The sequence below is a fragment of the Amphichorda felina genome (genome assembly GCF_050947745.1).
Source record: "Amphichorda felina strain 45539 chromosome Unknown scaffold_9, whole genome shotgun sequence".
Lineage (NCBI taxonomy): Eukaryota > Fungi > Ascomycota > Sordariomycetes > Hypocreales > Bionectriaceae > Amphichorda > Amphichorda felina.
This window is the reverse complement of record NW_028145041.1, coordinates 2,282,048-2,728,586: the sequence shown is the minus strand read 5'-3', so window position 1 is coordinate 2,728,586 and position 446,539 is coordinate 2,282,048. Positions and strand designations below refer to the sequence as shown.

The 446,539-nt window shown below is 55.3% G+C and overlaps 144 protein-coding genes and 1 non-coding gene across 145 annotated transcripts; 67 read left to right on the top strand and 78 right to left on the bottom strand.

Annotated features, from left to right (window-relative positions):
- Window positions 1-14,225: 14,225 nt before the first annotated feature.
- ACO1O0_009427 (uncharacterized protein) lies at window positions 14,226-15,816 on the bottom strand (the record flags this gene model as incomplete). The annotated part of the gene is made up of 2 exons (XM_083198776.1): window positions 14,226-14,727; window positions 14,791-15,816. Coding segments are annotated over 2 exons (1,528 nt in total), but the record flags the coding sequence as incomplete, so codon positions are not given.
- Window positions 15,817-16,288: 472 nt separating this feature from the next.
- ACO1O0_009426 (uncharacterized protein) lies at window positions 16,289-19,000 on the top strand (the record flags this gene model as incomplete). The annotated part of the gene is made up of 2 exons (XM_083198775.1): window positions 16,289-16,318; window positions 16,460-19,000. The coding sequence occupies 2 exons, from the start codon at window positions 16,289-16,291 to the stop codon at window positions 18,998-19,000; spliced, it is 2,571 nt and encodes an 856-aa protein (XP_083046510.1).
- Window positions 19,001-19,902: 902 nt separating this feature from the next.
- On the bottom strand, window positions 19,903-24,314 carry ACO1O0_009425 (uncharacterized protein; the record flags this gene model as incomplete). The annotated part of the gene is made up of 5 exons (XM_083198774.1): window positions 19,903-19,921; window positions 19,942-20,205; window positions 20,398-20,484; window positions 20,554-24,044; window positions 24,117-24,314. The coding sequence occupies 5 exons, from the start codon at window positions 24,312-24,314 to the stop codon at window positions 19,903-19,905; spliced, it is 4,059 nt and encodes a 1,352-aa protein (XP_083046509.1).
- A 721-nt stretch (window positions 24,315-25,035) lies between these two features.
- Window positions 25,036-26,573, top strand: ACO1O0_009424 (uncharacterized protein; the record flags this gene model as incomplete). Its single annotated transcript, XM_083198773.1, has 3 exons — window positions 25,036-25,044; window positions 25,080-25,720; window positions 25,940-26,573. The coding sequence occupies 3 exons, from the start codon at window positions 25,036-25,038 to the stop codon at window positions 26,571-26,573; spliced, it is 1,284 nt and encodes a 427-aa protein (XP_083046508.1).
- A 1,992-nt stretch (window positions 26,574-28,565) lies between these two features.
- On the top strand, window positions 28,566-43,268 carry ACO1O0_009423 (NRPS; the record flags this gene model as incomplete). The annotated part of the gene is made up of 1 exon (XM_083198772.1): window positions 28,566-43,268. One exon carries the CDS (start codon window positions 28,566-28,568, stop codon window positions 43,266-43,268), a length of 14,703 nt encoding a protein of 4,900 aa, XP_083046507.1.
- Window positions 43,269-43,757: 489 nt separating this feature from the next.
- ACO1O0_009422 (tyrosinase family protein) lies at window positions 43,758-45,127 on the bottom strand (the record flags this gene model as incomplete). Its single annotated transcript, XM_083198771.1, has 3 exons — window positions 43,758-44,504; window positions 44,575-44,824; window positions 44,880-45,127. 3 exons carry the CDS (start codon window positions 45,125-45,127, stop codon window positions 43,758-43,760), a joined length of 1,245 nt encoding a protein of 414 aa, XP_083046506.1.
- A 2,288-nt stretch (window positions 45,128-47,415) lies between these two features.
- Window positions 47,416-48,752, top strand: ACO1O0_009421 (uncharacterized protein; the record flags this gene model as incomplete). Its single annotated transcript, XM_083198770.1, has 3 exons — window positions 47,416-47,550; window positions 47,643-47,930; window positions 48,003-48,752. 3 exons carry the CDS (start codon window positions 47,416-47,418, stop codon window positions 48,750-48,752), a joined length of 1,173 nt encoding a protein of 390 aa, XP_083046505.1.
- A 640-nt stretch (window positions 48,753-49,392) lies between these two features.
- On the top strand, window positions 49,393-50,467 carry ACO1O0_009420 (2OG-Fe(II) oxygenase; the record flags this gene model as incomplete). The annotated part of the gene is made up of 2 exons (XM_083198769.1): window positions 49,393-49,965; window positions 50,117-50,467. 2 exons carry the CDS (start codon window positions 49,393-49,395, stop codon window positions 50,465-50,467), a joined length of 924 nt encoding a protein of 307 aa, XP_083046504.1.
- Window positions 50,468-53,458: 2,991 nt separating this feature from the next.
- Window positions 53,459-57,802, bottom strand: ACO1O0_009419 (uncharacterized protein; the record flags this gene model as incomplete). The annotated part of the gene is given in 4 exon segments (XM_083198768.1): window positions 53,459-55,872; window positions 55,949-56,958; window positions 57,015-57,571; window positions 57,584-57,802. 4 exon segments carry the CDS (start codon window positions 57,800-57,802, stop codon window positions 53,459-53,461), a joined length of 4,200 nt encoding a protein of 1,399 aa, XP_083046503.1.
- A 2,201-nt stretch (window positions 57,803-60,003) lies between these two features.
- ACO1O0_009418 (fungal specific transcription factor domain-containing protein) lies at window positions 60,004-61,923 on the top strand (the record flags this gene model as incomplete). Its single annotated transcript, XM_083198767.1, has 3 exons — window positions 60,004-60,676; window positions 61,164-61,451; window positions 61,682-61,923. The coding sequence occupies 3 exons, from the start codon at window positions 60,004-60,006 to the stop codon at window positions 61,921-61,923; spliced, it is 1,203 nt and encodes a 400-aa protein (XP_083046502.1).
- Window positions 61,924-62,951: 1,028 nt separating this feature from the next.
- ACO1O0_009417 (uncharacterized protein) lies at window positions 62,952-63,722 on the bottom strand (the record flags this gene model as incomplete). Its single annotated transcript, XM_083198766.1, is given in 2 exon segments — window positions 62,952-63,636; window positions 63,649-63,722. The coding sequence occupies 2 exon segments, from the start codon at window positions 63,720-63,722 to the stop codon at window positions 62,952-62,954; spliced, it is 759 nt and encodes a 252-aa protein (XP_083046501.1).
- Window positions 63,723-64,182: 460 nt separating this feature from the next.
- Window positions 64,183-65,959, bottom strand: ACO1O0_009416 (uncharacterized protein; the record flags this gene model as incomplete). The annotated part of the gene is given in 4 exon segments (XM_083198765.1): window positions 64,183-65,172; window positions 65,223-65,486; window positions 65,539-65,917; window positions 65,934-65,959. The coding sequence occupies 4 exon segments, from the start codon at window positions 65,957-65,959 to the stop codon at window positions 64,183-64,185; spliced, it is 1,659 nt and encodes a 552-aa protein (XP_083046500.1).
- Window positions 65,960-69,378: 3,419 nt separating this feature from the next.
- On the top strand, window positions 69,379-70,531 carry ACO1O0_009415 (Intradiol ring-cleavage dioxygenase; the record flags this gene model as incomplete). Its single annotated transcript, XM_083198764.1, has 2 exons — window positions 69,379-69,763; window positions 69,831-70,531. 2 exons carry the CDS (start codon window positions 69,379-69,381, stop codon window positions 70,529-70,531), a joined length of 1,086 nt encoding a protein of 361 aa, XP_083046499.1.
- Window positions 70,532-70,707: 176 nt separating this feature from the next.
- Window positions 70,708-71,577, bottom strand: ACO1O0_009414 (class II fructose-bisphosphate aldolase; the record flags this gene model as incomplete). The annotated part of the gene is made up of 1 exon (XM_083198763.1): window positions 70,708-71,577. One exon carries the CDS (start codon window positions 71,575-71,577, stop codon window positions 70,708-70,710), a length of 870 nt encoding a protein of 289 aa, XP_083046498.1.
- A 651-nt stretch (window positions 71,578-72,228) lies between these two features.
- Window positions 72,229-73,566, top strand: ACO1O0_009413 (uncharacterized protein; the record flags this gene model as incomplete). The annotated part of the gene is made up of 1 exon (XM_083198762.1): window positions 72,229-73,566. The coding sequence occupies one exon, from the start codon at window positions 72,229-72,231 to the stop codon at window positions 73,564-73,566; it is 1,338 nt and encodes a 445-aa protein (XP_083046497.1).
- Window positions 73,567-74,007: 441 nt separating this feature from the next.
- On the top strand, window positions 74,008-74,964 carry ACO1O0_009412 (uncharacterized protein; the record flags this gene model as incomplete). Its single annotated transcript, XM_083198761.1, has 1 exon — window positions 74,008-74,964. One exon carries the CDS (start codon window positions 74,008-74,010, stop codon window positions 74,962-74,964), a length of 957 nt encoding a protein of 318 aa, XP_083046496.1.
- A 5-nt stretch (window positions 74,965-74,969) lies between these two features.
- On the bottom strand, window positions 74,970-77,213 carry ACO1O0_009411 (HET domain-containing protein; the record flags this gene model as incomplete). The annotated part of the gene is made up of 1 exon (XM_083198760.1): window positions 74,970-77,213. One exon carries the CDS (start codon window positions 77,211-77,213, stop codon window positions 74,970-74,972), a length of 2,244 nt encoding a protein of 747 aa, XP_083046495.1.
- A 1,183-nt stretch (window positions 77,214-78,396) lies between these two features.
- ACO1O0_009410 (transmembrane amino acid transporter protein-domain-containing protein) lies at window positions 78,397-79,985 on the bottom strand (the record flags this gene model as incomplete). The annotated part of the gene is made up of 4 exons (XM_083198759.1): window positions 78,397-79,046; window positions 79,111-79,257; window positions 79,316-79,749; window positions 79,807-79,985. The coding sequence occupies 4 exons, from the start codon at window positions 79,983-79,985 to the stop codon at window positions 78,397-78,399; spliced, it is 1,410 nt and encodes a 469-aa protein (XP_083046494.1).
- A 2,537-nt stretch (window positions 79,986-82,522) lies between these two features.
- ACO1O0_009409 (ACT domain-containing protein) lies at window positions 82,523-82,963 on the top strand (the record flags this gene model as incomplete). Its single annotated transcript, XM_083198758.1, has 1 exon — window positions 82,523-82,963. One exon carries the CDS (start codon window positions 82,523-82,525, stop codon window positions 82,961-82,963), a length of 441 nt encoding a protein of 146 aa, XP_083046493.1.
- Window positions 82,964-83,253: 290 nt separating this feature from the next.
- On the bottom strand, window positions 83,254-84,823 carry ACO1O0_009408 (uncharacterized protein; the record flags this gene model as incomplete). Its single annotated transcript, XM_083198757.1, has 2 exons — window positions 83,254-84,469; window positions 84,600-84,823. 2 exons carry the CDS (start codon window positions 84,821-84,823, stop codon window positions 83,254-83,256), a joined length of 1,440 nt encoding a protein of 479 aa, XP_083046492.1.
- A 6,728-nt stretch (window positions 84,824-91,551) lies between these two features.
- ACO1O0_009407 (uncharacterized protein) lies at window positions 91,552-92,100 on the bottom strand (the record flags this gene model as incomplete). The annotated part of the gene is made up of 2 exons (XM_083198756.1): window positions 91,552-91,974; window positions 91,999-92,100. The coding sequence occupies 2 exons, from the start codon at window positions 92,098-92,100 to the stop codon at window positions 91,552-91,554; spliced, it is 525 nt and encodes a 174-aa protein (XP_083046491.1).
- A 1,253-nt stretch (window positions 92,101-93,353) lies between these two features.
- On the bottom strand, window positions 93,354-94,488 carry ACO1O0_009406 (FAD-dependent oxidoreductase; the record flags this gene model as incomplete). Its single annotated transcript, XM_083198755.1, has 3 exons — window positions 93,354-93,620; window positions 93,682-94,399; window positions 94,460-94,488. 3 exons carry the CDS (start codon window positions 94,486-94,488, stop codon window positions 93,354-93,356), a joined length of 1,014 nt encoding a protein of 337 aa, XP_083046490.1.
- A 981-nt stretch (window positions 94,489-95,469) lies between these two features.
- ACO1O0_009405 (uncharacterized protein) lies at window positions 95,470-97,198 on the top strand (the record flags this gene model as incomplete). Its single annotated transcript, XM_083198754.1, has 4 exons — window positions 95,470-95,621; window positions 95,697-95,761; window positions 95,831-96,900; window positions 96,959-97,198. 4 exons carry the CDS (start codon window positions 95,470-95,472, stop codon window positions 97,196-97,198), a joined length of 1,527 nt encoding a protein of 508 aa, XP_083046489.1.
- A 432-nt stretch (window positions 97,199-97,630) lies between these two features.
- ACO1O0_009404 (uncharacterized protein) lies at window positions 97,631-99,517 on the bottom strand (the record flags this gene model as incomplete). Its single annotated transcript, XM_083198753.1, has 3 exons — window positions 97,631-99,374; window positions 99,397-99,427; window positions 99,511-99,517. The coding sequence occupies 3 exons, from the start codon at window positions 99,515-99,517 to the stop codon at window positions 97,631-97,633; spliced, it is 1,782 nt and encodes a 593-aa protein (XP_083046488.1).
- Window positions 99,518-100,256: 739 nt separating this feature from the next.
- Window positions 100,257-102,318, bottom strand: ACO1O0_009403 (uncharacterized protein; the record flags this gene model as incomplete). The annotated part of the gene is given in 2 exon segments (XM_083198752.1): window positions 100,257-102,297; window positions 102,311-102,318. The coding sequence occupies 2 exon segments, from the start codon at window positions 102,316-102,318 to the stop codon at window positions 100,257-100,259; spliced, it is 2,049 nt and encodes a 682-aa protein (XP_083046487.1).
- A 2,488-nt stretch (window positions 102,319-104,806) lies between these two features.
- ACO1O0_009402 (glycoside hydrolase family 1 protein) lies at window positions 104,807-106,394 on the bottom strand (the record flags this gene model as incomplete). Its single annotated transcript, XM_083198751.1, has 5 exons — window positions 104,807-104,928; window positions 104,979-105,475; window positions 105,528-105,814; window positions 105,867-106,167; window positions 106,189-106,394. 5 exons carry the CDS (start codon window positions 106,392-106,394, stop codon window positions 104,807-104,809), a joined length of 1,413 nt encoding a protein of 470 aa, XP_083046486.1.
- A 562-nt stretch (window positions 106,395-106,956) lies between these two features.
- ACO1O0_009401 (general substrate transporter) lies at window positions 106,957-108,620 on the top strand (the record flags this gene model as incomplete). Its single annotated transcript, XM_083198750.1, has 2 exons — window positions 106,957-107,112; window positions 107,277-108,620. The coding sequence occupies 2 exons, from the start codon at window positions 106,957-106,959 to the stop codon at window positions 108,618-108,620; spliced, it is 1,500 nt and encodes a 499-aa protein (XP_083046485.1).
- Window positions 108,621-109,979: 1,359 nt separating this feature from the next.
- ACO1O0_009400 (uncharacterized protein) lies at window positions 109,980-110,289 on the top strand (the record flags this gene model as incomplete). The annotated part of the gene is made up of 2 exons (XM_083198749.1): window positions 109,980-110,167; window positions 110,241-110,289. 2 exons carry the CDS (start codon window positions 109,980-109,982, stop codon window positions 110,287-110,289), a joined length of 237 nt encoding a protein of 78 aa, XP_083046484.1.
- A 489-nt stretch (window positions 110,290-110,778) lies between these two features.
- On the bottom strand, window positions 110,779-111,813 carry ACO1O0_009399 (fungal specific transcription factor domain-containing protein; the record flags this gene model as incomplete). Its single annotated transcript, XM_083198748.1, has 1 exon — window positions 110,779-111,813. The coding sequence occupies one exon, from the start codon at window positions 111,811-111,813 to the stop codon at window positions 110,779-110,781; it is 1,035 nt and encodes a 344-aa protein (XP_083046483.1).
- Window positions 111,814-113,443: 1,630 nt separating this feature from the next.
- On the top strand, window positions 113,444-115,371 carry ACO1O0_009398 (uncharacterized protein; the record flags this gene model as incomplete). Its single annotated transcript, XM_083198747.1, has 7 exons — window positions 113,444-113,740; window positions 113,803-114,053; window positions 114,118-114,509; window positions 114,575-114,644; window positions 114,705-114,976; window positions 115,030-115,202; window positions 115,255-115,371. 7 exons carry the CDS (start codon window positions 113,444-113,446, stop codon window positions 115,369-115,371), a joined length of 1,572 nt encoding a protein of 523 aa, XP_083046482.1.
- A 3,891-nt stretch (window positions 115,372-119,262) lies between these two features.
- Window positions 119,263-120,030, bottom strand: ACO1O0_009397 (lysozyme; the record flags this gene model as incomplete). Its single annotated transcript, XM_083198746.1, has 1 exon — window positions 119,263-120,030. One exon carries the CDS (start codon window positions 120,028-120,030, stop codon window positions 119,263-119,265), a length of 768 nt encoding a protein of 255 aa, XP_083046481.1.
- Window positions 120,031-122,720: 2,690 nt separating this feature from the next.
- ACO1O0_009396 (Six-hairpin glycosidase-like protein) lies at window positions 122,721-124,157 on the top strand (the record flags this gene model as incomplete). The annotated part of the gene is made up of 1 exon (XM_083198745.1): window positions 122,721-124,157. The coding sequence occupies one exon, from the start codon at window positions 122,721-122,723 to the stop codon at window positions 124,155-124,157; it is 1,437 nt and encodes a 478-aa protein (XP_083046480.1).
- A 49-nt stretch (window positions 124,158-124,206) lies between these two features.
- Window positions 124,207-126,734, bottom strand: ACO1O0_009395 (fungal specific transcription factor domain-containing protein; the record flags this gene model as incomplete). Its single annotated transcript, XM_083198744.1, has 6 exons — window positions 124,207-124,748; window positions 124,821-125,539; window positions 125,598-125,821; window positions 125,870-126,558; window positions 126,613-126,693; window positions 126,728-126,734. 6 exons carry the CDS (start codon window positions 126,732-126,734, stop codon window positions 124,207-124,209), a joined length of 2,262 nt encoding a protein of 753 aa, XP_083046479.1.
- A 650-nt stretch (window positions 126,735-127,384) lies between these two features.
- Window positions 127,385-129,637, top strand: ACO1O0_009394 (DUF2264 domain-containing protein; the record flags this gene model as incomplete). The annotated part of the gene is made up of 3 exons (XM_083198743.1): window positions 127,385-128,196; window positions 128,312-128,533; window positions 128,590-129,637. 3 exons carry the CDS (start codon window positions 127,385-127,387, stop codon window positions 129,635-129,637), a joined length of 2,082 nt encoding a protein of 693 aa, XP_083046478.1.
- A 607-nt stretch (window positions 129,638-130,244) lies between these two features.
- Window positions 130,245-131,037, top strand: ACO1O0_009393 (putative endo-1,3-1,4-beta-D-glucanase; the record flags this gene model as incomplete). Its single annotated transcript, XM_083198742.1, has 2 exons — window positions 130,245-130,459; window positions 130,521-131,037. The coding sequence occupies 2 exons, from the start codon at window positions 130,245-130,247 to the stop codon at window positions 131,035-131,037; spliced, it is 732 nt and encodes a 243-aa protein (XP_083046477.1).
- Window positions 131,038-131,236: 199 nt separating this feature from the next.
- Window positions 131,237-133,876, bottom strand: ACO1O0_009392 (uncharacterized protein; the record flags this gene model as incomplete). Its single annotated transcript, XM_083198741.1, has 5 exons — window positions 131,237-131,500; window positions 131,632-131,802; window positions 131,903-132,509; window positions 132,618-133,673; window positions 133,698-133,876. 5 exons carry the CDS (start codon window positions 133,874-133,876, stop codon window positions 131,237-131,239), a joined length of 2,277 nt encoding a protein of 758 aa, XP_083046476.1.
- Window positions 133,877-134,408: 532 nt separating this feature from the next.
- ACO1O0_009391 (VOC family protein) lies at window positions 134,409-135,716 on the bottom strand (the record flags this gene model as incomplete). The annotated part of the gene is made up of 1 exon (XM_083198740.1): window positions 134,409-135,716. The coding sequence occupies one exon, from the start codon at window positions 135,714-135,716 to the stop codon at window positions 134,409-134,411; it is 1,308 nt and encodes a 435-aa protein (XP_083046475.1).
- A 967-nt stretch (window positions 135,717-136,683) lies between these two features.
- Window positions 136,684-137,791, top strand: ZTA1 (quinone oxidoreductase family protein; the record flags this gene model as incomplete). The annotated part of the gene is made up of 3 exons (XM_083198739.1): window positions 136,684-137,459; window positions 137,513-137,687; window positions 137,744-137,791. 3 exons carry the CDS (start codon window positions 136,684-136,686, stop codon window positions 137,789-137,791), a joined length of 999 nt encoding a protein of 332 aa, XP_083046474.1.
- Window positions 137,792-138,139: 348 nt separating this feature from the next.
- ACO1O0_009389 (Alpha/Beta hydrolase protein) lies at window positions 138,140-139,163 on the bottom strand (the record flags this gene model as incomplete). The annotated part of the gene is made up of 2 exons (XM_083198738.1): window positions 138,140-138,790; window positions 138,855-139,163. The coding sequence occupies 2 exons, from the start codon at window positions 139,161-139,163 to the stop codon at window positions 138,140-138,142; spliced, it is 960 nt and encodes a 319-aa protein (XP_083046473.1).
- Window positions 139,164-139,492: 329 nt separating this feature from the next.
- ACO1O0_009388 (uncharacterized protein) lies at window positions 139,493-140,021 on the bottom strand (the record flags this gene model as incomplete). Its single annotated transcript, XM_083198737.1, has 2 exons — window positions 139,493-139,727; window positions 139,840-140,021. 2 exons carry the CDS (start codon window positions 140,019-140,021, stop codon window positions 139,493-139,495), a joined length of 417 nt encoding a protein of 138 aa, XP_083046472.1.
- A 461-nt stretch (window positions 140,022-140,482) lies between these two features.
- ACO1O0_009387 (Glyoxalase/Bleomycin resistance protein/Dihydroxybiphenyl dioxygenase) lies at window positions 140,483-141,076 on the top strand (the record flags this gene model as incomplete). Its single annotated transcript, XM_083198736.1, has 1 exon — window positions 140,483-141,076. One exon carries the CDS (start codon window positions 140,483-140,485, stop codon window positions 141,074-141,076), a length of 594 nt encoding a protein of 197 aa, XP_083046471.1.
- A 784-nt stretch (window positions 141,077-141,860) lies between these two features.
- Window positions 141,861-143,024, top strand: ACO1O0_009386 (FAD-dependent oxidoreductase; the record flags this gene model as incomplete). Its single annotated transcript, XM_083198735.1, has 1 exon — window positions 141,861-143,024. One exon carries the CDS (start codon window positions 141,861-141,863, stop codon window positions 143,022-143,024), a length of 1,164 nt encoding a protein of 387 aa, XP_083046470.1.
- A 987-nt stretch (window positions 143,025-144,011) lies between these two features.
- ACO1O0_009385 (uncharacterized protein) lies at window positions 144,012-145,579 on the bottom strand (the record flags this gene model as incomplete). Its single annotated transcript, XM_083198734.1, has 5 exons — window positions 144,012-144,621; window positions 144,698-145,071; window positions 145,129-145,196; window positions 145,252-145,308; window positions 145,348-145,579. The coding sequence occupies 5 exons, from the start codon at window positions 145,577-145,579 to the stop codon at window positions 144,012-144,014; spliced, it is 1,341 nt and encodes a 446-aa protein (XP_083046469.1).
- Window positions 145,580-146,836: 1,257 nt separating this feature from the next.
- Window positions 146,837-148,734, bottom strand: ACO1O0_009384 (uncharacterized protein; the record flags this gene model as incomplete). Its single annotated transcript, XM_083198733.1, has 2 exons — window positions 146,837-148,382; window positions 148,601-148,734. The coding sequence occupies 2 exons, from the start codon at window positions 148,732-148,734 to the stop codon at window positions 146,837-146,839; spliced, it is 1,680 nt and encodes a 559-aa protein (XP_083046468.1).
- A 1,334-nt stretch (window positions 148,735-150,068) lies between these two features.
- Window positions 150,069-151,919, bottom strand: ACO1O0_009383 (uncharacterized protein; the record flags this gene model as incomplete). The annotated part of the gene is made up of 3 exons (XM_083198732.1): window positions 150,069-150,779; window positions 150,853-151,194; window positions 151,263-151,919. 3 exons carry the CDS (start codon window positions 151,917-151,919, stop codon window positions 150,069-150,071), a joined length of 1,710 nt encoding a protein of 569 aa, XP_083046467.1.
- A 2,364-nt stretch (window positions 151,920-154,283) lies between these two features.
- On the bottom strand, window positions 154,284-155,620 carry ACO1O0_009382 (uncharacterized protein; the record flags this gene model as incomplete). Its single annotated transcript, XM_083198731.1, has 3 exons — window positions 154,284-155,166; window positions 155,223-155,450; window positions 155,607-155,620. The coding sequence occupies 3 exons, from the start codon at window positions 155,618-155,620 to the stop codon at window positions 154,284-154,286; spliced, it is 1,125 nt and encodes a 374-aa protein (XP_083046466.1).
- Window positions 155,621-156,087: 467 nt separating this feature from the next.
- Window positions 156,088-156,943, bottom strand: ACO1O0_009381 (uncharacterized protein; the record flags this gene model as incomplete). Its single annotated transcript, XM_083198730.1, has 3 exons — window positions 156,088-156,455; window positions 156,531-156,793; window positions 156,939-156,943. 3 exons carry the CDS (start codon window positions 156,941-156,943, stop codon window positions 156,088-156,090), a joined length of 636 nt encoding a protein of 211 aa, XP_083046465.1.
- A 2,033-nt stretch (window positions 156,944-158,976) lies between these two features.
- ACO1O0_009380 (uncharacterized protein) lies at window positions 158,977-159,984 on the top strand (the record flags this gene model as incomplete). The annotated part of the gene is made up of 1 exon (XM_083198729.1): window positions 158,977-159,984. One exon carries the CDS (start codon window positions 158,977-158,979, stop codon window positions 159,982-159,984), a length of 1,008 nt encoding a protein of 335 aa, XP_083046464.1.
- Window positions 159,985-163,555: 3,571 nt separating this feature from the next.
- On the top strand, window positions 163,556-165,936 carry ACO1O0_009379 (uncharacterized protein; the record flags this gene model as incomplete). The annotated part of the gene is made up of 4 exons (XM_083198728.1): window positions 163,556-163,591; window positions 163,619-163,843; window positions 163,906-164,309; window positions 164,367-165,936. 4 exons carry the CDS (start codon window positions 163,556-163,558, stop codon window positions 165,934-165,936), a joined length of 2,235 nt encoding a protein of 744 aa, XP_083046463.1.
- Window positions 165,937-168,570: 2,634 nt separating this feature from the next.
- ACO1O0_009378 (Zn(II)2Cys6 transcription factor domain-containing protein) lies at window positions 168,571-170,441 on the bottom strand (the record flags this gene model as incomplete). The annotated part of the gene is made up of 3 exons (XM_083198727.1): window positions 168,571-169,653; window positions 169,716-170,293; window positions 170,342-170,441. The coding sequence occupies 3 exons, from the start codon at window positions 170,439-170,441 to the stop codon at window positions 168,571-168,573; spliced, it is 1,761 nt and encodes a 586-aa protein (XP_083046462.1).
- Window positions 170,442-176,235: 5,794 nt separating this feature from the next.
- On the top strand, window positions 176,236-178,347 carry CLB4 (cyclin-like protein; the record flags this gene model as incomplete). Its single annotated transcript, XM_083198726.1, has 4 exons — window positions 176,236-176,247; window positions 176,344-177,462; window positions 177,519-178,058; window positions 178,108-178,347. 4 exons carry the CDS (start codon window positions 176,236-176,238, stop codon window positions 178,345-178,347), a joined length of 1,911 nt encoding a protein of 636 aa, XP_083046461.1.
- Window positions 178,348-180,238: 1,891 nt separating this feature from the next.
- On the top strand, window positions 180,239-182,551 carry AGC1 (citrin domain-containing protein; the record flags this gene model as incomplete). Its single annotated transcript, XM_083198725.1, has 3 exons — window positions 180,239-180,427; window positions 180,515-181,699; window positions 181,793-182,551. 3 exons carry the CDS (start codon window positions 180,239-180,241, stop codon window positions 182,549-182,551), a joined length of 2,133 nt encoding a protein of 710 aa, XP_083046460.1.
- A 1,223-nt stretch (window positions 182,552-183,774) lies between these two features.
- On the top strand, window positions 183,775-184,742 carry ACO1O0_009375 (cystinosin-like protein ERS1; the record flags this gene model as incomplete). Its single annotated transcript, XM_083198724.1, has 2 exons — window positions 183,775-183,922; window positions 184,003-184,742. 2 exons carry the CDS (start codon window positions 183,775-183,777, stop codon window positions 184,740-184,742), a joined length of 888 nt encoding a protein of 295 aa, XP_083046459.1.
- A 225-nt stretch (window positions 184,743-184,967) lies between these two features.
- Window positions 184,968-185,573, bottom strand: ACO1O0_009374 (uncharacterized protein; the record flags this gene model as incomplete). Its single annotated transcript, XM_083198723.1, has 1 exon — window positions 184,968-185,573. The coding sequence occupies one exon, from the start codon at window positions 185,571-185,573 to the stop codon at window positions 184,968-184,970; it is 606 nt and encodes a 201-aa protein (XP_083046458.1).
- Window positions 185,574-186,660: 1,087 nt separating this feature from the next.
- LEU5_2 (leucine--tRNA ligase NAM2) lies at window positions 186,661-189,652 on the bottom strand (the record flags this gene model as incomplete). The annotated part of the gene is made up of 2 exons (XM_083198722.1): window positions 186,661-189,072; window positions 189,140-189,652. The coding sequence occupies 2 exons, from the start codon at window positions 189,650-189,652 to the stop codon at window positions 186,661-186,663; spliced, it is 2,925 nt and encodes a 974-aa protein (XP_083046457.1).
- A 369-nt stretch (window positions 189,653-190,021) lies between these two features.
- On the bottom strand, window positions 190,022-192,120 carry ACO1O0_009372 (uncharacterized protein; the record flags this gene model as incomplete). The annotated part of the gene is made up of 4 exons (XM_083198721.1): window positions 190,022-190,199; window positions 190,250-190,644; window positions 190,702-191,334; window positions 191,401-192,120. The coding sequence occupies 4 exons, from the start codon at window positions 192,118-192,120 to the stop codon at window positions 190,022-190,024; spliced, it is 1,926 nt and encodes a 641-aa protein (XP_083046456.1).
- Window positions 192,121-194,295: 2,175 nt separating this feature from the next.
- MET12 (methylenetetrahydrofolate reductase (NAD(P)H) MET12) lies at window positions 194,296-196,308 on the top strand (the record flags this gene model as incomplete). Its single annotated transcript, XM_083198720.1, has 1 exon — window positions 194,296-196,308. One exon carries the CDS (start codon window positions 194,296-194,298, stop codon window positions 196,306-196,308), a length of 2,013 nt encoding a protein of 670 aa, XP_083046455.1.
- Window positions 196,309-196,958: 650 nt separating this feature from the next.
- ACO1O0_009370 (uncharacterized protein) lies at window positions 196,959-198,170 on the bottom strand (the record flags this gene model as incomplete). The annotated part of the gene is made up of 3 exons (XM_083198719.1): window positions 196,959-197,662; window positions 197,773-197,946; window positions 198,068-198,170. 3 exons carry the CDS (start codon window positions 198,168-198,170, stop codon window positions 196,959-196,961), a joined length of 981 nt encoding a protein of 326 aa, XP_083046454.1.
- A 1,605-nt stretch (window positions 198,171-199,775) lies between these two features.
- ACO1O0_009369 (PQ-loop repeat-containing protein) lies at window positions 199,776-200,894 on the bottom strand (the record flags this gene model as incomplete). The annotated part of the gene is made up of 3 exons (XM_083198718.1): window positions 199,776-200,373; window positions 200,433-200,654; window positions 200,731-200,894. The coding sequence occupies 3 exons, from the start codon at window positions 200,892-200,894 to the stop codon at window positions 199,776-199,778; spliced, it is 984 nt and encodes a 327-aa protein (XP_083046453.1).
- A 1,361-nt stretch (window positions 200,895-202,255) lies between these two features.
- On the top strand, window positions 202,256-206,443 carry ADE6 (phosphoribosylformylglycinamidine synthase; the record flags this gene model as incomplete). Its single annotated transcript, XM_083198717.1, has 2 exons — window positions 202,256-204,011; window positions 204,105-206,443. The coding sequence occupies 2 exons, from the start codon at window positions 202,256-202,258 to the stop codon at window positions 206,441-206,443; spliced, it is 4,095 nt and encodes a 1,364-aa protein (XP_083046452.1).
- A 10,682-nt stretch (window positions 206,444-217,125) lies between these two features.
- On the top strand, window positions 217,126-220,071 carry ACO1O0_009367 (uncharacterized protein; the record flags this gene model as incomplete). Its single annotated transcript, XM_083198716.1, has 2 exons — window positions 217,126-218,225; window positions 218,295-220,071. The coding sequence occupies 2 exons, from the start codon at window positions 217,126-217,128 to the stop codon at window positions 220,069-220,071; spliced, it is 2,877 nt and encodes a 958-aa protein (XP_083046451.1).
- Window positions 220,072-220,641: 570 nt separating this feature from the next.
- On the top strand, window positions 220,642-221,789 carry ACO1O0_009366 (WD40-repeat-containing domain protein; the record flags this gene model as incomplete). Its single annotated transcript, XM_083198715.1, has 2 exons — window positions 220,642-220,687; window positions 220,753-221,789. 2 exons carry the CDS (start codon window positions 220,642-220,644, stop codon window positions 221,787-221,789), a joined length of 1,083 nt encoding a protein of 360 aa, XP_083046450.1.
- A 276-nt stretch (window positions 221,790-222,065) lies between these two features.
- KTR4 (glycolipid 2-alpha-mannosyltransferase-domain-containing protein) lies at window positions 222,066-223,448 on the bottom strand (the record flags this gene model as incomplete). Its single annotated transcript, XM_083198714.1, has 4 exons — window positions 222,066-222,222; window positions 222,287-222,905; window positions 222,965-223,225; window positions 223,301-223,448. The coding sequence occupies 4 exons, from the start codon at window positions 223,446-223,448 to the stop codon at window positions 222,066-222,068; spliced, it is 1,185 nt and encodes a 394-aa protein (XP_083046449.1).
- A 617-nt stretch (window positions 223,449-224,065) lies between these two features.
- Window positions 224,066-226,649, top strand: ACO1O0_009364 (Spc98 family-domain-containing protein; the record flags this gene model as incomplete). The annotated part of the gene is made up of 2 exons (XM_083198713.1): window positions 224,066-224,137; window positions 224,199-226,649. The coding sequence occupies 2 exons, from the start codon at window positions 224,066-224,068 to the stop codon at window positions 226,647-226,649; spliced, it is 2,523 nt and encodes an 840-aa protein (XP_083046448.1).
- A 68-nt stretch (window positions 226,650-226,717) lies between these two features.
- ACO1O0_009363 (uncharacterized protein) lies at window positions 226,718-227,515 on the bottom strand (the record flags this gene model as incomplete). The annotated part of the gene is made up of 1 exon (XM_083198712.1): window positions 226,718-227,515. The coding sequence occupies one exon, from the start codon at window positions 227,513-227,515 to the stop codon at window positions 226,718-226,720; it is 798 nt and encodes a 265-aa protein (XP_083046447.1).
- A 518-nt stretch (window positions 227,516-228,033) lies between these two features.
- ACO1O0_009362 (uncharacterized protein) lies at window positions 228,034-230,223 on the bottom strand (the record flags this gene model as incomplete). The annotated part of the gene is made up of 1 exon (XM_083198711.1): window positions 228,034-230,223. One exon carries the CDS (start codon window positions 230,221-230,223, stop codon window positions 228,034-228,036), a length of 2,190 nt encoding a protein of 729 aa, XP_083046446.1.
- Window positions 230,224-231,086: 863 nt separating this feature from the next.
- On the top strand, window positions 231,087-232,344 carry ACO1O0_009361 (tRNA-guanine(15) transglycosylase-like protein; the record flags this gene model as incomplete). The annotated part of the gene is given in 2 exon segments (XM_083198710.1): window positions 231,087-231,136; window positions 231,156-232,344. 2 exon segments carry the CDS (start codon window positions 231,087-231,089, stop codon window positions 232,342-232,344), a joined length of 1,239 nt encoding a protein of 412 aa, XP_083046445.1.
- An 854-nt stretch (window positions 232,345-233,198) lies between these two features.
- Window positions 233,199-235,478, top strand: ACO1O0_009360 (alkaline-phosphatase-like protein; the record flags this gene model as incomplete). Its single annotated transcript, XM_083198709.1, is given in 6 exon segments — window positions 233,199-233,744; window positions 233,795-233,979; window positions 233,999-234,107; window positions 234,160-234,185; window positions 234,250-234,897; window positions 234,986-235,478. 6 exon segments carry the CDS (start codon window positions 233,199-233,201, stop codon window positions 235,476-235,478), a joined length of 2,007 nt encoding a protein of 668 aa, XP_083046444.1.
- A 529-nt stretch (window positions 235,479-236,007) lies between these two features.
- Window positions 236,008-236,835, bottom strand: ACO1O0_009359 (copper homeostasis CutC domain-containing protein; the record flags this gene model as incomplete). The annotated part of the gene is made up of 1 exon (XM_083198708.1): window positions 236,008-236,835. The coding sequence occupies one exon, from the start codon at window positions 236,833-236,835 to the stop codon at window positions 236,008-236,010; it is 828 nt and encodes a 275-aa protein (XP_083046443.1).
- A 1,084-nt stretch (window positions 236,836-237,919) lies between these two features.
- ACO1O0_009358 (nucleosome assembly protein) lies at window positions 237,920-238,952 on the top strand (the record flags this gene model as incomplete). Its single annotated transcript, XM_083198707.1, has 3 exons — window positions 237,920-238,004; window positions 238,067-238,786; window positions 238,843-238,952. The coding sequence occupies 3 exons, from the start codon at window positions 237,920-237,922 to the stop codon at window positions 238,950-238,952; spliced, it is 915 nt and encodes a 304-aa protein (XP_083046442.1).
- Window positions 238,953-239,530: 578 nt separating this feature from the next.
- ACO1O0_009357 (questin oxidase family protein) lies at window positions 239,531-241,029 on the top strand (the record flags this gene model as incomplete). Its single annotated transcript, XM_083198706.1, has 4 exons — window positions 239,531-239,647; window positions 239,696-239,737; window positions 239,797-240,533; window positions 240,588-241,029. 4 exons carry the CDS (start codon window positions 239,531-239,533, stop codon window positions 241,027-241,029), a joined length of 1,338 nt encoding a protein of 445 aa, XP_083046441.1.
- A 64-nt stretch (window positions 241,030-241,093) lies between these two features.
- PWP2 (snoRNA-binding rRNA-processing protein PWP2) lies at window positions 241,094-243,907 on the bottom strand (the record flags this gene model as incomplete). The annotated part of the gene is made up of 3 exons (XM_083198705.1): window positions 241,094-243,659; window positions 243,711-243,823; window positions 243,890-243,907. 3 exons carry the CDS (start codon window positions 243,905-243,907, stop codon window positions 241,094-241,096), a joined length of 2,697 nt encoding a protein of 898 aa, XP_083046440.1.
- A 633-nt stretch (window positions 243,908-244,540) lies between these two features.
- Window positions 244,541-245,896, top strand: spn4 (septin CDC12; the record flags this gene model as incomplete). The annotated part of the gene is made up of 4 exons (XM_083198704.1): window positions 244,541-244,645; window positions 244,714-244,876; window positions 244,945-245,255; window positions 245,318-245,896. 4 exons carry the CDS (start codon window positions 244,541-244,543, stop codon window positions 245,894-245,896), a joined length of 1,158 nt encoding a protein of 385 aa, XP_083046439.1.
- Window positions 245,897-246,625: 729 nt separating this feature from the next.
- On the bottom strand, window positions 246,626-247,746 carry PKP2 (protein kinase PKP2; the record flags this gene model as incomplete). The annotated part of the gene is made up of 2 exons (XM_083198703.1): window positions 246,626-247,423; window positions 247,486-247,746. The coding sequence occupies 2 exons, from the start codon at window positions 247,744-247,746 to the stop codon at window positions 246,626-246,628; spliced, it is 1,059 nt and encodes a 352-aa protein (XP_083046438.1).
- Window positions 247,747-250,427: 2,681 nt separating this feature from the next.
- Window positions 250,428-254,514, top strand: UBP15 (ubiquitin-specific protease UBP15; the record flags this gene model as incomplete). The annotated part of the gene is made up of 9 exons (XM_083198702.1): window positions 250,428-250,647; window positions 250,744-250,891; window positions 250,952-251,411; window positions 251,464-252,406; window positions 252,462-253,111; window positions 253,166-253,798; window positions 253,849-254,163; window positions 254,220-254,349; window positions 254,405-254,514. 9 exons carry the CDS (start codon window positions 250,428-250,430, stop codon window positions 254,512-254,514), a joined length of 3,609 nt encoding a protein of 1,202 aa, XP_083046437.1.
- A 678-nt stretch (window positions 254,515-255,192) lies between these two features.
- On the bottom strand, window positions 255,193-256,792 carry ACO1O0_009352 (asparaginase-domain-containing protein; the record flags this gene model as incomplete). The annotated part of the gene is made up of 2 exons (XM_083198701.1): window positions 255,193-256,562; window positions 256,624-256,792. 2 exons carry the CDS (start codon window positions 256,790-256,792, stop codon window positions 255,193-255,195), a joined length of 1,539 nt encoding a protein of 512 aa, XP_083046436.1.
- A 1,579-nt stretch (window positions 256,793-258,371) lies between these two features.
- On the top strand, window positions 258,372-260,233 carry BUR1 (kinase-like domain-containing protein; the record flags this gene model as incomplete). Its single annotated transcript, XM_083198700.1, has 6 exons — window positions 258,372-258,517; window positions 258,582-258,660; window positions 258,722-258,824; window positions 258,881-259,277; window positions 259,332-259,523; window positions 259,582-260,233. The coding sequence occupies 6 exons, from the start codon at window positions 258,372-258,374 to the stop codon at window positions 260,231-260,233; spliced, it is 1,569 nt and encodes a 522-aa protein (XP_083046435.1).
- A 414-nt stretch (window positions 260,234-260,647) lies between these two features.
- Window positions 260,648-261,363, bottom strand: ACO1O0_009350 (uncharacterized protein; the record flags this gene model as incomplete). The annotated part of the gene is made up of 2 exons (XM_083198699.1): window positions 260,648-260,938; window positions 261,088-261,363. 2 exons carry the CDS (start codon window positions 261,361-261,363, stop codon window positions 260,648-260,650), a joined length of 567 nt encoding a protein of 188 aa, XP_083046434.1.
- Window positions 261,364-262,018: 655 nt separating this feature from the next.
- Window positions 262,019-263,748, top strand: GAL83 (5'-AMP-activated protein kinase beta subunit, interation domain-containing protein; the record flags this gene model as incomplete). The annotated part of the gene is made up of 3 exons (XM_083198698.1): window positions 262,019-262,830; window positions 263,050-263,629; window positions 263,701-263,748. The coding sequence occupies 3 exons, from the start codon at window positions 262,019-262,021 to the stop codon at window positions 263,746-263,748; spliced, it is 1,440 nt and encodes a 479-aa protein (XP_083046433.1).
- Window positions 263,749-263,956: 208 nt separating this feature from the next.
- KAE1 (tRNA N6-adenosine threonylcarbamoyltransferase) lies at window positions 263,957-264,988 on the bottom strand (the record flags this gene model as incomplete). The annotated part of the gene is made up of 1 exon (XM_083198697.1): window positions 263,957-264,988. The coding sequence occupies one exon, from the start codon at window positions 264,986-264,988 to the stop codon at window positions 263,957-263,959; it is 1,032 nt and encodes a 343-aa protein (XP_083046432.1).
- A 1,408-nt stretch (window positions 264,989-266,396) lies between these two features.
- EPL1 (enhancer of polycomb-like-domain-containing protein) lies at window positions 266,397-268,340 on the bottom strand (the record flags this gene model as incomplete). Its single annotated transcript, XM_083198696.1, has 3 exons — window positions 266,397-267,227; window positions 267,291-268,061; window positions 268,194-268,340. The coding sequence occupies 3 exons, from the start codon at window positions 268,338-268,340 to the stop codon at window positions 266,397-266,399; spliced, it is 1,749 nt and encodes a 582-aa protein (XP_083046431.1).
- A 2,326-nt stretch (window positions 268,341-270,666) lies between these two features.
- On the top strand, window positions 270,667-271,438 carry CNB1 (calcineurin regulatory subunit B; the record flags this gene model as incomplete). Its single annotated transcript, XM_083198695.1, has 5 exons — window positions 270,667-270,718; window positions 270,772-270,824; window positions 270,887-270,960; window positions 271,023-271,335; window positions 271,358-271,438. The coding sequence occupies 5 exons, from the start codon at window positions 270,667-270,669 to the stop codon at window positions 271,436-271,438; spliced, it is 573 nt and encodes a 190-aa protein (XP_083046430.1).
- A 6,078-nt stretch (window positions 271,439-277,516) lies between these two features.
- Window positions 277,517-278,572, bottom strand: ACO1O0_009345 (uncharacterized protein; the record flags this gene model as incomplete). Its single annotated transcript, XM_083198694.1, has 3 exons — window positions 277,517-277,575; window positions 277,646-277,903; window positions 278,029-278,572. The coding sequence occupies 3 exons, from the start codon at window positions 278,570-278,572 to the stop codon at window positions 277,517-277,519; spliced, it is 861 nt and encodes a 286-aa protein (XP_083046429.1).
- Window positions 278,573-284,967: 6,395 nt separating this feature from the next.
- MRPS9 (mitochondrial 37S ribosomal protein uS9m) lies at window positions 284,968-285,964 on the bottom strand (the record flags this gene model as incomplete). The annotated part of the gene is made up of 2 exons (XM_083198693.1): window positions 284,968-285,059; window positions 285,121-285,964. 2 exons carry the CDS (start codon window positions 285,962-285,964, stop codon window positions 284,968-284,970), a joined length of 936 nt encoding a protein of 311 aa, XP_083046428.1.
- A 408-nt stretch (window positions 285,965-286,372) lies between these two features.
- TEF4 (uncharacterized protein) lies at window positions 286,373-287,963 on the top strand (the record flags this gene model as incomplete). Its single annotated transcript, XM_083198692.1, has 4 exons — window positions 286,373-286,405; window positions 286,472-286,658; window positions 286,884-286,932; window positions 286,988-287,963. 4 exons carry the CDS (start codon window positions 286,373-286,375, stop codon window positions 287,961-287,963), a joined length of 1,245 nt encoding a protein of 414 aa, XP_083046427.1.
- Window positions 287,964-288,356: 393 nt separating this feature from the next.
- On the bottom strand, window positions 288,357-289,324 carry ACO1O0_009342 (HAD-like domain-containing protein; the record flags this gene model as incomplete). Its single annotated transcript, XM_083198691.1, has 3 exons — window positions 288,357-289,053; window positions 289,120-289,227; window positions 289,281-289,324. 3 exons carry the CDS (start codon window positions 289,322-289,324, stop codon window positions 288,357-288,359), a joined length of 849 nt encoding a protein of 282 aa, XP_083046426.1.
- A 552-nt stretch (window positions 289,325-289,876) lies between these two features.
- Window positions 289,877-290,836, top strand: RRP36 (uncharacterized protein; the record flags this gene model as incomplete). The annotated part of the gene is made up of 1 exon (XM_083198690.1): window positions 289,877-290,836. One exon carries the CDS (start codon window positions 289,877-289,879, stop codon window positions 290,834-290,836), a length of 960 nt encoding a protein of 319 aa, XP_083046425.1.
- Window positions 290,837-291,015: 179 nt separating this feature from the next.
- On the bottom strand, window positions 291,016-293,121 carry ACO1O0_009340 (ABC1 kinase family protein; the record flags this gene model as incomplete). The annotated part of the gene is made up of 1 exon (XM_083198689.1): window positions 291,016-293,121. One exon carries the CDS (start codon window positions 293,119-293,121, stop codon window positions 291,016-291,018), a length of 2,106 nt encoding a protein of 701 aa, XP_083046424.1.
- Window positions 293,122-293,736: 615 nt separating this feature from the next.
- ACO1O0_009339 (splicing factor ESS-2 family protein) lies at window positions 293,737-295,086 on the bottom strand (the record flags this gene model as incomplete). The annotated part of the gene is made up of 1 exon (XM_083198688.1): window positions 293,737-295,086. The coding sequence occupies one exon, from the start codon at window positions 295,084-295,086 to the stop codon at window positions 293,737-293,739; it is 1,350 nt and encodes a 449-aa protein (XP_083046423.1).
- Window positions 295,087-295,773: 687 nt separating this feature from the next.
- Window positions 295,774-297,484, top strand: PPT1 (protein serine/threonine phosphatase; the record flags this gene model as incomplete). Its single annotated transcript, XM_083198687.1, has 6 exons — window positions 295,774-295,914; window positions 295,986-296,502; window positions 296,556-296,799; window positions 296,852-297,213; window positions 297,271-297,395; window positions 297,446-297,484. The coding sequence occupies 6 exons, from the start codon at window positions 295,774-295,776 to the stop codon at window positions 297,482-297,484; spliced, it is 1,428 nt and encodes a 475-aa protein (XP_083046422.1).
- Window positions 297,485-297,667: 183 nt separating this feature from the next.
- ACO1O0_009337 (uncharacterized protein) lies at window positions 297,668-298,105 on the bottom strand (the record flags this gene model as incomplete). Its single annotated transcript, XM_083198686.1, has 1 exon — window positions 297,668-298,105. One exon carries the CDS (start codon window positions 298,103-298,105, stop codon window positions 297,668-297,670), a length of 438 nt encoding a protein of 145 aa, XP_083046421.1.
- Window positions 298,106-298,393: 288 nt separating this feature from the next.
- On the top strand, window positions 298,394-298,922 carry SPT4 (transcription elongation factor SPT4; the record flags this gene model as incomplete). The annotated part of the gene is made up of 3 exons (XM_083198685.1): window positions 298,394-298,471; window positions 298,553-298,806; window positions 298,889-298,922. The coding sequence occupies 3 exons, from the start codon at window positions 298,394-298,396 to the stop codon at window positions 298,920-298,922; spliced, it is 366 nt and encodes a 121-aa protein (XP_083046420.1).
- Window positions 298,923-299,165: 243 nt separating this feature from the next.
- ACO1O0_009335 (domain of Kin17 curved DNA-binding protein-domain-containing protein) lies at window positions 299,166-300,173 on the bottom strand (the record flags this gene model as incomplete). Its single annotated transcript, XM_083198684.1, has 1 exon — window positions 299,166-300,173. One exon carries the CDS (start codon window positions 300,171-300,173, stop codon window positions 299,166-299,168), a length of 1,008 nt encoding a protein of 335 aa, XP_083046419.1.
- A 449-nt stretch (window positions 300,174-300,622) lies between these two features.
- On the top strand, window positions 300,623-301,661 carry cwf16 (mRNA splicing protein YJU2; the record flags this gene model as incomplete). Its single annotated transcript, XM_083198683.1, has 3 exons — window positions 300,623-300,646; window positions 300,709-300,864; window positions 300,924-301,661. 3 exons carry the CDS (start codon window positions 300,623-300,625, stop codon window positions 301,659-301,661), a joined length of 918 nt encoding a protein of 305 aa, XP_083046418.1.
- A 726-nt stretch (window positions 301,662-302,387) lies between these two features.
- On the bottom strand, window positions 302,388-302,612 carry ACO1O0_009333 (uncharacterized protein; the record flags this gene model as incomplete). The annotated part of the gene is made up of 1 exon (XM_083198682.1): window positions 302,388-302,612. One exon carries the CDS (start codon window positions 302,610-302,612, stop codon window positions 302,388-302,390), a length of 225 nt encoding a protein of 74 aa, XP_083046417.1.
- Window positions 302,613-307,300: 4,688 nt separating this feature from the next.
- Window positions 307,301-308,470, top strand: ACO1O0_009332 (NAD(P)/FAD-dependent oxidoreductase; the record flags this gene model as incomplete). Its single annotated transcript, XM_083198681.1, has 1 exon — window positions 307,301-308,470. The coding sequence occupies one exon, from the start codon at window positions 307,301-307,303 to the stop codon at window positions 308,468-308,470; it is 1,170 nt and encodes a 389-aa protein (XP_083046416.1).
- Window positions 308,471-309,021: 551 nt separating this feature from the next.
- Window positions 309,022-312,431, bottom strand: NUT1 (mediator complex, subunit Med5; the record flags this gene model as incomplete). Its single annotated transcript, XM_083198680.1, has 4 exons — window positions 309,022-310,121; window positions 310,180-310,717; window positions 310,768-311,274; window positions 311,445-312,431. The coding sequence occupies 4 exons, from the start codon at window positions 312,429-312,431 to the stop codon at window positions 309,022-309,024; spliced, it is 3,132 nt and encodes a 1,043-aa protein (XP_083046415.1).
- A 750-nt stretch (window positions 312,432-313,181) lies between these two features.
- Window positions 313,182-314,586, top strand: ACO1O0_009330 (uncharacterized protein; the record flags this gene model as incomplete). Its single annotated transcript, XM_083198679.1, has 2 exons — window positions 313,182-313,351; window positions 313,425-314,586. 2 exons carry the CDS (start codon window positions 313,182-313,184, stop codon window positions 314,584-314,586), a joined length of 1,332 nt encoding a protein of 443 aa, XP_083046414.1.
- Window positions 314,587-315,271: 685 nt separating this feature from the next.
- On the top strand, window positions 315,272-316,241 carry IRC22 (uncharacterized protein; the record flags this gene model as incomplete). Its single annotated transcript, XM_083198678.1, has 3 exons — window positions 315,272-315,331; window positions 315,412-315,860; window positions 315,947-316,241. The coding sequence occupies 3 exons, from the start codon at window positions 315,272-315,274 to the stop codon at window positions 316,239-316,241; spliced, it is 804 nt and encodes a 267-aa protein (XP_083046413.1).
- A 448-nt stretch (window positions 316,242-316,689) lies between these two features.
- Window positions 316,690-319,578, bottom strand: RCY1 (exocyst complex component Sec10-like protein; the record flags this gene model as incomplete). The annotated part of the gene is made up of 2 exons (XM_083198677.1): window positions 316,690-319,421; window positions 319,485-319,578. 2 exons carry the CDS (start codon window positions 319,576-319,578, stop codon window positions 316,690-316,692), a joined length of 2,826 nt encoding a protein of 941 aa, XP_083046412.1.
- Window positions 319,579-320,331: 753 nt separating this feature from the next.
- Window positions 320,332-322,178, bottom strand: ACO1O0_009327 (aspartate kinase; the record flags this gene model as incomplete). The annotated part of the gene is made up of 3 exons (XM_083198676.1): window positions 320,332-320,429; window positions 320,500-321,757; window positions 322,089-322,178. 3 exons carry the CDS (start codon window positions 322,176-322,178, stop codon window positions 320,332-320,334), a joined length of 1,446 nt encoding a protein of 481 aa, XP_083046411.1.
- A 1,020-nt stretch (window positions 322,179-323,198) lies between these two features.
- On the bottom strand, window positions 323,199-325,560 carry ACO1O0_009326 (RFX DNA-binding domain-containing protein; the record flags this gene model as incomplete). Its single annotated transcript, XM_083198675.1, has 3 exons — window positions 323,199-324,645; window positions 324,704-324,916; window positions 325,055-325,560. 3 exons carry the CDS (start codon window positions 325,558-325,560, stop codon window positions 323,199-323,201), a joined length of 2,166 nt encoding a protein of 721 aa, XP_083046410.1.
- A 2,463-nt stretch (window positions 325,561-328,023) lies between these two features.
- YOP1 (TB2/DP1, HVA22 family-domain-containing protein) lies at window positions 328,024-328,727 on the top strand (the record flags this gene model as incomplete). The annotated part of the gene is made up of 4 exons (XM_083198674.1): window positions 328,024-328,077; window positions 328,140-328,355; window positions 328,431-328,552; window positions 328,607-328,727. 4 exons carry the CDS (start codon window positions 328,024-328,026, stop codon window positions 328,725-328,727), a joined length of 513 nt encoding a protein of 170 aa, XP_083046409.1.
- Window positions 328,728-329,785: 1,058 nt separating this feature from the next.
- On the top strand, window positions 329,786-331,748 carry ACO1O0_009324 (stretch-activated Ca2+-permeable channel component-domain-containing protein; the record flags this gene model as incomplete). Its single annotated transcript, XM_083198673.1, has 2 exons — window positions 329,786-331,007; window positions 331,063-331,748. 2 exons carry the CDS (start codon window positions 329,786-329,788, stop codon window positions 331,746-331,748), a joined length of 1,908 nt encoding a protein of 635 aa, XP_083046408.1.
- Window positions 331,749-332,076: 328 nt separating this feature from the next.
- ACO1O0_009323 (uncharacterized protein) lies at window positions 332,077-332,530 on the bottom strand (the record flags this gene model as incomplete). The annotated part of the gene is made up of 3 exons (XM_083198672.1): window positions 332,077-332,156; window positions 332,222-332,368; window positions 332,464-332,530. The coding sequence occupies 3 exons, from the start codon at window positions 332,528-332,530 to the stop codon at window positions 332,077-332,079; spliced, it is 294 nt and encodes a 97-aa protein (XP_083046407.1).
- A 519-nt stretch (window positions 332,531-333,049) lies between these two features.
- Window positions 333,050-333,392, top strand: ACO1O0_009322 (RAMP4 family protein; the record flags this gene model as incomplete). The annotated part of the gene is made up of 3 exons (XM_083198671.1): window positions 333,050-333,052; window positions 333,109-333,244; window positions 333,328-333,392. 3 exons carry the CDS (start codon window positions 333,050-333,052, stop codon window positions 333,390-333,392), a joined length of 204 nt encoding a protein of 67 aa, XP_083046406.1.
- Window positions 333,393-333,777: 385 nt separating this feature from the next.
- On the bottom strand, window positions 333,778-335,636 carry ACO1O0_009321 (small acidic protein family-domain-containing protein; the record flags this gene model as incomplete). Its single annotated transcript, XM_083198670.1, has 4 exons — window positions 333,778-334,740; window positions 334,798-335,079; window positions 335,159-335,463; window positions 335,576-335,636. The coding sequence occupies 4 exons, from the start codon at window positions 335,634-335,636 to the stop codon at window positions 333,778-333,780; spliced, it is 1,611 nt and encodes a 536-aa protein (XP_083046405.1).
- A 2,101-nt stretch (window positions 335,637-337,737) lies between these two features.
- On the bottom strand, window positions 337,738-338,385 carry ACO1O0_009320 (bZIP transcription factor; the record flags this gene model as incomplete). Its single annotated transcript, XM_083198669.1, has 2 exons — window positions 337,738-338,144; window positions 338,205-338,385. 2 exons carry the CDS (start codon window positions 338,383-338,385, stop codon window positions 337,738-337,740), a joined length of 588 nt encoding a protein of 195 aa, XP_083046404.1.
- Window positions 338,386-344,631: 6,246 nt separating this feature from the next.
- On the bottom strand, window positions 344,632-345,321 carry FYV4 (mitochondrial 37S ribosomal protein mS41; the record flags this gene model as incomplete). Its single annotated transcript, XM_083198668.1, has 1 exon — window positions 344,632-345,321. One exon carries the CDS (start codon window positions 345,319-345,321, stop codon window positions 344,632-344,634), a length of 690 nt encoding a protein of 229 aa, XP_083046403.1.
- A 447-nt stretch (window positions 345,322-345,768) lies between these two features.
- On the top strand, window positions 345,769-350,200 carry ACO1O0_009318 (E3 ubiquitin-protein ligase IRC20; the record flags this gene model as incomplete). The annotated part of the gene is made up of 4 exons (XM_083198667.1): window positions 345,769-345,844; window positions 345,900-349,100; window positions 349,153-349,606; window positions 349,663-350,200. The coding sequence occupies 4 exons, from the start codon at window positions 345,769-345,771 to the stop codon at window positions 350,198-350,200; spliced, it is 4,269 nt and encodes a 1,422-aa protein (XP_083046402.1).
- Window positions 350,201-350,562: 362 nt separating this feature from the next.
- KIN28 (kinase-like domain-containing protein) lies at window positions 350,563-351,849 on the bottom strand (the record flags this gene model as incomplete). The annotated part of the gene is made up of 2 exons (XM_083198666.1): window positions 350,563-351,572; window positions 351,630-351,849. 2 exons carry the CDS (start codon window positions 351,847-351,849, stop codon window positions 350,563-350,565), a joined length of 1,230 nt encoding a protein of 409 aa, XP_083046401.1.
- Window positions 351,850-352,822: 973 nt separating this feature from the next.
- Window positions 352,823-353,868, top strand: ACO1O0_009316 (uncharacterized protein; the record flags this gene model as incomplete). Its single annotated transcript, XM_083198665.1, has 3 exons — window positions 352,823-353,224; window positions 353,311-353,427; window positions 353,500-353,868. The coding sequence occupies 3 exons, from the start codon at window positions 352,823-352,825 to the stop codon at window positions 353,866-353,868; spliced, it is 888 nt and encodes a 295-aa protein (XP_083046400.1).
- Window positions 353,869-355,180: 1,312 nt separating this feature from the next.
- On the top strand, window positions 355,181-356,212 carry ACO1O0_009315 (Frag1/DRAM/Sfk1 family-domain-containing protein; the record flags this gene model as incomplete). Its single annotated transcript, XM_083198664.1, has 3 exons — window positions 355,181-355,210; window positions 355,304-355,751; window positions 355,848-356,212. The coding sequence occupies 3 exons, from the start codon at window positions 355,181-355,183 to the stop codon at window positions 356,210-356,212; spliced, it is 843 nt and encodes a 280-aa protein (XP_083046399.1).
- A 583-nt stretch (window positions 356,213-356,795) lies between these two features.
- On the bottom strand, window positions 356,796-359,532 carry EIS1 (uncharacterized protein; the record flags this gene model as incomplete). Its single annotated transcript, XM_083198663.1, has 2 exons — window positions 356,796-357,844; window positions 357,900-359,532. The coding sequence occupies 2 exons, from the start codon at window positions 359,530-359,532 to the stop codon at window positions 356,796-356,798; spliced, it is 2,682 nt and encodes an 893-aa protein (XP_083046398.1).
- Window positions 359,533-361,152: 1,620 nt separating this feature from the next.
- On the bottom strand, window positions 361,153-362,423 carry ACO1O0_009313 (tRNA(Thr) (cytosine(32)-N(3))-methyltransferase; the record flags this gene model as incomplete). The annotated part of the gene is made up of 2 exons (XM_083198662.1): window positions 361,153-361,913; window positions 362,117-362,423. 2 exons carry the CDS (start codon window positions 362,421-362,423, stop codon window positions 361,153-361,155), a joined length of 1,068 nt encoding a protein of 355 aa, XP_083046397.1.
- Window positions 362,424-362,835: 412 nt separating this feature from the next.
- oca3 (uncharacterized protein) lies at window positions 362,836-363,970 on the top strand (the record flags this gene model as incomplete). Its single annotated transcript, XM_083198661.1, has 4 exons — window positions 362,836-363,213; window positions 363,269-363,475; window positions 363,532-363,681; window positions 363,734-363,970. The coding sequence occupies 4 exons, from the start codon at window positions 362,836-362,838 to the stop codon at window positions 363,968-363,970; spliced, it is 972 nt and encodes a 323-aa protein (XP_083046396.1).
- Window positions 363,971-368,134: 4,164 nt separating this feature from the next.
- ACO1O0_009311 (uncharacterized protein) lies at window positions 368,135-370,305 on the top strand (the record flags this gene model as incomplete). The annotated part of the gene is made up of 3 exons (XM_083198660.1): window positions 368,135-368,139; window positions 368,233-369,787; window positions 369,865-370,305. The coding sequence occupies 3 exons, from the start codon at window positions 368,135-368,137 to the stop codon at window positions 370,303-370,305; spliced, it is 2,001 nt and encodes a 666-aa protein (XP_083046395.1).
- Window positions 370,306-371,224: 919 nt separating this feature from the next.
- On the bottom strand, window positions 371,225-371,878 carry COQ10 (ubiquinone-binding protein COQ10; the record flags this gene model as incomplete). The annotated part of the gene is made up of 1 exon (XM_083198659.1): window positions 371,225-371,878. One exon carries the CDS (start codon window positions 371,876-371,878, stop codon window positions 371,225-371,227), a length of 654 nt encoding a protein of 217 aa, XP_083046394.1.
- Window positions 371,879-373,167: 1,289 nt separating this feature from the next.
- ACO1O0_009309 (uncharacterized protein) lies at window positions 373,168-374,011 on the bottom strand (the record flags this gene model as incomplete). Its single annotated transcript, XM_083198658.1, has 6 exons — window positions 373,168-373,202; window positions 373,280-373,492; window positions 373,555-373,680; window positions 373,784-373,799; window positions 373,863-373,903; window positions 374,005-374,011. 6 exons carry the CDS (start codon window positions 374,009-374,011, stop codon window positions 373,168-373,170), a joined length of 438 nt encoding a protein of 145 aa, XP_083046393.1.
- A 952-nt stretch (window positions 374,012-374,963) lies between these two features.
- On the top strand, window positions 374,964-378,340 carry APL5 (adaptin N terminal region-domain-containing protein; the record flags this gene model as incomplete). The annotated part of the gene is made up of 5 exons (XM_083198657.1): window positions 374,964-374,987; window positions 375,052-375,160; window positions 375,237-375,892; window positions 375,950-376,172; window positions 376,230-378,340. 5 exons carry the CDS (start codon window positions 374,964-374,966, stop codon window positions 378,338-378,340), a joined length of 3,123 nt encoding a protein of 1,040 aa, XP_083046392.1.
- Window positions 378,341-378,790: 450 nt separating this feature from the next.
- rga8 (GTPase-activating protein RGD2) lies at window positions 378,791-381,532 on the bottom strand (the record flags this gene model as incomplete). The annotated part of the gene is made up of 5 exons (XM_083198656.1): window positions 378,791-379,659; window positions 379,719-381,162; window positions 381,226-381,407; window positions 381,487-381,500; window positions 381,525-381,532. The coding sequence occupies 5 exons, from the start codon at window positions 381,530-381,532 to the stop codon at window positions 378,791-378,793; spliced, it is 2,517 nt and encodes an 838-aa protein (XP_083046391.1).
- A 1,559-nt stretch (window positions 381,533-383,091) lies between these two features.
- Window positions 383,092-384,688, top strand: ACO1O0_009306 (membrane dipeptidase-domain-containing protein; the record flags this gene model as incomplete). Its single annotated transcript, XM_083198655.1, has 4 exons — window positions 383,092-383,353; window positions 383,447-383,659; window positions 383,712-384,090; window positions 384,148-384,688. 4 exons carry the CDS (start codon window positions 383,092-383,094, stop codon window positions 384,686-384,688), a joined length of 1,395 nt encoding a protein of 464 aa, XP_083046390.1.
- A 264-nt stretch (window positions 384,689-384,952) lies between these two features.
- On the bottom strand, window positions 384,953-385,439 carry ACO1O0_009305 (mitochondrial 37S ribosomal protein uS13m; the record flags this gene model as incomplete). Its single annotated transcript, XM_083198654.1, has 3 exons — window positions 384,953-385,264; window positions 385,339-385,383; window positions 385,437-385,439. The coding sequence occupies 3 exons, from the start codon at window positions 385,437-385,439 to the stop codon at window positions 384,953-384,955; spliced, it is 360 nt and encodes a 119-aa protein (XP_083046389.1).
- Window positions 385,440-385,831: 392 nt separating this feature from the next.
- On the top strand, window positions 385,832-386,591 carry CPR2 (cyclophilin-like domain-containing protein; the record flags this gene model as incomplete). The annotated part of the gene is made up of 3 exons (XM_083198653.1): window positions 385,832-386,159; window positions 386,235-386,361; window positions 386,420-386,591. The coding sequence occupies 3 exons, from the start codon at window positions 385,832-385,834 to the stop codon at window positions 386,589-386,591; spliced, it is 627 nt and encodes a 208-aa protein (XP_083046388.1).
- A 593-nt stretch (window positions 386,592-387,184) lies between these two features.
- Window positions 387,185-387,720, top strand: RMT1 (RNA methylation protein TRM112; the record flags this gene model as incomplete). The annotated part of the gene is made up of 2 exons (XM_083198652.1): window positions 387,185-387,370; window positions 387,523-387,720. The coding sequence occupies 2 exons, from the start codon at window positions 387,185-387,187 to the stop codon at window positions 387,718-387,720; spliced, it is 384 nt and encodes a 127-aa protein (XP_083046387.1).
- Window positions 387,721-388,171: 451 nt separating this feature from the next.
- ACO1O0_009302 (uncharacterized protein) lies at window positions 388,172-389,152 on the bottom strand (the record flags this gene model as incomplete). The annotated part of the gene is made up of 4 exons (XM_083198651.1): window positions 388,172-388,311; window positions 388,366-388,590; window positions 388,646-389,001; window positions 389,058-389,152. 4 exons carry the CDS (start codon window positions 389,150-389,152, stop codon window positions 388,172-388,174), a joined length of 816 nt encoding a protein of 271 aa, XP_083046386.1.
- A 297-nt stretch (window positions 389,153-389,449) lies between these two features.
- ACO1O0_009301 (rRNA-processing protein RRP17) lies at window positions 389,450-390,161 on the top strand (the record flags this gene model as incomplete). The annotated part of the gene is made up of 2 exons (XM_083198650.1): window positions 389,450-389,662; window positions 389,724-390,161. The coding sequence occupies 2 exons, from the start codon at window positions 389,450-389,452 to the stop codon at window positions 390,159-390,161; spliced, it is 651 nt and encodes a 216-aa protein (XP_083046385.1).
- Window positions 390,162-390,384: 223 nt separating this feature from the next.
- TPM2 (tropomyosin) lies at window positions 390,385-391,048 on the bottom strand (the record flags this gene model as incomplete). The annotated part of the gene is made up of 3 exons (XM_083198649.1): window positions 390,385-390,547; window positions 390,641-390,945; window positions 391,031-391,048. The coding sequence occupies 3 exons, from the start codon at window positions 391,046-391,048 to the stop codon at window positions 390,385-390,387; spliced, it is 486 nt and encodes a 161-aa protein (XP_083046384.1).
- A 474-nt stretch (window positions 391,049-391,522) lies between these two features.
- On the top strand, window positions 391,523-392,893 carry ACO1O0_009299 (uncharacterized protein; the record flags this gene model as incomplete). Its single annotated transcript, XM_083198648.1, has 2 exons — window positions 391,523-391,754; window positions 391,812-392,893. The coding sequence occupies 2 exons, from the start codon at window positions 391,523-391,525 to the stop codon at window positions 392,891-392,893; spliced, it is 1,314 nt and encodes a 437-aa protein (XP_083046383.1).
- Window positions 392,894-393,778: 885 nt separating this feature from the next.
- On the top strand, window positions 393,779-397,745 carry SET1 (histone methyltransferase SET1; the record flags this gene model as incomplete). Its single annotated transcript, XM_083198647.1, has 3 exons — window positions 393,779-394,444; window positions 394,533-397,578; window positions 397,642-397,745. The coding sequence occupies 3 exons, from the start codon at window positions 393,779-393,781 to the stop codon at window positions 397,743-397,745; spliced, it is 3,816 nt and encodes a 1,271-aa protein (XP_083046382.1).
- A 956-nt stretch (window positions 397,746-398,701) lies between these two features.
- Window positions 398,702-399,365, bottom strand: ACO1O0_009297 (uncharacterized protein; the record flags this gene model as incomplete). Its single annotated transcript, XM_083198646.1, has 2 exons — window positions 398,702-399,247; window positions 399,360-399,365. The coding sequence occupies 2 exons, from the start codon at window positions 399,363-399,365 to the stop codon at window positions 398,702-398,704; spliced, it is 552 nt and encodes a 183-aa protein (XP_083046381.1).
- A 7,121-nt stretch (window positions 399,366-406,486) lies between these two features.
- On the bottom strand, window positions 406,487-407,798 carry ACO1O0_009296 (uncharacterized protein; the record flags this gene model as incomplete). Its single annotated transcript, XM_083198645.1, has 2 exons — window positions 406,487-406,644; window positions 406,730-407,798. The coding sequence occupies 2 exons, from the start codon at window positions 407,796-407,798 to the stop codon at window positions 406,487-406,489; spliced, it is 1,227 nt and encodes a 408-aa protein (XP_083046380.1).
- A 529-nt stretch (window positions 407,799-408,327) lies between these two features.
- On the bottom strand, window positions 408,328-409,046 carry ACO1O0_009295 (DUF4202 domain-containing protein; the record flags this gene model as incomplete). The annotated part of the gene is made up of 2 exons (XM_083198644.1): window positions 408,328-408,733; window positions 408,802-409,046. The coding sequence occupies 2 exons, from the start codon at window positions 409,044-409,046 to the stop codon at window positions 408,328-408,330; spliced, it is 651 nt and encodes a 216-aa protein (XP_083046379.1).
- Window positions 409,047-409,655: 609 nt separating this feature from the next.
- On the top strand, window positions 409,656-411,104 carry ACO1O0_009294 (uncharacterized protein; the record flags this gene model as incomplete). Its single annotated transcript, XM_083198643.1, has 1 exon — window positions 409,656-411,104. The coding sequence occupies one exon, from the start codon at window positions 409,656-409,658 to the stop codon at window positions 411,102-411,104; it is 1,449 nt and encodes a 482-aa protein (XP_083046378.1).
- A 794-nt stretch (window positions 411,105-411,898) lies between these two features.
- ACO1O0_009293 (uncharacterized protein) lies at window positions 411,899-412,825 on the bottom strand (the record flags this gene model as incomplete). Its single annotated transcript, XM_083198642.1, has 1 exon — window positions 411,899-412,825. The coding sequence occupies one exon, from the start codon at window positions 412,823-412,825 to the stop codon at window positions 411,899-411,901; it is 927 nt and encodes a 308-aa protein (XP_083046377.1).
- Window positions 412,826-416,038: 3,213 nt separating this feature from the next.
- Window positions 416,039-419,763, bottom strand: ACO1O0_009292 (sterol-sensing domain of SREBP cleavage-activation-domain-containing protein; the record flags this gene model as incomplete). Its single annotated transcript, XM_083198641.1, has 4 exons — window positions 416,039-416,079; window positions 416,277-416,765; window positions 417,230-419,634; window positions 419,732-419,763. 4 exons carry the CDS (start codon window positions 419,761-419,763, stop codon window positions 416,039-416,041), a joined length of 2,967 nt encoding a protein of 988 aa, XP_083046376.1.
- An 821-nt stretch (window positions 419,764-420,584) lies between these two features.
- ACO1O0_009291 (cupin-like domain-containing protein) lies at window positions 420,585-421,831 on the top strand (the record flags this gene model as incomplete). The annotated part of the gene is made up of 4 exons (XM_083198640.1): window positions 420,585-420,835; window positions 420,908-421,068; window positions 421,131-421,383; window positions 421,738-421,831. The coding sequence occupies 4 exons, from the start codon at window positions 420,585-420,587 to the stop codon at window positions 421,829-421,831; spliced, it is 759 nt and encodes a 252-aa protein (XP_083046375.1).
- Window positions 421,832-421,872: 41 nt separating this feature from the next.
- On the bottom strand, window positions 421,873-424,480 carry SPB1 (27S pre-rRNA (guanosine2922-2'-O)-methyltransferase; the record flags this gene model as incomplete). The annotated part of the gene is made up of 3 exons (XM_083198639.1): window positions 421,873-422,429; window positions 422,484-424,257; window positions 424,313-424,480. 3 exons carry the CDS (start codon window positions 424,478-424,480, stop codon window positions 421,873-421,875), a joined length of 2,499 nt encoding a protein of 832 aa, XP_083046374.1.
- Window positions 424,481-424,845: 365 nt separating this feature from the next.
- Window positions 424,846-427,716, top strand: msp1 (dynamin-related GTPase MGM1; the record flags this gene model as incomplete). Its single annotated transcript, XM_083198638.1, has 3 exons — window positions 424,846-425,143; window positions 425,194-427,215; window positions 427,271-427,716. The coding sequence occupies 3 exons, from the start codon at window positions 424,846-424,848 to the stop codon at window positions 427,714-427,716; spliced, it is 2,766 nt and encodes a 921-aa protein (XP_083046373.1).
- A 364-nt stretch (window positions 427,717-428,080) lies between these two features.
- zrg17 (Zn(2+) transporter ZRG17) lies at window positions 428,081-429,342 on the bottom strand (the record flags this gene model as incomplete). Its single annotated transcript, XM_083198637.1, has 2 exons — window positions 428,081-429,184; window positions 429,238-429,342. The coding sequence occupies 2 exons, from the start codon at window positions 429,340-429,342 to the stop codon at window positions 428,081-428,083; spliced, it is 1,209 nt and encodes a 402-aa protein (XP_083046372.1).
- A 2,117-nt stretch (window positions 429,343-431,459) lies between these two features.
- On the bottom strand, window positions 431,460-431,543 carry ACO1O0_009287. Its single transcript has one exon. It is a non-coding gene; the product is annotated as a tRNA-Asn (tRNA).
- Window positions 431,544-433,157: 1,614 nt separating this feature from the next.
- Window positions 433,158-435,032, top strand: ACO1O0_009286 (zinc finger MYND domain-containing protein; the record flags this gene model as incomplete). Its single annotated transcript, XM_083198636.1, has 1 exon — window positions 433,158-435,032. The coding sequence occupies one exon, from the start codon at window positions 433,158-433,160 to the stop codon at window positions 435,030-435,032; it is 1,875 nt and encodes a 624-aa protein (XP_083046371.1).
- An 826-nt stretch (window positions 435,033-435,858) lies between these two features.
- Window positions 435,859-437,217, bottom strand: ebp2 (eukaryotic rRNA processing protein EBP2-domain-containing protein; the record flags this gene model as incomplete). Its single annotated transcript, XM_083198635.1, has 3 exons — window positions 435,859-436,184; window positions 436,244-436,916; window positions 436,987-437,217. The coding sequence occupies 3 exons, from the start codon at window positions 437,215-437,217 to the stop codon at window positions 435,859-435,861; spliced, it is 1,230 nt and encodes a 409-aa protein (XP_083046370.1).
- Window positions 437,218-438,813: 1,596 nt separating this feature from the next.
- On the bottom strand, window positions 438,814-439,506 carry cyn1 (cyanate lyase C-terminal domain-containing protein; the record flags this gene model as incomplete). The annotated part of the gene is made up of 3 exons (XM_083198634.1): window positions 438,814-438,906; window positions 438,946-439,401; window positions 439,474-439,506. 3 exons carry the CDS (start codon window positions 439,504-439,506, stop codon window positions 438,814-438,816), a joined length of 582 nt encoding a protein of 193 aa, XP_083046369.1.
- Window positions 439,507-441,818: 2,312 nt separating this feature from the next.
- ACO1O0_009283 (uncharacterized protein) lies at window positions 441,819-442,752 on the top strand (the record flags this gene model as incomplete). Its single annotated transcript, XM_083198633.1, has 2 exons — window positions 441,819-441,859; window positions 441,915-442,752. The coding sequence occupies 2 exons, from the start codon at window positions 441,819-441,821 to the stop codon at window positions 442,750-442,752; spliced, it is 879 nt and encodes a 292-aa protein (XP_083046368.1).
- Window positions 442,753-446,539: the final 3,787 nt, after the last annotated feature.

The window sequence follows — 446,539 nt, the reverse complement described above, 5'->3', positions numbered from 1 at the left end:
CCTAACCCTAACCCTAACCCTAACCCTAACCCTAACCCTAACCCTAACCCTAACCCTAACCCTAACCCTAACCCTAACCCTAACCCTAACCCTAACCCTAACCCTAACCCTAACCCTAACCCTTATATAATAACGGGTTACGGGGCTATTTAACCTTATATAAAAACGGGTTCCGGGGTTATCTAACCTTATATAAAAACGGGTTCCGGGGTTATCTAACCCTTATATAATAACGCGATACGGAGCTATCTAACCTTATATAAAAACGGGTTCCGGGGTTATCTAACCTTTATATAGAAACGGTTTCTAGCGTTATCTACCTTATATATAAACGGGTTACGGGGTTATCTACCCTATATAAAAACGGGTTACGGGGTTATCTACCCTATATATAAACGGGTTACGGGGTTATCTAACCCTTATCTACCTTATATATATAAAAATACCCTTAAGCTTTACCTACCCTATATAAAACTTAGTCTAATATATAACCCTTATATTATATAACCGCTTCTAACCTTATTTAACTATTATACTTAAAAAATACTCTATATATATCTTACCTTATATACCTTATATATTTTTTTACTTTATCTTCTAGTTATCTTATAAACTTATCTTATATATCTACCTTACTTAGTATATAATACCTATTACCTTATTATCTTCTATTATTCTAAATATAAGCTATTTATCTGCTTTACTTTATATAAAATCTAATCCCTATATAGTCTCCTCTTATATCTCTTACCTATATAACCTCCTGCTAATCTTTCTATTAAATTCTTCTTACCTATAAATCCCCTTCTAGCTAACCTCCTCTATTACCCTACCTAAACTAGCTAAACTAACACCTCCCCCCCTGATATGCCTCCTCGATAACCGCCTCCCATAGCGCTAGCGCGTTTGTCCCTGGTTTCCCGTGGAACCGCCGGTCCTGCCTAGCCCACCTATACAGCTCTACCTCATCCGAACCCTCCACCCCGAACTGCTCCCGCGCCAGCCTCCTCACCCACCTCGACCGCCTTGCCATCAATACTACCGGCAGCACCTTATCCGCGTACCGGCAAGCCCCTATCCCCTCCTCCTCCCCGCCCTCCCGCCTCTCCTCGCACCAGTCTAGCGGCAGTTTACACCGGAAGCAGCATAATAGCCATCCGAACCTCATCTCCCGTCGTACCTGCCTATACGCCTCGTCACTACCCACAACCCTACACCACCCGCCCTCCTCCTCGTGCCGCGGCTCTTCCCTGACCTCCCCTTACTCTAGCCCCCTGTGGTACCGCCGAACGTGGTATACCGCGTACTCATCCGCCACCTCGTCTAGCTACCGCCGTAGTATCCTAGCTCGCTGGCCCTCCTCCTGCCCGAACGCCTACTACGCTAACCCTCTCTCCTCCGAGTAGTGGTTATATAGCTCCGCCCCGGCTATATCCCCGTACCTCTCGTGCGTTATGCCGTCTATAAATGCCCCTATGACCCTCCGCTGGTACCCGGGTATCGTTATAAATGCCTTTATCTACGCCTCGTTGCTCTCGTCTACGAAGCTATGGTACCGGTCCTCCCTCGTAGCCCGCCTATCGTGTATGATGATCGATTCTATTACCTCGTCTGCCCGCCTCGCGCCCCGCCCCGTCTATTATATAAAGTCTACTATCCCGTATAGCTGCTCCGCGTGGATTACTGCTACGATCCCCTCTATATCTATGCCCGTCCCGAGCCCCGTCGTCGCTACGATCTACCGGTGCCCGCGCCCCCTAGCCTAGCCCTCCCGCGCCTCTCGCTGATCTGCCTCCGCTATCCTACTATGGTAGAATCTATACCCGATCTCCTCCGCTAGCGCCTCGCTCTACCCCTTGGTCCGGTAATATACTACCCCTTTCTAGCTACCTGTTATCCCCCGTGCTAGCCGTCGTACTATCTCTACCGTCCGCTCTGCTACGGCGTCTCCTAGCCCGGCCTTCCTTAGCTATACCTGCTTTACCCGGTACCGGTAGTTAAGCTTGGTCGTCCGGTCCCGTATTATCGTTGCCCCCGGTACTAGTATCTCCTGCCGGAACTAGTCCTCTAGTACTACCGGTAGCGTCGCTATTAGTAGTATTACTAGGTACCGGAATCGGTATAAGCTCTTTAGTGTCCCTAGCCGGGCCCGGTAGCTAGCGTCTATCATCGCCGTGTAGTACTCGTCGATAAAGATCCGCTATAGTAGCCCCGCGTATAGAAGCCCGTCTATATATAACGTGAACTCGTTGCTTGCCGCTATATCCGCGCTTACTACTATTAGCCGTGCTACCCGCGGTATATCCTCCTGCCCTACGCTTAGCGATAGCCGGAACCGGATATAGTCTACCCCTATACCTACTACGCGCTCGACGATATTATCTATTAGCGCTATAAACGGCGCTACTACGATATTTGTGCCCCCCCCCCTTATTACGGCTGGTACTATGAATAGTATGCTCTTCCCGCCCCCTATCGGTAGTACGCTAATGGCCGCCTCGTCTTACCTTAGCCCTATGATTACCTCTATGCTCGTTGCCTGCTTCTCCGTCCGCTATGTCGCCCCTGGCCCTAGTAGCTTCCGTAGCCCGGCAGCTATCTCCTCCTCTAATAGCCCTAACCCGGGCTATGCCCTCGTCCTCTTGGCTAGCCCCGGGTTCCGGGTCCTGGTGCCTGTATCCTCGGGGCCCCCCTCGCCCCGCGGCTTCTTCTGCCCTTTGCTGGGCCTAGTCCTTCGTGCGACTATGTTAGCCGCCCTATGTGGCCTCTGATAACTATAGTTATGCCGGCCCGGGTCCTGACTGTAGTTATTAGACCCTGCCTGGCCCCGATTATAGTTATTAGACCCTGCCTGGCCCCGATTGTAGTTATTAGACCCTGCCTGGCCTTAGCTGTAGTTATCTGCCTGGCCCTATCCCTGACGGCCGCCGGCGTCGGGTGCCCCTGCTTCGTGCTTAAGAAACTAGTGCTATAGCCGGCTGATCTCCCGGAACGTCGCGATTATCTCCGGCTATAGCTTCCCTAGGTACCCGATATATACGGCGTAGTGCTGCCGTGTAATCCGCGTCCCGTGTATCGCTTATAAGTCCTATACGATATTCTAGCTACCGCTATAGTCTACCGCCTTACCCGTAGCCGGGTCGATGTCGATAGGCCTATCATCGTCCTCGTTACCTATCCGCGACTCGGCCTACCTTATCGCTAGCCCCTAGATCCGCCGCCCTAGCTCGATCGCTACTATATGGTACCGCGCCGTACCGATCCGTACCCCCGTGCCGGATTACGTTACGTATACTAGCACGCCGCTAAGCCGGTCCGTGTCTTATACCCCCGAGCTACTATCCCGCTATAGGAAGTCGAGTATCTGCTCCTATGGCTACGGTAGCCCGCACTTACTACGTAGTATCCGCTCGAACGGCAGTAGCCACGCTACGTACGCGACTATTATCTTGCCGATCCGCCCGGGTAGGAACCGTGCTACCTTACGCCTGTTATCGCGGATCGCCTTAGACTTATCCCGGTCTATTACTAGTATCACCTACCTATCTACTACGAATATATTCCGGATTAGCTGCTACGAGTCGTAGTGCCGTATCATCGTTACCTCCGGCCCCCGCCCCGGCTGCCCGGCCTATATGTATACTAGTACTAGTATAGCCTCCCGGAACTACCGTAGCTACCGTAGCCGCTTCTTCGCTGGCCCTGCCTTCTACTAGCTCCGCTCGGTATCCTATAGTGCCGACCTAGCTAGACCTATCACCTTACCGGGTCCCGGCTAAAGCTACTCGTTCCTTGGGTTCGTCGTAAATGATTACCCGGTACCTAAGCGTACTAAGCTGTCCGCGATCCTCCCGAGCTTTAACCTACCGCCGACCTTATCCTACGACCCGGCTATGATCCGGTCTAGCGTAGCCTCGGCCTCCGTCACTAAGTCGCGTAGCGTACGCCTAAAATCCTTAACCCCGATCGCCTCGCCGTAGTGGAATAGCGTCTGCTTATCCTCGCTCTACTGTATCGTCGCCTGGCCCCCTATCTTATGGCGGTGGCCCTTGCCGTACGCTATCTAGCCGATGATAGTGCTGATCACGCTATGCGTATTAACGTATATCTACTTAGCGTGCTTATCGCGGAAGCCGAGTATAGCCTTGACGCTGATATCTTCTAGCTCCTCCCCCTAGCGCTTAAATACGGCGTCTAGGAATACTAGCCGCGCCTACTATATAATGCCCGTAAGTATCCCCGTGTATAGCTGCGGCTCCGTATAGCCTAGTGGCTGGCTCCTGATCCCGAGCGCTGCGTAGAAGCATAGTAGCGGGTTCGTATAGACGTCGCCGCCTACGTTCTACCTGATCGAGCGAGCTAGGAATATAAACACGGCCTAGTCTAGCGTGCCCCTGTCTAGGCTGCCGTCGCCGCCCGTGGCCCCCTTGTCCCCGTCCTCCTCCTCCTCCGTATCGACCTCCCGGTCGCTAAAGAAGCCGCCGTCTTAGCTACTGCTCTCGCTATCTAGCTCGTATACTACGTCGCCTAGTAAGCTCTACTGCTTATCGGTAAACCGTATGGCTAGCTACTCCTATGCCTCCTCTCGCCTTAGTCGGTAGGCCCGTAAGTAGAATCCTAGGTAGCGGTGGCCGATAGACTAGTACTTGCTTATCGACTACTCCGTGCTCTTATGCTTGAATGGTATCCCGGCGAGTACCGTGGTCGATATGCTACTAAGTAGCTATAGCGTCTCGACGGGTATGCTATCTAGCCGCTAGTAGCAGCGCTCTATCTCGTGGTCGAAGCTCTAGCCTAGCCGGATTAGTAGTACCGCCTCCTCGGCCGCCGCGTCGTCTAGCGGCTAGTCACGCGCTTACCGGTTCCTCTTAGCGCTTCTTACCTACTTGGCCGCCTCTATGATCCTTAGCTTATCGCGTGAGCCGAAATATCGTATCTACCGTATCCTCTTAACCTACGATGAGTCCCGGTCGATGCCCTCCTCTATATCCCCCTTCCGGAGCCGCTCGGTATCCTTAGTATCGATCTCGGTAGTATACTCGGCTAGTATAGTATCAAATATATCGTCGCCGGGCGTATGCTCGGTATCCTCGTCCCCCCTCGTACCGTGACCGTCGTCGACGATCTAATACCGCGTAAACTTGCTCCGGAGCTATGTCTAGAGATATACTTCGGCGTCGTTCTAGCCGGGGCTGGCTAACGTATGCTAGGCCTCTCGGCAGTGTCGCTATAAGCTCTTCCGGGATATCGTTAGAAAGCGGTAGCTTAGATACCTAAACCCACGTAGTACTAGTAGCTAGGCGATCGGCGATAACCTATCCTAAGGTAGCGGGCCGTCGGATAGGTCTTAGAGCTCTATTAAGCTGGTATAGTCCTTGATATCGGCTAGAAGCCGCCCTTTTACCCTATAGCCGCGGAAGTGATGCTCGATGCCGCTATCGGGCCTAATACTACTACTATATAGCTGATATACTAGCATCTAATGCTCCTCTACTAAGCATATATACTCTTCTACGGTTATTTCCTTGGTCGCTATTGCCTACGCCTTAGCTATTAGATTGATTGATAGGCGCGTTGATTGATTAATAGTAAGGTCGTTATTAGATATACGCGCTATAACCTACTACACCGCTCGTGGTCCTACCGTCTAGGGATAGGATTTTAGATTAAAGGCGCTGGAATTTTAATATATTTAATCTGGAATAGGCGCTCTCGTAACTGCTAACCGATGGGAGTTGGGTTAGGTTGGGTTTATTTTTTGGATTAATCAGTAGTGGAGGCTAACTAGAAAAGAATTTAACTGGAACGTATAGACCACGTACTAATTTCGTACTTTAGGGTTATGGGAATTCTAGTCGAAAACCCGCCGAATAGAGAGCTAGGCTAGGCTTCTATAATTAGCCTAGTTTATATATAATAACGTAAAAAGTTTAATTATAGGGCTCTCGCTAAATAAGGTATTAATAGGTTATTACCCGGAGTTTTATCTTAGCGTCGAGGATAACGCCCTCGAAGGGGGGGTCTTAGATATAAAGGTATAAATCGAGAAGCTAGGGTAGCTTTATTAACGCCTTAGAGAAAACTAGTAAGCTATAGTAGAATAGTAGGCGAAAGGGTATAACCTATACTATTAGGAAAAGACCCTTAAGAGAGGGGATCTTATAGGGTTAGCTATAAAATACCTATAGTTTAAGGCCGAATAGAGGAAGCTAATACCCCGATTTATTAGATTATTCTAGATCCTAGATTATATTAGCTCGTAGGTATACCGCCTTATACTCCCTAATAAATACTTATAGATCTATAATATCTTTTATATTAGTAGACTTAAACTATAGTATTAGAGACTAAGGCTATAAGAACCCGACTAGTAGCTATTAATACTAGATCTCGAGGATAATAAAGAAGAATAGGAAGTCGAGTTAGTTTAAGACTAAAAAATATAAAAGGGCTAATAGTAATACCTAGTTAAGTAGAAAGGATAGCCTATAGAATATAACTAATAGGTCTTAGCGGAAGATATAATATACGTAGCCGAAGTAATAGCTATATTTTATAAATCCGAGAAGAAGCGAGGATAAGGGACCTAGGTAATAAAGGCTAATTAGTTATAAGATAGTTAGAAGAGGAAAAGAGGTAGATTACCTAAATATTATTAAAATTACTTTATATCTAAGATAAAGGAAACGGTTACAAGTCGATAACGATACTAATAAGGCTAACCTATTAAGTAGGGTAAGCACCTATAATATCACGACGGAAACTTAATAGCTACTTAAATAGCGTATTATTAGCTATATTAAACTAGAGGAGCCGAGTATCCTTATCTAAGATACGAAATATAACTAAGCGGCACTCGGCTAAAGCGCGACCCTACGGCTAATACTTAGTATCTTAAGGCTATAAGCGTAGCCTTAGGAGCGAGTCCCGGGTAGCGTAGTCTTTAGGATTCTAGTTATATAAGTTAGTAATAAATCACCTCCCGGCTAAAAAAAGATACTTATAATAGAATAAGGGAGCAGCGTTAGGCTTTAGTTAATAGCTATCTACCGGTTAACGTAGATAATATTATAGCGCTCTAGGGGAGCCTAGACCTAGTTAGCTTCGTATCGCTAACGAGCTACGGGATACTTATACGTTAGGCGTCTTAACTACCGCTAAGCTAATACTTACGATAATACTAGGTCTCTACGTTAGAGAACGCTAAGCTTAACTCGAAGCCGGCTTAGGTAAAGCAGCGATAGGATTCTATAGATAATATAAAAGGCTAGCCGCTAGTAAGGTTATTAGGCTTATTAGGGCGGGCCTCGGCGGTATTATTATCGGTACGTCGGATAATATAAAGATCCTCTAGGATACTAAGGGCGTTCTAGAGATCGAGGCGATCTCCTATAAGGAGCAGCGTAGGCTAGGAGGCGTTAATAGAATTAGTTACTAACGACGCGGGTATAAGGCGCTTACCTAGATATAGGGGTAGTAGGTACGGCGATAATAGTTATACTTTATATTACCGGATTAGGATTAATGATATTTAATCGAGAAGAGTATAGCGGGGAAAGTAATCCGCCGCTTAGCGAAAGAGGAGCGCTACTCGTTAATAATAGTATAAAAGTACCGTATATACTACTATTTAGTAATAGCTCCCGTAATATCGGGGTTATCCTCGGTGCTACCCTCGATATTACTAAGGTTACTAGCCGAATCGGCTGGTTAGATATCGTCATCGAAGAGAGGCGTAACCTCTTCGGCGGTAGAAGGGGTACCTACCGCCCTAGCTACGCCTATAGTATTACCCGTAAGACCCGAGGGTATAATAGTCTTAGATCGCGGCGATAGCTATACTAAGGCCTTACCTTTTCTAGTTTACCGGGTAACGGGGCGAGGGCGTATAGAGGAAATACTCCGATAGGTAGAGCGATAAGTACCCTAAGACGGGGAACTAAGCGCCTAAGTCGAGGGTTATAGAGGCGGCGTAGGGGAAGGAAAGGATATACGTAGAGGAGGTATTAGGGATACGATCGGAGAAAGGGTAGCACCTAACGGATAAAGGAGGAGTTAGTATTAGGCTAAGTAGAGCGGGGAGCTTACGAACTATCTCTAGGTAAAATAAGTAACGTTAGTAGCGAGAGCTTAGAATAAGAGCCGTAGGCTAAAAACTTAATTAAGCGCGAAGCCTATATAGAACTCGTTATATTATAGCTACTACCCGCCTAAGGTACGCTAATAAAAGGATAAGTAAACCGATATAATCCTAGAGATCCGCTTACGCCGCTTAGGGTACCCCGTATCGGAGGGCGAATAGCACTATAACGAGACGTAGTAGATAAAATACCCGATCCGCTTACGCGGGTTAGGGTAGAGGCGGCTATACTATAGTTAATAAGCGTAGAAAGCGTAACCGGGGGATTAGGAGTTTTATCCTCTATAGTTAACGTAGGATACTCGGAATTAGGGTATCGATAAACGTTAATAGGGGAAAGCGCGATCGAATAACGTAGAAAGAAAGAGTATATAGGTTAATAAGCCTAAACTAAAGAAGAAGTAACTATAATAAAGGAGGGGTAATTAGAGGGGCTAATATTACCTTATCGCCTCGTTAATAAGGCGGCCCTATTACTAAGCAGAACCTATAACTTCTTAGTAGAACCCTGGTATCTAAGATAGATACCCTAGGGGGGGAGGATAGTTATAATAGCTAAGGGGTACCTAAGTTATAGATAATAGACCTAAACCCTAAGTCTAGTTATATACGAGGTAACTATACGCCTCGTCTATAAGGCGGGTATACGGCCTCGAAAAAGCTTACTCGGTAAGCTTTAGTCTTATAATATAACGGACCTATAGCTATTATCGTCTTACCTAGCTACCTAACCTTATTATATATTATTCGTTATATTAATACTCTTCTATTAAGTATATATACTCTTTTATAATTATTTCCTTAATTATTATTACTTATACTTTAGTTATTAGATTAATTAATAAGTATATTAATTAATTAATAATCGTTATTAGATATATATATTACGATCTATTATACCGCTTATAGTTATATTATCTAGGGATAAGATTCTAGATTAAAAGCGTTAGAATTTTAATATATTTATTTTAGAATTAGGTATTACCTTATTAATTTAACCGATAAGAGTTAGGTTAAGTTAGGTTTATTTTTTAGATTAATTAATAATAAAGGCTAATTAGAAAAGAATTTAACTAAAATATATAGATTATATACTAATTTTATACTTTAGGGTTATAGGAATTCTAATCGAAAACCCGCTAAATAGAAAGCTAGGGCTAGCTAACGTATACTAAGCCTCTTAGTAATATTATTATAAGCTTTTCCGGGATATTATTAGAAAGCGGTAGCTTAGATACCTAAACCTATATAATATTAGTAATTAAGCGATTAGCGATAACTTATCTTAAGGTAATAGGTTATCTAATAGGTCTTAGAGCTTTATTAAGCTAGTATAATCCTTAATATCTATTAAAAGCTACCCTTTTACCTTATAGCTATAGAAGTAATACTTAATATTATTATCGGGTCTAATATTATTACTATATAGCTAATATATTAGTATCTAATACTCCTCTACTAAGTATATATACTCTTCTATAATTATTTCCTTAATCGCTATTACTTATACCTTAGCTATTAGGCTAATTAATAGGTATATTAATTAATTAATAGTAAGGTTATTATTAGATATATACGCTATAATTTATTATACCGCTTATAGTTATATTATCTAAGGATAGGATTTTAGATTAAAGGTATTAGAATTTTAATATATTTAATCTAGAATAAGCGCTCTTATAACTATTAACTAATAGGAGTTAGGTTAGGTTAGGTTTATTTTTTAGATTAATTAGTAATAAAAGCTAACTAGAAAAGAACTTAACTAGAATATATAGATTATATACTAATTTCGTACTTTAGGGTTATAGGAATTCTAGTCGAAAACCCGCTAAATAAAGAGCTAGGGTATTATAAATAGATCTAGCTATATTAAGAAATAAGGGTACCGATACTATAATAAGTAAGGTTAATATATATAACTTAGATAGGATTCTAGATTAAATACTCTAAAAAAGTAATAATTAGCGGTAAAGTAATATAAGGCTAATAGGTAGCTATATAACGGCTATAGGATAGCTATAATAGTTAGAAATAGCTAGAAATAATTATAAAGATAATAGAATATAATAATTAATCTATTAAATTAATTAAATAAATATATTAATAACGAGGAAAAGTATAATTATAGATAAGGGCTTATAATAAAGGTATAAGGGTAAAAGAGAAAAAAAGGAAAAAGGAAGAGGAATTAAGGCGAGGGTATAGTTTTAATATATAATATATAGGCTAGTTTATAATCTATATACCCTATATATGATTTATTAACTAATAATACTCCTAATTAATACCTAGCCTTAGAGATATATAATAGGGGCTATTATAATTTTAAGGCTTTTAATCTAAACTATTAACTATAGCTAGACCTAATACTAATTAAGAAAAGATAATAATCTATAAAAGGCTAAGAGGGTATTATTATAATAGCTTAACTATTAGTATACGTATAGGGGGGATATATATAATAAGGTAAGTATAATAGATCTACCCGCTAATATAAGGTAGATAACTATAAGGTATCGGGTTTATTTAACTTAGTATAAGATTATCTATATTAAAGGTAGCGTTAAGTATAGCGTTAAGTATAATATTAAGTATAATATTAAGTATAGCGTTAAATATAGCGTTATAGTATATTAGGTATATAATTATAGCGTTATAACGTTAAGTATAATATTATATTATTACGTATTATAGAGGTTATAAGTAAAAGCTTTAGATTAAAGTATTAGAAAATAATAAATAATAGGCTCTCTAGCTAATTAATAAGGTTAACTCTAATAGTTTATATAATAGATATAATAACTAAGTATAGGTATAATATTTTATTATAAGGCTTAATTATTAAGGTAAGATCTAAGATTAAAATACTAGGTATACGGGAATAATATTATAAACTAACTTTAGATATAATATAATACTAATAATAGTAGCTAATTATACGATAATTATATTATAGCTAGCTTTATTTTTAATATAATACTAATAGTTAGTTATATAAGAATTATTATAGCTAGCTTTACTCTTAAATTATTATAATACTAATAATAGCTTATTATAGGATATATTTATCGTAGGTAGCTTTAAAGATTATCGTATCTATATTATACCTATATCTTTATCTTTATATTAAAGATATTATAGGTAGCTTTAAATATTATTATACCTAGTATTATACCTATCGTTATTATTATATTAAAGGTATCATAGTTAGCCTCGAAGATTATTATAATAATATAGTTATTATTATACTAAGAGGTATTATAAGTCGCCTTAAAGATTATTATATCTTTATACTAAAAGCATCGTAACTATATTATACCCGTATCGCGTCTTTATATTAAAGATATCGTAGGTAGCTTTAATACTATTATACCTATATCGCTATCTTTATTATATTATACGAGGTATTATAGGTAGCTTTAAATATTATCGTACTTATATCGTTATCTTTATATTAAAGATATCGTAGGTAGCTTTAAATACTATTATACCTATATTATTATCTTTATTATACTAAAAGAGGTATTATAGGTAGCTTTAAATATTATTATATCTATATTATTATTATACTAAGAGGTATTATAGGTAGCCTTAAATCGTATTATATTAGATTATTATCTTTATATTAAACGTATTAGAGGTATTATTATTATATTACTATAACTATCGTAAGTAACCTTATTAAGAATTATAATATTATAATATATTATTCTAGATAAAATACCTTAAAAAATAATATTATAGGTAGCCTTATCGCCGCCGCTAGTATAGGCTACCTAAACCGCTGCTATCGCCGCCCCTAGATATTATCGCGGGTAGCCTTACTTATATTATAATACCTACGATAGCCCCGAACCTACGGGATAGCGTAGGCGCGCCGGCTACCCTATAGCCCCGCTAACCTATAGCCGGCCTACGGGCGCCTTATAGTAAGCACGTGACGCGACCTACGGGGCCCCTATATACGTAAACCATAAGGGTAGGGCGGCCTAATCTATTTATAAGGTATAAGTAAAAATCCCTTAGGGATTAGTTATCCCTTTAATAAATACTTTTTAATTACCTTATAAAGATTAGCTTTTTTAAGGCTAAATCCTTAAAGAAGATTAAAGATTATTCCTTAAACTTAACCTAATTATTATAAAGGCTTTATTAATCTTCTTCTATAAGTTACCTATTAAGGTAATAATCTTAACGTAAATATATATTAGTATTAACCTAATTAAGGTTAAGTAAAATCTTCTTTAAATCTTATTAATACTTATAAGTATTACCCTTAAATAACTAATATAAGTTATTAAGCTAATTATCCCTTTATTAGAGGGTTACTTTAAGTTTAAGGGTAATAAAATTATAGATTTTTATTTCCCTTCTTTTACTATTATTAGATACTTTATAGAAGTATCGTTATTACTTTAAAGGTATCTTAGTTTTATTAAAGGTAAACGCTTATAGGAATACCTCTTCCTCCTCCTTAAGCCTTTTTAGCTCCTATAGCTAGAGGATCTAGGCTTATATAGCTACCTACTTTTTTAGGAGGGTATAGTTAAGGCCTAGATTAGCCTTAATTACTAGATTAAGGGATATCGAGCCCCCTATTAGTATTAAAGGTAGCCCTTAGCTATTACGCCTAAGAGTTAGGATTATCTTAGGTAAGGGGTCTCCCCTTATACCGGGAAGTAATAGTTAACTATAACTATATATACTAATTATTATAACTTAGGTAGCTATAATAAAAAGCTTTAGAATTATAATAAGTAACGTAGAATAAGGTTAGATAGCTAGGCGAGATAATAGTAGTAATAGGTCCGTTATATTATAAGACTAAAGCTTATTAAGTAAGCTTTTTCGAGGCTATACCCCCGCCTTATAGGCGAGGCGTATAGTTACCTCGTATATAACTAGACTTAGGGCTTAGGTCCGCCGCCTATAACTTAGATAACCCTTAGCTATTATAAAACTCTTTTATCTTCTTCCTCTTCTAAATATATACTTTTAAAAGATTACTTTTAATAATACTAAGGCGAAGAAAATTAAGTAATAATTAGCTTAGGTAGAAATAAAACCCTAATCTAATCCTAATAGATTATATTATAATAATAATTAAATCCTCTTATAAGCTACTCTTATTACTCTATTACCTAGCTAATTCTTATCTAACTATTATCGTCGTATAATAATCCCTGCTAAGTCTTAGAATCCTAAGATTTTACGCGTCTCTGCCTATCTATCCTAGGCCTTAAAGTTAATTTATTAGCCGAGAGTTCGCTATAAATTAAGTCATAGCTAACGATAAGTCGTTGTTTTTGCCTGACTCCCCATTTGCTAGCCCTCCTAATAACTTTCCCCTGCTAGAATCTCCGATTGCGAGGGGTAATACGTTGACGATGTCGGAGAAGGACATGTCAGCCTCGTCGCCTCGGGTCTTGGCAAGCAGTGTCGCAAGTCTCAGGACGTTCTTGATGGTTCTTCCGTCGACGGGTAACCTGCCCAGCTCTTGCGCTTGTGCCTCGGAGAGTGTGCAGGCGCACTTCTCGTGCGCCAGGTCTCTCCAAATAGACGTTCTTTGACCGTCGTCCAGGTCGGAGTATGGAATTGAGATATGAATGCGCGAATGAAAAGCCTGGTCGATATCGACGATGCGATTCGTAGTCAGAAATATGATCCCTGTTTGATATTCGAGGAGCCTTAGGAATACTTCATTATGGTATTAGCACGAGCAGATATAGTGAGACCGATAGCGCGTGGGAATACCGGTCGTAGTCTAGAAAGGGACGCTGGGGAATATGTAGTCGGGGACTCGCCTGAAATAGGGGCATTTCTTTCCACGTTATCGCCACGTCGTGCCAAAAAGGCATCGGCCTCGTCAAGGAGGAAGATGGCGTCCCAGCGGGCAACAAGCCCGAATGCCCTCTCCAACCCTCGCTGTATGGTGGCCGCCGAGGTGCCGAGCTCTCCGCCGTTCACGTTGTACAGCGGCTTTTGAAGCGACTCTGAAATGCTCTCTTCATGGTAAAAGTCAGCCGCCCCTTTCATCGGCAATTTGAATACATGACTAGTGTTGGGGGAAATGGCAACCAACCAGCTGTCATAGTCTTCCCAGAACCGGGGGGGCCATGAAGTAGGAACACTAAGCCGCGGCCCTTATTCTGGATAAAGTCGTCGAAGTCGGTTAAATGCGCGCAATGTCCCTTCACAATGTCATGGATGGTAGCCTTGATGCCGTTCTCGATTTGGAGCTTTTCGTATACGTCTGGTGTCCACTTGACATCTTCAAGTTTGTCGATCAGGACAAGGCCCCACTTGCGTGCTGAGAAGGAGAAGGCGGGAACAAGCGGGGGGCACGTCAGGAGCTCGTCTGCTGAGAGGGGCTTGCTCCGCAGTTGCAATGGTAGAAGAGCGTTTGAACCGGATGTATCTGACCGATATAGAGGATGTCGTGGATAGAACAACGATTTGAGGTTGAACGTGTGGCTCGTGTTGTCGCCGTCGGTACCCGCGCTTGTCTCGGGGATAAAGGTGTCCCTGAAGACAGGGTACTCGCTTAGGAAGCCCTCCACATCCAGAACAATTCTTCCGTTAATCTATTACACATCGATACAGCTGAGAAAGGAACAGACGTCGGAGGTTGGTTTCTGAGAACTTACAGTGCTCGAGGGACTGTCGTACAGCTGGCAGCCCCGTCGACTGTACTCATGCTCGTCCCTCATCGTCCAAAAAGGACCCCCATAGCTCATTGCCGTCCCAATGGGCGGCTTGGACGTCTTCGAGCTATCCACGCAGTAGGCCTCGTATTTTCGCCCACGCTCGGTTGCGGCCTCCGTCAGCCGGTTCTTGTGCCTGCAGTATTGTAGCGGGTAGACCGGCAGCTGAGTGATGTCAACCGTACCGGAGAAAGAAGGAAACTTGAAGGTTGCCTGGACTTTGCCGAACTTGTGGCCATTGAAGCCGGTGTGGGTGACAGTCACAATCCACACCAACACGCCGTTTTGGACCTGCGTCTCATATGACCTCAACACAGCAGGCCATTCGACCGTGGTGTCACTAGCCGAAGTATTCTGGAGGACAACGTCGCAACCTGGCGCGAAGAGACTCCAGAGCCACTCAAATTCGATGGTGCCATTGTCCTTAAAGGACTTCACGGTGGCGATAGTCTGGGACATGTACTGCGCCTCGAATCCGACGAGCAACTGGAGCTCTTGGCGTGTTTCTTCCGACGCCGCCTCGACCAATGCCGTGCGAATTCGCTCTCTATAGTAATACAGCTCCCGGTACGGCTCGGGAATGACGATGGGGTCGTGGTTGACGCTGATGCTTGTGAGCCCCTGCGCCAGGCGGCGAAATTCGCCCCGCAGCGTGTCAGACTGTAGTTCAAGCTGCAGCTTCGGCTTCTGCCTCTCATTCATATCTAGTACACGCCGCAGGAGTAAGGAGTATTCTCCAAATCGTTTTTTCGACTTCTGCGAGCGGTTGTATTGGTTCTGGCTCCGTGTCACGATGAGGATCTCTCCGTCCTGCCTGATTTCCTTGACGTCCTCGAACTTGGAGTTGAACACGGGACGGCCACCGTCACCTTTGGTGCTCCCTTTGACTGCATCATCGGTTTCTGCTCCAGACTTTTTATCTCTCGATAGAGCGGCTTGGTACTCTGTAAAACCTGCCGGCTGGGACATCTTGATGATTAGTCTGGGGGCAACGCTGCTGCCTTTTGGAGATGCTGCGTGTGACTGGGACTGTGGGCTCGCGGGCTGTGCTGGTTCGGCTCTGGGGTTTGGGACGGCGAGGGAGCGATGTTCTGGCTAATATTTACGACAATGAGGTGCAAAGTCTTCAAAGAACTGAGCAAAGCCTCGATCAAATTTCCACCTCCAATGGTCTAGGTCAGGCACAAGCATGTAGGCTGCTGATGCCTTCCTGGGCATCTAGTGCGCGGACACAGGTTACGTGGTATGGTGGCTCCAGGAGAGCCCCTCATGGGTTGTGGAAAGCCCAATGGACTGTCCCAGCCTGGCCAGCCCGACGGTTATCGGGGGGTAACCAGGGCGTAGGTGCGCGAAAGTGCAAGAATTATTGGGCAGCAATGCAGCACGTCTTGGAAATGTGAGGCTGGCGAGCGTCCAGTTGCATAAGCTGACCCTACATGAAATGAAGCCGACGTACTCGCAAGGAATCTCCGTGCCCCAAATCCTCGACCACTGGGATACACGCCAGCGCTATTCTCCTATCAATGCGGATCAACAAAATTTTCCAGTTGCAAAGGAGAATGGTTCAAAATAATTAACACTGGACTTTGGTTTATTACGGATCTCATACTAGCAGTTGCGCAGCACGGATGTCATGCACTCACCACTCTACGACGCTGCTGCCGGCCACGAGGCTGCTGCCCGTAACGCTGCTGGGTTCGAAGCTGCTGCCAGTCTCGAAGAATGCGCAAAGGCATCAGATTTCGAGCAGCCGGAATTTAAGCCACCGCGGCGGACAAAAACCATCCAACTAACTTCCCCGACTGCATCCCCATGGACTGGCGGCCAGGGCGAAGACGGAATTCATCACGTCGGATTTCGCCTTTCAGACCTCGACATCGATGAGGCCCGACTCTGCTCTGGCCTCGACTGCCACCGACGCTTCAGGGTCAAGGAAGGATACGAAATGAAGGACCTACCCAAGTTCAACGATTTGACAAGATACAACATCCAGGAAGAGCAAGAGATGAACCTCTGGAAGTTCGAGGTCCATCGCCTGGCAATGGCTGTGAAGTCGCCGACGCCTCCAACGCTGGAGGGCCATTCAGAGTGGTACGGGCCCGCCGATAGCGACGGCTACAATCGCCTCCACGTCATGGCAGTAGCCCTGAAGCACGCTCTCAGCGTCTGCGTACATGACAACGAGCTCGTCCTGCTCGAGCACCAGCCCCCGCTAGCAAATAAAGAATTGTTCCTGGGTTCTCACAGGAGCTTGCTCCGGAACTTTGACCCGGAGGAGGGGATCATACGATTCGACAAGAAAATCAAGCTGACGCAGCATAACGACGAGGTGTATCAGGATCTCGTAAACTACCTGACCGCCACTCTCGCCCGGCTCCTTGTCCGGACTGTGACGGGCAGGTTCTGGGTTGACAATTGCCTGATCACAATCGCCAAGTTCTCGGCTAAACTCAAGGTCCTCGGAAACGATTTGCCGCGAGCGGTTTCCCTGACCATCGAGGCGTACCGTGAAGTCCAGATACGGCTAGACGAACTCACCCGTGCCCATCCCGGCGGTAAGCTAGTACCCGCGCCGGAGAGCAAGACAAAAATGGAGGCTGGGGCTGGGGATGGGCCGTCGGCGGTGGCTGGCCTAGATATCGGGCAATTCGACAGGTCCGGAGCGCGGTACTTCATCGTCCTTGACGCCTTCGACCGCGGGATCGCAAGCCTGCTCATGAACTGCCTGGCTGACATCTCGTGGAATGAGGAGGTCGAGCAGACGGCCGACATGTTTGAGACCAGTGCCGTCATCTTTGACACGGGATTTCGCGGGATGCGGACGCAGATGTGCCACGAGCGAGACGGCTCCATAGGGGTCGCGGCAGAGCGGAACGTGATCCACTGTGCTGGGGTGGCGTTTGACGTCTGCAGAGAAACATGGACCGCGCAGCCGTCGGCCGAGGGGCATCTGAGCAAATGCACCAAGCTTGACTGGAACTGGACAGGGTTGACCGACTCGGAGGACCTCGAAACGTCGTTGCCAGGGTCGAGGAGCTGGACAGCCATGAAAGAAGTCATAACTGCCTTGGTCCCGTACTTGATGTTCTGCGGCATATTCCCTACCACCCTGTCACAGTTTGCGAGGCAGGTAATCCACATCTCCGACACCACGAACCCAGCCAAGTTCTACGCCCAGCAGAGTTGCCTCGCTGCCGCCAGGTTCCGCACATCGCAGTACGAAGGCAGCCCCCAGAACAGGGCCATCTCGTACAGAGCCCAGGTCCAGAATGTCTACGACACCCCCATGGCGCGCGAGGGGGCCCTCGCGGGAGTGGAGGGCGACCCCGGGAGCCCGTCGTCGCTGGAACTGCGGCGGCGGCACCAGGCGACAAAGGAGAGATTCCGTCAAGCCGTGGACGAGGTGGAGCAGTGGGTCGTGGACGAGCGATCCATTGTCATCACCAGCCTCTGGTACTCGTGGATTGTGCTGGCGGCTGTCGGCGTGCTGGTCTGCGGCGGCGTCGCGCTTGTGGCAGTAGAGGACCGTATCGCTGGCGTGGATCCGTCCAATCTCTCGGTCCTCGTCTGGACTGCCGCGGGGTTCCTTATGGTCTACTTCAAGTCGATGCGCGTCGAGAACTGGCCGTGGCGCGACTTCCTGCGCGGCCGCGTTGTCTGCCGGTCCATCTCGGAGGTGCACGCTGTCACAAAGATGGACCCCCAGGTGCTGCTGGCGATCCTGATGCGCTTCGAGTCGCGCGTGATGCTCGGCAAGTGCGGGCCATTTCGGGGCATCTTCCGCCGCAAGGTCGAGGACGGCTTCGCCATCGATGTGCCTCCAACCACCATAACCGCTGCTGCTGGTGGCTACATCTTCGTGCGCATCCTCGGCATAGAAGGCCCAGCGTTGGCTGGCCTTCAATGCATCAAGCGTGGGTTGTATAACAGCATAAACCACCAGGGCATGATCGAGGCTGGCAAGGGGCTAATTTGCCGTGATTTCATTGACCCAGTTAAGTACCAGATCGCCCTCACGGCGGAGAATGGGGAGGAGGGAAAGGTAGCCGGGCGGACTATGACCGAGTCTCTGCCATTGTATCCCCTCTGCACCAACGCGCTGGGCTGGTACCAAGTTCAGGGAGTGTTTATCGAGAAAGCGCTGTTCCAATGAGCATATGCGAACACGGGCGGGCTACTTATAGACGACCTTAGCGCCTCAGAATCTCTAAGAACCTTACTTATTTTATCTCAGAGAACTTTACCCTTTATCTTTATTAGTACCCTCTAGCTTTATATATAGTTTTCCGCGAATTCTACTACTATACGTCGCTATATAATAGTGAGGTATAGCCTTCTAATTATAAACGCAACGAAGATAGGTATCCCTAATATATTATACATAACCTCTTATTACGACCTATAATAGTAATCCCCTAAAGTAACTACTATATAACCGATTAATTACTCGTACTAAGATTAATCGCCTAATCTTTTACTTTTTAGCGTAACGGTTCAGCAGACTATCACGAATAACGTAGAATAAGGTTAGATAGCTAGGCTAGACGATAGGAGTAATAGGTCCGTTATATTATAAGACTGAAGCTTACCGAGTAATCTGTGTAAGGGCTACGCGCCCGTCTCGTAGACGAGGCATACGGGTAGAGATCATATGACTATATGCAGGGTATTAGTGGGCGGGACTCCCCGAGTCCCGTGGCCCCTTGTCCGTTACATAGACCGTTACACCTCTTAGCCTCGTAGGTAGGTCAGCGCGATATTACTTTTTCTACCACTAATAGTCTTCTCCTCTACCCCCGGCACTGTTGCTTTATCCACATAGTCTTAAATTGGGACTCCCGTGCTAATAATCGCCCCGGGGAGTCATGCTCAATCACTTGCCCATCAGACAAGACGACAATTTGATCGTAGTTCGCAATAGTTTCCAGGCGATGCGCTACAGTGATGACGGTGCAGTTTGCGAACTCCCTCGAGATAATACCCTGCATAAGCTCATCTGTTTGATGATCGGTGCTAGAAACAGAGTATTAGTAAGAGGAACGCCTTAATGGCAACTTAATCGGCAAATAGACCCCTATGCGGAAGAAGACATACTTGCTTGAAATCTCGTCTAAGAGAACTATCTTAGACTTTCGAAGGATGGCAGACGCAAGCGAAAACAGCTGCAGCTGACCGCTACTGAAGTTATCGGCGTTCATATCTTGACCGAGGCCACCCAGGTCGAAGATAAACTTAGACAGTCCCACCTTAGCCAATGCCTCAAGTAAATCGCCGTCAGAGAGGGTATTCTGGGGGTCAAGGTTGAGCCTGATTGTCCCTGCAATGGCGAGCGGCTCTTGAGGCATCGTGTTAATAATACTGCGAAGATGGTGGCGTGGGACGGTGCGTAGGTCAACGCCGTCAATCTCAATTGTCCCGCTCTGATATTCGAGCATATGGAGTAGCGCAAGTGTCAAGGATGACTTCCCACTAGTTAGTTGGGCTAGTGATTAGCATGGCACTGAAAAGGCATGGGTATGGGCAATTCGTCTTGGGCGGGCTTTGACATACCTCCCGCTTCCACCGCAAACGCCAATTTTCTGTCCGGCTGGGAAGATAGCATTGACATTCTGCAGAGCTGGCTTGTCTGCCCTGGACCTATGGTGAAGTGAGCCAAATTTCTCCAAAACATAACCCTCAAAGGATGACTATACTCATGACACTTACGTATATATAGCAGTGAAGTCATGGAATTCAATCCGGCCAGCTTCCGGCCAGCTTGGCGGGAGTGGGCGGTTTTCATTCTCGTGGTGCTCTGACGGCGTATTTTCCGCGAAGCTCTTGATTCTGCTTACAGCTCCAAGACTAGTCTCGACACGAGTCCACGTGAGGATAATGGTACGCAGGATCAAGCTGGTAGACATGACTTGGGTGAGCGCGACCCCAGTAGAACCACTCTTAGTGCTCGTCATTACCGCGACTGTGACAATAATGATGGTGATGAGGGCGACAATGCTATCCAGAACAAATGTGAGCCACCGCTGAGCCATGTTGAGGAGATAGACTGGCCTCTGTGAGGACTCAAGAAGCTGCAGTGACTCGTTGAAGAAATGCCCTGTCCAGAGGAACGAGCGGATCGTGGAAGAGCCGTTCAGTATCTCAGTGAAGTGCTTGTACAGAGGGCTCTTGGCCTCCAAATCGAGAAACCTGAGCTGTCGCGAAGTGCGCAGGTAGAACCTCTGGACAACAAAGAGAACGGCGATGATGACTGGGAATGAAATGGCAACAAAGGGTGATGCAACAGTAATCAGGATGGCCTGGCCCAAGGCCAGTAGCGCGCTGAGAATCAAGTTTTGGAGGCCAAGGGGCAGCTCTCCATCGATCAGGATCAGGTCCTGTGACAGGCGATTCACGATTGTGCTTGTGTCAATGCGGGACAAAATTGACCAGGAGGCTTCCAAAGCCGTCTGCAAGATGCGATCGTGCAACTCGTTGCCGGCTTGGGTGGCGGCAATCATGAGCGAGATGTACTCAAAAACGCAGAGTGCGGCTAGAGCTGTGCAGAGGAAGCATGTGTATACCCCCCAGTAATAGTACTGCTTTGAATGAAGCTCATCGTGGTCAGTCCAGATCTTGAGCCAATATGGGGGCACCGAATAGAAGCCAGCAATGACGAGTGCCAGCCCTGTTAAAGCTACAAGCGTCCAGGCTCGCATTGTCTTGAAGTAGAATGAGTAGGTGGCGAGCTCACCATTGAGCTTGGGAACGGCATGCGGGTCGGCATCCTCCTCTCCGGAAGCAATGGTCTGAGATTCGCGTGCGCTTCCATCAGGTTCAGCAAGATCGGTATCGTCCGTATCACTAGCATCGTCCGACGCATAGGCTGACAGGCCTTTGACGTAGTCGGAGGAGACTTGCAGCTCGTCAAATGATCCTGTGCCACTGACCCTACCATCCGAGTCAAGGACAACAAGATGGTCCGCATAGGGTAGGAAACGAATGGTGTGCGTCGCAAAGATGACCGTAATTCCAATCTCGCTGGCTAGACCTTGCTTGCCAAAGACGCTTTGGAAGACATGCCAAGCACTCAAAGAATCAAGACCACTGAGAACATCATCGCAGACCATTATGTGGTTACGAGCAAAGAGTGCCCTCGCAACGGAAACCTTTTGCTTTTGTCCACCGCTGAGCCTGGCCCCGTCACTTCCTACTACAGTGCCGTCGCCATTTGGCAGGGCAGACAGGCGTCCAGTAAGAGCGCAAGCCTCAAGAACTCTGTCGTACCAAACTGGATCAGATCCTGAATACATTACGATGTTGTCCCTGACTGTCCCGTTCCTGATGAATGGGGCTTGGCTGCAGTAGGATATCGAGACATCCTGTGAGTGGGCCCTGTGGATGTTGACAGCTCCCACCCTAGGTTTAAGCTCGCCGATGATGGCTTTGCATAGTGTTGATTTTCCACTCGCCACTGGACCGATGACAAACGTCAGTTTCCCTTCTGGAATCTCGACATCGATGCCTGTTAGGGTATCCTTCTCTGAGCTGTAGCCGATAGATGCCTTCTTGATCTGTATGATGGCATCGCAATTCTGTTCACCGCGGTGGGAAGAGGGGGGTTGAGCTGGCTTTTCCTGGACCGTGGCAGGGAGTGCTTCTATGGACGAGCTTAAAGTATCGCTGCCTTTACCGCTGTAGATCCTCCCGTCGGCCCAGTCTTCGGATGCGAGAAAACCGTCAATTCTGTTCAGGCATCCAAACGTCGCTACCAGAAACGGTAAATTTTGGAGCGACATATTCAACGGCTGCGCCAGAACTTGTATCAGCGACAGAGAAGTGAAGGCCGTCGTGGCATCAAGTGGCTTTCCTCCATGTTCATCTGCATATACCATGACGACCAGAAATGTCAAGGCAGGTGAGATTAGCTCAGGAATGTAGCCAAACATGACGGTCCAGATGCCAAGGAAGCGGAATCGGTTAGCCTGGATAAGTTCTATACGTCGAAAGCGCCCGATGATGGAGCGAAGTGTACGGTCCAAGCCCCTCATCTTGACGCCCTTTGTGGAAAGTAAAGTACTTGAGCTCAGTCCAATGCGTGATTGTATCGCTTCCATCCAATGCTTCTGGCGCAGATTGGCCAAGTTACTGATCCAGAGAGACATGGCCGCCGATCCAAGTGCAAGCACAATGGGAACGACGCATGCAAATCCCACCTGCAACTTGAGCAGGTAGGTGGCCACACCGACCTGTATGAGGTTAGCCCATAGCTCATGGGCCGTCCTGAGGCCTTCCGAGATACGTTCCACGTCCGAGCTCATGAGCGTGAGCGAGGCTGAGGGGTCTGACAGTAACGAGATGTCCACCGTGCCTGCCTTGCGGCTAATTGCAGACACCAATGATGCCCGTACTATGGTGATGACTCGAAAATGACTGTACCAGTAGACACTCGTGGATACGGCAATCCCAAGGTACACCACGGCAAAGGCAAGAATTAGGCCATTCCCAAGGGCATCAGGTGAGGACCCTCGGAAATCGCTCTGCAAGTACGCTAGAAGCTTCTCGAGAAGAAGCGGAGAGGATATTGTGCAAAGAACGAGGACTAATCTGGGAGCCATGGTAGCCAAGATCCTCCACTTGAGGACCTTGAACAGCGCCCTTGCGCTGACCCTTGAGGTGTGGCGATGAGCGACATCTTTCCAGGCTAGGAGAAAAGCATCAGACGACGTCTCCGTGGAGAGAGAGGAATCCAGGTCAAACAGATCGTGGGGATGAAGTTGACGCCTCACACCGATCCAAAACAGCGGGCCAAGCCAGAAGAAGGTGACTCGATTGAAGACACTGCTAACCATCTCTGGGTTGTTTCGGCCCGTGTGCAGGGTCGGGGCGGCCGTCTCGACGCTCTCGACAATGATGAGGACAAACTTGGCGAGTGTGGAGATGGTAAAAGAAGTCTGGAGGCCAACAGGGATCTCTGAGAGCCAATAGGTGCGGGAACGCACAATGTCAAAAACGGTCGAGAAGAATAGGTACACCAGCAAGACCGTCGAGGGCCGCAGGCTTCTGGTGTGCTCGAGCCATGACAGCGCAAACAGCACTGAGCCAGACACTATGGCTAGGGAAGCGGACAAAATAAAGCTCCAGTTGTTCCTGTATAGGGGCCATGAGAGACCCAGCCCCAGGATGAAGGGTTGCAGTGCAGCATAAGCAGTGATGGTACCCTACAGAACGTGTCAGGCTCGTGGCATATTTCCAGAAGTGTGTAGTTTGATCTACGTGTACGAAGTACGTACCAATTTCAGATGCAGGAGTTTCCGTTTTTGGGGCAAAGCAGGTTTGCGACTCAGCTGCAGGATGCGCACCAGCGCAGTAACCAGAAAGATCAAGGACGGTGCCAGAGACAGCACCGTGTGCTGGAACAAGAGTGTGAAGTCAAAGTCATGACGACACCCCTTGACGAAGGGACCAAAGTCGAAGTCGCGACAGGACATTGTGCAGCCTGGCGACGAGAGCAACTGCAATGGCGCCAGTGTAACCCTAAGATGGGGTGAGTACGATTAGGGATGGGGTGAATAGGGATGGGAGAGTGGGAGAGTGTTTCTGGGGCGGCTTGAGAATACATGGAACTTGGAAGTGGGCTGAGGTCCAACCCCTGTACCCAACTCGCCATCAGAAACGCATCCAGGACCAGGATCCTCGTCGACCGGCAGTGGCCACTGGCGGCATAGGGCGGCCGATCTTAGGCCGAGGAGGCGACCGGCCCGGTAACCGGCATGACTTAGCGTTCCATCCGGGGAGTGGGAGACTGGAGTCGGGGCTCCCGAGTTCTAGTCCTCCACAGCGCCATTCCTACAAGGTCCGTGCATGAATGGCGCCCGTTATTCTTAGTTTCTTACGCATGTGGTGGCGGCAGCAGCCGCGCCAAAGCATGGTTGGCTCCGCCTGGTCCCCGGGCTCGACAAAAAGACCACTTGATCCTACGAGTATAAGTTCACTCCCATAGCGTTACATGGCGTTCTCTCCCAGGGCGTTAATTGCATAATATATGGAGGGATACGGCGTGCTGCCCCCATCAGTACAAGCCACGCAGGCTAGCCCTTCATTCACAGTCTACCGACATACCAAACGCTGGTTCGATGCACAATAACGTGGAGGCCAGCCCCGACGAGAGACGGCCGCTTCTGGCAACGCCGGGGCCCCCTACATCCGCCAATGACTCCGGTTCTGGTGCAGTGTCTCCCTGCGCGACCTGGCAGCGGTGGCGCATCACTGCCCTCATCATAGCCATCGTCTTCCTGCACACGTCCGGCGAGCAGCTCATGGATAGCCCACGAATGCGCATAATCGAGGCCATCATCTGCTACGGCCACTACGAGAGCCACGACCCCAGCAAGATTGTGCGCCGAAGAGATGTCGTGTCTCCAGGCGCTGTCGACGGGGTGGATGAATCTTGGTGCAAGATTGACGCAGTCCAGGCCCAGCTGGCTGATCTGGGCGCGTATCAGCAGGTCTTGGACGGACTGCCAGGCTTGCTGTTGGCGCTGCCCTTTGGTTGGGCGGCTGATAGATTCGGTAGGAGGCCGTTCATGCTTTCCGGATTCGCATCGTGCGTTGTCCGCTGGGCTTGGGTACAGTATGTGTGCTGGTCATGGCAACAATACAGCATCAACTGGACTCTCCTGTCTTCACTCAATGGCCTGTTTGCTGGGAGCACGTCAGTGCTATACACGCTCATCTTCGTCGTCATATCCGACATCACGCCTCAAGAGGAGCAGACAAACGTCTTCTTCCAGATTGGAGCAGCATCCCTTTTTCCGATCCTCATGATGCCGCCATTGTCGGCATTGCTGATGCGTACCAGCCCGTGGATTCCTGAATTTGGCGGCCTCTCTCTATTGTGCATTGCTTTTGGCTTTGTTCTGCTCATACCAGAGACTTTGCATAGTCAGAAGGTTTTGCCCGCTTCGTGTACGCAGGATTCGGACCGACAGCCAGTTTCAACAATGTCGACTGCGAGTCCCACCGCCACTGGCACTTTTAGCACTGCCTGCACAAGCGACCAAGGTTTAATAGTGGCGACCCCGTCACAAGCACCTCGGCATCGTCATGTATCCAGGTACCTGTACTGGGCCATGGTCGTCACCATCCTACCCTTTACCGAACACTTGCTCATAGCCGGCACTGCGCAGCTGCAGCTACAGTTCCTCACCCTTCGTTTTGGCTTGGCCATCTCACAGGCCACGCTCTTCATCTCCTTCCGAGCCGCCTGCAGCATTGTCCTGTTGCTCGTTCTCTTGCCGCGGCTCTCAGACGCCATGACTGGGCCTTGGGGATACAGCGGCCGAATCAAGGACCTGTATCTGGCGCGGTTGTCGCTGTTGATGCAGGCTGTCGGTTGGATCGGCACGGGGTTGTCGACCAACATCATCTGCGTCGCAGTCAGCATGGCCACAAGCACCATGGGCAGCGGCACAGCCCTGTTCCTGCGAAGTCTGGCCTCTACCTTCGTGCCTGCTGACCGTACTGGCACTATGTTTGGCTTTATTAGCACGATTGACATTCTTGGTTCCATGGCTGGAGCCCCGATCCTAGCCGCTTCCTTTGAGTGGGGGATGCGCATTGGCGGCTTCTGGCTTGGTTCGCCGTTCTACATCATTGGCATCTTGTCCACTGTCTTCGTAGGGCTGTTGTGGACCATCAACTCGAAGCGGCTGCCGGAGTATGGCTCCTTGGCAGTGCAAGGATCTTAGGAGAAAAAGATCCGAGGAAGCCCGAATGCCGCCGCAACGAGGTCGAGGACTATGATTGGCGGGTTCGTCCTCATTAAGTGGGAATAGTACTATGTATATCAGCCTTGAAACTCGCTAGGCAGACATGAAAGGAAGGTCAGCCATCCATCGTGATCCACAATAGCAAGCTCGTCCTCGAACATAGTCCCATAACCTACCCGTAGCTGTGATTATTTTAATTTTGTCGGCTCGTGGGGGGTTTTCCTACCCGGTAGGGGGTGGTTTCTCTGCCCGAGTGGGTACAGGAGTAGCTGCATATTCGTAACAGGTATGAATACTCGAAGCTGTACTCGATCGGGCTTGCAAGCCCAAACTTCAACAAAAAGTCCATCGGGATCTGTATGTTACGAATGAAGCAGCATCCCTGTGCAATGCGGGTAACAGCTACCCATTCAACACTCGCCACGCCGTGGCTTTCGCATTGACTCGCCTCTTGGCGCCAGCATCCAGCGTCCGTGCTCGGTTCTTGGCCTCTGACCTGCATCATGATAATCAATATCACTGCATATCCCATCCACGATGGATGAGCCCTGTCTGTCGCATACGTCAGAAGACCTCATATTTTTCAACTGTCCACAGAAATTCTGGTCCAAGAAGCGTCCCGTAGCCAATATTGGAATCCGAACTTGGTCTGGTCTGGACTTTCGAAGGTGGTCTGTAAGATTTCAATGTGACATTGCCAGCCCCTGTTGCATATGGCCAGGCCACCTGCATGAAAGCACGATGTGACGCCAGGGCAGAGATTTCTTCTTCGGATAACAGCGGCTGTTTACATCATCATATCCAGGTGAACTGCGTTACCTACAGTTATGAATGGGCGAACTATGGCATATGAGGTCGCTACGCTATTATCTGGCATGATATACGGATACGTGCTTCTTGCCTAAACGGCTAGTCCTATTGCTGGCGGTACGATTCCCGTCCGACTAAGGCGGCACTGTTAATTTGCGTTTCAGCCTGCCCTGTCACGTTTCCAAATCTGGCCATACCTAGTAATTTTGTCCATGGCGCGAAAATTCTAGTCAGTGACATGTATATCCACATAGAGTTGAATAGGTTTTATCTAAAAACATTAGGAAATAATCTTATGCACCGATGTGATGAAAATAACGCCCCGTTCCGTGCAATATAAGCCATATGTCCGGAGTCAGTGACCACATACACGAGCTGCACGGCTGCGCTAGTTGTGGCAACACCTATGCGCCATCCATGGGTCACGTAGTATTACTTCGTTGATGGCGCATGCCGTGCTTGTAGAAGAATCTGACGATAGCGTCGGTAACGGCCGGGGCCTAGTTCATCCCACCGTGCCTCCTAGCATTCTAGAGCCTAGCTAGGGCCTCGGAGGCCGATGAGAAGTGGTATAGCGGGTCTAAGTTGCCATAGTCCCCACAGACCAAGACATAGCAATCCAATGGTTATTCGTGATATCAGTACAGAGGTTCAAGGATACGAGTAAGGGGCCTGGACTAATCTTCTCTGGGAAGTTGGCGAAGATAATTATGCCATGGTCCATCAATAGGACTCCCATGCTATCCCATTGTGCATCCTGAATTATATAGTACGTGAACAGGCACTTCACTAGTCTTCCCAAGTGTATTATGTTACCGTACATATGATAAGGTCTTTGTCGACGGTCACTCGGCAAAATCCATCTCCCGAGTGCCCTGTCCACTGTTCCGAAGAAAACTCCCGGAATTCATTCCACCACTGCCGCAACGCCCTATCCCTTCAGGCGACACAATAAGACAACCCGCACAATTCACAATTCCCTGCTGCAGTCTTCAGCAAACGCAAGTCAAAGTATACGTCGCCCTGTTTCATCCTATTCGCTCAAGTCTAACCTTGAATGTTTATTTGGTTTAGGTTTGATGTTACACTCGGAGCTCAAGGCCACTGTATCATTGCATAATCTCGGCATTGGACGCAGATCCGATCTTGGTTGCCATCAAGATGTCAGAATCTGAATCAAAGCGGGAGCTTGCTGGCCTGATTGGCTGCGAGCAGATTATGGTCGAGGACTACTTCCCATGCACAGCTATGCAGGAAGGGTTCATGGCCGTCACCAACCGAGGATCAAATGCCCCAATCAGAAATCTCAGGCTTAAGCTTGAGCCCCATGTCAATCTCATCAGGCTTCGGCACGCGATCGAGCACATTGTGGGACTTTCGGATGTCCTACGCGCTCGAATTATCAACTCGGAGAGCCTCGGCCTCATTCAGGTGGTATTGAGAAGACACCCATTGGAGTGGACCGAGTACAGCGACCTTGAAAGCTGTATGGAAGCTGCCAACGGACGAACGTGGAAGCTTGGTGAGCCGCTAGCCCGGTACGCAATTGTCAACGGCCAGCAGGGACACGGTCAGCGATGGTTTGTCTGGACTGTGCATCACGCCATATACGATGGTTGGTCATTCTCCAACCTAGCAAAATACGCGGCCGCAGCATATGACAAAAACGGAGCAGACGGTATAAGCATCCCCACGTTCAAATCATTTGTCACTCATGTAGCCGACAAGAGCTTTGAGGCTGCAGGACGTTTCTGGGGTGATGAGTTGGCAGGGCTAGCCAGCGTCCAATATCCTGCCCTCCCTACCCTGAACCACACGCCAGTCGCCAGGGCGACAGTGGCGCACCATTGCCCTCCAATCCAAAAGGTCAAAGACATTTCACGAACTGTTCTTCTTCGTTCTGCTCTTTCCATTGTTCTGGCAAATCACACTGGCAGTGACGATGTCTGCTTCGGCACTGTGGTGTCTGGACGGAACGAGTCCGTTCCAGAAGTATCCAACATGCTCGGTTGTACAATCGCCACCGTCCCTGTTCGACTGGATCTAAAGCAATCACACAAGGTTTCTGATCTGCTCGCCTACGCAAGTAGAAAAGCCTACGGGATGGCCCCATTTGAGCAATTCGGACTGCACAACATCTCACGGGTCAGCGAGGAAGGGTCTCTGGCGACGCAGTTCCAGACCCTACTTGTTGTACAACCACCCAAAAAGACCATGTCGGTCGAGTCTTCCATAGGGACTTGGCGAAGAAAAGAGGCCGGTGATGGATCTACAAGCTACGCCCTTACAATCCAATGCTACCTAGAACACGATGGCATCGACATGGAAGCATGGTACGATGACCAAGTCATTCAGGGGTGGCAGGCTGAGAGACTTCTTGGCCAGGTGGCTCTCGTGGCCCAGCAGCTTGCGAGCAACCAGGACCAGCCCCTCTGGGATGTTCAAGTCGCCCTCGACCAGGACTTGGAGGATATATGGCGCCTCAACACCACCTGCCCTACCGCCGTCGAGGTGTGCTTGCATGATCTGATCGCGGAAACCATTCGTCGCCGCCCAGAAGCCCAGGCAGTTTCCGCCTGGGATGGAGACCTGACCTACACCGAGCTCGATGTGCTATCCGACCGACTAGCTGCCGAGCTTATCTGCCGGGGGGTTGGCCCAGAGGTTATCGTGCCGCTCGTCTTTGAGAAGTCAATGTGGACTCCTGTGGCTGTATTGGCCGTCATGAAGGCAGGTGGCGCCTCGGTGACGGTGGATATTACGCAGCCTCGGGAGAGACTTGAGACTATTGTCCAACAAGTGAGCCCGCACGTTGTTCTATGCTCGACATCGCAATTGCGACTGGGCCAGCAATTACACAGTGGCCGTGTTCTTGCAGTGGACCGTGATTCTATAGAGAAATTGGGCTCTCAAAATGTCGAATTCCCCAGGTCAAGTCCCTCAAACGCCGCTTATGTCGTCTTCACGTCTGGCACTACAGGCACACCCAAGGGGGCTGTGATCACGCACGCCAACATAAGTACCTTTGTTACAAAAGGCAGGGAGGGCCAACTGTTCACAGAAGATGACCGTGTTGTGGACTTTGCGTCCTATGCGTTCGATGTTGCGTGGTCCAACTTTGCGAGTACCCTCACGGTGGGGGCCTGTCTCTGCATTCCTTCTGAAGATGAGCGGAGACGCGATGTACATGAGACCATCACCAAGCTCCGTGGCACGTATATCCAACTCACGCCCACCGTGGCAAAGCTCATCGACCCAGCCACAACACCAACTTTGAAAAAGCTCAGCCTGGGCGGAGAAAATTTCGTTCTGGAAGATTTCCGGCATTGGATGCAACATGTGGAGATTATCGCAATTTACGCGCCAGCGGAATGCACTGTGGCAATAACCAAAGCCAACGTCTCGAGAGGAGACGACAGTCTTGGCTACACATTCGCCTCCAATGCCTGGGTTGTCAGCAACAATAAACTGTGTCCCATCGGGGCAATTGGTGAGCTGTGGGTGGAGGGGCCTACGGTCAGTCGCGGCTACCACAACCAGCCCGCTCGGACCCAAGAAGCATATATCCAAGACCCCATGTGGCTTCTTCAAGGGCTGCCAAACCGTCATCCGGGTAGACGAGGACGTCTGTATAAGACTGGCGACCTTGTTAGACAGGATTCTGACGGCAAGCTCACATTCATGACCCGCCGAGATGGACAGGTCAAGATCCGAGGACAACGAGTGGAAATGGGCGAGGTAGAGCAGCATGTCCGTCAGGTCCTCGCAGAGGTCACTCCAGGGCAGTCCCACGTCACAGCAGAGACGGTGACGCTAAAAGACAACGTGAGGCCTACACTCGTTGCCTTTGTTACTAGGCTCAGCGATGATAGCGGCAACCCATATCCTACCAGGGAAAGCCATGACGAAGGCGTGGTGCAGGTGACTCGCGAGGTTGGCCAGAGACTCTCCACACGAGTACCAGCTTACATGGTTCCCACTGCCTATGTGCCGGTGCACGATCCTCCGTTGGGGCCAACTGGCAAGTCCGACAGGCGAGTTCTGAAGGCAATGCTCCAACACATGACTATTCAGCAGCTCATTACCACATACAACCCCTCATCGGGCCAAGTCAAACAACCCACAACCCCCATGGAAGAGCAAGTCAGGTCTCTCTGGGCAAAGGTGTTGGGCATGGAAGCATCACAAATAAGCATCGACGATCACTTCGTCCGGCTTGGAGGTGACTCGATTGACGCTATGAGGCTGGTGAGCATGGCCAGGGTGCAAGGCCTGCTACTCAGCGCAGTCGATTTGCTTCGGTCTCCGCAGCTGTGCGAGTTTGCCAAGACGGCATCAGCCGTCAAGCTTGCCCCTGAGATGGAGACTCGGCAAGTTTTCACCTTCTACTCTGATGAGAGCCTTGTACAGGATGAAGCTGCCTCAATGTGCAGTGTTGCTCCTGATTTGATTGACCATGTGATCCCTTGCACACCGTTGCAGGAAGGGCTGTTTGCCCTCACCGCAAGACGAGACGGAGATTACATCACCAAGTTCTCTTACAATCTCCGCCAAGATGTCGATATTTCTCGTTTCAGCGCTGCATGGGAATACGCCGTGGCCCAGCTGCCGCTTCTTCGGACTCGCATAGTTAACCTGTCGAAATGGGGTCTAGCCCAAGTGGTTCTGAAGCATGACGCTACCTCAAACACACTCGAAGAGTTGCCAGTCGGAGCCACACAAGCTGGTTCTCTAAGCGCCTCCCTGGGTCAGCCTCTTTCCAAAGCCTTCCTTCGCAGGGATTCCTCCAGTGCCACGGCCAAGTTTGAGTTGCTCATGCACCACGCCGTATATGACGGTTGGTCCGTGTCTAGGATTCTGGATGCCCTCGCGCGTAAATATGAGGACAGTGCGGCGCCGGTCACACCTGTTCCATTCGCTCCTTTTGTCAAGTACGCTCGCGACGGAGCAGACTCTGACATAACGAGACAATACTGGGCAGATCAATTCCAGGGGCTTGACGCGCAACAGTACCCGAGCATGCCATCTCCGGATTATCACCCCCTGCCCTCACGCATCTACCGGCTAGACTCTAAATGTTCCCTCGCTCCTGGAGAGTTCACAATGTCCACAGCCATCCGTACAGCATGGGCGATTCTCGTCGGCAAACACAGTGGATCGCATGAAGCAGTATTTGGTGCCGTCGTAAATGGTCGCCAGGCCTCGGTGCCTGGAATCGAACTCATCGAAGACCTTGCAGGCCCAACTGCTGCCACTGTTCCTGTCCGCGTTGTATTCAACGCTAAGATGACAATAGAAGAATGCCTTCGGCAAGTCCAGGAGCAGGCGACCAGCATGATTGCCTTTGAACAGGCTGGCGTTCAGAACATCCGAAAAGTCAGCGACGCAGCTGAGCAAGCGTGCCAGTTCCAATCCCTCGTTATCATCCATCCTCCTCCCCGCAATGGCAGCAAGTTTCAGGACCTGCTCGAGCTAGCCGTAGTTGATGAATCTCGGAATGGAACCACAGAGGATGGCGGATTTGGCACTTTTGCGCTGGAGCTAGATTGCTTCCCGAAGAAGGATGGAATCCACATTCAGGTCACCTTTGATCCTGTGGTCATTAGTGAGGAGCAGATTCGACTACTGACACAGCGCTTTGACCTTTTGTTGGAACAGATCTGCTCCCAACGCCACCGAGCTTTGCCGCTGAGCAAAATCAAGACCATCGTCGACCAAGACCTCGACAAAATCTGGCAATGGAACGCTCATGTTCCAGCATACATTGATGGCCTTATGCATCATATGATTGAATCGACGGCAAAGCGGATCCCTGGTGCCACAGCGGTACACGCATGGAACGGCCTCCTGACATACAGCCAAGTCGACAACCTCGCGACGCGCCTAGCTATTGAGCTATTGCAGCTCGGCGTTGGGCCGGAGGTGATCGTCCCTGTCATCTTCGAAAAGTCAATGTGGACTCCTGTTGTCATGCTGGCTGTCATGAAAACCGGCGCCGCGTCCGTTCTTCTCGATATCACACAGCCACTGGAGAGACTTAGAGCCATTGTGCGCCAGGTTGATCCCATTGTCGCCATTTGCTCGCGCGAAAATGAGAAGCTGAGCCAACAGATCCACGCTGGCCCTGTATTCGTCATAGACCAGCAAGCCTTTGACGACATGCCAGAAACCATACTCGACTTTGTTCAGTGGCCCAAGGTTGATTCGACAAGCGCCTTATATATTGTTTTCACATCGGGAAGTACGGGTGTACCAAAGGGAGTCGTCATCACTCATGGTAACTTTGCAACGGCTATTCAAGAATGTGGTATCCTCCAGTTTGGAGAGGGACACCGTGTGTTTGACTTTGCGTCCTACGCCTTCGACGTTTCTTGGTCAAACATGCTCAATGCCTTCAGTGTCGGCGCAACCCTTTGCGTGCCGTCTGAGGACGATAGGCGTCACGATATTGATCTCGCAATCAACAAATTCAAAGCAACCTATGCCGACTTGACACCGACTGTAGCAAAGCTTCTCCACCCCTCCGCTGTACCCTCTATGAAGGTCCTCAACATTGGCGGGGAGTATGTTTGCTTCGAAGATTTTCGCCACTGGTTCGATCATGCCGATGTGCTCGTGACTTATGGGCCCACCGAGTGCACAGTATGTGTCACATGTGCCCCTATCGGCTGGGGAGTTGACGAAGCCATCGGTCTCGGGCACACTTTCGGTACAGTTGGCTGGATTGTTGACCCCGACTCCGGTGAGCTTTGCCCTGTCGGCTCTGTCGGCGAGCTCTGGCTGGAAGGCCCGCTTGTCGGGCGAGGTTATCTCAATGATCCGGTCAAGACGCAGGCTGTTTTCGTCGAGGATCCCGAATGGCTGCTCCGAGGCGGGCCAACGCAGCCCGGGAGACATGGGCGGCTGTACAAAACTGGTGATCTCGTGAGGTACAATGCGGATGGCGGCCTTACATTCATCGGGCGCAAAGACAGCCAGGTCAAAATCCGCGGTCAGCGTATTGAGCTTGGAGAGGTTGAGCACCACGTCCGGAGTGCTCTTATTGCCCAGGCGGCCGTGGAAACAACTAGTGCCGGAGATGCGTATCAGCTCCACGTCATGGCCGAGGCGGTAACGTTGAAGGGCAGCAAACAAGCATCTCTGATTGCCTTCATCAGCCTTCAGGTTGAAGACGAAAGCTCGTGGACAAAGAAAGAGCATGACCAAGCCGTTAGAAACCTCACTAAAAGCCTAGAGCGGCGATTATCGGGGCATATTCCCGTCTACATGATCCCGGCGGCTTGTATTCCCGTGCACGGAGTTGCGTTGACGACAACGGGCAAAACAGACAGGAGGAAGCTCCGGGAGCTTGCGGCGCAAATGACGCTGCAAGAGATCGCTACTGAGTCTTCATCCTCGCGACAGTTTCAATCGCCAGCCAACGCCATGGAGAGCCAGCTGGTGTCAGTTTGGGCACAAGTCCTGGGCAGAAATCCTTCCGATATCAGCACTAGTGACAATTTCTTCAGCATTGGTGGAAACTCCATCGATGCTATGCGCCTCGTTGCTATCGCTCGTCAACAGGGCCTCTCCATAAGTGTGGCAGACATCTTTCGCTCGCCACAGCTCTCCGACCTAGCCGCCTTAACCAACAGCAATGCCGCACAAGTGCTCATGCCTCCAGCACAAGTACAACCTCTTTCCTTGCTGCGCATCGCCGATTCCAGCAAAGAGGAAATTTTATTGACGGCTTCAACTCTCTGTGGAATCGGTCCGGAAGACATCGAGGATATACTCCCTTGCACGCCCCTGCAGGAAGGTCTTCTCGCCCTTACGGCCAGACGCGGTGGAGACTACATTGCTCATTTCACCTATGAACTGGCGGATGATATCGACTTGAGTCGCTTCAGACAAGCTTGGAAGACAATTGTGTCTGCTATCCCGGTGCTCAGAACCAGGGTGGTGAGCTTGTTGGAGGAGGGCCTTGTTCAGGTCATCTTGAGAGATGACATCTCTTCAACTCTACAAGATAGCCGAGCGGTCAAAGACAAGCACGACAACGACACAGCATCTACGCTGCTAGGTGAGTCACTGACCAGGGCCTATCTCGACGAAGAAGATTCTGGGGGGAGGCGATTGGTGTGGAGCATTCATCATGCTCTATACGACGGTTGGTCCCTTCCAAAGATGCTGGACGCACTCGCACAGGCCTATAAGAACCCCAACTCCCAGCTCACCCTTACCCCCTTTGTCGATTTTATCCAACACGTGAAAGGTGTCGCGGAAGAGGATGCTCGAAAATACTGGGAAGCTCAATTCGATGGATTGGATGCACAGCAGTATCCACGCCTGCCAACCCCGAGTCACCATCCTCAGACGACCGAAGTCCGCCATCAAATGATTACCCCCCTGGAGCTGGCAGCCAATGGCTTCTCAGCTTCAACTACTCTTCGCGCTGCCTGGGCTATTCTCTCAGCGAGAGACAGTGGGATGAGCGAGGTGGTATTCGGAGCCGTCGTTTCTGGCCGACAAGCCGCCGTGCCTGGCATAGAGAACGTCGTTGGGCCAACTCTAGCCACTGTTCCCGTCCGTGTGACTTTGGACCCCGATATGGTCCTAGAGAAATTCCTGCAGAATATGCAGAAGCAAGCCACGGATATGATACCATTTGAGCAGACTGGTCTACAGAACATCCGACAGGTCAGCGAGGAAGCGGAGGAGGCTTGCAAATTCCAGTCCCTCTTGACCGTCCAACCCGCCCCAAGTGGAAACCCTGACCAGATCATCTTCAAGGCCTGCCAGGATCTAGAAGATGAGCAAAAAGCTAGTGAGCTGAGTAGCTTTGGCAGCTATGGTCTGGCGATTGATTGCTTTTTGCAAGACGGACCAGGGGTACAATTGCAGGTCGCGTTCGACCCCTTGGTCGTACCGGCAACGAAGGTCGAGAGAATGTGTCAGCAGTTCGAATTTATCCTGCAACAGCTATGCTCTAAAGGGATTACTTCTACTCGGCTCGGCCAGATCCAAACCGTGACGGGTCAGGATCTGACCGATATTTGGCGCTGGAACACCAAGGTGCCGTCTGCCGCTCAAGTGTGTGTGCACGATATCATTGCTTCCACTGTCGACCATCGTCCTGATTCTACCGCTATTTGTGCTTGGGATGGGGCTCTGACCTATAGGGAACTTGATTCTCTTGCGACCCGCCTAGCTTCGAAGCTTGTGGGATATGGAGTCGGTCCCGAGGTTGTGGTGCCTCTAGCCTTCGAGAAGTCAATGTGGACGCCGGTTGCAATGATGGCAGTGATGAAGGCTGGTGGAGCGTCGGTCGCCTTGGATGTAACCCAGCCCATTGAGAGGCTGGCTGGAATCGTTGGTCAGGTCAAACCTCGGGTGGTTCTCGCGTCCACTGTCAATGAACCCTTAGCCCAGAAGCTATTCCAGAATGGGCCGACTTTGGTTGTTGACTTGGAAAACATCGAAAAGATTTCGGTAGATGTATCTCAAGATTGGCCAGCAGTACAGCCCAACAACGCTCTCTACGTTGTCTTTACATCCGGCAGTACCGGGACACCCAAGGGTGTTGTTATCACGCATAGCAACTTCAGCACTGCCATGCGGGAAGGCCAGAAGGTGCTCCGATTTTCCGAGGACGCTCGAATCTTTGACTTTGCCTCATACTCCTTCGATGTATCATGGTCAAATGTCCTGAACGCGCTGACTGTGGGCGCTTGCCTTTGTGTTCCATCCGACGACGAGCGTCGTCAAGACCTGGGCCTGGCAATCACCAAGTATGGTGCCACGTGGGTTGAGTTGACGCCAACCGTTGCCAAGCTACTCCAACCGTCTACCGTTCCGTCGCTGAAGGTGATTAACTTGAGCGGCGAGGCTGTGGATGTGGATGAGTTTCAAGAATGGCTCCACAGCGGCACAATGGAGCTACTCGTGACCTACGGCCCTTCCGAATGCACAATCACGACGAGCTGTGCAAACATTCACCCCGGGACGCAGGAAACAGCTGGAATTGGACACGCAATCGGAGCGTGCTCGTGGGTTGTCAATGATGACCGGCTCTGCCCAGTTGGGTCTGTTGGGGAGCTTTGGCTTGAAGGGCCCCTTGTCGGCCGTGGGTATCTCAACGACCCCGAGAAAACCAACAAGGCGTTTATTGAGGATCCTGAATGGCTACTTGCTGGAGCTACTACGCACCCCGGCAGGCATGGAAGGCTATACAAGACTGGTGACCTTGTCAAGTACAATGCCGACGGAGCGCTTATCTTCATGGGCCGCATCGGCAGCCAAGTCAAGGTCCGAGGACAGCGAGTGGAACTTGGAGAAGTAGAGCACCACGTTCGGCATGTACTTCAAGGAGCATCAATTTCACTGCAGAAGAGGGATCTCAAAAGCCACGGCAATGGTGTCAACGGGCATGCAAGCGGTGCCCAGTCTAATGGCACAAACGGGCACACAAACGGCACAAACGGACACACCAACGGCACGCACGCAGGCGACACGAACGGCTCTGGTCATTCCCAAGAGATAAAAGACATAATCGAATCTTCCCACCCATCAGAAGATCAAACGGGACCTTACCACATTCACGTCGTGGCAGAGGCGGCGGTCCTTGCGGGGAAGACTCGGCCAACACTAATTGCGTTCATCACTCTCACCAAGCAAGACGATAACAGCCCGTGGGACAAAAAGGATCATGACCAGGCTGTCAAGCGGCTTTCTCAAGGAATGGAACAAATGCTCCTGGAGCGAGTTCCCAGCTACATGGTTCCGGCAGTTTGTATCCCCGTGTATAGCACCGCCATCGCAGCCACGGGTAAAACAGATCGACGGAAGCTACGCGAGCTGGTTGCCGACAAGTCTCTTCAGGAGCTCGCCGCAGCCTATCAACCTCGTCAGTATATTGCGCCGCAGTCACAGCTCGAGCATCGCCTGTTGGAGCTCTGGTCAAAGGTTCTCGGCATGGATCCATCGGAGCTAAGCGCCAACGACCACTTCTTTCGGCTGGGAGGGGATTCAATCGACGCCATGCGCCTAGTTGGCATCGCGCGGAAACAGGGAATGGTTTTCACCGTCCCGGATATCTTCCAGATGCCCCGACTGTGCGATCTCGCCGGCATTGTTGAGACCGAACTCAACACTGCAGAGCAGATAGTGCCGCCCTTCTCTCTTTTACAAAATCCCGACGACGTTGCAAATCTTGTCTCAAAGGCTGCAGAGTCTTGCAATGTCCCAGTTGAACTAGTTGAGGATGTCCTTCCCTGCACGGCTCTCCAGCAGGGGCTCCTCGCCCTTACAGCTCGTCGGAATGGAGACTACATTGCAGTTTTCACCCGAAGCCTTCAGCGTGGCGTCGAGATTTCACGCTTAGAGGAGGCTTGGAAAGATGTTGTCGCAGCTATCCCTATTCTTCGGACTCGAATTGTCAATTTGCCAACGGAGGGACTTGTCCAGGTGGTGCTCAAGGAGGAGCGAGCAGTTTTCGACTCGCGGCAAATTCGATCGGATGAAGTTTACCATGGGTCTCCTCTTCTGACAACCTCGCTTATTCCAGATCCAGTGTCGGGAGGATCTGCTTTTTCGGTACAGATTCACCATGCACTCTACGACGGCTGGTCCCTCGACAAAATCTTCCAGACTCTCGAGGAGGCCTATGACGGCGTTCTCCTAGCACCCCAAACACCATTTGGTCCATTTGTCAAGTATCTCAAAGGAATTGACGAAGAACGAATGCGGAAGTACTGGCATTCGCAGTTCGAAGGCATTGATGCGCAGGTCTTCCCGCAGTTGCCAACGCTGGAGCATCACCCTGAGCCCAGACGGCTCTATCGCCTGGACACTGGGTATTTCCCCACGCCCCAGGGCGATACTACTCTTTCGACGGCTTTTCGAGCTGCCTGGGCCATTGTTGCTGCAGAAGGGTCCAGTGAAGCGGTGTTTGGAGCTGTAACCTCCGGCCGTCAAGCTCCTGTGGCCGGTATTGATGACATGGTCGGCCCAACAATTGCTACAGTACCTCTCCGTGTCACCCTGGACCCTGATATGACTATTGAAGACCATCTCCAAAAACTACAGCGGCAAACTGTTGGAATGGTGCCGTTCGAGCAGGCCGGGCTGCAGTTCATTCGCAGGGTTAGTGCCGAAGCCGAGCAAGGCTGCAACTTCCAATCGCTGCTTGTTGTTCAGCCGGGTAAAGACACAGGGGCGAACTCCAGTAGGCTTTTTGAGCCTGAACAGGACCACCAAGAGCCCAGCAACGGTAGCACCAAGGATATCCAGGGCTTTGGAAGCTACAGTCTTATGGTTGACCTCACTATGCTCGAGCAGGGGCTGCAGATCCAGGTGGCTTTCGACCCGGATGTGGTTAGAGAAAAACAAGTCCAACGTTTCTCACGGCGCTTTGAGCTTGTGCTGCGACAGATCTGCTCCAATAGCCACAGCACAACCAAGCTAGGCGAGATACAAACAGTTGTTGACGAGGATCTGGAAGACATCTGGAAATGGAATGCCGAAACACCTCCGGCTGTTGACAAGTGCTTGCACGACCTCATCGCCAAAACCATTGATCGCCGCTATGACTTTACAGCTATCGAAGCTTGGGACGGCGAGCTTACATATGGTCAACTGGACGTGTATTCACGGCGATTAGCAGCGGAGCTTTTAAACCAAGGGGTCGGCCCAGAGGTCATGGTCCCTCTACTTTTCGAAAAGTCAGTGTGGATGTCCGTGGCCATGGTTGCCGTCATGAGAGCTGGCGGTGCAGCTGTTGCCCTCGACACAACGCAGCCTCTCGAACGATTGAGGACGATCACGGGCCAGGTGGGCGCAAGGGTTGTCATCACGTCGAAGGCGAACAGAGAGCTGGGACAGCAGCTCCACAACGGGTATATGCTGACCATCGATCTCGAGGCCCTTGAGGCATTGGACAAGGCCAAAAACATGACCAAGGTCGACTGGCCTCTGGTAACACCGTCCAACACTCTGTGCGCAGTCTTCACCTCGGGGAGCACCGGTAAACCCAAGGGCGTGACTCTCACCCACAGGAACCTGGCCACCGCCATAACATGTCACTGCAGCAAGTACGGCGTGACAGAGTCATCCCGCCTATACGACTTTGCTTCGTACAGTTTTGACTTTGCGTGGAGCAACCTCCTTTTGACTCTCATCTCGGGAGGCTGTCTCTGCGTTCCATCAGAATCCGAGCGCCGCGACGATCTCGTACTCTCCATGGCACGCTTCAATGCCACGTTTGGCTTCTTCACTCCTGCATTGGTGCGGACTTTCAAACCAGAGCAGGTCCCAACCCTACGAACACTACTCGTCGGTGGAGAGAAATTCCGTGCAGGGGATATACCGGACTTTGGCAGCTCTTGCCAGAGCTGGAATATATACGGGCCAGCAGAGACAACAGTTATTGCGACAACCCTTCGGTTCGATCAGGCGGGAGACCAGCAGTACACTATTGGTCGCGGCCTGGCAATGAATACCTGGATCGTCGATGGCCATGGGGAACTCTGTCCCGTTGGCGCTGTTGGTGAGCTCTGGCTCGAGGGTCCTCTCGTAAGCAAGGGCTACCTCAACAATCCTGAAAAGACGGCAGAATCTTTCGTGAAAGACCCCCAATGGCTCGTACGTGGAGGCACATCGGGCCAGGTTGGCAGACGAGGGACGCTTTACAAGACTGGTGATCTGGTCAAGTACGACAGCGACGGCTCAATCATTTTTGTTGGACGCAGAGACAACCAGGTGAAAATCCGCGGGCAGCGAGTCGAGCTCCTAGAAGTCGACTACCACGTGCACAAAGTTCTCACCGAGACAAGCGCTGAGCTGGCAGAGTCCGAACAGGCACCAAATAACCAAGACCTTGTCAACAGTTCAAGCATCGGTAATGACGACATAAATGCAGATAACAAGAGCGCTCCGTTCAACATACCAGAGAAGCTCACCATCGTATCCGAGGTGGTCCAATTCAAAGATAGCAGAAACCACACGCTCGTGGTCTTCATCAGCTTGGAGAATGGAGACTCCACCTGGACCGAAACGGAACACGATGAAGCTTGCAGGCATCTCACGGCAGGACTCGAGGAACGGCTTGCAGGGTGTGTGCCAGCGTACATGGTCCCCTCTACATACATTCCCATACACGTCATACCCATGACTCCCACGGGGAAGTGGGATCGCAAGCGTCTGCGTGAGATTGCTTCAAAGATGACCCTAAGCCAGGTCCAGTCTTATGTGCGGCGGCCCTCAGAGAAGCTCAGATATCCGACGTCGACTACTGAGCGTGAGTTGGAAGCAATCTGGAGAAGTACCCTCAACATAACCGATGCCATTGACCTGGATTCGGACTTCTTTAGGGTTGGTGGCGATTCAATCACCGCTATGCAGATTGCCTCTGCAGCACGAGCCAGGGGGCTACTCGTCAGCGTCCGAACCATTATGAAGGAGCGAACAATCGGCAAGATCGCCTCGGTGTGTAAGGACATGGAGCCAACCGAATCCGAACATGCCACCATGGCCCAATCGCAGCCAAACCAAGAGGAGGCCCTAGAGGAGCCATTTCCACTCTCACCCATACAGCAGTGGTTTGTCGATCTTCATCCCGAGGCAAACATTTGCTTCGACATTTGCTTTCTACTCGAGCTGACGCGGGATATCCCGACTGAGGCTCTCCATGGAGCTCTGGCCAAGGTGATTTCACGCCATTCAATGCTGAGATCCAAGTTCCACAAAGCCCCATCGGGCGCGTGGATGCAGAGAGTGACAAACCAGATTGAGTCAGCGTTCCGTCTTACCTCGGTGTCGAATTGCAACGGGGATGCCTTGATCCAGGCTTTCATCGAGTGCCGAGACGCCCAAGACATCGAAACTGGACTCATGACGTCGGCTGTTCATGTCAAGAATGAAGACAAGCAGCTCTTATTCTTGACCGTCAATCACCTCGTGAGCGATCTGGTTTCTTTCCGCGTCATCTTCAAGGAGCTGGAAGACATACTTTCCGGTGCCGAGCCAGCCCCCATATACTCTCTCAATTTCCAGAAATGGTGCTCCATCCAAAGAGAGGCAGCCAAGTCACTTGACTATACGAAAGCCCTCAACTTCACGCTGGAAAAGGAGCAGTTCGACTACTGGGGTCTTACAGCGTCCGAAGTCGGTAACTCGTCGTACACCCACCGCAAGTTTGCTCTGGACGACTCTACCACCACGGCCATCTTGGGATGGGTCAATGACTTTTACAAATCAGAGCCCATGGAGCTCATGATGGCGGCCACAATGCACGCCTTTGCGACTACATTCCCCGACCGTGCTCTGCCTCCTGTCTACACCGAAGGCCATGGTCGTGAGCCACTGAATCCCTCCATAGATATATCGCAGACCGTGAGCTGGTTCACAACCATGTGCCCGGTGCAACTGCAGCGCCATGAAGCAAATAGTTTTTCCGACATGGTTCAGCATACGATGCAAATTCTTCGAGGCATCCCCCTCAAGGGATGGTCGTACTTTGCGTCCCGCTACCTCAACGAGGAAGGCAAGAAGTTCTTTGCCTATGAGGCTATGGAAATGAACTTTAATTATCTAGGAGTCTTCCAACAGCTTGAACGGTCGTCCGGCCTGCTGCGAAGAGTGCCCGTGCCTCTGGGGACAGAGCCAGAGAGTGCCAAGAAGGTCAAAGGCCTCGCTGTTCTCGAAGTCACTGCGGTTGTGCGCAAGAGCCAGCTCGAGGTTGACTTCCTCTATGATCAGCGTGTTCGGAACAGTGAGAGCGTTGAGAGGTGGATCATGGCTGTGAAAGAGACCATGATTGAGATTGTGAAGGAGGCTGAAAGGGGAAGCAAAATGTGGCGTGGAAGTGGATATTCGCTCTTGCCGTGAGTGGGAGGAGTCCTCACTAAGGAACAGCATGCGCATGATTAGGTCGTTTTAAAACAATGGAGACGAATGAAGTAAAAGAAGCTTGACACAAGTAACGTTCATATAAATAGAAGTTATTGCCAGAGCTTACAGAACGATATATTTTTACTTTTACTTGGTTTATGGCTTGATGGTTTCCCTATCGGTGAGCATTTGGCATGGGATGTTGTTAAATTTATCAGCTGCAGCATTGGAAGGGATATTTTTCCTCATCACAAGCCCCCTTATGATCCATCCGCCAGTATACTGAAACAACACACCCAATTTGTGTTCTAGGAAATTATGTGGGTTGATGATTTTATGTCGCCAAACCTGGCCAGGCGGTCCTTGTGGGCTACGGAGCGTACAATGCCATAAATAATCCACATCGACACACGACTCACGAGGATAGTAGAAGAGATAATGGGGCAGAGGTAGGTAGGCTTTATATATATCAAGCCCGAAACTGTTTTACAAGTAGACGTAGCAGAAAGGGCCGCCGAGAGTGCTCATCAGGTCCCGGATAGCTATGGGCTCGGCACCGGTATAGCCAATGTCAACAAGGTCATCCAGGGTAGCGTCGTCGGAAGGAGGCATATCCATGAAGGTCTTGGTGCCCGAGATGGCGCTGTCGCTGTACTGGCGCTTAATGGGGGAAAGCATCTGCCAGATCCACCAGACGCGGTCAATCATGGCGTGGTGCAGGTAGAAGGCAGGGTCACCGGGAGACACGTAGACGTCACGTCCAGGGTCGCCGCCCAGCGAGTAGTGGCCACCGCCGTGGACGCCAATGTTGCCCGAGCCCGGGATGCCCTGGAGCTGAAGCTGGAAGTCGGCGACGGTCTGGGGCTTGAGAATGTTGGACAGGATGGCGGTGGCGTTGGCGTAGTTGGCGTTGACGGCATTGCTCAGATCACGCTTGAGGCAGCGCGGGTTATACGCTAGCGGGCCGTCAGGGTTGGTGACAACGACGCCGCCGGGGGCATCGAGCGCGACGGGTCCCATGTTGACCTGCATGTCCTTGAAAGGACCCGACTCGACGCAGCCACCGCCGTTTCCAGTTGGCAGGTAGATGGGAGGGAGGCCGGTGGAGGCACCGAGGATGATGTCAGCCTGTTCGCCGACGGATGCACCGTCGCCAGACATGGACGTCTCAGAGCCGTCAAAGATGGGCGAGCTGTGAAGGCCGGTGACAGCCGTCTTGGCCCAGTCCCAGTACTAGCCGAGCTCAGTCAGACCAGCACTCCAACGCAGAATCAAGAAGGTCAAGAAGTCAATGTTCACTTACAGGCTGGGTGCCGGTGTAGCCGCACTCGTCCCTCAGGGCCTGCTCATACATCCAGGTAAAGTACCGGTGCCAGGAGAGGAAGTTTCCAGTGTAGTGGATCTGCATAGTCTGGTTGATGTGAACCGCGACCCAATCGTCGAACCGAGTCTTCGCTCCGGGGGCAAACGACTCGGGCGTCAGAGCAGGCTTGGACTGGAGGCACTTGACAGCATCAATGTACGCCTTGCGCTGAGCCGTGGACAGAGAGCCCCTGGCATCATGGTCAGCCGGATGAGCAAAGATGGTATCATGGTTTCAAAACCTACCATTCCCTGCGAATCTTGATATTGTTCCACGAGCAGGTGCTCGCTGCCGCACGCTTGGTGGCCGTACCGTCGCCAGCAGCCTCAGCCTGGGCAGCCTCAGCCTGGGCAGCCTCGTACGCCTGCTGGGCAAGTGCGGCAAGATCCTGCTGATCACTTTCGACAGACAGCGTGGACAGCTGAGGAGATGGTGCTGCGATGACCGCAGAAGCGGCCTGCAGCGCTAGCAGACCCAGATATCCAGCCCGCATGATTAATAGTAGGTAGTATCAGGGAGTATTATCGTGTGGAAAGGGGAGGGGGCGGGGCGAAACGTGTATGGCAGGGATTTAAGGGGGGGGGGTTAAGAATGGGAGTCAACAAGGAGCAAAGAAGGCACGTTTTTCGAAAGGCGACATAGTCTTATAATGATCTCTGTTGGCATGGTGTATCCTGCAGGCCCGTGGCAGACATGGGTATGCCATATGGGTACCGCGTGGAATCTTTGCAATCATAGTCCGGATACTTGGTTCCGCAACTAGGGTCATATTTCTCTCAGAGAACCAACAGTCGTCAGCATATCGGCAGTAGAACCCCGCAATTCTTACCTCAACTCGGTCAGACTATCATTCTCTACCTGAGAACTAAGATTGGACCGCGGGGAGGTTGCTGGTGTTTCTTCGATTATATGACATCCGTCATCCACTGCCGCCGGCAGGGATCTCGTCTCGTGGCAATGAAGCCGCCGCCACGACACACGTGGACTGAAGAAACGCCCAGGCTTGGCCATCAATAGTGCCTGACGGCGTTGAAGAGCTAGCCCAGTAGCCCATTTTCGGCCTTTCGTGTTATTAATGCGAAGTCGCCACTTTTTTTCGGCGTCCAGAACTGCACGAGACCGCCGACATGGTACGAGGAGGAGTTAGGGTTGTCGCCAAGAGAAATCCGTCTCCATTTCGGCTACGACGGGGTCAGATGGTGTTCTCTAATTGGTTCCCAGCATTTCGCTCGCGCAGGTAGTCCAGATGGTATGTATTATAGCATCCAAAAGTCTGCATCCGGGGTCCCGAGCTTCCGACCGGAGACCGCCACACGGCAGGGTCCCGACTCCCGAGTGTGTTCCGTATTTGGACCGAGTATGTAGTAATACTCATACTCGTACTATTACGAGTATTCATACGTACCTACAATACAAATCGCGCCACCCCGCCCTCTGGAAAACATTAGACCTCAATTGACCCTTGTCAATCGCCAGCCTCAAAGTGCTACAAGTCTCGTCTTGCAAGGTCACACGAGTTGGCGGACAAAACCCGCCACTGCTCCAGTAGCTGGGAGGCCCCCCCCCCCCTTTACATCGACAAGTCGAGGGGACGCTATTCCTCGTAGTAGTGCCAGGCTACCAGACCAACGCTAATCGGCACTCACCGTATTTGCCAAGTGACTGGCCGCCAATGCAAGCCATTCCCACAATCCCAAACGGAAGCCAGAATGTGGACCACCATGCCCTGCCCTTTATCGCGCTCCGACATCTGCTCATTATTAACGAGTACCTAGGTCCCCTGAAATCGCACGAACCATGCTGGCTCTGGTTGCGGCCTGGACCCTTCCAGTCTTTCCAGAGAGGAAGGCAGCCCAGCTCTACCCAGAATTCTTCCCTGGGCCGATCCCGGTTGTATCCACCCCCTGCTTGCCCCCGTATTTTGTGTTTCATGGCCAGCGGCCAGAGAGAAAATCAAGTCATTTTTAATATAATACTCATATTAGTACTAGTAGTTCCTTAGTCCACTGATTTTCCTCCTCGAGATCTTTTCGCTGATCTTGGTGGAGATGCCGTGGGTTGGTCCTGATCAACGCCAATCACCAAGTTGCATTTGCATCGACAGTGATCACTGATCATGTCACCTCGCCAAGGTCTCCCGATGAATTCTTTAGCTAATCTACTATGCACCCGTGCAAGCATTCAGCTTCCACGACCCATCTCCATGGTTCGAAAAGCCACCGCCAAGTCTGATGGGGAATGACACGCTACCCCCCAAATTGCACAAGTCTCCGTGTCTAGTGTTAGCCACGCTCCCTGTCATCTAAAACCTGATGCGATACAACTCACACCAAGGCCCGCCAGATCGCATTGGGGCCGTATACACCCAGGGGCTTCCTGGCGTCTGGGCTTCGTATCCTCCACTTTGGGTCTGCCCGGCAAAGGCTAGACTTACGCCGCGGGTTCCCCATCAGACCCGGTTTTGTTACCGTGATGGGTGTCAGGCAGCCCAGTCTCATATCTAGACTCCTAAAAATGCGGAACCGAACGGCCTTCTGGGGCAACGCAGTGACGCATTAGCGTTTTTTGATTTGTATGAGAGGACCTTTCGATGGCTTGGTTCGGGCCCCCGCTTCCAAGTTGTGTTGGCGTCTCGTCCAGAGGCGCCCTCCCGTATTTTGACGGGAAGAGGGCTGTCCGATAGACCTTATACGTGGGTGTCATCCCTCTCAGGGGGTCCCCTCCGTAGACAATGAATGTCGAACACCTGTGGCATTTGAAGGCATCGTGACGTTGCCAGCTATGGCGGATGCAGCAGCAGCAGCGGCCGTGCCGCCTGTTCCCTCGAATCCGGACCAAGATGAGGGTGGTGCAATTCTAGGAGCGGTCATCACTGTGACCTCGCTGGCGTTCATCACAGTCCTCACTCGTTTCTACGTACGGACATTTATGATTCGGAACTTGGGTTGGGATGTTAGTAACTACTCTCTGGGTTTCCCCCGATTAAAGTAACTAACTCTAGTTCATAGGACGCGATTATGGCTTTGACGATGGTAGTCTCTCTGGTTGGCATGGGCCTGGCGACGGCATCAGTTCCATACGGTGCAGGCCGGCACAAGGGCGACGTTGACCCAGAAGATTACGCAATGGGCATGAAGCTGAACTTTATCAGCCAGCCCGTCTATCTTTTTGCCATCTGCTTCGTGAAGCTGGCTGTCGGCTGTTCACTGCTGCGCATTGCGTCGACCAAGTTCTACCAGAGACTAATCTGGGGAATCATGGCCTTTATGCTCTTCTACACGACTGGCTGCTTCTTTGTAAGATCAACATCCTATCCCCTCAAGGTCGGCAGGAATTCTTGGACTAATCACGGGCCTCTCCATGTATAGACAATCATCTTCCAATGCAAAGATATCCGCGTCATGTGGGATTCTACGATCGAGTACGTCTGCTGGGACCAGAAAACCGTACAGGCCCTCTCCTATACAAATGTCGCCCTTAACATTACGACCGATCTCCTCCTCGCCGTATTCATCCCGGCGCCGATGCTATGGAAGCTCAACGTACACCGGCGCACACGCATATCCGTCATTGCTATCCTGGGGCTCGGGGTCTTCGCCTGCGCAGCTGCTTTCGTCAAGGTCGGCTATCTCGTCAACTACGGCCGCCTAGGTGACTTCCTATGGGACTCGCGGGATATCACCATCTGGACGGCAACGGAGCTCAATGTCGGCATCGTTGCGGGTAGTCTACCCACTCTGCGCCCTCTTTTCAAGAGTATCCTCGGCAGCACCTACGGACGTGGCTCGCGGAAGGCTACGGGCCCCTCGGGCGGCGTGTACGGGAACGGGACGACCAAGAGTGGCAACCACTGGCAGACCCTATCGAGCGGTCGCCGTGTCAAGGACGACCTTCTTGACGACGGGAGCAGCCAGGAGGCTATCGCCATTGCTCCCGGCCGCGGGGTTGAGACGTACGAGCTGCGGGACAAGCCGCACGTTAACACAACTATTATCGCCAACACTGTTGTACCAGGAAGTGACGAGAGCATCAACCAAGTTGGTGTAGCCCAGGGGTATCCAGGACACGGTATTCAAAAGACTACAGTTATGACGGTCGATTATACGAGCACGAAATAGCAGCAGGTGATAAGTATATAGACTACCAGGTGCGCTACTACCTAACACATACTCGATAATTTTTTTATGGATTAGATGGCTACATACAGCCGGTGAGGAATTAATAATATTATGTCACGCCTGATGGGTCAAACAAAACAGCCCTCTCGCTAGGAGAGTTAGAGCAATCCAGGATATCAGAATCAGGACTCGTAGTCAGCGACTAGTCTCGTAGTTGACAATGAGTACCTCTACTTGCCGAAGTCGTGTGAATTGCTGGCGTGAATCTCTCTCTACTCTCTACCACCCCTACTGTCATGCACGTCGCCAATTTACCATGTCTCAGGCCTTTATGAGCAGACAAGCAAAAATGCTAGCGATGGGTGAGTCAATGAGCCATTCACGGGCAGGCACCCCGGCATGTTAAGGAGGACATTGACCGTCTTGGTATCAATTACATGGATCCATGTGCACCGAGCCGCGCGACTGCCTGGCACCACCCACGGCTGCCTAGAATTTGATCCATATGCAATAGGGCAACAGAGACCAACAGCGCAGAGCCATCAAACAAGCAGCTTATATATATACATGTGCGCAGCGACGATGCGACTTCAAATGCGTTTGTTTACCACTCAATCCAGGCCGACCTCCGTTGCCCATCATGGCATCCGAAAGAGGGCTAGCAATTGCATCCGCGCATTCTGATTGTGCGAGTTCTAGTTACGAAGGTAACCCAGGAGACACCGAAAAGAATGACCCCCTCGATGGCCTCAGGCGCATCCTGGCGGACCAGAGTCATCTCTTCGCATGCGGAGGCGACATCCCCATTTGTGATCCCAAGGTACCGCCCAAACCTGGCAATCAAACTAAGCTGTCGTTGCTTCCCAGCGAACGAAGAGAATCGCATCCCATCACGATCCGTTGGGATTTAGATGGAACTGCGGACAACCAAGATGGCCTTTGCGCCAAACTCACCCTACCACTGGCCCAAGGAGCGGAGGCCGGGCTGGACCGACTTCTTCAACATTCTCGGCCAGCTACCTTTGGCCGCGGCGGCCAGGACATCTATGACGAGAGCTATCGCAAGGCCTTCCAGATGGACCCAGCTGCATTTTGCACCACATTCGACCCCTACTCGGTGGGGATTATTGACGCCGTGGCACAGGTCCTACTGCCGAGCGTCTTCGATTCAACTACCCACCGGAGCGTGCGAGCCGAGCTGTACAAGCTTAATGTAAGCTGGATCTATTTTCGGTGGGCCACTCAGAAATATCTCAGTGTCTCAGTACTGGCCGGGTTTGTCATTAACATCTTGAATAAAGGTATACTCCGGACCTTCTGGAATGTTTAAGCCGCACGTCGATACGCCACGTTCCTCATCACAGTTTGGGTCTCTCGTGGTTTGCCTCCCGGTAGAGCACGAGGGTGGCCAGCTCAAAGTCCGCCACAAGGGGCAGGAGATGACATTTGACTGGAGTTCTAATCGAGACAAGCCTGAACACGCTCGAATCCGCTGGGCGGCTTTCTACAGTGATTGCGAGCACGAGGTCCTCGAAGTCACAAGCGGTCATCGACTTACCTTGACATATAACCTATATGCCGCCCGCGGTGCTGGTCGCCTGACCGGTGTATCTCCAACTTTGAACCCGACCCATCTGCCCATGTTCCGGGAACTGAAAGGTATCCTGTCTCAAGATCCCTTTGGTGGCCATGGTAAGACCCAATTACACACCTAACAAGGGCGTTCTACGCTAACCTAACCATCCGAAGGCGGTACACTTGGCTTTTGGTGCTCGCATACCTACGCCTATAACCACACCGCAGAGACGCCCCTGCCAGCGACCTTGAAAGGTGTTGATGCGGTACTTTGGGAAAGCTTTCAAGCCCTGAATCACGATCCCAAAATCGCGCCGGTTATCATGATGAGCGAAGGCGAACAGGAAATGCTCTCCGAATTCTACGACGACCCCGACCCCCCTACGTATCCTTGGGCCATACGTCTCCGGGAGAAGCTACCGTCTACAATGCCATTTGAATGGATCATCGGATATAAGTTCGGCGTCCATATCGATAGCGGATACCAGGTAGACTCACTCATTGAGTATCACGAGCTCTACCAACGCTGGGGTTCCTACAGTCGCGAGCCTATTCACTGGCTTACAAAGCCGAGGGAGTCCGAACTACAACTATTATATACCGCTGTAGGCCATTGTATAAGCTCCTCCCTGAAATACTTAGCTAACATATATAATAGTACGGCAATGAAGCAACCACGCAAGCAATGTACTCACACTGTGCTATTCTGGTAAATATTCCTCCGAATAAATAGGAGGAGTACTACTGTCTTCGATTCCCTTATACGTATATCCAATTGCCCCATGGGCCTCAAATTCAGGTATGCCGGGAGGGTAACTGGGGGTGCCGGTGTAGAGGTAGTTTCTACCTTTTCTACGCTACTATGTCTAAGCTAGGGTCAAATCCAAGTTGCTGGCTTAATATATTTTGAGTTTCAGTGAAGTTAATCGGCGAGTTTGCGTTTTTTTACCCCGTTCTTCTTAAACTTCTAGTATCCTTCATCATCCACACCTATTATAATGAGACCTATCCCGTTCTAGGGGTGAAGGAGTATGGGTGAGCATACATCGTTTTGTAATTTAAGGACTCTACTAGGGCATGTTACAGTGACGCGATGGTCTAGATCATGGCAGCCCCCTTGGCCATCGCCTAAACCGGCGTAACGGTGCCCACCGTGATGATGGGTCTAACATTGAACTTAATAATAACGGAAACGACGACGTTGACGATGGACATTAGAACTAATGATATCCTAGATCCCAACAAGGGCACCAGTCCTGTGAAGCCCAGCTCCAAGGACGACGTAGGGAGGGCAGCAGACTCTGTGAGGAATGATAGGAAACCTGCAAAGAAAATTCTACTTCCTACCAAAACATACGAATAACAATTTGCAGCTCAGGAACGTGGGAATCTACTCTAAGCTGATCCCTCGAGCGCTGCTTTCAGTCTTGTCTCCAATGCCGTCTGTATCTTCGGACTACCTAATACTATTGCGCGGCCACGTCACAGGACTTGACTCTCACGTGCTAGAACTGGAGGCAATATGTAGGGAATTTAAGCAGAAGTCAAAAGGGCTGAAGCAGATTGGATAGTACAGGGTCCCACGCATAAAGTCGCCTCTAAACACGGAAAAGGCCAGTCGTTTTCAGTATCCATGGCTACGAGACTTTCCATCGCCCCAATTTGAAATTAAAGTCGCGTGGAATATATGGTGTTTCCCGCGCCATGTTTTATAGTCTACAAATCACCACTGAGAGCGTGCGGTGAGCTTATTTATAAGGGATGGGAATGAACAATATGCTTCCCACCATCGGGCAATTATTCACTCGAACCCTAAGACTGACGGCCACTTTTTGTCGTCTCTTATTTCATATCCATTGGCACATGTCTTTCTTCAACCAAAATCAAATAAGACAGGAGCATATTATGTACTTTCTTCGGCATCTGGATCCACCTACTCACCGTAAGCACTTGACTACCCTATACGTAGACTTGTTCATAAATGCTCCGTCAATCAAGTCCACATATCTAGTACCCTTCAGTTTTTTTCGGCAGGATCTTTGTTCCTAGCCTCATGCTCGTGATCTTCCTGATGGGTTCAGTGTCCCTGCGAATAATGGTGCTATTAGCTAATAGAACGCTGCACAGATCGCCCTTATGATGGTAGATCTATAGCCGTCCCTCATAGAGCCTTCCTTATCCAATACACGCTATAATTACAGCATCATTGGTACTGCCATCCCTATGATCACCGCTGAGTTCAATGGCATGGCTGATACGGGATGGTATGGAAGGTTGGCAGCGAACCCCCCGGCAACTTTCGACTCGGAGGCTGGTTCCCACACTAACTTCCCTGCCTCCTTTTCGGCGTCTTGTTCCCCTGCCAGGGAGTGTCTTCCCGTCCAATCCAAAGGGACGTATGTAGCCTGAGGGGTCATATAAGTAAACATACGGGTTTACGGGAACAATGGGCACACTCCAGCACATGGTTAGAGGCGGTTACCAATATACTAAATGACACTATATAACCTGCATTTGCCTCATGTGCTACTACATACGACCATACCCAGTGGAAAATACGGGATCCCGTCCGCTCTCCCAGAGTCAAGCCGCTGAGGGGCTGATTAGTAGTTGGGTCGGTGACGACCAGCGAATACCGGCTGTTGTATGTTTTTTTGTCTTTTATTATGGTGTGGCATGAATGTCATGATATAAGTCTTGTTTATCGCTCTACTTGACACATACGACCATACCTAGTGGAAAATACGGGATCCCGTCCGCTCTCCCAGAGTCAAGCCGCTAAGGGGCTGATTAGTAGTTGGGTCGGTGACGACCAGCGAATACCGGCTGTTGTATGTTTTTTCTTTTTTTTTGTGTAGCTATGAATTTTTGCCGTTGAAGATTTTGGATACTACAAGGCGGCACAAAAATCATCATGGCTGTGGGGGGTTACATGCAGTCATGAAAGCTCGATCGGGATAGAGAGATCGTATCGCTAGCGCCAAGGAGCGAGGAGCTCGAGAGTACACATTATACAAAGGTAATAAGAAATTCTATTGTGATCGGATTATATACCCGAGCGATCTATGTTTAGTGTAGTAACTTTGTCCCATCCCCCACATTACCCTTACTCCATCGATTGTTTGATCCTATCACTCCGCCTTCTTAGAAGCCTTGGTTCGCAGCTTCATGAGCGCATACACCAAGGCATAGGAGCTAAACACCATGAGAGCAACAATCCCTGCATCCCGCCAGCCATAGTAGTACTCGTTAAGATTTAAAGAGCGTAGGTAGTCGTTCCCCTTGGTGTAGGAGCACACCTGGCAGCCACTCGTCGCGTCGGGATTCATTAGGTTGCTCGCCTGTCCAAATCCCTGCTGGTACACGGACAGATAGTCCCCGCAGGTCGTACCGTTGGGGGGGTCAAAGACGGCAAACTCGCGCTTGGAGCACTTGACGTCCTGACCCCAGACGTCAAACACCAGCATGCTGCCCATGAGGTAGTTGAAGGGGTTGAGGTAGTACATCCAGTACCGCCAGAATGCCTGAATCTGCCCGTAGGGGACCAGGACACCACAGAAGGAAACCAGAGTACCAATGATGAGGGGGTTCACCAGCGCTGCAAAGACCTCGTTCGGTGCGTACGCCGCAATAAACTGACCGATGCCCGTATAGAGGAACTCGTACATGAGCATGACAAAAAAGGTCCCGCCCGCCCGCGTAGACTCGGCTGGGAAGCCCACCGTGTAGTACCAGCAGACAAAGTACAGCACAGCGCAGACGCAGAGATACGGGATCTCGGAGACAATGAGGGCGCTGACAAAGGCAACCCACGAGTACATCTTGGACTTCTTCTCGCGCGTCTCGAAAATGTCGCGGCGCCTGATGAAGAGCGGCTGCAGCTGTGCAAGCACACCTGGGGCCACAAATATGAACTGGAAAATGGTGAAGAGCTTGAGTTGCAGGTCCCGGATACTGTCGCCAATCATCCAGAAGGAGAAGCCGTTGAAGAGGGCTGAGAAGATGTGCAGGGCAAATTTGTTGTTGATGTAGTCGGTGTTGCGATACAGGCTGACGTTCATACGTTGTGTCACCAGCTTCGTCTGCTCCCAGAGTGTTGTGGCAAACTCGCGTCCGTCGTCGGTTGTGCCCGAGGGTTTCGACGCACACTCCTCGATGATGTGATCCAGTTCTTTGGTCACGGCATCGTGCTCGGGCGAAGACAGCCACACCTCGTTCCAGTCCTGGCTCTTAGAGTGGTTTCCGGAGACAACATCAATCATGTGCTCGGCGGGATTCACCTCGGCAGGGCAGGGCGCGCCGTAGCGGCCAAAGTAATCTTTGATTGTCTTAGCCTGCTCTCCAATGTCTCCAAAGTACACCGTCTTTCCGCCCTTGGCTAGAAGTAGCAGTGTGTCGAACTGGTAGAACAGTTGCGCGGATGGCTGGTGGATCGTCACCAGGACCGCCTGGCCCACGGACGCCAGTTTGCGAAGGAATCGGACCGTATTGTAGGCTGATTGGCCATCAAGACCCGAAGTTGGTTCGTCGAGGAAGATCAAGATGCTAGGCTTAGAGACCAGTTCGACACCGATAGATACGCGCTTGCGCTGTTCCACGCTGAGCCCAGCCCCCACTTCGCCAATAAGGGTGTCAGCCAGGTCATGCAGCTCTAGAAGGTCGATGATGGTGTCAACGTAGGCAAGCTTCTCCTCCCGAGGCGTCTCGCTACTCTGCCGAAGAAGAGCGGAGAATTCGAGGGCTTCGCGGACTGTGGCGTACGGCTCGTGAACATCAAGCTGCTCACAATACCCGGCAGATCGCTGGAAGGAAACAGGAAGAGGTCGGCCATCAACCATAATGGATCCATGGATGGTTCCCTCAGTCTTGCGCTGAGCCAGCACGTCAAGCAGAGTCGTCTTACCGGCACCAGAGGCGCCCATCAGGGCGCCCAGCATACCCGGTTTGACCCACCCCTGAACATTGTCCAGCAGGAGACGATCGCCAGAAGGAGTCTTGACGGTGTACGAGAGGTTCTTCCAGGTGAAGACGGACGTGTTCTGGATGAGTTTTCCCTGGTTGGAGTCGTCGCCGGGCGTGGCGGTTTGGCCGCCCGCCACTTCCTTGGTGCCGAGCCCCTCCTCGTCTGCCTGGTGACTGGCCTTGGCGTGTTTGCGAGCGTTTTCTCTGGGTATCAGCAAGCTGGGGCCCCTCTCTGACGACGACTTCCATCTCGAAGTGGACCAGATGGTGATTGCAACGAACAGTGCCCACCAAGCCCAAACAATGCCAAAGTTTCTCCAAACATGCGAATGGGAATAGGACATGGATGCAAGGTACGCATCGCCTTCGACGTAAGTTTGCCGAGGAACCACGCCTCCGACCCCAGCGCACGACTGGTGGTCCGGGTCGAGGTAGTCAGGGCCATTTGGGATCAGGTTGGTGGCGATGCAGGGGATAATTTGGTCGTGGAACTCGTTTGACAACAGTGCATCAAATCCATATGACAAGGGGTCCAGCCAGTGCAACCAGCCAAGCCAGGGTTTCATTTGAGGCTCGGTAATCACTAAAAGATGTAAGTAAGGATACAAAAGCAATGTGGATATTTTTGTGTTGAGAGTGAGGGGGGGAGGGTGACGAACTGAAGCCAGTATACATGATACAGGCAGTAATGAGTAATCCAGAAACCTTGGATGCCGCGTCAAAGGTGCGGAAGGCGGCTCCGACCGCCCTAAACATTGCTGTCATGCAAAATGTCACCGCTACCACCATGACCCAGAGGGTGAAGAAGGCCTCGGCAGTCTGTCTAAGGCCGACCATGAAATATAAGACCACTGTAAAAGTGGACACTTGGAAGAGCAGCACCGGGACGTCGGCGGCGACCTGCGCGATGCAAAAGGCGGCCGGGTGGAAAAAAGCGAAGGTCTTGCTCTGCTTGATGAGAACCGGGCGTCCCTTGAAAGATTCGGTAACCTCGGACATAGCCATCAAGCTGTTGAAGAGGAGGGCGAAGAACAGGGCGCCAGACTTCATGAAGAGACCACCCGAGTTGTCCGGGGCGTTGTAGAAGAGCGAACCGGCGATGATAGCCTGAACAATGGCCGAAACTTGCTTGATAATAAAGCTCGCCTTGTCACCAAAAACAATTTGATACTGGCGCTGGACGCAAACCTTGACCTGTGTGTTGAAGCCGACATTCATAGGGCTCGAGGAGGGCAGCCACTTGGACTTTTCATGCGCGACACCCTTGATGAATTCATCGGTGCGCTCCTTGGTCTCGGCCAATGTCGGGTAGCTGTACTCGGCCTTCATAGCGTCATGTACGGTTGATTTCAGATACTCCTCTAGGATGGCGTCGGCGTTCCGGGGGAATCGGTCTTGGAAGTCGGGTCGGACTTGTCGTTCCGTCGGGACGGTGACACCAGTCAGGAAATCACCCACGTTGGCACCGTCCGCACACACGAAGCCCAGGCCCTCCATAAAAGGCCTTGCCTCCTTCATCGGACCGTAGTAGATCTCCTTGCCCTCGTCAAGGACAAGGACCTTGTCGAAGAGATTGTAGATGCCGTTACCAGCCTGGTACAAGGTAACGATGGAGGCGAGTCCCAAGACATCGGTCATCGCCCGCATCGCCTTTGTGTACTCTAGTGCACTGTCGCCAATGTTAGCATTTCTCCTAAGCTGTGTCGGTGAGAGCCGGTTACGTACGTGCTAGCATCGAGGCCTCTGGTCGAGTTGTCCCAGCAAAAGACGCTGCCCCGAGAGGCAAGGCATTCGATGATGGAGACTCGCTTTCTCTCGCCGCCAGATACACCACGAACAAAGGCATCTCCCACCTTGGTGTCCTCGGTGTGCTGGATGCCCATCGACTCCAGCAGGAATTCCATCCGCTCTTTCTTATAGTCATCGTAGGTGTCAACCCCCTCAGGTAGGCGGAAGGGGACCTTTAACCGGGTGGCAAAGTCCATAGTCTGACGCACGGTCAAGGATGGGTAGAACAGCTCCTCCTCCGTGTTGATGACAATCTGTTCCCGGTATCGCTTGGCCTCCTCGGCAGTCAAAGATCCGTAGTGAACATCCCCCGACACTTTTGCGTACCCTGCCCTCTTGTTAGCCAGGAGGTTGAGTAAAGTGGTACATCCTGAACCGGGGCGGCCAAGGACCAGCAGCATTTCGCCCGGTTTGACACATCCGTGGCTGGACTCCAGGATCTTGCGCAAGGGGGGCTTGCTCCGAGATTCGCGGATCAGCTTGGGGATGTTATGCTGGGACAAGACATTCTCGTGGATAGCTGAATCAGCTGAGACGACCTCGACGGTGAGGTCCTTCCATGTCACTCCGAGCTCGCGATTCGGGACGCCTGATGCCTGGTCCCTTTCCTTGTAGGCGACGACTTTGTGCGCCAGGGCCCAGTCCTGCGCTTGAGGAGACTTCTCATAGTCGCTCTGGGGCTCGTCGACGACCGTGTTCTCACGGCTGTCGGAGGATTCCTCCATAATGGGACGAACAAAGGAGGATAACAGTGGAAAGAGAGTGTTAACGATCGAGAGGGTCACATTGGAAAGCGGACCAACAAAGGTGTAGTATTTATTTTGCTACATGCGAGGTACCACCCCTCGGGGACCCTGAAAATGCCGAGCGATTGAATAAGCGGTCCTTTGCGGCGAGAAATGGCCGAGGGAGATCGGGTACAGGCCAATCTCGGCGCCGATTGGGCCGCCCCTGATGGGTCTCCAACGGCGGATCATCATCCATCCCCATCATCCCATGGCTGATGTTGGTTAAGCTGACACTTCGCGTGGAGCGCGGGAACGCAAGAGGAAATTTTTGACCAGCATGGAGTCATGGCATGGACGGGACGGTGCCACGCTAAAACGCCTTATTTTATCGAGGACGGAGGTTTGAGGAAAACGCCGCTTAGTAAGCTATCAATCACCTCGGGCGGCGTCTGGCGTCCAAGTGTTAGGACCGTTGGGACAGAGCACTCGGTATCTGTAATAGTACTAATAAAGTCAACAAGGAAAAAGAGGATAAAAAAAAGACGAGATTCAATTCGTCTAGTCCTGTAGGGAGTTCTCCGTTAGTTGTATTTTGGGTGATTATTGTGAGCATGAAACTGCACGCCCCTATCGTAATCATACATACCCGCTAAACATAATCCGCAGGTCATCGCCCCACTAGATTTTGCCGTAACTTTGACGAAGGTCATGGAACATGTGAATGCAGCTGCTTTTACTGCATTTGGGTTTAGCGGGTGTTGTATGATTACGATATGGCGGTGCATCGTTTCATGCTGGATTATTGTAGGCAGCACAGCCTCGATCATGTACGTGGTCTCGTTAGTAGTTGGGGTTGAATCTTGTTCTGCATATTGGGCCATGTATCTGTAATATCGCAGACGACGACTGTGTGTCTGTACAGATATCTGCAGTCGATTGAGGGACCAGGAGACGAGGAAAGAAAACAAGTGAAGGGGCATTAGGGACTTGAACAAGCGTTTATGAAATTTGTTTTTGCCTTCCACCACGAAGGGTTTGCACAATCTGTTTCCCTGGGTAGGGCCCTATTCATAGGTCTCTGTATCAATTCAAGAGTGCCGAAGGTGACTAAGCGGAGGATCAAATGTGAGAGTGATGATGCCCCCACTCTAGGGATGGGTTTCATAATACTAACTACCATTTCAACGGTGGGGGAAACTGACGGGAGGTGGAGACAGTTGGAGACAGTCGGAGACGGAGACAACGCAGTGTGGAGACAAGGCGACGGCTGCGGGTCGTTTCGTGTCAGCGCTGAGCAGCTTAGTCAGTGGCCATGTCACAGTTCTCAGTGGTCGTGGTTCTCAGTGGTCGTGTCACAGTTCTTAGTGGTCGTGTCACAGTTCTTAGTGGCCGTATCAGCAGCTCGGTCCAGGCACCAGCACCACGAAAGCCGCTTATTAAGCGGCTTTCCACTCGTATTCCACCAAATTCGCGTGCGCCTCCGGCACGATTCGGAAGCTTGGCGATCGGCGAGACTTCAATGTCCACCACGGCGGAGGATCTATTAACATTTTGACGCGTAAAATCCAATGACCGATCAATGTTCGGCCTCGGTCTTCGGTCAACTTGGAGGCTCCGTCGGAATGTCGCACCAACACTGACCCATTGCAGTGGTTCCAAGCCTTCGATCGCTTCCGTCGAATCCGCCCTGGGCTGCTGGTGTTGCGCCGCCACTCCGCCCTCCCGCGCACCCCTGCCAGCCCTGTTCCTGGCCTGCGTGCTGCAACGGCACTTTGCAGTCTGCACTCTTCCACTCTTCTTGGCTGGCAGATCTGCTGTATTACTATTACTGCATTCTACCCAGCCTCCCGTGTAAACATGGTCAAACAAAGGCGGGCATGCGATGCATGCTATAAACGAAAGGCATGTCTCCTACTCTCCTCTCTCATTCCACGTCATGGAATGTCGCAATATTTTATTTCGCTCTTTATAGTTCATTCTAACACTCGAGCAACAGATACAATGTGACCTGTCCGGGCCGGGCCCCAGATGTAATTGGTGTTCACACCGTGATAGTCCTTGTACGTTCGACAGGGTACGAGGACGGAAGAAAGGGTGAGAATCCTCTTTGGGACAATTTTAATTCTTCTCCTGAAGAATTCACATTTACTCATACTGACTCTTCATCCAGATCTGGGCGCGATGCATTCCGAAAGGACATGGCACAGCGCATCGAGCGCATTGAGGAGGCCATCGCCAAGGCTAATGCGCTCAGGAAGAAGGAGTACTCGGGTAGTACTAGTAGCACGACGCCCATCTCAGTCAGCCCTCAGCAAGCTCCATCTCCCCCTCAAGCAGTTGGCGAGGAGCGGTATACTCCCGTACCCATTCTTCGGCATCGTCAATATCCAACACCACCCCCGTCGAGCACGAGTACCGTGACCACACTCGGCAAAGTCTACTTTGGCGGCTCCTATCTCGGCTTCATCAACTCCCACAACAGTATGCCTTCCCTCTCAGAAGAGGGCCAGCGCTGGATATTCTCTGCAACGGGGGAGTGGCCCACACTTCCGAATTTCCACGAGGTCGATAGCCTCGCCCGGCGTCGTCCCGCCGTGACCTACCTCAAAAATGCAGATCCTGCAGAACTACCCAAGATATGGGTCGTCCGGTCGTTGCTTGACCAATACCTACAATCGGACCTCAGTCATGTATTCCCCGTTATCGACCCGGTACTCTTCCAGGATACGATAGCCCAGGCGTACGGTCCACTGTGTGAGGAAAGGGCCTTGGAGATCGTTAGTGCCAAAGCCAGCGTCTTGGCCTTCCTAGCCTTCACTGGCCTTCACTTTACCGAGACGGTCGCGGGTTCGTACATGGACACGGATGCCTGTGCAGCGCAATCCCAAGTTTTGGCATCGTCTATTCTAGAAGATTCTGGTTTGACGGCCTTGCAAGCAACCGTGTTTCTGGTGAGCAGCGTCAAAGAGTGGGCAGAAAGATTCATGATTTCGCTAACATATTCCTGCTTGTGGCTATTAGATACTATATCATACCTCTTCAGGTCGCCTACAGGCTAGTTCCATGTGCCAGGGTATCGCGATTAGGACTGTCTTTTCACTTGGAGGCCACACCATTGTGCCGCCTTCGACGAGTCGCAAGGACCCGACTATCCAGGACAGGCGGGATATCCAGCTTCGAAACATGTTTTGGCTTATATACATCATCGACAAAGAAATAGCACTCCGGACTGGCCAACCCCCCATCATACACGACGAATATTGCAACCTCACTCTACCCCACGAGTATCTGGAGCAACAATCGGCCGCAATGGGTGCTGACACCCATTGCCATCAATCGCCAATGTCACTACTACCAGGGGATCTGAGACTGAGTATCCTCAAATCCAAGACTTGCCGTGTCCTGTACTCGGTTGAGGCATCACGCAAGTCCGACGTCGAGCTGCTCCGCTGTATTCGCGAGCTGGATGAAGAGCTCGAGAACTGGAGATCATCCATCCCCGCAGAGTTTGCGCCTGCGCTGTCAACAAAGTACAGACACAGCAACTGGTGTCCGGACAACGACCAGTGCATGGGGAGGAACGTACGGCGAATCATGCTCAACCTCGAGTATCACCATCTCATGACTATCATCCATTCCGCGAGCGGTAGGTGTATGAAGCCTATGGGCGGCCCTGACGAAACGAGAGTCTTGCAGTCCAGTCTGGAGCTCTCAGTCGAGGCGAGCCGGGCGACACTAGATCATCTCAGTGAAGCAACGCACAATTTCCCAGCAGAAGCATTCTGGTTAGTCAGAACTTTTCCTCGTGTTGATGAAGGATATTGATAAGCTGACATTTTCCCACCCTTAGGTTTCTCATCTTCTACCCCATGTCAGCCGTTGTGACACTCTTCTTCAACATTCTGCGGGATCCTCTCTCCCTGGAAGCGAGGAAGGACGTCGAGCTACTAAGCTCAGTTGGGGCTCTCACCAAAGCCGTGTCTGCTCGGCAAAGACTGGCGTTTAACGACATTGTGAGGGTTGAGAATCTAGATCAATTCATAAAAGAGCTGTGCAGGCTCGGCGAGCTCGCCATTGCCAGGGCACAGGGCGTTGAGACACCAATTGACGGCATATAGAATAGTCTAACCTCACCTGTCTTGTATCCTGGACTGATCTGCCCGTTATGGTTTTGGCGCAGACCTCTTGTGATTAGTTCTGTGTTAGGAAGTGACCAACAGGCAACCAGCCGAGATCGGTCTTGTCCACCACATGCCTACTACTATGTAGTATTGACCTCTGGCAACAAATTTGGAGTACAGTCGCCCTCCCAAGGCTCTGGGATCAAGTCAGCACCCGCTATCCTAGATCCAGATACAGAGCCAGGACGTGTGGAAATGGCGGCCACCGACCCTTGCGCGGCATGCAGCTGGACTGGCAAGCTACAGGAATCGTGTCGCTATGATAGCCATGCCAAGCTCTCCTCTAGCATCAGGAATCGTGGAGATTAGAGTGTAGGGTCGAATCCCATCATCAAAGAAAGGCCCGACAGCCTTCCCAATTTCGAAGCTAGAAACACCCGCTTCCTCCGATCCAACACTACTATACCTGTGCCCGAGATTGTTGAGGAATGGGCCGAGGAGGTTTGGGAGGAAATGGCCAAAGCGAGTTCCAGAGAAGGTTCACTGCCGATTTCGGCAGCGCATGCCTCCGGCGAGGCCGTACACCTTCACAGACGGGGATCTTTCCACTGGAAACATCATTGGCAGCGGTAGTAATTTAGCAAAAATTATTAACTGGGAAGCCAGTGGTTCTTTCCCGGTCTGGGGGGAGCACGTTTCTGCAGGGCTTGCTCATAATAGTGACGACCAAGAATGAGAAGTGCCCCTACAAAGGTATATAGAGGACTACACGCTATCAAAGTACCCAAATATGAGTGAACGCGGAGCAGAGTTGCTCCACGAGCTGGACAACGAGCAACCAAAACGTTGATAGTTTCTGTCGAGAATTCGGTGACCAACCATGCCTGATATTCTGGAGAGTAGAGAGGATACGTATATTCATGTTACATGGTCTCAATCTATACAAAAGTGTGGTGCAGAATGCCCGCACAATTCCCATCACCTGGACTAGAATACATATAGTCAAGGCTAAAAGCACCCAGATCCTAGCTTCTCATGACATGTCCCATTGCCTTGAGAACCAGCCAGCCAACAGTGAGGCGATGAAACCACGACGGCAAGGGAGCCTCAATCAAGGTCTTTCTCTCACCTGGCTTTCTCCACATCCACGTCTCATTGACAAAGACGACCTCGTCGCCCACCTTTTGAATCTCAGAGGCAATCAGCCCCCGAGGCACATGACCCTTGTAGGACGGAGGCGCCTCGATCGCCAGCTCAACACGTTCCGAGTCGGCGGTTTGCCCATGCCCATGATACACGACACGGTATGCGCCATTCACGAGGTCGCCGTTGCCGAAGGACAGGTCCCGAATCCAATCTACATCAAACGAGCGTTTTGCTTGAGCATCCCCGATGGCGGCGCGCATTGCGACGGCCTGGGGCGTTGATGAGAATGCTGCTTGAGCTGCAGACGTGTACGCCCTCATCAATGCGGAGGGTCTGTCAGTGTCGGTTTCTGTGGGACCTGTGATGGGGAACGCCAGGCTGGATGCTGGGATCGGATGGGAGACGACACGCTCATAAGCGACCTCCCATTGAGAAGCGTCCTTGACCTCGGCGGGGAGGCTGACTGGGTCCCGCGGCGAATCGCCCACCGATGTAGGTTTGCCAGCGTCTGCACTGCGACGTCCGGTTGTCGATGTCGTCTTGCTCGACACGTTGTGTGAGAATCTGTAGAGGTACACAGCCGGCACGACGACGGGGAGAAGCACCAAGGCCACCTTGACGGCGCGATCCTGTAAGAAAGCTGGCGCCATTGTTGGGCTTTATTCTCTGCAGAGAATGTTCTTGATGCTGTGTATGAACAAGAGTAAATTTTGATGAATCATGCACAAAGTGTGAACAGGTTCAGGTGATCTATCGCTGTATTAAGCCACGAAAACCTCGTATTCCGTATTCAGAGTCCGAAATCCGTCAACCATCCCGAAATGAACCAAAAATCTCCCAATTGGTATTTCTTGCATCAGGCATCCTAGACCTCAAAATTCGGGATAAATCGGAATGTATATTCTTATCCTCTCCCACCCCGTGTCCTCGTCATAGTAGGTATCTTATGAACGGACCGAGTAACACTTAAGGCATTTATAATCAAGTAGCTCAAACCTTGTAATAATATTATCATATGCATTAGGCAAGCGGAGCTCAAAACATAAAGTCGTAAGACACTGAGTGCATTTAATCATCTCGGCACATAAGCATTAACGTCGTGACAGCCTATTAGAAGCGAAGAGACTCAATATTCTTGCCCATCCACTCATAGGTATCCTGGCGGAAATCGTCAGCCAGCAAATCAGCCTTGTTGGCCATGAAATGCATCAGCTGCTCCCCGTCCGCCCACTTTGGCCATGCCGGATACTTTTCATCCAGGTTATCGTTGGGGTCCAGTGCGTACACAAAGTTGAGGTAGTAGGACCGGATGCTCTGGGCCGCATAATTATCAAAGATGCCATAGAAGACCTGGACGATATCGCTTCCGTGAAACGTGCCCAGGATAGGCGTCCCCGTATCGTAAGAGCTCAGGTAGGACCACGTCGGCGTGTCTGGGTAACGATCCTTGGCAATGGCCAGGAAGAGCCGTCTAGTCAGAGTAAAGACCAGATCTCCCATGAGGGCAGCGCGTCGCTTGAAGCCAGGGAAGATCTCGTTGAGGAGGCCTGTGCCGAAGGGGCTTCCCTCGATAACCGCCGAGATCTCATCGTCGCCATACGTGTGAACCAGTTCCTGGATCTGGGTCTCGGTGGCTTCGCTGAAGAAGTAGTCTTTAAGGTACTCAACCAGGCCACTCCTGGTCGTCATATTTGCCTGGGAGATGCTGAAGAGCGTACCCTCGTCTTCCTGGTCGCCGATAATCATTGGAACCTTGGCAATTTTTCCCGTCATCCCAAGGACCTCCGGTGAATCAGTCAAGACCTTACCGTCTGGGCGGGGAAGGTAACTGAGTGCGAGGCCGTGATAAGACATGATACCGGGCACTGAGGTGACTGCGTTGAGGAAGTCGGTGTAATCCAGCTCCCGCAAGCAATTTAGTGAGTCCTCGGCGTCTGAGCATCCCGCCGTTTGTACTACCTTGTCGTAGACAGCCTGCCCCTTGGGGCTATCCATAGGCATCGTGGGCACGGCGCTGCCGGAATTCATAATAGCTCCACGGAACAGCGGCTTGCCCTTGTAGGTGTGGTCGCCATCGTAAAGGACTGCCTGGTCATAAACCTATTTGCAATTAGCCTGCAGTTTGAGTCATGTTCTGTTTGGCACAGTACCGAAATTGCCCCAGCTGATTCACCCCAGATGGTCACCTTGTCCGGGTCTCCGCCAAAGGACGCGATATTGTCGGCTACCCACTGGAGGCCCATCCGCTGGTCAAGAAGACCTAGATTCCCGGCTCCACCTTCCATGGCCTCCTTTCCAGGCATAAATCCAAAGCCAGCAACACGGTAGTTCACGGCGACAAAGACGAAGGGCCTGTTGATTTCGACACCGTAGTTGACCAGACCGGTTCCGTCATACATGGACGACCATCCAAGCTTTTAAGGCTGTTAGTATCTTTATACGCTAATTGTGAGAGGGCAATGATACCTCAAAACCTCCCCCGTAGATCCAGAAGAGCACGGGGAGGTTATCGCCGGCCTTCACACCCACGGGCCGGGCAACAGTAATGCTGAGGCAGTCTTCGCTTTGACCAGTGGCCTCCTGCATGAAGGGTAGGTTGGCGAGGGAACCCAGTGTATCCAGCAGGAAGTTTTTGCTGTCCGTGGACACAACCATCTGCGGGCATGCTCCGGCCGGTCCAGTTCCGTCGAACGTGCCCAGAGATGTCTCCAGTCGCTTGGGTGGGCTCAGTCTCAGGGGTCCCACGGGAGGCTCGGCGTACGGAATTCCACCAAATGACTCTACATCGCTGTGGACATTTCCTAGGATGGTGGACTCGGGCGAGGAGAGAACAACGGTAGCGGTGCTGGTGGACCTCTCACGGATGCCGGTCGGGGAGGAGAGGCATAGCAACGGCCCAAGGGAAGCAATGAGCAAGGAAGCTAAAGGAGCCATGTTGATTAGATCAAAAGCAGGGCCTATGAGCTCGAGGATTGTTGAGCTGGACCCAGGAGTCTAGGACACGGGTGTGACTCGGTGTCTGGTCTAAAACCAGCGAAGCACCCTTTGTTCCGGGAGATGCAGAATTCACTACAGTCAAAGACGACAAGTGGTTCATCTTTATATCCTCAACAACGGCGGTGCATCTTGTAATGCCGAATAGAACGTCATCGCTCGATGTCATGCAGAACACGGTAGTGCCGGCACCCAGCTGCAGCCACAAATCAACCCAGAATCCTCGGCATATACAACCCCATGGGGTAATTTACTGTACGCGATGAGAGCTACATCAGTTTGGCAAAGGATTTAACTGCGATCCCTCGGCACCCGTAACTGCGGGGAACAGACGCTCGAGAGGGGTTGATTACTGATGACTATGGTCTCGAGTCTTGACGAGCCTCGCAAGCAGGGGCCGCGTCTGGCAGGCCAATGAGCAAACATTCTATTGGCGAGGGTTGGGTGATGGGAAATATTATTGGGTGGTGTGTAATGCGACGTGAGATGGACCACGATGTGGAGATGAGGGGGAACGACCAACGAACAAACATACCCAACAACACAAGATGAGGGGGGTATTTAGAGCACACGTTTAGAGAAATTTCCCATCACATACTATAGCTTTGGATATGTCGATGAGGACGTTGGGTATCTGCTTATTGCCTCGTCCTCCATGTGGTGTTGCTGCAAAAGGGTCGCCCACGCAAGCTCTAGTTAGTAACTGAAAAGGAATGGCATAGTGAAGAAATTCCATCATAATGATGGCTAACAAAAAATAAAACTAAAAGAAAGAGGGAACAACATCTATCAAGTGTAGCTGGGACGAAGGGGTAATATAGACCAGGCGTCTATTAATGCACGTGACTACCCCGGCCTCGAATGCGGGAGGCCCCGGTCTGCCCCGTCAGGCTCGTTATAGCACCGTGTACAAATATGCCAGGAGAATAATTTCATCACTAGTGAGGGATTGGATCACAGGTTAACATATACTATACATGCTACACCATTGGGTCTCTACTCTGAGCTGAACATACGGAGTGCCTACTTTACGTTTCTCTGATTCCATCGAGTCCGCCATGGCCACACCTTCCACGTTCTGTAAGTGCTAGGTACTATGCACGGATAATTGCTCCCAATATAAAATTTGAATCAGAATGGATTTTCCCGGGAAATAACTCTTGAACGCCAATGAGATCATGACAAGCCAGACACATTGCTATGGAGGTGGACGGCGGTCGTTGACACTCCCCGAATTCAACACGTCGTACGTCTCTGCCACAACCATGCCTGTTCTCGTCATTGAGTCTCTTTTGTATTGTCTATCATTAGACCTTGGAAAAGATCATGGCTGTGTTGCTGTAACCAAAATGTCCCCCCCCCCCCCAACAAAACAATGGGAACCGCGAGCGATGGCCTATCCCATGTCCGACCACTACCTTTCGAGATACGTATGAATGCACAGATGTATATGCACATTAACTCGCTGGCCCCCTTTCTACGTTCTAGACCGATCTATTGATGCCCCAATCCAAACACGCACCTTGGAGTATGTACGCGGCGCGATAGTGCAGCCAGGGGTATAGTTTGATAGGATTGATGGATTTATTAGACCAGTTTACTTTTTACCTAGCTCACGACGGGACTGAAAGCCGCGGAAGATAACCACTCTTTGATCCGGAATTGATATATGTATTGTTATTACTTTACCTACGACGAATGCCAGACGCCTGGAATTGGTACCCCGCACCGCCTGTTCATAGGTATTCTTCAACTTGGGTGTATCTGCTGGTTGATGCCAAACAGGAAGGTATTCCAAGTTTCCTTGGAAGAAAAAGAAACCTCGCTGGATGTATGCAGACTTGCTGTGCCGCTGATGAACGTTGCATCATCACATCATTCGCACGATTCATGAATGATGAGCCTGGATTGATGGTTGAGGGGGATACCTCAAAGCAGAAGGCATGATGCTGCCTGCCTGATATGCACCAGGGAGCTGTAGAGTACGGCAAAGGCCATTGTAGTGTAAGTGCACTTGGATTTCTTTGAGCTGTAGACACCTTATTCGAAACAAAGACAACAAGAACTAGCCGCAGTCGAGTGAGATGCGAGCGAATCGGCTGGGGGCAATGATGCCGGCAGACGGCAACTTCCGTCGACGTAGCATCTGTTCCGGAATATTCATGAAGCACGGTGTCGAGCTCTTGATTATTAGCCGGGGGCTCATCACTCAATGGGGAAGGCCGCTTTGGGCCGGCTTTCGCTGCTTGGCAATAGCCATCGCGTGATTGCTCCATTGGTGGGAAGGGACCCCATCATCCATGGCGATCATGCAGGGCCATGAATCTTGATTCTTAAATTCGTGATGTATGTTGGAGCTCGAGTCATTGAATAGAGAATCCCGCCAGTCTGGGGGATAGCAACGTTACGGATGTACGTAGGTACGAATACGCACTATGTAAATAATGTATACGGATAAAGTGTACGTACATAGTATTATTACTTATTATGGCACTCAACCAGGATCAGGGCTGGGGCCACCACGGTTCATGGGGGCTACAGCCTACGAGACTGAGACCTGGGGAGTAATTCGTCAATGCAATCATGTTTCTGCGTGGCAACATTAGAGTTTCAATGGCAAGCAAGTTTCCATGCAAGCTTCTTTCTGGCGATAACCAAGTGCCGACTTATCCGCTCCCGGGCATTGTCCCTCCTGTTTCGGATTCACAACGGCCGCGACACCTTCTGGATTTTATCCAATCCCCACTGCTGATCAGACCCTGGGATGCTGTCGACGGTCTCTGTGGTCCCTCCTTGGGTCTCCTTGGGTCTCCATGGCCTCGATGCCAATTGGGATGCGGAGATATCCGTCCCCAACACCTCCAACGGTCGATGCCCATTGGCGTCGCCTCTTTATCCCCCGCCCACCGAACCTCCACATCTCCGGCACTCGTGTGTCGCACTCGCATCGCCAACAAGGATGACTGACCCCTGGGGCCACCTGCCGGTGCTAACACCATCGAACTGACCGAAACACGCTGACCGCATTCAACATCCGGTGGTTGAGAGCTTACGACGAGCCGTGGATGAGCCATACGTATGTACCTTAACCTGGGAGAACCGTCAACATCCAATGCTATGCCGTGCCAGTTGCGACATCTGCTGTGTTTTGTGACTCGCCAGGTCCTCAGCAAGACACCCTGGCCCCAGCATGGCTACTTATATCTCCATTGATCCCCAGACGGGTCTTGAACTCGGCTTGATCGTCCATTACCATTGCCCTCTCCTCTCAACTCTCTCACTGAGTACCATCACCAGCTCACCACCTTAAACATGCATGCGCCCCAGCTCGCCGGCCTTGCCGCCGTCCTCTTTCACGGCGCGGCCGTAGCCCATCCCGGCCACGATGTCGCCCAGGAGGCTGCCGAGAGGCGTTCGTTCCTGGACGGCCTCGGTGTCAGGTCTCTGAGCCACTGTCTGCCCCGGTTTGCTGAGAACGGCCTCGAGATGCGCAACGTCGCCCGCCGTGCCGCCCAGGTTGAGGAGGCCCGCAAGAAGAGGGGCCTCGGCCGCTTCCAGAAACGTGACCTGGAAGATGTCTTGGACACTGACCACAACAAGACGGAGCTGGGGTACACCCCTGACACGTCTCCCGAGGAGCTCTTTGCCGGCATCAACTCGTGCATCCTGACCCCGGAGGTGACCCAGGGCCCGTACTGTACGCATCTATTGTTACCACGTATCCTTGATTTGGTCTCTGAAGACTTTTGCTAACCCGTTTGCAGACGTGGGAGGAGAATTTGTCCGCCGCAACGTCATTGAGGAGCAGCCGGGCGTCGACATCATCCTCGACTACCAGGTCATCGACGTCGACACCTGCGAGCCCGTCCCGGATCTGTACCTGGAGATCTGGCACTGCAACTCGACCGGCGTCTACTCGGGCGTCAACGCACGCGGCAACGGGAACTCGGCCGACACGTCCAACATTGATGCCACCTGGCTGCGAGGCATCCAGCCCACTGACGCCGACGGCGTTGCCCAGTTCGAGTCTCTGTTCCCCGGTCACTACACTGGCCGCACCGCGCACATCCACATCCTGGCCCATGCCAACGCCACCCTGTACGACAACCAGACTCTGGGCAACGACATCTACGCCAGCCACGTCGGCCAGGCCTTCTTCGACCAGACCCTCATCGATGCCGTCGAGCTCCTCGAGCCGTACGCCTCCAACACCCAGCCCCTCACCCTCAACGAGCAGGACGGCATCCTCGCACAGGAGGCCTCGACCGACGGCGTGGATCCCCTGATGCAGTACACCCTCCTGGGAGACAGCATCAGCGACGGTCTCTTTGCCTGGCTCGCCTTTGGCATCAGCACGGCCTCCTACGACAAGGTCGAGCCCGCTGTGTTCTACTACGAGGATGGAGGCGTCGAGAACCCCAACGGCGGTGGCGGCGGGCCTCCCCCTCCGGGTGGCAGCGCTTAGATCAGATACTCGGATAGGCAAGTATCAAATAGCTAGGCTATCTCTACTGTTGAGTTTGACCGACGTGGGGTTGTTTGTTCCGAGTTATATATCGGAGCAAAGTGCAGGGAATACAGCAGCAGGTGTTCACTTCAGACCTTCTTACAATATCTTTGATTGTTTCAAATGGGCTGCCATCAGCTGGCCTTGCCCGCGCTACCGAAGCTCTTCATGTACCCCTCAATCGCCTCCTGCATCTTCAGCGTGCCCGCCTCCATGACGGCCGTGATGGGCTTGCCCCTCGTCTGCTCCTGGGAGGCCGCGTAGTGGTTGTTCATGCCCTTGTTGATGTTGATCTTGGTGACGCCAGCCGCGATGCACCGGCTGTAGATGTCGTCGGTGAAGGGGTCGGCGCCGTGCAGCACCAGCCTCACCCTGTCGCCCACGGCCTTGTTGATCGTCTCCAGGCGGTCGTACTCGAGGATGATGCCCCGGGGCCCGTACTCGCCGTGGACGTTGCCAAACGCAGGCGCCAGCATCTCAATGCCCGTGGCCACAAACTCCTCGGCCTGCTCCGGCGTCGTGAGAACTCCCTCCAGATCAATCGTCTCAGCCACGCCATCCTCACCACCCTCGATGCGCCCAGGCTCGGCCTCGGTAGCAATGCCCCGAGCGTGGCAGTAGTCGACGAGCTCCTTGGTCAGGGCGAGGTTCTCCTCCTTCTCGTAGTGGCTCATGTCGCACATGATGCTGTCGAATCCATCGGGGATGTCGGCCGCCCTGCGCACCAGCTCGGGGGTCTGGGCATGGTCCAGGTGCAGCGAGATGGGCACGGAGGCGCTGTGGCAGGCCTCGGCGGCGGCGAGCACGAGGGCGTTGCCGGCGTACTCGATGGCCCAGGGGAACAGCTGGACGACGGCCGGCGACTTGGTCTTCTCGGCTGCGCGGACCGTGGCGATGACGGACTCGATGTTGTAGCAGCACATGCCCGCTACGGCGTAGCCTCCATCGCGGGCCTTGTCCAGGATGGACAGGGTGCGGTTCTGGGAGAGGGGAGGGCGAGGCATGGTGAACGTTGGATTAGGCGGTTGTGGGAGAGTGAGGGGATGGCAATGGAGGGGAACTTGACAAGACAGGGGATATGAGGAGGTGTGCTTCCGGGCTTTTTCAAGTGTCTGAAATCAACTGCTGGGAGTTATTACTCGGATCTTGATGCAGTCATTCAAGTCGAGGAACCCCTCCTAACATGCGACCGGGCCCCCCCCCACGGAGATGATGGAGACAATGGGGCCCAGCCGGCTAAGAGTCCGTCTCCACCGGAGCCGCCACCGTGGACGGCATTCGCTTTAGCCGTCGGGGGTAAAGTCGATGCATCGTTGCCTCTTGATTGGGCAGGCCTCAGAGGCGGAGAGAATGCCGGCCTGGAAGTCGTATATTAAACAGCGGCTTATCGGGACTATCGCCGCCTGATCTGCCTTTGCTCAGTCCGTGCTCGTGATACATCGTACATCATTTGCATGTACAGGTGTACTGTCCGCCAGGCGATACCGGCCGACCTATTTGGCTGCCCAGGACCAACTTCGACTAATAACTGAAGCCCCTCACTGCCAGCGGCTCAGCACATTGCTCATCGCCAACCATTGAACTAATAATATCCCCCCACTCCGACCAAGCCCAACGCTCTGTTACTTGGGCCATCTCACCACAGACATTTGAACATGGCTCAAGACAAGCCCCCCGTCGCCTTCATCGGCCTTGGAGCCATGGGCTTCGGCATGGCCACTCACCTCATCAAGCAAGGCTATCCCGTCACCGGCTTCGACGTCTGGGGCCCAACGCTGGACAAGTTCAAAGCCGCGGGAGGCAGCACATCGTCAACGCCGTCCGAAGCCGTCTCAGGGAAGGACTACTGCGTCTGCATGGTGGCAACCGCCCAGCAAGCACAAGCTGTCCTGCTGGACGGGGAGAACCCGGCCATCACATCCCTCCCACAAGGCGCCGTCGTCCTCCTGTGCTCGACAGTGCCCTGCGCGTACGTCCAAGGGCTCGAGAAGGAGCTGGTATCAAGGGGCCGGGGCGACATCCTGCTTGTGGACTGCCCCGTCTCAGGCGGAGCCATAAGAGCAGGCAATGGCACGCTGTCCATCATGGCTGGTGCGTCGGATCAGGCAATGGAAAAGGGTCTGGACCTGCTCAAGGCCATGTCTGACACGGAGAAGCTGTACATTGTCAAGGGCGGCGTGGGAGCAGGCAGCAACATGAAGATGTGCCATCAGGTGCTGGCAGCCAACCAGATCCTGTCTTCGGGTGAGGCCATGGGATTCGCGAGTCACCTGGGCCTCGACCTAGACCAGGTCTCGGCCGAGATTATCAAGTCTGAGGGGTGGAGCTGGATGCTGGAGAACCGCATGCCTCGAATCCTCGACTCGAATCATCAGCCCCTGGCCAGCGCAGTCACAATCATCATCAAGGACACGAGCATCATCACCTCCGAGGCCAGACGGTACAAATTCCCCACACCCATGACGAGTGTTGCAGAGCAGGTGTACTTCTCGGCTCTTGGGAGGGGGTTCGGCCCTGACGATGACGGCGGTCTCATCCGTCTCTATACAGAGGGCAAAGGCCGTGTAGGTCCCGTGACTGGGCTGGCCCAGACCAAGGAGGACAAGCTGTCTCTGGTCGTCAGCCTGCTCAAGGGCATCCATCTCGCCTCAGCCGCCGAGACACTGGCCTACGCACACCACGTCGGCCTGGATCTGGACCAAGTCTTTGAGCTGTGCATCAACGCCGCTGGCGGCTCCGCGATGCTCTCGGCCGTGGGACCAGAAATCATGAAGGTGCTCCGTGGTGAAGGGTCCCAGGAGTTGAGCCAGACGAATGCGACTCTGCAAACATTTGCCTCAGAGCTTGGTTCGGCGGTTGATGAGGCTCAGAGGCTCAAGGTTCCCCTGTTTCTCGGTAATGCGGCTCTCAACCTGATGCGGATGGCCCTGCGAGCCGCGCCCCAGGGAGTCTCGGAGACGCCCGCAAAGGCGATTGTCGGTGTATGGAGGTAGTCAAGCTGAAATAATGAAAGGAGCATGTTTTATGATTATTATCTTATCCATTCAAGCATTTTGTTCAACCCCAATGAGCTCGCTTCATTTCTATCGTTTTCTGTAGACTATAATCTGACAGTAGGAGTCTCGGAGAGTCGGAGTGGTGGATTCGGAGTCGCGGAGATCCGGACCATGTTTGTAAGCGACCGCATGATACCGTCATCAGATTCACTGGATGGCTTCAACAACATTTGGTCATGACCTCAAATTCCCCCAGTAGAAGGACAGCTTCATAATCTGTCGCGTAGTCGATTAAATTCTATAAATGCGTCCACCATCCACCTCTTCCACGCCATCAAGACATCGTCCACCATTGCTCTTTGTGACATCCCCAAGCGACTTCGCCACATCGCCACTCCATCAGCACACAAACACAACCATCACTCACATTCAACCACCATGAAATCTATTGGCATCTTCCCTGCCTCTGGTGGCCTCGGTGGCAGCACCAGCATCCACCTCCTCACCCAGGTCCCAGGCAACCAGGTCACCCTCATCAGCCGCCACCCCGACAAGGCCAAGTCCTTCCCCGGATCAGACAAGGCCACCTTGAAACAGGCATCGTACGAGTCGACCCCAGCCGAACTCGAGGCTGCCTTCAAGGGCATCGAAGTCCTGTTCCTCATCTCCTACCCCAGCCACGTCCGTGATTACCGCGTCCAAGTGCAGCTCCCCGCCATCGACGCCGCCCACCGAGCAGGCGTCAAGCACATCTTCTACTCCTCCCTGGGATTCGCGCTGCCTGACAAGACCAAGTCTCTCGCAGAGGTCATGCAGGCGCACCTGGAATGCGAGAAGCATCTTCAGAAAATAGCTGCCTCTGATCCCAGCTTCACGTGGACGAGCATCCGCGAGGGGCTGTACCACGAGTCCTTCCCGATTTACACCTCCTTCTGGACCTTGGAGAACCCCTTTGACGAGATCCTCATCACCCACAATGGCGGGGGTGCGGGTGTCAGCTGGGTCAAGCGCGACGAGCTCGGTGAGGCCAGCGCCAAGCTCATTGCGCAATACGCTGCGTTGTCTTCCCCTTCGGATTTCCCCTGGATCAACGATCTTGTCACACTCACCGGGCCGCGAGAGTGGACACTTTCCGAAACGGTCGATGTTCTTGGTAAGGCAGTCGGCAAGAAGGTTATCATCAAGCAGGTCACTGTGGACGAGTGGTTGAAGCAACCCCAGATCATCGAGTATTTCGGGACCGAGGAGAAGGCCAGGACGTGGGCCACCGCTTGGGATGCTATCAAGGCGGGCGAAACATCCTTTGTGGGCCCGACCCTGGAGGAAATTCTGGGGCGACGGCCCGAGGAGTTAGATGTGACTATTGAGCAGATGGTAAAGTCGCTGAATGCCTAGGATATTCAGTAGAGCTTCACATCACTCATCTCAGCGTCACCAGCCAGCTCTCCGTACATGACACCATGAATATAACTCTCTCCCACAATCTTCCATCCATCTTCAAACTCCCTCAATATCATCGGCGTGCTGCATCCCGAGAGAATGACCACTGCATCACCCGCAATGGCCGTCGCGGGAACGAGCCCCATCCGCCCACCCTCGGTGCCAACCAGCCTCCTCCAAGCCGTGGCATTCGTAGCCCAGCCAAGTGCCTCACACTCCTCCTTTGTTGGACTGTACAACTGGTCCTTTCTCATCGACTTCTTCCACCATGGATATTTTTCTGGTCCAAATACAAGCTCCTTCAGGGTATGCCCGCACAAGACCAACTCTTTATTCCGCTTCATCAGCTGGTTCAGACTAAAGCCGTTGCTAAACACTCCGGCAACTCCCTGGTCCCATATTCTAGGGTCTAGAAGCCATGAGTACATCTCGGGTGCCTTTTCACCTCCCTCTGCCGTGGTGTCAGCAACGATAGTTCTCCAGAGTGCTGTCCTGGTGGCCTCCAGGTCTCCGTACAGACTAGAACCACTTTGGGCAGCGTTCATCGGGTAGCTTTTGTCGACCTCGGCCTGGTTGAACGAGCTCAAACAGCTCAGTTTGTCAATGACGACACCTTTCACTGTCACAGAGGAATCCGCGGTGAAGCAAACATTCGCCGATGACGGCGGGCCGCCCGCCTCGTACAGACCAAAGAGCTGTGCTGTTGGGGCCGGCTCACACGCCCAGCAGATGGCCCAGCTTGGAAGGCCGTGCGTGCACTCCGTCCCGATAGAGGTTATCCCGTCGGAGGACTTGAACATTCCTGCCAAGACCCCAGCAATTGGGGTGATGTAACGGTGGTTGATAGCAGAGGGGACATAGACATCTTCAGGTCTGTACTCGTCGTGGATGATGCTGGTGCCAGACGAAGCAAGGCGAAGGACATTGAGATCTCCGCCTGCAATCAACTTGGCTGCAAAGTCTTGGTAGATTTCCCCAATCACCAGGTTATAATCGGGTACGATTGTCACCCTCTCGGCAATCTCCCTGATACCAAGAATGCCATAGACCTTGTCCTTCTCGTCAGTAATTGTAGCTTCTCGGCTCAGCAGCAGCGGCTTGAGGAGATCGGCCGCAAGTCCTCGACCACCAGGCTTCTTCTGCTTGAGCTGAACCTTGGCCATCTCGACGAGCAATTCCCACATCCTCTCGGGTGCCCACTGCCGCCCATACACGTCCCTGCCGCGCGCAAACTCAAACGTCCAGGCGGGCATCGCCGTCAGCCGTATGCTGTGAGCAATGTCTCGACCAAGTCTGGCTTCATCTTGCGTGATGTACTGGGCTGATTCGTACAAGTCGTGCCATACCAGGGACCTAGTGCCGCATAGCACGGGGGAGTCGGCGCGGGCCATGGCGACTTCCTGCAAGATCCACATTCGCCTCCAGTATCGCCGCGTGAACAGGTGGAAGAGAGCCTTGTTCACCTCTTTGCGCAGGGGGCTCTCGTAAGTCGCCCACTTGATGAAGAAAGGGCGAACATCGATCTGCTTCTTCTCGCGGTAAAAGGTTGTCATTGACGGGTTGGCTCTGACGAGTGACGCGATCCATCGCAGCGTTATCATGGCAAGGTCGCTGTCATCTGCCTCAGGGCCGAGCCAAACGACGACTTGCCATGCCAATGCGTAGATGTCGCGCATACGGCCCACCTGGTGACTTCGCTCGTCCACGTCGCCCTGGTTGATGCAGATGGCGTCGATCCAGAGCTTGAACCCTTGCTGGATTCTTTGGCATCGTCGGAGCTGGAACAGTGCGTCCCAGAGATTCGGCGTCACGGCAAACTCGTTTCCATTCAGGAGAATATGACGCCTGGGCTCTGGAGGGCCCCAAGAATATGAGAGAGCGGCATAATCCCCCCAGTCGAACCTCCAAGGTAGGTCTTCGTCATTCCCAGACTCCGATGTGCCGGTCGTAGTTGGCTCCACAGCATGATGGTCCTCAGGCTTCACGCCCTTCTTGAAAATGGTCTCAATTTCGAGAGGTTCCCGGGTCTCGGGCCAGAAGAAGCTGTCGCCTTTGAATCTTGACTCGGGAGCTGACTTGGCGGCGGTTCCTAGAGAGACATGCTCGAGGCGACAACAGATTATGGACGTTGGGTCATCTCCTGCAGGCTCGATGGTGACAAGGCGAATTTCGTCCCCTTGCAGAGCTTGGTACGGAAAAGACATTTCAATCAGCTTGGACCTCAAGAGAAGACAGAAACTTGAGGCAAATTTGCGTGATTCCAGACGAAACCATCAGCACTGGAAGACCCATGAAGGATTCAGCGGAGCTCTGGGCTGAGCTGAGTCCCCTTGAGCGAGGGGTCAATCAACGCGCCAAGCCAATGGTAGTAATACTAATACCTATTTACAGAAACATCTGCAGTCTGACTGGGATAGCTTTGCCTCTCCAAAGCGTCATCTATGCCCAGGGGTCCGAACTACCTAATTGGCCTCATGAAGCGCTCGGCTACGGAACGTCAACTGGCGTCACACACTCACCCGCAATTGGACGCGCCAGGAATGTTTTGAGTTCTCCGCGTACAACATGAGTAAGAACAGGTATAAAAAGAAAGAAAGAAAAATCTTTTACTGAATGTATGAAACCTAGCTAGAAATAGGGGGGCGTGTTGTTTGGGTCTGAAACTGCAGGAGATTGATTCTTGGTGGTTGATGTTGGAGGATAGCTGTGTTCAGTCCGCGCGTGTGAAGAGGTCTCCTGAACCCACACTAACGCGTTCTTCCACAAGCATAACAAACAGCTTAAATCAAACAGTGGAGACCTCCTGGGACGTACATTGTACCAATGTACCTAAGATGGAAGTCGATTGCATCACGTGATATTTGTGGCGCAAGCCCCAACAGCGCTGAAATCATTGGAATGAATCTGAATTCCTTAACAACGCTTACCTACCCTGCGGCACCTCATCATGAAAGCAAATATACGCCATTACTATCTACCGTAGTATGCTGGACTGCTCTGGTTAGAATAGATGGGGGTTTTTAGTTGAACGAAGCAGCTTGCGTCCAAGTTAATGCTCTCATATGTATTGAGATGATTTCTGTCGGTTGTGATACCTATCTATATGTATGCTGAAGTACGAAAAAACCTGCCATGTGCAACATCTTATCTAGCAATTGCTGTATAAGTTGAACATGTTCCCTCGATAAAATCAAGTTCATTGTCACAATATCGTTTCTAGGTTATATCTGATGAAGTCTTTGCTTCTGTCCTGTATTTCCGTTCCCGTCGGTACTTGGTATTTAATACAATAATCATATAGCCTGCACTGCAGGCATAGAACGTCGCAGTGCCAGCAAGTTCCAAATGCAAATAATCAGTCTAAATACAATATAATCCATTTCCCCATTATGCAGCATTACTCTTGCATGTCCATGGGTCTGTCATCTCCTCTGTGGCGATTGCCTCAATCGACGCCCACAGTCCCAGCACGCAGATGCACGATCCAATCACAACCAGAAAACTGTTGGCGATGAAGCGCGCTGTCTGCTTGCGGCCCTGGTTCAGCCACTTGCCCTTGTGCATCCACAGCCAGAAGATTCCGGGGAGCCCGTAGGAGAACCAGCTCACAAACAGGGCGCTGACCAGACCGAGAAGGCTGTTGAACACGGGGATCGACTCGGCAACGACCATGGCGATGACCCAGATTGCAAAGGTGATGGCAAACCAGGAAACCGTCGACACCTTGGTGCGCCTCACCGCATGCTTGGTGTTGCGGAATATGCGGGCAAAGATGTAGCTCGCAGCAACGTGGCCATAGATGACGCCGGCAATAACGATAGTGGGGATGGCAATACCCCAGGTCGCCTTGCGCAGGATGATGGAGCTCGACGCCGAGAGCGCTGGCGAGGGAACATCCGGGCCGACCGAGACGTAGATGACGATGGCTGCCACCAGGTAGAGGGCAGTGTCGGTAATCTGAAGGAGAGCGAGAGCCTTAGGCCAGTCATCTGGGTTCTTGAACTCGCCAATGACGGTGAAGAAGCACGAGTGGCTAGCTATTCGGGGGGTTAGCAACGTTTCTATTCATCCGCTAGATTCTTAGCCCGAGGCGGTACTCACAAAAGGCGACTGCAATGTTGGTGACGGCGAGGAAGGCGCCCGTGAAAGGAAGTGCACGGAAGACATCAATGCTTTCACTACCAATAGGGCGGTTTTGGCCAACATCTCCGACAGTCATCAGAGTAGCCACGACGATAGATGCGCAAGCTGCTTCGGTCAGCGATTTTGCACTCCCTTCTCTTCTTGATTCGGGGTCAATACTCACAGGCTAGAGACATCCAACTCGTGTACTTGAGCGTCCTTGGAAGGTTGAGGAGCCAAAAGATAGCCAGGCCAACGACGGCCCAGACAATGGTGCAGGTCGAGCTGTTGCTGAGGGTGTTGATGCAGATGGTCCATGTGAGAAGATGGCTGCCACAGACCAGAACTTGGAAGATGACCTGGGCCCAGCCAAAGACCTCTTGGAAGAGCGGACCCATTCCGATCGATTTCCCAATCACCTCGACGGCATCGCCAAAGTTTTCGACGTGCGGGTACTCCTTGCGGAACTCTCCGAGAACGACGCACGAATACGTAGACATGCCACCCATGACCAGGATGAGAATGATGCCGGGCACGAGGCCTACGGCGGCAAGAACGGACGGGAGAGACAGGATACCCAGGGAGACCGTCTCGGCGATGAGGACAATGCCACCTTGCCTGCATCAGGTTCAGCGTCAGATTCTTGGGAACCTAGGGTTAAGATCGGCAACGTACCACCAGGTGAGCGTTTTGTAGTCAATAAGCGAGGCTTCATTTGAGTCCGAGTCGCCAGCCGCTACCATATCATCTTCGTCCTGGACCTCGCCTAGAGGCTTTTTGGTCTCCTCGATATCTCTTGGATCGGTGATGGTGGGAGCAACATCGTCGCCTTGGATGCTGGCGCGGTTGCCCATGTTGGCGTTGTTGGGATTGCAGAAGCGACCTCTGACGTGGTGTACAGGGTCGGTCGGAGTCGAGTAAAAAGAAAGAGAGAGAGATTCTGGGACAGAAAGGCCTCGAGAACCTGTATTAGATCGAGCACCGTTGGTTCCGGGGGCAGTTCTGTTAAGAGCCGAGAAGAGAGACACGGCTTATGCGACGGAACAGGCAAGGGATTCCCCCACGGGGTATTAACGGTAAAGGGAGGATCGAGGAGCGGGTGGACAGGAAACAAATTGGCCAAACTTTACGAGAGAGAAAGATAATGTTGAACTATAAGAACATGCTTGCGAGTTTATGTGGTGGAGTAAAAGCCTTCTCTTGACGTAAAAGTTTGCTGAAGCCGTAGCATCAATGCCGTAACACGGAGCGAGCAGGGGGCGTACAACTCGTCGACTGACGTCCACCAACTCCACAAAGCCAGGTACCTTGCGGGTCAGAGCGCCATGGTGTATCTCTCTGGCGCGTTGTGTGGCCCGGAGTGGGCGATCTGGGGCGGCAAGTCACCAGACTTGTGGGCCGGGCTTCATAGAATGTTCGAATTTTCCATAGCCGACGTTCCGAAGGCGGGTGATAGACTCCTTTGTCGGCGCTGGCGCGAGTCGTGGTGCCTACATCGGAGCGACGGGCTGACTTCGATGGCCTATCGCCACCCTCCGTACGACGAGTCGAGCCGTCCGCGACAATAAGCTTTGGTGACCCGGGCAGTTTGTCGTGAGTCCTGTCAGCTTCTGGGAGTTTTACCAACCTCCTATTGGGTTAGGGCTCTGCATTTGGGTTGGGTGGCGAGGCGCTAGAAGGACCTTAAGTCAAGGCCGCATTCGTTGAAATGCCCGAGGGCATGTGGCAGGACAGGTGTCAGGACAGCCATCATCAATCATGTTAACGTAACGTCGACTCGTTATTGCAGAGGGTCTTTCCATGTCTGGTATCAGATCAAGCTTTAATCACTCCACGATGAGTCGTTCCGTAGTGTATGGGGAACCGCCCAACCTCGGTCTCACGACAGGCGCCTCGGCCGTCTCGCCCGCGGAGGATTTGCAGGGGAAATAAGAAGCTGGTACGGGGAGGGCTCGTAGTGTCTCACTTCGCAAGTCGTACCCGATATCGGGTATTAACTACTCGTAGGTACTCGTAGTCTCCAAGGCGATATTAGGCGAAGTCCCATCAGCGTCGGTCCGTGCTCATAAATGTCGCGTGGAGACAGTTTGAACAAGGGACCTGGAGATCAACGGTAGGGACAGTCTGGGGTTGGAGCAATTGGCTCAGACGAACTTCAAGCCTGTGGGCGGTGCTTAGCGATGTCTTTGACCGTTGCCTGAGCTCTGAAAGCGTGGTGGCCATGATGTCGATGATGCCGAGGGATCCGCGTTCCCGCCGCATTGCCCGCCAAGCCACTGGTATTGGGTGGTGACACTTGCTTGACAGTGTGGTGCCGCAATAGTGCCAAGTGGTGGAGCTGCGCGGCAGATGATGTGGATGAGACACTGTGGCGCACGGGTTGTTACCTGTGGTCGACTTGGCTGGCCCACCCTGTGGCGGATGTGTGTGGCGCGTGAATATACTCATATGTGGCTGAACATGCTTCTTCTGGTTGCCGGTATCGGGTTTGGGAGAAGTTGAGTGCAAAGGGCATTGGGACTACGCAAGTGCTCCAAGTGAAGAGCAAAATCGGACGTCCCTGTCGAGAAGATCATGCGGGTGGTGATGCGTGGTCTGTTGGCGCGATGCAGGAGGATTCTGACTTGTGTGCCCAATGCGCCCTCTCCTCTCGCCCCGTGGCCCCCAGATTGCCAGTATATACGAGGTTCGGCTCGAGCGTAAGCGACGGGGAATCCTTTATCGTCAGCGTCACATCGTGCGAAGGTCGATTCTTGAAATGGCCCAAAATACCCGGGTCGCTGGGGCCGAGTGGGTTCGATTACTCGTACGGTCGCTTCGACACGGGCGAGAATTTAAGGCTTTGTTGGGGGTGGTGGTCGCATCGGGGGCCAGGTTGTTGGACGGAGAGGGGGCGGGAGAGTTGCGTTTGAACGCACGGCGATAGATGGTCATGACGTCCAACGGCAGCTCCCACACCACCAGAGATGACTGGCAGATGCGTGAATACGCATGCTGGGGATGAGGGATTATGTAGATGTGATTTATTCAAGTCGTAGGACGTGGAAATGAGGGGGAGAGCTCGGGAGCTCTTGCCTGCCTGATGGCCGGTGTCGGCCATTGATCACGGAGGTGGAGCGCACGCCAAGTTTGCCAACCGCACGATCTCACCCATCCACGACCACCACTGCGCCAGTGACCACCCACTGCTTTCCAACCGGGCATTATTATTTGGTCCGATCGATCCTGGGTCCTCTTTATTCTCCGGCGCAGGGCCAAACCGGGGTGCGAACCTGGGGATAAGAATGCTGTTGTCTGACTACTACAGCTAGTGGCCACCGACTGACCCCATCGGACCTCCCGCCCTCTTCAGCACACCATCAGGATCCACGGACCACAGCCTAATGCGAATATGGCGTCGCTTATGGCCGACCCCGGCGAGACTTCGCTGAATACGTTACTCTCGACCCTGACTACCACGCTCCACCCGGCGACGTACGTCTTTACCACCGTCCGCGACGCCGCAAAGTTCCCGCCATTGTCCGAGGTCCAGCTCCTCTTCCGCGAGTCCGAAGGCATCACCGTCATCACCACGCTCGACTATGCGAAGGCTCACGGTCTGGAGTACTTCTTCCCGTCCAGAATGATCACCCTCAACGTGACCTCGAGCCTCGAGGCTGTAGGCTTCATGGCCGTGTTGGCCACAAAGTTGGCTGACAGGGCCATGGGTGTGAATCCCGTGAGTGGTTTCTACCACGACCACCTTTTTGTTCCTCTTGGCAGGGAGGACGAGGCTGTGGAAGTCCTGGACGAGGTGGCCAAACAAAAGAAGCAAGAACTTGACAATAATTAGGCAACTGGCCATCCAGGGCCAACAACCCCGTATATAGCATCTATATATCAGTTCTTGATGTATATACATGGGCTTTGGGGCAGCTGATCGGTTTAATAGGTCTCAGGTAAAACAATTAATCAAATGAATTTAGTATCGCAACTATTTGACGCTGATATTCAGTATCGACTCCGAGCTATTTACATCATTCGCGCCCTGGAGGGGTTTCCACGCTAACTCAGGGTAGTAACTCGATCACTCCCGCTGCTCGAGGTGCGGAGGAATTGGCAACTGTCGCCAAAATTAGAGCATCATACTTCTTCTTCCTCCTTTACCTCGTCCTGACTCTCAATCACCCTTTTCTTTCGCCCAATGCCAAACATCAGGCCAATCTCTTTCCAGAACCCCATGGGAGGATCCGTCTCCATCGCCCTGGCTTCGTATGTATCGATGGTCGGCCGGTCCCAGATGAGGTCCGCCTCATGGGGCCTGACAAGCTTGGTCCTCTTGAGAAGCTTCCATCCGATGAATAACAGCGGCGCAGCGACCTGCATGGTGTAGTTGGAGAAGAAGGATTTTGCGTCCCCTTCGACCAAAGCCCTGTACCCGTAGGTGTAGACGACCACGATCTGCACAATAAGGGCCACCCACGCCCCATAGGGCTGGAAGTAACCGTAGTAGGGCCGCGTCCGGCGATCGACTCCCTGAGCCTGGCAGGCTCGGTAGTAGAACAAGAAGGTGATGGACATGACGATGTAGTCGACAATGCCTCCACCGGTAATCAGCGACAGGAGAATGTTGAGCGCCTCCGCGGACCCCTTGCCGAGCTGGAGGAATGATAGAAGAGGGAAGAGCATGACGACGCAGAAGCACCACACAGGGACGCCATTGCTATTGCACTCGCGGAGGATGGCGGGCGCCCGCCCCTCGAGGGCCAGACTGTAGAGAGACCGTGTGGCGCAGTACGTATAGGTATTCCCGGCGGAGAAAATGGTTGTGAACAGCAGCGCATTCACAATGTGGGGGAGCACTTCGATGCTCATGTTCTCCATGGCTATGACATAGGGCGATGCAGCAGCACTCTTTCCACCTCCTTCACTTTCGATATAGATGGCATTCAGGGTCAAGTCATTCTGTGGCAGAACAATCGTACAAGCGATGGCACCCCCGATGAAGAATAGGCCAAAGCGGAAGTAGACTGTTTTGAAGGCCGACTTGATGTAGAGGCTCGGATGCTTGGCCTCGGCAGCGACCATAGAAATATAGTCGGGTCCGACGACGACGAATGCGGCCGTCGCGAGGGCACCCATGAAGCCTTCCAATCGGCCCTTATCACTGGATGAAATATATTGGACGAATGCGATTCCATCGTTCCAATGACTAAAGCCGTACGCGTCGCCCTCGGGGTTGCCGCCGACCATAGTCACAAAGGTGAAGCCGAAAAGAATAAAAATGAGGAGAACCTTGCCTCCAGAGAGCCAGAACTCGGCTTCTCCAAAGATGCCAACGGCGAGAACGTTTAGTATACTAGAAATTCGCACACACTTAGCACATTAACGGCACAGCAAGAGGGGGTTTGGAGAGAGACTGGGGACGACTTTCGTTGCGGATCCTCGTGAAACATTTCGAGGCCTAGATCATCGTATCAGCTTCTTACCCATATATGATGATGACTCCGGCACATATTCCGGCTGTTGGCCCTGCGGCGGCCACGCCTTGGTCCCAGAACGAGAGGACAAGGTTTAGAGCGACGATCTCGAACGGGATCAGGAGGGCCTGGTAGAAGAAGAAGTTCCACCCAACCATAAATCCCAGGGCATCGTCGACCCAGGCACCGGCGAGGCGGATGAAGCCGCCGGAGACGGGCATATAGGTGCTCATTTCAGCAATGGAGTTATTGACGAGAGCGACGATGCATGCGTAGACCACGTAGCACAGGAGCAGGTTCCCGGGCCCCGCCTTCGCGAGACCGGCGCCAATGGATATAAAAAGGCCCGTACCGATGCTGCCTCCGATGGCAATGAGCTGGATCTGTCGGTTGTTGAGGCGGCGATGAAGTCCGTCGACATTGTCACCAGCGTTGGCCCCTACTTCGTCACTTCCCCTCCTGGAGGGAAAGCATCTCCCGAGTATTCCGCAATCCATGTCGGCGGCCGGAGTATATTGGGGTCGATTTAGTTTTGCTCCAATGTTCGTGTGCTCCTTGAAATACAGAGCCCGTGTCGGAAATTGTCGAGTTAGTTGTAGGAGGGACGATGACGAGATGTTGGGCTCGGGAGACGAGAAGGATACTTAGTATACAGCAAAATTATCCCTCCAGAAGAAAAAGCCTCTAATGGAAGTGTTTGTGGGGTACTCCACGAGGCTGCCACGGCGTCTGATAGGCAATATTTGATTTAAAGATGGTGATGTATGCATACATGGCTTGGGGGATCTCGAGATCCACACCGTCGAGGATACAGGCAAGCACTGTAAAGCGTGTAAACCTTAGGTAACCTTCATCTTTGAGTGGCCAATAGCTGTTTGTCAAAACGTGGCTGGGGCTTTGTTCCGGAAAGTTTCCCAACAATTGCTGGCAGGTGGCAGTAGCCAGGCTTGATTAAGGCAGGAACGGGTACGAGTCTTTCAAATGGTAGGCTAGAACTGGTGGAAACCTAGAGGAGGGAATATTCCCACGCCTTCTCGGGAAATTTGCACCTTTTCAATCGATATCCCCTTCTTTGGACAGTCGTGGCTATCTTGCCCCCACCCCTTGTTCCTCGGCCACGACGCCGGAAACCTGCATCTATCGGTGGGCGGGATTCATTAGTGGAATGATAGTGTGGCGACTTAGTCCTATCTGCCCTCAAGCTCGACGTTGGGTCAAATGGAACTCAGGCAAAGGGCTACGTTGGGGAAGCGACTTTGAATCAGACAACGTCATGCCAGCCTACGCACTAGGGGAGATCAGCCACCGCATATACTACCACCAAGTATTTTGTAACATACTCTTCGGATACCGGCCGCACAGTCAAGACAGTGTGGCAAGTAGGCTAGTGGATGGCCGTGGGCCATTATGCGACGTCTGTCGAGGAATTCCTAAACTGGTAGATTCAAGAGACGCCATAACGTACTCTAAAATCATATCCCCGTGGGTACTTGCCACAGACAGGATAAGCAACGCAAGAAAACAGAGCATCATGGGAATTATTATCTGCGGAATAGCCAATGTGTAATACAGGCATCGAACACTATCCTAGCCACACCTCCCATCAAATGACTTTATTCCATGCAAGGTAGTAAAACAATGCATACAAGGGTTGACCCGTTACAAGTCCATAATATTTTAAACCCAGTGAGACATAATCACAAGTACGCTACGGGCAAGATGAAATTCAAGCTAGTGTCATTTGTAACGTTAAAATATACCCGTGGCCTGGAATTCCTGTGCCACTCGGATATACTAATGAAGCCGGGAATGAAATACCAAATCAGACCACCCAGTCATAACTTGGTCATCCTACATCTCGCTCTGGCCAGAGGTATGTCCCTCCGGGGTGCCCACTAGGCATGGCAAGGGTGAGTCTATGGATTCCGCGGACAATCTGTGCCCGACACTGTCCCTTTGCAATTTCTTCAGCGTACTATTCATGTTCTCAAGAATCGGCAAAATGACGGCCAGTAGCCTCTGCTCCACGTCGGCATCTGAACTGGCCGCGCCCCTTTCGACGCTGGCTTCCGCTGTCGGCGTCTTGTCGTCATCGCTCTCGATTCTCGGAGCCTCGGTTAAAATTTGGCGGGTACTGTTGCTGGTCGTAGCGTTGGCATTCAGTGCTTTTAGCGTTCTGCAACGGTGTTTCTCTCGAGGTTGTCTCCACCCGTCTTCCTCGCAACCCGCGCCAGCTTCCTCCCCGTCCTCCTCCATGTCTTTCCCTTCTAGAAGCTCCCGCCGCATCCGATCTCTGAGTGCTGCCAGCCGCCAATCCTCCGCTGTCTGGCGTTGATGTGCCGTAAGCCACTCGCACTCTTTGCTCCGGAGGCTGCGGGTTTGGCGAGTGTTCCACGGCGACGGGCCCAAGGGATGACGGTTGATGGACGGTGGAGCTGAGGTAGGCTTGGGTCTTGGGAGACCTAGACGGGATGACGAAAGATCAGGGGAACTAGGCGGTGTAGATATAGGGGGAGAGCTGTTGCATTTGGTTGGGGCATTCGTATTGACGGTCAGTTCAAGGGAGTTCTTCGCAACTCTGACGGGAAAAGGTCGTTGCCAGATATTGGGCTTGGTGTCTGATCGGAGAGATGATCGGTGAGGTAGATTAGGAGGCGATGAGCCGTTGGATAGAAGAGATAGAGGACGTAGTATCGATGACGGCGGGGAGAAGTCGATGCTGGCAACTGTCATTATGGGGGAGATGGATAATATCGGGCGTGGTGGATATTGTCCGGACTTCTTAGAGTTTGGATCGGGATCGGGCTTAGTCTCCTCTACCATAATGGGCGAGAAACTGCACACGGTCGAGGCGGGGGCTCTCGGCGTCACCGGTGTTGTCGCCTCCTGCACGGTCTCTGGAATCTTTTGGGTCATGCCCTGCGAAGATGGTTTCCGAGAGGCGTGACTGGTTGTGCCTTCACCGTCACTGTCTATTGTAGGTGTTCCTGGTGGTGATAAATGACGGGCAAGTGAAGATAGGTCCTGAGAGACCCTGTGGGCAGTAGGTGCTGGGCCTTGTCTAGTCTGCGGAAACCATCCTAAGACCGGCGAGTCAACCGAATCTGTGAGAGCAGGATCATCCCGACCAATGTGAACATCGGTCTTGAAGGCGACGGAATCTCGCTGTAGCCTCTCACGCACTCGAGCTCTTCGTGCCTTTCGTCGTTCAGCAAGGGTTATGGTAGTTTTGCCTGTGCCTGCTGAGGAAACAGATCTCGTAGAGCAAGCTGTCTCTGATCTCTTACTCTCATGGCCGAGTGTTGAAGATTGAACGGAATACCGATGAGATGGGTGCCGTTTTCCGTAGGTTTCCTCCGTAGCCGTCGCATCACTGGTGGCGGAAGTGTCACTTCTTAATGAATGACGAAATTGGTTGCTGATGGTTGCGGATTGCCGGGATGAATCAATTGTGCTGACAGTGGATTGCCGCTGAGACTCGAATTCCTCCAGACCGGAGGAATCCTGTGACGCCCTTTGCGTTAACGTGGCATTTGTACCAGGTAATGTTGTGCCCCGCTGGGATGGGGTGTCGCCGGTTATGGTTGGCGATGTTTCCTGGTCATGAAGGTGAACACCATCTCCGGTGGCAGACAGCTCTGCTGGCCCTGTGTTATGGCCCTTTGCGGATGTTGGGATTGGTTTCTGAGAAGCGACCAATGTGTCAAAAGCACCGTCAGATCTCCATTGCTTCGGTAGAGGGCGTGTTGGATGAACAACCCGCTCGTCCAGGTTGGATGGGGGCGGTGACATTGCCGTCGAGCGTTCTGCTAAAGGTGGTGTCGCGAGAGACCTTCCAGGAACGGAGGAAGTTATGCTATTGCTAGCTGAGTGAGAAGGAATGCTTTGAGGGGGCGAGGGAAATGTCATGCTTGCTAGCATCTGGGGGAAGCCAGGTGAGTCCGGGGGCATTGAGATATCGGGAACCTGCAATGACCCCTTAATGTTGCTGTTTTCCAGCTTCTTCCACGTCTGCGGAAGCTTTGGGGATTTCTGGGAACCCCTCTTTGCGCCCAAGGAGCTGCTCGGGAATGCCAGGGGCTGCGATTTATTGTCCGGTGATTTGAGTGAGACACCAGAAGACGACACCATTGCAGGCTCCACCGTGATCTCTGGTGTGGGGGTGGCATCGGGGTGTTTCTCGTCGCCAGTGGCCTCGGCAATCTTTGTCTCGAGAGCAGTGTCCATTACTGTTGCATTCTCAGCTGGTTCCAGATTCTCAGTTGCCGACTTTTGGTCTTCAAGCCATTCATCCACGAGCTTCATGAACGATCTCACGCTAGGCTCCGCTGTCGTCATACTAACCGACAGTCTCAATGAGTCCTTGCCTGCTCTCGATGACCTTCCCGACATAAGCACCTGGGAATTAGAACTTGATAGACTGTTCCGGCTCTCCACGCCACTAGATTGAAAAGCCGAAAATTGGGTCTCGAGAGGATGCCTCCTATCACCAATCTGACTGGCGGGCGGCAGAGATATTGCCATGTAGGTGTATCCAGCGGCAGTTGTTTTAAGCACAGTGCTGTCGCTGAATCGCAGAGACTTTGGTCGCGTCCTGCCTTTGTGTCCCCTTCTCAGCGACCGTATTGACCACCTTGTATTCTGGCCCGGAGTTTTCGTTCCAAAGCAGTCTTCCATAGGAGAGGGGTCGTGTGTTATAGGAGGCCGAGTCTCTCGGAAGAACCGGGCCAGTTCTCGCAAGGTCTCCCGGTCGACCTGCTCCCGGGCCATATCCCGGAAGATATCATCGTCCTTGTTGGGGTCCCTCATGATAGTGGCAGTGTTGCAAATATCCATTGTCGATGCTGCGCGAGGCAGGGCTGCTCGCCTGGAGGAGTCCCTTGGTGCGTCAAAGATGAACTTGGCACGCGCCGTGCTGTCGGAGAGCGACCGGGTCCGTGGGTGGGGCTGTATCGGCGTCATGGCGATGATGGAGCTGCTGACCATGTCTCAGGAGCATCGAGAGAGATAGCTCCGTATGGGCATTGTCATCGCTCTGCGCGTTCAAGTTAACCAACGGCCTCGAGCTGGCAGAATCGTGCTTACGTCTTGATCACCTCCGAGAGACTAGAGGCTTGATCGTGGAGCAGTCACGCGCGCAGGTCATGTCCTAAACATCGGAGGAGTGTGGAGGCATCAATGGATAGAAAGCAACGAACTCTCCATCAGGAAGACGCTGAGAAAGAATGAGCGGATGGACGAGGTTGGCGAATGTGCGAACAAAGGGGGGATCAAAGATCCTCTTTTCTCTCAACTCCGCCCTGGCTCCTGGCTCCTCCACATCTCCATCTTGTCAGAATCCCAACAACGCGTCATCCGGAATTGGCTCTCTGGCCGGGCGCTAACCGCCGGATCGGAGACGATCAAGGAACACAGCGAATCGGTCACTTGTGACAATCTCCAGCGGTGCAGTGACGACTGCAGTCGGATGTGGGGGTGTCACGTTGAAGTAAAAAAAAAAACCCCCCAAGTTAAAAATATAATATTAACTTACGCGGGACTCGGAACAGGTTGGGATCGGCAACGCTATATTCGCGATCATTTCCTGGCTGCTTGGCTTAGATGATGGTGGACCTCTGGTCCTAGACCTGATAAGGTCAGAGATGGCCACAGACGGTATTACCATCGTCACGGAGCGATGTACGAGTAGATGAACCGTTGCCTTTTGTCGCGGGCTCATCAAAGCATAGCCTATGGGGTTCCGGTGTACGAAATACATAATGATAAATGCAATACGGACCCGGATACCTAGCATCTAGTTCGGATGTCACCCCCGTCGCGTGCTTTCAACGGTTTAGCCTCGTGGGAAACGCCGGGATAAGCACAGAGGGCCTCTGCGGGACTTGGGCCAACTACATACGGATAGTACTAATAACAATGCCGACGCAGGCACAAGCACGGCCCACGGGAACAGTGTCTTCCGTACGGAGTCGCGGTTAAGGGGACCAACGAGAGGACCGCAGCACGTTGCTTCTTCAGCTAGCGCCGGCTTAGATTATGCGCACATGGTTGATGGTGGAGGTGAATTTCGATGCGAACCGGGGTCGCGCAAACGCATCCTCCTATGTATCTATACTCGAGTGTACGGACGGATACGTACTGAGCCTCCCCGACCTCCAAGTTAAGGGTCAATCCAGATGAGGACTACTCGTAAGATACGCGACAGTCAAATTGAGGCCAACCAATATCAATAATACCCACGGGCAGCAACATGGCCATGGTCAGTGTGCCAAAAATTAAGGTGATTGATGGGTGGGCTGAAAATATTGAAATTAGTGGCGCATCACCCCTGGAAGACAAGTGACAGCAGCCGAAGTCCGAATCAACCATTCGTTAACAGTACTAGTATGCATACAGTAATACGTATTGTTATAAGAGGAATGGCCCCGGTATCTGCACCATTGGGTCACCACTCACCACAAATTGGACTGGCAGCCTCCAGTGCGCACCTGAGAAGTGAACATGGATGATGCAAAGGCGCGAGATTGATCAATGCTGTCGTCCATGCGGCTGATGAACCGTATTAATCAGCCTCCCATTCCAGGTCGCAGGAGCTCAGCACTTCTACGAGTACGAAGTACGTGCCAGGGCCTTTGCTGAAAAATATCAAGGCGTTTTTCCAGTCCACACCATCCGGGCCATCCATCCTGGAATAACTCGAGCCATAAACCTCACCACCAGTAAAGGAGCAACGGAAGACGTGGGATCAGTTGAATTCAACAAGTATGAATTCCTCAAAAGATTCAATTACATCCACGCCGAGCAATATTAACGAACAGAAAATTTGTCTTGAGATTTTGTACAGAAAAAAAAAAAAGCCCCGTCGTGAGGAATCAGGAAGCGCTATGTTTTGCCATCCGTATAAAACAATCCTCCGCCAACTCTAACCCGAGCATGTATTATCCGCCCTGAGTACTCGCACTTAGAGGAAGAAGGCCGCAACGAGGCCACCGGCAGCCAGGAGGGCAGGGGCGCTGCGGGAGATGGCAGCGTCCTCCTCGTCATCCTTCTCCTCCGCGTCGTCCTCCTCGGAATCAGCAGTGGCGCTGGGCTCCTCGGAGTCGCCAGTAGCCGAAGGCTTGGCATCGTCGTCCTTGTCGTCCTTGTCGTCCTTATCGTCCTTGTCGTCCTTGTTATCCTTGCCGCCGCCGCTGCTCCCATCGAGGAGATCGTCGCACACGCCGGTCAGGGAGTCCTTGACGTACTGCTCCTGCTCGTCCTTGGGGCACCCGGTCATGCACTTGAAGAAGGGATCCGCCTTGATGCTAGCGCAGGTGCAGCCGTGGATGGCCTCAACGGTAGTCTCGGTGCCATCGCACTCGCCGCTGATCCAGTCATCGGTGGACTTGTCAACGAAGCATTGGGAAACGCAGGGCCAGTTGCCAAAGTTGTCATCAGTGGCGGGCTGGGGCATGCCGAGGGCAGGAGTGATGACGGCCAGAGCGGCCAGGGCAGAAATGGTGAAATGCATGGTGTGTCGAGCTTGGTGCGAAGTTCGCGTCGGTTGTGATTAAAAGTTATTATTAAGAGGTGGGAGAGACTGTTTTGTAGAGTTGCTTGACTGCTCCAAATGTCTAGGCCGCTCGACAGGACGCGACTCTTATATGATATATCTACGTACTCCATTTCTCCTGTCAATTCTGCCAACGGCACAATAAGTTTCGCCCTGCCAAGGATATAAGGCAATCTCGCATAACCATCGTATAGACGGCTGCCAGCATGGCGAGCCCCGATTCAGAAAGGTATGATGCTGATACGGGGTACGACTTGCAGGCCCTAGTGCTTTATGATTCCATTCAGCCCCTTAGGTCCCGCTGTATATTTTTAACTGCTGTGCTGGCGGCGCCCTCGGGGGGCTCGGTTGTCGTCGCTAAGTCCTTATAAGGCTGACTTGGCATTCAGCCGCTCCCGAAAGATGACCCGACCAGATCCGATGGAAATTACACCTCCGCCCATTCGGGCCATCAATTCACTGGCTTCAAAGTTCCAAACCATTCTGTTCCCCTTTTTGGTCATACTTTGCACGGTGGTTGAGGAACATAGCGCATCGCAACGCGCATTGATGGCCTGTCATATATCTATACAGCGTATAAATGAAGCTGAAAATTGAAGCCCCCCCAATCAAGAACATGGCAAGACAGTAGTCAACATGTTATGCACGAACGAGTTGCCCCTCTTTACTTCAGTACCGGTGAGTCCAGATTCTCGGGCTCTCCAACGTTTGGGTATCTACCTACGAGTATATACGAGTATGCATGCAGTCACACTGGGCCGATATGACCATTGGGGATGACGGCGGGCGACGGTGTTAATACGTGACAAAGCGAAATTACCGGAATTAGCAGCATCCAAAATTATTTGCAGCATGACTTTATTTGTCCCCTCACTCGACAAAAAAAGACATGGGAGACCCATGAGAATTCACCATCAGGCCATGTGGTCGGGGAGTCGGGCTTCGGGTGCTCGGGAACCTGGAGGCTTTCTAGACCGCTCAGGTCTGGATGTGGCACCAGGGCTCAATGGCAGACCATGGACCAGAGTCCAGCCCCGCAACAAGGCGTAATGCAGTATGTGCCTGCAGCGAAATCTCATCTCTGCTGACGGGTTGTAATCCACAGGGTGAATTGACCCTAGTTAAATGCTAGTATGCCTATCGCTGGCGAATACCGACTCAGACCATCCTGGACTTCATTCCGCCTCTTCATTATTACAAGCTTGCAGAAATCAGAGCTTGGCATTGGCGGGGAGCGTGAACAATTCCTCGCTAACAAGTCTAGCAGCCTCCCTGGCCAGCCCCCAGCTGAAGACGTAGCCACCGCCTCCTACGCCATACGCATGAATAACATTCTGACCGTCCATCTTCTCTGCCTCCAGTCTCACGCCACCCTCCCGGTACGGTCGAAGGCCGACAATATCCCGGACAACCTCAAAGTCCTTGGGGTCTTTGGAGGGGAAATGTTGGGGAATGTTCTCGTGGATCCGGCGCAGGATCTATCAAGCCTGGTGTTAGAAATGACCGTTTGTCTTCTCTGCCTACGGGTGTCAAACTCACGTCTCTCTTGGTGTCCTCGCTCACGGTCGTATCAGTCTCGCCAGGCTCCTTGATGCCACCGAGGACGGCAGTTCCATCGCCCCGCGCAAGGTGATAGGTGTAGTCGTCTCCTCTCCTGATCCATGCCACGGGATACTTGGTCTTTGCGAGCACAGTCTGTCCCCGCACGTAGACGACATTCTGGTCCTGGACATCGGTAAGGTGCTTCGGTCCATCACCACTGGCGTTGATGAGAACATCGTGGCCCATGCCCTTGAGGTCCGCCAACGACCGGACGACACCTCTCTGGAACTTGACTCCAGCCGCCTCGAGCCTGTTCCTCATCCACGGCAGGAAGGCTGTCGGGGTCAGGATGATGCTTCCATATGACACGCCAAACTCGGCGTCGTGCGGCAGCTCCTCCTTTGTCATGAGGCGGAACTGGGGCACCTTGTTTCTATACCAGACCTTCTCTAGGGGGATGTGGTCCATGATATCGTGCATCTCGACACGCTTGACGCTAGACTCTGGATGCTGGGCAGCAAGCTGCCACCACGAGGCCAGAGAGTCGAGCTGCATCTTTTGCTCGGCGGGAGACGAGTCGGCCATGCCCAGCCAGATGGCTCCGGCCCAGGGGCTGGCCCATCCCCGCGACTCAGGATCGCCGGGTAAGTCACGGGCGATGATGGTGATGTCGTAGTTCTTTGGGAGCGAGGCCGCAATGGCCATGCCGGTGATCCTAGTTATACGTGGTCAGTCGTCTATACGTGGGTGTTGTGTTGTGTGAGGGGTCGCCTACCCGGCACCAAGAATTGTGACCTTTGGCATGATGAATCAGCGATGAGAGATTGGCGTATGACTTGGCAAAATAACCTTGAGTTGGAAGAATGAGAATAATCACTGGATGGAGAGCAATGGGTGATTATTTATCAGCTAGATGCTCTGTCCGGTTCTCGGAGTACAAAGGTGCTTGAGGGCATCTTGGCCAGATCTTGCCCATTCCCCGCGCAGAAGCGGGCACCACAGTGACCCAGAACAGAGTCACGAGGCCCACGAAGGGTCTTGGAATGTGTCCAAGGCGGGGTTGGTGCTGCGGCGAATGTATAGAGTCCGCTTTTTGGTCCCGATGGTTTGGGTATCTAGCCTCGGGCTGCCCAATGTGTTGGAGTTGGACTGGATATCGCTGGCCGTTGCTGGCTATCTCGCCTCGCATTGCCAAACAGGGACGGGTTGGACGCTGAAGCGGAAATTGGCGGGGAATAAGGCACTAGACGTAATTTTGGTTCCCACACATGGCACGCACGTGGTGGTTCCCGTCAAGCTGGTTACCACCAAGCCAATAATTCCCGGAGCAAAGCAGCCATTGTCGGGACCAGAGTGGTGCAGCTTGGCCTCGATGAGTCTAGTTCTCGTCGATAGCAGGCGTTATCTCGCCTCCACTGGCCCATTCTGCTGGAACCGCGGGGAAGCATAGCGGTATTCGGAAAGGTTGCGGGGGTCCAAGATAGCGCCAAGGAGACCCTGCGCGTTGAAGGAGATGCCCTGTAATATCAGCGGTGCCAGCTACGAGTACCTGTGTGGAACTGATTGATGGTCAAGGCCCTGGATGTTGATGTGACTGTGACATGGGAGACGGTATCCAACCCTGTTCCCCTTGATACCGGATCAACAGCCCCTTGCCCAAGGATATTTAGTCATACGCTGACCCCGGGCATCACCATGGCCTCGAAGATTTTCCATTCTTACCACTGACATTTGATGCCATCGTCACCGTTGTCACCACCGTGCGCCAGCCTTGGATTTTGCAACATGAGTGCCTCTGACGACGTCGAGGGCAAGACACCATCCCTCACCCTCAAGGCCTGTGGGGAGGCGGCTGGCATCTCCGAGTATCAGGAATACCAGAGACTCAATGCCCTTTTCACCGATGATCGATTGAAGGTGCTGGTCCGTAAAATCGAGTACGTCGACTCTTGAGCGCGCCCCATAAGCCTGCTTTGCTTTTGGTCCAATGCTGATTGATCGCCATCCACCAGCGTGAGGATCCTTCCTCAGCTCATCATCCTCTACCTCCTGGCCTACATCGACCGCTCCAATGCTGGTCAGTACTCGCATCGTTGATCTTTCAACACCCACCCCTTTCCACCCAGCCCACTTACCATCGACACAGGCAATGTCAAGCTGTTCGGCGCCCTTGACGACATGAACCTCTCGTCCCAGGACTGGAACACGGCCATGTGCGTCTTCTTCGCCACCTACGCCCTGGGTGGAGTACCGTCCAACATCGCCCTGAAGCGCTGGGGCTCCAAGCTGTGGCTCCCTCTGCTCCTGGGCACCTGCGGCCTCATCAACATCGGCCAGGGCGTCCAGAGCAGCATGGCCGGCCTCACCAGCTTCCGACTGCTGCTCGGCCTCGCAGAAGCCGGCATCTACCCGGGCTGCAGCTACGTGCTCACCAGCTGGTATTCGCCCGATGAGCTGCACAACCGGATGACGCTGTTCTACTCTGGAGCATCCCTCGCCTCGGCGTTTTCGGGACTGCTGGCGTATGCTATCGGCCATCTCGACTATACCTGGGGGTACCGCGGGTGGCGGTTCATCTATGTCATTGAGGGTGTCTTCACCATCTTCATGGCTGCCGTGGGGTACTTCACCCTGGCTGCGCACCCTGACGAAGGTGCGAAATGGCTCACTCCCGAGGAGCATCGCTATCTCCTGCTCCGGAAGCGCTTTGGCCACGGCGGAGGCTCGGAGGTGAGTGAGAAGGAAGGCTTTTCGTGGAAGTATGCCAAGCAGTCGTTCCGGTCTATCCATGTCTACGCCGTTGCGCTCTCCGAGTTTACCCTCTGCGTCGTTGTGTACGGTATTTCCTTCGTCCTGCCCTCCATCATTGCCACGCTTGGATACAGCAACGTGCAGGCCCAGGCCATGACCGCACCACCCTACGTGTTCGCGTGCTTGGTGGTTGCCTTGTCGGGCTGGGCAGCCGATAGATGGAAGCAGCGCGCGCTGTCCATCATCCTCCCCAACGCCATGGCTGCCGTTGGGTTCGTCATCATCATGGCTTCCATCAGGTACACCAGTGTGCCGGGGGTGACCTACTTTGGCGTCTTCTTCATGGCTGCTGGCCTCTACTGCATATCCCCATCGGCTACTGCCTGGGTCGCGCTCAACACAGCCGGCGACATGAAGCGAGGTGTGAGCATCGGCTTTATGATCTCCATGTCGCAGCTTGGCGGGGTAAGCTGCCCTGCAATCTTGTTCTGCCTGGATCATGCTGACACTAATGATTATACAGATTATGGGCTCTAACATCTTCCTGGGCGGAGAGGCTCCGACCTACAACACCGGCTTTGGCATTTGCCTCGCTATGCTGGTACTCTTTGGCATGGTGTGGCCCGCAATTTATAGAATCATGCTGAAGCGCATCAACGATCGCCGAGATGCCATGTCTAGGGAGGAAATCATGAGGACTTATACGGAGGAGCAGCTGGCCGACATGGGCGATCTCAGCCCGCTGTTCCGCTATGCTCTCTAGAACAATTATACAAGGGTGGAAAATATCAAGTAAGATCTTGAGAGGTTTGCCTGTTATGATATAGCCTGTTGTGTTACGGCAGTATCTGTACCCGATCTCGCCGGGGGGTTTGGATTGGCCTGGTAAGTGGGACGAGCCGGGGGCACAATGAATTTCTTTATATGCGTAACGTAACATAAAAAGAGATCACGTTAATATGTAAAACATACGAGTTGTGCAATGCATAGCCGAATTAATTATAACGGTTTGTGTACTGATACTGAGTACACCGAGTTGCAGGGACAGGGACTGCGCGCGCGCACATACACTAAAGCCCTTTTATATACACAGGATGAGAAAGATATCCGGGCCGTCGAGGGCCCGTGTTTTCGTCGTGAACCTGACGTTGAGTCAGACGAGCTGCGTGGGCATCGACTCCCACCCATGACCCAACTAATGGGAACCCTCACTGCTCTCCATCTCTCCTTGCTTGTCATCCAGGCTTTTCCAAATGTGCTCTGGGTATATACGGAAGCATCTTTCGCATTTGCCGCAATTTCTGCACCCCGCGGGTTCCCAGCAACCGCTATAGACACTGAACTCCCAATTCCCGTCGTCCGTCCTTGCCCTGAGCCCACCGTATGGCCCTGTAGCAAGATCGTATTTATCTACGGCCGCCGGAAAGTCAATAGTGTGCTGCGGCTTGCTCCGGTTTGCCCATGTGTGCACGTCGACACCATGTCGTTTGCCTGCAGCAATGACTTTCAGGAAGCAGAGTTTCTCTCTCGGCGGAATTTGGCGGTAGAAGCGGGGGTAAGCAGGCTCTAGATGGTCGATGATAATAGCCTTGAGGTCTTTATACCTCCCACACTCGATCACCCGCACGAGACCATCTTCTAGGCATTCCATATCGTCATATTTGTTGAGAGTGAACTCGCCCACTTTCCCAGATATGGCGAGAGCTTGCATAGTTTCAGGGAAATTCTCAAAGGTGGCTAACGCTTCCTCAAGGTCAGTGTCCAGGCCAATTCCGAGTTCAACATCACCGCAGTTGAGGGTGATATGACGTAGGTTCTTGGCGGCTTCCCAATAGTCGACTTGAGACGGGATATAAACGTTGCACCGGTAACCGCCCAAGGTGTGGGGGTTGTAAAACATGACGCTTTGTAAGGATTCCGCGTGTGCTTTCGCCAATGTCTCGGCTACATCATCCATGTTGTCAACGGTAGGATAGTTGTCGTTGGGTTCGCCACGAATAGCCATTGATAGCAGATTTCGGGGAGCTCTGAGCAGTGCCTGTTGGAAGTCACTTTTCAGGCCATATATAATGTCAAGGTAAAGATTTTCCACCGAAGAACAACGGGGAGGGAGGCTGTACTTGATGGCAGCCGTAGAATATCCTGAGTCGTGGCCATACAAATCGTCCTGGTCGAAGACTTCATTACTGAAGATGTCGTTTTTGGGGAAGCCATTGTCTGGTATGTCGTCCAAATCAGAGTCGTCGGAGTCGTCGGACTGATCCATTATCAGTTCTCTAACATACAGGGACACAATGTTGGGGAGATGGAGGAAGCTGGCAAGTGATGAACGCTCTATATAAGCATCGTGGTCGTCTATCCAGGGAACACCGGAAAGCACCCCAATAGCGACGTCGCGAAGAGCCAGGAATCCCAGCGGCCACGAGCGGGGCGTCTGGACAAGGTTCCAAAGGGCCGACTCCATCCAGACGAGGCTAGAAGCAGATTCTGATTCGTGATCATTGCCCCGCCTGACAAACTTGAGGTCGCGTAGGCGCGGGCATAGAGAAAAGAGCAGCATCTTTATGAAGCCGTCTCTGCCTTCCTGGAGTTCGCCTCGTGCCAAATCGACTCGGGTTTCGGAAATGCACCCCTGTAGACACCCGAGATCAAGGAAAGTCTTCATCTCATCTTTGGAGAGGGGCGAGTCCAATGGCACGCTGTCCTGATCGAAACGCGTCTGCTTCTGCAGCTCAAAGGGCCTCCAATCCGCCCAAGAAGCCCTTGTTCCCCAGACCTCAAACGACCGTACGTGCCATGCTGCAATTGGGCTCGTAATTCCACAGGCACTGCGTAGTAATGTGGGGACAGTGGATGGCAGGAGGTCAGAGGATACTCTGTACTTGTTGTAGGCGTCCTGATGGTCCTGAAGAATGTCGTAGGAGCAGCTGGCGAATAACCTGCAAGTGGAAGCAAAGTCACAATGCGATGCGGGGTCGATAAAGTTGATAATCTGGATAATGATTTCGTTTGAAAGCTTGAAGAATGGGACCTCAGTGGTATTGTGCCCTGGTTGTTGTCGCTCGCCGATGTGACCCGACATCGTATCGTGGGATATATGTCTAGATGCCCATCCTAGGCCTGCAAAAGAGTGACGAATTGGAGAGAAATAAATGTAGATGAGGTAGATGGAGCCTAGAGGTCTTGTATCCAAGCGGAGTTGTCAATTGCCCAGTGTCGGCGCAGACAAGTGAGCACACAGACAATGATGATATCCCTGTCGGTTGATTGACTTGTGTTTTGGTTGCGCAAATGTAGACGAACACAATGGGAATACGGATACAAAATGTCTCTTATATACACAAGGGAATCTCTTGATGGGCCAGCTCATCATCCTCACGCAACTAACTAGGCAGCAGACTGTTGGTGGGTCAGTTGTCAATTGCCAAGGCCTAAAGACCGTCCCATTCAGCACAGTAGGCCCTGGCAGAACGGCTGTTGGTTGCAACATGTGGTAAATGTGGACTCGGTCTCTTCAACATTCTCCGTCCTCATGAGAGGCTGCAGATGCCAAGCCAATCTCGTCCGTTCTCTGGGGCATGTTGCCTGGTCTAGCCCAATGTTGTTCGAGGTCGCTGCCACGCCGCACAATATCCTGCTATGTAGTTGGCAGACCTGGGAACATGAAGCCATCTGATCCACCGTGGTCATAAAGTCTAGCATGGAGTATTGAGCAGCAGCTCCCACGCGAGTGAAGATTCCATGCTGTGTTCTAGGAAATTCAAGGCACAATCAACATATCTTATTCTATACTAGCAGCCTCCATGCGACATATTATCCGGTTAATAATAGGGAGTGTTCTCCTTCACCAACTCGCCATCCTTGTCCGTATCCTTGAACAGCAGCTCGATGTGGTTCTCAACAGCACGAACCTTGACAGGAACTTTGTATACTGCAGTGCCTGTAATGCCGGCAGTGGCAGTATCCAGCGCAGTGGTTCTCTCAGATTGGATAGCCAGCGTCGTAAGCTCCATAATGCTGTCCCACCACATGTAGCTAATACCGGAGGCGGCTATGATGATAACGTGTGGAATAGCAAAAAGGCAGTACAGGAGGAGAATCGCCACCGCCGCGTAAACGGTTTTGCTCTCCGGCCCGTATCCGTACCCTTTCAACTTGACTTTGACAGCAGAGTGAAACATGCCCGACGTGTCCACATTGTCCGTGTTCCAGATCTGCCCACCCGGTCCGAAGAAGCCCTTGGGCAGTATCTCCTCGTACCTCTCTGGATGCGATGGATCCGGAAGTGTCCCCTGCAATACTGCGTTGTACCCTATCCTGGCCAGTCCATTTGTCGTCATGGCGGAGAGTAGATGTTCGGTTGTATTTGGCCTGGTTGGATCCCCGGCCACATTACTGGCATAGACTAGCTCTTCAAAGACAGTTCTGTTCTCCGGAGTGGCCGTGGGATTGAGATATGTTGCCCAAGCGGGCTTTATCTTGATTGGCGTAGCAGGCCCCTTGTCGTCTTCTGGCCTCATATCTGGTCGAGACATATCATGAATTTCGTTCTGCACGGTCCATGTCCGTTCCCGGTCGCGTGTATTTTCTATAAAAGGGTAAGACCCGGTCCATCGTGCAGAGATGGAACAGCCCATGACAGTGGTATTCCTATGGCCATCCACCGGATCTCTTGATGGGGATAAGGCATCTCCAGGAAGGACAACAATCGCCGCCGCCGAAGCCCCCAACTGTTCCGGACTGTCGATAAAGTGTACAGATGGAGATGTTCGGTTGAGTAGGTCAGCCAGTATGGGGTACGTTTGGCTGACAGTTTTGTTCATGTCTGTGGGAGAGCGCAGGAGGATGGCGACCTCGGAGGCGTCGGAAGCGTTGGTGGCAATTTCCTGCGCTTCGCAGTGGACTCCGGTCCATGGCTGTAGAATTCTTGTTTGAAGGCTATTCTTCTCAATGAAGAAGGTAGATTTCTGCCGCCAATGGTACGGTCGACTAAATGACTCCAATTTATATTCGACGGTATCAGTCCACAGTCGGCCTGCTTGCAGGAGTGCATCGGAAATGCAGAGCTGCGCCGTGGTAGCCCGGCTGTCCACAGTCATCGCCGTCAAGGAGTATTTACCGGGGATGGGGAACGGTGTCAGGTCACTGAAGAAGGTACTCTTTCTCTCCGACTCGGGGACTTCTGTTTCGTTCCTCACCAGAGCTGCATATCCGCTCTTGAGGGCCTCCCACCCCCCGGCTGGGCATGAGCGATCTATTAGGTCACCATCAGGTCCTCCTGGGCCACCTTTGATGCAGTGCTCTGGGACATTTGATGCATCCAGAATGGCTGGCCAGATCTCGTCATGGGTGGAATTCAGATAAAACTCCGTGCCGCCGACATCCCAGTCTCCCATTCTGGGAATCATCAACACCGCCGAGGCAGGCCCAACCAGCGGGACCAGAACTGTTGCCAGAATCAAGGAGGCCACCAGATACCGTCCACAGCTGGCTTTTATCTGCTTTATCGATCCCCAGAGTTCACGGGACCAGAGGAAATGGACCTGGGTGAACTCAAAGCCGGCCACGAGGGTGGACAGGGGCACATCATGGCCGGACAAGACTTTTCTCCGCAGCATGGTGGAAATGATCACCGTCAGCGAGCTCACCATGGTCATCTCGTGGACCTTGGCGGCAAACTGTAGTGCGTTGACCTTGGCGCTGTCCTGGCCGGACAGGCCCGTCAACTCGCTGCCGATATAGTACCCTCCCAAGTTGAAGTAGAGCAGCACAATGCAGCCAAAGATGGGAAAAAGATGCGCCAACAAAGAAAGTGACGCAACCTTGTGGCTTTTGTAGACGACAACCTTGGAATTGCCGTTCCTAGTTCGTAGACGAGGCCATATCGTCCCAAGAATGGTGACCCCGAGGAATCGTTGGATAGCTTCCCATGTTGATACATGGTTCGAATCGCTCCCCCCCAGACTCTGGCCGCATATATTTGGTTCTTGTTTTGGCATCGAGTGGGGCGATAGTCGCGGTCTTGGTTGTGAAGGTGAAGTAGGGCGTGACGGTAGTTCTGGGTCCGGCACAGGGCCCAGATATCTCGGACATGGTGGCCTTGTTGTCTGCCTAATGCTCGAGTGGTTTGATTGTGAAGATGGCGGTTTCTCATTCCATGTGTCCCATTTAATGGTCTCCCCGTCAGCAACACTACCCTCAGGTAGGTGGAGCATAGATCCGGGAGACGTAGTGTAAGCAGGAGATGTCATTGTGGACGTGCCAGGATGTCTTTGTCAATGATAGATAGGCGATACAAGAAATCCTCCATGGAGCTGCACCATTGAGGTTGGGGGGCGGCAATGTCATTTATTTTTATCTTCGACCTTCGATCAGGCTCCCAGAAAGACTGGCCGCAAGGTTGAGTTATGTGTCAATCAAACGCCGCCATCGGGCAATCCCAAGCCGCCTGCGGATAGTCGACACGTAAATCTATTGGCTAGGTCTCTTCATGGGCTGCACGGTTATTTCCATTTTTATGGACGAACTGTTGCCCTGGGGTTTCTCGTCCAATAATAAATAGTACATTCCATTGGTATGGAGGCGATGCTGCTCTACTGCATACAGACTGCAGTGCCCCATTCGTAGTGCTGGGGTGCTTTGCTGACCAACACCAACATTGTCGCATTCCTGTCACGTGATAAGAACTGAACCGCGCCCAGATTTCGGGGAATACGAGCCTTTCCCGGCCTTGAATTTTCGTCTTCAAATGATTCTGCTCGTCCGGCATGGACTGACCCACGACCCAAAGTTGGGCCCTAAGCTAGCCAGGCCTTGCACCCCGATCTCTCTCTCTCAGCGCCACCAGTGACACCAGTGCCCGTGATGGCCAAGTCATCATCTCTATGGGGTACTGTTTGCGACACTGTAGGGAAACATCGCTGATGTGCTCGTCCTCGCGCTCCAGGGCCAAGAAGGCTGAGGAACCTGATGGGGGCGATCCGTTATCCTAAACGCCGATCAGCGCCTATCCGACTCGGCCGTAGCCGATTCTGCTACCCATACTCCGTAGTTCAGAGAGCACTCTTAGGCTATATATAAGGCCTCAAAATATGCGACCGCATGTCGAGCCATCCATCTTGGGGAGTTGGCGACAGCAACCGTTGCATGCAATAATGATGGGCTCTGGGTGCACTTGGTGACGTTAAGTATGTGGTGCCTGACGCCGAGTATTCATTGGGCAGGCAGCGGGAAACAGATCAGATGCAAATTATTTATATAGACGCAGATGCAAGGGGAACCACCATCTGTCTGACTGCAGTTCAGCTGCAGGCCCTTCCCTGTTCGTGCACATCGCGCTGCACTGGCACTGGTGGGGGGAAAAGCAGGGGATAATTTTGAAGGGAACAATAAACATATTAATAGTAATGAGTAAGGACTGGCTTGCGATCATGGCAACCCCTCACAAGATCCCAGACAGTGACCCTCGATGCACCGCTCAGACCTGGGAAGCCGTCTAATCCAACGTAGCCATATCTAACGTTCATGTAGGGTCTAGACGAGATATTCGGCGGTAGGGAGCCGCATCGCGCACGACGTCCCACAGTCTGTTCGAGCCCGCCGACTCGGATATCACGCCGCAAAACCCCAAGTTCACTGCCCTCGTCCTTTAACCGTATCGCATTATCATCAACGGCACCAGCTCAATCGTTCCCAGCGCATTCCATCACTTCGAGACGAGACCGCCGCCGCGAACAGAGGGATATAGGGGCCTGGACGGGCTCGGTGGTGCCAATCTTTGGATCGTAGCCGACGATGACTGGGCCCGACGCATGACGATCGAGTACAAATAAATGAAGATGCTCGGCCTGTGCGAGGAGGAGTTTGCAACTATCGCCAAGGGCCAACTGCTTCTCCGCGAATGGAGGTCAGACACCGTATTCCAGGACAGGTAGTGGCGGGGAGCACGCATGCTGCAGATCAACTGCACTCCGAAGACCTCAAGGCGAACCCCAACCTAGGTGGCGACACGAGTATCAGACATTACGGACTAACCTTTGTCGGCCCCAAATTTGTCTTCTGGGTTCTACACCCGGCACTGGGCGGTGATGGTGGTGCTTGGAACGGTCGTACCATGAGGCGGCTGACCGGAGCAGACTGCACGGACGAGTATAGATATACACCAATGTAAACCACAAGTCTTGATAGATTGGCGACTTTAGGCCAAGCCGGCACTGTTGTGTCGGCCAAAGTTGTAAACAAGAATGTTCTTCGTGTTCCTCGTGCCGTATCCAAGACGCATAGTATTCTTCAGTACCTTATTCAATGCATCATTTCCTTCGCATTCTTAGCATATCTTGTTCTTGCTGCACATGCAGTAGGCTGTATTATTCTATTGCTGTCTATCAGAGATGAAGCTCTGCAACAGGAGAGCCGACTTCTTCGGAGTCCTCTCCAGTGTCTCGTAGTCAGTGAAAGTCACGCCGAATCTTGGCCCGTAACCGTCCGACCATTCTGTAAAGTATCAGTTGTGTTCTGTAGTCATCCGTGCAGAGAGAACGTACCCAGATTATCCATGAGAGACCACGCAAAGTAGCCCGAAATCACAGACTCATCCTCTATAATGGACCTGCCAATGGAATTGAGGTGATCTTGAAAGTACCTCTGGCGGTACTCATCGTTGACTGATTCTTCGCAGGTCATCTTGTCCTCCCCAGGGCACGGACAGCCGTTCTCAGTGATGTAGATGGGCTTCCCGTAGAGACGGTATACCCTTGTCAGGTGTTTGCGAAACATTTGCGGACATGACCTCAGCCAGTGAAGCCCACTCTCCTCGCCGACGGGACGCCCCTCCTTGTTGGATTGCAGCTCGTCGACGTTGCCCAGGTAGTCCGAGTCAGAAGGGGGATCATCCCGGTGCCGCGCAAACTGAGAAGTGTAATAGTTCATGCCGTAAAAGTCAGTCTCGGCTTCTTGGAGAAGCGTAAAGTCTGACTCGGTAAATGTAGGTAGTCTTGTACCCAGCTGTGCCCTCATGCACTCTGGGTAATCCTTCTTCAGACTGCACATAGGCTATTAGCATAATATCACGGTGAGTCTTCAAGACAACTCACAAGATTGGGTTCGCGAACCACCCAATGTGGAATTCCATTCTTCTCTCCGCGGCCTCGGCATCTCGGGGATCCTGGCTGTCCCACGGCTCGAAAAAGTCACCGTTAAGGGAGATGCCAATTTTTCCCTTCTGGTGAGGCCGGAAATCCCGGTTGTACGCCGCCACAGCACGTGCATGGCTTAAGATCTGAGCGTGACCAGCAATCCAGGGCTCAGTCGTCGAGTCGCCTTCAGACGCCTGCGGATTTGTGCTGCTCCGACCCGGTGCATTGCCTCCTGTAGAGTATCCCTGAGACCGGTCAGACTGATGTGTCAGAACTCATGCTGCGAGGTATACCTACAAATATGGACTGAATCCAGGGCTCGTTGAATGTGATCCAGTTCTGGACGCGGTCGCCAAACCGTTCATAGCAGACCCTGGCATATCTCTCAAAGTCCTTCCCCGACTCCTCCACATTGAGCCACCCGGCGTAGCGATCGTGCAGCCCCTGGGGAAGATCCCAGTGGTACAAGGTCACCCAGGGAGTGATTCCCCGGGCGAGGAGACCGTCAATGAGCCTGTTGTAAAAGGCAATGCCTTTCTCGTTCAGGGGGTCCTCCCGGCCACCTAGGGGAATGATGCGAGACCACGAGATGGAGAATCTGTAAGCCTTTGCGCCGTACCTTTTCAAGAGGTCCAGGTCTTCCTCTAGGCGATGGTAGTGGTCACAGGCGACATCGCCATTCGCGCCCTTGGTGCGAGTGGGCTCCAGATGACAGAAAGTGTCCCAGATGGATTTACCACGGCCATCTTCTGCGACGGCGCCTTCAATCTGGTAGGAAGCTGTCGCGAATCCCCACTCAAAGTCGAGGGGGAGTGATGGTGCCATGGTGGTCGAGATGAATGATGCAAGTTGAGGTAAGAAGCCAGGGCTTTGAACTGATGTTGTTATAGAAGACCTGGCCCTCCTCCGCACGGCGATAAAAAGCTCACCTTGGCCTCTTTGAGGCGGTTGAACGATGGACACGGGCCAACGGGGTTGTACCGGTCGGACACGGGCATGACGGAGGAGACCCGGTGGTTCTGTGGACGGGCCTCCACATTTTCTCCGTATCCTCTCCGCATCTGCTAATTCTCCTGTATCGCAGGCGATCTGCCTTGGCCGACCCCTTGTCTGCAAGTCTCTGATTCTCCGATTCTCCGCCCCATATCCGTACGAACCGCACCAACCGTCCCCACGGGGAAGATTCCGCATTCCGCAGGGGTCTTGTCTTCTCCACGAGAACCACGATGGCGGTTTTCTACGGATCCTTCAGACTCGCATCAACTCCTGGCCTCGGTTGTGAGAACCATAAAAACGTCGGGGGAGCCCACCCTCGTTGACATCGTTGCAACTGACTAAACACTTGAAATAATACCTCCTCCCCTTTGTTTGGCCTCAATTGTCTGCCATGGCCCCTTCTACTGCCGCCAAGGCGACCGAGGGCGTCAAGCCGCCCATTGACATCAAGTCTGCGCCCCCCTTCTGGAAGCGAAAGAATGGAGTGCTGCTGTACTTTCTTCTCACATCATCTCTGCTGGCGAGCGCCACGCTTGGAATTGACGGGGTAAGCAACATTGTGGCCTGTCATTTTGAGAATCGATCATTGATGCTAACTTTGTCGATGCTAGTCAATGTAACAATTCCCCTCGGCTATGAATAACGTCAACTATACTGTGCTGACTTCGACTCCCCAGGACTAACAACATGCAAGTCCTACCTGACTGGCAGAGAAAATTCAACTACCCCAAGGGCTCAACTCTCGGCCTCTTTGGCGCATCGAACGCCATTGGCGGTGTTATTCCTTTCATATTTCTCAGCTGGCTTGGCGACAAGATTGGGCGCAGATGGCCGACCGCCATGGGATCCGTCATCATCATGGCTGGTGCTCTGATCCAGTTCTTTGCCACGTCCCTGGCAATGTTCATTGGCGGCAAGATTGTGCTCGGTTTTGGCTCGTCCCTGATTCAGATGGGAGCGCCCGTATTGGTCACCGAACTCAGTCACCCCAAGGAACGAGTCCAGGTCACGACATTCTACAACACGTCGATCCCCCTCGGCTATGTGATTGGCGCATGGGCGACATACGGAACCTTTCGAATCCAAGGCGAGTGGTCCTGGAAGCTTCCCGTGCTTGTCCAGATCATCCCTTCTGCGTACCAACTCTGCCTCATCTTCTTCTGCCCGGAGTCGCCCCGCTGGCTCGTGGCCAACGGACATACTGAAAAGGCACGACAGATTCTCATCAAGTACCACGGAGAGGGCGACCCCACATCCGAGCTGGTCAGCTTTGAGTTTACCGAGATCCAGCAGGTCATCACCAAGGAGCTCGAGCAGAATATGACATGGAAGGAGTTCTTCTCGTCCATCCCCAACATCAAGCGCATCTCCCTGTGCTTTGCCACGGCCGTCTTCAGCCAGAGCTCCGGCAACCTCCTCGTCTCCAACTACCTCACGCAGATCCTCAAGGACACGGGCATCGAGGCCGACAAGGACATCACCCTCATCAACTGCATGGTGACCCTCTGGCAGTACCTCATTGCTCTCACCGTCACCGTGTTCATCGACCGATTTAAGCGACGCACATTCTTCCTCACGGGCTCCGGTGGCGTCCTCGTCACGTTCATCGCCTGGACCATTGCAGCACAGCAGTACCTAGATCATGACTCGCTGCAGGGAGGCCGCGTCGTCCTAGCATGCATCTTCCTGTTCCAGGGCTTCTACACCTGCGCGTGGACCAACCTCATCGTCACATACCCGCTCGAGCTAGTGCCGTACCGCATGCGCGCCAAGACGTGGTCATTTGTTCTGCTCACTATCCAGGTGGCCTCCATCTTTGGCGGCTACGTTAACCCTGTCGGGCTGGAGAACATCGGCTGGAAGTTCTACATCTACTACTGCGTCTGGGTGGCGTTTGTCTTTGGGGTGGTGTACTTTTTCTTCGTGGAGACGAGCGGTCCTACTCTCGAGGAGCTTGCCTTTTTGTTCGAGGGCAAGTCCGAGATGGAGAGAAATATTCAGGAGGTCAAGGAGGCGAACGCGGAGCATGCTGAGCTAGAGGTTAAGGGTGTCTAATGCAAGGGTCTTCAGGCCTTATGACGAACGTGAGGCATTGATTTTATCAAAATAATATCGTCCCATGTAGAAAGAAAAAGAATCGACTCTCATAGAAAGACTTTTTCCTTCTCTATTCTATAAGTGCATTTTGGCAAATGCTAATATAATTGGTTTTTGGCATTTGGTGGTCCCCAGTGGTGAATCCTTGCGATCAAATGGTAGTGGCTGACTTCGAGTTGATACCCACATATCAAACTGCCAAAAAAAAGGATAGTCCATTATGTATTACGTATCGTATATTTTGGAAGTATATCTAACATATTACATTAAGCAACTCAGAATCTCGCGTCCAGGCTGTGTTTGACTGTTGCAGTTAATGTGAGTTGATGCTTCATGGTCGATGGTTAACGTGTGGTAATAACATAGGAACGTTTTGCCGCTTTTTTTTACATTTTTAGTTTATCTAGAAAGAATGAATAGAGAAGCTCATTTTAAGGAATCATTGTGCTGCTAGAACTTGGTGGCCGTGGGAAAGGAAGACGGGTTCTCCTGATTCGATCGGGCCTTCTGGTGCTCAGCCACGTTGGTATGACGTTCGCGCAGTTACAAAAGGATAAAGAACTGGCAGAAGATTGAAGATCTTATAGTCATCTTGCGTTCTATTAGTGGATTCTATCCCGTGGTCTCGCTTTTATTGTGATAAAATTGGGGTCTGAACGTACCAAGCCTCTTTGCTAACATCCATGGTGGCCCCCAAATCTATGTTGGCCCCCAAGGTCAAGTTACGTGGCGCAGTCAAGTTTGTAGATGAGGGCGTCTTGTAAATTGTAACGTGCAGACACAAGATCGTCAAAGGAGCCCGGGAGTTACTTGGCGTTGGACCTAAAATAGAGATATGCATATTCAAGATCAACCGATAGTGGAGATTGGATTCGATTACTGGTCACACAGAGCCAACTCTAAGAAATAGTTTAATATAGAGGTGCATTAGTATTGGTCCAAATTGGAAGGTATAGAAACGGATGACGTAGCAATCCCATGGCTTCAATGGACAGAATGAAGAGGATTGGATAGCATGATGGCCGTACATGGCCGTGCCGCGAATATGCAACTCGGCTTCCTTAAGGGTATCACTGAACTGATGGGGGCCGGATCATTGCTGTGCTCCAAATTCACTGAGTTAGAGGGAACAGGAGAGGCGAAATAATTATTGTCGAAAGTTCGCATAACCCTCCTCGAGGGAACTGAGCCACCACATAAGAGTATAAAAAGGCCTTTGATTCCAGCTTTGATCCAAGTACTTCAACCCATCCCCAAGACCTAATACAAGGAACATAACAAGGGCCAATCCAAAAAGCCTCTCAACCCATCTTCACAATGCAGCTCTCCACCCTTCTGTCCATAGCTATGGCTCTCACCTCGGCCACTGCGTTCCAGCTCTCACCCACCCACGAAGACGCAGCTGCCCTCCAGGAGGCCTGTGATACGGTCAGCTCTGCTACTTTTGAGAACCGCAAGGTCAAGAGAGCCTGCGAGTACGGTGGCTGTGATCCTTGCTATGAAGAGTAAGTTGGCTCCCTGCGAGACCAGTCACCTTTGGCACAACACTGACTCACTATCTAGATACGCGGCCTGCAGATGGTGCAGTGATGGCGACGGCTCGGGTCCCAGCTGCCTCCACTGGTAAGTAAACACTTTCGAGCAACATTCGAGGGCCCTTGTGGGAGTTTAGCTTACGATATTGTAGTCTAGCCTATTGCCAGAGCAACTGCTGCTAGATTATCATTCACCATGCAACCATCCTCAGCCGGCAAATTGGATGCATTCCGTGGAATCAAAGTTCATTAGTTGGCCCTCCGGGCCCTGTTATATATCCTGTCGCTACCTCTACATAAATAACACTCGAGTGCACGCCATGCCCCCGTTTCTTCTCTTCCACCGGTGCCTGACTTCAAGTTTGATGCATTACTCTTATGCCTTGGATCCATATCCAACCCACGTAGAGTCACTCCTCAGCGCGTCTGAAGCCTTGGAGTCAAGCCTGGTAAGTATATCAAGCAATACAGTAAAGTCAGAGCGCGCCCGCGCCGCAAGTGGAGATGCTGGGTTCCGGTGGATGATAGCGAGAAGACTCGCGCCTATAAGACGGATCTTTTCTACCTACATGGCTGTCAGTCTATGCTGCCAGGTAGTCACGGTTAACTGTAAAGCTTACATATGGCTCCCCATTGACCTGTAGAGACCAGAACGGAGCCTCGTGCATCACCCTGAGCATATCGCGCGCAATCTCCGTCCGCCGAAGCTCAGCCTGCTCGACGCTGGTCCCAAAATAGGACATGTCGTCAAACTTTTGCGTGATTACCATGCGCAGACAGTGGAGTGAGACCTGCAGGTTTGCGCACTGGATAATGAACTGCTTGCCCTGTGCCTCCTCACGGCTGTCGTTGCTCGCCGCGGCGGCAAAGTTGTATGACTGAAGGTACGGAGGGAGATCGTCGAGACAGGTGATGAATTGGACGTAGAGACTGTCAAGGCGTTGCCGTTGATCTCCAGGTATGGGTGAATTGGTGAGATTACTGGTTCCCAAAACACTTCCCTGGGCGTCTTGCAATAGGCGAACTTCGAGGAGGAGATCTGAGGCGGCTTGCCAGAGGCGCAGGTTTGCGTTGAACCCATCAATGAAGCATCTTCTTCCTCCCTCTGACGAGGAACCTGGGGATGGTCCGACTGGTGCCTCATCCTCGATCCCCGTGGGATATGCTGTTGTGATGCCAGACTCGAATGAGAAGCGGTGGATAGTTATGGGCCGGTTGTTGAGGATAGCGGCCGACTTGTCGCCCATGTACACGATCCAAAATGCCCGTCTCCTGAGCTCCGCTTCAATGGGAAGCAGTCCCTCAAGGGACGACTCGTCATGAAGCTGCATGACCTGAGCCAGGCGTGTGGCCTCACCAAAGATGTGCCACGAGTACTTTGGTTTCCCCGCTGCGTGGATGCAGTTGGAGTGGAAGTACCGGATGGCAATCGAGTTTGCGTTGGGGGCCTCAAGGTCAGCTTCGAGGTAGCTGTTGAGGCAGTTCCGCGATGCACTAAGAAGTATTTCGCCAACGGCTTCACCTTCCGGGAAGAGGTCCTTGGGGAGGAGAAAGGCTGCTTCCGCACATACGGCCGTAATCAAGGTGAAGGTTGACTCGAGCCATGGGTCTGGCATGCTTCGGGTGCCAGAATACCATGAATCTGCCCCAGGGCCTGATGTTGCACTGCTAACCTCCAGGTCCAGGTTGGACGAGGCTCGCGACATGAAATAGGCCAGGTCATTCCGGAGGCTGGGCTCGTGGACGAGGGGAGTAAGTGGGTAGAGATACTGGAAGAAGAGATCAAAGCAGCGAGAAACTATGTGGCTGATCTCCAAGTTTGCGAGAGCCAGTGATCTGGATAAGCTCTGCCACCTCTGCAAGGCACCCGTCGATGCAGGCGGATCTGATGTAGCACTCCGCACCGTCTGTGGGGACAAGCCGTGTTCCACGGTGAGATTCGTTGGATCCCAGGACGATGGGGAGTTGGCGGGACTTCCAAAGGCCAATCCAGGAGCTACATTTCCTCGGGGGCTTGTGAACGCCAGTGAGGACCCATGGTTGTTAGGTGATAAGGCAGACAGATCCCCAGATGCGACGGCCTCATTATGCTTCCTGGTCTTTGGGCCGCGTCGTGCTAGAGGGAGGTAGAAGGTACACGGCTCAGCTGCTTCTCGGCATGGAGAGCAACGATCTCGGGGACTGCTAGCATTGCACTACGACGCCTCTCGGTATTAGACATGATGTGATGGTACAATGGGTTACCGGTGGACTGGGACCATGTGCCAAAGGCGATCTGGGGGGCTGAGACATGATGACATGCTCACCTTGGCTTTTCTCCGACGGCATCGGTCGCAGGCTCTGCTGTTGAGAGCCCGTCGCCGTGTCTGGGTCTGTGGAGGAGACGGTGAACGAGTGTCGTGACTGTCGTCGGCCATTTCGAGTGGTGGATGTGTGTGGAGAAACCAGCACAGTAATAGTCAGGGCTCAACTGGGGATATGGTGATCGGGGGCTGGCGGGGATTTATCATCGGTGAATCGGAGAAGCTGAAGGATTTGTCCGTTTCTCCGGCCAGGTCAAGATGCCCTGCCGTGGACTCCTGTGCTCCTCCATTACGAATGTGAATCGTGAGACCCACCAACCCCAAGCCACCGTCCACATGGCGTGCGGGGGCAATCAAGGAACCTGGAACTTGGAGCTTGGGGGATGGTATTTCGGCATCTTCAAGTGCCGGGAGGAGGGGAAACACCAGATTGCGCTGTTGGGAGTTGGGACAGGATGTTGGGTGAAAGCGTAGTCACGATGTAGTTGTCATCGGTCAGGGCGAGGGAAATGCACAATGAGGCCACAGTTATAGTCAAGGATGCAAAACTAAAAGAGAATAATAATCATACACAAAGCGCACATTCACGCCTCCGTAGAGCCGATCTGGAGGCCGATCTGTCGCCGAGAGACCCTGGCAGTTGGTACGTGGTAGTACCCTGCCCTAAGCCTGGACGGAAGCGTCCCGCGACTCCAACAAAGCGCAATTTAGGGTTGGCCTCAGGACCCTTGGCGCCCCAGATTTGGGACTGGGCATATGATTCTGGGGTATGGATACGTACTCTGTCCTGGGGATTCTCAGTCCTACCTCCGTCTCATGTGGAGAGACGGCCATCCCCAAGGCTCCAACTATATAAAGTGGCCGTGTTAAGCCGGTCGACGATATCCCCAAGACTTCTGGGGACCAAAGACAATATTTTACCCAACTTTCTTATTCATTAGCCATGAGGTTCTCCCACGGTACCATCCTCGCCTTCTTGGGCGCTGCTCTGGCTGCCCCTCAGCCGGGCTCGCTGAGAAATGATACACCATCGTGTCGATTCGCCCTCGAGTGGTCCCAGGATGAGATATTGGCCAAGACAGATGAGTTCATCTGGGACATGCTCTACTGGGAGGGCAAGTTCCACCAGGACGGCATTGCCTACAATCAAGCCAACGGTATGACCTACGATGGATCCCAGATTGACTGGGTCACGGGCGAGAAGACCAAGAAGCACATTTTCAGCGCGGCGAGCAAGGAGGTAAATATTGTCTACAAACCCAATTGTTAAAGCGTGAAATTAACTATAGACGCCGATACTAGGCCTTGCAAATCATGCTCTATGCCCGTGCCATTGACGGCTCCGCCGAGGCCGCACGGTTCTTGAGCCCCGACAAGCCCGACGACGCTCCTGGGCTGGTGTTTGATCTTATGCAGAAGAAGCTCGACACCTATCTTCGGTTCAATGAGACGTATCCAGGGTTTGGCGGTGCTCTGCCCTGGTTCACAGCCGATACCAAGGACATTGCTCCGAATGAGGGTTGGGACAACCGGGTGCCAGCCTTGGACAACGGGTAAGCGCCTTATGAGTGGTGGCGTCACGTACTATATAGTCTAACTTATGATCCCCCATCGCAGAGAGCTTTGGTGGGCTGTGTATGCGTATATCCAGGCGTTGCAGCAGGGGGGCACCACCGAGTTCATCCAGCAGGCCGATGCCTGGCAGAGCTGGCTCGACTGGATCGTCCCCAACATGGTCAAGATCTTCTACCGGGGAGACGGCGCCGTGTGCGCAGTGACAGCGATTGCAGACCAGACTCTCCCCGTCGACCACCCGGATCAGACCTACAAGTGCGAGGATGAGGGCCGTATCAACGACCCTTACGAGGGAGAGCTGGTGGCTTACTTCCTCCACCTGCTCGGTGACCTCTCCGACGACGAAAAGAAGGCCATTTGGGAAGTAAAGCGACCCCAGCTAGTGAGGGATGAGTACAAGATGGGCGGAGTTGGCCCCATCACTGTTGAGAGAGGTAGGTATCAGAATCAGAAGTACCTGCGTGGCTACTGTCGAGTCCTGGTTAACATATGTGCACAGGCTACTGGTTCAGCAGCCACGAACCCTGGAAAGTCCTGGAAATGCCCTTCTACGATGTTGACATTATCCGGTATGTTCCACTATGAGCCATGTTTGGATAATCCCGTCCGCTAACAAGAAGCCTTAACAGTCGGGTCTACGAAAACGCCGAGAGAGTCCGCACCTGCAACTCGGTCGTCACCGAGGTCCCTGGCCTCTTCGCATCCGTCAACAACGTCACGGACCCCGAGACAGACACAATCATCTCGTACATCTCCCCAGCAGGCATCCCATCCATCGCCAATCAGACGGAGCAGTACCACGATGTCATCACCCCGTACGGTGCCTGGCCGACCATTATGTTCGACAAGGCCGTCGGACTGGCTTGGTGGCACAACATGGTCTCGGGAAAGAAGATGCAGAGTGAGAAGAATTAGAATTTAACAGATGAGCTGGGAAGCGCTAACTCGGAGCAGATCCTTATGGGAGCACTGAATCAACGAGAGTCGATGGAGAGGGCGTCTCGGCTCTGCTGACGTGGGACAGCAAGGTCCTCACTGTTGTTTCCATCCTGGGGGGTGTGCAAGATCTTGTCAGGGACAAAATGAAGAAGGATGGCATCTACGATGAGTTCATTGACATTGCCGAGGTATGTCCATCCCTACCACCCGTGTCTTGGGAGACATCTAACCTGTCTACAGAGAGAATATTCTTTAGTCTTTAACAAGAAGCTCAAGGGAGAGAAGACGAAAATGTGCCTTCCGAGTATCCAGGTGCCGGATGCTGGACTGGAGGATTTCACATCTTGTAAGGAATAGACGAGTGTGGACCATGACGGGATCATATTGCCCAGGTTGAGTCCTCTCTGTTTATGCAATTATATAGACTATTTATTCTTAACTCCTATAGCTACGTATCTTAGCCTCCCTAGCCTAATACCTAGTAACACAGATGCTAGGGATATTATACTAGGTTTACCCTATCGAAACAGCCTCCGACGGTATGTAGACTTGGGTGCGAGGTATCGGTAAGGCTGCTGATTTTTGGGATCACCTGCATGCCGTCCTCATTTCGGTCTAGGCTCCCTCCTGCCGCCAATATTATGCATCCAAAAGGGGCTGTGCCTATGGGCAATTTTTGGTCCCGTTAGTTTACGCTTATAAGCCTCTGCCACATCCTGAAAAATCAATTACTATGTGAGCCATTACTCCTCTGCCTCCCGCCAGCCTCTGGATCCAGTGCTCATGTTCAACAACATCCAAGATGAGCCACCAATCCCGTAAAACACGAACCTGGGCCATTTTGATTGGAGTCGACTTTTACGGAAACGCAGCTAAACCTCTTCTTGTTGCCGTCTCTGATGCAAATCAGATTGAAGAATATCTCCTGGGCAATGGACTCGAGGCTCAGAACATATCAAAGCTGACGTCCAGCCCGCCGACGCAGCTTGAATCGAACACCCCTCGAGAAGAACAACGGTCCTGGCCGACATACCAGAACGTCATCGCTAACCTACAAAAGATCGAAGAGAGTGCCACTTCGGGCGACCTCGTCTATTTCCATTTCTCAGGCCATGGCACCCAGCCTAAAAGGAGCCACCTTCGCGTGGTTCACCTATGTCGACTACGATCCCAAGATAGGCATAGCGTATCCACCAAAGAGCATCGATATAGTAACCACACCATCAGACCATACCATCACACGCAAAGCCAGTCAGAATACCCAATTACTGAAGATTATTGTGGCAAGTTCTGCGGGATCATTCTCGTCACTATGTCTCCCTAAGCTTGGACCGTGAAGCTCTGTGAAGAGCCCTAAAGATGCATCTTGTGCCGTCCCCCAAATGCATGGGCCGTTGCTTCAGTGCTGACTTGCATCTTGATTCAAGCATTTCTTGTAGTTGACTGTATGTGACTGGCTAATACAAGTATCGAAGCGAGCGGAAACATTCGGGCAAATGGAAGGTCAGGACCCCCTGGCGTTTCCCATTGTCAGCTGTCAATTCTATCGCCGCTTCGAATGGTTGGCAGGCAGCAATGAGATTATAACCACGGCCACGGTAAAACCAGTTGTCTTTGACGACAGCATTCCGCTATGCTGTTGTTAGTTCGGTCATACCGCCCCTAGTAGCTCGGTTCCCTCCACCAACCATCCTCGTTTCGGCAGCGAATTCTGAAATCAGAACTGAGGCGAGATGCACCGCCAGAGTGACAGCAGTCCAGGACCACGAACAGAGCGATGGACCTTTCAACAAGCCTGTCGAGAATAGAGCCGAATTCAACGCTTCTTATGTCTTCACCTAAGGTACATAGGACCTCGTCAAAAGCTGTTGCCGTTTTTAGGTTCTTATATATGGTAGGAACCCGGTCGCCGTGGCCCGAGAAGCGAGTACAGAGAAAATCACCAGGCTGGACACATGTCTCCACGTTGGTGAGAGCTTGAATGAACCTGGATTTTGTCGGCCAGTTTTCAGAGTTCTTAGGTCGACTCGCATTAGGTGTAGCCATAAGGGTAATGCTGTTATCGGACAGAACTGAGAGGTATGATTCGAGAAAGAGACGAGTCTCTTGGACGTCGTTAGCGCATCCTCGCAAGTTCTTTTTAGAACCAGATTCTGAGTACTGGTCGATCCCAACCAGCACCGCCTATCAATTATTCCGCAGCATAGTTAGAGAAATGATGAGGGAAATGGCGCCAAAAGAGTTAGAATGCCCAATATGGTGTGTTCTTGTATCAGCACATCATATAGCGGACGAAAACATGTGAGTGTATATGCTCTCTAGGTCTAAATCTCAAGATCATGCTAAATCTAACCATGGTCTTTTCATATAGGATGGGGTGCACAGCCTGTCGCAACAAGGCTGTTCGTGCTTCTCACAGCTGAGCTGAAATGGGGCTGTGCAACTTGGCGTGTGAATGATATGCGGGTGGGTGGAAAAGTGAGGCGACAAAGTGAGGCGGGGGCGGGAAGAACATGGTGAGGGATATGCAACTCGGTGTGTGTGATGTGCAGTTTTATGGAAAGTGAGCCGGAGGGAGACAGGGAGGGAGAAGGAGAATGTGAGAAAATGGGAGGGCGGAGATATGCTCTTGGGAGGATAAGGTGTGACTTGCGGCAAAGATGGTTAGACCTGGTGGAAAAGGGCTCGAAAAAATGGTGGCAGACGCTCAGCAACCTAGTCGCCCCCTTCGATACCATGACGGCACACAGTCCCGGCCGTCTTAATTTGGATAAAGGTATTGCGGTTCAGATGTTAGCGGATAACATGGAACATCCAACCGTGGAGACCAAGGCCAGATATTCACCACCTTGGGTGGGACTGTAGGCTTCCACTATGGGCAAGATGATTCCATCGATGACTTGAAAAAGGCGATAGAATACGGGTACCAGGCTTATGATGTCTTGGATACTCTTGATGAGTGGTATCTTGAGTGCACAATCTTGAGTTCATCCATCCCTCTTGAACTACTATCATGTCACAAACGCCCTAAGCACCCTCGAAGAGGCCATTGCAGTTGCCGACAAAGGCATCAACTCGAACAAAATGACCATTTTATCAGCGCAACAGAAGGCAGCGGCTCTCTGCAATCATGGCGCCATGTTACATGAACGCGCTCATCGCTATCAGGGAATAGATCCGACTCGGTCGTCTGGCCATGTTGACAACGCCATTCAATGTGGCCAGCGAGCACTCCAATTGATGGAAGATGGCGACGAGCTTGAGTTCCATTTGCTTAGCATGCTGGGCGTCTGGTACTGTACCCAGATGAAGCTGATACAAAATTTGGAATCCGGCCACGAGGGGAGAAAGCTCCTTGATCGAGCCCTTGAATTGATGCCGCCTAGCCATCCAGACCGACTGAGAGATATGATCTGTGCTGCTAGCCTTCCGGCACTGGAAAAGCTTTGAATCTCATCTGCGACTTCTGCCACTCTGCGAACCACGGCGACGACGCAATCAGCAGGACGGCCATCATCTCTGGGGGCGTTTTTGCGCAAGATGTATGGGCAGAGGCGCGTGGGGACTCTGATGGCAGAATAGGAAGAATAGTGAGGATTGCAGCGGCGTTGAGCATCCCTAAAGGCCTGTAAATGTGCAGTAGTAAATCTCCAGTGCTGATATAAACAGAAATGGCATCATCGTACTGCTCGGCCCCTGCCGATCGTGATGCGCTCCAAGGATCTAGAGTCCCACAGGGATCATCGTTGCTCCTGTGACGATCTGTCGGGCGAGATCTTCAACACGCCTACCGCGATGGGCATGTCCCTCCCGGGTGGGATACGATATCCCCAGTTTTTCAAACGCGATGCATGATTATCGCTCCGTATGGCGATCCATGTGCCGGCTCAGCCTCGTAGGGCTGGGAACTGTGATACGGATGGGGCATGAATTACGAATTTACGGCAGTGGACTGGACGTGTGGCACTTGTGTGGTCCATTCATGGTCATGCAGACCCCTCAGCATCCAACGTCCACACATATCATGGTCACCATCGCTTCATTTACGAGACAGAACACAACAGACACAACAGGCACAATACAATACAGCTCAATGTGATAACTTGATCATGTATTTATTCATCAACCAACGCCGCCATACCGTGCACGTCGACTCGGCACAGCAGCATCGGTCCATCATTGGCTCATCATCAACTAACTACCTAGTAAATAGCAAATGCCCCCGGCCCAAGCCATACGAGTCAAAACTTAGGCAGTGTTGGAGGCCAGGGCCTTGAGCCTGGACAGGTCGCCGTTGAAGGTGTTGGAGTCGCCGCCCTGGGAGTAGGCGTCGTTGAACTGCCAGATAGTGTAGAAGCCCCAGCCGGCAGGGAGGGTCCCCACGGAGCTGGCGTAGCGGGCGACCCAGAGGGGGCTGCGGTCGGCAAACTGAGCACTGTTGCCGGTGCAGGTGGTCCACCAGCCTGTTCGTATACTGTCAGTGGTCTGGCCTCGGGGCGGTCGCGTTGCAGATCTGGGAGGAGGGGGGAAAGAGGGGGTCTTACTGGTGCTGGTGTAGATGACGGGCCAGCGGCTGGTCTTGGAGTGGTAGGTGGTGACAAAGTCCTCGATCCAGTTCACCATGGCGCTGGCAGAGAGGCCGTAGCAGGTGGCGCCGCTGGGGTTGTACTCCATGTCGAGGGCACCGGGGAGGGTGATGCCATCAGCAGACCAGCCGCCACCGTTGGCGGCAAAGTAGGTGGCCTGGGCGGCACCGGAGCTGGAGGCGGGCTGGGCAAAGTGGTAGGCGCCGCGGATGAAGCCGGCGTTGGTGGCACCGGTGTACTGGGAGCTGAACATGGGGCTCTTGTAGGTGGTGCCCTCGGTGGCCTTGATGTAGACGAAGCGGTCGCCGGCGGCGTAGGCCTTGGCGAAGTCAGTCGACGACTGCCATCCGGAGATGTCGAAGCCGGAGACAGCGGCCTGGGCCACGGAGGCGAGGCCGGCGAGGGCAGCAGCAAAGGAGAGGGTCTTCATGGTCAAGGATGGATGGGATGATGGGGGTTGGGTGGGATGATGGGTGAAGATTATGATTTGATTCGAGGGGACGGGACTTTGCTTAAATACACGTCCACGAGTAGTATATGACGAAGACGCTGCTGAAGCAATCGCGACAGCCGTGTCTGTCGGCCAGGAGATCCAGGGCGGCACCGGCACCGGCCGATGACAAGGGACATGGATGCATCATGATGCATGGAGGTGGTATGCTCTGTGGCGCTCCGCACCACGCCCAGATAGGCATGTTTGGAGTAGATCTGGCTGGGCGAAACGCCTCCACACGCAGCCAGACGGGGGCCAAACGGGGCCAGATGGGGGGCACAACCGAGATCCACGCCAAACCTGCGTCGGCGGCAGTGCGGGCAGGGCGGCCACGCGCCGAGACAGTTGAGCAGTTGCCGGTTTCAATGCACCAGTTCGAGGGCGCGCCTGAAGACATGCTCTGGGAGATACCGCCAGCCTAGGCATATCGAGCAGTTTGCCAAGATGCTGGAGAGCAGTCTAGACTCGTTCACCCCAGCTGCGTCGCGCATCTCCGTGTGAGCTGTAGCAATGCAGCTTCTCTGGTGCCGTTGTCCACATAGTACTGGTATATATGCTATGTCCTGTGCGAGCACTATCATGTAGGTCTAGGAGTCGCCCGGCACTCAAACATTCCGCCGCGGTAATAACACTCTGGAATATAAGCTCGCTTTGGGAGGATGGAAGGATGGCCAACGACTAGGCGCTACGGCATGACACAAGTAGCCATCCGGGAGAGATGGCCACGAGAGATGGCCAACACGGCCATGGGCCCCCCTGCCCAGGGAATATGCCGGCAGCCGCGCTTGGTAAACAGACGCGTATTATCAGATGTCCTGCATCCTACCTAGTATCTACAGATACTACTAGTACTACTACCTACCAGTACTATGTAGATTTGAAGACTGGGCTTGGCGATAACAGCATCTCAACTTCTCCGCTCGGCAGTTCAGGGACTTCAGGGACTTCAGGGACTCTAGCATGTGCTGGTGGGTGTGCAGCACGTCAAGGTTCAAGCACGGCGGCTCCTGTTTGATAAAGCCTAGATGGAGGGACATCTAAATACATCTCAACAACACCACATGGTCCAGGCACCAGGGACGCAATCGTTGTCCAAGGCGTGGGCCATCTGGGCCATCTGGATGGCTGGCGGCTGCACCTCGCAAAGTGGAGCATCTTGTTGAAACCCCCCGCTATCGCTGCATTCACCATTCACCACCACCTCCTTAATTCGGGAGCTGCCGTGATGATCCAGGGTTGTGGAGGAGACCCCATTATTATTACACCTTGACCCTTCTCCATTCCCCATTCTCGGACCAAGATTGGTGCGACGTGTGGCCGATACATCCATAGTACGGATACTATGCGACGGGCCCAAACAAATCGTCGGCTCATTCCGTTGGCCCGGCCTCCCAGGCTGTTGTCTGTCGATGGGTTCGAGTTTCAAGCTGTTAAAGAGGTTGTGCCCTGGGTCCGATGAACCCACCAGGTCGCCGACCGGATGAACGGCATGGCCAATTGGTCATGCGAATACTCCTAGTAGTAGCCTATGCGCAATATACTATGTGTTAGCCGCCCGTCTCAGCCTCCGCCTCATACCCGGCCCCGTCGACAACTACATAGTACATAGCACCTAGGCTATAGTCCATAATGCCTATCTCGACCCTCGTCTTCCCCTCATCTTGGCCGGGCACCACAAGCCTGAGGCCCCCAAAGTCCCTTGCAGAATCTCCCAGGGACACCTGGAGGCTAACCGGCCTTGTCTCCTCTGCGTGTCCCAAACGAGAAGGCCGTATGATTCGCTTGGAGTTTCGGGATCTTGGCCACAGCGACATTATGCAAGCCACGCCAGTGACGCCAGTGACGCCACTGCCGGGCTCCTGTGATGCAAGTCAGTGTTGGCCAATGCCGATAATGCCGCTACCCTGGGTCAATGACGGCCATTCGCAAAGGAATACGCCCTTTGCCATCAGGAAGTAGAGCTGGGCTGTGGAGAACGAGAACCGAGTTTTGACATTGTGCTCTGCTCCGAGTAAATCCCATATTCAGATGTTGTGCAGTATTATTAATACGGGTATTCGTACTCTGCACTCCGTACCGCGATTGGAATTCCTCACCCAGGGGCGAAGGACATTTCACGGGAAGCAAATTGGCATATGCAGATGCCGCCAACTGCAACAAATAATACACAAAAACAGTCCGCGCCCTAAGATATGAGCCGAAAGGGGACTGCTATTATCGGATTTCTGATACGCCGGATCCTTCATGGGGAAACCGTCCGTCCGGAGGACCGGAGGCACGGAGCGAGACACGGGGCAAGACACGGGCAATCCGGGCCCGGGCAGCGGGACAAAACCCCCCGACAGCTGCCCCGAGGACGTATGGCACAGATGGCTGAGACCACTTGGGGCGACATTAATCATCGGGTATTAATCATATCAAGTGACTTGCTCCGCCGTTGGTCTTTTCAATTCTTGATGTCCCGACTTGTGCATTGACAGTACTGGGAGCTGTGAAAAACAGGCAGATACAATACAGATTGACCGGGACTCAACTTCACAATGGCACCCCATGCAGAGGCCCCAGGAGGTGGTGATTCGCCCGCTTCAACACTCCTTGGCCAAACCAACCAAGCCCAGCATACCACTATGGGATCATCCTCACCCAGCAATGCACCGTCCGTCCCCCTGCGGACCCAGCTGGCCGGGCTCTACGAGGACAACATCACCGCCAAGATCCTCCGAGCCGCCATCAACGGCCTCGCCCAGAACGACCCTCCCACGGCCTACCCAGAGTACGTCCCCCAGACCGGCCCCGAAGCCGGCACCTACATCCTCCGCGAGGCCGACTTCTGGACATGCGGCTTCTTCCCCGGCAGCATCCACTCCCTCGCCGAGCGCCTCATCCGCTTCCCCCATGCCGTGCCCTGCCACCACCAGGACAAGGCCGTCCTGCTCGACAGGCTCCTCTCCCTGGGCTCCTCCTGGGCCGGCCCCATCCACGCCACGGCCCGCCGCACCGACACCCACGACATGTCCTTCATGGTCCAGCCGTCCATGCGCGTGCGCTGGGAGACGCTCCACGACCGCCTCGCCCTCGACGCCATCGTCACGGCCGCGCGCTCCCTGCACACGCGCTACAGCCACACCGTGGGCGCCATCCGCTCGTGGGACGTGCTCTCGCAGCAGGGCGTCAGCATCACCAGCCCCACCGAGGACTTCCTCGTCATCATCGACTCCATGTGCAACCTCGATCTGCTGTACTATGCGGCCGCGCAGACGGGCGACGGAACACTCGCCGACGCGGCGACTGTCCACGCCAAGACGCTCATCAGGACGCACCTCCGTCCGGAGCTGGATCCCCGGGTTGCTGGCGGCAGCAGCAGCAGCAGCAGCGGAAAAACACTCTTCAGCTCGATCCACGTCGTCAACTTTGACCCCAGGACCGGCAGTGTCAAGGAGCGGCGCACGGGGCAGGGATACCACGCGACGTCGACGTGGGCGCGGGGCCAGGCGTGGGGGATCATGGGGTACGCGCAGACATATCTCTGGACGACCGACACCGAGTTCCTGGACACGGCCGTGGCGCTGGCCGAGTACTTTATCCTGAGGCTGGAGACGTCCCCCGCGTGTGTCGAGGTGCGTGTCCCTGGGGAGGACGGGAGGACGAGAGGGAGGTATGTGCCCCTGTGGGACTTTGACGCGCCAATCCTGGATGAGACAGATCCGCTGAGGGATTCGTCGGCGGGAGTCATTGCTGCCAACGGGATGCTTGTCCTGTCGCAGGCCCTGGCTGGGGCAGGTCGGCCCGAGGAGGGCGACAGGTTCCGGGGCATGGCCATCACCATTGTCAAGGACATCTTGGACTATTCCCTGGCGGGGGAGAAGGCGAGGACGGTTATCCTGGATGGGGGTGAGGTGTCCGTCGAGGATGAGAATGGGAGCCGCTTCGATGCCATCCTCAAGAATGCGACGGCCAACTACAACGCCAAGGACCACAAGCGGTACTGGAACCACGGGCTGGTGTACGGGGACTACTATCTCATCGAGTTTGGCAATAGGCTGCTCAAGATGGGGCTTGTATAGGAGCCTATATAGACGATACGGTATTAATACATCTGAACAATACCCTGGATCAAACTTGGCCATCCCCGTTGGATGCCCATGGCAACCCGCTCCCGCCCATCTCCGGGGCTGTGAATATCATGTCATCCAGGCTGATGATTCTGTCCATGGCCATAAAGTCCTCGTCCATCAGCATGTGTGAGATCGCCGAGAGCTTGTCGGGGTGGATGTCGGCCCCTGGCGTGAGCCCTGGCTGTTGTTGGATCAGGTCTGGCACTGGCACATTGCCGTCGGCCCCTTGGCTCTCACAGCCGACATGCTCAGACAAGTGCTGACCCCTCATGTCGCCCTGCTGCGCAACCGGGAAGAAGGGACTCGAGGGTGCCCCCTGGACCATGCCAGTCGAGTACCCCAAGACGTCGATGGAAAACTGCGCATCCGACTCGCACTGCGAGTGAAGCAGCCTCAGCTGCTCCGCGTACTTCCCCGCCAGTGACTGTGACGCCCTGTGTGTGAGAACAGGTCCCGCCCAGCGCCTGGCCATCTCATCCAGGGCCTCGATGAGGATCCAGAACTCGGGGGCGAGATCTGTCCTGTAGTGGCGCCAGTGGACTAGAAATTGTCAGAGACGAGCTTGAGAGATTTCAATGTTTATTAAGAAAAAAATAAAATCGGAGCACTCACTGAGAAGCACCCTCGCGCTGATAAAGACGCAAAAGGCGTACTGGTTCGTGACAGGACTGTACGCGGGCGTGTACTTGAGGTACTTTTGCGTGATGGTGGTGGTCTCGACGGCGGCAACCTGGCACGTCTCGGCGCTGCAGAAGCTGGGAAGCTTGAAGCTCCCCGACCAGAGGGGGTCCGGGTAGGCTATGCGCTGGTGGAGGAGGATCATGGAGGTGTTGTGGGTGACGTGGGCGAGGGTGAGGTTGGGGTCCATGTTGATGAGGGCGGGCTGGCGCGAGATGTTGGAGTCGCGCCAGCGCTGGGGGAGGAACATCTTCCAGTGGACGAGGCGGAGGTCGAGCTCCTTGAACCGCGTCAGCCAGTCGCTGACCTGCTGCCTGTCGTGGAAGTCGATGCGCTGCTGGAGGAAGTAGGTCGTGGTCCTGCTGAGGGACTCGGTCGCCTCGATGCGGTAGGCAAAGGCCCCGACGGTGGTCATGTCGACCGTGCTGGACCTCGCCTGGACACCTGGCCTGGCTGGTGTAGCGGATGGCGCATCCTGCGTCTGCTCTGGGCTGGGATACGCAGGCATAAAGGCGATCGAGTTTCCAATCTTGGCCACAGACCGGTCCCAGATGCCAAAGTAGGGCGTTGTCACAGCCTCTTCCTTGTGCCACAGCCCTCCATCTGCAGGGAGTCTGCGCTGGACGTCGTCGGATGTGAGGCTGGTGTTCCAGCTAAAGATGGTGGTGTTAGCATTTATGTATCCTCATACAGAAACGAGCAGCGAATTACCCCGTCGTCACCGAGCAGAACCTGTCGAGGCAGAAGATGTTCCAAAAGACTCGCCGTCGCTGCTCCTCCTCGGTCCAGTCTTTTGGGCCTGGGATGGTCGGAAGAGGCTTCAGCAGAGGCTCGCTGCCGTGAGGATCCGACTCGACGCTGAGCTGCAGATATTCCACCGTCCGAGTCAGAGAGCCGATGATGGACCATGCCTTGGAGGCCTCCCCGTTCCCAATCTGCCATGATTAGACCACCATCCCTAGGTACTTGGAGTGCTCACTCACATCGTCAAACGCAACAATAATCAGGGCCTGTAGATTCTCGACAGACAGACCATCCATGGACGTCAGCACCACAAATCTCCGCGATCGCGCTGCCCACCGCTCCATGTGCTCTGCCGTCATCCTGGTCTCGTCATTATTACTACTGACAAAGCGGACTGCCGAGACAACCATGGCATGTAGGATGACAACAAGCTGCGGGAGCTGGTCCTGCTCCTGGATGCGGCACCGGAACTGCGTCTCGTGGAGGATGGGGATCCAGGGCTGGATCACGTCAAAGTAGATGTTGATAATGTCCTCCAGCACGTCAGCAGGCGGCAGACTCGTCGTGGAGCTGTCCAGGTTTTCCTCGAGCGGGAGCAACAGGTCGACATTGGGGTTTCCACAGCTGTCCACCCGCCGTCGCTTCCTCGCCAGATTTGCGTGTGAGGTGCTGTCGCGTCTTTGGCCGGTGTGCCTGCTTGACGCTTGCGAGGTCGAGGGCGATGCGGTGGCATGTATGGGAGTCTCGACAGAAAGGGGCTGCCATGTCGGCTTTGGCATCGAGTTGAGCTTCTGAATCTCGGCGGCGAGCATCGACAAGATTTCCACCACATTTTGCGATCCGGAGACTGGACTGGAACTATTGGCGTGCGCATGATGGCAGCAGCTCGGTTCTTGCGTCTTTTCCAGGAGTGCATTCTCCAGTGCCTCTGCAATAGGCGATTAGTACATAGACATACCTCGCTGGGAGAGAGTGGACTCACCAACACGTCGGCTCAGGCTGCCCACTGCGCCGGCCTTGATCCCGGGCTTGTTCTTCTTGGCATCATAAACACAAGGTGAATCTGGCAAAGGCATGAGCTCCACCAGCCAACATACAGTCCATCGTGAGAAAATCACCTAGACGCCTGCAATGGGAGCAGATGGGTTTCTCTCTGGAGCAGCGCAGCTTTCGGCGTCGACAGCCTTGGCACGAGGGAGAGTCGGGCTCTGTGGGCTGCTGGTCCGTAGTCGGCTCCGTGCCCACATTGGGCGTCTCGCTCATATCGTGATCCATTGTTTCTTGACAATGTCAGAGTCGATTAGATCGGGCAGCGTACCAACCCACGGCCGGCGATTGACGCGGAGGCTTTTGGGCGGGGATATGCTGCTCAAATAAATGCATGGCAGAGGCTTCTCCATCATGCTGGACCTGTTGGGGTCGTTGGGGTCTGGGGTCTGGGGTCTGGGGTACAGGGAGTCACATGCGGGGAACGACAATAAGTATGACCGGAGTCGTTTCCCCCGATGCCCGTGGGTGGATTCCTCCCTTACCGCTCCAGTCTTATTTACTCGCGCCAGTCTGTGTATCAATAGGTATCCTCAGTCGACTGATCGGCTCGGCATCTCAAAGAACCGTACCAGACAGCTGATCTGAAATAAGGCCACGGGACAATAAGAACCAGGTTCTTCGTCCCTAACTCCCTGCCAGTGGCCACCACACGGCACCCAACCGCAGTTGGCGATTCCCACCACGCACGTAACAAGTACCACAAGATGCCCCCCTTACCTGGCTTCTCCGACAACCCCTTCCGGAGCCGCTCCGATCTCATCCGGGCGACCCTCGCTCTCCTCCGGCCCCTCGGCCCACATTTCTCGGCTGGCAAAGGCCGGATCCGCATCCCCTCCTCCACGGCTGCGCACTTTGATGAGACGGCTGCCCAGCTGGAAGGCTTTGCGAGGCCGCTCTGGGCTGTCGGGGCCCTGCTCCTCGGCCGGGACCTGGGCACAGATGACCAGCTGACCGCCGAGATCGACGACGTCGTCCAGCCATGGATAGACGGCTTCGTCACGGGGACGGACCCCGATCACCCAGACTACTGGGGCACCATGGACGACATTGACCAGCGCATGGTCGAGGCAGAAATCATAGCCTTCGCCCTGTTGGCGGCACCGCACCGCATCCTCGGACATGTCGACCAGAGGGCCAAGACAAACATTGCCAGCTGGCTGCGCAGCCTCAACTGCAAACCCATGCCCAACAACAACTGGCGCTGGTTCCGTGTATTCGCCAACATTGCTCTGGTCAAGGCCCTGGGTGAGCCGCTGGACAGTGTGGAGAGCCAAATCTCGGCTGACCTGGACCTACTCGACTCCTTCTACCGCCTCGACGGATGGTCTGCCGACGGCCCATGGCTGACGCCAGAGCAGGCCGAAGCAGAGTTCCAGGCGTGTGAGGATACGGGAAGGCGGGACGCCATCGGTGTTGGACGGCAGGCCGACTACTACTCTGGGAGCTTTGCCATCCAGTTCAGCCAGCTCCTCTACGTGCGGTTCGCATCCGACTTGGATCCAGAGAGAGCCGAGAGGTATCGGCAGAGGGCACGCGACTTTGGAGCCGATTTTTGGCTGTACTTTGACACATCCGGTATGAAGCTGCATGAAAACACGTGAAAAGAAGGGGTAATAGAACCCTGCTGACAGACCAGGGGCTGCCATACCATTCGGGCGTTCTCTGACGTACCGCTTTGCCTGCGGTGGTTTCTTTGCAGCACTCGCCATTGCCGACGTGCCTGGCATGAAGGGGCCACTGAAAAAGCCCGGGGCCATCAAGGGATTCCTCCTGCGACACATGAGGTGGTGGGCATCTCACTCAGACGATATCTTCTACCCCGACGGGACTCTCAACATCGGCTGGCTTTACCCGTGCGTGCCTCTTCCAAGAGAAACATGGTCGTCCACTGCTGACCTGTAAATGTTAGGAACATGTACATGAGCGAGGACTACAACTCACCACAGTCCCCCTACTGGTGTCTCAAGACCCTCATCGTTGCTGGCCTAGCCGCGGACAGCAGCTTCTGGAGCGCCAAGGAGGAACCCTACCCAGAGTTGGACCCCTCCAGCGCCGTCATTCCCGCGCCAGAGCAGATACTGTGCAACCACCCCAGGGGGAACCACCACTTCATGCTGTCTCCCGGCCAGTTCGTCGGCTGGCCGATGAAGGCCACCCAGGCCAAGTACTGCAAGTTTGCCTACTCGTCCGCCTTTGCATTCTCGGTCCCCACGGGACCCCTGATACAGCAGATCGCCCCGGATAACACCCTGGCCCTGAGCCGGGATGGGAGAGAGACGTGGGCCGTCAAGTGGAAGTGCGAGTCAGTCCGTTTCCTGCCAGTCGAGGTCCCAGGGGCATCGCCCGTCACCGCGGCGAGTGTCAGCTGGTATCCCTGGGGTGACAAGTCCGTGTCTGTCCGTACGACTCTCATACCGCCCTCGGACCCTTGGCCGGACTGGCACGTCCGCATACACCGCATCCAAATCCACGAGCCCCTGCGCACGCTACACACTACAGAGGGAGGGTTTGCGATCTCCGGCCGGCGAACGTCTGACGGCAGAAATCTTCCAAGCATCAGCGAGTTGCCCGAGGATGCGGAGCTGGGATGCGAGGCGGTCATCGAATCGGGAACCTCGACACTCGTCTTATCCGCAGCTGGAGCCAGCGGCGTCGTTGGCGAGAGTCTCTGGGAGAACCTCAAAGTCAAGGCCGAGTCATGTGCGCTTAAACCGGACTCGAACACCAATCTCGCATGCCAGCGGACGTTGATACCAGTTGTGGAGCACGGCATGGGAGGCGGTATCGAGGCTGGCAAGGAGGTGATATTGATAGGATACTACTTTTCCATATCAACTGCTGCCAATGGGGGTTCAAGAGACAGGGGCAAGTCTTTGAAGAGGCGGTGGCTGGACCGACCGAGCATCTCCCTAGATGGCTCTCACTTCAAGCTCTTTGCCAGGCCACAGTCAACGTAGTCATCTCTAATCCCAAGCCTGCCATCTCACGCAGCTCTGCGCCCATATGCTATTGAGCACTGCTCCCTGTCTCCATGCCAGCTTCAAGTAAGATACTCACGAAATTCTGAAGCACCGAGTATGTCTGAGAATATCCACCCAGCTACGTCCACCCCATTTCTCTGGAAACGCAATCTCGGATTTAGACTCCTGTTGTCCGAAATACCACGCCCTTTGGCACCGCACCTCCAGCCCAGCACGTAATCTTGAGCCTAGGGGGTCTGTCTCATCGATTGGACGATCAGACACGATGCTGCGGAGTTAAGGCGGATGGCCTCTACCGGAGTAGTGGGTCCGTCCGGGGATAGCCTCCCTGTCCCGGTAGTCCCGGGTCCCAACCGACGGGAGGCGGAGGCACCAAGTTGAAGTTGTATTTGTAATTCAGCACATTCAATCCCTCTCCCCGCTCTTTCAGACCCCCTTCCAGATCCCCTAGCCACGGGCCCAGCAGTCAACACGTACATCTCGTATTAATGCTTCAGCTGGGACATCCTATTTTCAGCCCTGCCATACCTGGACCGCTGTACTGTGTTTGTCATCTCCGTTTCCCTCTCCAATCTATCTCAAGATGAGTGACTGCTGCCTCAAAGGCTTCCGGTGGGACGCCCAGCCCAAGGGTCGCGACGAAAAGCTCGCCGGCCGTGACTGCTACGTCACAGGATCAAACCCGAACGTGGCCATCATGATCCTCCATGACCTCTTTGGGTGGACTTTTGGCAATACCCGCGTCTTGGCCGACCAGTATGCTGAAGAGGTTGGCGCTACAGTCTACATCCCTGACATGTGAGATTGCCTGTCTCCAAAACCCACCTTTGGATGCATTCAAGAAGACTAACACCTCCAGCTTTGGCGGCGAGGTGATACCCGCCGAGGTCGTCCTAGACCACAGCCGCTGGGGTGAGATCGACCTCCCCTCATTCCTCGGCCGCAACACCAAGGCCATCCGGGGTCCCGAGATCATCGAGTGCGCTCAGGTCCTCCGCTCGCAGTACAAGCGTACGGGTGTCATCGGCTTCTGCTTTGGCGGCTGGGGTGCCTTCCGCCTTGGTGACAAAAGCAACCCTCTCGTTGACTGTGTTGCCGCGGTGCATCCGACGAAGCTAGAGAAGACGGAGATCGAGAGCATCGGCGTCCCTGTGCAGATCATGGCTCCGGAGAAGGACCCCATGTTCACTGAGGAGCTCAAAGCGTTCAGCAACCAGGTCATCCCCACGCTGGGTGTCGCGTACGACTACCAGTACTTCCCAGGGCTGGAGCATGGGTTTTCCTTGCGGGGGAATCCCAAAATTCCGGGCGAGAGAGCGGGTATGGAGAGAGCTAAGAATGCGGCTGTGCTATGGTTCCGCCAGTGGTTGAGGTAAAACCCATAGTGGTCGGCGAATTAGTATATACCTCAAAACTAGAGAATAGCAAGTATTCGCTTGGTTCCGCTTTGTGTTTATAAAGGTAGCAAAAAAAGCCCAATGCCTTGTTGAATAACCGGCACCACTGGAGAGATCTGTCTGCTTGGTAGATCTCAACCCGAAGCCCATGGAGCTGAGTGTGACTCTCCATCTTGCCCTACCCCATCAAATTAGGCGCATCAAAGTCGATCGGCATGGCCTCCAGCTGAGATAGGAACGGTAGGAAAGGCCACGAAGAGGCTCGACCGTAATCTCCGAGCCCAAAATGTTCGTCCAAATCTTCCAGGGGGTCCACGTCCAAACCTGACTGTGGGTGCATGGAAAATTCCCTAGGTAGCTCGTCTGTCGGACCATTTAGCGAGTGAATGGCGCTCGTCCTTTCTCGCTGATTATCCTGTGCACCCAGTTCAGTGCGAGAGCCCTGTAACGATGAGTTACATCCCTGAGGCGGTGGATATCTCGTATTCCCAAGTGGGTGGCCGTGATTCTGTTCGTGGGTGGATATAGTCAGTTAGACTGTCAAACTCAAACCTGCTTCGTTCCACAACTCACCCTTTGACGGTTAGATGTCGGTACTAGACTCTTTGCGTATTCCCGCAGGAGAAGTAGAGATTTGCGGCTGGTGCTGCTGAGCTCCGTGTACCGGGAGAGGCCCTCAAGACACATATCCAGACTCGCTGGCAGCGACTCCTCCAGCGCACGGCCGTCGCCAAAGTTGCAAAGCTGTCCGATCAATATTGTACTCGCGCAGCTGTGCAGGTCTATTCATAGTAAGCAAAACCATAGCATTGGCAATCTGGGTGCTAGAAGACCTACGGCTGACGTTGTACCACCAGGCCAGAAAGTTCTGCGAACGTATCTCACCATCCAGGAACACAACCAGATCCTGTGCGCACTGGACACACTGCATGGCCACATTGCAGAGCACCACATCCTCAAGTCGGGATTCCCTTTGCCTTCCGCCAGTCCCCGACTTGGCCTCCTGTTGCCTCTCAAAGAGCTGGTCTAGGGCCGGACGCAAGATCAGCATCCGGACATGTAGGAACCTGAGATGCAGCCGCTCTGCCTGGATAGGAAGATCGGCACGGGGTATTTGGAGCCCATCGGGCGTGAGGGCATCCGTCGTATCCAAGTCGGTGGAATTCGGGTTATATCGGAGATGTGCAGGTAGCTGGTCCCGCCACTCCATGATCATGTTGTCCAGGTCCAACAAGGTCCTTATATTAGATGGACCCCCTGATGATGTATTGCAATCGTTGACGGGTGTGATGGGCTCATGTAGCTCCTCTCGGTCTAGTAGCTCATCGAGTATATCGTATAGCTTTGCCGTCTGGATGAACGAGTCCATGAGACTGGGCAGGCCATTAGGCTGCGCGTTCCACTTGCCCGGCTCATCGCTCAGACGATCATCGTCAGTCGAGTCGGGAAGTCTAGGACTCCTACCCCCAATAGGGCCCATCAGTTTCCGTCCAAAAGACATGGAGACCTCCCTGTAGATATTAGCCCCGAAGCAACAGAAACAGAATAGGACCGCCTACCGTTCCAATATGACACACCCATACCACACACGACTACGCATCTCGTACTCCAGCTGGGTCGGGCGTGATAGCACAAGCCCCCTCTTGCGAGCCTCGGCCAGGCTCAGGTGCAGCCCCATATTCTGGGCAAGACGGATCGTCACCCCGGTGATGTTCCAGCACTTGGAGAACCTCTCGGTCCCCTGCAGGTAGAAACCCATGATGAGGCCCAGTTGGACCAGCTCAAGCCCCACCTCGTCGTCGAGAATGTCCAGGAAGTCGAGGCCCTGGGCCTTGCGGAAGAAGGCATCCGCCTGCGCGGCATTCTCTTCTGGGGGTCCGGACCTGAGTAGGGTGGCCAGTGCAAAGATGGCCTGCAGCATGGCCGCGAGGAGTTTGCACCGGTTCTTCTTCCTACATAGGCCCGAGCACTGCGCTGGTGCGGCGCCAGAACCTGACTCCCACAGAAACCGGTACTGCTCGCGAAAGGAGCGCTGGTGCAGGATGGGGTAGATGCGCTGGACGCGGGAGAAGTAGGTGTCGATAAGGCCGTCGGCGACCCTGCGCAGTGGCAGAGACCACTTTATGGTGCTGAGGACGCGTTCGCAGGTGCAGTTGGTTGCTAGAGGGTGGCGGGAGATGGCCGATGTCGAGCGGGGGCTCGGCAGGGTGTTGCTTTGCTGGCTGACAGCTCGAGATATTGGCCTCATCAGCTTCTCGAAGCTCCGTGGCTCGGGATAGCCTGGGCGGCACAACTCTGGCGGTGACGGCAGCGTATTTGTCGCTGTCTGCTGATGGTTCCGCTGAGAATTCTCCCCATAGTTCTGATCATGGCTCTGCTGATGGTTGGACAGTCTAGGCTCGCTTCGCCTCGCTCTGCTCCCTGAAACCGACGACGGGCTGGCCTGGGTGGAAGCACGAGGGACAACATTCCCATTTCGCGCAGTTGGCCCCCCAGACGATGCTTCCTCGGCGGCTTCGGCAGCCTCAAGCTCCTCCAAACGGCTCCGCAGCGACTGTATGGTGCTGCTCTGCCAGGCCCTGGCCTCAACTTCTGACGAGTAGACGCAGGTTGACCTGCGCCTGGTGCAACCGCCACACGCGGGTATAACACCATCACAGCGTCTCTTGCGCACACGACACTCATCACAAGCTAGGGCGGCACGCTTGCGCACCGCCTTTCTCCTGCTCCCTGGGCCCTGGTCACTACTGTCGTCGGCAGCGCGGGGGCGCTTTGTGCTGGTGGGCTCGACGGCGGCTGGCTGGTCGTCACCGGCCATGGCGGGGTATGTGTCACCGTGGGTGAGATACTGAAAAGAGTCTCATCTGAATACCCGGCGTGTTGTGGATGGCGCTCTAGATAGGTGAGCGTTGAGTCTCTCAGAACCTGGACGAAGGGTTTCGAGTGGGCGTATGCAAGTGGGAGTGGCAGCTGAGGCAGGTGTTACCTACTGGCTAGTGAAAGTTGTGGGGTGTTGTGCACCTAGCTGAAGAGCTTTAGGACCAGTCAGACAGGGAAATGGAAATCAAATTAGTCGGCCGCCATTAGATAGAGAACATTTTAATAATTGGGAAACTAATGCATGATATTTTTTATTCATTTAATAAGAAAACTATTGCCATACCCAAGGCAGTTTAATGCATCCCGGCTGTCGCCCTTTCCTCTTGCCAGCCTCAACCTCTCTTCCTTCCTCCACCGCCAAGCTAGAGACCAGCTCCACCATCTACAGTCACGCCATTGGACCAAATCTTGGAATCGGAATTCTGAGGTGCAGGCAGATACCAAGTAAATCTCAGCTCCTAGGTAGTTGTCTAGGCCATCAGAATATCCACACGCAGCTCCCTCGCACACTCCCCAATGCTCTCCTCCTGCAGCATACGGTACAGCTCGAGCTGGTCCTTTACCCTGCACCCTAGCGCCTCCTCCAACAATTCCACGCCCCCGTCTTCCTCTTTGCTCGAAGCCTGAACGTCGCCGTCTCCCAGATTGGACTTGAATATGCCTGCCGCCGAGAGGGGAAGGAAGTCCTCATATGTGATGGGCTCGTACTCGACGAATCCATCTCTCAGCAGTTCCTCGATGCTGACTTGACCCTGTTCTCTCTTCTCAGTTGCGTACTTGCGTCCTAATTTGGTGGCCGTGTACCGGAAGTACACCAGCCCTTGCTCACGGAGCTCGTTCCAGGTATCTGGGTACTGAGAGAAGGCCTCTTTCAGTGCCTCATCCAGGCCCCGTGACTTGTCTGCCGACGCCAAGGTGAGCAGCTCATCATACAGAGCACGTCCCTTGGCCGTCACCGCCGCACCACGCTGCTCCACCTCACCAAACCGCGCCGTGTGCGTCCCCTCCTCCCCACCGTGGAACATGACCATCTCCTCCAGGGCCTTGAAGCTTGTCTGGCGCAGCAGGATCGCGCACTGGCGACTCGGCGGGCCTTCGATCCTCTCCTTGGCCGGCATTCCCTGTCGGACCATCTCGGCCTGGACGAGGTCAATGTCGAGGGTCCGGGGCGTTAGATGGTTGATTTGGGCACTGGGGAAGCACACAATATCGGCTATCATCATGTGCTCCTTCTTGAGGTGCAGGTAGTCGTTGATGGGGACAGTGGACCGCGAGTGCCACTTAAAGATCTTGAGACTTTCGGTGATGAGATCATCTACGTCGCGACATGTCATCTCTTTCCTGGCCTCGGCCTGGTCCAAGAGCTCGAGGAGGCGCGGAGTGAACAGTTGCCGCTTGCTGAGGATATCCTCCACGATGGCACGGATATCCGGTGAGACTAGATCTTTCCGAAGCACGGAGACGAAGACCCTGAAGGGGTTCTTCCTCAGAGAGTCAACAGTTGTTGGCCGGAATGCAGTCGCATAGAGCGGAAAATCGACGATCCGCAGGTCGTAGTATCCCACGGGATACATGCCCAGGAGAGAAAACAGCCTCTTGGCGACTCGCAACTCATATTCGGAGCCGAGCCTTATCGCACCATGCCTTTCAAGGTCATGTCGGAGGGGAAGGTCTTTCAGCTCCTTTCCCTGCGCCTTCAGGACGGTATTGTCTACCTCGCGCACGATTCGCACGAGATCTCCGTAGAGGGGGACCTCTTGTCTATACATGTCTGACATGGCGAGGCAGAACCTCGTCCGGAGCTCGTCCGCGTCCCATCTACATGGCATCAGCAATCTTGAAAGGGGTTGTACATGGTAATGTCGAAGTGATCGGGGTAACGTACGATATGGTATCCATTACTACACTGTTTCTTGTTCAAGGACTGTCTTCACAATTACAGCAGTGGTTACAAAAACTATCACAGGACATAAAAGCTTAGTTCCGGAAGCCCCTTAAAAGAATTCCAGCCCGAACCTTGAACGATCGTCAGCTTCTACAACCTGCTTATTCGGCCTTGTACTCCCTAGGGAGCCATTGACGACCAGCTTGTATCATTTCGGTTGAGATACGGACAGGCCCAAGGTGTCTATCAGGGCGGCATCATGCCGCAGTCGTCTATTGTGGGGTCCTGCGAGTCATGGCTTCGCATGGTCTGGCGAGCTGCCCTCTTCCGCACACAGCGCTTTAATTATGGCATGCCTATTCACCCCACAGGTCAATTACCGTTATATGGGGAAGCCGAAAACACGGGTTCCGAGAATTCGATTTGGCCGCTCCGGTCTGTGCATTGTTCCGTTGAGGCTGGCGGGATATCCGCCCAAGACCGGCAAGGTTCCGCAACACTAGAACACCCCGCAAGTTCACAACTCTTGTTTGTTAATTGAAAGCGCATCCGATTGAAGATTGCCTCGGTCGGTGAAATACACATTGATAATCCGCCAGCCCGGCGAGGGAGTACTCGTGCTGATCTTCCAATTCCACCCGCATTATCTCCGCCATGTTCAAACGGGGCCGGTCCTCCTTCACTACCAAGAATCGGGAATCCATCCATCGTGTTCCAAAGCTCGATGAAACATCAAAGCTGTCTGCTCCCTGTGACAATTCGAATCCCATGAATATCCCCCCCACGCCAAAAAGTTCTCAAACTTGCATGATTCAACACCCAACCACATACACCTCGGCACATTCATCAGCACATTCACAATGTCCATCCCATCAACACAGAGGGCCATCGTGGTCGAACAAGTCGGCGGCCCCGAGGTTCTCCAGTATCGCACCAACCACCCCGTTCCCACGCCCCAGGAGGGCCAGGTCCTTGTCAAGAACACCGTCTCAGGTATCAACTTCATCGACACCTACTTCCGCACGGGGCTGTATCCTTCCCCCAAGCCCGAGGTCCTAGGCCGCGAAGCCTCCGGCACCGTCGTAGCCCTGGGCCCTAACACGGAGTCCTCGGGCCTCGAGGTCGGCGACCGCGTCGTCTGGCTCGGCAACGCAGGGTATTCCGAGTATACGGCTACGCCCGTGGCCAAGACGGTCCGGATCCCCGATGGTGTGGCCGATGAGGTCGCCGTGGCGAGCTTCATGAGCGGGCTGACGGTGCTAGCGCTCGCGCAGGAAGCGTACGCGGTCAAGGCGGGAGACTGGGTGCTGCTGCATGCGGCCGCTGGTGGTGCGGGATATCTTATGACGCAGGTCCTCAAGACCATGGGTGCCAAGGTGATTGGCACGGCGGGAGGGCCAGAGAAGGTAGAGCTTGTTAAGAGTCTGGGCGCGGACCATGTCATTGACTACCGCAGTGAGGAGGGAAAGGACTGGCCGAGCATTGTTCAGGAGATCACAGGCGGACGGGGTGTTGATGTGGTGTACGACTCTGTTGGTAAGGACACATGGGAGGGAAGCATCGCAAGTGTAAAGAGGAAGGGAACCATTGTGTGGTTCGGTAATGCCAGTGGTCCCATCCCACCCCTGCCCCTGAAGTGAGTTGACTTTCAATCAACTCGCATCAATATTTGGATACTAACCGGCCCAGCCGCCTCTCTCCAAAGTGCATCAAGGTTGCTCGCCCGACACTCTTTGGGTACATCACAACACGCGAGGAGTTTGAGCATTACTCGGGCGAGCTCTTCCGCCTGCTCATGTCCGGCCAGCTCAAGGTCAGCATCCACAAGGTCTATCCTCTGGAGGAGGCGACCCAGGCACATATTGTAAGTCATTTTAATCACTCTTCTGTCGCTATTGACCTGTTAACGCATCTATTTAGGACCTCGAAGGTCGTAAGACGACTGGCAAGGCACTACTGGGTCTATAGCTCATGAGATAAAACGGGTGGTAATAGCCATACAAGCTCTAGTAAAAAAGAATTTACACAGTTCCAGCATTTTCCTCTATGTAATTCTATCGCAGAGGAATATCAGTTCAAGTCATACATTAGCCCTCCTCCCTTGCGGTGGCGATGAACTGCACTCACTTACACGCTTCGGTAGATTCTTTCTCCATAAGAGATTACCCATCAAAATGAATCAGAGATTCATTGTAGCAAACCCTATAACATGCTAATGCATGTCCATTCTCAGGGGCTATACCAAGCTCACCAAGACGCAAGATGATATATAAAAGAGATAGGTTCTTATAGTATATAGAGATAATTTAGATATAGCTATTTCGGACCCGCCATAAACAGCTGCCACACATCCACCAGCTTATCAAATAACTCCTCGCCCACAATCTTATACAGAGCATCCCTACGCCCCGTGCGCTCGGGGTCCTCCACCGGTACATAGCACGATTTATCCTCGCCGCCCTCCACAGGCGCATCATACACCATGGCCCCCTCCCTGACAGCTCTCTCATACGCGGGCCACGGCTCCGTGCCGTTGACAAAGGCAATTATATCCTTAGCATACCGCTCGGCGCACAGACGCTGCCCATGGGAGAGGGTGTTGTTGTAGCCGAGCAGCGCAAACGCAATGTCCTGGATGTGCGTGGCGTAACCCTTCCAGGGTCCATCCCAGGGGTTCGGGGCGTTAAAGTGGCAGAGGAACGCCTCTGTGCCGGGGATGTTGGATGAAGACCACCCGCGGGCCAGCTCCCGTGCAGGGAGGGCAAACATGACGTCGTTACCGTAGTTCAGGATGGGTTCCAGGTTCTCGCGAGTGTTTGATTCAGCCTTTCCGTCTAGTCCGTAGGCTGAAATAATGTCCTTGGCGATCTGCGGGTTGATGGGATCAAAGACCTTGGATAGGATGGAGATCATGGTCTTGGGCAGAATATCTGTCCGCTTTGAGACTCGCATGCCAAATGCCATGCCCTGGGATCATTTCATATCAGTATCTTTCTTTATTTAAGACTCAAGTGGAAGGGGAAATACGGACATCCATTTGACAATCTCCGAATAGAACCCTCTTGCAATGATTAAGCCCGGGAAACAGCTTGGTCAGCTCGTCTTGATTGCGTATCGCGCTGAAAGTAGTCCCCTGGGGGATGATATCGCCGTCAATGAGCGGCCCCATGGGGAACTTACGCCCAACCTTGCCCACAAGCTCTCCACCGGGGATCTCAATGAGCTTCTGGACCTGCCCCTTGGGAGAGAGCGCTGCCGCGTCAAGGACTCCCACGACAGACTGGTACGATGCCTCGGCCTGTTCGGTACGTCTCAGACGCTGCTGTGATGAGCCGCTCATACCAATGAACTGCTGGAAAAGGGGCTCGGGGGAGTGTAGGTGAAAACACCCAGAGGCTATTTATGCTGGTTAGCATGTGCCTCAATAATAACAAGAAGGGTTTCGTTGTACCTGAACCCGCGCTCTCTCCCAGAAAGGTAATTCTGTCGGGATCACCCCCGAAACCCGAAATGTGATGCTTAATCCAGCGCAGGGCGAGCCTCTGGTCGTCAAGGCCGTTGTTGGTTTTATACCCTGCCTCTCTCATGGCTAGGGAATAGAGAAATCCAGGAGCACCCACGCGATAACTGCCACGTTGAGCGGTGTTTCCCCTAATGTGGCTGGTGTACTTACTTGATGCCCACGCAGATCATAGGCGTCCCGAGCTCGACGCTCAGATTGGTGATGGGGCCGAGGTCGCATTGAGGGAATGAGCTGCTTCCAGTTGCAAATGCCCCTCCATGCACAAACACCATGACTGGGAGCTTCTTAGAGCCATCTAAGCTAGGGGAAGAGATGTTGAGGGTGAGACACTGCGTGTCAGACTGGTGGAAGGGCTCGAAGGGGAGGCTCTTCTGGATGATTCTCTGCTCGTGTTCACATCCGTCAGGGGGGCTCAAAGGGAGGGGTCTGGATTTCCATCAGTCTTTTTATTCGTTATCTGTTTTAGGGAGTCAATTTTGTTGGTGAATCTTACCCAAATTTTGTTGCGTCCAGGATACCCCAGGCGGAAGGGTATTGGACCAGCAGCTCACCCCGGGCGAATCTATCCTTGAGCGTAGCATACTGAATGCCGAGGAACTGGATGACCTTGGAGGACAGTTTGATCCCCTTTAGGGGCCCAATGGTCGGGTGGTTGATGGTCTCGTGGGTGGCCATGGTGGGTGGTGTTGTGAAGCTCTCTGGGGGAAATAGGGAAGGCCTTGGGAACGGATGAGTAACGTTTGAGGATGTTCCGAGGCCATTTCCATCTGCCTATCTACGTGACCTGGGACTGCGGAAGCATCTGAGGGAGCTCGGGGGTCAGAGATTCGGGGTTGGGTGAGGAGCCCCGTGGAGCTCCATGGGAACGCCCCTGGTGGAGATGGCGGCAATTCCGCAACCACCAGACGTGACTCTCTCCGCCCATACTGTATCCACATTGACATGCGATTCCTCGGAGTGATTGATAACGATGAGATCAAACACCATCGTCTTCCAGGGCGTATAAGACTGGAGCCCTGTCGTCCAAGACATCCACATTCACAACACCAGCCCGTGCTCTTGTTCTGTGATCTCCAGTTACTCCACCACCTACACGGCTACTCACTCCATCACCACATCATCACCACATCGCCAACATGACCAAGCTCATTAGTCCCTCATCCATTGGGCACTTTGGCATCCGCACGACGCCGGAAAAGTTTGATGCCATGGTGCAGTGGCACCTCAACTTCTTCGGGGGCCGCATCGTGCTGCAGAACGCCAAGGCGGCCTTCATCGCCTTCGACGACGAGCACCACCGGCTGGTCATTGTGCAGGACCCGGGTCACGGGGCCGTCGAGGACAGGCGCACGTCCTCGGGCATCTACCACATTGCCTTCACGCTGGACAGCCTGGCCGACCTGGCGACCAAGTACGAGCAGAACAGGGCACTGGGCATGACCCCCCACTGGCCCGTCAACCACGGCATGAGCACTAGCATGTACTACCTGGACCCGGACGGCAATGAGTTTGAGCTGCAGGTCGACAACTTTGACACGGCCGACGAGGCGGTCGCGTTCATGAAGACGGACGAGTACGCGCAGAACCCCATTGGCGTGGACATCGACATTGACGAGTGGCTGGCGAGGGTGCGCAGCGGCGAGGACGAGGCCAGCATCAAGAAGAGGCCCGTTATTGGACAGCGCCTGTCGCGATGGGAGAATTCCATATACTTCAAGGCGCCGCAGTAGGGTCGCATGTGCAAAGTTGATAGTATAGCATCCACTGAACAGACTCGCAACTATTTGTGCTTGGGGATGCCCCCTGAAAGAGTTGGCCGTAGTCAACAGAATGCTGCTCTGGCAGAGTCCGTGAGTGTGTGTTTGTAGGCTTATCAGCTTCCAGTACAGTGCCTTGCTACTGCCTCTTATTTTCTTCCTCCTTCCTTCCAAGAACACATTGACATCACTCAGAGTCAGTAACCCTATTAAAGGCAGGAAGGGCATTCGAGTTGAGGCAGGAGCCATCTTCACCGTATCCCGTGCACAACTCTCCCCCAACACCCAATACCAACCACCATCTTTAACCCCGTATCTCACCTCATCTTTCCTCATCTCCATCTCCAACAAACTCCGGTTCCCTCTCGCCCCATCACTCCCAGCATGTTTCCGCTTGAGCCCCACATTCTCTTCTCTTCCGCACCAGTTCCCCATATCCCCTATCTTCAGCTGTTGTGACTCCCGCCTTAACCCCATCCTCCATCATCCCGGAGGCGCCGGGTGAACTACCCCAATGGTTCTCATTCCGCATCCCGCAACACAAGATCCACATTGTCAATGGCTTCGCCGCAGCCTCTCGGTAGCCGTTGCTAGCTTGTTGCGGGGATGGCTGGGACTCAGCCCCCGTTCTTAAAGACGCCTGCCATGCCTCGGCGTTGGCCATGTCAGTCCTGTGCCTTCTCAGGCTATACCCCCCACGGCCCTTCCCGTCTTTTTTTCAGATCCACCTCCTAGATACCCGATAAACAAATCACAAATGGCTCCCAAGATCGCCATTGTCGGCGCCGGCCCCTCGGGTCTCTCCCTGGGCGCGCTGCTGGAGAAGAATGGCGTCGCCGACTACATCATCTACGAGCGCGGTGCCGAGAGCGAGCCGCCACGAGGAGGCTGCCTTGACCTCCACGTCGGCAGCGGGCAGCGCGTCATGAGGGAGGCCGGCCTCTTTGACCTCTTCAAGGCCAACTCTCGCGACGGCGACGCCACCATCCACCGCCTCTACACCCACGAAGGCGACCACGTCTTCACCTGGGGTGAGGGCCGTGACGCGCCCGAGATTGACCGCTCGCAGCTGCGTGCCGTCCTCATTTCCCCCATCCCCAAGCACAAGATTGTCTGGAGCAAGGGTCTCCAGAGTTCCGCCCGGGATGCGGACGGCAAGGTCGTCCTGACCTTTGCTGATGGGACCACAGCCTCCGGCTTTGACCTCGTCGTGGGCGCTGATGGCACCTTCAGCAAGCTCCGTCACCTGGTCACGACGGCCCAGCCCGCCTTTGCGGGCCAGATCTTCCTCACCACCACCATCAGCCCTGGGAACCCCTACTACGACACCTTTTACTCGCTGTGCAAGGTCGGGTCCATGGTCACCATGGGCCACGGCAAGCACATGTTCAACTCGCGCCAGGGCGAGGGCCACTACCGCATCGACGTCGGCATCCTCGAGTCCGAGGACTTCCCGACTCGCGGAGAAGTCGACTTTGACGACATTGACGCCGTCAAGAAGTACCTGCTCCAGGACAAGCTCTTTGGCAAGTACTCGCAGTCCATGCAGGACATTATCCGGCACAGCGAGGGCCCCTTCCGGCCGTGGCTCATGTACCACATGCCCACCGACCGCCTCAACTGGTCACCGTCGCCCGGCGTGACGCTCATCGGCGACGCAGCGCACGTCACAACGCCCTTTGTGGGCGACGGCGTCAACTGCGCGATGCGCGACGCCGTCATCCTCGTGGACAAGATCAAGGAGTTTGGCGTGACGGACCGGGCCGCGGCAGAGTACGAAAGGGACATGTTCCCTTACGCGATCGATGTCATCTCGCGGAGTGTGGCGAGCGGCAAGATGTTCTTTGCCGAGGACGCGCCCAAGACGTTTATCGAGGTCATGAAGTCGGTGCCGCTAATCGGCAAGACGGACGAGTACTAAGGGAAAGAGAGACAGTCATATAAATGCACAGCGCTTGCAAATTTTATTCATTCTTCATGATTCCAACATGCTTGCCAATGAGTAATTAATGAGTATGTGTATCCGGACCCGGAGCGGCCCCGATCCCGAGATTCGGATCCGAGTGGGGGCCACCACCGTCTACCAGGTCCATGCAACGGCTGTAACCTGCGGCGCCATCCGATGATGCACCGTCCGCCGGTTCTTCGACTCCCTGCAGTCCTCACATAGACGCCTCCTCGTGGACCGGCCCAAGAAGCTCGGCGATGTGGTGACAAGTCCGCAGCAGCCGCAGTCGTTCCATTCGATGAGCAGCGCGGGCTCGTCGAGGAGATGCCCGCACCGTAAGACGGTATGCGGGACCAGCTCCTTGCACATTCCTGGGTCTGGTTGCTAGCTGTCGTCAGCAATATTGTGGGCTGGGAGAGTGTGCTTGGGGTACTATCTCACAGGGACTGCCAGGTCTTAATTGTCGGTCGGCAATATTAGACGCAACCAGATCAATAAAGTGAAGAAGGGGCATATCAATTGAACAAAACCAGAAGATCACCCACCGTATTTATTCACAGTTAGAAGCCCAACAGCGACCATCGTCGGCATCACAGGGTCCATGCCGAATATTTACGGCGGAGGCCATGAGCCAACGAAATGCAGCGACACCAGCGCTGGGAAATGAGACGTGTGTGTTTGTGCCACAAGGCAGAATCACTTTGCCCGAAGACGTTGCAATTTCTGCATTCTGGTCTATTACAGTAGTACTATATCCACTCTCTCGGTTTCTTTTATTTTAATTGTTTTGCCTTGCACCCGATCTGGAACAAAAAATAAAGGCTAGTTAGCCTTGGCAGAGGAAGCCGACGACTACGTAAACGACGACACCACGCGAATCTTCATTCAATATCAGGGGCCTCGGCAGAAATACTGGACGAAATAAATATCAAAAAAAAAATTAAAAAAAATTACAATCCCCTAATTACTCGCATACGACACCTTGGTCTCCCTCGTCACATTGATCCCACCCCCCAGCCGCGGACGATCATGATCACTCTCCCCCCAGGCCGTCACCACCGTCGACCTGCCCACCCTCCCTTCCGCCGGATACTGCTTCCCTTCCACGCTCCCCAGACTATCATCATCATCATCATCACTGCTTGCGCCCCTCGTGGCCGCACGACTCGCCCCCTTCCCGTCCACCCACAGCTTCGCCTCGTCCCCCGCCCGCGCATCGTCATCCCGGCTGTGCAGCTCGTACGCCTCCTGCGCAGCAGCCAACCTGCTCCCTCGCTTCGTGCCACCCACCGTCGCCAGGGCATCGAGGTGGTTGGACCGGCGCGAGCCGTATCCCGGCGTGGCGCCCGAGTGTCTTCCGCCGCCGCTGTGGGAGTAGACCTTCGAGGCGATGATGAAGGGCAGGTATCGCACAAAGAGGGGCTTGAGGGCGGGGACCGAGGCGCACAGCAGGCCCGCGTTGATCTCGACGTAGCCCCAGACCATCTGCGGCGGCACGGCGAAGGTGTAGTCGGCGGCGGAGAGGAGCCCCGGGAGGATGACGGTTCGCTTGATGGTGGCGGCGCAGACACTTTGTTTCCATTGTTAGCACGGAGAGAGGGGATGGATATTGGGGGGGGGCGGGGGCGGGTGCAAAAGGGACGTACAGGCCGCCGGTGCCAAAGAGCAGTATCAGCGAGACCTTCTGGCGGGTGGAGATCTTCAGGGGCACCACGACGGGCAGCGGGATGAGCAGGATGAGGAGGTCGATGACGGCGTTGGCGACGCTGAGGACCATCATGGGGATCATGCGGCCCAGGCACGTGCCCTTCAGGGCCTGGTTCCAGAACTTGGCCACGGGGATGCACTGGAAGATCATGAGGAACTCGTAGACGACCGTGTAGACGGCCACGACGCCGATGAGGGTGTACACCGACCGCCGGAAGTAACCCCGGACCGACAGGCGCAGGTAGAAGGCCAGGATGGAGAGCTTGGAGAAGGACACGGAGCTCGAGTAGAGGACGGCCGTGGTCAGTTGGAGCTGTCCGCGTCAGTCTACATCCATATCCACATACCGGTATGGGCCAGTGGAGGATACCTTCATAAAGTCCATAAAGTTCTTGGCGGGAACGTCCCAGATGTGGTTCCCAGCGCCCAGCGGCTCGGCTGCGAACTCGTCAGCACTCGGGCTACACAGGATCCCTGCATCTATTCCACTTACAGGCCATGATGACGCCCAGGTAGGCCAGTGCCAGCGCCAAAGATATGAGGATCAGATCTAGCATGGTTAGACACGTCGGGTTACCCTTCAGCATACGCGGACCGGGCAGCTCACAGTCATCGGCGCCAACATTGCGGACCACCCAGATACGCGTAAAGAGACGAGCCGCGACGCAGAGGGTGGCAATGACGGTGGTGGCAATCCCCACAGCGTTGAGGCCAGACGCAGAAGTCGGCTGGTCCAGCGTTATGCGGGTCTCGCCGGGGGGCACCGGAGCCGCCCACAGGGTGGCATCGTTGGGGTCGAGGGTGCTTGGGTCGATGGGCATGGTGCTGTCCTGTCCTGGGAGGGGACATGAGTCGTGGGAGAGAACACCATTCTAGAGAGGAAAGAAGTGAGCAGCTGGGAGGGTTAAGAAGAGTTCGGGGGCTTGCGGGGGGAACGACCTGTCGGAACTTGGGGCTCGTAAAGCTTGCTCAAAAGGTGAGAGGACGCATCGGAGAAAAGGGGGAGATGCCCCTGCTAGGCCAGATTCTGACGCACATCATTTGACATATGATATTTTTAATCCATGGATCCTGAAGTCGGAGCCTCGGGGGGCAATAGACCCCTGCTTGGACCTCTTGTCCTTCTTCTTCAACAAGCCCAGCAGCCTGGCACGTGTAGGCAGTAGCCAGCAGATAAGCGTGGCCCCAACCCAACGGCTCTTGCAACTATGCTCGTGTATCCGTACTCTGTTCAAAATTAGATATTACCAGAGTGGCCAACTGCCGGCGCACAATGGCCTTGGCAGTCATCAAGGCCTGGCATTAGCACGATGCAGACCCAGGGGTGGATGATGGATCATCGGTATGGAGTTGTGGAGAATAAATGCGAGAGCAGCCATCCCAAGCTGTCATCCAAGCAGGCCTCTAGCGGCTCTGAAGGGGCTGTATCCGTACTATGTTCTTGGATATAAACCGGCTTCTATGTTACTGGTCGCATCAACCTCTCTCAACGTGCCAACCTCATCCGTCCATACCACTACCGGTAATCAAAAGGGAGAACAGGTCTACTTGCCCAGAGCGGGATCCCCTCAGGCCGGTCTCCAGCAGCGGAGCCAATTACACGATTCCACTGGGCCAGTTCCCCGGGGTAAGCACTTGGCCTTGACGTTGGATGCGCATCGCTATATCCCTTCTCCGGCCTATTCCCCGTTGTAGAATGGTCAGGTCCCCATAGTGCTCCACAACCTGCTCCAGCTGCCGGGATGCTGGCATCCTTGGGCAGTACTACTACTACCAGGCGAGCAATCATTTCGCCGGACTCGAAATTGGTTGCGCTACCACCGTCCCGGCGCGATCTGAGCATGTACAGGGGAGGTGTTGCTCCATCCTCCAGGTTCTGATGATAATATATCCCATTTCCCACATAGACTTGGTTCAGTTATTCAGTGTATATTGAACAGCCCACAGAACGGAGTGGGAATAGCCGATATGATACCATGACGGAGATCTACAATAGCCCCTTTGGACAAGTGGAGTGATGGCCCGATGGCCTTTACCAATGCTCAATCCTCCCCAGCATTGCCGCGCCCAGATAATGCTCACCAGCTCAGCAGACGCCGCTGCCCCGAGTCCCCCCTGGCCCATTCCGCCCACGTCTGCAGCCTCACCATAGCCGTCCTCTGGCCCGTGAAGCTCATCTGGATGGTGCGAATGCGGCACATGACCGGAATCTGCACCTGCTCGCTGGGCATGGGCATGTGCACCAGCCCATGCAAGCCACCCATATCCGTATTGATGATACCACTATCCCCGTCCACGTCCCCCTCACCCCCCTGCCCCTGGAGATCCATCCCCATCGCCCCCATGGCCTCCAGCTCCCTCCCCAGCACCAGATCCGACAGCCTCGCCGCCATGACCGTGTGCCACAGCCCCTCCAGCCTCGGCCTCCTCATCAGATCGGCCGCCTCCCTCCGCAGCGCCACCGTCGGCGCCGTGTGCGCCACCATGAAGACGGCATCCAGCGTCGTCGGGTTCAGCGTGAACGCCACGGGCCCCTTGCCCCCGACCTCGATCCTCGTCTCGCCGATGCCCAGCACCCGCCGCGCGTCGTCCATGATTCTCCTGCACAGGACCGGGAACCCGCGCTCCCGGGCCCGCGCATCGGGCTCCTCCGGGTCGACCATCAGGACCATGCGGCACGTGCCCATGAACAGCCGCAGCGGGATCAGCGCGTCGCGCAGCTGCTCCCTCGAGGCGCGCGGCGATGCAAAGCCCGGCCTGTCGAGCTCTGCCTCGAAGAGCCTGCGCGCCCTGCGCAGCTCCCTGTACGCGCGCATGTGCGGCCTCTGCGCCGCCGCCAGGAGGGCGACCTGGGCCTCGCGCCCCTCGGCCGTGTAGTCCCCGGCCAGGAGGGCGCCGAGTGCCTCGCCGTGCTCCTGGGAGGAGTAGACGACGCCGTTCATGAGGGACTCGGCGGCGCGGCTGGCGGCGAGGAGGGACTCGGGGGTCAGGGTGCTGGGGGCCCGTGGGGCCCTGTAGGAGCGCCAGACGCGGAAGATGCTGTTGTCGAGGATCTGCGAGGGGGGCGCGGAGCCTACGAGGCCGCCGTGCTGCAGGGCCTTGGACATCATGTCCATGCGGAGGAGGAGATTCCGTATGGGCGGGAGGGAGACGGGGAGGGGGTGGAGCGCTGGGGGGGAGGGCTTGGCCGCGGGGCTTCGGACGATGGGACTGGTGCCGTCGTCCCCGTCAACCTCGCGCAGGAGATTGACTCCGGCTCGCAGGTGCATGGCAGCCTGGTCGTGATGGCCCTGGAGGGTGGCCATGCAGGCAAAGACGGCGCTGACGGTGAGGGCACGGCCCTTGTCGGCGCGACGCGGGGAGGACGACTCGATGAGGCATCGGATGGCAGCGTTGGCCTGGGCGAGGGCAAAGGCCGAGGTGGAGGCATCTCCAGACGAGAGGGGGCCCCCAGCGGCCTCGTGGACGGCTCCAAGCCCAACGACGGCGTGCCAGATGGCGGCGTCGGCGTGGCAGACACGGGGGAGCTCGGCCAGCCAGAAGTCGGCGTCGAAGAAGCCGGAGAGGGAGGGGGCGACGACGTCGAGGAAGTAGGTGTAGCTGCGCAGCTCACGGGGGTTGAGCCTAGGGAGGAGGAGGAGTCGGTTGGAGGGGGAGGGGCAGAGTATTGAGGAGGGTGGTAGTGATGATGATGAGGAGGAGGAGGAGGAGGACGGGGACTCAGATGAGGAGTAGCCATCGCACTTGCGGCCTGTCGACACGCAGCGGTAGCAGGCCGGCTTCTGCTCGTCGCAGCGAAGGCGACGAATCCTAAAGTATGCTGTCAATACGGCCACAGATACATGGCATTGGTGATGAGACAGAGGAGAGAGGCGTACTTGCAGGTCTGGCACCCCGTGCGCACCTTTCGGTGGAATGCCCGCTTCTGGCGGCCAGGCCCTGGTCCCAGCCGCGTGTCTGGCGCGAGGCCGGCCATGGCAGTTCAGTGGACGGATGGCGATGATGCCGGAGCCAAGTTGGAGCCAAAGCTGGACCTGGATGCCAAGCGACGTGATGCATCCCTGCTGCGGCTGATGGGCATAATCCGATACGACCAGGCCAATCACGGCCACGGTATCTGTATCCGTACCATGTAGACTCGAGTTGTAGACTGACCGACCCTGCCGCGACACATTACTTCGAGGCTCGGATCTGCCTGGGTTGTAGTTTATAATTCATAATCCAGGCCCTGGAGGTCATCAACCCAAGGGTCAACCATCGAGGCCTGTCGTCGACCCGGTGGGCATGTGTCGATGCATGCGGAGAATACCTCTGGTAGTGCTGGCAGTCTGACACAAGTGACACAACATCAGTCGATGCATATTTCCCCTTCGGGACGCGGCGCAGCATGGGAATGTACACATCATATCAGTGACGACATGCATTCTTGATGATGCACTCATGCTCTGATAAGACGGCTGTGTGAGAGTCTGATGCACCGAGGCATATAAGTCGAGAGGGGGCCTCCCTCCATAGCCATTGAACATATAACTAGTTAGTTAGTTAATACACCACCACCACCACCACCAATCCATCATCTACTGCTGCCCAAGCACTCAGAATGGCCTCGCTTGTCGCCTTCATGTTCCTCGACTGGGGCGAAGACGATTCCCACCAGCAGCCCCCCGCACAGAAAATACACGCACCCCAGACATTCGCCTCCACCACTGCCTCATCGCCATCGCCATCGCCATCAACATCATCACCATCACCAGCAGCTCCCACGCAAACCTCCGCCACCCCGCAGCAGCCACAGAACAACAACCACGGCCTCGGTCAATCATGACCATCGCCACCTCCGACGCATTGGCATGGCCACATCTCACACCTCACACCTCACACCGACTTGCAGCCCACCGCCACTCGCAGACGGAATCAATCCGGTCTACACCAGCACCTTCGGCGGGTTCCCACGTGTGCTCCGCCCCAGCCGTCCTGGACCACCCCCGACTTTTGCATCGCCAAGACGGACCCGAGAAACAGTCCGGTCAAGTCGGTGAAGCATCCGATGAGACAGATCCACCAGCGATGGATGCGACAACAGATGGAAAGACCGGGGAGCCATCAACTTGCAGAACCCCCCTTTATGAGCATGCATGTATATAGAATCACACACGGGGTATCCCCGACGCCAATCACGATCAATCAGACATATAATATGAAATAGTATATTCTCCCGTCACCACACAACAACAACAGACATCCACCACCCTCCTCCCCCCTTCCCGGGGACACGTCCCATCACCAGATATTGCATGTCAGCTCCCGCCCCTACGCCTCCTCCCTGTGCGCCACCTCCGCCCCCTTCTTCTCGCCGCGATGCAGCTCCTCCTGCTCGCGGTCATACTCGTCGGCGAAGCTCTTCCCGTACAGCCCGATCCTGTACCACGGCAGGTCAAACAGCCTGTCGATGCTCTCGAGGCTCCGCCCCGCCGCCTCGGGCACGCACAGCCAGACCCAGAGGCCGCCCAGGATGCTCACGACGCCGAAGAAGTAGAACGTGCCGTGCGGCGTCAGGCCTTCCCCGCCGCCCAGCAGCATCTCCGGCAGGGCGCGGTTGGTGGCGTACTGGCAGACAAAGTGCATGGCCATGGTGACGGACGAGCAGATGGCGCGGATGCGCAGCGGGAACAGCTCCGACGAGAGGAGGTACTGGCCGCTGTTCCACCCCAGGGCCCAGCCCACGCCCGAGAGGTAGATCATGGCGATGGCGCCCTGCGAGGCCCTGCCCTGGGACGCCGTGGGCTCGAAGCCGTCGTTGTTGGCCACGGGGACGAGGTTGAGGAACACGGCCACGTAGAACATGGCCACCGTCTGGATCACGATGCCCGTGACCAGGGCGCGCTTGCGGCCAAAGGTGTCGACGAGGAACAGCGCGCAGATGACGGCGGCGACGAACTTGACGATGCCAAAGATGACGGTCGAGAAGAGCGACTGCTCGCGGCCGACGATGCCCACCAGCTCGAAGAGATCAGGGGCGTACTGATGTTGTCACCCGTGGGTCAGCTGCTACACATCTGATACAGAACTTCCCCCTTGCCATTGAACAACTTACAACAGTGATGGAGCTGCCGCCCGACCAGCAGGCCATGATCTGGGCCAGGTTGGTCAGCAGCAGCCTGTACGAGTTGCGCTTCACCAGGAAGATCTCCTTGACGACGCCCTTCCAGCCCATGCCCATGGTCGACTCCTTCTCCTCCTGGAACGACACGTCAATGGCCGTGATCTCGTCCAGCACGTACGGGTGGTCGGCGGGGAGGCCGCGGAACTTGCACAGCGTGGCCAGGGCCTCCTCCCGCTTGCCGACGCGCACCAGGTGACGGGGCGACTCGAGGGTGAAGAGGCTGAGGATGAGGAGGATGCCCGCGAACATGACGTGGACGGACGAGGGGACGGCCTTTTTTGTCTGTCAGTCTTCTCACCCTGGTAGTGTATGCATTAACGAGGTGTAAATAGACCACCCACCCATCGGTTGAAGTTGTCGGGCATGTTGATCTCGCACCCCCAGTTGGCAAAGTAGGCCACCATGATGCCCAGGTACACGGCGCCCGTGAAGGCGCACGTGCACAGGCCGCGGATCGGCGCCGGCGAGATCTCGGACAGGTACACGGGGCCGACCACGACCGTCTCGCCGATGCCCACCCCCGCGATGAAGCGCCCCGCGTAGACGGCCTTGAGGCTGCCCTGGTTGGCCATGAAGATGGCGATGCCCACCAGCCACAGCCCGCACAGCTGGCGAGTCGCCCAGATGCGGCCCAGGCGGTCGCACACGGTGAAGGCTCTGTAGGGTATTCGTATCAGCAGTCGCGCATTTGACAGGTCCAGCATCCGGAGGGGGGGTTGTTCGTACAGGAGTGCCCCCGCCACGCTGCCCAGCTGCACCATGGACGACACGGTGCCCTTGATGCCCGCCAGCTCCGAGGCAGACAGGCCGGAGATGCCCAGCTGCTCCTTGAATGCGCCCGAGTTGAAGACGCCCGTGATGAGGCCCTCGTCGACGCCGCGCGCCGCCCCCAGCAGCCCAAACGCGAAGACGGCATACCACAGCCGCCAGTTGAGCGTCTCCTTGGGCAGCCCGCCCGTGTTGAACTTGAGGATGTTGATGGCCGCTCCTCCAGCCATGGCGACGGTTGACTATCGGAGTGGATCACTGTATAAGGATAGATGGATAGGGTAGGTGTTTTATAATTTGAAAAACGATATCCCCCGTCCGGGACATGGACGGTTTAAATCCCCAGCCTGCCAACGGTACCAACAGCCATTGCCAACGCTGGGTCCATAGCAGAACTGGAGACTCTTTGCGAGCAATACCACCTCCCCCTCAGTCTCCCGGGTTTACTTCGCCTGCGTACAAGCACGCAATGCCCGTAGTGACGGCTTAGGGCTGGCGGGAGCATTCTGAGACAAGACCAGCTTTCGGACGATCCCTGGGTCCCTAGTGCACCATTTTGCATGTGTCTCGGGAGAGGGCCCGGCCAACAACAGCACATGGATGCGAATGCTAGCACTATTATCCGGATGCAGTGCTTAAAGAGATGCCTAGGACATACCTTACCCATGACGTCTTGGCCATCCTTCATCCTGGCAGAAACAGTCCTCTTGCATATCCCCCTTGTCTTCTCTGAGCTCCTCCGGCATGCCATGTACATGAGAAGCATCGGCCTCGCCGTCTGACAGACGGTCTCTCAGCAGCACCTATTACCAGCGAGATCCGGCCCCCGGCAGCCTGGGTGGACAGGTGACCATGTCTCAGACATTCCAGCGCATTTCAACCTCCCCCTCACTCTTGGTCCATTACTATGTAGTGCGTGTGCTTCTCCAAACAGGCGGCCCCCAATATTCCTCGATTGGCCGCCAGCATGCCATTCTCTGATAACCCCGTCTGGTTCCAGCTCGCCACCGCAGCCAAGCCCAGCGGGTCGGCAATTCAATGCCGATGCGGACAGACGCATCATGAATTGGTGAACGCATCATGTACGGGCGCCCTCTTCCCCCAGCCAGTTCCCCCAAACCCGGCGGAACGTCCTGGTCCAGCACGGTAGCTCGTCTTGCTCGTCCCCAGCGAGAAAACCACCACAATGGGACCTGTTCTGTCCAAGGAATATATGGTCGGCCATGTTCCGAGAAGAGATCAGCATCCCGGCTTGGCCTCCAGCCCAATCGGCACCCTGCTCGGCCCCGGCATCGGAGTCCCCGGTCCCGGACGAGGCAATATGTAGTTAGTATGCTCCCCAGCATTAGACCCCTGGCATGAGCTGCTTGGCGCTGGGGAACGAGGAGAAAGAATCTGGAGAAAGCTCGCCTCCCCCCGGGTTTCCGGACCCGAGATGCGCCTCTCCCATCGGGCCTTCTTCTAGAAGCCATCTAGTAGAAATGGCCGTCACCCGGTTTTGGCCGCCTCTTGAATCCGCAAGACCAATGGTCGTATATCCCTGGAAAACATGGCCGTCGACCAACACGAACCCATGCTGGTGGCGCCGTCATTTTCCAGTGTTGGCTCTCCGCAGGATCCAAACTTGACAATAGTTCTTCCACGATTTACGAGTGATATGTATCTTGGTCCCAACTCTACCCGGATCACTGCCTACATCATCCATGCCATCCTCAATATCAATCAAGAGACCGCCATGAGCGCGCCAATCGAGACCCCGTGACCGAACCTCTCTGTCCCGCACATATCCCAACCGGTCTCACCCGTTGCCTCCCCCACCACCCGGCCGACAACAAAATACTACTACTCTCAATAGTAGGCATCACTCACACAAACTTTGATAAACCATCAGGCCTCCCTTGGATCAGGGCATCGCCGACGCACGCGGGGGAAGTGCCCCAACTCGGCGCTCCTCCCCGCATCACAAACGCCGTTTAACATCACAGTATCCGTAGTACTACGTGGTGCTGGCTACTATTAGCGCCATCCCAAGTGCAATGCCAAGGCTGCCAGAAGAGCGATGGAGCGGCAAGGGCTGGGTGGCGTTCACAGGACCCAGCTACGTACATACCGGTATTTCTACACCTGCTTAATACTAGGTACTCGTAGATATTGCCATGGCATTATGCATGCCTAGCATGGGGGAATGCCTCCCCAACCATTTATGTACGGACACGGGCGAGCAGCGGAGATGCATGTTGGATGCGATCCATCAGACTCGCAGTTCTATTATGCAGGAATCAGCAGTGTCAGGGCACATCACAAGGGCAATGCGACATGGCGGGGAACCATGTCGCTACTTTTAGGACGGTAGGTATCCATACCCATGCAAGGGTGACGGAGGCCTCTACATAATACGGTCGCACATGGCTGACGCTGAAAAATTGATTTTGTACGTATATCCTAGCTATACGTGGTCAGATCTTCAATCTGTAGCCCCATGGGAGACGACCCCGGATGCATCCGGTCCCTCACAGGCCGCATGTCCTACTGTTAGCCGTCCAGATTCATAGAGGCCCAGTGGGATCTCAACTCCTGTGTCATAGCATGTCCTGTCAGTACATCCCCCCTTTGCATGCTCTAGTATACGTAGCCGCGCCAATACTCACATCAAGTGTCGCGGGGAAACCGCTGATTGTGACAAACTCTTGGCCGAACGAGACATCGAGGCGGATGGGATCGAGGTGATGCGATGCCGGCTGCTGGATGGTGATTTCAAGCTTTAGGGGCTTGTGCCTCCACACTCGCTCCAGCGTCAGGGACCCGCTCGCTTGCTTGAACGAAGTGGTGGCGTTGAGGAGGTTCTGGAAAGCCTTCCTCTCCGGCCCTATGCGGCAGCAGATCCACCCCTTGATGATGAAGACGTCTTTCTTCTCGGTAACCGAGCCAAGCTCGACGAAATACAGGCTTGCACGGAGCCGGTCCGCCAAGTTATCGATGGCACTGGTCTCGCTTTTCCCCGAGTGTGTAGGCCGGAACGCGTCGTGCGGGTCGTCTAGGAGTTGTCTGGGGAATCTGTATCTACTGGCATGGCTCTCCATCCAATCTATACTGCTCGTATCGTCCAGTGGAGGCTCGTGGGGTGTCTGGAATTCAACGTTCAGCCGAGCAGTTCGATTCAGCAGCCGCGGATCAGCGTTTTTGGAGAATTGTCTCCACGCTTGCTGGCCATTCATGGTCGTCATGAGAGTAGCAAAGAGGCTTGTTAGCCAGCTCGGAATGATTATAGAGCTCGAGGGCTCCTTTGGGGGATTTGGAGCTGATCCCGAGCCCACGGACAGTATCAAATCATAGGGAACACCTTCGCCCCAGATAGCCTTGGATTCATTCACGGCAATCTGCAAGGGATTGTTTGCCTTCAGACCTCCGTCCCGACACTGAGTGCCGTCGTACGTGAAGGGTTCAAAATACATCGGCGCAGCAGAAGTGCAGCGGGCCCTGCTGAGCGTCAGTTCGGTGGCAACCAGTCCTCGAATACGCCGAGCCCAACTTACGCCCCCCAGGTGCGACAGTGTGATCCGAGGTACGTCTTGTCATCTCCCCAGCGGTAGTTGGTGAGCAGCCTGCACTCCGTGTCGACGGTGGTGGTGACCGCCACCCTTGCCAGATGCTGTGGCCTTTGGTGAGTCTCGTTTCGCAGGCCGAACAGTTCGACAGATCCGTACGCCGACTTGAGCGCCTCCTCGAAGATATCTGACTTGTAGATGGACCCGCGGAAATACCTGGCCAGCCAGCCAAAGTATTTGCTCTTGGTGAGTGTTTTGTTCTTGAATCCGGATGTGCAAATTGCCCGGAATCTATCCGTGACCGTGGATGCGCTGAGCTTGTGGACTCCAAGACCCAGCGCAATCATCCCCCCTGTCAAGAACAATTAGTACCCCCGAGGTTCCATGGTACCTAGGCAGCGCAACGCTGACGATGAGGTGGAGGTACGAACCAGCACTTGTTCCGACTATGAGATCGAAATATTCTCCCAAGCGTAAACCAAGCCCAGTGGCCGCCTCGAGTCGTTGCAGGACAGCCAGTTCAACAATTCCACGAACCCCTCCTCCATCAAGCGAGAGGACTCGCAGTCCTCCGATTCTTGGTCTCACAGCCACGTTGTAGGGCCACGATTCACCATCACATGAGGAGCAGAGCAAGCATTCGTTGTGGGTGGCCCGTCCCGGATACGCTACCCCGAGTTCAGACTGATCAAAATCCGAGACACAGTCCATGCAGATGACATGCCGACAGGGCAGGCGGTATTCGGGCTTACCAAATAGGCAGACGTAGCAGACACTTGATCGAAAGGTGTTTTGTGAAAGGAGGCCGTTTGGGACCAAGAACCACCAAAAGGGGACAGAATTCAGCCCCCAGTTATCGGGGCTCTTGACCGACCTTTTTCAGCGCCTGACGATGTAGATCCGCAGCGTAGCGGAGCCGTGCTTCGCGACTAGGCTCTGTGTTCTCGTTGATATCTTGTAGATACGATTCCACAGCCTTTTCCACCGATGTGAGAAACGCCTCGGGGCTCAGATCGCTCTCCACAAAGGCACCATCCGCCAGCAGTTGGCCAGATGCATCCTGGTGTCCCTTGGCATGGCCCTCCTTGGTGTTGACGCACTTCCCTCCAGAGGAATGGTCAACATATTCGCATGTCATTGACTGCTTAAGAAGGCGACCAATCGCTCTCCTGCAGACATCTCGCAGTTTTGCGTCATAGACGACTGATGGGAAAAGGAGATCTGTCCAAGAGACGGGTCAGCGCCTGCATCCTCTCCTACGCCGGGACTTGACTGAGCCTCTCTGTGCTGACTGACCTGTCCTATTGTTCCGTAACGAATTCCTGACCAGGCTGGACGCGATCACGGCCGCTGTTGGCTTGAAATTGGCTTCGCTGTTGTTACCAAGAGCAGAGCCAAGGAATTCAGCAAACTGCCCATCGAGGGTATCAGGCAAGCTTATCTGGTGCATGCATTGGTTGAGGTCAAAGGCCGTCTCGGTACCGGACGCAAGATGCTTGAAGGCATAATCGAACACTACCGACATCTGCTTGGAATCAAACTGTGTCCAGGTGGTTGCCCTCTGCGTTTGTAAGTATTTAGACATGTTTGAAGAGATAGTCAGAGATAGTCAGAGATAGTCAGAGGGAGGGGGAGGGAGGGAGAGAAAATGGGGAAAGAGGGAAAGAGTATATATATATATATATGGGTATATGGATAGTGGACGTCATACTCGACGTAGATTTTCCTGCTCCGGCTTCCCCAACAAAGGAGACGATGCTAGGATACTGTCTTCTTGGGCTCTTTTCATAGTAACTTCGTGATTTTTCGGTGAGGTCCATGAAGCGAGCAGTCTCCAGGACCCATGAGACGCGATCGATCGAGGTTTTGTCAATATGGAGCCCAAACCACTTGGCCATCTCATCCTTCTCGAACTGCGTGACTCTGGATGCGCCATCTTTGAGCGACGCGATCTTCCCCAAGATCCACGCGAGGCTGCTGTCCGATTCCCTGGTCCCGCCTCGGCGGTGCCTGGGCCTCTTCTTCAAATGCTCTTGGAAACACCGCTCGCAGTAATCGTTGTCGCATGAGCACATAACAGGCGCAGGCCCGTTACACTTGTCACAACAGGGGGAGGCGTGTGAGGTGTTTGGGGTGTGTGAGGCGTGTGAGATCATGGTGGCAATAATCACCGCTTATGTTCCTGTCCGATAAGCTAAAGACAAGGCTATGTTAGTGGATGGTTTCGGGAAATCAAACACAGGCGGTCACAAAATGCTCTGTCGAAGTCTATACGGTAGCCCATCGGGGTAGGTTTGGGCTAGGGGGGCCTTCCTTAAATGAGCATCCAGGAATTGGAACACGATCATCTCATGACGTGAAACCCTCTTCATGTATGTGATAGCCTCCTTTATGTGTATGATAGCCTCATTTATATGCGTGGTAGCCGCCTTCATGCGCGTTGCAGCCTCATCATGTATATGATAGTCCTGTTCATTGGATGCTACAATCGAGCTGAAAACCCCCTGATACAGATGAAGGAGAGATTTACTAGGTACAGTACGGAGGGAAGCGCCAAAAGTAACGACGTGTTCTATACCTAATCCACTAACGCCGTCATACAGAGACATTGCGTGTAGCTGTTAGTAGACCATGTATCAAATGCGTTACTTTTGGTGTCTCCCTCCGTACCCTGAGGGTGAAATAAAGACACCAATGAGTGGCCGGCACGTCCAAAGCCAGATCGAGCGGGGGCACCCTTGGCGTAGCGAGCCGAAGTCGTACAAAGCCGATGTGGGGGGGAAGTGCTTTTTATCCATGTATTGGCACTGAGGGCTACTCCCCAAGAGACTCCAAGCTCGCAACCACTCCTGGCCCAGCCCTGGTCCTCCGTTAGGAACTTATGGTGCTGAGACAAACTGTCCTGATAATCACTCATACCATCGAGACATTCGTCCGATAATACGCCCAAGACACAACGGTCATGTCCAATAGTTCACCCACATACCGGAAGACTCGCATCTGCACTCCAACTGTGCACATCTACATACCATCCAATCAAGTACTCTTTATCCATACTCGTGCAAAAAAAAACAGACAACCTAGTAAAGGGATAACAATTCCAACGTTCCAATCGGCCAGATTCTTAAGAACTTCCCATCCCTGGGTTGGATACCTACCGAGCATGGCCTTTCTGTCGTTCCTAACATGCCTTCCTAACATGCCGCTATTAACGCGCGGTGTCAAACAACACTAGCCAAGAACAGCAGAGCAGCAGCCCCGACGCCTGAGACGGCCCTCCGGAGCACCCGGAGCACCCGGAGTCTTGGCCGATGTGGCCCGGGGAAACCGGCGATGCGATCGGGCCGACGCCGATGGAAGTGGGTTCCCCCGGTTGCTACGTACCTATTCAGGCAATCGAGCAGAGCCTCCAAACGCGGCGACGACGGAGGAATGATGTACAGTGCCTCGGCTTCTTGAGAGCCTTGAATGGTACTTTATATTGTCTTTCAGTAGCCAGTGTTATCTTTTTCTGTCGAGTCTGTTCTCGCCTAGATACTTCCGATTTCCCCATCTCCGTACTATAGATGGGGGGGAGCGGGGAGCAGTGGGGCCACCGGCTATCCGTACGACGTCCAGCTGCACAAAATCCCGCCAGCATAATACATGTAATGGGGGCCGATGGACTTTCTACTCTTACACACTCACTCATACTAATACACCTACATCTCTACTCTGCATCAGCAGCAGCACAACCACCCCAATGGACACCCCCCCACAGACCATCGCCCTCATCGGCCTCGGCACCATCGGCCTCTCCTTCGCCGCCCTGCACCTCCACCACTCCCCGACCACCAACATCCGCCTCTACGACGTGCGCCCGGACCTGCAGCGCCACATCGACACCTTCCTGCCCGTGTCCCTCCGGTCCTGCTGCGAGCCCGGCCAGGAACCCGCCTCGGTCCAGCACCTCCTCGCCACGGGCCGCATCGCCATCTGCTCCTCCGTCGAGGACGTCTGCCGCGGCGCCACCATCGTCCAGGAGCAGGGCCCGGACACGCTCGCGTTCAAGCAGGGCACGTGGGCCGGCGTCGTCCAGCACGCCGACCCCGGCGCGCACCTGTGGAGCTCCACGTCGGGCATCTGCGCCTCCGAGCAGGTCGAGCACCTAGACCCAGCCGGCAAGGCGCGCGTGCTGGTCGTCCACCCGTTCAACCCGCCCACGCTGATCCCGCTGATCGAGGTTGCGCCCTCGCCGCACACCGACCCCTCGAGGACACAGTTCGCTGTCGACTACTTCGCCCGGCTGGGGTCGGGTCACCGCCCCGTGGTGATCAAGAAGGAGACCCCCGGGTTTGTGGGCAACCGCCTTGCGTTTGCGCTGTTCCGCGAGGCGTGCCACCTGGTAGCCGACGGGGTCGTGTCGGTGCAGGACCTGGACACCATCATGGAGAGTAGCCTGGGGCCACGGTGGGCGGCTGCGGGTCCGTTCAAGACGTACAACCTGGGGGGCGGGGAGGGGGGCATCGGGGCGTTTATGCATCACCTCGCGGGGACGATTCAGACTTGCTGGGATGACGCTGGGCTGATCTCCCTCAAGGGGACGTCGGCGTTTGGTGAGGCGTCTGCGGAGAGCAGCAACGAGGAGGACTGGGTGGCCAAGGTCGCCAGGGAGACGAGGGAGGTGTATGGGCGGCCCACGGCGGAGGCATTGTCGGAGAGAGACCACGATCTGACCGAGATTCTCAAGGCCCAGGCCAAACGAAACTAGAAACAAAAAAAAAGATAATAATCGTTATTTCAATGCCAGTCCACCATGCTGCATAATCGAGGCCTCCCGTGGCATCGCCACCAAGCCCGAAGCAGGCCGACTCGCCGAATAGAGTAACCTCCTCCGACGCCGTTCCACGATGTTCGCCCATGCTTAATCCCCTCCCTTGTCAATGCCAATATTTCCCCCGCATTTTGACGGTGACCCAACGGCTGCATGTCTCCATCTGTCCGTCACACCACCATCACGGCGGCAAGCGAAGCCTATTTGGGGTGTATGGGCGGGCAACAGAAACTCGGTCTTGGTCTCACCCCGCATCGGTGACGACACGGTGAAATTGACAATTGTTGCCATCGGTGTAAATAAAAGGCGATAGGTTCGCGAGGGGTCGTGTGTCTGGCCCCCTACTGGTAAGTAAAGAATTGACTGCCCACATCGAAACTCCCTACCAATACCATCCCCATCCTATCATGGCTTCCGCAACCATGAAGGCCGTCAACTACGTCGGCCCTTTCCAGGTCAAGGTCGAGGAGGTCGAAATGCCCAGCTTGTTGCACCCTGACGATGTCATTGTCAAGGTCACCACGGTCAGTCTGTCCTTTGAACTACAAGAAGCCCACCACGCCCAATTCCACGGCTGACTATGTCATAGGCGGCCATTTGCGGTTCCGACCTACAGTAGGTGGCACAGACATGAATTTCGTCTCTGTACTCACGCCGAAGTAGCATGTACGAGGGGCGCACCGCCGCGCAGCCTGGCATCACCTTTGGTATTTATGAACTGGAGTCCTGGCGACCAATTGCTGAACTAACCACGTCCAAGGCCACGAGAACATGGGCATCGTCGAAGAGGTGGGCCAAGGCGTCACGGTCCTCCAGAAGGGCGACCGGGTTGTCCTCCCCTTCAACGTTGCCGACGGCAAGTGTAGGAACTGCTGCGAGGGAAAGACGGCGTTTTGCACAGGTGTCAATCCTGGATTCGCCGGCGGTGCCTACGGTCAGTCCTCAAGAACTCACCCTATCTCATACGAGTGTCTAATCAGCCGTAGGCTACGTTGCCATGGGGCCGTATCGGGGTGGCCAGGCTCAGTATATTCGCATCCCCTTTGCTGACTTCAACGCCCTGAAACTACCCCCCGGAAAGGAGCACGAGTCCGACTTTATTCTCCTGGCAGGTGAGTCGACCCATCTACTGAACTCGTGTGCAGTTCGAGTACTAAAACGGCCGTCAGACATCTTCCCTACCGGTACGTGACATCACATCTCCCATCTCTAGCATCGCCGTTTCTGATGGCTCACTCAAGGCTGGCATGGCGTCGAAATCTCGGGCTTCCAACCCGGCGAGACCATCGCCGTCTTCGGCGCCGGCCCTGTCGGTCTGATGGCCGCGTACTCGGCGACTCTGCGCGGTGCTTCGCACGTCTACGTCGTAGACCGCGTGCCGGAGCGACTCAGCGCCGCCGAGAGGATTGGCTGCACGCCCGTTGACTTCACCAAGAGCGACGCTGTGGACCAGATCATCGAGCTCAACGGCGGCATGGTGGACCGGTCCGTCGACGCCGTGGGCTACCAGGCGGTCACAGGTGGCGGCGGGACGGAGCAGCCGAATATCGTGCTCGAGAACATGATCCGGGTGACTCGGGCGTGCGGCGGACTGGGCATCCCTGGGCTCTATGTCCCGAGGTTGGCTTCTCATTCCCGCGGGAAGGTTGTCTGTGAAGGATAGTGCTGACAGTGGTTAGTGACCCGGGGGCACCAGACAGTCAATCAGCCAAGGGCATCATCAGTCTCAGCTTTGGCAAGCTCTTCGAGAAGGTAGGTCTTGAAGATCCACAAAAGAGCCGGTACCGGCAAGGCTAACAATAGTCCCAAGGGTCTCTCCCTCCGTACGGGGCAGTGCAACGTCAAGGCCTACAACCGATATCTCCGCGACCTCATCATTGCTGGCAAGGCCAAGCCCAGCTTTGTCGTGTCTCACGAAATCGGCATCGAAGACGCCGAGACTGCGTATGACAAATTCGACAAGAGGGTCGACGGGTACACCAAGGTCCTCATCCATCCAAATGGAGGTTTTTAGCAAGGGGGGCCCAGCAGGCTAGTCGCAAATTGGTGCACCGTAGAAAATGCCAAGACTAATGGGGCCCATATCAAATACCAGCGGCGGTCGTGCCAAAGGTGCCAAGAACGATGGGAGTCATATCAACCACAGGCGGTGTCCATGGTCAGGCTCGTCGTAGGTACTCATGCGAAAGGTGCCAAGACCAATGGGAGCCATATAAAACACAAGCGGATCTCGTCGTGGGTACTTATGCTAAAGCTGCCAAGACCAGTGGGAGCCATATAAAACACAAGCGGCGACCATGGCCAAACTTGTTGAGTCGTGCCAAAGCTACCAAACTGCCGTGCGAAACTTCCGTCAAAGCGGGACGACAGTGCTGTGCCTCGCAAGCGGGGGACAGAAAAAGATGGGACCCAATGGAGGCGCCAGCTGTCGAACAGATAGAGATGGCGCCGTGCTGGTTCAATTAGTGCCGCTGCTTCCTTTCCATTTGACCCGATGTGCGCCAATAGACGTGGTCAGCTTGGCCACCTATTGTGTCGACGAGTCAACGACCCCGCCCTAAACAGGTTGCAACAATCGCGCCATTCCAGATGCCTCTTTGATCACCTACATATGTGCGTACGTACATGCATACAAACTCGTACGTGGTGGTGGGTACTACGTCGTCGTCGTCGTCGGATGTAGTCGATTTCCGGAGGGATTGTTGGCCCCAGTCCGGTCAATTGCAAAGCGTACCTTACATTGTTGTGAAGAAGTCTGTTTGATATTAATGCTAGATTGGAATGCACCTTCCGTGGTTGAACCGGGCAATTGCCAGTCTGCCCCTGGCATTTCTGTCGCGACTTCCTTCCCTTGCATGCAGGAAGTTGTCGCGTAGCTTATAAATAGTAGCACTTGCCTTTCGCCTTCCCCGCGTGCGGCAAGTCGCGTTGAGGGAAAGACCAAGCCAACAAAAACGGCAAGACGAATGAGACCCCAGGTCAGGCTGTCAGCTATTACTACCTCCTGCCTGACGTCTACGACTCCAGGGTAGCGGGCTCGGAACAGCGTCCGAACGCCGACGAACCTCCGCAAGCCAGCGTTTCAACCGCGTGCAACGACAGAGACACAGTGGAGGCAGGAAAAAGTTCGGATCAACGCCCGAGCGCCGCCAGACGAACAGTCGCGTGCCACGCTTAACAGATCTCGGTAGCCACACACCGAAAGACTGTTGCCCCATTAACTCTTGCAGAACGCACCCCACTTGGGTGGTACCCACACCGGCCAACAAGGTCCAAGCAATTGCCATTGACCAACGCGGGGTTTGAGGGGGTTCGAGGTCTTCGACCCATCACGTACGACGATTCCATCATGTTCGCCCCCTCCAAAATCTCCTCCCTATATCCGAGGCGCTCCGCCCTTTCGCTATCTGCTCTTCTCTCCTCTCCCTCCCGTCTCTCCCGCCGCTTCGCCGCTACACTCCCAGGCAAATCCAGACTCTACAGCACATCTCCCCAGCTCTTCGCAACCATGGCCGAGAAGAAGTGCCCCCTCAACCACGCCAACGTCGCTGGCGGCGGTACCTCTGCCCAGCTCATCCCTGATACCCTCCCTCTTCACATCCTCCGCCAGAATGCCCCCGCCAACAACCCTCTCGGCGGAGACTTTGACTATGCCACCGCCCTCAAGAGCCTCGACTATGAGGCCCTCAAGAAGGACCTCCACGCCCTGATGACCGACTCTCAGGACTGGTGGCCCGCCGACTTCGGCCACTATGGTGGCTTCTTCGTCCGCCTCTCCTGGCACGCTGCTGGAACGGTTCGCCATCCCTTCACTCATATCTCCTTTTGCCCTCTCCATGGCTAACTCAACTCGTGTAGTACCGTGTCTTCGACGGTCGCGGTGGCGGTGGCGAAGGCCAGCAGCGCTTCCACCCTCTCGGAGCGTGGCCCGATAACGGAAACCTGGACAAGGGACGTCGTCTGCTCTGGCCCATCAAGCAAAAGTACGGTGACAAGATCTCGTGGGCTGATCTCCTGATCCTCGCCGGCAACGTTGCCCTGGAGTCCATGGGCTTCAAGACCGCCGGTATCGCCCTCGGCCGCCCCGATACGTGGGAGTCCGACAAGTCCACCTACTGGGGAAGCGAGGAGACCCTCTTCCCCCAGGGTATCAAGGAGCGCTACTCCCACCCCAAGGACGGTCTCTCCACCCACGGCACCTCCTCCATCAGCAGCGGAGACATGCCTTCCAAGACCCTCGAGGCTCCCCTGGGTGCCACCCAGTAAGTTCAGCTTTATGTCTGCGCACATCTACCACTGTCACTAACAAAATACCCCAGCCACGGTCTGATCTACGTCAACCCCGAGGGCCCGGCCGGAAACCCCGACCCTGTTGCTGCTGCTAAGGACATCCGCGACACCTTCGGCCGCATGGGCATGAACGACGAGGAGACTGTGGCCCTTATTGCCGGTGGACACTCCTTCGGCAAGACCCACGGTGCTGGTCCCGGCAGCAATGTCGGTCCCGATCCCTCCGGCGCTGGCATCGAGGCCCAGGGTCTCGGCTGGGCCAGCAAGTACAACTCCGGCTCCGGCCGCGACGCCATCACCAGTGGTCTCGAGGTCACTTGGACCAAGACTCCCGCCAAGTGGAGCCACAACTTCTTCGAGTACCTCTTCAACTTCGACTGGGAGCTCGAGAAGAGCCCTGCGGGCGCCAATCAGTGGCGCGCCAAGAATCCCGAGGCTCAGGAGCTCATCCCCGATGCCTTCGATTCTAGCAAGAAGCACCCCGCCAAGATGCTGACGACTGATCTGTCGCTCCGCTTCGACCCCGCCTACGAGAAGGTCTCTCGCCGCTTCCTCGAGAACCCCGACGAGTTCGCCACCGCCTTCGCCCGCGCCTGGTTCAAGCTGACCCACCGTGACATGGGCCCTCGCACCCGCTACCACGGCCCCGAGGTTCCCAAGGAGGAGTTCTCCTGGCAGGACCCCGTCCCGACCGTCGACCATGCTCTGGTCGATGCCAACGACGTGGCTGCCCTCAAGAAGGACATCCTCGCCACCGGAGTCAGCCCCTCCAAGTTCATCTCCACCGCTTGGGCCTCCGCCTCCACCTTCCGCGGCAGCGACAAGCGTGGTGGTGCCAACGGTGCCCGCATCCGCCTCTCCCCCATGAAGGACTGGGAGGTCAACAACCCCAAGCAGCTCGCTGAGGTGCTTAGCGCCCTTGAGGGTGTCCAGCAGCGTTTCAACGGCCAGAGCGGCAGCAAGAAGGTCTCTATTGCCGATCTCATCGTGCTCGCCGGTAGCGCCGGTGTGGAGCAGGCCGCCAAGGAGGTCGGTGCCGACGTCAAGGTGCCCTTCGTCCCTGGCCGCACCGACGCCACCCAGGAGCAGACTGACTCCTGGTCTGTCGGCCACCTCGAGCCCTACGCCGATGGTTTCCGCAACTACGGCAAGTCGACCGACCGCGTCAACACCGAGCAGATCCTCGTCGACCGCGCTCAGCTGCTGACCCTGACTCCCCCCGAGCTGACTGCTCTGATTGGCGGTCTGCGTGTGCTCAACACCAACTACGACAACTCGGCCACCGGTGTCTTCACCAGCCGCCCTGGTGCCCTGACCAACGACTTCTTCGTCAACCTGCTCGACATGAGCACCGTCTGGAAGCCCACTGGCCGCGACACCTTCGACGGCCTCGACCGCAAGACCGGTACCAAGAAGTGGTCCGCCACCCGCAACGACCTCATCTTCGGCTCGCACCCCGAGCTGCGCGCCGTGTCCGAGGTCTACGGCAGCTCCGACGGCGCCCAGCGCTTCGTCAACGACTTTGTTGCCGCGTGGGAGAAGGTCATGAACCTAGACCGCTTCGACGTCCAGACCTCTGCGTCCAAGCCCCGTCTATAAGCGTCTATGTGTAGTAGAAGAGAGAGAACCATGATTGGGTGACGGTTTAACCTCCCCGAGATTGGAATGGCGGTGGAAGAAGAGCCGGTTTCAATCTACTTTGAGTTGTAGCGAGAAGAAATACCATATGCGCTCCTTGCTATTATATCTTGTCTATCTATGCAACTATGTCGTCCCCGTAGCAAATGAAGCTCCAGACTCCAGCAAGTAGTTCGCAAAACAAGCGAGACACTATCATAAGTACTAATAGTACTGGTATTCCTGTGTTTGTATGCGTACTCGATATTTTTATAAGTATATTTATACGGCATTTATATATATATCTATGTGTACAGTAGGGTTGTATATTTTAGTTCTATTTTCTCATGATATGCAGGTATAATACCTATCGTGATTTAGTGTCGCGCTTTGATGTTATCTACTTGTCTCGTTCTCTGTATTATCCCGACTTCATGGTCGTCACAAACAGTCCAGACAACATCCATCAACTCTGATCGAGGCTGCGGCAATGTACAGACACTACTTACAACTATCATTGCGATTTGTCAAAGAACGAGACGGGATAGATGGGACAATAATTTGTTCCTTGCTCCTTCGGGTGCTTACTCCTTATTTCAACGCTTCAGGTTCAGTGATACAATCGTATCAAAGTTGCATTGGAATGTCACATTGCCATTCGATCGAAATTATATACCCTATAGCTTTTTTTTCGCGTTTAATCATTGTTGGGGATTTGACTGTCTCAGTTGGTCATGTTGTTAGTGCACTGAGGCTGCTCCTTCTATCTTGAGCCTGTTGCGAAAACACAATAATGGGTAGGAACGCAGCCTAACTCAAATTTCAGTGTATCAGAGACAGAATTTACCACTGGTAGTTAATTCCAGTAATCCACTTATTCTCTTGATAAATTTCCATCGAGAGGGGTGCGACCGCGCAGAGGAGTTGACGGAGGCAAGTCAACTTTGTCGCGGCGCAGCCGTAGGGTAAGGTGGATCCCCACCCCCACTTCGGATCCGCCCACCGGTCCGGCGTCATCGGAGGTGCACCTCCGCTCCTCCGGTCCCAGATAAAATAGAAGGCGCGGTAAATTGATTAAACCCGATACAATCGATTAATCAATCAATCAATCAATCCCGCACCCCACACACCACCGTCGCAAACCCAAAGCCCAGCCACCAGCCTTCCCTCCATATCCCTCTCCAAAAGTTACCATCTAAATTGCTTCTCCCCCCACCGCCTAGAAAAACTGCACGTTCCCGACCACTCCCAGCAGCCCAGGCGGCAGATGCAGCCCCTCCGCGGGGTCGCACGGCACAAATGACGTAAAATGGTTTGCCCCCTTGCCACCCCGCGTCCGCAGCCGGGCCCCCCTCCCCCCAAGACAAATCCACCCATCACGTGAGAGACCACCCCTAGTTCTGGCCAATCGGCTGTTTGGTCCTCGCCCGATCCATGACAACGGCTTGTGCCGGACCGGTGCCACCTTACTGTAAGGGGACTAGCGCACGAGGGTTAAAGTCGACGACCCTGAATTTTTAGACAGAATTGGGAAGCAATTGGCCAGCTGGGTAGCTGGAAGACGCCTTGCGACGGGCGGTGAGGGTTCGAGACGGGGGATCGAACCTCACAATGCGCCGCGCCTTGACGCAATGGCCATTGTTCCCGTCACTCGCGCCACATGGTACAATAGCAGGGACGGAAATTATGCGCACGCATAAATGCGTAATTAGCTGGCATAAACTATCAACAACGTGTGCAGCAAACGACAAGAAACCAGCGGTGGTGAAAACACTATAATAAGCGACGATGATAAGCATAACAAGCAAAATGAAAGGATCGACTCAGCCCACACCCCCAATAACAACCCCTTGGCCCCGTCCAGTTCCCTGCCGATTGACAAATCCCTTGGGCATCCAGGTCGTGCCATTACCCCGGCCCGTTCAAGCCTTTTGCTCCCATAACCCAGTCACTCAAACGTCTTCTTCCTCGTCTACCGCAGACAGGACTTGATCGCACAAGATCAGCCGTAAGTTTTCGCACCTCTTCTCGAGGGAGTCGGCCCTCTGTCCAGCAAAAGATTTCCAAATCATACCAAACATCTTTTCCCTTCCCCCCCCTTCTCCTTTCCCGTCCCCGGTTCCGTAGCCCTTTTGTCGATAAAGCCGCCTCCATGGCAGAGGGAGCTGCAGAGAAAAGACCTGGTACGATTCTCCGACCGCGAGGAGCCAAAAAGAGGAACAAAAGGCATCATATAATAACCAGGGCGATGCGGAGGCGTCACTGCCAAAAAAAATAAAAAAAAATAGCGATAACGAACGCCCACATTAGCCTCCAACGCCAATAAAGGAGTGTAATGGCCTTGCGCAAGCCGTCATAATTACACAGCCCACCCAGTCCCGTCGTGAAACAGAAAGACAGCCCGCCGCTCGCCAACGCCGGACCATCCGAAAGACGTGTAACCAGAGTTGCTCCCTTCTTTTTTTTTGTGGTAAAAGTGGGTCCGAGTACAAGGGAAATTGGTTGCTCATCAAGGAGGAGACAAGCGGATTAAGTCCGACCAAGATGCATGGCAGTTGATCCGACAGATGTGTCAGAACCAAGGACACTAGATATGGCTCTGATCAATAGTTAAGGCTACCGCTTCCGCTTCTTGGCCTTATCAGCTGTCATGATGGGCGGGACAGTGATGGAGGCTGCGGGTAATAGCTCGGGCTGGCCGGCGATGGGAGCCTCGTCCTTCTTAATGGGGACACCCATATGACGACCATATCGTCCCTTGCGACCATTGCCTTCGTCCTCGCTGATGCACTGCTCGGCGGTGAGGCCGGCATCGCGGCAGCGTCCGCAGGGTCGCTGGCGATCGCAACCCTTCTTGCTCTTGCGGCAACGTTGGCAGCGCGGCTTGGTAGAGAGGTCGGGCTGATCATCCTCGCCGGTCTGAGGAAGGCCGTTGGTAGAGGTAATGGACTGCTTTCGCGAGCCAGGCGCTGAGGTAGGTGATATGGGGCCACCTGGGACAGGAGGGAGCTTCTTCGGAGCGGGCTGGGACTTGGAGGTCTTGGAAATCTTGGGCTTGGAGCTGGAAGAGGGAGCCTTGGGCTTGGGTGCCGGCTTGGTCTTGAGCGGCTGCGATTTGGCATCGGCCTCGTCAGTGCTGGCCTCAGCACCACCGGGGGGCGCAAAGTGAGCCTCCGTGGTCTGGTAGATGACCTGCGAGGCGCTAGAACTCTCCAACTTCTGGCGACGAGCGGGAGGGGCCTCCTCTTCGCCGTCGCTCTCACTGTCGCTGGTAGCGCCAGTAGAGGAAGCGGCATCAGCCTTGCCGCTGAATGTATCATCGAGTGTAGATGCCGATGTGCGGCCGTGGGAGATATTGGACATATCGCCGAGTCTCATGAGTTGGAGCGCAACATCCTTGTCTTCCTCAGACACACAGCTACCGACCGTCGGGTCAGGAGTGGGCAAGATGCCGTTAGTGGGAATACCCGCAATGCTTCGGGAGCGACTATGGCCAGCAGGGTGAGCCGTATACATATTTGACTGCACGCCTCGGTTGAAGTTGTGCGAGGCGTGCATCGGTCGAGGGTTCGTGAAGGGATTTTGTCCCGAGAACCCAAAGGGCATCGAGGGTCGATGATGCTCAATGCGGCGCGCGGGCGACACTGAAGGGTTCGAAGTGGCGGCTGGCATTTGGGGAGGTGCGAAAAGGGGCAGTTCCTGTGGTTGTCATGTTAGTTTGGTAGAAGAGAGAGATCAGAGGCCAATTAAGGCTCTCTTACCGAACTCTCAAACTTGGCCCTCTTCCGACGACCTCCCTCCACAATATTCTCAACGCTAATATCGGTGTTCCCAAGCTGCTCCTTAGTTCTAGCTGACGAAGTGCTGCGGGCGCCCTCGTCGCTGCTATAGCCAGCCATGTGGTCGCTGTGGGGGTCGGCCTGACCCAGCGCAGTGTGGTTCTTGACAGAACGGGGCCGGCGCTTCTGGCCGGCGCTTCCCACAGAGTCATCCCTGGGGCCAGTGAGGCCATTGGGCGAGCGACTGCGTTGCCGCGATGACCTGGAGGCAGGGCGGGCCATGTCCAGAGGCTGGCGGTGTGCAGGCTGGGCATGCTGGGCCTCGCCAGAGTAGTAGGACTGGGCACCAGGGGCGGATGCCGGGTAAGAGTGGCCACTATAGGCGGCCGGGTCGGCAGGGTACTCCTCAAAGACCCTTACATAGACGACCATATTGTTGGTGAAGTTTTCATACCTGGCAATAAGGGTGTTTCCCTCCTTGTCTTCGAAGCTAACGCCCTTGGACCCGGTGGGACCCGAATACAGACCGTAAAAATTCTTGACCGTCGTCACAATCGAGTCTGTGGTATCATGGGGGTAAATTTGCACTCGCATAGGCAAGCGCGCACGGTATTGAGGCGCATCGACAAACAAGAGCTCAAATGCGACGTTCTTGGGGCTCGGTGGCTGCCGGGGTGAGACAGCCTCTCCGCGAGCGGAGGCATCCATGGCGGGAGATGTGGTTACTGGCGACATTGAAGCCATGATGGCTTGATTGTGCTTGGTATTGGTGTCTATGGGGGGATAATGCGGATGATGGGGAGGGGATAGAAGGTCGGATGGTTGGGGACACCGACTTGAGGCGGTGGTTTGGTGAGGAGACGGAGACGACCCGGTCAGAGGTGTGTCCCGACAGGATTGTCCAAGGGAAGACGTGGGTATTCCGCCCCTAGCCTCTGGATAGCTTAGGAGAGGAAACCGACAGCTTTTCTTGGAATATTGATGATCGAATGGGGTTTATAGTTGCATCACCAGCCAAGCCGCAGGGCGGTAAGCGCCAGATCGGTAGCGGAGGGCTGGGTGCGCAAGAGGCGGCGACGGCGCCAGCGGTCGGGATGGCAACGACGGCGGAGAGATTTTATCTGATCAAAGTCTTGGGTCGATTAGCGATCGCTAATGGCAAGAGAGGCTGGAAAGAGTGCGAGAGGCCATGGGCCAAGTTGTGGAAGGGCAAAATGGGTTGTTCCAAAGTCGGCGCCCAGGCGTCCCGAGTGATGGCGCTGGTGTGAACCATCTATAGGGGACGTTGGGGATATGGGATGGTTTGATTGAGTGCTGAGAGGGATCGCGCAGGACGATAGAGGCGAGATGACTTACCAGAGATGCCGAGAGTGGTCTGAGGGCGTTGTGGTGAGGACCAAGGTTGACGAGAGAGTGCATGAGGAGGGAAAAGAGGAGCCAAGCGAGGCCGACCGGATTTTGTCGCAGCACACTGTGAGGTCTGGCAGCCCGAGTCTACCTGGCACACTGGCTGGTGCTGTGCTTGTCCACTAATGGCCCAGTGCGCTGGCGCTGCTGGCGCTGTAGTGGCAGGCGCAGGCGCACTAACGGACGGTCCAGGCCAGCCCTCCACAGGCTGCTCCCACCACCGATCCTTGGAATCCTGGAGAACCTAGAGTGCCTTGTACGCGGAATTCACACCTGGAAACCACCTGAACAAGGCCGTCAGGATACATATATTCTATCTAATCCCTCTTGATACTCTACGGCGTGGTAGATTGGGTGCTCTAGGCGGGCGAACGGCCAGCCCTCGGGCCGGGATGGGGGATCGTGGATGGGCACTAGGTTCAGCGGGCTCAGCGGGTTCACTGTGTGTGTGACGCTCGCTGCCTCCACAGCCCTCCTCTAGATAATATCTGCTCGTTCCAGCGCACGAACCACAACATCACATCAACCTGGCAGAATCGCCAAACTTGACTGCTGGCGTTGCCCTTGCGCATTGTCCAAAACTACCGAGATCCTGTTGCCTTAGATGCGCAACAGCTCGTCATGTCTGGGCCCAAGGAAGACCCGCAGCGCCGTGGTTGGAGGTGGCGTGAGGGCTGCCAATCACCCGGTGTCGATCTCGGCCTGCCGCACCTCAACGAAGACGACCTTCGTACGAGTACGTACGTACCAGCTCCCCCCATTGCCTACAACTGCCCGCCCACCCTTTTGTCTGCTGGGAATGGGCAAATTGGAGAGGAAAAGCCGTTGGTGTATGCCCTAGGCAGCTGGTTATATGCGTAGCGCTCCTTGTGTAGCCCGTCGTGACCTGCTGTCTCTGATGCGCCAGCCATCAATCCTGGTCGTGGACAGTGCCTGTTGCGACTTTGCGCACACATTCGACACCTTCCTCCATTCTCCGGCACCCGAGTCTTGTGACCTCAGGATTCAGGTATTACATACATGGTAATAATAGCACCTTGGCCAGCTAAGCAGCCCCCCCATCTGCTCAATCCCGCCCGGCAAGCTCCTCAACTCTGCCAGACTAGACATTTGTTGATATGCATGGCCCCGCCATCCATCTTGACGCTGATTCGACGCGCAAGTGTCGCCTTTGGGTCTTGAAACTTTGGGCCAGCGCACACACAATGCCACCCAAAGGCCCAGCAGATACACATCATCGGTGCGGTAGGAGCGGCGAAGCGGGGGCTCCTCTGGCCCGATGACTGGAGCAGAGTGCCATGCCGGGGCTACGGGTTCGTCTGCCAGCGTGCCTGACTCCTGCAACCCTCTCTCTTTGCTGAGTCCTGACCGCATGTGTCGTGCCCTGAGATCCAATGCAGGGGTCTAGTCTTTGGTCGCGGCACCGATTCAAAACGATGCCCGACCCATTGTCGCGACCCTAGGGTCGTCCGGCGCAGCGCCGTTCGAGCGAGCTGCGAATGACTTTGCGCGCGCGCGCAGCTCGTATCTTTACGGGTAGTAGAGGTACGGATAGGTGGCCGACAATAAGGGAATCAGGGTTCGAGCCAAGCGCGGCTCGGAATTTACAGCTGTTCCATGTGCTCCTCCATCAGGACATCTCGAAACAAGACCAGGATGAGAAGGGAAACCCAAGCGGCCCCGCGGCGGCCGAGCGCCTCTGGATGATACGACTAGGCGCTCGATGCCCATATTGCCCTGTATATTGACCTCTGGCAACACTCCAGCGCTTCTGCCCCTATAGCGCCGACGCCTCCCGTCAACCATTGAATTTGGACTCGTTGAAATCTGAGGTGTCGTTGTGGCCAGAGGTCCCACCATCCGCTGGCGACGTCTGGATCCCTGTACGACAGGGTGGGCGCCTCTGGGGTGGCCGGCGACAGCGCATCATTGGCCGGGGTGCAGCCTGGATCGCCAGATTGCTCACGACCTGCGACAAGAAGATGCCGTCGAGGTTCGTACGCTCCCAGTGTCTGCGGCGCATCGGCGCGAACATGTTTGCTGACGCCGAAGACGACTTGCCCAGGCGCCAAACCAGGCCGCCGGTCTAGATCTGAGCACCTAGTGGGATATAATATCCCCACGGTGGACCAGCGAGGGCAGCTTAGGCTCTTAACAGAGCGCATGCCAGAATCGTTGGCTGTCATCCGCTGCGGGTCGCGTGCCACTCCCAGTTTCGCCTTGTCGCACTGCTCCGGCATGGCCGCTGCTCCCCCCCCCCCCAGCCCTGTATCTGTTTCTGCGTCTGGGCCATGCGCCGCTGTCGAATTTGCTGGTTGACCGCAGTTGGGCCCTTTCCCTGTAGCTAGAGATATGTTTGTTGATACGGCCTGGCCCGGGGCCGTCGCCTGTCAACGAGCGCATTGGCGAGCGCAAAAGACGGTGTGTCAAAGTGTGTCCCGTTGAGCAGTCCATGTCCACAACAGTTCCAACAAGCGGGGCCTCTGGGGTTGCCACAATGCGCGCCCTCGCCGCTCGCAGCAGAATCACCCCGTTGCGTGCCTACGGTCCGGCAGTTCCCCCACGCATCTTGAGTCACGTTGCACGGTTGCGCTCTTTGCGGAATCCAGGGGCAATCTATAGTACATATCAGAACTACAGTCGCAACTCGGCCGCACGAGGGCACCGCCGGCGGCGGCCAGAGTGACGACGTTGGCATTGTGGCTAGCGGTGGATCATGGCGCTGGTCAAATCCTTGCTCCAGGATCGGCACCACTGCCGTCCCGTCGCAGTCGCTTTTTTTACCATCTTGCGCTCAGAAGACGAGGCTACGAACCTGTCTCAGGGAGCGCGCGGGTTGGGTTTGAAGCCGTGCCGGATCGCGTGCCTAATACGAGGCGGAAAATGCCAATTTGTGCGCCTGCGCATCTTATTAAGTGCCCGAAACCCCAATGTCAAAAGCATAGGCCAACGTCGCATTCTCACCGTCGCCGAGGCGCAGCCGCACAATGCGACAGCACCAGGAGTCCCAGGGACCTTCCAAGAATGCGCTCTGGGGGTTCGAGACGCAGACGACCGATCTGAGAGTCTCTGTCGCTTCTTTATCAGTTGAATTATATTAACCCGTCTAATTCTGTCGGGCGCCATAGTCGCGCTGAGACAAGCCCCCATTTCCTTCATCTCGCTATCTGTTCATCTCATTTCTGGTCGGCTCAGATCGGCGCACTGTGACAACGACCCATCATCGCAACGTCCACCACGCCATTTCTCCTCGGCCCTGGGCATTCTTCATCGTCCTAGCGTGTGCAAGCGTATGCAATGCTCAACTCTGTTCCACAGAAGCCATGGTCGCGAGAGCGCTGCGCAGCTCGTGCTGGATGGATGGTCCGGAGGCAAAAAAATTGGTGGCTCAGAACAGGTCTAGTGCCGGTTGCGTGGCGCATCAGAGTGAGGGGGTGATGCCATCTCCCACCGGAACCGCTGGTCTGACTGTGTCTCCTGGCCATTGCTCTTACGTTCTCTCCTCATCGGACCCCCAGATCTTGACCTGCGATTCCCCGGCCCCGAATGCTGCGCAGGCGGTCGCGCGGCCGCTGCCAGGGCCTTGTGGCTTCTAGGGGAGTGAGTGCCGTCGGTCCAGTGGACGGCGAGTTTTGCGCCTACAATGAAACGACGGTGCGATCGCATTGGACGCAGACGGGCCTCACCTCTGGCGCATACCGAAAAAGGCGTCGCATTTCCACATTTGGACTTGTTGACGCTTGCTAATGACTTGGGAGTCTTTTCTGGGCCATGCGACTGCCTCTGAGGATTTTTTTCGGGCTTGTCAAGTGACGTCGCCGTGATGGGTTCGATGGAGTCGAGTCTGCTGGAAGAGACAATTAAGGTCACGTGCAGACGTGGTAGATTGGCGCCTGAACCCGGGATGCCAAGACGCGCCACTACGAGGGCCTTCGATATCGCCTTTGACCATGACTGACAGCTTCGATTTCATCGCAAATCATCTCGGAGAGTTTTTATGATATTTATACAATTAATAAATTTTGCAGCAACTTTGTTTTGTATAATTCAATTGAATATGCTCTTTTTATCCTACGTTTTGTCTGTCATGAAGGTTCTGGTGAGACGCGACGGGAAATCGCCAGGCCGGATCGGGACTAGCGTCATTTTGGGTCGGGGATAAGACAGAAAGCGGTGTGGAATACGTACGTAGTAGTGCATTCCCAGCAGCTGTGACCACGAGCGCAATCGTAGAACTGACACTCCTTGATGTTTTAAGTAACTCCGTCAGCTTTATCTAGAATCGATATAGACCCGACTGCCTGACAGTTGAGGTTGCAGAGCCGCTACGCTACCAGCCATTAGTGCGTGCATTGCAGTGTCTTTAATCGTCATCGCCGTGACGACGGGCCATCAGCGCAGGTGCCGCTGCGGGATCCGTGCGCACATGCCGTTCATTTATGCAAGCCACAAGCTTGCACCAAATCGCCAGTGGTGCCAAGACGTTGTGCTGTTATTAATGCATCGACATAAACAAATAAACACCCGCAACCAGTTCACCAACCCTTCATCTTAAACCCTTATTATGAACCACGGAAGCTAGGAAGCTCCCCCGGCGGTAGGCATTGGCACTGCGACAGCTCGACCCCAGCTGGCAATTTGCAACCCCATGTTTTTATTTCCCTCCTCCTGTTTGATGCCGACCAGCACAGCTCTCTGTCCTCATCTCGTCTAGCTGCCTCGACCAGCACTCAGGCCACGCTTCAAGTCCTCGAATCTTAAAATTTTGAGCAGGTCTGCCCTTCGGCCATACACTTCCTGGCGAGGCGCGAACCTGCAATCTGGAACTTTATTTCCACCCACGCACCAACCTCTTCCTTCCCCATTTCGGGGTATCCCTTCCCAGGATTCAGGTTCAACCGCGACCCTGACGCCAACCACCCACGTCCAAACACGGCCACCCAGACAGGCCACCCGACGATTCATGATATTTTCACGCGATAGGAGGTCCTGAAGTCCCGTCGGACTTGAGCATTGACTTTATTTCGAGCCAAGTCGCGTCGTAGCCTGCAGGATCAACCAATATCCATACGCGCCCCAGATATCTCTGCCCACAATGGATGCTCGGGTAAGTCGATTGGATCTCTTTCTTGCAATGCCCAGCTTCCTCTCAACATATAACGTGTATTTTCGAACAATATTCCTAACTTCTTCACAACAACAGCCCCACCGCCCTCGCGACGAGAACGCGAGGCCTGCACTCGGTCACCGCCACAAATCGACCGGGAACATGGCGCTCGCGGCAGCGAACCCGCCCACAGCCAGCATGCGAGGCCCTGCGAAACGCGCTACCTTCGAGGACGTCACAAACATGTCGAAGCAACATGCAGGAGGACGGGATGTTGCAAAGATCCACAAGGCCCAATCTGTGTGTCACCTCAGCCATGCCAGGCCACCGACCAACTTTGGCAAGGAGAATGTCGTCCTCCAAGGGAAAGATTCCTTGGCTCTTGCCCGTCCTGCACGGAAGACCCGTGCTCTGGTCAACAACAATCCCGTTGCTCGCGAGTCCCGGTCGACACAACAGGAGACAAGGGTGGAAAAGATTCCTCGCGAGTCAACCGTGAATGCCTCCCAACCAAACACGGAGGCGGCCCTGAGAGAAGAGTCGCGGGTCCCCGAGCCTGAGGAGCCGATAATCTCTCAGGGAGCTCTCACTGCGCCACCCCTTCAGCCCCGGCACCACAAGAGCCAGCCTCAACTCAAGCAGCAACAGCCTACTCTGCGCAGAACGCAGAGTCGGCAGCTCGAGAGGCCCCAGCAGCCGGAGATAGTACGGCCCTCGCACGAGGTGCTGGAACCTGTCATTGTTGACGATATTCCTCTGCCGCATTCTGACCAATCTCTCGACTCTTATGATGCACTTGACGTGGCCCACTACGAGTCACTCATCGAGTCGGTCATCTGCGAAGAGCCCCAGGTGGATCTTGCTGCAAGATTACCCGAGATCTCGGAAGAGTCTGCCGTCGTCCCTGTCAACTTCCGCGATGGGCCCACGCCCGGGTTATCGGAGCCAGAGGAGTACTGGGAAGGGGAAGACGAGGAATATGATGATCAAGGTTACACGACGGCACATTCTATCCCGTCCCGCGATGTGACAACTAGCGGTGTTACAACTGTTCTTCAACCCAAGGCTACCGAACGTGTACTCCATGAACTGGAGGAGGCCAGGTTAACGGTCGAGGCCACGCGTTTGCAAGAGGACGTCGAGGAGGAGTACTGGGATGTCAGCATGGTGGCCGAGTATAGCGAGGAGATCTTCGAGTATCTACGCGAGATGGAGGTACGTTTGGACATTGATGTTCGTCGCAATTCCACGCTAATTGGTTTGTTCTTTAGGTCAAGATGCTGCCGAACCCACACTACATGGAAACCCAGTCTGAGATCCAATGGTCCATGCGGTCCGTTCTGATGGAATGGCTGGTCCAAGTCCACAGTCGATTCCAACTTCTCCCCGAGACGCTCTTCCTGACAGTCAACTACGTCGACCGCTTCCTGTCCTACAAGGTCGTTTCGATCGGCAAGCTTCAGCTTGTGGGCGCGACTGCGATACTCGTCGCCTCGAAATACGAAGAGATCAATTGCCCGTCCCTACAGGAAATTGTCTACATGGTAGACGGAGGATACACGGCTGATGAGATCCTCAAAGCGGAACGTTTTATGCTTAGCATGCTGGGCTTCGAGCTTGGATGGCCGGGACCGATGAGCTTCTTGAGGCGTGTTAGCAAGGCGGACGACTATGACCTAGACACTCGCACGCTGGCCAAGTACTTCCTCGAACTGACCATTATGGATGAGCGGTTCGTCGCATCACCGCCCAGCTTCCTGGCAGCTGGCGCCCACTGTCTGTCACGCCTAATCCTAAACAAGGGTCCCTGGGTAAGTCGTACCATATTTCTCTGACACGCACACCACTGACGCCCTACAGACCCAGCACCATGTTCACTACTCAGGCTACACATGGAGCCAGCTCAAGACGCTCGTCGCCATGATGCTTGAGTGCTGTCAAAATCCGGAGGAGCACCACCAAGTCATTTTTGACAAGTACGCCGACAAGAAGTTCAAGCATGCATCACAGGTTGTCCAGGGAGCGCTGGACGTGGGGTTCACGCTGTCCTCCCACCAGAACTACAACGTCCAGGCCAGCTCACGACCGCTTTACTGCTGAAGAACGGCGTCGACCTCGCCAACTGGGTCCTTCTTACCCAGGCATGCATGATCACAGCATTGCCTTTTTGCACAACCACTCTCCTGATTATTTGGATTGTACGAGTTTTTGGCTCCTGGCCAGGATCCGCGTTGTCCTCGGCCAGCCGGCTAGATGCGACGCTGGCTTTCTTTCAGGACCTGTGGTTAGAACCCCTGTCGGAAACCACATGACATAAATGCTGCCTTTGCCCCCCCCCACGACCAAGCGGCACAACTAATAATACCTGGCTCTATGCATCCTGAGGCTGCGGTCTTGCGGCTTTGATGATACCGATGACTTGATGACTTTTGACGACATTCCGGGCCACCGCACTGTGGTATCTGCTTTTTTTTTCTGCTTATCGGAGGCGCCGACGTCCTGCTGTAGAGAGACGGGGCAACTAGTTACCACCTACTTACACAACAAGAGGGGTGGAGGCGAGAGGTATAGATAGTATTGCCCAGATTCGGAATCCGGGGTGGCCATGGCCTGAGAAACCTCTGGACATTGTATGGAATAATCTCGCTGAGCCTTTATGGCGTTGCATTTTCTTTGTTGTCTTTTCTTTTAGAACTTTGCAAGGCATGGACATTGCGATGGCGTTAGGGGTATTATAATCAGGCCAGAATAGACGAGGTGATACTTCGTGATCATCCCAGGTCGTATTGTAATTGTGGAGGTATCGTGACTACAAGTATTGAAGTACTATTACCTAGTGCGTACCGGGTATCATTAGGAGATGAGCCTGTTAGTCACCGCTACGATGGTTGCGGGTGAAGGATCGGGAACCGAAGCCGGGTGAAGACGCAATCCCGAACCAGCACCGGGAAATTCCCGATGACCGGCGGTTTGGGAGAGTCACCGGGCCAGACAGCTGGCTTGTGATAGGCGCGGATTCGACGGTGACCGAGGCACCTGCATGGTGCATATGTACGAATGCAACCCAGTAATCGCATTCAACCGGATGTTGAGGCGCTGTGCAGAAAGGCCATATGCCATATGGCATGTAGTTGAGTGCATTTGACTGGCCAGGGGCACGAATTCCAACCAGCTAAGGGAACAAACTTTGTCCCTGAATGACTCAACGCGCCATGCCTTTTAACTTTGTCGACTTTGGCATTGTTGAGCGACCGGCGCACGTGGAATTGCCGAGCTGCCCCTGACTAAGATGGTGGAGAAACGTATGTCCGGGCAAACCCGCTATCTGACGGGCGCCTCAGAGAGGAGTCGAGGACCGGGAGAGTCGCAGGTCTGCAGACCGCTCACTGCCCTAGCCCAGCCCCCCAGTGGGCCAGTGGCCCAGTGGGCCAGTGGCCCAGTGGCCCAGTGCAGTGGCCAACTGGCTTGTTGGCAAACAGCTAGGTAGGCAGCCTGTCAGCCAACAGATGGAAGACGCCAGCCAGTCCAGTCTTTTGTCCCCCGGCCGAACTAGGAGACGGGCCCTCCTCGCTGTCCATTTTTCTCCGGCCCAGCTCTCACCAAAGTGGAACGCTCGGACTCTAGAGCAGGATCCTTAATTGACTCAACATCTAGCCCACGCGGAACCCCAGGATCTGGGCTTCTCCATTCTGCGATAACGGGGGCCATTGACTCTAATATTTTTCTGTGCCCTTTGCGACCCTGTCCCGAGGCTCCTCGCACGTTGCGTGTTTCCAGGCTCCGACAAAGGCAGTCGACGTCGTCGACTCTTTTTTTTTTTTACGTGTACGCACGCCTGCAGATCCATCTGCTGGTCACCACCCCCCGACCGACGACGCCCATCCTAGCGGTTCGCCCCCTGCTTAACGGGACGCTTGACGAAACGAAGCTCTCCCGATTCAATTGGATGCCAGACTTGCACGTCTACGATTAGCATCGAGCGAGATACACCATGGCGCAGATAACGGCCGTCAAGGAGGCTGTCAAGGACAGCCTCGTGGGCACCGAGGAGACTCTGCCAATGTCGGCCCACACGAGGGCGCGTTTCCTGGGAAATGCCATCAAGGACCCCGAGACGGGCGAATTGTACATGGGGCCCGACGAGTTCATCAATGCTGTCGCTCCCAAGAGCGAGGACTACGTGAGTGTTTGACCCATCCATTGCGCGGTGACGTGGCCCTGAACTGGAGTGACCTGGTGCGTGCTGACAGAAGACCTACCCAAACAGCACAAGATCAAGCGCGAGCAGTACTCGATCCTGTTCCGCGTCGCCGACAGGAAGAACACCGGGCGCGTCACCGTGGCAGACTGGGCCGTCTTCGAGAACCTGCTGTTGAAGCCCGACTCCGAGTACGAGATCGCGTTCCGCCTCTTCGACGTGGACCGCACGGGCAACGTGCGCTACGACGACTTCCGCAAGCTGTACGAGCTCAACAAGGGCCCCGAGAGCATCCCCTTTGACTGGGACTGCGAGTGGGCCAAGCTGTACATTGGCAGCCGCAAGAAGCGCCACAACCTCGACTACCCGCAGTTCTCGCAGATGCTGCGCGGCCTGCAGGGCGAGCGCATCCGCCAGGCCTTCCAGCTCTTCGACAAGGACGGCGACGGCTACATCGAGCCCGAGGACTTTGAGCGCATCATTGTCGAGACGGCCAAGCACAAGCTGTCCGACCACCTGCTCGAGAACCTGCACACGCTGTGCAACATCTCCAAGGGCAGCAAGATCTCGTACGCCAACGTCCGCGCCTTCCAGAACATGATCAAGGAGATGGACCTGGTGGAGCTCATTGTGCGCCGCGCCGTCTCCCGCTCCACCGACGGCATGATCACCAGCTCCGAGTTCCTCAACGAGGCCGCCAAGGTCACGCGCTTCTGCCTCTTCACCCCGATGGAGGCCGACATCCTCTTCCACTTTGCCGGCCTCGACAAGCCCTCCGGCCGCCTGGGCCTCAGCGACTTCGCCAAGGTCCTCGACCCCTCGTGGCGCAACCCGATATACGACGCCGACGAGCTGGCCGCCGACGCCCTGGCCCGGTCCAAGGGCGGCGCCCTCCTGCGCGGCTTCCTCGAGTCGGCGTACAACTTTGGCCTCGGCAGTCTGGCGGGCGCCTTTGGCGCCTTCATGGTGTACCCAATCGACCTGGTCAAGACGCGCCTGCAGAACCAGCGCGGCGCGCAGCCGGGCCAGCGCCTGTACAAGAACTCGATCGATTGCTTCCAGAAGGTGATCCGCAACGAGGGCTTCCGCGGCCTGTACTCGGGCGTGCTGCCCCAGCTGGTCGGCGTGGCTCCCGAGAAGGCCATCAAGCTGACGGTCAACGACCTGGTGCGCGGGCGCCTGACGGACAAGTCGGGCAAGATCACCCTGCCGTCCGAGATCTTTGCCGGCGGTATGGCGGGTGCCTGCCAAGTTGTAAGTTGCTCTTCCTCGTCCCCCCTAGCCCATCCATTCCACATATCCATCCCACCCAGTACTATAAAGTTGCTGACCCCGGTGCGCGCGCAGGTCTTCACCAACCCCCTCGAGATTGTCAAGATCCGGCTGCAGGTGCAGGGCGAGATCGCCAAGACGGTGGACGGGACGCCGAAGCGGTCGGCCATGTGGATCGTGCGCAACCTGGGCCTCGTGGGTCTGTACAAGGGCGCGTCGGCGTGCCTGCTGCGCGACGTGCCGTTCTCGGCCATCTACTTCCCGACGTACAGCCACCTGAAGCGCGACTTCTTCGGCGAGTCGCCGACCAAGAAGCTGGGCATCCTGCAGCTCCTGACGGCGGGCGCCATCGCGGGCATGCCGGCCGCGTACCTGACGACGCCGTGCGACGTGATCAAGACGCGCCTGCAGGTCGAGGCGCGCAAGGGCGAGGCGCAGTACACGGGGCTGCGGCACGCGGCCAAGACCATCTGGAAGGAGGAAGGGTTCACGGCCTTCTTCAAGGGCGGGCCGGCGCGCATCTTCCGGTCGTCGCCGCAGTTCGGCTTCACGCTGGCGGCGTACGAGGTGCTGCAGACGATGCTCCCCATGCCGGGCAGCAGCAGCCCCAGGAAGGAGATGGCCGAGACGCACGTCGGGGTCGCGGGCGCGGGCGCCGTGGCGCAGGTCAAGGGCGGCAGCCTGGACACGAGCCCCTTTGCGCGCAGCCGCAACGCGCTCAAGGTGATCCTGGACCTGGACGAGGAGTTTGGCAAGATCAAGGTGCCCAACGAGAAGGGCTGGCGGTCGCTGCCCAAGGCCATGGGCGGCGGCGGCGGCGGCAGCGCGGTATAAATCGCATCGCATCGCATCGCATCGCACCGAGCCGAGCCGAGCCAAGCCAAGCTTTGCGCCCCCTTTTCAGCTTATGCTTTCCCCAGTATCCTGGAGGTGGGTTCCTAGAGGCCCTTTTCAAGTGTTTTATAGGCGTCTGCCCTCTCCTCGGCTATATGGAATGAGTTGCGCGCGGCGGCGGGGGGAGGGGGGGGGTGGAAATGATGGTGATTTTTTGGGGGGCCGGTCATAACCGGGGCTCCATGGCTCGGCCGGCAAACGACTCTCGGGATTTACATCTGGTAGCCGGGTCAAGGGAAGTGGTATTATCTCTCTGACCATGTAAAACCTGCATGAGAAATGGCGTTTTGGGGAATTTCCCTTTTCTGTGTTTTTATTCTATTTTCTCTTACTGCTCATATTTTTGTCAGCTCCTTTTTTATTTGGCATCTGGCGCTGCTTTTCCGTCCTTTTTGTTTGTGTTTTTTTTAAAAAAAAATTAGTATCTTCCCTTTGTCCTGACCACGATGGAGTAAGAAGACACGACGCGCCTCCTAGCCGGGCGACCTTGGACGCTCTTTGGGGGACGAACGAGGTACTACGGCCAAAGAAAGGGTGGGAGTAGTGTCGTGATGAATTGGAGAAGGATGGATGATATGACAAGCTGGGGGAGTAGTGGGTGAGCGGGGGGTTGTGTTTGGGGGAGGGACGCTACACATAGAGCAGTTTCTAGACAAGACCAAGAATAGAGGGCTGTTTTCCACGAGACCATTGGTTCTGGTGCCTGCTGCTGTACTAAGTAGACTCGTTGTAGTGATGTGAGCGATGGCGTGATATCAAGGTGGATGAGGTGATGCATCTGCAATGACCAGCTCTGAACAGTCGTACCAACTCGCCAGAGCTGTCCAGCGTGCAATTGATGAATCATAGCTAATATCCTATCAGTGCAAGAGCTCCTATCGACGGGTATCACGCGGCTAAACGCTATAAAAGATGAACTACGTGCAAATAGAGTTTGAGCCATCCACGGAGCAGATGGAGGGTGCCGCGCGGGGCTATAGGGTAGCCAGACGGCGCCCCACGGGGGATGGACGGAAACGGTTCCGGAGATCCGCGCTGCTCTTGCATCTCTATATGTGATACTCTATCACCTCCCCCCAACTCTGTGTCTCCTTGCATCACCATCCACCATCGCCCCTTGCCTCACTGACGCCGCCGCCGCCGCCGCCGCCCCGACGCGCGCAATGGGCTTCCTCCCCATCCTATCCGCCATCTTCGGCTGGGTCTACTTCTTCTGCTGGAGCCTGTCCTTCTACCCGCAGGGCATGCTCAACTATCGCCGGCAGTCCACCTCGGGCACGACCGTCGACTTTCCCCTGCTCAACGTCCTGGGTGCGCGCGCACACACACACCCCCTCCCTGACTCCAATGCTAGAACACGGCGCTGACAAGATGTGAAACAAAATCAACAGGCTTCGCCGCCTACTTCGCCTCCAACCTCGCCTTCTACGCCTCCCCCACCGTCCGCGCCCAGTACGCCGCCCGCCACGCCGGCCTCACCCCGACCGTCCAGCTCAACGACCTCACCTTTGCGCTGCACGGCCTCGTCGTCAGCATCGTCGTCACGTCGCAGTACCTCCTCGCGCGGCCGCTGTGGGGGTTCGCGCCCAGCCACGGCGCGCGGCCCAGCCGGGCCGTCCTGGGCATCAGCGCGGGCTGCGTGGCCGGCGTGGCGCTCGTGTGCCTCATCGTGGCCGGGGGGGACGACGCGGCCTCCGGCGGGGGGCATGCTGATCCCGCCATGGGGTGGTGCGCGCTGGACGTGGTGTACGCGGCCGGGTACGTCAAGGTGGTGGTGACGCTGGTCAAGTACACGCCGCAGCTGCTGGCCAACTGGCGCAACGGCAGCACGCGCGGCTGGAGCATCTGGCAGATCCTGCTCGACTACGCGGGAGGGGTGCTGAGCATCGCGCAGCAGGGCGTCGACAGCTACCTGCAGCGCGACTGGAGCGGGATCACGGGGAACCCCGTCAAGTTCGCCCTGGGCAACGCGAGCCTGGTGTACGACGTGCTGTTTATGGTGCAGCACTATGTGCTGTACCCGGGGAAGGACAAGGATGGTGGGGAGGAGGAAGAGGAGGAGGAGGAGGAGGAGGAGGGACAGCGGGGAGAGGGGGAGAGGAGGAGGTTGATAGGGGACGAGGAGAGGTAGCATGTGGTTCTCTTGGTCCTTTGTGCCACTTGTAAATACATGGTGGTAGATGCACATTGTATGGTGGGTCTATTCGTAAATACACATATCGTACATGAGTGATGGAGGGAGTATTTCGTCTCTGAACAGGGAAAAAAGAGTAATCGTAAACATCCCATCATGAACATGGAAATAGTCGTTGAAAAAAAAAACACCCCATCCCATCATCATCATCATCATCCATCATCACGAGCTCTTAACCCTAGTCACATCCGTCGCAACCGCGCCCGTGGCAGCGGTGCCGTTACGCATGCCAACACCCAGGACGACGCCGGCCCTGACGAGCCCCATGGCCCACAGGATGCCAAAGTTGAGCCAGTCGTCGACTCGCCAGGCCGAGACGTCGGCGCTGCTGCGCCAGCCGCCGTACTCGCGGACGCTGGCGAGGATGTGCAGGGCGTCGGAGAGGAGCATGCCGGCGCACATGCAGCGCCACAGGCGGGCATCGCGGCGGGCGACGCGCAGGACGACGGCCAGGTTGAAGGCGAAGACGAGCTGCATGATGCCCAGCATGTCGGTGAGGATGCGGACCGAGGCGAGGGGGTCGGCGGTGGCGGAGGAGGAGGTGGTGGTGCCGTCATCGGAGGGGAGTGTGGAGGCAGAGGAGGAGAAGGATGAGACATTGGAGCAGGAGGAGGAGGGGGAGGAGGAGGGCAGCGGGTGGTTGGGCGACACGGCGTTGAGGAAGCGCGAGGGCGAGCGCAGCAGCAGATAGGCGCCGTTGAGGGCGCAGATGGGCTCGATGTAGAGCAGGGTGAGGCGGTAGAGGAGCGGGACGGGGTCGGGCGCCATGGTGGATGGTGGTGGTGGTGATATCCGCGGCGACGATGATGGTGATGGTCGGCTCCAGATATGGCAATGGCGATACTAGTATATCTATGCCGGAGCGAGAGCGAGGTCAAGGGTCGATGGAGCACGCCGCCGTCATGATGCCCAGGGACGACTGCGATAACTCATGTATAAGTATGTGGGAGTATGTAGAAGGAGAGCGGTGGACAGGCAGACAGCAGTCAAGACACGAGACCAGAGTCGAGCCAACACGCTTGCGCTGGTAGCCGTCGAGTTGGACACCGGCGTCCCTTAATACAACCTACTACTCCGTACGTACTCCGTACTCGTACTGCTACACCACGTACCCGTGTCCCTCAGCACGCAATATGCGTACCTCCACAAGCCCATGCCCTTACAACCCTCGAGCAGGGCCAAGCCACCCGCAGTTCTGCACCCACACTGTTGGAGCCGGCTCTGCAGCGTGGTTGGCGGGAGGCAGCACGCACACGAATCCGATGCAGAATGGCAGAATGGCAGAAAACGGCAGATTTCCTCAGATTCCCTGAGCGGCCGACGGAGTCGCGGAGTTGCGGAGAGGGTCCTCATTTCTTGCAGGCGGCCGCCCCTTGGCCGCCCCTTGGCCGACCCCATCGCCATGCAGCCCAACAAGAGATGCCCAGCAGCCCGGCAGCCCATCATGGATGGATTCATGACCTAGCAAATGCCATGTCACTCGACCCTGCCCACTGGCCACTTGGGCCGTTGCGGATCCCCGTCGCCGACCTCTTGCCCTCCTGGAGGCTTGAGACTGGCATGAACTGGCAGAAGCTGGCAGCAACTTGCACAAGCTTGACAGGATACGGGGTCCCCTCGGCAACTTCCGACCCATTATCTATCGTCTACGAGTACGGATATCCGTAGTAGTATCCGTAGACCCTGTACGTAGTACGTACATGTCGGCCGCCCTCTAATCCCGTAGCCCCCATCCTTATCCCCGTCCCCATCCATCCCCGTCCATCCCCGTCCCCCGTCCCATCCCGATACTCGTACATACATACTCCGTACATCGTACAACCAATGATACACTGGTGCTACACGCACCCGACTACTACAGCACAAAGTTGATCGTCCGTCCCCCCCGTACCGCAATCGCCCGCCTGGCCGCCCGCACATCAAACGTGCCTTCCGCGCCGCCTCCTCCGAACCGTGCCCGGCCCTCCTCCGTCTTCAGGATCTCCTCCGTGAGCCACCGAGCCAGCTCCTCGCCCTCCATCCCCGCCGGCGCCGGAGCCACCTGCACCACGCCCCGGACCTTGCCGTTGACCTGCACCGCGCACCCCTGCTGCCGCGGTCGCATCAGCTCCTCGCTGCCGTCTGCCTCCGGGAACCGCCCGTCAAACACCGACCGCCCCTCCTCCGACTCTGTCGGGTGCAGCATCGCCCAGCACTCCTCCGCGAACGCCGGCGCAATCGGCGCCACCATCCGCACCATCGCGCTGGCCGCCTCCTTCTTGATCGTGCTGCTCGCCCCGCGGTTCTCCCCCACCGTGTTGGTCAGGCTCATCAGGTCCGACACCACCGTGTTGAGCGAGTAGATGTCGTCGTACGACCGCGACACCGACCCGATCGTCCGCTGCACGTCCCGCCAGATGGCTGCGTCTGCATCCCACGTGGCCAGCTCGGACCGGCTCATGGTCCCAGCGCGCCCGTGTCCCTGCATGAGGTGCTCCTTGGCCGACGACGACGACGACGACGACGACTGCTGCTGCACACCCGCCGCCAGCCCTGCTGCCTCCGACACCTGTCCGTGCAGCCTCTGCAGCCACCGCGTCACCCCCACAATCTTGGTCTCGTCCCAGTTGAGCACGTCCCCCACCGGAGCCTGGAACAGCATGTGCGCTCTCGTCGAGTCCGCCCCGTACTTGGCGATGAACGTCGTCGGGTCCACCCCGTTGTGCTTCGACTTGGACATCTTCTCGTATGCCACCGTCGCCGGCTTGCCCGTCCCAACCACTCTCGGCGTTGCCGCGCTCGTCACGTCCACCTCATCCGGCTTCAGGAACCGGCCAGTGTCCGGGTCCACGTAAGTCTTGCCGTGCACCATGCCCTGCGTGATCAGACGCGTAAACGGCTCCGCCGACGCCGCCGCCTCCCCCTCGCCGTACTGGGGCAGGACACCCTCAGATGCCAGGAACTTGTAGATGAACCGCGCGTAGAGCAGGTGGAGGATGGCATGCTCCACGCCTCCGATGTAGATGTCCACCGGCAGCGTCTTGGCCGCTTCGGGCGACAGAAGCTGCTTGGCATTGTGCGGGTCCGCGAACCGCGCATAGTACCAGCTCGAGTCGACAAACGTGTCCATGGTATCCGTGTCCCTGCGGGCGGGGCCCTTGCACTTGGGGCACTTCGTGTGGACAAACTCGGGCGACGACTCGAGCGCGTTTCCAGCCTTGCCCGCCTGCCAGTGGCTGTCCACCTCAGGCAGCTTCACGGGGAGCTCCTCGTCCGGCACTGGCACCGTGCCGCACGAGTCGCAGTGCACGATCGGGATGGGTGCGCCCCAGTACCTCTGACGGCTGATGAGCCAGTCGCGCAGCCGCCACTTCTCCACCTGCGTGGCTAGGCTTGCCGCCTCCAGCATCCGGACTATCGTCTCGCCCGCCTCGGCCGATGGCTTGCCCGCAAACGGCCCGCTGTGCTCCGTCATGAGCCCGTGGTCCACATAAGGCTCGTTCTTCATGACCGTCGTCGACTCGTCCTCCGACGCCGCGAGCACCATCCGGACAGGCTGATCCTCATTGTGCTCCCTCCAGAAGGCGTGATCGCGCACATCATGGCCAGGTACGCCCATGACCGCCCCCTCCCCGTAGTCCCCAACCACGTACGACGCCACGTAGACAGGCAGAGACGCCTTGGTAGCTTCAGGCGTGGCTTCGTGGAACGCCAGCGGGTTGATGGCCCGTAGGCTCGGCAGCAGGTAGCCCACCTTGGAATCCGGCGGCAGCCCGGGGAGCGTGTCGCGGAATGCCGCCAGCTCGGGATCCGACTTGGCCAGCTCCATCACGATGGGATGCGTCGAGGACAGCGCCACGTACTGCACTCCAAACAGAGTATCCGGCCGCGTGGTAAACACCTCAATCGCTGCGCCGATGTCGTGGCCCAGCGCCATCACGGGGAACTTGATCTTGGCCCCCTTGGACCGCCCCAGCCAATTCCTCTGCTGCACCAGCACGCGCTCCGGCCACGCACCATCCTTGGCCAGCGCATCCAGGTCCTCCAGCAGCGCCTCGCGAAACTCGGAGGTGCGGAAGAACCACTGCTTCAGCTTGCGCTTCTCCACCTTGGCCCCGGACCGCCACGACAGCCCGTTCGCATCCACCTGCTCGTTTGCCACCACCGTCTTGTCCACCGGATCGTAGTTGACCTCGGCCTCGGCCTGGTACGCCAGCCCGCGCTCATGTAGCATGAGGAACAGCTTCTGCGTATGCTTGTAGAATTCGGGGTCGCACGTCGTCAGTTCCTGTCTCCCACGTCAGTACTCGCCACACAACGCCTCCCCTCCCCAAGCTTCCCATGAGAAAACCTACGCGATCCCAGTTCCAGCTGCCATTCATGCACTCCAGCTGCTCCTTCATCCTCGCAATGTTGCTCCTCGTCCACGTCTCCGGAGGCATACCCCTCTCTAGCGCCGCATTCTCCGCCGGCAGCCCAAAGGCATCCCAACCCATCGGCAGCACCACGTCATCGCCCTTGAGTCTGCGGTACCGAGCTACGATGTCGGCAATGGCGTACACCCGTAGATGGCCCAGGTGCAGAGTCCCCGACGGGTAGGGAAACATGGGCAGCACATACTTGGTGTCCTTCCGCTCTGTCCCGGGACCGCCGGCGCCCGCATTCTCCTTCTCCTTCTCATGCTGCTTCCACTTGTATCGCCACTTATCGTCTAGGGCGTTGAAGTCGAGCGCCGCGTACCATCGTCTTGAATAGCAGCCCCACGGCGTCGGAACTGTCGCGAGTCTCGGTGACGGTCGTGCAAGCTTTGCCGACACAGCACGGTAGGCCGCGCTACGGGCTATGTTTCGTCCTTGTAGGAGCTGCATTTGGGAGGTCTATCGTATCATGTCGCAATGTCGGCTTTTGGAGATGGAGAATTGCCAATTCTTTGTCAATTGTTAGGAGTCAATCAACCAGGTGACGGTCGTCAAAAGATGCTTGGGGAGCTTTGACCACCTTCCCTGGGTCCTGGACGGGCTATTCCACTTTGACCCTAGCGTCAGTGCTGCTATAACAACGGCACTTGAAGGAAACAGTACGGCTGACACCGAGATATCTACAAAGCATTGCCCGAAACCTTCAGAGAAATGAAATGTGGTATGTTCATCTAAGGGGATGACTGGTATCATCAAATATGTACAGAAAGATTATCCAAATAACACATGTTTACAGAAGTATATCAAGCACATGCCGCATTATCGACTCCTCGTGCGGTGCACCTCCTCGTCTGCCTCCTTGTCGTAGGCATCGTGGCGTCTCCGGACATCATCGTGGTCGTCGACGCGATCTGTCATCAACAGTCCGTAAGACGTTTCTGAATGAGCCTGCGACGACTTTCGCGCTCTCCGACGACGGGCCCAGAAAACCAAGCCACTAGATTCAAGTTAGCCTCAAAGTAGCCATTTTATGCTCTTGTTTCTTACATTACTGCCCCCACGCAAATGACAAACCCGCCAAAAACGCCCCCAGCAGCAACAGGAGACTTCAGAGAGCTCGTTACTGTATTTCTGGAGGGATCCGTGCCAGCTGGGCCCGTCGGTACCGACACCACCACCGCACTTGAGGAGGGTACCCCTGGGATACTCTTGGACCCTGCGAGGGTGACCTCGGTGATATTGTAATCGAGATTAATGAGTTTCCGGGACGAAGTATCAACGGCCGGGGTAGACCCAATAATACGCCCCTCAGAATCGAGGGCAGCGATGCGGGCGTAATGGAGATAGTTGTCGAACTTGAACTGGGTCTCGAACCCATTCCTAGGGGACTGAGCCGCAACCTTGTCGGCGCCGTTAAGATCAGTTGTATTGTCAGACATCAACTGTGATATATCAGTCAGCAGTTCATTTCAAAATCTCCTTTTCCTCAGGTGTCTTACCAGAACCCATTTGTCAACCTTGGTGGCCCCATTCCAAGAGACATGGATGGCGCGACCCGTCTCATCGGGGCTGCACGAAATGTTGGGGCCCCAGGACGGGTTGCCCTCCCAGTCACCCTTCCAAATACGGTAGGTAATGACATCAAAGATTCCGTGATCCATGTGTCTCACGCGACCGCGTTGGATGTCCATAGCCAGCTCGCCGTCGGCCGTGTACTCGGTGTACATGGGGTTCTGCCCCCAAGCAACTGCAATGTTGCCATTGGGAGTCCTCTGAACACCACCACGGGAAGCGCTGATGAGGCTCTGGGGATGATACCACTCGTTGACCATCCAGACGGTCTTCTTAACAGGGTCATACTCCACTTCGAGGCCTCGCGAGCACGCGCCTCCCTCACCTTCGCAGAAGCCGTTTTTGGCAGCCCTGTGGTTGTCAAAGAGCGTGAAACGATTCTTTCCGGAGACGCGAGCCTCATGCTGGAAGGCAAACTTGGCGGTCCCATTACCCTCGGTGATGTCCGTGAACATGTTCTTCTTTCCCCACATAACCCAAAGCACCTCCTTTGTCTTGCCGTCGATCATGATGACGGTGCTCAGCTGACGGTAGCTGACGAGATAGTTTCCTTCGGGAGTCTATAGATTGGATTCAGGTCAGTAAACTTCCCCTCGGGGTCCTATTAGTAGGCGCTGAAGACAAACCTTCTCTACAGCATTCATATGGCAGTAGTCCCAGACATCCTCGTTGTGGAAGGACCAAACACTGTCTTCCGGCTTGAAGTAGTCGCTGGTGGCCCATTGAAATAGTACCTCGCCAGTGTCAGGCTCAATCTCCTGGATGGTGCAGTCGGCAATCTTGCCCTCCGTGGAGCCGCCGACCTTGGATAGGTCGGCGGTGCGGGCAGGGCAGAGAAACATGAGGATTGTGCCATTGGCCGTGAGCATGGCCTCGTGAGAATCGGGGGTGACGCCCTGGAGTTCACCGCGTCCATCGTAGACGTATAGTTGGTCGTAGCTCTCGTCGTAGATACGGACGCGGCCGTCCGAGTAGGTGGACATGACGCGCTGGCCCCTAAAGTCCCAGGTACGGGCCGTCTGGGCGAGGCCATTGTAGTTCTGATCAGCCCAGATCAAGCTCAGGTCCTTGGAGGAGTAGATACTGGGGCCCCATTTACCATATTTGCCTGCCATGAACATATAGGGGCTGTCAGTATCGATCTTTTCGGGGTCCCAGTAGTTGACTTGGTAGACGGCTGCCTTGATGTTGGGAGCGGAGTGGAAGCCCTGAATGGGGACTTCTCCAAGGTCGCCCTCCTGGTAGGACTCGAGGTTGGTGTGGTAGGGCTTGTCGGCCATTACACGACCAGGGAGGAGAGCGGCCAGCGCGGCGGCGCTGACCGTGGCAGCAGAGAGGAAGCCCATTCTGCGGTATGGTGTTACTGTCAGTCTTCCGGCTAGGTTAGGAAGAAGATGCCAAGACAATTATACAGAAAAAGAGAGAATCAAGGGGCGGGCTGAAGACGGGAGGCTGGGGTCCTCGGAGCCAGAACGATGAAAGAGCCGGAGGCATGGGGCGTAATGGGGTGTTACCTTATTTTCCTGTAAAATGCGTGCAGGGCCATAACTTCCAAACTGGTAGGAGCTGGCAGGGAGTTCCTTCCACAACCCACATGGATGCGGGTAGGATGTGGGGATTGGGGAAGGAACTCGGGGACGACATGCCTCGACAGTAGAATTGAGCAGTGGACTACTCCGAACCGGTGCCTCAGTGCTCTCGTAGCCTTTCATAACCCACGCGTAATTCAACCAAAGCGCGACGCGTTCGTCAAGGCCTCCGCCTCCTCTTGCGCAAGCCTCATGGCCTGGGAGACGCCGCCAACATGCAATTCCCAAGGCCCAGACTTCCAGTGCCGAGCCGTTGGATCGGTAACCCTGCTCCGCGGCGCCCGACCACCCGAAAGACGGCTCGTCGGGGGGGCTCGGCGCAGCGACAATTCTCAGCTGCCTCCCCTGGAAAAGGGGCCTGCCTCGCAAACGCCTAGGTAAGCGAATGAGCTGAAGGACATCCTTTCGCATCATGTTGTTCGGTGGCAAGTAACCACATATCTGGCAACATGAAGGCTGACATCGCACCGCCTACTGAGATAGGAATCATCCAGGAGCGCCCGTCGATGGATCAGCCCCCCAATGCCCACATATATATGTACGGAGGGACCAGTTCCAGTTTTTTCGGTCTTCAACGGCAAGTTTGCTGGCAACGTTTACAGGACAGCTTGACAATCTCGAAGACAGAGTTGCGCAACCGTAGCCCGCGGGCAAGCGAGCTGAAGAGTGATCCAGGAGAAAGCACCCCTCCCCTCAATTCATCAACAATCATCTCTAAGCTGTTTTGGGACAGAGCACCCCCCATCCAGCCAACCAGAATCTGGAGCTGTCACCAACTTCTTTTCACTCAATCTCGTGTGCCCCACCCTTACATAGTAACGGTTTTAGCGCAGAAGCCAAAGAGCCTTGTGTCGTTGCTCGGTTCGTGACACCCTCATAGATTGGAGTCTTACGGCAAGTCATGCACCGATGCACTTCAGAGTCCCGATTGTGATGGGATTTTACATACGGGTGGACATCTCATCTCATCCCTCTCACACAGAGAAAGCATGGATTTCATCGACAGAGCTCAATCCCATCAACACGGTCAAATCTACATTGACAAGTTGAGCACCCTGCGTCAGCCCCTTCAAGCCGGCAGTCCACCCCAGTGACGCGCGGTGGGCGCTTGGTTTTCTTACGGCCACCACTCAGGACGGTAATACTTGCCACAATATTAATGTTGTGAGGACTCGACTGATATTTCGAAGTCCTCCTCTCGCTGTCCACGTGTTGACATATGCATGTAATATTAATACTCGTACGGGCATAACCTGTTCAGCGCCACCAACTCCTCCAGTGAACTCTTTGGGCTTTCTGCCTTCGCATCCACGCCATTTCAATCCTGCTCCTCTGTTGGTAAATGTTGCAAGTGTTTAAGCTTGTGAGATCGTGGTCAGCGCTCCCAGTGCTTGCCTGATGATAAAGCAGCATGCTACAGATTTAGGTAGGCACCTGTATGGAGTAGAGCCTATATCGATAGATCTTATCGATAACCCGTGCCCAACAGCGATGACGGCAATGCGTGGCCCCTGCACTGTGCTGCAATGTAACGATAGCTGTAATCGGACCCCGCCATCTCCAATTGCCCCTCCAGCAAAACTCGACCGCAAAAGGCCTGGACTCTGACTCTTTCGATCTAGGAGACACGGCCATGCAACGGGCATTCCGTTGACAAGCACCCCGAACCCCAGACACAAGGAGTAGAACTCATACAGTCCTTGACTTGACACGGAGCGCAATCTTCCCCGACTTCGCCTCCCCCACGTCATGCGCGTTTGTTGGTCAATTTGAACAGAGACCATTCCGACATCGCTTCCCCACAGACAAACAGTCAACGAGCCCCATTGCGGTCCAAGTCAGCTTTATCCCATCACAGCAGCCTCCCCTCTATCTGATTATTTCCGAATTCTTCGAGTCCGCGAGCGAGTCATATCCGCGTCAACCCCAGCCATGGAGAAAATCACAGACAAGATCGCCGCCCTGCCGGCAGACGGCGCCTACTTTTCCCTCGAGTTCTTCCCGCCAAAGACCGAGATGGGCTTCAACAACCTGCGGGACCGTCTGTACCGTATGGAGAGGGCGCTTCGACCACTGTTTGTCAATGTCACTTGGGGCGCCGGTGGTTCGACAGCCGAGAAGTCGCTGGAGCTTGCCGAGCTGTGCCAGAAGGAGATCGGCATCACGACGTGTCTGCACCTCACATGCACCAACATGAGCCGTCGCCTGGTGGACAAGGCCTTGGAGGACGCCAAGGCCCTGGGCATCCGCAACATCCTCGCCCTCCGCGGTGACCCCCCGCGTGACGACGATTACCGCCTCCCTGGTGACGAACCCAACGACGGCGAAGAGGAGCTCAGCTGGGGCAAGGACCTCGTCCAGTACATCCGGAAGAAGCATGGAGACTATTTCTGCATCGGTGTCGCTGCCTACCCCGAGGGGCACTCGGACGAAAGCCACCCGCAAGAGCAGAGTCTAGAGCACGACCTCCCCTACCTCGTCGACAAGGTCCTCGCGGGCGCCGACTTCATCATGACGCAGCTCTTCTTCGACATTGACGCCTATGACAAGTTCGAGAGGACCCTGAGGGAGCACCCCAGCGGCGTCTTCAAGACCATCCCCATCATCCCTGGCCTCATGCCCATCCAGAGCTTCCACATGATTACGCGCACAACCAAGCTGAGCCACGCCAAGATGCCCGCCGACATCCTCGCACGCCTCACGGCCGTCAAGGGAGATGACGAGAAGGTCAAGATGGTCGGTGTCGATATCGTGAGCGAGATTATAGAAAAGATCAAGGAGATCAAGAACCGGACACCTGGCCCCAAGGGCTTCCATTTCTACACCCTGAACCTAGAAAAGGCAATCGCCTTCATTGTCGAGCGGACGGGCCTCATCCCCGACATTTCAGAAGACGAGGAGGCTATTGCTGACGGCCACGCCGTGCCAGCCTCCCAAATCAACGGCGACCTCGGAGATATCTGTCGCCGGAACAGCCGGTCCAGGTCAGCCAGGAGACTGTCATCCGTCGGCTCCGACCCCCACAACAGGGTGATTATCGGCGACAGGAGACTGTCTCACCCCGAGTGGGAGGCCACCGGCCGGGAAGCCGGCGTGCGTGCCGAAGCCGTCAACACGCGGGCCAACACCCTAGCCATCTCAGAGGGCGAGGGTGTGCTCGGCAGAGAGGCCACGTGGGACGACTTCCCCAACGGCCGCTTCGGCGACTCGCGCTCCCCCGCGTACGGCGAGATTGACGGCTACGGCGTCAGCCTTCACATGTCCCCCGCCCAGGCCATCAAGCTATGGGGCCACCCCAAGACCACCCAGGAGATCAACGACCTCTTCGTCAAGCACATCCAGGGCGAGCTCCCCGCCATCCCCTGGAGCGAGGAGGAGCTCCTCCCCGAAAGCTCCCTCATCACGCCCCACCTCGTCCGCCTTAACAGCAAGGGCTGGTGGACCGTCGCCTCGCAGCCCGCCGTCAACGGCAGGCCCTCGTCCGACGCCACCTTTGGCTGGGGACCCTCCAACGGCTTCGTCTTCCAGAAGGCCTTTGTCGAGTTCTTCCTGCCGTCGTCCGACTGGGCGGTCCTCCTCGAGAAGCTTCGCGCCGCGGGGCCGGACTCGGTCTGCTTCTACGCGTCCAACGCCAAGGGCGACTTTGTCTCGTCCGACTCGAGCGGCGGGGTCAACTCGCCGACGTCCAACACCAGCACCAACGCCGTCACGTGGGGCGTCTTCCCGGGGAAGGAGATCGTCACGCCCACCATCATCGAGGAGGTTAGTTTCCGCGCCTGGAGCGAGGAGGCGTTTGGTCTCTGGGCCGAGTGGGCCCAGGTCTACGGGCGCGCGTCCGAGAGCGGCAGGCTCCTCAGCGGCATCCGGGACGACTACTGGCTCGTCAACGTCATCCACCACGAGTACATTGAGAGGGATGCCCTGTGGAACCTGCTGATGAGTTGAGCAGTTGAGGGGAACAGAACGAGCCGAGTGGGGGAAACAGATGGGTTTATAATAACAAGAAAACGTTGCGTGCTGGGTTCTGGGATAGCAGAACTACTAGTAGGCAGTCTATTCCAAGTCGCACGGCGAAGGCGATATATTGCATCAACTGTATTATAAAGGTCGACATTGCCATATTGCGTAACCTGGATTCCAGGAGCAGATCGATCGTAAAGGCCAGATGAACTTCAACACATAATTAGAATCAGCACTTGAGCTCTCATTTGACACTTTGTTACTTAAAAGTACTTTTGCAAGAGAGGTTTTGCATTCGTGATGGATTAATCTAGAGAAGAGAGTTCAAGTCTGATGATGACCTTGCTCGTAGAGTTGGCTCAACCCAGCCGCCTTGTTGTCGTTGCAGTAGGTATCTATTCTGTTCCACACACCCTCTGGACGTTCCTTGACCGCATTAAAAAAAACAAAAACAAAGAAGAAGTTGAGCAGAGCATGCCAAAAGCTAGTATAGTTCGTCCTGTTTTCCTATAATTTCCTTAAAACGCCTGTGCCGTCACTCGCCCCCCCTAGAGTCTAGCTAACTCTTCCAAATACATCACGCGGCTAGCTAAGCAACGCAGCCAAGATCATGGCCCCAAGCGACGAAGGGATTGCTAAATCTCCCCATCGTCCTCCATGTCGACGCTGTAGTAGCCGGTAATGCCGCCATCCTCGCCAAAGCCGCCGGGCGGGCCCCCGCTGATGAGCGAGTCCGTGGCACCGCGGTTGAACGCAGGGTTGATGCTAGGCCCCGTGGGGTTGCCAAAGATGCTGGCTGGGGCGACGGAGGGCGGCTCGGGCTCGGAGAATGACTCGCTCAAGTGCGCGGTCGCATCTGGGGCCGCGATGGTAGCGGCGGCCTTGGTCGCGGCGCGGCGGGAGGGAGTCGTGTTTCTCTGGCGAGGAGTGGTGCTGGCGCTGGTACTGGTTGCCAGCTTGCTGGGCGTCCCCGTGACGCCGCCCATCTTGGAGCGCCTCTTGCTGGGCGTCTCGATGAGGTCCTTGTCGCTCCAGTCCTGAGGGCTGCTGTCGCCATTTTCGTCGTCGTCGTCATCAAAGTCGGAGGCAAGCTCGAGTTTGATGGAGGTGGTCTGCTTGCGCTTGGTGCCCTTGCTGGCGGTGTTCCTACTGGGGGTGCCTTTGGAGGGCGTGGAGGCGGCGCTGGCGCCACCGGGGCCGTTGATTCCTGGAAGAGGACAGTTGGCCACGTCTTCGCCGTTGTTAAAGGCTTCTTTGAGGCGTTTTGCGTCTGTCTTGATGGATCGGAATTGGAACTGGATGCCGTCGGCGGTGGACTGGCCAAAGTACTTGGAGATGTCTGTTGGAAAAGCGAGCAGGTCAGCATGGTGGATTTATGGGATATGAGACAAGGTGTGATGTGCAAATGAGGCAGATGATGGTGACTAGTCAGCTAGGATATAAGCGTACTGTTGATGTCAACACTTCCCTGGGTCTTAGGCAGATCGTCGCCCAGCTTCATGTCCTTCATATCCAAGCCCTGCTTGCGGGCCTCACTGATGATGATAGCCTCGGCGCGAACCGGGCGGAAGCGATGGTCAAGCGCCGCCTCCGTCATATCTGAACCGAAGCACGCGACGATTTCTAGAAGAGCGGCGAAGATTGAGTCAATCTTCGAGTTTCCCCAGAGCACATGGACGGAAGAAGAATGGCGACCGGGCAGGGAGAGGAGGAGAGGCCGAACAGAAGAAGAGGCGAGTCTTACCCTTGTAATTCCACTTGGTGTCCGGGTGAGCGGCAACCATGGCACGGATGAGGCGCGCCTGAGCCTCGAAGGACTTGTAGTTGGCCTTGGATGCGGGAGCCATGGTGTCGCTTGTCTTCTAGAGCGTGTCTGTGGAAGTATGTCTGTAAGATGGTGTTAGTTGGAGCCTTCTATAACGTGGTCGGGGTGATCAACTTGGCTGGAAAGGTTCAAGTAGGGTTTAGTGGTGTAAGAGGTAAAGAAGGTGAGGTGAGTAGGAAGAAGTTCGCAGCTCAAATGTTTGAACAAGGTCAGGCCTTAAGTGAGCTCAAGCTAAAGAGCTGCGTGTGGAAAGGATGAAAAGATGAGCATGGGAGGAAGGGACGAGATGGAGTAGAAATGCTCACCAACTTCAGCGGAAGGTGCAATCAGAGGCAAGAGACGAGAGCCTCGCTGGCTTAGAGATTGTTGGGAGCTGGGGCAATCAATGTTGGCTGAGATTGTGTGAGAAGATGATGGAAGACGGAGAGGGATGAAATAGATGGATGGGAAAGGGCGAGATCGGGTGGAGAGCAAGTGAATTTGCAACTCGTAGTGAACAGTAGAGGCAGGCGGCTGGCAACAGGTGAATGGGCCGTTCGTGACAGACCCAAATACGTCACATAATATTCCGTATGGGGCAGTATATCAAGCTGCCCAAGTTAGGTATCTTCACTTCCATCCGCTTGGGAGAGGAGAGGTGAATGCAAACTGAAAGGGCAGATGTGATTCGGAGTGTCCACTGAGGCAACGACAGGTACCAGTCGACATGAGATGCCGAATAACAAGGAGAAATAAAACCATGTAGATCAATGACATACCTCGTATCCAATTGCTTCGCCAGCCCAACAGTGTCTCGCAATGTGGCTATCCGTAATCGAGGCTCGGCCCGCTAGCCAAGCGCAAGATACACACGCCTCTTGGCAGCTAACTCTGTCGAGTCCTGACGGAAATCGGAAGCAATAAGAAGAAATAATAAGTCAAAGTCAACCAAAAATGGGTATCAAGTATCGAGCAAGGTACTTCGTAATGAGGCTCTGGTACAGGCTCGTGTAGGTGTACGAATGGCGTCTCAGAAATGACCATGTAGCTGGGGAGCCAGCGTCCAAAGTCGGGTGGCTGGGCAATCTCCTGCGCGAGGTGCTCCATGGTGCATAGGAGATAGGGGGCGACTTTGGGTGCATATTTCACACTTCACATCAGGTCTTCATATATGCAAATTGTAACCAAAATAAGCGTCTTCGTAATTTTGAAATGTTAGAAACAGATTCTCCCGGCTTGGGCTATCAATTCTATATTCTAAGAAAACATAGGAGTCGCATTGTCGCCCATCAACCACCCGTCCCCCACTATCTCGTCTTAACGCCAACCGCCAACCAGGCGAGGCTCACACATTGCCCCAGGATACCAAATACGCGTACCCGTATTTGTACCTGCTTCATACCTACGTGTATCCGTAACTACCTACGTATCTGCTAATGGCAACCATGTAGTGATCAATTAAGTACTACTGTAAGTATGACGGTGTCCCGACTATTATATCGAAAAAAAAACTCTATACATAGCACAATAGATGCGATCCAACACCAGCAGACGCCGAGTACTCCCCTGGCACCAGTCTATATACGTACATCCCGTGCTACGTCTTTCCATCATCCTCCCCATTGACCCAATTATTGCTCATATATAATCATTCCTCCCCCGCATCTTGCACGTGGAACGGCGCAGGCCGCCTCGTGGGCGTCAGGCTCCTGCTGTGGCCCCGCATCGAGGGTTGGCGGTCGCCGTACTCGTAGGGACTGCTGTTCTGCCAGCCCATGTCCTGCATCGCATGCTGCTCCTCGTGCGCCTTCTCCGCGCCGAACCTCCCGCCGAAGCTGCTGCCCAGGCCGGCCAGGGTGTCAAGCCCGCTCTTGATGCTGCCCGTCAACGTCCCGCCGTTGCCGTCCCCGTACATGAAGTACTGCACCCCGAGGAAGCAGTCGCACGAGGCCTGGAACATGCCGCACACCTTGAACACCCAGGGGATCTCAGTCTCGGCCGTGAAGAACCAGAACATCTTGAGCGCGTCGCCAATCAGCCAGCTGGCCAGCACCGACAGCCGGAGGCCCTTGCACGAGCGCACCTGCGCGTTAGCCAGGATCTGCGGCAGCGGCAGCGTCGCCTCGATGGACAGGCCCATGACACCGATGAGGGACGAGTAGAGCGTGTACACGGGTGGCAGGGCCCCGAGGATCACCTCGCAGGCCGTCAGGACGACGAAGAAGTACAGCAGGAACTGCCAGAAACTGTAATCTGTGTCAGTCGTTGTTGCAGAAATACGAGAAAAGGAGGCTCGAAGACGCACGGCCTCGGCGACCGCCACTGCCAGAAGTTGTACGGCCGCTGGATATTAAACATGCCATCCTGGGAAGCGGCCGAAAAAGGCACCGCGGCCTCACCGCCCTTAGACGACGGCCCCGGGCGGTGGTCGAGGGCAATCTTGAGGAGCACAATCTGCATGCCCACCATGAGCATCGCCTGCACTAAGAGACTCGTATCGAAGCGCGCGCCGGGCCAGTAGAAGATCCTGCAGCGGCGAGTGATGTCAGCGCACAACATTTCCACAGCCATGAAGGGCCCCGGAGATCAGGAGGTGACCGCACCTAAGGAACGAGGCGACGAGCATGATGAGGGGAATGTCGAGCGAGAAGCCAGCGCTGGACTTGTTGCGGTGCATTGAGACGGCCTGGTCGCTGTATGAAAGAATGGGCGACATGATGATGAAGAAGGGGGCGACGAGGCCCGTCAGTTCGGTGAACCAGCCCATTTTGCAGGTCGGAGGACGGCGACGTTGAGGGGATCGTGTGACGGGGGCGGTCGGGAGAGAGAAGAGGGGAAAGCTCAAAAGCCGCTATGAATCGCGCATTCGAACGAAGGGCGGAAAGGGCTTGTCGAGGGCACGTCGCCAAATTGAGAGAGGGACGATTCCGTAGCGAGTGGAAGGCGAGGTTCAAGTGTCAGCCCCTGATGATTCAATGGTTCGAGTTGAAGCCTCGCTGGATTCTGGGATGGGAAGCGGCTTCCTCGGAAAGCTGCAGGTGCGTCGAAATTGGCACCCGAAGTGGGTCACCGCCCCAAGATCGTGCAATTGCCTTTCAGTATTGCCGGCGCTAGTCCTGACTAGGAAGCACATTTTCCGCGTACCTAGCTTTTAGCCTGCCCATCCCAGACACCAGTCAGTTTTTTTTTTCTTCGCCCTTACTCCGTATGTGTGAAGCCCTCGAGCGGGTTCGGGGTATTTCAAGACATCTCAGTCTAAAAAGGCGCCTCTCGGACCGAGTCGGGCTTTAAACCTACTCAAGTAACAGTAGTACAAGTATCCGTATACTGTCGAGTAAATCTGCAGATCGATGTTCAAGAACCACCATCTAACTAGATGTACCACACTTGGTCCAGACCCAGCGACCTACCCTACAGAGCAACATAGCATTGCCTATGGCGACCAACCGTAGCCGTGCCTGGCTACCCAGACCATTATTACGAGCAAGGATATAACTCCCCTCCGACGCCAGATGATTGTGTAGAGGCGATCGTCATGAATTCTTTGGGTGCATGGTTGCGGCTATATTCACCATACCGTTTGGTAATTACAGACCACTGGTCTCAGAGGTACCTAGTTTCTTTTGTCTACTGATATTGAAAGGTCGAACTGCTGGGCGTTTGTTCAGATCAATCAGTTTGTCAGATCAACTCTCGAACCTAGTAATGGCTGTAGACTTAGACTCCCTAGACTGCACCAGAGAGACTAATGATATAGTAATAGTCGGCCACCTTACACCTAAATGGTGCATTCGTCCACTCTTTAGCGCCCTGTTATCGCTATCGTCTCAGAGTGGGCCCGATGTGCACACCACCCGACCAATCCGGCGAGCCCAATTCCTGCAGGCGACGCGTGCGCCAATATGCATCCTGCCCCTCCAAAAATTCACCTTCACCCCACCATCAAGACTCATCGATACGAACCCTCGACTTTTCCCCGTCCCCTGCCGATACCGGGTCATGGAAACTTGCCTCTTCCTCCCCTAGCAGAGGCCCCTCCCATCGACTTTCGTCGTGAGAACACCTTGTTCTCTATCAGCTCAAGCCCAGCTTGATCAGCAGGAACCAGAAGACCCTAGATCGATCACCATGGAGTCCCTGATGCTCATCGGCCGCTCCGCCTTCTCCCCGGCCCAGGCCGACGAGCTGCGCACCCGCATCAACAGGCAGAGCCCCGAGGTCCCCGTCGCCAGCGTGAAGGGCGCCTGGGTCTACTACGTCCACCTCAAGCCCTCCCACACCTCCCGCCCCGACGCCCAGCCCGACCTCGTCCTCGAGAAGCTCTCCCGATGGCTCGACCTGCCCGACCAGACCGCGAGCCTGATCACCCCTAACACCGACTCCTCCACCACCTACTACATCTCGCCCCGCAACATCTCGCCATGGAGCTCCAAGGGCACCAGCATCACCCACGTCTGCGGTCTCGGGGACCACATCGAGCGCATCGAGCGGGGCAGGGCCATCACCATCAGCTTCGAGAAGCCGTTTGATGGCGACAAGATCCAGTTTAAGGACCTGCTCTCCGACCGCATGACCGAGTCCCTGTCCACCGCCAAGCCGGACCTCGATGCCATGTTCCAGGAGGGCCAGCGGTATCCCCTCGAGATTGTCGACATCTTCGCCGAGGGCTCCACGCCCCTCGACGTCCTGCGCGACTACAACAAGAAGTGCGGCCTTGCCCTGGACGAGTCCGAGATGGAGTACCTGGTCGAGGTCTTCAAGCGCCAGGGCCGCCCGCCCCACGACGTCGAGCTCTTCATGTTTGCCCAGGTCAACTCGGAGCACTGTCGCCACAAGCAGTTCAACGCCAAGTGGACCGTTGACGGCACCGAGATGGCCCACAGCCTGTTCGGCATGATCCGCAACACCCACAAAAAGACCCCCGACTTCACCGTCTCCGCCTACAGCGACAACGCCGCTGTCCTGCAGGGCGAGACCGCCAGCTTCTGGGCCCCCGACTACTCTACTGGCACCTGGAAGCTGACCAAGGAGCTCGTCCACGTCCTCGTCAAGGTCGAGACTCACAACCACCCCACCGCCATTTCGCCATTCCCCGGCGCCGCCACCGGCTCTGGAGGCGAGATCCGAGACGAGGGAGCCGTCGGTCGCGGATCGACCCCCAAGGCTGGTCTCTGCGGCTTTTGGGTCTCCGAGCTGCTCCTCCCCGACGAGAAGGCCCCCTGGGAGGTCGACCTCGGCCGCCCCTCGCACTTTGCCAGCAGCTTTGACATTATGCTCGAGGCTCCCATCGGCAGCGCCCGGTTCAACAACGAGTTTGGCCGACCTTGCCTCCTCGGCTGCTTCCGCACCCTCCTGACTGATGTCGGCAAGGAGGGCTCCCCCGAGTGGAGGGGCTACCACAAGCCCATCATGATTGCCGGTGGTGTCGGCACCGTCCGCCCCCAGCACGCCCTCAAGAACCCCGAGGACGTCCAGGACGGCGCCCATGCCATCGTCCTCGGCGGTCCGGGCATGCTGATCGGCCTTGGAGGTGGTGCGGCATCAAGCAACGCATCCGCCGAGGAGACGGCCGAGCTGGACTTTGCCAGCGTCCAGCGCGGCAACCCCGAGATGGAGAGGAGGGCCCAGATGGTCATCGACGCCTGCGTCTCTCTGGGCGAGCAGAACCCCATTGCCATGATCCACGACGTCGGTGCCGGTGGCCTGTCCAATGCCCTACCCGAGATCGTCAAGGACGCAGGCTTTGGCGGCAAGTTTGAGCTGCGCCAGGTGCACACGGCCGACGGCAGCATGAGCCCACTGCAGATATGGTGCAATGAGTCCCAGGAGCGCTACGTCCTCCTGGTCAATAAGGAAGGGGTGAACCGATTCGTCAGCATCTGCCGTATGTGACCCTCCCTACCTTAACCCTCATCTTTTCGCACTTCATTTTACTTGTTTATGAATGGAAGCAAGGACTTGGACTAATTATTCACAGGACGCGAGAGATGCCCCTTTTCCGACGTGGGCACCGTCGTGGCTAAGGGCCCAGACGGACAGTCCAAACTGGTCCTCACGGACCGCGACTCACAGGATGGCCCATCCCCTATTGACCTGCCTATGTCCGACCTGTTCCCCGCGGGCCGACAGCTGGAGCGCGTCGTCGAGACTCGTGATCTGGGACTCCCTCACTTTGACGCGGCCGCGTCCCTGCAGGCTGTCTGCGGCCCGGAGGCGTCCAAGGGCGACCTGATCACCGAGGCTGTCAACCGCGTGTTCCACATGCCCTCGGTCGGATCCAAGGCCTTCCTCATCACCATCGGCGACAGGACCGTCGGCGGTCTGTCCGTCCGCGACCAGATGGTCGGCCCGTGGCAGACGCCCGTCGCCGACTGCGCAGTCACCGCGACGTCCTTTGGCATTGGCTCCAAGGAGCGCACCGGAGAGGTCATGGCCATGGGCGAGAAGCCCCCGCTGGCTCTCATCTCCCCCGCGGCATCTGCCCGCATGGCCGTGGCCGAGTCTCTGCTGAACCTCGGAGCCGCCGACTTCCTGGGCGGCATGGAGAGGATCAAGCTCTCGGCCAACTGGATGGCCGCCGTCAACCACCCCGGAGAGGGCGCCGGGCTGTTCCAGGCCGTCCAGGCCCTGGGCATGGAGCTCTGCCCCAAGCTGCAGATCTCCATCCCCGTGGGCAAGGACTCGACGTCCATGAAGGCCTCGTGGAAGGACCGCGAGACCCAGGAGGTCAAGAGCGTCACGGCCCCCATGTCCGTCATCATCACTGCCGTCACCGTCGTCGAGGACGTCCGCAACACGTGGACCCCCCAGCTGCGCCGGTACGAGGACGTCGGTGAGACAGTCCTCATGTTTGTCGACCTGGCGCAGGGCAAGAAGGCCCTGGGTGCCTCTGCACTGGCTCAGGCGTTTGGCCAGGTCGGCAACGACGGGCCCGACGTGCGCAGCGCGGATCTTATCACCGATTACTTTGATGCACTGTCGCAGCTGCACAAGAGCGGTGTGGTCCTCGCCTACCACGATCGCTCCGACGGAGGTCTCATCACTACTGTTGCCGAGATGATGTTTGCCGGCCGGTGCGGCGTGGACATGGCACTCGACGACCTGTCCAGCACCGCCTCCGCCGGCGACATGCTGGATGCCCTGTTCAACGAGGAGCTGGGCGCCGTGTTCCAGATCCGCAAGGGCGACGAGATCAACTTCAAGAGATGCTTCGCCACCTGCGGACCTCCCCCGGGCCTCATAAAGAAGTTTGGCGTCGTCGTACCCAAGTCGAAGCAGGCACTGACGATCCGCTACGGCGCACGACCGGTCGTCACGCTGGACCGTGTTGAGATGCAGCAGTGGTGGTCAAGGACATCCTACGTCATGCAGCGGGAGAGAGACGACCCCGAGTGCGCCACGGCCGAGCACAACACTATTGCCGACTCGAGCGACCCGGGCATCTCTTACAAGCTCACCTTCTCGCCCGAGGAGAACATCATGCCCCTGACGGCCTCACTCGGCAGCCTAGTTAAGAGGGCCCCCCGGGTGGCGATCCTGCGCGAGGTCGGCGTCAACAGCCACCGCGAGATGGCCTTTGCGTTCAAGGCAGCAGGATTCGAGCCGGTGGACGTGCACATGAGCGACATTGTGGAGGGGCGCTCGCTCCACGACTTTGTTGGTCTCGCCGCTGGGGGCGGCTTCTCGTACGGTGACGTGTTCGGCGCCGGTGTAGGGTGGGCACAGTCCATCCTCGAGCACAAGCACGTCCGCCAGGAGTTCCAGAGCTTCTTCAACCGCCCCGATACTTTCTCGCTGGGCGTCTGCAACGGCTGCCAGATGCTGACGAGGCTCAAGGAGCTGATCCCGGGGGCCGACAACTGGCCGACGTTTGTCGACAACGCCAGCCGCCAGTACGAGGCGCGCTACACCATGGTCAAGATCGAGGATTCCGCCGAGAACCCGTCCGTGTTCCTCCACGGCATGAGCGGCTCTGCGCTGCCCATCGCGGTGGCCCACGGTGAGGGTCGCGCGTCGTTCAGCTCGTCGGCGGCCCAGGAGCGCCTGGAAGCCGAAGGCCTGGTGCCCATCAAGTACGTCGACAACAGGCTGCGTGTGGCGCAAGCGGAGAACTACCCGTTCAACCCGAACGGCAGCCCTGGGGGTATCGCAGCAGTGCGGAGCCGAGACGGGCGCGTGCTGGCTCTCATGCCGCACCCTGAACGCACCATCATGGCCGACGTGGGTAGCTACGTCCCGCCGGATCAAGTATCCGAATGGGGTGAGTTCGGCCCATGGGTTCGCCTGTTCAAGAGCGCACGACGGTGGGTTGGGTAAGGGGGGGGGGAGGAATCAGAGCGAGCGCCAGGGGGACCCGACAAGCGCGATACAAGCAGATTCTAGAAACAACACAAAAAAAAAAGTTCCCTTGGCTATTAGGCCGGGTGCGAAGCGAGGCGCTATTACTCGTGCCCTCGACCCCAAAATCAATGGGCCATGGTGTGTGCCGCAGTCAGAATATCAGCCTTTTTGTCTCCCGTTGGGGGCGGTAATAGCTGCAGGAGCAGAACGCTCACCGAAAAGCAGGGCAGAGGTGCATGTACATGTAGTACATAACGGTGAGAGATGCATGGGTGGCTCGCCCGCGAGTGCCGAGCTGCACCGGCCGGGGCGAAGAAGTCATGAATCCCAAACCGGCCAGAGGTATCACAGAGTACATAGTAACTCGCCGACGGTTGGCCGTTTGGCCGTTTGGCTCTGCCGCTCCGGCAGCCGCCGATCAGACGTTGCGCCGGGCACGGGAGGCTGGGAGCCAACGGCATATGCTGGGTATATTATGTAGCAGTAGTATATCCGTAGCAGGTACTCCGTCGTATACTAGTTGCATAGACGGCCGGATGAGGTTGCAGAACAAAGATATTACCCGTTGTGCTCGTAGCCTTGCATCGCACTCGCGCCCCAACCATCCATCCAACCTCCCGTCTGTCTCGTGGTTGATGCTGGGCGATGGGCTTGGAGTACAAAGTACGCAGCATAATTTCCGTACAAGGTGGCATACGAAGGTACGAATGTAGTAGTATCACGTCTTCGGACTCTTGGACCCCGTCTGTTTGGTTGCCTGTGCCGGGGTGGCAGAATGTCCCCATCCTTTCTGGAACTTCTACACTCGGAGCTTGCCACTAAGATAGGCCATGTGCGGACTAAGACGCATGCAGGACCCCTCGTTGACGGTGACAATTAGCAGGGGGGGCTGCTGATGGCTGCTGATGGTTGCTGATGATTGCTCATGGTTGCTGGTGTTGCCGGTATGGAGGCACCGAGGCAGTAGCTTGGTCTGTCTGGTGATGCAGGGCCATCAAGATCCATGCAATGGCATCTTGCGTCCGACAAGAGATAGCAGCTCCCGTGGTGCCATGCGTTCCCATGCGTCCTCCATGCCTCCATGCCTCCATGCTCCCCCAATACGATGATGACATTGCATTCGGTAGCTTCCGGTGGACCAGGGCGACCGCCGACATTAGGCCACCTGGTAATATACTACTAGTACTACTAGTATCGTACGTACCCTTGTGGCGATTAATAAGTGCCTTCGAAATCCGGCCCGCCCGACGCGCTATCGGATCGGTGGCCCATGGCAGTCTTGTTTCAGCCAGACAACAGTACAGCTCAGCGTTGTATCTGTTGGTTCTCGCTTCGGCGTGTTGACGGGTTAATCAACGGCCAACAACGTCCACCAGAGACAGAAAAGTAACATGGGAGTTTGATTGCGCTGCAACATATGGGGAATGCTGCCAGCCCTATTGTCCCGATTGATTTTGATGGTTTGGTGGACAGACAGGCTGGCGTGCGCTGTGTTTGAATTACCCGATCGGGTCAATCAGTGGTGGTAAATATTAATAGCATCCCTTCGCCGCCGGCTTTCGCCAGTCATCTGGTGGCGCACGCTGGCAGAATCACAGGGTCTCGCCAAGTCCCAGATGCCCAGGATTCCTCCAGCCGGGCAGCTGGGGGGGTGGCATGGCCCTAGGGGGCGGGGAAGGCGGCCGCCCCTGGGGCTGGGACAGAGACTGGGACAGAGGCTGGGACAGAGTCTAGGACAGAGACTGGTGAGATTGCCCTCGAGGGCCGCTTGGGGAACGCCGGCACGGTAGTCGAGTCAAGCAGTGGGCTCGAGACCAACAAGACGCTGCCGAGCCGAGCGAGCAGGGGATAGAGGCAGGGAGGCAGGGAGGGACGGAGGGAGGGAGGCAGGGACCCGTCACCCCAGGGACTCCAGGGAGCACCCGGGAGACTAGGAGCGAGCTCGTGTGTAGGATTCGGTGTGGCCCAATGAGCCATCCCACCATCAAATCAGCATCGCGTGCCGACCACAAGCCTCATACCCATACCCAGCGGTCTGGGCACTAATGTTTGACGCGCGACTGAGGCGTGACGCCACCGGCCCATGACCAGCCATTCGTGGACTCTCCGCCCGCTGGTTCGGCATAATACATAATACTAGTCGCCTGCTACTGTCAGCTTGGGGTCTCCAGCCTTGGACTCTTGGGCGGACTTCCACCTCTTGGCTCTTGGCACTTGGCGGCCAGGCGGGCTCATGCCCGGTGAACGGGTGGACAATCGAACCATTCCCCAGTCCCTTGGCACGGCCCCCAACGCCTAACGGCCTCTAGCTCGTCGTGGCTGTGTTGGGAGTGGTAATACTGTGCGCTGTCCCGTCTCATGCCCACCGCTGGGACCTTTTTCTTGCCGTACGAGTAGTAGGGTACTACCATGTAGTACATAGTACGTAGTGGTATGTAGGCATGTATCTATCACGATGCCGTTGCTCGGGATTATAGTATTGGATGCCGGCTGCCATTCCATTCCAAGAGAGCCATCGACTCGGGTCTGCTTTGCGTTCCTGGGCACCGTGCTCGTACGAGTCCATTCGTACTTCATAGTACTTCTTGGATACCACTATGTAGTACGGAGTACTCCGCACCCAATATTATGACTCGTATGAGTGCAGTTCCGTATGTGGCAATACCGTGACTGCCGTTATTATGCCGTGCACTGGGCTTGCTGGGAGTTGGGACTGGGGTGAGGGTTCCAGCACAAGCCGGGATGCCACGAGGGATTTGTCCACAGCCAGCCACCCACCCACCCCCGGCTGACTTCTTTCTCGAGTCTCGACAACGAATCTGCTGCACGTGGCCGGCTGGCCTCCAGGGCACAAAAAAAAAAGAGAGCTACAAGACCACCTTGACAAGCCCTTGGCCCTGGATCCTTATCATAGACCAAGGCCCAAGAACGTCGACTTCGGGGTGCCCTGCCCCATGCCCCAAAGTCGTCGCGACTCAGTGCCGGACCAGCCCAGCCCTGAAAGCCATGAAAGCCATGAAAGCTAGGCCCCAACGGAGTCCAGACCAGGCAGGCCAAGGCCATCCCGCCGGCAGTTGCTTGCCCCGTCTGAGCCGTCTCATCCAGGCGCCTTGCGCTATTGCCTGGCAGGCTGGCACCGCCTGCAAGTCAGGGAACCGTATCCGATTATCCGCTGAGGGAGATCTACAAGCCGCGTTTGCGATGCTCGTCATGGCGATCTTGCCCCGCAAGCTCAGGCCACGGCCAGAGCCAAAGGAGAGCCATTCTCTCTTTTTGCAAACCAACAAGACAGCCCTGTGGTGTCCCGTGTGGTGTTCCCAATGGTGTCATCTTTGCAATTGAGGGGACGAGACCGTCGTACTTTTGCCCCCTTTCAACCAATAGTACTGGGACCCCAGCAGCACCTGTCCAAGTACGGTATGTGCCATTTAAGCTATTGCTCGTACGGATACAGAGTAATACTAATAGTACGAAAATGGGCTAGAGTCTTGCGTGCTTCGTACTGCGAGGCTCACCGCGAGTGGTCAGCTTCGGCATGGCCCCAAATGCCAATGTCTGTCTATTGTCTCGGCGTGCTTCGTCTGGTTCGCGTCTGAGGGGGCTGTTGGTGGTGTCGTCCCTTTAATCTTGAGGCTGGCTTACCAGGTGCGAGTCTTACAGGCTGTGCATCACACGCCCTCGGCGTGCCGGAAACGGTTGAGCTCCGTGCAGCAGACCAAACCGGAAACTCGTCTCGACGGTCTTGACGCCAAGGGGCCCAATAAGATGGTAGTTCCGTTCCGCATCGTACACTTATACTAATAGTACATAGTATGAAATTGACGGCACGAAGTGCCGGACTGCGGTGATTGCCTCCCTTTCATAGTACTATGTAGTACACAGTAGGTATCCGTATTATCCGAACTATGTAATCATATGAGCAGTACTGGGTGATATTAGTATTGGGACACAACGGTGAGTCTCGTGTGGTGCAGAGCTACCGACTCCCGACTCTGCGAGTAATAATATGGAGTACTACTACTCGTACTATTAGGACTCATGATATTGTGTCTCGCACAGGGCGCCGTCATCCTGTTGGTGCAATTGCACTGCCGTATGCATGTCTCTGATCGGACGGGTCTCTGGCTTGGCTTTGATAAGTTGCCGTCCCACGGAACCCGCAAACGGGGCAAAAAGAGATAATAGAGCTGTTGACAATCTTGGCTGTAAAGGAACCCCAGCACTATTTTACATAGCAATCGTAACTCGGGCGTCTAGGCACGGTTGAATGGCAGTCAGGGGTCTAGGAAGAAAGCCCTTTGCAACCACTTCCATTTGTGAAAATCATCGCGACAACCAAGCCGAAAGTCTGCGGATGTCTTCTCTCACTGGAACCCGAGTCCTTTGCCTGTCGCCCGGAGGACAGAAACCGGCATTTACGGGCTCGTCGGCACGGCTCCGGCGTGGCCCCGGCGTGGCCCCGGCCGGCATGACGCTCGTTGGTTCGGTGACATGTATCTCCATGGAAGTGGGTAGGTTTCCTTCAGCAATTCCCGGGGTATCTTCCGAGACGGTGGGCAGTGGGCGACGAAATTGTCTACTCGTATTATTGCCTCTCGTGCGGCAAACATGCGGTGATACGAAGAGGCTGTTGGCTGCTTGGATCTGGGGCGGATTGACGGCTTTGGTGTTACCGCAAGCCCAGCTTGTCCGGCGTGCGGAGTACGAGTAGTCGAGTCCTCCAACATTGGAAGAAAAAGACTTGCTTTTGACAAGGGGTTCGGACAACCTCCATTAATCATCAACTTTGGCCCGTGGGGTCGTTGGTGGAAGACCCTGGCCGTTTGTTGGTAGTAATAACTAGCGCACAACAACGGGATACGTACCATGCAACCGTATACGTACTCATACGAGTACTTCGTACACGCTGTGTAACCCAGACTTTTACGTACCGGGTATCCGTACGGAGAAGGTATGGATACAACCACGGTTCCCCAGCCGGGTGCAAGGTACTTTGGTGTTGGGAAGGATTCTTTGGAGCCACCTCCGCACAGGCCTCCGGCAGTCAGCCCATCTCCCTGTGGAGGTAAATCCCGACAGCAGCCTGAAATCAAAATGCCGAACTGACAGTGACTTCTAGAAACACCGAAGGTGGCTCGGTCCAAATGGCTGCCCTGATTCGCTACCAATGTGGTGTCGCGCGATGATACTGGAACTCTGTGCATCCGAAACGAAGCCAGCCGACCAATTCGTTTGGGTCACACGGCGACATCTTTGGTTGATGATGAGCAGCGACGGAGACTCTTGTTTCCGCAACACTCTTTGCCTCGGTGGAAAACGCGAGCTCCCCGACCGGACTGTCTCCGGCTCCCGTCACCTAAAGTCCCAAACAGCCCAGCCCTGTCGGATTTAACGTGCAGCGCGCCAAACCACCATGCCATGCGCCCTAAGCTGGGGGACCCCTCAACTCTTGTGTTTCGCTCTATAGTCTGAGTAATCTGAGTAATCTGAGGAAGCGTGAGTTGGTGATCTCCGACTCGGGCAACGTGCAAGCCTAGAGATAATAATAGGGACACGGTGTGTTTCTGCCTGCACCCGGGTGGTGAGCCTAACAGCTTGACCGTTTGTAAGCTAGGGCAGGAGAACATGCGGATACCATGGCCGAATTCCGATTCAAAATCCTCACCAGCACAACCCGGAGGTGATGCACACAGTGGAACATCTGAAGAAATAGTCAGAGCAAAATAGTATATGGAATTCGTGTGAGTCCCAATTATGCCCAGTCTTTCTGATCTTTAGTTTGACCCAGGACGAGATCTCGAAGAGGTAGTAGAGCCGCAGCCCGAGACTAGCCCCTACTTTGATGGATCACCGCCGTGCCACCGTCCACCAACGCAGACCAATGTTCAGCCCATCCCGACATGAAACATCCGAATGGCCACCAGGAACAGCATCCTAGCGGGCAAGTTATTACTCAGATCTGAGGCTCTTCACGAAGACTGTACCAATACTCAGGGTGTGAGCGTGAGCTAATGTTGTCCTCAACACCTTGACTGCCAAGATTTTGTCACCAACCGTGCCACGTGTGCCGCTGTGCCTGCAGCAACGTAGTATTGGCTACGACATCGCCTCATACTACCATGATGGTGTCATGAGGGATTTGCCCAAGACGACAGTGGTATTAGCTTCAACCTCGGAAAGCAGAAAAGTTGGGGGCTGCGTTCTGCATACACATGATCTGCTGTAGACACCGTCAACCTTGTTATTGGAGCCCACTACTCCGTACAGCCGAGTTGTAAAGTGTGTGCCGACGGTGCGTAGAGTCTATTGGGCGCTGGGCCCTATTCTCTGACCGGTGGCATAATACAACTTGATCGAGAGATTGGAGACTTCTGGAGCTCGTCGTATTGCATATTCCGGCAGGATCCCTCCTCGGTGGATGGCTAAACGCCACACAGATTCTTGTCAAGACCTGGGCAATATGATACAAAACTGTTAAGTTTGTGTTAACAGGATAGCTGTTAAAGACTATGGGAATCGGCGGTTGCAGCCTGGTCGTAACTTACCACACGGATAGACGGGCGGCGAACTCTGTTCCCCATGCCAGGTCTAGGACGGTCTATAATCGGACCAGCCATAACCAAGTGAAAAATCGGCAACGCCTGTGCGCTTGTGCGCCTGATTTACGGGTTATGGTACCGAGAGCACCGAGCCGACAATGGCAACCTTGTTGCGTTACATCCCTGCTCGAGGTGAGCGAGCCCCATGGAGAGGGGCCCCCCGGCCGGACGCAAGTTGCAACTTTCGAAATCTCGAACCGGAGACGGGGCGGGCCCTGCACGGACGGGGGCGACATCGACGACCGTCAGCTCTTGTGGGGTTCCGGAAACTGTGGAGCTGGGCGTATTGTTGGTGGATTTGGTGCTTTGCAATAATAATCTGTAGCCTTGTTAAGCTGTGAGAGCTCAGCACTAGTGAAACTCGCCGACAATTGTACAAGAATGTTGGTCTGGGTAAGACTGGTTTAATAATTGCCCTCACGCATCGTCCACTAGCACAGGCAGCAATGTCTCTCACCAGGGAGGGTTGTTGGTCGTCTCTGTCGGTGGTTGAGTTGGTAAGTTGGTTGATGATGGTAGGCTCTTTGTCGGCGGTAAAGGGCCTTTGACCAACAAACGGTCATTGTCTACCACCGATTGATTTCGTTGGTTCGTTGTTGGTTGGTTGCTGTCGAGGTTTGTCACCCAGGAAGAGCACGCCAAGCGGCTAAGGAGAGATGAGCTATGTTTGTGGTGCTGGTGGTGATGGTGGTGGGATACGTTGGTGGTGCTGTTGGTGTGGAGGTTCTGTTTTGGCACCATTACCACGTAGTGGCTGTGGCAGGCGCCTTGGTTAGGGGTCCCAGGAAAGCGGGAGACAGGAGACATGGGATGTTGTTGGATCCCGACAAGGTCTCGCATTGGAGGTGCAGCTGGCATACACCAATTTCCAACAGTCGACGTGTCGCATGGGTTGTGTCTCGGATTTTGGTGTGCGGCGTCTGGGGCAGACACTAGAGACGGCTACTTAGGGATGATCGACGGGTAAACGTCATCGCTAACACATTGGAGCGTGTTGAAAGATTGGGTTGGACCAGAGAGCATTGTGCCTCCCGTTTAAACATGCAGGTCAGTGCGTGGACAATGTTTCTCGGCGCCTTCCCTGTGGTTTACTGGTCTAGGCAAGAACCGAAGTCACACGAGGCCACCAAGCGGCATGCCGAAGTCCCGTGCAGCAGGCGCTACGCGGGGGTATTTTGCTCCAAAGGCTGTGAAACCACAACAGCAGCAGCCTCGACATCTGCAGGCGGCAATGGCTTGCTGGTATGAGAAGGGCAGGTGCTACCGATTCAGGGCGTAGAGCTTCATGGACCGTCCAAGCTTGGCTTGGGGGCCACGCACCTCTGCCCCTCTCTCCTCCTTTCGAAAAAGCCTGCACGGAGTACGGTACTACTAGTAGTATGTAATACGAGTGCGTACGGACTGCGGATATAGTGCGGTGCAAACTGCGGAGTTGACAGAGCATCAGTGTGGACGTTCGGAGCCTTTTGGTGCAGGGAATTTCCTTGTCGACGGGAGGCGACCAGGCAGGTGAGATCTAGGCAATCCCAATCCCGCGCCCGTTGGCCACGCTCCTGCGACGGGGTTCGGACCACAGACAAAAGGTCAAGCTCCATTTCGGCCAGACTGGCCCGGGTCCCCAATTGCCACAGCCATGTATCCGGAGAGACTCGCGGTACCAGTACGAGTACGTACTAATGTGCCAGAATGCAAAGCATGCAACCAACCATGCGGAATAGCTTAAACAGCCGAAGGGCTATTATTACATCCATTTCTGCATCATCGCCCGTCGTTGTTGGTCCATGGTGGGCGGGGGCCACCGCAGATTGGGTGGTCAGATGCGATGCGACGCGATGAACGCCGTGCCCAAGCGCGGCTGTTTTTACTCTGTGCGCCCCACGTGGTGGCTCTAGCGAGAGCCGTTTGATCTTTGATCTGGAACCTGCAACCAGCAGGGGCGTGAGCGATATCCGTTGGATCGCCTGAATTTTTACTGTGTACGGATGACGGTGGAGAGATCACCGTCAGAGTCAGCGTCAGGGTTGAGGGGACAGCGCCCGTCAGGGACCCCAGACCGAACCGACCGTTGCTGTGCCCCAGAAGGCAGAAAACGCCACGCCCGCCCCATCCATCACCGGTTGAATTTCGTTCCACTCCTCCGTACTACAGATAGAGAGGACTCGAGGAGGGGGCTCTTGGGTGCCGCCATGCAGATACGGTGCCCCCAAAAACCACAGGAGGCTGACACGGATAACATTACCAGTCATCAGGGCTCGTAATGGCGAGCAGCAGCGGGCATGACAGGTAGTAACAGAGTCGATAGAACCAACGACTGTCGAGATGCAAAGATATTCCAGAAGCTGTAATAGCTGCATGGCCGGCTCGTAGAAGTACTTGTTTGTGCCATCCGTTGCATCTGACGGCATGTTGCAACCGGTACTCGTACGTTCTCCCTTCGTGCAGATCCGTAGGTACGATGCGGACTCCGCACGTAAGGGACAGGGGCATTGTTTCGGGGCACTCCACGGGCATTCGGCATCGTGTGCATTTGTCGAGCGCGCGGCTGGCGCTGGCAGAGACGCCGCTGATAGAAAAACAGACTATTATCAACGGAAGTACCGGTAGAGTGCAATTAGCAGCTCGCCATGGCTGCCAAGCGCACGTGTCGTCTCAAGGCACTGTTTTAGCGGAACATGGGTCATGGCCACTCTGTACGAATACCTTAGCCTGGAGAGCCCAGACCAGCCCAAGGGGTGTTGATGGGGGTGGTGGATGCAGCGGTGGCATGCCACCCCCCGTTCAGCTAGGAACTTACACAAAGTCCCCCTGTTGCACGGTCGCGGCAAAAGCCCTCATACCACCCATACCACCGCCTAACTAATGTACCTACCGGAGGGCACCCTCCTAGGCTCTTCCTAGCCACTGGGTTCAGTTTGGGTAGTCGCCGCTTGGTGCTTGGTGCAGTATTGGCGCCGCAGGACGCATGGCTGATGGGTCCATGGCTCCTTACCCCCAAGCACCCCCAGGCCCAAACTGGGAAGCAGGTGCCGCTGCCGAGAACCTCGAGTGCTGGAGCCCTCCACGACTCCACGAGTCCACTCGTGCCCGGGACAATCTGACGATGCCGGCGAGATGCGATTGGCGAGGCCATTGCTCCATCGAGCTGGACGGGCTCTTGCCCACCGGTAACCACTTACACAAGAGATGGCCCGCCGGGAAGGCTCCTCCAGGTTGAGGCAAGAGGCAAGTGGGCAGCTGGATCAGCGGACAAGAGCGAGTCTACCTGACCGTACGTAAGGTATTCGTAAGGCAGGCAGGCAAGGCGGGTAAGGCAGGTAGGTACTTGGTACAGCCATATTAACTAAGGCAGGACGAGTAGTATTCGTAACTTCGGAAGTGCGATTATGGAGCAGTTGCTGGTGCTAGCTGTGCCTCCCGTCGCCCCTGCTGATGGTGTTGACTCGTTGAGTGCTGGTCCTTGCAATCAGTCTTGGCCGTGTCCCTTCATCGTTCGGTGGCAGTCGCTAATAATCGCTGCTCGGGTTCTCTTCCGGCTGTGAGTCCGTGTGCATTGTGCGTCGTGCGTCTGGGGCCAAGCTCCCGATCCAAACCCAGTCCGTTGGCTCAGCATAGGTGGTCTCGATCCCCCTTCATTTACGCCATCGCCGCGGCTCGGACTCCCACAAAGGGTCCTTGGTGGCTGATCTACTTCTTGACCTCCCGGTCCCCTACGACTTAATGCTGCCTCTATTTCCTGCCGCACCCATTCCTAACGACCACAGCTGTCACTATCTCATACAAGCCATCATCAGCCTTACCGTCTATCCCGGAATCCTGGATTCAGATCGCATTTGCCGCCTACCAGGTGTTTTGCCCGACTGGACCTCGCATCCCGTTACACGAGCCTCAGCGACTACCAAAATAGAAACAGCCTCCCTTATCCCTCTGTACGAGTACGTGTAGTTGCCTGGTCTGTCGACGGCCCTCGACGACCGCAACCGACGGCCGTCTCACCTTGCACCAAACCACCGGGCCCGACATCTTGCTCCCACTGAGACCATAATCAAACCACTTCTCCCAATGGGGGCTCCCGCCGCTCTCGATTCTGGCCAGCGTTTGCTTCCCCCGGACACACCACCTGACTTGGTGAGCCCGGGTGCCTCAACGTACTCATCCAGATCCTCCCCTGCTACCGAGGCTGCTTGGAACCTGCGGAGACTGGCTTCCCCTCCAATGTCAGACTATGAAAAGGGCTCGAAAGCCGCCATGTCTGGCGAGAAGAGCGCTGAGACCGCCTCCAGTCGCCCGGCGTCTCTCGGCCAGTCGGCCTCGCGACAACAGCTGCCTTCTTTGAGCAGCCTCTTTGGTCCCCCGAGCTCCCGTCCTCAGCAGTCGCCCGGGTCAGATCGTAATGGGAATTTCCACGCAGCTTCGCCCATGGACCGCCCACGGTTTGCCTCCAACCCTAGTAGGGGCCATGGGGACTCGTACTTCCCGCCCACTCTGTCACCCCCCATCTCACAGCCCCGGAGTTCGTACGACATCAAGTTCGATTCCGAGAGGCCGTCGTACCACAGCCTGCGGCACTCGACTTCTGGGCCTGCCTCGCCGGGGTTCCGCGCCCTGAACCATGCCCGCTCCGAATCTCGGTCTGACACGGAGGGCTCTCACAAATGGGCAATCCATCAGGACTCGGGCAAGGGTGAATACACGTTAGAATCTCGAGATCCCTCCTTCCGCTCCTCCCGTGACCACTTTCGACTGCAGTTTCCCGGACACAGAGAATCTGGTCCCAGCTATTCTGACCACAGACCATCCACATCCGGCCAGAACCCCCCGGGGACGCCGACGAGCACGACCGCATCCGAAGGTATCCCGACGAAGGATGGGTTGGGTCCCAAGATTTGGACGGGTTCGCATTTCCTGCCTCGGTTTGTGCGCGCAGCAGAGGTCCCGGGGGAAGGCATGTGCTATTTCTACGACGACGGAAGCCACTGCAAGACTGTCATCGATGGAGAGGCGGTCAACGCGCACTGGGGGGTCACCAAGGCCGGGAAGCCCAGGAAGAGACTGGCTATTGCCTGTGTTACTTGCCGTGAAAAGAAGATCAAGTGCGACCCTGACTATCCGCGTTGCGTGCAGTGCGAAAAGTTTGGACGCATCTGCAAGTTCAAGAATGCGTATGTGTCCTATCGGGGAAGGGGAAGACGGATGTGAAAGACTTGTCCGCTAACAGGATCGTTCGCCAGACCACGAGGAGGACACAACGGGTCTCCATCCACACCTCCAGCTGAGTTTGAGGAACCGGGTAAGCTTGCTGGCCCAGGAGGGTCGAACGCCTACCGACGCTCCGAAAGCAACGCCAGCTCGCCCGTATCGCCTCGCACGGCATTGCCCCAAGCCACACCCGAGGGAGGATCCCATAAGCGCCTCAGAATTGACCGGGAGAGCTACATCTCCCACGGGGAACCGTCACCCGCTGTGTTGCGACCCATGGATCATTCCAAGTCACAGATCTCCACGCCACGGCCTGCTCCCGAGCTGCCCCGGATCCCCGAGGACGTCCTGAATCGGGCGTGGCAGACGGATCCATATGTCACGGACCCACAGTCCATCAGTGCTGTTGTTGCGCAATTCTTTTCCAACATTGACAGCACTATGATTCTACAGCTCCTTCCTGAGCAGGCGACCAAGAGTTGGGTAGCCAGCTCTGCTCACCGCAAGTCACCAGAGGACCTGATGCTTCTGTACAGCATTCTCGCCGTGGGCGTGACCTTGTCAGGGGGCCCGAAGCACATTGCATTCGAGTATGCACAGGTGGCCCACTACGGCCACAAGATGACGATGACCAACTGTCTCCAGGTGGCACAGACGAGGATTCTCCTGGCTGTGTACTATATCTCGGCTGCCCGCCTGCGCGACGCCATGGAGGTCATGTCGGCAGCGGCTGCTACGGTTGCCGCTCTGCAGCTCAATCTTGAGCTGGAAAAGACGAGAGAGGCTCGTCTACCTGCGTTTCCCCTGGGTTTGAACAGGGCGGGCTACAGCGAGTCAAGGCGCCGCACGCTGTGGTCCCTTTTTATGCTGGAGCGCTTGAATGGGGTGTTCCCTGACCGCATGGTCTTGATCAGCCCCGAGAACGTGTATATACGTCTCCCCGCTGACGGCCGTGCTTTTGAGGAGCAGGTGGAGAGTCGCTCGCGCCTCTTCGATCCTCACGAGCTGAATCTGTCGAGGGCGCCGGATCAGCCGCAGGAGGCGGCAGCCTACCTGGTCGAGATGGTGCACCTGTGGGCCGAAAGCCAGTCGTCCATCTACAAGCTGGTGCACCGCCCGGGCCCTCGTGAGTCGGAGGCCGCACAGATCCGAAGTCTTGTTAGGGCGATGGAGCACTGGCAGTCGGTGCTTCCCAGCCGGTTGGTAGCTGGACGCGGCAATCTCGAATCAGCGGCACTGGCCGGCCAGGTTGGATCGTTCCTGACGATGCACTTGCTGTACAACCATGCCATCATCAAGCTCAACCGCCATAGCCGCGCGCCACATCATCTGCCCACAGAAGCGAGGAGGAGCCACCTCCACAAGTGCCAGAGTTATGCAGCCGGTATCGTCGACATGATTGACAGTCTCGAGGCCCTCCTCCGAGCGAGGCCAATGAGCCTCAGCGTGCCACCTCCCATGGTGGCCGCGGCGGTGGCCGAGGCAGTAGACGTGCTGAGCGCCAGCCAACCCCTGGCGGCTCTGGACAAGGTAATTGACAGCGTCCGGGCCATCAAGCCCCTAGTGGACACGATGAGCAATATGTGGGAGGAGACGAGGCATTTCCAACATGCCATTGACCGGAGACTGCACCTGCTGCACCGGATTCGCGACCAAGCGTCTCGCTCGCCAAGGGCTGCAGAGGGTTTCCGGATCGTGTCGAGGCGGGATGATGCGAAGGAGGAGAGCAGCTTCTACTGGGAGATTGTGGAGCCGCTGGAGAGCCTGTATGCGCGGGATATGGATATAGTCTATCCTATGGCCAACTAAAGGGGGGAGCAGGTGTATCCTGTTTGAGGGCATAATGGCCTTTTGTATTTGTATTTTAGGACTACTTTTAGCAGCATTGTCTGGCGTTTGGGAAGCATTTGCGGGTTTATTTTGCTGTACAACAGGTGGTTTTTTTTGGGAGGGTATTCGGATCGATTGAGCGCTAGGAAATGCACCGATGATAAATGCTTGAAAAGAAAGAACACAGCTTTGAAATATAGTAGGCAAGACTGCTTGGAATGGCAACAGACGCTGTGCGTATTGAGTCTCTGTGAGAGTACGGAGCACGGATACTGGGCACCTGATGGAGTGATTGTGCGTTGTTATGTGAAGATGGGGGGAGATTGTTTGGCCAATCAGATGCTTGCATATTTGGTAGTATGGAGTACAAGAGACAAACAGATTTGATGGGTTCACCATCCGTACGGAGCACTCACCACTCAACTCACCGATCTAAGTGCAGCTTGATGATATCCCACACCTACGCTTCACCTTGATCCACAACTCCAAGGCAAGGTACACGGGTGCTACGATGGGTTCGTAGCTCTCGCAGGGCCACCAAACACCACCATGTCTTTCCCAGACAAGCCTGTAGCGCAGCTCCTGGGCTCCAATGGTATGCTTTTCAACTTCACCCACCATCTCAATTAAAAGGGTCCCATAACTGACATCCACCCACAGGCCCTGTCCACGCCGTGACGTACTCGGCTTCGCCTGGCACATACATCCTCACCGGCTCCGCTGACAGGACCATCCGGCTGTACAACCCCTTCCCCAGCACCAGCCTCCCCAAGATCCGTCGCTCCTCCTCCATCCACCAGCAGAACTCCTCCGACCCGCCCGCCGTGCCCCAGGGTCGCCTCGTCCAGTCTTACTCGGCCCACGGCTACGAGGTCCTCAGCCTCGCCGTCTCCTCGGACAACGAGCGCTTCGTCAGCGCCGGCGGCGACCGCGCCGTCTTCCTCTGGGACGTCGCCACCGCCACCACGATCCGCCGCTTCGGCGCCGCCTCCTCGCAGCACGGCCACGCCTCCCGCGTCAACTGCGTGCGCTGGGCCGGCGACGCCGACTCCCTCGTCGCCAGTGCGGGGTTCGACACCACCGTGCGCCTGTGGGACGCCCGCAGCGGCAGCGCCCGCCCCGTCCAGGTCCTCGCCGAGGCGCGCGACGCCGTCACGTGCCTGGCGGTGCGCGGGCCCGAGGTCATCGCTGGGAGCGTGGACGGCCGGCTGCGCAGCTACGACGTGCGCGCGGGCCGCCTCGCCACCGACGTGCTGGGCGCGAGCGTCACGAGCGTCGACGTGGCGCGGGACGGCCGGGCCGTGCTGGTGGGCAGTCTGGACAGCAGGGTGAGGCTGATGGACCGCAGGACGGGGTCGTGCCTGCGGGCGTATGCGGACGGCGGGTTCCGTAACGAGGAGCTGCGGGTGCAGTCGCTGCTGGGCGATCGGGAGAAGTATGTGCTCGCGGGGGATGAGGCGCCCGAGGACGGCGAGGGGAGGATATGGGTGTGGAGTCTGCTGAGTGGGAAGGTGGTTGCGAGGGTGCGTGTGCCGTGGGGGCCGGGGGGGGCGAGGAAGAAGGTCGTGGGGAGGGACGGCAAGGAGAAGATGAGGAGCAATGTGGTGAGCTGTCTGGCGTGGAGGGAGGACGGTTGGGGGGACCAGTTCTGCGCGGGAGGGACGTCAGGGGTCGTGACGGTGTTTGGGGCGTTGTGATTATGACCATGTTGATGATGACGACAATGATGATGATGGATTGTTCATGTATACGATATTCAATATGTACAGTATTACTGCTCCTCCTGCGCCAGAAACACCCGCCCGGTTCCCATGATGTCTATCCGTAGTCTGCTGGTTTGTCCAATGCTGAGTATTACATGCCATGCCCATGTTAACCAATGGGCGGCCATACACATGACGCTGTTCGATATTCGCTGTTCGATATTTGCTGTTCGCTTTTTGTACACCCCGTGGCATATATTTTGCGCCTTATTAGCCCATGCCGACGTGCTTGAACCAGACCGGCCGGCAGTCGTCGCGATGCAGCCAGGCCTCGCCGTCCGTCAGCCGACCCTTGACGCATCCGGTGCACTTGGGCGAGTTCGGGCAGTTGAAGAAGGGGATGTGCTGGTAGCCAATGTCGCGGAACCTGGATCACATTGTCAGATGGGACGTCCATGGAAAACGACGGCAAAAGATGGGGAACAGCTTACCAGTGGATCTTGCTGGCATCCTCAAATAGACCGAGGGCAATGCTGTGCACCGGCGCATCGCCCCAGCGCTCGTAGAAGAAACCGCCCGCGCGGTCGAGGTGGTTGAAGTAGTCCTCGTAGGCCTGGCTACGCCAAAAGTCCATGTCGGCAACCTCAAAGTTGCTCCAGAAGTGGCACGTCGAGTAGCCTTGGGCGCGAATGTTGTTCTCCGGGCGGTGCACGTCGTCGGTGACCCAGTTCATGGCATTGTTCTCGTTTAGGTGCTCCGGGTGCTCGGCGAGGAACTTGACCGTCTCGGGCCAGAGGGTGGGTAGCGTCTTGGGGTCGTCGTAGAGGTTGATGGTGAAGCCGTACGTCTTGTTGTTGTCGTGCATGTAGCGGAAGACGTCGTAGTCAATGTCGCAGAAGAAGTGCACGTTAGGCTCGACGCGCCAGTAGTAGCGCGTGTTCTTGAGGGCCGGGTGTTTGTAGAAGAGGCCACTGTTCCATCGGCACATCTTGTGGTACGACATCTTACTGGCGTACTGAACTCCCTTGCGCTCGAGGGCCTTGGCCGACGACATGAAGGTCTGGTCATCGATCCAGGACGGCTTGTCCCAGTGCTCATCGGGGATGAGTTCTGGAAGGAGTTAGCTTGTATATTCGGACAAACTTTGATTTCGATCGAGGGGCATGTACCGTAGTTGCACTTGGCATTGGTGGCGGCCGACGTCTTGCGCATGAACTCTTCGGTGAAGGGCACGTCGTTGAAGAAGGTCCAGGGGTAGTTGAACTTGGAGTTCCAAGTGCGCTCGAGGTCCTTCATGGACTGGACCATGTCGTCGACCTCCTCGTTACGCACCAGCGCGAGGAGGGTGGCATCGATGCGGTCGGTCTTGCGCGCATCGGGGGCATATCGCTCAGATGTTCGCACGAGAATTCCTTCTGGCTCACCGGTGGCTGTATAGAGGATCTTGGATCAGCTGGCTGCAGGCTGGGGGAGGGTGTTCAAGCAAGGGGGAAGGGGGTCCTTACGATCGAGATTTGGGTCACGCTCAAAGTTGAGATAACGGTCGCCGGGGCCGTGGAACTCTGGGCTGGGCTTGAAAAGCTGGTAGAGGAAGAAGCACCAGAGAAAGATGGCGACACCGATAAGGGCCCGGACCGGGCGCGCAATGGTCATGGTGGGAGGCTCCGGGAGGCCTTGATAGGCTTGATCGCGTGTTCGCCAGCAAGCTCGAGCTTCAGTCGTCCATCAAGGCTCGCGAGGGAGGCGAGGTCCGAGATGGGATCGGAGACACGCGTGTCGAGAGAGTGAATATGGCGACTATTTCATTCTTCGTCGTCGCGCAAGGCCAATCGGGGGAAGAAGAGCTAAGGGGTTAATAAGTCGATAGAAAAAGACATGGACTTGTGGTGGCCCGCATTGCATTGAGAAGAAACCTGGAAACATGGAACCCAAAGCTGGACCAACTGGCGACATTTGGCGTGGATGGATCATGGTGCTGCATGTTTAGGGGCTCTACAGGGGCAGCGCGAGGGTGTCGCCCATCGCCATTGGCCAGTGCGTCATTCGCCGGAGTGTTACAGGGGTGGCACCCTCCAAGGCCCACTGACGCCCACTGAAACTCACCGACACCTCCGCTGTCATCTCCACTGTCACCCCCACTGAGTGGCACTGGTGTAGTTGCAGACTGACTGTAGAGCCTCGCGACGCGTTTCAACCTCGTCCAAGACTCCAAGTTGACTCCCAGCGACACCCTCCAGCGGCCCATTATGGCCCGTCTCCCGACCTGAACAATGGCGTTTGCTGCGACCATTGCCGCCCTGACCGAGGACCTCGTCCGAGCCGTAGCACCATCATCCACCCAGGTGAGCTCCCACGCGTGGCAGATGATCCCATCCACCAAGTACTTCGTACTGACCCTCACAGAACAACCCCACCAGGTCCAAGCAGCTCCGTGATGGCGCCCTGAGAATCCTCAAGTCCCACACGTACCTCCGTACGAACCAGTTCGAGGTCGCCAACAACCTCAATGGCCTCGAGGAGCGCTTCCGCGTGAACCACCGTGATGGCCTGGCCGATGCCTTGAGGCAGAGGTTGGATGCCCTGGAGGCTACTCCCTCCAAATGGCACCCCGAGATTCTGTTCCTACTCCTGGAGCTTTCGGATCAGCCCACCTTTAAGACGAGGCTCAGCGATCTTGAGACCCTGCGTCCGCCGCAAGCTGGCACAGAGTCTCTTCGCTGGGAGACCATTGCGAAGGAAGACGGCTGGGATGATGACGATCTTGCTCTGTGGAAGACTGTCAGGTATGGCGACACATCGGATGATGAGCTGTCCTACCAAGATTCTGCGGATGGATCAGAGCCAACATCGGCATCTAATTCCGAGGACGGCCTGCAGTCTGGGAGGGAAGCAGAGGACTTGATCATTAAACCAGACGATATCGAGCTTTTCAACTCGGTCCGCGCCGCCCAAGAATGGCGCAGCTCGAAGCCCTCCACGGATGCTGCAGGCCACGCACGGAAGATTGGCGTCAGTGAGCTGCAGGTTGTGCGAGAAGTCCTCTACATGCTCCAGGGTCTGGACACGACAATGTTCGACTCCAAGTGCACACCTCTACCGTCCTTCCAGACCTCCCACCTCGCTTGGGATACCCACAGGGCTGTTGTCAATGCCTTCTCTGAATCGGGACGCCAGCTGCGCCTATTGCGTAAGTTTGTCCACGGCGTCCAGGAAACATCTCACCTACAGGCATTTCAGGACTGTGTTGCCAAACGTCTACACGACTTTGACACCAAGCTATCATCCATTCACGCCCGGTTGGCAGTACCCACAGATACCATCATCATCAGCCTCATCTCCCTACAGTCAGAGATCGCCGGCTGTTTGGAACCCCTGTATGCTCTGTCCAAGATCCTCGTTCGCCTCGAGCAGGAGGGACTAGACGCTGGCGCCTTTCGATACCTCGAGCTATTGTTTGACGGGGCCAGTCTAGCACAACTGAGCGGCAAGACGGAGACCTATGCGTTCCTCGCACGCATATTTGTCGAGTGCTTCAACGTCTATCTTCGCCCCGTCCGGCTATGGATGGACCAGGGAAAGCTGCTCCCTAACGATAAGATCTTTTTCGTGTACGAGACCGCGCGCGAGATAACCCTAAGCGAGATATGGCGGCGCAGGTTCAAACTCGCCGTGACTCAAGATGGCCGACTACATGCCCCGTCATTTCTTCATCCCGCCGTCGGCAAGATCATCAATGCCGGGAAGAATCTCGTTGTCCTGGCGCGCCTAGGCCAGCCTGGCTCATCCAATCCACAGGCGGTAGCCTGGGAGCCGCCGCTCGATTACGACGCGATATGCCCGCCGGGGTTTGACCTCGCCCCCTTTCCAGATCTCTTTGCTGCCGCGTTTGATCGCTGGATCCAGAGCAAATACCGCACCACGTCGACAACGCTCAAGGATGTTCTCATGGAGAAGTGCGACCTGCCCACGGCCCTGACCGCACTCCAGTATCTCTATCTCATGTCGGACGGGTCAGCCGCGTCTGCATTCTGTGAGGAGCTCTTTGACAAGATCGATTCGCTCAAGCCCCGATGGCATGATCGCTATGCCTTGACGGCCACCGGCCACGAAGCCTTTGATCACCTTGTAGACTCGGAGAGACTCTTCATCAGCGTCGACGAGCCCGGCCAGGACGTCCCTGTGGCGGAAGCCAGAGACCTCGTGAGGTCTGCGCTCCCCCATATCCACATCACGTACAGACTTCCATGGCCCGTCCAGATGGTCATCTCGCCCGGCAGCCACGAACACTACCAAAGCATCTTCACCCTACTCCTGCAATTCAGACGGGCCACACACGTCCTCCGCAAGCCCAAGGTCCTAGACAGCTACTGGACCGACCACGAGAACTGGGGCGAGCGAGCACTCTACTACTCGTGCCGGAACAGGCTGCTGTGGTTCTGCACCACTATCCAGACATACCTGTCCACGCTCGTGCTCACGCCCAACGTGCTCAAGCTGCGCAAGGCTCTCGACGAGGCGCAGGACGTGGACGGCATCACAGAAGTCCACGACACCTTCATCAAGCAGGTCGTCGACGAGGCTTGCCTGGGCAGCAGACTGACCCCGATCCGGGAATGCATGCTCGACTTGCTGGACCTGGCCATCAAATTGGAGCAACGTGGGGAGGGGAAGGAGGAGAAGGATGGTTGTATGGATATCCTGCGAGGGATCAGGGCCGACTTTGAGAGGCACTTGCGGTTTATATGCGGAGGGCTGGGGAGCGTAGCCAGGGCGAGTAGCGATGCACAGGCAGCAAAGTGGGATACCCTAGCCGAGATGCTGCAGACGGGGGATGGACCACGCCCCAATACGTGATACATGATGCTACTACTACTACAACAACATTATACCACTACATTGATACCCTCTCCCCTTTTTATTATTCATTGCCACCCGCTATTCAACCTATCCGCAAAGAACTTCATAATGGGGAACATCTCCTCCCGGTCCCTCGGCATGGCCACCTCCCTCCTCTTCCAGTTGACGACGCGCACATGCTCAAACTCCCTCCTCACCGCATCCACGCTCTCGGCGTCCAGCTGCACCAGCAGCACCTCGGTCCTGCTCTTCTGCCGCGCGCTCACCGTCGGCACCATGGACGCCGGCAGCGGCCCGCCGACGGACACGACGCCCTTGAAGGCCCCCTTTGCTGCTTTGGATTCACCACCACCGCTTGTCGAAGGATCCGTCACGTCGACCACCCGCGGCGAGGCTCGCAGCCGCGAAGCCAGTCCCAGCGCCAGCGACCCCCCCTGGCCGAACCCGAAGAACATGATGTCGCTCATCTCCCACCCACACTTCCCCAGCAGGACCTCTCCCACCAGCTTCTCCATGATCAGGCCCTCGGCCCTATCGAACCCGGGATCGGCATCCAGCCCGCCCGTGCCCTGGTCGACGACGACATCGTCCCCCCAGTGGAACCCACCATTCTCCCCCTCCCCCCCGTCGTCGCCGCGGGGATCTAGCGGTAGGCGGGACGTGCCGCGGATGGAGACGGCCAGCACGCCGGGGAGGTTGACGGCGCGGGCGAAGGAGGCGAAGGGCGCGTGGGAGTCGCCCAGGCCGTGGAGGAGGATGAGGATGGCGGTGGTGGACTCGGGCGGCGAGGGGAAGTGCAGGGCGTGGGGGAGGGTGGAGGATAGCGGGGCGAAGTCGGCGGCGGTGGGGATCCGGGGGGGCATGTTTGATTTATTTACGTGCGATGGCGGAGGTGGAGGTGGTAGTCGGGGTGGTGGTGGTGAGACGCTTGGTGTTGAGGTGCGAAGTTCAAAGTGGTCTAGTCGATTATCGTGGTGAGGGACGAGTGACGTAGGTAGGCAAAGTAAGCGACGCGCTGCGGACGACGCGAGTCTCTAGCGGGATGAGAGCGTCGCTATTAGGATGACCAATTCAAGAGTTCGAACCCAATGAGAGTCTCCTGCAAGGTTGGATAAAGACGGAGATTTACAGTGAGGCAACAACTCGAGGTGAGAGGTTGGATCAGAGTGGGGCTCAACTAGGCATGATGTGGGTGGGCGCAACTCACAGTCATACAAAACAGGACATCAAGGCAATAACCAAACTAAGAACGATTCTTTGTAACTCTGCGTCTAGACGTGTATCCAATGCAGTACTGTATCCGTAACCCCATACCCATGATCCCATATCCATAACCCATAACCCATAACCCATAACCCGTACCCGTACCCGTACCCATAACCTAACGCCTGCCCCTAATCATAACGCCCTCTTCTTCCTCTATGCTCCTCGCCCGGAGCCTCGATGGCCCTGGTTTCATCTCTACCCACTCGCCATCGGCTGTCCACACACCCGCCTTGGTGTAGTCACCGCTATCGCTCCCCCTCATGAAGGCGAAGCGGAAGTACTCGGGCAGGTCCACGTCCGGCTCGCGGTGCCACACAAACGCGTCCTCCTGTTGCCCGACCGAGTCCTCAAAGTACGATCGGAAGCGCTCCACGTCGTTGACCAGGATACTGATGCCGTCAAACTGCGCCTCCGCGGGCGGCTCCCACGAGAAGGTAATGTTGGACACGCCGCCGCCGCCGGTGATGGTGCTGTTAGCGAGGTCGATGACGGGCGGCGGGATGATGGGCAGCTCGGTGCCCAGCTGCGCGTCGCCCTGCAACGCGTCTGGGGTCTGGAGCACCGAGTCGAAGCCCCACCGCGCGATTCCGTTGATGAAGAGCCCAATAAGGAGGCCCTGGTACACGAGGGACGGCCGCGTCTGGAGGCTCGTGCCCGGTAGCAGGAGCAGGGCTAGGATGTAGTGGTGGAGTCGGAGGTTCAGTCCCGGAAGCAGGAGCGAGATGACGATCCCGCCGACAAACAGCGCGTACAACTTGATGTACTTGAGGAAGCGTCCCTCCTGACGGAAGAACCACACCTGCGACGCGATGATGACGACCAGAGCGATAATGATGAAAGACAGGGCGGCCTTGGCACCCGGCTGCTGCTGGAGGTCGTGCGCATTGAGCCGCTGGATGGGGATGAAGCTTAGCGTGTAGTTGTCCATGGCGCCCACCCAGCACGGGCCGAGCCAAAGGATCGTCTTCTCGATCTGGGCCGTCAGGCCCTTGAGCGTGCGCCGGATGCCCATCTTGTCGTACATGACCCACGCGCAGAACATGGCGGGCAGGAACCTGCCGAGGACCTTGGAGAAGAGATCTGCGGAGGAGTTGTGTGGCGGGGTGTCGAGCGCCGCGCCGACAGTCCAGAAGATGCCGATGAAGTTGGGGAAGAAGAAGAGGGCTGGCGAGCCGGTGAAGAGGGACAGGACGCCGGTGAAGACGGCTGAGATGGCGAGGAGCTCCCAGCGCATGTCCCGCGACTCGCACTCCACGTTGGGGACGAAGCGGTAGGACAGTGGGAAGTACGAGTCGAAGCCGACGCTAGGGATACCGTTGCGGTCCGAGGCGGTAAAGTCGGCCTGCTCACCGACGAGCTCGACGACGCCGCAGCCGCCGTTGTCATTGGAGATGATGCCTGCATGGATGGCAGCGCCGCATATGAAGGAGTCACCGCGGTATGTCGCGCCGTCAAGGTCCGCGTCAGACGAGGGGCCGCCAACAACGAAGGACCGGTAGATGACCTCCTGGTCACCGACAGCGCGGGGGTTGAGGACATGGTAGCTCTCGCAGTTGGCCTGGCAGCGAAAGGCAAAGCCGCTGTTGCTGAAGGGGCGGCAGTTGTTGCCATCAATCCCGCAATCATTGTCGGGTTCCCAGTACGTGACACCGCACCCGATGGACTGCGGTTGGCCCCATCCGGCCACCTCGGTAGCCAAGGTGCCCTGCCTCTTGACGAGGACAAAGGTGATGAGCCATATGGAGAAGTAGGCAAAGAGCAGCCAGAAGCGCCACTTCCGTTTGGGGAGGAACCGCTCGACGAGGTAGAGGGGGTACTGCTGGATTCGGGGCAGCAGGGGACGGATCCGGTAGCGCTCGGGGTTGGTCGGACCTCGCGACCATCTGGCGACGGCTTTGGAGACGCGGCGCACGCTGTAGGGAACACGCCGCCAGCGACGACGATCCTGGAGGAAGCGCGGGGTGGATGTGCCGCTGCCGGGGCTACTGGAGTCGTCGCGGACCTCGAGGGGGCTGCTAGAGCGGTGGATGGTAGCCTGGGCGGCGTTGGATGAGCTAGAGATGTCGGAATCGTCGACGGGTACAGCGGCAGTAACAGCCCTACTCTTGGTGTGACTACTGCCGCTGCCGGGAGTGTTGGAGCTCTCGAGGGGCGCGTCCGGGTGACTGTCGGCCGTTGGGAGGTCTGGGATGTCTACGGTGATGCTGCTGGCGGTACCAACGTCGCCGTGGTCATGCCCGAGGGCGTCGCGTCGCTCCGAGTCGGTCATGAGGGGCTCGAACTCGTCATGGTCAGGCCTGACCATTTCTCACAGGGAGGGGGACGGTGGAGGAATTGAGTTTCGGATGGACGCCCGTCCCGCAGAGGTGGCCAACGAGGGCATGCAGAAGCTCGAGTGGTGGCCGATTCTCGAAGGAGGAAGGCTTGAGGAGAGCCTTCAAAGAGGAGGAGGGCGCATTGCTATGAGTCGTCGGCGGGAGCAGGTGGGGCCGGGCCGTCCGCAACAATACGGCAAGTCCATTGGACGATCTTCATGGTGGAGACTGATGCTGTTTGAAGACCGTGGCACCATTGGCCAGCCCTCACGAGGTAACAACCCCCCTACGGATACGGAGTATTACAGCCTGCAGGGTCCTGTGGGTTGCGGGTGATTCTCGGCGTCTGGATCTCTGTACCGTGTCATCTAATTATTACACACAGTATCGTTGCACTGTACAGTTGGGACTTATCCCCATTCTGGCATGCCTCAAGTGAGAAAAAGTGAGCATTACGACCTGACGAGCCCACCCTCATCGCAAAATGAACATTTACACGGCCAGCTCATAGCGAATATAAGCGACGGTTGATATCTTATCACGGCCATCCCCAATTTCCTGCCCGGCTGCGGTGGCGACCGTCCCAATCAGACCCCAGCTCCCTACGAGCGAGGCTCATTCCAGGATGAGCGATCCAGATCAATCCCGAGACTCAGATATGGCGGCGCAGAAGGTATTCAGGGTCCTCTCCTCCGCGGCTGGTGATGGGTGTTCCGCGAGGTTAGGGAAGTTGTCCCTGCCCGGCCGCAACACCATTGACACACCCACCCTCACAGCCGTCACATCAAGGGGTGTGGTTCCTCACCTGACGCCCGAAGTTGTGTCGAAATATACTTCCATCAGCACTGCCTACATGGCTCTGGAAGACTGTATGAAGATCTTTTCCCGGACCCAAGTCCTTATGTGAGCCACCACTAACCAGTGCCGTAGTTATTGAGAAGAAGGACCCTCCCATACTAAAAACGCCAGCCCGGGGTGATGACACGCGGCGACTACATGACTTCACAGCATTCCCTAGGGGCATCGCGACCATCATGGCCGCCCGAAGGTGTCCCAGCGTTGTACCACCCGCGGGGAACACAGCCAAGGCCTTGTCCATCTTCACATCCACAGGCTTCGGCTCCATCACAGTCCCCCAGTACGTCTCGGCCGTCGAGACACTGCGCCCGGACATTGTCGTGCCGCTGGCAGATCTGCTGTACGCGGGCTCCATCCCCGTGGCCAAGAAGCAGCTACGGATGGCCGAGCGCACAGAGGATTGGGTGGACAACTTCATGGACCTGCTGGATGCCGAGACTCGGACCCAGGGACCTCACATGGCCGTCTTTGCCCCCGTGCTGGCCGTCGACCACCCCGTCCAGTGGAATTATCTGAGCCATCTCTCAGAGGACCTCGCAGACCAGATGGAGGGGCTGGCTATATACGACATAAACATCCTGCCGGAGCTCACAAGCTACAAGCCCCTGGGCCCGCTAGCGAAGCTGTCCCTCGATCTCCCCTCCACACCGCACGACATCCTCCGCCAGGTCTCGCTCGGCGTCGACATGATCCTAGGCACGTTTGTCAATAGCATCTCCGACGCCGGCGTGGCACTCACCTTCACCCTGCCCCCGCCCGAGGCGGCGGCGACCCTCGGCGCCCTGCAGCCCCTGGGCGTGGACCTCTGGTCGGCCGAGCACCGGATGTCGGCCACGCCCCTCCAGGACGGCTGCCCGTGCTACGCATGCCAGAAGCACCACCGCGCCTTCGTCAACCACCTCCTGCACGCCAAGGAGATGCTGGGGTGGAACCTGCTGCAGATCCACAACCACCACGTGGTGGACCAGTTCTTCGCCGCGATCCGGGCGGCCCTTGCTCGCGGCGGACAGGAAGAGCTGGATAGGGTGGCGCGGCTGTTCACAACCGCGTACGAGCCAGAGCTGCCGCCGGGGACTGGCGAGCGGCCGAGGGCGAGGGGGTACCACTTCAAGAGCGAGGTGGCACAGGACAAGTACAACAAACCCGGGTGGCAGGACCTGAATGGGGGGCAACAGAGTGAGACGCCGGTTGCGCCGGAGGAGGATAGCAAGGCGCTGGAGGCCAAGGGGTTTGCGGAGAAGGAGAGCAAATAGAAGGTATAGACTTTACCATATCAAGAGACATGTGAGTCCTTACTAGACGAGTAGTCTTGCCGACCAATGTCGAAAAGCCCCGCTTCCATTATTTTTCAAGGGTTTTCTGATGGTTGGATGGTGTGATTCCCCGTTTCTGGATGTTCTTTTGCAACTGTGCCTGGGGATGAGACTTGGTTCCAATGTGGTTGGTGATGGGGGAGACCAATGGGAGGGGCGGATCCCCCCACGAGGTGTCATGGACAGGGCCCCCAATGGCTGACCTCGGGGGTCTGTGCCGAGCGTTCAAGCTCATGCAGGACGGTGTTGGTGATGTCGTTTGACGGGAGCATCTGTCATCTGTTTGCTCAAATTGCCTAGTGCTTGTGTTGATGTCTGGTACTTGGGCAAGATCTGCTGGTGAGATGGTCCTGCAACTCTGCAATGAGCAGAGCCTCGGGGCATCGGATAGACATCAGAGACAGAATCGGCGTGTAGTAAAAGATCTATCGAGATCCATTAAGATCTGGATGCGTCTGCAGGTAAAATGAAGAGAGTTGGGGTCGGTGGGGAGCGAGCGAGCATCCAGTCGACAGCAACACGTGCGTTGAGGGCGAGCAGTGAAGCGTCTGTTACAAGTCCACGACCAACGTCAGTGGCCCACACCCAACTTGCCATTGCACACCACACGGCAAGACAGGGCATCATGCAGCTCGCAGCACCTCGTGGGCTGCCCTGGGTGCGTTCTCATCTTCTGCCATGGCCCATGGCGCGCCCGTATAAGTAAACAGGCCGGCCACGAGGCCGACGAAGCTCTCTCCCATCCCCCAAGCGTCCTTGTCCCTCCCCCTTGTCTTCCTCCTCGACTCGCCAACATGCTGGCCAGGCTGAACGTGGCCGCCACGGCCCTCGCCGTCCTCAGCACCCTCGTCTCTGCGCAAACCTACCAGCGTCTGGGCACATGCCCTGAGCTCGGCTGCCTCCTCCCCCCGGACCAATCCGACTTCCTCCCTGGTCAGCTGTTCGACCTGCGCGTCGAAGTCCACGCCCCCGTCAACGGCTCAGAAGCCGCCCACAAGGGCAAGCCAGACCACGGATTCCGTGTCACCATTGCCAAGGACGGCGGCAAGCCGCGCAGCATCGCCAAGTTCTTCGACGTCAAGGAGCCCAAGCTCGAGACCTGGGACTTCTCCTGGTACGAGGACCTCTTCGCCCAGGACGAGGACAAGCCCAGCGTCGTCAATGTCGCTTCCAAGGCCTACCGCAAGCTCGCCCTCTACGAGCCCGGCACGTACACCGTCACCCTGCACTACTACAACAACGAAAAGACCACTGCCCAGTGGACCGTTCGTGACCTGTCCAAGAAGCGCAAGGCCAAGAATGTCGTCTTCTTCATTGGCGATGGCATGACCACCAACATGGTACGTAGTCCATGATTTGCTTGCTTTGGTGTCCCCTAACACACTGGCAGATCACCGCCGCCCGCCTGCTGGCGCACAAGAGCATCAACGGCAAATACCAGTCACTCTTGAAGCTCGACGAGTTCCCCGTCCTCGGCCATCAGATGACCCATTCCATCGACAGCTACATCACCGACTCGGCCAACTCGGCCTCGGCCCTCTACAGCGGTCACAAGAGCTCCGTCAATGCCATGGGGTATGAATCTCGGCCCTAGTAACTGTCATAACGAGGCTCACGCGAATAGTGTCTACGCCGACTCCTCCCCTAACCCCTTTGACGATCCCAAGGTAGAAACCATTATCGAGATCTTCCGCCGTGTTCACGTATGCCTCTGCCTCATTCATTCTATATATGCAGTTGCTAACTCTCTCACAGCACGGAGCCTGGGGTGCCGTCTCTACGTATGCCCTCGCGTCCTCACACCCCCCCCCCCCCCCTCTAAGATGATTTACTAACCTTAGGTAGCGCTATGATGAGCGACGCCACCCCCATCGCCCTCACCGGCCACACCCGCCGTCGCTCCGAGTACGGACCTCTCGTCGACCAGGCCCTCAATGGCGTGACCAACTACACCTGGACTAAGCAGGACGGTCCGGATGTCTTCTTTGGCGGCGGTGCCGAGCAGTTCCTCCCCGGCAAGGGCTCGTACCAGGGCAAGGACTACTACCGCGAGTTCGCCAAGAAGGGCTACTCCATCAGCCTCAACCGCACCAGCCTCCTCGCGGCCGACGAGAACGACAAGGCCCTCGGCATCTTCTGCAAGGGCACCATGCCCGTCTGGCTCGACCGCAACATCTACACCGACAACCTCAGCGGGCAGGGCAACGACCCGGCCGGCAACGGCGGCGATGCCCTCGACCTCCCCGGTCTCAAGGACATGGCCACCAAGGCCGTCGACATCCTCGACACGCGCGGCGGCTCCGACGGCTTCTTCCTCATGGTTGAGGCCGCGTCCGTCGACAAGCAGATGCACGCCCTCGATTACGACCGCGCCCTGGGCGACCTTCTCGAGCTGGACGACACGATCCGCGCCACCATCAAGAAGCTCGAAGAGCGCGGCATCCTTGATGACACTCTGGTCCTCGTCTCGGCTGACCACGGCCACGGCTTCGAGTGAGTTCCCCCCCCCCCCCCCCTCCCCCCCCTTTTTTTACCCCATTCCCACCGACATGAAATCGGTATAACTGACCTACCTTCCCAGCGTCTTCGGCTCCGCCGACACCAAGTACCTCGCCGCCCAGGACGATGAGCGCCACAAGCGCCGTGCCATCGGCGTCTACGAGCAGTCGGGCCACTCGCAGTACACGAGCAAGGCGCCCGGCGTGCACTACGGCACAGGGGCCAACTTCCCCGTCAACTGGGAGCCCCGCTACGCGCTGGCTGCCGGCCTCAGCGCCACGCCCGACCACCGCGAGAACTACAAGGTGCACAAGTCCCCCCGCCAGGTCGTCGTCGGCGCCGGCGGCGAGTACTACGCTAACCCGGAGGACGGGCCCGGCGGCTTCGTCGTCAACGGCACGCTGCCCGCCGACCAGAGCCAGGGCGTGCACTCGCTCACCGACGTGCCCGTCTACGCGCGGGGGCCGTGCCAGGAGATCTTTGGCGGGACGTACAACAACATTGACATCTTTTACAAGATTTCCCAGTGCCTGGGTCTGGCTGTCACCAAGAAGCCTCATAACCATAGAGACTAGAGAGATGGGCTTACATATCTCATATATTTAGGGAATCTGTACAGGGAGATGTATAGCGAATAGAGATAGGGGAAGCAGAGAGGATGGTAGTTTTGATGCATTGTAGGCGTGGTATTGTAGCAATATAACAGTGTCTGTCCTAGGGTATCGTGTGTTTTTCAACGTCAGCCGGTGCTTCTCATGATAGAACAGACGCGACGAATATAGGAGGGGCTCCCCTTTGATTCCATCTGCCCCATACCGTCCTCGTAGGCACAGAGTCCCCTGAATAGCAAAGTCTTCAAACGCCATCCTCAAACTGAATTTTCCATGCCAGATTTCCTCCTTGAGAGAATCCCGGCAGAGTAACATTCAAATCTGCTCGTCATCAGCACCTTCACCAAACGGTGTCCACCCAGAAAGAGAAAAAGAAACCACTGAGCTCAGCTGGGGAGCGAAATGGGCAGCTCTGCCTGAATATCGACGCCCCGCATTCTCAGTAAAGGCGCTCCGGGCCGTAGTGTTTGAGCCAGTGCTCAGCAGGCGACTTCTAATCCGGCTGCGAAAGTTCAAGGCACGCCATGAGGTCTCTAAGCTCGATGTCGTTAAGATTTTCGTGGTTCGGGTGGTTCGTCAAGCAGGCCGAGTGCAGCCAGACGGTGCCAGGCGAATGGGTGCCCAGCTTGGCGACGGCCATGCCGGCGTTGCGGGAGCGCACGCCGCCGCCGACGATGACCTGCAGGTACCGGAGGCGTTCGTGTGCCGCGAGATGGCACATGATGGCGTCAAGGCGGTCGAGGTGAGCATCGTGGGAGCCAGTCCCACCTGAGGTGAGGACGCCCTCGAAGCCGCAAACCACAAGGTCCTCAAGTCCCTGGTGTAGGAGCTTCGTGTCAGCGATGGGATCGAAGGCGCGGTGGAAGATACAGGGAAAGGGACGCGCGACGTTGATGAGCTCGGTGCATCGGGCAATGTCGATGGCGACGCGGGCGCTCTCGTCCTGGTCGATATGGTCCTGGGGCGCGGACCGGAGGATGCCAAAAACAAATCCGTCACCACGGAAGGGGTTCATGGCGCCAAGATCCTTGAATTCGGCAATGGACCGCTTCATGGCAGCAAACTGGGCATTCGTATACCTGAAATCGCGGTCGGCGGCCCCAAGCGGGGCGCCGACCGGGCGGATCATGATGCGCACAGGGATGCGGAGCCACTTGGCGACCGAGGCGAACTCCTGGATAGGAGGAGTAAGGCCACCATTAAAGTAAGAACCTGGAGCATTGAGCTCGACGCGCTGGACACCCTGGTGCTGAGCCTGAATAGCGTTGGCGCCGGAGAAGACGGCGACCTCCAGGGGGAGCTTAGTAGGTGGGGGAGGCATGTTTTGCTTCGCTTAGAGCCTTGCTCAGAGCAGTGTGGGGGATCTGTGTGTAAGGTCCCACGCTGGTGGATGCGTTCTGGTGATACTAGACCTTAGGGGTTGAGAAGATGAGAAGGTGAGAGGTTGAGATGGTGGAGGACGGGGTGTTGTGATGAGGTCAGGATAATAATTTATCAACGGTCGAGGCCGATATCGGGTATAGCGTCAGAATCAACAGAAGTGGATGGATTTGAGAAGAAATGAATGACAATGGCTGTCTAAGTGCATTGAGGGCTTCCCACAATCGTCAAGGTAAGATTTTGTTTTGATCGTGAGCAGCTGGTGAGACGAGGTGGGATGAGGTGGGGGAGAGCTCGCAAGAGCAAGGCAAGAGCTACACGGAGCTGCTGAGGGGCAGAGTGGGGTCCTCTGGGTATCCAGGGACAGGAACCACAGCAACCAGGGCAACCACTCCAGGCAGGTGCAACTCAACTCTTCACTTCTCAGGGCCCAGGTGAGCTCATCGTGGGGCACGACGCCCAGCGCAAGTGGCCTCTCAGGCGCCACCCAGACGCCACCCGGGCCCCAGAGCCCCTCCGCCGGTGCCGGCGTCCAGTGGTCCAGTGGTCAGAAAATTGCCAGATCCGCCCACAGCGCCCACGACCCCACTGGGCAAGTTGGCAAGCGTTGGGAGGCCCGCCAAGGGTCCTCAGTTGCCCCCCCAAGTGACATCAACCCCACCAAATTTTTTTGGAGGGGCCGCCCAAATTTCACCGCCTTGGTCCTGCCCTCTGGGCAACTGGGCAACTGGGACCTCCCTCCACGACAACCAGGACACACGTCGGAGCTGCTTCTTTGATTGCTCCAGTGCCGGCACAGAAAATTTTCTGCAGGGTGACTCCAGAATTTTTTTTTAATTTTCTGCTCACTCCCCTTATCGATTCCCTGTGGCTACCACGGAAACAAGAGCCGCTGCCCTTGGTGTATATAAGACCCTGGTCCTGCGCCTCCCACACCCGGACACATATTCACTTATACCCTCCCATTACTACCATCACTGCCTCCCTCCTATACCTCCCTACTCCCTAATCCAAACATCACAATCATGTCTGCCGAGGCCGAGAACACGGTCTCCTACGAGCAGCTCGAGGAGCTCGAGGATGACTTCGAGGATGTGGAGCTCGAGATGCGTGAGTCTCCCTGCTAAACGGACGAACAGACAGACAGAAAACAGCAGCTAACATGGGGACAGTCCGCTACCAGCACAAGCTCAGCAAGGACCTCTACGTCAAGCGCGAAAAGGTCATCTCGCAGATCCCCCACTTCTGGCCCCTCGTCATCGAGCAGTCGCCCCCCGACATTGACGAGTACATCCAGCCCAGCGACGCCGGTCTGCTGATGAACTCCCTGACGGGCCTGTCGGTCGAGCGCTTCGAGCTTCCCGGCGGCGATCCCCGCAGCATCGCCATCCGCTGGGACTTTGCCGAGAACGAGCACTTTGAGAACCGCAGCCTCGAGAAGAAGTTCTACTGGCGCAACGCCAAGGACGGCTGGGCCGGCCTTGTGTCTGAGCCCGTCGAGATCAAGTGGAAGCCCGGCAAGGACCTGACCAACGGCATGCTGGACCTGGTCCGCAAGGTCTACCAGGAGGAGGACGCCGGCCAGACGGGCGAGACTGAGACCAAGAAGGAGCTCAAGAAGCAGATGGACAGCACCGGCCTTGACGGCCTGAGCTTCTTCGCCTGGTTCGGCTTCCGCGGCCGCAAGATCAGCGACGAGGAGCACCGTGAGGCCACCAAGATGGAGCAGGAGAGGCGCCAGGCCCGCAAGGAGGGCAAGAAGACGGACGACGACATGGACGAGGATGAGGATGATGATGAAGACGAGTACGAGTGGGAGATCTACCCTACTGGCGACGACCTGGCCGTGTGCATTGCTGAGGACCTGTGGCCCGGTGCCATCAAGTACTTCCGTATGTTCCGACCCAAATCCCTCCCTTGGCCCATCTCAAGACTAACATGGCAACAGTGGCGGCACAGGAGGCAGACTCTCTGAGCGACATTGACTTTGAGGATGACTCGGACGAAGAGATGGAGGGCATTGAGGACGACCCTCCCAACAAGAAGCGCAAGGCGTAAAGCCCCTTTTCTGAATCTATCTAAGCCAGCATGAACCATATAGTCTTTTTCCTTTGTCCGCACTAAAAGTCGGCGATTGAATACCCGTTAGATGGGCGTCCATCCGTATTATGAATATCACTACGAAGTACCAACCACATATTATTATTCCCTACTATTCCCGTCAGAGTAATGCAGCATTGGTTGAACATTGTTATTCAGCCGCAGCTCGGAGTCCGAGGATGAACGAGATGTGATCCATCATAATCATAACATGATGTCACGCAGAAAATCTGGGGTAATATTTGCCCTCACACACAAGACTAACCACCACCCGCAAGCTCCTTGGGACAAGCCATATTTGTCAGCTTGCATTGACGCCAGTATATCATCAGGCCAGACCGACGGGTATCCGAGGGCTTGAAGATGAGGGGTCGAGATCTGACCTCATGCTCTCGTCAAAAGTCCTCAGAGCCTCACACGTCTCCAGAGCCTCACACATCTCCAGAGCCTCACACGTCTCCAGAGCCCTTACACAAGGCACATCGTCACCTTCGCCACGCCAACATCTACTCCTCCAAGCCCGAGCCGTAAGCACAATGGCCACCGCGTATCACGTCCAGGTCCCGCCCACCGACTCGGGCATCCTCAAGTTTGCCCAGACGGGCTCCTCGGCTGCCAAGGTCTCGGAGCTTCTCCAGAAGGATCTCGAGGTGGTTCATCTCATCCCCGTGTCGATCACTGCTTATACTGACCCGCCCTAGAACCACCATGTCTTCTTCAACGCCAGTGGCTTCCACAACCATGTAAATCTTTTTGTCGTAGAGTGATATTATGATAATATTATATTAACCGCCGACCGCAGATCGTCCACTATCTCCTCACCCTATACGGGACCGGCGCCGGCCCAGACATCCTCGAGAAGGCATACATCCACAATGCCTCCTACCAGATCCACGCCAGCCAACCCTCCTCAGAAGTCGTCTCCGAGCTCCAGGCCGGCTTTGGCGCCAATTCCCCCAAGTATCTCGGTAAGGGCAAGCACTACGCCGACTTCTTGGCCTTCTTCCAGGCCGAGATAGATTCCAAGGGCTGGAAGGCCGTCCTGACTCAGTACCTCTTCCGCAACGACGGCGACCCCATGGCCCATGACTTGCTGGGCAGGCTGTACGCTGGTTTCCTGCACCCCATGATTCAGCTCATGTTCGGCATCGAGTGGCAGCAGCCCGTCATCGTGGCCGAGGCCCTCGCCCAGACCGCCGTCCATGAGAACAAGCTAGGCGCGTTCCTCGAGCAGGCCGAGGGTCGCGCCAACGAGAGGGATCCCCCCTATAGGCCCCTCGCCGAGTTTTTTGAGGAGCTCGGCAGCGGCGAGCAGCATCGCAAGCTGGCCACCAGCGCCCACTGGGATGACCCCAACCGCATCTACGACGGTGTCATGAAAAGGGCCCCTGACGAGGCGCTTGATCTTGTGAGTAGCATCAAGGTGCAGCCCCAGGATCTCGACGAGCGGACCGTCGAGATGTTGCATACGACCGCGTACGTAGCCGCCGCCGCTGCGTGGCACCCACCTCACATTCCCAAGTTTGACTTTTTCCTCATGTAAGTTGATCTTTGCTGATCAGCATGATAATGTGACGACTAACAACGGCGCAGCCACCACCTCACGTCAGCACCCATCTTCCTCACTGTCAATGCCCAGCCCTGGATCCCCACGTCGACCAAGATCCGCCTCCTCGAGTGGAAGATGCGCCTCGACGTGGTCGAGTACGTCGCCCGGGGCGCGCCGCCTCTCCACCCTGAAATCCTGCGCACGTACAGCGTGCCGCCAGGCGACCACCCGCGCGACCTGCTGCCGCGGTTCCATGACATCGTGGACGACGGGCACACCATCAAGGTGGTGCGCGCGTTGCTGATTGCGCAGGAGGAGACGAGGCGGTTCGCCGGCAGCCCGTGGGTGAGGATCAGGGAGGAGGACTGGGTGAGGGTGCATCATCTGCTGCTGAGGGGAGTTATGCAGGGCCAGTCGACGCAGGAGCGCTGGGTCAGGTCGGCTGGGTTTGACGAGGCGTGGGCAGATGTGCCCAAGGAGGAGTAATAAGGGTATGTTAGGCCGTCGGCCTGGAAGGGTATTCGACTTGTATTTCTTTTTTTGCTATTCATTATTCTAATCCAATCCACTCATCGTCGTCAGATCCCTCCGACTCAACCTCGCCATTCATGTCCAGGAGCATCTTGCCCGCGCCACTACCGTCCAGCAACCCAGCACCCACCGCCGTGACCTTGTCCTCCTTCTCAGCTTGCCCGACGAGGTAGTCCACCATGTAGACGTTCTCGTCGGCCAGCCTGCGGATCTCGTCCCGCATCTTGGCCACGGCCCGCGACACGACGCGCAGTTCGACGTCCACCCGTCCCCGGTTGGCGCTCAGCCACGCGCCATGCTTGTCCACCAGCGCCTTGATCCACACGAGGCAGAACTCAATGTGCGGCGACTCCTCCGTCTGGGCAGCCACGAAGCGCAGCAGCCGGGGCACGTACACGGCCGGCATGTCGCCCACCACGAGCGGCACCTCGGCCGCGGGGACCGCCTGGAACACGCGCTTGATCAGCCCAGCCTCGTTGAGCCGGAACGCCATCACCAGCGCCTTGAGGTAGTCCCCGTCCGTCTCCAGCACCGCCAGCGTCGACGCCGGCGTGATCTCCATGTTGAGGTCGAACGGGTCGAACTGCACCGCCTGGTCCAGGCTGTAAATGAGCAGGCCCTCTGTCGACGCCGCGCAAAAGGCCGTGCCCGCCGGCGAGAAGCCGATGCCTGTCACGCGCACCTCGGGCAGCTTCTTGCGGGCCGAGGGGTCGCCGCCGCGCTTGGAGCCAGGGAGGCCCGTGTCCTTACGGTTCTCGCGGTCCGACTCCTCCCCTTGATCGTCCAGCTCCCCCGTCGGGCCGGCCTCTGTCAGCAGCTTGCTGTTGAGGAACTCCTGCGTGCCCGAGAGGGACAGGTTGACCGACACGGTGAACTTCTTGAGCATGACCATGGTGGTCACCGAGTACAGGCAGATGTACTTGCTGTTGCCGCCCGCCAGGAGGCAGGATCCGTCGGTGCTGTAGCGGATCGTGTTGAAGCTCTTGGTGCCCGAGACATTGGCCGCCGTCCTACGGTCCGAGAACTTGCGTCCTCCAGACACGTCTCGCCGGCCATCCAGGCCGGCCACCTGCTCCGCCTCAGACATGGACCAGAACGTCAGCTGGCCATCCAGCGTCGACACGGCCAGCTGCTGCGAGTCGGGCCGCACGGCAATGTCGAGGATGTCGGCCTGGAGCTGCAGCGGCTCGCTGGTCTGCGTGCGGCTGAAGATGGACCATATGCGCGCCGTCCGGTCCCAGCTGCCGCTCACCAGGGTGCTCCCGTTCGGCGCAAAGGCCAACGCGGAGACGGGGCCCTCGTGACCTGACAGTTGGTCCAGCAACTGGCCTGTCTGCACCGACCAGATGTGAACGTCGAACGAGTCGAGAGAGCCGGCGGCAACGACCTCGCCGCTGGGGTCGACAGCCATACACGAGAAGGACAGCCTCGTCGGGGCCGTGAATGTGCGGAAGTTGCGGTACCGGATGAGGTCCCATGCTCGTATTGAGCCGTCGAGACTGGACGTGAACAGGACGTTGCCCTTCTTGGCAAACTCGCAAGCCGTGACGCCGCTGGTGTGCTCGGTAAATGTGACGATGCAGAAGCCGGACTCGACGTCCCAGACCTTGATCTTGCCATCGTCTGCCGTAGTGATGATGCGCTGGCCATCGGGCGAGTAGACGAGCGAGTTCATCGAGTCGAAGTGGCCCTGCTGCTTCAGGATGTACGACTCCGACTGCCACTCCCAGACCAGGAGTTGGCCGAGCTTCGAGGCGCCAAAGGCCAGCCACTCACCGCTCTTGTTGATGGTGACGAAATCAATGTCGTTTTGCGAGATGCTCAGCTTGTGGATGTTGTTGAAATCGGGCATCTCGTACAGGCCAAAGATGCCGTCCGAGAAGCCAGCCACCAGCAGGTTGGACTCTGGGTGAAAGGCAGCACATCTGACATGCGCGCTGCCCTGCATAAAGTAATGCCGTTCCACGATCCTCCACCGCATGTCGGAGTCGGAGTCGTCATCCTCGTCCATCTGGCCCTCCTCGGTACGGTTCTTGGGCTTGACGTATTTCCACACAAAGACGGCGCCATCCTTGCTCACGGTGTAGATAGTCTCCTGGTCCTCGGAGAACCACGCGCCCACGACGGCCTGCTTGTGCCCGGACAGCACCGTGGGTTGGAATCCCTCCTCGGGGTTGAGGCTCCATATCCGCACCGTCAGGTCCTTGGATGCCGTGAGGAAGAAGCGCGAGTCGGTGGACCACTCAATGTAGCGCACGTCGTCATAGTGGCCCGCGTGCGAGTGGTGCCTCACAAACGGCGCAAAGTCGAGCTCGCCGTCAGCGTTGGCGTCTGGGGTGGAGGGTACGTGCCAGACCTCGGTCCTGCGACCCAGGCCCACGGCGAAGTGGCGGCCCGAGGGGGAGAAGGCGAGGGCTGTGACGGGAGACTTGAATGAAAAGTTGTAGATGGAGATGCGCCGGAGCACGTTGGTCAGGATGGCCTGGCCATCCTCGTCGACGGAGAGGAGGAGGTTCCCGCGGGGTGTAAGTCCGATGCGGCTGATGTTCTTTCGGTGGGCAAAGGGTAGAGTATGGGACTTGTTTCTGCAGATGCGCATTAGCAGAGCTCAAGAGAGATACAGGGCGAGCACATACTCTACCAGGTTAAAGACGGTGACACGGTTGCCCACGGGCGAGTAGAGATGGGTGCCATCTGGGCTGAAGAGCAGGTTGCCCTGGCAGTAGACGGTGCCCAGCAAGTTTGAAAACTGGAGTGCCCAAAGTCAGCGCCATCCCCAAGTCACCAGATTACCAATTGACGGCCTAGAACATACCTTGAAGTCGGTCTTCATTGTCACCTACAGGCCATTGTCGACTCTTGGTGGGATGGGAGACGGGACGTCGATATCGCCAAAAATCATTGCGCTTATCGGCCTGCAGCTGAATTTTTTTGTGGGCCCAAGGTGCTAATCAGCGGTTCCATGGGGGAGACGGCGGATCCTCGGCTGATAGTTGATCCAGTCTCCCGACACCAGGCCCTAAAGCGGCATAGCGGCTGGGCGTTGCAACAGCTCCTCATTGGCAGTTGGATGCAAAAAGGAGAGGGCCTGTGCTTCCCAGGCCGGTGTCACTGGCCACCGTCCAACCAGAGGCGACGGCCTGATGAGCCCAACGGGCCAACCCCAGGGGCCCAGGGGACTTGCACCCATGCCCAGCTTCTACCAGTGCAGAGCCCAGGGCAGGAAATTTGGCGGTGGTCGTCCATCCCTCCGTTCCCCTGACTGACTTCGGGAACAGCTCCTCCCAGACTAATCATCACCGCCATAACCTCCTCCTCATCCGCCCTCGACCTCGTCGATCCGGCCTTGCTCCATTGTCCACGATCTGCCCTTCGACTGCAGCTTCGTGACCGTCTTCTTCTAGCTCTGGAATAGCTCGAGCTCACCTCCACCTGCCTCCCATTCCCACACCGCGTCTCCGTCACAATGGCTCCTCCCGCTGCTGAGAGCGCCTCGCCGATTGGCATTGCCAATCTGCCCAACCAGCGACACAAGATTGTTGCCAAGCGAGGTGCTGGCTTCACCATCATGGTACGCCGCCACTATCCCTATCCACTTCTTCGCCCCCCACCCCCGTGTGCAGAGCTGACAGATGTTAGGTTGCTGGCGAGTCCGGCCTGGGCAAGACGACCTTCATCAACACCCTCTTCTCCACCACTATCAAGAACTATGCCGACCACAAGCGCCGCCACCAGAAGCAGGTCGACAAGACTGTCGAAATCGAGATCACCAAGGCCGAGCTCGAGGAGAAGTTTTTCAAGGGTAGGCAGGCACATGTTGCCCCTGTCTCAGAAGCTATATTGGGGTACAAGCTGATGTCGTTTTTACAGTCCGCCTGACCGTCATTGACACCCCCGGATTCGGTGACTACGTCAACAACCGTGACTCGTGGATGCCCATCATCGAGTTCCTCGACGACCAGCACGAGTCCTACATGCTTCAGGAGCAGCAGCCCCGCCGCCAGGACAAGATCGACCTGCGTGTCCACGCCTGCCTGTACTTCATCCGCCCTACCGGCCATACCCTCAAGCCCCTCGACATTGAGGTCATGAAGAGGCTCTGCTCCCGTGTCAACCTGATCCCTGTCATTGCCAAGGCCGACACCCTCAGCCCTGCCGACCTGGCCAAGTTCAAGCAAAGAGTACGTCCTGGGAACAAAGCAAAGGTGTTGTTGCGGCGACCACGGTGCTAACAAATCGTCAGATTGTCTCCGTCATTGAGGCTCAGAACATCAAGATCTACCAGCCCCCCATCGAGGAGGACGACGAGGCCGCCGCCCAGCACGCTCGCAGCCTCATGGCTGCTATGCCCTTCGCCGTCATCGGCTCTGAGAAGGACGTCAAGACTGGCGACGGCCGCATCGTCAAGGGCCGCCAGTACTCGTGGGGTGTTGCCGAGGTCGAGAACGAGGACCACTGCGACTTCAAGAAGCTCCGCTCCATTCTGATCCGCACCCACATGCTTGACCTCATCCACACCACCGAGGAGCAGCACTACGAGGCCTACCGCGCTCAGCAGATGGAGACGCGCAAGTTTGGCGAGGCCCGCCCCAGGAAGCTCGACAACCCCAAGTTCAAGGAGGAGGAGGAGGCCCTCCGCAAGCGCTTCACGGAGCAGGTCAAGATCGAGGAGCAGCGCTTCCGCCAGTGGGAGCAGAAGCTCATTGCCGAGCGCGACCGCCTCAACAAGGATCTCGAGCAGACCCACGCCCAGATCAAGCAGCTCGAGTCCGAGCTCGAGAACATGCAGGGCAGCGCCGTCCGCAGCCACGGACGTCGCTAAACCTGTCCCCTTACTCCCCGGTCTCGCGCCTTTGGGCCGTTCTTTTGCGGTTTCCCTCTCTTACCTGCTGCTCCCGTTTGGGGTTTGGAGTTGAAAAGATACAAAATGGTTCAAGAATACCACTACATACGGAAGGGGAGCAATCACGGATAATCTTGCCGGCTACGTCCAGGGAATAGTAGTTGGGGTGGGGAGGGGTTGTTTCTCGTCTGCAACAGTATAGGCTCGGGCACGTAGAGGTCTTCTTCTCTGGTTTCGGTTTCTTGCAAGCGGGCGAGTTGAGAAAAAGAACAATAGGATTGCGGCAGCCTCTGGAGACAACAGCAGACGAGCAGAACCTGTGGTGGAAAGCTTTTGATAGTGTCTTGTCATATCTTATTACTCCTATTTTTTTTACTCGAGCCAATTCTCTCAGCTAGGTACTTTTTAGTCCCTGATGTAATTCATTCTCAAGCTTTTTACGACGGGACCGGTGCAAACAACTCTGGGAACTTTCAAAGTGACTGCATTAATAAGTAAGCAGTATTAGTCTAACAACCACTAGTATCCCAAGACGAAGGACTCCCTTTCCCATCAATGCACAACTCCTTCACGACAACCCAATTCGACAGTAGTCTCTGTAGTAACGTAATTATACCCAACTCCATGCTCCGAACCCTTAAACACCCGCCAGAGAAACCCATTGCACAAATTGCCCTTCCCATCCTACTGCGCACCGAAATTCGCCTACTAGACTGCATCCATGCTTGCACGCGTCACGACCTGCTCGTTCTTGTTCCCCAGCCTCGAAATCTGGAGGAACACATCGACGCCGTAGCCCTCAAGGCTGTGCAGCTCGAGACTTCCCGCCCAGTACTCAGCGTAGACGCGGCTCAGGGGCAGGCCCATGCCGAGACGCAGGTCAGGCGGCCGGCTGGTGAGGGAGGAGAGGGAGCTTTGGTAAGGTGGGGTCTTGAGGTCGACGCGGCCGAGCTCGTCCTCGACCCCCAGCTCCTGCATTGTCGCAGCCATGCGTGGGACACGATTCAGATTCTCTAGGCGCTGCTGGCTGAGGGGGCCCTTGCTGAAGGCCCAGAGGTAGGGGAGCTCTTGACGAGGGATCCCACCCCCAAGATCCGAGATCCGGATGGTGGCATGCTGGGGCGCCTCGGCGATGGTCACTTCAATGGGCGGTGGGGCCTCGGTCGGGCTACCGTGTGTGCGATGGCGGTCGATGACGGCCTGGACCGAATTGCGCAGGAGCTCGCCGATAATGTACTCGAGGTGGCTAAGAATGAAAGGGAAACTAGTCTCGAGGTGGCCTTCTATGCGAATTTCGGGTATCTTGACGTCTGGGGGGTTGGTGGAGCGCGCAATCTTCTTTATAGCCTCCGCGCAGCTCTCGATGACCTTCTTGGCGTTACATTTGATAAACACCTCGCCAATGAAGTCAGACTCGGAAAGCTTAGCCCCAGGGGAGAAGTATGGAGAGTTGTATGTCTCGGTGAGGGAGAGGTGCTGCTCGGCAATGACACGGCGACTGATACGCTGCGGGACGATGAATGTCAGTGCGCTGAGGTATCCGGGGTACATTCAAATGGACGGCTCACGGATTTAAGAATAGTGTTCATGAAGCGATCCATCTCCTTGCCGTCGACGAGACCTTCGCATTCGTGGATACCCATGGCCAGCTTGGGTATCACAGTCAGGTGCTTCTGGAGGTTGTTGCTGATGACTTCGCACAAGCGGTCATTATCATCCAACGTCTTGATCTCCTTGACCTTCCGGAATGTGTCGAACGCGTTGTAGTATAGATTGTAGACATCGTTGATATGGGTATTCGTCACGACAACGTAGGGAAGTTGCTGCATATCGCGTATTCGGTGGGCTATCCTGCGAACAGGGAGCTCGAGTCAGTCCCGGTTTGGTAGAGGCAGGCCATGGGGTGATTCACCTAGTGGGCAGTTCGGTCCGCACATAATTGGCAGAGCTGATCAACCGCTGCTCGGTCAATGAGCGGCCAAATACCATGAGTTGGCGCAGACTGATAGGCCGCGCCTCTTTAGCAACCCACCTGCGAATGTCAGCACGTTACTTGGAGCTTGAGAGAGCCGACATACTCATCGAGGACGCTGACTGGCCGCCATGTCGGACTGCTAGAGGCCCTCGTTTGGCCCTTTGGAGCGCATGTGCAGTGACAGGGCCCTTCGAGCGAGAGGGGCGACACTGTCAGCCTGCGTTTGCTGGCGTTGCGCAGCGCGGTGGAGAGCATGCCCACGGTTCCATGCACATTCGAGCTTTGGGAGGGCGATGAAGAAGAGGCCGTCGTCTATGGGGATAAAATGACAGAGTAACAGCGTCTACCTATGGAGAAAATTGAAATGCGGTACAGAAAACGACGTGTCCTAGTGATTGGGGAGGGAGAGTGTACAGAGTGACGCACAGGCACAGGTGCCAGAAACATGTTGAGCTCCGAACCTGGAAGCCACCGCCACGGCCCGGAGCTTGATAGATGCAGGTCACTCCTACCCCACATTTGCGATATCGGATCCATCATTCCTTCCAGCCCTCAAATATCTGTACCTTATTCCAGGACCTCGGAACACTGAACTTACAGCATTCGCCATTGCTGCTTACTAGTCCTAGCAAGCATATGACAGTAATGATAAATCCAAACACTGCTCTAAGTTTCTAAAAGGGCGAATGAAAAATCAATCCAATGTTATTGCTATACCGAACAGCACCAAACAGAATGATTAGCACATGTCAGGAGTAAGTAGCCTGGGAATGCCCTTTGGGACACCAATGCGTACACCAGATGCACAGATTTCATGTAATTAATCGTACCACGATGAACTTTGTCCTCAGGCTTCTGCAGAGCTAGTAGGTTGGCAGATACGTGGCCAAGCCTCCCAAAGCCTCTCTCCAGCCACGTGGTTCATCTCGGCGTGGTACTGTGGAAATGTGTAATAAGGCACGTTGCAGTTTTCACCCTGAAGAGGACGTTTACATACTACATTGATAGTATTAGTATAAAACCACATTTCATACAGATAGGTGGGTTGAGTTTCTCCAAGCCATGCACTGTCCATTTCACTCACTCGGGCGTATCCGAGAGTAGAATGCCAGAAGTTTAGGGTAGCCGACTAACTATCCGAGACCGACCATCTGGGAATGTCTGGGAACGTCATTGGAGGGGCGACTTGATGACGCCAAAACGTGCGAACCTATCAAGTTAGTGCGAAACTTCTTAAAGTGGTGACTGAATGGGCTTAGCAACAGGTACCTGATTATCAAACACAAATCTGCCCTTGGATGTGCGGTAAGCGCACCAGACCAACGGCATTAACGGACTGGCAACTTGTCTTCCCCCAGAAGGTATTTCCGCCTAGACAAGCTGATACACGAGTCTGCGTTCTATCAAGCTCTGCTGACTACCTTTCTCATCCTTGTCTTCTCCTCCACCTTCCACTCCCGTTTCTTGTGTCCCAGAGTCTCGACCGCTGGCCGGCAGCCCCGTCCTAGTTCTCTTTCGCCTCCACGCTATCCGTATACCGAGCTTTAGCATACCTTGGGTTACGTACTCTGCTTTGCCGGCCTGCCCTCCCACCTCGGCCCTCTACCAAACACCAACCACGTCGCCACCTGTACCGAGTCGCCCTTATTGGATACGATTCAGGCCTGTGCATTCTAACAAGCCAGTGACGCATCGATAGCGACCTAAGCGGGCGAGCGAGCGATCGAGAGCGATTGATTCTGCGAGCGAACGTTCGAAAAAACCCCACCTCCAACACCACGGCCAATTCTTGCTGGAGCCGAGCAACAAGAGGCCAGCCGCACGCGACGTAAGGTCCCAGAAGCCGCCGCCGTCGTCGCTGCTTGCGCTGTGCCTGAGAAGGAGCTGCGTGCGACCTCGAGAAAATGGTAAGCCTCCTGTGTACAAGAGATACTCATGCTAGCTTTCCCCTGCCGTTTGCCGATGGGCAAACATCTGTGTTCAGCCTTGCCCAAAGATCACCGAGAGTTGGCCTTGCTTGGATCTGGGGTATGGCGAGCGCGCGTTGGGCGCAGGGAGCGATGCAGTCCAATACAGTGCAGTGCAGTGCAGTGCAGTGTTTGGCTGCGGAAGACTATGCCATGACACGTCTTGTCATGCCTCGTCATGCCTTGCCGTGCTATGCCATGTCGTGCCATACCAGACGTCGAGGAGCTCAAGCCAAGCAGCGCAGCTACCCACCTTACCTACCCAGGCCAGTGCCTATCCCATTTGCGTGAGGCGCCTGCCTCCTCCCCTTGGGTCTCTCTTCCTGAGGAAGGACTGGCGACTTGAGGTTGCCATCTGAGCCCGTGGAAGGCACATCCCCAAACGTCACCAGTTGAACACCGACCCCGTTGCCCTCACTGTGCATTCTACTTCCTCTGCACCATTGACATTTCAACCTGCCCTCGCATCCCCGCAGTCATCAGTTGAATACCTAGCATCCGCCTGTTCCATTTTCCTTGCCTTGGAATTGTTCTATTAGGCTGTCGGAAAAATCCACACTGTGCCATCATGACGCGCATCACTGGGAGGCTGTCGGTTCGACGCAGAGCTGACCAAGAGCCACGCAAACAGGCCTACAACGCGCCGTCACCCAACGAGATGGTGATGGACACGGGCGACTACGTCGGCGTCAACAACGACCCGGAGAAGGACCCTGTCGCCATCATCAACCCCGATAATCTCGAGCAAGAGGGCGACCAGCTGCAAGACCTGCCCCTCGCCAACGATTGTGCGTCCACCCCACCTCTGCGCCTCTGCGCCGCCTTCCCCCGCGTAATTCGTCACCCTCCCCGCGTCTCAAGCTAACATCGGTGCTTCCGCGTAGATGAGGCTATGAAGGAACTGGTCTTGCCCCCACTAGTCGATGAGCCTAAGATTTTGGGAGACTATGAACACACCTGGACGGTTGACAACTGGCGCGATCGAAGTAAAAGAGAGCATGGTCCTGTCTTTGAGGCGGGTGGCTATCCATGGTATGTCGGGAAACTGCATTCCCCTCTAGATTCGTTGTCGTTGACCCATCCCTCTTCTAGGCGCATACTCCTTTTCCCACACGGTAATGCCGTCGACCAGTGCTCGATTTACCTTGAACATGGCTTTGAAGCAGACCAGATCCCTGAGAACTGGAGCTGTTGCGTCCAGTTTGGCCTGGTCCTCTGGAACCCCAACGACCCGACCTTGTACTGCCACCATGCTGCCCACCATCGATTCACCAAGGAAGAGGGCGACTGGGGGTTCACTCGTTTCGTAGAGCTCCGGCGAATGTTCAATGTCCCATGGGAAGGAAGCAGCCGGCCACTATGCGAAAACGAGACGGCCAACATCACAGCGTACCTGCGGTTTGTCGAGGACGAGACGGGTGTTCTATGGCACAACTTCAACAACTATGATTCTAAGACAGAGACTGGCTTTGTCGGACTCAAGAACCAGGGCGCCACCTGCTACCTCAACTCTCTCCTTCAATCGCTGTATTTCACCAACTTATTTCGAAAGGTTTGATAACCCCCACTTACCGCTGGTCTTCATCATTTGCTGAGCATCGCAGGCTGTTTACGAAATCCCCACAGAGAACGATCAGAGCATGCAAAATAGTGCATATACCCTTCAGCGCCTATTTTATCAACTCCAGACCTCTGACCAGGCAGTCGGAACCGCCGAACTGACCAAGTCTTTTGGTTGGGAAACTCGCCATATCTTCGAGCAACAAGATGTCCAGGAATTGTCTCGCAAACTCATGGAGAGGCTCGAGGAGAAGATGAAGGGAACCAAATCTGAGAACGTTCTCCCCCAGATGTTCAGCGGAAAGATCAAGACGTACATCTCCTGCATCAATGTTGACTATGAATCGAGCCGCATCGAAGACTTTTGGGACATCCAGCTTAATGTCAGCGGAAACAGGACTCTTCTGGACTCATTCAAGGACTACATTCAGGTTGAGAAGCTCGAGGGCGACAACCAGTACTTTGCTGGTGATCAGTACAAGTTGCAGGATGCCAACAAGGGGGTCATCTTCACCAGCTTCCCTGACGTCCTACACCTGCAGCTGAAGCGCTTCGAGTACGATATCCAGCGAGATATGATGATGAAGATCAATGACCGGTACGAGTTCCCTGAAGCTTTTGACGCAGGCCCCTACCTCTCCCAGGATGCCGACATGTCGGAACCCTGGGAATATCAGCTTCACGGCGTCCTCGTCCACAGCGGTGACTTGAACGCTGGTCACTACTATGCTTTCCTGAAACCTGGCAAAGAAGGCTGGTTCTACAAGTACGATGACGACAAGGTTACAAAGGCAACGCTCCGGGAGGTGCTGGAGGACAACTTTGGCGGAGAATATAGGACACCCAACGGCTATCCTCGTGCACCCATGCAGAAGAAGGCACCCATCATGCGCCAAAACAGCGCCTATATGTTGGTGTATATCCGAAAAACCCGACTCGATAAGATACTTTGCCCTGTGTCCAAGAATGACGCGCCCAAACATCTTCGTAAGCAGTGGCATTTCACTTGTATACATCTCCTTTTACGCTAATGTAAAAACAGAACAACGATTCGAAGAGGAGACGGCCCTTAAGGACGCCAGGCGGCGAGAACAGAAGGAAGCCCATCTCTATATGACGGTCAAGGTCATCACTGATGAAACATTCCGCAATTATGGCGGCACAGACCTTGCTCTGATGGATAGCGACCATGCATCCGACCCTTCTGCCCCCTTCTCGCTCCGACTCCGCCGTGCTATGACAGTGGGAGAATTCATCGACTTCTTTGCTAAGGAGAACGACAAAGACCCCAGGAGATTACGTCCCTGGGTGATGGTCAACCGCCAGAACAAGACAATCCGGCCAGATCAACCTATCATGGACCTGGCGCCGACTATTGAAGAAGTCTTTGCTAGGTCAGCTGCTTCCCGAGATACTTGCTTGCGCCTGTGGGTCGAGGAAGCGGAAGAGGTTGATGAGGAGGGCAACGCTATCTGGCAATCCTATTCCAGCCAGCCCAACGGTGTCCTCGTCAAAAATGATACCATTCTCCTGCTGTTGAAGCATTTTGATGCTGAGAAGCAAACGCTGAGGGGTGTTGGCCATGTCTATATTGGTAAGGATAAGAAGGTCGAAGAACTCGTCCCGCTCATCGTGAAGAAGATGGGCTGGGCAGAGAAGTTGGCGTCGGAAGACAAACTGCTCTTGTGGGAGGTATGGTGTTGATTCTGCCCTCAAAGTCCCCGACGAGACACTGACACGGTGCAGGAAATCAAACCAAACATGATCGACCCGATGAACCCCAAGAAAACTTTGAAGGGCGCCGAACTGCAAGACGGCGATATTGTTTGCTTCCAGAGAGCCCCCGAGCGCAAGGCCGAATCGGCTGCGGCCGCGGACAAGCCGCTACAGCAATCGTATGCCCATCCAGATGAACTATTGTTCCAGCCAGAGCTGACAAGTCATAGCACCAACAAGCTCTCTGACAGGTTTGAGGATGCCAAAGAATACTATGACTTCCTCGAGCACAAGAGGGTGGTTAAGTTCCTCCCCTATCCGGCTAGGAGTGACGGCTCGGATTTCGACCCGTTCGAGCTCGTGCTCAACTCCAAGATCAACTATGACACTCTCTCGGAGCGGGTCGGTGCCCACCTTGGAGTTCCTGCAACACACATTCGTTTCTGGACAGTCAACGCCGCTACGAACAATCCCAAGGCCCCTGTTAGGCGTGGAACCAATCCCAGCCTACGGCAAATCCTACACCCAATGGGAAGCAGCACATTTAGCTCCAGCCAGAGGAATGACGCCTTCTATCTCGAAATCCTTGAGATGAGCCTCGCCGAGTTCGACACGAAGAAGACCATCAAGGTTAACTGGTTGACCGAGGGTATCACGAAAGAGGTATGCCTGGTGGACACTGTGCAACCCCGCGTTTTGCTAACAGTTGTTAGGACCAATATGATCTTCTTGTCCCCAAGTCGGGCACGTTGGAGGACTTGATCCAAGCTCTGATCAAGAAGGCTCAAATCCCCGACGAAACAGAAGGCGGGCGAATCCGGATCTACGAGACGAACTCTAACCGAGTCTATCGTGAACCCCCGAGAGACAACCCTGTCTTGAACCTCAGCGATTACACGCAAATATACGCTGAGCGAGTACCTGAAGAGGAGCTGTCTGCCGACGAGAACAACTTTATCCAAGTGTTTCACTTCCAGAACGAGGTCAACCGGACACACGGCGTACCGTTCAAGTTCCTTTTGGTCGAGGTATGTTTGCGGAAAGAACAAGGATAGCCATGGCGGTAGCACTAACAGGCACCCAGGGTGAGAAGTTTGCCGACACGAAGAAGCGCCTCGAAAAACGCACTGGTCTGAAAGGCAAGAGCTTTGAAAAGATCAAGTTTGCTGTTGTGCGGCGCGCTAACTACTCGAAACCACAATACCTGAACGATGGTGAGTTCATGCCTGGCTGTATAACTTGAACCAAAGGCTAATTCAACTGTGGTAGATGATGAGCTATGGAATGCGGCGTCCTCTGAGGACGATTATCTTGGTCTAGACCATATGGATAGAACACGATCAGTGAGAAACGGCGCCGGAGACCTCTTCCTTCGATGAGCGATTGTGTATGATGGGAGCTGAGCTCCGAGGAAGAACTTGCTGCCGAGATCGGCTGCATGGGATTGAGCATATGAGTATTGGTTCGACCAGCGTTATGCGGATCTTTGCACTCGGTACGTTTGTTGTATGATGATAGGGGAGGAGGTGGATGCAGGAAAGTAGAAGAGCTTTCTCAGGGCAACGAAATATTACTAGTAGTTTGTAGGCTAGTAGATTCGACGAAACAGAAAATAACAAAGGCCAAACAAGACAGATGGGGAGGTGCGGCCCAACGCGAGCGGTAGCTCGGGGTTACACTCGATCGAGGGTTGGACTTATGGTAACAATCTTGGATTTGGGTGTGCTTTGGGGACTACTCTACCGCCTAGGAGTCTGGGTACATTTCAACGTATTAGCTTCATTTAAAACATGCAATCGCCTACTTCAGGGTTCACAGAAGAGCTCGGTCAGCATCAGTCCATTTCCGGCATGCTTCATGAAGAACAACTTTGGGCCTGCTGCTCATTCGAAAGGGTTTGTGCTCGCGGCTAGTTGTGATCTCCTTTTCTAGTATAGTAAGGCTGTAAGCGCTTGCGGACTCTAAAATCACGTCTAAAAACATAAAAAAAAAATCACTAGGACAATACACAAAGGGCACTTTTATGGTCTTCCCCCTCTTCGGTATCGGGCTACTATTCACATCTTGCGCCAGGGTCCTCGCTCGACCTCCTCGACGGAGAGGTGGGCACCCGCCTGCTTGAGTAGACTGGCGCACTCGTCCTTGCCGCAGAGCGTGGCAAGGAAGAGGGGCGAGTTGTCGGCGCGGTTGCGCTCGTGAACGCTGGCGCCACGCTGGAGGAGCTCGCGCATGATGGCGATGTTGCCGGAGACGGCGGCGAGGTGGACGGCCGTGTTGCCGGCGTAGTCGGCCTGGGTGAGGAGCTGGGCGCCGTCGCCCTCGAGGAGGCCCTGGACCGAGGGGATGTCGTCCTGCTGGATGGCGTAGCCGAGGGCGGCGAAGGCGGACTGGGCCGGGGTGAGGCGGGAAGCGGCCGAGTCGAGGGGCGAAGAGGGGTGGGAGAAGGTGGTGGTGGGGAGCTCGGTCATCTCGCCGCGGATGGAGCGGGTGAGGTGGGCGGCGACGTCGGCGCGGGAGAGAGTGGGGAGTGCGAGGAGATAGGAGAGCTTGGTGAGGGCGGCCTCAACGGTGAGATCGAGGCCGAAGATGACACCGGCGCGGCCGAGGTGGGTGCCGGGGGCGTAGACAGGAGAGACGAAGCCAGAGACACACTGAGAGACGTTGATGACGATGACGCCGCGCCCGATGGCGTCACGGATCACGCGGGTAAGGGGACCGTCAGGGCCGCCAGGGACGTTGCCCATGCCAAAGGTCTCGAGGATAAGGCCGCGGAGGTCGGGGAGACGGAGGACGGCATCGACCATCTCGGGCTTAATGCCGGGGAAGACGCGGAGAGAGGCGACATGGGCAGTGTCGAGGTCCGTGGCGACGTGGAATTCGGCAATGGTGGTGGGACGGAGGACGAGGGACCAGTTGACTTCGATACCAAGGCCGTTAACCTTGGCGAGGGGCTCGCAGTTGGGGCTGGCAAAAGCCTCGAAGGAGGCAGAGGAGACCTTGGTGGTGCGGTTGCCACGGTAGAGCTTGTGATGGAAGAAGAGGGCAACCTCAGGGATAATGAAGGTGCCGGCGATGATGAGAGAACCTAGGAGATTGTCGACGGCGTCGGACTGGAGGGTGAAGATGGGGGCCTGGGAGCCGGTGAGAATGACGGGCTTTCCCAGGTTGGACATCATGAAGGAGAGGGCCGAGGCAGTGTGGGCGAGGGAGTCGGTGCCGTGGAGGATGACGAAGCCGTCGAAGAGATGGTAGTTGTCCTTGACGGCCATAGCCATGGCGGCCCAGTCGTGGGCGCCCATGGAGCTCGAGTCGAGCAGCGGGTCGAACTCGAGCATGGCGTAGCGCACATGGCGCTGGTAAGAGGTGGGCGGCGTCCGCAAGCTATCGATAGAGATTTGCTTGCCTCTACGGACGGCCTGGAGTGTGACTGGGAAGTGTCAGTTCAGTGCTCTGGTAGAAGGAAGCCAGTGATGCTGGGGGAGAATCACCTTTGGGGCTAGACATGTCGTTGAAGGAAGGCCTAGGGGCCATGGCGCTGTCCATGAAGCCCTGGCTCGGTTGTAGGCCATCAGGGCCATGCTGCATGCAAATGGTACCTCCAGTGCCTATGATCAAGACGCGAGACTCGGGGAGAGTGGCATCAAGGTGCTGCCCCATGGCTGGGGTGAGGTGCTCTTGTCTCATTTCTCTTCCGTCGATATAGAGGAGCCGTAGAAGAGTCTCGGAGGAGTCGCAGTGCCCACCTTCAAAAATTGGGCAAGGTCAACATTCTGTGGGATGTCACCAGTTTATTCCGGCCGGTGAAAACCCTGGTATCCCAGCTGACTTGACACTAGACGTCTGGATATTCTCGGATGTTGGATAAGGGTGGTGGAACAAGGCCGGGTAGCGACGGTTGGTTTTGGTGGCCAGGCCAGTCAGCATAGTATTACCTACTAGTACTTACCTACCTTAGCTAAAGCAATATCATCCGCTGTTTTGCTTTGGGCATGGCAAGTAAGAAGCAACCTCTCCATCACTCGAGAGGGGCGCTGGACGGCGGCACTTGTCGCGCGACACACTGGTATTCGACTAGTACGTAGCCTTTAAGAATACGTAAGTGGCCCACTGGGGCAGATGTTCCCGGAGAGCATTGCCGCGTAATATCTCCGAGTGGCACTCAGTAGTCTGTACCAAGGCCTCTAGGCTCGGAGAGCCTAGCGACTCGGTGAGTGATGAGGCCAGCGTGGTGGCTTGCCCAAGGTTCAGGCATCAGAGGCGTCGTGCTATTCGCCTGGGCAAGGATCCAGGGACAAAAATAGGAAGAGACATCGGTCGAGGATTTGAGGCCGTACGTCACCGTGCACCAAGGCCGCATCTCGATTCGGGACATGGAGATGGCTGAGTTGTCGATGGGCGTTTGGATTCCAGATTCCCAAAATCCCACATTGCCCAGAATCGCCAAGAAGGCCTGGAGGTGCAGGGGCTGCACCCACTGACGGGACACTGTAACATGGAGTCTAGGGGCAGGGCAGTGACGGTACTGCGCTGAGGGCGCTGAGACGACGCCTCCACTGCACGCTTCAGTGGAATCCGGCAATCGGTTAGCATTGTAACAAAATGCGAGACGCCATCATGTATTAGGCAATGTGCACATTTCTTATACCTATTCGCAGGTGTTTCTATTTGAAATTTATATATATGTTCACAGGTGTATCCATCTATAATATGTGTCTAATGGCTAATACCAGCACTGTATTTATATTCCATTGGCATACGTACGAATACGATGCCTGCAGTTGTGTTAGTGTCTCGCCTTTTGGTGGTAACCACTCCCTGGCAGTCAACTGGCATGCGACTGGCGTGGTGACCTCACGTCACAGGTTCACAGACTTTAGGTTTCTGCCGTCCGCGCCCGCCTGCCCTGCCCATCATCCACTTGCCTATGATTGACTTCAACAAATCCATTCATCCACCATTGTCCTCGACAACCGCCGCAATACCTACGCATTCCACCTTGTTCCTAACCAAAATTTAGCCTCTCTCCTCGCCCCAGTCAGCCCTCGGTCACCATCCGCCCACCACTCCCACACTCCGACCCATATCGAGCTCTTGAATCCTACGAATCCCCCCGTATCCGCGAGGCAATGCCACCCCAACCCACGTCTTGAACTCGTCCCCCCCCTCTCTCCGCCCACATCTCTTCCTCCTCCGCCCGCATCGTGCTTGATCTGTATTCAGGTCCCATTGCACCGTCATGGAAAGACCCCCAGAGCGGACGCCTGAGGGCACTTCGCCGCGCCCTTCGAGCCTCAACCACCAGCGTCCCCGGCGCATATTCCACGGATGCTCGCGCATAACCGACTACGAACTCAAGGGAAAGTTGGGTGAGGGAACATTTGGGTACGAGACCTCCAGCCATGTCACTGCAACATGTGGGATTATGCTGACCTTTGCGCGACCTCAGTGAGGTGTACCGAGCTCGCTCGCGGACCGGCGCCGACGTCGCCTTGAAGAAGATCATCATGCATCACGAGAAAGATGGCGTACGTGGTTGCCGCGAGATGAATACAAAAGCACGACCCGTCTGACCAACGTTGATTCCAGTTCCCCATCACGGCCCTGCGCGAGATCAAGCTTCTCAAACTTTTATCGCACAAGAACGTTGTCCGCCTTGAAGATATGGCCGTCGAGCACCCGACAAAACAGAGTAAGCCGCCCCATCGGCCACGATGCTCGGATACTCGCTGACACGGCTCACCCCAGCCGACAAGCGCAAGAAGCCCATCATGTACATGGTGATGCCCTATATGAATCACGATCTGTCGGGGCTACTAGACAACCCATCCGTCCACCTAAAGGAGCCACAGATCAAGTGCTACATGCTGCAACTTCTCCAGGGCCTGCGCTACCTCCACGACAGCAACATCCTCCACCGTGACATGAAGGCGGCCAACCTCCTCATCAATAACCAGGGTATTCTGCAGATTGCCGACTTTGGCCTAGCAAGGCACTACGATGGCCACACCCCCGTACCAGGGCAACCGATGGGCGAAGGCAGTCGAGACTATACCGGCCTCGTCGTCACGAGGTGGTATCGTCCCCCAGAACTTCTGCTGCAGCTCAGGCAGTACACGACGGCAATTGATGTCTGGGGTGTTGGGTGAGTACCTAGGATCTATCTATCTTGTGGACCTAGTCTAACCTGGCTCATTAGCTGCATCTTTGGCGAGATGCTCGTCGGGAAGCCCATTTTGTCTGGCGAGAGTGATGCTCACCAGCTTGAGCTCATCTGGGATCTGATGGGATCCCCAACTAACGAGACCATGCCAGGTTGGAAAGACCTGCCTGGTGGTAGACACCTGTCTCTTCGCCCACGGCCGGGAAATCTCCAAAACCGTTTCCGAGAGTAAGTCGGAGCCTCGAGATTCCCCGATGGTAGATCAACAGCTGACACAGAACTGCAGATACGGTACAGGAGCAATAAGTTTGCTTAAGGATCTCCTGAAACTAGATTGGAAAACGCGACTGAATGCGGTCGATGCCCTCGAACACCCTTACTTCAAGATGACGCCACTCCCCCTACAGCCGCACGAGATTCCAACATATGAGGAGAGCCACGAGCTCGACCGGAGAAAGTTCCATGATCGCAAAGCCAACCTGCCTCCCGCGCCCAAGGGTGGGACTGTCGGCCTCGGCCCGGACGCGAACGGCGCCACCGCTGGCTTCAACAGTGAGGGTTATGGAAAGAATGGCGCCAATGGCGGGCGCCTCCGTGACGAGCGACGGCCAGCATGGCAACGGGATAGGGGCCCGCCTCCCCGACCACCACCCGGACGGGACGACCCAGACCGGGACCGGGGCCCGCGAGGGAGTCGCGGGCCTCCACGAGGCGCAGGCGACATGGACACCTACATACCCATTTACCGAGGGGACGACGACGGGGGTCGTCGCCGAGACGAGTGGCCGAGAGATGACAGACGACCACCCCGTCCTCCGAGAGATGATCGATGGCAAGAGCGGGATCGGCACACACACAGCCGTAGTCGGTCACCGAACCACGAGAGGGCTCGCGAGCGTGACCGTGAAAGGGAGCGAGTTGAAATGTACCGGCGATAGGCATCCCGGGCATTCTCTCAGAACACCTCTGTTGTTGTTGTTGTTGCCAACAGGGCGGTGAGGAGGTAGCAAGGAACTGTAGTTGGTGGTGCCGTTGCAAAAGAGAGCCTGTCAGCTCCACATACCTTTTCTTCTCTATTCTTTTTTTTTCTGTATCAAAGATTGCTCTACAATGGCCTTATGCCAAGCGGCGTTGGAACGGGGGGGAAAGACGGGGACAGCTTTCAAACGACTTGTTGTACGATTAAGCGACGAGTCATAATAGCGTATCCGGAGTCACCTTGGTTAGGTGAGGGTTTGTAAAGAACCAAAGCAAAAAAAAAAAAAAAAGACTCATTCATAATTAACAGTTGATTACATCCCATGCGAACGATTAAAGATTCATTCATAATTAACAGTTGGTTACATCCCACGTCATAACTCGGCGTCTGACGAACCGTCCTCCTCGTGGATGGTTTGCGACAGGAGCCCCGAGGCTGGCTTACGCCTCGTGACGGGTGATTTGTCGGGCCACTGCCAGTCGGCCTCGCTGGACGACGAGTCATCCCGGATAGAATCGTCTTCATCTTCGAGGTAGCGTCCTCCCCAGCGCTTGGTGTTTTCAGAAGGCCCGTCCTCCTGGATTCCCAGGTAGGAGGTGATGAAGGCGGAGGTCAGGGCCAGGATAAGCCCGGCAATGACGCCGATGAATGCTGCGACACCAAACTGAGGAGGTCGGTCAGTATCGCAACGGAAGCAACGGGCTGGGAGAGAGAGTGGAGTGCATATATTGCTACGTACGAACGTATATAAAGGCTATAGTAGAGGGATGGTCAGCTCTCCATGGGTTTCACGACGACGCGAATGAAGCTCACCTCAAGGGCGGCAACGAAGCCCAGCACAGCCGCAACGCCCGCGGCGAGGTACGAAAACACGTATATCACAGGCGCAAAGACAAATAGAAGGATCCGGCTGATGATGGTGAGCGGTATCAGGAGGGCCTTCCAGGGCAGGGAGAGGAGCGAGGCGACGAGGGAGCCGATCCGGGAGAACCACCAGGACCAGTGGATGCTGGCGAGACCAGTGAAGACAGCGCATAGGGCGACGCCGATGGGCTCGACAATAGCGGAGAGGGCAGCTGGCTCGGCCATTGTAAGGGAGCGGTGAGCGCCGTTGTCACGGGCTGCGGTTATGTGAGGGCCATTAAGATGGATGATATTACTATAGGTAGTTATGTGCCCAGTGGTAAGGCTGCAGCTGCTGGGGCTCGTGGAGCTGGTGCTGGAGCTGTGGTGGAGTTGGTTGGTTGATGGCGTTGATACGTCACAGTTGGTGGGACCGTCAGTGGGAATGTTAGTGGGAACTGTGGCGGGCGGGGCTGTGCCTTAACAGCACTGCGTAACAATCTGCCCCTCCAGATCAACCGGACGTCGAGGGCAGATCAACTTCCCACCATCACTGAAACCCCTACGCATCCGCCCCAACGCACCAGACGTCCGACTCTCGAGGTGGCCTCACACGCCGCCAGGCGGCCCTCAATTGGCATCATCGTACGACAAATCGCCCGTTCCCACTGGCATGCGGCAGCAGCACCCCGCAGCTTGAGCCCCCGATACGCACATCGGCACGCCAACAGGTCGCCAGCAGGCGCATCTAGCAGCCCGTCGACGCACCCCAACGCATCTGTACCTGACTCCCCTTCGTCCTGGAGCCCATTAGGCACGGAAAGACCCGCCTGCCGTCCCGATCCCCCCAATCTCACTCCATATCACCCCATATCACTCGGGCCCCCGCTACTACTGGACCATGGGAAACCACCCTTCGTCAACCTCCAAGCCTGCGACGCCCACCTCCGCGGCGCCAGGCCCCTCCTCGTCCAGCGGCTCGACACCAGCGCCCGACTCCCAGTCACAGTCGCAGTCGCCCCGTCACAGCCGCAAGGACACCCGCAACATCCTCCACTCCACCCACCACCGCTCCGCCGCGCCCCCGGAGGCATCCCTCGCCCAGGCCACTGGGTCCACCGTCGTAAGCCGGCCCAAGAGCCTGCCCGGCACCGCCGTCTCCTCCCTCAGCGCCTCCCCGCACAGCAGCGCCTCCACGCCGACCAACCGTGAGTTGGCCGCCAGGATGGATAAGCCCGCCGAGCCCCGGCCGATCCGTGACGAGCCCACCAAGCCCGTCGATGTCCCCTGCGAGCCCTCGTACCAGTCCGCCCACTACCCGCATGCCCACTACAACTCGGACGCGGCCGCCCACTCGGACCAGAACCTCCTGTCCAACGGCAGCGTCACGGACATGTACCTGCAGCACCCGCCGCGCCTGCCCCTGCCCATCGAGGAGGAGCTCCACACCCCCGGCTCGCCCATCCTGGCTCCCGAGGAGGACGATGGTCTGCCGGAGCCGGGCGAGCTGGGCGAATCATCAACGGACGCGCTGACGAGGAAGAGCTCCGGGCTCAGTGCCGGCACCGCCGAGGACGACGAGGCCGAGGAGCTGCGCGTCGACAAGACACGGCCCGTCGTCCCGACCAGGCTGGAGTGGAAGCGCGGCGGCGAAAAGGTATACGTGACGGGATCGATATTCCAGTGGAACCGGAAACATCGATTGCACCCTGTGTAAGCCTCGCACTTTGCTTTTATCACGTTTTATTAGCCCGCACCTTTTTTTTGCTGTCTCGGTCAAAGCCATGTCTCGGATGACTGCAGATGCTGTGTAACTGTGGCGCCGTTGATAACGTCAATCTCTGGTTTTCCTGGCGGCAGGCATTGGCAAACAGCAACCGGGCGAGGATACATCATTTTAATATATGACTGCTAACATTTTATGTCATATAGTGAGGGAAAGCCTGGGTGTTTCGCTGCTACGATTCACATCCTGCCGGGGACACATCATGTGCGCTTCTTGGTGGATGGCATCATGCAGACCTCCCCCGACCTTCCCACGACGGTCGACTTTGGTAACAACCTTGTGAACTACATCGAGATCAGCCCCGAGGATGCGCACAAGCACAAGCGTACACCGCCCGCTTCCAGGCCCGAGTCTACCGAACCCACCGAGAGCCGTGCCTCGCGCACCTCATCCGTGTCCAAGGAGGACAAGGCCAAGCCGCCCAAGCACAAGCCCGTGCCTCCCCCCGACAGCTACCGCAGCGAGATCCCGCAGTACCTGCAGGACTTTGACCAGGCCGAGGAGTCGCCCGCATACCAGAACGCCGTGGCGGCGATAGAGAAGCTGCCCACGCCGCCCAGCCTGCCAGGCTTCCTGGGCAAGCCCATCCTCAACGCAGCGGTGCTCATGAAGGACGACAACAGTGTCCTCAACATGCCCAACCACACCGTGCTAAACCATCTCGCTACAAGCAGCATCAAGAACGGAGTGCTGGCAGTGTCGGCCACGACAAGATATAGGAATAAGGTGAGTTCTGCCATATCTGGACCCAGTGACAAGCCTGTTGAACAGCCCCTCTCTAACCCCCTCCCTCATAGTACGTCACGACAATCATCTACAAGCCCACTTCAGTAGATGAAGGGTAAAGGGTAGTATCAGTCGGTGTACCAAACAGGGTAATTTATGGTAATCAATACAATACATATGGGATTGGGTAGGTGTCAATTGCTTTTTAAGCATCGTCCAAGGCGATGCGGTATGCGGGATAAGACAGGCGAAGGAAAGCGTGGGACAATTCACGTTGTCACAACAAAGCAAGCACAAGTAAAACGGGGAGAGAGGGGAGAGGTTACATCAATCTCTCCATTTCACAAAGACTTCATCCGTCCTAAACCGCTGCGTACACGTGCTCTCCTCCAGGGGCGTCCGATACCCCGTCCTGTAGGCCAGCAGCCCCGCGTGGGCAATCATGATGCCGTTGTCGATGCAGAAGCGCTCGTCTGTCGCGAACACACTGCCGCCGCGCTCGCGCGCCATGCCGCCCATCATCTGCTGCAGGCGCTCGTTGCTGCCCACCCCGCCCACGATGAGTACCTGGTTGCTCCCCACGTGCGCCATGGCCCGCTCCGTGATCTCGACCAGCATGGCGAAGACGGTCTCCTGCAGCGTGAAGCACAGGTCCTCGGGCGTGAACCCCTCCTTGTCCATGACGGCCGCCAGGGCATCCGCGCCCGCCAGGATCCCCGAGAAGGAGCAGTCCATACCCTTAACCGTGTACGGAAGGTCCAGCAGCCGCGAGCCCTTCTTGGCCAGCTGCTCGATGTTGTACCCGGGGGCAGGGTCGTTACTGATGCGCAGGGTGCGCGCGAACCGGTCGAGGCAGTTCCCCACGGCGATGTCGAGGGTCTCGCCGAAGATGCGGTACCGCTGCTCCGCGTAGGCAATCACCTGCGAGTTGCCGCCGGACACGTATAGTACGACGGGGTTGTCGGCGCCCGTGATGGTCCGCCCCATCTCGATGTGCCCGACGCAGTGGTTGACGCCCACGAGGGGCTTCCCCCACAGCAGGGCCAGCGCGCGGGCCGCGACGGCGACGGACGTCAGCGGGGCGCCCATCCCGGGCCCCTGGGTGAAGCAGATGCAGTCGACGTCGGCGACGGAGACGCCGGCCTCGCGGAGGGCGGCGCGGGCGAGGGGGACGAAGTGCCCGCGGTGGTGGGCGGCCGTGTCCTTGGGGAGGAAGCCTGTGCCTGGCGGGGAGACGAAGGTGTGGCGCAGGTTGGAGAGGATGGTGGTCTTAGTCGGGGTGTGCAGGATGAGACCGATGCCCAGCTTGTTGGCCGATCCCTCGCAGCCGAGGGCGATCCAAGACTCCTTGGGAGCCATAGTGATGGTGGTGGTAGTAGTGGTTTGAGAAGGGAGGTGTTGTCTCAGCCGTGAATCGTGTGATGGCACGTACGAATGCGGTTGACTACTAGCACCGTGGGGTTTGGTGGGGGGGGGTTTCGAATTTTGGAATCACAGGGTCGTTCGTCGGGACTCGTTTGTCTTGTAGGGGTCTATTCGGCACGGATATTCACTCGGGCGCTCGTGTCGTCGTTCAAATCATGTCTCATCAGCTCCAGCCCTTTCCCCGAAAGGCCCTGGTATGGGTCTATCGCCTGTCAACGATGGGTCATCTGATGCCGATCGAAAGAAAACCAAACCACGAGGGTCATGGCGGGGCAACAGAGCTCCAGACCTGTCGTCAGTCGGCTTATGTAAGGTGCATCGCACTAAATTCTAGGACGTTTTAGACGTGCCTTACCTAAACTCGAAGTAGCGTCCCGGCGCAAAGGGTCCCGCCGCGGCACGCCGCACGATGCTGGACCAACCAGCGGTGGGCCTCGAGTCGATGACCTGCCTGGGCAACTGCGTGGTGTTGGCTGCTGGCTGCTGGCTGCTGGCTGGGGTCCCGCAGGCTGGTAGGTTGGTTTTGCTCACACACTAGCAGGTTGTCCGAAATCCACCACCACTTTTCCCTCGCTCCCACACTGGCACCGAACCCTTCTCCTCCTCGCCAGTCTCCTGCTCTGCTTGCAAATTTCTTGCCTGCGGGGCATGGCGCCCAGGAAGCCATTGGGGGCAGTGGCTTGGAAGAGAAATTGCCAGGATGGTTGAATATTCTTTGCCGCTGTCCTGATCTCTCGTTACCGAAGTGAGCCTCCGACGACGCTGATGTTGCTACTACTGCTCAGCTGACCTCCTCTTCCTCCATCTACCAGGTAAGCTCGCCGTTTCCACGTTTATATCTACCATCCGCTAACGGCATCGTTCTTTTAGCTGCTGAGCACTCTATGCTTGCCACAATGTATATGCCAGAAACTGGCCTGGTGCCGGTGACAAGCTGAGGGCGGCACAGCAGCCAGCATCTCGTTACAGCCGGTCACCGACCGGCCACCTCGAGCTCAACACCCTCGCGCTTCGGCACTCTGGCATGCTCTTCACGACAATGGCACAGGATTTCTTGGTGGCCTCAAGATGGGCCAGAGTTTCTTCATTTTCGATGCTTCTTTCGGTGGGCGGCCCCGCCTCTCCGATCTACTACGCCCGACCCCCAACTCCTCAACTCCACGCAATGTTCTGGTACCTCCGTGTACTATACAACCAAAACATCCCCAACCACAAATGATTTTCTCGTCATGCCCCGACCTCCTTGCGCCTAAAGAAAACAAAAAAAAAACGAAAACCAAATATGGGTATACACGCTCCTCCGACCGATATCATACAACAAGAGTGGAAAAAGTTGCGTCTCTCACGACGCGGGTTGCGATGGCGGCTGCTGCTGCGGCGGCGGCGCTGGTTGCTGTTGTTGCTGTTGCGTAGCAGCTGCTGCTGCTACTGCTGCCGCTGCTGCCGCTGCCGCCTGGGGTGGCAGTTGTGCCTGCGACGGCGGTAGCGCCGCCCTGTTACCGTCCGGGTGTGGCTGAGGACGTCGGAACACATATGGGTTCAGTGGTATCGCAGCACGGAATTTGAGTGCGCGCGTGTCAAACGGGTCGACTTCGTACACCGGTGGCTCCTCCTCATCAGAGTCGGAATCGTACGCCCAGCGGTCGCAGTACTCGTTACTATCCTGTACACGCGGCGGCGTCTTCAGCCCTCTCCGGTCAATCCAGAGACGGTTGAGACGGCCGATGCGACGACGGAAAGCCGGTTGATGCGAGTCGGATGCCCCACCCGTACCCCCTGCTTTAAACTCAAAGACGGGAGGGTTCTGTTTATCAATAGCCATGGGCTCGGGACCATCTTCCTGGTCCAGGTCCATTTCTTCTGAAGATGTGGACGCCGGAGGCGTCATTAAGTATTGCGTCTTTGCCGGTCGGAACTTCAGCTCCATGCCTTGCTCCTTAACCGGCGACAAGGGGTCTCGGGTGAGATCGATGTGGTTTTGGTTCCACTTGCGATGGTTTTGCACCTTGGTCTCAATATCGGCACGGAACTCTCTGTCCTTCTCGGCACGTCTATCGGACAGGAGGATAAGATCTGAGTCCACAGTTCGGCCATCTGGTCGCACGGGCATGCGCAAGTGAGCACCAGGGTGTCTCTGAACAACAGGGGCTTCCGGTGCCTTGCGTTTCTGTGGCTGAGAGAAGGTGTCAGTACGGGGCGACAACATGACCGGTCGGGCGAGCTCAAGATGGCATACCTTTTGGTTGATAAGGTCTTCGTCGCCGTCCTTCAAGCCCAGCTTGACCTTCATCTGTTTGAGCCGTGCGCGCTCCTCAAACACAGCCCTATCCGCATAGAGGAGCTCGCGCTTCATCATCTCACGCTCAGACGACAAAAGCACGAGTTGGCGGCCATCCTCCAGTTCCCGACGAAGACGCTTCAGAGTCTCAGCAATCTTGTTGTCGCGAGCTCTTGTCTTGCGCGTCTGGCGCGCCTCTCGCCGGCGGAAGCACACATACGGGTCAGCATCGTCAGTCTCCTGGTGAGTCTCGAATTTGAGGGTCGGGTGTATGGGTTTGTTGCCCATATCCTGACGCCTCGACTTCCAGTACTCATAAATGGCCTTGGCGTGCTGCATGACCGACGACGACCCCAGATGGGTAAGGCCAGGGACCATCACGTCGTACGGGGCGACGGTGTTGTCTACCGAAGCGAAGGGCGTCTGCTCAGCAGCCGTGTCCTCGTATACCTCCATTATGCGCTCAAAGTCATCCTCGGACAGAGGGCCCCCCGTGGGGGATTTAGCGTTGTACTCTTTGAGGAATGCATCATCCTCTGTTGTCATGTCATACTGGCAGCTGATACATTCTTCCACCGTCTGCGAGAACCGGATGTATGATGAAGGCTGATGGAAGTGGCTAGGGTAGAGGGCATCATAGTCGATGCCACTCTCCTCCGGAGGCGGCACGGGAATTTCCTGGTCATTGCTAGTCCCTGCATCCTTGAGAATTGTCTGGAGATGGTACTCCTGCAAGGCACGGTGGTCAGCAACTGGTGGTCCGGGCTCGGAGCAGGGGTGCTGGGGATCAGGGGATGCCAAGAGATATCACGTGAGCTGCTCACGTGATATCAGGCACTCGCGAAGGCGCCAAAGACTCACCTTTTCCTCAGCCTGCTCGACACCAGTCGCGATTTGGGTATCAGGAGCAAGAGCTTCGTACTCGGAAGGGTCGATTTGATCCTCCCTGAGCACGGGGAGAGCGGTTTTGACGCTCAGCTTCTTGACCCGAACCTTGCGCGATGACATGGTGCAGGGTGGCTGGCGTACGGCAGAAAGCCAGCGGAAAAACCGCGAAAAAAAGCGATCAAGTCATAAAACAGGGTATGTGGTGTATTCCCATGTGAAAATGGCGATGAAAAAGGTGGTTTTGTTGGCCTTTTTCGATGGTTGAAATGCTGACGATTGATGAGGTGACGTTGGGGTTGTTTTGCCTCGCGAAGATTTTTCGCTGATGCGAGGCCTGGCGCTGGAAGATTGCGCCCGGATTTGATGACGGCTGCGCAACTGGGGCGATGTGGTCCGAGGGCCACAAGTCACTCCGCCACCTGTTTCTGCGGAGGCAGGTACTTGCGGACGCTCGACCCACCCTCTCCTTTTCCTTCCCCCCTCTTCCATGAACCCACCCACCCAACCGAATGCCACTGTCGCCCACTGACGTCCGTCCACTGGCGCCCACTGGCGTCCACTGGAAAGGTCGCTGTCCAGCTGCTGGATTGCTGAACCGGCTCCTTCCATCCCCAATTGCATTTGGCCACCACCCGTCCCTTCCCGGCACCTCCCTAGCCACCCAAACCTCCCAGATCTCTCTGACCTCCCAAACCTCATCCAACCAAGCACCAAACCTTAAAAAAAGTGTCGTTGCCTGGTGACTATCCCGCAACCAGTCACCATACCTTATCACACGGCACGCAGGCATCCATCATTCACCCATTTGCTGATGCTGCTTGCGAAAACCCGTATGGCTACAGGGTAACTTCTACTCTTGAAAATCTTATGACGGTTGCATTCCCGGAGTCGCAACTGGAATGATTTCTTTTCATTGTTGTAAATAAGGCAAGTGTTGGGCGCGTACTTAGTAGCCCTTTTTATAGACGTCCGTTGTTGCTTCGTCCTCCCGTTGTTCTTCTCTCAACCTGACCTGTGTATTAAAACACATAGTCACTCTGCTAATATGGAATACTGAACAAAACAATATTCAGAAGAATCACTAGTACATGCATTTGAATAATCTTGCCTGGATATTATAGTATGGCAAAAGAAGCGGATGCGCATCTGTTTGTATACGAGTACATCCACCCAATATGATGATCCCCCTGCGCGGCACATGTATTATTGAGCGTTGCTGAATTATATAAGTAGTCATCGTCCAACTACAGAGTACATCGCGACGAGTAATCTACTACGAGGACTATTACTGGTAGAACTTCCTTAGGCTCACATTACTCGTACGTCGTAGACTGGATATTCTGTTACATTGACGCTGGGTAGTTCAACAAGCGCTATACATGTCTTGATCTCTTCGCCCTTTGTTGGATAGAGGCGTCTGCGGCATCTGCGTGTTGTACGGAGTAGGGAGAGCGAAATCGGCCCTCGCATCCATCGGCCTGCAACGACGTGGGCTGAAGAAGCGGCGCGGAGCCGGTGGGTGGGAGCAGATGCCAGCGGACGCTATTCTGGTTAAGGTTAAGCACTCCCGGGGTGGAACTGGGGATCGGGAATGGTTGAGGGCTCCGTGGACCACTGGTCACTCCCCGGAGTGTCGTCCTACCTGATGATTTAGGCCGAGAGTATTATCATTTGGTTGCTTGCTATGACTATGCCCTCATATTGGCCGTGGACGATGGATGAATTTAGTTTTGGGGGGGTTCTGGATCATCGTTACTGCAAAATGTGGCTGCGTGGCTGTGGGCTGGTATTCCTCTGGGCTCTGGCTAACGCGAGCGCCGTGTAGAGCGCCGAGTCAAACGGCGTGGGGATTCACGTGGTCGCACGTTGTTCCAAATGTGAGCTGCTATGCGGCTCGAACATTTCTAAAATGGATACTGCAGCAGTTTGATGCTGTGTCGAGGGAATCCTGCCGTGTCATTAGATCGTGCGTCGTAGACGATGCTGTCGCAACCCTTCGACTAGTTTATGTCATGACCTACTCGTAGTCGTCTTGAAAAAATTGTGGTGGTGCGACTTTCAAATCGCACGGCTCTATAAGCGCTCATAGAGCCTCTGGACGAACTTGAAGGCTTGCACCTGCATTTGCGGGAAAGTCGAAGGTGGAAACAAGTGATGAGCACCTACGCAGGCGTGATCGCGACGGGGCGTAGATGATTGGGCGAGTCCGCCAGATGGCCCGTGCACGATATACCGACTTGGATTGCCCCTCCACATCACGACTTCGCGACCTGATCCCAATCCCCCTCCCATTCAGCCCTATCCCAAGCACCACAGCCTCCTAACGACTGTCGATACCCACGCGGAGACGATTGATCAACAAAGAAACCACAAACAACTCTGAGCTGCCCGACCGCAAGAACCATCGCTCGCTTTCCCTAACCAACCCCCCCACCGGCCTCCGACCATGGGGAACACCACCAGTTCTGTCCTGGACAACATCGTCCAAGGAACCAACTGTGGGGTTTTAATCTCCTGTACATTGATTAGGAAAACTGCTGACGTCTTCCAGTTGACAGAGAAGAGGTTGACCGCCTACGGAAACGTTTCATGAAGCTGGATAGAGTACGATTCCGCCTCTGCGAAAGAAGTGTACCTAAGACCCCGTTAACACTTGGCCCTTACAGGATAACTCCGGTACCATCGAGCGCGACGAATTCCTCAGCCTTCCACAGATCTCCTCCAACCCACTGGCCACACGGTATGGATTGCCACCAAGCTGCCGCCGTGCACGCCGGATTCCCGTTGCTGACGCTGACCTAGCATGATTGCCATCTTTGACGAGGATGGTGGCGGCGACGTCGACTTCGAGGAGTTTGTGAGCGGCCTGAGCGCATTCAGCAACAAGGGGAATAAGGAGCAGAAGCTACAATTCGCCTTCAAGGTCTACGACATCGACCGCGATGGTTACATTAGCAACGGCGAGCTATTCATTGTCCTGAAGATGATGGTGGGCAGCAATCTTAAGGATCAGCAGCTGCAGCAGATTGTCGACAAGACGATCATGGAGGCGGACTTGGATGGGGACGGCAAGATCAGCCTTGAGGAGTTCACCAAGATGGTCGAGAGCACGGATGTGAGCATGAGTTTGACTCTAGGTATGTGCTGCTCTGATCCTGCGAGAACTGCGGGATGTCATACTGACTCTGGAGAACAGACCAATTTTGAGCGGCTTTTAAAGAAGTTACGGATCTCCCTGGAGACGTTAGTTGAGAGACGAGGGGCGCTTAGTTTCATGATAATGACTATCGGCATTCATCCACCCACTCGGCCCTTTCCCATCCAGGCGGAAAAGCTATTGTCCCTCAAGGCTGGTTGCTAAGAACCAGGACATGTTAACGGGCCCAAAGGCACTGGCTCTGCTCAAATTCCCGGTAATTCTCACCACTAATGAACAGGTGTCTCCAATGCACATCTCAAGCGATCCTAGACCAGTTCTCAGTCAAAGGATTAGTTATTGGATAGCATCCACATATAGGACCGAACACAGCTCCTCGTCGATGAACATGTCGCGTCGCATCCAAGGTGGTCATGCCCAAGGATTAATAGGTAGCCTATGAACCTAACGAATATATTGGCAGTCACAATACTATATATTAACCGATGAACGACAAGTCGATATCAAGGGAGATACATTTGCAATGCTAACCAACATGGCCCCTTGGATTGGCTACTACGTTTTCTCTCGCCGTGCATCGGCTTTCGTTCGACATGGTTTGGGAGACTATTAACTGGGACCGTGGGACCTTCTTCGCATATTCTTCCTCAAGGTTCACGGCTTGGGTAGCGTTACAACCTTCTCTCTCTAGCACGTTTAGGTTTGTTTGATACCGGAGCCCCCAGAGATCTCTAGTTCGGCCGGCTATGACCACGGTTGTCGGCTCTTGGACGGTATGCGCTTCACAAGACTGCCTCCTCATTTCTCGCAACCTTCTACTATAGTACGTGGCTACATGCCGACGCCTTTTCCTGATCGACGACCGCCTACGAGTACGAGTACTTTAGATACGCTGTTGCGAGACATGGCCCGGCTTTTCGGGTGCCAGTCTCCCTTTCGGGGACTGAGAAGAGATGAGACTTGATCTGGGTACGTCCAACCAGACACTCACCGAAGGAAGAGATGAGCTCGCTAGGCGCGCACCGAGATTGCCAGCTGCGTACGAACCACAGCTCGTGATGTATCACAACGGGAGGCTGCCTCAGCCAGATGCTACGCAGAGCGATATACGTACTTGCCTGGCATATCTGTTAGCTCTTTGCATGTCTCGTCAATGAGACCACTCCCGCCGCAACCTACAACTCGTTGGGCAGCTCTGCTCCAATTTCATCAAACGGAGTTGATGCCTAACTACCTCAACGACCTTTGGGGGGACACAAAGGGGTTGTCATACAGACTACGGGCGTTCACCTTACTTAGTGTTGCTTCTTTGTATCACCCTTTCAATACTTATCATAGTCTTAGGCATGACAGGTCACTTTCGGCCCTGACAGCTTGCATTGTTACGGACACACCTCCTCCCGGCGTAGAAACGGTTCTCTTAGTACCTGGTATTAATAGTCTTTGGGTTTATTAGGATGAGATTATGAAGGCACCAAAAAGGGACGTCCCGAGACCTACATAACCTGATACAGAGGACCTCGGTGGTCCAGCCAATTTAGGTTCATCGGCACAACCACCCACTCCACTCACCCGTCAGCGGGAGGAGGGACTCGGGACAGCACGAGCGACGGACGACAGGGTCCAGGTGGCTACGCAAGTCCTCATCCAGGGCCACCCGCAAACAACTACGATACCGAAAAAGTACGGAGCAATGCTTTGTATCAAGTCCAAGGCCTCATCACCTGCCTGTTGGCTTGCTTGGATACAAGATCGACGTCAATAAGCAAATGTACGAAACGCCCGTTGGTCACCCTCAGCAGCATCCGACTCGTCGGGAATTCGGCCATTCGGCCGATTCGTTCAGCCTGGAAGCTGGGCCTGCTGCTCACACCAGGGGAATATGCAGTGATCATCACGCCAACAGGTGCACCTGCGACACTTGCAGCTTGAGCGGGTGGAACCGAAGAATTAAATAATCAAAGTCCGAGAATCCACGTTCTAATCAATAGCACGGTATCATGAGATGCAGCTGAGGACACGCTCTCGATAGTTCTTATTAGTGATCAACCTAAGTCTTTCCCACCTCACAACCCGGACCTCGGTGACAGATCGGGGCGGGGAGTAGGTATTGCTATGTACATCCTGCAATCTCTACAGGTGTGCTTTTTGAGATATTACTGTCTCCTGCACGTCAGGCTGGCATGACGCATCCATGAGTGCGCCGACGGCGAAACGGCTCTTTGACATGCATACATACTAGTAGCAGTAATGCAGGGCAGTTGGGCCGCGGAACAAGCTCGTCTCTTAGGACCGAGAGCGGCCGAGCAGGCGCCCAGTCACCTCAAAGCACACGTGCTGGCCTTGCACAACAAAACCATTTGGGTCCGAACTCAGGCCGATCCAGGGCCGAAAGGACCTCCGACCTGGTCGACGGAGGATAGCCGTCCCGCGACCTGCAAGGTTGCTAACATAGCAGTCAAATGGCGGGCGTTGCGATCCCTGTTAAGCGGGCCATCGCTTCGCAATCACCAACAAGACCAGGTTCCGACGGCGCAGGTTATCAATTGACCTTGGGAGCGATACTGGCGGAAGAATCAACACAAAGTCGTTTCTTTTTCTAAGGAGTCGGTCAACTTGGGACAGCTCTAGAGGTTATGCCGAGGCTCTGCGTTCGCAAGCACAGGTTCTCTTTTCGGCTCGGCTGTCGTCGAATCCTCGGGCCACTCAAGTGGCACATGGGCTCTTTGTCCCTGGCTATACAATAAGTACTCGTACGATGTACAGATGTGAAACTATTACGAGCTACTATGTAACTGCGAAAACCTCGGGTCTTTTGAGGACGACTTTCCTTCACCGTCATGCAGTGCCCTAGAGCTCCCCGCTGATCTACGCGTCTTGGCTTCACTAAGAACGAGGAAAGGTCCGAGAGTGGCTTCCTCTCACGCCCGCATGGCGTATCCCTCCCGAAGCCTGAGCACAACATGGGCATTGCACTCCTTGAATCTGATAAGGGGTCAGGATTCCACTGCAGTTCCCCCGAGCCGTACGAGGTACAGAGTACAGAGTACATGATATGTTGTTAGTTCCACGCCGACTAATTGACCTGCTCTACCCACCCGGCTACACCTAGCACGGGTGGCATCGGGTGAGGAGATTCGGTCAGGGTCGGTATTTGAAGACTGCAGGCTCGGCTCTAGGGACCTGGGAACTGGGTACCCCATGTGTCAAGAAGATCAGTGACACTGACAGTCTGACACCCTGCAGGAATTGACCTGACATGTCATGCCCACGACTCCTGGAAGGCTGATGTTACCTACGCCACCGTCATGATACTCATTCGGAAAGACGGATAGCCCCATATCACCGCCGGAGTTAGTACGCCTTTCCAGAATACTGGGGCGTCACCGACTCTACGATGGACTCACCAGTATGGCGCCTGGGGTTTTTATTCGGTAGAAGAGCCTCGGCCTCTTTGGTCTCTACAACAGGCACGATCTACCTAGGGACTCATCATAAGCACACTGACCTGCTTGGATCAAAGGCCATGTACCAAAACTTGTATGTGCGCATATTGTGTCATTCGTACATGTAATAGTATGTGAAGCCGTGGCCGGACAAGGTCGGGCCCAGTACGAGTACCGGGATGCCAGCCGTGTGGCAGTCTAGTTGTTGGCAATGCGGAGGTGATGGAAGTCTCAGGTCGACATGGAGAGGAATGTGGCAGCAGTACTACGTACCTCCGGCTGCTGACCATGACTCGCGATGTTCGATTTTCGTTCCAGAAAAGTCGCTGCAAGCTTCGAAGGCCCACTCATCGAAGGGTAGCTGCGCTGGGAACGCTCATATTACAGATTCGGATCCATCATGGTCCCGTGGACGATGGGGCATGAAACTACGGATAGCGGTCATGAATCCATGATCCTCGCCCGAAAACCCCCACAACCGCACGGCGTGGTCTTGTCTTGTCTCTATCCCAAAGCCATTACGGATTTCTTTCACGTTGTTGTGTAACGTGTTCTTTCTTTCGCTGGTACAGCGGGCCGCTTCGGGTCATCAACTTCCGCATTTGCACTACGGCGTTCTTAAACCACGAGGGCTCTGATATCTTGCAGGGATTATGACAGGCTCATTTGCCAACAAGGGGCCTGTAATGGCGCATTCACCATCACCGGATGGAAGGGCGGGATGGACCAGGCGTCATATCAGCCCTCCGTCGCACGACTCGCGCGTCACTGATGAGAAAGCTCGAACCTCCAAGAGGCGTCAGCTTTTGCCAGGGTGCTGGCCACATTGTTGCATACTATTACTCGTAGTACTTAGCACGCGATAGAGTTCCATGCTCGTGCGTCAAAGGGCTGCTAGTGCCTGCGACCCTGGAAGTCGCCTTTCCTTTCGAGGGACAACCAACATCGTGAAGAATTTAGACCTGGCCGCACCTTTGTTGAGGTCCGAAAAAAGGAGGCCCTGGGCATGGGTGTGTGCCTTCGCCGTGCCCGACTTGGCTAGGACAGACAGGGTATCATCTCTGGTGAAGCTTTCACGACGTGATGGCATCCCCAGACGTGATATTGACGCGATAAATGTCGCCAAAGAGATGGGGCCCAACAAACTGGTGCCTATTGATATCGGCCGCAGGTGCTCCGAATACTAATAGCGTGCTAGGTTCGGGTTGTCTGCGGCTTCACTGTCTATTCTCAACTTTGATAGCCAACAGCCAGCGACCGTGGCCAACCAGCGACCGTGGCCAACCAGCAGGGAACCCCATCCTGCGAATGACGTTTGGCTTCATAACATTGCGTTGTCTAGTTCGAAACCCGCTTGGGACTCGACGGAAAATTGAGGGCCAACGAGGTGAGAAATCCCAACCCCAGGGCTAGGCATACGGAGCTACAATATACCACCCTTGACCTAGCCTCAGATCCTCAACCCCAGCAAGCATCAACCCTGTACCTCGCTCTGTCTTTGACAGTTTACACATGTTAGACCCTTCAGCACGCCCCTTTGCTCTCTGAACCGTAGCGGCTTAAAGAGTACGGATACTTTGCGCTTATTATCTAGCAGTTCTCCATTCTACCGTGAAAAATATACAAACACTGCTTTGCATGTAGCACTCACGAGCTGCAATACCGGCGCCACCTTGGGCAAGCCCGCAAAGTCGATCCCAGGAATAAGGTTACAAGGTGTATTACTCCGTAGTACTCCGTAGGTAGTATTTGAATCCACGCCTGGGAATCATCCCGACAGGCCGGTGAATTGATTCGCCGAGGCAAAACACGTGAAGCAATCGAGCCTAAAGCATCGTACTCCGTACCTCGCATCCAAATGGCGCGCGAAACAAGAAGTGCGCCGTTGGATTATCCTCCGCCCCCCTGGTTCTCTTCTTCCTCGTCTTGCTCCACGGGTCAGACTCGGAAAACGTCCTAGGCCAGGCAGCCAAGCACGCACGCCTGATTCGTTCAACGACGCCCATGTTGAGCATCACCCGCGCATCGACAGGGGTCTACCGTCTGACGGTGTGATATATGATACAGCCGCATGTTTGACAGTCTGACGGCATGTCAAACGGTGATCAGGCCAGGATAGGGGAGAGAGAGAGAGAGAGAGAGAGAGAGAGAGAGAGAGAGAGAGAGAGAGAGAGAGAGAGAGAGAGAGAGAGAGAGAGAGAGAGAGAGAGAGAGAGAGAAACTCGCAAATTCACATGTAGGGGAAGGGGGGGCTAGGGAAATTTGAAACGACTAGGAGCCTCGTCAACGGTCAGAGTATGCATGGCCTAGTGTGGAGGAAGCACCGAGAACGGTGGCAGTGTAAACCCATTTCTAAATTCCCTGTTGTCCTTCCCGTGTTGACGAGGCGTCGTGGCCAAGATGCCACCAAGAGGTCCCAGTTGTCCTTGCCCGTAATACTCCCAAAGAAGATGACAAGACCCATTTGACTCCCAGAATCGTCTGCCCGTATTTTGTTTTACCCGCAGAGTTGCCTGCGCCTTCTAAAATCCCGCCCCGCCGTACGTGTAATAGAAATCTATACAAAGGTCGTAACAGAAACCCATCAGCATCCCCGTTGTAGTGTACAGTCATTTCGTGTAACTCCTTTGAAGCGGAACCGCCCTGCGGTAGTGACTTTTGAGAGGGGGAAATGAAGAACAAGCCGTCTCGTATCAACGGGACTGAGTCCCTCTTCCATCGGTTTCGTAGAGATCCAAACACTCCTCAAGGACTGCAGAGCGACGGTTAGCCATGCCAGAAAAGGCAAGTAGTTAGCGTGGGACAGAGCTAGGACTACTTACTTGCTACGATCTCATCCTCCCACACGCCATATTGGTAGTCTACCAAGCCGTGGCGTTCGAGCCCGTCACTGAGGCGAACAACCTCGTTGCCCAGTTTCTCGATAGTCTCTCGAGACAGAAGTCGCTGCGGCCTCGAAAGCTGCTGGCCAGACCCCATTAAATCGGCTTGACGCTGGCCCAGGGCCAGCCAGGCGTGGTTGAAGTCGTCCCAGAGCTTGATGCGATCGGCGTGGAGGCTGGCATCGTCCATCGTGAGGCCTTTGGGTTGTCTGTGTTAGCATTTCTGCACGTCTGGTGACATCACCTTGCGCGGTGCCTGACTAGTAGATGGCTACTGCACATCTGGCTCGCTCTAGGGTTCAAGTTCTGCATTCCGCACTTACCCAAATCTGCCACTTGTGACAGGAGCCAGTTAGAGATGATCAAGAGTGTCTCAGATGCACTGTCCAAGGACCCACTTGCGATGTCTTGGAAAATGGTAGCCAGCTGCCGTTGATAGTCGTGCCATTTCTCGGCGAGTGCACCATCGGAGTATTCAGGATCCTCATTCATTGACCCCTCGGCGCTTGCTTGGGCTGGCTGCACTGGGGCCACACTCGGCATGTTGCTCGTGTAGTTCATGGGCTGATTCTGCTGGTAGACACTGGTCGAGGAGTTGGAGGCGTGCGCGGAAGCGTGTAGGCTAGAGGCCGACGCGTTCGCCGCGTCTGGGCCAAAGTATGTTGACGTGACGTCGGGGGTCATCATTTGCATAGCTGTGGGTTGCCGTGACCCGAGCTGCTGAGCGTCGTACACGGGGGCCTGAGTGTTTGGCTGCGGAACATTGTACATCATGGCTGCCGTGTTGTAGCCAGCAAAGCTCTGTGAGTGCTGTCGACCGTCCTGGCTATAGTCCGAACCATAGCCGCCTATGGCTGCCGGAGGCATGTTGGTCGATGAGAAGCCTGAAGTTGGCTCTTGGTAATAGCTACTATATCCGCCGCCACCTGTGCTCCGAGGCGTGTGTGGTGATGTATTGATGGGAGCAGGCCGGTATCTCTCGTTAGAGCCGCTTGGAACGGAGCGGCTTGGCTGTGAGCTGAGTCTTGTGCTGGAAGCATGATGGCCGAGCGAATCGTTATGCCTTCTTTGCCGGGCAGGGTCATCCATGCCCCGAAGATGGCTTTCGCGAGACGCCTCGGAAGCGCGATAGCCCGCCGGAGAAGGCGTCGGGGAAGGGTACGAGAGGGCCAGATTGAAAAGATTCGATCGGTCCACTGACCGATCAGAGCGTGTGTAAATGTTCGGGAGCGATACTGAGCTCCAAGATCAGACGGCACCGCCGGCACCAGGAATAGTGTCACCGGAGGAGTTGGCGCGGGAAGAGACTGCAGGAAATTGGGCGAGTAAATCCAAGCCGATGGTAGGTAGGTGAGGTGTTGCAGATTTTGAATGGTGAGGGTGCTAAGTTTCCGAGGTGAGCCCAATAGCTATATGGGCAGACTAATGGTTGTGGTGCAGTGAATGAGTCGAGCAATGCCTGAACAGCAAGGGACTTTGGAACCGTGTGTCATGAAAGTACTCTAGGCCATGTAACGTCTTTCATGCCAAGTCTCAGTGGTGACGCTGAACAAGTTGTAGTCGGTCTCGTCTGAGCGGATCTCAAGGATTTCAAACCGGTGGGTGGCAGAGCGTTGAAGAGGGAGGGTTGCCAGGACCGTTGCGGCGAGCAAGCTTCTGCTGATGGTACTGGGTGTATCCCGGCACCGACCAGGCACTGCAGGAAATGCTGGATTAGTGTGATAAGCTCTTGTCTGCCCGATCTGTACTTGGGACAGCGGTTGGTAGGAGTCCGTGGTAGGAGTGTGACAGCTCTTCACTTCTAGTTAGAATAAGTTCTCAACCTTTGCCCTCAGTCGATCTACGACTTCTCATCAGTCTTTGGACATACCTAAGTTACTTGGCAAAAAACACAACACTGGCACCAGGATCTTATTTGCTTCAATGGATCTTTGATAATAGAAACGGAGCGTGAGCCTCAAACTCTGTGGGGGAAGCAGAGCGCTGGAAAAAAGCTCTAAGAAAATTCCGGTGTCCAGCTGGAAGCCTGTTTGTGAAATTATTTGAAGCCTCTCAGAGACTTGTAGGAATCGGTGTTGCAGAAGGTCGGGGTACGCTAGGACTGAGGGAGCTTCAAATTCCCGAGAGGATGACGAGGTTTTTTTGAAGCACAATAGAGGGAGAGGAGGCAATGAAGCAAAACTGAGAATCGAAGTCGTCCACTAGTGTGTTCCGTGCTGTAGTTATCTTGGACCAAGAAAAATCGGCAAGACCGCTAGATGAGTGAGTGAGACTCGAGGCTGATAGACTTGGGCGCCAATGAGAGGTGGAAGAAGTAAAGACATAAAAAGAAAGGATGAAGCCAATGATACTAGTACTAGCTTTCAGTCCCAACCTGGGGCTGGCACTTTGACGATATCGCGCTTGGATCTTGTGAGTGGCACGAAGTAGTGGTACTGGAAAGGGAAGGGGGCCTTGGGGAGATCTGCGTGGGCGAGCACAATGTAACCTCGCTCACCAAGCCACAAGAAGTCCCCTTGTGCACTTGGCCAAGAGGCGTTAGAACAAAATGAAAGGGATGGCTAGGTAGAATCTGGACGCAGAGAAAAAGAGAGAAAAACGCGTGGCTTGACTAAGGTAGGGGAGGGGCCGGACAATGCAAGGCCGGGCCATCACGAGCTTTGTCATGACGAGAAGCACAAGCTCAGCCTCTCAGGGGAGCCGGAGACCGCTTTCCCGCTGCTAGTTCGAATTTTGTCATCATTCTCCCCTTCATCAGTGAGCTCGGCTCCTCCTCTTGCGTGGTGCCAGCCCGCTCCGACTCTAGCGGAAGCCAACGGGGGTGCGGTGCCGTGGTAAACGGAGCAGCGGCACTAAAGACGAGAGGGACAGGGCAGGTCTGTTGGAGATCCACCCGGATCGTACATAGTAAAGGTTAAAACCGCCCAGCTTGTGACGCTTGTCTAGGAATCGGACCAGGAGGGCGTGCGATTTGGGGTGTGCCAGGGGGTGAGCCCATTAACAAGGCATGGGTCTTGTGTGGTGACGCGCTTGCGAAGGTACCTCGTCCAGACGCTGCATAACCGCAAGCCGCAGGTACGAACTCAGCTGGGGTTGATGCTTCGCATGAGTGACTTTCTGCTCATCCGAGACGAGATCCTGGTACACATGTACCGCCTGGTTGCGACGCCCTAGTCCTTTCATTAATGGGTAGTTGTTAATGGATTTGTCGACATGAGTCGAGCAGAAGGAGAGGAGAAGGGAGGCTAGGCTTTCCAAAGCATCACCCAGTATCCATAGGTATGCCAATAAAGCCACAGCACCCCGTACGTGCACTAATATCCGTGTCAGTTTTAGGTCTGCACGTTTGACACCAGTTCGACACAATTTCCCAGCCAGATCCGTGCTGGTCTGGGGAGCAGGGGGTGATGGAAAGCGGCTTCTGTGCCTATCTGACGACAGCCGGGGCAAGGCGACCGCTGGACTCCTGGACGCTCACCGAGGCGGCGGGGATTGGTGTTTTGGACCAGTCGTTGGCTCTCGATGCCAATCCGCGGTCCGAGGAGCAGGGTAACGGATGGGGAAATTGAGACACGGTTATTAGATCTAAGAGACAAGGGAAGTGAATCAACTCCAGACCCCATATTCAGCCTTTCAGGTACAAGGACTAAACATGGAAACCTTTGCCCAGCCGCGAGGGCGCCACTTTTGTTGTGCATACGAGTATTCTGTACTCTCCGATTGCTGACATGAGTCATTGGCCATGGGTGAGGCAGCCTGGCAGAGGATAATATTACGTTCTCGTCAGTGGCCTGTGTTCGAGGGCATCTTATAGTAACATTGTATCCGTAACATTGTAGTAGTTGTAGACGAGACCTCTGATGCCTACCCGAACCAGCGTCTCCAGTCCGGTTCAGTGGGCGATGCGACGTAGCAACGGTGACGCCTTAAGAGGCAAACAATTGATGAGCAGGTATCGGTACTCGGGCGTCGCAGTTGAGCTCGCCGTGTTGACTTGCCTGGATCCACGATGGGAGGTACTTGTACGCGGGTGCCGTCCGTACCTGATGGTCAACCCTTGAACCTTGTCATGACGGGCGACCAGCAGTGCAAAATTGTGGCACAGAGCTACAGACTCTTGGAGTCTTGGTTGGCTTGACGGGTATTAATTAGCTTTGGCACAATGGCCGAGGTTGAAATGGCGGAGCCATGATGTCTGCTTTACAAATGCGTACTTACATACTAGTACAGATTAATACTGTGCCCGTATTACATAGTACGGGTACAGATACTTCGTATGAAGCGGCAAATCGATGTCTGGACATGGATGGAGGTAGATGGCCAGTACCAAGGTGGAGAAGGAAGAGGCTGAGATGTCTCGGCACGGGACTGATGCGATGCAGCCTCTGGGAGCGGGAGAAAGGGCAGACCCTGGAGAGCTCAGGAAGGAGAGACGGAGAGAGGCGGAAAGCATCAGCGGGGGCGGGTTTGTTCCGGCATCATCCATGGATCCATGGGGCGGCTATTCTAGGTTGTTGCTAGTCGGGGGACTCGGATTGGATTCCAACAGGCAGGGACGATGGATGCGCGTGCATCCCTGGGGAAGGGGCCGCCTTGGGCGAGTTCTCGATTTGCTCTCGTCATCTTTCTCTTCACCATCACCTTGTCGCTCACTAATAATGCTTACCTACCAGACACAACCAACATCATCACCAACTCCTGCCTCGTACCTATGATAGCAAGAGCTATTACTTACTCCCGGCCAAGGGCCCGCTACCTTCCTACCTGCTCGTTGGTTCACTCATCACAACACGAAGTATTAATAATCGATTTGGCCAGCTCTCCAAGTCGTGCCTGCCTCCAAAGGGATATGCGGCAATTGTAAGATCGACGTCACTGCCAGGAAGGTACCGCCGGCTGCAGCAATATCCTCCGCTTCGATATTGCTCCCCCGGCTATTTACGACATTTCTGCCTCCGCTCCAGTGACCGTAAAATCCAGCCTGGACACCACCAACTCGCAAAGAGTAAAATTTCCGAGCTGATCTCGACTACATATCAGGCTGATTCTCAAGCATATCCACCAACGGCAACCTCTGTTCGGCTCCTCTGGGGGCTGATTGGACATGCCCGACACCAACTCCAAGTATCTGGCCGCCGTTGTCGGCAGTACGGAGCACTATCCGCATTACCCTACTACTTCTAGTATTAGTCGATAATACTAATATATACCTACTTACCTTTCCGGGTGTTTGAGGTATATGCATGATGATGCATTCACACCGCATGGGTGTTGTGGTCCAGCAGCTTTAATAAGACTCGACAATCGACATTGTGACGAGCTCCGATATCCGTCGGGTTGATATTAGAAGGAGGTCGAAGAACTTATGGTCATACCTACATCGATCCGCTTACGTCGAGGTTCACTGCGATAGTACAGGGTAATATTAATGATACAACGTACCTCAGGTAGTATTATTACCGTACAGTGATGCAACTTTAGAGCGCCATGGACACGTCCATCAAATGGAGGGTTTACGTACTGGCCTGCGCCTAAACGACCTACTACAATGTGACTTGCGGCTTTCGCTCCTGCACGGAATGTTTGCTGAAACCTCGAGCCTGTGATTTGGGCACCAATGACGAAGCGGACTGGGTTGATGAAACACGCCAACGGATGCAGCCACCAAACACTTTCTAGAACGCTTCCCATCTTTATTGTGCCGTTTTGTTACGGACACTGCGCCCACTGTACAACACGCCCAAACAACAATGCAGCGAATTGCATTGTATCCGTATTACTGGACACCCCCAAAAACGAATTATATCATTCCAGCCTCCATGAGCATCACATCTTTGAAACTGCCTCAGGTGGTTTGCTGGTTCGTAATGGCGGCTCTGTTGGGTACACAAGTAGGGCAGCGGTCCTGACTTTCACAGCCCGTCTTGGTCCCACTACATGAGCTGATCTGGTACTTCGCATAATAATTATTTTTGTGCTGACGGCGCACTGGACGGAGGTACGGATACATGTCGTAATTACAAGAACCTGTGATCCCTACTACGACATGGGCATACGCTCGCCGGGGCCGACGCAGCCGGACAATGCAAATAACCGAGATCTCACCCTTGAAAATCCTGCGTTGTGAATTGTGGCCTTGGGTTTCCATCGCGATTCGACAACTAGACGGCCAGTTGTATTCCATAATTCATACTACTATATGTCCTTGGGCCAGCCCGTGCCCAGCAAGGTTTCAGGGTCAAGAGACCACGTTGTCGGAGCATTCAACCACAGGGACATGGGATGATAATGATAACAACGATGCTAGTAATATGGGAGCGCTCAAAGACTTGACGGGCTATCCTTTCTCAATTTTCAGCGACCAGGATCTATTGATTCCCAAACGGGCCCACTAGCCCTGTCGGAACTCGCCAACGGGTCACGGTGCGTGCCACAGCTGATGTTGACACCTCGTCAAAACGCCCTGTAAAAATTCGTAGGACACGCGACAATAGCTCGGGATATTGAGGCTGGCGCTAAAACAACAGATCCCGCCATAAACGAGAGCCGGTTCCCAGGGCACCAGACTTGCCGAGGCGTGGGTTGAGGGCCCAGGGCACTCTGTCCTCTGAAACTCCGCGGGTCCCCAGTTCTGCTGATCACGTTGTCCGTATGTTATGCGTTGCGAATTGTTACTAGTTTGACCTGCTGGTAGTGGACTAGAATTGATCATGCCGCAAGCCTTGCCAATACCATGTCAAGCTACCTTCCACTATGGATTAGGGGTAATAGAGAGGCGGCTTGGCCTGACCGTTAGCATGGGCGTTAGTCAGAGCGGGCTGGTGTTTAACGCCACTCCGTTCTTTTGAACCCACTGTCTGAAAGTCGCCCGGATGTCTTTCAACGGTACGTAGCACTCACTACCTACTGCTATGTGGTACCTAGTAATAGTATTAGTAGTATGTGGCAGCACTAATCCGGAGGCAGGCATGGGCTAAACGCAGGCCGTCGCCAGGCTGCCCATGGATGTGGATAATAAACATGTGCGTGCCATGTGGGCGCGTTATCAGCTCTATAACTACACAAGATGGTTGATTTGTTTACAAGTACAATGCTCCAATGGCATGAAAATCACCCGGCCGCTCTGGGGAGACCCAGAATTCCGGGCTATCCTTAGTGTCAAGGATACTCCTGTCACTTCCGACCTGACCCTGACCCGCAAGCATGAGCAAGGTAGTCGATATACACCGCCAGCCCAATACCAGGCTATATGATAGACAGCATCATCGCTTGACCCAGGCCGGGCTCTTGCGAGCCTTGAGGTGGCCATGCTTCTTCCTCTCCACCATTCTCGCATCTCTGGTGATGCAGCCGGCTAAGGGAAATCACAATTAGCCAAAATCCTTCAGATATTCGATGTGTTGAGATCCACTCACCTTGACGTAAAGCCGTCTTGAGAGCCGGTTCATGAGCCACCAGGCCATTGGCAATAGCCATTGTTAAGGCTTCCGCCTGGCCGGTGGTGCCACCACCACTGACAATAGCCCAAATATTGTACTTGTCAAGTCTCTCTGTGGAGGTTAGAGCCCAGATGGCGCTCTCACGATCGTGTACCCGCCCAAAGGCTTCGCTCAGCGGCTTCCCGTTGATCAACACCTCTCCGGTACCCTCCACCACGAATGCTCGTGCCGTCGCCACCTTCCTCCTGCCGACGCCAACGGCGCGGCCGTGCTTGTCGACTACGACGGGCCGACGCTCGCTCATAGTCGACTCAACGGGCCGGGTGAGAGACTGGAGAGCCTCGTCCACCTCGGCGGGCCGGATGCTGGGCTCGATGAGGTTGAGGCGCTTGGCCACCTGCATCACCTTGGCGAAATGTGCTGCCTTGATGGGCTCCCCGTTCTGGTTCCGGACGATATCTAAATTCGCCCATGGCACGCGAGGTGCGTCCAATGGCTTGACCATGGGGAGGTCGTGGTACTTGGCCATCAGCTTGAAGAGATGGAGGTACAGCTCGTTGAAGGCGGGTTCCCGAGAGAAGTATGAGCCCGTGGCGGGGACTTGGCGAGCGTGGACGACGCCATCGAATGGGATGTTGATCGCGGTGACGGGGTTACGCTGCGTAGAAGGCTGCAGCTCGGGCTGCTTCGACGTGTTTAGTTGCCGGATGTCGACTTTGGGGGAAGATTTCGGCCGGATGGCGAGCCCTTGCTGCCATCCGCATCTTGTGAGCCGGCCCGAACACCGGACACTTCGGATGCCGCTCGCAAGAGACGCCATTGTGGCCGTTCGCTGGTGCGGCGTGGCCGTTGGTTGGGCCTCGTGGGTTCGATGTCGTTGCCGTCGGCGGTCGAGTTGCCGTACAAAATCTTCCCAATTGCGACCGACACCGAATTGGCGCCTCAGACGCTCAGAGATGGTCACGTGAAATGGGGACGAGCGACTGAGCTCCAGCCACACGTCAGCCATCTGTAGGTACGGAGTACAACGCAGGGTCCAGCCCAGCCACCGCGGTCAGTTTGCTGAGATTGACGAGCAGGCATTAGCGCGGGGCACTCGCAACAAAAAATTTCCTCTCAATCTCCCTGAACACATTTATCTCCCCTCTCTTCCCCGTCACCACTTTCCTTCCTCACACTCTACTTTTTTCCCACTCATCTTCTACAATCCGTCAGGAACGCAGTCAAGATGGTTTTCGGAACTCTCTTCACCAAGGGCAATGTAAGAGAACACCATCTCAACATCAACTACCACAGCCAGCACAGGCACTGACCGCTTTCCTCGTAGGACAACCCCCGCACCACCGCCATCAAGGCGGTTGCGAAGGCCAACGGCCTCGACCTGAACGTCGTTGCCGCTGACCTCGCTAACCCTACTGTCGAGCACCTCAAGGCCAACAAGCTCGGCAAGGTCCCCGCTTTCCTCGGCGAGGATGGCTTCGCTCTCTCTGAGTGCATTGCCATTGCCATCTACAGTAGGTCCACCTTGTTCTCTTTTTCTTGTCGACCCCGCCATCTACGCCCTTTTGAGGGCGTCCTTTCTATGATGACCAAGCCAAACAAATACAGTTATCCCTGTCTGAACAAGCAATCCAAAGATTGTTTGTGAGTTGATAATGTCTAACTTCTGATTTCTCTTCTTTCTACTTCTTCATTGTGCTGGAAGCTTGTCCGAATAGTCAATGCTAACCTGGCTCAAGTCACCTCCCAGAACGAGAAGACCACCCTCCTTGGTAAGACCAAGCAGGAGTAAGTACAATCAAGCCAAAGTCGACTTGATCTATCAGAGGCTAACCCGTATCAGCTACGCCTCGATCCTGAAGTGGATGTCCTTCTTCAACTCCGAGGTTCTCCCTCCCCTGGGTGGCTGGTTCCGTCCTCTCCTCGGCTTCGACGCCTACAACAAGAAGTCCGTTGAGGACTCCTCCAAGCGTGCTCTTAGGGCCATTGCTGTCGTTGAGGAGCACCTCCTCCGCCACACCTACCTGGTCGGCGACCGCATCACCCTTGCCGATCTGTTCGCTGCTGGCATCATCACCCGCGGCTTCCAGTTCTTCTTCGACAAGAAGTGGCGCCAGGAGAACCCCAACGTCACCCGCTGGTACGAGACTGTCATCAACCAGCCCATCTACTCCGCTGTTGCCGAGCCCCTCGAGTTCCTCGAGACTCCCAAGCTCACCAACGTTGCCCCCAAGAAGGCTGAGCAGCCCAAGGAGGCCAAGCCCAAGGAGGCCAAGCCCAAGGAGGCCCCCAAGCCTGCTGCCCCTGCTGCCGAGGAGGCTGCCCCCAAGGCCAAGCACCCCTGCGCCCTGCTCCCCGAGACTCCCTTTGCTCTCGATGACTGGAAGCGCTACTTCTCGAACCACGAGGAGTCCGAGTCCATGAAGTACTTCTGGGAGACTGTCCCCCTGGAGAAGGACTACTCCATCTGGCGTGTTGACTACAAGTACAACGATGAGCTCACCCTCGTCTTCATGTCCAACAACCTCATCGGTGGCTTCAACGCCCGCCTCGAGGCTTCCCGCAAGTACCTGTTCGGCTCTGCCTCCGTGTACGGCGAGAACAACAACTCTGTCATCCAGGGTGCTTTCGTCATCCGCGGCCAGGACTACCTGCCCGTCTTCGATGTCGCTCCCGACTACGAGAGCTACACCTTCTCCAAGCTCGACCCCTCCAAGGCTGAGGACCGCGAGTTCGTCGAGTCTATGTGGAAGTGGGACAAGCCTGTCACTGTTGATGGCAAGGAGTACCCCCACGCCGATGGCAAGGTCTTCAAGTAAGCAATTGCTGAAGGTCTGACAAGAAAAAAAAGTAATGGACGATGATGATGGCATGGATTTTTACGGATGAAATGTGCCAGAAAGTGGAAATGAGTTATGATGGAAGAAATGTGTGTCATGATTGTCATCTATGATGGCATATGGCGCGCCACTCTCTAACGTTTTATTTGTTCCGGATGCACACAATGTGCTCCGACTCCAAACAAAAAAAGAAGAATACCAATACCAGACACATTTGGTCCATATCTAAACTTCTATGCTCCTCATCCGTGTGTAATGGGTATCTATTTGCTCTCGTGACCAAACCAAGTCTCCTTCATAGTACATGTTCCTCCTCTGTGCAATGATTGACATTGTTCTACTATGGGAATCTTCCAATCGTTCGTAATGGAATTACTTTGCAGGCAGAGAGTAGTTGGGGTCTAGCTTGAAGGGGTTCTGCCGTATGTACCTGCTCAAATCGGCCTGCCAGCTCAGCGCGTTGATGTAGTCGTGGACCTGGGGCAGCACCTCGGCCGTCTCGTTGGCGAGGCCCGAGAACTCGGGCAGGGCCAGGATGTTGAACGGCTCGGTGCGGCCTTTCTCGAGGGAGTCGTCGACGAGGACCGTGTTGGACTGGTCCCACCTACCGCCGCTGGCTGCGTCCGGGTGCGCCGCGGCGACGCGGGGATCGTCCCACACGCGGTCGAGGCGCTTGTAGCACTGGACGCGGGTGTCGTAGTCCTCGGCGCTGAGGCCGAACTGGTCGCGAGCCCAGATGAGGAGGCAGCGCTGGCACTCCTCGGGGGTGAGCAGGCGGCTGACCATCTTTTGGACGTTCTGGGGGCGGGCCGAGGACCAGATGGCGAGGTGGAAGGTGTCGAGGCAGTAGCGGAGGAACTGGCGAGCGTGGGGGCGCTCGACGAAGTGGAAGGGGCGGTTGCGCTGGGGCCGATAGAGGAGGGTGCCGTTGAGGTCCATGACGATGAGGATGCGCCGAGGGGCGGGGAGGGTGGAGGGTGGGGAGAGGGCCTGGAGGATGTATTTCTGAGTTGGATCAGGGACGCCACCTGACGCTGCGCTCGGGGTGGTGCGCCCAAGGCGCTGGTTCCTGGGATGGGTTAGTATCGGGAGGATAGGAGGCGATGGTGGTGAAGAGGGATGAGATGAGGCTCACTTGGCACTTATTTCTGTGGCACGGACCTCAGCTTCTTGCTGTTTCCGCAGAGCGTACTTGGACTTCCTGCCTTTCTTTTCTGTCTTGGGAGGGTTCTGTAGAGGAGTGCTATATTGCTGTTAGTTGTGCTGCTCCGTCCTATGTGAAACTCGGCGTCGTACCTTGATGAGGAGGGTGGAGTGCCCTCCTGAGCTGGCACAGCCATTGTCAAGCCTGGTATTGAGGCCACCTGGTGTTGTGTCATTTTGCGAGACGGGCCGTATTTCGAGGTCCGGGTGGCTGCTTTGGGGTTGGGAGGTTTGAGCTGCCTGATATATTCAGAATATATAGAGTCGCGAAGGGTTGGGCTTCGACCATCACTGGGTTTGCCCGTCAAGAGGTGTCTCAAGCGAGTAAGAAACGAAGACGGCTGGGCCCGGGGTAGGACAGCTTTAGCAGCACGGGTGAACAGTCCTCGCAACATGGAGCAGTACTTCCGGGCTCAAAGACACTCTTGGAGGCAAACCCTGCGCCGACAATCCTCATCCATGGAAATTAAAGAATAGAACTTCATCGTTGCGCTTGCGATTCATACACGTGCCTCATTAAGTGCATGGGACCAACCCGCCAATCGTCTATGACTCTAGCGGGGTATCGATAAGCCTTGGAGACCCTCCAGAAAAAAGTTCCAGCCCACCTTCACCGCAACGGAGCTGCCGTCGCAATTCACTGGTACGACAGGCCTCGATTTTTGTGCTTGAAGAAAACCACATCTACGATGCCGGCGAAACGAAAATTGCCCTCCTTGGGCCTCGAGAGGCGCGTGCGCCCGAGACGGGAGGACGAATGGGAGCTAGAAACAGGCGGCGGCAACGATTCATCCGCTGATGACGCTGTATCGGAAGAAGGTGTTGGTGACGACGACGATCAAGACGACGGGTCGTCGCACGAGTTGGAGTCGGACGAAGATGAGTCTGAGGATAAACTAGATGCCTCTAAACTCGACATCGCCTCTATATCCTTCGGAGCTCTCGCCAAGGCCCAGGCCTCGCTCCCGCCGTCCAAGAAGCACAAGCAGGCATCGGGAAAGCAAGACGGTCAGGACGACGACAAGCCTCCCAGGCCCGACAAGCGGAGCGCCACTAGCAGCGCAAGAAGCGCCCCGGCGACGAAACGAACGTCGAAGCACGCGCCCCAGGAGCAGTCCTCGAAGCGGCCCGTGTCGCGGCTGCGAGAGGTCATCTCCACCGAGACGAAGCGCGCGCCCGCGCGCGACCCGCGGTTCGACCCCGTGTCTGGGACGGCGGCGCGGCTGAGCGAGGCCCACGCCAGCCGGGCGTACTCCTTTCTCGACGAGTACCGCGACAAGGAGGTGGCGGACCTGCGGGCGCAGGTCAAGAAGACCAAGGACCCGGCGCAGAAGGAGGAGCTGAAGCGGCAGATCATGTCGATCGAGTCGCGGCGCAAGGCGCGCAAGCAGAAGGAGGAGGCAGAGCGGGTGCTGGCGGAGCACAGGCGCAAGGAGAAGGAGCTGGTGGCGCAGGGCAAGCAGCCCTTCTACCTGAAGCGCAGCGAGCAGAAGAAGCAGCTGCTCGTCAACCGGTACGCGGGCATGAGCAAGGGCCAAGCGGACAAGGCGATGCAGCGGAAGAGGAAGAAGGTCGCGGGCAAGGAGAAGAAGGAACTGGATTGGCTGCAGAGAGTTCCGGATCGTCATGGACGGGGACGCGGAGAGTAGATGGTACATGTTTGTCTATCGTATCTAGCGACGAGGGCCCCCCTAGACGCCAGTCTGTTCTATGGGCCGTATTGTATATGTATATACCCCCCCAACGCTCAGCAGCTGTTCTAGCCTGCAATTACATATGAATCATGATACAAAATAATGGTACAAGTTATGAGTATGAGTGGGATGGATCACTGCTTCTGAACGTAGCCCGACGCAGCCACGCTGTTGGCAAACATCTCGCGGCAGCGGACCTTGCTCCCAAGCCGGGAACATAGGAGGAACGCACCGCTGAGCTTCCGGTGCAGACTGTACGTCTCCTCCGGCGGCGGGGACAGCCGTTCCTGAAGCATGACGGGGATGAGCGCCTTGACGCGTTCCGTGATGGTCTGGTCCTGGAAGTCGTAGACTTCAGGGGCTGTCTCGAGGAAGGGTTCCGCTAGCGTGAGGATGGACTGGAGGTGCGCCTCTACCATGGTCTTGCTCTCGTGGCCGGTCAGGTACCCCAGGCTCTCGGACAGCGACTTGACCGTGTCCTTATCGCCGCGCGAGGCAGCATCGAGGAGCTGGACGTACTCGCGGACGAATTCTTCCGGGTACTCGCGCGAGGCGCCAAAGTCGAGCAGGGCGAGGCGGTCGGCGTCGGCATTGTACAGGAAGTTTGACCAGTTGGGGTCCGTCTGCATAAACTTGAACTCGCAGATCTCGCGCAGGCAGAGGCGCATGATCTGGGAGCCGATCCAGTCACGCTGCTCCTGAGTGAAGGACTTGATTCGTGTGACGGTGAGGCCGTCCATGAACTCCATGGTCAGCACCTGCTTGCCCGACGCCTCGGGATAGACGTCCGGGACCTGGAAGACGTCCTTCTCGTTGCCGAGGAGCTCCTTGTACTTGACGGCGCATTGGAGCTCGCGCTCGTAGTCGCATTCCCAGCCCAGCTCCAACCGTGCGTTGTCTATTGTCTTGTTGAGGTACAAACCCTTGGGGAGGAGCTTGGTGGCGTTCAGGAGAATGCCGAGATTGTCCAGATCCGAGTTGATGGAGTCGGCAACGCCTGGAAACTGGATCTTGACAGCAACTTTCCTGCCGTTGGACTTGAGTCTCGCTTTGTGAACCTGGCCGATGGACGCTGCTGCTATTGGCTTCTCCTCAAACTCGCTGTACAGCTCACGCCAGTCGGGGCCAAGGTTCGCCTCCAGGACGCGGTCTCGCTGCCAAGCGGGCATATAGTCGGCCTTGTCCTGCACCCGCTGCAGGACCTCCTGGATGGGCTTCGGCAGCATCTTGGAATCCTGGAAGCTCATCATCTGGCCCAGCTTCAGCGCAGCACCTCGCATCCGCGAGAGCCGGGTCACGAGGCGCTCCATGTTCTTCCCGCTGAGGAGGATGGAGCCCTCTCCGCCGCTGCCAAAGGCTCTGCTGAAACCCTCCGTCACGGCGCCGCCCAGCATGCCTGCGGCCAGCCCGCTGTAGTTCCACATGCGGCTGAAGCGGCTTGCCGGCACCTTGGACTCACGGAGGCTGTACGCAGGAGGAGCCTCGGCGCTTGCCCCGGTCAGCTCCTTAGCCACCTCGATGATATCTGGTTCCAGCTCCTTGGCTTTGGCTTGCGAGATGGGGTTTGTAGGTAGTGGTTGGGGCGGCCGAGATCGTTGTTCTTCTGTAGCTTTGATAGCTTCCGCCGGGGCAGGAGGCGAAGTATGAGGAGGCTCTGGCGCAGAGGGCTCAGCTACTGTGATAGTTGATTCTAGCTTCGCACTGGTAGCCTCTTCCACCGGCGGGGGCGGAGGGTTCGGCCAGTATCGCATCGGATGCTCCTTGGCTGCCCCCCCTCCTGACGCCCGAGTCGGCCGCTGTGGTTTCTGTCTGGGGTTGTCTTGCTTGCGCAACGAGTCGAGCATCTTGGACGCCCGTGTGGTGTGGAAGATGTTAACATCGACGTTTTTCGGCAGATTGAGGTCGCCTTTCGCGGCCCGGCTCTTCTGCAGCGCTTCCAACTCTGATTCCATAGCGGCAGCGTCCGGCGCGGGTTGGCTCGGCGGGGAGCTCACATCTTGTCGTTGGGGATCCCCAGCCTGGTCGTCCTCTTCATGCTGGACCTCCTCCTTTGGTTCGCTCGGATGGTTCGCAGTCTGTGGATCTACCGTCACAGCTCGGTTCCTTAGCGACGCTGCGACGCTCGAGGTCCTGCTGTAGGCGTCGAGCTGGCGACTGCGGAGGGCGACATGCCTGGATGCAACGCCGCGCGAGGCATTGAGCACCGCCGCGAGGTCGATGGCGAAGTCGACGAACCTCATGAGGGCTGTGCAGCCTCCGGTAGGCGGGCTCGCTCGAAGGATTGTGTTCTCGGGAAAATTGTCGCCGACAGGGGAGATGATTGCGGCATGCGAAAGGTCCCCGACACTTTTTTTACCCCAAGCTTTTTGGTGACGGGATCTCCAGGAACCAAACCATACCAAGCGTCGTATGCATATACCGGGTCGACACTCGACCAGCCACCAGATGGACTCGTATTATATCATGTAGCACTAAGGAGTACTGATTTAAGAAGTACTGCTATTTTATTTTATTGTCAGCCTTCTGGGTATCTAGATATACTGTAATTGGACAAACGCAATCTCGGTGTCCGTCAGTTGGATAGTCACGGATTCGATTCTGCTCCACCACTTGTCAAGAGTTAACCAAGCCCTCGCTATGATGCAGTCTGATTGATTATCCAATAGCCATATTCTGTTCGCCTCCTTTTGGAGCCTCTTGAGGGTTCCCAGCTCGGTAGTTGCGCAATTGCTCCCGTAAAGCGTGTTGAGACTTAGGTTTGACCTAAGGCCCGGATAGGCTCTTTAACCGCACGGTGCCATAGCTTTCTGGTTCTTTGATGTCGTTTGGTCTGATGACTCCTCGTTTCCTGAGTATCATCCGCCTGTACTCGAAGGAGCGCGGCTAACACTCTTCAGAAGAGACCCTCTCGGTTTCATGGGCGTCGATTGACCAAACGAGCCGCCGGGCGACCTGCTTCTTGGCGTCCCAATCTTGCTCCAGAGCCTCTGTGCGGCCGGAGTCAGCCCTCCTGATACCCGGGGGCTGCTTGGGAACTTTGGAACTGGTGTTTTGTCGACCTTCCCAGTCAGCCCATTCTGCGAGGCCTCTTTATTGGATTTTGATATTCGTTCCACCATCCGTTCGTGTAACGACTCCCTCTTTCTCTGGTCCTGCACCCTGAACGGGTTGTTCGAATCACCCGGACCTAGGTCGATAACGGGGGAGCGCCTAACAGATGGTGCTTCGTCGTCATCCTCGTCATCCACAAATGCATATCCGTTCACTCGGGGCGTTTCCCCTCCCCCAACGCTGGAGTCCTGGTCCTTGACTCGTGGTCTCCCAGCCACCGCATCCCGTATCGATGATGCGGTTGGCGAAGGTGGCCGCTGGGGTACATGGGGCTCAGGCATTCGGGTATTCTCGTACACAACAGTTTTGGGCCCCATGCGCGAGAGTTCTGCAGCCCTCTGTGCAACCGAGACAACCTCGTCATCGACCCCGTCCGCCCTAAACATCAGGCTGTTTTTGGGGGCCGCGTTCCAGGTATCTGGACGAGCTGGGCGATCGTCAGAGTCCTTAATGGCTAGTCGATCCCTCTTCATGTAGCCGTCATCGATGAGGCGCCCTTCCCTCGAAAGCCTGTCCTGGATTTCCTTCTGCTTGATCATCTCCTTCGAAGGCAGCTTGTTGCCCCGCCATAGCCAGGCGTACTTGTCGGCCCTTTTCTGGTTCTGCTTGTCCACGAGCTTGTAGAAGCTCTCATTGTCCTCGCTGGTGTATGTCTCCTGGAACTTTGAGAGGCTCATGTTGGTGTCCAGCTGGGGACGGTTTACCATGGCGGGAGGGGCCTCGGAAGCTGGTGTATCCCCCACATAGGTAGTAGGGGTGCGCGCTCCGTCACCCAGATGCCCCGATGCTAACGGTGTGCTGCGTGTGCGTCGCCCAGGGGTCATGACGTGCTGTAGCCTGCGTCCTGCGCTGGAGATCCAGGCTTCGTCCTTGGAGTCGAGCGCATCGAGGTACTCCTGCTTCGTCTCGGTTTCGAGAAGACCTGGGAAGAAGTCTCTTGCTATTATCTGCGAGAGTGCTTCTGTGTAGGAATCCTCGTCCAGCACCTTCTTTGGCCGCTTGATCTTCTTGACTTGGGGAGGTGGCGGCATCAAGGCCATCTCGGAAGGCCTCTTACGCACCAGGGCGTTCGAAGGTGGTCGTGCGTCGTCCATCCTGACGCGGGTTGGTCAAAAGTGTCTTTGCCCCGACGACAGGGCGGCCCGGCGGTGGCTCGAGGATCTTGGAGTTGTAGCTGGCGACCAAAGAGAGAGGCGCATGACGTTGGGAAGGCTGTCAGCAAGTTATCGATAACCTGGCGACGATTGATGGGGATGCACCTATCGGGGCCCTTTCACGAGTCACACAGGCCTACAGCACTGACAACAGCACCGGGCAGCCAGCGACTCAGCGCCAATGCCACAAGGCCCCTCCTGGAGTCGTGCCACATGTGGCAATTGATCGTGCCCACAATTCGGTGCTTACCGGCGCGGCAAGCCAACCTCCCCTGGCCCTGGACGGCCCTGGCGCCCACCAAACGGTCTCCACACCTCCTACGGCAGAGGCATGGAAAGGCCTCCCAGAGTCCCATCAGTTGCACCACCCCGCCATCCAAAAAGTCTTCCGTCTAAAAGAATCCCATCGGCAGCGCCTCCTCGCTCCGTTAGGCTGCATTTCTCTCTCAGTATTTTAGACTGGCAATCTCTTTTGGATTGGATCATCATATAGACCTTTCATACTACTCGCATCCCCATAGACGCACCGTCCTATAGCCTCGACTCTCGAGACTACGCGAGCACCTCTCGTCACAACATCCTCAATCGCGCACGACCCCTCCTCGATTATCTATTCGCGGCGTCGCCATGTCCAAGTCGGCTGTCGACCTCAAGAACGAGGGGAACAAGGCGTTCTCCTCGGGCGACTACCCTGCTGCCGTCGATCTGTACTCCCAAGCCATAGCCCTGAACAACCAGGAGCCCACCTTCTTCACGAACCGAGCCCAGGTTTGTCACCCCGTCGTGTGACGTCAGGCCGTGGCAGTAAAGACTGACTATATGGCGTCCCCTGTACTTAGGCATATATCAAGACCGAGGCGTATGGCTATGCCATTGCCGATGCCGGCAAGGCACTGGAGCTGAACCCCAAGCTCGTCAAGGCTTACTACCGACGAGGCCTTGCGCGGACAGCCATTCTTCGACCGAAAGAGGCCATTAATGACTTCAAAGAATGCGTCAAGCTAGACCCCAACAACAAAGATGCTAGGCTTAAGCTGGAGGAGTGCAAGAAGATTGTGCGGCAACTCGCCTTCTTCGCCGCCATCGAGGTCGGCGATGAGCCTTCCGCCGCTGAGGGTCTGGATCTTGATAGTATGGCTGTCGATGACGACTATGACGGCGTCCGACTCGGCAACGAGATGACCCAAGAATTTATCGATGATATGACGGAAAGGTTCAAGAACGGCAAGAAGATTCACCGGAAATATGTGTACCAGATTATCCTGGCTGTCAAGAAGATTGTGTACGACGAGGCGACAATGGTAGAGATGGAGATTCCGTCAGACGTTGAGCTGACAGTGTGCGGCGACACCCACGGTTGGTGCACAAATTTCCCCGTCTTATGTGGCAGTCACACTGACCCCTGACAGGCCAATACTTTGATCTCATGGAACTCTTCCGTCGCAACGGCAGCCCGAGCGACAAGCACTGGTACCTGTTCAACGGCGACTTTGTGGACCGAGGCTCTTGGTCCAGCGAGATCGCCCTGCTCCTATATGCCTACAAGTGGCTGAGGCCGAATGGCTTCTTCCTCAACCGAGGCAACCACGAGACAGACGACATGAACAGGGTTTACGGCTTTGAGGGAGAGTGCAAGGCCAAGTATAACGAAAGGTACGCGGACCTCCGTCAACTACTACTATTCGATTTCTAACCTAGGGTGCAGAGTATTTAAGCTATTCTCAGAGAGTTTCTCAGCCCTACCCCTGGCCACACTCATCGGCAGGAAGTACCTCGTACTCCACGGTGGCCTCTTCTCCGATGACAATGTCACCCTCGACGATATCCGAAAGCTTAACAGGCACAACCAGCGACAGCCCGGCCAGTCTGGTCTGATGATGGAGATGCTGTGGACAGACCCTCAGGAGGAGGCTGGCCGCGGCCCCAGTAAGCGTGGAGTCGGCATGCAGTTCGGTCCTGATATTACCAAGAGGTTCTGCGAGAAGAACGGGCTGGAGGCCGTCATCCGCAGCCACGAGGTGCGCATGGACGGGTACGAGGTCCAGCACGACGGGCGGTGCATCACAGGTACGCACCCACTTGCCAGCACTCTCTCCGATACGCCATCACTAACTTTTCCGTCAGTCTTCTCTGCGCCCAAGTACTGCGATTCAACCGAGAACAGGGGTGCTTACATCAATATCGGCCCCGACTATAAGCTTCGGTTTGAGCAGTTTGATGCCGTGCCGCATCCCGATATCAAGCCGATGGTGGGTTTTCCGGTTGTCCAGCAGCATAATTCATCTCTAACTTGTTCCAGGCATATGCTCAAAGTTCCCTCATGTCGTCTCTGATGTAAAAACCCTGGGGATGCAAGAAGAGGAGTAGAGGGCGCGGAGATGGACCGACAGGGCGGATAAGAGCATTGGAAACGCATTGCTAGGCGTCTGGAGGCGGGGATTTCAGAAGTGTTTGAAAGAAAGAGTTCTCAGATACCCCGTGTAGATCGATAGTGTCAAGGGGTCGATGAGACCCCGAGGAATCACGAGTTCCAGAGGCGGTCCTGCCCGTCACTTCCCACCATTGCCCCTAGCCAGTCAGAGCACTGCTTGAGACGGAGGAGGCACTGGACGCCGTCCTCGGTCGTGCCCCTCCACGCCGTCATGGCTGCCGCAAAGGGACCCAGGTCCTCACGTGGGACACGTACCCAGCACTCAGTGCCCTCAGCCTTGAGTACATCTAGGGGGATGGCGGCCCCGGTGATCCCCAGAAACTGTCGTAGCGCAACCGTGCAGTACGACTTGACCTGCAGCTCGTCAAGGGTCCCCGGGTTGCTGCCGGTGCCGTCGGTGACGAGCTGCATGTGTGCGTAGGAGAACTGGGGGGCCTTGACGGTGCAGGTGAGGATGTCGTGGGACTTGTCGAGGCGGGGCTTTTTGGCAGAGGGGCTGCCTGCTTCTGGATTTGTGCTCTGTGCCATTTTGGGCGGTATCTGAAATTTCCCCCCCAATCTGAATATGTAGTGTATGTAGACGAGTGAAGCCACGATTTCATGGAGTTGGTGGTGAAGAAAGTTACAAGTTTGCGTTTGGTGGATGTGATGCATAAATGCATATTTTCCTGACCGCACCAATTGGGTGATGAATCCTGGGGGCGTGGACAAAGGCTCACCACGAACCATCTTTTGCACCGATTCTTCATACTTGGGACTCGCGTTTTCAAACCCACTCATTCGAAAGAAGCGAGACTCACACATCCAGCGAGAACCATGTCCGCCTTTGTCGCCCCCAGCCAGCAGCGCTACCTACGCGCCTGCATGGTCTGCTCCATCGTCCAGACCTACGCCGTATGTCCTCCCTCTCTCCACGCCACAGGGTCCCAAGAGTGCCTGCCGTTGTTGAGTCAAAGCTAAACCGGTGAAATCCAGCGCTTCCGCGACTACGGATGCCCCAACTGCGAAGAGTTCCTCCACCTGCAGGGCTCGCAGGACCAGATCGAGAGCTGCACGTCGCAGGTCTTCGAGGGCGTCATCAGCCTGGCGGACCCGTCCAAGAGCTGGGTGGCCAAGTGGCAGCGGCTGGACAACTACGTCCCCGGCATGTACGCCATCAAGGTGTCGGGCCAGCTGTCGGATGAGACGCGGTCGATGCTCGAGGAGGAGTATAGGATACAGTACATACCGTAAGAGCTCTCCCGCGCCCCCCCCCCCCCAACCTTCTAGGGGTGACTTCTTGTAGGAGGCTCTAGCTAACGGACATGGCAGGAGAGATGGCAGTGAGGCCGATGTGGATCAATGAGAAGCTTGGAGGTATTTGTTTTACTATTGCTACGGCGAAAGAGGCGTTGGTCAAGCTGGAAAAGGAGCCACTGGACATTTGGTGACACACAGTTTCGGTTCAAATAGCAGGTATTGCTTGGGAGTTATACTACAATAAAACATCGCTTCTATAAATGCGCCATCGCTTTCATATGGTATCCAAAGTTCGACAATGCCAGGCAATCCTCCACCAACGCCTTTTCGAAAAAGCTTTTCAGTTGATTTAACCCTGTCTCGCCTTTTTGCCGCCTGGCATGCTGAAGCCAGCCGTATCGCGTGACCTCTTCTTTTCCATTTCCTGCTTCATAATTCTCTCCGCCTCGCTCATCTTCTTGGGCTGTTCTATCTTGGCCGTCTTCTTTGCACCACCCCCGAATGCGTTCTTCTTTGCTTGGGCAAAGACGTTCTTCGTTTGAGGTTTGGCACCCATCTTCAGGGAAATACCCCCGAATCCCGCCGGTTTGGCTGCTTGCTTCTCTTCCTCCTTGGGCTTCTCAGCTTCTTTCAGCGTGGCGTCCTCTGCTTGCGTGTTCTCTGGGGGGAAGGCGTCGGTTGGCTTTGGTGTCGGGCTCTCTGACTTGGCAGCTGTTTTAGCGCCAAAAGACAATTTGATCTTCTCTCCCTCTTGCCTCTTGAGTTCTCGATCTTCCGGGCCAAGGTCTTCCTCTGGATCGTGTTTTACGCTGGCTTGCGCTCGCTTGATCTGTTCTCGGATTATGCGCTGCTCCAACTCTTCGTTGCCCTGGTCCTGCGCTTCCTTCCGCTTCAGCGCGTCCCGCCGCCGCAGGGCCTCGGGGGAGTTGTCAATCCACGCGATGTGAATCCCCTTTTCTGTCTCCTCCACTCTGCATATGCCCTCCCGGCCAAGGTACTTGGCGAACTCGGTGAGTGACGGCCACTTGGTGGCGTTCATGTGGACGTGTTCCTTGTTGGCAATGTACTCTTGGTAGAAGTGGTTTATATGTACTTGCTTCTCGCCGTGGCCCGTCTTGAGGAGCTGGAGGAAGTCGCGGAGGAATTGGTTGCTGAATTCGTTGATGGCCTTCCTTGGATCCTCGCCGACCACGAGCATCTTCCGGACATGGCTCTCGGACTGGGTATGAAGAGAAAAGCCGTTGGCATCATTGCACTGCTTCTCGCACACCTGGCAGTACCAGCGCAATCGTCCGAGGCCCCTCGACCTCATCTTGTTGTTCAGCCATTTTGTAGAGCCAACCTCGGCCTTAGGCATGGCTGCGGGTAATAGGATTTATCACGTCCGGTTGTCTGATATGTGCGGCGTCGGTTTGGTGTCTGCGACGAATTTGGGCGAGCGACCGCGGCGATAATCCAGCGAGAAGATGCGTTAGGTTGGGTGTTGTGAGAGGCTGAAGTGGAATTGTGAAGTCGCAAAGTTGCCCCGCCACTTTTTCCCCGGCCGCAGCCTTGCATGTTGCTTAAGCCTTGTATTACCTTAGTAAGCGTGCGACCTACCTGGATCCCATCTCACTTCCAAACGTTTCGTTTCCAACACCATCCAACCTCGTTTCCCTCTCTATACCTTCCTCATTGCGAAATCCGCCCCCTATTATCTCTCTATCTCCCTACGCGGTCCTATCGGGGCTCTGAACGAAGGGTGTCGCTCGTGTCCGCGCAAACTTCACCGTCGAGCCCAGCAGACTTCGAAACCAACAGCCCAACATGTCGGAGCGCAAAGTCCTTCAGGTATGAACCAGCCTGCGCAGCCAAGTGATACACCTTGTACTGATTTTCCAACCTGTCAATAGAAATACTACCCCCCGGACTTCGATCATCGGGAGATTGCGCGCCGCCGCGGACCGAAATCCACCGGACCGAAGATCCAGACGGTCCGGTTGATGGCTCCCTTCTCGATGCGATGTACTAGCTGTGGCGAGTTTATCTACAAGGGGAGGAAATTCAACGTATGCACCCGTCTTCCACAGTTATTGCAGTATCCACCAGTGCTAACAGTTTTTGTCAGTCGCGGAAAGAGACCCCGTTGAACGAGAAGTATCTCAACATCCAGATCTTCTACTTCCACATCAAATGCACGCGGTGCAGCAGCGAAATCATATTCCGGACGGACCCCAAGAACTCGGACTACGCCATGGTCAAGGGAGCGGTGCGCAACATGGAGCCGTGGCGCAACCGCGCGGCCGAGGAGGAGTCGGTGGAAGAGCGCCTGGACAGGCTGGAGCGCGAGGAGGCCGAGGCGGCGGGCGAGGAAGACAAGAACGCCATGGCAGAGCTGGAGGCTAAGAACGAGGACGCGCGGCGGGAGATGGCGGCGGCGGACGCCTTGGATGAGATTCGGCAGCGGAATGCGCGGATACACCGATCCGAGAAGGAGGGCACAGACTACTCGGATGTCATCGTGCGGTCAGAAGACGAGGAGAGGAGGAGGCAGGAGGAAGAGGATGACGCAGCGGCTAAGCGGGCATTTGGGGCGGCGAGGGGTCAGGCGGAGGTACCGTTGGATGGTGGCAGCAGCTCATCGAGTGGTCCGTTTGCCGCGGACGACAGGTTGAGAGGAGAACCGGAACCAGGGTCAGACGGGGCGTTGATGCCGCCCCCACCGCTCCCCGTAAGCGTGCCTGTGGCATCGGCCTCGGCTGTAGCCAAGGACACGGCCAGCGCCCCAAGCTTCAAGCGGGTGGTTAAGAAGAAGAAGGATCATTCAGCCTTGCTCGGGATCAAGAAGAAACCATCTCTTGTTTAAAGCGGGTTTGGAGTTACAGCCGTCGGACTGTCCGGTAGTGTATCTTTACTATTACGACTCTGATGAACAGTGAGTCCAATCCTCGCTGGTGCGCCCACTTTCGGACATGATGTTATTTAGAAGCGTATCCATATCATGTCGTGGACTGGTACTATTACCATGGCTATGTCACTAGTTGCGAAGAGCTGGAAGTTTAACTGCCAGAGCAGTAGAGTTGCTTTCACTTATGTACGCCTTACAGCAATTACGCTCCCTCCAAATATATAATAACTCCTGGGAAACCGTGTACCGTTCCCAACGGTATGCTCTGAACCAATCCCTAACGCCACGCGTGTTCGGAAGCTCATAAATCAAAGTACAGATCATAGCTCTTGTTGCTCGAGCGCTTCCCCGGTCAACTTCTCGAGCGCTCTCCCCCTTAGAACGTAGTCATGTCCGTTCGCTATACAGTCATGAACATGGTCGCGCAAGCACCAAAACGCGCAACTTTTGGTTCAACCCGACACGGTCTCCCCAAGATTGCTAGCGAGACGCTTCGGTGTGAAATGGCATCCAAAATGTTGTCGATACTCTCGTCGCCCTTGCATGTACTGGGGTTTCCCGGAAGTGGGGAAAACACCCGGCGGCCTTCATTTTGGGTAAAAAGAAACAGGCATTGTTACTCCTGGTTGCTGATGGATGGAACCAAAAAAAAAAAGGAGAGGAAACCCCCTTTTTGTTCCCTTCTCATGTGTGGAAGTCGGAAGGGCTTGTGCCGTTTGTCATGGAGCTGCTTCCGCTGGCGATGCCCTTGCGTGCAGATGAAGAGGACTTGTGCTCGGAGAAGGCGCCCTGGGCTTCCATCTGGCGCTTGGTGTGGTCGTGCATGAAGCGAGAGTAGCTGGAGAGGTCGGTGGGCGGCGGAGGGGAGGAGGGGATGTTGATGGTGTAAGTGTCTGACGGGGCAGGCATGGTGACGGTGGTGGATAATTCTGCCTGAAGAATGGGTTTCTGTGTTGTTGTATCAAGAGATGGCTCCGTGAAGCTCAAGAAAGGGCGACACGACAATTGGGGTAAGATGTTCTTAGGTTGGGCTGAGGAGACTAATGGAATGATTCGGGACTGGAGAGGCCGATGGGGGACTTCAGGGTCTTTATAACGGGAGTCCAGTGGGGGGAGCTACTGGAACGCTGGCGGCGGGGGGATGACGGGGGCCCAACCTGAACCCTTGGCAACTTGCTCTCTGGGCTCTGAGCCTCTGACGGTGCACCTGCAGCCTCCCAGGCTCCCCCCAAGCCCACCGGAGAGACCGATCGGCATTGATAGTCACCCTTCTGGCCCTTCCTGGTGGATGGCGTAACTGGGGCAGGGATTGGGCGGGGCCATCTGTGCATGGCTGCATGCCGGCGCACCCACACAAGTCGGGGCGCACACACTGGCCACAGCACGCATCATCAGCAGCAGCCAAGCGCAGCCCACGCTTCCACTTGGCTGTCGCAGGCTTGCAGCTGCATAATTTCAGGGTCCTTTGCCACAACCCACCATGCCAAGCATGCGTACCAGCCCTCCACGAGAGCCCACCGCACACAATCGATTGAGACACCAAAGACATTCCCTGAGTCCTTGATGACCGTCCCGACTCGTCTTGTCATCCACCCCCCTAGTAGTAAGACGTCGGCTCCAGATAAATGATGCAAAATGCAGCCGCATCGACAGGGAAGAAAACTGGAGATCCCCGGTCAGTCGCAGCAAGGGAGACAGAGTCCACAGATGGAGGCAAAGACCCTGATGATCATTTTCGATCCAGATGTAGCCGGCGTGTCCCTTTCCAAGCCTGCGAGTTGGACAGTTGACATCGATTCCTTGCTTATCAATTTGAGATGATGTTGAGACGGTGCGGATACGGTATGGGGTTAGCTGGCCACCGTTGTGAGGGGTGGTGACTAGAGCAACCAACATGCCGCGATGGAAAGGCAAAATGTAATAAACTACGTAGATTACTAACATATAGGGCACTACCTTGGTGATTAATACAGTATACTACCATACCACTACTACGGATACGAAGTACAGCACCAGATGACTTAAGCCCTTTAAGCCATATGGTATAATGGCGCATGGCAGCTGTGTCCTAGGACAGGTTAGCCAACCCAGGAAACCGACAAAGAATGGGCGCGACACATGGAACATTGGGAATCTCCAGGTGACTCAGTGAGGGCTTTGATGGCTGAGAGGGTCCTGGGGTAGACACCTCAGGTAATTTGGATGTGTCGGCGCTGCTGCTGCATGATGTCATTGGTTCAGACGGCCGCCTGCAAGTGTGGTGGCTCTGTGCGCGCTCGACACTTCTTCAACCTGGACGAATCAATTTACAAGGAAAACGGGAACATGAACATGTCTCGATTCTTTAGCGGGGGAAATCCAATCAGCTTGGTAAGAAAACATAATGCTGCGAGTACGTAAACATTTGAATCCATAGACGCGTCTTCAATCAGAGAATGCATTTTTAATTACCTACCAGTAAGCGAGCGGCGGCCAAGAGGCGCGGTCCTATGTATCACGCGCCAAGCAGAGCCCTAGGCTCTCTGGAGTCAGCCGCGCCTTGTATGGGATTTTGGGCGCAGTCTTGTGATTCTCCCATGTCGCGGGTGTGCCTTCCCAGGCTATTTCCTATTCACCCCTCTGGCTTCTCCTCATTCCCTGGCTCCAACTTCATCTCCTCTTGCGCCTTTTATTACGCTGGTCATGTTAATGCACACGATGTATCCAAAAGCGGGCGGCGACGAGACCCCTGCGCCTATCCCGAGTATCCAGCGTGCACCCGATTTGTGCAGCTCGACCCGTCCAGCCAGAACGGGCACCACCTGCAAAAGAGTGCATGACATAACCCACCTGGCAGGTGAGGTGACCGAGGCAAACAGAAACGGGACGGTCAAAACAGGCCAAAACAGGCAACATCATTTACTTACTTTACCCCTTAACGGGCAGAGCGGCAGAGGCAGAGGCAGAGGCGACAGAAAGCTTCCATGACAGGCTGACAGCCGCGAGAGTTTTGGCTGGACGTGTCAATCAATGCCAATCCCAGAGTTCCAAGCCCCGCTGACTTTCACTGCTTAGATTTCTGGCCTTGGGGCTTGGGGTCGCAGCGACCCCGACAAGCCCCGCCACCCCCATGATGTCAGCAGGCACCCCCTAGCCTTTGGCGGCCGCGAAACGGAGGTGACGCCCCAGAACGGGTCACCGTATTGTCTTTTTGATGCTCCACCAGTCGTTGCCGCTGCCGTCACACCTCCACAACGACATCATTTCTGGGTACTCCAAGACGCTCAAGGCGTCAGGACTCCTATTTCGACGAAACCGGCCGCACACCTCTGATATCATCTGCGGCCGCCTCCCACGAACGCCGCTAGAGGAACAGCAGAAGCAGCAGTAGGCAGAATGGAAGCATCAGAACACGTTGAGCCATCAGGCCATGTCACGCAAGACACACAGGACAGGGCAAGGTGCCTATCGAATGCCCATCGCTTGGGCCCTGCGCCGCCTCCCGCCTAATCCTGTCACCCGCGTGCGAGATTGTTCTCGCCACTGACACAAATGGCTGCCATTTCCTTCCCCCGAGTTGGCTGCCCTTGGCCTTGATTCAGCTGCTCGCCTGCCTAGCATCGTCACCTAGTTGGCCTGGACATGTTGGCTGGCATCGTTGACGGGTCTTGATCATCATACTCTCGCTAGACAGGCTTACAGTTGCTCATCTATGCATCTTTTTGAAAGCGTCTAAATCCGGGAAATGTGCCGGGACCTGGGATCACGCATGTTGTCACGGCACAGTCTCACTTTTCGGCTCTGTGATATACAGACACCGTCTATTCGATCGGCAGCTAACTTGAGTATGCTATCACGATACTTGATGCTTTCTCGAGACCCCACTATTATGTCTACAAGTCGCCCCTTACTTTCTGTCGGTGTGGCCTGTGTTTTGCTGATCAACAAGGGTCCAGCGATCCAACATATTTCACGCCTCCGGCAATCACGAACATCTACTAACATGTACTGAGTCATGGTGTTCGGGAGCTTAAGGTTGCTGGATAAGGCACGTCGTCAACGTCATGTCGCGGCCCACGATGACACATTTCTCGATGGCACCACCGCGACCCCGATTTCTCGACTTCCTCCCTCGGACAACCCCATGCATCTAACTCTTTAACCCTATCATCACCCACGTCCTAGAGCATCGCAGCCAGAAAAGTAACAGAAAGTACGTATTAGTAGAGCACGGTCGGATCGGTCTACCAAATACTATGCACTGGTGGGTGCACATATAAAACCACATGCACACACACTTACATCTAACGCCCTAGCGATGACGAGTTTCCATTCTATCCGACCCTCCACAACGCAGACAATCAGTGGGCCTTCAGATCTTTGCCGCATTCCGGATCCAGCGTCTCGTCTGCAGTCATGAACGATGTTCAAGGATAGGATTAGTGGTCACCCGCATTGTGCAGACGGGTGACACGGGCCGAGTGGCGACAAGCTTTCTGTGCGATACAAGGCAAGGGTTCAGCCAAATAAATCCCTTGGAGCGGCATCTCTACAGACAATTCTCAGCACAGATTACTTGCTCAAGAGAATTGTGAGTGGGACAAAGGGGCGTTGTGCGAGGTCTCTTATCGGCGACTTTGACGTCTCTTGAGCGTGAGCTGTAGTGGTTGTATTTGGGTTGGGGTTGTGATACCCTAAGCCGACGATCCAGAAGCGTCCAGAAAATGTCGTCTGAAGATAAATCCTACGGTATGTTTGTATCAATTGCAACTGAGTACTGAGTTGCCATGTCCTTGGACCGCGAGTCACATCTGCAGCATTTTCAAGACCGGAGACGCGATCTCGCAGGATGAGGAGTATTTGGCAGTTCTGCCCCGTGCATGTGGGCCCTCGCAACGAGACTGAGGCAGCAATTGCGACAAGTTCGAGAGAATACTTGGAGCCGAGGTGGGAATCACAGACAACTTCTTCGAACTGGGCGGGCTCTCACTCCTGGTCCATTTTGGAGACACAGTTCTACTAATCGTGCTACAGCATCATGGCCAATTCAACGCTGGGGACTTTGTCATGCCGTCACAGTTCCATGTCGTCGAATATACGGATAATGTAATCGGCATTGGCTGGCAGCCGCGTCGAAGAAACTACCTAGTACTATTACCGACAGGGCGATTGATCCAATCCAAGGCTTCACTAGAGTCCCAAATGGGAGAAGAAGTCTAGGAAGAACTCGGGAGGTGGGCGCTAAGGTTGCTGATTGGGCACAACAGAGCCTTACCGCCGGGACCCACAAGGAAGAAACCATACCAACTCCATACCGGCCTCGGCCCTCCTGAGTTGTTCGGAGGAGCTTGTTGTATGGGTGGGCTCGAAGACGGCACGAAAAGTCACCGAGAACTTTTCCCCGAGCCCGGCAGAGACCCATAATATTAACATGATACTACATACTATATTAGAGCATCTCCCCAGCATGTGTTCGGTGACCATGGCCAGAGACGACTCGGCATCTCCCATTTTTCCATTTATTTATCCTGGCTAGTGTGCCGCGGATTCCACTTTGCTCTTCCAACTCGTCTTCTCTTTCCATCGTCACAGATACTGACATCCCCAATCTATACACCATGAAGTCCATCGTCGTTCTCGGCGCTGGTGTGGCCGCCATGCCTATCATCCGCCAAGTCATGAGGACCATTGTCCTCCCAAACAGCGACTGGAAGCTGATTGTCGTCGCCCCCAACACCCACATGCAATACCCTATCCCCATGGTTCGCATCATTGTCCCTGGTCAAATGTCAGAGGACAAGGCCTTCATCCCCGTGGACCGCCAGTTCAAGGAGTATCCCGCCGACAAGTTCGAGTTTGTCCTCGGCAAGGCTGATTCCCTGGATCCCCAGGCCAAGACGGTCAACGCTGCCCTCAGCGCCGGCGGCAGCCGCTCCATTACCTATGATAAGCTCATCATTGTCACGGGGGCCTCGGCCAGGGACGACATGCCCTGGAAGACGAATGACTCGACCGAGCGCACCCTCCAGAGGCTGCACGAGATCCACGAGGATATCAAGCGCGCCAAGACGGTTCTCGTCGCCGGCGGCGGCCCCACCGGCACCGAGACAGCCGCCGAGCTGGGCTTCGCGTACGGCGAGAATGGCGAGAAGGAGGTCCACTTTGCCTTTAGCACCGACATGCCCCTCGGTCCTGACACCAGCATGATCGTGAAGGCCCAGAAGCAGGCCAAGATTGAGCTCGAGCGGCTCAATGTCAAGCTCATCCCCAACACCATGGTCACCAAGGTCACTAAATCTGGCAACGACACCATCCTCGAGCTCACCGGGCCCGACGGCAAGACCAAGAACATGACGGTGGGGGCCTACCTCCCTGCCACGGGCGTCACGCCCAACACGTCCTTTGTGCCCGCCGACATGCTCGACAGCCGCGGCGAGATCAAGCAGACCAACACCCTGCAGGCCGAAGGCTACCCGGACATATTCGTCGCTGGCGACGCCGGGAACCTTGAGCTGTCCAAGGCCCAGACGGCCGACGCCCAGGCCGTGCACCTGATCAGGGCGCTGCCGGGCCACCTCCTCCGAGGCGAGCCCATCCCCGAGAAGGCGCTCGACAAGAAGGACGCCGTGGTCGTGACGCTGGGCCGCAAAAAGGGGACGGGCCAGATCTTCGGCTGGAAGTTGCCGAGCTTCATGGTCGTCTACGTCAAAGGCCGGAATCTATTCACCGAGGCCGTCGAGGGGTTGGCTCTGGGCAAGAAGACGTCAACGGCTGTGTTTGAGAGCTGATTTCGCATGTGGTATATAATATCTCTGTTTTCGCCTTGCTGCGGGTTTGAATGGCGTTTAGCGTGCTCATAAGGAGATGGAGAGGGACGCCAGTGATGATTCCAAATAGTGTATTTAACTAGTTAACTGCTATACCCCATCATGATAACAGAGTTGGATGACAACCTCGAACCCAGGCCCCCCTACCTGCCAGCGCCTTGCACCTGGTGTAGCCCAGCTCTTAGGAAGGGATACCGACATTCGTCGGGAGATGTATAAACTAAAACATGAAGATTGTTAGTAGTCTGAACCCCCTGAGATCCTCCTTGGAGCGGATAAGAATGACCCCGACAATGAAAGACCATTCAAGCTGCTAGAGATTTCAACTAAAACGCCTGAATTGCAACTCCAACTCCCTCCATCGAATCACCTAGAAGACTCTTCCCGCCATTATTTATATCCCAAACGCCTGCGGAGCCCAGGAAAGCACGACACACACACGCCAAAACACACATCCTACATCCCAGACACCCACCTAACCTCCCCGGGGCAGAACGGTGATGCTAGACACCTCATGCCAAGTCCATACTATTGCCCCAGTCGAGGTCGTCAAGGCTCGTGTCGATATTGGTGTCCAGCCCCCCAAACAGATCATCGGCGCCCACGCCGTCTCCGCCCGCGCCCCCGTGCCCGCCCAGGTCTTCCAGGGACATGCCCAACCCGACACCAGCGTCGCCCTGCATGGCCGCCATAGCATCGAGCGATACCTCGGCGTTGGCGTCAATGTCCATGCCACCCATATCCGGCGGGGGGGCCATCATGTGCGACGGCGCCTGCGGGGGCGTTATCTGCGCCTCGACACGGCGGTGTAAGCGGACCAAGATCTCGGCGAGCACCGGGTCCGTCTTGTGAATCTCCCGGCACCGCTCGGCCTCGAGCTTGAGCACCTCGCGCAGCCCGAGCGGTCGTTGCGGTGGGAGCTGCTGCTGGAGCTGCTGCTGCTGCTGATCGATGGGCAGCGCGGGCGGCTCGTTGGTGACGTTGGGCGCGCAGATGAGCGCTGTGGCAACGTCGGTGATGACGCCTGCGATCTGGTTCTGGTGGTTCATCTGCTGCTCGTCCTGCTGGCTGCGCATGTCGGTCTCGCCGCGGGTCTGGAAGCGGACCTCCTCGAGGATCAGCCTCAGCACGCGCTGCGGACCCATGATCTTGATCCCCATGATAAACTGCCGGTGGGTGTACGTGATGGGCATGATGCTCATGGCGGGCTGCATGCTCCACTGCATGAGCCCCTGTGTCGTGGTCTTGAGCGACGTCCACAGCCCGTTGGGCTCCGCCTTGCACCACTCCGTCACCTCGCCCATGTCCGCCGACCCCGTCCGTCTCGACATGGAAATGCTATCCTTGAGGGCATTGAGCAGAGGGGTGACGTCCTGGTTCTTTGGGTCCCGCTTGTTGAGATACGCCTGCAGAGAGTTGTCCAGCGGCTTCGCGACAATCTTCTTGACAGATGCCAGCATGGCACTAGCTTCGTTCGAGATGGCCGTGGGGGCGAGTATAAGCTGTAGGATTTTGATGATGGCCTTTTGCTCCCTTTGATCGACCCAGAGATAGTCCGTCAGAAACTTGATGGCGGGGACTAGAGACGGGAGTAAGAATGTGTCGACCAGATCTAGATGCATCTTTTGTTAGATCGCGTTGGCGCATAGCACATTTGAAGATGAACTTACACTCCACGCCGCCCTTGAGGCTCTCGTCGTTGATGTAGCCGTGGGAATATCCCACTACAATATTATAAAAGAGGGGCGCCACGATGAGATAGAAATCCTGCGGCGGGCACGACGACATCAGGTCATCGTCCAGCCCACCGCCCTCATTGTCAAACAAGCCCATGACCCACCCGTTCAGATGCTTTTCCTCTTGCTCGGACAGCTGCTCCCTGTCGCGGTTGATGTGTGCCTGGGTGATGATCCTGCGCACGCTCGATGTAGGCGAGTAGAGGCCTAAATCAGAGGGCTTCAGGTTATAACGATGGGTAAATGCCAGCACTAGTAACAGAACGGCGCCAAACTCTTCGTATACCGGCTGGTACTCAGCCTGGTCTTCCTCGTAACGCCAATTATCCAGGAGCTGGCAGAGTGGGCCCAGGATGCCAGGGATGGTCTCAAACAGCAGCAAGACGTCCAGCGACTGGGGCTTCTGAACGATATCGGTACATAGAAGTTTTAACGACATGGTCTCATTATCGTTGCATAGCTTTCGGATAATCTAGAATCGTCAGTTGAGACTCCAGCTGGCAGTGGTGACATGGCGCAAACCTCGACAAGAGCGTGGCACACGGCCCCAACATTTCCATCCATCTTTTCCAGGTCTCTGAGAAGATCCTGGCCCTTGATGGTATGCGATTGGTAGTCCTGGATCAATTTGTCCTTGGACTTCTTCTCCGGCTCATAAGACATGGACATCTCTCCTAGAATCGTCTCCACGTGCTCCCGGTTCACCAAACCGTGGAGCACACAGGCGGCGCAGAAATCTTCGCGGACGCTTTCCGTATAAGGATTGTTATTCCTGGACTCATCAAACATGAGAGACGCGGTAGGAAACAGGCTCGTGTCGACCTGGTTAAGGGCGTTTGTGATGCAAAGTTCGGCCGATGGGGTCGAGAATCCTGGAGGAAGCAGCTGACACAGGAGTAGCGGCACCTTGTTGATGAGGAATGAGCGCAGGAGAGAAGCGTCCTCCTTACCCCCATCCCTAAACACGGCGTTGGCGAGGACATCAAAGGATGCCAGGACAAGATCAATCGCTGCCGACTGGTTGTCGCCCTGTGAATATATTAGAACTGGCAGTGTCCTCATAGCCTGTTGAGTGTTTCAGACGTAGTCTTACCCGATATCTATTGTTTATGTAGTTGAAAAAGTCTCCATGATCCATGAGCGGTCGCCCAACAAGCTATACCAATTAACTCTGATCAACATCACACCGACTCAAGAACATGATTAGGGAGACCAACCGAGGCATTGAGGTAGACGTACATGCCCACCCTCGTCGTGATGATGGGGACCTCGCGGACTTCAAAGGCATCCAGCCCCACGGTCGAGGCCAGCATCTCATCCATGGCCGCGTCGGCAGCCTGCTTCTTCTCATCCACGGGGTCGAGCTTTGCCAACACCTCGGTGCGGAAGAAGTCGAGCTTTTCCGTGATGGACTTTTCCGTGCCGGCGTTTACAAGCTGGAGCGTGGGCACAAAGTTGGCCAGGTTCTCCGCCAGCTCCTTGCGAGCATCTTTGGCAGCGTTTCTACCGATGACTTTGAGCAGCCAGGGATTGTCCGTCAGGCGCAGCAGCAGGGGCACAAAGGCGGCCCTCGCCGACTCCATCTCCAGCTGCAGGTTGTGCATCTGGGCCAGCAGGTCGGCCGCGAACGCCGAGGAGGCCTGGGTGAAGAGGGCGAGCCACTTGGCGACAATCTTGACCACCTCGAGGGCGGTGTGGGTGTCGCGGACGGCCTGTCCCTCGTGGACCGACTTGCAGAGGCGGAAGAACATGACCTCCTCGACCCAGTAGGAGCTCTTCCATCGCACGGGCGGCGTGTTCTTGCCGTCATTCTTGTCACCGCCGTCGTGGTGTTCGGCAGCTGGCTGGTGCGAGTCGACGAGATTGTGGGACGACGAGTATCTGTAGAGGGCGTTGAGTATGGCCGGCGCATCGATGTATCCCAGGTCGCTGAGGACCTGGAGGTAGGGGGGCACGCGCGGGTCGAGACTGTAGCAGTTGTTGGGCTGAGGCCTCAGGAAGAGGTCGGCGACGGCGGCGGGCGGCAGCGGGTGTTCGTCGTGGACGAGGCGCACAAAGGTCTGGAAGCGCTGGGTGTCGAGGCGCTCGCGTATGCAGCGGCTGACGAACTCGGTCCAGAAGGCGAGGGACTCGCGCAGGGCGCCCGCGGAGCTGGCCTGGGGCAAGGCTATCGTCTCTCCCTCCATGGTGATGGGCGCGCTGGGCTCATTCCACGGTGGGGTGGTCGTGCGATTGACGGGTCATGAGCCGGAGGGAGCTGGGGGGTTAGTTGCGCGCAGCTGTCGGTGTTATGCCTGGGAATAAGAATAAAATAACAAATACTTGGTAAACTGTAGTTGGATGGAGCTGGCGGTTTGGAGTTTAGAGTTTGGGAATTGGAGTTTGAGGCTCGGGAGGTCCCACGTGGGGCGCTGTAAGGGCGGCTGGGCAGTGGCAGCTGTGGCACATTCAGTGCATTCAGTGGCTCAGTGGTGGCTCAGTGGCACAATGGCGGGTGCTCACAGTGGCTCCAGTTAAGCTGGGGTCCATCCTGGGGTCCATCTCCCAGTGGAGGTTCAATTGCATCTTCACCAGCCAGAGTTAGAATTGAGCTACAGCCCCAAATTGCCCCCTGCGATTATTACAGGGTTGATTCCTTCGCATCCCGCGTATATCCATAAGTACCAAGGTATGTAAGTATCCGTGTCCGTAAGGGCCCGTTATCAATTGCCGGCCCGGTCAGCCTTCGAGGGCCGCATACTCATACTTTGTACATATTGCATCCTCACCCCCTGGATCTAAACCTCAACGGCTCCAAGTCAGCCTCTCCGCTCTCTCATCCAACTTCCAGAGGCTGTGTCCCTGGTGATGAGAATGACACGATTCTCCGTCTAACTTCGCCCTCCGACACCTTGGACCTCCCCGACTCTCCTTAAAGAAAAATACACCATTCCACCATGGGGTCCCCCATGGCGTCCACCAACGCCATGTGCTCGGGGCGCCGTGCCGTCGTTATCTTGTTTTCGATTAGCGCTATCCTCTTGGTTGCCGGCGTTTTGTTTTCCATGTCCATGTCGCAGGAGTCATGGGATCGTCTAGAAGACCACCTGGGGTCTACCCCCAACAAGTGCGCTCCCTAAGCCCCTACCTGAGGGTCTCTCGCTGGCTTCTAAGTTGGTACTGACTGTATGGATGAGCAGTCAAACCTCCACCTCCCCCACCGAAATCTACAACTGCGCAGACCCCTACCGCCGACCTGGCTACCTGTACATGGACCACCACGAGCGTAAGAATGCTCGCTGGATCCCTTACACCGACGACTTCCTCGACGCCGACCTGCCCAGCGCCGCAGAGTACCCCAGGCCCGCCGGCCAGCAGGTAGTCTTCAACATCTCCGAGGTAGAAAAGACCTATACCGAGTCCAAATCCACGCCCCCGATGCGGATGCTCGCCGTCATTGAGGAGGACCAGCGCCGGCGCGAGTCCGTCTCCGTGGCGTTCAAGGACCAGACGGTCGAGGACTTTGTGGGCATGAAGGACGAGGGGCACCTCGGCTGGCTCTGGGGCCGCCGCGTCCTGATCCTGGGCGACTCAGTCGACCGCTTCATGATCCAGTTCTTCTGCGAGGAGCTGGGCCGCCAGATGCACCAGCCCGCGCCGCACACGACGGCTACGTGCGTGATCCCCACGTTCAACCTCACCCTCATTCACTGGCACCATGCGGGGTCGTGGACCTACCGCCCCGACTGGTGGTGGATGGACGACATGAAGGAGATTGCCTTTGAGGAGCGCTGGACCAAGATGTGGGAGCCCATGGTGGACACGACGGTCCGTGGGCCGACGGGCAAGCCCGACCTGATCCTCTGGCAGAGCGGCCTGTGGGACCAGCGCGCGCTGTGGGAGTGCGCCGAGGCCAACTACGACGAGAAGGACCCCATGGCCCAGCGGGAGAGGCACCTGGAGTGGGACGAGATCCGCTTCATCGCGACCCGCGTGAGGAAGCTCGTCAGGCTGCTCACCGACCAGTTCGGGCCTGACGTGCCCACCATGTTCAGAGCCATCACGGTCCACCAGGAGAGCAACGCCCGGGACGCCAACATTTACGAGCTGGAACGCCTGTCGAGGGCCATTGCCGAGAAGGCGGGCCACGAGATGTTTGAGTGGGCTCGCATCCTGACGGCCTTCTCGATGCTGTACAAGGACCAGACGCACCCGGGCAAGGGCACGGCCAGCTGGCTGTGGGCAAACATGATCCTGGATTATGTGGCGCGCAGTGCGGGCTCAGGGGACGAGGATCGGGCGCCGTACTTTGACTCGTGGGACGCTTGCCACGATCAACTGTTGGGCTGGGGAGGACGTTGAGATGACATGTCGGACTCGGGATATAGAACTGAAATACATGGATGTATCTTATATAGACAGATGGCCTTGGGAGTTATCAGGGACTCTCGCGCGACGTGTGCTGAGAGTTTGGCGGCGCTTATTAGACCACGACCGTTAGGATCTAAGCTTACCTGCAGAATAGTTCAGTCGTTATTGTTTTTTTAATAATAATCAATTAGGTTACTACAACATCTGAGCAGCATCTGCAACACTGTAAATCGTGCCATGCTCGCCACAGTTGTTCTGGGCCTCCGGCACGTCGGAAATATCCTAAGCTTGGCAATCTCCATGCTGGACGTGGTACAGGGTCCAGAACTCCAGATGGGACACTGAGGCCAGATTTCAACGGTGCAGTGGAGCACTGGAGCTCTGGAGACAGCCGCACGCATCCACCACCCAGCAGCTGTGCAACAGCTCTCAGGGAGTTCAGGGAGCCAGGGATGCACTGCTGCTGGTGGAATTTTCCCCAGGAGCTTCCACACTGCTTCTTCGTCACCCCGACTCCATCGCTCCTCCTCCATCCCTCCTTCCTTCCCTCTTACCCATCCTCCCTTCACCAACCCCAACACCCAACCCACCTCCTTCTCCCAGCAGATTCGAGCTGAGAGATTGATCTCCCCCTCCCTCTTCTCTGTCGCGTGACCTGTCTCCAATTGCCGTCACCATGTTCAAGCCGTCGATCCTCGCCCTGCTGGCCGTCCAGCTCCTGGGTGCCTTCGCCCAGGTAAGCCAAACCACCACGCCCCCGAGATCCATCAACCACCACCAGCCATTGGTTCGCTAACGCGCCGCACTCGCCTCCAGGATGCTGAGGCCGGTACCTCCCCCGCTGACGCCCCCGTGCTCAACGCCGAGATCACCACGTCCTTCCCCGAGGCCGACATCTTCGGTGTCAAGCTGGTCAACGGCCGCCCGACCAACGCCCTCATCGAGTTCAACAACCACGAGGACGGGCCCCTGCAGGTCGCCTTCGTTACCGGCGCCCTCGTCTCCACCAAGGACCTCCCCGAGGACGCCCCCACCTACCAGAGCATCGTCCACAACCTCACCGCCGTCCAGTACAACGTCGAGGTCCCCGCCGGCGAGCGCAAGAGCCTCCCCTACTCCTTCGCCCTCGACATGCAGCCCCAGGACGTCCGCATCAAGCTCACCGCTGTCGTCGCCGGCGCCAAGGGTAACATCTTCCAGGTCCCGGCCTTTGACGACCTGGCCTCCATCGTCGAGGCTCCCGTGAGCTTCTTTGACCCCCAGATGTGCGTCCATATTCTTTCTCCGCCCTTCCGGGGCCCTTGTAAAGACCAACCCCCCCGGCCCTTTTGCTAACATTGTACACCCACAGCATCTTCCTCTACCTCTTCCTCTCCGGCGCGTTCGTCGGCATCCTCTACTTCGTCTATAAGACCTGGATCGAGGCGCTCTTCCCCGCCGCCCCCTCCAAGCGCTCCGCCGGCCCCAAGACCCCCAGGACCCCCAAGAAGGCCGCCGACGACGCCGCCCTCTCCGGCTCCGAGTCCGCCGGCGCCACCACCGCCACCGACGGCAAGTCCTACGACGAGAGCTGGATCCCCCAGCACCACATCGCCCGCCCCAGCACCCGCCGCGGCAAGTCCGCCGCCGGCAAGAAGAAGGAGTAAGATGCCGACGCACGCACCTTTTTCCCTACCGGGGTGAAGAACCCGCGAAGGGGCTTCTTCCCCATTGGTGCTACAGTCTGTTCTGTCCATCTTCGTGAGGGGGCGCATAGCCTCAAATGGGGTCCGGTGTCCTCTGAAAAGGGGGGGCGCACCGTTTCCATAACACTTGGGTATATTTCAATCAGGGGGTCGGCTACGGATTATGGCCAAAAAAAAATTAGAATGTATAGCTTTACTAGGCGCGCACGCGTGTTCAGGCCTGCTGTCAGGTAAAAAAGCATAGCAAGCAACAAAGTGTACCATAGCAGTAACGGCATACAAAAGGAGGGGAGAAAACAATATTTCCATTGGATCCCACCCACCAACGCCTGCCTTTCTTCTATTCTCTTCCGTTGTTGTTTTTTATACGTGGTTCCCGTGTAAATACAGTTCCTTTGATGCCGACAGGCTACATGAGCAGACAATCCATCCCGTACATGGCCTTCTCGACCTTCTTCCTCACCTGGTACCAGTCGGCCCTCCGCTGGGCATACTCGTACACCTCCTCGGCGCGGAACACGCCGCCGAAGCGGTCGCCGTCGGCAATAACGTTGGCCATGTCCTTTGCGTGAGACGGGTCGATGAGGAAGATCTGGCTGAGCTCGCGCAGGGCGCCGAAGTAGGCGAGCAGGTCCTGGTTGCGCAGGGTGCGGACGTAGTCGGAGTAGAGGTTCATGTCGGCGATGAGCTTGACGGCGCCGTCGGTGCTGACGCGCTGGCGCTTGAGGTGCTTGCAGATGGCGGTGAAGAGGCGCAGGCCGACCTCGCCGTTGAAGACGTCGAGCATGGACTTGTCCGTCGTGCCGACGAGCATCTTAGTGTGCGACGAGACGAGCTCGACGATGCGCCGCGCGGTGGGCGTAGGCCCAATGTCCAGCTCGCTACTACTGCCCATGGGATGGGACGACGAGGACGATGACGGGTCGTTGTTGGAGGTGGAGGAGGCGTCGGGCCCGACGGGGTTGTAGTCGGTGGGCTGCTGCATGGTGCCATGGAGGTACTCGACCTCGTCCATGAGCACGTCGATGCCCTTGTTGAGCCCGGCGGCAACATTCTCGTCGAGCATCTGCTCAAACTTCTTCTTGGCCAGGCCGGCCGGGTCGAGGAAATCGTTCTTGTCGGCGATCTTGGGCGTGGCCAGCTGCTGCTCGTAGAAGAGATCTACCATCTGCGAGATGAGGTCGCCGACGTTGACGAGCTCGATAAAGGTGACGAGGGGCGCCACGCCCTGCTGGTTGTGGTCGCTGACCTCGCGCGGGTTATAGTGCGACAGGTGACCAACGGCGCGTTCAAAGCCCATCTTGACGTGCTGCTGGCCCAGGATGCGCAGCAGCACAATGAAGATGTTGGCGCACTGCTCCCGCGCCTCCCCGCCGACCTGCCCGCCCAGCCGCATGAAGACGGCTGCGCGCTCTAGGCTCGTCTTAGCCGCGTGCACCAGGTTGAGCGCCACCTCGATGCTGAAGAGCGACTTGATGCCCTCCAGCTTGGACGTCATGATGGCCGCCTTGGCCGCCAGCTCGTCTGTGGGGGCCTGCTGAGGGAGCGGGCTCTTTCGGTCCTCGATTCCGCCCAGACCGGGCGTGCCGGGTCGCGACAGCTGCGGCGTGCTGGTGCCGCCTCCGTTGGCCGTCGTGGGCAGGGTCTTCTGCTTTGCCTGGGCAGGTGCCGGCGTAGACGTGGTTGCGAAGCTCGGCAGAACTGTGACGGGCATCATGACAACCTTCTTGAACGAGCTGAGAAAGTCCTTCTTGTCGGCGGAGCGGTTGATGTTGGACATGTAAAACGACTCGAGGGACGAGTCTTGCTCTGACAGCTTCTTCTCCCAAAGTGCCACCTCGGACTCTGCATGCTTTGTGAAGAAGTCGAGCTCCTCCTGGAGATAGAGGTCGACATGCGGCTCAAACACCCTGAGCGTCATCTCCTTGGCCTTCTCCTTGAGGTCGACGGAGTCACCCTTGGGCAGCGTGACCGACTGGAAGAAGAGCAGCGTCTGCTCGAAGATGCCCGACACGGCCTTGAGGTACGCCGCGCTGCTACGCTCGTGCGCCTCGTCGAATAGCGGCGTTGTATACTCAATGATCAGGTCGTCCCGGACCCGCTCCAGCAGCGCCCAGAAGACGGCCGGCGCCTGGGGGAATATGCGCTCCATGACGCCCGCCTGGTCGTTGACCTTGGCCAGCAGCGTCTCAAAGAAGGTCCGCGACGGCTCCAGCGAGACCTCGTCGGGTATGGCCCGGCTGAGGCAGTTGACGGGGTTGAACATGAGTTCCTTGTCGTCAAAGATGGGGTGCTTCTGTATGAAGAGCTCGACGCCACGCTGGCCGCCGTTGAGTGTGTACAGGACGTGGGCGTACCGTCGCATGCGGCCGTCGACGTCCCAGAACTCGTAGCCCTGCTCAAACTCGCGCAGGACGGCGCTCTCGAAGATGTCCATCATGGCACCCAGGCGCTCCTCTCGCGCGACGCAGCCCTCGGCCCAGTCGCTGCGGGCGAAGCGCGCCAGGTTGGCCAGCATCTGGGCCTGGCGCTCCGGGTCGCGGAAGGCCCTGAAGACGACGGGCTCGGCGTGCGTGCGGGCGCGGATCAGGTCCAGGTAGAAGGGCGCGAGGGCGCCGTAGATCTTGCCGTACTCTTGCCTCGCGGCCCCGCGGATGCTCCGGACCCTCTTGAAGACGTCCAGGTACGCCTCCGGGTCCTTTGAGGCATCTTTCGAGGGGTCGTGTTGTGAGGGGTCGCCTGCCGGCGCTGCTGCCACCCCGATGCTCATCGTCTCGAAGCCGTCACGTATCGTCGACGACGTCGGCCGCTTCTGTGCCTGGTCCTCCTCCGCCGTGGCGTCAAAAAGTGTCGTAGTGGCCACGGCTTTACCCACGGAGCCGTTTGCGGCGTGTCCAGCCCCCTGTGCCTGTTGCTGCTGCTTCAGCTTCTGCTCCTTTGCCTTCTGCAGGGTCTCCCTCCTCCGCCGTACCGCCTCGTCAAAGCGACGGCGGGCCTCGACCTCGTTCCAGCAGCCCATGGCCTTGAGGCGCGACACCCAGCGCGTGTCGTCGTAGACCATCTCTCGCATGCGGTGGGAGGTGCGGGCGAAGCGGAGCTGGTCGGCGACGGGGAGGTAGTCGAGGATGGCGACGAGGATCTCTGTGGAACTAGTCAGCCGCTGCTGCTTGGTTCTGGGGGACGGGCAAGCTGGAGAAATCATACCGGCTGGTAGGTTTGCGCGGGAGTCGACGACCCCTGAGGCCTTGAGGGCCGTCAGGATGCCGCCGCCGCCGCTGCGCTGCTTGGACTTGTACATGGCGGGCGGTGGTGAAGTTGGTGCTATTCGTGTTGGTAAGGGGCAAACAAGGCTATGGGTTGTATAATGAGTACGGATAGGTGCTGTCGGTTAAAGATAGATGCGTGGACGAGGGAGTCGTCGTCGTCAACCACCGCTCAATTCGACAGCCGGCATGACAAGCTTCATGGTCGAGGTGCCGAAGAGAGAGTGTGGGTTGGAGGGATCCTAGATGGCGGCGGTTTGGTGTGGATTCGGTGCAAGCTGGAAGTTGGAACGTGGAAACTTGGAAGCTTATTATATTTCACAGCTAACTGGAAGCCTGCAAGCTGACGGGCAGACGGGAGAGGGGGAGGCATGTGAGTGGTCCATCTGCTGCCCCTCCACCAAGAAGACGAACCGCATTCAGTATATTCATTCGCCTCTGGGAGATTCGCATTGTTCGTCACACAGACACTGCTAGTACTGGAAAAAGGACCAGTCAATGTTAGATGTTCATGCCAGATGTCGTATTTTCATTCCCCGTCCTCGTAAGATCATCTAATCCCTTCTACAAGACAACAAACCCCCAAACTCCGGAAAATATGGCCCAGCGGCGATCTCTCCAGCCCCTCCAGGCTCTCTCTTTCCAGTAGATCTGCAGCAGACCTGTACCATTTCCCATAATACGTGATGTACATCATGGGTTCCCCAGATATAGTTGCATCTTGTGTCCATATATACCGGGTTATTTTTTTTTAAAAAAAAAATTTGGGGTATATACCTCTCCTACACTTAGTCTAGAAAGGTGAACAGGTTCGTGTGCAGGACATTCATGGCCCGCGTGGCGTCCATGGCGTCTATCACACATGAAATGTTAATCTCGCTCGCACCTGTTCAAGTTAGCATAAATTACATTACATTAAACAGGCCGTAGAGGTCGGGTGTGTGTGAGAAACTTACCCTGGGAAATCATCTCGAGGTTGATCTGGTGCTCGCCCAGGACAGAGAACATGCGGCCTGCAATGCCCACCATCTGGCGCATGTCGGCGCCGACGAGCGACAGGATGGCCATGTTGGAGTAGATGGAGACTTCGCCGCACTCCTCGAGCTCGTTCTTGGCGGCGGCAATGTTCTCGAGCTGCAGGTTGCACGAGTGGATGGCGAGGGAGACGTGGACCTCGCTGGTGGAGATGAGGTCGACCGACACGGAGTGCTGGTCGAGGATGGAGAAGATGCGCGCGAAGAAGCCGTGCGAGATGGACCGCTTGTTGGAGTGGATGTTGATGATGCTGATGTGGTCCTTGATGGTGACGGCCGTGGGACGCTTGGGCTTGCGCGTCGGCGAGCTGGACAGCGAGCGGCCGCGCTGGTGCTGGCCAGGGGCGCCGCGAGGGGGCGTGGGCCGGGGCACGACGACGGTGCCGTTGCCGCGCGGGTTGTTGACGTTCTTGATGCGGATGGGGATCGGGGGGTCGGCGTGGATGACCTGGTCCATGGTGAGGTGGTGGATGACCTCGGAGCCGTAGAAGGTCAGCTCAGCCGCCTCGGACGGCGTGATGGTCGACAGCAGGCACGCCGTGGGCACCTTGGACGGGTCGGCCGTGAAGATGCCGTCGACCTCCTTCCAGATCTGCAGCTCCTCGGCCTTGAGCCCAACAGCGCACAGGGCAGCGCAGAGGTCGGTGTAGCCGCGGCCAATGTCACCCTCCATGAGACTGCCTGGCACGTTGCCGAAGAAGCCCGTGACAACGGGGACACGCGCCCCGCAGGCAGCCACCTTGGCGGCAAAGGCTGTGGTGGCCTTGGTGTAGAAGCCGGGGCCTAGTTTGGCGGCCGAGTCGTTGTGGAATATGTCACATAGGTCGACGTACTCGGCGTCGACGCCATAGGTCTGCAGAAGGGCGGTCATGAACAGGCAGCTCAGCCTCTCGCCGTAGCTGACGACGCGGTCCTTGGAGCGGGCATTGATCTCGAGGTGGAAGCGCTTGGCGGCGGCGACATACTCGATGAGCTCCTGGCACTCGGCCTTGACGCGGGCGATGAGCGCGGCCCTGAGCTCTGGATCCGTGATGAAGGCCTCGGCGGCGAAGATGTGGTCGTTGCAGATGTGGAGGATGAGGGTATTGGCGGCCTCGATGAGCTTCTGCTGGTCATCCTCGGTGGCGCCGGCCGTGTTAACGGCCCTCAGCTTGTCGTAGACGCCAAGGAGGCTTGACGTCTGTCTCAGCCATGTGGTTCAGGCGGCTCCCGCGACATGGTGTTTGGGGTAAGAGGCTTGAGACTCACCGGCTAGTGGTGCCCTCGGCTTTCTTGCCCGTACTGCGGGCTGAGCACACAACGACGACTCTGTTCTTGGACAGACTTGCTCTGGAAATGTGGTCAGCCTGATACTGCTCGCATGCTCATCTGGGACCCTGGCCATCTCAGGCCCGAAAACGGAAGCATATAACGAACGTACTTGACAATATCACGAGCAATCTGACAAGAAGTCACCGTCAGCAGAGAAGCCTCATACCATCTGGACAATCGGTTCACTACCACCCACTCACCTTGTCTGGAAACTTGCCGACGCTGGTGCCGCCAAACTTTTGGACGATCCATCCCAGGTCAGATGAGTTGTTGTGAGTCGAGGCCCCCATGGTGTGTCCCCGTCCTCGGTTCAGCACCAGCGAAGTGATCGGCCACGTTCCTGTTCGTTCAGTGTTCAAGATGGAAGGTCGGGGGGGTGAAGCGGTGAGAGGGGAGAGGCCAGAGGTCCGAGGTCAGAAGAGAGAGAGGCCGTCCGATAAAAGTCCCAATCTAGTCAAGATGAGCCGCTACCATGTGGTTTGGATAAAGTGAGAGTTATTATAGACGTCGCCTTAGTCACTCTCTTTTTTTCTCAGCGCCACCCACCACGCACTTCAACCCACCGGCTCAGACCGGCACTACCTCGAGTTGGAGAAGCTTTTTCTGGGGACTCTCCAACTGGCAACCACTGCAAATGGTCAATTGCAACGGCCCTCTCTGCTGGTCAGCTGGGATCCCAATGGCACGGCAACTTGCTCAATTCAGGGCCAGGTTGGACATATTAATACTACTAGTACTAGTCATAAACACCCATCCGTATACTACCGATGTAATATTCCACCGTCGTCTAATATGGCTCACACCTCCGTAAACGGAGCTAGTAATACGAATACGACACAGCACACAGCACACCCAGCACAATGCGTACAATGCATGTGCTCTGCTCCATGGCTCGACGCTTTCATCCACGCCCAACGCACATCCGTCTTCGCCATCAATATCACGTCGCTCCATCACATCAAAGACAGTCATCAATTGACAGGCTGTATCGGAAACTCGATTCGCTTTACATTCCGTGATTCATGTACCGCCCCCAATGTTCCAACTAATACTCCAAACAACAGTTGTACAGCAGCTGTATCCGAGTCGCAGTAATAAGCCAAGAACCACAAGGTCACAACACTCAAGGTTCCGTGAACCAATGCTGTCCAACATCCACCCAACTGACAAATGCCCAAAGAATGCTGAAATAATACACCGGTATCCGGTGACTGGATATCCTGAAACCCGTAATGTACCGTTCATCCATAAAATCCCGTTTCATCGTTTCGTTCCTTCGTCACCTCAGGATCAGTCTCGTCCCATCCCATCTAGTACGTGAGCTCCGCATTATCCCCCTCTGTGAAGGCGAACTTCTCCATCGGAAAGTCCGTCTCGGGTGTCCGGATCCCAATACCACTGTCTTCGTGTGAATCCCCTGCCGTCTCTGCCGCCTGGCTGCGTTTCGGCGGGAATGGTGCGCGGTCTGACCGCCCTGGCGACTCTGACACAGACATGGGCTCCCGAGATGTGGGTCCCATCTCCACGTCCAGGTCCGCGTTGTCTATGCTGGGCTCTTTCTGCCCGCCTTCCGCCACCACTGATGTTCCCTGCGTGGGTCCTGCAGGTTCCTCCCGCAGCTTCTTAGTATGCAGGAATCCCCCAACCTCAGCCAGAAACCAGGCATCTTCGTCCATAAACGTCTTTGCAACCCACCAAGCGCTGAAACTGGTACATCCCTTCATTGTAAGCTCCCTCGCGATAGCTGTCCCTACCCTCTCCACACACCAGACGATGTCTGCGTGTGATGCGTAGGGGAACCGCTCTGGGAGGCCCATTAAAAAATTCCGCATTCGATCAACGGCAGACGGCGCGGACCCATTCGATTCGTCCTCTTGTCCGTCTAAGCTTAGATGCTTGGCACCCACGAGGCGTGGCATTTCGCTGATCAGGAGCTCGGCCACGTCGTCCATTCCCCGGCTTGGTACGCTCTCAGCGATCTTGCGTGGGTTGATATGCTCTCCCCAATCCGCATACATCTGGTCCCTGTTTGCCTCGATAACCATCGAGCTGGCTGCAGCGTGGGCCGTCAGGTTCACCCGCGTCATGCGCTCGAGGATCCCGGAGAAGATAGCTGCGGGGACCACCTTTGCCTGCATCACATGCGCAGGCTGTCCGTTGAACGATTCAATAATATGGGGCACAAGACGCTCTGATATGTTCCGCATCCGATTCAGGACCTGCTTGGGCAGCGCCTTGAGCGAATTCGAGAAAGCGAACTTGGTCAGACGATGATATAGAATGATGTCGCACTGCTCGATCCAGGGGGCCATGCTTGGATGGGCGAAGAGCTTCTGCACAGGCATCGTCAGGGTGCCATGGAAGGACGTGTACAGATGAAAAAAACTCTTATCCCGTAGAAAACGGAAGCTCTCGACGATTGAGGTGCACTGCGCCCGGTAAAGTGCCGCGAGGGAGTCAGCGGCATCCTTGTCGGTTTGTGGCGGCAAAAATGCGTCAATTGGAGGTAACACCAGAGGGTCATTAACATCCTGTGTAGTCTCCAGATCTGTCGTGAACCTGAGGTTGACGGGCGCTTTGAAGCTGGGGTCAGCCATAGCGTCCTTGGTACCAGCCTGAGAAGCAACATAACGGCTATGTGACCTTGGGCCATGGTTGATCTGTGATGGGATATGGGTGAACTGTGAGTTGGGGGCGTCCTCGGGCGATGGTAAACGTCCGCCTCTGCTGTCATCCTTTGGCTGGGTCGTTGGAGAGCTGCGGCAAGATTAGAACCGCACAGAATGACAAAATGGCTACTGTGAAATGTACTTACTTGAAGTCGAACTCCTGTGCTTGGGCTGCCGCGCCAGGAACCGGGGCGGGAATCCCACCCACCAAATCCATCTCGGGAGGTGGAGGGTCGCGAAGTTGGAAGTTGCAGTAGTGGTACTTTGACTCGCCTCTCACTCCAAGACGTCTGGTCTTAATCGATGGAAAGACGACGCGCACCAATTTTCCAAAGCTCGCCGGGTTGAGGACCATCACCCTGTCATTTGTGCATTGCGTTGCATATGAGTGGTATACACGGCTGCGTGGAATCGAGCTCCTGCTTTCCACGCAGCATGAATCAAGCCTGTCCCAGTTAGAAAATAAGAGCTTGTTTCAAAGGGGGCGTTTTACTTACCAAAGCATGGCATATAGTTGACGTTTACGCTCGGCATTAGGACCGCGTTCGTTACCGCGGAGGTCCTCCGCGACATTTTGTAGCTTGCGTTTGCGGTTGGTATGAAACAGATCTCTCATTTCACCATCATTATTGGCATTTGACCTCCTTTTGGAAGTTTTGCCTTTGGCAGCTTTGCTGTCGTGGTCTCCATTAGCAGTCATGGACGCCGTGGTATGGTCGATGCTGGCTTCGTTGTCGAGGTTGCTGTCGTTCCAGTTCTGTGAATGGTACATGTGGTGCTGTGCTTGAAGATGCTGCTGTTGTACATGCATATGCTGTTGAGCTTGCATCTGTTGCTGGGCCTGCATCTGATGTTGCGCCTGCATCTGATGCTGAGCTTGCATCTGATGTTGAGTCTGCATCTGATGACTCGCAAACTGAGATGGTACGGGGTGGTTGTTCATGCTGTTCATCTGAAAATGGTTCGCACCAGCCTCCGGGTTGGCAACTTGTTGCAGAAGCATGACTTCTTCTCCCGTTGCTGAGTGTCTTGGGTGACCTGGTTGCCCCGGTTGCCCCGGGTAACTTGGCTGACCTGGTTGCATTTGGGAAAGTTGAGGCCACCCCTGAGTATACATTCCCGGAATGTTTGAGAAATCGTTTGATTCTACGTTGGGTTGTGTCGTTGCGCTGTGGGCTGATGTAGTTGATGCTCTGGATTGTGGTCTTGTGTTGGAGGAAGTAGGGCGCCTTGGGGGCGCGTTCGACTCATCTACTTTTGTTGTTAGTAAACAATGATTAAATTTGGCTTTTGGACAGAGTTTGGTCACCTGGAGCCATGATGAAGCTGGCGGAAGGAAGTTTACGATGAGGAAGGCTTATCCAGGTCGGACTCGAACAACAAACATTGCTTAGTAGTGGCGCGACCAGATACAGCGCTTATACAGGCTGCGGCCGAGCCAACCTCGGCGGACGATATGGTAAAAACGAGCGGCAGAATGAGAATTTTTGAGGTTGCGCGATGCGCAAGGGTCTGCACGAGGCCTGCCGGTATGCGCGACCCTAAAAGATATCAATCGTTCGTGAGATGCAAGGCAGGCGGTTGTTGTGGTCGGAGTGTTTTCCTGTTGCGAGGCCAACGGGAGGAGAAATGAACGGGGAATCAGTGGGCGCAGGCGCACGGACCCCTCACTAACGTGCGTTAGGTAAGCAGGCATGCTCGGCCGGCCCTCATTTGCTGGAATTCCTCCTGAGGGTCCGCCTCGTCCAGCCACAAACACCCATCTGAGGTCAGTCTTCTGCGGTGGCTGTACGAAAGGGCGACAGGAAAAAAGCCCCCAGTCCGAAACATCTTGGGCAGATTTTGTGAACCACTTTAGCTGGTGAGGCTCAATGAAGGTGATCGCAACTGTCCCAAGAGATTAAGATCATTGTAGCATCGTACCACATGTTGTTATTGATATTATGGAATTTACCCAGTCTACAAACTTGAGTGGTAAGAGAAATGTTGTGATCTTCTATTTTTGTCCAAACAATGCACGTCAGTTCTTCCACACTATCAGCGGCGCCGCTTTAGACTTTTGGACCCTGGGATACGAGACTCACGAGTATTCGTGAGATGATAGTAATTCATCATCTACTCTACTTCTTACGACTAGTATCTATTAGTATCCGTAGTAGTAATACGCTTTTATGCGCTAAATGTAGTGACCGTGAGCTTTGAGGTTACTTATTGCTAGGGTATTCGAAGATGGTGTTGGAAGATCAACCAATTACGATCTCCTAGGTGGCTTCATACAAAACGCACCTACCTGCCTTCAGTAGCGTTTGAGAACGCTATACAAATAAGATCCATCACCTCATTGACACTGATAGCCTCTAGGGGCTAGCAGCCGTCGGACGAATACGCCTATTCAGGGCAGATGGCTTGATGATACATTACCCAACATGCCATATCTGCAGCACACGTGCCCCCAACCACCGGGTAAGCTAACGAGGACCTCGATGATGCGTCTCGCAACAAGAAGAAGTCGTGCCTATGAGTACGAATACTATGTCGATAATCATGTCCCTGTCCCAAATGTAAACAACCAGGCCACTTTACAAAGGCGGCACAATCACTAAGCCCTATTCAGAGAGCACCAACCCGGCAACATCCAGCTAACCCTCACGATGAGGGGCATCAAGCTGTGAAGCAGCCAGGTCCCTAATAGCAGAAGCCAGCCTGGTCCATGCGCACGATCTCATTGACCATCGCTGCACCTGTTCGTCATGCCAAACAACTGGCTAGCTAGTTTGGGATGTGAAAGCGTCGAAAACGAGTGACCGGTATTGCCCTTGGCCGCCCGCGGAATTTTGTAGTTTAGCGTCGAACTGAATTGGCGAGTCCTGTTTAAGTGCCAGTGAGGAGAATCAAAGTTACCTCGGGCCAAAGCTGAAATTGATGTCGCAACGCAGTGTTCGAGTTGTTGGTGGTGTTCGCCGTGGGCATTGCTGGCCCTGACTGCCCTGCTTCTGATCCTGCTTTGCGTGCCTGCAAGTGTGTGGGATGTTTAATACACAAGTACTTCTTGACTATCTACACTTCTTGCCCCGCAATGTAGACTGCGAAACTGAGGTACCCTATGTTGCGAGGGAGCCACTCCCATAATATGCAGGACGTCCCACACAGATGACGCTGTTTCAGAGTGGGTGGCCATCGATTAAATCACACACGTCAGTCAGCTCTTTCCACCCTCCCACTCCCTCATCATCTGTCGCTTGCAACTATCCTTTGCTCACAAGCCAGCCCGTAACACCTTCCAGCAACCCACAGACTTGCTCCAAAAGCGCTTCTGTCGCCCAGCCATTGCTCTCGCCCCAAAGCACCACCCTTATCCATCGCAGGCCGTCCATTCCGAGTTTCCGCGAAACCCTCGTCACCCCGCACACGCACCGCCCTCTCAGCCCTGACGTCGCACTCCGACTTCCTGTCGTCCAACCTCAAAATGGCTTCCGCCCAGGAAAAAGCCCAGAACTACCTTGGAGCACTCGATAAGGAGGTAATTAAAAGACCCGACGCAACCTGCACGCACCTACCCGTGTGCTAACAGCTGCATTGTAGCTCTCCAAGTACCCCGCCCTCAACAACCTTGAGAGCCAGGCTGGTATCCCTAAGGCCTACGCTGTCATCGGTCTCGCTGCTCTCTACTTCTTCCTCATCATCTTCAATCTCGGCGGCCAGCTCCTTACTAATCTGGCTGGTTTTGTCATCCCCGGCTACTACTCGCTGAATGCCCTCTTCACTCCCGGCTCTGCCGACGACACTCAGTGGCTGACGGTAGGCCCCTTCCCGCAACTGCTACTTGCGCTCCTTGGCATCACAGACACTGGCTAACATGACCATTGCACGCAGTACTGGGTTGTCTTTGCTTTCTTCACTGTCATGGAAAGCTTTATCAACATTGTCTACTGGTTCCCATTCTACTTTGTTTTCAAGTTCATCTTCCTCCTCTGGCTGTCTCTGCCTCCCTTCCAGTAAGCTCCGACGATGTTATGCAGCTCTTAATTCCACTTACTGACAGCAAATAGCGGTGCTCAGATCATCTTCCGATCTTTCCTTGCGCCGACTCTCGGCCGCTATTTCGCTGGATCCGGCGCGACCGCCTCCAATCTGCGCTCCAAGGCCGAGAGCTTCAACAAAGCCGAGTAAATCTCCATCGGCACCCGCTAGCGACCTACTCGCACCCTGGTACGAGCTGTTCAATTTTCCGGGTCTGCTAGCAACCACGGGTGGTCCTGATGCACTTGTGCACATGACTTCTGCAATTCCCTCGAGGGACGTGCCCGTCCTGGCATGACGGGGGTAGAACACAAGGGGGTGGGCTTGAGCCTCATGGGCTCTAGGTGATGACTATGCCATGGCCCTAGGCCTTGGCGATATTTGCTCTGGTGCTGACTGAATTTTGCTGTCTGACCGTGGTGAAAACCAGATGAACTGGCGTCTCTCAAGTCTGATGGCAACGGAACTTAGGTAGTAATGGCTGATGATTCTCGGCATGAAGGTATTATTAGTACGGAATGAAAACTTAGGACTAATTGTTTGATCCAATGTACGACATCAATTTGTGCAGTCTACTACCCATCTCTCTATAAGGCGGCGCCGGCGTTTAGACGACATTCTTCCGCTTTGTGGACACAGTCAATACCATGTACAACCTCACCAAAGGTATTAAGTGGCTCAGTTTCGGAATACCCAACATCTTCGACCGAAATACTATCATCAGGCCCTACCGTAGCTTGAGCTCATGTAATTGGAACAAAGATGGCCCTCGCGACGTCATTTTGGAGCATGGCCCTGTCCTGCCCTGGTGGCTGTGCATCGGGACCTGAGTGTGGCTGCTGCGCCTTACCTCAATTCAGCAAGTGGCAAAGGGAGAACGATGTGGTACGTACAGAGTACTTCGTACAGGCATTATTACTCGTACTCATAACAACCCGCCAAGACCTCACCCATCATCAGCACTGAGCACGCCGAGCACTTGAACCTTTAACAACCCGTCAGCCCATTCTTCCGCCAGCGGATTATTTACTTCCAGGTACATCGCCAGCCAACGCGAGCGCTCACCATGACAAGCGCGCCATCGATAACGGCGCCATAGGAGGAACTCGGCCGATACAGAAACGCACGTGGCCTTGATCAAACGCCCCGACTAGAGGAACCAGGCGACATAGACGAGCCCCCCTGGAGGGCCTGCGGTCGCCTTCACAATGCAGTTGAGCCCGCTCCAGTCGCGTCTGGTAGCATCCCTCGTTGCCTCCATCTTCATCCTGGCGCTATACTGGCTTCTCTGTTTCCCCAACTTCGCCCTCGCGGCCGAACCACCTCTGCGATCCTACCTCGACCTCGAATCCTCCGTCGATCTTGACCAGTCTCTCGAGCAAAATGGACCATTACAACTCTTATATGAACCCGAGTTTGGCCTGTTTGATCGAAGTATAATAGGCAGACAAGAAGAGGCAGGGCCGCGGGACATTGGCAAGGACCAGCCAGTCAGGTGGACTATGGAGCCGGGGGGTTCAGCGTGCTACAAACTCGACATTATTGACACAGATCAATACGGTGCTGATTTAGAGGAAAAGGATGAGGAGGAGGGGGGGGAGGAGGAAGAAGAAAACGAAAAAGAACGAACTCGACGACAAACCGGCAAGTCGAAGACTGTCTACATATCGGCAACAACTTGCGTGCAGCCATATTTGACCAACCCGGATGCTCAATCCCGGGTTCCACTGCCACTCAGACTGGTCGCTTCGACCTCGAGCGACGGGTGTCCAACGAGTGTCGATAAGACGGGCAGCAGCGACGGCGGGCAAGACTTCGAGGAAGGACTTGTCGAGGTGGAACTTCCAGTAGGCAACAGCCCGGTCTACGTCAGCATCATCGCGCCGGAGAAATCAGAGGACTTTGAGGGCAAATACGATTTTGAGCTGGTCATGTCACTCAATACATCTTACCACCACTTCGACACACTTAGCAAGACTGTGCCTAGGCTGCTATTGATGGACAGCGATTCGACTGCTGCCCTGCTGCACACGCAGAAACTGACGGATAGGAAGTCAGACACCCAAAGAATCATGGATATGGGGCCCCCGTACGAACTCTTCGTGGAAAACAGCCGGTTTCCTGTATTCGATGGGATCAGACGCTCGTTGTGCGGCATGGAGCAAACTGCCCTAATCTCCGCGAACAAAAACAACGACGGGAGAGGCTCCGGTCTTGTCAATACGTCTATAAGCACAGGCGGACCAGAAAATCTTCCGAAGCAACAGTTCTATTTCGAGGGATTGAACAAGACGTCAAACTATACCGCTGTTCTCGTCCAGGTTGCGGGACTAAATGGCAATGCCGCCGACATTGACAAAAGGCAGGATGAAACATCTAATCTTCGACGATCTGTAGTCTCAGCACCCGTAAATTTCCAGACACTGACAGGTGAGATGTATTTTTGTCCTATTTAAGAAATGCGGACTAATAAGAGCGCCCACAGGCACAACTTGCAAAGTCATTACCGATCTCGCCTTTTGCACAGAGACTCAATGGGCCGTCCCTAGCGGGAACGACTTTGACACCAATGAGCTAGCCAAATTCTACGATAACTACGCGAGGGATATGTACTCGAATTTCGAGAAGATCATGATGCAGATTCCCTGCGAAACATGGACAACGTCCAAGTACACTCTTGCCCGCAATTGCGACGACTGCAAGAAGGCGTACAAACGATGGCTCTGCACCGTGGCGATGCCCCGTTGCGAGGATTACTCGAGCACCAATGGGTATAGGATCGAGCGCAACGTCGGGCAGCCTTTTCCGAACGGGACAATGGTGCCAGAGTCAGACAGGGAGAAGCTTAGCAAATATCGCCGCTACAACGAGTCACGAAACAGCTTCATCGACGACAAGGTTGCGCCTGGCCCGTACAAGGAGATATTGCCTTGCGAAGAACTGTGCTACGAGGTGGTACAGAGCTGCCCAGCGAGTCTTGGTTTCACGTGCCCACTCCCTGGCATGTCGACCTTTAACTCTAGTTACGGAAGACGCATACAGACCTCAACTACGTTGACATGCAACTACCCCGGAGAACCCCGAACTCGAATTAGTGATGCTGGGACGGTTGTGCCGCCCATGCTGCTTCTGAGCCTGGCGCCACTTGGTGTGCTGGCGGCCATGCTATAACGAGACATGTGGGATGCTGGATTTTGTGTCTTGAGTGAAGACGATGGCGTTGGGCGGGAGCATACAGTACATAGACGAGCGACCTGTTCGGCATTTTTTTTTGGATAGCGGAAGCCGCAATGAATCAACATAGATGACATATTAATATATCAGTACCCGAATATGGGCACGGTCAGAGAATCTGCCGCCTGATAAAGTGCAGTATACAAGGCATTGCCGGTCGTACATATCCATTGTACAGTAAGCGGTCCATTGTAACGCCGCAATGCACGCCTTCTGTCGACGTTTTCCCCCCTCAGGGAGCTATGACTGTGTCCTGGTTCGCTCATCAAGCGTCCTTGCCCTTGGCCTCTGCCGCCGCCTTCTTCTTGTATTCTTCCACCTTGGCCTCGAGGTCCGAGATCGTCGCTACAAGCCATGCCATCAGCGCCCATCGAATCACACCACCCTCCTCCGCAGTCGCGGAAACTCACCGTCCGTCTCGGCGCGTATCTCGTCCGTCTCGAGCTTCATCCACGACCAGTACACGAACTGGTACGTTAGCACGGCAATGAGGAGCACCTTTGCCACGGGCCGCGTGAAGGTCTTGTAGAATTCGGACTGCGACCGGGGGGTCGGCTCTGTTAGCTCTTGCTGTCAGAGAAGAGGGAAGAGAGAGAGGGTTGGCGGACAGTTGGGTTGGGGGGTTTGCTCGCGAATGCGCGTGTCGCGGGACGCAGGAGGAGGGACTGTCGATGCGCCCTCAGCGCCGCCGGGCGCGGGAACGGGATTCTCGGCGCCATGATGGTGTTGTGCTTTCCATGCGACCACCAGACTCGAACTGACCTCCAAGTTGGCAGCATCACCTGCAGATGCTGGGCAAGTTTGGAGATCGGTGTGGCGGTGCACCCCGCGTTTTTCCATTCCAGCCACACAAGGACCCCAAAGTGGCAAAGGGGGGAAGGGAAGGGGATCTGGGTCCCCGAAGTTGGCGGACCGCGCGGATTGCCAAGACGCGTGGGTGCGCGCCTTCCCGCCGCAGCCCTTTTGGGGACACGTCCCATCCTTGACGACACATGTCCACCAGGGAGGGAGCTTCATCCCGTCAATCTGTCCATTTTCCACGTTTCACCACCCGACCAAGCCGTCCGCGCGCCAAGTACAAAAGGAGGCGAAAATCGCGCTACCGACAACGCTTTAATCCGTTTTCCCTTGTTATACTCGACTCTTGCTTTTGCTTGCTTCTGCATCTTGCTACCATCGCAACCCGCCGTTTCCCCTAGCTCCCCCGTTCATCTCCCTCCTCCCATCCTCAAACCACAATGGTACGTCCCGGCACGCTGAGGCTTCAACCTCTCAGTCGCTAACCTCAGTGTGACAGGCACAAACCCTCGAGCAGCGGCGGCGCAACGCCAAGTTCGCCAAGACGCAGGAGTCGCGCATGGGCAAGTCGGAGGACCAGCTCAAGAAGAAGGTCAAGGAGGTGCACAAGTCGCCCATCTCCCCCTTCTGGATGCGTGAGTCTCCCCCTCTCCCATACACAACCCCAATATCCCGATGTCTCTGGGGCGCAGCTGGTCTGACAATTGGTTACGAACAGTGCTGCTCGGCTTCATCGTCTTTGGCGGGCTGGTCTTCGAGGGGATTTCCCGGTTCTTTGGGTAGGGCATGATCCGCGAAATGCGAGCGTAGGGGCGAGGATTGAGGGACGGCGTCCGGCCAAAGGGTGACACACATCCACCCCGTCCAGAGCAGGGTGATTACTGGCTACGAGCGTGGAAACCAAGCGACGGGATCATTGCATGCGGTCTCAAGAGGAGACGGGAGGTCTGTACAGAACATTATGGCGCAAGAGGCAAATTGGCTGCGGCAGCATTCATGGGTTACATTTCAATTACTGTCTATTTTGCCACTATATTTTTTTTCTAGCCCCGACGCCGTGCTACCACACATGGGTGGCCGAAAGCAAAAGTCTTTCTCGTTCGAAACCAAGCTATACCCGTTTCCTTGTCCTGCTGCTGTACATAGGCCAACATCTCTTTGAGTCATCTCAGGCCCCGAGGCCACGTCGATGGCTGCCGCCTTCGTTCTTGGCCTTCATCCCCACCTCGAATTGCCTCTGGATATCAGCCTCGGCCTTGATTGAGTTAGACTTGGACTTGGAGGACTTCTTCTGGCTGGATGAGTCCGCGGCGACGCCGCCCTTCCTCCCGCCGAGGAGACGTAGCATCTTTTCCCGGCGGGCTTGGCCGCCCTCGAGCTCCTCAATGTTCCACTTCTCGGCGTCGCCACTGACGGCCTCCTCAGGCTCAGCCTCCTTTGACGACTTCTTGCTCTTCTTCTCCTTCTTCGGGGCGGGCTCTGCATGGTCCTTGGCCTCGGCCACGACCTCAGCCTCTCTCTTGCGCTTCTTCTCGGCCTTCTTGGACTTCTTGTCCTCAGCGACTTCCTCCTCTTCACTCTTGCGCTTCTTCTCAGCCTTCTTGGCCTTCTTGGACTCCTTGGACTCCTTGGACTCGTCCTCAGCCGCCTCGGACTTGTCCTTGGACTTCTTCTTCTTCTTCTTCTTCTTCTTCTCCTCCTCCTTTGTTTCCTCCGCTACTGCTAGTTCCTCGGGTTCAGCAACCTCAGGCTCAGCCACCTCCGCCTCGGCTATCTCCTCCGTCTCCTTCGTTTTCTTGCTGTTCTTCTTCTCTTTTGTCTTTTCGACGAAGGCGTCCTCCTCCTGCTCAGTGGGCTCCTCCGACTTCTTGCTCTTCTTCTTCTTCTTCTTTTCCTTCTTGGGCTCGGGTTCGGAGACGGTGCTTCGGGTAGAGGCAGCATCGCTCTCCCGGCGCTTCTTAAGCACAACCTCGTCGGCAGGGACGCCTGCAGGGACCTCAGCAGGTCCAACCTCCTCGGCAACAGGAGCACCGCCATCAGAGTCGGAGCCAGAGCCGGAGCTGTCGGAGCTGTCGGAGTCTTCCTCGGAGGAGTCCGAAGCCTCCCCGTCCTTGTTGCCGCTCTCCGCTTCCTAATCAAATTCGTTAGCAACCAGTGCCAACACCATCACAGTAGGAAGCCCACTAACCTTGGCCTTGGCCTTGATGTACTGGTCATACTGCTGGGCAGCTCGCCTCGACTCAGCCATGAGCTTGTCAGACTGGACCTTGAGTTTCTCGGCACGCTTCAGGAGGTTCTTGCGGCGCTTCTCCTCCTTGTACTCGGGAGTCTTGATCTTATCGCCCTTCTTAGATTTTAAGATCAATCCGTTCTTCCCATCTTGGTCGGCATCGCTATCGCTATTCGAGTCGTCCGGGAGCAGGTCGGGGGGGTTCTCGGCGTCCTTCTCCTTCGTCTGTCTCTTCTCCTCCTACGCAAAAGCCATTAGCCATCAAAACATGACGGGACCACCGCTCCCTCACACACACACCCAGGGGACTGCCACTAACCTTTCGCTTATCGACAAGGCGCTCGTACTGTAGGGCCGCCTTCTGGGACTGGGCGAGGAGCTTCTCGGCCTGGGCCTTCAAGGTCTCGGAGCGCTTCATCAGCTGCTTACGGCGCTTCTCCTGCTTGGCCGGGCGGTTGGCGAGCTTCTTGAGCTTCATCTCGGCCTTGCGCTCGGGGGTCCACTTGGCGCTGGGCTTGACGTTGGCCTTGCGGGCGCGCTTGGCCTCTGACTTGAGCTGGCGCTTCTCCTTGCGGGCCTCGCTGAGTCTCTTGCGCACCGCTTGGCGGCGCAGGGATTTAGCCTCTGCGGTGATGATTGTCGATCAGCATCATTTGTCAGGGGGATGGGGGGGAGGGGGCGTGGGGGAAGCCGAATCGGAATGTCCGGGACGAGGGGAGGTCGGAGATCAGCTTACCCTTCTCGGCCTTATGCCCATCGGTCACGATGGCATTGGTACCGGTTGCGGTTGACGACATGATGAATATGGAAGGGCTACAGCCGGTGGAGCTGAAAGGTACAAGGCGCGGGGTGTGTCTGAGGTGGTGTGTAGGAATTCGTCGACACTGCAGGCAGAATAGATGCAGTGATGACGCAGATGTCGCCCGACACAGAAAGAACAAGGGCCTAGCAACAGATGCGGTGGAGGGCGCGTAAGAAAATTCTGGGCTGGCAAGTCAATGAAGCTGCCCGGCAGCCTTGTGCCTTTGGAGTGGATGGCGATTTCTGTCTCCTAAACTTGGAGACCATGAAGGGCCAGAGCAAAAAAAAGAGTGGGTAGTGAATTCTGCCGGGCGGTGAGGCGCGGAGTTTCAAGTCTGGGGATCCTCGGTGATCAACGTCTACAGTGGGTCGGGTGTAGCGCTGACAGAGAGCCTCACAGGTAAAGTATCAGTACTTGATGCGTACCTGCACCTGGCCGTTCAAACACTCGAGTCCTCGACATGAGGAATAAAACCTCTTGTAAAGAATTAGGATCTACATTACGCATAGTGTCTGCCTTGCCTGGAGTCAAAAACATAATGAGTCCTCGATAGGCAAGCTGAAAGGGAACCACTGAGCACCGATGAGAAGGTGAATTGCCCGATTGGGCAGCCGGGGATCGTCGGGTAGAGGGCTGTAGCACAGCTTCTAGTGGGATTGGCATACATTCTAGATAGAGTCATAGAATGTTCTAAATTTAACCCGAGGTGACTCGGGGTGTTCCCCTGGGTGTTTGCAGAGCTGCACTTTGCTCCTTGATGCACTATAGTTGGGCGTCGTCTTGGGGCACTGGTGCAGTGGTTGCTTCAGCCCTACGGGGATGCTTGTGCAGCTGTGTAGCACGCACTAGCCACTGCACTGATGCAGCAATGGTCGGACCCAACGTGTCAGTTGATGACATGGACGACCCAGCTGGGGCGCACTCGCACAATCGTGCAGAATCCGGGGAGATGGATGCGATGCATCCGCCATTATGGCTCATATTATGTATCCTCCCAGATGCCAGAGTGGTATCGAGGCACACGAGACTCGACCGGTAATGTCCGACCGCTCACCAACCGCCCACGCCAGCACCCGAATCTGCCTCGTGAGCCCACGCGACTGCAACGCTGCAACGCTGCACGCCTGCGTCGCCCCTTTCATTCTCTGCAAGCAGGGCCCGTAGGCGTAGGGGGTGGTCAGAGCACAATCGCCCATCAATCAATCGACAACTGCCGCCCAAAGACTAACACGTGGTGACGTTGGGTTGGGGCCTGGGCATGGATCTGAATCATCTGATTGACGACAGCCGCTGGATGTCGGTGGTCGCGCAGAACACCAACCGACTCCGCAGAAGTACCTCCCAACGTCAGTTCGGTAAGATAGAGAGAAAAAAAAAGAGAAGGCGCATAAGTAATCTGTAATTTGCGAATTCTAGGATCGTTTCTACTAGTAGGGCGCCAGCCGCACCACGAATGCCCTCATTGCACCTACCGCATCTGTCGTATTCAGCGCCTTCGGTTGGAGCCGTGGTGGCCCTTTCGGGACAATTGCATCGCCAGCGGGTAAGGAAATACCTGTCCGTCCCCGTACACAAGAAATCATTACGAGTCACCACCGATACTTGCTGCCTGGAGGCGGCCGACTAATGCTCACTCCTAGAATCTAATCCAGGCGCGGGGTAGAATGAAGATCTTGAAATGTACATGTCGCGTTGTGATTCATCATGGTACCATGACCAGCATTCTACAGATACATGGCCCTTCTATTCGTCCGGTCCCTTCCATCCCTCCCTTGTTACCTGTATGTGCTCTTTTTTGTTTCCCAAACGCCTCGCGCGGTGCCCTGATGCCTCCACCGCCACGCATGCAACTCGTGCCGGAGTCGCTCCCAAGTCCCACCCATCGTCGCCCGTCCAAAGTGGAGGGGGGAAGTAGTAGTAGGTATACAGTAAAAACACAAGAAGTGAAGTGAAGACGAGGTCACTCTCGGCCCAACCAACCCGCTGCCGATAAAATCACAAACCAGCGCTGTTTCTATCTGGGAGACTGTCAGCTCTGCAGCTCAGTGAAGAGAGGCACGGGTCGACTTACACAATGCATCCCCGCATGACAAATATCACTGCGGCGTTAGAGGGTTGAACCCCTGTAGCACGGGGCTGTAGTAGCTGGCTGCGGTGTCCTCCATGTACGCATCCTCGGGCCCACTGCTCCCGTAGCTGGGCGCCTGCGGTGGGAACCCCGTCGTGTATGAGGGGATCCCAAAGGGCCGCCCACCGCCGCTGGCGGTCTGGTAGCCACTCCCCTCGTCGCCGACAAAGGTCCCGCGGCCACTGCTGCGCTGGCCCTCGGTCTCGTGCCCGCGCGAGACGACGTGCCCAAAACTGATGCTGCCCCAGGGGAGCCCCGACAGTTCTGTGTCGTTGAGGAAGTCGTCGGCTGTGGGGATGCGATAGCTGTTGCCCGCATTCTCTTGGTTCCTCATCTCGCGCTCGGCCTTGTCCTTGTTCTCCTTGGCCTTTTCTCCTGCAGCAGTGTTAGACCAGGTAGTTTCTTCACAAAGGGGTATTTGATAAGGGCCCGTACGAAACTTGCGCTGCGCGATGCGATTCTGGATGCGGCGCCTCTCCTCGGGGTCCGTGACATCGGCCCAGTCTGTGTCCTTTACTGTGGCCTTTGTGACGCGCTTAGCGTTTGATGGTGATGTTGTGCCAGGGCTGCTGGGCTTGGAGCTCGCCGAGCTCATTCTAGGACTCCGTGGCGACATTTCTGGTTTGGTGGTGTCTTGATGTTTTTCCTGATGTTGTCGTTGTTGTTTCTTCCCTTTCAAGTTTTTGGACTGCTTGGCTTCCTTCACCATGTGGCCAGGCAGGGCGGTAGGCTTCCTTATGTTCTTTCGGAGGCCTTTGCGCCGTTGGATGCGGCTGTCCTTGACGCCTGGGCTGTGGGCCGGGCGAGGGAGAGAATTGACAGCTTTGATGTTGCCTAGCGAGGTTCGGAGGAGTCCAGAAGGTGGTGAGATGTAGTGGGGAGAGGCACTCTGGAAGCGTATAGCAGGCAACGATGGTAGTGTGAGATTATAAACAGGGAGTGATTGGACTTGTAGTGAGGGCATCTAAGAACAAGATGAAAGGCTGTGATATTGGGCGAGTGTCGATACAGACAGGCAAACCCAACGGAGATATATATCGCTGAGGTCTCCTTCAGGGTCTTATATCTCATCCCCTGGTATGGATGGTGGTGTCAGGGTCATCTATTCCCAAGGCAGATTGACCGGCAGGGGACGACTTCTGTGTAAGTGCCAAAGGAGCTCAGGTGTGGCAGGGCTGAGAGTTCGATGCGGTCTTAGGGAGCAGTCCCCGCGAGAAGGCTGTACTACAAGAAGGTTCGATGCTACTGTGGTGGAGCGGCCAGGCGTCTATATTGTCAATTAGGCGTGGGAATCAGCCTGGGAAGAGGGTCGGACGTCGCAGGGGAATGAACAGGTCCCACTGGGACGAATCGGCGGATCTGCGACGGGTACCCGAGGCGGCGTTCAAGGTGTGTAGGGGAGCTAGGAAGTACATGGTCTGGTACCGGAGTACGTACCCGAGTTAAGACAACCAAATCCAGGGGATCAAGGAGAGTGACAGCGGCCATCGTTGATTTGATAGATGTGGGCATTGGGGGGGAGGAGGCCGGCATCCGTAGGGCAGACTTTGTGCCATGGACGCGCCCGGAACTCGCATCTCATGGATGCCCCTGGTGACGCAGGCGGCATACGTTGGACTGGCCTGATGCTTGGCGCCCGAACCCCCTGTTACCGATGGGTTCAACATGACAGATCCTACTCCTGGACTCCTTGTAGCTTGTAGGGGAGTGGGTACAGAGACAGCCTGGCGAAGGGTATTACCGTGAATCGTGGGCGCTGGATCCAATGCTGCATGCACCATCGTGTCCGTAATGGAACATTAGTAATAAGTCATGATGTTCTGGATGCTCAGAACCCATGTCAGGAACAGCAAAAGGCCATGCAGGTTGGGAGCAAGTATCAGTACATGTACCCCCTCGATTTGGGTCCGCGCAAGGGCCCAGAGAGGGGATCATCGCTGGACCTTGCCTCGCTTGCCTGTCCACCACATGGCTGGCCTGGCGCGCCACCATGGCCCCGGCAGTTGTTGCCACAAGCTGCTGGAGCCGCTCACCCGGGTGGTGTCGATGTTCGATGTTCGTGGACATATCCAAGGCTCGTCACGTCCCCAACGCCTTGCGCATGTTTCAAGAAGGGCGATCAGTCGTAGTCTGCATTAGCTACTGCGAGTACATATATAGGCAGATAGCACTATACATAGTAGTATCGTAGCAATGCTGCCACGCCCTCAATCTCTCCCCAAGTTGCACGAGGTGCAGGTACCCCCATTGCAGAGTGGAGATGCATACGGAGTACCTGTATCTTGAGTTCTGGCCCTCTGGCCGGCGTTTGGCCCGTCAAAAGCGTGATGAGAAGCACAGCCTTGGGAGGGGCCGAGGGGGCGGCCAGGCGGGCCCGCCAGAGGAGCGATCCACCCGGCGGCCGCGCTATGAATGTCCCAAGACAGAAATCGACAACCGTGGAAAAGGGTGTAAACTGGCGCAAAGGGCGTCCTTGTCAGAAAGCGTCCAAACGAAATACGATTGAGGTTGGGGCTGAGAAGCAGAAGGTGGGGTGTGGCCAGTGGGCGGATGCCTGCACAGGCCATCCCCACTCCCAGGGCCCTTGGGGTCCCCACTCCCTACCCACCTCGCCTAAAATCTTGAATTGACGGATTCTTAGTGGCTTTGCCGCTACCCGAGGTTCGCACTGATTGGTTCAATGTCGGCCCTTCGTTTTTAAGCTTGGGTCTAACTTCCCACAAGGCACTCTCTGTCTTGGTCGTCGCTCTTGACTGCTTCAGCTCTCAACTCCTCCAAATTCATGATTTGGTGGCCTACGCCAGACTGCAACCACATCATCCAAGTGCCGCCACAGAAAGTTGGGAACAGACATGAGACACAGAAACAGGCACACGCACACGCATACGCACATGCACAGTCCAGCACCCCGGGACGTCACCCACGTTTCTAAAACCCGAAGGATTCGTTTCAAGTCTCCAAACGACGCCAGACCGCGTGGCAATCTCCTCATGGAATATTCCGCCATCCGCCACACGCGTCCTCATCGAAGCGGACTGCAATCACTAAAACCTGTGCGGCAGGGTTCGACTTCTGGGGCACTGTCGCTTTCCTCGCTCTTTGCCCCACGAGCTAATAACGGAGGTGCCGCATCACCATATACGAAAGAAATGCGTAATGACACAACAGAAGGGCCCTTTGCTCATAGAAGCTAAACCATCGACCGTAATGTGTTTCTATCTAACAGCTAAAGGCAAGTTTTGAGAACGTCATTCAGATAAGCAGGTACACTGCATCGTCGCATCGTCGCCACGCCACCCCCTGGTCGATCATCTCAGCACCTTGAATCCTTGATACCTAGGTCCCCGGCTGACGGTCCGCCTTTCTGGTGCCGGCACCCAGTACTCATCCCGTAGCCTGGCCTATCATAATTATTCCGTCACTCGCCTCCTCCGTAATACCCACGGGCTATTTCCATCTTCAAGTCTTTCCGTTTCCGTTCTCACCATCCGTGATAATAGTCAGTTCTCCCCATCTATGCAGCACAGGTGCGGATGAGAGTCAAACGGGGGCTTCGGATCCGGTGCAACGGTGATCCGACGGCTAGATGGATAAGCCGGGTATTCTGTGAGCACTACAAGAAGAAGAACTGAGCGAGAAGTATGCCCAAGGGGCTCCCCGAGACATCTCCCGCCGGAGGAAGATGTGCTGCCACGCACTTATCGCGAGGCATGCCGTGAAGGGTGACTTGCGCTGTCACAGAGAAATGACAAGACTATGCACAGCTGTCCTATACCTTCAGCTGGGCCAATCTTGTCTCACCACTACTCCTATGTATTACCAACGAATATGGTGGCTGTGTGCCCTGTTAGGCTGGCTTGCCCAAACTGTCACGCTGAAAAGGAGAGAAACCAACTGAATTACCTAATGAAGCAATCCTCCAAACGAACAAATACATTAGCCATGCATCATCCCACTCCCTGTGGATGGCATGGCGACGGGGGCGCTAGCTGTGCATCCTCCAAAAATAGATCACGGCAGGAGATCACACCCTTTACCAAGCTTTGGGCACCTTTCCACGAGGCAAAAGGTTACATGGTGTGTTTGAAACGCTCCAAACGGATACTTCACTAAACACCGAAACATAATCAATAACTGCCAGAAATTCGGTTCAGGTCAGTGATCAAGAGGCAATTTACTTACCTTAGTAGTTTCGCTACCTATAGACTTCAATATCTCCATCACACTGCAATAGACCCGGCTATAGCGGCTTGCCCTAGTCTTCGTTCCAAATGTTTATCCTCCTCTGTGACAGCAACAGCTAGGCACTTTAGTAGGATTATATCACGTCAGGAACCGATCTAGGGATATCAGGAGACTGGAGTCTCAGCGATATGTATCATGCAAATACTATGTATGTTGGTACTCACAGGTAAGGCTGACTTGTGTGTCCATCTACATGCACGTGGTATTAGCATCCTCAAATGCAGGATGAGGTTGGGTGAATATTGGAGACGGGGTTCGTGTAGAGTGTTTGTTTGGTGGAAATACACCCAGCAGGGATCTCCATTACCGGGTCATGCACCCATGACGTTCCGCGGAGATGGGGCATGCCAGTCCGCAACCTCAGCTGGGACAAGCTGAAAGTGTCCATGAGGGGACATGTCGCACATCGCTGGCCATTCAATGACAGTTTCGAGTGCGCTCGACGAAATGTTGAGCCCTGCGATGCTACTACCTTCCTTCGGCTTTTCTCTTTCGGGTCTCGGGATGTATTACAGGTTCCGCCTAACTTCTCGAAGATGTCTCGAGAGCGTGTTCCCAGCACCAAGGTTACCTAAACGGGGTAATATGCAGCCCACGATCAGCTTTGGACGGGTTCGTTCAATCAACATGATTGGAAGAACCGCACTGAATCCTCAATGGGGAAAGGTGCGTATATGTACTTGGAGTTGTGAGGTGAGGGGGCGTGTGAAGTGCCTCTGGGGTGGGTGCAGCTCCGGTGAAGCACTGGGGGATGAGTTCACACACGTCGATGAGGCAGAAAGAGGCACGTCAACCATTCACGAAGTTGCCACAGAATACCTGGGCAAGATGATGAGGGCCCGTTACCGTGAAACATGATACATCCGACGGTCGCATGAGGACAGTCGGAATCTGCGGATGTGAAATGACGGCATGGCGTTCTCGCCATCATCCTCCGCCACCATCTATCTACCCTTCGACCAGCACTCCGTTGGCTCGCTCTTCCGCTACAGAAACGAGTCCTCTGGCACACGGTGGCAACTCCCCCGTACTCGGCCATCCGATGGATTTGGGATCATCATCGTGGCTAGCCGGAGGCTCTTTGTTGGCAGTTTAGGAGCGATGCTGTCGTCGGGCCAAAGGAGCGGCTTCCATAGCAAGGAAACTGAGGGCAGACTAGGACGGAATCATGGACTGGACTGCTGAAGACGGACGTTTGTCGTCGGATTGGAAGTACAGTACTCCATAGGTCGGCCAAGACTCGTTGCTTGCCGTCGACAGGTGCCGAGTGTGGTCGATTGGTGGGTGGTGGTGAAGCTCAGACGTGGCGTTGTGCCGACTCCTAAACCCCTTGTCGGCGGAAGGGCGCATCTAGCCTCTATCGAACATTGCGCAGGACAGTCTGGTTACAAAGCAGAGGGCGCGACAAGGCCCCGGCCTAAGCGATGGGAGATGGAGCAGGCATCATCGATTCGGCAAGTTGTTCGTGTCGCCGCCTTTGTTTGGGCGGCCGCCGGTTATGCAAGATTTGCCGGTTTTGGTTTCTCCTATTCGCGTCGTGCTTGGCAAGGGAAGGGCATGTTTGTCATCAGGTAGTTCGGACGAGTTCTGTGTGTGTGGACGTGTGTGCGTGTGTGTGAATGAAGAAGAGTCGATGGAAGAAACGCAACCATGGACTCTTCTTATAATATCCCAAACGTCCAAACGGAGCACCAGGACGCAACAAGGGAGGCCACCGATGCACTTGAATAGATCTCCGGCTGTTACGCCCTATAAGGTGCGTGATCTGACGCCGTAGGGCCCGAATTGGTGCTGCGTGGCCGAGGACCCTGGGTCTTTGTCATGGCTGACACACGATCTGGTGGAGGCGTTGCACCAGGTACCTGACTCTCTAAGCACCTCGCCGATAAAAAGGCCCGATTGACGTTGGATTAAACTTTGAGTTTTGGCCCACGGTCGACGGGCGTGGCGGTTGGTTCTCACTATCTTCACCGTGTGTCAATCCTGTTTCGCGTGGTGGTTATTGTGGGCAAGGAGACGGTCAATTAACGTGACTCAACGTCCGACATTCATGGATACTTTTATGCTCTCAAATTAGTCCCAGCCACAAGCCAGCTCAATCAGTTACCCTAGACATATCGTCTTCTATAAGATATATGGTTGCGCACAGGACAATAATCTTTAAAATTATTTGCATTTATGGTATATTTTATTCATTAGCCATTAATAATATAGATGTATCTGTGAATCTTTCACGGTGCTAGTTTCACAGCGAGTTCCATAATCGTGATTGCGCACGACTCAATGGGGAGATATATGGTAGTGAGACTGGCAGTTCAGTCTCGAGGAAGGTAAGCATGGAAGACCATCAATTGGCCAATAAATCAGCGTGACGACGCAGAAAACAATCGTGACAATGCCAGTACCTTAAAGCCTGCGACATCTGGGTGCCGTCGTAGCTTGGGCCTTCACAGGGTCTTCACTCAAGTACTGGGAGCTCCCTAGAATCACCGTCCTCGACTGCTAGCGCATAATGTTCAATGCCGACATTCCTTGGCCGGGCTTACAATTATTGGTACACATAGCCGTACTATACAGATATACCACCACCCGCTTGGTCGATCACCCTGACCACACCCTACATCTTGCCCAGAATCTCTGCTTCGCGCTCTGCCCTCCGCTCGGCGGATCTCTTCTTGAAGCGCACCTCAGCCCGTCTCCGCTCACCTCCGTCAATCTTGCGTCCCCGCTTGTCCTCCCACATGCCCTCCGTAACTTTCACACTCACTGCTTGGTCCTTCAGCATGCGCGCGTACGGCCCCGCAATCTGGTGTCCTCCCGTCACCTTGTATCCTGCGGGCCGGGGAAGAGTCTTGGGGGGCTCCGCTGGCGGGTCTTCGGGGTGCGGCACGTTGACCGCCCACTTGGTCTGCTTGATCTGGTCGGCCGGCGGCAGGGCGACCCTCAGGATGGCCTCGCCGTCCTTGACAAACTGAAAGTCGCCGCCGGGGCCCAGGTTGCCCTTGCGGTAGTTCTGCATCCAGCGCAGGAGGTAGCGGCGTTGGCGGACGGGCTCGATGCCGAGCTGCTTCAGCTCCTGGCCGCCGAGGGCGAAGAGGGACTCCCACGTCGGGAACTTGGACGCGTGCTTGCTTAGACCGCGGCCGATTAGGATGAGAAACGTCTGCACGTCGGGGATGAAGGGTCGGGGCTCCGGGATCGGGGGCTGTGGTCTGGTTCGGTGAAGCCACCTCGTCTGGCTGGTGGTCTTGATGGTGTGCCATGCTGGCGCGCCGAGGCGCAAGCACGGCCGTAGTCGCTCAAACATGGTGTTGGCTGCTAGAAAGAAATAGTTAAAATCTGAAGTATGATTTACATAGGCCATTGGCTACTCACCCGAGGCGGACAATTCGATGCTGTCGTTAGTCCCCTTCCAAATGGCAGCTGTCCTCCAATGCCTTCCGAGAGACGTCGAAATTTTGACGGAGACGCGATGTTACTAAGCAAGAGCCACCCGTTGCAGCCACAAACGCCACTTGAGGCGCGCTATAGGTACATAGTGATGCGGTCGATCCCTGGCTTATCGATTGGTGGGGGTTTCTAGCCTGATAGGTTCTATGCAACTACCCTGATTCATTCACACCTATCTTCTTCCGCGCACCATGCTCTTCTCTCTCCCTCTCATAAACTGGGGCTTTCTTGCTTGTCGCCGCGTCTTTACGCGACGCCGCCGATTCCCGTGACGTGTGATCAAAAAAGAATCGAATCGTCGCTGATGGCACGCAGCAAGCAGACTGCCCGGGGGGGTATCATTAGACCTACGGGGCCCCTCGAAGCTGTCAGACTTGAAGGTGCGTTTCGGTTAATTCTCTACGCTTTGGTAATGTGTTACTAACTTGGCGATAGACCCGTTCCCATCTCAAGCCATCGACTATATCTTGTCCTTATCTTCCTCGAACGTAGCAGAGCCCTCGCCTACACCAGAGCGTTCGCCGAAACGTCGCAAACTCGAACCTGCATGTGGCTGCTTATGTGTTGCCACCGGTAGTGTGTCTATCACGCGCCGGTGCAGCGATGATGAGCCCGCAACCTACTTTGAAAAGCGTACTGACGCTGGGTCTCATCTCCGCTTGATACTCCGCAACCAAAGCCTTGTCATCACGTCAAAACCGGGCGTTGGCCACAATCGTATCGGATTGGAGGTCTCATTGCTACCCGAGGATATTGACCAGGGAGTTAGGGATATTATGCGAATTAGCGAGGGCCCGAAAAAGGCCTCTCCAGGCTCGATATGGAGCAACGTCGACGTATCAATAGACCGTAAGGGCATATCGGTAAAGTTACAATTCGAATACCAGCTGTTCTGGAACGCAACACCATCACCAGCGAACGGATTTCGTCGAACAGACTACCGGAGGTCTACACAATCTCTCATTGACACGTTTTATCCGACTTTGACACGGGCTGAACCTGCATGGTCGCCCATGGACTTTTACGAAGCCGCGTTCGTCCCCGACAGGGACGACCCCAGTCCTCTGTCCATCGAGATTCCTGGAATGGATGCGACTCTTTTCCCGTATCAGAAGAGGACCCTGCAATGGCTATTGAAAAGAGAGGGTGTCCAGTGGTCTAGGGAGCGTGGAATCGAGCCATTGGCCGAGGACGTGCTAGCGCCATTGAGCGACAGTTCGCGGATTGTACGGGATGTGAATGGGAGGGAGATGTTTTTGAATGACATTACCCATACTGTTGCGACGGACAATACCCCCTATCGTGCTTTCGAGAAGCCCGTAAAAGGGGGCATTCTGGCCGAGGAGATGGGTCTGGGGAAGACAATCGAGATATTGGGCCTGGTCCTATTGCATACTCGGTCACGATCAGAGTTACTGGATGCGAGGGATTTCGATACGACACGGATTGCTAGCGGTGCAACATTGATCGTGACGCCGGAATCACTGAGGCAGCAATGGTTGTCTGAGATAGCGCAGCACGCACCAGGTCTCCGTGTTGAGTTTTACCGAGGGTGCAAGCGGGACGGCGGCGAAGGAGATGAGACGGCAAATAGACTGGCGAATTGCGACGTTGTCCTGACGACTTACAGCGTTCTCTCTGCCGAGATACACTTTGCCAATGATGCGCCCGAGCGCGCACGTCGGCAGGAGCGGAAATACGAACGGCCCAAGTGTCCCCTGGTACAAGTCATGTGGTGGAGACTGTGCCTCGATGAAGCACAGATGATTGAAAATGGCATCAGCCAAGCGGCCACTGTGGCACGCACGATACCCCGAATCAATGCATGGGGCATTACAGGAACGCCAGTTAAGGATGATGTGAGGGATTTATATGGTCTCCTCTCTTTCCTTCGCTATGAACCGCTCTGCTCGGCACCACAGCTATGGCAACCTTTGGTCCAACGCCACAAGGCTGTCTTCCAGAAGCTGTTCAACACGATAGCTCTCCGGCATACCAAGGCATTAGTTCGAGATGAAATAGCGTTGCCACCTCAGCGACGCTATGCCATCAGCGTTCCCTTCACTGCTGTGGAAGAACAGCATTATCAGTCTCTATACAAGGAAATGATGGAGGCGTGCGGAGTAGATGCCCAGGGGAACCCGGTGGAAGATGATTGGAACCCAGACGAGTACGAGGAAGACATGAGAACGTGGCTAAATCGCCTCAGGCAGACAGCTCTCCACCCCGAGGTTGGGGCGTACAGCCGCCGCATATTGGGCCAGAATAGATCTCGCCCGATGAGAACAGTCGAGGAGGTCCTTGATGCCATGCTTGACCATAGCGACAATACCATCAGGGGTGACCAGAGAGCACTGCTTTCTAACAAGCTGACCCGTGGCCAGCTCTTTGAGAACTCACCACGAGTCAAGGAAGCGCACGTAATTTGGGAAGAGGTCCGAACTGAGACGGACAAGATGGTGGCTGAGGCCCGTGCGGAGCTGGAGGTTGCCATTGGCGACCAGAGTACTAAAGAAGCCGAAAGGAGGCCTTCTCGCAATGGCGACGACTCGGCGGACTCGGAGGATGAGCCGGAGGAGCTCGAGTCGAGGGGACGCGTTGGAGAGATTCGACGTAGGCTCCGAACTGCATTGGAGATGCAGCACAAGGCCGTCTTTTTCTGCGCCAACGCCTTTTTCCAGATCAGAGACAATAAGGAGCTGACTACCCCTGACTCGGATGAGTTCACCAGGCTCAAGAAGCTCGAGGATGAAGGCTACGAGGAAGCCAAGGCCATCCGACGGGAAATTCTCCGAGAGAGCCATCGCAAGGCTACGAAGCTCATGAACAAAATTGCCCGCAAGGCATCGGGCCAGACTTTCACTGAGGTTGCTGAGCTCAATGTTAGATCTGAGAAGGGCATTGAGAGCGCTCGCATCATTGATAACCTAGAGGTCTTGTACGGCGAACTCAACCAGCAAGCGAATGTCATTGATGAGTGGCGCGAAAATGTCGTCCAACTTTTGCTGAAGTCGCTGCTGGACGAAGAGGATGACGTCGAGACGACGGGTGAGGAGATGGGGGACGCGGCCAAGACACAGGACGAAATGATCATCCACGTCCAGGCTCTCCGAGCAGCTATTGCCGATAGGCAGGATGCCATGATGGGCCAAACGAACGAGCTGGTAAATTATGAAAGCCAGACGTCCATACGCATGGCCAAAAATGGTGACGGCCCGATGCCTGAGAAGCTACTGGCACTGTTCGAGCACAGGGCCCAAGTCAAGCCTCATATTGCGAACATGTCGATGCGCGGGGCCATTAGCGAACTTCGTGCTCTTACCACTCGGTTAAGCAACGAGCAACATCAGACTGAGCGTGTCCGTATGGAACTGGCTATCGCCAAGAAGCATTTGCAAGAAACGCAAAAGGCGCTCACAGAGCAGACCAAGGCAGCCTCATCGCTTGAGTCCGAGATTGAAACCTTTAGGACGACAATGAATGCCCGTCTAGAGTACTACCGCCAGTTGCAGAGCGTATCAGACAGCGTGTTGCCATACGATGGGGCCAAGACGGAGGAAGCACTGGCCCGGATGACTAGGGCTGAAGAGGACCTCCGGAGCAAGCTGGCATCTGCCGAGGCCAAGCACAGATACCGTGAGTTCTTTGACTATGCTGATTCGCATTCAACGAGCTAACGTGATGGCAGTTCTGCATCTGAAGGAGGCAGGCTCCAAGACAAACGAGCCGCGCATATGTATCATCTGTCAGACACCCTTTGAAACGGGCGTCTTGACTGTGTGCGGGCACCAGTTCTGCAAAGAGTGCATGATGATGTGGTTCCGAGCCCACCGCAACTGTCCTGTCTGCAAGAGGCACCTCACCTCATCTCAGCTGCACGACATCACGATGAAACCTCAGGAACTCCGACTCCACGGCGATAATTCTGGCCAAAGCTCCGAGAACCAGAGCCCTCGAGCCGACCAGAATGGGATCGATAACAAGACTATGATCTACTCTGCATTTAATTCGGAGAAGCTGGCGGAGATCAAGAACATGGAACTAGACGGGCCTTCGTATACCACCAAGGTTGACACCCTGGTGAGGCACCTACTGTGGCTGCGACAAACTGACCCAGGAGCTAAGTCTATTGTATTCTCGCAGTATGTCCCCTCCGCCCATGGGTGGCTGTGAAACTGAAGATGCTGACCCTAGGCAGATACAAGGACTTCCTGGGCGTCCTGGCTACGGCCTTCCACCGCTTCCGGATCGGCTACGCCTCCATCGACACCCACGGTGGCACCACGCGGTTCAAGGAGGACCCCGCCGTCGAGGTCTTCCTTCTGCACGCCCGCGCCCACTCCAGCGGGCTCAACCTCATCAATGCCAACAACGTCTTCCTCTGCGAGCCCCTCCTTAACACGGCCCTCGAGCTGCAGGCCATTGCCCGCGTCGACCGTATCGGCCAGCAGCACGAGACCACCGTCTGGCTCTACGTCACGTCGGGCACCGTCGAGGAGAGCATATACAACCTCAGCGTCAAGCGCCGCATGGAACACATGGGCCGTCGCGCCGACAAGGCCAGGGACTCGACGCCCGAGCTGCTCGACGTGAGCCTCGAGGCGGCCAACACGCTCGAGCTGGAGCAGGCGGCGTTAACCAAGCTCATGAGCAAGGATAGGACGGCGGGCGAGGTGGTCGACAAGGGCGATCTCTGGGAGTGTCTGTTTGGGCACGTTGCCAACAAGGTACCGTAGAGCGAGCGGCGGGGAGGTTGTGCATCTGACAGTTCATTACTTAAGGACGGGATGGCTGGTTGAGCGAGGTTCAGGGGGGACACACCCCCGGTTGATTTCTTACAAAGGCCTTTTACTACTATAATATTTGATGAATTATATGAAGATATGACGGACCTAGAGATATTAAATGTTTTTGTTTCATGCTTTATGTGCTTTTGTGTGTCTAAGTGTCCATCCATGTCTGTACAAATTGTCCCATTCCAACCCTGTTGCTCTCTGCGCCTGAACGCCGTGATAATGCTAGTGATCCCATTAGCTGCTGTCCTCCTTTCCCCAGCTGTGCTCGCTCGCTAGTCATACATATGCCGTCATCCTCCGTTTCACTTGCCCCCAAAGTCGAGCTTCCTCGCCACCTTGGAGCCGCGATCGTCGTCGACGTAACCGGGTCTGCGCTTGAGGTCGGCGCCCATCTTCTCCTCGCCGCCGGCCTTCCGGGGTAGGTCCTCCTTGCGGGAGGGCTTGGGGTCGGCGTGCCACCAAGGGTGGCGGAGCATGTCGCGGGCGGTGATGCGGGCGCGGGGGTTGAGGGTGAGGGTCTTGATGAGAAGGTCGACGCCCTGGGAGCCGACGGTGCCGAAGCGCATCTCGTACCAGTCCTTGCCGCGAACAGGGACCTGCGTGGGGACCGTATACTCGGGGAGCTTGGTGACGCCGGGCCAGTTGTCGTCGGTCGGGGTGCCGATGGCCTCGCAGATGAGCCTGATCTGGTCCAGCTCCGTGTTGCCGGGGAGGTACGGGGCGCGCATGACTAGCTCGGCGAAGACGGTGCCGATAGACCAGACGTCGACGGCGCCCGAGTAGTGCTTGGTGCCGAAGAGGAGCTCGGGCGGGCGGTACCAGCGGGTGATGACGTTGGAGGTCATGAACTGGTGGGGGTCGGCGAAGCCGCGGGCGAGACCGAAATCGGCGAGCTTGACCTCACCATCGGCGGCGATGAGCAAGTTGTTGGGCTTGATATCGCGGTGGAGGACAAAGTTCTCGTGACAGAACCAGACTGCGCGGGTGAGCATCCCCATCCAGGCCTTGATGTCGGCAGCACCGTAGCGGACGTTGTCGGTGTCGCGGATGAGCATCTCGAGGTCGCCGAGGGGCAGGTACTCGAGGACGAGGTTCAGGTTCTGGTCCTTGGAGGAGAAGACAGAGCGGAGGGAGATGATGTTGGGGTGCTGGAGCTCCTGGAGGTGTTTGAGCTCGCGGACGGCGTCAGGGGCCATGCCCTCGGTGTACTCCTTCTGGACCTTGATCTTCTTGATAGCCACGAGGGTCGATGGCTTGGCCCGCAGGTGGCCGAGGAAGACGACGGCGTACGTTCCCTCTCCGAGTTTCTTGCCTGGGAGGTGTTAGAAGAGCCTGGAACGGGGGACAGTGCGTGGTGTAGGAGCCACACCCTTGACGTATTTGCGCTTCTCCTCCTCGTTCATCTGCTCAGCGAGGTCCAACGTGGCAGGGAGTGTCGCCGCGTGGGCGGTAGGCGGAGGCGCGGGTCGTGGGGTGCCATTGGAAGATGTCGGGTTTGAGGTGAGTGTCTTGAAGGGCGATGAGGCGGCGCGAGCACCCTGGGCGCGAATAGACTCGGCCGTGTGCGTGACGACGGGGGAGAGCGTCATGGCGTGTGACGATGGGGGTTGGTGACAGGGAACAGATGTTGCAGTGCGACGGGGGAGCGTCACAAGCCACGGTCAGGCTCCCCTGTGGCTCGGGAATCGATGACAAGTGTTGGGTGGCGTTATGTTGGTTGATGGGGGTGCTGTGGATGTTAAAAGACGACACCAACGCGCGAGAATCTGGAGGAGGGAAGCTCTTATCTTATCAGCCCATTCAACGTCACGTCTCAGACTCCAGCTTAGACTCCAACCAACTCAGCCTTCCTCCTAACTCATCATGGAACCCACCCACTGATCTCGCACTTCCAGGGATTATATGCAGCTACCAAGATTTTCTTATTTTTCCTCCCGATGAAAACAGACCACGGGATTCTACTGGCCAAGAATGGGCGATGTTTTTGATGCCAACCTCGTCGGACCTTGGACGGGAGCAAGTGCTGCCCACGATATCTGCCCTCGATGATGGATGGGAGGCTGAGGATTTGAATTTGGAAATGCAGTCCTGATACGGAGTACATCTGACTCACAAAGAGGTCTACTAGTATGGTATGTGGCTCTTTTTACCTCCCCTTTTCGACTCGTAAGGCTGGTTTGTATGGCAGCGAGATGGAAGAAGGTTGGGGGGCGCCCGCTCAGAGCCCAGGGAAAAAGCCGAACCACGCCTTTTCGCACACGGAACAAGATACTATATTCGTTTATTTATTATTTTTCATTAATATTTTTGCCTTTGATAATATGGACATGTCATTGCGTCAAACTACGGGTACCTACCCGTAGTCTCGCTCTTTAAGCCACCCCTTTCCCACTCTCCTGTTACACCCACCTCTTCCTTCGTGCTACACCATCAACATCAACATCAACATCAAGACCAACATCGCTACCTACCTTGTACCCATCTACCAAGCAACCTACCCATCAACTTACACATCTACCTATTATCCTTTAGATAATCAAATCTCTTCCCTGTCAGCCAACCATGCGGCTGCCCGGAGCGACCGTGGCCTTTCTGGCCGCCGCGGTCCATATGGTCGGCGCTCTGCCGATGCCCCAGAAGAACCAGAATCCTGCAAAGGACATCCAGAGGGATCCAGTCGACCGCGACTCTCCTCCCGAAGGATACGGTCCCGAAGAATATCACAAAATAGACGAGAAGTATATCTGCGCCAAGTTTGACGGTTTTGCCAAGGAGGCCGACTTCCTCTTCAACCTCGTCAGTGTCCTCGAGTGCGGCGACGATATCTGCTGGGAACCCGTCCGCAAGGGCCTCTACGAGCTTGAATATGGACTCGATGTCGTCGATACGGATCTTGACAACTCGGACCGCTCCCATGTCTGGGAGTGTCCCCAGGAGGCCGTCGTCTCTGGATGCTTCCACAACGTAAGTGGCATTCTATTTTCCCCATGGTTGATGATTTTGATGGGGATTTCTGGGGAGAATCAACGACTGACATTTGCCCATCGTAGTACGCAAATGTTCTCATCAAGGCCCTGAATCTCCTCCGAGACAGGACCCGCTACATTGACTACCGGACGGCTAAGTTTATCAACTTGGCCCTCAACAGCCTGCGTGCTTCCGACTACGTAAGTCTTATTCCTGGAAAATGGTTACTTTGGAGGGTATGTTACTGGAGCTGATGCGACAAAAAAAAACAGGTGCTTGTTTACGAGCTGGTCCGCCGCATGCACTGTGAGGAGCACCAGATGGCCATCATGAAGAAGCACGGTGCCATCGACGGAAGCACTCCTGGTAGTCTGCGTGAGGCGTTTGCTGAATTCATATCCACACCTCTTATCACCGGTGATGATTTCAAGGTGTATCCAGGCGAAGGCGAGGCCAACCAGGACGGTGATGACACTGACGCCTCGGGCGGCTATCCTGCGGTTCAAGGACGTGAGGAATACCCCGGATACCAGGGACAGCCAGGACATGCTGGCCACCGCGGCAATCAGGCCCACCCCGGACGTCAGAGGCAGTCAGGTACTGGGGGGCGCCCCCAGTACCAGCCGCCTCGGGGTGGCTAGTATTCCGACTACCCCCAAGATTCGCAGTAGACTTAGCCTTAGAGGGCGGTCTAGCCTTTTGACAAACCCCAAGGGTAGGAAAGGATAGCGGGGTCAAAGGACGTGATGGCAGACCCAGGGCATCGGTGAGCACTTGGGTAGCTGCTGTTCGTCGCAGCTCTTGAGTAGCCTTGGGATGCTATTAACTCCCGCCTCCTCTCCCCCCTTCCTCCCCCACGAGAAGGATAAGACAGCCGGTCCTGATAGGAATTACCACCCAGAGGTTGGCTTGCAACGCTTATTATGGTCGTATCTTGTGGTGCTTTAGTGTAGTCAGGATAAGCAGTATAGAAAAATTAATCGGGCAACCTCCTACTTCGGAAAGTCGCAGCTTGGGAGTCGAAATATCTTGGTGGTGGTGAACTGGTGATTGTGGCCCCGGCAGTGTGCCACCACGTAAGAAGGCGGCGGAGTCGCAGGGCTCAGAGCTTACCAACACTAGTAGTAGTACTAACTCGTAGTATGTACGGATACTAGTCGTACTGCTACTTAGTACTTGCTAGTACTACTCTCTCTCACCTCATTAATTAGACATGTTTATGACTTTGGTCCGTAGACTCCGCACGGGCCGGGGACGAGTCGGGCCCGACGGAGCAGACTTGACTTGGCGCCGTCGACGCTTGATTGCTTGTTCCCGCGAGTAAAATCTGGTGCATTCTGTGCATTGCCCTTGGTAATTTGCACCGCGCTGACCAACGCATGCCTAGTTGCCGGACCCAGCGGTAACTGACGTCAAGATCCACAGCCTAACAGCCCCCAAATCTGCTCCCTACATACGTAGTGCCGTTACGAGTACAGGCTACAGCTCGTTGGCGTGCTGGCAGACTGGCACAAGCAATCCAGTTACGGTAAGATGATCAGCATCATCATGGATCCCAGCTTCGCGACCATGAAGCTCAAGGGCGGATTTAATCCTGCCTGGGCCCCGATTCCGTCGTGCCCACCGCGCCTGCCGAGTGTCCCGCCATCATTCCTGTCCTTTGCTAGGTAGCCTGTGATAGCAGCACCTTAGACGCCAGCTTGCTTCTGTCTGATCCTTGTTGTTTCTCCTGCGTCTCTCTCACTCTTGTCGGCATTGGCATTGGCATTGGCACTGGCATTGGTGCTCACCTTGCGCTGCCCAACTTGGCAATTTTATGCACCGATCTCCTGTTTAGTGCCCGACACCGCGTCAATCCAGGCATTGACATCACCACCAGCTTCACTTTTTCACCTTCTGCCTCCCCCCTTCACCACTCCCCCTAACCGCGACGACCTCCCAACCGCCGCCGCCATGGCCGCCAAGGGCTACATATCGTTCTGGGTACGCCCTTATACTCTCTCCATGCCATTTCATACAAGATGGCATCTAATATAACATTTAAGACGGACACCAGCTAACAAACAACCCCTCTAGTGGATCCCCGTCTTCTCTAGCCTCGTCTGGCTGGGCATGCTCCTGGGCATGCTGCTCTGGTGGATCGTCACGGTCCACCGCCGTCGCCTGCCCTCTCTCGACGCTGACATGAGCCTGCCCTACATCAGCGACATTGGCGCCTTCCAGATGAAGCCGCTCTTCATAGCTGGCGCCTGCGTCACCACCGTCACCTTCGACCTCGCCTTTGCCTCCGAGCGCTGGCTGCGTCACCGAGGGCGCCTCCTGCCCAACCGTTCCACGACCGAGAAGGTCCTCGTCGCCCTTACCATCTTCTTCGCCATTGTCGGCACCGTCGGGCTCATCCTCCTCTCCATCTACGACACCTACCGCCACGGCAAGCTGCACGACATCTTCCTCCTGCTCTTCATTGGCGGCTACATGCTCTCCGCCATCTTTACCTGCTGGGAGTACCAGCGTCTCGGCAGCAGTGCGTTTGAACCCTGCCCTCCCCTTAAACCTGCGACATTCTTGGTTCACCACCGTTTATGACAATCGATGCTGACAAAATCGCCCACTCCCCCAGAGTACCGCGACTTCCGCGTCCTGCGCGCCTCCTTCTGGATCAAGCTCGGCTTCGTGGTCGTCGAGGTCGCCCTCGCCATCGCCTTTGGCGTCACCACCTTCAACGACCACAAGAACACCGCCGCCTACCTCGAGTGGATCATCGCCTTCATCTTCACCTTCTACATCCTCTCCTTCGTCATCGACCTGTGGCCCGCCCGCACCACCAAGGACCACTCCATGCGCTACTCCAAGGAAGCCGTCGGCGCATCCTCCTCCTCCCCGCGCGAGATGGAGGAGAGCACCGTCAGCGAGGGGTCCATGCCTGTGGCCTCTGGTGGCGGGCCAGGGAACGCCACTACGACGACCGCGGCGGCCAACTTTTAGACGCGCTGTGATCCAAACTCTTGTTTTTGTTAAAAATTGTGGGTGAATTATACATCAAGAACCATGTAGGCGTATGGCTGTATCTTATGAATGGCGTTTCGCAGACGGCCCGGTTTGACATTTTTGGGATAATATAGCGTTGCTTCGGTGTTTGGAGCGCATTGTTACAGAAATAAAGAAATAAGTAGACAACTATCCATACATAAACATAGTTATAATTTGACCTGAATCAGAACTAGATTTTCCCCCAGGCCTTGAACCCAACCTTTGTGACCTAATAGCACCGTTGCGCCCAAGTCATCCCTGCCATATCATCTTTCGCGCCCATGTTATTCGTTCGTTGCATAGACGTCCTTCAATCCAATCGTGGGAAGTAGATAGCCAGTTTCCGAGGCAATCCAATACGCCGCCGGACCAATATCAACCCAGACAATATATACCAGTTGAAGCAAAATCCCACCGCATCGTAGCTTATTAACTAAGATTCAGGCCAAGTCAAGCTTCGCGCAAGTAGCATTGCAACCTTGATTCCTCCTCATGTCACCTGCACTAAAAAGCCCCCTCCACATGGGTATTGTTTTGTTCACATTTCAATCTCCTCGCGGAACCGAGAGTCACGACTGGGGCTGGCGCTCGACCGTGGCTCGGGATCTTCGATGGGCCTTGGAGGGCGAAGTTTATCTTCTCCTGAGCTGACGGGGCTCACTCCTTGCGAGTCTTGGCGAGCGCCCAGACCGACAGGCTCGGCTTTGTCTGGCGTTTCCTGCTCCCCAGGGCTCACTCTCCCTGAATCTCTGCGAGAGCCCAGACCGCCAGGCTCGGCCTTGTCTGCCGTCTCCTGCTCCCCATGGCTCACCACCTCTGGATCTCTGTATGAGCTCAGGCCCGCAGGCCTAGCCTCGTCTGCCGTCTCTGGCTCCTCAGGCCTCACTGCCCCTGAATCTCTGCGAGAGCTCAGACCGACAGGCCTAGCCTCGTCTGCCGTCTCCGGCTCCTCAGGCCTCACTGCCCCTGAATCTCTGCGAGAGCTCAGACCGGCAGGCCCAGCCTCGTCTGCCGTCTCCTGCTCCTCAGCCTTGCCAGCCAGGGCCACATCTCGCATGCTTGACGAGTGATGTTCCGGGCTTGTTTGACTTGCGTTGCGCTCCGTGTTCCTCTTCAACAAGCCGCCGCCACGAAAGAGCCCTCTGGGCTTTTCGCCTTTTCCCGTCGTCTCGGGCTCCTTGCCTCCCTGTTCGCCAACTGACCATGCTCTCGAGAAACGGTTCCTTACCCAGCCCTTTACCCTAGATCTGTGAGAGGCTGGTCCCTCAGCACCCTGGTCTTGTTCGGCCTCGGCTGCGGCCTCGTCAACATCGGCTGGAGCACGCCCCTCCTCGGCTGCCCCGAGCCCGGCTGCCCCGAGCCCAGCCGCAGGGCGTGACTCGCCAGTTTCGGCCGCATCACGGGTTTGGTCGTGCTCATGGATATCCTCGGCAACCATGTCGCTGGCTGCCGAGTCACGCTTCGACTTCCGCCTCTCCTTTTCCAACCTCTTTTTCTCGGCCTTTTCAGCTTTCTCCTGCTCCTTACGGGCCTTTTCGTCTTCCTTGTCTTTCCGCTTCCATTCCTTCTCATCCTCCTTATCCTCCTCTGTGAATCATGATTAGCTTGGCTTTGCAGTGAAACAATCTTCTTGTTGACTCACCCCTGACTCTCTTCATGATGGCCTTCATCCCACGTGCATGCTCCTTCTCTCTTTCCCGCTCCGCCTTCCTGTCCTCCTCATCCATCTTCTGCGCAGCAACCCGCTCGCGCTCCTCCTCAGCCTTTTCATTGATATCATCAAGTATCGGTTGCATTCGCTGGGCTGCGATGGCGTCTATTTTCTCCTGTTCCATAAACATCCCACCCCCAAGATTCAGCGTGGCCCCGTGCTCGTCGCGTGCCTCGTGGCGCGTCTGAGCCGCGTGATGGGCCTTGGCTTCCCAATCGCTCAGGAGGCTGGGATTCACCTTACCGGTGTCTTGGTAGACTTTCTCATCTATGCCGTGAAGCTGGGACTTGACATTCCGTTGAGCAACAGCCAGGAGTGCATCCCGATCATGCTGACGCTTGGCCTTGTCGACAGCTGACAGCCTATTGGAGAATATGGACATTTGCTGCCGAATCCTTTCAGACTCGTCCCTGTCGTTGTACAAGCCATCATCTGAGCTTTTGCGCCTCAACCTGCTTGCAACGGAAAGCCGTCGCCTGGGCGCCCGGGCCTGGCCGTAATATTCCTGCATCTCACGAGTCATTTGATGCTCATCCTTAAGTTTTTCTAGCCGCTCTTGTGCTTGCTTATATGCGGCGTCCTGGAGATTGAGGTACGGCGAATTGTACACACTGTCGGGATCCTCCCCCCGCTCTCTGGCTTGGTCCATCATTTTCTGCTGCTGGTTGTACATTTTCTTGGCCATCTCAACAGCAGACTGGTGTAGCCGTTCGGTGGTTTGTTGCTCGTCAACCTCCGGCTTCAGCATTGGGTGCGAAGTAAACATGTTTCGAGTCATTGTCGTGATGGGAACGGCACCGGCGTCTTCGTTGTATGGTTTGGATTTCATCGACGCACGATGAGCAGTTGTGGCGCCGGTCAAAGCATTGGAAGTGGCCGTGGATTGTAGTTGCGGCTCGGCGGCTTGAGGCGATAGAGGCGTCGATGTTGCGCGGGGCCGGCTAGATGCCATGGCGCCTTTGGCGGCGGCCAGCGAGCGGTCTCCTAGCGCAGGGCTTGAAACACGAGCTTTCTGGACAGACTGGGACCGATTGATGGTGTAGGCTTGCGTCGCTGACGTGTCGCTTCCTTGTATATGTATAGAGGAAGTACGGCTGGCTAGGAAGGCCTGGGTGGCAGCAGAGTTGCCCCAGCCCTCGTGTTGGCTTCTTGGGACGGAGGTTGATGGCTGTTGCTTGAGGGCCGAACTTGCCGAATCAACAGCGAGGAGCGCAGCCTTGTGGCCGGTAGGGTTGGCGGATGGCGTCCACAGAGGCGGCATCTTGTAGTCCTTGGCGAGAACGGCGGCGGCCGAGGCGGACGACAGCTTGTCGGGTTTCCAGAGCTCGACCGTCTTTGGGTTGTTCCAACCAAGAGTAGCGGCGGCACCTGCGGCAGCACCGTCGGGTCGCAAACCGATGGAGGGAAAACTAGGCAGGCTGCGAGGGTCGGCATATTTGAGCCTGCCAGTGTCGACTGCAGGGACGCGCGGAAGAGAAGACGTCAGCGGTACAGTTCTCAGCGTGGGATTTGGTGGGCTGTGCTCCAAGTTCTGCAAGCTGATGCTGCTGACCTGCAGAGCCATTGGCAGGGATGCGACTTGGCCTTACCTGGGGCTGTCTGCGTCGTGGCTTCAGCCATGCTGGGCGAATCAGCAGAATTAAGTTGCGGCGTGCTCTTTTTGACTGCTGAACTGGTGATAGGCAACGGCTCTCGACGTTGGATGTAAACAAAGCTGGCGGAGCTGGCCACTCATGAGCCAGCGGACATGCGAGGATCGACAGACGATATGTAGGGGTCCTGTAGCTCTTGTGCAGGAGGGTCGGATGGCGGCAGGATGGGTACCAGCGGATAAGTGTAGGGGAGTGACCCCAGAGGCCTAGCACCGTCGCGACTATGCGAGTGGCTTAAAGGTGGTCTCTCAGTCGCAATACTGATATGACGATGATGTGGACGGGGACGGATTCATGGGGATTGATGATCGCGGGGAAAAGCAAGGCAGAGGCAAATGGGAAATCAGCGGAAGCTCTCGAGGTTATGAGGTTCTGGCTAATGGTAGCGTCGCTACTAGCTCGAAGAATTGCATGCCGGTGCCCTCGCTGCTAACTTAGCATCTCTGACTCTCGCCCGTCGTCATGGCTTCACTCTCGCATGCCGAAGTGCGCCGCGCACGCCGCGCGCCCGCGCCTTCCCTGCCCCGGTAGGGCTCTGGGGGCTGACGTCATGGAGATCTGTGTGGATGGCGCTAGTGAGGAATGCCGGTAGGCGGGGAGGCAGGAGCGCGATGGGGGCCAGTCTACAAAAAGCAATTAATTTATTGTTCCAACACAGCGCACCTACCCGAGCGAAGCTTCCCAATGACCGGGCAGATGGCGCCTTGACAGGATCCACTGTGGTGAGTCGCCCAGACCGCTGGTCAAAGATGCTGTCCAGTCCTCGGCTTCAATTGAGAGACAACTGATGCGCGGTGACGAGACCTACCGATCTGCAGCATGTACGACCAGTATCCATCCGGCAGCCAAATTCCCATAATATCTACAATGGAGAAACGAGAGGTGCTACGGGTATGAGACCCGCAAGCTTGGATGGTACCCGACGATGCTATGCGATGGCTGCGACCCAATGGAACGCTATTCAGAGCTTATGAAGCGGAGAATTCGCTCCAGCGACCAAACACAGTAAAACCATGTGGTCCGTCCCGAGCTACTTTTTGATGGATCGGGCGCGGCATCGGATCAGGCGGCCTCTTATATTACCTTAGGTGAATATTCAGTAATGCTACTTTACTGATCGGATCGCTGTGCTTCCATTCCCAACTCCCGAAACGTCGACCGCGCTCACACTCTGCATCACTGTAGTTCGGAACAGACGGGCCTCCTGGTCGTCCTCTTTCTCCTAGTCTAGGTTAGTTGGGCCTCTCTGATACCTGGGCTAGGATAGCTACGGGTACTGGCGGTCCTACGTACGAGTGCTTACGTAGGTAGTACGAGTAGTAGGTACTACGTACACACAGTACGAAACACGACTTAGGAGCGGGATCGCTGGGGTCAGAGAGAATTGAAACTACGTAACGTCAATACTGGGATACGTCCCTGGACTGGATCATGTCAGTGCGCTGCTCTCGTACCGAGTCTCACCGCCAAACCAAGTGTACGAGACATGGTATGATTCTAAGTTCTTATGTTTTTATTTAGTAGATAGTCATCTATTTCTTTCGGAACCGCCCCTGAAGCCAGCAGCGGTACATCTTCTTCTTCTCGCTTCTGTTTATCAACAGGCGCCGATCAACGCCAAGGTCCTCAACCTCAAACCTTGGCTTGTCACCGTCCGTGGCATCCTCGCCCTCGCCCTCGCTCTCACTGTCGCCGGACCAAATGGCGGCGAGCTCGTCCCTGTCAAAAAAGTAGACCCGGGTGCCATCTCCCCGGATGTAAAAGTTCTCTTCCAGATACCGCCCTTTGCGGAAGCGGACTTGAGCGAGATCCCCTCTTCCATAGTCTCGGAAGCAGACCTGCCCGCCCGGTTTTAGCACTCGGTGGACGTTGTGCACGGCCCGCACCCACTCGCGTGGTGACAGGGCGGAGAAGATGAAGATGAGGACAGCCACGTCTACGGAGCCTTCCTCTAGTCCGGGAGGGAGGCTGTCGCTCGCCACGTCCCACACATCGGCCTGGATAAATTTAGGGTCATAGCCCTCATGGTTCCGCATGACTTCTACGGCTGTTTTGGAGAAGTCGCAAGCATGGATCTTCAGGTTGGGATTCTTGTTGGCGGCCAGCACGGGAAACGCGGTGTTGCCGGCACCGGCACCTATTTCAAGCACCACGGCCGGTTCTGCGTCTTCCCTCGTCACATTTGCCAGGACGGGAAACTCCTGCTGAAGCCACTTCCTGTTCTTGAAAAAGTTGGATGTGTTGTTCTTATAAAAGAGATTCCACCACTTGGCAGGGTCGGCATTGAATCTGTCTGAAACTCTCGAGTTAGCGACAAGGCCCACAGAGTAGATATCCATGAAGAAAAATGGTAGATGGTGTATTCAGATGGGAGCGAAAGAATTGAAGGTAAGGTTTGTCATCAGGTCTCAGATGAACTATGCATTGGTTGGAGTATCATCACTACACCGCACAAGCCTGCAGCGAGCAAGGGAGAAAGGGGAATGTGAGACTTACTCTTATCAAATTCGGAGACGGGAGATTGACGCTGCATCTCAAACTGCTTCTCAGCGTACTCCTTGTACGCATCATCAGTCTCGACGTGGTCCCAGGCATTGTACTCGAAGACATCATCTCCCGCCTCCAGATATCGGCTGCCAAACTGAAAAGGATCAGACCTCTTCATGTTGTTAGAAGGGTCGTGCGACCGGTGCGGAGGGACTTCCTCGGCCTTCACCTCGGCGCCCTCAACTTTCAGGGCAGCCATCCCCTCAACTGGAGGTGTCAGGCCACTTCCGGCAGCGGTGGCCGGTTCCGAGGTCATTCTTTACCAGTCGCAGCTGAAGTCACTTTGCTGGAGCTAGTGTCGGAACACGTTGCATCCGTTCAAGCGCTTGACCTGGGTGCGTGGATGGAGAGTGAGTGAGGTGAAAGAAGAAGGAAAAGAGTTTCCAGAAAATTTCAACGCGTTTTTGTTGGTGGGGGTTGTGCCATGGGTGGATGCTGGCGCGTGTCGGCATCGGAGCGTGTATCTTCCGGCCAGCATTGGATCTCTCTACTCTTAGCCAATCACAGAATGCCTCCAGCAACCCACAAAGTATCCTCCAACTACGCTGCGACTCGAGCTCACCCCCCGTTGTGATCTTAATAGCGGGACCGGCGGATACCACATCACCTATAGACGGTGGCGCCCCATTCCCCGAATCCTAGCGACGACCTGGTCATTCACCGCTGCAATGGCACCCTCTCTCACCCAACCGCAAGGGCAACTGTCCTCAGCAGACGCTCTGCGTCTCGCCCAACAAGCTCCCGCGATCTTACGAAAGAACCCGAAAGCCGTGTCCGCGTCCCCGCTATCGTCGCTCTTCTCCGCTACCGAAACAGCAGACCTCTGGGTTATCTATGAGAACCTCCTAGTGTCATGTCTGCACACGGGGGATATCGACTCGGCTCTCGAATGCTTGGACAGGCTCACGAGGAGGTTTGGCGACACCAATGAGCGCATCATTGCGCTTAAGGGGCTTGCGAAGGAGGCTATGGCGGAGAATGACGGGGAGCTGCGGACGGTCCTGAAGGAGTACGAGGAGCTATTGGAACAGAACCCAGCAAATATTGTAAGCAGTTCCACCGGTTATGCGTGGGATGGCATTGGGATCTGACACGGGCTAGCCTATCGCCAAGCGGAGGATTGCCCTCCTTCGTTCAATGGGCAAGACTCAGGAGGCCATCGGGGCGCTGACGATTCTCCTCGACATTTCACCCACCGACGCCGAGGGTTGGGCGGAGCTGGCAGACCTGTACTTGACAAATGGTCTCTATGCGCAGGCCATTTATGCCCTGGAGGAAGTGCTGGTGCTAGTACCCAACGCTTGGAATGTACGCTGTGTGGCTAGAACTTCTATACGGAGAACGCTGTTACTGACCGGACGCAGATGCAAGCCCGACTAGGAGAGGTGCTGCTTATGGCCGCCAACACAACCAGTGAAGCGCCCCAAAAGTACTTGGCAGAGTCGCTGAAACGCTTCTGCCGGAGCGTAGAGCTTTGTGAGGACTACCTGCGAGGATACTATGGCCTCAAGAAGGTGCGAGAACCCCCCTCCACGTGCTCTAGGAGGCACCACTAAGTCTCGACAGGTTACGGACCAACTCCTGGGGGATAATGGTAAGGGCAAGAAGCAAATAGAGGACGACGTTTTTGCGGTGCCCGAGCAGAAGAAGGTGGCGAAGCTTAACGAGGTGGCCACGAACAAGTTGGCCGAAATTGTGCGGAGAAATACGGCCGGGGAGGTGCTCTGGCAAGGATACGACGCTAGCGAGATTGCTGCTGCGCGCGAGCTGCTCGCGAAATCGACATCACAGGTCGTGCGGTAGTCGGGATAGAGAAGGTCAATTTATCTGGGGAGAACCTCAAGGTGGGCTGGGGTTATAAGGCACCATGAATAATATTTGCCCCCAATAACCACTGAGCAGATCTATGAGCGAAGATGTTCGGAAATGTTTCAAAGCTGGAGGTGTATATGGTACGTTCTGGTCGAGTTGACCCTTTGGTGAAGACTCCCTCAACGGCACTGGGCGGAGACCGAGTACCTCAACCGAGGATATCTCTTAGGGCCGAAAATAACTGACAATCGGATCATTGGCATTCACGCCCAGAAGCCCCTCGATTGACCGATGTACAGTCCGGTTTTCATCCACGGCGAAAAAGAGCAAATCCCGTTACCGGATTGAGAACGCGAAGCTCGGTCACAGATCGCGGCACGCGGAGTGCCCGACAGTTGGCGGATGGATCTATGCAGGTCTCGCTCTGACACGGACAAGAAACAGCATGCTGGCTTCTGCAAGTATTAGTATACGAGTCCTCGTACTTACGGTCTAAGATAGTCCGCGTCCACCGGTTTTAACAGATGGGTTTCAGGCGAATGGGCATTTCAGGAGAACGGTCCTATGGGAGCTTAATGGAAGCAAAAGAGTAGCCTGGAATGCGTTTGGAGCCTTTCTCCACCTTGAATGCCGCATGCCGCGCTCTTGATCGACGCCATTCCATCCCGTTCCTGGTTGGGCACCAAGCCGGCGGGCCTCATGGAGTCACGATTGGGCACGCGGACGCATGTACCCTCTGACGCGGCTGCGAGTCTCACCGGCAGGAAAAAGAGATTTGGGGTGAGCCAAGTTCGGGGCCAAGAATAGGACAGCAATTTGGCGTGGCGTCTCACTCTGGGCCGCTCGTGTCCGGTACCTCAAGCCAGGCTCGATGGTCCACGCATGCCTCACCGGCATCGACATCGCGTCGCATGGTCGTAGGGCCAGGACTCCGAGTGGCTGCGCTGGGCTCGAACGAATGCCAACGACAAAGACACAGATGTACAATTCATCAATCAAAGCCATGCGGGACCACCCGGTGCGACTCTGAGCCTCGACCTGGAGCCAATGGTGTGTGTTCCCGCCCTGGTGGCGAAGAGCCATCGCCCAGCCAAGTTTATGCAGGCCGTGAGCTGGCATGATCCACCGCAGGGAAAAATGAGTCAAAGAACACGGTCGCCTTGGAGTGGGAATTGGGCTCCAACCACGCACGCGGCCTGGGCGCGTAGCATCCTGGTATGAGACTGGTTTGAGAAGCGTTTGGCTAGTTGCGGAAATGAAGCTGGCGCGTAACCCCAGGGACCATGAATGATGATGAGTTGTCCTCGGGAGGAACTGCGGTCAGACAGGACGGAGCACAGAGGAAAATGCGGTGTCGCGATCCCGTGGTGTCGTTGATATAAAACAGCCGACTCCTCCAAGTACACGAAGATGTAGACAGCGTTGCATTGCCTCGTCATACTTTGCGAGTATAAGATAGGAATCTTGCCGTCCGTCCCGCTTCGTCTTCTTCCCGCCGTCGATATCCGTCAGCCGACGCCCACGCCTGTGCCAGCCTACTGGAACACTTCATACACGGGAGCCTTGTCTTTTCGATCATGCTGCTTTGCCCAAGGAACCAGGAGCTGCGAACCAAGAGGAGATTTGATACCACGTTGTCCAGGAAGCCACAGGCACTGCCACAGGAACTACTACCACCGACATAGGACCACATAGGACAGGAAAGGATTTCTCCGAGCCCAACGAGCTAGCTGCTCGATACCATCCCCATAATTTCACCACCTCGCTTCTGCCTTGCAGGTGGTGCCTTGGACATACCAGCAGGCCCTGAGGGTGCTAGACGTGCCAGACCTGGCAACGTGACTGACCCTTGTCCAAGTGGCCATTTGGTGTTTGATACCCGATCGGTCAACTTATTGTTGGTATTATTATTATTATTATAAAGCCCCCCGTGGGACAGCCCGAGGATCTGCCCTCCGGATTACAGTGACCGAGAACTGCACGCTGTGTGGTACTGACCGAGACATTGGCCCACACTCACACTGCCCCTTGCGTGAGGTGCATTGCATTGCCGTTCTGAGCCGCGAGCAACAACCAGACAACCAGACAACAGATATCCAGACATCTAGACAAAGGGAGTGCCAGACGCCATCTGGTCCTCATCACAACAGGCTTGCAGGATCCGCTCGTTCCGCCTCTCGCTTTATTTTGATTTGTTGCTGCTTGTTGTCAATCACACTGTCAAAGGTGCCAATAGCAAGCCACAGGCTGAGCCGCCAGTTCTTCGCCACCGGTCTGAAATCAAGGTTGCAGGTAAGCAAACAGGCCGATTCTTTCTTTCTCCTCGTCGGCATCACTATGCGTTGAGTGGGAAAAATGGCTATGTCCCTCTCTCTGTGTGTGCTTCTCCAGGAGCCTTTACCGAGGACGGACGCTCTTGGACCATGCAGGTCTGGGCACCGCCACCGTGCCCCTCCTGCTACAAGTACATATGTAGCAGGTTGGCTTGATGATTCCCGTGGGATCGTGGAGGATGAGGGTCACACAGCCAGCCCAGTGGTCTGGACGGATGTGCCAGCGATATTACTGCCCTGTTAGGCCTGGACAGAAGTGGAAGGCTTCCCTTGCTAATAATTCGCGACTTCAGACTCGGTTAGTGATTACCACCTGTGTTCCCAACCTCGCCGTGGACGCAATCTGTTCTATCGTTGCTGGTGTTTTGACGGAGTAAGTCCTCTTTCGTTTGCGTCTTTGCGTCTTTGCGTGCTGTTTCTTTCACTCCCGTCACTCTCGACGCCGATGTGGGCTCCGGGTTGGCAAACCGTGGTTGGCTGTGTTCTGAACATCTGGTGGTTGGCTGGCAGGTCGAGTCCTGCACTCCAGTCTACTAGTCAACCAGTCAGGCCAGCCAACCCAGCCAACCACCTGTCAACCACCAGTCTTGTGCGCGGCCCATACATCGTCGGGCAGGTCATGCTGCTGGGGCCGGCCAGTTAGGCTCCTGTACACAGTCCGACTGTCCGACAGCGCATGTCAGTCACCAGCGTGCATTCCAGCAGCAGGCAGCGGATGGTTGTGGTTTGCAGGGACTCGGCAGTGGAGAAAGCCCTGGCCTGCGATGAACAAGTGAAGCAGTTGCTTGGGAGCGTCCTGCTGGGAGAGCCTTCATGCTGGGCCCCTTCACCGCCGATCTCAACGGTGGGTTTCTGCCGTCTTCTGCACCTGGCTGACTGGCTGCTGCTGCTCACCTGGGCACTGCCTTCCAGGTTGACTGCTTTGACTGCTTTGACTGCCTAGGTGGCAGCACTGGCAGGTGCTCGGCGCTCCGCTCCGCTCTCCACCCACCCACTCTGCTGCTCAGTCGCTGCAAACTGAACCAAAACAACAAGACAAAAACATCCGCTTGGATTGGCTTTGCAAACTCGGGCATCTGCGCTTCATCAGCCGGCGTCATTGTTAACACTGAAATACCTCACCTCATCCCGCCTCACTTCCCTCACTTAATCACTCATGTTTGCCCTCCAATAGTCCACCTATTGACCTTGACCCTTCCAGTTGCACGACCAAGGCCGGGCCCCCTCCCCTCCTCAGCTTCGCCCATCCCACCAGAGGTAACCTGGAACGCCATCCACTGTTGGCTCCAGCACCACCAGCAGCACATCTCAGCTTGCCCTCCGACCTCGCCTCTCGACCCCTCTTAGCTTGTGGTGTTGTCAGCGACCATCTCCCACGGCTGCCACGCCACAGCGCAACACAGCGTACCACAGCACAGCACAGCACAGCAAGCACAACACAACGCTGCACCGTATAGCACCGCACCTCCCGGCGCAGCGCAATAGTCGACCCCTCCCCGTCTCTCCACCTCCCTTTGCCCCCGGTGGATTGTGCATCTCTTCTTTCGCGGAACCGTTGCGCCCTCTTGCCGTGCCACTTCCCTCCTCAGCGCCGCCCACTATCCCTGGCGGCCCATCGCATCCCACCGACCCTTGCGCCACTACCTTCCCCTCGCCTCCCCTCGTGCGCACAACGATCGCCGCCTTGCTGCGACCCACGCGATCGGCCCCTCTACTCCCCATTACTTATTAAGCCTCCGCCCGTTTCTCCGAGGGCGCTGTTGCTCCGACCTCTTTCCCCCGGATTGTCGCGAGTGAAGCGTCGTTGTCTTCGTCTCCGGCTATGCCGTAAGTCGCATTCTCATCGTCCCTTCTCCCTCAGTCCCCCATCCCGCAACTCGGCCATTTATCCAGACGTGGCTCGCTAAACGATGTCGACAGATTGAAACAGCGACAGGGGCCGAGGAACCCGACCGTAACCATCCCAATAATCCAATACCCAACGGAAAGCTCTTCGCAATCCAACTCATACGAGGAATCTGACTATCATCACTACGACACCTACGAGGAGGACGACATTGGAGACTCGGAAGAACAGTGGGGTGACGACGAAGACGACGTCGCTCCTTCTGACTCGGCGTCAGCCAGCAACGAAGGAGCCTACTATCCTCGCGGCGGGCCTCGGCGTAGTCATCAGCGGGTTGTCCCCGTCAACCACTGGCGAGAACAGCAATCTTCGGCGCCTGCCCAAACTCCACATCCACCGCCCAACGTGGATTACGAGGGCGACTATCGCGGCCATTACGGCCGGGGCTATGCCCATCACCAACAGCACCACCAAGGCTACTACAATGGCAGCCGCCCTGCTCAAGGGTACCCTGCTGGGTTGCCTGCAGCAAACCATGCACCCTACAACATGGGGGGCTACGGCGCCAGTAACGGCATGGTTCCTTTCAACCAGCAGTATGGCGGCCATGGTGGCCATGGCGGCCCTGGCGGCCCTGGCGGTCATCCCTTTGCCCCTCATGGGCCCAACGGCGCCAACTTCTTCGGCGGGGAGGGACGAGGATACGACATGATGCCATATGGTCATGGGTTCTATGGCGACCCTCGCCAATTTTCCATGCCTGCCCATATGCAGCAGTATCAGATGACTCACGTGCCGCCTCCGACAGAACACCCTGGGCGACCCGTTACCCCAGCGGCGCCAGCGCCAGCGCCAGCGCCGCCCCCCGAGGACCCTGAGAAAATACGGCTCGCGGCCGAACTTGCGGCCATCAAGGCTGCTGAAGAGAGAGCCAAGGAAGAGCAGAGGCAAAAAGAACGCGAGGTGGAGATCAGGAAAAATGCCGAGGAAGAATTTCAAAGGAAAATGGAAGCTATGAGATTGGCTCAGGAACAGGCTCAAAAAGAGATAGAACGAGCGAGAATCGAGGCCGAACGAGCTGCGAGAGAGAGGATCGAGGCTGAGAAGAAAGCCGAAGAGGAGCGAGCCAAACAGCATGCCGAAGCTATGAAGCGTGCCGAGGAGAATGCAAGGATGAAGTTCGAGGCCGATCAAAAGGCTGCCGCGGCAAGAGCAAGGTTTGAAGCAGAGGAGCGGGCAAGGGCTGAAGAGGCCGCACGGATTCGCCTCGAGGCTGCTATCAAGGCCGAGGCCGCAGCTAAGGCGGCTGCCGATAAGAGGGCTGCCGAGGAGGCCGAGCGTATAAAGAAGATCGAGGAAGATGCGAAACGCAAGGCCGAAGCTGATGCCGCCGCCAAGGTCGAGAAGGAGAAGGAGGATGCCAGAGCGGCTGCTGCTGCTGCGGAAGCCGCCAAGCAAGAGCAAGAAGCGCTCAAGAAGAAGTGGCAGGATGAGGCAAAACAGAAGGCCGAGGATGCGGCCAAGCAGGCCGAGGACGCGGCCAAGAAGGCAGAAAAGCCACCGATTAAGTTCAAGGATGCCGTCGGGCGGAAGTTTAGCTTCCCATTCCATCTCTGCCAGACGTGGACGGTAAGTCATGGCTGAAACTCTGTTGGCTTTGCACCACCCACAGGAAGAATCTCGGCGCTAACAACTTAACTCCACAGGGCATGGAGGAGCTCATCAAGCAGGCCTTTCTCCAGGTCGATGTTCTAGGACCGCACGTCCAGGAGGGCCACTACGACCTGATTGGGCCAAACGGCGAGATAATCTTGCCGTCTGTGTGGGAGAGGGTCATCCAGCCAGACTGGAACATCACCATGACCATGTGGCCTATAGAAAAATCACCACCGCTCGGTCCCCGGGGTGCCGGCCGTGGCGGGCCCATGCCTCCGCCTCCGCACGGCCGTGGAGCCCCACCCGGCGCCCGCCGACCTGGTGGAGGCCCGGCTGTTCCGCCTCCCCCCGGGTTTAATCCCCGGCGACACGGTGCGCCCATGCCGGCAGGTGTCGATGTAGTCACCGCCGCGCCATCCAAGCACAAGAAGAAGAAGTCCCCTGAGCCGTTCCTGAAGTTCTTCGGAGCAACCAAGCCTAAGAAGAAGTGAGTTTGTTGCAGCTTGAGATACCTTGACATGACGACTCATGCTGACGTTAAGCTATCTAGGAGCAAGAAATAATGGCCCTTCATCTGCGTGTGTGCTGCCTGTTGTTATAACACTATAGTTTCCTTCTGATATTTTGTTACCTCCCCAAAGATACCTCAGCGAGCCTTGTTTTTCTTTCTTTCTTCAATATTCGGAGACGCGACCCATGTATCTTCGGTACCATGATATCTCACTACTCCCGATCTTACTGTGCGATTTCGGCATCGACCACCAATCTACTGCCATTTGCACAATCCAATCTCCAAATGTTTATGTATGCATGTGTATCGGAGTACTGCGGCATGGGGCGAGCGGACCAGCGCCCAAGGCGTGAAAAAAGGGCTTGGACTGGCGGTGCCGAGGTGCCAGCAAAGTGGTGTGTTTCTCGGAGGAACAAGCTGCTGGGTTGGAGACCAGGGAATGGGTTGGACGTGTTGGGATTGGCGCAATGACGAGATGCTACTTTGACGATGACAACGACGGGTGGGCAACGGTTTAGGTTAGAGGAGTGTTAGACATATTCCGGGTTTCTCCCCCTTTTCCTTTTGATACCTTACCGCATGGATGGGAGATGGCGTGTGTTGGCTTACATGTGAATTACTATCTTGGTTTGGAAGGGGAAACGCCGTTCATAATTCCGATGTGCCTACATCAATGATTATGGCTCTCTAAACTTGTGCGCCCGCCCCTGTCCAAACTGGGCGCTTGATTTTAAGACAAAAACACCCAACGCATGATAAAAACTTGACGTCTTGTGATATATTCTCGCAGTGTACAATTCCGATAAGATACCTCCAGCGCCAGAGATGCTTGTTGTACATGTGTATTTCCCGTTCTATCCTGAGGGGCGATCAAGGTGTCGTCCGACCTCTTGTCCGCTCTACAGCAGCCTGTCCTTCCCACCAAGGCGCTCCCTCGCCTGCTTCTCAAACGCCTCAATCATCAGGCCCGCCACCTTATCCGACACGGCCGCGCTGACAGCCGCGTACAGCGGGTTGGAGAATTGGTACTTGATCGCGAGGTGCACCTCGGTGCGCGGCCCGCCGCCGACCCCGGAGCCGGTGGTGGGCGCCTCACGGACGGACCACCGCGTCACGAGGCTGCGGAACACGGCCGACGCGGCCTCGTCGTCGGGCCCATCCCCGCCGCTGACGGCCTCGACGGACACGCCGGGGACGCACCGCAGGCGGCTGGTGAAGACCTCGTTGAAGCCGCCCCAGCCGATGTGCAGGTCCGCGAGGGCGGGCCAGCGGCGGCCGGCCGGGTCGGCCGGGTCCGGGGCGGACCAGTGGGTGACGCGCGAGAGGGAGCAGTAGGGGACGAAGGTCGAGTACGAGTCGACGTCGGCAATGAGGGCGTAGAGCGGGGCCACCGGGTAGGGGAGCGTGCGGGTCGCGGTGAGGTGCTGGGTGGTGGCGCTGCTGGAGGAGCCGGGGAGGCTGAAGAAGGCGCGGCGGGAGAGGGGGGAGGGTGGGATGGGGGCTGCGATGCGACCCGGGGGGAGGCGGATGCGGGAGGCGGTTCGGGTGGCCATGGAGGGCGGTGGGAGCGCGTGGAGGAGGAGGGTCGCGAGAGTCGTGAGAGGGTTTCGTCTATTCGGGTAGATTCGCTTCGATTGGGAAATGAGCGCGTCGCTATGCCATTGCTTGCTGTGGCGGAAGGCGTATTAAAGAAAGACGGCGTGTTTCGGAGGGGAAGGTGCCCGTGGGCTGCGAACGAGTGTCGACGGACGAGGAACGCGAATTGCGTGGTGTGGTGTGAGGACGGAAGTGGTCAAGTTGATGATGCCGGGATTCGGAGTCGGATTGACATGCGCGCCAACGAAGAAAGCCGCCAAAAAAAAAAGAGAGAAAAAAAAGAGCAGCAACCATCAAACGACACTTACACAGTACTATCATGAAATCACAACTGAAGAGTACTAATACTACATACCTAGTGGAACCCTTAATAACTTAAGTATATTAACAGAGAATCGTCTTTTTCAATAGTCAACCGGATTGAGCCGCCTTGTTGGCACAAACCCATCTAGCGTCTGGGAACAGTTGCCCATTTAGGAAATGCATTAGATTAGAACCAACCTTGGAGGCCATCCGTACATAGCTTTCTTCTACTCGGGATGACATAAAAGCGCAACAGGGTGCCGCTGATTAAGAATTGAAGCATACCTCTCCCTCTCCCTTCTTTTGAGTTACCTGGCATGGAAGCTTTTGTTGCCACGCTTGGCCAACATTACAAACATGGATGATGATGATGATGATGATAGTCAGCACTTCCCTTGATCACAGCCTGTATATTTCGAAGTCGTTCCTTCCTGTTTCTTCATGGCACTTGTCTGCCTTAGTCTGTGTCAACATGGACCATCTTACATTTAAATCTGTGGTGCTTGGCCTTCCTAAGGTTGGCGGCGTCACACAACTTCACCTCCACCCGTCTCCCGTCTCTCCGGCTCCATCCCGCTCGCCTTTCTTGAGTCGAGTCTAACAATAAATCTTGGACCGTGTCTGTATGTCTGTTATTATTAGGACTCGCTAAGCGTTGTCCTTCCTAGGTACGAGTGCATGTGTGCCCTTGAGACCCGACATTGTCACCCGGGCGGTTCAAGTTGGCTAGCTTTCAAGAGACTTAATCTGCCACCTTGGGCCAGATATGTGCGGACGCTTTTATGTCCTTAGGAAGGATATCGAGAATAGCCATGGCGAGGCATAGCCGGGCCAATCTTTTCCAACTTTTTTTTTTCTTGGGAGAGGGGGTATTTTGAGCTGATACTACTTATTAAGTACAGTACAGCTAGGAATCCTAAAACTTCCACCGAGATTATCCTGCCTACTTCTGTGCCATGATCTCGGCGAACTCCTCGTCTGGGCTTGGAGTTAGCACACGCCCATTTCCTCAGACGTCTAGAGGGAGGGAAGGGGGGGCTCTTATCAAGACTCACAGTCAATAGTGCCGTCGCCGTCCTTGTCGGCCAGCTTGAGCATCTCATCAATCTCGTCCTCGGTCAGGTCCTCGCCGAGGGACTTCATAACGTCCTTGAGCTCTTCGCGCGAGATGGTGCCGGTGCCATCGCGGTCAAAGACCTTGAAGGCCTCGCGCAGCTCCTTGTCGGGGTCGCTGCCCGCGCCCTTGCGCGCCATCATGACGAGGAACTCTGGATTCTCCCAGTCAGCCATGGAAATTCCTTCATACACGGGAGAAAGAGGTGAGGCGCACCTTCGAAATCAATGGCGCCGCTGCCATCGGCGTCGACCTCGTTGAGCATGTCCTGGAGCTCGGACTCAGAGGGGTTGAGGCCGAGGCTCTTCATGACAGTGCCGAGCTCGGTGACGGTAATCTGGCCTGGAGCGCATCGGTGTCAGCTTGATGTGACGTTGCGGGTTTGCGTGCCCTCAGAGAGTAGCAAGTAGGTGTTGGTGGGGCCAGTCCGCGCAGCGAGACTCACCATCGCCGTCCTTGTCCTATCGCAAAATGTTAGTGTGGGTAAAAGGAAAGAAGTCGAATGGGAGTAGGTGGCGACTCACGAAGAGGGCAAAAGCCTCCCTGAATTCAGCGATCTGCGACTCTGAGGCCTAGTAGATGAGATCTCGTCAGCGAGGGGTTGACGATGATGGCACTTGCGCGGCTTCGGCCGGCCTCAGCCAATGGACAATCACGCGGGACCACTGACCATGGTTTGGGCGAGTGATTGTAAGTGGTGCGAAATAATAGACAATGAAGCTGTAGGTTTCGGGTGGCGCGATCGTGAAATGGCGTTCCGAGGCGTAAAGATGGAATGTGATGGTTGCTATCAGGCGAGGATAAAAAAAAAGATAAACCAGGCCCAGATGGTTTCAAAATGTCCAGCTTCAAGAGGGGCAACAGGGGACACGAGGAGGGGCAGCCGCAAGGCTCGGTGAGATGCACAAGTCACACGCCTCACCGAAACCTGGATTGGGCGAGGCTGGTCAGGGCATGACGAAGGCCGTGGGGGGAGGTTCTCGCAGATTTCAAACGCCTAATCGAGCGCGCAAAAGGCTAGTAGTTAGTACTACTGTAGCATTGCTAGTGTTATGGAGAATAGCCTATTATAGTAGCATTAAAAAGGGGCCATCGTGTGGTCCGCGAAACGGAGCACGAACGACGGCGGCGGAGTTGAAGTTGGAATCCGGAAGTTGGAAGTGCTAAAGCGGCGTCGGGCAGGTACGTACCGGGTACCTGGACCCGGGTGTGGAATTGTGTGATGCTGGGTCACTGCCACTCACTGTGAGCGAGCTCGGCCCGTCTAGCTCCCCGGGTTTCAACAATGTACTCCGTACGAGTAGTGGTACTATGACACCGTGCTGATACCGTCACCATCCCACGCACCCACTGCACCAGCCGCACCAGCCGCACCGCACCGCCTGCGCCCATCTGCAGTCCTGCACCACCACACCGCGTGGACTACACAGCTGCACAGCTCCCCAACCTCGACACGCCGCCGTGGACCGACCATCCGAGCTCGACAACGTCCACGGCCAGCATGCCACCCCCGATCCGCCCGCCCCCGAACCCTCGAAGACCCTAAGATCGACCCTATCTAGGACTCCGTCTCGCGGCTTTTCTCTCCCCCTGTCCGCCCCGTGTGGGGCACCCGATCCGCCACCATGTACGCCGCCCAACACCCAACCGTTTGCCTACACGGCGAGGAGGCACCATAGACCGACGACTGATGGCGCTTGCAGGTTCGAAAAGTCCCTTTACGACCTCATCCGAGGTCTGCGAAACCACAAGGGCAATGAGAAGGAGTATATCCAGAAGAGCTTGAAGGAATGCCGCGCCGAAGTCCGCAGCCAAGACATGGGTTGGTGCTGCCCTCTCTATCACTCCTCCCCCCGGGGGACTATCGCGTACTGACATATACGATTCCTTTTGGATAGACGTCAAGGCGACGGCACTCCTCAAACTTGTCTACCTCGAGATGCTCGGATACGACATGTCATGGGCTTCGTTCCACGTCCTCGAGGTCATGTCCTCTCCCAAGTACCACCAGAAGCGCGTTGGATACCTCGGAGCTGTCCAGAGCTTCCGCCCTGACACCGAGGTTCTCATGCTGGCTACCAATCTGTTGAAGAAGGCGAGTCCCCTCCGAATCCGAGCTGGCGATGGCGACGTGAGGCTGACCAGGGGGTCATTCGTTCCCTTCTTACAGGATCTCGGGTCAACAACACCGACAGTCATTTCGCTTCCCATTGCCACCCTCCCGCACGTCATCACCCCTTCCCTCGCCCTCTCGACCCTCTCCGACCTTCTCCCGCGACTGAACCACAGCCATTCCAACATACGCAAAAAGACCCTCGTCACACTCTACCGCCTCGCCCTCGTGTACCCCGAGGCCCTCCGCGCTGCATGGCCCAAGATCAAGGAGCGCCTGATGGACCCCAACGAAGATCCGAGTGTGACGGCTGCAATTGTAAATGTCGTGTGCGAGCTCGGTTGGCGCCGGCCCCATGACTTTCTCCCCTTGGCTCCGCGACTGTTTGAGCTGCTCGTTGATAGTGGCAATAACTGGATGGCTATCAAGCTAATCAAGCTGGTGGGTGGTCCTTTCGAGGCGTAATAGCCCAGGTTCTCTCACTGACCAGACGCATAGTTTGCTACTCTGACTCCTCTCGAGCCACGGTTGGTGAGGAAGCTTCTACCTCCCCTGACAAGCCTCATCAAGACAACGCCTGCCATGTCCCTCCTTTACGAGTGTATCAACGGTATCATTCAGGGTGGCATCTTGGCCGCTGATGACTCTGGCACCGACGAAATTGCGACACTTTGTGTCAACAAGCTGCGGGGCATGATCATGATCGACGGCGATCCAAACTGTAAGCTGAAAATGATGGGGCCCCCTATGCGCGCACACGCCATCTAACTCGAACCAGTGAAATACGTTGCGTTGCTTGCATTCAACAAGATTGTGGTTACCCACTCATTCCTTGTCTCGCAGCAAGAGGATGTCATCTTAGAATGCATCGACAGCCCCGACATCACTATACGGGTACAGGCACTAGACCTTGTCCAGGGCATGGTTGCGGGTGACAACCTAGTGTCGGTTGTGAGCCGTCTGATGAGGCAGCTCAAGGCAGCAACTCCCACTAGGGATAACCAGCTCTCGGCCAGCCCATCCATCGACCCAGCCGACTCTGATGACGAGGCACAAATGGTTGCAGCTAAGAAGAAGGCCGAGAGCCAGGCCCCTACTCTGCCAGAGGACTACCGCATCGATGTCATCGGACGCATACTCTACATGTGCTCTAAGGACAATTACTCCAGCATAGGGGACTTTGATTGGTACATTGACGTCCTCACACAACTAGTCCGCATGGCCCCGGCGTCTCGCGCATTCGACTCGGACCTGCAAGCATCTTCGAAACCGGTTACCGACGTGTCCGAGAAGATTGGAGGTGAGCTGAGGAATGTCGCCGTTAAGGTCCGAGCCATGAGGCCTGCTGTAGTTAGGGCCTCAGAGATGGTCCTGGCTCAGTTGAACACAGATACCCCGCCAGGACACTCTATATCTTCGCGCGCACTCAAGTCTGTATCGTGGATTCTGGGAGAGTACGCGTCAGAGCTGAGATCCCCCAACGACACCCTCAACAACTTACTCCAACTGATCCCAAGGACAAATGTTCCAGAGGTGACCGCGAATACTCTCCAGGCCATCGCCAAGGTCTTCGCATCAATAGCCGGGAACGACTTGGAACCCTGGACGGCCAAGAGGAAGTCAGAGATCTCTCTCATCATGGCCCGCATCATCCATACCTTTGAGCCTCTAGCTCTACATCCGAATCTAGAAGTCCAGGGGCGGGCGGTCGAGTTCATAGAGTTGCTCAAGCTAACGGTTGAGGCAGCCGAGGGCCAGCCAGCATCTTCGGACGACTCGCACCAAGATCCCCCATTACTCCTCACACAGGCCATCCCTTCGCTCTTCACGGGATGGGAACTCAACTCCGTGGCCGCGAATGCGCAGCTCCACGTCCCGCCACCGGAAGGGATCAGCCTAGACGACCCAATACATCCCAACCTAGACCAGCTTCTCTCGCAAGCCGACTTCACGGCCGTGGAAACCGACGACAATGACCAGTTTGAAGAGTACTACCACCAGCGCCCAGCGCCCACAAGCCTTTCGTCGGCATCCGCTCCTGCGATCAGCAGACTAGCAGAGCCTTCAGAGGAGATGGCCAGCTCATATCAATCGGCATCGGAAGAGAGCTACCTGGACGCCGACATCATTGCGCGGAGGAAAGCAGAGCGTCTGGAGAGGAACAGGGACGACCCCTTCTACATCCCCACAAGCAACAGCACACACGGGACGTCCACCCCCATCCACAACATCCTCCAGGACAACAACGGGCCAGATCTTGATATCGATTCAATCCCGATCATGCAGCTGGACCTCGACAAGATGTCCAACTCCAGCACGCCCGCACCACCGCTACAGAGACCCCAGCCGAGGCCGAAGCAAAAGGTCGTTGTCGCTGCTGATGAGACCCTCGACAGCGGCGCCAGCCGCGCGGGCGACTCGGAGAACAACTCGGACAGCTTCGCAAGGTCTGCCGCCGCCAGCGCCAAAGCCCGGAAGCTCAAGCAGGGCCTGCTGCAGGTCGACTCGAGCCACATTGGCTCCTTCAGCCTCGAGGGCGAGCCGTCCAACGGGCTCGACCACGAGCAGCAGCAGCGCGAGGAGGCCGAGATGCAGCAAGCCATGAAGGAGGTGGAGCGCCTGCGGCTCGAGATGCAGCGCGCCAACGAGAGGATACAGGTGCCCCAGGGCGCCGGCACGGTCGTGACCAAGAAGAAGAAGAAGAAGACCAAGACGGCCCAGCCGGGGGATGGCGGGGACGAGGCGGATGTGAAGCCCAGGAAGAAGAAGGCCAAGCCGGCAGGCGTGGAGGGTGAAGGGACCGAGGCGGCCGCAGAGCTTGTAGGGGAGTCTAAGCCCAAGAAGAAGAAGAAGAAGAAACGGGTTGTTGATATCCCAGAGGAGGCGTGAGGATTTGGCATAGTCATCCATGGGTCCCGGAGTAACCCGGGGGACGACGCAAAATAGAAATTATGAAGCATTTTATTGTCCAATTTTTTTGTATACCAGAGCCAAGGGGTAGTCTCCCTTGCTCGTCCCGTGCAAAGCCAGTCTGCCAGACAAAGTACCTAACTACTACTGGCCTGACCCTGGGCACACCCACCGAACCCCATACATCCCATCATAGTAGTAGTAGCTCTTATACTAGAAGAAACCCAGACAAAAGAGTCGCCCATCGCCGTCGCCATTCGTAATACAATACAGCATTACATGCCGGAAACTACTTCGCTCCTCAGGGAAGCAGTAGACGTAAGTAATGAGGGGGACAAAAGAAAAAAAGATATACACCGTAGCTCATGCTCCCGTAAAGCGTACAGAGAAGGGCCGCCGTGAAGACTCTTAACCTAAAGGACCTCCCCACTAGTCATCCATAGGCTTGTCCTCGAGGGTGACCCCACGGGCCGCCGACTCCGACGGCGGCGAAGCGGGGACTCTGCGTCCGCCGACAAATTTGGTCGAGGTGCGGTTTGCATTATCACGCCCTTCGTTCTCCTTCCCGGTCCCGTTGCTGTCAGTGTGCTTGTGGGACGAGTCTGCGCTGCCATTTGGGCTCTCGTTGTCGGGGACATCAAGGCTGTAGCGCTTGACCGGTGGGCCTGCAGCAATGGTGGCAATGTTGCCGAGGCTGCTGCGCTGGCGTTCACTCGGCGACGTAGGGCCGGTATGGATGGGGAAACGAGTCTCGGGGCCCCCGCTGCTACGGTCACGACGATGACCGCGAGGGCTGGGCGCAGGACTGGTGGCACGGCTGCGGTTGGCGTTGGCCTTCTCGAGGAGAGCCCTGTTGCGCTCCTCCATTAGCGCCTTGCGATTGCTCTCATCGGTGCTGATGGCGCGGGAGCGCGTAGCAGTGCTGACGGAGGAGGAGTGGCCGAGCGTGGACATGCGTTTGAGTTCGGTGAAGATGGGGTCTTTGTGAGCGAGAAGGTCACGGACAAGTTTGTAAGCGTGCTTTTCCTCCAGAGTAAGCGAGGTCTCTGTCCGCGGGCGCAGAATGCAGGGCGAGAGCGCGGTAGCAAGAGAAGAGACGTAGGCCTCATCAGCAGAGGTAAGGTCAATCAGGCGGGTAAAGTGATTCATGCAGGCGTCCAGGGTCGCAATGTTAGTGAGGCGCAGCTGTGAGAGGGTCTGTTGCAACACAGCAACCCGTGATGCCTCAGTGCCATCGGCAGTAGGGTTATTGTAGATGGTCCGGATAATTTCATACACATGAGAAGAGACAAGCGAATCTATGGTACAGTTAGTAGAACAATCCATGATGCGCGGCTCGCCATGAAGTTAAACTCACCAGGCAACTCGAGAAGATACAGCTTTAGGAGGCTAGCAACCGTCGGGACATCAAACTCATTCAGGACATCCGGCGAGAAGCTCTTGCCATCGTTGAGGCGCGCACGGAGCTTGTGAGTTTGAGCAAGGGGAACGTCCACAAGCCACACACCCCGTCTCGCTTCATCGCCCTCGAGATCGGGGTAATGGTGATCAAGGTAGGTGAGAATGGTGGTAACAATGACGGGAACTCGCTTCTTGTCAGCTCTAGCACGGGCTTCCAAGTCCACACCAAAGGTCTGCTCATCGGCTTTGTTGTAGTAGTTCTCATACACGACAACCTTGGGGACAAAGGTGCCGGTGCGGTACGTCTCGAGGAGGTATCGTAGGTCACCCTGGGGTTGGATCGTTTCTTGGAAGAGCATCATCTGGTCCACAGTAGACTGCAGGCTGGGGATGACGTTCCCGATAGTACCAGAGAAGTCGAGGATCACCGTCTTGACGGCCTTAAGCCTATCAAGCTCACAACGCTCAAGGAACTTGAGGTGAGCGAAGATGGCCTCTTCCAAGTCGCAGCGCAGTTCATCCAGCCTCTTGACGCCCAGCTTGTACTTGTCATCAGCTTCTTTGACCTCGCGCTGCAACCTCTGTCCAGGGGTTTCATCGGGGTTCGCCCTGTTGCCAATAACATTCCAGTTGGAGAGATAATCACCCACAGTCCCAAGGACGGGTGAGTCGCCAGCCTCGGAGCCAGTGGAGGGCATCGAAAACGTACGGCTGAGAGGCACTTTCTTATCGGGCAAACCGGCAAGCTCGAGAGCCTTTGGCCGCCACTGGTAATTCATCCTGGAGCTGTTTGCGAAGACATTCCCGACGTTTCCAATCAAGCGCAGCAGACCATTCGAGACGAGATCCTGGCCGATGCGCTCAGCATAGCTGATGGTGGTGCCGCCCATGTGGCGCTGGAGATACTCGACAATGTCCGAGCCGGTCGAGACGTTCTGGTAGGTGCCCAGAATGGCAACTTTGTGTTCGCCCATTCTGATGGTGGACAACATGTGCGAGAGGATCTTCTTAAGCTGGTCCGGCTGGTACGTCTCGTCACCAATCTCGTAAAATTCCTCCTCTTCTTCGCGCTCCTCCTCCTCAACCTTGATCTCCGGGATTGGCTGGTTGGGCTTGGGGCTAGTCTCGGGCTCTTGGAAGCCTAGCTTGTTCTCCTCCTCGAGATCCTCAAGCAGGCGGCACTTGTTGAAGTAAACGGACCGCAGCTTCTTGACGGCTTCGGCCTGGCGGTCGTGAACCTTTAAGCGGGCCTGCAGATCGTCCTGGGAGTCTTGTACGCGGTTCTCGTGAGCATCGCACCAGCGGGAGAAGGGGTTGACGACGAGGTCGCGAATGCTTTGCGCAATGCGGCGGTGGCTCTTGGCAGCATCCTGCATTTCAGTCTTCATGCCATCGTAGGCCTAGATTACCTGTGTTAGCATGTTTCGCTGGTGCTGTCGTAGTTGGAATATGGGGTAACGTACCTTACGAACGGTGGCGCCCTCGTCGCGGGAGAATCCATTTGCGACTTTCTCAGCAGAGGGGACAATGTTTGAGAGATGACTGCTGTATGCTTCCTCGGCCTCGGCGCGCATCCGGGCTATGGCCAGGATCTGGCGATTCTCTTTAACGCCCTGATGCAACTTCTCGAAGAGCACACCGAGCCCTAGAGCCCAAAGGTCAGCATCGACAAGGCCAACGACGAGAAGGGAAGCACATGAAGCACATGTGCCCAGCCAACGTACCTCCTGCATAGTCGCTAGACCAGAAAGAATCTGCGAACCCCGGCATCTTGGCCTATTCCCACCTGTATCCACGTCGGTTGTATATATCAAGGGGTTTTATCGGGTGCTACGAAGGCGCTTTGGAACGACGGGGTATAAAAGCGTGTGTCAGGCCGCCGATCGATGAGCCGTACGTGGGGGGACAGCTGGATTGGACAGACAACGTTCAAGTCAAGCTTCGAGCTGGCGGGTAAACAGTCGTCGTGGAGGAGAGAGCGAATAGGAGGGAGGCGCACGCGCGAGATCCTGCAAATGGTCGGAGGAAAGAACGGAGAATACGAGAATAGTACAACAAAGGCTGGCAATCCGCAGGCTAGCTGGACGGAACGGTAACGCGCGGTGGTAGAATCGAGGCTCGAAAGAAGAGGCGCTGTCTATGGCGGGTGAATCATATGGTGTTGGTGCGACCCCTTATGCCAGGCGACGGTGGTGATGAAGACAGATGCAGGATTCTAGGATGGATCAATTGGAGGCAGGTTGGCTCGTGTCCGAGCTGGAGACGTCGTCAACCGGTGCAGCACTGCAGCACTGCAGGCTGCAGGCTGCAGGCTGGGGCTGAAGCATGGAAGTCAACAACAAGGACCCTGGCTAAACTGGCACCAACAAAGCCGCAAACCGGTGACTGGCAACTGCCAACTGCCAACTGCCAACTTCCCGCGCGGTCGGGCACTCACGAGTCACCCGTGGACCACTCCACGAGTCGCTGCCACAGCAGGTGCCACTCTTTCCCCGTCAGGCCAGTGGGTGCTGGGCAGTGCTGGCTTCCAGTGAATCCAGACTGCAATGCTCCACTGGGAGGCGTCTAGGGACAAGGCCTGTGGCCAATAGGGGCCTTCGCTTGGAGCCTCCGGCGTTTCGCCAGCACTGGGATCTGCTCGTGTCTTGCACTCTGCTGGCTTCCAGGCTGACGGGCGGATATCCATCCAGGGAGACTGGCCCAGGGGCCACTGGTGGTCGACCGTTGGCGCGCCGACAGTTGGAAGGCGGTAGACATGTCACCAGTTGTGGCCTCTCCACCATCAAAGGCGCTCAGGCGCCCTCGTGGCAGAGTCAGTAGGCCGTTGAGACTTAACTACCTCCGCGATGCTACCTTGGTAGCAGTACTCAACTCCATAAGATGCGGATGGCTACCAGTAGCGCCCGAGTTATAAAAATAAAAAAAAAATAAAAAAGGCCGACAAGCTGCTGAAGCTGGCGTCTCCAGCATTGGCCGCCCCAGCAAGGATCTCTCCCATCTCATCTCACCATCTTGATGAATTGTCGACATGAGCCTTCATTCGATGGCTTTCAAAGCCCCTTGGGAAGCAAGAGCCCTCACAAAAGTGACTATCTGCCAGGAATATGGCCATCTGGAATTCAGCGTCACCCGACATCATGTTATCTGTGAATCATCCGTTTGGTATTTAATCTGGGTAAGGGCCTGCCGTATCCGTACTCGTGTACTAGTATGTCTTAGCGGGAACCTCGGGGTACAGTAGACGGGTTGGTAATCCGCATCTATCCTCAACTTCAACTCCCCCGCCTCCATTGAACAACCTCCTGGCTTTTCAAGGCATTCTTATCATCATGGCGCCAATCCCACTACGCAACCACGAGTGGGCGTCCGACGAGAAGGGCGCCGCCCACTTGCCTGGTGATGCCCCGGCGCCTCGGCCTCGCCGAATCTCCCCCAAGAGGCTCATTGTGAGCATTGTTGCCTTTCTCCTGACTTTCAGCCTCCTCCACAGGCCGCTCGGCCATTGCTATCACCGCGTCAATGACCATCTCTGTCGTGCGCGCTCTATCGAGCAAAGAGCCCGTAGGGTCCTCTCCTCGACGCCTCTCATCGGTGAGCATATACCCCTCCCATTCATATTTCCTCTCCCCCTCTCTCACCATCTTGCTCGGCTGCGAGGCGGGTGTTCTGACATATCGGCAACAGATGGCCATGTTGACCTCCCCATATTGGTCCGGGGAGTCTACAAGAACAAAATCGACAACGACGAGTGGAGGAACTCTTTTGAGAATGGCCCCCTCCCTGGCCATGTTGATATCAAGCGCATGAGGGAGGGCTTATCAGGCGGTGCTTTCTGGAGCCTTTACGCCCCCTGTCCCGAGAATGGCCGTGACTTCTCTGATGAGAATCTCAGCCAAAGTAAGTCAATTTGCACAACCTTAACATGCCCAGGAGCTTACGATTGAGACAGGCGTCCAGTTCACCCTAGATCAGATCGACCTGATGGCTAGAGTCCAGACCATGTATCCCGACGACTTCTCTCATGCCCAGGGCCTCAACGCCGACGATGCGGTGCGTGCCTGGAAGGAGGGCAAGTTCATCTCTCCCTTCGGTATCGAGGGCCTTCACCAGATTGGCAACAAGGCTTCTAACCTGCGCCGCTTCCACGAACTCGGTGTGCGGTATGCAACTCTTACTCACAACTGCCACAACAAGTTCGCCGATGCCGCGCTAGAGGAATCCCCTCTCAGGGTAGCCGAGCCCATCTATCACGGTGTCAGTACCGCCGGGCGCAAACTGGTCCATGAGATGAACCGCATCGGCATGATTGTGGACCTTGCCCATGTCAGGTAAGAGGCCAGTTATGGAACCTCATAGTTAAAGACGTAAACTAATCACGACGACAGCGAGGACACCATGGTGGATATTCTTGGGGGCAAGGATGACTGGGAAGGCTCGCGAGCACCCGTCATGTACTCTCATAGCTCCGCCTACGCCATCTGCTCACACCCTCGTAACGTCAAGGACCACGTCCTGCAGATGGTCAAGGAGCGCAACTCAGTCGTCATGGTCAACATCGCTGCAGGGTTCATCGCCTGCGAGGACGTTGGTGCTGACGACGGCGTCCCCGTCCCTGTGCTAGAGGAGGCAACCCTAGACCGTGTCGTGGAGCACATCATGCACATCGGCGATCTGATCGGCTACGACTACGTGGGCATTGGCACCGACTTCGATGGCATCGAAGATACGCCCAAGGGTCTCGCTGATGTCGCCGGCTACCCGGATATAGTGGCCGAGCTTCTGAGACGAGGCATCAGCGACGAAGATGCTGGCAAGGTCGTGGGCGGCAATATACTTCGAGTCTGGAGGGATGTCGAGGAGGTAGCGGCCAGGATGCAGGCCGAGGGCGCACCTGTCTTGGAAGACGAGATCGATGTCTCCTTCTAATGTTGCATGAACAAGGGCAAGTGAATGGTGCCACGGGTGTGCGTCCGGATCTGTTTGGTTGAAGTCTTTTTTTTCCATACCATCATCGTGAGTATGTTTTACATAGAAATACAAGTTTCCGCCGTTGGATTAGATATCCGCTGCCACAACGCCCACCTGATATGGGACGAACACAGCATCATCATCTCTATACATCATTCCCAACCCACCATGCACCTGCTCCGTCTGCCGTGCAACACCTCGTCGCAATAAGAGCCAATCCGTCTAACCACGACGATGGAGAGTGTTGAGCTTGTTCGCCGTCGATGTCTGGTTCTGAGTCTTCTGTCCGCGAACCGGGTATCCCATCGCGTGCCGACGACCACGGTATGACCCAATTTCCTTCAACCTCCTGATGTTGTCTCGCATTATCCTCCTTGCGTCGTTGTCGATAGTCATTTGCGACAGCTCGGCCGTTAGGGATGTGACGGTTCGGGGGTTCAGGGAGCCGCATTTGGCGAGCTTGTGGATGGAGAATTTGGCCATGATCCGAGGGGACTGGGTCTTTCCAAGCCCGTAGAAGGACTCGAGGGCTTTCTACTCGTGGCCTGGGTTAGATATCAAACTCCTCGTCGTTTTGGTGGAAGGCGCGGTGTCGAGTGCGGGCTTACTTTGACCAATTTCCTCTCGGAAAAGTTGACTCCCATTATGAACACCTAGAAGACCTGTCAGCGCATTTTCGAAGCATTGGTACAGGAGTCGCACGTACCATCTTGCCGGTTGATTGCGAAATCACATCGCTTGCCCACAAAGGTTGACCAAGACCACACGCCAGAAAGTCGATTTCGTACCTTGGGAGGTGTCGGAGAATCCCTGGCTAAACTGTCTTACATAAGCGCACTTGTTTCGAGGTGAACAGGGGCATGAGGAGGTGGCGGACGCAGCGCCACAGAGCATGCAACCTTGCGTTGAGGGTTGCAGGGCGGTGCCACAGTGGAGACAGGGAACAGGCGCATCCGGCACTGGAACGTCCGCCGCCTCAGGAGCTTGCCCAGCGTGGTGTCCTCAAGGTGGCCTCTTCTTCCATCTCTCCCTCCTTCTCCCCTCACTTCACATCCCCATCTCACCGAACCAGATCAATTGACCCGGTTTGATCCCTCCACCATGCTCAACCTTCGGCGGCTTCTTATTTCCGCCGCTCTGCTCTTCGGAGTCGGGCTGGTCTTCTTCGCCCAGACTGCTGAGGCCAGCAAGGGCCCCAAGATCACCAACAAGGTATTCTTTGACATCCAGCACGGCGACGAGCCCGTCGGCCGCATTGTCATTGGACTCTACGGCAAGACTGTCCCCGAAACGGCTGAGAACTTCCGCGCCCTCGCTACTGGCGAGAAGGGCTTCGGCTACGAGGGCTCTACCTTCCACCGTGTGATCAAGGACTTCATGATCCAGGGCGGCGATTTCACCAAGGGCGATGGCACCGGTGGGAAGTCCAGTAAGTCTCCCCCGTGCTCTATGCGTAGAAAGTCTCCTTGCGAGAGCGCATTTGACTAACCTCTCTGCCCTGCAGTCTATGGAAACAAGTTTAAGGACGAGAACTTCAAGCTCAAGCACACCAAGCCGGGCACACTGTCTATGGCCAACGCCGGACCCGACACCAACGGCTCCCAGTTCTTCATTACTACCGTTCTAACCCCGTAAGACGCCCAATGACCCTAGACAGCATGACAGTCAATGTACTAATGCAGACTCCAGGTGGCTCGACGGCCGACACGTCGTCTTTGGCGAGGTCCTCGAGGGCTACGACATTGTCGACAAGATCCAGAACTTCAAGACTGCTCGCGGTGACAAGCCCGTCGAGACGGTCAAGATTGTCAAGAGCGGCGAGCTCGAGGTGCCCCCCGAAGGTATTCACGTCGAACTTTAAGCAGCATTCCCCGCTACTACATCCCACCGCCCTCTTCTTCAACGCGCCCTTGTCAAGTTACGCACGTCCAGCGAAATCAGGAGTGGCCGGTGTGCTGATGAGTGTTGTCGTTTCAAAGACTCAGGATCCGACGACGCTTTACCCGACACGACCACTGGAGCAACCACTGGGGGCTGGACATTGATGCAGACGGCGCTACTGGTCTGCATAGTTATTGTTGGTGTTGTTGCCTTCCTTAAGTACAAGAAGAGTCCCCAGAGCGTGGGTTATGAGAAGACGCTAGCATAAAGAGATGATTGCAATGTCGGAATGGCAAGTTAGCGAATGACAGATCTGTGTCTCATCTGGCTTATTGTCCGAGTGAATGTATATAAGCCCACTGTGCTCCGACTGAGATGCCTTGGTACATATTTAATGTCATGATCCATTGTCCTATGAATGCCCGTTGTCCTAAACGCCAGACGCTGGAAACCACCCCTGTCACGTGGGGCCCTCCAACGACTTCTCATGGAAAAAAGTTGTAAGTGCGCGCTGCCGATGCGACCAGCATCAACCTCTCCCAACATACACGATTCCCCATCCGCTCGTTCGTCATGAAGGTGCTCACGCTCAACTTCGTCACATGCGCCATCAAGGCCTGCAAGGGCACGCCCAAGGCGCACCCGCTGCACCCCAAGGACGCGGAATTGGTGCACGACGAGCTCGAAGTCAATGCCGACATGATTGTCAACGTGCTGCCCCGCTTGGACTGGGAGGCGCTGCGCACAACGTCGTCCGAGGTAAGTCTTTTCCCTCCGCTTCCAGGCCGACAGAGCATGTGTCGATTGTCATCTTGGTCTTTTTCTTATCTTTGTTTCTTTTTTTATTGCCCTTGGTGGCGTTACGTTCGGTCGGTAGGTGGCGGGCTTGAGCTAATTTTTTTACCCTACAGCTGGGCTTCCCTACGTTGCCAGAGCAAGCGCCCACGGCGGAGGAACTTACGGCAGATGAGAAGACGCTCAAGGACCTCCATCACCTGCTACTAGAAACGTCTGTATCTGAGGGGAAGCTGGTGTGCGGCAACTGCGGGCACGAGTACGCTGTGAAGGAGGGCATCGCCAACTTTTTGTTGCCCAGTCACCTGGTATGAGTTTGACCGCGGGAGATGGGGTTCGAAGGCGGTTGGAAACGAGAAACGGATTGAGCAGTATGCCGTGGTCACTTCGTGGCACTGGGAGGATAGTAGCATGGATGGAGTCCGGGCGTTTACTGGTTTCGTGAGGATTTCTGATGCTGAGATTTTACCAATTTGGGCACGCCAGACTTTGGGACTATAGTGAAGAGGCTGAATCGTCCTAGACAGATAAAACACGGCGGTGTAAGGAGACAGATAGAAAGGGTCACATTTGCCTTCTAATCGCTGATCTAACCGTTCCACCGCGACTTGCTCCGCATATACGACCCATGTGAAACCAACTCGGGGTGCGTCTCCTACCCACATGAAACAGTCCCAAACTCCATGATGTTAGCAGGCGCAGGCATAAAATACAGGACATGGCGGCATCGGTTGCCGCTATACACGCCCCAATGGGGTCGAGTAATTACTGCTGCTTCTTCTGGGCGGCGGGGCCCATGTCTTTTTCAAAGGCACCGTACGGAACCTCAAGGCTGTTGAGAGCTTTGAGACCGACACCCAGGATGGAGAAGAGGATGATCGCTACAACGAGGCCCATGAAGATTCCTAGGATGAATTAGTATCATCCTGTAGTGACTCTCCGGGAACGCGCAATCTTACCTGGAGTGAAGAACTGGTACTTCTCGAACAGAGGCAGCTTATTCCAATCAGTTTCATTGTCCTGACGCCGTACGGCGCCATTGTTCACGTTCCTCTTAAGATCCATCTGAACGGGTTCTGTGAAATCGGCTTCATAGGTAGTAGGTTCGCCGGGGGTGGAGATGAAGAGGATCGTGTAGCTATCATCGGCTGTCGCCTCGACGAGCTTCTCGCTCAGAATGGCATCTAAATCAGTGGTCAGTACATGTCTAGTTGAAGCCCGCATGCAAATGAGACTCACTGTTCTCGGACAAGGCGCCAGTGCGATCATCCGATGGTAGCGAGGTCAGGTCGAGCTCTTCGACCGTCACAACCTTGGCCCCGCAAGCCTTCTTGATTGTGTCTGAGATCCCAATAGACGTAGCGTCGCCAATCACTTCGGGAACGATGAACTTTCCCTTGTTTCGCGAGTCGTCGACGGCGCGGCAGAGGCTGGGCAGGCCGCAGCCCTTGGGTTCGCGAAGGTCGGCGGCGGTCACACCCGGTTGGTTGACGATAAGGTATCGATCCGTCGGGCACGAAGCCAAGAATGACGTTGTGTAGTCTAGGACCTGGGAGCTCGCCTGGATCTGCTTCGACTCGGGAGCATCGCCAAAGCTGGAGGGTCATGGTCAGCATCGAGGGTCGCCTCCATTTGCACGTGGTGGCCTTACGGGGAGGTAGAGAGTAGAACCCAAGGAGAAGAGTCGGAGAACGCGGTCGAGCTTGCGGCGAGCGCCAGGGCGCCGGCAAGGGTTTGGAAACGCATGGCGGACGATGTTGCTTTGTCGCCCCTGGAGAGTTGGACAGCCACCTTCGAGAGCTCCTTGGCGGCGCTGGTGCGGTTCCTGACAGGTGATGGAGTCGATGGGATCTTACGTAACCGTCGCTTTAAGTGCAAAGCCCCACTTTGATGCACACCTCGGTGACGAAGGAATGGAAATGGACCCTTCGAAGTCAATGGACATTCTTGGCCCAAAACTTTGCGTGGGAGGAATACTCCGTAGGAATTCGACCTCTGAAGCAATTTTGAGGGTGACGGGCACGGCACACAGTTTTCTACATCATGTTTGCGAAACCGAGACCGAAGAAGAGCATTCTGCCTCCGCCCACAAAGAAGCGAAAGGCGACGCCGGCCATTGAAGAAATCGCCTTCGACAATGATGCCCGCCACGAGTACCTCACAGGATTCCACAAGCGGAAACAGCAACGGATCAAGAACGCGCAAGAGGAGGCTTCCAAGAGAGCCCGCCAGGAAAGAATAGTCTTGCGAAAACAGGTAATGATCCGACTTTCCAGGACTACGAAAACTTGCGCCTGTTACTAACAAGACCTGTTAGGCGCGCGAGGAGCGCAAACGCGAAGTTGAAGAGCATGTTGAGGCGGTCAAAAAGGCGCTGGAACAATCCGGAGCGGTTGATGCGGTCGACGAGGAAGAATCGCAGCAAGATGGGTCTGACGAATGGGATGGGTTCCCTGACCGACCGGACATCGAGCTGTTGGACCATGAAGAAGAGTACATTGACGAGGATCGATATACTACGGTAACCGTCGAATCAGTATCGGTTTCAAGAGACGGGCTCGAAAAGCCCGTAATACGCCAAGATCCAGAAGACTCCGACGGCGAAGACAATAAGGATCAACAGGAGGAAGACACATCGAAGGACAAAAACTCTTCGGCTACTTTGAAAAAGAAGAAGAAGAAGTTCCGATACGAGAGCAAGTTCGACAGACAAATGACCGACAGGAAGCAGCGAGCTAAGAATAGAAGGAGATAGATATGGTATACAGACCACAATAGATACCCTTGGAAATGAAGGCGTCAATTAGTGCGAGGTCAAGTTACATACTCCCGCAAGCCGTCCTCTTATTTCCAGCAACACTGAAACTCCTCGCATCAAGATAGGAACACATCAAGCTCGATGTTCCGCCGCTGCAGCAGAGATTGCTCGCCATGCATGGAAGACAGAAATTCCAACGAAAGCATCCTGATGCATCTTCTTAGATGGTGCCAATCTCCGCCTGAAGCTCGTCCAGCTCCTTCTGGAGAGTCGCGTGCTTCTTCGCCATCTCCTCGTACTTGGTCTCCCACTGATCGCGTTCTTGCTCGAGAGCCTGCACCTTGCGCTCAAAGTGTCCGGCCTTGACATCAGTTTGTCGGAGCCTGTTGGAGAGATAGTCAGCACATTTGTTGCACAAGGCATCTAGATATTGGGGGAGGCAGCCAGGCAGCCAGGCAGCTAGGCGAACCACGTACTTCTCGTTTGCCTCGCGGAGCGTCTTGTCGGCCTCCTCAGCCTCCTCCTCGAGCAGCTGTAGGCGGCGCTGGAGCGTCTCATTCTGGGTGCCGTGTTGTTGGCCCTCATCGGCGGCCTTCTTGAAGTCCTTGATGGAGGTCTCGAGCTTCTCAACCTCGGTCTCCAAAACGTTGTTCTTGTGCTGCAGTGAAGTAATATCCTGCTCCTTGGACAGGTTTTCCTGCTCCAGGTTCTTGACCTTGGTCTGGAGCTCCTCAACCTTGGCGCCGGCTTCGTCGGCCTCCAGGCGGAGGGAGTTCATTTTCTGGCAACAGCCATTAGCTTCCGTTCGGGTAACCCCTCTAGCCCGAACATGGCCAAAGGCTTGGTAGCAGGGCCCGGAAACGCACCTCCTTAATACGATCCATGTTTGATGATTGCCCGTAGCTTTAGATCGATTAGTTGGCTGTGTGGAATGTCGGGAGCGGGAAGTTGTTAAGGTTGGGCGGTTTGCGTTTGCGATAGTCTCACAAGCACTGCGGGATGATGTGGTTAGGTCAGGGAAAAGGGATACGGGTGGGGAGAAGTCGGTGGCTCAGTGCCCCTCCACGACGGGGTCCACGCTAACAGCAACCTAGAAACTGCACCGCCTGTGGCTTGTGTCGGTGGCTGCTGGATGCCGCTCGGTATTCATACCTTCGCGTGATAGGTTGCCCCAGCCTCTAGGTGGGCGTTGCCCTGCCAACAGAGGTCGCACGGACCATTTATAACACTCCAGTCCAACTTCTGAACTCAACTACGAAATGATTTCAACCATCAAATTCGCCGATAATAAGAGAAACAACATAACCAGAGAACACTGAGACCGCATTTTTCGGGAATATTATTGATTTGCGGAAGTCATGTTGGCTGCGCATCGCGATCAGGAGAACCTGGTACACAGTCACCAGGTTCCGAGGAAGCAACAACCCAAGACCCCAGGCGCTCGATATCCCAGGACACCACTCAGGCCGGGCCAGAACGATGAGAATGCACCAACTGCCTTTGCTGGCAAGGCCGGTCTTGGCGGTACAAGACCCGGAGGCAACGATAAAATCATGATGACCAAAGGGAAGGGCATGACGACACCAATGGGTAAGTCAGCTCCAGGCCCGAGGTGGGCATAACACGGCTAACTCGTGTGAATTATAGAACCACGAACTCGCGCCCCCCTTGGGGCGAAGACTACGAATGCCAAGGCCCGAACCGACCGGAGTGGCGGAGTGAAGAGTATTGTCAAGGATATCGAGAAGACGCAGCTTAAGCAGCCGACAGCCCTGAAACCGAAGCCAAAGTCCTCTCTCCAGCTTGAGGTTAAGAACGACCAAAAGGAGGATCTCGATGATGGGGAAGAGCCCGAGTATGCCCCGCCTCGACCTGCTGACCTTCTTTATGAGTCAGACATTCTCCCCCCCGGGGGACTGTCGATGGAAGGGCTGAAGAATGAGAACCTCTTCCGCGGCTTTTACGAGCATTTTATCAACCCCATCGACGACCACGGAGTATCCCGACAGGACAAGAAGTTCAATGATGAGATGAAGGCAGTCATAGACAAGGCAGTGGAGAGGAATGAGAGAGACCTAGAGGAGCTTGATTGGAACATTGCCGATGTGTCTGAATCGGGCAAACTCCTCAAAAAGAAGGCTGAAGCCCCCAAAGTTGCAGAGACAAAAACGGCCAGGAAGACCAGGGAGAATTGCCCTCCTATGCAGTCTTCGACAATCAGGTCAAGGAAAGCTGCGGCGGCCTTATCGATTCCCACAGACACTCACAAAAAGCGAGTGACTCGCCCAACTCCCCCGGCCGCACCCGCAAGGAGGCCCTTGAGCTCCATTCTTCAGGGGCCAAGAGCATCCAGACCTGCGCCACGAGCAAAGACTCCCTCTGCTGGAAGTGGTGCCGCTGATATCGCCTCGAGAACCACCTTAGGATACAACAAGGGAAAGTCGGCATCTTCCGCGATCTATTCGCGGGCTCAAAGTCAGCCATCATTTTCAGCCCGCGCCACTAAGACTCCAGTTCTTCGGGATGATGAGTCGGATCTTACCATTACCCCTGCTCGTGCTCGGCGAGCTGGTCTGGGAGCTAGCGCCGGACATGTTGATAGGCCCCGCCCTCAGTTCATGTCGATTTTTGACCATGACGACGATGACGAGGAATTACCTCCGATGACCGGTCCACCCTTGCTCGGAGACGAGGATGATGAAGATTTTGAACTCAAGCTCGACTTCTAATGGTTGAGTTGATGTGTTTTCAAGGACATGCTGGCGTTCTAGGATATGAATACATCACTATGCGTAATAAACAAACAAAGGTGTAAGGCGTTGCAGGACTATGGATATTGGTTGGCGCTATGGATAGCAGCCAGATATGCATACCTTCTTTATGTTTTGTCTTGGAGGCATCGAGATGGAAGTGTTCCTGATGCAACCGCAAGTTTTGGTAATGGATGAATGGTTTAGTAATACAGCATGGCTTGGGCTAAGACTTCTCTGAGACGTTCTTTATCTTGTGTATTCAATGAACCGGAGTATACACAAACTATCTTGTCTACAAGCGAGTTTGGCAAATATAGCTTGATACTAATGAGCTTGCCGTCACGCCTAGGATAGTTTGGTGGCCAAACTCAAACTCAACCGGTTAGGGGCGCCACAGAAGGCATGGGCTAAATGGCCTCGTGCACGAGGCTTCTGTGGCTGAGAATTATAGTGAGCGCTGGCAGGTGTGGCTGAGCATGCCCTGTGGTCACTGGCTTGCCAACCAACCTTTTGACTTCACTTCTCACCCTGCCACCGCATCCATTTGCTTCTCACAACATCACGTCAATTCTGCTTCCGGTGGACACGGCGCACGTCGCATATCCGTCGCCTTTTCATTCCCCACCCCCTTCACGCGTTTTCTGGGCCTCTTGCACCGTCTTGAATGAGCATCTCCCGGCGCTGCAGCGCTGCTCAGTCGTCCGCTCCTCGGTCGCGTGGACTTTGATCGAGCGCGTGCCAGCGCCGCGACCGTCGCTCCAGGCCGCCACAGAACCCGATCGCCGCCCGCCCTTGAGCCTCTATCGCGGGATACCATGATTGGAGCGCGGCGGAAGAGATAGCAAGAGCCCATCGACCACGATGACTCGTCCTCCATCTGCCCCGGGCTTCGCGCAGTTCTTCCCTACCGCCCCCAAGGTCAGGGCAGAAGCCGAGGGTCGGGGGGATCGGGAGCCTTCAAGGCCCAAGACTGACAGTGTTGACCCTGCGCGATACCCTCCTGCCGACTCTGACCTGGGGCCAAACGGTGCTGCGTCCTCCCACGGTCGCACCTCATCAGATGTCCCCTTCGCTCATGTCCAGGCTCGCGTCGATGAGAACGATTCTCCCCCAGGAGACATACCGGGTACAGTCGACTCCACAAGCTCGCACGCCAGCACAGCGTCGTCTGTGTTCAGCACGCGACCTGCCGCGACATCCGCGACCTCTCGCTATCCTACTGCGAGTTCCACTCCCCTGCCATCGAAAGATTCGCCATCGTCGTCCGTTACTGCGGGACCCTCGAAGGCAGACATGCCTCCCTCCGCGTCAATCGACCGTGCCGCGAGACAAACATCTCAGGGTACCCCACCATCCATGAACCATAGCCTCACCTCTGGCAATCCCGCCACCATCGAACGCGTCCCTGCGCGGGACTCATTCCCCTCAGTCAAGGGTGTCAAATGCACATTTGACCCACTCCTCGAACGACTCCGTAATAAGAACGTGAGCCGGTCTGCGAAACCCATATATAAGGAATTCGGATTGGTACGTACAAACAATATATCCACCCCGGCCCAAGGGAGGGGGGGCGCGTCGTGTCCTGTGTGTGAACTCGGAGCTAATATTTGGATAGGACGATGACGCCCCCCCTTCTGATCCTAGGCTGGATAAGCCAGGAGGCCGTCTTGGATACATCAATACCGATTATTATTTGCCCAAAGCGCGACTGCGACCTGCACCTGAAAACATCAGGCCTTACCCCTACGATCCAAAGACCTCCATAGGCCCAGGGCCTCCAACCCAAATCGTCGTCACCAGGTACAACCCTTTGGTTCCATTCAACAAGGTGACAGCTGTGTTTGCGACATTTGGCGAGATTGCCGAGAGCAGCAATAAAATGCACCCTGATACAGGGAGCTATCTGGGCTTCGCAACGATTCGCTACCGTGATTCTAAGCGTCCGGACCGTCCTCTCGTCTCTGCGATTGATGCCGCGCGGAAAGCCGTCAGGGCTCGTGGCATCAAGGTCGACGCAGATTTGGTTCGAGTGGAGTACGACCCCGAAGGCCGCAAGAGTCGACGCATGCTCGAGGAGCACCTCAAGAGAGACAGGCAGAAGCAGGAGAAGGTGAAGCAGGCACAAGAGGCTACGGACGCGCCTAAGGGTCCTCCAACCGGGCCCAAATCAACTCCAGCTTCAGTTTCGACTCCAGGTCCACCTTCGGCGGGCTTCGTAAGGGCACCCCCAACAGCCCCCAAAGGTCCTGCTGCTCAAAGGCCAGCGCCAGGTCAAAGCCAGCAACAGCCGTCTATCCCCACACAGCCGCGAGCGCATCCCGGAGCCGTCGAGGTTCAGAGCCTTGCCTCGCAACTCTCCAACGACCCCTACCTTTTTGTCCCTTGCGATAGCGTGCCTCTGCTTACAAGTATTGTGCCGCACATGAAGAGACGCCTGAAGAATTATGCGTTCGAGGATATCCGCCTTGATAGGACTGGGTACTATATCGTTTTTGGTAATAGCTTCACTGGCCGATCAGAGGCGGAGAGATGTTTCCGTGCTGTCAACCACACCGAATTCTTCAACTACGATTTATCTATGCAGCTTTGCCTGCCTCGACTCACACGCGCTTCTCCTCAACCACGAGCTTCCAGCCGCAGCCCAGAGCGGTCGCATCGGCCAGCTCCTCGACCGAGGGATGAAGAGAAGGAACGCAGACGTCGCGAAGATGAGGCGGACCTTGAGGAGGAGAGGAGGCAGCGGGCCAAGAACTTTGATCCGGTGATGGAGGCCGTCGAGGTTGTCCGCCGAGAGATGATGGAGCATTTGATCCGGCACATCAGGACCCAAGTGGCTGCCCCATCACTCGAAGACTTTCTCGCGCCCGCCAACCATGCCACCAAACGAAAGAACCTCAACCTCGACAAGGGAGAGGATACAGAGGATGACTTCGTTCTGGATGACGGCAACGAGAGCTCCCGAGTTGGGACTCCCAACCCTCGCTCGGACCCTATTGAACGGCGGACCGGCCGTCCAGGATTCGGGCCTAGGGCTGTCAATGCGCTCCCGAGGATACGCAAGGCGAAGGCCAGCAGCCAGTCCCATCGGCCGGCCTTCATCGATCCCTTCGCACGAAAGCGCCTTCCTGAGAAGCGGCATACTTTCCGCTCTCTTCATCACCGTCTCAAGAGCATGGATAGTGATGTAGAATCCGAAGAGGATAGCGATATACGGGCATTGGCCGCTCGGGATAGCGAGGAACCTGTGTCACGGCCTCAAAGTCGCATGAGTACCGATGATGAAGCTTCCAAGGATGACTTTGGCTCCTGGGGACCAGGGGAGGAGGATTCCATGACAGATGTCAGCTTGGCTGCTGGATCTCTGTCCAAGAAGCGAAAATTGGAGGCCTCCATCGAAACTGCCCTTAAGCGGCAGAAGAAGTCGGACGAAGAGCTCTTTGGTGTCAAGATCGGTCGCATCGAGAGCGATTTACGAGACCGCGAGGCGACTGAGGACATGACACCTGAAGTGGAGACTGTTGAGGAACTCGACAGCAGCCTGTCCCGCTCGCAGACCCCTCTGCTTGCTGCCGCCAAGGCGTCCAAGAAGAAGGTCCCCAAGCAGAAGAAGAAGACGAAGAAGCAACTGTTCGAGGAACGTGAGGCACTGAAGCAGCAAGAAGCAGAAGAAGCTAAGGCACAGCAGGATGAGGAAGAGGAGGTTCCTGAAGAGATGGTACCATCGAAGGAGGAGACGGCTATCGACGAGATCCTGTCCGCCAAGTACAACGATAAACTTTTCGCCACGAAGCCACTGGTACCGGCTCTGAACCTGCCCGACGGGTTCAAACCGGATATCGCCGCCTTACAGGGTCTGATTCTGGGTTCTAGTGATGCCCCAGATCTGGCTAAGCTCCAGAAGAAATTCCGCATTGGGGAGATTGGAGATCCTGAGCTGTGGCTGTGGAAACGAACCCGTGTCCGAGAACTCAACTCGGCGGACGGTGGACTCAGCAAGCCGGTCTTCATCGATGGATACTACGTACCGAACCCGACTGGGTGTGCTCGGACAGAGGGAGTTAACAAGATTCTCAACTCGGAGAAGTCCAAGTACCTACCACATCATATCAAGGTTCAAAAGGCTCGGGAGGAGCGCGAGGCTCGCGGCAAGAACGGCAAGGACTCTGGAGCACCGGACCCCGCGAAGTTAGCCGCCGAGAAGATCATCACTAAGGGCAACTCACGTGCGAACCGGGCCACGAACCGCCGGTACATTGCCGACCTCAATGACCAGAAGAAGACGCTGGGCCAGGACTCGGATGTGTTCAAGTTCAACCAGCTCAAGAAGCGGAAGAAGCCCGTCAAGTTTGCGCGGTCCGCCATCCACAACTGGGGCCTGTACGCCATGGAGAATATTGCCAAGGATGACATGATCATCGAGTATGTGGGCGAAGTCGTCCGTCAGCAAGTCGCCGAGATCCGTGAAAAGCGGTACCTAAAGAGCGGCATTGGCAGCAGCTACCTCTTCCGGATCGACGACAGTACAGTGGTTGACGCAACCAAGAAGGGAGGCATAGCACGCTTCATCAATCACAGTTGCATGCCCAACTGTACTGCCAAGATCATCAAGGTGGAGGGCAGCAAGCGCATCGTCATCTATGCTTTGCGCGACATTGCCATGAGTAAGTCCAAGAAGCCGCCGATCCGTAACCACGTGAACTAAATAATGCTAACAACCATTATAGACGAGGAGTTGACGTATGACTATAAATTCGAGCGAGAGATTGGCAGCCTGGATCGTATTCCCTGCCTTTGCGGCACACCGGCGTGCAAGGGGTTCCTCAACTAAGCGATCTAAGTGGAATGATGCGTTGCTGATAGTCTCTCAAGCCAATAGAGGGCACGACCCTTGTCCGGCACGTCCGGCACATCCAGGGTGGCTCATCCCGCCCGAGGCCTGCTCGACACCTTTGTTATATATAATGACCAGCGTGGATTTCGGTCAAGTTACCGCTAGGACCCCCTGTGGAGGGGTAGGAAAAAAAGTGCTTGGTCCATTGAATTGCTTTTCGGCGTTTGGGCAAAGGAGGGATGGCGCGTGGGCGTCGAGACCTTTTGGTCTGGCCATGGAGACGGGGCATTGTCTTAGAGCAGCCAGAGGAATATAGTTTCCGGGTTCTTTGGGAGGTCTTGACGGGGCGTTTGGGGTGGCCTGTATCCGTAGTAGTTAGCATATGGCGGCCCAAAGGAACAGGGTTAGGGCTGTCGTGTTGTATATACGTATTCGCATTTTACCCCGTCCAGGGCGGGGGGTATCAGACCACGACAACAGTGGGATTTTTCAACCTATTCAAGCTTCCCGAAAACTGTCCCAAATCTTGGCTTGCTCGACCGTTTTTGTTTTGTTTCGGAGTAGTGGAAAGGAAGCTCATCCAGCTGAGGGGCCGCCAATGCCAGAAGGAGGTGGTATGGACATGAGTGTTATTCGCTTCCTAAAGACAGCAAGCAGGTATTATGTCCAGCTCTTCGTTTCTCGACGGATATTATCGCTTCCCTAACCAGTGCTCGCACAATTCCCAAGAAAACCGCAAAATATTGCCGCCGCTATTAAGAGTTGAGTGTCCTTTCCTTTATGCTTCCCTCCACCGATCACAACTATCTCTCCTTTACCACCCCCTGAACCCCCTAAACCCCCTTTACCGAAGTGCGCTGTCAAAGCCATGGTCAAAATTCGTTCTTGGTCACCTAGTCCCAGGCGACTGCGAAGAGATGGCCCAGTCCTCGCCCCGGGCCACCTCTTTCATGTTATTCTCCATTAGGGGGTGAGGGCGGGGCCCGGGGACCGAGCATCCAGTCCTGCATGGCGAGCCACTCACTCCAGCCGGACTCGGCCGCCTCAATCTCGGCGACGGTTACGTTCCGGAGGGGGCGGAGGAAGGGGACCATCTGGCCGTCTTCCATGTCGTAGCTGGCCTTGACGGAGAGCCAGGGGTCAGACTTGGCGGCGAAGAGGTAGTTACGGCGCTCTGTCTCATGGATGGGGCCGATACCCTCGGCCCAGTCGTTGCCAAAGAAGCCGTGGAGGATAGCAGGCGAGTCGAAGGCCGTGACAATGAGGCGGCGGATGTAGGGGACAAGGAGGACGATGTGCGGATCTGCGGCCGGGTTGGAACTCGAGGGCTGGTGATTAGAGGCTGCTCTTAGGGGGTCCTCATGCTTCTGGTATGGGAGCTTCATGTTGACAAAGGCGGCGACGGCCTGGACGGCACTGGTGTGCTGGGAATCATCGAGGAAGTAGCGCATGCAGGACCGGAACTTGGGATACCACTCGAATATGTCGAACTGGTTCTCCTGGAAGGGCTGAGGAGAGCACCAGTGTTGTTAGTTCTACCCAGAGTCAGGAGATAAAGGAGTAGGTAAGGAGAAGAAGGAAAAAAATCAAGCTTACGTGTGTAAATAGCACAGACATCTTGAGCAAGGCTAGGTAAGTAATCCACGTAGTCCCTATGATCGCCTCTGAGACACGAAGAGGATCTGAAGAGTTGTGAGAGTCTTTGGGTTTTCCTAGATAAGCGCTATATCGAGTCGACCATGATCCGGCGAGAGGGGCTCCAGGGGGCCTCCAAGGGGGGGGTGTGTGTCTGGGCACGGAAGACAGTGGAGAGGCTGCGGGCTGATGGAGAAAGTTGGCCAGTTGGCTATGGAAACTGCGGTCAAACGAGCGTCGCCTTGGCTCTAACTCTCTGAACTTGTATCAGCAAATCAGGCTTCGCTCTGAGTTTAACGTAAGCTCCCCGTTGTCAGCCACGAGGAGAGTGGCGTGAATAGCGAGGAATAACGCAATGGTTGGGGATAATTTCAGAGCCCAACAGCTTCAGACTGATTGAAGATCCAGCCATTAGGTTACAGGGCTAATCTTGTGGGGCCCAGACAGATCTGAACTTGAAGTAGAGCATTGACTAGGGCCGAGATGGGTGGCCCGGCTGTGGAAGATGGCCCCAAGGGTGTGGTGTATGCGAGGGAATGTCTGTGTGCGTGCGTGCGTCCGTGTGTGTGTGCATGTGTTGCGCAGAGTGGGCTCATGGCCCTTGGACAGAACAAGCAGGGCTACAACTGGGGTGGATTACACACGGCGTATCATACATATAACGCGCCTAGTACATGGCTGTCATCTAGGCTAGACGCTCGGCAAAGATATAGCATACGAACATACATTAGGCTTATATCGAAATTGACAGCAGCACTTGCGCGGGGGAGTCGTGAACAACGTGTCCCAAGTGTTGCTCGACAGGACAACACTTACAAGGGGGGCAGTCTGGCAGGGCATCGGCGCGGGGAATGGCATACCGATGGACGAAAGACGAGATTGACCTAGCCGGCGCCAGTGCGGGGTGGTCTCAAGAATTCGGTACTGTGGCTGATAATAGTCAGTCATCTTTCAGACCTTATATTAGTTGGAGATCTGGAGGGTCTTCCCGGACGATTTCACCGTGGTAGTCGGGGCGTGAAACGCTCGCAGTAGAACCAGAGCGCAACACAAACGACTTATGAGGACAACCGGAGGGCGAGTATGATGAGACCCCGAGTTACCGGGAGGGAGTACAGACCTAACTACAGATAGAGGGTTCCAACTTCGTTGAAGATGTGGATTTGGGAGGGCGGGATGATGGACAGTGGGATGAGGGGATCGGCGGACGAGGATAGGGGACAAGAATCTCACATATCATGTGTACCCGTGTACTCTGTACGCAGGGCGAAGTACCCCCCAGCCATGACTTGGCTAAACCGGCAACCTGGCAGGCAACCTGGGCTAGCTAGGCTCCCAAAGGGCACAAGGAGCGGAGCCACGCGAGAACCATCGGTCCTAACACCGCTGGCCTTTGCAGTAGGAACCCTGCAAAAGGCCAAGAACCAAGACAGACTTAACAGCAGACCCTAGGCAGTGGAGTACAAGTACGACCAGGCTTCGATGCTTGGAACCTTGGAGGGTTGTTGGTCTGAGCCTCCAAGGCTGCCCCCCGAGGACCCAGTCGTCTGATCGATAGCCGACGTGCATAACATGGCCTGACGGTCTCCGAATCCCCTGTGCAACCTGTTTGTCAAATTGTCTCTTTCCACCACAGTGTTCCCACTGAAAGACGCCCAGTGAAGGGAGCCATGGTGCCGTTTGTCCCGTAATGCTGCTCCGTAGTCCGCCCAAGGTAGCTTGCCGCGTCATCGAGTGGATTGGAGCACGGGGGAGTCGAGCGCGACTGTAAGTCGAGTCATTCGAGACTCACTCGGCCACATCCTCCTACTCGTAAATACGAGTTAATTCATGGCAGTCCTTGTCCGATGGGGGTGAAAAGATGCCGGCGATGAAATCCCGTAGCACGGGGCGGCCGTTTCTGTCTTGGCTGGGCTGCCAGAGTTGCCAGACTCGGGACATGGGGCGATTAGGTAAATTTGGGCGCCGTTGTGACTGTACGCACGTACAGAGTTACCTACCAGTACTCGCAGGTCCGGAGTAGGGATACAGAGTGACAGGTACTAGTACCTGTCACACACCAGATTGCCGGCGCGGTTGTTCGTAATAGTTAGTACTACGTACGTCCGAGGGGAAGTAATAGTGGTACCAGGTAGTTCCCGGAGGGGATGCCAAGTGGCGTGATTGGGCGATTGGGCCGCCTCGACAATTGGCCCCATATTACTTGGTAATCATCCATTGGTCAGTTTGAATTGACCGAGTCCCGGATCTCAGATGGCGGAAACGAGATCCAAAGATTGGCCGATTGCGGGATCTCAGATGGGGATGCCAGATTTCCAGATTGCCAGATCCAGGCAGATCTCAACAACCCGGTACCTTCCTGGTTCGGAGGAAACAGGGCAGGCGCAAGGCACATTTGGGCCGAATTTCACGAGCGCGCTCGTAACCGCACCACGCGCTGTGGTGAGTGCTTATGATTGCTTGACCTCTCTCTGCCGTATAAGCACCTATAAGGTACTAGATAAATTAGTACTACTATATTTAGTAGTAAGTTCCTTCAGGTAAGTAAAGGGACTTGGCAATACATACGTATGTATACGTACTTGCGGTCAGAATCGTGATGGAGGGAACCACAGTGACAGGTTTTTGTACGGAGCATGGTAGCTGAGGATGTGCGTATAACAATATGTCCATCTGACCGGAGCCAGACCTTAGAACAATACCCTACAGTTACTATCATCAGTCTACATAGTACCAGTCTATCATACTCATAGGGTGACTACCAAGACTTCTATTATTGTCGCCCCAGAGTAGTAGACACCTTCCTCTACAGCTCCCTCGAGTAATACTTCATTCACCTTTGGCAACGCTGCGTCCCGTACATGACTAAAGTTGCGAGTATCCGGAATCCGACCCGGGGCTACCCAGCCAACCCCTACTATTGTATTAATTAGTATTAGCACTAACAGTGCCTACTATGCTCCTACTACTTAAACCCACGCGTTGAGGATAGGTTTCATCATTAAATACGCAATACTATGTAAGTAGCAATTCGTACCACGTGTAGTAATATGGCGGAGTCTAACTGCTTGCCCGAGTTGTCCTCAACTATCTAGGTACGTATTTGTACCTGGAGTAAGGTACTTACGCGGGTGACCCCCGTTTATGGAGATGGCGGAAGGTGTTAGACAGGCTCTCGACAGAGCAGATTCCCTCCTGAGCAGCCGAATTCTTTCAGGGGGTCAGGAAGGATCTTAATACCTTTAGAGACCCTATCTACGTTTTTTAACCATCTCCAAAAACGGGGGCCACCCTAAGTAGGCAAGTACTCGTACTCGTAGACAAGTACTCGTAGGTGCCAGTGCGAGCAAGTGCAAGCAGGTACGATCCCTGGTAGGTACAGATACTAGAGTTCGTAGCTCGTACTCCCCGTGACATTGTCGGCGGACGAATGTATGAAATAGGGAAGGAGTAAATTAACCCGCCGGTGACTACCTAGTACTGACTACTAATATAGAGTACCTTCGAGCAAAATTCAAATTCCATCCGCAAAGCTTGATATGCAAGGTGAGGTAAGTGCTACCTACGATACTAATAAGACGTACCCACGGATAGTAGTACCTTCCTTCTGTATGGGGTACTACCTTACCTACTTAGGTAGCAGTAGGTACTTTTTGCCTCTGCTGTGTACTCCGTACATGGGCGTCTTTACATGTGAATGATCCATCAGGTTGTATCCTCCAGCGCCATTGGGCGCCCGTTGAGGTCACTTGTCCGCTCATTTCTGGCTTGCATCTATTTCTCTGTATCATTAGGTAGGAGCATGACAGTGCAGCATCTTTCCCACGGCCGCTCTTGTGTTCCCGCGGGATGGACAAACAATCCCGCAAACTGCATTGTTTGGTGCTCTCGCCGCCTCGCAGCACGCTCAACATGTTGTCTCAGGCAGCCCCAACTGTCTCAATTCAGCTCGATTCAACTCAATCCAACTCACCTCCACCATACTCGTCCCCGTCCCGTCCTCGACGTTGATCGTTACCGACCCACATGGCACTCCAACCGAGGTGTGTGAACAAGATCAAGCTGCGCCTACTCCGTACACAACGGCCTTGTGTTGACCGAAGTTTTCTGTACCCTACTGTTACTACCGAATACCGATCGCGCCTCGTTCGAGGCCCGGACAATGGGTGGGCGACGCCGCACGGGACATTTGGCCACTCCACTCTACGAGTACTACACGGCATGGCGCCTCATGCGACCCGCTCTAATCAGATCCCCACGTTTTCGTGACAGCCGCCTCTCCAGTCGGATCTAGTCAGAAATCCTCCAAGATTTAGGGACACTCAACTCCTCGAGTCATCTCTCTAGTTGGTCTCCGGTGGCCACTTTGCCGCATTCGACGAGGATCTATTAATATTAGACCTACGAGTGAGCATCTCGTACTTCGTATGCGTACATACATTCGGATGACGGGATCTCCTCTCGACTCGGCCAAGACACAATATCACGGGTACTACGGAGTACTAGCCACACGATTGCTCAAGGCCGAGCCACTGAGCACCCCGAGATCCTAGCGCGCGAGACAACGACGCGCCTTGGCACCATTGAGGCTCTGTGGGGAGGGAGTTGTACAACGAGTATCCGTACGAGTAGGACGCAGGGGTGCAGTAGCTGAAACTCCGCCCAAGAGCGGGGGCGTTTGGCAAAATCTCTCCAATCTTGTCAGCCTTGTCTGAGTCAAAGTGTGGACCAGCTAGTGGGACTAGGGTCGTCATGGGAATACTAGTTCACTGGTTTCCAAGATGCCCTGGCCCCGACTACGATCTCCTTCCGAAGAGAAAACACATGATGCTTGCTAGCAGGTTGCCACCGCCACTTCCCGAGATGCAAAACTCGGAGTCTGAGGAAGCAGCCGAGACACGAATGGGCGTGGTGGGATCTGCTCCCGGCCTAGTAGACGATGGGAGGCAACGGGTCTTTGGCAGAGATCACCATCACCGCCCACGGCCTCGAGCACAAGCCGTTGGGCCATGTCACGGCCCCCCCTGCCCTTCCCGTAGTCTCCCGCTATCTCATTTCCCGGTCTCTGAGGGCGACCGTTCTAACCATTTCTTGTAATACCTACAATCCCTGAACGATTGCTAACTCGCGACTTTGCACGGTTTAGTAGCTAACCATCGGAGGTCAAGACCACATTGGGATGTGCTCCGCATATCAACTATACCGGCAAAATGAATAAATTAATATGTCTGCAGGTTCTCCTAATACCCCGCGCGCCTCCCACGTACCGCTGAATAGCTATGAAGAGGCAAGAGAGCAAATCCAGGGATCCATGAACCTCGAAGGCTCGAACGCTTCATTCGAATATGGGTACTAGTAGGTATTAGATGTCTTGATATGATCAGCTGGTCAGCTTCTGTAAGGTTCCAGAAGTTCGGGATTGCCCTTTTGAAGACCAATCGAACGCCCCCGCAAATAGCCAGGATATGTGAGACGTGAGCCACGGCAGGCATCTCTCGGCACTTGTACAAAAATGCGAAGTACATGTACGTGCGTATACTATGCTAGTCTTCTACAAATACTTATGTACTGCACTACTCCGGACAAAGTATGTACAAGCACTCGTACCATATTACAGGGTAACTTACGAATACAAGGGTCACACAGGTACTCATAGAAGAGTAGGCAGGCCGCGGGCCGCGAAATACTACGACCAATTTACCGCACAATGCCGCAAACTTGATAAATTCACAAACGCTAATAATTCTCCCAACTTTCTTCTGTCAGTTCCCAGCACCCAGCAACTCAATCAAGGGTACGAACACGGAGTAATACTTATGGATTAAAAACACTACTTACGAGGGCGACCCCCGTTTTTGGAGATAACGGAGGGTGCCAGACAAGCTCTCGACAGAGCATAGATTCCTTCCTGAGTAGCCGAAATCTTTCAGGCAGTTAGAAAAGATCTCAATAACCTTAAGAGACCATGTCTATCCTTTTTGATCGTCTTCAAAAACGGGGTCGCCCGCGTAAGTAGCAAATCAACTATCAACACTAGTACTCCGTACTAACCGCGACATCTAGGTACTACATTAGTAACCTAGTACATATGGCAGCAGTGAGTTAATCATAGTTGTAAAGACCCAAATTCTCCAAGTACCTCGCTCATGTTTAATGGGTATCTACGAATACAGATGAGACTCCACAACGGGTTGATTTCCGCTCTCCGAGTATAACTACTACTGTACACCAAAGCTGGCACAGTGCGACATAGACCGAACTGCCTGTGAATGGGATGCAATCGCTCATATGCCCGCAAGCGACGGCGCCCGGCTATTTCCCACAACCCAAACTTGATCCGGTATCTGCACCGTTGCTGTTTTGGTAGTATCCATATCCGTACGGAGTATACGTACTCTGGGTACTATGTATTGTACTACGAGGCGCACGCGACAACCGGATGAGAACCCTGTTCCCGTCCATGTTCCTCCTCACCATGCCATGCCGCCTTTCCATTCAACTTTGGAAGTAAAACGGCTAATTCCGACGAGGCGTCGTGTTACACTGCAGTGTCCCGGGCCAGAGATCAAGATCTGGTTAAGCAGCAGTCCGACTAGGTAGTGCTGCCGATGCAACTCTTGCCCGGGATAGGCCAGAGCCCGATGGCCACGTGGATCGACGGTCACTGACGGTCGAGGCTCTTGGATGGATGAGCACCTGAGCAACACACACTGCTCCGAGATTGAACCTTAATACCAGGTACTACTATGTAGCACAAACTAACTATGTAGCTATGATCACCTTGGGCATGGTTCATGGCAGATGGCCCACTATAGACCGGGCTCGAATCCACGTGGATATTTTTTCCTTCAATCCCGGGCTGCGCCTTGGAACCTCATCTCTTCTCCTCGACTGGGGCCACCAGCAATTCCAAGCCCAGACCGCTCTATGCAGTAAATGAGGGGATTCATGCGTCGACTATCACTTCTGTTTCTGCTGATGATGCAGGATGGAAAATTGCATGGACTGAGAGAAGCTCCGGCACATGAACTGCATGGCCAGGTCGCCCAGGTGGCTCAAGAACCCCGCTGCACCTGGTAGTAGTAGAGTGGGACTAAGCCGTCTCAAAGCCGGCTCTTTATAGTATCTTCCGGCGAAAATCGCCTTTCTAATTTAGGGATCTTGTGCTCCACCTCTAGCGTGTTCAGGTAGCCAGGGTGTAGCTGATCCAGTGACGTGACGCCGCACATTTTCATGGTGGTCTCAAGCTCGTCCCGTAGTACTGAGGCGATGTGGATTAGTAGGCCGCATAGTAACTAGTACTAGTACATACATAGTAGTAGGGGGTGGGGGAGGAGGCGGCTTACTCTCGATGTACTGAGTGACACCCTCGTGGCCGTAGTTAAGCCCATACAAGGTTCCTCGGCCGAGCCCGACCGCCCTGGCGCCTAGGCACAGGGCCTTGAATATGTCAGTCCCACGCGTGATACCGCCGTCGACATAAACCTCCATAGACCTGAACACCTCGGGACGGTTCCGGTGCAGCTCCAGAAGGACCAGGATTGTCGGTGGGGAGGTGTCAAGGCTGCGGCCGCCGTGGTTAGACACGACTACCGCGTCCACCCCGGCTTCCATGGCCATGATAGCATCTTCACACGTCTGAATACCCTTTAGGACAACCGGAAGTCCGGGCACGCAGCTCCTGAGCCAGGGAATGTCATTCCACGACATAGAGGCATCAATGTAGCCACCCATGGTACGGCCTAGGGAGCCGCCTTTGGCATCGTTCCTCGGGCCGGCACCCGACATGCCCGAGTTGAGCGTCTCGTCGGACTGGATCCTCTCATCCGCCTCTCGCTTCCCCGGTATGGGCGCATCGATGGTGAGAAATACGGCCGAGGCGCCGGCGTCGCGGGCCTGCTGCAGAAGACGCCGGGAGTTGTCGCGCTGCTTATCGACATAGAGCTGGAAGAATCTGGGGACGCCGTGGGGGATGTCGACGGGGTGGGCGTCGATCGCGGCGGAGATGTCTCTCAGCGGGTATGAGGCGCTGGTGGAAATGCACTGGGCGATGCCGGAAGCCTTGCATGCCCGGCCGATGTCCTTCTCCCCCTCCTCGTGGACCAGCTTGGCCATGGCCACTGGACTACAGAAGATGGGTGCCCGGATTTTGTGACCCAGCATCGTAGTGCTGAGGTCGACGCTGGAGACGTCGCGGAGGGTGCGGGGCCGCAGGCCAATCTCGGAGTAGGCGGTGGCGTTGCGCTTTTTGGTGTGAAGATCAGTGGCTGCGGATGACACAAAGGCCCAGGATTTGGGCTTGAATGTGCGCGACGCAACTTGCTCGAAGTCGTGTGTCGATATGAGAGAACTGAGCGGCGGCTTAGAGTAAGCCTGATCCGATGGAACGGCGAGGTTGTCAGAGGGAGGCGTCATGGCAAAGGTTTATCAGCTTTTCCACCCGAGAATGGACAGGGGATTAGAACTCGGAATCGATTGGCACAGCTGCGGTATGGACTGATGAGATATGCTCAAGAATGGACAGTTTGGTGTTCAATTGCACAGTGATTCGAGGTGGGAGAGCAACAGGCCTGGAACGACGCTTCTGAGCGCGAAGAGCGGGTGCATCCGCGGGATGTGGTTCTCTTATAGTAACAAGATCTCGGCGCCCATTGCACCGAGATCTCAACTGCCGAGCGGTTCGGTAACAGCAATCCGCTTGGGTGCATGCGGGGAGATTAGGGATTGGGGAGATCTCAAAACCAGAGTCTCGGGTCGGAGGGGGGGGCCCCATCGGGGTTCATACATAGTAGAGTTGTAGTCCGATCCGAGCCATCCCGGTCAGTCGGTATTGGCTAAGGAAACTTGAGGTCGTTGGATATGCCAGTCGTCGGGTTATCATCTCCGCACCAAGGTGCGGTTCCTCCTGACGCTCAGTGCCCAGAGTGCCCAGGGCCATCGATCATCAAGCCTCTAGGGCTTTGCCAATCAACATCTTGGCCCGCTCGCTCAGGTCCATCGCCAGGGCGAGCTGTCTGCCGGGCTCGCTCATCTTACCCCATGTCTTGCGCAGGATATTAACCATCTTGTCCTCGTCAATGTCGGCCTTGCTCTCAAAATCGTCAAACTGGTCGTCGAGGAAGACGAGGCAGGCCACGTCCTCGAGGGCCTGCGTCTCTTCGTCGGTGCTCAGCTTCTCTTTGCGGATCAGGGCCGCGACGCGATCCCGGTCCTCCTGGGGAATGGGAGGCTGAATGGAGGGCGACGCGAGCAGCTCGGCCACTTGGGAGGCAGCCTGTGACTTTTGCTTAGAGCGCCATGTGAGGTAGCCGGGGCGGCCCATCGGGAAGCTGCTCCTGGGGAGCTCCCATCTGATGGAGGCTGGTGAGTCTTTTTGTCTGCCAGGTACGATAGTGGAGTGAGTTATAATGGTCCATACCTGCGGAAGTGCTGAGCTCTGCATGCGACCTGGAGGAGAGGAGATGCATCAGCCCGCCGTCTGGCGAGCCACCGGGTCATTTTGCGAGCATAATGCAGCTCGTAGGGTAGTGTCTTGGGCCCATCTGGGCCATCAATCAGATTGGGATCCTGGGCGTGGGCATCGTCGATGAGCTCAATGGCCTTTTCGTACTGCTGTGGCATCGAGGGCAGCTGGCTAGTGGAGTGGTCAGTGGAAGAAGTCATTTTGAAGGCCACCTGGTGTTGCTGTCTAGTTTGACTGGTGAGTTCATGTTCGTGGATTGGCGAGTGAGGCAGGAAAACTTGAAGTTGCTCGACAACCAGCAGCACCGTGTTCCTTCACCTTTTCGGCACTGTCCCCCACCTCCCTTTTCCATCTGAGATGGTGATGAGCCAACTCAGTTGTTCTTGTTGTTCTTTGTGAAAATGGCCACAGCGTCACAGGGCCCGAGTGCACTAGTTATTGTTTATCACTGCTGATCAATTGGCTCACTGATTCACTCCTCTTTTAGTGCCCGGATAGGTATAGCTGGCGATGGGCGACTCACAACTGGCAACTCTGGCACCTGTTCAAGCACTGCGAACAGCTGCTCTCCTTATCAATATATACTTCGGTCATGTTCCAACAACATTGAATCTCCCACCCATTTGATCTCAATTATTAAATTCTCTCGCATAGTGAGAGTTTTGATCATCGCACGCCACTCGTACGCCTGTTTGACACCAGGCTTGCTCAATCTGCCTTCGGTTGATACTGTTTGCTCACTTGCTCCTCTCACCTCGAAGAACGTTCACTCAAGCTTTCGGATAAACAGTCAGATCAAGACTATCAAGATGGCGTCTCATAGAAAAATTACTATCAGGAAGAAGCGAACCTCATCGCTGCACCTATCATCGGAGAACCCAAGTAAGCCAATTGGCCCCCAGGATGCCGCGCCTGGGGAGCAAGAAACGCCACACTCCGCAGAAATTACTACCGCAGAAGTTACAGGGTCGGATGTGAATGGCGAGAAGTCATCCGATGACTCTGGAGGGCTAAAGCAGGTGTCGTCCTCTTCGGAGCTGGGCACTGGCTCAGACATCCCTTGTGTAAAGACTGTCTGCAAGAAGCACATGAACCAAGTCGAATGCGAGAAGACCAAGTGTCTCAAGGCAACTAGCAAAGGAACACCTGAGAGCCCTGAGAACTCTAAGAGCCCTGCACAAGACATCAGTGACAGCTCCTCCTCCAGGTCCTCCAAGGGCAAGAACAAGGGGAAGAAGAAGGAGAAAAAGAGAAAGCTCAAGATATCCAAGTCTAGTAGCTCTACCCCTACCGACGCTGAATCCTCCGAGACAACGAACAATGAAGCCAGCACCAGCGCTAGTACCCCGCCGGCCGAGTCGTCATCGTTCGAGACAGAAGTCCAGACCTCTGAAGACGCTGCCACCGCTGGGGATGAGTCGGGTTGGACCCTTTCTGAAGACCACCTTCTCCGGGGCATGAAAGAGGACAGCCGCCAGCTAACATGGGTGGAGATTGCCAAGGTTCTAAGGCGCGACAAGAAGGATGTCCAGGGGCGGTGGAAGGCCATTAAAGACCAGCCACACCACAGGGACATGGACGAGGAGGACCGGGATGAAGCGGGACTCGACACAGCCCAGCCGAAGCAGAAGCGGAAGCAGAAGGACAAGTCTAGCAAGACGAAGCAAGAGACAAACCCCACTAACAAGAATGTCTCTAAGTGGCACAAGGGCAAGCATAACACCCGCGTCATCGCCGAGAACAAAATTGCCAAGTCCCGAGCTGCCTCCAAGGCAGCCGCAGCCGCCTATGACGCGCCCATCCTATCTGGCGAGGAGCCCTCCTCAGACCCAGACCCAGACCCGGACTCGGACCACGACGACCTCGGCTACGGACCCTGTGACGAGCGCCGCCGCCAGGTGCGCTACCTGCACCGCCAAGTGTACGCGGGACTGTACCCGCCGACGCTGTCGCCCCGGCCGGACGACTACTTTGGCCTGCGTGACTGCGAGGTGCTAGCCACAGTGGAGAGCCGGTACATGCGTGCCAAGTGGCTCGAGATGCAGGCCAACTTTTACAATGTGACGGGTAGGATGATACCACTGGATCTGATTCGGGACAAGTGTGAGCGGGCCCAGGCCGAGGAGGAGAGTGCCCAGCGGAGGGAGCACGGAAATTGGGAGTCGGGGGAGGGTGTCGGTGGTGCGGATGGCCGGAAGAAGGTGGAGAGATGGGTGAGTGGTGTTGATCAGGAGAACCTTGATGATCCTGACTTGTGAGGCCGTCTGTGGTAGCTTGTCAGGGGAAGGACGAGCCCGTAGGAGGATGGGTTAGGCTATTCGTAGATGCCACCCAGGGGGGAGTTGAGATGAATGGTGGATATGTTGTTTGCTATGAAAGGTCTTATCTTGATCTTTCGGACCAAACCACATTTGCAATGTGCCTGTCTGGGGGGACAAGGGAAAGTTGGTTTGATCATGCAGAGCTCATCAGAACACGACAGGCGTTGGCAATGTCACATAATATTGACCCAATGAACTACTGAAACTTAATATCAACTGCCGTTCCCACATTTCCAAGACGCCAGAGATAAATATAACCAACCCTTTCCAGCAGATGCAAATACAGCACAAATTCGCCGCCCACTCCCCAGTTTCTTGTACAAGACCCCGTTTTGGCCCCGTTCCCCCGTTCCCCCGTTCCCCCTTTCCCCCTGGTCCTCTGTCGTCTCCCCCCCCCCCCCTCCGTTGTGCTATTAAGATAGTCCATGTGTCTATCGACACCGATGCAAAAAAAAAAAAAAAAAAAAAAAAAAAAAGGAGAAAAAAGGTAACTCCAGATCTGGGTATCAAAACAAGGATTCAGAAGAGAAGATCGAAGCATACCACCTATGGAGCAAACAGTACACCTGGGGAGGGTGCTTGCTTGCCGTGACCATGTGCGAGTGAGCTTCGAGTTAAAAATACAATGCGAGAGCGCCGAAATATGCGACCAAACAACTCGCTATGCCGTGGCGCATGTAGTGGCTTCGGCGTGATATCCGCTGTCGATATGTTCCGTAGGTTGCTTTATGTCATATTGGGTTCTCCATACCCGGGAGAGGTATAGCCTTCGGCGTAGGGCTGTGGCTGGGTTCCTTGCCCTTGTTGCGGGTTGTTCCATCTGGCCCCAGCCCTCGCTTCATCATCTTTCCCAGCACGGTGACGAGCTCACATGTGTCCCGGAACATATCGTCGCACATGCCCTCCTCGGCGTCATAAGCTTCTGCTATACTGGCCTTGGCTAGCTTCCGGCTGCCCTCGGCGTCGTGCACACACTCATAGAGGAAAGCGGCGTACTCTGTCTTGACGGATAGCCGCAGCGAGTGGGAGCCCCAGAGGAGTTGGTCCGCCAGCTGTACGGCCTCTTTGAAATGGTTATGCGCTATCGGTAGATAGTCGAACCAAGGCAATAGTGATGATGGCGACATTGTCGACACATTGATCTCGAAGCCGGGAGGAGGCCCAACTGGCCCGCCCTCTAAGCGGTGAGTTGGCTGGATAGACGACGACCGTGAAGGGAGATCTCTCTCCTCGCCGTCGTTCTCCCCCCTGGAGGTTCCAGGGGGAGTCGAGGCTGCGAGGATTTCGGGTGTTAGGTTGGCCATGTTGGATACAGGTGGGTTGTTGTGGAAGAGGACGAAGATGTGGTGGAAGCTGGCGCGAAGCTTGTAGGCGAGGACTTTCAGCTCGACATAGTTACCCACCATGGGAATGACATATTGGTGGAGCATGACGAGCCCTTCCCGAGACAGCCATAAAATGTGGAGGATGCGCCGGAGGGAGGCCGGCGATGGTTCGGCTTGCGGTCTCTGCTCCCTCCTGGCTGCCACAAGCTGCTCAGCAAGACTTAGAGACAGGCCGAGGATCTTGAAGAGCATGGTGGAAAGGAGGGGGTTGTCATTCTCGACAGCCTTGGCCAGCCTGCCAAGGAACTTCTGATCGACCTCGGAAGACGCCATGCGGCTAGAGTCCACTTGGGAACTGCTTCACCAGATTGCCGAACCTGGGGTTTATCGATGTCTCAAACCGAGATTCCGGACTATTTTCGAGGGTTGGCGCTGGGGATTGACGGATGTCAGGTCTTGGGCTGTGGTGAAGCAGGTGGCAGAACGCTGCCATGCAAGATCAGAAGCTAATGTGATCGAAGGATAGCCTCGCATATGGTGCCCGGCACGGGAAACGAGAGTCGTCGACGTAATAGGGGTTCCTTTCGAGAAATAGGACGCCAAGCTGCGAGAATGGTGGTTTGACAGTTGGCAAGCCCTGATTGGGTCTCTCGGGTAGCGGAGAAGGCGGTTGCGGGAGCGCGTAGGGAGGTCAATGGGTGAGGAGGAGGGATAGAGAGCTTGCTTTTCGCGACATGTGGTCTCGAGTTCCAGTTGTTCGGGTCGTGGAAAGCAATAGCGTGGGCGAACGAGGGGATACCTGGCCAAGAGATGGTCTAAGGCTGCAAGGAAAGGCTGTCAGCCCTCAAACGGCCCAATTGGGGGCGAGATAATGGGAACTATGCAAGACGTGCAGAGGCCCGGATGGCGAGGCAAACGCACCGGACGACAGGCGGCAGCGCAAGTGCTGTGTAGTTGAGAAAATAACGTGGTATGTTCAACGAGCGGAGGCCAGCCAGCCAAGGCGGAGGAGAGACTGGTGGGGAGCAACAGCGCAGCACTCAGCGAAAAGAAACCCGAGAGGCGCAAGGCAAAGCGAGGAGGACCTGGAGAGGACAAGAGGCCGAGACTAGCTAAAGAACGGGATCCTCGACAAGGGCATCGTGTCGTGGTGGTTTTCGAAGCGCGTCGCGTGGGACAACCCAGGGACCGTTTTCAGGAGGCGATAGGCGAGATATGAGAGGCTAGCGGGATGATGACGGTGCAGGATGCGCTGCGCTGCACAGGTACCGAACTGCAGCGAGCAGCAATTCGGGGCGAAGGGGCGCGTAGAGGCGTAGGGGCGTAGTATTAGGGGGCGGGCGGTGAAGGCCGGAGCAAGGAGCTCGACGAGATCTGATGGGGCTGGCGGGTCGAATGCATACAGCAGACTGCAGTACCATGTAGTTGGGCAACTTGGGGCCTTGGGCTGGTGCTGGGCTGGTGCTGGGCTGGTGCGCTAGGCTGGGGAGAGCTGCAGGTGTCGATATGCACGTCTGCTGCAGTTGTTGACCTGCAATTGTTGTCGAATGCCTGGCGCGTCTGGGGACTCTGGAGCCTCTGGAACCTCTGGAGGTCTCTGGAAGTCTGACGAGCCGTGGGCAAAGGGTCAATTGATCAATTAGCCGCCGCCCAATAAGGCCGCGCGCACGAGGGCACGAGCTAGGAACGCTGTGCAACTGGGCGTTGCTGCACGATGAGTTGTCAAGCCGGTCGACTGGGTGGAAGTCTGGAAGGTAAATCGCGGATGGATCACGGATGGATCACGGACGTCGTCGTTGATGGGCGTGTGTGGGTGGGTGGACGGGTCACGGCCGAACGCGAAAAATCAACCAAGACGGCGGCCCGAGCGGACGGGCAGACGGACGCGAGGCTCTTCCCTTGTAGCCTGTGCCCTGTATTAGAGGCTGTAGGGACCCTAGGGGATGAGAATCGACAAGGGTGTCGCCGCTGTCGCGTACAATGTATTATCCGTAATGTGCGTTTTATTACGGTAGGGATCGGGCGCAACGGCCAAGTCGGCGAGTGCAGCGCTGCAGGTAGTCTGTCACCAGCAATGGAACCAGCAATGGGACCAGCAGGGCCGGCACGGGCTCTTCATTGTTACCGTGAGCATGGCGCGGAGTCCGAGTCCGAGATGCGGATGCCGGGATGCCCGTATGCCGGCAGGCGAAACAGAGACATTGAGGCAGTTGATGTCTGATCATCTTCGTCATGAGACACGGTCGTTTAAGGTTCAGACAGCCTTGGAAGCGTGGAACTTGGAAGGCAGACCTGAAACTGGGGCCTCGAACTGTCCACGGGTACCTACGGATAGGCGTTGCGCGTGACCTCCAACTATGAGCGGCAGATAGGTCCACTGTGGACGGTGCCGGTCCACTAGGTATAGACGGGACGGTACATACTTAGGTACGGGCTAATACTAGTACGGCCCCGTTGGCAGTCTCTCCAGTGACATCAGCCTCACCACCTTCACAGCCCGGGCCAGTTCAACAACTCCGAGGACTAATAATAGGACTACGAAGTACGTACGGAAAACATAAGTATTCATACTGGTCCATCAACGCGTCGCTCAACACGCGTATGCCGCCCAGGCCGCACAATTGGCCGTCCCCGTCCATCGAATCAACCATCGCCAACTCGTCCCCAACCTCCCGAATTTCTCTCCTTTGTTTTGTTATCGCCCACCCGGTTGCATGAGACGCGACCGCCCTGCCTGCTACGCCTGACTTTCTTCTTTGGGGCCCTGGCTCTCAGTACATTCATTGCTGTATTTTCGTGGCTGTTGCCTTGGGCATCCTAGGGTAGTGCTATGTGATATGTACTCGTATACAGCTTTGGACGCGTCGGCCACGCCTCCCGTTCGAGCGAGTGTGGAACTTCTAAAAACAAAAAATCAACAAGATACCTATCTACAATGTATTCGTACCCATGCGGCTTCAACCGCTGTCGCGGCCCACTCGCACAACGTGTGGTCGTGTCCCGGTGCCTTTGTCTTACTCCGGATCTTGTCTCAGACCCTGTCTAAGATCTTCTGAACGATAAGATGAGAAGACAAAAATACAAGCAGCCCCTCCAAGTCTCCAATAGAATTTCCATTGTACAAAATATGAGAGTAACCTCTGATCGTTCCCAAACCCTGGCCATATGGGAAGAAATTTCCTGGCTTCTTCGCTTGAGCCCCTCCCCAAGTATACGTGAGACTCCTCGCCCATATCCCGCTACATCAACCGAAAGTGGCCACAGATCGATTCGATTCGTGTCACGGTGTGCAAAGAGGCTGTGACCCGAGTTCGACGACCGACCTCCCCCAAGGGCGACGGCCGGTCATGGAGAAATAATAGTATTACTACGATAGCATTATATCCACTCAAGTTCTCTCCCAATGTGCAGGTCCAGCCCGGCATTGGCATCTAAACTCCCCGCGAGTTGACCAGCTTCCATCATTACGTATACATAATGGGCTGGGCCTGAGATATATCCTAAGTCCCAACGTTGCCGCCTCTCCCTGTCCTGCGCCATACCCTTTTAAAAATCCCAGAGCCCGCCGACCATAACTTCGTTCGTTTCTAAGTGTTGTTTGTCGCAAATAAAAAAGATTCCTTGTGCGTGTGTGCGTGTGTGCGTGTGTGCGTGTGTGCGTGTGTGCATGTGTGCATGTGTGCATGTGTGCGTGTGTGTGCTCGTATGTGCGTCTGGATTTTCGTGGTTGATATTCAAGTCCACGCTCTTGGTCGACATATACTTCCCGCTTTGCGCCGCCTACTTGCCAAATTCATGAGACCGTCATCTGTAGCCATATCAAATCTCTCGGGGCCTCCCACCGTGACCAGCTTGATCACATTTCCAAACGCAAAGGCGACTGACATGAGCCCGACTCTCACCTTGGGCCCCAAATCTGAGATAAGAAGATGGCTAGGTTGCTCGTCCTTCTTGAACAGGGGCTCCTCTTCGTCGGTACCTGTTCGGAGGCTGGGTGATATCGTCCACGCCTCCCACTCGATGGGTGTAGTCTTCGTTGTGCTGCGCCCTGCAAACCGTTTCCGAAGGCCCTCCCCGCCGTCCCCAGCTTGGGTCGGAGTCTCTGCCTCAGGAGCCTTCTTGCGTCGAATGCCGCACGCACTACCGTCTGAAAGTATGCAGAAATGGCCCGGATTTCTCACTCGCCTCTTGGTCACGTTGGCGTCTCCCCATTCGCAACCTTCTCCGTCCGTGGCACCAGAAGGACCTTGCAGGCAGATGGAATCGAAGTCCTCTGATGGAGTGAATGTATGCAGGATCCCATCGCCAGTCTCAGCCGCTACATACGAGAGGGTTGCCGAAGTGATGCTAGGTATCTCAACGTGAGCTATCCTTTGGGTCGAGTAGGCACATTGGAGAGAGCGAGGCTTCATTTCTTCCGTCTCTACGGTGTAGAGATATTCGCGGTTGTCGATGCTGAAGATGTGAACCCGAGACAACGTCGCAACAAGAAAGAGACCCAAGGAAGGCATCGTCAAGATTTGGTGTGCCCTTTGACCCCTGAATGTTGAGGTTGGGATTTCACGAGATTCCCATCCTTGCTTGGACCGCGATGCCACGTGTATATGGCCCTGTTTCGATGCCGCTACGACAGCTATTCGGGTAGGGATCTGACCATAACCTATCAGAATGGCGAATTTATTAGCAAGGCTTTCCGGAATTCCACTTGTACTGTAACAAAGGGACAACAAAACTCACCTCTGCTGATCAAAGGCTCGGCACAGATCAGAGGATTCTCAGAGATTACCGAGTCTTCGGTGCCGCTACCCTCTTCCCCGAAAAGTTCTGTGACGGTACCATTGCGTCTCACAATGATCAAGTGCGGCGCCTCTGAAGACAGCCTGGGCGCAAAGAATACGGCCTCGGGACGCTGTCCAAAGAGGTCAACTGCGACGGTAGGGCCCCAAACCCGGTCTGCTAAATTCCAGAAAGTCACTTGAAACGGTGACAGTATGGCCAGCCACTTCGACTCATGGTCCGTCGCAATGGCGAGAACGGGAAACATACTACCCGCGTCGGAAGTAGTTCCCGGCAAGGCGTAGCTCGATCCCTCAGATCGTAAATCCCAGACAAGAATGATGCGGTCGAGACCAACCGTAATAATGTATCCTTCGCTTGAGTGTGCTAGCATAGCAATGTCGAGAGTGTGGCCTTCAGGAAGATGCCGGACCGATAACAGCGGGCCATCCTCCAAATCGTTATCGTCCTCAATGTTCGCCTCGTCTTCGTATAGGAGGTAGCTAATGAGTAGACGTAGCGCTGCAACAACGACAACAAAAATAACGACGAATTGCGTCAGCTGATGATTGATAAAGTCGTAGTAGGCCGGCAGTAGAGTTGGCTCTCTGCTCCGCAAGCTCCTGTCTGCGCCCTTTTTCACAAACACCAGAGGCTCATAGACTTGCGCAATGTAGCTATGAGCGGAGGGTTTGATGATGCCGATGAGCTCCTGAGCAGTCTCGTGATCCTGCAGACGCAGCCACGACGTTGGGCTCCTTGCTTGGTTGATTTCTTCGAGTGAAGACGCTTTGGAGGTTCCAAAAATCTGGGCTGCTGATTCCCAGAAGAAGCCAATGGTCGTATTAAGCATGGTTTGTTCTTGGAAGAAGTGCCACTGGGCAATCACAATGAACCCGACCATGACGAATGTCCCGGCAATACGGGTCGACAGAGCAGCATTGCCGTGAATCATCTGCTCTATCCACGTGCGGCCGCGAGTGCCGGAGTCCAGCAAGACGTGACGATGATGACGCATTGATACCTTGGCCAGCGCGTCGCTCAGCTCGGTTCGTCGCACATCAACACTCAGTACAGCTAAGAAGAAAGTCGAGAGGTAGAAGACATCAAAAACAATAGCAAAGGCCAGGAAGATGCAAAACCCAGATACACCAGGGGAAACCAAGCGGGACAAGACTGTCAAGATAAGGACATTTTGCATGGCGCTGGCTAGAGCCACCGGGGCGGTCTCGCCAAAAGCATGCCCAATTCGACTGGTGGTACTGTCCTTGGATGGAGTGAGGATGACGGCATTGATGAGGCGGAATATGTTTTCGAGGCTCATGGCGAGTATGACTAAGGGATACGCAGCCTGTGGAATACGAGACAGATCAATGTTGAAGATGGCGCAGACGGTGAAACTCGACATGATGGAGAAGACGATTTGTGTGACGACGGTGATCATGAGGCCCACCTTGGACTTGACAGCTCGGACCTTGAACAGGCTCATGATGAAATATCCTATGGCTAGGCCATAAGCCAGAGCAAGAGTGAGAGTGTCCTCGGTGGAGATTGGCCGGAATTGAAACTCGTATAGGCGGCTTTGCGATATGCGCCCGTCAGGGGGGTACACGTCCCACGTATCCGTCACCTGCTCAGCCAGCGCTGCCGCCTTTCGCTCCCACTGACGGCCAACGGGGGAGTCACGCCGGTGGAGCAAGGTGATGACTAGGGCGTCTGCCGCCAGCAGCCGTCGGTACTCGAATCGCTTTCCGCTGAAAACGACAGAGTGGCGCAAGGTCACGTTGACGGGGGTCGACATGGTCTTCATCTCGTTGACGGTCGAGATAACGTCGTTGTCGGCCAGTATGCGCTCGCGTGAGCAGCCCCAGTACTGCAGCGGGGACTGGAAGAACCAGGACTGGTTCGTGAATCCATTGATGGCGTGGACAGCATCACGCTGGCTTGGGGAAAGGTCCCCCTCATCGGTGCTAGGACACGGCGTGGGGATGACGCCTATGCGAGGGTCGAATTCCTCCGTGACACCTAACAGGTCGTCCTGAAGATCAAGGGCCGAGGCAAGAAGCTCAGGGTCTAGTGCCTGCATATAATTCCCGTGGACCCAAACCGAGCGCATTATAATATCTGGCTCCGTGACCATGTGGTACGGTAGCGGCTGGGCGACGGTCCAGGCATGATGGGGGAGGTTGGAGGCGCCGTTGATGAAGTCGGTGGTGAAGAGGAAGGGGATCGGGTAGCCGAGGATGGTGGCTACGGCGGCAGAGACCAGCAGAGTCGCGACGACGTGCCGGGCAGCGTAGCGGCCGTAACGCGCAAAAGCCTTGCGCAGAGGGTGCGATGGGGAGAGGACCGGGGCTTCGGTGGTTCTAGAGGTCGGGATCACGAAATGTTAGAAGTCTCTTTCGCTAGATGTCAGATCCATACCAGATCTGTCCTCACCCTTTTTTCTCTTGGGGGACTAACCCTCGCAGCGGGTACAAAAAGTACCAAATCATGAGGCCGCGTAGTCCAGGGTGAAGAGCCCCCGTCCGTTGGCTTGAACGAACTGGATGGTTTGGTCAAGCTGGAGGGGTAGGGGTCAATGACATTGGGTCATGAAGGGAGCCCGAGTACCGATTCTAGGTGTGGGGTCGAGGTGCGTCGTCGGATATTATATGAAGGAGCGGGAGGCCGGGAGGTGAAGGGCATTGGAGACCGGGGGGAGGGGGGACGATGGGGTTCAACGTTCAATTGCGTGAGGTTGGCAATGGCAGCTGGTGGTTGGTGGTGGTTGGCATCCTGGAATCCTCTGGATTGTAGGGAAGTGGAGGGGACCCCCAGTACGGATACGCTCTGGAGCCTGGAGCCTTCGAGGATCCCAGGGCAGGTTTGGGGGGTGGCGGCGCTGGGAGGCCCACCTGAACCCTCCGCTGCGTCCGCTGAGCCCAGGGCTGTCCGTCCAGCACCGCCCAGATGGCAGGATTTTCTCCACCTCTCCGGCGGCCCGGTGCAGCAGACCATGGCATGACCAGGACCTCATCAGCCCATAAAGCTTGCCCAGTGGCACCAGTGCCCACCGCGCCAGGAACCACCACCTCTCACTCGCTGGCCCTGGCGACCCTCGACGGCGACAGCCTTTTCCGGGACGGCCCCTCAGCTGATGAGTCAAGCCAAATGGGCTGAGCCGCTGAAACCCATCGAGCACCGGCTGAAGCTCTCCCGGTTTGTCCCTTGCTCTCTCTCCAGGTTCCAGATCCCATAGTCATCCCTCCCCAAGCCTGTCGGAGCTCGCCTGGTTGACCCGACCTAGCCCGCTGAGCCGCTCACACTCCCGGGGATGACCGCCGACGCCACCAACGCGGCTCTGCGTGAGCTTATTACGACTTTCAACGACCTCAACGCTGACTTTATACACGAGTTCGATGAGGAGCCGAGCCCGCTCGAGTTTATGCGCTTCGTCTCGTGCAACACGCCCTTTGTCGTGAGACGTGGAGCATCGTCATGGGCGGCATCCCAGCAGTGGTCACCTGAATACCTGAAATCGGTCCTCAGCGGCCAGACTGTCAATGTTGCCGTGACTCCCTGCGGGTATGACCATGGTCTTTCGTATTATCGCACAGTAGTTTAAACACCTAGAACTAAGGAGTGATCTAAATGTAGCAACGCAGATGCCCCCAGCTTCTCGCCCGTCCACAGCTCGACCGTCATCTCCAAGCCACACGAGGAGGAAGAGCCGTTCGAGGAATTCCTCGACTATGTAATACGCCAGGAGACGGACCCAGCCTTTCCCAAGGATGCAGAGGTGAGATATGCTCAGACTCGTCAGCCACCCTCCAATGCCACCACACCACACCATCATCACCACTGACTTGACCGTCCTCAGAGAACGACAACTTCCGCAACGAGTACATCTCTCTCTTCTCCGACGCACAGAAAGACGTTCCCTTTGCCCGTATAGCTCTCCAGAAAGAGCCCGACGCCATCAATCTCTGGATAGGAAACTCGAGGTCGGTGACATGCCTTCACCGCGACCCCATGGAGAACATCTACGTCCAGATCCTTGGCAGGAAGCACTTTGTGCTGCTGCCGCCGCTGTGCCATCCGTGCGTGAATGAGAAGCTTCTACGACCTGCGACGTATACGCGTTCGGGACGAGGCCTTGACCTACACATAGACCAAGATGCGGAGCCCGTGCCATTGGCCACCTGGGATCCTGATGAACCCCAGGTCAATACCACCGACTTCTCCCAGCTGGCAAAGCCCCTCCATGTAACATTAAATCCAGGAGACATGTTATATTTACCGGCTATGTGGTGAGCTAGGCCCACTCAAAATTATCAGTTGGCCTTTATATACTAATCTTCCCACTCCCGAAGGTATCACAAAGTTAAGCAATCTAGCAACGCTGAGGGTTGTATTGTGGCCATCAATTACTGGTCAGTGAATTAGTTGGCTCACCTATTTCCCTAGCAGAGTTAACATCCTCACAGGTATGACATGGATTTCAGCGGGCCATTCTATCCCCTGACATCGTTTGTTCGGAATATCGGACTAGGCATGCAAGCAGATCCAGCGCCCCCTTAATAGAATTATGTCAAGATAGGATATATACTCATATAATGCCCTCATCGCTTCTTCTTCTGGGCAATCCTCTTCTGCGCCCGCAGCTCTTTCTTCATCCTTGGGTCCACAATGCGGTAACGCCCCTTGACACCCTGCGGCCGGCCCTTGACACCTCTGTGCACGCCCCGGGCTACAACCAACTTGGCCGGCTGCGATGGTTTCTTTTTTGCGGCCCTGTTCAGCAGCTTGGTAATGCTGTCTGCCTTCTCCTTCTCAGTCATGCCCTCGTCGTTGGCCAGCATGTCTGACTTCTTCTTCAGCTTCTCCAGCTTCTGGGCCGCCTTGAACTTCTTCCGGGCCTTGGCTTCCCGGACCTTCTTGATGGGGCGAGCATTGTATGCCCGCATCTTCTCCTGAATCGCCTTGGCAGCAGCCTTGGTGATCGGCTTCTGGGCTTTGTCGTGCCTGACCTCGTCATCCAGAAACCAATCAGGCAACCCGTCGCGATCGCGGAACGCTCGCTTGTTGAATGCATCGTCGATGGCATCGTGGGTTGTCTTTTGCCCCGTTGCGAGCTGGTGAGCTAACGTCATTGCCTCAGCAGTGATGATGTCGATGTCTAGAATGAGGTCAGCACGTCTTCCCTAAATGAGACCCAAGATTTGAAGCTTACCTGGCTTTCCGTCAGCTCCCTTCTCCAAGTGTTGCTCCCAGTCATCTTCATCCTTGGAGCGCTTGACTACTTCGAACTGGCGGTTCTCGTCGTCAGAATCAGAGTCGTCCATCGTGTGATCTGTAGAACGCTGTTCCTTCCCAAGTTGGCTTTTAGCTTCTTTCGAAGACTCCTTCGCTTTGGCTTTTTCAGTTGTCGGCTTGCTTTCGGCTGGCTTCGGGAGGGCGATGCCCTTGAATATATCTTGGTTGAAGAATGCAGCAGCTCTCTTCGAGAGGCCGCCCTCAGTCGCCGGGGCACCGTCCAGGTCGCGAATCAGTCCGTTGCTTCGAGGGCCCTCTTCATCGTCACTATCGGATTCCCCGTCCTCCTCCTCCCAATCACTAGAATCGCTCTCCTCAGCATGCTCGCTGACAGAAAGGCCTTCCCATTCTTCGTCATTGTGCTCCTCCTTTGCTTTCTTGGCGCGATACTTTGCGTCGGCCTCCGACTTGCGCTCCTGGTATTGGGAATACATGGACTCAAGTTCGCCCTCAAGGCGATCGCCGTCGTCATCGCTCTCGTCGTCAGACTCTGGCGAAGAACCAAGGCCGCTGTCCTTCTCTTTCTTCTCAGCAGAGGTTGGCAGGATGGACATTCTCCCCTTGGCCAATCGCTTCAGGCCGTCCGTCTTATCAACCTTCTTAAGAGAGAACATGGACCCTTCGCCCATTGGACCCGACTCCTCCATGCCGATGTCCATTGGGGCGACCATATTCAGTTGCATCCGCACAATTTCGCGCTGTTTGCGCTCATTCTCTCGTCGCTTCTCTCTTTTCCTCTTGGCGCTCTCCTTGTCCTTCAGCGCCTGCAACTCCTCTTGAGTTTTGAGCTCCTCGTCCATAGACTCCACCTCGGCCACTTCTTCAGCGCCCTCTTCTTCATCCTTCGAATCCTTCTTCGTACTGAACCCAAAGATTTCTCTCACTCTCAGGCGCCATTTTAACAGAAGTTTGAAATCTCTCCGCCCCAGGACCTTCAGATCTTGGCAGCAGTTACGGATTTCTTGAGTAGTTTCGGGGAGCTTATCCAATGCCGCAAGCGCAACATCGCCGTTCGGCGGTTGCTGGAACGTAAGCTTATTGTAACCTCCCAAGATAGCAATCGGGTCCATGGTTTGAATGAACTCGCTCGCTGTGATTTCCTTGTACAGGATGTAATCGCCCTCATCATAACCGTCTCGTTTGCGCTTCTTGACTTCTGGGTTAAAGACTTTGGCCTCGTTGTTCGGGGTAGCGCCTGAAAGTTCCGCGAAAACTGACTTGGGGTCCAAGAATCGAGGATCAATCTTCTTAGGGGCCTTGTAGCCCCGGCAGACAACAAAAATTTCGGCCGAGACGTTTCGAGATGATGGAGGCTTAGTCGCTTCGACCTTATTGAAAAGCTGGTTGAAGACCCAAAGCAAAGAATTGTAGTCCTTGGACCTGAACACCTTAGTAACAAAGGTGCCCCCTTCGACGAGGAACTCGGTCGCCAGCTTTAGAGATTGTAGGGCGAGTTCTGCCTGGTTGAAAGAGTCCTGCACCCAGGCGGTACCAACATTCGGCGCGCCATCATGTAGAACGGTATCGGCCTTCCAAGTTTTGAAGTGCTGTCGGATCGTCGCTCGGCATTTGTCGGTGGTGATATCGCTCTGAAAGGTGATGACCCGAGGAATCGGTTTGATCGGGGCCAGATCTACACCGACAATGAGACTGCCCACGGGCATGACCTCAGCGGCAACTTGGGACCATGACTATCCATGTATTTAGCAGATGTCTCAGGGCCGTACATAGGTTTGGTGAACTCACTCCAGGTGCAGCGCAAAGATCTAGTAGGACCTTGCTCTTCTCCAGGAAGCCATACTTCTTGTTCAATTGGATGAGCTTGAAAGCAGCTCGGGCTCTGTAGCCCTTCTCCTTTGCAAGCTTGTACCACTTATCCAAGCGGCCCTTGCCGTGCTTCTTCTGGATCGCCATGGCGGCGAGATGCGGTTCGGATTCTTAGACGAAGTTATAGTACGAACCTTCACACCGATCGCCCCGCGACCAACTCCAAAAAATTTCCGGGCAACTTTTTTTGACTGATAGGCCCCATCACGTGCTGATAGCGGCGGGGCCCGTTGCCAAGAGTATCTACTGGTACGTACCTCTTCAGCCACATTGCTCCACCCTCAGCGGTGTCATTAAACCCCGGAGCCGAGCTATTACCAATATGCAATGACCTCAGATCAACCCACGCTGCATGCCACAGCTCAACCAGCGTAACCGTCGTGCAGTCGAGGCCTTGTGACGGCCAGGCAAAATTATCGGAGCAAGCAACATCTCTCGAACCATCCGCCGCGATGAGTGGGCGAGTCCTCGCCGCCGGCATGCGACCGACAACGCGACGCGCCTCCGCCCACACCATCCGGCACATCCACCGATTCCCAACCGGTGGACTCCTACGCGCCGATGCGGCGATCAGGGCGACCCGGAGACGCATGTGGTTCGGTAACAATGCTTTCCATAATGCTGTCACCGTTCGCAATGCGTCTTTCGCCCGCTTCTTGCCCAAGCTCGTGGTCAAGTTCGCTAGGATACCGGCCATGTTTGGAGCATTCACCGTGGCCGCGTTTACGTGGGTTCAGTATCAAGCAAACCGTACGAAACCTACTCCGCCCAGCTGGAAACTATGCTAATGAGGTTTCTAGAGGCTGGAACCTACGCCATCAACGTCTTTAATTCTACAAAGGACACTGTGACGGGCACCTTATCCAGTCTATACGACGGCGCGATAGACGTCGCTGAACAGACACGCCAGGGTTGGGAACTCACCAAAGACCAAGTGGAGGTCCCTGACTGGGTCAAGAAGGTACTGAGGCTTCATGAAGAGATTGGTACTGGGGGTTCCGGTCCTGGAGGCGACGGTGATCCAAAGCAAAGCAAAGTCGGTACCGGGGTTGCTGTCGGTGCTACCGCTGCTGCTTATGGGTACGAGAAGTCAGAAGATGAGGATCCTAGGGACACGGAAGAGGTCGCAAAGGATGACCAGATGATGGTGCTGACCAAAAAGATGATTGAAATTCGGAGCATTCTTCAGAGGGTCGGTCAGTCAGATACTCTGACTCTCCCATCGATCGTCGTCATTGGTTCCCAATCATCCGGCAAGAGTTCCGTATTGGAGGCCATTGTCGGCCACGAGTTTCTTCCCAAAGGCTCCAATATGGTCACCCGGAGACCAATCGAGCTGACGCTGGTCAATACCCCGGGATCCAAGGAGGAATACGGAGAGTTTCCCGATTTAGGGCTCAGGCGCATCACCGACTTCTCCTCAATCCAAAGGACTCTCACGGAGCTCAACCTTGCTGTTCCCGACAGCGAATGCGTATCCGACGACCCCATTCATCTCACCGTCTACTCTGCAAATATTCCTGATCTGTCCTTGATTGATCTCCCTGGGTACATTCAGGTGGTAGGCCAGAACCAGCCGCTCCAGCTCAAGCAGAAGATTGCCGAGCTTTGCGACAAGTACATCCAGCCTCCGAATGTCATCCTTGCCATCTCGGCTGCGGATGTAGATCTCGCAAACTCCACGGCACTGAGGGCATCACGAAGGGTCGACCCGAGGGGTGAGCGAACCATCGGTGTCGTAACCAAAATGGATCTTGTCGACGCCCGGCGAGGAGCCTCCATCCTGAACGATAAGCAATACCCTTTGAGACTCGGCTACGTCGGCGTAGTATCGAAGGCCCCTCAGTCTCAGGGGCTGTTCAAAATGGGCCACGCCAACTTGCTATCCACAATTGCTAAGCAAGAAAACGCCTTCTTCTCCTCCCATCCCCTAGAGTTCGGACCCGATTCCGGTGTCGATGTTGGTACGACCACACTTCGAAAGAAGCTGATGCATGTTCTGGAACAAACAATGTCTGCGAGCCTACAGGTCACTAGTGATGCTATTAAGCAGGAGTTGGAGGAGGCAACCTACGAGTTCAAAGTCCAGTACAATGATCGTCCGCTATCGGCTGAATCATATCTCGCCGAGAGCCTTGATGCTTTCAAGCATTCCTTCAAGCAGTTCACGGGAGAGTTTGGTCGCCCACAAATGCACGAGCTGCTTAAGAATGAGCTTGACCAGAAGGTCCTCGATCTGCTAGCAGCTAGGTACTGGAACAAGCCTATTGAGGACCTCTCAGCTACCAGACCTGACCCTGACAATATTGCCGACCTCCCCAAGGCGGATCCCGAATCTGTATACTGGCATCGGCAACTTGATGCCTCTACCTCAGCTCTAACTAAGCTGGGTGTTGGGCGACTGGCTACTACGGTTGTCGCGTCCTCAATTCAGGCCCATATCGATAAATTAGTAGGACAGTCGTGCTTTTCGTCGCATCCCTTCGCACGAGACGCAATCGCGGAAGCCACGTCAACTATCCTTAACGAGAGGTATTACAGTACCAGCGACCAGGTTGAGAACTGCATCAAACCTTACAAGTTCGAAATCGACATCGAAGACAGAGAATGGGCTCGGGGTCGGGAGCATGTGCAGGGCGTGTTGAAGAAGGAACTCAAAGATTGCGAGTCTGCTCTCGCCGGACTTGAGTCTGATGTCGGTGGACGGAGAAAGCTGAAGGAGGTTATGGCCTTTGTCGACAAGTCAAGAAAGGGGGATATTATTGTTGAAGGTGATGGCCGAAGCGGCGCTGGGGGATTCAGTGCCTCATTACTCACCCGAGGTAAGCTTCATATCCCAGCACATCCTCAGAGTTCCAATAGCTAACTTTACCACAGGCCGCGAAGCCGTGTTTCTCCGTGACAGGGCCGATATCATCAAGATGCGCTTGATGGCTATCAGGTCTAAACAATGTGCCAGCCTTAAGAACAAGTATTACTGCCCGGAAGTCTTCCTTGATGCCGCTGCTTCAAAGCTCGCGTCTACGGCCGTCCTATTCCTCAACGTGGAGCTTCTCTCTGAGTTCTACTACAACTTCCCCCGCGAACTGGATCTTCGTCTAGGCCGCCATCTCTCTGAGTCAGAGGTTGAGAGGTTCGCCAAGGAGGACCCCAAGATCCGCCAGCATCTTGAAGTGATTCGTAGGAAAGAACTTCTTGAGCTCGTTCTTGAAAAGATGGAGAGCCTCAAGCAGTTGGAAGGCAGGGACCGGGACAGAGAGCGGCGGGGGGTTGGTGGCAAATGCGAGAGCGAGAGGGGGCGTGGCCGGTGGGGTTTGTTTTGAACTACCTTGGCGAGATCTGGGTTGTCATACGAGATATGAGGATACGGCGTTTGTGGTTGTCGGTTCTGTGCAATAATTCCCCTCCCGAGCGGCTGGAAGAAGGTTCGGGTTATTCTCTTTGGCAAGATGTCAAAGATTTTTTTCTCTTCTTGGTCATATCAAATGCGCATAGATACACTTGTACAGATGAGGATACCCTGCTCAAGCTTAACATCATTCCAATATCAATTCATATATGCTCAGGTGCAGTGTATCAGGAAGCGACTAGCATAAAAATGTCCAAATGCTCAATGTGCTCAGTGTGTATATCAAGGCCATCCCACAATCCTGCTCCAACTTATGCAAAAAGAAAACCAATACATGTTCATGAGACTGTGTCGGTGCTTGTTTGGAGTGTGACCTCCCAGCGGATATTTCCGCCATTGCCGTAACCTTCGCCCAGGCGATTCTGTATGAGGGACGATATCCGGTTACGTAGCTTTCCAAGTGATGTTTCGTCGTGGCTCTTATCCACGCTCAATTTGATATTTGCCATGCACAAGCCATAATGGACTTGCCAGAACTGTGCGTCATCCACGCGCGTGACGCTCGTGTCTGACTCAATTTCTTGTAGCACAGAAGTGACCCCTGTGTCCCCTCCATGCCCACCATATGACATGAGAAGCATGAGGCCTTGAGCGACCGCCAGGCGCATACCCAATGCGAACATGGCCAGCGCAATAGTGGCACATATTAGTCGGTCTAGCCACGTATAGAGAGATATGGATAGCATGGGGAGCAAGGCAATCAGTGCCGAGAAGAAAATGGTTAGAAAATGAAAAGGGTTGGAGAGAATGCTCGGAAGTGCTGCCAGGTACGAGACACGCATGAGCTTAGCGATCCGCGCATGATTCTTCAGTCCGTAGGCCGAGACAACACTGGTAGCAATGGCTGCCAGCGCCGCCAGGTTAACCGATCCGGCAGAGGTGTGACTATGAGCATGCTCATGGTGCGCCTCGTGATGGCCCATGGACTCCAAAAAGTGTTTCAGATTGTGCGAAACAAGGTCAAATCCCCCAAAGAGGAGGAAGACTGACATGGCAAATCCGGCCAGGACCTCGGACCTCTCCAACCCAAACGGATGCCTGATGCTGCTCCGCCTCCAGACTTCAAAGTTTCCCAGCACATCAACAGCAACGCAGACCGCGGCGCTGCCAGCATCAAAAAAGACGAGATGGGATAAGGCCATGGTGGCCATTGACCCCTCTGACTTGAAGAAGATATATGTGGCCACTGCCAGATGGCAAAGACTCCAGTACAAGCGCGTGCGCTGGTCTTTGTGCATACTCTTCCATGCCTCCTTCATTGTCGGTATGGGTAGAGACGCCGGTAGGACGGGAGGTGGTCGAGGGGGGGGTTCCTGGAAGATCTGGTGCTGCGTCGAGATGCTACTGTGCTTGTATCTGTGACCGCGGCGCTGACCTATATTCTGCATGCGCATGTCAGAAAACTGAAGCAGAGGAAGTTGAGCCCACTACATACCGACTTGACTGGAGCCGTGGATATCACCTGCGTCTGGAAGTTGAAAGGGCTTGGGGCGGCCGGGGCCATAGGTGCCCCATCGCCAAAATCCTCATCGTCTGCCATAGCGGGAGGGGGGGCAAGGAAATCGTTTCGCGGAATATTGTGCGCAGGAGGCTCTGTGAACGAGGGCGAAAAAGTATCTTCGATCACAAGAATCGGGGGCGGGGTGGCGGTGGAATATGGACGAGAGCGCAAGACAGGAGGATCCATATGCTAAGGAGGTTGTCGCTGACACTTCGAAACTTAACGACGGGATGCAATCACGGGTGCAGTCTGGCCCATGCCTCGCAGTTGGAGGCAAAGAATCCAGCTGGCGCGAGGCGATTGCAATCTGGGGAATAGAGGTTGCGCGGGAGTTGAGTGTTACGTATCGTGGTCGGTCGTGGTGGAGATGCCGGGCAAAGCCAGCCTGGTCAAGCCTGCCAAACCCATCAAACTACCTAGGTACCCACGACCCCTGACGCCGGACGGAAGGTGCGCCATAACCACTTAACCACCCTAGAGCTTCACACCCAGACCCACCTCGGTTGTTTGACTACATCACCGACCACCTCGCACTCTACCCCATACACAGCTGCTGCCTCTCGCCCTAACGGGTTGAGCAATTGTTTTTCATCTTTCCGCTCCCAACACAATCACGACATTCGTAATTTATTGTACCGGCGCCTGCCATTACCAAAAACCCGTTCCACCTAACTCTGATGACAGTGGAACTAGGCGGCCTTGGCGATGTGGCTATGTGTTCACCCAACCACGATTCTTTGTCCCGCTAAGATACAAGCAACCGACACTACAGGGCGAGGGCTTAGCTTACCGGTGCCTGCCCGTGGAATACGAGTCAAAGGGCCACCGGGTTGACAAAAGGCCTCTCTCCCGAACGTCCCGCCGCATGAGCTCCGCCACCGGGGGGTTGCTCTCAAGGCTCCCTTTCATAAAGACGTCTTCCGATGGCTCCAAGATGTACCAGGACCACGATGATGACCCTCCCGCCCCTGCTGCAGCTTCCCGCGCCATTGCGACCGCAGTTCACAAACACCACAAAACACGACGGCGCAGGGGATCGCTAAGGAAGGTTGCACTGCTTGGCAGAGGAGCGCAACGTGACCGACGCGATAGCAGTCCGCTGACATTGGACACGTCGATTGTTATTCCCGGAGGTTCAGAGTCTATAGAAGGAACACCAAACCCCATGGCCCAATGCGATGGCCTTGGCCTCAGCGCCACTGACCTGACGCCGCGACCGTCCACGGCGCAACAAGCCACCCAAACCAGTCTGACAGACTCATCCGTCTCTTCAGCCAGTGGCCCGCCAACCATTGATCCCCTCGAACGAGACCCCCCGACAGTATATAACTCGACGACCGATGAAGACGAGATGGTTCAGCTCCCGCAGAGCTCCAATTCCATGCGCTCAAGCTTGGCGATGTCTCCAAGCGCAGAATCATACTTTGACAAGATAGTCTCTACACAGCGCCGGCAGTCCTTCCAGCAAGTCAAGTCGCCGCTTTCCTACAACGGTCTTTCTACAACACCATTACAACCACCAGATTCAGATTGGGACTATTCCGAGACGGAATGGTGGGGGTGGGTGGTACTGATAGCGACGTGGGTTGTCTTCGTTATTGGCATGGGCTCGTGTCTGGGCGTCTGGAGTTGGGCATGGGATGTTGGCAAAACCCCGTATGCGCCACCAGAGCTTGAGGATGACCCAACTCTCCCAATTGTGGGCTACTACCCGTCGTTGATAATATTGACGTGTGTCATGGCATGGGTTTGGGTTGTGGTGGCATGGGTTGGGATGAAGTACTTCCGGCATGCAAAGATTAGCGGTGACTGATTAATGTCTTTCATACGGGCCTGTTAAACATATTACTACGAATAGAAGGCCTCTCTTTAATGACCATGGAAAAAGACCAATAAGAGGTGAAGATCTCCGCAAGCCCGTCCCAAGTCTTTGCCTCGGCAATCAAGCTGGCTTGCTGGCGCATTTTCTGGAGTTCAAGAGAGACAGGCGCTGTTGGCCAAACTTCACTGCCATGCGCCGGGGCCATAGTCATATAGGCCTCGAGTTCCCTGTCTACGACAAGACATGTAAAAATAAAAATAAAACTGCAGTAATAGTATTTACAACGTTCACACATCTTGGATGGGGAAAAAAAAGGAAAACAAAAAAATGAAATCTCCCCCGGACAGGATCGAACTGTCGATCTTCCGGTTGCGAGCGAGTAACAGCCGGACGCCTTAGCCAGCTGGGCCACGGAGGATGATTTGCAGACGGTGAACCGATCTGAAGCTGGTTGGGTAGGCAAGTGGGGATTAGGTCTACTATTCATAACTATAACCCCTTTATCCGAACCTCGCGCTACCTACCTACTCAAATAGTAATACTTCCAAACTCAAACGGTTTAGGAGCCATTCGATGCATCCCGCATTACATACGAGCAGGGTAGGTACCTACCTACTACCTAGTATCTTTATATTCCCAGGTATCAAACTTACGGTGCAACTTGTAGGCACCTATGCAATGATCAATCATAAGTCGGTATAGCAATGGAGAAAGAGGTGCCACATCTGCGCCCCTGCTACTTACCTTCCATTGAAGAAAGGGCTCGACCAAGTCCTGGTCATCTCAGCCCGTCTAATGGAGATTCCGCACGTAGGTAGGTCGTACTACGTCGTAACTGTTAGATCTCCCCCTAGCACCAAGCACAGAGGGGCTTGTTTAGGGGGTTCCTTTTTTTTGGTACCGAAGCTCAGGAGACGTTGCTCTTGGGCTGAGGCACCAACGCACGAGTAAGATCAGCTAAACTATGGAACTGGCGATTTGCCACCGCTGAAATATGTAATGCGAGACCATTTTTGCCTCACTCGCCTGTTGGAGACGAAAATTTGGGAGGCGAATCTTGTTCAAGCAGCGTCCATTGCCAAGGCTCTGCAGGCTGCAACTTCAGCATGTGCACACCACCTGGGCAGCGTCAGAGGGACAATCGTGGAAGGTGGCCACCGCCAGAGGGGCACCTGTGCAATCGATACATTTAGCGATTATCGCCTGTAGCAGTGAGGTTGGGACGCTATGGTCCCTAACTTCCAGGCAGGAAAGAGCCTGTTTGACTATTGCTGACGGGCAGTCTTTTTTCGACTTGGACAGCACTGAGTCCTACCCAGCTTCGTTTTCAAGGCCCTTCGCCTTTGATACAGAACACTGACTCTCTGCTTCTGCATCATCGTCGTATTTTTAAGATGAGCTTTGCGGCGATTCGAGGCATTTGGATCTTCTGAATCGGGTCGCAAGTCCGTCAGAGGATCCCCGGGCCGCCCTGGCCACACCGTTCCTAGACCCAAGACCAACCAGAGGCCTGCCTGAAACATAATCCACCTCACCTCGCAGACAGCAGACCAGAGTCGCCATCCCGATTCCGCCCAGCCAACTCTTTCTCCTCATCCTCAACCCCCAACCCTCTCCTCTCCTCCTCCCGCTCGACCGACTCCATCTATTGATAATCATCCAACCGGTTTTTCCTTCTAGTTCGACTAGCGATCGAGTTCCTCCTTTTCTTCCGACCCCTCACCGCGAAGCGTCTTGCGGTATTCGTACAGCCTGCTCACCTCATCTTGGGTGACCCCGTCCGTCATTTGCCCCCCTAGCGTCGCGTTGCCCATCCGCTTCCAGAATCGACAACTTCCCATAAGTTCCACGAATCTCGCCGACGACAAGAATCACACGAGTCTCTGCCCACCAGGCAGTAGATACGCGTTTGCAACCCGATTTGGCCCATCGTGCTCCGTCTCCTTCGTTCCCCGAGCAGGGGCCTGCGGAGCCTCGTCCTCGACTCACTGGCCCTGGATGCGCACTCGCTTACGAGGTCCATCACTTCATCATGAGAGAAGTCAACTTCAGCATCCCCAACGTCAACAAGGCGTCTGTGGGGATTACCACAGCCCTGTACGACCGCCGGGCGCTTGATTGCACATCGACACTCCCCCTCATAAACTCGCTCAACCACCTCGCCTACCTTACCACGTCCTCAGCCCGAATTCGCGAGATCCTCACCGTCGATGGAGGTATCGAGCGTCTCGTCTGCATCCTCAAGCAGGGGCGAAGTAAGGATATGATGGGCATGTGGAAATGGAATCTAGCTTTCCAGTGCGTCGTCAATATCGGTGTTCGAGGCACCGAGATTGTCCGCACCAGAGTTGTCGAGGCCGACATGGTCCCCGTCATAGCCACCATCCTGGATAACTACATTAAGGTCATTGAAAAATGTCGGGAGAAGGCTGAGGAAGCCAAACACAAACACATCAGCGACCATCACCACCGTCACCGAAGTCATCTCAAAGCTGCATCGACTAACGCCTCTCGTGCCCCCCCTGTCGAACACGAGGAGAGATCTACACGCCGACAGATTGCCTCCTCTCATACCATCGACACCTCTTCCAGCATTGCTGGCCCATCCACAGCCCCATCCCACCAGATTCCAGAGAGCACACTGTTTTCCCCACAAACTGGTGGTCACGCCACGCGGGACACACCAAGCTTCTTGTCACAGCATCGTCGATACAGCCTCAGAACGTCTGAAGGTCGAAGTGGTTCGCCTTTGACGTCTAGGCAGAACCTACAGCCCTTGGCTGCTGCTGCTGCTGCTACGGCAGCGGTTCCGTCAATGGAAAACGTCCATGGCTTCGTGCGGCCGGTGCGTGACGTTGACCGCTTGGCATCGATGGCTCCTTTCGGCCCCAATGACATAACCTCGCAACCGACGTCTCCCACCACTCCCCTTCAGCCACCTCAACTACGCTCCCCTAGTGTGCGGCCAACCTCGAACTCCAGCCCCCCCAACCGATCCCGTCGTCGTCCATCCATTCGACACCAGAACTCAACTGCGGCTTCTGAAGACATCAACGGGGAGAGCGTCACGTCTGATGATTCCCCGGACACTGAGATGACAGAGACTGGAGGGATGCAGTCAGCCGTCGGCATTCAAGATATCACAATGGAGGATGGCGAGAGCATGCTGGCTGATGCCTCTCTGGATTTGACGACCCCGACCGTGTCCGAGACTCACCAAGATGTCGGAACGTTCAACATAACGCACCGAAGCCCCATTAATGGCAGCGTTATGAACAACACAACCCCTACCCCAGTCCCGCAGATGGGTCTGTCACCCAACCGCCCTACCATAGTGACCCCACCGCAGCCGCCACTGCCCAACTCAACCGTACCACGGTACCTTCTCGATCGCCACTTTGTCCCCAACCCCGAGCTGCTGGCTGCCATGCCCAGAGAAGAAGACGTCCTCATGTCACTCCAGCTGTTGGCATACGTTTCCAAGTACTGCGTACTGCGTTCGTATTTCCAAAAGAGTCACCTGGTTCCTAAACTCAATATCAATAAGGAGCTTGCGGTTGCCAGCGACGAAGAATACGTCGAAGTTGATGAGGATGAGGAGGAGGATGAGGAATACCTGCTCCCCAACGACTTCAACCTCTTTCCACTTGTGGAGAAGTTCACCGTACGATATCATAGCACAGATATGCAGTACTGGGCCGGTGTCGTCATGAGGAACTTGTGCCGCAAAGACGACACCCGCGGGGGCATTCGGCAGTGTGCCTACTACCAGTGTGGCAAGTGGGAAGAGTATACACGCCAGTTTGCTAAGTGCCGCCGATGCCGACGCACCAAGTACTGCAGCAAGGAGTGCCAGAAGAGCGCATGGGCGTTCCACCGGCATTGGTGTGTGGCAGCCTCGCAATAGTTGGCTTTTACAGGCATTCAAATTCAAGGCAGCAGATCCCACCGTGCCTTGATGCATCCAATGGAAGGTTACGAATTGCATTGCACAGCAAAGCGTTTCATCAGTACTCCGCATTTTCTCGATACCACAGGGTTCACGGCGCATTCGGTCGGTTTCATGAAATTTTGGCATCATAATTGGGGAAGGTTGCTTCGTCCTTGACATCATGACCTCGGCGAGGCCAATCTCCCGGTCTTTGCAAAGTCGCTTCTATCATTGTTAGTATAAATATATATCCTAGTTAGCATGGGCAAAGTTTTAGCTTGGAAGTACGCCAACTACATGGCTCACCGAGACGAGCTCATGAGGTGAGCAGAACGAAGTTGACGGTCGTGGCTTCGGGGTCTAGGATTACCGGCTCCCTAAGTTAGGTATGGGTGGAAGGGGACAAGCTCGGGGCAGAAGTTTACAACCAACAGACGGGCTTACCCGCGTCGCTGACAGGACCGCAAGCGCTATTCAGCATCTCTCTACATATTCCCTTGAGTCATAGATGAATGGATGAGCAACATCTCACAAATAGGCCACTCGATACCTATGCTAGTGGATCGTAATCTATGGCAATTGAATATTGACTTGTACGCAAATGGTGATACAACACGTCCCTACCAAAAAGGTGATGAGAAGCATCGAAAAGTACAAGTCAGGAGAGTCCAGTCACTACATATGCCGAAACCATGTAGGAAAGAGAATTACGCCGTTATTCTTAAAACATGAACAGATGCCCTAACCGTAGCATAACACCATGTCCCGCCATCACACAGGTTAACATTGCCGAGCGCTGCTTTTATCGACCCGCCATGGCTTTGCGCCTGCTCTTCCCCGGCCTCGACGACTTGCTCACTTTCCCCCCTGCCTTCATCTTCTTGGCGTTGAAGCCGCTCAGGTCGGATGAGCTGGTGGCATCGCCCGACTTGGCATGGCGCTTCTTGCCCCCGAAGCCGTACTTCTCGTTCTTCTTCTGCCGCTTGGGGTTGGCACCACCGCCCATGTTACCGCGGCCAGGGCCAGAGCGGTCAGATTTCGACTTGTACCCAGCGAGCTCCTTTTCGACTCCCACGTCGAACAGGTCGGTCTCGGTTGTGTTATTGTCGCCGCCGCTTTCTTGTCTCTCTGCAAAATCATCAGTCAGCCAACGAACCATGAGGTAGGGAAGGGGGAAGGTAGCTTACTTCGCTTGAGGGTCTTAATCTTCTCAAGAGTCTCGCGCTTCTGCTTGTGTCGCTCCTGGAGCTTGGCAACCTGGACCTGCTTTCCGAACTTCTTTAGGTCACGCAGCTTGCGCGCCTCAGCGGCGGCCTTCTTGTTGGAGGCCTCCTCAACCAGCTTGGCCTTGATCTTCTCCATGTGGGCGTCCTCCTTGACCATCTCGGCAAAGTAGTCCTTGGGGCGGGAGAAGGGCACGCCCTCGGCGCGCAGCTTGGAACGTCCCTGGCGGACTGCCTCGAGACTCTGGGAATAGAAGGCCAGCTCGCGCTGCAGGTCGTCGGAGATGTCAGGGATAGAGTCGGCTGTGGGTTCGGAGGCGACGACAGTCTGATGGGTGGCGAAAGCGGCGGACTTGTCGGTGGGGAGGGCTATGCGGTTGAGCGCGGCGAGGAGGGCGGAAGTGTTGTTGATAGTGAGGCGGGTGTGGGGGATCAGGTCTTCCTTGTCCTCATCGTCGAGGTCCTCAAGGTCGGAGACGGGAATGTCCTCTTCCTCCTCGTCCTCCTCGTCCTCGTCCTCGTCTTCGACATCCTTGGCTATAACCTCTGCAGCCTTCCTGGGCTTGCGCGGTAACCGCTCCTCCATATCCACCGAGGAATCTGAAGTGTCACTATCGTCGACACCGTCCAGGTTGATCTTTGAAGAAATCGAGTTAGTAAGTGGTGGTCGGGACGATGGCTGTAGCCTGGAGGGAGAATTGTCTTACCCCATTCCCGTAGGCCTCCTCTTCCTCGTCATCTTCCGACTCTTCGCTCGCTCTCACTTCCTCCTCATTGTTGTTGTCGTCGCTTTCGTCTGCCCCGCGCTTCTCCTCCGCCTGCTCTGGCTCCTGCTTGCGCTTGAGGGCAGCCTTTTGCTTCTTCTTTTCCTTCAATTTCTTGAAGTCAACACCCTTCTCGGCGGCGAGCGCCAGGCGCAGTTTGCTTTTTGTGACCATGGCGACTGTTGTTTTTTTGCGCGGACTTGAGCGAGTAAAGGGTCCAAGATGTGCTGGGTGCTGAGTCGACTGGATGGCAGGCAATTGGAAAAAGTTCCGCCAGGCGAAAAATCTCCCCCGTTCTGCCGCACAAAAGTTGGCTCACCGCCCTCGGCGCCAGGTGGGGCTGGCGGTGCTGGCGGTGCTGGTGTCCCCACCGCCCCGGCCATGGCTCTGGGAGTTACCCTAAACACCTCCGCTAAACTATCCGTGATGCTATCTTTGGTGATTTGTCTACTGGGGCCTTGGGTATTAGGCATATGTTTCCTTGGCTGATGGGGCATTTTGCTTCTACTTTTCTAATTTAGGGAACTATTTGGTCCTAATGACACATTCTCCTTCCATACAGATACCTACCCGCCAAAATTGGTCATTCATCCCAAGTCCCACGGTCACAAACATGGAATAGACTGCAAAGCAAATACCAGAGCTAACCAACGATTCATTCGAGAAGAAACATATATACCCAAATAACTAATCTACACATTCCATACTCAGATAGAGTATCCTCTCCCCCCCCCTCAAATGTTGTTTTGGTATGGTACGTTGGGTCGTATAGGAACGGCAAAGGAACTCTCTATCCACTGCATTGCGCGGGATGAAAGCCATTATGTAGACAAGAGGCGTAAATCGTTGGCATGTCGTGTACCCTCGAGCTGGTGTTTTTCTTTTTCTTTTTGTCCTTCAAGATTAGACCCCTCAGAGATCATGCAGGGAGTTGTTATTCGCTCCCAGGATCGGTGCTTGTCTCGTCTAGTCTAACATTAAGGGTGGCCTATCTCTTGAGAGGGCGTTTCACATAATATTGCAGCCAAGAGGATATCCCGGGAACCTCTCATCATGGGCAGGCTTGGCCATGACGTTGGCACTGAGAGGGGATCCTGGCATCGTCTGGCCCTGAGTCCTGTCTGCCCCCCAGGGGTTGCCAGGCCGCTGGGCCTTTCCGCTGTTGCTGGTGGCCTGAGAGGTACGCATGTTGAATCGATGTTATCGAAGTGGATAAATTCGAAGATGGCTGACTTAGTGAGTGTGGTCGCCGTTGGAGCTGCTCAAGTTGGTACTTGTCGGAATGTAGGGAGGGAAATGGGATACTGGTGATATCTTATACACGAAAGTGAGCGAAAGGTCCACGGTGCCGGCAAGTACAACCCTTGGGACCTGCCCAATAGGCTCTTCCAATACTGTGGCAATTCAGCCTCTGATATTGTCTGTTAATATTGTCTTGAGGTTAGGAACATGGCTCATAGTTGTGCTAGCACCCGGTGAAACCATTAGCATGCCGTACGAAGCGGTGTTCCCGCTAGAGAGGGGATAGAAAAATGGGAGTACATATGGGTGGCATGTGGACTATCTGGGGAAGAGAAAGGCCATCTGAACAGTATTATTCCTGGAACTTGACATGGGCGAATGCTTAGTATTGTCTGCTTAGTATTGTCTGCTTAGTATTATCGCCAACGCCACCTCCAGCCTCTGTATACAGACCCAGGAACCGTGCGACACCACCACGTGCGAATATGCAAGTTGCTCGCATTCTTGGCTGACGAAATTTTCCGAAGCCTATTCATACTCGGTGCTTGTATTTGGGCGACATTGCTTCGCGCGGATCGCCCTGGTCCTCAGCCAGGAGTCTAGAACCGCGAAAAAGGGAGCCTGAGCTGGTCAGCCATCGGAAAAAGAAAACAATGCTACGAACACTAGAACTAACCATTTTCCCCTCATGGTAATGACAACCCACGGTGCGCCAGACTCATCAACCTCCTTATCGACCTTGGTGGAGAAGCAGATGGCGCTCATGATGCCATCCCCAAACTTCTCATTTAGGATGGCCTTGTAGGCGTACCCGTAGTTCTGGATAATCTCGTAGAGTCTATAAATGAGTGGCTCCACGGGGGGCATGGGGCCGGCACGGCCACGGTCCGGGTAGGCTGCCATTAGGGGCGCCAGGGCCTCAATGGGTACCTCGAGGATCTCGGACAGGCGCTCAACATCCTGCTGCGAGGCCGTGGCCTGGCCATAGAACAAGGCCGCGCAAGCAACCTCGCTTCGGCCGAGGTGGTTACCAATGGCCTCAAAGCTCAGGCCCTTGATAGATTTAGCGTCAAAGAGCGTGGTCGAGTAGGGCGGCAGGTTGGCCGCGATGGTGGGCTGAGTTACGGATACCACAGGTCAGACCAAACTGAACCGTCTTTTCGGAAACGTGATTTACAGAGGGCTTACATCGAGGGTTGCGATTCGCCCTTGGTTGGCCATGGCTGAAATCGGAGCAATTGCAATCCGTACGGGCTGTCTGTGGCGTGTAAGTCGAAGTCGGGATGAATGGGGATGGTCTGAGCGCCAAGACTCGAGAACCGATTGTTCCTGTGACGGGAGGTACGAAGATGTGATTGAGGACGCTGGGTTTTGCAAATAGGTAGGGATTCAGGGCACAAGAGGTGCATCTGCCCCGAAACTAAATAGCATTTGGCTGTGCGTGCCAACTGACGCACATACTCCGTCGTGGTGTTTTGCGGGGTTGGCTCGGCATCTTTGGTCGACGACTCGGAGCTCTTATCGCTGTTCGGTCTCGACTGGCACCCGGCATATAGCGGAGTTATTTCAGCTACGCCAATGCAATGCCGCTTCTTCTTATTAATCTCATTAGTCCCTTTCCTTAACTGGATAGGTATGTGCCATGTGGGATATTCTGTGCATACCTAGGTGCCCCTTGTTTCATCTGGGCTCTTCCACACCCGTCCTCTCCGCCACCCGGTCCGAGTGAGCACCTACAGTGTATAGGTACAAGACCTCCACGAATATTCTTGGAACATAGGTATGCCCTGTAATGATGTGTTATGTTTTCCTATCTTTAATCAGAACTCTGGCCCCCGGCCTCTCTAATTGCTCTAATCCGGGAACAAGACTACCCATGGGGGCGACAATAAGCCGTTAGTATTCCATCCTCAGTTGTGACCAGGCCTTAGCCACGCCCCCTATGTCGTCTACGTTGATTATATCGACACCTTCTCGCACTAATGTTTTCCACACATGGTCTCGTAGAGGTAGCGGCCATGCCGGAAGACCCCAGTAACGGACTTTAAGACCCCGACTGTGGGCGTCTTGGACGTGCTGTCTGACTAGGAGGAGCTGTCTGGGGCGGAGCCTCCCCAGCCAAACATAACCAACCTTCTTGGTAAAAGAGTCGCTCGCCCAGTACGAGTTGTTTTTGTGGTAGGCACTATGCCGGAGTGCCGAGAGCGGAGCATCGAGAAATATGTCACGAGGGGTGCTCGTACCATCATGCACTCGTTCTAGTACATAGGTTGGAGATTTCCCCGTCACGACGACAGTGACCGGGCCAGTGTCTATCGTTTCGCCCCGAACAGTCGTTAACCAGCCTCGCCCGCGAAGAGGCTCTAATGACTGTACTAGAAGCGGCCATGTCTTCGCGGGGTCGGCCTTGACGTCCACAAGCAAAACTAGTGTTTGCGCTGGGTCAGAGTTAAAAAGACCACGGGCCGCCTGGCTAGGGTGAATCTCAGTCTGGGGATTCTTCGCATCGAGTTCACGGGTCAGCGACTCGATATAGAGTCCCTTGAATGTCCGGTTCAGCAAGAGAGCGTCTCGGCTGTGCCCCACAAAGAGCTCGCCTTCGTATGGCCAAACATCAACTTCAACTCCAATGCAGCCCGCCTCCAGCGCAGATATCAGCGGTACCTGTCGCCAGAAGTCGTTATGAGAATGGCAGGGGATGGGTATCACCTCACTGAGGTGTGCTTCGTGGTGCCGGGGAACCTCTCGGACCAGTCGACGTGAACACCATATGATTAAGGTAGGAAGCAGGGCTATCGTACTGCAATTTAGTCAGCTCTATGCCAATAACCCATCAAATATGAGCGGAGGCGGGAAGCACATACATTATTGCTCTAGCGACAGCGAAGCTTGGTGTTTTCCAGGATGGAGTGTTCGAAGAAATCTTCTCGCCAAATTGACGCGTAGGCCTTGAGGCCACTTGGAAAGCTGGGAGGGACATTCTGGCTGAGAGATGCCCATCGCCGGCACATCATCTACGAGTAGCCGCGATCTTTAGAATCAACATTGCTGGATTCGCTGCGAAGTTGCGAGGTAGGACAGTACAGGGTTCATCGACGTTAAAATCGTGCGTATGTGCGGATAATAGTTACGCATCTAAATAAGGAGGGAACGAGGTGGATTTTCAGTGTCTTTACTCGCGTAAGGTTCCTTGAATTTCAAGTCGAGGAGCATGCAGGCGGGTGTCACGGAGATGAGGTGTGTTCAGCGTCTCTTGGTTACCTAGATATGATGATGTTCTGGAAGTAGGAGCTTGGGAAGCCCCACCCACCCCTGTCAGCGGCAAGCGCCCCACCAAAAAGTTGCAGCGCAGGAACTTCTTCATTCAACTTTGACCTGTAGCAACACAAGTCAGCCTCTCATTTCCCACGCTCATTGACGACAGCTTGCCACCGAAATAGGACATAAGAACTCGCTGGACCTGTTCTTGTGGTACACGCAACAAGTATAGGCACTCACTGGGCCTATCTAGCCTTTGATACGAGCGAATCACGATGCCTCACAAGCACAAAAGGAAGAGAGGGAATGACGGAGAGTAAGTGCCCCGTGAGTTCCTGTGCTGGGACAAACGCATCTAACAATACCTCTAGTTATGAGCTACCCCCGACACAACGAGCTCGCCCCCTCCCAGTAGGGAAGGTGTCGAAGGAATCGAACAAGCGCACAAAGTCTCGCCGCAAGGACGACGATACACCCCGATCCTTCAGGCGGGTCATGGCTGCTGCACACGGCAAGAAATCCCGACCGGGCCTCGATGACGGCACCGGTGACAAGCCGAAGAAGAGCGAAGTCGCACCCGAAAAACCTAAGATCCGTCCGGGAGAGGACCTACGGGACTTTGCTGCCCGAGTGGACGCTGCCCTCCCGGTGTCTGGACTCACAAAGAAAACCATCGTGAAGGATGGTAAGGATGAGCAGGGCGTCAAAGTGTGGCGCACTCGCAGAGAGATCAAAATGCACCGACTATACGATCAGTGGCGCGCCGAAGACCGAAAGGCTAAGGAGAGGCGGGAAGAAGAGCTGGAACTTGAAGCGGAGAGGGATCTTGAGAACGATGCCGCTGGGATTACCACCTCTTCGTTCAATATGAAGGATTGGGAGGTAGAGGCAGGAGGGAAGAAGAAGAAGGGGAAGAAGCGGGGCGGGAATGACGATGACGATCCTTGGCTCCAGCTCAAGAAGAAGCGAGGCGAGGCAAAGGTTGGCCTACACGACGTCGCCCAGGCCCCCCCGGAGCTCAACAAGAAGAAAATGAGGCAGCTAACAGTCAAGGATGGCGCTGGGGTCGACGTCGATGGCATACCGAAGGCAGCGGGGAGTCTGAAGCGTCGCGAGGAGCTGCAAGCGGAGAGGAATGCCGTCTTGGAGGCCTACAGGAAAATTAGAGAGCACGAGCAAGCGAAGCTGAACGGCTCCTCTGGCTCGTAACACGTAACTCTGGCCACACCTATTCATGGGGCTACGAGATGGAAGAAGCGAGATTCCCACGACGGTATTTGGAGATATGGCCGAAGATACCCAATTCACTTCCACGACTACGAATAAACTAGTCATTCCTGTCCTGCGTGCTTCTCAGCCTTGTGAGATATGCAATCCGCTATCAGTAGGCAGTCTGGCGTGGCGTTGAGTTGCTTGGTGAGTCGGGTGACGTGCTTATGTCATCACTATTTCATGGCCAGGTGGTCAGCACTTCGTGATGCAAAATGCTCCCCCACCATCCCCCCCCCACTTGATCGCGCTCTCGCCGAGGTGAGGAAAAAAAACATCCCCATGCAGCTAACTACCTTGCCCTCGTTCGATCCCGGATATCTCAAGTTTTTCCGATAACATTTTTTTTTTACGAAAGAAGACATCTAGTATGAGCTTATTAGTGCGCTCTCCGCCATGGCCTGGGACCTCGAGGGCCTGATTGCCGGCTTGCTGGTGCTCATCTCATGTGCAGGTGAACAAGGTGAGTGAGTGAGTGTGCAGTGGAGCATGTCTGCTATCTATCTGATTGTTCGACCATATGCATCGAACCTTTCAAACGTACCCCTATGTTGGAGCTAGCGGAACTCATAGAGTTCTTGCCGAGCAATTGAAAATGATGGACGCTGATGTTGGCGCAATAGGATGTCCTGTGACGGAGCTCGTGGATGCTATCCGCCAGAGACTAAGCGGCTCCCCGGATAATTCTCAGCAGCCGAATCGTGGCGTGGAAGCTACTGAAGATGGCGATGGCGCAAGCCTACGGGGAATATCGACAGTTTGGAGTTGGTTGGTCCAGAGGCAAGATGTCTCCATTGGGCCAGACCGGCAGTATAACCATCTGAGCCTGGAGGATGTCTTGGCCCGCGTGCTGCGGAAGAACCCCAGTGACTGCGGAGACAGTCAGACATTCTTAACCCAAGGCCGAATCGGCCGCCCCAGAAATGATCCTAAGAGGAGCGAATCGCCGCCTCAGGGCCTTGCCCTGCCAGAGGATATCAGAGCTTTTACATCTGAAGACACCATGTGGGAATCGATTACAGGCCACGGCGTCGATCACAAACGTGTTCCTAGATCTGAGTGGCTCTGTCTTCTGGGAATTGCATCGACCAAGACTGAAGGCATCCTACAAGGCAATCTTGGGCGGCTAGTTGATCAAGACAAGCGATCGGTCCCGAAGCGAACCGACTCACTGTTTAAAAAGGGATACATTACCAAGAGAACTACCCTGGTCAGAGGAACCAAGACAAGCAAAATGTGGTTGGCACAGTTTTCTCCTGTACTTATACGAGACGGGGAGGACACCGACAGGCCAACCACAGCTGGGATGGACTTATCTCCTGCCTTTCTCACGGTAAACCTCGACCCTGTCCCTTGGCACACTCGATGGACAGGAGAGTCTATCGACTACATAGCGCTGGCCACGACAATCCTTGCAATTGCCAAGGCGTGGGGTGTCATTCGTATACTGGATATGAAGTCCAAACTCGGAGTTCTCAGCATGAGATGGCAGATGAGGGTCATCTCCAAGACTTGCCGCTTTCTCAACGGGAGAGGGACAATCCAGTATGTAGCGGCACGGCTTGATGAGAAAGTTTTCAAGGACTGCATTAAGTTTGTGAGAGACATGAACGCACAGGACTGGACTATGTACTTGGCTACTGGCAAAAGAGGCTCGGCAGAAGTGCAGGTCGCCTCGGATGGCTCTGATCACTTGAATGCCAGCCCATCTCTTATGGCTACGCGCCCTCGATGGACCCCAGACGAACCCATTCACCAATACGTGGTAAGAATGGCACAGAATTCGAATGGTCTGGGCGTCACAAACCCGGACATTTACTTCTTGACCTTGGGCCCTTCATTCACTCGCTTCATTTCATCTCTGACCTCGACAATGGCTACCGCAACGGTACAGCCACGTCATCTGGAACACCTCCAATTGCGAAGCGAGCACACCCGTTCTGGGAAAATTGCGTCGTACAGATACTTCGTCCAACCAAGGGCTAATTCTGAGACCTCGCTAGAATCACTCCGAGATCTAGGCTCTTCGAGTGCAGTTTACGGGTTCCTTCCTCTCAGTGCCAAGCCCAAAGGGCTTGACGGCACCGTTTCTCTATCAAGTATCTGCGGACAAACAACTCACCGCGGGCCCCGGGGTCGGCCTAGGGTTCCGAGGGTGGAAACCCCTGAACCATCACCCCGTCCACATCGGGTAGAGCATGTTCAGACCCCGGAAGCGCCGCAGGCTGAGGATAATGACGAAGTTCGCCCGTCTTTACCTCATCAGCTGATTGTTAACCTTATGGTACCGGCTAGGACACTGAGGACCGCGATGGAATCGTCATTAGATCTCAGAGATTCCGCCCAGGCAGTACCATCCAGTCACGGAGTTGACTCGGAATCGATCGCAGTTGATGATTCGCAGCATATGGGAGGTTCAAGTGCCATTCAGGTGGTGGCTACCCCAAATGAAACCACTGGACCCCCAAACCCAGATGTCGACGAGGGCAACGCATTGGACACTGAGAACCCATCCAAATCTTTACAGCCAGACGTCACTATGGGGGATCAAGGCGTCATGGAAGGGGATGTAGCTTCTGAGACACTCGCCATGGAACTGGCACCACCTTTTGGCGTTGGGAGTGACGTTACTCCCTTACCGCGGCGCGGACGCGGACGCCCACCTGGTCGTGGTCGTGGCCGTGGTGGAGCTCAAATGCGTGGTCGGGGACGCGGGCGTGGACGCGGGCGTGAGCGAGGACGGGGAGGTGCTGGAGAAGTCGAAGACCCCGAATCCAAACCGTACAAGTGCGAAAAGTGCGGAGGGGCTTGGAAGAATGATGTTGGGCTCAAGTACCATCTTGAGAAGTCCCAGACCCCATGCAACCCTTCATACGACCCTAGCCTGGCATCCTCCAAACCTTCGGGGAAGATTAGGCTCGAGGCTGCCCTTAGATCTACTATCGCCGAGCTTGTCATCCCTGATGATGAGCGGGAGGAATCAGACGTGGAGCAAGATGGCCAGCGCAGCGAGGAGGGGGGTGAGGGGCGGGCAGTGATCGACGAGACTCCGAGTCTGAGGAGAAAACGGTCCCGGAGAGAAACGGAAGCGAGCCTGACTCCCTTGCCGAAGAAAGTAGCCACTGGGAATTATTCTCAAAGAATTTCTGGCCCCCGGAGGCTACAAAGCAGGAAGCTCCAGGACTCGGAGGCATCCTCTACCCTCCAAACTCGCCAAGAGGTCCTTCTGTTGGGCCGAAAGATGGAAACCCACAAGCTGTCCGATCTACCTCAGCGCGGGAATCGTACTTCGCTCCCCTCTGCGACTGGCGAAGCTAGAATCCAGACGGGTTCATTGGTGGAGCTCGACATGAATAAAACTGAAGGCGAGGAAGTGAACGCCAGGGCCGAGGCTTCATCGCAAGGGATTAATTATTCTCTTCTCGACCCTGGGCTACAGTTGGATAGACCTGCTCTGTCCGATCCCATTAGACCAAGTCCTCAGGGGCACGAATCTCTTGGTGCCCCGCCGCCCAAAACTATATCCAGGGCGGAGAGAAATCAACGAGTCACAGCTTTGGTTAAAATATTGTTGGCAGAGCATAATGGTGTCTTCCCTGGAGGCGAAGCCTTGTGGCGCACCCTAAGGGTGGCCTGGAACAAGGAATACCCTTCGGAAACATGCCCGACCTCCCACGAATTTCAGACTAGTCTCAAGTGGCTAATCGGAAAGAAAGAAATAGCAGAT